The sequence below is a fragment of the Ornithorhynchus anatinus genome, chromosome X3 (genome assembly GCF_004115215.2).
Source record: "Ornithorhynchus anatinus isolate Pmale09 chromosome X3, mOrnAna1.pri.v4, whole genome shotgun sequence".
NCBI lineage: Eukaryota > Metazoa > Chordata > Mammalia > Monotremata > Ornithorhynchidae > Ornithorhynchus > Ornithorhynchus anatinus.
In genome coordinates this window covers 17,283,058-17,859,773 of record NC_041751.1, presented here as the reverse complement: position 1 = coordinate 17,859,773, position 576,716 = coordinate 17,283,058, and the positions used below count along the sequence as shown (strand labels likewise).

General features: G+C 45.1%; 6 protein-coding genes and 3 non-coding genes across 14 annotated transcripts in view; 3 read left to right on the top strand and 6 right to left on the bottom strand.

Annotated features, from left to right (window-relative positions):
* GMDS (GDP-mannose 4,6-dehydratase) overlaps positions 1-99,443 on the bottom strand; it is a 566,781-nt gene extending 467,338 nt beyond the window's left edge. The window contains exons 1-3 of the mRNA XM_029054026.2: positions 99,257-99,443; positions 7,653-7,697; positions 204-291 (exon numbers count right to left, since the gene is read on the bottom strand). Of these exons, the coding sequence (XP_028909859.1) occupies positions 204-291; positions 7,653-7,697; positions 99,257-99,364 (241 nt within the window). The 5' untranslated portion in view covers positions 99,365-99,443. The remainder of the gene's footprint in view (positions 1-203; positions 292-7,652; positions 7,698-99,256) is intronic.
* MIR7436 (microRNA mir-7436) lies at positions 96,334-96,392 on the bottom strand. The gene has a single exon (NR_127428.1). It is a non-coding gene; the product is annotated as a microRNA mir-7436 (primary transcript).
* A 77,636-nt stretch (positions 99,444-177,079) lies between the features above and the next one.
* LOC114807748 lies at positions 177,080-177,212 on the top strand. The gene has a single exon (XR_003755823.1). It is a non-coding gene; the product is annotated as a small nucleolar RNA SNORA7 (small nucleolar RNA).
* A 152,372-nt stretch (positions 177,213-329,584) lies between these two features.
* Positions 329,585-394,353, bottom strand: MYLK4 (myosin light chain kinase family member 4). Its single transcript, XM_001510029.4, has 12 exons — positions 394,195-394,353; positions 377,375-377,382; positions 371,914-371,966; positions 362,345-362,353; positions 341,821-341,923; positions 341,190-341,283; positions 340,987-341,096; positions 337,761-337,902; positions 335,103-335,173; positions 332,525-332,653; positions 331,476-331,628; positions 329,585-329,750 (listed from the first exon to the last, which is right to left on the bottom strand). Exons 1-12 carry the CDS (start codon positions 394,351-394,353, stop codon positions 329,585-329,587), a joined length of 1,197 nt encoding a protein of 398 aa, XP_001510079.4.
* Positions 394,354-401,589: 7,236 nt separating this feature from the next.
* WRNIP1 (WRN helicase interacting protein 1) lies at positions 401,590-425,557 on the top strand. The gene is made up of 8 exons (XM_029053612.1): positions 401,590-402,081; positions 402,133-402,351; positions 408,023-408,214; positions 409,339-409,574; positions 417,839-418,050; positions 421,909-422,064; positions 424,129-424,208; positions 424,760-425,557. Exons 1-8 carry the CDS (start codon positions 401,686-401,688, stop codon positions 425,033-425,035), a joined length of 1,767 nt encoding a protein of 588 aa, XP_028909445.1. The 5' UTR covers positions 401,590-401,685; the 3' UTR covers positions 425,036-425,557.
* A 4,331-nt stretch (positions 425,558-429,888) lies between these two features.
* CX3H5orf22 (chromosome X3 C5orf22 homolog) lies at positions 429,889-441,236 on the bottom strand. 4 transcript variants are annotated; one of them, XM_029054088.1, is made up of 10 exons: positions 441,105-441,176; positions 440,131-440,213; positions 438,971-439,116; positions 438,210-438,359; positions 435,655-436,333; positions 434,203-434,265; positions 433,495-433,616; positions 432,802-432,868; positions 431,540-431,679; positions 429,889-430,608 (listed from the first exon to the last, which is right to left on the bottom strand). In XM_029054088.1, exons 2-10 carry the CDS (start codon positions 440,179-440,181, stop codon positions 430,428-430,430), a joined length of 1,599 nt encoding a protein of 532 aa, XP_028909921.1. In that variant the 5' UTR covers positions 440,182-440,213; positions 441,105-441,176; the 3' UTR covers positions 429,889-430,427. The 4 variants fall into 4 exon arrangements, with proteins under 4 accessions (XP_028909921.1, XP_028909919.1, XP_028909922.1 ...); XM_029054086.2 differs by lacking the exon at positions 440,131-440,213 and having other exon boundaries at positions 441,105-441,236; XM_029054089.2 differs by lacking the exon at positions 440,131-440,213 and having other exon boundaries at positions 434,218-434,265; positions 441,105-441,236.
* A 134-nt stretch (positions 441,237-441,370) lies between these two features.
* Positions 441,371-487,873, top strand: DROSHA (drosha ribonuclease III). Its single transcript, XM_029053917.2, has 33 exons — positions 441,371-441,401; positions 443,345-443,824; positions 443,882-444,399; positions 447,705-447,797; positions 449,704-449,935; positions 450,771-450,912; positions 452,311-452,465; positions 453,535-453,615; positions 454,601-454,687; positions 455,415-455,501; positions 457,153-457,224; positions 458,580-458,661; positions 460,386-460,460; positions 463,306-463,475; positions 465,155-465,279; positions 468,892-468,991; positions 470,182-470,289; positions 470,685-470,792; positions 471,821-471,959; positions 472,778-472,838; positions 474,731-474,790; positions 476,654-476,753; positions 476,840-476,942; positions 477,086-477,156; positions 478,614-478,658; positions 479,148-479,305; positions 480,014-480,119; positions 481,109-481,250; positions 482,490-482,572; positions 483,221-483,324; positions 484,371-484,463; positions 485,202-485,248; positions 485,924-487,873. The coding sequence occupies exons 2-33, from the start codon at positions 443,492-443,494 to the stop codon at positions 486,052-486,054; spliced, it is 4,011 nt and encodes a 1,336-aa protein (XP_028909750.1). The 5' UTR covers positions 441,371-441,401; positions 443,345-443,491; the 3' UTR covers positions 486,055-487,873.
* A 14,044-nt stretch (positions 487,874-501,917) lies between these two features.
* Positions 501,918-561,620, bottom strand: LOC100078953 (cadherin-6-like). 3 transcript variants are annotated; one of them, XM_039910644.1, is made up of 12 exons: positions 561,546-561,620; positions 530,615-531,012; positions 520,302-520,596; positions 517,462-517,581; positions 516,783-516,950; positions 514,905-515,092; positions 512,249-512,502; positions 510,947-511,083; positions 508,262-508,383; positions 507,147-507,264; positions 506,026-506,277; positions 501,918-503,474 (listed from the first exon to the last, which is right to left on the bottom strand). In XM_039910644.1, the coding sequence occupies exons 2-12, from the start codon at positions 530,858-530,860 to the stop codon at positions 502,984-502,986; spliced, it is 2,391 nt and encodes a 796-aa protein (XP_039766578.1). In that variant the 5' UTR covers positions 530,861-531,012; positions 561,546-561,620; the 3' UTR covers positions 501,918-502,983. The 3 variants fall into 3 exon arrangements, with proteins under 3 accessions (XP_039766578.1, XP_028909824.1, XP_039766579.1); XM_029053991.2 differs by lacking the exon at positions 561,546-561,620 and adding an exon at positions 559,141-559,232; XM_039910645.1 differs by lacking the exons at positions 516,783-516,950; positions 517,462-517,581; positions 520,302-520,596; positions 530,615-531,012; positions 561,546-561,620 and adding an exon at positions 515,288-515,351.
* Positions 548,941-549,078, bottom strand: LOC114807718. Its single transcript, XR_003755793.1, has one exon. It is a non-coding gene; the product is annotated as a small nucleolar RNA SNORA7 (small nucleolar RNA).
* Positions 561,621-576,716: the final 15,096 nt, after the last annotated feature.

Below are 576,716 nucleotides of genomic sequence, written 5' to 3'. Positions count from 1 at the left end.
TAAGTTAAGTATCTCACCCGCAGAAGCAGGGATTTTGAAGAGCCTCGGAATCCCAGCACTGTGGTCTGTCCACTAGCCCATGCTGCTTCATGAAGTGAACACTAGTGAAAAAGATTTAAACACTGACACAAGGTAAAGTCATTTGGTGTAGCATCGCTGGAAGTATGGGCTCAGAAAAAGAACACGGGTGGGAAAAAGCTTACTTCCTTCCATGTGAGTCTGTGGGTTCTTATATAGGTGCTCAATTCGGCCTGTGTTAAATGAACTGGATCGACGCACAATTCCATGGACCTATGATATAAGGAGGAAAAGGCAACCATAAGAGTGTAAATTAGGATTTATTTTTTTAAATAGAAGGTCTGCTTTGTTCTTCTTTAGTTTCACACTACCATCACAAGAAGAATATTTGCTCTTTCACAAGCAACAAGGAGGAGAAAAACACAACTTTTGAAAAAAAAAAATTTACAATTTTGGCTTTTCCCTTGGATCGTTCTTCCTGACATTCCATTATTTTCTTCTAATGATAACAAAAGTAATTGGCTAATTACGTAGTTTTTGAGTGTAAGCCTAACTCTATCTACCACTGCCCATCCTTTCCCAAACATATAAAGGCTTAATTCTAATATCAAATACTGCTGACAGGCCTACATCTTCACTGTGAAACTGAAGACAGACTGTGTACAGCAGTATCAGGAAAGAGAAAATTATACCTCTCTTAGCATGTAACCCATTTTAAGACTAACTGATTCACTCATTCAATCATCGAATTTATTGAGCTCTTACTGTGTGCAGATCACTATACTAAGCAGTAGAGAGTACAATACAACAACAGTTACATTCCTTGTCCACAGTAAGCTCACAGTATACCAACCACTTTCAACTGTCAATGGTATCACTGAGCACTTACTCTGTGCAGAGCACTGTGCTAGCACTTGAAAAAGTACGATTCAGTACACTTGGTAGACACAATCCTCATCCACAAGGAGCCTTCAGACTAGAGGAGGAGTAGGTATTTTGAGAAATTATAGATAAGGGGAAAAGTGGAGTATATGGATATGTACATAGGGCTGTGACGAGTATCAGAGTGCTTCAGTAAGTCATGTACTTCTCCTCCGGTCCTCTAAAAATTGAATCCTCTTCGGAGGTATCACTGTACTTTTCAGGATCCCCAAAGTAGCCGCTATATATACACATAGATTTACCTGATGGCAGCTTTCCTTCTGCACAAAAATGTCAGAAACTCAAAAATCAACAGGCATAGGTTTGAGGCAAAATCCTGAGCCACATCACTATGCTACAATAAGGTCTAAAACACCAAAGGAATGGAAGTGGACAGTGTGGATTTTTATTTTTAACCATAAATTGGCCATGGTAAATATGTCCACGAAAGAAAAACAGCTGGAACAAGAGTACACGTCTGGTGTTGAAGAAAGCCTTTTTGTGCCTAGGACATAAGAGAAATTGTTCCAGACCTAATTCCACTTCCTCCTTGGGTAAAGTTTGCCTTTTGCAGTGCCAATATTCAAGTCAAGTTGGGTCGCAGGCTGCATGTGTGTCAGTTTCAAAACTGGCATCTGGAGTTGAACACCTGACTTATTTTTCCAGTTTTGCTTCACATACCATGTCAAGGTGGCTTCTTTGCAGTGAGTCTTTCTCTCATCCTTCTGCTTATCCATCATTCTCTATTTTATACATCTGTATAACTCACTGTACTCGTCTGCTCAACTGTTGTACTCGTCTGCTCAACTGTACATATTTTCATTACCCTATTTATTTTGTTAATGAAAAGTACATTGCCTTGATTCTATTTAGTTGCCATTGTTTTTACGAGATTTGACTCTATTTATTGCCATTGTTCTCGTCTGTCCGTCTCCCCCGATTAGACTGTAAGCCCGTCAAACAGCAGGGACTGTCTCTATCTGTTGCCAACTTGTTCATTCCAAGCGCTTAGTACAGTGCTCTGCACATAGTAAGCGCTCAATAAATACTATTGAATGAATGAATGAATGGCAGGATATGATGCTTTGCTTACAGCATGCAGAAAGTTTAAGCGATTACTGGTTTTTGAATAGATAGCAGAGCAAAGCTCTGTACAGTTTTATTATATTAACAATAAATCATACTGTGAATGAATTGCAACTATTCTATGAGATTCTTTAAACTGTTTATAGGGAAGTTGATTACAACATTTTCCAAAAGACTTAGGTAAGAAAACCTGGTAATTAGGAAAATATTATAAGCAGGATAATTATTAGCATATATCACACTAATGCTGGGCATTGGAAAGCAAATATTAAACACAAGAAAACCTTCTATACAAGAACATAAACCAATACAACCAAGAATGCATTGAACCCCCATTTTATTTTATTCCCTTCAGAGTCATCTGCTAATTTATTGGAGAAGAGAACAGCACATTTCTGCAAAGTGAATAAGTAATTTAATATAACTATATTTATTTGCATTGTATCCATTTTTATCTAAGGTCTTTCTGGATTTACACTGGATTCATTATAGATGAGCTAAATACACTGCTTTGTTTACCTGGTTAAAATCACAGTGTTACATTTTAAATGATTTTTGCAAAAAAAGTTAAAAATAAAGAAAATAAACTTATAAAAGACTTGGCCTAACTACTGAACATTCTCCAAAATCTTTAAACTTGCAGATTAATAATTGATATTGCCACCTAATTATTGCATTCCATTAATCCTTAGCATAATTTTATCTTGAATTAAAAAACATTCATGAAGGAAAACATTTTAAAAAGCTGCATTTGGTCAAGTTTCCTATGTCACTGAATAACTCTGAGACAAAGGTTTACACGACTAAAATACATTCAGTAGGAAAATCAGAAAAATATATACATTTTAAAAGCCATCACATTGCTAATAAAAAAAAATACAGACCAATTTTATTTTTTCCTATCCTATTCAGTATAAGTATATAAGGGAAAGACCTGCCAAGTGTTTAATCCATGACAACAAGTATTATCGTAAGAAGTGATGAAAGCTAAGTCTACTTGTGCAGCTAGGTGAAATGCAAACTTTAAAGCAGGCCAAAATATGTGCAAAATGAGTAATCCAGTTAAGAACCTAAGATTAGAGGGTTTCTTGTCACTGAAAATTTTTTAGGTAACCAAAAAGCAAAATAAAAAAGAGCTGTATGAGGTGTCCATATAATTCTATGTAAACATGTTAAGAATTGCCACATGTTAAATTCAGCATATATTTCTAAAATTACTGAGTCTGAAAATACACCAAAGGACAGTTTTTGTTTTAAAAACCAAGGTGTATGACCCCAGTTGAAAAAATACAAGGTCCTTTTCAGGTTCTTAGAAATTCTGAACAAATCTGATTTAACCACTTGATAGGGCAACAGTGTCAAGAAACACCAGAAAACAGAAAACTAATCCAATAAATAATAATAATCTTCCTGAGGCTGGCAATCTTGGGAGCCTGGATTTTACCTTGGGAAAAAAGTGTCCGACTCAGGGTGATAAGTGTCATTTTATCAGGCCATTCAAAAGTAGAATTAAAGCTCTGAATTTATAGTGAGGCCCATTCTTGCTAAATAACAGGGCAGCAACCGACACCTATTTGGTCTCCTCTTGATGTGTTGAATTACTTGATATGTAATGCTAAGTGTTTAAAATGAATTCCAAATTAGTTCTCTGCAAATAGTAGTAGGGGCCCCACTGCCTTTTGGATAGAATTAAGTGATGGAAGGGCTGTTTCATCTGTCTTCTTCACAGTTACCCAACTGGCCCTCTCAAGTTGCTAAACAGCAAATTATTGCAATTACTTTAAAAGCTTATGATTTACTATTTTTGCTTACTTTTTCCGTGAAACACAATAGCCCAGACAAGTATAAATCAGCCAAAATATTCCAAATACAGTACATAAAATGGAGGAGCAACAGTGGGTATGAAGCAGCAGTAGGAGACCAGGCTGCTCCTTTAACATTAGTGGCCCAAGTTCCACTGCCCTAAAGAGAGATCTCCCTTCCCCTTCTCCAGCACGGTGCATGACAAGGACAAAGCAGCGGAACGAAGCTTTTTTGGGGGGGGGGGGTGGCACTCATTATGTGTCCAACACTATTTTGTGAGCCTGTTTTTGGGTAGGGATTGTCTCTATCTGTTGACAAATTGCAGTTTCCAAGAACTTAGTACAGTGCTCTCCACACAGTAAGCGCTCAATACATATGATTGAATGATGGATTAGACACAGGTTAATTGGATTGGACACAGTCCCTGTCCCTCCTGGGACGTGCAGACTTAAGTAGGAGGCCTAATCACTAAGAAACCACAGGACTAGAGACAATGCACTGATGCTTGGTGGTGACATTCATAATAGAAGACAGTGTTGCCTCGTGGATAGAGCATGGGCCAGGAGTCAGAAGGACCTGGGCAAGTCACTTAACTTCTCTGTGCCATCTGTAAATTCAGAATTAAGACTGTGAGCCCCATTGAGGACACAGTGGGGCCAACCTGATTATTTTGTTCTATCTACCCCAGTTTAGAACAGTGCCACCTGGAACACAGTAAGTACTAAACAAATACCATTTAAAAAAAGAAAAAAAACTTTCTTTCCAAGCAAATGAGTTATTCATTATAATAGGAAGTTGTGGAGGGAGAAAATAATTTGATAATATTTCTTTAATATGTTACAAAGGGAACAGTTATGGATAGGAGTAAAAATTTGAAAAATTAGAAGAGTACAGGCAATTTTCAATTGATTAATGAACAACAGGTCCATGATGTTTTATTAAAAAGTTAAATATGTTAGTCAAGACATGAAAAAAACCTCATTAAGAGATACATTTAAATAAATTACAGACAGGGGCAAGAGCAGAACAGAGGATTATGTATGTAAGTGCTCAGCAGCTGCTCACCTCTCTTTCCACTTCAAATGTCCTACCAACACCCAAACCCTCCTTCCTTTGTACGTGTTCAGCTAGAGGGAGTCCGGAGTCATGCTGACCTTGACCCTGTCCACCCTTCATTATAATCTAAGTACCAGATAACCACCCTCTGATAAAGCTCTTGGTCTTTGACATTTTTTCCCTCCAGCTCCCCTTTCAAATCCCTGCAATCTGGCTTCTGTCTTTATAATTTCCACTGAACTCCTTTCAGTCTCTTCCCCAGAGTTATCCTCCTAATCCTGGCTGCTGTACAGAATAACACTGAGCACAAACTGCTTAACACTTTCTCTTGCTTCTGAAGTATTTTCCAATTCTAGTTCCCCTCACATTCCCAGCTCACTTTCAATATCTATTTTCAATCAGTCATATTCATTGAGCGCTTAGGAGAGTACAAAACAACAGAGTTGGTAGAGAGTTTCCTGGCCCATAATGATTTACAGTCTCGAGGGGCAGACAGACATGAATATAAATGAATCCATTACAGATGTATACATAAGTGCTGTGGGGCTGAGAAAGAGGAGAATAAAGCGTGATGATTCAAGCTCTGCATGATGACGCAGAAGGGAATGGAGAAGAGGAAATGAGGAGGAGGAGACGTGTCTTCAATAAGGCTTTGAAGGTGGGGAAAGTGATCAATTGTCGGGTATGAAGAGGGAGGGTGTTTTGGGCCAGAGGCAGGACATGGGCGAAAGTTCAGCGGCATGATAGATGAGATTGAGATACAGTGAAGAGGTTGGCATCTTACTAACTTCCCCTTTTCCACTGTACTGGAGAAAGGTATACTGAAATACCTTAATTGGATTCCATTCTATCTTATCAATCAACGGAATTTATAGAGCACACAACATTGTGCTCAGCACCTGGGACAGCACACCTATTTCTACTAGAGAGCAGGTTTTCACAATGCGTTATTGCTAGGACATTGTTAGGGAATTGGGGAATGTCTGTCTGCTACAGAGAACCTGTTTGGATAAAGGACCCCAGGGTTTAGGAAGAAGCAGTTTGAAACATACACATATGTACACGTATGCCTACTCATGGTGTCAGGTACCACTCTACAACTCGAGTGCTTCCTAATATGGAGTACGAGAAAAATACAACTCCAGTTAGGAGAACTGGGTAGACTAGAAGCAAGACCTGCTAATTACCTGCAAGGAGTTTACAATCTAATGCACTAGACAGGCAGATACAAATTATTTACTTATAGTGGGGGCAAATTGAAGAACAAGATTATAATTGGCGGTAGGAAAATTCTGGTTTGATAAAATAGCCGATCGGGAGAATAGGTAATATACCTAAAGTTATCACCTTAGATGAACTAGTAAGTGCTGAGAAGGGGTGCAAGTACATAAGTTCAAAGGAAGCTGTTTCCTGATATAACTTGAGCAATAGGAAGTACTCAGAAAAGGCTTTCTGGAGGAGTTGTATTTCACAAAGGCTTTGAAGATGTGGAGGGCCATGGTCAGGTATAGTCAAATGAAAACTCCTCACAATTGACTTTAAAGTACTCGATCACCTTGTTCCTTCTATCTCACCTCGTTACTCTCCTATTATAACCCAGCCTGCACACTTTGCTCCTCTAAAGCTAACCTCTCACTGTACCTCAATTTCATTTATCTCGCCGTCAACTTCTTGCCCACATCCTCCCTCTGGCCTGGAACACCTTCCCTCCTCATATCCGAAAGACAATTACTCTCACCCACCTTCAAAGCATTACTGAAGGCACATCTTCGAGAGGCCTTCCCTAAGTCCTCCTATCCTCTTCCCCCAGTCCCTCTGCATCATCCTTACTTGCTCCCTTTAATCATCCTCCCTTCCAGCCCCATGGCACTTGTGTACATAGCTATAATTAATTTATGTATTTAGTCATATTGTCTGTTTCCCCATCTAGAGTGTAAGCTCGTTGTGTGCAGAGAATTTGTCCATTTACTGTTGTATTGTACTCTTCCAAGCATTTAGTACAGTGCTTTGCAAATTTACAAAGACATCTGTAAATGTTCGATAAATACATTTCAAACAGCAGGTATACTAGAATACAGAGTTCCAGATAAGAACTATTAAGCACTTTGAAACTCATCCCAGCCTCACAGCATTTAGGTAAATATTCAATCATATTTACTGATCATTTACTATTTATCCAGTAGGGATATTTCACTCAAACAGCTACATCAAGCAATGCAAGTAAAGCTCCTGTTCCTTTAGCAAACAAATAATAAAACTGATCTGGAAAAACACAAAAATATACTCATTTAAATTTCCATAAATCTCCAGAACACCAACTGAAGGCAAAATTCTAGGTTCAAGTTTTCATGGGAGCCTGCCACGAATTAGCTAGGTTTCTACTGCTTAGAGCAATTTCCAAATTTCCGAGTGACTTCATTGTGACTGGGATTTTTTTTTTAATGTGACATTACATCATAAATCATTCTCTAATTCTTCACAGTTTTGGCACATACAAGTTACTGCTTTATCAGAGAGTGCGGAAAGTGTGCAAAAGCAGCTGAACCCAAAGGAGCAGGAGGAAAGCCACCAGTAGACACCAGAAGATAAATAGTACAATGAGCTGTTGTGATTACAGACCAGGCTACACATTCTCTTCTAGAGTCTTGATTTGTTATCAGGGATTCAGTGGAAAACACACACACTGGAAGACAGCAAGAGAGGAAGTTGGGGGCTACTGGGTCCCCAGGATTCCATCAGCCTGGGCTCGCTCATTGAGTTTCTCTCACCTCATAGCCCTTTTCCAACAGGAACTCTGCCAAGTACGAGCCATCCTGGGAAGAGAAAGAGATATGAAAATGTTAGAAATCACAATGGCTGATGTACACAGTTGATACTGGTGGAGAGCTTCAAGAGCGGCAATCTACAACTGCAGATGAATATTAAAATGATGATTTATGTAGGGTTTTCTCACCTACATAATTAGAAGGTGAAACAGAATTATTATTGCATGGAAAAGACTACAATCAACATGAATTTCACTTATATTATGCCCAGCACGGGCTAAGTACATGTAAGGTTTACTCTCAGCTCAGGAGCAGACAGAGAAAACCAGAGTCAAAGAACTGACTGTAGAAATCAAAAGTTTTGGGCAGGACAGGCCATCTATCAACGCCCTGACTGAAAAATGGCCGTTTCAAAATTGGGCTGAAACCAATTGGCTTCTGTACCCAGGGTATTCCTAAAGAAGCAAAGGCTGCTTCACAGGAGGAGAATTGGTACCAAGAGGGTTGGAGGTGAGTACCTGGGTCCAGAACCAGCTTTCGCCAAAATACAATTCATTCATTCATTCAATCGTATTTATTAAAAACTTACTGTGTGCAGAGCACTGTACTACACCCTTGAGAAAATAGAATACAACAACAAACAGTGACAATCCCTGCCCACAATGAACTCACAGTCTTCCATAAGACAAAACTCAGGAAAAATATGTCAACTGTGCCTTTCCCAACCTTTACAACCCGTGCAAATTGTTACTTTCTAATTGAGGATGATACACTAGAATCTCACTTAATAGAAGCAGGTGATGTCAGTTCTGATACACGATACAACTGTATGGATAGGAAGACATCAGTTCACAATTAACACAACCAGACGATCTGCTCTCAATGTGAACAGAACCTTATACATACATTCATACACACACACATATAATTAGATAGCTAGACACATATAGGCATACACACACATATATTATATATATATATATACACATACATACACTCACATATATAGTGGTATTTGTTAAACTCTTACTTTGTGCCAAGCACTGTACTAAGCATTGTGGTTAGTTCAAGATAATCAGGCCCCACAAGAGGTTCATAGTCTAAATAGAAGAGAGAACAGGTATTGGCTCCCCATTTTGCAGATGAGGGAACTGAGGCACAGAGAAGTGAAGTGACTTGCCCAATATCACGCATAGCAGGTATGTGGCGGAAGTGGTATTAGAACCCAGAATCAGAGGACTCCCAGGCCCGGGCTCTTTCCACTACGCTACTTGTCTCATCCTATCACATACCAAAGAATCCATACAAACGGAGGCAGTACCATCAAGTTTCTTGGGGAGCCGATGGCCCTATGGAACCAGAGCAGAAACTGCCAGAAGAGAAAAGATAATGGAGCCGTTGCTTAAAGTCATCGAACCTGCAGCCTACCTTTTCCCCACCGCCACTAGCAAGAGAAGAACCTATCCAGCAGAGAGAGAAACTCCAGACTCAACTGCTGCATTCATCTGTTCCTTTTTTCCTGCCTTCACCTATTATTTCTACTCAGCTATATGACTAGCATGTCTTTGTGTGCATGTGTATGCAAACACATGTGTGTCTGCATCAGGGTCTGTGTATGTGTGTCACGGAAATGTGCCTAACAACTCCATTGTACTGCACTCTTCCAAGTGCTTAGTACAGTGGTCTGCACATAGTAGGTGCCCGATAAATACCACTGCCTCTATCTACAGGTGTGTGCCTCACTCCTGGACTCTGGGACTCTGTGAGGTTGTTTCTTTGCCTCGCTCTCTCTCTCTGCTCTCCCTCCAATTAATCCTTTTCTCCCTCTATCCATCTTTCACTTTCTTCACTTGCTTGGACCACTGCTCAATCAATCAATAGCATTTATTGGGCACCTACTGCACTAAGGATGTAGGAGACTACCTTACTCCCTTACGTTTGGCTATGGCTATTTTATCAATTGTATTTACTGAGCACTTACTGCGTGCCGAGCACCATACTAAGTGCTTGGGAGAGGACCACACAACAGAGTCGGTAGACATATTCCCTGCCCACAATGTGCTTACAGTCTCTCCTAAACTGCACAAATGTCTCTTAGAAAATTGGCAGATGATTCTCACTGAAAGCTCTGTTCAATATAATTCTGCTTTTCAGTATAATATTTTGGTCCTCTCTAAAGAGAAAAATGTATTAACTATAACTGTTAGAGAATTTAATAGCAAACAACTCCTTTAAATGAAAAAAGAAATACATCCACTCGCTGTGGGCAGGGAATGTGTCTACCAAGTCTACTACAATGCACTCTCCTAAGAGCTTAGTACAGTGCTCTGCACAGGGTAAGCGCTCAATAAACACCATTGATAATTGATAATGATCCACAATTTCCTTGAACTTCTTTCACTGAGAAAATGTAAAATACCAATTGAGAAAATGTAAAAAAAAATAAATATGTAAAATAGGCCATGGAGGAAAATTGGCCTAAGTTCTCTTGCTCCAATTAGGAACCGGAGTTGCAGTATAAGGCATGACAACACCAAGTCTGCCAGAGGAGTGTTTACCATACCAGTGCAGAACTTAGGCATAAATCCAGACCAAATGACAAAGTGCGGTAAACAAAGGTCACATTTTGTGGTTCATTTAAAACTCCATCAGATTTTCTTACAGCCATGACACAAATATTCTGTTTGGTAGACTAGCATGAGGAAGACGAGAGAGACTTGGCATAGTTTATTTTTTTCCTTCACTTATATGATATACACACACTCGTATGACTGTATGTGTCCAATTTCAACTGAAATTAGATTATGTTGCTGGTTGATTTAGAACATAACACAGGAGGTCTGCCTATGCCACCAACGGAAATGTTGGAATAATCTGTGGTTACATAAATCAAAGAATGAGAATGAGGCTCAATAGAAAACTGCTTCACAATAAAAAAACATTGCAGTATAAGTAGGAAAGGAAGATATTTTGTTAAAAGCGAGAATCTTTGTAATTTTACTTTTAATAGGACCACTGAACACTTTTTTTTTTTTAAAAAAAAAAAGCACTTTGTGACAGTCCTAGTATAACCTGCTTACAAAAAGGATAGACATAGGTACTAGAGTCCTAAGGAGAGGGAGAGTAAAAAAAAAAAAAACACCAAAAAAAACCTGTGATTATTTAGAATGTTGATGTGAAACAGACCTGACCAGGATTGAACCCTGTCAATAAGGTCTTGTTCTTCTCACCCGGACCATTGCTCAAACTTTCCAACCACACTGGAACATTCTGAACCAGCAATGGCATTCACTTCCTCTGGACTTCCCTTCCAGTTCTATCAAGTGATAGAGCAGAGGTTTTACAATGAGTAGGAAACAGCAGCAAGTGCAAATGCTACTGGTTTCTGGCTCTAACACAGCCTAACTGATTGACTGTCTGGTAATCTCACACAATGCAGATTGATGGGAGCCTGCAGCAAGATACAATATCGCAGCAACTCATACATTTTGTAGGGTAAACTGTGGAGGGGTTTTTTCTCCCTCTCTCTTTTCGGAGTAATAGCCGTCTGTGAATACTGAAATCAGGAGTGATTAAAATGTCATAAACAGCGGGGCCTAGTGTGGAAAGGGCACAGGCCTGGGAGTCAAAGGACCTGAGTTCTAATCCTGACTCCACTACCTGTCTGCTGTGTCACCTTGGGCAAGTCACTCACCTCTCTGTAATTCAGACACCTCACCTGTAAAATGCGAAATCAAACTGTGAGCCTTATGTGGGACAGGGACCGTATCCCATCTGATTATCTTGTATCTAGGCCAGTGTTTAGAATAGTGCCTGGGACATAGTAAGTGCTTACTAAATACTATTTAAAAAAATAAATGAAAACCACTACAAAACTGTCTTTGACCTGCCTGCTGGAATGGTGAGGAGCCTGAAAACTGTCCCTTTAGTCCAAATTCACTGATGCTCTTATTGCTTTTAGTGTTGTCCTTCTTTTCATATGTTGCTTTGCTGTCTTGGTTTGTTCAAGAGAAGCAGCATGGCATAGCAGACAGAGCACGGGACTGGGAGTCAGAGGGTTATGGGTTCTAATCCCTGCTCTGCCGCTCATCTCTGTGACCTTGGGCAAGTCACTTCACTGGGCCTCAGTTATCTCACCTGTAAAATGGGGGTTAAGACTGTGACCCCCATGTGGGACAAGGTAGTCAGATTGTCTACCCCAGTGCTTAAAAAAGTGTTTGGCACATATTAAGTGTTTAACAAATTCCATTATTATTACTCTTCTTCAATGTTAGCTTGTGCCTGAAGTGCAGGCTCCTCATTTATTCTTGGACTGTGAGTTCCAGAGACTATCTGTGGAATATCGTTTTTCTTGTGCCTTTCCCCAGTTCTGAGAATAAGCACCAAGTACACAGTAGTGCTCAATATGAATGAATGACTTCCATGCTACCTAGAAGTCTCAAGTCCAACAATAGCCAAAATCCCAAAATCCAACACGTTAGAAGTCTATTCTAAATAGGGTCATACAAGTTATCCCTTTAGACAAATCTATGTGGTCAACATCATTTGCAGAGCACTTTACAGACTAAATGTTGCTCCCAGCTTGGGGCATTTTTTACCACAAATACAATCTGGAAAACATGGTTCAGGAAATAAATGCTTCACTGGTACAATTGTTTGACTAGATAATTTCAGCTTCTGCTCTTTCAAAGCTACCAATTCCCTAACTGAAATAACTTCCCTGGTGTATATATAGTGGCATAAATTCTCTCTCTACATATATATATAAATGTGTATATATATACACACACACACACGATAATGGATTATTATATTTTTGCTGGTTATTATTTAGGTCATTAACATTAAATAATTGTGGTATTTGTTATGTGCTTCCTAAGTGCCAAAGTAATGTATTCAGTGCTGAAGTAGATACATGATAATCAGGTTGGAAATGGTTCTTGTCCCACTTGGGGCATACAGTTTAAGTGCAAGATAGTTAATTCCTGTTTTATTGATGAAGCAACTGAGGCACAAAGAAATTAATTGACTTGTCTAAGGTCACACAGGAGGTAAGTGGCGCTGTCATTTTTAGAACACGGATCCTCACCGTGGATGGCACGACCATCCTTCCCGTCCCGCAGGCCCGCAATCTCGGTGTCATCCTTGACTCGTCCCTCTCGTTCACCCCACACATCCTATCCGTTACCAAGACCTGCCGGTTTCACCTCTACAATATCGCCAAGATCCGCCCTTTCCTCTCCACCCAAACGGCTACCTTACTATTACGGGCTCTCGTTATATCCCGGCTAGACTACTGTGTCAGCCTTCTCTCTGACCTCCCTTCCTCCTCTCTCGCCCCGCTCCGGTCTATTCTTCACTCCGCTGCCCGGCTCATCTTCCTGCAGAAACGATCTGGGCATGTCACTCCCCTTCTTAAACAACTCCAGTGGTTGCCTTTCGACCTCCGCTCCAAACAAAAACTCCTCACTCTAGGCTTCAAGGCTCTCCATCACCTTGCCCCTTCCTACCTCTCCTCCCTTCTCTCTTTCTACCGCCCACCCCGCACGCTCCGCTCCTCTGCCGCCCACCTCCTCGCCGTCCCTCGGTCTCGCCTATCCCGCCGTCGACCCCTGGGTCACATCCTCCCGCGGTCCTGGAACGCCCTTCCTCCTCACCTCCGCCAAACTGATTCTCTTTCCCTCTTCAAAACCTTACTTAAAAATCACCTCCTCCAAGAGGCCTTCCCAGACTGAGCTCCTCTTCCCCCTCTACTCCCTCTGCCATCCCCCCTTTACCTCTCCGCAGCTAAAGCCTCATTTTCCCCTTTTCCCTCTGCTCCTCCACCTCTCCCTTCCCATCCCCACAGCACTGTACCCGTCCGCTCAACTGTATATATTTTCGTTACCCTATTTATTTTGTTAATGAATTGTACATCGCCTTGATTCTATTTAGTTGCCATTGTTTTTACGAGATGTTCTTCCCCTTGACGCTGTTTAGTGCCATTGTTCTTGTCTGTCCGTCTCCCCCGATTAGACTGTAAGCCCGTCAAACGGCAGGGACTGTCTCTATCTGTTGCCGACTTGTTCATCCCAAGCGCTTAGTACAGTGCTCTGCACATAGTAAGCGCTCAATAAATACTATTGAATGAATGAATGAATGGGTAGGTACAAGATAATCCAATTGGACAGGTCCTGTTGCACATGGGGCTCATAGTCAATTTTACACCTGAGGTAAGAGACAGAGAGAAGTGAAGTGACTTCCCCAAGGTCACACAGCAGAAAAGTGGTGGAGCTGGGATTAGAACCCAGGCCTGTGCTCTATCCATTAGGCCACACTTCTTCTCAATATAATAATTAGTAATTAAGATAGGGTCAACTATTGCCTATTATGAACAGGAAATGCATTGGAAGTTCATATACAACCAATACATCATTTTGCTTCTTCCAGCACCAAATCTTTTGTCAATGTTGCTACTTTGTAGTACTCTTGTTTTCCCGGCACCATCTAGTGAAGATGCTAGGCAGTGAAATGGCCAAGAGGCAATCTTAAAATCAGTGATTGATATCTGAATGCTTACTGCACTGAGCACTGTACTTGCAAGAGAACAATACAATAGAGTTGCTAGATACAACCCCTGCTCATAAGGATCTCATACTCTGAAGGGATACAGAGGTAACTATGAACTTAGATAATCCATAAACTGATTAATCTCCAAATAATCAAGAATAATCACAACAGGTATGTCAAGCAGACATCCATAATTATCTCCTTTAAGGTAGTTGAGGCAATTGATCTGCCTGATCATTTGTTGGAGAATATGAGCTTCAATCTAGTCAATGCTTTACTGGAAGTTATACAAAAAATGTTGTCAGGCAGAGCATCCAGAAATTTATGAGATTCTAATAAGCAGTGTACTGAAGACACAAATACAGCAAATACCTATGTGGAGAGCTCTTTTGAGTATTGAATGTACCATGACCAGGACATTATTCCCTGAAAAGATTTTACCGATTCCACAGAGATTCCAAACTATAATTTTTTGGTCCCCTTCCAGGAAATGATGGGGTTTCAGAAGGATATGTCCAACAGCTTGGAACTGTTCTGATTATTTATGATGTTGTTCACCAGGCATGACTTGCAGCCAAAGCGTGATGCTCTATATTTAAAGAAACTAAGATGACAATGACAGGTTGATCCTTTGTGGTATTAAGACAATTTTCCCAGAAAGAACCCCTTTATAAGAGGAGAGTTCAAGCTAATGACTTGAAAACGAATCAAACTCAGGTGGTTTCCAGGTTGGCTGATTCCCTTACCCTTCACTGACAATATAGGTTAATGCCAGATCACTGGCAATCAATTGGGCAACTTGATCAAATTAAAGAGACAGGCAGGTGAGGTTTCCCACATGAAATGTCCAGGGAGTTTCAACAGCAGCTAAGCTCTCTGCAAGAGAAAGGATGTTAAAACAAAGAGGGTTAAACTACATCTGCTCCTCTGACACAAATGAAACAAGGTTCTGGCTTATTAAGGGCCCTGCCTCACATCTTAGAGAGGATCCCTCATTGCGAGTGTGTCCTGTCAATTCCAGATATGTTCAAAAGAAGTAGGGCTAGATCACGGCTTTGTGTTTCCCCAGGCCACGTAAAGAGTTAGGGCCCCTGGTGAGGAAGAGGTAGAGAAGGCGGAAGAAGAAGGGAGGAAGGGAAAGAGGGGAACAGTGAAGAAGAGGCAAAAGGAGAAGGAGGAAGAGGGTAAAAAAGTGGAAGAGGGTGAGGAACTGTGAGAGGGAACTCACCCTGTGGTTTCACCAACATGCAGTTATAGTGTCAGGCAGTCCGGGTGGGGTGGCTGAGCCAGGTCTGCTGTCACTCAAGTGGTAGCTTAAGATGATGTTGGGGTGGTAGACCGTACAGCAGATGAACCAAGTTTCCTTCCCCACAGGGAACTCACCCTCGAACAGGGGAGACAAACCTAATATATTCCTACGACTGTCAAAGTAAATCAATTGAGGGAGATTATATATGTGTTTGTATACAAATGTACATGTATGTTTGAGTGTGTATATATGTATATACATACACACACACACACACACACACACACAAAGTATATGATAGCACTTAGTACAGTGCTCTGCTCACAGTAAGCAGTCAATAAATAGGACTGAATAAGTACACACTCATGCACACACACATTTAAATTTATAGGTGCTGAGGAGTGTATAAGTTCTTGAGTCCTAGAAATGGCTCAAAAGATGATTTTCACTCAATTGTATTTTTGCACACTTACCGTGTGCAGAACACTATACTAAGTGCTTTGGAGAGTGCAATACAATCAACAGACACATTCCCTGCCCTTCCTTCAGGAGGCTGGAAAATGAAATGGGGAAGGCTTCAAGGAGGAGGTCGAATTTGGGAAGAGCTATGGCCTGTATAATGTGATGAGGGAAGGAATTCCAAGATGGGGGAACAGCATGAGAGTGGGGATAGAAGCCAGATACAGCCAGAACACTGGGTTGGGAAGTAGTGGGTGAAGAGCACAGAGAGGAAAGGTGGAGCTAAATGGTAGAGAGCTTTGAAGTTTGTTGGGTGGAAGATCTGTTGAACACTAAATTTGTATAAATAGAAAAAAAAGTATTTTACACCTTCCTAAAGAGGACAAATAGATTTTCAGTCTACCTCCCCAAAAGACAGCTCAGTAATAGCTATTAGTAGTAGACTGGTTAAGGGATTTCATAACCTCAGAGGACAATTTTCAGGTACATAATGATCTAGATACACAGATAAATATAGGATCATTAATTTGCTAAGCATTCAATCTTCACAGAAGGTATTTTAACTGTAAGAAATTTTGATTCTGTCTTGAAAGTATGGCAGGGCATTTTGCCTCTTTCTCCCCCCTCTACCTTTTTCCTACTTCCCCCAAAGAGACAGTAGTACAATTAAATGTTGTTCCTATTACAAAATTAATGTTTACATTGTTCTACTCATTCTTATCATTTATAGAGGAAATGCCCTTCTTTTTTCAGGTCCTTCAACCAGAAGAGAATTGCCTATTGTCCATGCGTTTCAACTTGAAAAATTTTAAAGTTGTAAAAAAGAACTTCACCCAGAAAAAGGAAAGTTTAGGAAACTTAAGTTTCTACCTGACATTCATAATTTCACCTAACAACTAAAGTTATTTTTCTAAATTTGTGCTCTGGCTAGGGTAAAATCAGAAAACAAATGTCTTTTTGTCTGCATCTCCAAAAGGTCACACACCAACAAAAGGATACAGACATAAAAGAATGTGCCTTTCTCTAAAGTTTCCCCACCTTATTTCAAGTTCATTTACCAGATTAGCACGTTTCCAAAATATCACCTGAATCAAAAATACATCTGAAAGTATTTTACCAGCCCCTTGCTCTTTTCCAACCAATTCATTTCATGGAAATCCTTTTTCTGTACAGTCCACTGAGACAACTTTTAATACCCATGCCATGGAGGACTACACTCTTCTGTACCTCGTATACATACATAAGGTCAAATATGCAAACAGTACTTTGCAATAGTAACAGTAACTGTAGAAATTACTGCAGGTAAATATAAAGAATGCTACCTTAATTTGTATTATTTCTTGGAGGGAGGGCAGGCTAGCTAGTTAAGAAGAAAAAAATGAAAAACATTTTTGCAAGTTGGTACATTTTTGAGCATTTGTTTCCAAAATTGAGCTCTAAAGTACTTGGAACAAGTCAGAAGTGAACTTGGAGCTATTGTGCCAGGTCACGGATCATCTAAATGCAGAGTCCATTAAAAGGTCCTATTTGGAAAGGATCTCATATATACATACATACATAAGTGCTCCCCCTGCCTCCCGATGAACATGATTTAGGTTCTTCCCCTTAATTTTCCTTTATGTAGTTAAATTATAGAATGGGCAGTTTGACATTTTAATATTCATCCCATTGCCAATCAACAAATCTAGTTCACCAGTGGACCACATTAGACTATTCTCATATGTGAACTGTGAGAATATTTCTATTTCACAAAATAGCCTTTTTGATGCACAAATCAGTGAAAAATAAAATCTGGGTTGCAGTATAGCAACACCAATCACTGTAGTCAAAACCATTATCCTTCCTGTCTCACAAGCCTGCAACCTTAGTGTTATCCTCAACTCATCTCTCTCCTTCAACCCACTTATTCAATCTGTCAGCAAATTCTGTCTTCACAACATCACTACAATCCACCTTTCCTCCCCAGCACTATGCTGATCCAAGAACTTGTATTCCGCCTGACTGCATCACCTCCACTGACCTCCACACTTCACTCCTCTACCAGGATTCATCCATTCATTCAATAGTATTTATTGAGCGCTTACTATGTGCAGAGCACTGTACTAAGCGCTTACGGATCTTTTTTCTTAAAACCAAAAAAACCCAAAAACCATTCAATCCACAGCTCCCCACTTTTCAAGAATCTCCGATGGTTGCTCACCCACCTCTGCATCAAACAAACCCCTTATCAGTCTTTTACCACTCACTCAGCTCGACTCCTACCTTACCCTGATGATTTTCTACAACCCAGTCAGAACACCTCACTCTTCTATACACTTTCACTGCACCTCGACCTCATTCAACCTCTTGTCCACATTTTCCCTGTAACGTGGAACTCCCCACTTCCATGTATTCTCTCCATCTTCAAAGGCTTATGAAAAATCACAACTCCTCCAACAGGCCTTCCGCGATTATGCCCTCTTTTCACCTATTTCCTCTTCCTTCTGCACTGACTATACTCCTGGACATGTACCCTTCAAGCACTTGATATTCACCCCACCCTCTGCCCCATAGTACTTGTGTATATAGCCATAATTTATTTTAATGTCTGCCTCCCCTTCCTGGTGCGCAGGGAACATAGCTACCAACTCTGTTGCACTGTACTCTCCAAAGCGTTTAGTACAGTGTTTTGCACACAGTATATGCTCAATAAATCCCACTGATATTTAAAATGTTAGATACAATGTTTATTCCAAACACATTTCTGTTTTTCCTCTTTATGGTATTATTTTGGGCTAGTTATATATTTTACAGAGCATCACCCTTCTCAGTAAGCAAATAAAGGTGGCTATTCATCTGCTCTTCTATGAATCCGATTTTCAGGGGCTCGGTCCCAGCTGGAACAGAGTCAGCACCAGACACATTTATCAATCAACAGATTGATTATTTATGATAATAATAATAATAATAATGTTGGTATTTGTTAAGCGCTATGTGCCGAGCACTGTTCTAAGCGCTGGGGTAGACATAGGGGAATCAGGTTGTCCCACATGGGGCTCACAGTCTTAATCCCCATTTTACAGATGAAGGAACTGAGGCACAGAGAAGTTAAGTGACTTGCCCACAGTCACCCAGCCGACAAGTGGCAGAGCTGGGATTCGAACTCATGAGTCCTGACTCCAAAGCCCATGCTCTTTCCACTGAGCCACGCTGCTTCTGCAGATTTATTGAGATCTTTCTATGTGCAGAGCCCTGTACTAAGCACTTGGGAGTGTGCAATGCAACTGGTAGATGCATTCTCTGCTTACAAGGAACTTACAGTCTAGAGGGAGAAGCTCGCTTTGTCGGTATTATTCTTTTTAGTGCCACCTCCCTCCATCTCAATTCCTGCTGCTGAATTCTACTACCCATGTGAGATGCATGTGTTCAAAAGAATTCTTATGGAGTTTCCAGCAACTCTGGAGCAGGTTGAGGGCTAATACCAGCCCTGGGGAAACGCTCTGGGACTTCCACAAAATGGCACAGGTGACATCATCAAGTCAGAATCAGCACAAGCATATAATAATCATAACGATGATGGTATTTGTTACGCATTTACTATGGGGGAGGATACAAAGTGACCAGGTGGTCTCACAGTCTTAATTCCCATTTTACAAATGAGGTAACTGAGGCGCGGAGAGGTGAAGTGACTTGGCCAAAGTCAATCTTGATGTCTGGCATTCCCAAACATCATAATGGCCACCATAGTTACACATCACTTTTTAAACAGAGCACATCAATACAGAAAGTAATGTACCACAAAATCTTTCATATTAACATATCAAATCCCAGAGAATTCTAAATAAGCAAGTTCAATGTAAGAATGGTGAGACATTTTACTCAGAGTCAATTTATTTTCTTGGATCTAAGAATGTGCCCAAAGACACAGAGGCACCCACTGGGATGAAGAACCTGATGGATAACAACTGCTCTGTTTCAAATCTTCGAGCCTAGGACTATGTAGACCCTGAAATTTCCTCGAGTGAATGCTTCCTCACAAAGCAGTGAGTCCATTTGGGGCCAAAGGACCCTGAGAAATGTCTTCCACCACTTAAAGGGAAAATATTACCCACTGTTAGACTCCATGAACTTATTTCAAAGGTATTTAAATAGGGTTTGCAGGGACTGAATCTGGTTGAGGATACAAAAACTTCTACCTCCAGATTTATCAAATTGGAGCTTTGACAAATACTAATTACAAGGTGTGATTTTTGTTGTTTTGTTTTTTACCTCTATATCCTAAGACTGTGTGTGCTCAGTTTGGGAGAGTATTATGTTTTGCCAATACATCCCTAACCTGCTGATGAACAACAATGGGTAGTTGTATTTTTATACAGGCTGGAGGTAAATTGAGGGAACAAAGAGTTTATTATATTCAATTTTTTTTTGCAAGTCTGCTACAAACCAGTTTTCATTCTTTAAACATAATTCCCAATTGCTGGGAGCAATGAAAGAGGAACTTCATATAATTATTGAATGGATTATTTTGAGAAACATGACACCCATCTTCTGCAATCTGATAGAGAGAAGAATGGAGTTAAAAAAAATAAATTAGGAAATGTCAAACAGCTAGAGAAAAACCCGAAAATCCATGGTTTGAGAGCCGGTAGAGTGACTTCCCCCTACATGTGCTCTTTAGGAGGAGGAAACCTAATAGTCACAGGTGTTCTTTGTGGTGGATGCCCAAGGGATCCTGTCAAGGAGAGAAAAGAGGATCCCTTCCAAAGGTCACTGTGTGATTTTCGGCAGGTCTCTCTGTGCACTTGAAATAATTATGGTATTTTTAAGTGCTTACTATGTGCCAAGCACTGTTCTAAGCACCGGTGTACATAATAATAATAATAATAATGATATCTGTTAAGCCTTTACTGTGTGTCAAGCAACATCCTAAGCACTGGGGTAGAAACAAGCTAACAAGGCTGTACAGTGTCCCTGTCCCATTTTACAGATGAAGTAACTGAGGCACAGAGACCCTAAGTGATTTGCTCGAGGTCACACAATAGACAAATGACAGAGCAGGGATTAGAAACCAGGTCCTAAGATTTGCCCACTTGGATACACTCCTGTTTCTCCACCTACCACTCTGACCCTTCCTTCTCTTGTCTCTTCTGCTAGCTTCTTGTCCTCCTCTCAACTCCTAACCAAGGGTGCACCACAAACCTAGGTCCCTTCCTTGATCTTTGCCCTCCACCTTTACTTCCTTGGGGAATTCATCCACTCACTTGCCTTTAGCCGTCATATCTATGCCAATGACTCACAAATCTACCTTCGTAGACTGGACCTCTCCACTGCATTCCAATCCCAAACCTCCTCTTGCCTCCCTAATAAACACTAGTACAGTGCTCTGCACATAGTAAGCATTTAATAAATATGATTGACTGAGGGGGCTCAGAGTCTTACTCCCTATTTTACAGATAACTAAGGCACAGAGTAGTTAAGTGACTTGCCCTAGATCACAGAGTAGAGAAGTGACAGAGCGGGAATTAGAACCCAAATTTTTCTGACACCCAGGTCCATGCTCTATCCACTAAGCCATGCTGCTTCTCTGCTTATGAAAGCTTCCTCTCATATAACTCATATATTCAGTCTATCACCAAATCCTGTCACTTCTCTCTTCACAGCACTTAAAATCTACCTTTTGCTCTCCAAACTGCTACTATGCTGATCCAAGCACTTATCCTATTCTGCCTTGACTACTGCATCAGCTTCCTTGCTGACCTCCCTGCTTCCTGTCCCTCCCAACTCCAGTCCATACTTTCATCTGCTGAACAGATTATTCTTTTAAAAAAAAAGTTCAGTCCAGGCCTCCACACTCTTCCAGAACCTCCAGTGGTCGGCCCTCCACTTCAGCATCCAACAGAAACTTCTCAACATTGGCTGTAAAGCATTCAATAAGCTCATCCCTTCCTCATACAGTCATCTTACCTCACTCATCTACTACAGCCCAGCCTGCACATTTTGCTCCTTTCATGCCACTGTGCTCTTATCTCACCTATCTCTCCACCAACCGCTTTCCCAAGTCCCCCCTCTGGCTTGAAGCTCCCCCAACCATATATGCCAGACCACACCACCCATCTTCAAAGCCTCATTAAGGTCACATCTCCCCCAAGAGGCCTTCCCCACTCTTTCCCCAACTCCCTCTCCCTCTGGCACTGTCTAGGCACCTGGATCTGTATCCTTTGGGCATTTGGTATTCACACCACCTTCAGCTGCAAACTATTGGATCTGTATCCTTTGGGCATTTGGTATTCACACCACCTTCAGCTGCAAACTACTTATGCACATATCCATAAATTATTCATTTACATTAAAATCTGTTTCCTCATCTAAACTGCAAGCTCCTAGTGGGCAGAGAATGTGACCGCCAACTCTGTCGTACTGTACTCTCCCATGTGCTTAGCAGAGAAGCAGCGTGGCTCAGTGGAAAGAGCACGGGCTTTGGAGTCAGAGGTCATGAGTTTGAATCCCAGCTCTGCCACTTGTCAGCTGTGTGACTGTGGGCAAGTCACTTAACTTCTCTGTGCCTCAGTTACCTCATCTGTAAAATGGGGATTAAGACTGTGAGCCCCACGTGGGACAACCTGATTCCCCTGTGTCTACCCCAGCACTTAGAACAGTGCTCTGCACATAGTAAGCGCTTAACAAATATCAACATTATTATTATTATTATCACACTGCTCTGCTCACAGTAAGTGCGCAGTAAAATACCACTGAGTGATCAATGTCTAACCTCAGCATTTGTGAAGATATGGATATCTTTGCTGTAAGTCTCCAGACCGTAAGCTCGTGGTTGGCAGGGAATGTGCCTACGAACTCTGTTGAATTTTTCCCAAGCGCTTAGTACAATAAATTGATAGCGTTCAATAAATATGATTGATTGAATGAATGAATAAATATCATTGATTGATTATTTCTTCGCTATTTCTACCCTACCCCGCTAGAGTATAAGATCCTTCTGGGCAGGGAATGTGTCTTTATGACGGCATTTGTTGATCACTACCTACGCACCAAGCCCTGCACTAAGCTCTGGAATAGACACAAGATAGTCAGGATACGGTCCCTGACCCACATGGGACTCACAGCCTAAAATGGTGGCAGAAGAGGAATTTAATCCCTATTTAACAGAAGAGGAAACTGAGGCACTGAGAAGTTAAATGACTTGTCCAAGGTCACACAGCATGCAGGTGGCATAGCCAGGATTAGAAATCAGATCCTCTCACTCTAAGGCTCCTGCTGTTTCCACTACATCATGTTGTTTCCCTTGTGTCTTGTACTTGTTTTTACTTTATGATGGTATTTGTTAGACACTTACTATGTCCCAGGTACTGTATTAAATGCTGTTGTACTTTCCTAGTGCTTAGTCCAGTGCTATGCACTATCAAGTACTCAGTGCATACTGTCATTACTACTACCCACTGCAAGCATCATAATGATGGTGCCATAACTACGCATTGCCCCAATGTTGCTAAATGGAATCTTAACACTTTATTTGTTTCTTGAACTCAATGCCTAAGTGGGGCAAATCAATGCTCAGAACTTCATAAGACTAAGTTGCTGTGGACAGGGAATATGTCTGTTATATTGTGGTGGTGTTTTCTCCCAAATGCTTAGTACAGGGCTCTCTCACAATAAGCCCTCAATAAATGATTGACTGAATTTTGAGGATATTACTCAATTTATTCATTAAACTCTGTGTGCAGAGCACTGCAATAAGTGCTTGGAAAAGTACAATATAACAGAGTGGGTAGACACTCCCCGCCCACAAGGAGTTTACAGTCTACATGGGTGGAGAGACAAATATAAAATTATAGATATGTTCTGCAGTTCTGTGGGGCTGAGGATCGGATAAATAAAAGGTGCAAATCCAATTTGATTGCGTAGAAGGGAGTGGGAGAAGAGGAAATGTGGGCTCAGTCGGAGAAGGCGTCTTGGAGGAGATGTGCTCTATTTACCACCGCTACAAGATTATGAAACCCCTCAGTTATGCTACTGAACAGTCATACCAGGAGTGTCTGCCATTCTGGGACAGTTTTTAATATGTAAAAAAAGACTAACTCAACAAATTGCGTTACTTAAAATGAATGACTGGCATCTCATTCCCATCTGGTACCCATTTTTAGAAACTGATGCCTTGTGTTGAATGAGGTAAACAGAATAAGTCTGGGAAGAGAGGCAGTGCAGCTGGGTGGAGCGTGAATACTTTGGGCTTTTTATTCCAATTTTTCCACTTCCTTCTCTACCACTAGTCACAACTGAGAAAATCAAATTAGTGTGGTTGAGGGAGGATCCAGTTTTTTCTTAAAAAAATTATGACTAATTCAAATGAAAAGGCATATTACATTTCAACACAATATAGGACACTAATGAAGTCTTTAATTAAAAACTAGGAGACCTTTATTATAGCTATTCTCTTTTTGGCACACATAGCTTTTTACTTAGGGTTAAAAGCAGACAAATGTTATAATAATAATAATAATGTTGGTATTTGTTAAGCGTTTACTATGTGCAGAGCACTGTTCTAAGTGCTGGGGTAGACACAGGGGAATCAGGTTGTCCCACGTGGGGCTCACAGTCTTAATCCCCATTTTACAGATGAGGTAACTGAGGCACAGAGAAGTTAAGTGACTTGCCCACAGTCACACAGCTGACAAGTGGCAGAGCTGGGATTCAAACTCATGACCTCTGACTCCAAAGCCCGTGCTTTTTCCACTGAGCCACGCTGCTTCTATTATTCTGTTATTTTCATTTCTAACAATCAATGGTATTTATTGAACATTTACTGTGTTCACAACACTGTACTAAGCACTTGAGTACAATATAGTTTGTAGACATTTCCTGTCCTCTATTGTATTATACTCTCCCAAGTGCTTAGTACAGGATGATCATCAATTCATCCAAATATGTCCTCAGCACCTGTGTACAAAGCATTGAACTAAGCACTTGGAAGAGTACAATAACACTCAAAGACATGATCTCTGCCCTCGGAGAATTTATAATATTGCAGGAATAACTTAAATTTAGACAGAAGTACAGTGTCTGGCACATAGTATGTGCTTAACAAATATCATAAAAAAAATTAAGACATGGGAACCCTGAGCAGAACATTGAGAGCTGAGAGGCAGAAGAGAAAAGCCAGCAATAAACTCTGAATACTAATGGCCATAGAGGTAAGAGAACCAGGAATGAAATGTGCCAGAAAAACCAAGATTACATAGCGCTTCCAAGAGTAGGAAGTAGTCTTCAGCATCATGGTTAGCCAAGAGGTCAAAAGGGATTAGGATTGAGTTCAATTCATTAGATTTGGATAAAGATAAAGCCACTGGTGACCGTGGAGGGTGAAGTTTTAGTTTAGTCAAGTCGGGACATCTTAACGGTTAACCTAAAGCCCTCAGGCTGCCATTTAAGATTATTTACTATGATGGATATGTTAAAAGATAAACTCTTAGCAGCTGGTAGGTTTTTCTGCGGGAGAATGAAAATACATATTCAATTGAGTCTGACATATAGAAGCTTATAAATTATCATGAAATCACCAACTTTGAGCACTTCAATTTCCCACTTAGTCTTATTTCATTCCTTAATTATTTCCTTGCAAGATCGGAAGAATTCAAGATACCCCTTCCAAATTCTTAAAGATGTCAATTAAGGATTTTTTTTCTCCAAACTACTTTGTTTTTGCTGGTGTTTAAAGAAGACTTGGCTCTCAAATGGTTGATATTGAATTCAACTATTTCCACAAAGTCAAGCTGTAATATAATAGCGATTTAGGAGACTGATTTATTATTTTGGGCAAGTCAAGCTGTTTAAATTTCTGTAATATTCAAAAATTGGGGTTAAAGATTGCAGTAGAAATGGGTGGGAAACCAAAATTTACTCCTTTTAGATGACATAAACAACAAATTGCTAGCCACCCTCTAATTTCAGTAACAATACTTTCATAAAACTCACCAGAATGATCATAAAAATGATAATGATAAAAACTAATGTAGAACTGCCAAAATTAGAAAACGACATGACATTCAGGGCAATGTTGAGATTCCTTGATTTTAATGGCACATGACATTGGTTGCTAGCCCAGAAACAGTTCAAAAGATCCCAGATTCAAAACCCTTTACAGTTCCTCTGTCCAAAAGTCCATTTTTGGTAATGCTCCAATACAGGAAAGACCCAGAGATCAAAATAGTTGTAAGTACCAATCTGGAAAGAAATTACATCAAGAGTATGGGTCTTGATTCTGTTTTTAGATTTTATCTGCTCAAGCTTTCTCCTGAATTGCTTCCTATACTTTCTCCCTTTCTCCATGCTCCTTTTTTCCCCATCACACCTCCTTGTCCCTGCACTCAGGCAAGGAGGAATATGGTCTCGACTCCTGTAGGCACCCTAGAATTCCCACTGTTCTTCTGGTCGTTCACACTTCCAGAGTGCTGGTTAGGGCAAGAGTGGCAGCAGCAGAAGCAGGATGGGGTAGTGGATAGAGCACAGGCCAGGGAGTCAGAAGGTCACTGGGTTCTAATCCAGACTCCACCGCATGTCTGCTGTGTGACCCTAGATAAGTCATTTCTCTATGCCTCAGTCACCTAATTGTAAAATGGGGATTGAGGCTGTAAGCCCACGTGGGACAGGGACTGTGTCCAACCCCATTTGCTTAGCACAGAGTTAAATACCATTATTATTATCAGCAGAAGCCATTTCCCATCCCATCTGCTGACAACTTACTGGGGTCCCCAGAATCCTCTTATCCAAGAACTCACCAATGAACAGCTGGGCTCTTGCTGCTGCCATTGAAGGAATAGTATAATACTTGCTTAGTATAGTACTCAGCACACAATCAGGGGTCAATAAATATGACTGATTGAATTCTTTGGTTGCATCTTGAGGAATTCAGCCGCAAAATCTGCATGCAGATCCAGAACAATCCACTGACCACTGCTGTCTGCTGGAAAACTTGAACAATTTTGGAATCAATATTTACTGTGAGGAAAATACAAGTGGTACACATAAACCAACCTCAAGTCTAGAGGAACGTTTGTGCTATTCACACGATTTCTTATTTGGAGAGGAGAACTGTAGCCATGAAAGATAGAATGATTTTTGTTCCATGGCACATTTCTTTCTAGTAAAACCAAAGAACAATCATAATAATAATGATGATGACATCTGTTAAGCGCTTACTATGGGCAAAGCACTGTTCTAAGCGCTGGGGAGGATACAAGGTGATCAGGTTGTCCCACGCGGGGCTAAGAGTCTTGATCCCCATTTTACAGATGGGGTAACTGAGGCACAGAGAAGTTAAGTGACTTGCCCAAAATCACACAGCTGACAAGTGGCTGAACTGGGATTTGAACCCGTGACCATTAGTTCCCATATGAGCCTCCAAATTGGCCCAAGAGTCTGCCTGATGAACCACCACAGCCCAGGAGCTAATCAAACAACGGTAACTTATTGGGCACTTACTATGTACACAGCAGTGTACTACACACTTGGGAGAGAACAATACACCAAATTAGTGGACACGTTCCCTGCCCAAAATGAGCTTCCAATCTAGAGTCCTGATGGCCCCTTATCATGCCAACCCATCACTCCTACTTGGGATCTAGGGAATGCATTGAAGCTATCCAGCATGAGAGTCATTTTAAGAAAATAGGGCTGGGGGATAGAGCTTCAGTTGATATAAGGATCTAATGGTACCCAGCCACAAAAATCACTAATCACTAAGAGGAGGAGTGTGGCCTAGTGGAAAAAGCATGGGCCTGGGAGTCAGAGGACTTGAGCCACTTGTTTGCTGTGTGACCTCGGGCATGTCACTCCACTTTCTCTGCCTCTGTTTCCTCATCTGCAAAATAGGGATTCAAAACCTGTTCTCCCATCTACTTTGACTATGAGCCCCACTGGGGCCCAGATTGTCTTTTATCTACCCCACAACTTACTACAGTGCTTAGCACATAGTAACTGATTTAATACCACAATTCATTGTGGCTATATAGTACACTTCTAGATTGTAAACTCAGGGGCAGAGAATGTGTCTGTTGATTGTTATATTGTACTCTCCCAACACTTAGTACAGCACTCTGCACACCGTAAGTGCTCAAAGAATCGGATTGACTGGCCTTTGTCAAATTGAGATTGACATTTAAAAATACAGACATTAAACAAATCTAAAAATTTTATACTGAAAAATCATCTCAGTGCCCTATGCAGACCAACCAGTATGTGTCACTGTGAAGGTCATAACCAAACACTTTCCTGATGCCATGTCTGAGCAGCAATTTTTTAATATATTGTACTTTTTCCCAGGGACCTCAAAGGCTTCTACATACTCCCCCAAATCCCTCTGAGATTGACTTAAAGGAGGAATGATTCCCCTGTATGACTAAATGATTTGGAGATGACCACAGAATCCATCCCACCGTTTTAAAGCTGGTTCTACAAATCTACACTCCCAGAAATTTTACGTTTTGCAATATGCTTTTCTGTTCCTAGAAGTGCCTTCACGTTGTCAGACATTGAGCAAGCAATGGGAAAATAAACCATCAGAAGCACTTTTATACTTAAGAAACCCTAAAGTCTTCATTTTGAAGGCCAGCCAAGATAAATGAATATGAGTGTGGGACTGATCTCTCTGTGGTGAATCCTCATTTGGATTGTGAGAGTTTTTAACAGGACTATGCAGTGATCCAGAATGTATGTTTGAGCAATGAACTGATCAAAAGGCTAAGATGGCACTGATTGGGGGTGTTTAAGCTAATCCTTTTAGGTTAAGCCCATAACCAGGAAGACACCTGTCAACTAAACATATAGTTAACCTATAAGTAAACATCATCAATGGTATTTATTGAATGCATACAGAGTGCAGAGCACTATATTAAGCACTTGGACACGTCCAACAGAATTGGCGGACACGTTCTCTGCCCAAGCAACACCTTCCAAGGGATACCAAGCCTGATCACATCAAAGTTATTTCATATATACCAAAACCTGGAAGTCAGAGTCACTTGATATTGTGGTAAACTGGGACACTCAGGGATGAAAGAGACATTTTGATTCACTGAATTCCTTAATTCAGTCTTGACAAAAGATGCTTAAGGATGTTCCCTAATTTGGATATCCAAAACGTTTATCTTAGCAGACAAATCCAAGGTACAAGTAATAGTATTGAGAGAGCACTTACTGTGTACAAAGCATGGGAGTTTACAGGGGGTAATGAGACATTAAACAGATGGGACAAGTCAACAGGATATTTCAAGCCAAATAAAACACCAAGGGAACTGTAAGTGCTCGCCCAAGTGTTAGAGAGTCAGAGGGTAAGTTGTGGAACTTCTGGCAAGAAAGTGAGAGGCCTACCTGAGAAGCAACCTCTGGCCCAAGGTCAGACAGGTCACCATTATAACTCTCACCTCTACTATGGAATTTTAGACCTTCAAGTCTCACTTCTATGCTTAGTAATCTGATAAATGCCGGATACCTTTTCTTTTGGAGAGGTCTACCCTCTTCTGAATGAAAGGTCATAGACAATTTGGAATGCCACAATTTCTTGTATCAAATCTTCCAAACCTGCCCAGAGATGAGTGTGCATCTAATGACCCTTTTCATTCCTTCACCTTAGAAACTCATTGCTGTAGTCATTGAGAAGCAGCGTGTCCCAGTTGAAATAAACACAGGTCTGGGAGTCAGAGGACCTGGTTCTAATCTTGGCTCCTCTACTTATCTGCTGTTTGACCTTGGGGAAGTCACTTAAATTGTGCTTCAGTTACCTCATCTATAAAACCGGGATAGAGACTGTGACTATGTCCAACCTGAGTACCTTGTAGCTATCCCAGAGTTTAGTTCAGGGCTTGGCATACTATCACCAATAAGGAGAAAGGTATATCAAACAAGTACCTATATATCTTAGTCAATCATATTAATTGAGTGCTTACTGTGTGCAGAGCACTGTCCTAAGCGCTTGGGAGAATACAATATAACAGTAAAACAGATGCATTCCCTGACTGTCATAGGAGATTTCAATGCTGAAACGGAGGGGGAAAAAAGTCACTGGGCCACACAAGATTTGAAAGTTAAATTGCCATGGTTCACTTCTGTTAAGGCTAAGTATTTAATATTCTGCTTACTCAGTGAGAGCTGGGTCATCTGAATGATTATATCACTTCCAAATTGCAAAACCTAGAGGGTGTCCACATAACTGCCACTGTGCCTGATGTCAAATGCTGGATTGACCAGGACTAGAATACATTACAAGCTTCCAGGACTGAAACCAATCTACAGTGAAGTATTGGGCAAAGGTTTCCAAACCACTGAAAGAGATACTCATCAAACTCCTAGAAAAATCAAGGTAATTACAAAAAGCTTTGGGATAAAATCCAACTCCATTTACCTCTACCTATGTGACCAACAACAGAGTGTCTTGATGGGAAACTGCCTTCCAAACGTGTATTAAAACTGTGGGTGCAGTTCGAAGACAACACCATGACTGGTTTGACAGGCTAATTTCAAGATCAAAGGGATATCAGCAACACAGTAAGCAATGCAGCATCATTACCTTGTAGTTTCTTAGGATCCCGAAAAACGGGGTGTTTACTAAAGCCTATAATCCAGAATTTAAAAGTAGTAAGCACAGCCACACTCATTCAGATGGGAAAACTCACACATTCACCAGTGTCGTCCTTCAAACCAGAAGGACAGCAATAGATATATAAATTGATGTTATTTGACCTGCTGCCTTCAATCCTCTGCTTGGTCTGGGCAAAAAACAGTTTGTGTTTTTTTTCAACACAGGGATGAAAAGTAGCTGCCACCAATGACCGGCGAAAGCTCTGGGGGCAACCTGGCCACCAAGTGTTCTTCATTGCCTCTGTGGCCGACAGATGACTGGACTTGCTGGCCCACAGGTTTAACTCACTATGGTTTTTTTATATTCTTATATTGTTTAGACATGTCAGGCTTCATTTTGGAAAGTCTGGTTCATTTTTCCTGATCTAGAAAAATCAATTTAACTCAAGGATTTTTGATCAATAGGCAGGATTGGCAATTTAATAGAGTTCACCTGGAACCTACACCGTAATTAAAAGGCAAAGCAATTTTATTTACATTCTAGGAGCACAATCAGGCCGTCCTGCTACCAAATCTGACCTTATTAGTTTGACCTATACACACAGACACCCACACATCACATAATCAATCAGTGGTATTTATTAGGTGCCTACTGTATGGAGAGCACTGTACTAAGCACTTGGGAAAGTACGATACAGTGGAGTGAGGAAACTCAATCCCTGTCCACAAAGATCTTACAGTATTCAACATGCAAAGTAGGGAACTGCCTAGGGCATCATTCTGCTACAGGGACCTATTTTCTCCTTTCAACTTCCTCTTCTCACCTCAAAGTTCAATCACCCAGGCCCCAGATACTTATGTAAATACTCATACTCTACAATCTCCTCTATCCCTAATCTATTATCTGTCTCCACCCTTAGACTAAAGCTCCTAGTGGGTAGGGATTATGTTTACCAACTCTGTTGTTCTGTACTTTCCCAAGTGCTTAGTGCTCTGCACACTGTAGGTGCTCAATTTTTTTTAAATAACCATCATTCATTCAGTCATATTTATTAAGTCCTTACTGTGTGCAGAGCACTATACTATGCGCTTGGGAAAGAACAATACAACAAGAGTGACAATCCCTGTCCACAGTGAGCTCACGGTCTAGGGATTGGGGATACAGACATCAATACAAATAAGATTACAGATATGTACATAAGTGCTGGGGGGCTAGAAGAGCCGAGGGGCATCATTGGCTTCCTGTGACAGATTGACTGTCCTGAAATGAATCATCATGATCTTTCTACCTGTGGTCCGAATAAGTTTTTAATATTTCCTTTACCCATTGACCCCTTCTTCCTTTATCCTTTAAACCTCTAACTACATGGGTCCCAAGTGATCCTTTCTTCCCTAGATCACTGTAACTTTGCCCTCCCACCCTGTAACATCTCCCCATCAACCAGTGACCTCAAACTTGCCCTGAGTTTTTTTTTTTTTTTTTGAACTGGGGCAAGGTGAGTCATGAGTGGCCCGCTTAGAAGAACTGGAGGCAGCACAGCCAAGTAGGAAAAGCACAGGCCTGGGAGTTAGGGGACCTGAGTTCTAGTCTTATAGCCACAACTTGCATGCTGTGTGACCTTGGACAAGTCACTTAGCCTCCCCATCCCTCAGTTTCCTCATCCATAAAAATGGGGGCTAAATAGCTGGTTTTTTTCTTTCACATTCATTCAATTCAATCGTATTCACTGATCGCTTACTGTGGGCAGAATGGTGTTCTAAGCGCTTGGGAGGGTATAAGTACAATGATAGGCAGACACATTCCCTTCCCACGAGCTTGTAGACTATGAACCCCATATGGGGGAGGGACTGTCATATCTGATTATCTTGTACCCACCTCTAGCTCAGTGTGGGCAGGGAATGTATCTTTTTATTGTTGTATTGTGCTCTCCCAAGCATTTGGTACAATGCTCCACACACGGTAAGCGCTCAGTGTAAGTATGATTGAATGAATGAATACCCCAATGCTTAGGACAGTGCTTGGCACAAAGTGCTTAATAAATATTACTAATATTAATATTATTATTGTCATTAGAGCAGTGGCGCTCCTCTCCCGGGCCTCCTTTAGCCTACGGTGCCGAAACTCCTTGAGCCAGCTCTGCCTGCTCATTTAGAGTCAATCTTTTAAGGATTAAAGGAATAGTTGGTATCTGGGTCGATCTGCCTTTTGAGCTACCTTGATTTATGTTCATTAAAAGAAAAGTGGAGCTGTTAGGAGTAAAACAGCTGTCCCAACATAAGCAATTAATAAAGTTTCAGATAGCCCCATGCCAACCCTCTTGAATCCAGTCTATTTAAGAGTTTTGCATCAATCCATGGAAACAGAATTAAGACTTTAAAGCTCATTTACAAAGAAGCCTTTAAAAAGTGTTAAAAATAAATTACTTTGAGGGGATTTTTCAAATATGCCTCCAATTCTAACTTCTTTTCCTATTTGCTCTTCCACAGAATTAAGAAATGGCTCTATTTAATTGACTTTACAAGCTGAGGAGAGACTCAGTACACAAAGCAAAATTTAACTGGCTTTGCCTGCATTCACAGTAGTTTACCCAAAACTTGGGGCTTTGTTTTGTTTTTTAACAATTACTCAGGATTTTCTTAAACCCAGAAGCTACAGAAAAAACTAAGGAACCATGGAGTCAAATGTACTTTGCAGGCTAATTTAAACTCCTAGCTCCATTTCTGATTAATGATTTTTTAAAAAAAGGAATTAAGCATCATACTGCTTAAATGACTTTAGTGGCAGCTTATAAATATTTCATTTCCTTTGCTGAGGGGAAAAAAATCCCCTATCCAATGATCCCACAAATATGGTATTATACAAAAGATAATGTTCAGCAAGTTGTGGACATTTTAGAAAATCAAATGCAAAATGATTGGCTTTGACCAAACAAAAACAATATTGGATAAACAAATCATTTGACAAAGTTTTTGTGAGCAATGAATACAGGGAATGACGAGCAAAGTACAGAAGATAAAAAATGAATAATGTATTCAGAGAACATATTCAATCTGAAAAAAGAAAACAGTTTAAATAAAATAGCATAAGTGCAAAAAGAAAACCAAAAAATTTATTTCAAAAAGAATACTACTCAATTATTTTAAAAGAATAAATTTAAATACTTAGGCAAAGATTCAAATGAAAATGAGTGTCAAAATAATGATAATGGCATTTAAGTGCTTGCGATATGCCAGGCACTGTGTTAAGCGCTGGGGTGGATATAAGCTCCTGGCCCATGTGGGACTCACAGCCTCCATCCCCATTTTACAGATGGGGTAACTAAGGCACAGCAAAGTGAACTGATTTGCCCAACATCACACAGCAGACAAGGGGCAGATACGGGATAAGAACACACGATCGGACTCCCAGGCCTGTGCTCTATCCATTACTCCATGTTGCTTATTGGGAGGAGCAGCGTGGCCTCGTGGAAAGAGGACAGGCATAGGAGTCAGAGGACTTGGGTTATAATTCTGAGTTACAACAGTACAGTGCCCGGCACTGTACTAAATGCTGGGGTTGATACAAAATAACACGTTTGGCCACAGTTTATGTTCTACATGGGGTGCAGTCTAAATCCCCATTTTGCAGATGAGATATGAGGTGCCCTAAAACAAGTCCAGTACAATAATAATGTTGGTATTTGTTAAACACTATGTGCAGAGCACTGTTCTAAGCGCTGGGGTATACAGGGTCATCAGGTTGTCCCACGTGAGGCTCACAGTTAATCCCCATTTTACAGACGAGGTCACTGTGGCACAGAGAAGTGAAGTGACTTGCCCACAGTCACACAGCTGACAAGTGGCAGAGCCGGGATTCAAACGCATGACCTCCAGCTCCCAAGCCCAGGCTCTTTCCACTGAGCCATGCTGTGACCCTCCCCTATAGGGTGGTAGATACCATCCCTGCCCAAAAGACACAATCTAGTGAGGAGCTTAAAATCACTTTCCCTTAGTTGAGATGACCCAATAGTGAATTTGCAATCAAAATTACAAAATATTCATACTAAAGACCCTTCAGTTTCTTACACTCTTGTATAAAGCCTAGGAGTCTGAAAAATTACTGTGACTTCAAATTATAAGAAGAACATTCACAATTAGGAAAATACTCATCTGCTCTATGATGTGTTTCCATTATCCAGTTGGATAGAATATAATGGAAATATTAGGGATACTCTTTCCACATATGAGTCTTCAGTGGATAGCACACACAACAGTTGGCACAAACAGATCTGGTCTATGAAGAAATGCTTGGGGCACAGCAGTGTGGCATTCATCTAGTGCTTAGTACAGTGTCTGGCACGTAGCAAGTGTTTAACAAATACCATTAATATTATTAAGAAATAATGCAGCTATACTTCCTAGCCTGTGCTTCAGTTTTATTCTACTGTACCACAGTACTTTGTGTTCCTTTGTGGTTTTGCAACTTTAATCCAGTAAAATAGACATTGGCAAGTGTATCATACTAAGGTTTTCAGCTAGGAATTTATACTGAAAAACGTCAGTCATGATGGTGTCTTCCTAGTCTTTTAATTCCTATTACTTCAGTGGTTACTTCAATCTGAATTTTCCACAACAAGATGCCGTTTTCAAAAACGCTACTGTGTCACTATGAATAGGGGGCCAGAAGCAGTCAGGAAGTCCTGGCATTCCCAAGTCTCCACAGTGTAAAAAATTCATTTGATTCCACAAACCGCTCAACAAATGTCAGGAAAGACCTCTGGGTAGCCTAAATTTAAAAGCCACAATTACCTGGATGATTAGCCAAATGAGGACCGTCACATATGAAGTAAAAAATATCTTTTTTCTTCTCCATTTACCCAGCTTATTATTCTACATAGCCTAAATTGGCCAGATAATTGCTCAGTGCTACAATACACTAAAAGTAGTTGAAATGTTCTCCACACATTGATTCCCCCCTGGCTTTGGGAATCATTCTGCCAGTGGGGTGGTGGTCAAAATGGCTTCAGTTCTGACCATAATGGCTAACCAATCCCGGGCCTGCCATCTGAGCTCCATCAACCTTTGCTCGTGATACTACCCACCCTGGGTCACTGTTGAGGCTTGGATTGCAGGCTCCAAGCAGCCATGCCTGGACATGGAGCCATTCCAACCTACTCTCCTCTTCCCCTTCCCTACTTCTTCCTCATTAGACAGCTGACCGGGTGAAGTTCGAAAATTATTAAGAGGCCCTTTGTTCGATTCCATCGTCCTCTCCTCTACCCTCATTCATTTGAGTCACATTTACTGAGCACTTATCGTGTGTAGAGCACTGAACTAACTGCTTAGGAGAGTACAATATAACACTTTGCAGGCACATTCCCTGCCCACAACGAACTTACAGTTAGTCTACACACAGTATTACTGACCCATGTATGAACTGAAAATTGAGTAACAGGGAAAATTCTCTCAATATTATTATCTGAGAAATGAGATTAGGTCGGTGGTGCTCTAACTTGCCTAATTTTAGAATGATTCTCATTTCAAATCTACATATTCATTGAGGAACTTCAAGGCATATGGTACCATTTCTACGAGAAAAAATTCTTAAAATTGTAAAATAGCATGGTTTGTGCATCAAAAAGTAGTATTAAGTGCAAGTAACTGCATTTAAATGAATAGGTACTGGGGTAAGAGGTAGATTCCTTGGACTAGACCTCTCCTTGAGCAAACTCTGTTACCACTTTCATGTATAATCTACCTTTGGTAATGGAGGACTTTCTACAGATTGGAGGTGGGAGTTAAACAATGAGCGGTGAAGGATCTAGTGCAATACTCAATTCTTTAAAATTAAACAGAGTAGTGTGCCAAGCACTTACTAATAATTAAGTGCAATATTCAGTTTTTAATTATCCTTCAAGGCCTCACTCCCACCTTCAATACTGGAGGTATTCGATCCACCACTAACTTCAGTATGGTTATCAATTCTAATAGAAATCTTATATATTGGTTTAAATAAAGTCTCTCTCTATATATGTACATGTATGTATATGTATGTACATGTTCATACAAATATGTAGGCTTAAGAGAATAATCTTATTTTCAGAGAAACATAAAACTCCCAAGTGTACAAAAAAGTCTCCTGAACACCTCAATGGAAATTATCTTTTTTAAAAAGGCAATGTGCTTGTATGCTTCTATTCATCCATTTAAACACAGCTCATACACTCCAAATAACAAGAATATGCAGTCTTATCAACCAAAAGCTCATTTGTGAATTCTATTCCGTTTCCCTCTGATTACATTTTAAAGTACAGGAAAACTGAAGGAGCTAAGGAACTGCAAAAAGGGTAAACCTTTTTTTTTACTAATTTGGCAATTAATAAAGGAACCAAAAGGCTGGACGACTTCCAAAAGTGAACTGTACTTCCACAGGCTGGAGCTGAAAGTAATTAAAAGTTGGGTGGGTGTCCTGTGTGACCAAACCTCATGACCGACAGCCCACAACTCATTCTGAGCCCATCTCATAAACGGCTCCCTCAGCATTTAAAAGGAAGCATCTTATTTCCTCAATTCCAGTCTATGACAGTTTGACATTTCAACTTACCTAAATCCCGATTGACAACAGAAGATTGGTGTGTCCCAGTAGCCAAAAATAAGAACACGTGGTTTGTCTTTTAAAAAACTTCTAAAACCCAGCATTAATGCTGTTTTTTCAATTAACGTAGCACCACGGGAACAATTTATCCTTAAGAAAAATGAAGTGCTAACAGAAAAGGCATCATACCAATACTCCCTCCAACCTCAGAGCTGCCAAGTTGTATTTTGGTTAATTTTTATACACTATGACTATGTCATTCTGTTAAAGTTAATTTTAAAAACAGTCTTAGATTTTATATAAGCGATTTGGATTTAAAATGATGTGCACCATTTGAAATGTATATTAATGTGTATGGATATAGAAATATGTATAAATATGCACACACTCAAAATTCACTTAGCCTGTAAAGAAATACAAAAGGAAAACTTCCCTATTTCTGCTTTCGGGAATTGTCGGAGGTTAATGTTTTGAAAATTTTCTGTCCACTTCTGATGTAGGGTTTTCAAGACTTAAGAAGGGCAGAGGTTCTAAATAGATGGTTTCTTGTTTTCTCCCTTAAATCATCTCATTTGAAATCACTGCCTGCTTCAAGATTGTAACTTCAGATTTAACTTTCACAGAAGTCACAAAATAAATATCACCTGGAATTAAATGCTTTAACCCATGCAAAACTTATGTGCTAGACACAACATAGGCAAAAGTGGAAAAAAAAGATCAAAATGAATTACTGTTCCTTTTTCACTAACTGTAGAGAAAAAAGGATTTTCTTATTAAAAAGCAACTTCAATTCCCTTTAAACATTTTCTATCATATGGTTTACATCTCACTGAATTAAAGTGATATCAATCTTTTATAAAAGGAACAAAGAATCCTTTTATGAAAAGTTGCCAGAATAATTATGTAGCAATTTTTTAAATATTACTTGTCCTTAATCTATTTTTCATTTCTCAGCCCCTCCAGTTATTTTACTAAATGCTAAGGTTTTATTTAGTTGTTATAGCTTGTTAAACACATAGGCTTCTGTTTAACCAATCGGAGGGGCACAGACCATATTGGCTGAACATCAAAATTCCTTTTGGGCAGCTAAAGTGTTGAATTCTCTGACAAATTTTTCAAAAAATTAATTTTATCAAAAGAAACCAGCATTATCACTTACAAACCTATGCTTTCTCCTTATTCCTATATTATGTAAAGTGTTTTCCATTACAGTATTTAAAATAAGCTTTCCAAGCCTTTCAGACTTGAAATGTTTATGTGCCAGGTTTTTTGCTTCCCCCCGCTTTTTTAAAAAAAAAAAAAAATCAGCGAATGCTTTCCAGCAAGGTTTCCATCTCTGCTGTGAATATATTTTTACTTTCCTCATGCACTAAGCAGTCTCACTTTAAAGGACCCCATTAGCAACTCTCATTTTACTTACCTGTTCTTCTCCCACTGCATCTAGGTTGTAGTCTTCATTCCTCCAAAGCTACACTTCTCTGTGAGTCACAGTCTCAACTCTACCACCTGCAATTCCCTGTTCATCCCCTCCCTCGTGCCTGAAACTCCTTTCCCCTGCAAATCTGCCAGACAACAGCGGTCTCCATTTTTCAAAGCCCTCCCAAAAACCCACGTGTTCCAAGAGGCAATCTCCAATTAAGCTATGTTTTCCCAAGTCACATCTACCCATTATCTGACTTCAGGACTTGTTAGTGCTCCCTAACATATGCTCAACTCACATTAAGTAACTTTTTATCTGTTAATCTTTCTATACTTTTGGGATCCACAACTGTAGCTCCTATGAATGGCTTGGATCACTCAGCAGACATCATTAGACCACCAACGAGCAACAGTGGGGTCTGGTGAAAAAGTCAGAGGACCTGGGTTCTAATTCTGACTTGTCTGCTGTGTACACTTGGGTAAGTCCACTTCTCTGGGCCTCACTTACCTCATCTGGAAAATGGGGACAGACTGGGAGCTCAACATGGGACAGGGACTGTGTCCTAACCAGATTTCTTTGTATAATAATGTTGGTATTTGTTAAGCGCTTACTATGTGCCGAGCACTGTTCTAAGCGCTGGGGGAGACACAGGGTAATCAGGTTGTCCCACGTGAGGCTCACAGTTAATCCCCAGTTTACAGATGAGGGAACTGAGGCACAGAGAAGTTAAGTGACTTGCCCACAGTCACACAGCTGACAAGTGGCAGATCCGGGAGTCGAACTCATGACCTCTGACTCCGAAGCCCAGGCTCTTTTCCACTGAGCCACGCTGCTTTCCAAAGCCTTACTACAGTGCCTGATGCATAGTAAGTGCTTAACAAATACCACATTTTTTATTATTACTATTAGTAACCATTTAAATATCATAAAACTCTCTTGTGGACAGGACTCAGATCTTAGTTGTACTCTCACCAGTACTGAGCTTAGTGCTCTGCATTCCGAATTGTACTTTCCAAGGGCTTAGTACAGTACTCTGCACACAGTAAGCACTCAATAAATATTATTGAATGAATGACTGAATTCCTCAGGCACTCAAATACTGATTGATAGATTCTCACATTGTCAGTGATCTAAAGGAGACTCTCCATCTCATATTTCTCCACATTATCACCTGCTCGTCCAAATGAATGGGAGAGATGTTATTAAATCCTCATTTTCAGGGAAAATAAGGAAACAGTACTCTGGATTTCATAATTTAATCACAAATTCCTTGAGTTTGTAAGCCTTTTTTTACCCCCCTTTTCTTTCGGAAAATGTGCAGCGGCAGAAGGTTGCCGCCAATCCTTTGTGCTAGGATGCACAAGCCTGAAGGGAAGCTGCTCAGCTACCATGCCAACACGCTCCAGTCTGGGAAGGGTGAGATAGTAGATAGAGCATGGGGCTTGGAGCCAGAAGGTCATGGGTTCTAATCCCAGTTCTGCCACTTGAGTGCTGTGAAGCCTTGGGCAAGTCTATTCACTTCTCTGGGCCTCTGTTCCTTCATCTGTAAAATGGGGATTAAGACTGTGAGCCCCATGAGGGAGAGGGACCGCGTCCATCCTGATTTGCTTGGATCCACCCCAGCGCTTAGTACAGAGTCTGGCACCTAGTAAGCACTTAATAATAATAATTGTGGTATTAGTTAGCAGCAGCAGAGTTCGGCTCTAATCAGTCTCTTAAACCACTGGACTATTGAGACCTGCATTCCATGAGAGAAGCAGCTCTATGCCACTCCCACCCACCCCCTGCCACATCAGCCCCTGCTTCAGTCCAGGAAGGGTGAGGAAATGGAAGCCGCTTTGGGAATGTTGGGAGAGATGTGTGACTCCTGGTCTCAGACATTAGGAGCCTGAAATCTTGTTCCTTGAAGCCCAGTGAAATCACTTATTGTATTGCTCGTTCCCCTTGTCTTTTACATTGCTTTAGTGTTTATACTGTTTCATATTTCCTTACACATCTGTTGACTATTCCCTTTCCTCTCCTTTACCCTTAGGTTGTGAGTTTCTTGGGGATCAAGTCCTCTAGACTAGAAGCTAGTCTAAGGGATTAAGTGCCCAATAATACCACTGATTCATTAATTGATCAGGGGCTGTATTCATTCAATAATATTTATTGAGCTTACTATGTGCAGAGCACTGTACTAAGTGCTTGCAATATACAAATTCGTCAACAAATAGAGACAATCCCTGCCCAGTGATGGGCTTACAGTCTGTATCTAATGTTCACCACGTATTTCTTCCGAGAACTTCATATAGTGCTTTGCACAGGTAGGTACTTAAAAATACTCTTATTACCCCTACTAAAATAGATTTAGTACTTGTGAAAAGAGCAGGCCACTCGCCAACAAGTAGAGAAGCAGCCAGAAAGGAGCATCTCTTCATCTGTAGACTGTAAGCTCCATATGGGTAGGGAATGTGCCTGTTCATTGCTACAATGTACTCTCCCAAGTGCTTAGTACAGCACTCTGTACACAATAAGCTCAAATACAATCAAATGAATATTATCCATTATCATCATTTAATTCCACTTTGAACAGACCACCCCTAGCATACTGCTCTATTTCTAGGGCATTCAGTGCCTTCTGGATTAAAAACTAATTCAAGATGGGGAAAAGCCTTCTACCACTAATGTATCTACCCCGGCACTTAGAACAGTGCCTTCCGTGCAGTTAGATGCTCAATAAATACCATTAGTTGGTTAATTCTAACTGCATAAGCATCCAATTCCATTTACACCAGCTGTGGTAGAGCTTTTGAAATGGACTAATTTTACCCAGGCCTCAGGGCACTCATCGGCTCTTAACAAGAAGAGTCCCTGCCAACATTTACTGAACTTAAACCAGGGACCTAAATATGAAAAATATACCTTCCAGTGGAGCATCTCCAGAATGACACATCTGCTTGATTAGGCACTTGTGTACGTGTGTTCATGTATGCATGCATAACTCCTGCTGCTGCCAAAGAAAAGCTCCTGTGTAGAAAAAGGGAGATGTGCTTGTCTTGATCCTGAGCAATCTCAGAAGATTGAGCTCTGTCTTAGTTGAAAATAAATGACTTTCAATCTAGAACACTTAGCATTATTTCATAACTTGGACCAGCTTGTAAAAAAGGTACCAAGGGAGAAAACTCTATTTGAAAAATTCCCTATTACCCAACACAATTATGAAACAGCCTAAGCAAATATTGTCCCTGTTAAGGGGGGTTCCTGCATCCTACAAAGGAAAAGTGAGTGGCAGAACCAATACACTGCTTCCTCTAGTTTTACCCAGTCTATCGAGGAGAGACATCTCTGTTTGGAAATTTGTATAAAACCTGCCTGTCTTGATTCATTTTTGATTCTCTATTGTCTGTAAGTCAGCAACTGTAGCAAAAACAAACCACAGCTCTCAAAACCACATCAATACATCATTTACTCATAAAAGCTTTATTCTTTCATGCTCAAATCCCACAGTGGCCTTTTCATTGCCTTTCTGATTCCAATTATTTTTTCTCATAGTATTAGTAAGGTGAGAAAAAACTGTGCATATATGCATTTATATATACGATCTAGATACACTAGACAAATAGCAACAAAAATGTCTGTACTTTAGTTTTCACAACATGTATGGTGACTAGGAATACTGTACTCAATTTCATTCACAAAAAGAAAATATAAGTAAAATGATATTTCTACAGAGGCATAACTGCTTCTTGTAAATTACATTTATATCAGAAAAAATTATCAAAACTTTAATACTCATTTAGATAGCTTGCTATATCATTATGATCAATATTTATGGAGTACCTATGAACAAAATAATGTGCATGATGAATCCTCAAAAGGTGTAGAAGATACAGTCCCCACCCTTCAGAAGAGTGGGGTCTAACAATTAAAATCAATCAATGATATTATAGAGTGCTTAATGCATGCACAGTATTAAGTGCTTGGGAGAGTAGAAGAGAGTTGGTAGACATGTTCTTTACCCACAGTAAGCTTCAGTCTAAAGGGTGAGACACATTATTCATTGCTTTTAGCGTGGCTCAGTGGAAAGAGCACGGGCTTGGGAGTCAGAGGTCATGGGTTCGAATTCCAGCTCTGCCACTTGTCGGCTGTGTGACTTTGGGCAATTCATTTCACTTCTCTGTGCCTCAGTTACCTCATCTGTAAAATGGGGGTTAAGACTGTGAGCCTCATGTGGAACAACCTGATTACCCTGTATACCCCAGCGCTTAGAACAGTGCTCTGCACATAGTAAGTGCTTAACAAATACCAACATTAATATCAATAAATTAAGGATATATACATAAAACTGAACAATTTCAGAGAAAAACTATAAGCAATTTTAGTCATAAAGGGATACAGAAATGCTAAAGAGGCCATAGAGATGCTGCAACTAAAGTAGTTGGAAAGCTATTCAGGAAAGCTTTCATGGAAAGTAGTTTTTTTTAGAAGAGATGTAAAGTGGGGTGGAGGGGTGGAAGGTGAATGACTTGAAGAATGGATCAGCGGCAGAAGAGTCGACTTCTGGGAATGGTGAGAGATGAGCTTGGGAGGAGCTGGCTCAGTAGCATGAAAAAGGACAACTAGGTAGAGAGAGGCTGACTAAATCCTCAAAACACTTCAGTGGTTACTCATTCCTTTCCACATCAAACAGAAATTCCTACCCACTAGTTGTAAGGCACTGCATCAGTTCATTTCCCCTTCCCTATAAAGTCTTTCTTCCTATTGCAATCCAGTTCACACTCTGCTCCTCCTAAACCTACCTTCTCACTGTGCCTCATTTCCAAATCTCTCATCTCCAAATGCTTTGTTCATGCTGGAACTCTCTCCTCCAAAATCTACCAAACTTCAGCTCTCCCCACCTTCCAATTCCTTCTGAAATCCCACCTCATCCAGGAAGCTTTCCCTGATTAATTTTTCTACTCCTCAGGTTATTCCCTCTCAACTATATCTCAGCACTTTTGCAATGATAACTGGCTGTGGTTTTCTAACATTTAAATATACTACTCCGTAAGTGCTTTTGGCCTATTTGTATTCCCCCATTAGATTTTTAAATTCGCCAGGCACAGGGATCAATTGATTGACAGAACACTTTGAGAGAAGAGGCAGAAGATTTTGTTTAATGGCAATAATGAACCATTGGAGGTTTCTGAGGAAACGAGAGAGGTGGTTAAATTAGCATTCTCAAAAGATGAATTTTACAGCTGTAGGAAATGGAGACTAGGAGTAAGAGGAAGTAAGAAGGTTCTTAGAGTACAGCAATCTATCTGGGAAGTGATTGGGCCTTCAAATCAAGATAGTGGTTTGTCTGTGTGGCAAGAACAGAGTAGATTCAGGAAACTTCACTGAGAAAAACTGACAAGATTTAAAAGGCAGATACCGTATGGAGGGCAAATATTAAAAACAAGCCCAATAAATGGCTTAAATTAAAGCAAAAGTCATTTCAGATGGTCATAAGTATTTTCTAAAAGGGTGAAGAAACACTGGTACAGACTACTAAGATAGACCACTAAGGAGACACCCATCTTTCTTGGTATATGGTTTAAAGCATTCATTTTTTATCACTGCTGGGCCAGGTAAATTTTTGAAGTCCCTTTCTAGTCTATTAATTGTATTATTCTATTATGGTATGTGATGCTGTGATGACTCTATGGTTCAATGCGTGGAGACATGAAAGATGAGATTTCACTTCCAGGGTGCTTATTAAGGAAGGAGCATTCACTCTTAAGGACTAGGAGACCAGTTAGCATAGCGCTGCCATGTCAAACAAAAGTTAATACTCATCTATAAGTGCTTAACTTTTCAGTAGGGAGTAAATCACGGAGACCTGAACTCAGGAAATTTTAAGTTGTATTGGAACATCATGGAACCTAAGACAGGAAGGAATAGAAGTCTGATAGGAGAGACAGAGAAATGGATATTTGGATATCTTCAGAGAAACAGAAGTTGGAGATAGTGAAAGGAGCAGGGAATTTAGAACTGTACTTGAGGACTACTCAAAGCCAAAATATGAGAAGAGGGAGGGGATTCAACAAAGGTGAACAAAACAAGTAAAGTGACACAATGTACATTTGTGGAGTACAGTGTCCTTAAATCAAAGGCTGATTAACGGTGAGATGATGGAGTCTCCTGTCAAATATGTAGAATGAACATTAGTGGATCAAAAAGTCTTTATGACTGAGAATTTATAAGATCAAATTGCTTATAATACATACCACCCACACTTTGGTCCTGCCAGTCACCAATCCATCCATCAATGATATTTATTGAGCGCTGACCATGTGCAGAGCACTGAGCTAGGGCAGTGGGTGCAGCATACTGTCAAGATCATGAAAAGTTTTTTTTCTTTTTAAACATGCAGGACCCATTCATAGTCAAAGTGACTGTGGCACAGTGCTGTAGACACTGTAGAAAGATGTAGAAAGAGATGATATTTCAAGGAGAAAAAATGAGAGCGATTTGGCCAGAATGTGAGCAGTCTTAATGAATGGAAAAGAATGAAATTATAAGACATAAGTGGAAGCATCAGGCATATGCAGTCTCATAATTACTATGGTAGGCTGATATCCTTTCTTAAAGGGTCACCATTTTTAGGTTTCTCCAGCAGTTTTCCACCGGGCCACTCTCAGAAGTAAAAATACTAATAAGCAGAATCCCAGAAGATCCAGATTCCTGATTCCTTCTCCCAAGAAAGGTTGAGGTGTTCAAAGTCACACAGCTTCTTAGGAAGGAGAGAAAGGAGGAAATTAAGAACCTGAATCTGATCTTAGAGACTAAAGGGGCTAGTGAGGAGGAGACTGCGGAAAGACCCCTAGGGCCTTTAGACTCTAAGTTCCTTGAAGGCAGCGAATATGTCCACCAACTCTGTTATGTTCTACTCTCCCAAGCTAGTGTCAGTGCTCTGTACCCAGAAAGTGCTCAATTTTTTTTGCTCTTTGTTAAGAACTGACTTTGTGCCAGGCACGGGGTAGATACAAACTAGTATGGCTAAACACAGTCCACTTTCCACCCATGGGGCTCCCTTTATTAATCCCCATTTTGCAGATGAGGTAACTGAGGAACAGAGAAGTTAAGTGACTTGTCCAAGGTCACAAGCAGACAAGGGATAGACCTGGATTAGAACCCAAGTCCTTCCGACTCCTAGGCCCATGCTGCACCCATCAGGCCACAGTGCTTCTCAATCAATAAATGTGATTAAGAAGAACCATTAATTAACCTAAATTGCCAAGAACTTTCCTACACCCTGACTGGAATTTGCACCTGTATCTCCCACTCCCCCTTCTGGAAAGTCAACCGATGTTGGGGTCCATTAAACCTTTTGCATTTGCCACTCGACCTGCAGGTGGGAGAATTCCTACCCCAGTTGTCACCTCACTGCTGTACACAGACCGAGATTCTAAAAACTGTCTCAGCAAGCAAAGAGCGGCACAGTGATCTCTCTTCAGATGGCTGCTTTTCACAAAATTCCTGCCACAGTTCCACCCTTCTGGATTAAAAATTCCTTTTCACCACAGGCAAGAACCGCATGACAGGTATAAGGGAGGGAAAAAAATGAATCAACACCTAGACATCCATATTACATCTAAGCAAACACGGCATTAAAGATTGATTCTTAACTTTGGTGAATCTTTCTTACATGCAAAGAGCCTAGCTGATTAAAAACTTGTGGCATGGGAAGATAATTCTTCTTCAATTTGAAAAGGATTAGTATTTTGGAGAGTGAGGGAAATGGCCTAGTGGGTAGGGCATGGGCCTGGAAGTAAGGCCTTGGGTTCTAATCCTTGCTCCACCACTTGTCTACTTACTGTGTAACCTTGGGAAAGTCACTTAACTTCTCTGTGCCTCAGTTACCTCAACTGTAAAATGGGGATTATGACTGTGAGCCCTAAATGGGACAGGTACTGTGTCCCACCTGATTAACTTGTACCTACCCCAGAACATAGCACTTAGAATGCACTTAAATACCATAAAAAATGGTATCTAATAGGCATGGAAAGTTATGGCAAATTTTTTAACACTTCTCTTCATTTTCAACTCTTTAAGCATTAAGATCCTTTGCATCAATATAAAGACATCATCAAGTCTACTCTATGCAAAGTACGTATTAAGAATATGCCGAATTGAAGAAATTTTAGTTTCATCAGGACACACCTGAATTCTGTACCAACAACAAGTTATAACAAAGACAACACTTAGTCAGTGATGTATGAAAAAATGCTGAATAGTGTAATGTTATACTCAAAGCAACCACAGAAGGAGGAGGCAAAAATAGAAGAGTAATACAGAAAACTATGCTTCCAATACAAATCTCATACAAGCTTTCAGAGTTGATGCCAACAACATGATCCTACTTAATCCTAGATATTAATGTATTATATTAGCAGACAAAAGGCCATATTATCATGGAAAGGCTTGCGAAAGCAGGTTTTTAATAAAAAGTACAAGTTCTCAGAAATCAACTGACTAGAAGTTTACAACTATGTTTACCAACAGTTGCCTTTTTGTTTGAGCTAGTTTAAATTCCTAGCTAGAACCCACAAGGAATTTGTGGGTGCTTCAGATCTCAGCTGTCTTTTCTCTTGTCTGTTCAACCACCTTCTTCTGTTTTCTGTCCAACTTTTTCTCTCCTTGTCTACCTCTAGACAGTACCCTTGTTATGAGCAAGGAATGGGTCTGCTAATTTTGTTGTATTGTACTCTCCCAAGCACAGCACAGTGCTCTGCACATAGTAAGCACCCAATAAATGACTGATTTTCACTGGTCCATCTACTCAGATTAGTATTTGACCTTTCAAGTCCTTCAGAGACACACTTTTGGGTCTTCCCAAGTCCTTGAATTCCCCTCTCTATGGTCTGCTAGTGTGGCCAAATGTCCGGTTTCATACCAGACAGGCCAGTTTTCAGCAGGCCTAGCTCTTGCCCGATACTGATACGCAACCAGTTGTTTGATCATTTTATTTATTTTTAAATTAAGACATGACCCTCCCTCTGCCATGGATCCTGCTGCCCAATTCTATGGCTCAGACACAGCATAAGACTTCACACCAGAGAGGGTAACACAAAAAAGTCTGGAGCAAGTAGGGGATCTCGGTGTTTTTGAGCCCTATATGGAATTTGACTGTATCTATCCTACCATAATAATGTTGGTATTTGTTAAGCGCTTACTATGTGCCGAGCACTGTTCTAAGCGCTGGGGTAGACACAGGGGAATCAGGTTGTCCCACGTGGGGCTCACAGTCTTAATCCCCATTTTACAGATGAGGTAACTGAGGCACCGAGAAGTTAAGTGACTTGCCCAAAGTCACACAGCTGACAAGTGGTAGAGCCGGGGTTCGAACCCATGACCTCTGACTCCAAAGCCCGTGCTCTTTCCAGTGAGCCACGCTGCTTCTAATCCATCTACCACGTAGCACGGTGCTTGGCACATAGTAAGTGCATATCAAATGACACAATTATACCCCAAGGAAATGCCCTGGGGTTGAGCAAAGTCCTTGTCTTCCAGAAAATGGTGCCTGTGATGTCCTGCTAAGCAGGCATCTGTGGCATGTATCTTCTAGCAAGATGTTGTGTGCTTACAGTTAACTAAGATAGAGATAATCATCATCATCATCATCATAACTATGGTACTTATTAAGTTCTTATTATGTGCAGGGCACTGTTCTAAGTACTGGGATAGATACCAGTTAATCAGGTTGGACATAGTCTCTGTCCCACATGGGGCTCACATTCATCTCCATTTTACAGATGAGGTAACCAAGGCACAGAGAAGTGAAGTAACTTGCCCAAGGTCACACTGCAGACATGTGACAGAGTTGGAATTAGAGCCCAGGTCCTTCTGACTCCCAGTCCGCACTCTATCCACTAAGTCACGCTGCTTCTCTGATTCATTCAATCATTTATTGAGCAGTGTACTAAGCACTTGGGAAAGTACAATAAAGATAAACAATCCCTAACTGCAATGAGCTCACAGTCTAGAAGGGGGAGGACAATATAATTTACTTGTGTACTTGTTCAGTTAAGTAAACAGACATCAGTGTAATTTACTTGTGTACTTGTTTAGTTGAGTAAACAGACATCAGTATAATTTACTTGTGTACTTGTTTAGTTGAGTAAACAGACATCAATATAAATGAATAAAACTACAGATATATACTTAAGTACTGTGTTGACACAACTTGCTACACTTCATAATGTCACATCCACAAAGCCAAACTTCAATATTTGAATTATGGTACTTATATTAGTATTATGATACTTGTGCCAGAACCTGTTTTAAGTGCTGGGGTAGATACAAGATAAACAGGTTGGACACATCCCCTGTTCCACATGGCGCTCAGTCTAAATCAGAGGGGATTAACACATGAGCCCCACGTGGGACACAGACTGTGTCCAACCTGAATACCTTGTGAATACCCCAGAGTTTAGTGCAGTGCCTGGCAAATAATAAGTGCATAACTAATACCATTTTTTAAAAAAGTTATTCTCTTTTTACAGATTCTCTTTTATTATTCTCTGAACTATTATTCTCTTATTAGTTATTCTCTTTTAACAGGCAAAGACAAGTGAAGTGATTTGTCCTACATCACACAGCAGGCAAATGGCAGACCTGGGATTAGAACCCAGGTCTTATTATTCTCTTAACTATTATTCTCTTATTATTCTCTTTTAACAGGCAAAGACAAGTGAAGTGATTTGTCCTACATCACACAGCAGGCAAATGGCAGACCTGGGATTAGAACCCAGGTCTTCTGACTTCCAGACCCATTCTTTTTCCATTAGACCACAGTGCTTCCCTAAACTTGGCAGTGTACCAATTACATAGATTGAAGTGTGATTTCTTTCACTTATTCTCCCCTCACTGAGAATTTTTCTTGGTGATTTCTGTTTATCTCTGCAGGATTTTTCTGCTTTCTTGGTAAGGAAGGATCCAGAAATTCCCATTTGAGTAGCTTTTCAAACTTCACTTCCCATAGGGACGTGGGAGAGAGGTTGGCAGTGAGATAGATGAGATCCAGGCACAGTGAGGTTAACAGTAGAGGAGTGAAGTGTGCTGGCTGGGTTGTAATAGGAGAGAAGCGAGGTGAGGTAGGAGAGGGCAAGGTGATTGAGTGCTTTAAAGCCAATGTTTCTAATTGATACAGAGGTGGCTTCTGTACGTTTTTGTAAAAAAATGATCTGAGCAGCAGAATGAAGTATGGACTAGAGTGGGGAGAGAGAGGAGGCAGGTAGGTCAGCAAGGAGGCTGTTAGAGTAATCAAGGCGGGATGGGATAAATGCTTGGATTAAAGCAGCAGTTTGGATGGAAAGGAAAACGCAGATTTTAGCGATGATTTGGAGATTGAAATGACAGGATTTAGTGGTTGAATGAGAGAGGAGTCAAGGATAATGCCAAGATTTAAATAATAGAAAGGATCCTAATCTAATGTTTTATGGAAAACAAATTCGGCAAGGAAAAGAAGGCTTATATTTATAGAATAGAGAATAGATGAGAAAGGGAACGATCCATAACCACTTTTCTCTAATCTGATGTTTCCATATAGTTTGTATAACAGCTGTGCAATGTAAATTAGGCCTCTCCAAGTAGCTCAATATGCTCGACTCAATATGCTCAATACGTCTATTTAAATAATTTCAATCAACATGATACAAAGCACTGAAAAAACGAAATCTGAATGTTCAATTTGGCAACAGGAGGGAGCACATTTTAACCAGTGCCTGTGCTGTCTGTTCCAATCCCCGATACCAAAAGTGCCCACCATCCCTCAGCGCAATTTAATGTGTTCCTTCCCCCCGCACTCCCAATCCTTCCAGCTTACAAATCTATTTAAATGTGTTATCTGGAACCCCTGTTCCATCCTGAGTAAGCACGTCTTCACTGCAGACATCTTCTTTGTCTTACTGACATCGCCCCATCAAACCTGAAACTTGACTGACTTGGTGACACCCCACCCTCTGCTCTATTCCCAAAATCCCTTACGTTCTTCTATTCCCATTTTTTTTAAATGGTATTTGTTAAACACTTACTATGGGCCAGGCACTAAACTGAGCAGATTAAAAGATAATCAGGTCACACACAGTCCATGGCCCACATGCGGCTCACTCAGCCTTAATCCCCATTTTGCAGGAGAGGTAACTGAGATCCAGAGAAGTTAAGTGACTTGCTCAAGGTCAAACGGCAGCCAAGCAGCGGAACCAGGATTAGAATCCAGGTCCTCTGACTTCCAGGACCATGTTCTTTCCACTAGACCAGGCTGCTTCTCTTGCTCAACTGACAAGGCAAAACGGAGGATGTGTCCTATTCTTTGTCCCCCAGGGTCTCTCTTGAACTATTTCATCCCCTCCCTCTCTAATCTTTCAGTTGATTAATAGCATTTATAGAGCACTTACTATGTGCAAAGCTCTGAACTAAGTGCTTGGGAGAGTACAATAAGAAGCAGAGTGGCTTAGTGGAAAGAGCAAGTCACTCCAAAGCTTGGGAGTCAGAAGCCTTGGATTCTAATCCCGGCTCCGCCACTTGTCAGCTGTGTGACTTTGGGCAAGTCACTTAACTTTTCTGTGCCTCAGTTCTCTCATCTGTAAAATGGGGATTAAGACTGTGAGTCCCATGTGGGATAACCTGATTAGCTTGTATCTACCCCAGTGCTTAGAACAGTGCTTGGCATATATTAAGTGCCTAACAAATACCATCATTATTAATACAATACACAGAATGGTAGTGCTTAATACAGTGCTCTGCACACAGTAAGCACTCAGTACAATTGAATGAATTGTTATGCATGATCTCTGCACACAAGGAGTTTACATTCAAAGCCCATATCATTCACCTCTACTTACAACTTCACATTTCTGTCATCTAGTGGCATTCTAGTCTCACCTTTGCATTTCTTAGTAACTTTGATGCCTTTCACTCTTTGCTGTTCTTATTGTCATCACTTATATTGACTTTTAAGGACTTCAACATCCATGACAAAATTCTCATCGACCATCCAGAGACGCACCTACAACCACTAATCAACTCTGAAGAATTACTGCATCATCCCCTATCAGGGCATATACAGGTCCTCAAACACCAAACACTGAAATATTTCTCACTTAGCCTTCTGGATTATAAATTTTTTGAGGACAGAAATTGTGACTATTGACTCTAATGTATTCTCTCAAATGATTAGTACAGTGCTCTGCATTATAGGTGCTCAACAAGTACTACTGATTGACTCTCCAACTATGAATTGTCATTTTTTGACCATAACTTCCCAAATTGCCAACTTAGCCACATCATCATGCTCCATTATGGTACCCTAGCACCTTTCCACTCCCTTGATGTCAAAGTAAATATTCTCAATATCCTCTTCCCAATAAACTCAAATCCTTCGTCCCTTCTCCATGTCTGTCATGCACCACTGATTCCCAGTCTTGGATTTTCCCCACAGTCTATTTCTTTCACTCCTACAATTATGTTGTTGTCAAAACCGAGAATACAGGTCAATTTCTACAATTTAAAGTTCACCCTTCTTCAATTCAGCCTTCTGTTCTCATTGTTGCTGAATTCTACATTCCAAGCGCTTAGTACAGTGCTCTGCACATAGTAAGTGCTCAATAAATACTCTTGAATGAATTAAAAACATTTTATCTTTCAGTGACTTCCGTGATCACAGCCCCCACCTTTAACTATTTTCTGAAGTCTGTCTCTGTCTCTTCCCCTCCCATCACCCCCTTTTCTGTCCTGATGAATTCACCTGCTACTCTACTAGTAAAAAAAAAAAAAAAAAAAAAAAAAATACCATTAGACAGGGATTTTCTCAAGTCCCATCCTCATCTCTCCAATACTCTCCAGCTTTTCCTTCCATCACCACAATTTCCTACTGTTTCTTAATTGTAAATAATCTGGACCTGCCTCCCCCTGAAGATTGTAGACTCCTTGAGTGCAGGGATGGTAACTTACTTCCACTGTACTCTTCCAAGGACCTAGTAGAGTGCTCAGCACACAACATGACTTTCCCACAACACTTTTTTTTTCCAAGAACACAATTCCTACATTACAGACCTCCCTTTATTTGGATTAAAGAGAGAACTGTTAATACCAGAGTATAATCTGGGGTCTTCCTCTTAAAGTGTATTTAGAGTTTAGTTAAAGAAAAAGTAATAACTAGAAAATGCATATTAAGTCACACTGAAGTTTGAAGTACTCACATAGAATGTCTCAAACAACTTGAAAAAAATAACAAAAAACCCAAAAACTTTCCGGCTACACTGTTGTATTTGTTTGGAAAGGAGTCAGACAGAACATCACTAAACTCAAAAGAGGGATTCTTTTCGAGTGAGGTTGATCACTGTAGGCATGAACAAGATAAGCCTGAATATTACTTCCACATCAGGAATTTTAAATGGGTGAGAATTATACTCAATATGCCATGGATATTATGAAGCACATACTCCCAGAGGAATTAATTAGGACAGATAGACGATAAAGACGGCAACTAGTGTTTGGTTCTCTAAGGATGGAAAAAAATCACACTGGTGTCATTTACACTCCATGGTGAGTCACTTACTTATCTAATGTAGTCAAATAGAGCTTGCTTTTCTGCTTCAAATAAGTCCATAAAAACTGTAGAGTCCAATGTTAACCCAAAGCAACTTTAGAATCTTCCAACACACAGAGTCCATACTATGAGTACAAGAAATACTTAGAGGGTAGTTTCCAATAAGATTCCTAATTACATCTTTATACATTTGGGAAATTAGGAAACTGAAAATTCACATTTACACATGATCTAAATAAAGTTAAGTTTGGAATTCCTGTGAATAGTACAAAAGGGCAAGTCCTTTCCAAAAAAGAACATCATATTTAGAATACATTTTCTCTAAAGTTTGATGAACACCCAAGATAAATATCACCATTTACGTTCTCACTGAACAGGAGATGTTGAACTATGGGGGCACACCCACCTAATCAAGTATGATACAGAAAAGATTAAATATAATAACATAATCACATCTGGGGCAGTTTCATTTGAACTATTATTTTTGGACATCTCATTAAATAAGCTTTTTGTAAGGGTCTTGAAATTTGGATATACTTAATTTAGTAGTTAGAAAAAACACTTTTAAGGATGGTTGTGAAAGTCTGGGACCAAGAATAATGATTAAGGTATTTGTTAAGTGCTTACTATGTGCCAAGCACTGGACTCAGAGCTGGGATAGATACAAGACAAATCAGATCCCACATGGGGCTCACAGTCTACGTAGGAGGGAGTACAGGTATTGAATCCCCATTTTGCAGGTGAAGGAACTGAGGCACAGAGAAGATAAATGACTCCTCCACGGTCAAACAGTAGGTATGCAATGAAGCCGATATTGGAAGCCAGGTCCTTTGACTCTCAGGCTTGTGCTCTTTCTAGTAGGCCAAGATGCGTCTCCAAACCATACTGGTCTGAGTTAATTGTTAAAACAGAATTAAATTAGAAAGCTTTTTATAAAGTATTAAAAATCAGAGTAGCTTCAGCTTAAAGCTGCGTGGCTCAGTGGAAAGGCATGGACTTTGGAGTCAGCGGTTATGTTCGAATCCCCACTCTGCCACTTGTCAGATGTGTGACTTTGGGCAAGTCACTTAACTTCTCTGTGCCTTAGTTCCCTCATCTGCAAAATGGGGATTAAGACTGTGAGCCCCATGTGGGACAACCTGATTTCCCTATGTCTACCCCAGCGCTTAGAACAGTGCTCGGCACATAGTAAGCACTTAACAAATACCAACATTATTATTATTAAACGTTCAATAAATACAATTGAATGAATGAAGAGGGAGAACACGTATTTAATCCCCATTTTAAAGATGAGGAAACTGAGGCACACAAAAGTGAAATGACTTTGTCAAAGTCACAAACCACACAAGAGGCAGAACTGGGACTTGAACCTGAGTCCTCTCACTGCCCAGTCAGGCAACAGTTGATGCTATGCTCATCTCTGGTTAAAAAAGAATAAATCATGGTTTTCTTCCTGTTGATTGAAATCTAGCCTTTCATCCTCTGAATTCACATGCATAAAAAGGGAAAAGGAATATAAGATCATTAAGAAAAATGTTTTAAGGCATTAAGAGTTATCTAGGCAAATGGCAATGTGAAAATATGAAAGACACTACACCAGGACAATCATCAGGGTGTTTGACTTTGAGAACATGTGGTCACTGGGGGCCGGGACTCACACTGGCAACAGCAGGAAAGCAGGACCTACTTCTAATCCTAGGGGTTTCTGGAATATGTAAACTATTCAAGCTCACTGGCACTTATTTTCTGTCCCGATGTCTTGTTCTTCATCACTTAGTTAATTTACTGAAAGGGAGTGATCAAATTATACTTCATCTTCTCCTCACTAGCCCTGGCTCAGGACTTTAATTCTGCTAGAAATGGCCATGGATGGTAACTATTTTTTTTTCACATATTGAGAAATAGAATATTCTGAAAGTAAACAAACCAAGGTCAGGCTGTCATTTCACTATGATTGCTGACACTGGCAAATTTTCCTAAGTTTTACGCCAAATAATTTTTTCTGAGAATTCAGAAAGAGAATATCGACCACGATTTTCTAGAGAACTAGAAATTTCCTTCAACTTAATTTGAAGCCCTCTGAGACTTAGAATAACAATGCCAACCTATAACAAAAAGGCCTTTGGTTATAGACCTGAGGTTCCCCAAATTATTACCCATTTAAGTTTCTCCTAAATTTCATAAGCCTCTTTTCAACTTTTACATTTAACTTCATATCTCAGAAAAAATATCTTTTTAAAACAATAAAATTAGTAAATTTCTTCCTCATATCTAGGCAAAGGGAGAAGTACAGAGGAATAAAGGTCATGTTTTACTTTTTTTGACTTTCTTTTTCCTTGCCTACCTCAAACTCTCTAGGTAACATTCATTTCAGTCACATATGAAGAACATGCTTATTTCCACAGAATGACATACCTACCTGTTTTGGTAAAATACATCTGGTTCTGCCACAAATAAAAAGATCCAATCCTTAGTACAATCAATCATATCTATCGAGAGCTTACCTTGTGCAGGGCACTGTACTAACAGCGGGATAGTGCAATATAACAGAATAGGTAGACATATTCCCTGTCCACAAGGAGCTTCCAGTCTACAGTCTAATACAGTTATCATGAGTGGAACACTCAGTGATGGGTTATGGAATATGGAGGGGGCACAGTACTATCTGCTGGGGACTGTAAAGTCATCTTTAGACTGCAAACGCGTTGTGGGCAGGGAATGTATCTCTTTATTGTTATATTGTGCTCTCCCAAATGCTAAGTACAGCGCTCTGCATTCGGTAAGCGCTCAATAAATACAAATGAATGAATGAATTTTCTGTTCCAGCATCATATATTGCCCCCATGGGCCCTGTTAACTCTTCAACAATGTGTGTTATGGATACATAGTAACTGGCTTATCCAAAGCCATCGCCAGTATAGGCATCACTCGTGCTATGTACTGGAACAAAACAGAATTACTTGCTGCTCCTTGAACTCAATAGGTATAACACACACCTACTCATTTTTCCCACACCTAAGCCCACTTCCTGATATAGACATCCATGTTTATTAAAACCACCACCCTTCCCAACTGAGAAGGCTACATGCTTGGTGCCATCTTGGTCTCCTCACTGGCTTTCAACTCTCACATTTACTCTAGTCCCAAAAATCCCACCAGCTCCTCCTACATAATATGTCCCAGATCTGATTCTTCCTCTTCACCCACTGTCACAGTGAGCTGCCAGCTCTGGTGTCTGAAGACAGCTTTATGCATAATACGATGCTCGAAAAAATTCTGCAATAGCAATGTTGATGGGGACCCCATCTACCCAGTGCTAATTTTTTTCCTCTCTGTGGTTTACTCAAAGCAGGGAAATGTTTATGTCTAGGCTGTGGATTGTACTCTTCCAAGTACGCAGTACAGTGCTTTGCACACAGTAAGTGCTCAATAAATACCACTGTTAATAATATTAGTGATGACAATTAGCAAATAGGTGTTTCGACTCCGAAGGTACTAATATTCCCAGCTTCAATCAATAAGTAGAAAGGACCCACTGGCTGATTTTCATTAGGCTAAATCTAAAATCATTTCAGATTTCCATGTCTAAATTCTTAGGCTCTGAGTTACTGGGAATATTTTCATGATGGTTTTAAGGGAAAGGAATCAAGTTTTACTTAGATATTTTTATTTTATCTGAGTGACTTAGTTATTTTTGCTAGTTGGTGTCCTTTGAAGGAGGTCCACCCAGTCATCATAGTAAATGTTTTTCACTGTCCCCCTACCCATGATCTTTTGGATCCTTGCTAGGCTAATCTGTTTGTATTACCCATAGTACTATATAAAGCTGAGAATATAGTTTAGTAGCTTGCACTAAGACTTTGGAGTGCTTACACAGACATGAGTTCATGGGGAATCTTAACAAGACCCCACTACTGTAACTTTTCCAGTAATGATCAATGTGCTCCATATCTTGCCATACAATAAATCCGTGCTAGGAGAACTTGCAAAAGATGGGAAACACTTAATCTAGATATGTAGTGTCTCCTCAAGATGCCTTCAAGCGATTGCACCAAAGCACACTATGGGTTATTGTTCAATTTTTAAAAAACTCATTGTCAGGCAAGCACCATTAACCATGCAACCACCTACACAGTTTCACTTATCATAATCTGACTAATCGAAGAGCAGGATTTAAGTTACTAAGAAAAGCATTTCTACTGTAGAAGACAGACTGCCATTTTAAACTAGAGTTTTCACACAAGCATTTTACTCTGAGATGTTGTTTCCCACAGACTATTACACAGACACTTAGTACTCAGAAAATCTTTTTATTTTGGGGTGCATAAAAGTTATCATGCTAGTGAAAAAAAAACTACAACATGGATTGTGTAAAGTCCTACAATTTACCATACAACATATCTTTAGCTATTTCAAAACTTCCCTAACGAAGTTCTGATTTTAAATCACCAAGCGTTATTCAAAGCTTGGGAACGTGGTAGTTCTTCCATCAATCCATTTCCTACAATATTGTCTTTTTACACCTTCGTCTATACCCGCTATCTTATTGTCACTTTTCCTGTCTACCCCTGCCATCACGAGGGCCCTCACCTCTTGATTGATCTGTTTTTTTTTTTTTTTACCTGACTATGAACATGATGCAGAATGGTTTGACACTCACATATTGGTTTTATCAGTCACGCCTGCATACTCTGATAAAAGTTCACCATCAGTAGCATCATCTTCAAAATACACCCAGTTCTTTAACAAAGGGCTTACATTCTTACAAAACCCTGCATTAAGGAAAAACGCACAATGTAGCCTTCACTCTGACACTGAATACATGTGCATACACTGTTTCTTCTGACCCTGTAACACACTGTATCCAAACAGGCCCAACTTGACAGATGGATGTTCCCTAATCCCTAAAATGGTTTAGCAAAACACACAGCGAAAATGTGTTTGAGCCTAAGCAACATTTCCCTCGCCCCCCAACCCCAGGACTGCAGGTGTCCCCTTTAAGTTCTCCAAACAGGAGCTATTTGGGTACCCCACTGCATTCTTTCTACTTATATGTTCCAAGGGAGCTGTGTTGCTGTGAGCACCGCTCCAATCCTGCTAAATTGACTATTTCAGAATGGTTGCTGGTAATCTCGTCTTGATGTTGAGCTTGGTTCTTAAATAATACGACCCTGAGGGTGCTTCCAAGACAATGCTGGTGAAATTACTCCAGGAGTTAGATTTACTCTCTGTAGTAAGGGTCAGCTCTCAGCCATTTAGCAGGTTGAACACCACAACCACCATACTGACCAACTTTGAGGGAGGGAGAGAGCGGGAGAACAGTGTAAACAAGAGGTTGGAGGTAGGCAAGAAAGGTCTAAAAGATTCTGAGGAGTGCAGAGACATTTGCTGAGTGTCATGACAGGAAAACGATCCTTTATATACAGTGCACAATGGGATTTACTGGGGCAGAAGCTGGAGGCACAAGGGAGATTGATACAGTAGTCTAACCATGAAATTATGAGTGATTAAGCCAGAAACAAGCTGTTTGGGTGGAGAGGGAGGGCTGCATTTGGGAAAAGTTATGGAAGAGCAGGTAGAGAGGAAGGAGTATTTCTTCCAGTACCATTCTTACAAAACCCTGCATTAAGGAAAAACACACAATGTAGCCTTCACTCTGACACTGAATACACGTGCATACGCTGTACCGTATAATATTGGCCAAATTAATATCTGAATGCCATTTTACAGATGGGGTAACTGAGGCACAGATAAATCAGGTGCCATGCCCAAACTCACACTGCAGACAATTGGCAGAGTCAGGATTAGAACCCAGGTCCTTCTGATTCCCAAGCATGCTCTATCCACTAGGCCATGCTGCTTCTCACTTATCCTTACTGAAAAGTCCTGTCATTATCTAATACTGAATTGAAGTGGACTACGATACACCACCAGAATGATTGCAGATGAAGCTGGGGCATTCTAGGAGAGATGTGTCCATGGCATAGCTTTGGGTCAGAGATGATGACATCGGAAGACAAGAAGTTAGAATACTTAATAATGTTGGTATTTGTTAAGCGTTTACTATGTGCAGAGCACTGTTCTTGGCACTGGGGTAGATACAGGGTAATCGGGTTGTCCCACGTGAGGCTCACAGTTAATCCCCATTTTACAGATGAGGGAACTGAGGCACAGAGAAGTGAAGTGACTTGTCCACAGTCACACAGCTGACAAGTGGCAGAGCCGGGAGTCGAACCCATGAGCTCTGACTCCGAAGCCCAGGCTCTTTCCACTGAGCCACGCTGCTTCCTCCAGGTTAATGGGGACAGAAAGAGAGAAATTTAAATGAAGTCAAACTTTGCAGCATTATCTCAAAGTGAGAGAGAACTTTAGAAATACTACCACTTCAATTCCATAGAACTGGTGATGAAGAGCCCTAATAAAGACTATTATTATGGGGTGTCTGTATAATGTTAAGCCAATAACTGGCAGAGAAAGAAAAATCAGGTTAAAGGATCACTGCATTTTCAGAGCTTCCTTACCTCAAAGAGGAAAAAAAAACATACAAAGAGGCATTTGTAGCTGCACAGGATCAAGAATTCCAGTGAAACATATTATATGAATTTTCACTAATGCTTGCCTTGCGAGTGTAACTGCTCTAGTAAAACTCAGTTACTCATAATTCTTGATTGCCACATACATTCTTTGGTAAAGGGAAAGCAAGTATAATATCTCTCCTCATTCCAAAAAGATAAATGATCTAGGTAGAGGTAGGTTCGTGTTTAACGAAGTTCATGAAAATCATGAAAATGCCACTTTTTCCAATCAAATTCACACCTAAATCCATTTTCACATAATTGCTATTTAATTGACTGATAAAAATAGTGCATTACTCTCTGGAATATTAAAAAAATGCAGTAATCTTCAACTATTTGGAAATAGTCAAGACATTCAAATATTTGCCTGGGTTCACAGAATCTATAGAGTCTCTGCACATAAATTTGGGCAGGGAACCGATTTCATTTTGTTTTGAGCTGTGGAAGTGGAGCTTTCCTGGTACAAGGAACGAAGAAGTGGAAGAAAACAGAGAAGCTGGGGGAAAAGGGGAGAATGGAAGGAGAAAGAGAAACACAGGAGAAATAAAGAAGGGAAAAGGAAGTAAGTGTTCAAAAGGAGAAGCACTTCTCCATTCCCTCAACTCTGATACTCCAAGCTACCTTCACAGACCCTGAACCTGCTCTGATCCTGCACCCGCATTTGCCTCTTCCCTGTCTCACCACACACAAGGCTGTGATGTTGCCACAGGCCCAGAGATCCAACACTTATCTAGCCCCCATTCGCATCGTGAGCCTCTGCTCGCACTGCAGAGGATGCGGGTTCTAATTCTGGCTCCACCACATGTCTATTGTGTGACCTTGGGCAAGTCACTTCACTTCTCGCCTCAGTTACCTCATCTGCAAAATGGAGAGTGAGACTGTGAGCCCCATGTGCAATAGGAACTATGTCCAACCTGATTATCTTGTATCTACCCCAGCGTTCAGAACAGTGCATGGTACATAGCATGTGCTTAACAAATGCCAAAATTATCATCATCATCATCAAGTCCAATCTATTCCCATCTTCGCTTGCTCTGGAGAAACCAATGCCAGCCCCATTTGTGCTGCAAGACCCAAGTCCATGTCCAGCCCCCATTCATGCTGAAGAACCCAATCCTTTTTCATGTCAATATTCCAGACTCTAAGCTTACTGTAGGCAGGGAACATATCTACACACTCTGTATATTGGGCTCTCTCATGCGCTTAGTAGAGTGTTCTGCACACAGTAAGCACTCAGTAAATACGACTGATGCCATAAATATCGTAACCAGATCTTTATCCTGCCTTAGAGACCCCAGCCCCCATTTCCACTATAAAGACCCCAACACCCATTTGTATTACAAAGATCCCAGCCCCCACTCAGTTCCCACCCTTGCCATGGAGAACGCAGATCCAGTCCATGCTGTGGGCCACCCCCTATTCCAAGTGGGATCCACCCCTTTTGGCAAGAGACTAGAGATGGAGGAGCCATCTTGGTTCTTCTTTCGGGTCTTTTCCAAATCCACTGGTGCTCAAGGCTAGTTGTCCTACTATTCCTGCTCAAAAAATCACAAGGTTGAAGCTAATGGCATTGCTCCTTCAGGAGCAAATCCAAGAAGGTCAAAGCCTCCACAAACTCCTCAAAGGGTGGGTACTTATTTAGCCGGGTGGAATCCAGGCAACTCCACATACTCCAGAGCCATTGCCTCCCAGCTTCCTATACACACAGGCATCATTTCTGGGACTTGCAATTTACCAGCAGGAACAAAAGTGGAGGGAAGCCAGGCATTTAAAGATTAAAGCACTAGACAAAGATAAAAGTGACCCATGCTAAATCAGAATTGAATAGGACCTATTGAGGGGAAAAAAGGAATGAATGGTCATTCTGCTTGTGAAAATGGTAATGATCCAGTAAAACCACCAAAGATAGGCAACTGAAGGGAAAACTGATGATAAAATTAAATTTCTTAAATTCCAGGCTAATGCAATACTTTAGCATAAGAATTCCACAATTCTTCAACTTCAATCACTTGATTTGAATTTTTTAAATCAATATCCAAGGGATTCATACTTAACAGGGAAAATGCACCCCAAAACACTTTTCAAAACTCAAAACACTTTAAAATTAAGGATTTGAAACATTCATACAGTCATGTTTGCTCTTCTGTAGTTAGATTACTAAATAAGGCTTCCAAAGTTAAATGCTTCTTTAATTTATAAGATACATAAATTAAATGTCAAAGAAAATAACTAAGAAAAAAAGCATTGCTTACCAGGAGAACAATTTTGGGGCATCTCAGTGTGGCGTCCTTCAAAAGATTTTATGAAACTTAGTCAATGTTTACTGTGTGCAGAGCACTGTACTAAGCACTTGGGGAAGTTCAGTACAACAGAGTTGGTAGATGTGATTCCCGTGCCGCAGTCAAATTGTTTTTTAATACTCAAAAGATATCATCTTCAGTTTAAGGTTTGTATTAAGCTGATTTTTTACTCAAGAAATATCGGATAAAAATCAATCTAAAAGGGAAAACAACTGAAAGAATCCCAATATCAGAAGCATGTGATGTCTCCAAATGGAGTATATAGTAAGAGCATTGTAACACTCTGATATTAGTGAGCATTTAATGAACTAAGTGGCAACTAATGGAATGAAGAGATGGAAAGTTTACGATTCTGAACGAAGAACTATATTCTTGAGCCATCTGGTGGCCGGCTGGCAGGGCTGCATGGATAGAGGGTTATCTTCTGTACCCACACAGAAGATGCCTTTAACGGCATTCCACAGGTAAATACTTTGCTAGCTTTTGCACTTCGTGTGCCAAGACCAAGGAGAATTTACACATACATAAATTTAGGAAGAGTGTGGTCACAAAATACCACTCCACTTAGAAGCTCTAACCACCACTCTTGCTAAAAATGAGAGGTACAACCGAAAATCTATTCTAGCAAATACTATCAGTCAATGGTATTTATTGAGCACTATACTATCAGTCAGTGGTATTTATTGAGCACTGTGAGCAGAGCACTATACTAAACGCTTGGGACAGTTTAATAAAACAGAGTTGGTAGATGCAAACCATTTTCCTTATGAAGGGATTTTGTTCCATTAGGAGTCTCATTTTTCTTCATCCTAAAATTGAATTCATAATGGATTCTGAAACTTTCATCCATGCCACAGCATCATCTTTATCAGTTTTGCTTTCTATTAACCACCTTTATCTTATTTAGGATTTTAATCTTATCTCTTATAAAACATGGGTTGGTTTGATCATAACAATGATCCAGTCAAGCATGGTCCTCAGAGTGTGAAATCTAATTGCTATTTGACTACTTTTGTGGCAGTCATATGCTGGTGACATCAGGAAGATTTCCCTATTCAATTAGAAGATCAGACTTAAAAACAGTCTCTTTAGACTGACTGTAATCTCATTATAAGGAACATGTCTGCTAATTTGGTTTTAATGCTCTCTCAAGCATTTAGTACAGTGCTCCGCACATAGTAAGCACTTAAACACCACTGATTGCTTATACATTATACAAATACCTCAAAGTTTACATAGATCAATCATATTTAATTTAGCACCGTTTGCAGAACACTGAACTAAGTGCTTGGGAGAGTACAACAAAAGGATATAGATGTTTCACAAAAGACCATAATTTAAAGTAGCTTCACACAACAAGCACTGTGTTCTTCCTGCAGGGCTAATCTGTCACTACATTCATTCATTCAATTATATTTACTGAGCACATATTCTGTGTGCAAAGCACTGTACTAACCGCTTGGGAGAGTACAATATAACAAAGATACATTCCTGACCACGGGCTCACAGTCTAAAGGACTTAATGCCCTAATATAAAACTGGGTTTCCCATGCGGCACTTGACAAACATATTCATAATTTTAAAATACCATACTGATACTTTCAAAATGTCCACAGGATTCTTATACTTCTCCATCTCAAGCTGTCTCATTCTCAGTTCATTCCTACATCCCATTTAAACCTCTATCCCATCAATGACTCAGTGGTATTTGTGGAATTCTTACTGTGTGCAAAGCATTGTACTCAGCAATTGGGACAGTATAACACAAGTGCTAAATTCGGCAGGTACAATCCCTGGCTACAAAGGAGAACTTGCCATCTTTAGCGGAGTTTACAGTCCTCAAAACCTCTGACTACTCTCTTGCTTGTCTCTTCTCCAAATCTCCACCTTTTCTAATTTTCCCAAAACCCAGCTCTCCCTGCTTGCAATCTCTCTTGATCCTACTCCACTCTTGTCCCCAAACTCCTCACCCTTGAGCTCGATCATTAACTCCAATCACTTCTCACATTTGCCTCATATTCACCCCACCCCTATCACAATGCTTATGTACATACCTTTAAATTATATTATAAATCACTAATTCATAATAATGTTTGTCTCCTCTTCTAGATTGTAAGCTCTTTGGGGGCAGGGTACGAGTCTGGTAATTCTGTAGTAATGTACTCTCTCAAGTGCTTAGTACAGTACTCTGCACAGAATAAGCGCTCAATAGAAACCACTGATTGACTGATTGATCACCCCTCCCCGCCATGACTGCATTGCTTCATCTTCTTCTTGTCCCCACAATTCCCCAGTTTCCTCATTTGGACCTTTTCCCAGCTTCCTCCCACAATCCTACTGCAGGGAGATTCATTTGGTCAATTAAAAGGAAGCACACCCCAAGCTATATAAAACCATCAACCACCTCTATAATGATATTTAATAACAATAGTTATATAAATAATGATTGTGGTATTTGTTATGGGCTTAATAGTAAAACTAATGATGGTATTTAGTCCATCACATATACTTACTAATACCCTCAGCACTTAAGTATATCTTTAGTTGATCATTCATTCTCATTTATTCACATATTTTGTGTTTTAATGCTGCTAACAGGAATTGAGTAACCACCACCCTAACAACAGGAGGAACGGTAGGGTTCATTCGAAGAGTATTTTTTTGGCCAGAGGATTGCATCCTGTCCTGGAAAATCCATCTAATTATCAAGTGCCCTGAATCACTCAATCATATTTATTGAGTGCTTGTTGTGTGCCGAGCACTGTACTAAGCGCTGAAGCAGCGTGGCTCAGTGGAAAGAGCACGGGCTTTGGAGTCAGAGGTCATGGGTTCAAATCCTGGCTCGGCCATTTGTCAGCTGTGTGACTTTGGGCAAGTCACTTAACTTCTCGGTGTCTCAGTTACCTCATCTGTAAAATGGGGATTAAGACTGTGAGCCCCACGTGGGACAACCTGATTCCCTTGTGTCTATCCCAGCGCTTAGAACAGTGCTCGGCACATAGTAAGCGCTTAACAAATACCAACATTATTATTATAATATAACCAGAGTTAGATAACAGGTTCCCTGCTGTCCAGGGTTTCAACTACCCTTGTCCTCCCCCTTCACCCTGTCCAACCTTTCTGCATTTCGAGACTTATCCTGGTTTACTCAGGTCAGCAGCATGGCTGAGGGATCAGAAAGGGGAAGACAGAAAGAAGAAAGGGAAATGAAGGAGAGGAAGATGGGGAGGGAAGTCTGAAAGCAATTATTACTAAACCTATGGATTGGACAAATATTCTCATATCAGGATTCCTAGTTTGATTTCAAAACAAGAAAACATGCCTAACAATCTGCACCACCCTGATATTTTGTCTCGGATATTATGACCCCCATGAATGGCTGGAAGAAATCACATGATAACTAGCTCACCTTAATAATCCCTATAATTTCCCTCAACAACCCTAACCCTCCCTCTAGTAATCCATTATGAATCCTTAAGTGTACCCAAATACCTTTTGAACCTAATGATACTTAAGGCCTACACAATTTCTAAAGGTAACAAACCCAACACATTTATCCCGTTGTTTTGAACCTAACCCCTTCCAACTTTCAGTAGGTGCTCCCTCTTCCTGTTGTTATTTGATGAATGACAATTCATTCACTAAATTGTATTTACTGAGCACTTACTGTGTGCAGTGCACTGTACTAAGTGCTTAGGCAAGTAAAATACAAAAATAAACAGTGACATTCCCTGCCCACAATAAGCTTACAGTTCTCCCAGTGCACATCTTTCATTATTTTGTAAATTTCATCTATGTTCCACCTCCGCGTTTATCTTTCTAAACTGAAGAATACTAACCATTCCAGTCCATGCTGACACTGTTTCTCCATTTCCCTCGTCACTGCAGTTCTAGACAGTCTGTCAATCATATTGATTGAGCATTTACAGTGTACAGAGCACTGTACTAAGCACTGGGGAGAATAAAACAGACCTATTCCCTAGTTCTATCTCATCTACTCCTAGGATTCAGCATCCAAAACTGTGTGAGGTACACAATGACCCAATCTCAACTTTGGTTCTATTTGGATTCTCCATTTCCAGCATTTGGTTGAGTTTTTTTGGCTGCCGTTCTGAGGATTTTTAAGAATAGTCAACAACAGTGACTCCAAGATCTCCTTCCCCACTCAGGACTACTAGCTCAGACCCACTGTCATAGAGTTGGACTTGTGAATGAGACTCCAAAAAGTCATGAGCCTTGTCTGTTTAAACAGTCAGGTTAACATCCTGACTGCTCTATTTCTCCAGCTAAATTTGAGCCCCAAAGTGATTTTCCTATCAAAATGCTTTATTCAAAAAACATGTTTACTCTACTCAGACACTGCCATTCTACAAAGAGGCAAAAACAGCACACTCAATTTGATCCACTTTTAAGTACTTGCATTCCTTTGCTGAGCTAACAGCGTTGTTATAATAGTACACCAGTTTCATTTTTTCAAAAATCAACAATTCCTCTCCTAATCACCTTCAGAAAACTTTAGAAGCCTGGAGAAAAAGGTCATTTAAGAAAAAAAAAAACTTGACTTGTAAAACAAAAATTGCAGCTTAAAATGTCAAAACAGTGCTCACAGAGGGCTCTCACAGTAGGTCTACTGTACTGTGTCTAGAAAAACTTGGCATTTGGTTTAGGAGTAAGTCAATAACAGGAACTCAATCATAAATGCCCTGGTTTCCGGCTAATACAGTCCTCTCAGCTGCTCAGCCTAATGAGGCAAAAGCACACACATCTAAATAACAGCTGGCTGCACGAATTGTTGGACAAGAGCAAACCTTTTTTGGGTTGTTTTTTTTTTTGGCCAAAAAGCAAAATTGCTTTTCATATTTTCGCTTTTCTTGTTAACTATTTACATATGGTAAATGGTGAGCTGATTTGTAATCATGTTGCTCAGAAGAATCGATTCATATGCAGGTTGGGGAGAACATGGACGGTCGCTCATTATGGGCAGGGAACGTGCCTGTTAATTCTGCATTCTGTATTCTCACGGAGCTTAGTACAGAGCCGTGTTCAGTAAATAGCACTGACTGACGGATGGGATTTAAATGCTATCATTTTAAATAGTCAATCGTATTTATTGAGTGCTTACTGTGTGCAGAGCACTGTACTAGGCACTTGGAATCAATATTAAAGCACATTTTCAAAATGTAAACTTCCCTGTGCTCACACAATGGAGTCTCCTGTGGAAGGAAACACTGGGCCAAGAATCTACACAAAGGAACTGATTGTAGGGTTAGTGGCTTGCCCGGTGACTTTCGCATATGCTCATCCCTGTCAGTCCTGTTCCCACTGGGGCAATGGGTGCAACAAGCAAACAGATAAGTGGGGGCAGTTCAAGATGAAGAATTCACAGAACCTGGAGCACTGTTTTAGGGCTGCTGAATTATAATCAGTCTTCGGAGAGGGCTGTTCCAAAACATCCAAGTGTTCCTGTCAAAAGGCTGGCAAGGGAACTGCAGGAAAGGAAAGAAAAAACTACATTTCCCAGGAAGCAATGGAGCTGAAGTTCGTTGAAATATAAAATTAATTTTGGAGACATTTCCAATGTTTACGATACAAGATGCTCAACTGTATTGGAACAATTATCTACGAGGAAAGTTCTTGGGTTCTTTGTATTTCGCTCACCCAAATTTCACTTAGTAAATGCCCAAATCTCTTTCAAAATTTAAGTTAAAAAAGTTTCACAAATGTAAACTGAACATTTTTCCAACACTAGATGAATACACCTATCCATCACTCAAGTTATGATGTATAAATAGTGAAACACTGTTCATTCTGGTTTAAAATATTTAACACGATTTAAAAGAAAAGCAGTATGCCTAATGGAAAGAGCACAGGACTGGGAGTCTGGAAGCCTGAGTTCTAATCCCAGCTCTACCACTTACCTCCTCTTTGCCTCAATTTCCTCATCTGTAAAATGAGAATTACTTACTTGTTCTCCCATCCCTTTAGACTGTGAACTCCAGGTGGGACAGGAACTGTATCCACTCTGATTATCTTGCATCTACCTCAGCACTTAGCACAGTGCATGGCAAATCATAATTAAGCTAAATAAGCACAGTAAAACTGACAAATAGCAATCATAATTGCAACACAATTTTACTTGCAAAATGATTTCTGAAAAAACAGATATAAATAAAAATAACCCATACACTGAGAATAGCTCTCAGACTAAATAAGAAATCCAATAGAGTTTTTAAAAGTAAATTTAAACCCACTCCAAACCTTAGGACTTAGGAACTAGTTTTAAAAGGATGTGGTCCCTCAAGCAGATCCTAGAGCCAAAAATACCAATGTAAAAATGTAAAACACTTTCAGGATAGAGCACTGTACTAAGCTCTCGGGAGAGTATAATACAACAGAATTAGCAGATAAGTTCTCTGCCCATGAACTTATAGCCTAGAGAAGGAGCCACTCACTAATGTAAATGAGTAACTTCTACTTAAAAAGGATTTTTTTTTTTGTTGCAAATTAAGGGACAACTTGGTCCTCTTTTCCTACCTGGGTTATCTGAACTTGGCCCTGGTGAGAAATGTAAGCAAGACGGCTTCTGCCTTAGCTGTAACTACAGTCTTGGACACAGATCGAAATGAACTTTGCTAGTTTTGCCTCGTTATTTGTCAGAGGGTGGGAGTGGGGCTTGGGATGTTACCCATGACAAATCCTTAAAAAGTTACCAGCAAGGGTATGACATTTTTATATCCATTTTGCAGTGGTGGACTGCAATTTAGATAGACAACCACAAGCCCTACAACTGGGCACAACTAGCAATCTCTAGTCTAGCCCTCCAAAAATGCAGGACTATGAAAACAATGCTAGAAAAGAGAATGGGATGTTTTCCTACCATTAGGGCAGGAAATTTGTCTGTTTATTGCTGTATTGTACTCTCCCAAGGGCTTACTACAGTACTGTGTACACAATAAGTGCCCAATAAATATGAGTGAATGAATGACTCAATAGTCTATTTCACAAGCACAAGAAATAATTGTCAAAATTGTCAAAATTGGTAGCACATAAAAATTCTCCCTAAATATCTGGCTTCTACCCAACATTGCATCTTTAACTGAACATCAAATATCTTGCAAACTATCAGCCAGATTTAAGGGCTGACCCCACCTATATTTACCCCATTATCAGGACAGCAAATGTGCTAAATTTAGTATGTGACTTTTCTGATAACATCAGAATAAAAATAGAACACTACATCAATCCTCAATATCTCTGGGTATCCTGACTGGCTTCCGTCCCATGCACTTCAAATTGAGTCACAGCCACAATCTTCTGAAGCTAATGTGCAATTAAAAGTTTGGATTTCATTTGCCTCATAAGCATCTGTCCAATTCTTTTTCAGCAATCTGTACAAATATCAATTCAGATAGGTTATTTGAAAATAAGCTTCGGCTATAAAGTGGCACTCAGCTCCTACGAGGGGGATTCATTCATATTTATTGAACACTTACAGTGTTCAGCAAGCAATTGGTAATAGTCTGCCAATCAAAAGCTCAGTAATAATAATAATAATAATTACGGTATTTGCTAAGTGCTTACTATGTGCCAGGAATTGTGCTAAACTCTGGGGTGGATACAAGCAAATTAGGCTTGACACAGTCCCTGTCCCACATGGGGCTTGCAGTCTCCCCATTTTACAGATAAGGTAACAGACACAGAAAAGTGAAGTGACTTGCCCAAGATCACACAGCAGAGAAGTGGCAGAGTCAGGATTAGAACCCATGGCCTTTTAACTCCCAGATCGGGGCTCTATTCACTATGGCATGCTGCTTCTATCAGTCAGCCTTCTCTAGTCACTGGCAATGTCTGAATGTCTCTACAAAGGAAATGAGTCCATTTAGGAACCAAAGTAAACTCCATCAGTATCAGTGATATTCCATCAGTGATCACTTCCCTCTTTACTCATCATCCAATTTAATCCTGAAATACTTCTTCCCCTTTTTCAGCTCAGCCCCTCTTCTCAACTTTTCACCAAAGAGAGGCCATTTTTAAAATCTGGGGAAATAAAACCTTCATTTTAAAATTTCTACAGGGTTCTGCTAGTCTAAGTAGTCAGGTAAAGTTTACATTTGTAATTTTTCCCTTACACTGTATTGCAGCCTCCTATTCTTTTACTTCATTTTGACATCATTCTGCAGGTTCCTAATTTTGCAAAAGCTTTCAAGATGCTAGTGAGAGAAGAATGCTATCTTGAATTCTCTCTAGGCAATGAATCAATTGTATTTATTGAGCACTTACTGTGTGCAGAGCACTGTACAAAGTGTTTGAGAGCACAGTACAAGAGAGTTGGTAGACACATTCCCTGCCAACATTAAACTCAGTCTAACGAAATTCTATTCCCTAAAAGTAGAGGACTTGTTGACTCGCTTGCTTGTAATGAAAGCAATATAATGAGCCTCCTGCCTGAGAGCTTCATTCTAACTTATGGCAGATGAATATAAATGTAGTAAACACTATGGCTGTCCTATAGGGATGTTTCTCAAAGAAGCCCTCTGACTGTGGAAAGGATAAGATTAGTCCCATCATCACCCTATGTAATGGTAAAGGATGCTTTCGAATTACTATTTGGTTAAAGACGCAGCAGACCTAGAGGGCATCCAAGTCAAAAGCGAATCCTGACATAGCAAGCATTTAACTAATATCATTATTATTACTATAATATCAATACAGCTTTCAAAACATCTTTCTTTATCCTAGCCCTATACCTTGCCTTTTTCATAGTACTGTCTCCTGGTGCAATAAACTGCTGAGGTTGAGCTTTTCTTGATCTTTGTCTCTGTAACCTTACTTATGCCAAGCCTCCCAGCCAGACTTGGTGCCACGTAGAGATCATGCCGAAAATGCAGCATAGCCTTATGGAAAGAATTTGGGCCTGGGAGTCAGAGAACCTGGGTTCTAATTCTGACTTTGCCAACTGGTTGCTCTGTGATCTTGGGCAAGTCACATAACCTCTTTGTGCCTCGGTTTCAGCTGTAAAATGGGGATGCAAAACCTATTCTCCCTCCTATTTGGATTGTGGACCCCATATGAGAGAGGGACTCTGTGCGATCTGATCAACTTACATCTATCCCAGTGCTTAAAACAGTGCTTTACACATAGCAAGGGCTTCAATACCACAAAAAAAATTGACAAAAATGAAGGTGGTGGTTTTCAGAAGCTTTTTTTGTTACGCAGAATAATACACATTTTGATTGTAGACCACGGAAAAAACGTTTTCACAAAAACAAGATAACAGTAGAATCAACTGAATGTGAAAATGCAACACCACCGATATAGCTTTAAAAAAACACTGACATTGATAAACTCATACAGCAAGTATCATTGACAACGCACACTATAAAGTCATAGTTTCCACACAGACCACACTTTTTAAAAGATGCAAATTGCTAATACATTCTTTATAAAGATTAGCAATTTAACACATGCTTTAAATATATGAAAGGAAATAAAACTGCTAAAGCAATTATTAGGAGAAGCAGCGTGGAACAGCACGGGCCTGGGAGTCAGAAGACCTGGATTCAAACCCCAGCTCCAGCACTTGTCTGCTGTGCGACCGCTTCTCTGTGACTCCGTTACCTCATATGCAAAATGGGGATTAAGGCCGTGAGCCCTATGTGGGAAAAGGACTGTGTCCAACCCGATTATCTTCTATAATAATAATAAGGTTGGTATTTGTTAAGCGCTTACTATGTGCAGAGCACTGTTCTAAGCGCTGGGGTAGATACAGGGTCATCAAGTTGTCCCGCGTGAGGCTCACAGTCTTAATCCCCATTTTACAGATGAGGTAACTGAGGCCCAGAGAAGTGAAGTGACTTGCCCACAGTCACACAGCTGCCAAGGGTCAGAGTCAGGGTTCAAACCCATGACTATGACTCCCAAGCCCGTGCTCTTTCCACTGAGCTATGCTGTTTCTATCTACCCCAGAGTTTAGTGGGGCCCAGTAATTGCTAACAAATACCATAAAATATTACATACACTCACACATCTTGATCTGAGTCTTGCAGATAAAGTATTTGTGGACAAGGGTTTCATGGGAATAATAGTAATTATAATATTGGTATTTGTAAAGCACTTACTATGTGCAGAGCGCTGGAGTAGATACAGGGTAATCAGGTTGTCCCACACGAGGCTCACCGTTAATCCCCATTTTACAGATGAGGTAACTGAGGAACCGAGAAGTGAAGTGACTTGCCCACAGTCACACAGCTGACAAGTGGCAGAGCCGGGAGTCGAACCCATGACCTCTGACTCCTAAGCCCGGGCTCTTTCCACTGAGCCACACTGCTCCTCTGTACTGACAGTTTAAGATTATTTAGCAGAGAGGCATTCCTAGCCCAAGGCAGGGCAGACGAAACAATATTCTTCAACACGAGGGCTCTGATTTCAGAGAAAAAAATTGGTATTCTCCTGGAATTTGGGGTCACCAATTTTGAAGCGGCAGCTGAGATTCATCTTTTCCCTCTAGGTGGAGCACTTCACTACACTCCAGTTGGTAGCCAGTAGTCACGAATTGGGGTGGCTGAGCCAAAGGGAATCAGGGAACATATTCTTTGTGCTTTGCAAATTTAATATTTATCTTCAATCTTTCATCCTAACACATTGAGTAAAAACATGTAAAGATTAATATTGTGCTCACACACCCTAATCCACACTCATAAATGTTTTTTTCCCATTTCAAATCAGTTTCCATTATTAACATGAAAATACTCTATCACATTTTTGCTAAATTTTTGCCTGTCTTCAATTTCTAAGAATAAGAATTTCCTAAAATATTCAAGTCCTCGGATGGCCACATAGAGCAGGAGTGCTCAAATTTTAGGGGCTGAACAAAAGACTCCAATGAACTTGCCTGCTCCCATCCTCTTCACTATCCATCTTCAGCCTTAGCCTTCTCTCACCCTATCGGTATTTATTGAGCGGTTACTGTGCGCAGAGCACTACACTAAGCACTTGGGAGAGCACAATATAACAGAGTTGGCAGACACATTCCCAACGCACAAAGAGCTTACAGTCTACACTTTCCTCTTCCCAGTTGAGGCCTTTGCCCCGCATCACTCCCCATTATCTCGGGCGTATTGTTTTCTCTCCCCAGTACAGCCATAAACTTGTAATAAACTACTATTGCCACATTAAAAAAGAATACTGGACTAGATTAAGCCATGTTTTCCCCTTCTCCCTCTCCCTTTTGCATCGCCTATGCCCTTGCATCTGAACCCTAAGCACTTGAAAGTCACCCCACCATCAGTCTCAGCCCAGAGCATTTATGGACATCGTCAGTCTCAGCCCAGAGCATTTATGGACATCTCCACAATTCATTTCACTGTCTTCCCCTCTAGAGTGGGTCTACCAAGTCTATTCAGTCATTCGTTCATTCCATCGTATTTATTGAGCACTCACTGTGTGCAGAGCATTGTATGAAATGCTGGGAGTATATATAACATAATTAGCCATGGGACTTAGAGTCAAAGAAGGAAGGAGAACAGGTATTGAAACCCCATTTTGTAGATCAGGGAACTGAGGCAAAGAAAAATTAAGTGACTTGGCCACAGTCCAACAGCAGACACGTGGAAGAGGCCGACACTTAGTACAGCGCCTGGCACATAGCAAGCACTTAAATATCATAATCATCATCAGAGCCCAGGTCCTCTGACTCTTAGGCCCATGCTGCTTCCCTTCATTTCCTCTCCATCAACTCTCTTCCTGACCCACTACAATCAGGTTTTCACTCCCTTCACTCTAATTAAACCACATGCACCAGTCAGAGATGACTGCCAATGGGCTTGTCTCAGTCATAAATCTTCTCGGCCTCTTGGGCAACTTCAACACCGTTGATAGCTCCCTCGCCCTGAAAAGGGGGTCACATTCCAGTTTCAGACATGGTGATTTTTTGGTTCTCCTCCTACTTCTCTGACCAATCTTAAATCTCATTGACTGATGCATTTTTTTTCCCATTCCCTGAGGGTTCACAAGACTGTTCTTATCCAACATCCTTATCCCACACCCAGGACTCAATCTATCTTCTCCCCATTTTACAGATGAGAAAACTGAGATCCAGAAAAAATTCAATGATATGCATAAGGCCATACTCTTTGGCAGAGCTGGGATTTGAATCCAGGAGTACTCTCAACAATCGAACTGGTCTACCCAAGTGAGAACTGGAAAGCCAATAATGACTGGCAGTTTGGTTGCGAAAAGGAACGAAAAGGAGATTGACTAGCACCTTTCATGATAATAACAGTAATAACTGTGGTCTTTGCTCCACCTTTACTATGTGTCAAGTACTATTCTAAGCACTGAGGAAGATATAGGATTAAACTGGTTGGACACAGTCCGTCCCATATGGGGATCACGACCTATACGAAGTAGAACAGGTCTTGAATCCCCATTTTACAGATGAGGTACCTGATGCACAGAGACGTTTAGTGATTTGGCCAAGGTCACACAGCAGGTACACAGTGGAACAAGAACTAGAACTCAGGTCCTCTGACTCCCAGACCTGTGCTCTTTCCACTAGGTCATGCTGCTCTGCTACTATTTATATTAATGTCTGCCTCCCGCTCTGGACTGTAAGCTTGTTGTGGGTAGGGAACAGGTGTGACTCTGTTGTATTACACTCTCCCAAGTGTTTAGTATAGTATTCTGCACATAGTAAGTGCTCAATAAATACCACTGATTGATGCCAAGGCAAATAATAAGTAGCTCTTCAAATATGTCAGAGGGAGAAACTGGCTAGTGGAGACATTTGTACAATCTCCTTTGTACTTTCCCATGGCACCTAGTAGTGCTGGGCACTGTTGGAACTGTTGGAAAGCATGTATAATGTATACTACAAACAGGAATTTATCAGAAATCTGGCAGCTTGCCAATATAATTCCTCTCTGAAGAGCTGCAAAAGTGATTCTAGGAATTCTATATTTGAGAAAAAGAAAATCTAAACGGGAGATCTGATCAATATATACATTTTGCCAAGAAGCTAATCAATGAAAGAGTTTCAATAGGAAGAGTTGGAGAAAGTGTGAGGCAAGAATTAACTGACAATCATAACTGAATTAAGAACTACCATTGAAACCCAAATGAAACATATTAAGAGACTCTCCTAAGTGCTTCGTATAATGCTCGGCACACCGTAGGCTCTTTTAATATTACCGCTCGACTGACGAGAAGGGCGTAAGGCCAAGAGGCCTTCCCCAACTGGGCCCTCATTTCCTCTTTTCCTACTCCTTCTGCAACATCCTTTTACTTGGATTTTGTTCCCTTTATTCTCCCCTCTCTCAGCCCCATAGCACTTGTATTCAGTTCTGTAATTTATTTACACTGATGTCCCACTCCTCTACATTGCACATTCCTTATGGGTAGGGAACGTGCCTACCAATTCTGTTACATCGTACTCGCTCAAACACTCAGTTCAGTGCTCTGCACATGGTAGGTGCTCAATAAAACAACTGACTGGCTGAATAATAATAATGGCATTTGTTAAGCACTTATTATGTGCCAAGCACTGTTTAAAGCACTAGGGTAGATACATGATAATCAGGTTGTCCCACATGGAGCTCACACTTTTAATCCCCATTTTAAAGATGAGGGAACAGAGAAGCTAGTGGCTTGCCCAAGGTGACACAGACAAGTGGCAGAGCCAGGATTAGAACCCAGGTCCTTCTGACTCCCAGGCTGTGCTCTATACATTAGGCCACTCTGTTTCTCTTATATTTAGCAAGAATTACTCCAAGCAGACAAAAGCAATGATTTTGCTGTCGAGGACCATTAGTGTAACTGTAGAGAGGCACCCTAGGAACGGTTCATTCCCAGGTTGGGTCTGACGGTCTACATTTCAGGATTGTTTTACATATTCCAGCCTTGACTCTTTGCATGGATGCCAACCTAGAAGTCACATGGCTGTACTCTGAACCTAAGAATACTAGAAATGGGGCAGGAGGAACAATAAATCTTGCTTCTTGAGGACCAGGTTGGGAAACAGTGGTCAGACAAGAAGGTGGGAAAGTTCACTAGAACAAATTCTATTGCTTCCTCTCTTTGTGGGGGGTGGGAGGGAAGCAGGGTTACACTAACTGCTGTTTAAGAAAACTGGATTGACCCAAAAATGTCTCTTATTCCCAAGGATGCAGCTGTGTGTACCAAAAATGTATATTCAAATACATTATTTTTTCAGATAAAAGCAAAGAGAAGCAGCATATGGCCTACTGGAAAAAGAAGGGGCCTGGCAGACAGAGTTCCTGAGTTCTCATCCTTGCGCCACCGCCTGTCTGCTGTGTGACCTTGGGTAAGTCACCTAACTTTTCAGGGCCTCAGTTTCCTCACCTGTAAAATGGGGATTAAGACTGTGAGGCCCATGTGGTACATGGACTGTATCCAACCTGATTAGCTTGTATCTACCCCAGCACTTAGTACACTTCCTGGCACATTGTAAATGTCTAATAAATAGCATAAAAAAACCCACAATGTCTTCTTCAATAAACTCTGAAGAAAGCAGAGGAGCGCTTAAGAGAGTACGAAACAGAAGTAGCAGACATATTCCCTGCCCCTTAAGAGCTTAAGGTTTCTTATCAGAAACTCAAGAGAAGTAAATCTGGGCAACTAGATCAAAAAGCTATAGGTATAATTGCTCCCACCACCTACTATAGAGTGGGCATCTATCATGCTGTGAACTAACTGGGGAAACTTCCTGGAGGAAGTGGGAATTTGCTAAACGATTTTTTTAATTTTCCAGAGGTATTTTACTAAACAAAAAGATACACAAGTCAAAGGTGTGGTCTAGTGAAAAGTGCACAGGCCTGGCAGTCAGAGGACCTGGGTTGCAATCTCGGCTCTGCCACTTGTCTGCTCTTTGACCTTGGACAAGTCACAACTTCTCTGGGCTTCAGTTTCCTCATCTGTAAAATGGGGATTAAGACTGTGAGCCCCATTAGGGACAGGGACTGTGTCCAACCTGATTATCTTGTATCTACGCCAGGGTTTAGTAGAGTGCCTGGCACATAGTAAGTGCTTAACAAATGCCACAATTACTATTACCATTATTATTCACAAAACAGAACTATGGGATCAATCTTCAACAGCCCAGGTGAACATAGGCCAGGATAGAGTGTTCTAATAGTAATGTAAATGACAGATTATAAAGGCATTTTAAATACACAACCACCCTAGTTCACTTACGAGTTGAAACACCTAATTCTAAACTTACAAAAAATTGTTCATTTATACTACTCCATTTGAATTATTGTAGATGCAACTAAATAAATGCAGTTCCAGTGATGAATTTAATATGGAATCTGGTTGTTTTTCATTTACAACGCCTGTGTTACATTTTACTGTAATGCAATGGATTTTTAAAAATTAGCTCGATGCGATAAAGGAAAGTAATACTATTATAAAGTTGAGGAGGTTTTTTTTTTTGGTACGTGGTGTACATCTGGGTCAGATTGTAAAAGAGTGATATCTCAAATAACTTCTATGTTAATGTAATGTTATTTTCTCTTTTGGAAATAAGGTTTCAAGAATGTCTCCCCTATTTAATTAAGCAAATACATAAACATTTCAACAATTTGGAATTCTACTTCTATTCAGTTAAGATACAACCTTAGCTTCTACACTCAACTCTTGAGTTCTAATGGAAATTTGATAAAGAAACTAAATTACAGAAGTATTTTTATTTTAATAGCGCAAAATAATATTCAAGTAGCAAAAATGATTCAGATAGGAAAAGTTCTATAAATGAGAATATTTTTCAATTACTTAAAGAAGCTCTCAAAAATGGCAGGAGTCAAAAACGTCACATGGCCACAGAAAATGTTAACCTTCTTCTAAACTATGAAATTGCTGAGAATGCATTGTGGTTACTTCTAATGCTTGGATAAGTGACTTATCTGCACTGAAGATCTCCAGGATGAATTGCACCATTATAACCTTTTCTTTTACCTTACAAAAAAATCAAGCCAAAACTATAGTAATTCAATGCAAAGTTGAGTCACCAGTTTGCACAAATTCAGGAAATTCAGTTAACCAAACCAGAGACTTCAGTTGTTTGCCTCTCTGCACATGTGTATTGCAACAGAAACTTTCATTACTGAATCATCAGTAGGGTCAAACTGACCCTCAAACTGATACCAAGACAATATCAGTAGCCCACATGTCCATATGGGCCACACCGGCTTGGAAACAGACAAAAAGTCACATGAAAACAATCAGGAAACTGGTTGGACAAGAGCAGAAGTGTTGTCTCTTCAAATCCCACTCAAGAAATAATGTAATAATAATGTTGGTATTTGTTAAGCGCTTACTATGTGCAGAGCACTGTTCTAAGCGTTGGGGTAGACACAGGGGAATCAGGTTGTCCCACGTGGGGCTCACAGTCTTAATCCCCATTTTACAGATGAGGGAACTGAGGCACAGAGAAGTTAAGTGACTTGCCCACAGTCACACAGCCGACAAGTGGCAGAGCTGGGATTTGAACTCATGAGCCCTGACTCCAAAGCCCGTGCTCTTTCCACTGCGCCACGCTGCTTCACGCACGCTGAAGCCACGCACGCTGCTGCTTTAAGAAATACCTAAAGCAATCATGGTAGTGGTTTGAGAGCAATGGAGTCTAGTGGGAAGAGCACATGCTTTGGAGTTAGAGGGCCTGGGTTCTAATCAAGAAGCAGTGTGGCGCAGTGGAAAGAGCACGGGCTTTGGAGTCATAGGTCATGGGTTCGAATCCCAGCTCTGCCACTTGTCAGCTGTGTGACTGTGGGCAAGTCACTTAACTTCTCTGTGCCTCAGTTATCTCATCTGTAAAATGGGGATTAAGACTGTGAGCCCCACATGGGACAACCTGATTCCCCTGTGTCTACCCCAGCGCTTAGAACAGTGCTCTGCACATAGTAAGCGCTTAACAAATACCAACATTATTATTATTATCCCCACTAGGCCCCTTGTCTGCTGTGTGATCTTGCCAAGTCACTTAATTCTGTGTCTCAGTTTCCTAACCTGAAAAAAATGGGGATTTAATACTATTCTCCTTCCTTCTCAAACTGTGAGCCCCATACAGGACAGGGACTGTATCTGACCTGAATAGTTTCCATCGACCCGGAGCTTAGCATAGCGCTCACTGCGTAGGAAGTGCTTAACCAATACCACATTTGTTGTCAATCAATCAACTCAGGCCAACTCAGAGGAGCGTTCTGTCAGGGAGGTCTGTAGGTCTTAAGCACCTCAATCAATAGTCCCTTTAGACTGTAAGCTCATTGTGGGCAGGGAATGTGTTGGTTTATTGTTATACGGTGCTCCCCTCAGTGCTTAGTATAGGACTCTGTACACAGTAAGCACTCAAATACAATTGACTGACTACGGTATTTACTTTAAAATAATGGCATTTGTTAAGCTCTATGTGCCAGGCACTGTACTAAGCAATGGGGTAAATTCAAGATAATCAGGTTGGACACAATCCCTGTCCCACATGGAGCTCACAGTCTTGATCCTCATTTTACAGATGAGGTAACTGAGGCACAGAAAAGTTAAGTGACTCGCCCAAGGTCATAGAGCAGGCAAGCGACAGAGCTGCGATTAGAATCCAGGTCCTTTTGACTCCGGACCCGTGCTCTATCCACTAGATAGAGCAGCCTTCTCTCTGATCTCCCTTCCTCCTCTCTCGCCCCGCTCCAGTCTATTCTTCACTCTGCTGCCCGGCTCATCTTCCTGCAGAAACTCTCTGGGTATTCATTCATTCATTCATTCAATAGTATTTATTGAGCGCATACTATGTGCAGAGCACTGTACTAAGCGCTTGGGATGAACAAGTCGGCAACAGATAGAGACAGTCCCTGCCGTTTGACGGGCTTACAGTCTAATCGGGGGAGACGGACAGACAAGAACAATGGCAGTAAACAGCGTCAAGGGGAAGAACATCTCGTAAAAACAATGGCAACTAAATAGAATCAAGGCGATGTACAATTCATTAACAAAATAAATAGGGTAACGAAAATATATACAGTTGAGCGGACGGGTACAGTGCTGTGGGGATGGGAAGGGAGAGGTGGAGGAGCAGAGGGAAAAGGGGAAAATGAGGCTTTAGCTGCGGAGAGGTAAAGGGGGGATGGCAGAGGGAGTAGAGGGGGAAGAGGAGCTCAGTCTGGGAAGGCCTCTTGGAGGAGGTGATTTTTAAGTAAGGTTTTGAAGAGACCTTACTTAAGGTCTCTTTAAGGGGGTATGTCACTCCCCTTCTTAAAAACCTCCAGTGGTTGCCTATCGACCTCCGCAGAAAACAAAAACTTCTCACTCTAGGCTTCAAAGGTCCTCCATCACCTCGCCCCACCCTACCTCTCCTCCCTTCTCTCTACTGCCCACCCAACACGCTCCGCTTCTCTGCCTCCCACCTCCACACCGTCCCTCGGTCTCGCCTATCCCGCTGTCGACCCCTGGGTCACGTCCTCCCGCGGTCCCGGAATGCCCTCCCTCCTCACCTCCGCCAAACTAATTCTCTTCCCCTCTTCAAATCCCTACTTAAAGCTCACTCCTCCAAGAGGCCTTCCCAGACTGAGCTCCCCCCTTTTCCCTCTGCTCCCTCTACCCCCTCCTTCACCTCTCCGCAGCTAAATCCTCTTCTCCCCCCTTTCCCTCTGTTCCTCCCCCTCTCCCGTCCCATCCCCTCAGCACTGTATTCATCCGCTCAACTGTATATATCTTCATCACCCTATTTATTTTGTTTAATGAGATGTACATCACCCTGATTCTATTTATTTGCTATTGTTTTAATGAGATGTTCTTCCCCTTGACTCTATTTATTGCCATTGTTCTTGCCTGTCCGTCTCCCCCGATTAGACTGTAAGCCCGTCAAAGGGCAGGGACTGTCTCTATCTGTTGCCGATTTGTACATTCCAAGCGCTTAGTACAGTGCTCTGCACATAGTAAGCGCTCGACAAATACTACTGAATGAATGAACTAGGCCACAGTGCTTCTCTTACTGCACTGACTGCTTACTATGTATAGCACTCTACTAAGCACATGGGAGAAAACAACAGAGTCGGTAGACATTTTCCTTGCCCACATGGTGCTTAAAGCTTAGAGGCGGGAAACAGACATTAATATAAACAAATATAAAGGCTTAGTGGTGAAACACCTCATATTTAAGCTCTCAACCCCAGGCCATGACAATATTATTAGAGCTACCACAGCTCTAATATTCAGCTCTATCATAGTGAAATGTGATGGAATACGGTTGTAGTTTTAGACAGAGACTCTAGTCATTTACTTTTTCAAGCAAGAGGAAGTACTACAGCATTTTCAACCTGCACTTTTTCTTCCCAGCTCTTAGGTTTGATTACATTCCCCCTCCTGCCTAATTTAAAGTTATTTCCAGGTTGCAAGGAAGAAGGAATTGTTTTCCTGGCTCAAAACAAATTTCAAAGCAGTATAGTGTCACGCAGCTGAGAGCATCCATTCATTTATTCAATCCTATTTATGCTTATTGTGTGCAGAGCACTGTACTAAGCACTTGGGAGAGTAAAATACAACAATAAACATTCTCTGCCCACAAAAAGCTTACAATCTAGAGGACTTCCCATCAATGAGCCTGGCCCGCCCAGGGACCAACTCCAACTAACTTGCCCCTACAACAGGACTAAGCACTGTGACCTAGAGGATAGAGCACAGGCCTGGGAGTCATAGGGAACTGGGTTCTAATCCAGACTCCTCCATTTTTCTGCTGTGTGACTTTGTGTCACTTCACACTTTTGATCTCCATTTTACAGTTGAGGTAACTAAGGCATAGAAAAGTGATTTGCCCAAGGTCACCGAGCAATACTAGAACCCAGGTCCTTCTGACACCCAGGCTCATGCTCAATCCACTAGGCATTGCTGCTTTTCTAAGACTGTGAGCCCCATGTGGGACACAGACTGTGTCCAACCTGATTAGCTTATATCTATTCCAGTGCTTACTACAGTAACCGGCCCATAGTAAGCGCTTAACAATTACCATTTTAAATTCAGATGTGTTCAGAGAACAATCCAGGTGTCCTAGCACTTTAGAGACTAATAAAATGTTAATATAAACATGAGTAGGTGACCGAATACATCATATGCCACTCATGCATTTACTTTCCTGCTCTTAAAAGCTTTTAATGAGTACACACCACAGATGGAAAACATATCCGCAGGAAGACCACTTCCTGACAAACCAGTTGGATGAGGGCATTCATATATGAGGAAACATTTACCCTTATATTTCACCCATCTTTATCTGGAGCTGTTGATTCACCTTTGCAAACACACTATGTAAACATCAAATAATGAATTTCTGCACATAGATTGGAAATGATATTTTTCGCAAAAGCCACGTGGCACAAATTATCCTACTTCTTTGGAATATTTGAATGATTACCATTGCTGTTCAAAATGTTTAAAAGTGTCTTAGATATGACATATGCAACCTTGTTTTACTTTTCTTGATATTAAGTATATTTATTTTTTATGTCCTTCATCCTGGATAAAAATATCTATCTGAAATGTTAAAAATAAAATGGGTACATTTTTTCTTCAGAAACCATGCAATAATGCATTTGCTCTTTAGAGAAACAGATTTAGAGTAAACACACAGTAGTGGTACCCTAATATTTTTAATGGTATTTGTTAAGCACTCTACTACGCACTGGGGTACCTTCAAGATCAGGTTAGATACATTCCCTGTCCCACACGGGGCTCAGAGTCTTAATCCCCATTTTACAGATTTGGTAAGATTATACACAAAAAACCAACCAACCAACCCTGTTTTCTAATCCATTACTCATCACAAACACATTCCTTCTTTAATAAAAATATATGAAAAGTCTGAAGCCTAAAAATTGGGTAGGATTTTCCAGTTTGGGAGTGAATGGAATACATCGTCATCATAATACCAGTAATAATAATAGCATTTAAGCACTTACTATTTGTCAAGCCCTACTAAACACAAGAGTAAAGTCAAGATAATAAGGTTGGACATAACCACTGTCTCCGCTGGGGCTCACAGTTGAAGGGGAATGGAGAACAGGTATTGAATTCCCATTTTACAGATGAAGAAACTGAGGTACAGAGAAGTTAAGTACCTTGACCAAGGTAACAAAGCAAGTAAGTGGCAGAGCTGGGGTTAGAAGCTAGGTCATCTGGCTCCTAGGCTTAAGTTCTTTCCTCTAGGCCAGGCTGCTTCTTGGACAATATCCTAGCTGCAACCCAAAGAAACAAAACTGTGAACTTTCACAGCTTTCCATTCCTAACTCAGAATGAGAAGCAGCATGGCCTAGTAGACAGAGCACAGAATGGGGAGTCAGAAGGACCTGGGTTCCAATTCTGGCTCTGCCATTTATCTGCTGTGTGACCTAGGGCAAATCTGTGCCTTGGTTTCCTCATCTGTGAAATAGGGATTAAGACTGTAAACCATAAGTGGGACCTGGACTGTGTCCAACCTGATTAGCTTGTATCTACTCCAGTGTTTGGCACATTGTAAGTACTTAATTGTCATTATAACAAAGCAAAACAAAAAAACCTCAGCTGCTTTGAGTCAGCTCAAATGCATTTTCTTCTCCTTCTGTCTGAACTTTCCAATCTTATCAGCAAACTAAGGTTTGGTGAAAGTAGTCTTACAAAGCAGAATGTTGTTTTAGAGCACCCAAACTCTTTAATTTTCGCTTCATTTAAACTTAAATTTAGTACACTTTGGATTTAAACTGAACTGTGCCTCCAACCACCTGTGTCCCAACACATATTCAGCACAAAGAGATGATTAATTCTGCTATTGGCAAATTGGCATTCTCTTTCCCTGCAATCTCAAACCTGGGCAAATTTCTTGGTGAACCATGGTTCTTATATCCAGTTCATTTAGACAAAACATAATGACTGCTCCCCTTCATTTTTTTTTTCTTTACGGGGCTGTTAAAATCTGATCAATCATTTGCCAATCGGGGTAATGGAACCCAACTGCAAGGAGGAAGTAAAATGCACCTGCACTCATCACCTCACTCAGCAATTAGAAGGCGGCAATTGCAACATTTTAACGGATCGATAAGTAAGGAAACATTCCGTGGGGACGAAGGAGGAAGTTCTGGAAAGTATTGTTTCCACTTTTGCAGTTCCCAGGTGTCCTGTTTCTAGGCACTGAACTCTTACCTTCAGGCCATGAGTGCTCAGAAAGGGTCTTTCCACCCTACAGGCTACTGAGGGAGTGAGACCGATTTCTTATTTCATTCAATAGTATTTATTGAGCGCTTACTATGTGCAGAGCACTGTACTAAGCGCTTGGGATGAACAAGTCGGCAACAGATAGAGACAGTCCCTGCCGTTTGACGGGCTTACAGTCTAATTGGGGGAGACGGACAGACAAGAACAATGGCACTAAACAGCGTCAAGGGGAAGAACATCTCGTAAAAACAATGGCAACTAAATAGAATCAAGGCGATGTACAATTCATTAACAAAATAAATAGGGTAACGAGAATATATACAGTTGAGCGGACGGGTACAGTGCTGTGGGGATGGGAAGGGAGAGGTGGAGGAGCAGAGGGAAAAGGGGAAAATGAGGCTTTAGCTGCGGAGAGGTAAAGGGGGGATGGCAGAGGGAGTAGAGGGGGAGGAGGAGCTCAGTCTGGGAAGGCCTCTTGGAGGAGGTGATTTTTAAGTAAGGTTTTGAAGAGGGAAAGAGAATCAGTTTGGCGGAGGTGAGGAGGGAGGGCGTTCCAGGACCGCGGGAGGACGTGACCCAGGGGTCGACGGCGGGATAGGCGAGACCGAGGGACGGCGAGGAGGTGGGCGGCAGAGGAGCGGAGCGTGCGGGGTGGGCGGTAGAAAGAGAGAAGGGAGGAGAGGTAGGAAGGGGCAAGGTGATGGAGAGCCTTGAAGCCTAGAGTGAGGAGTTTTTGTTTGGAGCGGAGGTCGATAGGCAACCACTGGAGTTGTTTAAGAAGGGGAGTGACATGCCCAGATCGTTTCTGCAGGAAGATGAGCCGGGCAGCGGAGTGAAGAATAGACCGGAGCGGGGCGAGAGAGGAGGAAGGGAGGTCAGAGAGAAGGCTGACACAGTAGTCTAGCCGGGATATGACGAGAGCCCGTAATAGTAAGGTAGCCGTTTGGGTGGAGAGGAAAGGGCGGATCTTGGCGATATTGTAGAGGTGAAACCGGCAGGTCTTGGTAACGGATAGGATGTGTGGGGTGAACGAGAGGGACGAGTCAAGGATGACACCGAGACTGCGGGCCTGCGGGACGGGAAGGATGGTCGTGCCATCCACGGTGATGGAGAAGTCTGGGAGCGGACCGGGCTTGGGAGGGAAGATGAGGAGCTCAGTCTTGCTCATGTTGAGTTTTAGGTGGCGGGCAGACATCCAGGTGGAGACGTCCCGGAGGCAGGAGGAGATGCGAGCCTGAAGGGAGGGGGAGAGGACAGGGGCGGAGATGTAGATCTGCGTGTCATCTGCGTAGAGATGGTAGTCAAAGCCGTGAGAGCGAATGAGTTCACCGGGGGAGTGAGTGTAAATGGAGAACAGAAGAGGGCCAAGAACTGACCCTTGAGGAACTCCAACAGTTAAAGGATGGGAGGGGGAGGAGGCTCCAGCGTAGGAGACCGAGAATGATCGGCCAGAGAGGTAAGAGGAGAACCAGGGGAGGACAGAGTCCGTGAAGCCAAGGTGAGATAAGGTACGGAGGAGGAGGGGATGGTCGACAGTGTCAAAGGCAGCAGAGAGGTCAAGGAGGATCAGAATGGAGTAGGAGCCATTGGATTTGGCAAGAAGGAGGTCATGGGTGACCTTAGAGAGAGCAGTCTCGGTAGAGTGGAGGGGACGGAAGCCAGATTGGAGGGGGTCTAGGAGAGAATGGGAGTTAAGGAATTCTAGGCATCGATTGTAGACAACTCGTTCTAAGATTTTGGAAAGGAAGGGTAGTAGGGAGATAGGACGATAACTGGAGGGGGAAGTGGGGTCAAGAGCGGGTTTTTTTAGGATGGGGGAGACGTGGGCGTGTTTGAAGGCAGAGGGGAAGGAGCCCTTGGAGATTGAGTGGTTAAAAATAGAAGTTAAGGAAGGGAGGAGGGCAGGGGCGATGGTTTTAAGAAGGTGAGAGGGAATGGGGTCCGAGGCGCAGGTGGAGGGGGTGGCACTTGCGAGGAGGGAGGAGATCTCCTCTGAGGATACTGCAGGGAAGGATGGGAAAGTAGGGGAGGGGGTTGTTGGGGGGGAGGGGAGAGGCAGAGGGGTGACTTTGGGGAGCTCAGACCTGATCGTGTTGATTTTCGTGAGGAAATAGGTGGCCAGATCATTAGGGGTGAGAGATGGGGGAGGGGGAGGAACAGGGGGCCTAAGGAGAGAGTTAAAGGTCCGGAACAATCGGCGGGGGTGACGGGCATGGGTGTCGATGAGGGAGGAGAAGAAGCTTTGCCTGGCGGAGGAGAGGGCAGAGTTAAGGCAGGAAAGGATAAATTTGAAGTGTGTGAGGTCGGCTTGGTGCTTGGACTTTCGCCAGCGGCGCTCAGCAGCTCGAGCATAGGAGCGTAGGAGGCGGACGGAGGAGGTGATCCAGGGCTGTGGGTTAGTGGCGCGAGAGCGGCGGAGGGAAAGGGGGGCGAGAGAGTCGAGATGAGTAGTGAGGGTGGAGTTGAGAGCGGAGACCTGATCGTCGAGAGTGGGAAGAGAGGACAGGGCGGCAAGGTGAGGCGAGATGCTATTGGAAAGACGGATGGGATCGAGAGAGCGGAGGTCTCTGTGGGGCAGTAGCGAAGATTTGCAGGGGGAGGGAGTGTGAGAGATGAGGCAGGTGAGAAGGTTATGGTCCGAGAGAGGGATTTCAGAGTTGGTGAGTGAGGAGATAGTGCAGCGGTAGGAGATGACAAGATCGAGGGTGTGACCGAGTCGGTGAGTGGGCGCGGTATGGTGGAGGAGGAGGTCGGCAGAGTCGAGGAGGGATAGCAGGCGGGCGGCAGAGGAGTCGTCGGGTACATCCGTATGGATGTTGAAGTCTCCAAGGATCAGAGTGGGCAGAGAGAAGGAGAGAAGGAAGGTGAGAAAGGGGTCAAGGTGGTTGAAGAAGTCGGAGGTGGGACCGGGAGGGCGGTAGATGACGGCGACAAGTAACTGGAGTGGGTGGTAGAGGCGAATGATATGGGCTTCGAAGGAGGGGAAGGAGAGGGAGGGGGGAGGAGGGATAGTGCGGAAGCGGCATCGGGGCGAGAGGAGGAAGCCGACGCCTCCTCCCTTACCGGTGAGTCTGGGGGAGTGGGAGAAGGAGAGGCCTCCGCTGGAGAGAGCGGCGGCGGAGACCGTGTCTTCGGGAGAGAGCCACGTTTCCGAAAGGGCGAGGAGGAGGAGAGAGCGGGAGAGGAAAAGGTCATGGATGAAAGGTAGCTTGCCAGTAACAGAGCGGGGGTTCCAGAGGCCACACTTGAAAGTAGCTGTGGGTGCAAGGGGAGGAGGGGGGGAGGGGCGGGGGGAGGGGAGGGTTTGGATGGGAAGGAGGTGGCGGGGCCCTGGACGAGGAGAGGGGGATGAGGGGTGGCGGTGCGACAAGAGGACTGGGATGGGGCGTGGGTGGGGAAGAGAGAAGGGGGGAGGGGGTGAAGAGGGGGTTAGGTGGGGGGAAGAGTAGGGGGAGGGGGAAGAGGGGTAGCGCTGGTAAAGTGGGGTTCTAGGGCGGGAGAGAGGAGGGGGGGAGGAGACAGAGGAGAGAGCGGGAAAGAGCTGAGCGAGAGAGGGGAAGGGGAAGGGGAAGGGGAGGATAGGAAGGGGCGGGAGGGGGGAGGGGGGGAGGAGGGACATGGCGAGGCCAGAGAGGTGGGTGGCAGCACTGACAACAATAAACAGTAATAAACGAAATCGGTAATATAGCAACATGATACAATATGATACAGTACAGTGGTGCTAATATAGCAACATGATACAGTATGATACAATATCGTCGTGTTAATAAAAGGGGTGATGACCAGGGTCGGGGGTAGACTCGATTAAGGGGCGACCTGATCAAATTCAAAATCTGACGACAATAAACAATAAAAAGCGAGATCGCAAATATAGCAACATGCTACAGTAAGGCACACTACAATAGTGTTAATAAGCAGGCGATGACCAGGGTCGGGGGACGAGCCGACCCTACCCGATCAGACTCAAAGTCAAGCGGCCAGCGGCCGAGAGTGTCCCAGAGCTCATGACCAAATAACCCTGTGGCGGCGGGGGGGCCCCGAGGTTGTCCGGGGTGGGTGGCGGCCGTAGGCGGCGGCTAAGGCAAGGTAACATGGTGAGAACAAGGACGTCGTCGCCCGGGGCGGGGGCGGGAGGGATGAATCACCTCAAGTGAATATTAATAGGTTCTATCCCGTCTTCTGGAGGAATAATTATCACCCAGATTTAAGCAATTAAATTCTATCCAGATTTGGGCTGTGGTGGTATTTTTTGGTATTTAGACGCTTTGCTCCTCCCAAAATGCCAAATTTACTAGGGTTTTATAAGGATTGTACACATTGATATTGAGGGGTAACGATGACAGTAGTCCCAAAAAGGGAAGGTGCAGTCGGTGCTAAGCGCTTAATACAATACTCTGCACATAGTAAGTGCTCAATACACTAAGTGAATATAGAGAAGCAGCGTGGCTAGAGAAGCAGCATGGCTAGAGAAGCAGCGTGGCTCAGTGGAAAGAGCACGGGCTTTGGAGTCAGGGCTCATTAGTTCGAATCCCAGCTCTGCCACTTGTCAGCTGTGTGACTGTGGGCAAGTCACTTAACTTCTCTGTGCCTCAGTTCCCTCATCTGTAAAATGGGGATTAAGGCTGTGAGCCCCACGTGGGACAACCTGATTCCCCTATGTCTACCCCAGCGCTTAGAACAGTGCTCTGCACATAGTAAGTGCTTAACAAATACCAACATTAATTAATTAATTAATTAAGATGGGGGGAAAACGGCAACTCCAAATTTCCTCCACTTCCTTTTCCATCAACTTCTCCTAATAATGGGACTTAGAGCCAGTCCCCAGGAAAAAAATGGTAGGAGACTTGGGAGGAAGGACCATCACACCTGGCCTTTGCCCAGGCCCCTAGATAGTGCTTAAAGGTAAATATGGGGGGCAGCATGATCCAGTAGAAGAAGCACAGTGCTGAGACTAAGAGGATCTGGGTTCTAATCCTGATTCTGCCAGTAGCCTGCCATGTGACTTTGGGCAAGTCGCTTCACTCCTCATTGCCTCAGTCTTCTCAACTGTAAAATAGGGATTCCAAACCTGTTCTCCCTCCTACTTTGACCCTGAGCCCCTTGTGGGACTGGGACTGTGTCTGACCTGATTAACTTTTATCAGCACTTGGTAAGCTTGTAACTCATACCATGAATTCATAGTAATATGTAGAATGCACGTCTCAATTTATCAATTGCTGATAAAGCAACCAGTTGGAAAAAGAAGGTATTGCAAGATTTTTAAAAGAAACATTGGAAAGAGGAAAATGTAAATGCAACTTGTGAGCTTTTGTTTGGGATAAAAAAAAGAATCGACATGGAAAATGATTGTCAGGGAACAAAGGGAGTGGTTCACTTAGCTCTACAGAACACAACTCTCAGGTTTCTCAAGTACTAAAGAGCAAACTTACTCCAGTTTTACTATTGTGTAAACGCTGGAGTGCCCAACCACTGCAGTGAGCAAGAGTCACATACGTGGCTTCCAGTTAACTGACATTTATTGATAAAGACCTCCTTTCCTCTTCTCCCTCACCCTTCTGCATTGCCCTGACTTGATCTCTTCATTTATCTCCCACAACCTGACCCTGCCACCAGACCCACAGCACTTAGGTACACATCTGTAATTACTTTATAGTAATGTCTGTCTTCCTCTCTAGACTGTAAGCTCACTGTGGGCAGGGAATGTATCTGTTTACTGTTCTTTTGTACTCTCCCAAGCACTTAGTACACTGCTCTGCACCCTGTAAGTGTTCAATAAATACAACTGAATGAAGTGAGAGTGTGCTACTGACATGGTTTAATGTTTAAAAGATAAATGACTTTGATCGCTTGCCAGTCGAGATTTGAAAAATAGAAACGGGGGATTTTTGAGATCACTTAAAAATACACAAACCACAGATGATTAAAGGCAAAGGGCTACTAAATTAAGATTTTGTCCCAAATAATTTTGACAAATTATCTCATGGTTAATAATCATGGTATTTCTCTGAGAGTGATAATAATTATGGTACGTGTTAATCGCTTACTATGTGTCAAGTACTGTTCTAAGCGCAGGGGTAGCTTCAGGTTTATCAGGTTGGACAAGTCCCTGTCCCATATGAGGCTCACACTCAGTCTCCATTGTAAAGATGAAGGAACTAAGGCCCAGAGAAGGTAAGGGACTTGCCCAAGGTCACAGAGCAGACACTGGTGGAGCTGGGATTAGAAACCAGGTCCTTCTGACTCAGGCCCGTGCTCTATCACTGAGCCATGCTGCTTCTCAAACACTATGCTAAGCACTTGGGTAAATGGACCATGATCAGGCTGGATACAATCACTGTCCCACACGGGGCTCGCAGTCAAAGTAGGAGGGAGAACGGGGATTGAATCCCCACTTTACAGATGAGGTGAACTGACGCAGAGAAAAGTAAAGTGACTTGCCCCAGGTAACACAGAAGGCAAGTAGCAGAGCTGGCATTAGAACCCAGGTCCTCTGACTCCCAGGCCCAAACTCTTGCCTCCCCCAAGAACCCAAATCAGGTGTGATCCATTACCACAATATGAAAACATTTTAAGATACGCTTCAATGAGAGGATTTATATAAGTAGCTGAACTGCAACATTAAAACAATATTTGAAAGTCTTGTAAAATCAGGCAGAGAATTACTTGTCAGAATTCCAAATACATTAATCACAGGCTGGTACAAAAGGAATCTCCCGAGCTCATCCTGATTCAAGTGCAAAGCATTTTGGAAAAGTAAAAGTACCATAAAATTCAGGGGCCTTCAGTATATTTTCAACCACACAGGTGAACATCAGCACTGATGTCTTCATAGGGCACAATCAGCCAGTCAATGGTGTTTATTATGCCCTTAAGGTGTGCAGAGCACCGTACTAAGTGCTTGGGAGAGAACAACGTAACAAAGTTAGTAGAGATGTCCCCTGCCCACAATGATGAGAATTGTTCATTATGAGTTCTCCAGCTCATTTTTCTCCAAGACCCCTAGGACTTCAGGATTAGGGTGGCCAGGTTGACACTTAAAAAAACAACAACTCCTAAATGCACCTGTCATTGCCCACGCCACACTTCTTTGTCCGAAGCTGACCATGAATTGTTGGCATCATATGGCCACTTTACCTGGCCAGAATCGGCTCAAAGCCAAACTGTTTCTCTGAAGGACCCTTACACTTCCTGCCCAAATAAATGTTCGAGCCATTGCACTGTCCTTGCAGGTCCATCTGAATCGCGAAACAGTGTAGCCTAGTGGAAAGATCACTGGCTTGGGAGCCGGAGGACCTGGGCTCTAATTCCAGCTCCAACACTTGTCTGTCTCCTGTGTGACCGTGGGCAAGTCATTTACCTTCTCTGTGCCTCATTGATCTCTTTTGTGACAATGGACATTAAGAATGTGAACCCCTGTGGGCTCAACCTGTCTTGTAACTACCCCAACACTTAGTACAGTGCCTGGCACACAATAAACACCTAAATATAAGAATATTAACGCAAACACCGTGTCCATGCAACGGAACCAGGTGGCAAAGCTACGATGGAGGGAGAGTGAGTTTGAAAATAAGTCTGCCAGGTACTAAAACACCTGATACCTGCTTGGTCCTGGACAATGAATGGTTTTTACTGAATACTTATTGGATGCATAGCACTGTGGTAAATGCTTGGTAGAGTATAACAGTTATATAGACAAGAAATTTAGACTTGTAAACTCATTAAGAGCAAGGGAATATGTCTGTTTATTGTTCTGCTGGACTCTCCCAAACAGTACAGTGCTCTGCACACAGTATGTGCTCAATAAATATGATCGAATAACTAGCTGAAAACCAAAATGTCCACTCCAAAGCTGGATGAACAGCCCTTCTTTCTAAGATCCCAAATCTACTGTATTTCAGTAACGGGATACACAGGGAGGGCAAGTTAGGAGGAATCATCATTCTGCTCGTAATTAATCAAAAAGGATCATGTTTCAGGAGGTTTTTTTCCTAATGAACACAAAACTAGAATCTGGCCAACTGGGAGCAAGGGATTGGGTTCTGGCTTCTGAATGCTCCTAGCCAGGAGTGAGATGACTGGGGACACCAGGATATAAATTAGTTTAGAGGGAACTGTGAAGCAGCTGAAGTGAGGTAGTCTTGGATGACAGCTCTAAAAATTAGGATGATTCATTTGCTCACAGGTCAATCAGAAATCACTGGAAACTTTAAGACTTGGGAGAGCTTGGTCAAATACAAGCATGGAGAAGCAGCGTGGCTCAGTGGAAAGAGCATGGGCTTGGGAGTCAGAGGTCATGAGTTTGAATGCTGGCTCTACCACTTGTCAGCTGTGTGACTGTGGGCAAGTCACTTAACTTCTCTGTGCCTCAGTTACCTCATCTGTAAAATGGGGATTAACTGTGAGCCTCACGTGGGACAACCTGATTACCCTCTATCTACCCCAGTGCTTAGAACAGTGCTCGGCACATAGTAAGCGCTTAACAAATACCAACATTATTATGGAGAAGAAAACGTGAGGAATAACAGTGAAGGTAAAACGGGGAGGAGGGGCAGTATGGGAAGCAGGATCAGTAAAAAGTTGCAGTATAGTAGGTTGATATGATCAGGAATTAGAGAGATCAACTATTTCATTTTATCCTCAAACAATCAATGGTATTTTTTGAGCACTTACTGTGTGCGAAGCACTGTAATTAGTGCTTGGGAGAGTATAGTACAACAGAGTTGAAAGACAAGTTCCCTGACCACAATGAGCTTGCAGTCTAGAGGATTATTACTGCTATTATTATTATGGTATTTGATAAGCATTTACTATAGTCCAAGCACTGTTCTAAACACTGTCATAAATACAAGATAATCTGGTTGGACACAGTCCCTGTCCCACATGGGGTTCACTGTCTAAATATGAGGGAGAACAGGTATTGAATCCACATTCTACACATGAGGAAATCGAGGCACAGAGAAGCCAAGCAACCCACCGAAGGTCACAGAGCAGGCATCCTGTGACAAACTGTAAACTCATTATCTGTTGTACTGTACTTTCCCAAGCACTTAGTACAGTGCTCTGCACATATTAAGTGCTCAATAAATATCACTGATTGTTTGATAGGGAGGGATGATCAAAGTTATAAAGGCAGATCTCCCGGACTAGGAAAAGGCAGCAAAATTAGTAATAAATTGAAGGTAAAGAGCTCTTGAGGGAAGGGATTGTGTCTTCCCAACTCTACTGTAGTACACTATCCCAACCACTTAGCACAGTGATTTTCACACAATGAGCGCTCAGTATATACCACTGGTTGACTGAATGGCAGCTGAGATGCAAAGATCATTCGGAGGATTTTTGCTTGTGATTGGAGAAGATAAGTTATAAATGCTTTAGAGAAAAAGGCAATGGCATGGAAGGGGTCAGTTTAGGGTGGTTTATTTGACCACTTTGAACAACTGAAGGAAATTTAACTCCCGATTCAAGAGTAGAGAAGAATCAAAAGTCAAAACAGAAAACCACTCAGCCTGCAAAACGTGAACAGATAAAGAACTTTGAAAGGAATGTTTTGCAAGGGCAGAAGGGAACCAGACAAAACAATCTTTTAGAGGTTAAATTCCAAAAGTTGTTTTGGGTAGTGTTCCAGAAACTGTTTCTTAACCTAGTTCTCCAACTGTCATTCAACAAAAGGAGCAAGTATATAAGCAAAATCGATTGTTCCTTCCTTCAATTATTTACCAAAACACAACAGGAGTTTGCAAACAATGTGAGACGATCCATTAGCTACAGCAAAACAAATTTGTAAGCACCTGCTGAGGCACCTGGAGAAGAGCAGAGAGCTGCAATTCTGGGCTGGGTTTCTCTTCTAAACTTCACTTGCAAAGTGAAGCACTGAGAAAACATTAAAAAAAATATAAATAAAACCAACCATAAAGGTCATCCTTCGAATCAATCATTGGAGTGGGCAGGGAATGTGTCTGCTTAGAACAGTGCTGGGCACATAGTAAGTGCTTAACAAATACCATCATCATTATTATATTGTACTCTCCCAAGCACTTATAACAGTACCCTACCCACAGTAAGTGCTCAATATGATTGACATTTACAGAGTGTGACCTTAGTACAGAGCACCGTACTAATTACTTAAACACAGTTAGTGGCAAAGGACAGGCAAAAAATTGCATATACTGAGCACTTACTGTGTGCAGAGCACTGTACGAAGCGCTTGGGAGAGACTTACCTCCCTAGACTGTAAGCTTGTGTGCAGGGAATGTGTATATGGTCGTATTGTAGTCTCCCAAGTGCTTAGTACAGTGCTCCGCACACAGTAAGCGCTCAATACAAATGAATACAAAATAATTTAACTGACATGCCCTGTCCACGACGACGAGGCCAAACGAACTGGTGAAATGGATTGTCTCTATCTGTTGCCGAACTGTACATTCCAAGCGCTTGGTACATAATAAGTGCTCAATAAATACTACTGAATGAATGAATCCACTGTCTAATCCAGAATATTTCTTAATAGATATTAATTGGTGACAAGAATTAAACCAAGATTATTCTACTGAATAAAAACATTAACACTAATTTAGTAATAACTTGCACTACATTCTAAGTGCAGCTGCACCTTCTACACAGTATTATCACTAAATGATTGCTAATTAGGTAGATATTACCAACCATTTTCACACATTATCTTAGACTGAAAGTCTCATATGTGAGTAAACTTGATCAACTGTTAATAATAATAATAATATTTATGGTACTTGTTAAGCACTTCTATGTGCCAAGCACTATCTGAGCCCTGGGGTAAAAAGAAATTAATCAGGGTGGACACAGTCCCTGTCCCACATGGGATTCGCAGTCTTCCAGCATGTCACTTGAATAATTTTAGACACCATCCAAGTGCAATTCAGTTTTCTGCACACAGGAGGATGCTCAATAAGTACATCTAAGGAATCAAGCAATCCACTGCATTAAGCACTATACTGAGTGCTTAAGGAGGATGCTTTCTAAGTAAGTGGAAAGAAAAAAAGCATCATTTTTCTTATCTTGTACTGAGTTACTGCAATACTGCATCTGTGCTCTACATTAAAATGACCTACTGCAAATAGAGCAGAGTAATGTCCGGAACAGAAAGAAGACCCATAAAGGTATTCTATTCTGCAATAACAGCCAGAACTCCCTGTCAACCACCTTCTAATTTGGAAAAGTGAAGGGAATACAATGAGCTTTGACTGATTCCTCAGGTGTTACTTATTGAGCATCCTCAATAAGGAAGGTGAGGGTAGATATGCAATAATCAGGTTGGACGTGGTTCCTGTCCCACCTGGAGCTCATGGTCTTCATCACCTTTTTACAGATGAGGCAACTGAGGACCTGAGAAGTTAGGTGACTTGCCCAAGGTCACACAGCAGGCACATGGAGCAGGGATTAGAACCAAGGTCCATGCTCTTTCCACTATTCATTCATTCAACTGTATTCACTGAGCACTCACTGTGTGCAGAGCAATGTACTAAATGCTTGGAGAGTGTATAACAATCAACAGACACACTCCCTGCCCACAACAAGCATAGGCCAAGCTGTTTCTCATGAATATTTTTTATTGTTGAATTTTAACTTCTTGTTTGGAGCATAGTCTCATTGTTCTGTGTGTCAGTGTTCCCCCTCCTCCCCAGACTTTGATCGTGAGCCACTTGGGGGCTGGAAGCATCGCCTTAACTATAGCGCAAAAGTGTGTCTCTGGACAACACTCATCCCCATGGACACATGCTAACACCAGCGGCGCCATCTTCACAAGACCACCACTCTCCATTGAGCTTAGTGCAATGCTTTGTGCACTAAATGTTTTTCAAACGTTGACATTTGAATTAACAATAGTTAGGCACTAGGGGAGTGGGAGAGTGACAGACTTAATCAAAAAGCTGAGAGAGGAGGGAAGAATCACACCGCAACCAATAACCAGCAGCAATTATCCACCTTTGTATAAACCTCCATTACCTTCCCCAAAGGACTTCCCTAGTATTAAACACAGGCAAGACTCTAATGTCTCTCTTCTAAGGTCTGTGTATGTGTCCAATAATACACCCAGGTCTCCTGTAATGAAGGGGTTGCTTACTTGTGGATCCCCCACATTTTAGAAAAAACTCACGTAGTACTCAGAGTTCAATGCGACACATATGCACACAACCGTCTTACAATACTGTGTGTGCTATATCCCAAAAGGCTCTCATCGAACCAAAGCACCTGGTGAGAAGATAGAAAATGACAGGTCAGGTGTTCTAGAGTGCACACATGAAATAGTTTGGAACATGTACAATCTAAAACACTTGACCAGCCACCCTTCCAAGCTTTTTCAAACTAGAGTTATGCCAAGTTTGGCTTCACCGAATGCTTCAAAATGTTACCTATAGCATGGATTAGGGTAATACTAATCCTCATACTATTAGGGCTTTTCCTCCAATATCCAATCACCACCCCTCAAACTGGGAACCAGAGGAGCTAGCCACTTGGAGACTTTCTCTCCCCTTAGGCTAACTACCGTTTACAGGCAAAAGGAGAGAGCTCGGATCTAATTGTAGCTTCAGGCCCTGGAAACTTTGCAATGATAAGATCAAGTTCCCTGAAGCATGAATGAGCCACTTGAAACAGGACGGGAGCAACTTAATTTCAGTTTTCTTCACTAATCAGGGACCTCAGCCTCCACTGATTGATGTCATTTTAGTTTCAGCCCACCTATGGAAAAGAAGAAAAGACACAAGCTAAATAACTGGCTACAAAGATGGAAGGGACAGGGAAACACTAGAGTTTAAAGTATAAACAGAAGGAGGAGAAGTGGAAATAACTTCTTCCAACCCAGTGTAACATCTTGGCCCGCCATGCTACGCATCACCAGACACATACAGGTGGTATTCTTCAAGTGTCCTTTTGAGGAGATAACCTGTGAAACCTGCATGCAAATGCGATGCAGTCTTTTTTTTTTCCTTGTTACCTCTGGAACATTTATGCTACGGAAAAGGACACAGGACTAGGGAAAATGGTAGATACTAAACCTTAGCATTTTGGGATCTTGGGTCACATGAGTAACGAGCCAAGAGCAATCACCACTGTTTTAATCGAGCTCTTAATTAAAAGGGATACAAGGGTGCCAAATAGCACAAATTCTGTCAACTAATCTGACAAATGATTAATGTCACGTGATTTCATGAAAGATAGCAGTTGAACCTCCAGCCTGGCCTATTTCTGGAGAAAATCCACTCAGTACCCCCTGAACATTTTGTATATACTGGCAACCTGGAGCGGCCAAAAAGAAAGGAGGTGGGAGAGCAAGGGGCTGGGATGGCCTGGGGTTGTCTGGCTTCATTCTCCCTTCTTTTCCTCCTTTTCATTTTAAGTTCCTCCGGACCAATTTCCTTCGTCCAATCCCAGAAAGCAGCGTGGCCTAGTGGAAACGGTATGGGTCTGGGAGTCAGAGGACCTGGGTTCTCATCCTGCCTCGGCCACGGGTCTGCTGTATGATCTTGGGCAAGTCACTTCACTTCTCTGTGCCTCAGCTACCTCACCTGCAAAACGGGGACTCTGTGAGCCCTACGTGGAACGGGGACCGCGTCCGACCGGACGATCCCGCGTCTGTGCCGGGGCCCAGGCTAGTGGCTGGTACCTAGTAAGCACTTCAGTGTCATTAAAAAAAAAAAAAAATCCTATACTCCTTTTCTATTTTAGCCTTCTTAATTTGGGTAAATTAGGGTAGGCAATCTGTACAGCCTAACCCAAAAGTTACCGTGATGCTAGGAGATTAGAGGGGGGTCAATTTTCCATATTGTCCCTAACCTGTAGCCTCTCTACTGACACACCTTCGCATTCTTCTTCGGGCTCCCGTAGGCTTGGAGTCGGCGCTGTTTCCGGGAGAACTCCACATGAAGAACTCCATGCACGCGAATGGTCCGTTGTATAGAAAAAATGGAGCAAGATCTTTAAACCGAAGCTGCCAAGTAACCCCTGAGGTTGCCAAATGCCTTCTTTAAAGAGATGACAAGTGCCACGGTTCTGGATGCCTTCGCCTTCCACCTCGAAAAGCGGAGCATCACCGCCTCTTATCAATGTGTTCCCACGGTCAATTCTCCAACCCCGTTTTCCTAATCATCGGGCGGGCGGGTGTTCCCACCTGCCTTATTTACCTGAGCCATGAGGTACAGCCGGGGGACTCCTCTCCGCAGACCTCCCAAGCGGTCCCCTTTACAGCCCCTCAAAAAAGGGGGTCTGAGCCCAATTCCGCTGCAACCCCCCCATGCTTTCTCCTTATGCCTTCCCGAGGGTCCCCCCGTTCTGCAAACTTTAAAAAGCAGCGTGGCTTAGTGGAAAGAGCACGGGTTTAGGAGTCAGTCGTCACGGGTTCTAATCCCGGCTCCGCCACCTGTCAGCTGCGGGACTTTGGGCAAGTCACTTCAGTTTTCGGTGCCTCCGTGACCTCATCTGTCAAATGGGGATGAAGACTGCGAGCCTCACATGGGGCAGCCTGATCGCCCCCCATCTACCCCAGCGCTTAGATCAGTGCTCGGCACGTAGTAAGCGCTTAACAAATAGCAACATTATTAAAAAGCGGGGGTGGGGAGGCTGGGGGTGGTGTCGGTTCTCCCCTCCCCCGCCCGTTTTCTCTGCTCTGAGACCCGCCCCGCAGGCGGTGCTCGCCCTGCACGTGGTGGGGAGCGTTTAGAGCCACGACGGGGCGGGCGGGCGGGCGGGCGGCCGAGAATAGGCGCGGTTTAGCGGAAAGAGTCCGAGGTCGCGGGTTCGAATCCCGGCTGTGCCGCTCGGCTGCTGTGTGACCCTGGGCGAGTCCCTTCACTTCTCTGGGCCTCCCCGGCCTCATGTGTAAACACGGGGACGAAACAACGTGAGCCCCACGTGGGACAAGCCCCGTATCTACCCCGGCGCTCAGAAGAGTGATCGGCCCGAAGTAGGCGGTTAAGCAACGCCAGGCACTTCTTCTTCCATCCATCCATCCATCCATCCATCCATCCATCCATCCATCCATCCATCCATGCATCCACCCTGGTCCCCCCCATTCGATCGCCTCCTTGCCCTGGAAACGACACCTTCCGGGCCGTGCGGGGGAGCCGTTCCCGGCCGGGCAGCAGGAGGAGGAGGGGCGGGGGGCGGAGGGGCGGCGAAGGGCCGGTCCCCCGGGGCGCTTACCTGGCCGGTGATGCCCGTGATGAGCGCCACCTTCCTGGACTTGCCCATCTGGCCGTCGCCGGAGCCGCGCGCGGCGGGAGCCTGAGCCTGAGCCTGAGCCTGTGCCATGGGGGGGCGGGGGGGAGGCCAGCGGCGCCGCTTGCTCCGGGGGCGGCAGGGGCGAGGCGGAGCGCGGCCGGACGGTGACAGCGAGGCGGGAGGCGAGGGGAGGCGAGGGGAGGGGCGGGGATTGGAGCGGAGCGGAGCGGAGCGGAGCGGAGGGGAGGGGCTGCCGGCCCGCGCTACGTCATCTGCAGCCCCATGATGACGTCAGGGAGCACCCGCCCCCTCCCTCCCTCCCTCTCCCCTCCCCTCCCTCCCTCTCCCCTCCCCTCCCTCCCTCTCCCCTCCCCTCCCTCCCTCTCCCCTCCCCTCCCTCCCTCTCCCCTCCCCTCCCTCCCTCTCCCTCCCCTCCCTCCCTCTCCCCTCCCGCCCTCTCCCCTCCCGCCCTCCACCCAGGCCCCGCCCCGCAGCGGCCGGGGCCGTGCGCAAAACCCCGGCTCCCCCCCGCGCCCAGAATGGACCCTCCCACCCCGCCGGAGCGCGCGGGGGGCGGCGCCAGCGGGCCTCACCAACTAGCCTCTGCGCGGGGGGGGCGGCCTGAGGACCGCTCGGAAGACCACAGAGAATCGGGAACAGGAAGAGCCGTCAGGCCCGCCGGACCTCGGCCCGCGATGCTGAGCCTAAGCGGGGTCTCGGACCTCCCTCACGATACTGATAACCACGTTAAGCGCCTGATAGCAATAATGACGGCATTGGTTAAGCGCTTCCTGGGTGCAGAGCGCCGTTCTAAGCGCTGGGGGAGATCCCGGGTCATCAGGTGGTCCCACGTGAGGCTCACGGTCTTCATCCCCATTTTACAGATGAGGTCACTGAAGGGACTCGCCCACGGTCACCCAGCTGACGCGTGGTAGGGGCGGGATTCGAACCCATGACCTCCGACCCCCGAGCCCGGGCTCTTCTCCACTGGCGCCTACTAGGTGCCAGAGACCGTTCTAAGCGCCGGGGTGGATATAAGGTAATCAGGCGGTCCCACGTGGGGCTCACAGTCTTCATCCCCATTTTACAGTTGAGGGAACTGAGGCACGGAGAAGGGAAATGACTTGCCCAGAGTCGCACAGCACACCACGATAACATAGTCTAAAAGCACTGAGGCGGAGGAGGTGGACAGAGCACGGGCCGGGAGTGTGGTATGTGTTACGCGCTTCCTAGGTGCCAGACGCTGTTCTAAGCACTGAGGTAGATAGAAGCCAATCCGGGGGTCTCACGTGGGGCTCACGGTCTTCATCACATAGTAAGCGCTCATTAAATACGATTGAATGAATCCCCCTTTTACAGTTGAGGCAACTGAGGCACGGGGAAGCTAGATGACTTGCCCAAAGTCCCACAGCACACCATGATAACATAGTCTAAAAGCACAAGGCAGAGGAGGTGGATAGAGCATGGGCTGGGAGTATGGTATTTGTTAAGCGCTTACTAGGTGCCAGGCACTGGACTGAGCGTTGGGGTGGGCACGAGCAACACGTTTGCTAATTCTGCTATAAGCTGTTCCAAGCACTTAGTACAGTGTAAGCGCTCGATAAATACCACTGTTTGATTGTAAGCTCTTAATAAAAACCATAAAAAAGTGGATCCTAGAAACTTGCAGATTCCTCCGAAGGCAGTGTGAAAAAGAGATGCCCCTTTTTCCGCATTCACGAATGTCCAACCTCCCCTCCAGGACTGGGTTTGGGGGCCGGAGGGAGGACAGCAGGGGAGCCCCAGGATTCAAGGAACTCTCAGGCTCAGAAGTTCATGCTGGAAGGTGCATGTTGATCTAACTTCCTGGGCTCACTAGCCTTATGCTTTGTCACCAGCTCACTTCCTGGAGGCAACAGCTGTCGGCAGTTCTGGTGGGAAGCAGTCCTTGCTGGAAAGTTTTGTCTAAATACATCCCTTCTTGGATGTCACAGTGGCAAGAAAATAGAGCCCGGAGCCACCCCTCCCCTTCCCAGCCCTAAGCCAGCAGTGACCTGGATCCTCTTGAACAGGCTCTTGGCGTAAGATCATTGACACAAACACTGACATTTGATGAAATTGTAAGGGTTGTGGGTTTTTAAGCCCATTTTCCCTTCCTTCACTGCCGCTACATGCTCATCCTTGGCCAATTCAGAAACTATGGTGTCGCCGAAGTCCAGAGAGGGTTCTCGTACATATTTCCTCTCCTCACTCTGCATCCCAACTAAGGGACGTCGCGACCTAGCTTATACACCGCTGTGTAGGTTGAGTTCCATTCCTGTTTCGGGCCGTTCATTCGCTTCATTTAATTCACTAGGACATGGTCAAGTATGTGATCTCAAGTTTCTCAGTCTGTGAAACAATGAAAACAGTGGATAGTTAGCTTGAGAGGAAGGGAAAATTTGAGCTGGGGTGTAAGTGGGGGAAGCAGCATGGCCTAGTGGAAACAGTTAAGGGCCTGAGAGTCAGAGGACCTGGGTTCTAACGCCGGCTCCGCCACTTACCTGCCGTGTGACCTCGGGCAAGTCGCTTAAAGCCAGTGGTCCCGAGTTTCCGCTTACTGAGGAGAGGGATGGGCAAACATTGAAGGTTTTGTAGATGCCGGTGGAACTGCTGAAGAAGTCAGCTGAATCTTTGCTGTAAATCCGAATCTTACAACCATAAAGAGAGTCACCATTACACTTTTATGAAGTTCAGTGACCCATATTCACCTCATTTTGGCTTAAAGAATGGTGAAAATAATGGAAAATAAATTGTCAGACTATAAACTTTTTGAGCTTTCTGTCATGTTCAGTCGTCCAAGTTTAGGAGTTTGAGACTATAGTCTTCTCCTCTTTCTACCGTGACATTTCATATGGCACCACTCTTTTTAATTCAAAGAAGAAGAAGCCTGCCCTAGTAGAAACAGAATGGGCCTGGGAGCCAGAACACTGGGATCTAATCCCAGCTCTGCCACCTGCCTCCTGTGTGACCTCAGGCAAGTCATTTCACTTCTCTATGCCTCAGTTTCCTCATCTGTAAAATGGGGATTCAACATCTGTTTCCCTCTCCTCTAGACTGTGAGCCCCATGTGGTACAGGGATTGGGTCTGACCTGATGAACTTGTATATACCCCAGTGCTTAGTACAATGCTGGGCACAGAACAAGCAATAACAAATGCCAAAGGGAAAAGAATGCCTAAGGTTATGACTGAAGATGGAATTCTTCTGTCCTCCGACCATGAGCTAACGAGCCCTCTAATTTAGCTACTGGAAGTAATATTAACTTTTATTGAGCACCTACTTGGTGCAGAACACAGTACTAAATGCTTGGGAAGTACAGAAGATTGATGTGATATATTGCCTTTCCACAAGAGGTTTACACACTTTTAGGGGAGATAAACATCCTTGGCTTGAATACCTCATATCTCCTCAGGGTTATGATACTATCCTTAATAAGTACTGAGGATTCTATTTCCAGAAAAATCTGAGTTTTGCCTTGACATGTTAAAGGCGCTGACCTGCAACCCAATCCCCATTAAATCGGGTTTATCCCAATTAGTAATTGGCAAGATTGCATTAAACTTTGAATCCCCGGTTTGTTCCTATGCATTTTTGGTATACCATATTTGGCCTGAAATATATGAGGCCTTTTAAAACGATGTCCAAACAGTCTTCATGAGAAATAACTTGAGCTACATTCCAATTCGGTCTGAATAAGATATGTTTCATCAGCCAAGTCAGGGTCACTCAGGTGCAAATATTCACTTTTAATCTTAAAGCATGTTTACCGAGTCAGACCAATACATAAACATTGCTCTTATTTGATTCCAAGCCAGAAGAGTGCTTAATGAAAAGATATTAGGGAAGTAGGCCACTGTAATCTTTCCATTATAATAATTATGGTATTTGTTAAGCGCCGACTACGTGCCGAGCACCGTTCTAAGCCTTCTGAACCTCCAGCGTCTTGTCTCGTCTTATGCCGTTGAGTTGTTTCCGACCCATAGCAACACCACAGGCACATCTCTCCCAGAACACCCCGCTCTCCATCTGCAATCTTTCTGGTAGTGGATCCATAGAGTTTTCTTTGTAAAAAATACAGAAGTGGTTTACCATTGCCCTCTTCGGCGCAGTAAACCTGAGCCTCCACCCTCGATTCTCTCCCGTGCCTCTGCTCCCCAGCGAAGGTGAGTTTTGACTTGTAGCAGATTGACTTCCACTCATTAGCCACTGGCCAATTTGGGAATGGAACAGGTTTGCCTCTGCTTGACTCTCCCTCCCGTAGCTGAGACTGGTAGGGTACTGGAAACTCTCCAGGTGAGAGACCCTGAGGGGTAATCTCCAGTGTAAGGTCAGAGAATAGGTTTTGAACTCTAGAAAGGGTGAGAAGGGATGGGAAAAGCAGCATGGTTTAGTGGAAAGAACACAGGCCTAGGAGTGGAAGGTTGTGATTCAACTTCCTACTTCTTTGTCTATTCATGCAGCCTTGGATCATCTGTTCTTTAGGTGGTAGAATTTTAGACAACATAAAGTTCTGGGTTACCAATGACAACGTTTTACATCGTGTAGGACTAACTGCATAGAGTCTTGGTTTCCTTCAAGCTTATTTTCTGTCCATACTGCCATCTTGACAATTCAAATAAGTTCAGAATTCTTTGTAACTTATTGTGTACTGTAGGTATTTAGCAGAAGTCTTTGCATGCAATAAATAGTTCCTGGTTGACTGTCTCAAAAATTGCAAAGATACTTGCGATATGCTGGATTGGAAGAGTTTCTCAGCAGCTCAAAGTCATATTCTGACTCTAGCTTCCAAACTCCTCATTCCATCCTCAAGGGTAGTAACACAGCAGTAAGCAGCTTAACAGCTCTACACAACTCTAATGGGATTGAAGAAGGAGTCAGATAGAGCATTAGGTTTGACTCCATCAATCAAAGAATCACGGAAAACCTTAGGGATCTGGATCATTTTTTCTTGGCAGCCAAATTTGCTTCAGAGATTGTGTTGAATACTTTGGTAAAAAACACAGATAAAACCTGGAAGTCTCACCTTTACTCCTTGCATTTTTCCTGAATCGGTGGTGCTACAAAGATCATGTCTTCTATTTTGGTCTGAACCCACATTATTAGTCAGCGGGTGCATGATAACAACATGAGAAAAACCATCACTGAGGTAGATCCATGCTTAGCCTGTGAGGTACATTCAGCTCTGCCTCGGTACGCATTTTCACTCTGCTTTTCTCCAGAACGCAACAGCAGGATTGAGGAACTTTCGTCAGGTATCACAGGGCTTTCTGGTTACAGCTTGACACAGTGTTAAAATAAACAGTTGTGTGTACGTGTTCCCGGTTTAGGGCTTGGTGAAAACCCCAGTACAAGTATTCCTTGTCACAGTGTTCTACAAGAATGACATTTTTCTTTAATGGTGTTTGTTAAACACTTACAATGTACCAGGCACTGCATTAAATGCTGGGGTAGATGCAAGCTAGCCAGGTTGGACACGGTCCAAGTCAGCTGTGAGGAGCTGTGAGGCCCTCAGGGGTCTCAAAGTCTTAATCCCCACTTCACAGATGAGGCAACTGAGAAACAGAGAGGTGAAGTGACTTGCCCAAGGTCACACAGCAGACAAGCAGCAGAGGCAGGATTAGAACCCAGGCCCTCTGACTCCCAGGCCAGGACTCTTTCCAGTAGGCCATTAATTGTGTTTATTCTGCATTGTCATCCATCATCAGTAATGTTTAGCAAACACCCGCTCTTTGTAGGGCACTGAATTAAGTATTTAGGTAATTCTAATCCCACTACCTCAGGATGCTTAGAGAAATAGTGTGCTGGTTGTCCTCCTTGTAATTAGTTTTAAAGCCTCCGGATATTTCACCTGACATTCCTAATTTTCTTCATCTCTAACTTTTCCTCTAGTATCCCATTCTAAACTTCCAATTCATTAATCTATTCAATCCCTTCTTGGATTGTCAAATCATGTTTTCATCTGTTTTTATTGAAGCTACTCCCTCTTCCTTGTGTTGGGGCATTTGAAACACCAATTTCACATTTGCTATCACTCACCTTATATCTATCTATCTATCTATCTATCTATCTATCTATCTATCTATCTATCTATCTATCTATCTCTCTCTCTCTCTCTCTCTATCTATCTATCTATCTATCCCTATATCTATATAGATAGATATACCTATATATATATATATATAGTGCCTGTATATATATATGTACCTTTCCAGGGCCAGCCGTAATAAATTGACATCGATAAATGTAGATATCAACAATTTTCACAAAAAGCAATATGGTCCCAAAGATAAAAGTCTATCAGATTTATTTAGTTACAAACACAGGGTTAGTTGAACTTTCCTAGGATAAAGCTTGCCATGTTCTACTTGCAACAGTTCCTCTCTTGAATCCCTGGGTTTGTTTATGGTTGCATTCTAGATAGAGCAGTGCTAAAGAAATCCCAGCTCCACCACTTACTTGCTGTGTGACCCTGGGCAAGTCACTAAACTTCACTGCATCTCAATTTCCTCAACTGCAAAATGAGGATTCAATACCTGTTCTCCCTCCTACTTACACTTTGAGCACCATGAGGGTCCTGGTTATCCTGTATCTACACCAGCGCTTAGTACGGTGCTTGGCACACTGTAAGTGCTTCACAAATACCATAAAAAAAAGAAAAGAAATTTGTTAAATTGACACACATTGCCAACAAAAGAAGTTTCTCACAAATTTGGGAGAAGCATCCCACTTCAACCTGAGACTCATAAATAAAACTGCTCTGCTACCCTGGAAAAACTTTGAATTTGATTTTAAATAGAAACAACAAAAGTGTGAAAGTCAATTCCTGGAATATTTTAGTCCCATTGGAAATACGTATCAGTGCATATCATTCTTTAAAATAACTAGATTTACCGTTAACCGTTGTAGGACATTACCATAGTTCACACATCTGGCTTTTAGAGCAGTTCCACCAATGCCTGCCACATGCCACACAAAGCATCACATGCCAAGACAGATCACAAATAATGTGGTGCTAATCGCATCATCCTGTCACACGGAGGGTCATGTGAAGGGAATGGATGATGGCCAGAAACTAGAGCAACTGTCAACAGAAATGGAGAAACTGTAAACTGGTGGAGCAGAAGCAATATTTAAGAATGCTCTCAATCAAAACCCCAGATGATGTGATGTAGTCGAGGGCAGATGGAAAATGAAAGCAGAGGCCAGATCAGCCTTGCAGGCAAAAAGTAGAAACGTGTGACTTTCTAGATCAGGATGTAAATAAGGAAACACTAAAATGACACAAGGCCCTGTGGAAGTTAATCGTGGTCGCTCAGTCATCGGTGGAGTTTAGAGTCGACCTACTGTACGTAGATCGTTGTACTAAGCACTTGGGAATGTAGAAGAGATGTAAAAGTTCTTTCCCTCAAGGAGCTTGGAATCTGGTGTCACTGAATTTAAGAGGCTTGAAGAAACAGCATGATTGTCGCCCTTTTTGGAATTCAAATCAATCAGTGACATTTATTGAGCGCTTACTGTACTAAGTGCTTGGGAGAGTACAATACAACAGAACCGACAGACTCATTCCCTGCCCACAATGAGCTTACAGACTAGAGGGGGAGACAAGCATTAATATAAGCAAATCAATTATGGATATGTACTCAGTTGAATGAGAAGAGATGAATGAGAAGAAATTACCTCCTCTTCTATCCCCTCACCTCTTCTTCTCCTTCTTTTATGAAACTGGCTTTTTCTTTCTGTTTTTCCATTGTATTATCCCTGTCTTCCTCCTTTCCTTCTTTGATCCTGTCTCCCCACTATCCTCCCACCCCTCTCTTCCTGATTTCCCTGGAGTCCTTATCAATCAATCAATGGTATTTCTTGAGCTCTTACTATGTGCAGAGCACTGTACTAAGCCCTTGGGAGAGTACGGTACAGCAGGATTAGCAGGTTCCCTGCGCATAATGAGTTTGCAGTCTACAGTTCTCCCTCTTCTCACTGCTCTCATTCCCATCCCAGTCCTCCTGCTGGTCCCCTTCTCCTTCCCTTCTCTGTTCCTTAATCGCACCCTCGAATCTCCCTCTGCCTCCACATTCTATCCCTCTTCTGAGTCACCGCTATTAATAGATTACACTGGCCTCGTCGGAAAGCCCCATCACTGGCCGTCTGCACTCACTTGTCTGAAATGACCCGAGCTTGCCCAGGCTATCACCGAACTCTGGTGTAAGGAGAATGAGAAAGCCCAGGGCTTTAGTAACGGGCCAGGTGCCAGTGGACATTTAGACTTACTTAAAAAAAAGAAAAAGAATACCCTGTAAAGGATGCCAAGGAAATAATAGAAGATTTTTCTTACGCAACAAAAGCAGGATTATGGCTAAGGAATCTTTGGACCCCCTTGATCACTGTGGAGTTTAAGAGGTTTTCAGGGTTGAAAAGAAGAGAGGGCCAAAAGCCACAATTCATTCTTTAGTTTGATCTCTACTGAGAAAGCTGTTAGGAAATAGAAGCAGTGTGGCCTACTGGATGGAGCACGGGCCTGGGAGTCAGACGGACCTGGGTTCTAATCCTGGCTCTGCCTCTTGTTTGCTCTGTGACCTTGGGCAACTCACTTCACTTCCCTGTGCCTCAGTTACCTCATCTGTAAAATGGGAATTAAGACTGTGTTCAACCTGATTAATTTGTATCTACCCCAGTTCTTAGTACAGTGGCTTATCAAATGCCATTAAAAAAAAAAATTCCCACACCCAGAATAGCTTTTCACAGCAGACAGGACAGAGATATTGGATCAAAATGGATCTAGGCTATAAGCTGATCGTGGGCAGGGAATGTGTCTATCAACTCTGTTATTTGGTACTCTTCCAAGCACTTAGACCAGTGCTTTACATACAGCAAGCTCTCAGTAAATAGCCTTGATTGATTGATTGAAAATGGGGTAAACGCATAGAATATTACAGATCAAATTAATCAGGTAGATGTATAAGCCAATCACGAATACTGAAATGCATCTTAAGTATTTGAAGGAACTTTATCAGGAAGTTGAAGAACTTCTGGACAGCGTGAATAAACTATTGTTTCAAACAAGCAGAAAACTGGTGTACTGCCAATGTTATTCCCATTTATATATGGTTTTCTGTAGGTCTGTAGATAAACAAATTGAATAAATCTAGGCCCAAAACTCAAGGAATTCACAATTTGCAATATGTCATAGCATCTCTATTGAGTCAGGCCTAAATAGCAGAGTAAAGTAGCAATCTAAGGCAACCACATCAGCTCAGACACACACGCACACACACACACAATTTTACAAATTCTGTTGCTTGGAAAGGGAGAGAGTTGACCTTCATATTCAAAAGTGATGTGTCTCTGACAATGACATTTTATTATTACCAAGTGCTTTTAAGTTATTTCCAATTCATAGCGACCCTATGTATATATTTTCTCCAGAAAGTCCTGTCTTCTGCCATAATCCGTAACCTTGCTAATGGTTCTTCTGTTATTGTTGTTATGGTTTCTATCCATCTAGTTGTTGTTCTGCCTATTCCATGTTTTCCCTGGACTTTTCCTAGCATTAGTGTCTTCTCTAGAGAATTAGTCCTCCTGACTTCGTGTCCAAAATACGCTAATCCAAGTCGAGTCATTTGGCCTTCCAAAGACCACTTTACATACCAGTGTCTAATCCTGGCTCCACCACGTGTCTGCCATGTGACCTTGGGGAAGTCACTAAACTTGTCCATGATTCAGTTTCCTCATCTGTAAAATGGGAATTAAGTTTGTGAGCCCAGTGTGGGACATGGACTGTGTTCAACCTGATTAGCTTCTGGTATTTATTTGTTAAGCGCTTACTATGTGCCAGGAACTGTGCTAAGCACAGGGTGGATACAAGCAAATCAGGTTGGACACAGACCCTGATTAGGCTGATTAGCTACCCTAGCGTTTAGTACAGTGCCTGGCCCATAGTAAGCACTTAACAGATACCAAACCAATGGATGCAGGTATGGCCAGTATAGAACCAACAGTCCTTTTCCACAGCTTGCTCACTCAAAGACTGTGCTCATATGCATACCGCACCTACTGCTTTTTTTTTTTTTTAGAGAAACAGCGTGGCTCAGTGGAAAGAGCACGGGCTTGGGAGTCAGAGGTCATGGGTTTGAATCCCAGCTCCACCACTTGTCAGCTGTGTGACTGTGGGCAAGTCACTTAACTTCTCTGTGCCTCAATTACCTCATCTGTAAAATGTAAAATGGGGTACAATCTGTAAAATTGTAAAATCTGTAAAATCTGTAAAAGACTGTGAGCCCCATGTGGGACAACCTGATTACGCTGTATCTACCCCAGCGCTTAGAACTGTGCTCTGCACATAGTAAGCGCTTAACAAATACCAACATTATTATTATTATTATTAAAAAATACTTCCTCACAGCTCACAATCATTTCAAAGGTTCTCTTAAAAAAAACCAACACTCCTTCCTTGATTGTACGTCAGGCTGGTTTGTCTGCTGCAGTTGTCTCATCTTTTAGCTGTCACACCACATTGTGTGAGAGCTATGCTTCACTGCATCTTCAAAACAATTCCTCTCTGGCTTCATTTTAGTCACCCTATTTCAGGTCGTTAGGGAACCCTTTGGGTAGCCAATTGTCACTCATTTACATTCACTTGGGACACAATCACATTTTGTGTGGGACACCCAGTGTCTTCTAGACTGTAAGCTCTCTATGGGGAGGGAACGTGTCGGCCAACTCTATTATACTGTACTGCCTCAACTACTTAGTACAGTGCTCTGCATGCAGTAAGTTCTCAATAAATATGACTTCTCAATTGATTGCTGTGGGGAAGTGAGCACAGGGTTTGTTCGTTTTTGTAATGCTGGTATGTTGACTTCATTCTAGACCTCAGTGTGACTAATCAATCCATCAATCAATCATATTTTTTGAGTGCTTACTATGTCCAGGCCACTTGGGAGAGTACAACATGACAATATAACAGACACATTCCCTACCCTCAGTGAGTTTACAGTATAAAGACAAGTTTACAATCTAGAGACCTTCCCTTGTCCCTTGAGAATGGTAATAATAATAATAATAATGGTAATAATTGTGGCATTTTTTAGGCACTTAGTCTATGCCAGGCACTGCACTAAGCGCTGGGGTGGATACAAGCAAATCAGGTTGGACACAGTTCATGACCCACATGAGGCTCATAATCTTAATCCCCATTTTACAGATGAGGTAACTGAGGCACAAGGAAGTGAAGTGTTTTGCCCAAGGCCACACAGCAGACAAGTGGCAGAGCCAGGATTAGAACCCATGGCCTTCTGATTCCCAGGCCCGTGCTCTATCTACTACACCACACTGCTTCTCCATAGTAATAATAATAATTATGGTATTTGTTAAGCGCTTACTAGGTGCCAAGCACTGTTCTAAGTACACAGGTGATGCAGATAGTCAGGCTCAACAAGCCAGATGTGCCCTCTCGGTTGGCTCCAAGTCTCACAAGCATGTCGAAGGTTGCCTGAAGATGGTTCTGTAGGAGTCTCTCATCAAAAATGACAAATGAACCTTGGTCCTGAAACTTCAAGAACAAGAACCTCCATGAAGGAACTGACTGTAGTGACCGGTTTGGGAAAGAAGGCAGAACACCCCCTCCCCCTGCAAAAAAAAAAAAAAAAAAGATCAGAATAATCAAGTGATCGCTCCTACATGCAGTGGTGAGAGTAAGCTGGAAAGGTCCAGAAGGAGGCAACGTAATAATAATTATAATAATAATTATGGTATTTTTTAAGGGCTTACTATGTGCCAAGCACCGTACTAAGTGCTGGGTGGATACAAGTAAATCAGGTAGGACATAGTTTCTGACACATGTGGGGTTCACAGTCCTGATCCCCATTTTACAGATGAGGTCACTGAGGCCCAAAGAAGTGAAGTTACTTGTCCGAGGTCACGCAGCAGAAAGGTGGTAGAGCCGGGAATAGAACCCATGACATTCTGACTCCCAGGCCCCTGCTCTATCCACTCTGCTGTGCCGCCTCTAAAGAAACGCGGTAAAAAAATGAGTTCAGATGCTCCCATTCCAGTTTGATGTATTTCAAAGGGGACACTTTTGTATTTCAGTGCCAGGCCGAGGTTGCTAGGTCAGCAGCTCCATGGCAGGGCAGTGGGTGGGCTGTCCCTTACCCATATGAGTGGACTTGACCCCGAGGAGGTGCCAGCTCCCGCTCAAAGCTACAGTGCAGGGCCTGAAATCCAGTGTGCCAGGCAGCTAGTCAGTCACCACCGGCGCTCTTGCCTCCCACAACAAGCCAGTGTGGCCCTTAGATGAGGATGGGGGAAAGCCAGCCTGCAGGGCTTGGCCTCCACCTCTTGACTGTTGACCTCGAGCAAGTCGCTTCACTGCTCTGTGCCTCAGTTTCCTCATCTGTAAAATGGAGAGTAAGACCGTGAGCCCCATGTGTCCAACCTGATTAACTTGTTTCTACCCCAGCCCCTGTACAGTGTACAGTGGTTAAAAAATACCACAATTATTACCCTGTATGTCACTGCTCCCTGAGATGCCTTGCTCGGTTTCCCCGTCTCCTGACAAACGGTGTCTGGCTTCATCGTATCCCCACAAACCTCATCCCAAAATGAGTCTATTTTTACTCTCACCAATTTCATTCTGTCAGATGGAATAAAGGTGGGCAGTTAGTATTATCAGAGGAATACTCGCTTCAAGCCCTGCTTTTCAGTACCTCCCAGTGGCTTAGAGCCATCAGGCTAATCAATCAATCCATCAATAAATGGCATTTATTGAGCACTAAGCTCTGGACTAGACACTTGGGAGAGAAAAGAGTGAGCGGTTACATTCATCTTATTTCTTTACCTGGGGCAATGCTGTATTGACTATGGAAAAAGCTTGGACCAATAGCCAGGTTAAGCATATTGAGTGTGATAAGAAATAGATTGTTTTCAATGGTATTTGCAAATCATTTACTCTGTGTCAATCACTTAACTCAGTGCGGCAGTAGATAGACTTAATCAGGTTGGACACAGTCCCTGGCCCCCTCGGAGCTCACAATCTTAATCCTCATTTTACAAATGAGGTAATTGAGGCACAGAGAAGTGAAGTGACTTACCCAAGGTCACACAGCAGACCCGTGGTGGAAGCAGGATTAGAATCCAGCTCCTTGGCAAATGAATCCTTCTTCTTCAACCCCATGCTTCCACTTCTGATGTTTTTGTATTTTTAACCAAAACCCATTTTTCTTGGAAGGCTTGCTTTTCTTCATTAGAATATATAGGTTTCCAATCCCATTCCCAGATTCCAGGAAAGAAGCCACTGTGCAAATGAAATATAAAAGACAGTGAGTTGGATTTCAAATAATCTCTCTGACTGAAAGACTCTGACACTGAGTTACCTGTATCTTTATGAGAAAACACCCAATACAGGATCAGGCCCCCTAACTCTAGGACTGTAATGAGTCGGTGGGGAGGTATGTTCTGTTTGGATCAAAAATTGGTTCTGTCGGTGATTAAACTGTCCTTTAAACCTCACTTAAGTTAATGATACTTAACTATTCATCATTTAATTTTTGAATATTTTGGTAGTGTTCAATTTTATCAACATACTACCCTAAGTGCTGTGAGAGTAAGGAAGTATATTGTTTGCTTTAATAATCAATCAATGATATTTACTGACCACTGAACAGTGCTCTGCACATAGTAAGTGCTCAGGAAATACGTATGATTGATTGACTGATTGACCGCTTACAGTGCACAGAGCACTAAATTAAGCATTTGGGAAAGTATATTTAGTAATGTTCAAGGTGGGGGAAAGAAAACACTTGATAATTAGCCTGTGATTTTCAAGATTTTCAAGTAGCAACACCCTTCTTGATCTACAAAATGCATTCAATATTGCTAATCCTTTTATATCCTGCTCCTTTGTCCCAGTGCTTTTAAACTACAGAACTTGATGTTTCTTTAAATAGAACACACCCATTTGCTCTCAGTAATTACTAGCTGAGTTCACACAGCAGAATGGTGGTAGAGCTGGGATTAGAACCCGTGACATTCTGACTCCCAGGCCGGTGCTCTATCCACTATGCCGTGCCGCCTCTAAAGAAATGTGGTAAAAAAATGAGTTTAGATGCTCCCATTCCAGTTTGATGTATTTCAAAGTGGACACTTTTGTATTTCAGTGCCAGGCCGAGGTTGCTAGGTCAGCAGCTCCATGGCAGGGCAGGGGGTGGGCTGTCCCTTACCCATATGAGTGGATTTGACATCAACGAATTTTTGAATATCTTCTTATTTCAAAACATAATTTACATCTTTGCATTTTCAAAATTAAGTCACGCACTCATTTCTTTCACATTTTCAAACACCACTGAAAGCCATAGGGCTTCCGTGCCTCTTCATCCTCTACAGGTAAAGATGGCACTCTCCCATTTCTGACAGCCGGGGTCCCAGTCATTCATTCATTCATTCATTCATTCATTCATTCATATTTATTGAGCACTTACAATGTGCAGAGCACTGTACTAAGTGCTTGGAATGTACAGTTCGGGAACAGATAGATACAATCCCTGCCCAATGATGGGCTTAGAGTCTAATCGGGGGAGAGAGACGGACGAAAACAAGGCAACATAATCACGATAAATAGAATCAAGGAGATATAAACCTCATTAATAAAATAAACAGGGTAATAAATAATATATACAAATGATCACAGTGCTGAGGGGAGGGGAAGGGGGTCCCTGTTCTGCTGAAATTTTCTGGCATTTAGGCCAACCGGAAAGTCTGGAATGTTGCGACAGCTGGACATCGGATGGCCCTGCTGGAGCTGTGAAGAACTTAGAAACCTCTCCGTTAGCTTTAATACAGTGTGGCCTAGTGGGAAGAGCATCGGCCTGGAGTCAGAGAAGCTGGGTTCTATTCCCGGCTCCACCATTCATTCATTCAATTGCATTTATTGAGCACATACTGTGTGCAGAGCACTGTACTAAGCACTTGGAATGTACAATTGGGCAACAGATAGAGACAATCCCTGCCCTGCCGTGTAACTTTGGGCAAGTCACTTAACAACTCTGGGCCTCGATTCCCTCATCTGCAAAATGGAGATTAAATCCCTGTTCTTCATCCTGCTTTGAATTTGAGCACCGTGTGGAAAGTGATGTATATACCCCAGTACTTGGCTCATAGTAAGCATTTAATAAATACATTATTATGATGATGATTTTATTATTATTGATTCATTTTATTTATTTTGATCCTGGTTTTCTTCATTTTTTTTTACTGCTTTTTACCTTTCAATCTCTCCTGGAGAGTCAGTCACCAGTCCTCACCTTTCCATTACTCTTCAATTTTCACCTCCTTGTGGACCATTAACACTGTCCACATTTTCACCTTTGTACTCTTCCCTAGTGCTCGGTACAGTGTTTGGCATTTAGAAGATGTCCCAGCTTTCTAAATGTCTGTGATGAAAGGACTTACAGTCACTGAATCAGAAACATGAGTCCTATGGATCTACCAGCAGGATGTTTATTGTGTAGCCGCCATCTTTATTTATGCCAATGGAAATGTAAGCCCGTAATGTAAATGTAAATGTAAGCCCGAAATGTAAATGTAATGTAAATGTAAATGTTAGACTGTAAGCCCGTCAAACGGCAGGGACTGTCTCTATATGTTGCCGACTTGTTCATTCCAAGCGCTTAGTACAGTGCTCTGCACATAGTAAGTGCTCAATAAATACTATTGAATGAATGAAATCCTTGCCCCATGCAAAGGTACCTAAAAATTGTATTTTCCCTAACATGTCTCTTCCCATTTTGTGCAGTTTGGCCTAAGTGAATGAGCACAGTAATGGAATTCCATGCTCCTGCTCTCACTTTCACAACATCACTAAAATCCACCCTTTTCTCTCTATCCAAACTGCTATCATGTTAATCCAAACAGTCATCCTATCCTGACTTTATTACTGTATTGGCCTGCTTCCTGACCTCCCAGCCTCCTGTCTCTCCCGACTTCAGTCCATATTTCACGCTGCTGCCAGATTATTTTTCTACAGAGATGTTCAGGACATGTTTCCCTACTCCTCAAGAAACTCCAGTGGTTCCCCATCCACCTCCACATTAAAAAAAAACACCCACACCTGCCTCCCCCCCCCAAAAAAAACTCCTCACCATTGGTTTTGAAACACTCATTCACCTTGTTCCCTCGTATCTCACCTTTCTACTCTCCTACTACAACCCAGCCCACACTCTTCGTTCCTCCAATGCCAACCTTCTCATTGTACCTCAATCTCACCTAGCCACTGGCCCCTCACCCATATCCTGCCTTGGGCCTGCCATATCCTGCCTTGGGCCTGGAATGCCCTACCTCCTCAAATCTTACGGACAATTTCTTTCCCCCACTTCAAAATTTTATTGAAGGCACTTGTCCTCCAAGAGGCCTTCCCTAAGCCCCCCTTTTCCTCATCTCCATTCCCATCTGTGCCTCCCTGACTTGCTCCTTTCGCTCTCTCCCCCCACCCAGCCCCACAGCCCTTATGTACATATCTGTAATTTATTTCTTTATATTAATTCATTCAATCGTATTTGTTGAGCATTTACTGTGTGCAGAGCACTGTACTCAGCGCTTGGAAAGTACAATTAATGTCTTCCCCTCTAGACTATAAGCTTGTTGTGAGCAGGGAATGTATCTGTTTATTGTTATATCATGCACTTCCAAGTGCTTAGTATTGTGCTGTGCAATCAGTAAGTGCTCAATAAATATGATTGAATGAATGAAATGTATGAGATCTGGATTCAAGTCCCAGTTCAGCTGCTGGGTGACCTTAACCAAATCACTTAACTTCTCTGGGACTCAGTTTCCTCATCTGTAAAACTGGAATGACAGATTCTGAGCCCCATATGGCAGAGGAACTGTGTCCAATCTCGAAACTCTGTATACACCCTAGTGTTTAGCACGGAGTCAGCGTTTAATACATGACAAAATAATTGTTCTAAGAGGCTTCTGGATTCAGAAGAGGCAAGGGTGTGAAACTGGTTTCTAAACAAATAAAACCTCATCACTTATCCTGCTATGGGCTGTCCTGTTTAAACTATTGATGATTGAAGGAGGGAGCCTTCATTGTGAGGTGACAGCCTTGGTATTAAACCTTAGCTAAACCACAAGCCCAGCTGGTTCTTCTAGTATGCAAATAGAGAGGGGCAAGTTCACCAGAGAATGATGAATCTTCCTTTGCATTCAGGAAACCAAATGGCTTTAACACTCTCTGATGCCTTCCTTCAGTGTTTCTCATACTTAGTGTTGAAACTCAGTTAAGAGGGTAGTCAAGAGGGTCAAACAAAGAACTTTATGGACCTCAGAGAGCCTATGATGAGGACAATGGCTCAAAAACATTAATTATTCCACTACGCTAAGCTCTGGGGTTGACCATCAAATGAATTATACAAAGACCTGATAGTTTCAGGACTCTGCACCTGGGTCCTTTAAAGAGAGACCTCAGGGACTTGTCATTGAAAAAGAAATTTCCTAATGTCTATTTACTTCCTGGCAGAACCAGCTCTGAAAAGCTCTGAGAAAGTCCTGCATCCTTCAGCCAGGTAGAGATGAGGTGGAGTGGAATATATGTTTGTGTATGTGTGTTTTTCTGTAAGGAGAGGAAGGAGGAGGCATACTCTGTCATGACTGAGCTCCTTTTTTCTCAGCAGGATCTGAGATCCTGAAATCAGGAGAGACCTGTCCCATGGTTCTTGATAATTAGTCTTGACACGCTTCTGTGCGAGAAACAGCCTATCATTCCATACATACCTATGGTTACTTTTGACCTGAGAAGCAGCGTGGCGTAGTGGATAGAGGATGGGCCTGAAAGTCAGAAGGACCTGGGTTCTAATACCTGCTCCACCACGAGTCCGCTATGTGACCTAGGGCAAGCCACTTAACTCCTCTGTACCTCAGGTTCCTCATCTGTAAAATGGGGATTAAGACTGTGAGCCCCATGTAGGACATGGACTGCGTATAATTCGAATAGCTTGTAGATACAAAATAGGCCAGTAGATAGCCAGTGCTTAGTACAGTGCCTTGCACATAGTAAGCACTTAACACATAACAGATTAAAAAAAACCTGGGTAGCAACAGAATACCTAAGCAGCTGCAGTATGGGGAACTGAAAGTGGGCACAGGGAACCCTGTCAATCAGTCAGTGGTATTTACTGAGCGCTTACTGTGTACAGAGTCCTGCACTAAGTAAGCACTTGGGAGAGTGCACTGTAGCAATCAACAGACACATTCCCTGCCCACAGTAAGCTTAGTCTAGATAGGGATTCAGACATTACTATGAATAAATAAATGGCAGCTATAACCTTAGAGGACAGAAGAACACAGATATATGCTATACAGTTACAGTTACAGATACATCCCATACAGATATATGAAAAGCAGCATGGCCTAGTAAAAAGATCACAGACCTGGGAGTCAGAGGACCTGAGTTCAAATCTGAGTTCCACCACCGGTTTGCTGGTGTGACTGTGGAAAAGTCACTTCTCTGTGCCTCAATTTCCTCATCTGCAAAATGGGGATTCGATACCTCTTCTCCCACCTACTTAGACTGTGAGTCCCATGCGGGATCTGATTATCTTGTATCTTCAGCAGTTAGTATAGTGCCTGGCATATAGTAAGCACTTAAATACCATATTAGGATTGTTATTAGTATTACCCCAATGCTTAGTACAGTACCTGGAACATAAGTTTGTTTTATGGTATTTGTTAAGTGCTTTATGGGTCAGACATTGTACTAAGCACTGGGGTAGATACAAGCTAATCAGGTTGCATATAGTCCATGTCCCACTAGGCCATGCTGCTTCTCTTGTAAGAGCTTATACAGTAAGTGCTTAACAATACCACAATATACACTAATAAAAATGTGCTTCACTATATCTGTAAATGTGTAAATCAATTTCAAACATTTGAAAAGGATAATGGATTGTTGGGAAACTGCTGAAGCAGACAGACCAGCCTCTTAATGAATGCTGTTATTAATAATATTAATTATGACACTTGCTAAGCACTTACTATGTGCTAGGTACCACACTAAGCACTACCGTAGATACAAGCTAATCAGGTTGGACACAGACCATTTCCCACGTGGGTCTTACAGTCTTAATCCCCATTATATAGATGAGGTAACTGAGGCACAGAGAAGTGAAGTGATTTGCCCAAGGTCGTGCAACAGACAAGTGGCAGACCTGGAATTAGAACCCAGGTCCTTCTGACTTCCAAGACTTGTGTTCTATCCAGCAGGCATCACTGCTTCTCACTAATAATAATAATTATTACGGTATTTGTTAAAGCATCTACTATGTGGCGAGCATTGTTACTAATAGTTACTGGAAGAGCTTTGCTCTGCTTGAGCAAAAGCTCCACAAAGATTGGAATACCAAGAGGGAAGTTCAAAAATGAAGATAGCTCCAGAATGACCTACCATTCATAATAAGGGCATGAGTGTTGATTTTCTCCATCATCATCACTGTTTATGAGCATCTCTGCTTCTAGATGAGAAGGAACAGGTGGCTTGGATCCTACTCTTTCATAAGGTTTTTTTAATGATAGAGATTTGCTATTTATCAAGCACTGTTCTAAGTGCTGGAGTAGATATAAATTAATCAGGCCAGATCAGCCCACATGGGGCTCAGAGTCAAGTAGGAGGGGGAACAGGTATCGAACCTATTTTGTTAATGAGATGTACATCACCCTGATTCTACTTATTTGCTATTGTTTTAATGAGATGTTCTTCCCCTTGATTCTATTTATTGCCATTGTTCTTGTCTGTCTGTGTCCCCCGATTAGACTGTAAGCCCGTCAAAGGGCAGGGACTGTCTTTATCTGTTACCGATTTGTACATTCCAAGCGCTTAGTACAGTGCTCTGCACAAAGTAATACTATTGAATGAATGAATGAATCTCCATTTTGCAGTTGCAGAAACTGATGCACAGAGTAGTTAAGTGACTAGCCCAAGATCACACAGCAGGCAAGTGGCGGCGCTGGGATTCAGCCCGGGTCTTCTGGCTCCCGGACCTGGGCTCTTTCCATTAGGCTATGCTACTTCCCATGGGTTGAGCAACCTTTGGATATATGGCAGGGAGACCTTGACCTCCTAGTAAGCAGAAGTACTAATAGAATGTATTAAGCGCTAACTGTGTGCAGAGCACTGTGGTAAACACTGGGAAACAATGCACAGATGGGAATTAGACAGAGCCTAATCCCCGCCATCTCGATACGGCCTCCATATTAACTCTCAGGGTTGGTATATAGAAGGCACATAGATATTTACTGACTCACTGCAGTCTTTCCAATACATTAGGGACCCTTCATTTCCAGTGGTTGGCATAAGGACGATGTAGAAATGTACTCACTGTGGCTCTGATGCCATTCCCAGGGGGCAGAGCAGTGGAGTGGGGCATTGTGGGGTAGTCCCCTGATTACTTATCTTCCTTCTCTCCCTGCCATATAGTCAGTTGCAAGCAATAAATGTGGGACAGATCAAATAATGGGAGGTAAGGCCACTTTGTTTACAACAAAAAAATACCTTACTCCAAGATTTTTGGGATAGAACGTTTGTTGTCCAGAGTATTTCTAACTGAAATTGGATGGCTGCACAATTCAAATTTGACCAACCCCCCCCCCCCCCCAGAAAACTAACAAGGTGGTCAAAGATTACAAATTAAAATCAATCAATCATACTTATTGCATACTTACTGGGCACAGAGCACTATACTAAGATTCTTAACCAGTAATTAGTGAACTTCTTTCTCAGGACTTTTCTTCCTTGATGAGAAAAATTGGGTATAAAATTTGCCTTATTTTAAATCTTTTTTATGAACCTTAGAACTGTCTAAATAAGTTGCTCAAAATATCACTGGAAGCCTTTTAAACATACCAAAATGCTTCCTCAAAAGTGCCTTGTTTTCATGTCCAAGTGTCTGGGATGTTTTTTATAAATCACATGCAAGAGGATCAATAAATCATTTTGTTTCTCCCTCAGCCTGAACTTCTCCTCAAACATCCACTTTCTTTAATTTTCAACTCATTTCCTCTCTCATAATCGTGGATTTCATGGTCTAGAGAACTCAAAAACTGATATCCCAGCTGCTTAAATGATTCCTGAAACTGGTAAATTATGGCAGACACAGTTAGTTGCAATATATGGGTCATTGGCTGAATCCTTGAAAATTGATAACCTTGCTGGTCTCAGTAGCCTTCAAGTTTTATTTTAAAAGCTTAAAGGGTATGGAGTTGATTAGTACTTGGAATGCTGACCAGCTGAGAATATCTGGAGTATGGGGCTCGTCACTTGTCTGGGAGTGCAGATTTGCTCTTAACTAGAGAATTCTGCAATGTCGAAGATCGTTCGGATCCTACTCTGCCCTCTTGGCATAAAGGAGGTGCCTGAAAAATGTGTGCCCACCTGTTTTCCAGCCAAATTCCATATTCTAAAGCCTTCAATTGGAGGACTAGTGTTAGCTGAATTATGATATAGGGGGGTTGAGTTTCACTCCTTTTCTTATTGTATTTTGAAAGGAGAATGCGACCCCCTCCAAATCCTTGTTATTACTGAAAATATGTCTTGTTATTTAAAAGAAGGCCTTATTCTTTTATCTGAGCTCTGGAGGGTGCAATACATCCTGAAAAAACTGTGGCAAAGAAAACAACTTCTCTCCTCTCCCTCCTTTATTCTCCAATGGGAGATGGATTTTATCCAATTAATCAATAATGGTATTTATTGAGAGCACTGTTCTCTTGGGAGAGTACAGGGCAACAGAGTTGATAGACAAGCTTCATGCTCACCAGGAGCTTATAGTCTAGAGAGGGAAACAGACATTAGTATACATAAAGTAAGGGTAGGTACTGTGCTGTGGAGCTGAAGGTTGGGGTGCATATCAAGTGCTTAAAGGATACAGATTCAAGTGCATAGGTGATACAGAAAGGAGAGGGAGTAGGGGACAAGAGGTTGGGGAAGGCTTCTTGATGGAGACGTAACTTTAATAAAGTAATTTTACCTGCTTCCGGGAGAGACTATTTGCCTGCTCAGCTCCTCCCTGCAGGGCCTCTCTCAAATGCTAGAGAAGCAGTGTTCCCCAGTGGATACAGCACAGGCCTGGAAGTCAAATTCATGCTCCCCACTTCTCCGCTCTGTGACCTTGGGCAAGTCACTTAACTTTTCTGTGCCTCTGTTCCCTCACCTACAAAATAAATACAATCGATTGGTTGGCAAAGCAGAGCAGCAGTAGATCTGCTCTCAGAACTGTTGCAATCGCATGCCCGGTACACAACCCACAATCCTAACCCCAGAAAATACTACATTCCATCATTTGTATGTCAAGACAAGGATGTTTAGCATCCTTGACCTGGGTGCAGGGAGGGAGATATCAAAACTTAAATCCACAGAGGGGACTACCCCAATATTATTATTCTTATTCAGCACTTTACAGCAGTTTTTCATAATACTAGATCAGTGCACCGTAGGTTAGTCTCACTGTGATGGATAAGAATTTGAGGCACAGAGAGGTAAAATGGCTGATTCAACGACGAAGTTGATCATAACTTCTGGCATGCCAAATGGGACGGGAGTCAGGGCATAGATAGGGAAAGGAGGCAGAAAGAGAGACAGAAAGAAAACAGCACGACAGGGGTGACAGCCCAATCACTCACACCTCCCTACCCAGACACATGCACATAAAGGTACATACACACACACACATTATTTACCAGGATGGTAATCTTGATGCTGGGTAATAACAAGCAGCAGCAGAAGCAGAGTGCCACCAGAATGGAAAATGATGGAAAACTCACCATCAGTGGAAGTCGAGATCCTGAGTAAGTGACAGTCATGAGAAGGCTTAGGGAAGCTACTCCAATATCAGATGTTGCTTTTCTTCTCCTGCTGCTCTTCCCTGCTGTTCTCTCTTGCTGGGCTCCCAGTCACAGAACTCACCCCTACTGCTCCTCTGTCACTCCACCAGGTCAGAAGGGAGAGCCATATTTTGCAGGGTGGAAGTGGGGACAAAGATTTCACATCAGTTGGTCACAGTACCAGTGAAAGAGATAAAACACGATTTTAGTCTTCTGACCTCACTTATAATTACCTCCATTCTTTTGTTCTCAAGTTGGCCAGAAACCCAACAACTTTTGTTGAATACTTACCAAGGACATATGTATCAAAAGCACTATATCAAGTGCTTTGCTCACAGTCTAAAGTTACAGAAAAAATCAAGTGATTTAATAAGTATATAATAATAAGTGTGTATGTGATAAACCATAGCATAACACTCAAAATGGTATCTCAATACTTTCCTTAGAAAAGCTAGCAATATAAGGGACTTTTCTTTAATATAGAGATACTTTTCTGTCTTTCAGCAACCTTTGGACGCTATCTAGAAAACTAAACTCACATATACCAAGCACAGTGAACACTCAATGAGTATTCAATTAATCAGCTTGAGCTTTCCACATGACACAATTAAAGTGTAAAAAAAAAGATGAAAATGCAGAGACACCCCTGTGGAGTTTAAGGGGGAGGAAGGTGTCTACCAACTCCATTGTAGTGTACTCTCCCAAGTGCTTTGCACATAGTAAGCACTCAATAAATGCCACCGATTAATTGACTGAAGATGGCAAATGCAGCATAGTGTAGTGGACAGAGCGTGGGCTTGGGAGTCAGAAGGTCATAGGTTCTAATTCCGGCTCTGCCACATGTCTGCTGTGTGGCTTTGGGCAAGTCACTTACCTTCTCTGTGCCTCAGTTCCTTCATCTATAAAATGGGGATTAAGACTGTGAGCCCAATGTGGGACAGGGATGGTGTCCATCCCAATTTGCTTGAATCCACTCCAGAGCTTAGTACAGGGCCTGGCAAATAGTAAGTGCTTAACAGATATGACAATTATTTATTTATTATTTATTAAATGACATCCAAGTAGAACTTCCCAACAATGTCAGATTTATAGTTATGAGGTAGACACAGTGGGGGAATGAGGAAAGAGTACAATGCTCTGCACATAATAATCAATCATATTTATTGAGTGCTTACTCTGTGAAGAGCACTAAGTTAAGCACTTTCACTCATTCATTCATTCAATCGTATCTCTTGAGGGCTTACTGTGTGCAGAGCACTGTACTAAGCGATTGGAAAGTACAATTCGGCAACAGATAGAGACAATCCCTATCCACGAACGGTTTCACAGGCTAGAAGAGGGTGACAGACAACAAAACAAGTATACAGGAATCAATAGCATCAAAACAGATAAATAGAATTATAGATATATACACATCATTAATAAAATAGAGTAATAAATATGTACAAATACACACAAGTACTGTGGAGCGGGGAAGGGGGTAGAGCAGAGGGAGGGAGTAGGGGCGATGGGGAAGGGAGGAGGAGCAGAGGGAAAAGGGGGCTCTGTCTGGGAAGGCCTCCTGGAGGAGGTGAGCTCTCAGTAGGGCTTTGAAGGGGGGAAGAGAACTAGTTGGGCGGATGTGGGGAGGGAGGAACAGAGGTAGATGTGGGCCAGGGATTGATGGCGGGACAGGTGAGAACGAGGCCCAGTGAGGAGGTTAATAGCAACAGAGGAGCAGAATGTGCAGGCTGGGCTGTAGAAGGAGAGAAGAGAGGTGAGGTAGCAGGGGGCCAGGTGATGGAGAGCTATGAAGCCAATAGTGAAGAGTTTTTGTTTCATGCGAAGGTTGATAGGCAACTACTGGAGATTTTTGAGGAGGGGAGTGACATGCCCAGCCCATTTCTGTAGAAAGACAATCCGGGCAGCAGAGTGAAGTATAGAGTGAAGCCGGTAGAGACAGGAAGATGGAAGATCAGAAAGGAGGCTGATGCAGTAAGCCAGTCGGGATATTTTGCGAGAGTAGCACAAGAAATACCACTGATTGATTGAATCATTAATTTGCAGGATCGGGCTCTTGGAATTAGAGGCCGAATGAATATTTCAGCAAGTTATCAGCACACCTGCAGAATATTCTGTCAGAGGGATACATCTCCTCAAGTGTACAGTGTACCTTAACAATGGTTCAATTTAAGCTCTTTTTTTAAGTAAGCAGAAATCTGCAACGAGACTTTGCTGTAATATGACCCTGATTCTTCTCCAGTGGAAGTGTCAGGAATGCTTCCATTTCTCTGCTCAGTGGCCAGCGGCTCTTTCTGAGGGAATTTAAATAAATATTCCAAACCTCAGAGAGCCAGCTGACCTCCTCAGTGCTTTTACCACTGTTTACAGAGAATACAATGAAGCCCTTAGCTAAAATTGTTTGAAAAGTGGCAACCCACCTCCAGTTTATCTCCAGATGAACAAAATACATGTTAGTTAGTGGTCAACAAACATTTCATTGCAAACTACTCTGGTTAAACCACTGTAAATTTAAGCAGCTCAAAATTAAATCCAGTCCCTGTTTAAATATGCAACCACCCCAGTGAGGTTCTCAGCAAACCAAGAAGTAATTATCAAAAGAACCAGGAAAACAGGCAAACCAGCAATTTAATAGATATTATAACTTCCTAATTTTCAAACTGCCGTCAGAGTCCTGGTGTGGCAACCTTGGCAAGCCTTCCATTTCTTGATTTCTCCCTTGCTGAAGACAAAAACTCCTGATTTTTCTTTTTCAGTCATGGCTCGCTGGCAGAGATTTGCCCATTAAAAATATTTCTCAGTGGGTTTGAAATTTTAGATTACTCTAAAATGTCATTTTGACTAAAGCAGTTTCATCTAGCACCTGGAATCTGCTGAGCCCTTTAATGCATATCTGGTGTTCAAACAGCCATTTAGAAGTCTCAGAACCGCAGTGCTGTTTATTTGGTGGTGAGACCGAGTGGTATCAATGGGAAGAACTGTGTAATGAGAATGTGCCCCCTAAAAAGAGATACCTAACTCTTCTTGCTGTCAACAGCTGTAAATTCTATGTGATTTCAGCAATATTTAGAATCAATCGATGGTATTTATTGAGCACTAACCATGTGGCAGAGCATTAAGTGCTTGGGAGAGTATAACACACCAGAATTGGAGACATGTTCCCTGCCCACTATGAACTAAGAATTCCTAAGGATCTATTCAAACTAAAGCTTCAGCACTGAAACCACAATTTTTGGTGGCACTTTACGAAGATTCAGCTCAAAAACATTTTGGTCTAAAATCAGCGTAGCTTCCAAAAGAGTCTGGCTCTTGCGCTGAAAGAAACTAGTTCAGCATTTCATACTTTTACATAACTGCATTAACTCTTTTGGGCCCTGAGGCAAAAATTTTCTTAGAGGTCCCTAAGTGCCTTGAAAAAGTGCATACAGTTTCTCAAGGTGATTAATTTATTCCCACAGAGAAGACTATGCTTTGGGAGAATTTGCCTCCCATCATGTAGTCCTGGAATCTGCAACCTTTTCATGCAGAAGAGCCTTCCCCACCAAATAGACAAAAACAAAAACAGAATCTTAAAATAATCAATGCACAAAGAGACAATCACACATATTAAACATGCATTAAATTAATTTTAAGGTAGCTTACTTCATTAATAATAATAATAATAATAATAATGTTGGTATTTGTTAAGCGCTTACTATGTGCAGAGCACTGTTCTAAGCGCTGGGGTAGACACAGGGGAATGAGATTGTCCCACGTGGGGCTCACAGTCTTCATCCCCATTTTACAGATGAGGGAACTGAGGCACAGAGAAGTGAAGTGACTCACCCACAGTCACACAGCCGACAAGTGGCAGAGCCAGGATTCGAACTCATGACCTCTGACTCCAGAGCCCACGCTCTTTCCACTGAGCCACGCTGCTTCTACTTCATTGTGGAGGTGTGATTATGAAATAATTAAGAAGGAGAATAAAGAAAAAGAGAGGATAAAGAAGAAAAGGAGGAGGAGGAAAAGAAGGGCAGGGAAAGAACAGGAGGGAAAACTAAGGAGAGGAAAAACAATTAGTTCCTGTTGTCTTTTCCTCTCTCCTTCACCTTCCTCCCTCCCTTCTTTCCTCCATTCCTCTCTCTCTTGTTTTCCCTCCCTCTCTTTGTATTTGGTAAGGTAGAAAGGTGGGTGCTATTGTTGTAAAGTACCATGTTCACACAATAAACAGTCCTGTTAAAAGGCGTTAGGTGTGAATATTGACTCAAGTTGTAGGAAGTAGACCATCAGTGGCACTCAGCTGGAGGTGAAGTAGGGTTGGGGATGGGGCACCTCACTGTATAGGAAGGGACATGGTGGAAAACAAGCTCAGCAGAGCACCTTTTTGGAGAGGAAAAGAACTCTTAGGTTTAAAGCAAATCAAAATAGTTTTGCTTGTAAAGAGTTGAAAAGTTATGGGAGGCCACTGGAAAATTTCTTTCTATCCCATAACACCAAGTTTGACCTGGCTTCTAATCCCAGCTCTGCTACATGTCTGCTGTGTGATTTGGGCAAATCACTTAACTTCTCTGTGCCTCAGTTACCTCATCTGTAAAATGGGGATTAAAACTGTGCGATCTTTGAGGGACAATAATCAGATCCAACCTGATTACTATGTGTCTCCCCCCAGGGCTTAGTTCAGTGCCTGGCACAGAGTAAGCACTTAACAAATATAGGAAAAATCAAACTAACAAAATAACAGCAAAAATACCAGGTTTAGAAGTCCCAAAGAGGTCCAGCAGAAACAACATTGAATAATTAGGAGTTCTCACTCACCCTGCTTCTCTTGCACTGTAGTTTAACACGGCTGCTCTGGACCTGGTTGGGGCTGGGCCTTTTTTAAAATTCAATTCAATTCAAGCACTGTACTAAGTGCTTGGGAAAGTAAAACAATAAACAATGACATTCCCAGCACACAACAAACTCAAAGTCTAGAGTGGGGAGACAGACATCAATACAATTCAATATGAGAAGCAGCGTGGCTCAGTGGAAAGAGCACGGGCTTTGGAGTCAGAAGTCATGGGTTCGAATCCAGGCTTGGCCACTTGTCAGCTTCTCGGTGCCTCAGTTACTTCATCTATAAAATGGGGATTAAGACTGTGAGCCCCACGTGGGACAACCTGAATGCCCTGTGTCTACCCCAGTGCTTAGAACAGTGCTCGGCACATAGTAAGCGCTTAACAAATACCAACATTATTATTATTAAAATTACAGATATATACATAAGTGCTGTAGAACTGGGGAGGGTGGGGAGACCAAAAGGAGCAAATCAGGGTGACACCTGATGCAGAAGGGAGTCAGTTCGAGGGGACCGTGCTCAGAATGAATATTCTGATAAAAAAATAAGTGACATGTCAGTGTTCGGTTTGGGCTATCAGTTGCATTCTGATGCTTGTCAGGTTATTCATTCAATCGTATTTATTGTGTGCAGAGCATTTACTAAGCGCTTGGAAAGTACAATTCAGCAACAGATAGAGACAATCCCTACCCAGCAATAAGCTCAGTCTAGAAGGGGGAGACAAGACAACAAAACAAAAAAAGTGACAATATCCCTTGTAAAACTTCCTAAAATAAACATTTTCACGTATGTATCTTATGACTTGCATCAACCAACAACCATTTTAGGAAGGGAATCAACCTTGAACTAAAATTAAGATAACGTCCAAATTAAGATAACAGTAGAAAATGGTGAATACTGGAGAGAAAGTCCCATCCTGGCTGACTGGAGTAGTTACTGTCCCAAGCTATAGGCAAGTCTGGACAGGGGGGAACAAAATGGAAAACACTGTAGAAATATTATTTTTCTCAGTGGCCTAAGTATTTGCAGCCTTATTTTCAAGTGAACAGAAGGCAACTAAGCAGCATTAACTATTTGATCAAATCAGGAACTGGTGAGTTTGGTTGAGGTCTTACAGGAAATAAATTTTTCAATCTGTAAATTTGTGGGTATAGGTCTGGTTCTTGATTGGTCAAATAGATGGCTCCAGCTCAGGGATATGACTTTCTTAGTATCTGCTAAGGAGTTTAAGGATAATGATAATAATAATAATAATATTTGTGGCATGTTAAGTGCTTACTATGTGCCAGGCACTGTACTAAATGCTGAGATAGATAAAAGGTAATCAGGTAATCATCTAGATTGGGAGTTTCTATGTCTTCCTTCTGGAGGCACTTGCACAAAATCTCTTCAGAGGAAGCAGAGGAATATTCTGCTTTCCCTGAAATCAGGCACTGATTTGAGTTGAAGTTAGGAAAAAAAGGGGAAGAAAAAATAAGACTTTTTCTTACAGAAAATTGAGTTTCCTATCCCAGGTAGATTATTCAGCTTTGGCTATTTGCCAGCGAGGAATCTTCGCTACTGCTGTGACTAAAAGAAAATGAAGAAATATAAATAAAATAGCCATTATGTCATGGAATGTTAATATATCATATGACAATGATAACAGCAGATGTTCAGAAACAAGAACTGTAAATGAGCTACATGAACCTGGCACATATGCTGGCAACACTAAGGCATGAAGAGGAACTGGATTATAATAGAAGGGAAAGTGAATAATGATAGATCTTGGATACACTCCTTTGGTATATAGTCCCTTGGAACTAGCTGGTATTTATTAAGCATTTACTATGTGTCTAACACTTTTCTAAGTTCTGGGGTAGATACAAGTTAAGGGGAATGGACCCAATCCCTGTCCCACATGTGATTCACCTTCTACACTGACTCCCTTTCAGACCGTAAACTCATTAAGGGTGGGGGCTGTGTTTGCTAATTCTGTTGTACTCTTCCAAGCCCTTAGAACAGACCTCTGCACATAGTAAGCACTCAGTAAATACAGTTGAGTGATTGATCGACTCACAGTCAAAATAGGAGGAAGAACAGGTATTTAATCCTCATTTTTACAAATGAGGAAACTGAGGTAAGAGAAATTAAGTGACTTTCCCAAGATCATACAGCAGAGAAGTGGTAGAGCAGGAATTAGAATCCAGGTCCTCTGACTCCCTGGCCCATGCTCTATCCATTAACATACATCCATAACTTTTTCCTTTAATTACCTATTATAGGCTTCTCATCCAAGACTGTGGCTTCACAATGCCCCGCTGTCTGCACAGTGGCCTATGTTAACTAATTTTAGATACCTACCATCCACTGTGAAAATATTTTCCCTTAGTTTGCTTTGAATCTACTGTTTTCACATTCTTTTGGTGCTGTCTTTTCCTTAATAAATGCAATCCAATTCCATGTTAACCTTAACATTTCACAAATGGGTAAATTTTAATCATGGGACTGTGTCTATCAACTCTGTAATATTGTATTCTCCCAAGAACTTAGTATAGTGCTCTGCACACAGTAAGTGCTCAATAAATACAGTTGATCGGTTGATAGATCTCCTTATTCTGGTTATCAATAGCTTGAGAAGCTGTGTTGCCCAGTGGGTAGAGCATAGGACCAGGAGTCAGGAGACCCAGATTCTAATACTGGCTTCACCACTTACATGCTATGTGACTTTGGAAAAGTCACTTAACTTCTCAGAGCCACAGTTTCCTCATCTTTAAAATGTTGATTAAATCCCTGTTCTCCTTCCCTCCTTATAAGGCTGAGCCCCATGTGGGATAGGGACTGTGACTGGTCTGATTATCTTATATTTATCACAGTGCTTGGCACATGGGAAGGGCTAAACGAGTATTATTATTATTACAGTTGACTTTTTCAAAGCTTACTGTGGTCCTGGTCAGCACTGTACACACCACATCTTCCCCCAAACAGGCAGTATGTTTCCAAGACCTCTCCATTGTCCTGGAGCTGAGTTTTAGCAAACATTGTTCTTCTTCCTTCATGAAATTCCCTCCCTCTTTATGTCTACCAGACCATAGCTCTCCCCATATCCCAAACCCTTCTGAAATCTCATCTCTTCCAGGATCCTTCCCAGTTAATTTTTCCTCTTTCCCCAGCTACCACTTCTGACTTCAGTGCTAAGCATTTATGCACTCACAACCACTGATAATAATAATGTTGGTATTTGTTAAGCGCTTACTATGTGCAGAGCACTGTTCTAAGCGCTGGGGTAGATACAGGGTAATCAGGTTGTCCCACATGAGGCTCACAGTTAATCCCCATTTTACAGATGAGGGAACTGAGGCACAGAGAAGTTAAGTGATTTGTCCAAGGTCACACAGCTGACAAGTGGCAGAGCCGGGATTCGAACCCATGACCTCTGACTCCCAAGCCCAGGCTCTTTCCACTGCGCCACACTGCTTCTCTGATAGCACTTTTATGCATGCCATATCACTTAAAAACTCACTCAACTACTTTCTTCCTCTTATCTGTAAATTTTCTTACTGCCTGTCTCCCCTATTAGATTGTAAATCCTTTGGGAGAAGGGATTGTGTCTCCTAATAAGCCCGTCAGAGGGCAGGGACTGTCTCTCTCTGTTACCGATTTGTACATTCCAAGCGCTTAGTACAGTGCTCTGCACATAGTAAACGCTCAATAAATACTATTGAATGAATATATTTATATTATATTATATATTTTAGTGCTTAGGGCTTGGCACATAGTAAGCACTTAACAAATACCATCATTATTATATAATAATATAATTGCTTCATCATTCAAATAAGCTGCATAGCCTAGAGGACTTGGTTTCTAATCCCAGCTCCACCACTTGTCTGCTATATGACCGCGGCAAGTTATTTAACTTCTCCGTGCCTGTTACCTCATCTGTAAAATAGGGTTTAGACTGTGAGCTCCAGGTGGGACCTGGACAGTGTCCAATCTGATTAGCATGATCTATCCCAGCACTTAGTACAGTGTCTGGCACCTAGTTAATGCTTAACAAATACCATCCAAAAAAATCCATCATCTGACGGTAGGTACTGAGCTCTCATTGTGTGCGGAGCACTTGGAAGAGTACAATACCATAGAGTTGATAGACACCCTACCATCCAGGAGGTGCTCAAAAAATATTATTAATTGATTGACTGAAAGACATGAAAAATAAGAGCCATCAGGGGCAAATGTTATGTTCAACCAATATTCAGGGTTCTCTTTGTGATTTTTCAACATATTCAGTTCCGGGATGGCCATCACCGGGCTATTCTTTCCGGTGGAGGTGCTAGAAGCACCCCCAGGAATGTTGGGGAGAGGAATGGCTGTCTGGAGCCAGAGACATTCATCTTCTAGGGAAGGTGGGAAAAGCATACCTTGATTTAGTAGGATCCACTAGACACCTCTAGGCTTCCTCTTTCCAGGGGCTGTTGCCGTCTTCATGTGATCCTCTAGATCTGTTGACCATAATAAATAGCTGCACAATAAAACAACGCATCTGGATAGGCTTGCCTACAGAATAGGTCAAAAATAAGTAGCAATGATAAAACCCACAGTAGGAAAGAAATTGATCCGAGTGACACAGATACCTCATTACCTTTGTTCTTAAATATGTCCATGTGTGAGTGTGAAGATATAAACATTTTCCTTCTGTTATACTCTTATGAATGAGGGTCATAATCTCAGGGCCCGTTTTTTGATTATCCTTCTTCGGGAGATGAACAGATAAAGCTGGAGAAAAAAAGTATTCCAAACAAAATACAGCACAAATGTGGAAGTGGATGATGTGTTTATGAAGCCATAGATATAAGTAAAAATAGAATGCCAAAAATATTTTGTAATACTCAACTCAGAATATAAACTTTTTCTCACTGGGGCTATATTGCTTTTTTTTTTTGCCTGTATGCTGTTTATAGGGAAATCTCAATAAAATCTCTAAAACTCTGCTCTCGATGCGATAAACAGTAGTACACTACTGACTAAGAGAAAGATTAAACTATCTAAATCGGATTAACTAAAACCTGACAAATCAAAGAAGCCTCCTTGGTCGCTTTTGAAAGCAGCCCACTGAGCCAAGAGCAATATGAGGACAATACAGTCTTTGCAAAGGAAGTTCACAGTGGAGTCTGATATGAAGAACGATATCTCGGGAAGTTTCAAAACAAAGAGACAAATGATTCCTTCTTGGGAATTGCACTTTTGGAGCTGTGGAAGGGGTTTGCCAACGTTTGCGAGTCTCTGGCCTAAAGTCAACACCGCCACCTAATGTTCTAATCCTAAAGTGCTCACTGGAGCCATTCGTCGTTTTCCAGATAATAATAATAATAATGTTGGTATTTGTTAAGCGCTTACTACGTGCAGAGCACTCTTCTAAGCGCTGGGGTAGATACAGGGCAATGAGGTTGTACCACGTGAAGCTCACAGTTATCCCCATTTTACAGATGAGGCACTGAGGCACAGAGAAGTGAAGTGACTTGCCCACAGTCACACAGCTGACAAGGGGCAGAGCCGGGATTCGAATCCATGACCTCTGACTCCCAAGCCCGGGGTCTTTCCACTGAGCCATGCTGCTTCTCTCCCACGCCTTCACAAAAACCAATCGATGATGTTTTTATGGAGCACTTACTGAGTGACAAGCACGGGGCAAAACACTTGAGAGCACACAATTTTAGAAGGCTCTCCACAGAAATTAGGATTTTTCCAAATGAAACCGTTTCTTTCCTTCTGTCCTCAGTCTTCACAAAGAATAATAATGTTGGTATTTGTTAAGCGCTTACTAGGTGCCGAGCACTGTTCTAAGCGCTGGGGGAGATACAGGGTAATCAGGTTGTCCCACGTGGGGCTCACACACTTTTAATCCTGTGGGCAAGTCACTTAACTTCTCTGTGCCTCAGTTCCCTCATCTGTAAAATGGGGATTAAGACTGTGAGCCCCACGTGGGACAACCTGATTCCCCTATGTTTGCCCCAGCGCATAAAACAGTGCTCAGCACGTAGTAAGCGCTTAACAAATACCAACATTATTTTAATCCCCATTTTACAAATGAGGGAACTGAGGCACAGAGAAATTAAGTGACTTGCCCACAGTCACACAACTGACAAATGGCAGAGCAGGGAGTCGAACCCATGACCTCTGACTCCGAAGCCCAGGCTCTTTCCACTGAGCCACGCTGCTTCTCCAATAATATTGGTAATAATAAGAATGATGTTAGTATTTGTTAAGCGCTTACTACGTGCAGAGCACTGTTCTAAGCGCTCGGGTAGATACAGGGGAATGAGGTTGTCCCATGTGAGGCTCACAGTCTTCATCCCCATTTTACAGATGGGGGAACTGAGGCACAGAGAAGTGAAGTGACTTGTCCACAGTCACACAGCTGACAAGGGGCAGAGTGGGATTCGAACCAATGACCTCTGACTCCCAAGCCCGGGCTCTTTCCACTGAGCCACACTGCTTCTCTAATGATAACCGCGGTATAACTACAAACCAAGGACTGTGGCATTTGTTCAGTCTTTAATACGTGCCAAGCACGCTTAATCCTCCAAGTTAAGTAGATGGGTCATGATTCCCGGCTCACAAGAGGGAGGGGGAACAGATGAGGAAATCGAAGCACAGAGAAGTTAGTTGACTTGTCCAAGTTGACACAGCAAGCTCGTGGCAGAGCTGGGTTGAGAACCCAGGTCCCCTGACTCCCAGGGCCATGTTTCTCCCACTAGGCCACATGGATAATTTATTTAATAGTTTTAAGCTTGGATACACTCAGGAAACATATTTAGCTCATCAATTGTTTTCCAAATGCCAACAGATCCTAAAAATCCAGACAGAGATTACTCTGCATTGATGTTTCTTTCTTTTTCCTTCCTGCTGTTTCCGCTTTAAGCTAGTTCATGGATTTTAGCATACCCTTGAGAGGCTAAGTACCAAGAAAGAGTATGAGGAGACACGAGATTTTGCTACCTTTTAGCAACACTGGTAAAATGTTTGATAGCTCCTGATCATTGGCTTCAAGCTTTTTCATCAACTATCTCCATGTTTTATTCTTAGTGGTATTTATTAAGTGCTCACTATTTTCCAAGCACTGTGCCGGGTACGCAATACACGATAATCCGATCAAACACAATCCCTGTCCCACAGAAGGCTCACTGTCTAGGAGGCAGGTGCCGTTTCCACACTTGACAGTTGAAGCAACTGAAATACAGACAGCTAGGTGAGTGACAAAGTGTGTATTGGAACCAACGTGTCCTGTCGCTGTTTTTTTCCTCCACTCTCTTTACCAGCTCTGTTCACCTGCTTTCTTCATCCACTACATGCCAGTTGGCTATTCTTGCTCCTCTCATGGCAACCCTCTTACCATAACTAGCTCCCAACTCTCCAGTCTCTGACTCATGTCATTCCCCTTGCCTGAAACTCTGTGTCTTTACAAAACCATTCAGACCTAATAGTAATAGTATTTATGAAGTGCTTCATTCAGACCTAATAGTAATAGTATTTATGAAGTGCTTACTGGGAGGAGAGCACTGTACTAAATGCCGAGAAAGAATACACAGGTGGGAATTAGATACAGTTCCTGCCCTTTGGGGGTGGGGGTGGGGGGCGGTGGGGTTCACAAATGAAAGTTAAAAAGGGAACTAGTGACAGACACATAATGAGAGATGAGAGAAAACACGAAGTCACCATAAAGACAAAAACAAAGCTCAGTAGGGCGCTGTGACAGGAGCCAAATTTCAGGCTCCTTGTGGCTCAGGGTCCACAGGTCTGAGCTGGAGGAAGAACAAGTATTGAATCCCCATTTTGCAGGGGTGGGATTTGAGACTTAGAGAAGTTCAGTGATTTGCCCATGGTTACACAGCAGGCAAGTAGCAGAGCCTGAATTAGAAAGCAGGTCCTCTGACTCCCAGGCCTAGTTCTTTCCATTATACTGACAGCCACCCATAGCACATTTGTACATATTTCTTTACACACTCCATTTTTTTGCTCATCTATTTATCTTTCCATTCTCTTGCCGCTACCAGAAGATCTGTATTTTACCTCCTGCTTCCTCTATATGTACACATTTCTCTCTTTACTTTTTCCCTTCCCTAACATACTGTAAATTCCTTGACAGGTAATTTGTTGTTTTACTCTCATTTGACTCTCTCCCAAGTGACTGGAATAATGGTCTGCAACCAGTAGGTGCTCAGTAAAGACTACTGAATGAATTAATGCATGGGAAGAAGTTAAAACTATTAGAACTATTAGAACTATTAAAACTATTAGAACTATTGGGATTTGGAATGGTTAGCTGTGGATTTAAATGATCTACTTCATTAATAAGTGAGAGCAGAAACATAATTATTGATTGCATTGTGCATTTTTAACCTATCATAACCCCTCAGATGTTTATTTTAGTTGCAAATGTTTTAACACCTTTGAAATAGAAATATTTGTTTCAGTTGCTGAAACAAATAAACAAACATTTGGTTTCAGACAACCAAATGTGTTTGGAAGTTTTCATAGCCTAGCTGATACCCACATCACCCAGTTAAACTTTCTTGGTGTACAGGAACTTTTAAAGGAATGCCTAGAGGAAATATTTAGAAAAACACGTGTGCTGTCAGTATAATCCAAACCCTTTCAAAATGCTTAGTAAAAATTCACGGGTAGGCAGCTAAAACACTTTTGGAAAGCTGTAATACTTTGGAATTAATTAGTGTGTGGGAGTTGGAAATTCTGCCTTAATGGCAAAATGGAATCTGACAAACAAAATGTGACAGAATGTTTCTTTTAAATCTGAGTCTTTATTGAGGGAAAATTCCCAGCCAAACACCTCTATAGGAAAGCAGACAGTATTTATTGGTTCCTGCTCTCACCCACATATATATGCGTGCTTTGCGATGAGTGAGTGGAAAGAGATAGTCTTAACTGATAGACAAGAAACTAAAGGTAACAGAATGGAGTGAAAGACAGCTAAAAAGTATGGGCAAAATTCCTCAGATTGAAGGCTCTTCAACAGATGGGACAGAGATGACAGGATATTTTTAATGTCTTCATCCTTTCCATATTCTACGGGGATTCTTACCTATTTAAACTTTGACAGATTGCTAAATATAAGGCAACCTGTTACAACAGATTTACACATGGGATTCCTCTTCTTAAGCTGTGTGTCTTAAATTCTGTTGAAGGTAAGAGAAGATGTTGAAAATAGGAGTTTAGCAGCTAGGTGTAGCAGGAGGCAAATGGGTCTGTTTTAATCCAGGAAATCTTCTTGTATTTCTAGACAAATCTCTCTCATGTTTTTATCTGTACAGAATGGAGAATCCAGTCAGAGAAGGCTTAGTCATGAGAACAGTGTGGTTTAGTGGATAGAGCCTGGGCCTGCGAGTCAAAAGGGCCTGGGTTCTAATCACTGCTCCACCACTTGTCTTCTGGGTGACCTTGGACAATTCACTTCACTTCTCTGTGCCTCAGTTACCTCATCTGTTAAGTGGAGATTAAGACTATGAGCTCCATGTAGTACATGGACTGCATCCAACTTGATTATTTTGTATGTACCCCAGCACATAGTACAGTGCCTCGCACATAGTAAGGGCTGAACAAATACCATAAATACCACATTCTCAGATGCACTGTGGATCATTAATGATTTTTATGGCTCCATGATTGACTCAGAGGCCAGCACTTTCTTCCAGGTTGCCTGTCCTGATCAAGAAGCAGCATGGCTAAGTGGATAGAGTATAGGCCTGGGAATCAGAAGGACCAGGGTTCTAATCTGAGTGTTCAGAGGCAGAAAGTAAAGGAGAGACAGCCAACCTCCCAACTTCACTTTTTGAACTTTAACTTAAGCTTCTCTGTGCCTCAGAGAAGCAGTGTGGCTCAGTGGAAAGAGCACGGGCTTTGGAGTCAGGGATCATGAGTTCGAATCCCAGCTCTGCCACTTTTCGGCTGTGTGACTGTGGGCAAGTCACTTAACTTCTCTGTGCCTCAGTTCCCTCATCTGTAAAATGGGGATTAAGACTGTGAGCCCCACGTGAGACAACCTGATTCCCCTATGTCTACCCCAGCGCTTAGAACAGTGCTCGGCACATAGTAAGCGCTTAACAAATACCAACATTATTATTATTATTATATGTAAAATGGGGAATAAAGCTGTGAGCCCCATGTGGGACAGGGGTTGTGTCCAATATGACTGACTCTTATCTATTCCAGCACTTAGTACAGTACTTGGCACATTAACAAATACCAAACTCCTCCCTCTGCCGCCCCCCCCAAAAAAGCAGGTCCCTATTCCTAGGGAGATGTTATTAATTGCTACTCCTACATCCTCTCCGTCCTTTAGCTCCACCTCCAGAGGAAGTCGGAATACTTAGACAACCAACCCTGTCAACAATTCAAAGCACATCTAGCTCCAGTTTCCTAATATTTCTTGATAGACATTGAGAAGTGTAACAATTCACAGTTTTGGGTGTGGGTTCGAGAATCTCATTTTATCTAATTTAACATTTTTCACTTTCTTTATAGTTTTTTTTAAACTGAATCCTATTTAGAGACAAAAATGAGCACAAGCAAATTTGGAAGGGCATAAAATATCATTCGGGGACAGAAATTTTCAAGTTCCTCTTCTAGCCTATAAACTCCTTGTACTTACTCTCCCAAGCACTTAGTACAGTGTTCTGCATTCAGGAAGCTCTCAATAAACACCACTGATTGATTGATTGGTGATAGCTATAGAGGAATAACTTTCATTTCTATTTTAGCTAATTGGTTTCAATTAATAATGTTGGTATTTGTTAAGCGCTTACTATGTGCCGAGCACTGTTCTAAGCGCTGGGGTAGACATAGGGGAATCAGGTTGTCCCACGTGGGGCTCACAATCTTAATCCCCATTTTACAGATGAGGGAACTGAGGCACAGAGAAGTTAAGTGACTTGCCCACAGTCACACAGCCGACAAGTGGCAGAGCTGGGATTCGAACTCATGAGCCCTGACTCCAAAGCCCGTGCTCTTTCCACTGAGCCACGCTGCTTCAATTAGATTCACCCTGTTCCTAGTTGCTTCCCCTTTGAATCCTAACAGAAAGGTGGAGAACACCCTTTACATACAATAAATGATTTCATCCAACTGGCTATTCTGATCACCTGGCCCCTGTTTCCTTTATAGTCAACAGGTATCAATCCTTCAGTCAATCATTCAGTCAGTCAGTAAGTCCCTCAATCAGGAGACAGTCAACAGACATGTATAGAGTGTTCAAAGCACTGTTCTTCAGGTGACAGTAAACACGTAGTGGGCAGGGAACATGTCTATCAACTCTAGAATATTGTACTCTCCCAAGCACTCAGTACAGTGTTCTGCACACAGCAAGTGCTCGATAAATGAGATTGATTGACTTGTGAAATTGGCACCAGACCTGATCCTTCTAGTCTTTCTAGTGAAATGTAAGCTCGTTCAAGATTTAAAAACAGAGGGTGACAACCTCAGTACCACAAAAGGATATTTCTGAGAGCTAACTTTTTACAAGCCATGTTGCTTTACTTTGGTGAGTGGATTATTGCAATGCCCATGCATTGTAATGTTAGAATATAAAACCAGTAACTTGAGAGTATAAAACTAAAGTTTAGTCTATTCCATAATGCAAATAACCTTGCTCCTAGTCATTGAAACTATTAGTTCAGGCAATAATGCCTAAAGCCACCATTCCAGACATGTTACCTGAGAGTTAAACTACCTTAAAATGTAACTTTTAGAGAATTAAATATACATTTCTTTGGGTGGGGGTGTAAATCTAGATAGGAGGACTCATTAAAGTTGTGTGCTTTTAAATTTGGATTACTTATTGATAATTGGGGTAAATGAAAAAATCAAATTTGTAAAATGAGGGGTTATTAACTATACATTTTTGCTAGTTATCTTTATGAAATAACTGCTACCACCTGCAATATCTACTTAAAATTCATCACCATACATACCATCCTTTTACTGGTATTGATAATTGATGCACGGATTTTTCCAATGCATTTTGCTTCCAGTTTTAAGAAAATGAATGATGATTGCTCTTAAAACTTATTTATGAGTTGTTCAAGATCTTGTGGTCAACCCCATTCAAAGTTAGAAATGGATATTTGTCAGAGCTTATAACGTATTGTCTAAAATCATGTAGGCTTAAAATTAATACTCAGTAAGCTTGAATGCATGACCAAAACTGCCCAAGTGAAATCTGTCTCACAACAAACATCACCTCTGACTTCTTGAACAATTCCATCAATCTCACCTATGTGCCTTGGAGTGGCAAATCAGGATTACAAATGATGAAGTCTCAGATTAATTTGACCTGGACACAATTTCACTGGGTGAAGATATGTATGTAGAATAAATGACCAAAAATTAGCTAGTTGGGTTCTGCATGATGAACTGAAATGTATTACCAAGCAGGGGACACAAGATAACATTTTAAAGATGTGCAGAGAGGCTTGACAGTGGCTTCTAAGGTGAGAGACAGGACCGATAGACTGACAAGCCAGGAATGCTGAACTGAAGCTTCAGTAGGATCATGAAACTAAGAGGCAACCCCCCAAATGGTACAAGATACTGTGCAAGGTACCTTGTGTGAGGACAACAGGGGCTGTCGATAAATAATATTTACAGACCACTTTGTTCAAAACACTATTCTAAGCACTTGGGAGTATACAAAAGAGTTAATAGGCACGATCCTTTCGATCAAGGAGCTTACACTTTAGTATGTGCGAAGGATACATTTCAGTAATGCCACTTTTAAATATGAAGTTCAACTACATATATAAATATAGGATCTTCACATTAATTTACCTGTGCTTGGCTTTTCACTGAGGACTCACTGTGAGAACTCTTTCAGAGGCATTGGAAGATTAACTCTATAGAGTTACAAAAAAGTTTATTAAAAGTTTTGCTGTAATGAGACTAACATGTTTTCTGTTTATAATCCTTATGCATCATAGAAGAAGCACGGTTTAGGATTTTCCTGTAGATTTTGAAAGAAATCTGGACTAATACCATTAACTATAGTCACTGGAACGGAGATATGTGACTCTTAGTCATGAATACTACTCGTATTTGTTAAGAGCTTGCTATGTATCCAGCCCTGTACTAAGTAGATAAAAGATACTTAAATCCCACATGGGGCTCACAAGCTCACAGTCATTCTGAGGGAGAACAAGTACTGAAACCGTATGTTGGTGACGAGGGGACTAAGGCCCAGAGAAGCCGTGACTGGCCCAAGGTCACACGGTAGACAAGTGGCGGCATCAGGATTAGAACCCAGGTTCCCTGACTCCCAGGTCCACGCTCTTTCCCCTAGGCCACACTGCTTCTCGAATCCAAAAAGACATCCATCAGTTTATAATAATCAAAACCAGACATTCTAGACAGCCTCTGTTGAGTTTTATGGTTACTTTAAGAACACTCATGTGTATACGTCTTAACATACTGGATTCATTTTTCATTTTTCCACTAATTTTTGGCTTTCTTTTGTTGGTAGTAATGATGCAGTTTCCCATCAGAGCCTAAATCCTGAGACTTCAGGACTGAGAATGTAGAAGAAGGAATTGTCCCTGATAGTCATAATAATGTTGGTATTTGTTAAGCGCTTACTATGTGCAGAGCACTGTTCTAAGCGCTGGAGGAGATACAGGGTCATCAGGTTGTCCCATGTGAGGCTCACAGTCTTAATCCCCATTTTACAGATGGGGTCAGTGAGGCACAGAGAAGTGAAGTGACTTGCCTACAGTCACACAGCTGGCAAGTGGCAGAGCCAGGATTTGAACCCATGACCTCTGACTCCCAAGCCCGAGCTCTTTCCAAGAAGCCACGCTGCTTCTCACTGGTCAACAGAGTGTAATGACTGAGTAGGCTGGCAGAAGGGCAACACATTACAAAATGCACACATATTTCTTATATTCAGAAGCCATTTACAGCTGAAGTGACCTGTGTGTACAGTGTTTAGGCTGTGCTGTAGCACCATGACCCAGCATCCAGTCGCGGTAGTAACTCCTTCATTTAATCATTCGTTGAATCAACTGTATTTATTAAGCACTTACTGTGTGCTTGGGAGAGGACAGGATTTCAGGACTCCTAGGGGGTCTGTCCACCTTGGTCCCCTTTTGGTCAGAAACCTTCACCACTCATGGCATAATCCCAGCAGGCAGAGAACAAGGACCAGAACCCAGGTCTTCTGATTCCCAGAGCAGTGCTCTTTCCCCTAGACAAATAGAGGGACATTTATTATTACCAGGTGTATCTATGCCTTTATTCTTGCTCCCGTTATATTTACTCAGTTGGGGTCTGCCTATCTGTTGCATCAGATTTCATTCTTGTGGGTAGGAACTGAATCAACTACTTGTGCTGTATATTCTCAAATATCCCATACTGAGTCCTGCACACTATAACCCCTTGAAACTGTTGATGAGGATGATTCATTCACTCATTCAATCATATTTATTGAGCTTTTACTGTATGCAGAGCACTGTACTAAGCACTTGGGAGAGTACAATACAGCAATAAACGGACACATTCCCTGCCTACAGTGAGCTTACTGTCTAGAGGATGAGTTTACAGTCTAGAGGACATCGTTTTAGTTTTGTCTAGGATGGCCTAGTGGAAAGAACATGGGCCTGGAAGTGAGAGCACTTGGGTTAATAATAATAATAATGTTGGTATTTGTTAAGCGCTTACTATGTGCAGATCACTGTTCTAAGCGCTGGGGTAGACATAGGGGAATCAGGTTGTCCCACGTGGGGCTCACAGTCTTAATCCCCATTTTACAGATGAGGGAACTGAGGCACAGAGAAGTTAAGTGACTTGCCCACAGTCACACAGCTGACAAGTGGCAGAGCTGGGATTCGAACTCACGAGCCCTGACTCCAAAGCCCGTGCTCTTTCCACTGCGCCACGCTGCTTCTCTAATCCCAGCTCTGACACTTGTCTGTTGTGTGACATTGAGCAAGTCACTTAATTTATCTGTGCCTCAATTACCTCACCTGTAAAATGGGGATTAAGACTGTTAGTCCAATATAGGACAGGGACTGTGTTCAACCTGATTATCCTTTTTTTGTGGCATTTGTTAAGCCCTTACTATGTGCCAGGCACTGTTCTAAGCACTGGAATAGATACAAGGTAATCAGATTACATGGGACTCACAGTCTTAATCCCTATTTAACAGATTAAATAACTGAGACACAGAGAAATTAAGTGATTTGCCCAAAGTATCACAGCAGAAAAGTGGAGGAGCTGGGATTAGAACCCAAATTCTTCTGATTCCCAGGTCCTTGCTCTATCCGCTAGTCCACGCTGCTTAGAAAACTGCTTGACACTTAGTAAGTGATTAACAAATATCATAAACCTCCCCCCAAAAACTGTTGTTGGTGGTCTAAGAATAATTTTCATTAAAAAATATAGTACAAAATTCCAGGTGGATTGTAACCATATCTGTTCTGTTATTTAAATGTGCTAGCCCATAAATCAAAAAGAAAGCATAAAATAGAGATATTAATGCAGTTAATAGAATCAGTACAGTTTGGCACATATTGGCTGCCAAGACAGGTTATTGATCAGACCTATTTGAAGAAAAAACTATGCCCCTGGAGCAAAGAGGTGGCAGGGATGGAAATAACTATAATGTGAGCTTTTCTGAATGAGAGGTTTTTTAGGAACACAGCCCTGAATTATAGTAGAATTGGCTGTACATTATTCTCTTGAAAACTGGAAAATGAGTTTGAGGTATTGACTCTTATTTTCTGTCTATATAATTATGAATCATTTGGAATGGTAATGTTAAGCAATTCAGAATGCCACTGGAGCTCTTCCAAAAAGTTTTTCTCTAATCCTTTTCTCAAATCCTTTCTTGATATATTCTTTCAATTGTTACTTGATATTTAAAGCACTGACATGTCTACTAAGAATCGTTACTGCCCTTTACATCAGCAACATTCACTGAACAACTGCTGAAGGTGTTTGGAGAACATACAAGAAACAAAAAAATAAAACTTGATCTTCCCCTTGAAGAGATCACAAGCAGATAGAAAATGCTGAATGTCCAGTAGGTAAAAATTAAGAAAACAGAAATTAAATACTAGTGAATAAATAAATAACAAATATATGGACAGATGCAGGTATGAGGTTGAATTAGCTGAGGATGGCATACTCAGAAATGGGTGTGATGGGGAATCACCTAGGAAAGACTTTCCTGGAGGAGGTGGCTTTGAACGAGTAAGGGACATCTTTTGTTGAAACTGAAGTAATCCTGGCAAGAGCAAAAGACTTGGTCAGCGGAATCTTGAAGGATTATAAAGTTTAACCAAGGAAAGAAAAAGTCTTGGCAACTCTAGGCAGGACTCTTCATTTCCGAGATTACAAAATGACAGGTTATTCTGTATTCTTACTTCATTCCTGCTGATCATTTGCAACCCATTTATGTACGACAAACGATATGGAATGCTTAAAAGGAGTGCTTCGCTTGGGAGGGTACAGTGCAATAGAATTGGTAGACATGTTCCCTGCCCACAAGGAGCTTACAGCCAAGAAGGGGAGACAGACATTAAAACAAATTATGGGTATGTACATAAGTGCTGTGGGGCTGAGAATGGGGTGAATGAAGGGTACTAAACCAAGGGCAAAGGCGATGAAAAAGGGAGAAGGAATAGAGGAGGCGAAAGTGCACCCTTATGCTTTGCAGCACAGATTTGGAGGTAATTTTGAAAGTAAGACCTAACTGTGTATTTCCAAGATGAGAAAAATTACACTGCAAAAAAAAAAAAAATGGACGGCCTGAGCTTCAACTTAATAAATAACAATAATAATGCTATTTGTTAAGCAGTTTCTATGTGCCCAGCACTGTGCCAATCCCTGGAGTAGATACATAAAAAACAGATCAGACACCTTCTCTCTTCCACATGGGGCTCACAGTCTATGTAGGGAGAGTATGGGTTTTGAATCCCCATTTTACATATGAGGAAACTGAGGCACTGAGGAGTTAAGTGATTTGCCCAGAGCTGCACAACAGGCACTTGGGCAAGCTGGGATGAGAGCCCAGGTCTTCTGACTCCCAGTTTTATGTTCTTTCCACTAGGCTACACTGCTTCTCAAAACTTGTAAACTCTCCTGCCAAAGGAAGTAGTTCTTCATTCAATCGTACTTATTGAGCTCTTACTGTGTGCAGGGCACTGCACTAAACACTTGGGTGAGTATAGTATAAGAATAAACAGACACATTCCCTGCCCACAATGAGCTAGTTCTAACTCGCAGTGGAAGAATCTTGGAGAAGACAAAATCAAGGAGCATGGGGATCCAGTCAGTCAAGTAAGCTTTTACAAACTTGGCTTTTCAGCTGCCTTACTTTTTGGCCTTCCAAAGTGCTGACCTCGGGGACTAAATACAAAGATCTGGACTTTCTCGTCTCCGACCATCCATCATGTGAGGCAGATCCATTTCATTAGTGTTTTCTCAGCGGTCATGAATTGACATTGAATTCTGTACATTTCTTAGACTGCACAGAGAGAAGATATACTTTCCCGCCCACCCTGTCCCCACATAGTTAGGAAAGTAATATAGCAGGAAGATCAGCCAGTGGTTGTCAAACTCCCTTTTGGTCTCTAAGCTCTTAATATATTGACATTTTTCTACCAAAGGAGGAGGGAATTTCTCCCTCATATTTCTTGCAAAAGTAAAGGCACGCATATATACTGTATTTCATAAAATTAAAGATGCTTCACTCCCTCTCCTGGGATGCTTAGTAGTTGATTTCATTGATTTTTTTTCCACAAGAATTTTTGAAGATAGGTATTATTTTCTTCAAGCTGATGTGTATTCCCTCCTCCTTCAAGTGCAATAGACCACCACTCTCCCCACCTTCAAAGTCTTATTAAAATCAAAGTTTCTCCAAGACGCCTTCATCTACTAAGACTTCTTTTCCCCTATTCCCTCTCCCTTTAGCATCACCTTTGCCCTTGGATTTGCACCCATTTTTCAACCCCTCCTCAGCCCCACAGCATGTATGAACATATTTGTAATTTATTTTAATATCTGTTTCCCCCCTTGGCTATAAGCTCTTTATGGGCAGGGAACATGTCTACCAACTCTGTTGTAAGGTTCTCTCCCAAGTGAAGTGCTAAATAAATACCACTGATTGATTGATTGATATGTAACTCAGTGCACTTTGCTTCCTGAATATTTTACTTCGAGAAAAATGTCTTTTGATCAAGCTATGTTTACATTTCTGGCCTAGATGTTGGTGGCCTATAATCGAACATATGCAGAATCGTATTTGAAATCATATTTCTAATGAAAATGTAGTCTATTCCATTTTTAATCTGAACTCCACTTAATGCACTGACTATTTAATGCGATCTCCATAAAGTGGGCCTGCCAAGTATCCCCAACATCTGGATGGGACAAAGTTTGCTCACAGTTTATGCTTGTACACTTCTCCTTTGCTTCTAGGGAAATGACACATGAAAACCTAAAAGAACAGGATAAATTGAAGTCACATGAAAGAGTTCTTGGGCGGAAGGCTGTGATCCTAATTTATTTCTTACTATATTGTGTAACTGAATCTACAAACCTATCCCAGCCAATAAGCTGCAGATGAGTAAGTGTTAGTGAGGAAGTCGATGACAGTAATACATTAATTATCAGATACCCTCAGGCAGTTGTCTTGCATTTTGGGGTTGTTGGTTTCCTTTTTTACCTTGGTGTTTTAGCAGTTTCAGCCAGCAAGTATCATATATTCTATGGGATTCTCTCTACCATTCCCTCTCCCTCTTTCCCCACTCTTTCCCTTCCTCTCAATTAGATCTGCTTGTCTCTCTTTCTGTCTTTCCTTTCCCCTTTTTCTCCAATTAATAGAGAAAGGAACAGTGAATCTGGAAATTCAACATTATGACATTTGCCCTTAATCAACATGCCTAGGAGAGTGCACCAGAATAGGGTGCACCAGGATAAAAACCCAGTGTGTCTGGGGATGGTGGTGGCTGTGAGCTCGTTGTGGGCATGGATTGTCTCTCTTTATTGCTGTATTGTACTTTCCAAGTGCTTAGTACAGTGCTCTGCACAAAGTAAGCACTCAATAAATATGATTAAATGAATGAAGGATTGAATGAATGGGAGGTACAACTTTCCGTATAGGTGACGGGTCCATTTTGTCCCTGTGGCTATTAAAAGAATAGCTGAGGGAAATTAAATGTCAGTGAACAAGAGTGGCCAAAAGTGTCTCAGGAGCCCGCAAAGGCGTCAAGGTTAAGGCATGTCAATTGATCAGTCAATCTTATTTAATGAGCACTTAGTGTGTGCAGAGAACTTTACCAAGCACGAGGGAGAGTACAGTATAATAGAGTTGGTGGACATGGTTCCATGCCCACAAAGAGCTTAATAATAATAATAATGTTGGTATTTGTTAAGCGCTTACTATGTGCAGAGCACTGTTCTAAGCGCTGGGGTAGACACAGGGGAATCAGGTTGTCCCACGTGGGGCTCACAGTCTTAATCCCCATTTTACAGATGAGGTAACTGAGGCACAGAGAAGTTAAGTGACTTGCCTACAGTCACACAGCTGACAAGTGGCAGAGTCTGGATTCGAACCCATGACTTCTGACTCCAAAGCCCGTGCTCTTTCCACTGGGCCACACTGCTTCTCCAACAGACTAGAGGAATTAGAAAGAGAAGTCTTGATAGAGATCAAGAAGATTTTTCTTACAACTTTGCTCACTTTCTGAGTCTTTAATGAGCAATGTGAAAACAACAGGGCTTGGCCCAAATGCTCTCCCAGCTCCAATATTAGATATTGAGAGGAATTTACAGGCTCAATTTAAAGAAAGATAGCCGAAGACAAGGGAAGAAACCACTTGACCTGTGAAAACTCCGACCTGCAATTAGCTGCACATAGTTTGAAGTTTCAGTATTGCCAACGTGAAAAGAGACTCTCACTTTCCAGAACCTTTTCTCACACTGAACCCAGGGATGGTCACTCTGTTCAGTACCAGTCCATGAATTAGGTGAAAAAAATGGTCCTAATGATTGGCCGATTGGGCTGCCATGTGATTGGTCAGTGTATTTAAAGAATTACTATAGTAATTATATTTTATGATTCTGAGTCATTTCTCTGTTTTTAAAGTAGTACTTCACCCTACCTCTCTCTGTTAGTACATTTCCATTTGGTGTGGTTTGGCTGCCCTGTGCGTTGTGGCAGCCGGTCACTTGAAAGCATTTCCCAAAGAGCCAGATTCCTCAGTTCTGGCATACCTGTGGACCACATATATGGATATAATTACAAACATCTGAACACCCACGCCTGGAACAGCTAGGAGGGGTCTGTTTAGGAATTGAAAATAGTAAGACCTGGGAGCAAATAACTGTAGGGCAACCCTTTTGTTTATTTGTTCATAAAATTGTGACCGGTAAGACATTCTCACTTTAATCCGTCTTTCTGTCATTATTCCTTGAATTCCCAATGGTATTTGATCACGTAGGCCTGTTCATGTCGTCTTGGAACAATCAAAACATAAAGGGGCAAACTATGGGAATAAGCAAGGGAATCTTATAGCAACCTTTTTTTGGACTTTGAAGACCAATGTTGATCAAGTGCTTACTACAGTGCTCTGCACACAGTAAGCGCTCAATAAATACGATTGATTGAATGAATCATTGACAGTGTGAATAATTGTTCACATAATTCATTGATTTATGTCATAATAATACTTAGAAGAAAATAATCATCAAATAATGTATTTATTTCAAAGCTTCTGGGAACTCAAAGAAAGGCAAACTTCAGAGGCTAATCAGGTAGAGACAAGGGGCCTTATCTTTTTGTCAAATCTTTTTGTCTAATAGCTCTAATTCAGCACCCACTGAGTACAATGCACTGTACAAACACTCAGGAAGTACAAAACAGAGAAATGACCCATCCCCTCTCCATAAAGAACTTAAACCCTAATGGTGGAGATAGACATAAAATATATATACAAATAGATTAATGAAAATAAGTGGTAGAATGTACAATTGAATAAATATATATGCAAAAATAGTTTAGGATGGGGATGAATAAGAGCATAAATGTTAGAGAAGGCTAGCAGGTTCATTTGACTTTCAATGCTGAGAATTAATTGGGGAAGCTTTGTTAGGGGAGGTGTGATTTTTAGGAGGGCATTAAATATAGAGAAAGTCTGTTGGATTTGGATGGTGCAGGGAATTCATACATAGCAGGAGGAGTGATGTCGGAGGGTGAGTATACATAGAAGATTTGCTTGATAAGAATGAAGAGAACTATTTGAGGAGAAGTGGAGAAGAAGAGCAGATAAATAAACTGGAATGGTTTAGTGGTGAGTCTTGAAGTCGATTATGAGGAGTTTATGCATAATGTGAAGAAGGAACGTGGAAATTGGGGAGGATTTGAGGATAGAGAGATACGTGCTGAACGATGCTTTAAGAAGATGATCTGTGCAGTACAATGTAGTAGAGCTTGGATGGGGAGAAGCTATAGCCAGGGAGACCAGCATTGGATATACTGGATAGAGCATGGGCCTGGGAATCAGAAGGTTGTGGGTTCTAATGCCGGCACTGCCACTTGTCTGCTGTGTAACCTTGGGCAAGTCACTTCACTTCTCTGTGCCTCAGGTACCTCATCCGTAAAACAGGGATTGAGACTGTGAGGCCCCGTGTGAGACAGGGACTTTGTTCAGCTTGATTTGCTTCTATCCATCCCAGCACTTAGTACAGTGTCTGGCACATAATGAGCACTTAACAAATACCACAATTATCAAGCCATGATAGCCCTTAACCTTGGTATTTCCCTAGACTCTTGTCACTCATTCAACCCAGACAAAATCCCATTGGCTCTATCTTCAAAACATCTCTAGAATCTGCCCTTTCCTCCCCACCCAAACTGCTACCACAGTGAATCCAAGCAGTTATCATTTCCCACCTTGACTACCGCATCAGCCTCTTTGTTGACCTCCCTGATTCTTGTCTCTCCTCTCTCTGGTCTTTCTCTATATTTAAAGCCCTCCAAAAGTCACACCTCCTCTAACAAACCTTCCCCAATTAAATCCCTCTCTCCTCACTCCATTGCCCAAATTATTTTTATGAGAAAGTGTTCGGTCTGTATCTCGTTACTCCTCAAAAACCTCTAGTGGTTGCCCATCTACCTTCGCAACAAACATAAACTCCTTACCATTAGCTTGAAGCCACTCAATCAGCTCTCTCCCTCCTACTTTACCTCGCTGACCTTCTACTACAACCCAACCCACACACTCTGCTCCTCTAATGCCAATCTACTCTCTGTACCTTGACCTCATCTATCCTTCTGCTGACCCCTTGCCCACATCCACCCTCAGGCCACTCCAGCCCCACAGCAACTGCTAAATATCTTTATACGCTATCTGTAATAATGTCTGTCTCCCATTCTAGACTGTAAGCTCTTTGTGGGAAAGATTACCTCTACCAACTCTCATACTTTCCCAAGTGCTTAGTACTATGCTCTGTACACAGTAAGCGCTCAGTAAATTCCACTGATTTATTGATTGATTCAACTCGGACCAGAGTGATAGGCTCTTAGACATCCTCATAATATTATGACAACATAATCTTTTAGGCTGCAAGTGGACATAGTTGTACTTTTAAAAATATGTGAGCTCGGGTTTTTTTTGGAAAATAAGCATGCTTTCACTTCAAACAGACAGCCACAATTTGCAAAGTCCTGTTATAGAACTGTGCTGTGTTGAAAAGGATCATCTGGTCTCTTTTCTCAAGGAGGTTGCAATATATTTGTGTTTTCCTTGTTTGCTAGAGATCAACAAGGAGGCAATTGAGTAGTCAAACAGGAAATATGACTAAGTGCCTGGAAATGCTGTGGAGGGAGAATTGACAGGATATGATGACATAGTAAATGCAGAGGTTGAAAGAAAGGGAGGAGTCATATTTAATGTTAAGGTTTGGACTTGAAAGGCAGGGATGATGGTAATATTGGCCCCTGACCTATAATCAAGTCACAGAGGGAGCCACGTCTGATAGAATCTGCGGTGGTTTTTTTAATGGTATTTGTTAAGTGCTCACTATGTGCCCAGCACTGTTCTAAGTGCTGAGTAGATACAAGTTAATCGAGAAGCATATAGTCCCTCTCCCACATGGGGTACATGGTCTAAGTAGGAGGGAGAACAGGTATTGAATCTCCATTTTGTAGTTGAGGAAACTGAAGCACAGAGAAAAGAAAAATAATGGTATTTGTTAAGCACTTACTAGGTGCCAACACTGTTCTAAGCGCTAGGGTAGATACAAGGTAATCAGATTGTCCCACGTGGGGCTCACAGTCTTAATTCCTATTTTACAGATGAGGTAACTGAGGCACAGAGAAGTTGAAATGGTTTGCCCCAAATCACACAGCTGACAAGTGGTGGCAGAGCCTGGATTAGAAACCTCAACCTCTGACTCCCAAGCCCGTACTCTTTCCACTAAACCACGCTGCTTCTGTGGTGAAGCAAAGTAAGTTGCCCAAGGTCACAGAACAGATAAATAGTGGGAATGACATTAGAACCCAGGTCCTCTCGCTCCCAGGCCCATGCTTTATCCACTAGACCACGCTGCTTGCCTATGGGAGTGTTGCAAAATACATTTATTTATTGTACATTATGCTCTTTATTTTGTGGTGTGATTTCAAGGTTCTCCTATTGCATTTTCCCCATTCCCAAAACAGGCTTTTGTCATAAAATATGCACAAAAATACTATTTAATAGGAGTTGGAGGCATACAGACCTTGTCTGCTTAGTCCTCTTTCTTCTCATAAAATACTAAAGATGAATTCAAGCTGATTAGTCCGGTTGAGGCCTAAATTTTCAGAAAGTAAGGTAAATCTTAATCAAATGTTATGCAGTAGTACATGCAATGGGATGGAAATTGGATAGAAACTAGAAAGCAATGAAGTATGCTCTGAAGAGATTATCTGGACATTTGTGCTCCTTGTCTGACTGGAATGAATAAAATAAGTGCTTCCTGTAACTCACTTCAGTGTCATTCATTATGTAATAACAAAGCTAGAAAGTGGAGCGATATGGTTTTCGGGCCCTGTATAATGACAGAGAGAAGGTGTATATGATAATGGGAGAAAGAAAATGTTGGGTTTGTTTTTATTGTCGGAATGTTTTTGATTGATTTGGAACAAGATGCCAGTAAGGGAAGCAGCTCTGGACTGCAAAATAATGCCAAGCTGAAAGACAATGAATTGTTTCTGGATCATTTCCAGAAGCGAATCAAAAAAAAAAAAAGCTCAAGCCCGTCAATTGTTCTCATTATCCATTTCAAACACAGATATCATCCAGAACAGAAAATACAACCACCGTCCACATATCAATGTGTATTTTAGGGAGCTCCAAACCAAGAAGGGGAACCAGGGATGGAAGAGAGACTTTTTTTGTTTTGTTTTGGTATTTGTTAAGCACTTACTTTGTGCCAGGTATTTTACTAAGCACTGGGTTAGATAAAAGCTAATCAGGTTGGACACAGTCCATGTTCCACATGGGGCTCACAGCCTTAATCCCCATTTTACAGATGAGGTCAATGAGGAACAAAGAAGTTAAGTGATTTGCCCAGTCACATAGCAAACAAGTGCTGGAGCCAGGATTAGAACCCAGGTCCTTTGACCCCCAAGCCCACTTGCTCTGCAACTAGGGTATGCTGAATAGACAGAACAGGTAGAGAAGCAGCATGGCGTAGTGGATAGAGCATGGACCTGGAAGTCAGAAGGTCATGGGCTCTAATCCAGGATCTGCCACTTGTCTGCTGTGTGACCTTGAGCAAGTCATTTCACTTCCTCTGGGCCTCAGTTACCTTCTCTGTAAAATGGGGATTAAGACTGTGAGCCCCACGTGGGACAACCTATCTTGGCACATGGTAAGCCCTTGACAAATACCATTATTATTATTATAGGTAGGAAGTCTTCAGTCAGGCCCTGCTTCTGTGACAGTGGACTGGAGGTGTAATTTGATTTGTGGTGTCTTGTTAGGATGCTGCCGAAGTATGATAGCAGGTATCAAATGGTCAATCACTCAGATAATCAATCAATGGCATTTATTGAGTGCTTACTGTGAGGTTTGCCTTCCTTGGGTCTTGAAATCAATCAGTGGTGTTTACTGAGCTCTTCCGTGCAGAGCACTTCACTAAGCATTCAGAAGACTACGGTAGAGTTAGTAGACACAGTCTCTGCCCACAAGGAGCTTGAAAGTTTGTGTCACTGGGCAGGGAATGTGTATACCAACCCTATTATATGGTACACTCCCAATGCTCAGTACAGTGCTCTGTACACAGTAAGTGCTCAATAAACATAGATTGATTGATTGATTGAAGGACACTTTCTATTCCATGTTTTCTACTTTTACCCCATTTCAGGTCTCCGTAGATCTCAGATGTTCTATCCTATCCTATCCACTATACTAAAATTTTGGAACAATAAAACAGAGCAAGTAGATGCATTCTCTGCCCACAGGGAGCTTATAGTCCTGCTCAGATTCATTAAAACCATCCTTAGCTTATGAATGCCAATACTTGTGAAAGTGCTCCCATTCTTGAAGAAATTCTACTGATTTTAATTTGTTCTTTACAAATTAAAGTCATTTTTCCAAGTCTAATCTTGACATAATGATGGGATTATATACAAATGGAGGCAATGGAATACTGCACCTGTCACTGGGATATATATATAAGATAATCCCCTCTCTGCCTCTCATGCGGCTCCCCATCTAAGGAAGAGGGAGAACAGGTGCTTAATCCCCATTTTACAGATGAGGAAACTAGGGTACAGAGAAGCTAAGCGATTACCCGAAATAACACAGCAGAAAAATACAGAACTAGAATTTGAACTTGGATTCTCTGACTTCCAGGTCCATGTTCCTTACATTAGGCCCTGCTGCTTTTCTGCCTCCTTGTGTGATAGTGGCCAGTCACTTTACTTCTCTATATCTCAATTTCCTCATCTGTAAAATGGGGATTAAATTCCTTTACTTCTTCTCTCTTCTGTAAGCCCCATGTGGGACAGAGACCATCAGATTTGTTTGTATTTTATCTACTCCAGTACACAGGAATTGACGCATAATAAATGCTTAACAAATGCTATGATGATTATTATTAATTGTCGATAAGTAATTGTCAATTAAGTGTCATGAGCTTCTTGATCACGGACCCTCCTCCAGAAGCCAGTGCTACTAGGAAATGAAAATGTTCCAAGATAATCCTACTTTTTTTACATCCCAATTTCACCTTGCCCAGTTTAACATGTAATTTATTTGTTTCTTTGCTCACTCTGCTCTTTCTCCAAACTCTCCCCATCCACTCCCTAGTCCCTTTCATAGCAGAGCTCATTTAAACCTACATCCCAGCAACTCCTACATTACTGATAATTATTATGGCATTTGTTAAGCACTAATTTTGTGTCAAGTATTACTCTGAGCACTGGGGCGATACAACTCAATCAGGTCAGACGCAGTCCCTGTCCCACATAGAACTCACAACCTAAGTAGCAGGGAAAACAGGTATTGGAATCCCAATTTTACAGTTGAAGAAACTGAGGAACAGAGAAGTTGAGTGACTTGCCCAAGGTCACACAGCAGACAAGCGGTGGAGCTGGGATTAGAACCCAGGCCCGTTGACTCCCAGGCCCCTGCTCTTTCCACTAAGGCACACTGCTAAAGGATGAGTGGCTCTACCACCTCCCTGCTGTGTGACCTTGGGCAAGACACTTAAATTCTCTGTGTCTCACTTCCCTTATTTGCAAAAGGGGGATTCAATACTTTTCTCCCTCCTACTTTGACTGTGAGCCCCATGTCAGTAAGCCAATCTTACTTACTGAGTGCTTACTCTGAGGGGAGAGTACAGTGTAGCAATATAACAGACACATTCCCTGCCCACAATGAGTTCACAGTCTAGAGGTGCCATGTGGCACCTGATTATTTCGTAGTTACATCACTTTGTGCTTGGCACATAGTCAATGCTTAATGATGATGATTATTATTACTGTTGTTATTATTATGTGGTTCTCTGGCTGGCTTTATGATTCCACATTCTCTCCTCGAGGTGAGTACAAATCCTTGGTCCTGCTTATGCCTTCTATCTCTTCAGCCTTAGCACCCCATGCCGTTTTCTGCATTCTGTGTTCCATGAGGTAAATTTTGATAAATGTACCTCTTGATAGGCTATAATAATTATGGTATTTGTTAAGCACTTACTATGTGCCTGACACTATACTGAGTGCTGGGATAGATACGAGCAAATCAGGTTGGACACAGTCTCTCTCCCAGATGGGGCTCATGATCTCAATCCCCATTTTACAGCTGAGATAAAAGGCCCAGAGAAATGAAGTGATTTACCCAAGGTCACACAGCAGACAAATGGCAGAACTGGGATTAGAACCCATGACCTCTGCCTCCCAGGCCCATGCTCTATCTGCTATGACAGGCTATGAGAATCCATAAGGTGTTGATGATACATTTCTTGTTGGGCCATACCCAACGGATCGTGAGGCATTCTTCGTGCAGAGTGCACGATTCTACAGCAGACTAGAGAAGAATCACCCAAACGCTGGTCACGCTCACATCTATCACATCCTCAACACATCTCGGTACACTTACAGAGAGCCACACACACTCAATAAAGCAATCTTATAAAATGTGTGGAGACTGTTGTTTAAGAGAACAGCTGGAAAAACTGTGCCCCCAGGGCAGAAGCTGCCTCGGTTGCTAACAGCTGTAGAATCTGTTGCCATGGCGGTTGAATCTGTAAAATGCACCACAATCTACCATAAATGCCAATAGAGGCACGCATATATGTCTTTTGATAAATAATACATTTTGCACATTTTATGGGTTTTACAATTGACAGCAAGAGCTGTAAACAACTGAGGTAACCTCTATTAGTCAGAGAAATGGCAGTAAAAATATTGCTCAGGGGACAGAAAAGTAACTTTAAATGATGCTATCCAGCTTGGGGAATTATTTCACAATTAAGGTAACTTCTATCAAGAGGGCAATAATTTCCAGCTGTGGCCTGAAACACAGTTACTATTTATATTATACAGTCCTATTTCTTGAGCAGGGGAGGCAAGTTAATTCTGGGTAGTCTGTTTAGCAGTAGTTTTTTATGCACTGAATTATCAAGCAGTAAAATCAGATATAAGGGGTAATATTTTAAGTATAAGGAAACAATGCGAATGCTTGTTCTGTCCTGCTTCATTCCTACGTTATTCCTTCTCTCTTAATATAATATTGTGGTTTCATTAATGTCTGTTAGTGAAAAGAGTTGCATGTTTTATGATTAAAAGAGTTATACAAGACCAGGGAAATACCTGAGACTTTTCTATGTATGTGTATGTGTATATGAAGTCATTCAATGGAGGAGGAAGAGAGGTTTGACAGTGGAATGTATAGAGTGAAAAAGTAAATGGAAGTGAAATGTTTCTGATAAAGCCAACACAAGGCAGATGCAAAAATTTCTTTTTGAACAAGACCAACCACCTGGAATCCTCATTCATAACTTAGTCCTTGTGAACACGCTCTCATTCATGAAGAAATTTCACTGATTTCAATTTGTTCTTTAAAAATTAAAGTCATTTTTTCCATGTCTAATCTTGACATAGTGATGGGATTATATCCAAAAAGAGGCAATGGAATATTGACAATTAGTGTTTTATAGCTTGGAGTTACAGACCATGAATTGAAATAAAAGAAAACTGAATTTCTCGACTCAGAAATGGAGTTGAATCCATTTAAATGAAAATCATTTGTGTAATAAACCAACTGTATCAAAAGATTTTCCCAGATAGTTTTCCCTCCTGAAAACCTCTTTCTTTTTTCAGTCTTTCATTCATTTCTCTCTTTCTTCTTCCTCTTCCCCAGGAAGGCTGACTTATGCCGATAGGTTCAAAACATTGAAATCCTCCATTCAAGATGGTGGAAATGAACGTCAGTCTTAATTAATCTGGAATGGGAGGAAAATTTAAAGTTTTCTTTGAGTTTTGGACTCCTAACAGAAACTCCTTTTTTCCCCCTTACTTGAACTGTGTTCATTTTTTAAAAATTTCTTTTCAACACAGAGGAGTGGAAGATTAAAGACCTGGGCTATGCTTTTACGAATTATTTTCCACAGGCGTGCCTCATGTGACAGACTTTGTATCCCTGGAGCACCTTAGTCGGTTCCCTAGGAGCTGAGGGTGGGGTGACTTGTTTCGTGGCCTGAGAGGAGATTTCAAGAAAGCACTGACTTTGCCTCCTCTCAGGCAGGTTCCTGACCTCGGCTCGCAAATGACAGAGCTTGTGGGTGAAAGAGTGTGTGTGTGTGTGTGTCTGTGTGTGTTTGTGTGTGTGCGTGCGTGCATGAGCACACATCCTGTTGGGGCCCAGGGAGAAGCCCACTCACAGTGTTTTTATTGTAGACCCTTCTCTCTAAACATATAAATGAACATATGGCCCGAGGGAATTCAAGATTGAATTATAGGGTGCCTCGTGAGTCCTTCTGGCGTCTGGTTTAAAAATCATTTCTTAAAAAATGTCATCTTCTGAGAGCTTGTGACCCAAAATGCTAGGGTAACGTGAATGCTGGTAACTCACAGCTGGACTGAGTTGCCATATTTATGCACTGCAGAAAATAAAAAGGCAAAAATGGGATACCGACAACAATTGCCAGTTATCTAGCCTTGAGATGGAAACTGAAATTCAACTACATCTATCAACCATTGGGCATAGACCTTTATTTCTTCTCTCCCACTGGCATCATTCCTCTGCTTCCACTCAGTCTGCTCATTACTTTTATGAATCTTGAAACCTTGCCTCTTCCAGGAAGTCTTCCCAGGTATGCAGATTAGAGATGATGATTAGTTAATCAGTCAAGCAGTCAATGGAATTTAATGAGCATTTACTATGTGTACAGCACTGTACTAAGCACATGGGACAGCACAATACAACAGATTTAGTAGTCACGTACGCTTACCACAAGGAGTTTTGTGACTTACCCAAGGTCACACAGTGGGAAAGGGACAGAGATGGGATTAGAAGCCAGGTCACCTCCCTTCCAGTTCTGTACTCTTTCCAGTAGACTAATGGTATTTACTAGGCACTTGGGGTGAACAGTAAAGTAAATATTAAGCCCTGAAAGCAACTGGCATAGTGTCAAGCAGGATGAAGAGAGCACAGCATCGTCTAGTGAAAAGAGCTTGGGCCTGGGAGTCATAGTCATGCCCACCTAATTTACTTGTATCTATCCCAGTGCTTAGAACAGAGTTTGACACATAGTAAGCGTTTAACAAATACCATAAAAAAACCTCAGGAGGCTCAAATTTGCTCTTCTAACGCCAACCTACTCACTATACCTCAGTCTTGCCTATTTTGCCGCCAACCCCTTGTTAATATTCTGCCTCTGGGCTGGAACTCCCTTCCCCTTCATATCTGACAGACAATCACTCTCCCCATCATCAGAGCATCACTGAAAGAGGTCTTACCCAACTAAACTCTCATTTCCCCTACCTCCTCTCCAGCCTGCATCACCCTTGTACTTGTATCTAAATCCTTTGGCCACTCGTTATTCACCCTACTCTCAGCTCCACAGCATGTACTATTTATTTATGCATTATTTATTTATATTAATGCCTGTCATCCCCACTAGGCTGCAAGCTCATTGCGGGCAGGGAATGTGTCTACCAACTCTGTTGTATTGCACTCTCCCAAGTGCTTAGTACAGGGCCCTGCACACAGTAAGCACTCAGCAAATGCCATTGATTGGTTGATTGATATATCTAGCCCAGAGCTCAGTACAGTGCTTGGCACATAGTAGGCACAGAATACATTATTATTAATAATAATATCCTATAATAATAATAATAAACTAAATATTATAACTCTTCAGTCTTTAAAGCTGAAGGCTCAGAGGGGATGGGAAAAACATTTACACATTTCACAACGTAGCAAGGAGGCACCCTCTGAAACAAAGGAGAGTTCAAAACCTCCCAAAACCCCTCCAGATTGTAAACTCAATGTGGGCAGGGAACGTCTTCCAACTTTGTTCTATTGTACTTTCCTAAGCACTTAGTAAAGTGCTCTGCACACAGTAATCGCTCCATAAATATGATTGATCAATCCACTGTTTCATTTTAATCCTTAGAGCTGTTAAAAATATCAAGAAGGTGAAAGTTTGCTCTCCGAGTGCAAAGAGTCACTTCCCTGCTTCCTCCTGACCCCGGGCTCAATCACTTTTGGGGGATACAGGAGTGAACAGGAGCCAAAACTATTTTCAAGTGCTCAAAGAGCTCTTTGTGGCAAGGTTGGAATGTGGTCTAGAGGGCAGCACATTGGCGTGAGAGTCATAGACTCGGGGATCTATTACGGGCCTCACTACTGACTCATTGTGAGGCTTTGGGGATGACACTTAAGGGCTGGAACAATATGTGTTTAACTTGTTTTTTATAGTGCCCGGCCCTGTCCCAGAGGCCTGTGGATTCTCAGTGGGGAGTCAGCTTGACCCTCCCCTGAGGCTCCATCGCTCCTCTCCAGACATAAGGCCAAATAACTACGGGAATAAGCTAGGGATTTTTCAGGATTCCCTGTCTCCACTGGGACTAATGGAAGAGTCCTCGGTTTAAAAAATTTACAAGTCCAAAATGACCTGCTGAAGAAATTATGAGAGATCACAAAATTTCTCTATGCCCCCGTTATCTCATGTGTAAAATGGAGATTAAGACTGTGAGTCCCATGTGGAACATGGATTGTGTCCAACTTGATTAACTGGTATCTGCCCTTAGTGCTTAGGACAGTGCCTGGCACATAGTAAGTGCTTAACAAATACCGTTAAAAAAAAAGAAGTAAACCTTGGTAAACTCCAGATCTCACACTTTATATCCTCACCTCCAGTGGCCACCCAGGAAGGATTTACTAATGTCACCTACAATCACACCAGCCATATATAGAGAAAACATGATGACTCTGATTTCCACCTTTCCCTTGCCCTTTCTTTTCCCCAAACAGCAGGGTTTTAAAGAGCACGGGCCTGGGAGTCAAAGGGCCTGGATTCTAATCCCTGCTCTGCCACTTTCCTGTTGTGTCATCTTGGGTAAGTCATTTAACTTCTCAGTGCCTCAGTTCTCTCATCAGCAAAATGAAGATTCAATACCTGCTCTCCCTCCTACTTAGACTGTGGGACGTGATTATTTTGTATCTCCCCCAGTGGTCAGTACAGTGCGGGGCACAGAGTAAGTGCTTAATAAATACCACAGTTATTATAAAACAGTAACTGACTTTCAAGGGCTGATTGGGGCTAAAGAAGGGGGAATAAAAAAAGAATCTGGCTTGTTATTGGTTAACAATTAATGATTTCTTCCAGATTTTAATTTTAAGAGAGAGGAAATCTGAAAGAAATAATTATCACTGTTAGGTGACAATTAGGTCACTGTTGGTTAGGGGATGAGAGGAGGAAGGGCAGCCAGCAACTGATGATGGACAAATCCCTTTCTACTGCAGTCTGCATAGGCAAATTGACAGGGAGAGTGGAAGGAATTGTTTGGGTCATTCAAATTTTAAACAGTATAATCAAAGGATAGAGGTGTTTTTTGTTTTTTTTTGGTTTGACTTTCCTGAGTTATAGCTGCATTGATCAGATTGGTGAACTCCTCACTCAATCAGTTCATGGTATTTATTGAGCTATAAAGTGCAGGGCGCTGTACTAAGCACTTAAGTAAAGTGCACCTAAGTTGGTAGATGTGATCCCTGCCTACAAGGAACTTACAGTCTGCAGCTATTTTACTTCAGAAATGGGAAGTCATTTTTACCTTTTAAGGTTATAGGTCTCCTTGGAATATGAGAGACTGCTAGCTCCATCACTGCCTAGACCCAGAGGAAAGAATGTCCTCCTACCCTTCTCCAGCTCTTACTTCTACTGTTCCAAAGCTAGCCAGAGAGAGTCAGGAAGGGTGGGCGCCTTGGGAGGCAGAGTGGGCTCTGGAAAGGATAGGTGGGTGGGAGAGGTGGGGAGGGTGAAGAAGACTTCACTCTGATGCTGGCTACACCCATCACTCATTTTTGGCTAGAGCTCCCCAATTCAGATCTACTCATTTGAACCCATTAACTCATTCTGGAAAACCTACCATCTGGCAGTGACCCCTTCCCCAAAATAGCACTAATAGCTCTCCCTATGACAGCAGTGAGATGCCTGTTTCTGCTCTAATAGGCATAGCTGGTAAATTGCGACCAAGTGTGAGTTGAGTCTCTCTGAGTCTGTGGATTAATAAGCATGTGATTTATTCCTATAAAGCCCCTCATTGCTTTTGTACAATCCTAAATGCGAGACGTTTATATCATATTTCATCTGTGAATCTACATTGAGTTCAATCATTTTAAGCCTTCACCGTATGAAGACAGCCATACAACAGTGTCCTCCGAGTGCTTAGTTCCATATTCTGCACACCACAAGTGTTCAGGAAATACTATTGATGATGAGGAGGAGGAGGACTACAGGCTAAAACAAGATTGGTATCACTTCATTTTATCGATGGGGCAAACTAAGACACAGACAAATGTATAAGGACTGGAATCTGTTGCAGAACTCAGTTTTGGGCATTTGTGTTGAGGCCACTGCTACTGACATGTATTTGTAGAACAGACCTAAATATTACAAAGTGTTATCCTAAAACAAGGTTCTTGGGGCAAAAATGAAGCTGAATTTAGGAGCTTTTGCTCTAAAATACCTTTCTATACTGACCAAAATGGTGGTTAGCTGGCAATCTTTATCATTATTTCACATTCTGCTTCTTCTGTTCTCTGCATATTTCTTTCGAAGAAGAGCAAACTCCAGACTGACCCTTATGTCACAGTGTACAATAATAGTAACTGTGGTATTTATTAAGTGCTGACTTTGTGCCCTGCACTATAGTAAGCATGGGGTAGATATAATACAGCTCGATCAGACACGGCCCCTCTTCTACATGGAGCTCAGAATGCAATAGGAGAATAGGTATTTAATCTTTATTTTAGAGATTAGGAAACTGAGACAAAAAGAAGTTAAGTGACTAGCCCAAGGTTGCACAACAAACAAATGTCAGAGGAGGGATTAGAACCCAGGTTCTCTTACACCCAAGGTTATCCTCTTTCCACTGGGCCATGCTGCATCCCAATTTGTCTCAGTCTTTCAATGACTTTCAGCCAAGTAGCCATGGCTTCTTTCTGAAACTCAGGAGTTACCATTTGCTGGACTGCTATAAAAGCTACCCAACTTTGCCAGCAGAATGAAATAAGGAAAGCACTTGTCATTGGAAACGGGACGAAGTGGGCGAAGTCACGAGTTTGGCAGCGAGGAGTAAGGAATGGGGTGTGACCAAGCTTTGAGCTGATGGCTTCGGCGTGGGTGAGTCGGTTCTGACTTCAAGGACATTTGGCTGACGGAGTGACTGACTTGGCCAAAGATCCAATTAATGTACCCATGATGTGGGAGTTGCACTTTGAAACCACTGCCTCTTCCCCATTTCCACTCTGTAGCATGAGAACAGGACTCAGCTTGGACCACACCAGTCAATATTCCTGTAGCAGATGTGGAATTTGGAGTTGAAATTCAAAAAATACAATGTATACTAATAGGTTGTAAGATCTTTGTACTCACATTAGTAACTGACTTGGAAATAAGTGATAATCCCAGGGAAAAAAAGTGGAAGTATTTAGATTAGGAGATGGCGATTCAGGAATGCAGTCAAGAGCAGTTGTGATATTTTTTTGGTGCTTACTATGTGTCAAACACTGTACTAAGCAGTGGGGTCGGAACAAGATAATTAGGTTGGACACAGTCCCTATTCTAGATGGAGCTCACAGTTTAAGGGGAAGGGAGAAGAGGTCCTGAATCTCTGTTTTACAGATAAGGAAACTAAGACGTGGGGAAGTGAAGTGACTTGTCCAAGGTCACACAGCAGACAAATGGCAGGGCAGAGACTGAGAGTCAGGAAACCCAGGTGTGAGACTCAGCTCTTTCACTGACCTACTGTGTGACTATGGGCAAGGTACTTCAGCCCTCTGGGCCTCAATTTCCTTACCTGATAAATGGGGATAAAATGGACTGGGAGGCAAATCTGCATTGTCTATGCACTTCTGAGTTGTCTAGGCACTTCAATCTGTGACCTTTGGACATTTGATATTTATCCCACCCTCAACCCCACAGCAACCTATGTGCCTAATTTTAAATGATATACTATAAATTACTAATTTATTAATATTAATGTCTGTCTCACCCTCTAAACTGTAAACTCATAATGGGCAGGGAGGGTGCCTGCTAATTTTGCTGTATTGTACTCTCCCAAGCACTTAATACAGTGCTCTGCATACTAAGTCTACTTAGTGCTCAATAAATACGACTGATTGATTGCGCAACACATGGGACAGATACTTTGTTAGATCTCATGCCTTTTCACTTACCCCAGTGCTTAGCACATATTCAATGACACAATAATGACCGTTATTTTTAATGCCATACAGAGGTTGGCAGTAACAATTTTCAAATACTTGATATTCCTGAGGCCTATATTTGAAGTATGGATGATGCCTCAGAGAGCTTCAGTTATATTCCATATTCTGTATTCCACATTCTGAAGCAAATTAATGCAAAGATTAGTAAAACTGAAACTAAAGAAGTTGTCAATATCAACTTTTCTTTCTTTTTTTGCACCTCCACAAATCCTCCAAATAACTAGCAGTCACTGGGCTTCAATAAGAGTAGAGTTTTCCCAATTCACTAACACACCACTCAGTCAACATGGAAGAAGCATGGCCTAAGGGAAAGAGCACAGGTCTGAGAGTCAGAAAACCTGCATTCTAATCCTGGCTCTGCCACTTGCCTGCTCATGTTCTTGGGCAAATCATTTAACTTCTCTGGACCTTAGTTTTCTCCACTGTAAATTGGGGATGCAAAGCCTTTTCTCCCTCCTACTTAGACTGTGAACCCAATATGGGAGAAGGACTGTGTCTGACCTGATTAACTTGTTTCTACCCCACCACTTAGAATACATAGTAAGCACTAAACAAATACCATAAATAAAATAAATAATAAAACAATCAATCAGTGCTATCTATTGAGCCCTTACTTCGTGCAGATTGGTAGACCCATTCACTGCCCTCAAGGAGCTTACACTCTCCAGTGTATCCGGGATCTCCCTTACTGTTTTTCCTGCAATGATTTCACATTTACTTTTAATTGTTCTGTTTCTTCTGTTTTATAGATGAATTTTGAACCATTTACTAAAACATTATTTATCTCCATTTATTTTTACCTGATTTTGAAAGTGAGGCCATTCTCTGAGTTGCTGGAGGGAGAGAACAGAAAAACAGATGTTTATGGGGCTAATATCTGAAATTCATTCTTGTTCACTCCATCCAAGAAGATAGCAGATGAAAGGAAGAGTAGTTTCTGGCAGCGAGGGATATTCCTGCTTTGGAGAAAGTTAGATTGCTGAAGGAATTCATCTAACCATCCCTGTCCTTTGTCCAACCTGGTAGCTATTACAGACTCTCCCTCAGGATCATTCTTCAGTGTGAACTGTAGATAAGCTTCCTAGCCATTTCTAATTGTGTCTGTGCTTGGGTAATCCAGTATGAGAAGGCACATGCCACCTATCTCAGAAGCTCTGTGTAGAATTAGAACCGGTCAAAAAGCCTAGGCTAGCAGAAAGTCATTTTGTTTTTGAAAGGCAGCTCATCAAAAACTCATTATGTCTTTTCTTTTGGCCTTCAAGAGATATAAATTCTTACAGACACAGTGAGCTGGGATTTCTGCTAGATCCATTACAAGACTTCGTTGATTTTATGGCACACCCTCCTTAACTCAGGGATCACTTTTAATGGTAGTCGTCCACTCTCAGACAGCAGGAGTGCTGGGATGACAGGCGGGGAGTGACTTTGGAGTTGACCTGGTGGGATTCTTGTTTTGCCTCTTGGGTTTGTTGGCTCCCACCAGGCCTTGCCAGATTCAAGAGCCAAGATTGACTTCAGTGTCTGAGGGAGCAAAAAGGAAGCACTCTATCCTGCTCTGGTTTGGAAGTGAGAGATTTTGTTGACAGTCACTGGGAAAAGAGACAAGGTAAGGAAGTTAGAGGGGCACCCTTTCTTGGAGGAATTTGCATTAATAAGTTGAAAGGGGTTCAAGAGAAAGATATGCCTTGATAAGGTGTGAAGAACTACAAAACGATTGATCCCTGGGAGACAATCTTTGATCATATTTTACCAGTTGAAAGCATTGCTCTATGGAGCGGTTATAGGTCACTTTCTCTGATTGGTTCCCTGAGACAGGATGTGATTTGTGGCGATGTGGGAAAGCAAAGGTGTCCACAGCTGTAGACTTTGCTGGGAATTTCATGCTTCATAATTTAAAATGTTCAAGAATCCCTGAAGAAAAGAAGATCAGGCTTTTGTTTTAAAATATGCAAAGATCACTCCCAGGGCGAGGATGAGGGTGGCCAGTTTTTGTAGGGAATGGAAGCTTCCCTAGTGCAGTTAGGATCTGGAATCCCAGACAGGATCTGACTGATGTCCCTGTCAGGCTTTTGCTTTATTTTCACAATTAAAATATCTTAGAATCCCTGAAGAAAACAAGATCAGGTTTTTGTTTTCAAATGTGCTTAGTGAAAACTTTGCAGTCTGGGTGAGGAATGGTTGCGGGGAACAGCCTCCCACAGTTCAGTCTCACTCTCAAGGGAGGTGCGAGGATGCATTTGTAGGGCAGGGGTTGAAGGAGATTTGAGGACTGGGGAGCACACGGCAGCTGGATGCAAGAGGAAGGTGTGACCTTCCTTCTCCCCTCGTCCCATTCCCTTTTGCTATTACAGGCAAAAGCACCAGCCAGCTTCATGGCCGGCAATTTTAAGGAATTTACAAAATAACAGGATCGCTGTCCATAAAGGGGCAGATCCTTCATGGAGCCACTGAAGAGAACAATGGGGACAAGCTAATACCCCAGGAGGCCATTCCCACCTGGTCCCCACCTCCCATACGACATCTGCGTCTATGTCCCTCTAGACTGTGGGGTCTTTGTGGGTAGGAACGTATCTGTTGGTTGTTATATTGTACTCCCCCAAGTGCTTAGTACAGTGCTTTGCACTCAGTTAAGTAGTCAATAAATACCATCGAATGAATGTCCATTTATTTATTCCATTCATTTATTCATTCATTCATTATCACTTTTACGACTATTATTGTTTCCATTGTATGTTCAAGACCTGTGTTAACTTGTTCCTCTCATTAGATTGTAAAGTTCTCAGAAGAAGGGACCATGTCTTCTACTTTTATTGTATGCTCCCAAGTGCCTAGTTGATTAGTCTGCAACCAGTTAATCAAGCACATCTATTGAATACCTATAGTGCACAGAACATTGTACTAAGCTCTCAGGAGAGTTAGTAGGCACTATCTCTGCCCTAGAGGAACCAAAAATCAAATAGAGGAGCATAGGCACTAAAAAACAGACAAGATGGAAGAAGGAAAATAATAGGTGTTTAGGTTCATATTTGGGTAAATAATTTATGTTCAAAAGTGTTATTGGTGGTTGTGAGTCCATGGGTGCAGATCTGGTGCAAAGTACTGGGGTGATGACTGGGGGAGGCAGCATGAGAGGTTAAATTGTGGTACTTGTTAAGCACTTTTTATGTGCCAGGCACTGTACTAAGCATAGGGGTGGATACAAGCAAATCGTGTTGGACACAGTCCATGTCCCACATGGGGCTCACAGTCTCAATCCCCATTACAGATGAGGTAAGTGAGGCACAGATAAGTGAAGTGACTTACCCAACGGCACACAGCAGGCAAAGGGTGGAGCTGGGATTTAAACTCATGACCTCCTGACTCCCAGGTCCGTACTCTATCCACTAGGCCATGTTGCTTCTCAATTGATCATGAAGGGCTCCTAGAGGAGATGTGATTTTAGAAGTGCTCTGAAGGTGGGGAGACCTGTGGACTGGTGGATATGATCTGGGAAGCTGGGCCCAACAGGAGGAAGTTATGAGCAGGAGAGATCAGAGAGAGGCCCAGGAAATTAGATTGAGCAGAATAAAGAGTGTAAGCTGTAGTGTGATGGGATAAGAGAGCGAAGAAGTAGGGGGAGAGAGCTCATTGAGTACCTTAAAGCCAATGGTCAGGAACTTTGACTTGATGTGGAGAGAAATGGAGAGGGATTGAAAGTTTTTAAGAAGTGGGAATGTGTACAGAATGATATGGGGAGGAGCATGACCTTCTGGAAAGAGCATGGGCCTGGGAGTCAGAGGTCTTGGTTTCTAATGCAGCTCTGTTAGTTGCCTGCTGTGTGACTTTGGTCAAGTCACTTAATTTCTCTGTCCTTCAGTTTCCTCACTTGTAAAATGAAGCTTCAAAATCTGTCATGTAGACTGTGAGCCTATATGTGCCAGGGACTTTTGTCCAATCTAATTATCTTGAATTTACCCCAGTGTTTAGTACAGTGCTTGGTACATAGTAAGCACTTAACAAATATCACAATTATTCCATTTTAGAAAAATGATATGAACAGCACAGATGGACTGGAGCGGGGAGAGACTGGAGGTCTATGAAGGGGCTGATGCATTAGTCCAGATGAGATACTACAACTACCAGGATCAGTGTGATGGCCGATTTGATGGGGATGTAGGGACAGATCCTGGAAATATTCTGGTGGAAAAACTGATGAACTGAATATGGGAGCCAAGGATAATGCCAAGGTTGTGGATCCCAGAGATGGGAAGGGAATTGAGCACTTAGTACATTCTCAGTTATTATCAAGGATGATGAGGATGATGACCAAGAAACACAATTGAATGAAGTAAAACAAAAATGTATGGAATCATAAACGGCACTGCCAGTTTGAAGAAAAAATTTCCACCTTCAAGGAGCTGAGACCTCATTCATCGTTTGATTTCTGAAACCCTGAAGTGTTCAAACTGTCTTCCTGGGGCAGTTGAAGAAAAACTCCAAGGCAGGTAACTGTCCCACAATGAGTCAGTGTCACCGTAAGAATTAAGCCTTGTGAGTCAGTTATAAGGAGTGATTTAACCATGACCTCTCATGTTCATATGCTTTCTTTAGGAATAATTGTTATATTTATTAAGCTTGTATTATGTTACAAGCACTGTTCTAAGTGCTGAGGTAGAGGCAAGTTAAATGGGTCAGCCACAATCTCTGTCCAATATAATAATCATAATGTTGGTATTTGTTAAGCGCTTACTATGTGCAGAGCACTGTTCTAAGCGCTGGGGGAGACACGGGGGAATCAGGTTGTCCCACAAGGGGCTCACAGTCTTAATCCCCATTTTACAGATGGGGTAACTGAGGCCCAGAGAAGTTAAGTGACTTGCCCACAGTCACACAGCTGACAAGTGGCAGAGCTGGGATTCGAACTCATGACCTCTGACTCCAAAGCCCATGCTCTTTCCACTGGGCCACGCTGCTTCTCTATGGGGCTCAATATGGGGCTCAAAGCCTAAGGAGGAGGGAGAACAGGTATTAAAGCATTGAATCCCTATTTTACAGTTGAGGAACTTAAATGACTTGCCCAAGGTCACCCAGCAGACCAGTGACAGAGCTAGAATTAAAACCCAGGCCCTCTGATTCTCAGGACCATGGCCTTTCTACTAGACCACATTGCCGCTTCACCAGTGTTGCATGGAAGAAGTTCCCCATAAAACAGAACGGCCCCTCTTGCTCACCCTCTTTTAAAAAGTTAGCCACTCTCAGCCCAGCCCACCTTAAAGCTCTCCAAGTTTCAGGCCTCTGCAAGGAGCATTCCTTTGCTGCAAGGTTGGCTACACTAATAGTAGGCTGTCTCCTGTCAGCATGCAAAAGCCAGAACTCCACTTAAGTGGGTGACTTGGTTTGCAAATTATGTTTGGATGACCAAGTCAGCATATTTGGCAAGGACGAGCTTTAATCAGGGAAAAAAATTCCAGAAGTGTGGAGGAGCTTAGGGAAGGTAATCAGCCTCAACTTTGACGAGTAGCTCATTATTGGCTATTTTTAATTACTTTTCAATCTCTCTATTTTTTCAAAATCACCCATTCTTTTACAGTTATCCAAAACTTCGGTTAGATGATGAATGCAGAAACTGAAACTCAGTTATTCTAGAGTAAAGAGTCTCCACAGGGCCAGTCCCAAATCACTCATACCCTGATTTTCAAACACCCACAATGCCATCCCATGGTACAATCTACAGTGCTTGATCCCTACCACCCCTTATTCCCAACTGGTACCAGTGATTTATCTAAGTGGTCAGGTGAGTAAATCCCCACTCTGTCCCCTTCCTACCTGGGCTGAGATGAGTCAATCAACAATGAATTGATCCTTGGAGGAAGCCCTACTCCACTTTGTGCTGGATTATGGAGGTAGCAAAGAGGCCCTGAGCAGATAACCAAAAATGTTATTCACCTGGGAAGGCAACTGCCAATATTTCCTCGTATAATTAGAAGTAATCCTCTAGAAGTAATCACTGATTATTTTTAACAGTGAAAGCAAGGCGGATGGGTAGGAAAAGGCCTAGGATCAGAACACATGGCTCTGTCTCTAGTCACTTATCTTTTGTAAAACCTGCTAGCAGGGAAGGAAAAAGGGGATGGGAAAGGGGCTATCATTACTGTAATTTACTGAGTGCCTATCGTATGCATCACTTCAGGAGTGTGCAATAGAAATGACTTATCTCTCTCATCCCTTTTCCTTCCTTTCTTCCTTTTTTTCCACCCGTTCCCCTTTTCGCTGGACTTAATTACTCCAGTAATAACCCTTCCCTATTAGGGATGAGAAAATTTTGACGGTTCCACCATCTGTCTGCTGTGTGACCTTGGACAAGTCACTTATCTTCTTTGTGACTCACCTCATCTGTAAAATGGTGATTAAGACTGGGAGCCCCTTGTGGGACATGGACTGTGTCCAACCTGATTACTTTGGAACTACCCTAGTATTCAGAACAGCGCCTGGCACAGAGTAATCACTGAACAAATACCATAAAAAGGTGGCACAATTATGTGAATAAATATGGAAATTTAGAAATCGGTAATGCATATGTTGACATCAGCTCATCATGCGTTCAAGGTTGGATGCATGAGGACAGGAGAGAGGAAGAAGACTCGGGTCTGGGGATTGATGGTGGAAAAAAAAAGGTGAAGGTGTGAGTTTAGAAGAGAAGGCAGAGTTGAAGAGAAGAAGAAATAAAAAGTAATAATAATAACTATGGTACTTGTTAAGCACTAACTATGTGCCAAACACCATACTAAGCTCTGGAGTAGATACAAGATCATCACGGGCCTCACAGTCTGAGTAGGAAGGGGAAGAGGTATTGAGTCCCCATTGTGCAGATATGGAAAATGAGGCACTGAGAAGTTAAGTGACTCACCCAAAGTCACACAGCAGATAAGTGGAAGAGCCGGGCCTAATTTTACAACCTCAAATTGGGACGAGGCTATTTGGTGAGGAATTAAGCCTAGCAAATAAGGGAGTAGGTAGAAAAAAGAAGGAAGAAAGGAAGGAAAAGGGATGAGAAATCCCTTCCATTCCAAACAATCTAGTTCAAGCACTCGTCCTATTCCAGTTAAACAACTGGTTCAACCTTCTTATTAGTCTCCCTGCCTGCAGCCTCTCCCTCATCTAGTCCATACTCCATCCTGCCACCTGAATCATCTTCGTAAAACACCCGCCCTCGATATCCACTAATGGTTGCCTATCCTCCTCTGCATCCAACACAAACTTCTTAGGACTGGCATCAAGGCTCTCCCTGAGTCCTCTCTATTTTCTCTACTGGCTCCCTTCACCCACTGCTTCCCTGCTTACACTCACTGCTCTTCCGGATTTCAACTTGTTCCCCTCTGATCCTTTGCTCATATTGGCCCCTTGGCTTGGAAACCCCTACTTCACTCAACCTACCAGAACCTAGCCTTCTCCAACCTCAAAGCCACCCTAAAATTTCCCTTCCTTCACCAAGTTTCCCCGACTAATTACCAACACATGAATCATAGTATTTTCTGATTCCACTGCGGGTGTATAATTCCACTGTGGGTGTATAATAATATCTGTCCCCCAGTGTTAACGTGGAAGCACCTTGTTGACAGGGAAAGTACCTGGACCTTCTGTTGTATTTTCCTAAATGCTTAGTACAATGCCCTGCACTCAGCAGTTACTCAGTAAATACCAAAACTATTATGTTAGCAAAGAAAATACCAACACTTCTGGGTTCAGGCAGTTTTCCAAGCATTTTGCGGACATTAGCTGGTTAGCAATTCCACTGAAAGAGACAGGCTTTGTCTTTCTTGCTCTTCTTTCCAGATGGGACACAAGGAGTCTTCTGGAACCTTACCAAGGCCACTCAAAGGGACACAGTCAGAGCAGGAATGTAGCCAGAACTCCTGGGCAGACGAGAACATTTGGGTCCTTGAGATGAGAGAATGGGGAATGAAAGAGCCCATGACCTGTTCTTCTCTGTTATTTTCCTCAGCAGGTCCTTCCCTTGACAGAGTGATATGTCTGTCTTCGGCACTCCCCTTTGAAGAATGGAGCTCTTCCCCTACCTTGTAGAGCTTTTCCTTACTTCAGGATCATTTTCCATTCGGGTCTAATTTGACCCCAGGAACTAAGACTTTCCTTTCTTGGCATCCACTCCTCCAAGTCTTCCGTATGTGAGAGCCTTTCAGCTATACTGGAACAATAGGTTAGTATTTCCATTTTACAAAAAAATACATGGGAGCAAAAAGGAGCTAAGTGACTGATTTAGGTCACAGATTTGGCCAGTGTCACACACAGCTGGGAGAGGAGACCAGGTTTTTCGATTCCTGTGTTAATGTTAGATTTGCTCCCTGAGAAAAAGAAAGCACCATCCAAGAGGACATTTCAGGGGCCCCTCTCACCTCCTTACCTCAGGGAGCTTCAGTAACCAAGACCTGAAATAACAGGAAACACATACGGGCCTTCCCTGGAGCCAATTTCATTCTCCCAGAACCCCCTTGAATCTGCTTCTCTGGGCTCAGCTTCGATTTGCTCCATCTCTCTGTTTGTTCTTACTCCAACCGGTGGCCAACTTGAACGTCCCTGGCTTCCACATAGCTTAGTATGTTTGACTTTAGACGTGTTTTGTTAGAGGCAAAAGGATCACTTGCTGTAGCCTGAAAGTTTGGTCTGTTCCTTAGTAGTAATGGTGTTTCTTAAGCACTTACTGTGCGCAGAGCACTGTACTTAGTGCTGAGAAAAAAATGTACCATTGGAAATTGCTCTCAGGAAATATGTCACTTTGAAGAAGAGGGTACTTAAAGAATAAGAGATGTGGGTAGATACGGTATAATAAGATCTGTCATGGCTCATGTCCCACACAGGTTCATAATCTATCACTTAATGTTATTTATTGAGCGCTTACAGTGTGCAGAGCACTCTACCAAACTCTTGGGAGAGGACAATACAACAGAGTTGGTAGACATGTTCCTGGGCCACAAGGAACTGACAGTCTGGAGGGAGACAGACATTAATATAAATAAATAAATAATGGCTACGTTCATAAGTTCTGTGAGACTGAGGGTGGGCTATCAGATCCTTAAAGGGTACAGATCCAAGTGCAGATATGAGGCAGAAGGGAAAGAAAGGAGGAAAATAGGCAGCTTAATTAGGGAAGGCCTCTTGTAGGAGTTGTGATTTTAATAAGGCTTTGAAGATGGGGAAAGTGATGGTCTGGCAAGTATGGTGTAGGTCTGGTATGGGTCCCTATTCTCAGGTGAGTACCCTGAAGAAAAAATTTCCTGGAGTGTCTGAAATCAAAGCGCAGTTTCAGGCTTGCAGTACATCAGTGGAATAGCTAACCTACTGCATGAGACCTCTGTTGGAATTTCCTTTCAGTGAATTATTTTCTCGTCATTTTCAAGTGCGCTGCTTGTTAAGTACCTCTCTGCAGGTCCAAGGGTGTAGGGTCTGCGATGGCTCCTGGTCTTGACTCTAGCTTTGCCTTTATGATCCAGTGTCGCAGTCAGAGTTAGAATCAACCACAAGTTCCGTATGCCAGGAAAGATCAAGTTTCTTCCCGACAGAATTAGGGGGGAAAGACCCACTGCTAAGGCCAATGGGATACCACTTTAATCTTAAAGACTTTGCTTTGTTTCTAGGGGCTATATTAATGTGGAGTAGAAGGCTGAGTTATTTATGTGTTTGTTAGGTGCTTACTATGTGCTGACCTCTGGACTAGGAGATGGGTAAATATCAATCAATAAATCAATCGTATTTCTTGAGAGCTCATTGCACACCCAGAATGGTATTAAGCCCTTGGGAGAGAACAGTATATCAGAGTTAGTAGACATGTTTCCTTCCAAGAAGGAGATTACAGTCTAGAGAGGGAGATAGACAATAATATGAATAAAGAAATGATTTATTTCATTCTCCCAGAACCCCCTTGAGCCTGCTTCTTTGGAGTCAGCTTGATTTGATTTGCTTCATCTCTCTGCTTGTTACTCACATTCACTCAGGCGTATCTATCAAGCACTTACTGTGTGCAGAGCACTGCACTAAGCGCTTGGAATATACAAACTGGCAACAGATAGAGACAATCCCTGCCCAACAACAGGCTCACAGTCTATAAGGGGGAACCCTACCCAACAATGTGTTACCAGAAACAAAGATGGCAAGTTGGGGCTTTGACAAAGGCAAAGCATTTTTTTTTATCATATTTGTTAAGAAGTAATTATGTTTCAGGTACTGTATTAATTGCTGGGGTAGATACAAGTTAATCAGATTAGGCACAATCCCTGTCCCACATAAGACTCACAGTCTTAATCCCCATTTTACAGATGAGTTAACTGCGGCCCAGAGAAGTGAAGTGACGTGCCCTTGATCACACAGCTATGAAACAGTGGCAGAGCCAGGATTAGAGCCCAGGTCCTTCTGACTCCTAGGCTGGTGCTCTCTCCACTTAGACCACAGTACTTCTCTCCTGGACAGAACCCTGAAAACAGTCAATTATTGGGATTTGTGGTCATTACTCCTGCTTCCCTAAGATAGTGTGATTGGATCCAATTATAGTTCCCATCTCACAAGTGGCTAAACTTGAGAGGAACCACCTATTTATTTTTACCCAGACATTTAGGCTGAAAGAAACTCTTTGAATGTGGTGTAAGCACTGCCTGAGGGAGACAGAGCAGCCCATAGCTCAGAGAATCATTTCCAAATAAGCAACTTCCACTCCATCCTTGTCTTTCCTCATGTCCACCCATTCTCCAGCTTGTGGAAAGTGACTGGATTTAAACTGAGGACTGGCATTTAGAGAAACCTCTACAAAGTAGCATAGACCAATTGCTTTGTGAAATTATAGGCTCGAACCCTTAAAAAAAAAGGTAACCAGCAGTTTTTACTGTAAATCGTGAGTTTTTTCTTCGTAATCTTTTGCACCAGTCCATTATCTTATCACCCATTAGCAAACCATTGAATTCACATAATAGTTTCTGGAAGCATTTTGGCAGGCAAATGTGGAAATTACTAACTCACAGTGGAGTTTCAAAAAAGCCAAATAGATGGTAATCCTCTTGTTTGTTCCCTTTTCCCTCCTTCCTCTTCTTTCCTCTCTTTTTCTCTCCCTCTCCATCACTCCCCTCTGCCCCCTCCACTCTTCATTAGACAGTGAAGATTTATTGCCTTTCAGTACTTACAGATGATATTTTCATAGTCACTAATGAGGTCCCAGCAGTTTTTAACAATAACAGGACATTACTGTTCCAAAGATATATTATGTGTTTTTTCCCCATCTTTCTCTGTTTCTGTGAAATGCTTAGAAGTGGGCTAGCCCCAAATTCCCTTTCCTTTACTATGATAAATGGTTTGGTCACCTGATAGGCCTAAGCACTTAACTCTAATTTTTAAACTGTTCATTTGAATAAAATTTTGAAAAGAAAATAATTGTACATGCTCTTAATGTGCTGGCTGGCCTTGTATGCAAAAGCATCCAAAGCATATTGTTTTTTGAATCAGTGGTTTTGGGGTTCTTTAAAAATGTTCACTTGGAGAGCATTCTCCTGATCTGCCTTCTGGATTATAGAGAATGCCTATTTTCCATCTAAATTCCAGGCTTTGCCTCGTCTGCATCAGGACCTCTGGCGACAGACCTGCTTAGAGAGGCTCATCTTTTCTGGTCTCAAGCAGAATGTCGAGGCTTTCCCCTTCTGCTTTCGGGTCAGGAAGGCTGGCGGAGGGGCAGGGGGATTGAGGGGAGGGGAGGGAGGTGTTCAAAAGAAAACAGTTTTATGATGAAAAACAAGCATCCCCCGATGGCATGACCTAACTTGAGGCACTCCCTGCACTTGTCTTCAGCCAGTGGAGTATGGAGCCAGCTTTGGAAGGATTTTTTTCCATAAAGGTCAGACGGATCAAATTTAAGCAACAAAAGAAGGAACCGGGCCGTGTTGTATAATTTAACACAGGGAGACTTTCATAAACGGAGGTATTTGACTTTGAATAGCAAAATGCCAGGAGGATCATTTTAGCTTAACAGGCACTTTGAAGGGTGGAATCAGATTGGTTCTGATCTCGAAAGGTGCGTCGTTAGGGAGTTTTCTATTTTGGATCTGGCCTCTGTCTGGGATCTGACCTCTTTCTCACTGAAACCAACGTGTTGCAAATGACTGCCTCAGCGATCCAGCAGTGACTTGAAAAATAATCCTGGGAAATACATTGATCATAAGATAAGATTCCTTGGGACTGAGGGAGTCAGAAGAGAATTTTAAGCACATGCCCTGGAATTTTCTTTCTAATTTTCATTAAATTTTCTCCATTCTTCAGCTTCTCTTCCTTGGGTTTGTCATATTCCCATTTATTGGGGTGGATTTCTGCCAAAATACATTCCCCTTAAAGTGCTTATTAATAGGCACTTATTCTTAAGAGCTTTATACTTACCGTTTCTAGTGAGATACATACCACCGAGCCATGTAATACAGTTTGCGTTTATTCCTAGTTACTACCCTTCGTGACACCCAGACACAGATACAAACAAAACACACAGAGAAAATGACTGGCAAAGCTGAGAAAAAATTCCCATGTTGTAGATTGACTCTTGTATGCTGATCTTAATACTGGTACTTACGTAACTGAGATCTTTTATGCTACCCGAAAAAGATATTGCTGCACCAATCAGACTACTATTGGTGCTATTCTTTGATAGGACGAGGGGTCAAGTTTAAACTATTAATACCTCAGCTCACCAAGAACTCCAGTCATTTAGTTGCTGTTTTGCTGCTTATTTCAAAGAAGCATGCCAGCCTTAAGAGAACCTGAATATCTTACAAATACCCCAAATGTTGGAAACAGGAAGTTGAAGAAAAATGTAACTCTTCACAAAAAATATGCTGTCACTTTTTTCCCCCCTTAAGTATATACTGTTTCAATTCAAAAGGAGATCCTGTCTCTTGTCAAGAAAAAACGGAGCATCTGCTTTCCTTCAGGGGAAGCTAACAGAAATTCTATTGCCATTTAAATAGCAAACAGGAGCGGGATCTGATTGGAGAATGTGATGGGCTTGTTAAATCATTTCAGGGAGAAGGATTCTGTTGTTCTTTCCTAAGTATCCTTAGACACATGTAGGAGTTGGAATGTTGGGACTACAGGGAATGGGATCTGGGACATGCTAACATTACCCATTTTCATACTATCGTGCTTAAGCAATGCTCAGAGGACTCTTTTCCATGGGAATGGGAAAAGCTCCTTACATTTATAATAGGGAAAGTGGAAAACATGGAGGATCTCTATAATCTGTTTAATTATCAGGACTGCCAACTTGAAGGCTAGAGAAAATAAGTAGAAGGACGAGATTTTTAGAAGAAGCGTGATGTAGTGGATAGACCAAGAGCCTGGGAATCAGAATGTCATGGGTTCTAATTCTGGCTCTGCCACTTGTCTGCTGAGTGACCTTGGACAAGTCACTTCACTTCTCTGTAAAATGTGGATCTGTAAAATAGGGATTAAGACTGTGAGCCCACATGGGACAGGGACTGTGTCCAACTTGAAATATGCTTATATCCAACCCAGTGCTTAGTACAGTGCCTGAGGTAATTGAGGCACAGAGAAGTTAAATGACTTGACCAAGGTCAACCTCTCCTTTTAGACAGGGAGTGCGTCTACCAACTCTGTTACACTGTAATAATAATAAGTATGGTATTTGTAAAGCATTTACTATGTGCCAAGCACTGTTCTAAGGACTGGGGTAGATACAAGGTAATCTGGTTGGACACAGTTCAGCAGTCTTCTACACAGTGCTCTGCACACAGTAAGCACTCAATAAATATGATTGATAATTATATATGGCTTTTTATTCATTATAAAGGTCTGTTCAATAAAGTGCAATAGCCTCAAAGCCAACACTGTGATCATGAGAAGCAGCATGGCCCAGTGGAAAGAGCCCGGGTTTGGGAGTCAGAGGTTGTGGGTTCTAATCCCGGCTCCACCACTTATCAGTTGTGTGACTTTGGGCAAGTCACTTAACTTCTCTGTGCCTCAGTTACCTCATCTGGAAAATGGGGATTAAGACTGTGAGCTCCCTGTGAGACAACCTGATCACCTTGTATCTACCCTGTGCTTAGAACAGTGCTTGGCACATAGTAAGCGCTTAACAAATGCCAACATTATTATTATTATTAATTCAGGAAAAAGACTGGTTTTCAGGGGGCCCACAAATTCTGATAGCCATTAGACTATCAAGTTGGGGCTTGGGTTTGATGATAAAGGTCAGGACACAGGCACCATAAAGTGTGATATCTGCCATCAAGAGAAGGACAACTAATTAGAGGTAGGGCTAGGGCTAATGGTGCCTCTCATTTGTTTGCAAGGAGAGGTTAGTAGGCAGGGGTAGGGACAGAAGGAGGAAATGATTGTAATAACGACAATGAGATGACAAAGGGAACTTGGACAAGGGGTAAATGAAGGGGGAAAAAAAGAGAACTGGCTCTCATCTCCCTTGCCATCAGCCTTTTGCTTACACCATCCCTCTTGCTTGGAATGCCTTCTCCCATCAAGGAAGACCATTTCAGAGCCCTAATAAAAGCATACCTCCTCCAGGAAGCATCCCCCGATTAATCTCTTATCTCCCTAGTCCACTTTCCCTCTCTACTGACCTACTCATCTCTCAGGGTCGCAGCTGGAGAGTTTCTAGTATTCTACCAGTTTCGACTATGGGAGGGAGAGTCAAGCAGAGGCATTTCCATTCCTAGCTTGGGCAGTGGCTAGCGAGTGGAAGGCAATCTGCTACAAAAGTCAAAACTCACCTGTGCCGGGCAGCAGCGGCACGGGAGAGAGTCGAGGGCAGAGACTCAGGTTTACTGCGGCGGAGGAGGCAGTGGTAAACCGCTTCTGTATTTTTACCAAGAAAACTCTATGGGTACACTACTGGAACGATTGCAGATGGAGGTGAGGTGTTCTGGGAGAGATGTGTCCACGGCCTCTCTATGGGTTGGACATGACTCGACAGCATAAGACAACAACAACAACAACACCGACCTACTACCTAGGTGCTTGAATCCTTACCCACTCACCGAAGGACCCACTCTGCCCAAACTCCAAGATTCTTATGTATCTATCTTGAAATTACTTGCAATATATTTTAGTGTTTGGCACCCCCTCTGATGTGTAAACTCCTCAAGGGCAGGGATCATGCTCACCTACTCTTCTGCACTCTTGCAAGAACTTAGTTCAGCACTCTGCACAGAGTATGCACTCAGTAAATACCATCGATTGACTAATTTACAAAAAACAGTAGTAAAGTCTGTGATCTCCCCCTCTAGAATGTGAGCTTGCTGGTGGACAGGGAATGTTTCTACCAATGCTGCTCTATTATCTGGCCCAAGGGCTTGGTACAGTGCTTTGTGTACAGTAAGCATTCAATAAATATGATTGATTGATTGATTAGCTCCACTTCTTACTCCTGGGCAGCACAAAGTTGTATAGAATCCAATCAATCAATCCATCAGTGGTATTTATTGAGCCCTTGCTGTATGAAAAACCCTGTACTAAGTGCTCATTACCATAAGGTGTAAACAAAATAATTTTTTCCATTTCCCAGATTAATCCTTAGAAGCAGCGTGGCTCAGTGGAAAGAGTACGGGCTTTGGAGTCAGGGTTCATGAGTTCGAATCCCAGCTCTGCCACTTGTTGGCTGTGCGACTGTGGGCAAGTCACTTAACTTCTCTGTGCCTCAGTTCCCTCATCTGTAAAATGGGGATTAAGACTGTGAGCCCCACGTGGGACAACCTGATTCCCCTATGTCTACCCCAGCGCTTAGAACAGTGCTCGGCACATAGTAAGCGCTTAACAAATACCAACATTATTATCCTTTGGGTCTGTTTACTTCAGTAATTGATGAGGAGATTCAGAGGTGAGGTGGTTGAGATTGATTCTTTTTTCTCCCTCTAGATCTGAGGAAAAGGTCTGACCTCTGTGTTTTTTTTAACTTGCCTCTTATCAGCATTTCCCAGAGTGAGAAAATTGATGGCCTTGAGCTTATTGTTGCAGAGGATTTACCTCTATTACTTGCCCAGTTGTGTTTTTTTGATCTTTGAATTTTTGACGTTTGATTCTTGTGAGAAACCTAGCGGAGTCATAAGTGGCCCCTCTCAAGTCAAGAAAGAATTTTGAATTTTATTCCCTTCTGCCTTTTCCTTAGGTGATGGGCAGTCATTATTTTCTCTCAAGCCCTCCCCATTCATGGCCAGACTCTGTGAGCAGGAAGACAAAGGCAGAGGGAGATGCAGAGGCAGACAGGAACTTCCCGTGCTCTGGCCTCTCCAGGGTACGACACTTTAGGTGACAGAGGGCAATTTCTCAAAAACTCTGTTGGCCTTCCTCTGCTCTTTGCTTCATCTGGCTCGCTACCACCGACCCAACCACACACCAAGAATAACAAGAATGCACTGATTGGTGAGGTTGTTTCCTGCTGTGATTTCCCCAGGCACTTAGTGAGGTCCTGGACCTGCTCGAACACAATCCCGTGCCAACAATTGTTCAACAGACAGAGGACTCTGGCCCAGCCAGGACTGTGCGTGCCATCCCCTCAGCCCAACTGCCGTTCCCCTCTCCAAGTTCCCCGTCAGGTTGAGGGCAGCGGGTCTGCCGTTAACCCGTATTAGTCACTTTGGCCTCGTCAATGACTGGTTGGTTGAGAGAAAATATATTTTCACCTCAGAATTTAGGTGGAATTTGATCCTGCCGATTTCAGCTTCAATTACCGAACAGATCTTTCAGGGCCAAGGATTGGACCTTCTCCTCGAGGACTACATGCATTATGCCTACACTGTAATTCTGTGTTCACAAGAGCAGCTGTATAGGCTTGTCCAGTCAGGAGAGTTTCAATCGATCAATCAATCATGTTTATTAAGCACTGACTGTGTGCAGAGCATGGTACTAAGCAAATAATAATAATAATAATTTTATATGTGTTAAGCACTTACTATGTGCCAGACGCTGTACAAAGCATGGGGGTGGATACAAGCAAATTGGGTCGGACACAGCACCTGTTCCATGTGGGGCTCACAGTTTCAATCCCCATTTTGCAGATAAGGTAACTGAGGCACAGAGAATTGAAGTGATATGCCCAAGGCCACACAACAGAGAAGTGGCAGAACCGGTATTAGAACTCATGATCTTCTGACTCCGGGGCTGTGCTTGCTCCATTATACCATGCTGTTAGAAGAATACAATATAACAGGTTTTCCTGACTGCCAGACTAGTACTCAGCCCTTTAGGCTATCCTGCTCACCAAGGAAGACTCAGCTAACCTGGTCCAACCAATCAGCCTGAAAGTTCATCTTTGCCATCAACACATTTTCTCTATCATTGCCAATTTTACAGAGGGAAAGGGTAAAATCATGGGAACACTGAGGAATGGAAGAAGTTGAGGGACAGAAGTGAAGTGATCGTAGAGCAATTTCCCAAATCAGAGAGCATTCTGGAAAACATAATAATCATCATAATGATTAATAATTGTCGCATTTGTTAAGCACTTGCTTTGTGCCAAGCCCTGTTCTAAGCACTGGGGTGATAAAAGGTAATCAGGTTCTACATGGGGCTCACAGTCTAAGTAGGAAGCAGCATGCCTAGTGGATAGAACATGGCCCTGGGAGATAGAAGGACCTTTGTTCTAATCCCAGTTCTGACACTCTTCTGCTGTGTTACCATGGGCAAGTCACTTAACTTCTCTGTGCCTCAGTTACCTCACCTGTAAAATGGGTATTGAGACTGTGAGCCCTCTGCAGGACAAGGACTGTGTCCAACCTAATTAGCTTGTATCTATCCCAGTGCTTAGTACAATGCCTGGCACATAGTAATCACTTAAGAAATGCCATAAAAAGGAGGAGGAGGGAGGACTGTAAACTCACTGTGGGCAGGAAACGTGTCTGCCAACTCTTTTGTATTGTACTCTCCCAAGAGCTTAGTAGAGTGCTCTGCACTTAGTAAGTACTCAATAAATACCATTCAATGAACAGGTTTTGAATCCTCATTTTGCAGATGAGGGAACCGAGGCAGAGAGTTGTTAAGTGACTTGCCTAAGATCACACAGCAAGTACGTGGCAGAGCCAGAATTAAAAACCAGGCCCTCTGACTCCCAATCCCATGCTTTTTCCACTAGACCACACTGCTTCCCCTAGGCTACAACTGAGAGAAAACATCATCAACATTTGGAGATGCAGGTTAATCCATTATCAGTGGAGGTAAACTCCTTGCCCCCCTCTCAGGGTCACACCTGGAGTTTCCGGTACTCAACTAGTCTTGACTATGGAAGGGAGAGCCAAGCAGAGGCCTACCCATTCCATTCCTAGCTTGGGCAGGTGCTAGTGAGTGGCAGGCAATCTGCTATAAGTCAAAACTCACCTGTGCTGGGCAGCAGGGGTTCAGGAGAGAGTTGAGGGCAGATACTCGAGCTGCTTGCATGGAAGGAGGTAAATGGTAAATCACTTTTGTATTTTTACCAAGAAAACTCTAAGGACACATTACCACAGCGATTGCTGATGGAGGTGGGATGTTCTGGGAGAGATGCGTCCAAGGCGTCACTAAGGCTCAGAAACAACTCAGTGGCATAAGACAAGACAAACTCCTTGTGGGCGGGGAATATATCGACTAACTCTTTTGTACTGTAGTCTCCCAAGGGTTTGGTACAGTTTTGTGCACACTGTAAGCACTCAATACATATGATTAATGGAGTGATTGATTGATGTGGAGAGTGGTGGTTTCTCTCTCTTGTTTCATTATGCAGTGCTACCTAAAATCAAAATCACTCCCACAATGCTACTGAAAGATTTATGTGGTCTTAGCATAGGCCATGCCTAAACTCAGTGCTACATTGTTACTATGGTAGAAGACGTATAGCAGAGAGTTCCAAACAGTGGTTAAATTGCCCAAAACACCTAGTGGATTAGCAAAGCTAACAAATGATAGCTTATTACTGGCTCCTCCTAGTGCAGTGTAATTCTTTCAAAGGTGTGAGACCTGGGTTTGTTCTTTCTCCTGAAAGCAGTGATAAAGGTGTAGGTCCAATGCTTAGAACAGTGCTCAGTACATAGTAAGTGCCTAACGAATACTATTATTATTATTATTATTATTATTATTTAAGGGTTGGGTTTAAGCTTCAATATACAGTCTGGATGTCAATAGGCTATATCTTGACTTCCAAGAAGTTTTCAAGCGGGCTCTCCTTAGCTGCAATTTAGAGTTGCCCCAGGTTCATTCACTCGTATTTATGGAGGGCTTAGTGTGCAAAGTGCTATATTATGTGCTTGGGAGAGGACGATACAATAATAAACAGGCACATTCTCTGCCCACAACGACCTTACAGTCTAGATGGGTTCAGGTTCACCATTCTGAGGGCTCCCGATAGTGGTCATTCCGGTAACAATCTCCTTTACCTTACCCACTCAACTCTTGCCTCTTCTGTGGTTCCTGCTGACCCCCAAATGGCCCAGGAACGGCGGTGAGGAGACAGTGCTTCTAGTAACTGGGATGTGGGCAGGAAACATGTCTACCAACTCTTTTATATTGTGCTTCCCAAGCGTTTAATACAGTGTTCTGCACAAGCTCTCAATAAATAAGATTGATTGACTGGTGGCTGAGGCTCTCCTGGGCTTCCTCTCAATCTTTTCCACCAGATTCTGAATCTGCCCCAGCCTGCTGAGCTCATGAGCCAGTTTTTAGACCAAAGAAGCATGCGGTAGTCCCCTTCTACCTCTTCTCAACTGCTGGCATCATTTAGACCTCAAGAGGACCTCCTTAATTTGCCATCCCCAGCCAAAACAATTCCTGATGCTCCTACTCTGGCTTGGAGTCGTCTTTTAACTCACTGATAGAGAGGAAGCTTTTTTTAATATTTGTTAAGCACTTATCATGTTCTAGGCACTGTACTAAGCTCTGGGATAAATAAAACTAAATCAGGTTGGACACAGTCCATGTCCCACATGGGGCTCACAGTCTTAATCCACCTTTTACAGATGAACTGAAGAACAGGGAAGTTAAATGACTTGTCCAAGGTCACACAGCCAGCAATTGGCAGAGCTGGGATTCAAACCCAGGTCCTCTGATTCTCAGGCCCATCCTCTTTCCCTTAGGACATACTGCTTCTCTACTTAACCCAACAAAGTCATGCACACACTCACACGTAAGTACCCCCACACAGAACTGTATGCCTAGGCAGAAACTTGAAACATTTTCACTACCACATCTTCTCTGCTCTCAATCTTCACTGCCAAACCACCATCAGCAGTTTGCTGATGTTTATTTTTGGGGGAGATAGGGATATGGGGGAGGGGGGGACTTGTTAAGCCCTTACTATATGCCAGGCACAGAGAGAAATACTGGGGTAGATACAAGATAATCACATTGAACACAGTCCCTTTACCGCTATAGAGCTCACAGTAAAATTGGAGGGAGGAGGATTTAATCCCCATTTTATAGATGAGGTAACTGAGGCACAGAGAAGTTGTCTGACCTTGGACATATCACTTCACTTCTATGTGCCTCAGTTATCTCATCTGTAAATTGTGGATTGAGACTGTGAGCCCCATGTGGGGCAGGGGCTGTGTCCAACCCCATATGCTTTTATCCCACCCAGTGCTCAGTACAGTGCCTGACACATAGTAAGAGCCCCGCAGACATTACAGTCATCATCACCATCATCACAGCAGACAAGTGGAAGAGTTGGGATTAGAACCTTGGTCTTCTGACTCTCAGGGCCGCTGACTCCCAGGTCGGTGCCTTTTCCTTTAGGTCCTGGTATGCCGACAAGGCCCAGTTTTCTCCTAGCTGGTGGGTCTTTCTGCTGCCAGATGATCTATTGCAACCCACACCTGGTCCCTGGATGCCGAAAAGAGCTCAAAGCCCTCAGTGGCGAGGCAGGAAACGGGTAGTCCCAGAAGCAGCCATCGTGCGAGAGTAAAAACAGTACTCCATTCATTTGGGATGTGGGCAGGGCGGGATGTTGGCTATGCAGGGGAAGGTGGGTGGGGGACAGAAACGGGGAGGTTGAAGCAAAGGTGGAGGAGGTGATGATGGAGGAGGTGAAAGGGAGAGAAACCAGTCATGGAGGAAGAAGTGAAATGAGCAGAGCCTGATCTCTGAAAGCCTTGGCAGATGCTCCAACAGGTGGAATGTAGGATGTTTGCCCAGGTCATATTTCACTCCACTTTGAAAACCAGTGAGGCTACTGCTCAGAGCTGTTATTGAGTCCCAAACCACTTCTTTATCGTCTACCTTTAGACCTCGGATGAAGCTGTTTTCCGCTGGGTTTGGTGGTACTGGGGCAGCTCACTGGGCCACCAGCTGAGAAAACAAATTTGAGAAAGAGAGAGTGTGCTCAGGTTAACAGGCCCTGGGCAAGAACGGAGAGCCTCCCTCCTCCTCCTCCTCCTCTTCCTCCTCAGGGTGTCACCTCCCACTCCCCCGGGAGCCCCAGGAGAGTGAACTGTGGTAGTAGAAGCCGTCAGCCCGGGGAGGGAGACCCGCCTGCTCAGAGAAAGCAAGTAGAGAGAGAGATTTACAACGTTCTAGTTTGACTTTTAGTTAATGAAAACCAGAGGTATAAAATGAGGCAGAAATAACATCATAACAGGAAATACAAGGAAGAAAAAACCCAAACTTCGAACATGCCGTGCACATTTGCAGCATACACGTACAGAAATATATGTCACCCTTTTCATCAAACATCCTTAAATAAAAGTAACATGCCGGGAGGAGAGGGGGGGCTTACAGAAATTGGGTGCCTGGATCCGGGGTTCTCCGAATCTCCTAGCCACTTTGAAATGTTTAACATTTGATTAAATTCTAAACGTGCTTGGACGAGGCCCTTTTCGCTTCGGTTTAAAATCAGTGTTTATTTTCAGAGAAATTTAATCCATATGTTTCTGATTCATTTGCACTTAGTTTCTTGATGCCTTGGTTGGTCAGAGCTCTCTGATGCCCAAGAAACCTTTTGGAACCCGTATTTCAAAATAATACAAACCTTATAAAGTCTTTGAAGGTACACGAAAAGAAAACAGGAACTCCTCGTGCCAACTGTTCATGCACAAACACCCAGGGATTTATTTGAGCTGAATTAGGAAATAGGGAAGCAGCATGGCCCACGTTTAGAGGACCTGAGTTCTAATGGTGCTCCGCCACTTGTCTGCTTTTGTGACCTTGAGTATGCCACTTCTCTGTGTCTCAGCTCGCTTATTTGAAAAATAGGGATTCAAGGCTGTTCTCCTTCCTACTTAGACTGTGAGCTCCATGAGGGACCTGCTTTTCTTGCGCTCAGTACATAGTAAGCTCTTAACAAATACTACAATACTTGGCTTCCCATGCAGAAGTATTGTAGTATTTATGAAGTACTTTCTAATGCTTAGTACATAGTAAGCACTTAACAAATACTACAATACTTGAATTCTACATGGGACATGAAACGCTTATTACAGTGCTTTTCCTACACTAAGCACTCATTAAATACGATTGAATGAATGAATGACATAGGCCTTCCCCATTTGTTGGGAGACCTAACACTGTTAGGCAGTAACAGGATCCTGATATGATAAAGTCCACAAGTGCTCAATGAATATGATTGATTGATTAATAATAATGTTATTTGTTAAGCATTTACTATGTGTCAAATACTGTTCTGAATGCTGGGGTAGAAGCAAGCCAATTAGGTTGGACACCATCCCTGTCCATATGAGGTTCACAGTCTTAATCCTCATTTTACAGATGAGGTATCTGAGGCACAGAGAAGTTAAGTGACTTGCCTAAGGTCACACAGCAGACAAGTGGCAGATCCAGGATTAGAACCCAGGTCCTTCTGACTCCCAGGCTTGTGCTCTCTCCACTAGGCCATGCTGCTAGCCACTGGTGTCTCCTGCCCTTTCTTCCATCACTTTCAGTCAATCAATCAATCATGGTTATTTATTGAGTGCTTACTTTACTGAGCTCTTGGGAGAGTTCCATACGAGTTGGAAGATTTGATCCCTGTCCTCGGTGCACCTACAATCTAGTTTACAGTAAAGTTATTTTTCTACTGGAAAACAACCCAAGCTTTTGTCCCGCTTGTGATAGCACCGACTCTTCCCTTCTTATCCCTTAGCGTCTTAGGAATGGTCGTATGACTCCTGCTTAGTTGTTTTGATGTCTGTCTCCTCTCTTCTAGAGTGTAGGCCCAATTTGGGCAGGGATTGCCTCTCTTTATTGCTGAATTGTATTTTCCAAGTGCTCTGTACAGTGCTCTGCACACAGTAAGCTCTCAATAAATATGATAAATACAAATAAATACAAAATATGAATATGCCTGTCTCCTTGATATTAATGATGTCTCTCCCCCCCATCTAGATTGTAAATTCATTATGGGCAGGGAATGTGTCTGTTAATTCTGTTGTGTTGTACTCTACCAAATGCTTAGTACAGTGCTCCACAATTGTAAGTGTTCAATAAGTGCCACTGATTGATTGATTGGTCCTTTATAATAATAATATTTATGGTATTTGTTAAGCACTAACTATGTGCCAGGTACTGTACTAAGCACTGGGGTGGATACAAGCAAATCATGTTGAACATAATCTCTTTCACAAGAGGGTCTCACAGTCTTTATCCCCATTTTACAGATGAGGGAACTGAGGCCCACAGAAGTGAAGTGACTTGTCCAAGGTCACAAGGCAGACAAGCGGCAGATCCGTGTTTAGAACCCACGACCTTCTGACTCGCCAGGCCGTGCTCTATCCACTACGCCATGCTGTTTCTTTTCTAGGATGTGACCGTCTATAACAACACAGGTAAAACTTTTCTTTTTTTCTTTCTTCTTTGCTCACTCATTTATTCATTCATTGGTATTTATTGAGCACTTACATGTACAGTGCACTGTATTGGGTACTTGGGAGCATATATTAGAAAATTAAATACAAGGTCTCTGCCCTTAAAGAGTTTACAGTCTAATGGGGATTAATTACATCCAGTAGAAGTTCCTGTAAAGGGCCTCATTTCACTTTCAGAGTATTCTTGCCAGATTACTTAAACGGGGTGTGTGGAAGTTGGGAGGAGAAAGGGAGAGGCTGGTTTAAAGAATGATTAAAAAATCCCCCCCTTCATATCCTATGGATGATCACTCTTGCCATCTTCAAAGGCTTATTGAAGGCACTTCACCTCCAAGAGGCCTTCCCCATCTAGGTCCTCATTTCCTCTTCTCCCACTCCCTTCTGCATTGCCCATGTGCACTCTTTATTCACCTCTCCCTCAGCCCCTTAGCACTTAGGTACATATCCATAATTTAGTTATTTATATAAATACCTGTTTCCCCCTCTAGACTGAAAGCTTGCTTTGGCCAAGAAATGTATGTACCAACCCTGTTGCATTATACTCCCCCAGGTGCTTAGTACAGTGCACTGCACACAGTAAGAGCTCAATAAATATGATTGATGAATTTATGGATTGATTGACTTGTGTATTGCTTTGGAGTTCTTTATCTTTATAATGCAAACTCCTCTTTTTCTTTCTGCTATAACCCGTGAGCTTCTAGTCTGTGAGCCTGTTGTTGGATAGGGATCATCTCTGTTGCCGAATTGTACTTTTCAAGCACTTAGTACAGTGCTCCGCACACAGTAAGCGCTCAATAAATACGATTGAATGAACGAATGAATTTTATTGGTCCTCATCCTTTCTACCCACTTCCCGTCTTTATTTTTTCTCTCAGTCTCTATAAAGCATTCTTTCAGTGGTGTTTATGAAGCATCAACTGTATGTGAAGAACTGTACTAAGCTCTAAGAAAGAATGCTTTATTGTATACTTTCAGGTCCCTGGCCATCAGAGGACACATAAGCTTTCATTCATCCATTCAATCATATTTATTGAGCACTTACCGTGTGAAAAAGCACTGTATTAAGTGCTTGGGTGAGCACAGTATAACAACAAATAGACACATTCCTGCCCACATTGAGCTCACAGTTTACTATATTGCACTGTCTCAATATGCTGCACACAATATTTGCTAAATAGATACCATTAATTGATTGACTGATTAACATAAAGACAAAACAACACAAGAACACAAAGGAAAGGAGCAACAGAGTAAAAAATGGTAGAACACTGCAACTGAAAGAGCCATTTACAGGCTTCTTACTGCCCAGGCTGGCCAGAGTCTAACAGTCCCAACCAAAACTTTCTTGACATTTCAATATTTACGGAGGCCTTGTGTTGACACTGCTGAATTCCCTCCTGTTCCCCTCATGCAGGGGAAGTGGGAGTGAAGCCCCTGGGTGATGAGGTGGGAAGATAACCTGGGAATTCTCTGGCATTAGCACCCATTTTATCTACCTCAGACTTTTCATTTTACTCATCTCAAGACTTCATTTCACACGTAACCCTCCAACCCCTATTCTCTACTTCTAATCCCATCTCCTCCATCATTATTGCCCTGGATTAGGACTTCTATAAGATAATGCTCCATTCCTTGTCTCTGTTCATTAGCACAGCCAACACAGTTTTTGCTTTCAACCTAGTTCATCATCATCAACATCATCATCATCATTCGTATTTCTTGAGCACTTACTGTGTGCAGACCACTCTACTAGTGCTTGGGAAAGTATGATACAACAGAGTTAGTGGACACTTCCCTGCCCACAGTGAGCTTACAGTCTGAAGGAGGAGGCAGACATTAATAGAAATAAATGTTTTATAATATATAATTAATAGATGTGTACATAAGTGCTGTGGGACTGAGGGTGGGGTTAATATCAAATGCCCTAGGTCGGTCACAGGGTCCAAGTGCAGTTCACAGTTCCAACATGGGCCTCAAAATATTAACAAATCTTCTTTCTAATTTTTGAAACAAAAATTTCTACTCTAAAATTTCCAAGCAGTCTAGAAAATTGTGATTTCCAGTTCCACATGTATCTCCACCACCCAGCTACCTACAGAAGTAGAAACCCTAGGTAGTCACAGAGTTTCTTTGAGGAAAGTACTGGACTCTTGATGAACCAGGAAATAATTGCATTATTATGAAGAAGTCTTTGTTCTTGTGGGGTAACTCCATGGTTCTAAGACAAAGGGGCTCATACAAATTTGGATTAGTTTAGGTAAGTAAGCAAAATTCAGAGAAGCAACGTGGCTCACTGGAAGGAGCCTGGGCTTCATTCCTTCATTCAGTAGTATTTATTGAGCACTTACTATGTGCAGACCACTGTACTAAGTGCTTGGAATGTACAAATTGGTAACAGATAGAGACATACCCTGCCCTTTGACGGGCTTACAGTCTTATCGGGGGAGACAGACAGACAAGAACAATACCAATAAATAGAATCAAGGGGAAGAACATCTCATTAAAACAATAGCAAATAAATAGAATCAGGGTGATGTACATCTCATTAACAAAATAAATAGGGTAATGAAGATATATACAGTTGCGCAGATGAGTACAGTGCTGAGGGGATGGGACGGGAGAAGGGGAGGAGCAGAGGGAAAGGAGGGAGAAGAGGGTTTAGCTGCGGAGAGGTGAAGGGGTGGTAGAGGGAGCAGAGGGAAAAGGGGAGCTCAGTCTGGGAAGGCCTCTTGGAGGAGGTGAGCTTTAAGTAGGGTTTTGAAGATGGGAAGATAATTAGTTTGGCGGAGGTGAGACTTGGGAGGCAAAGGTCATGGGTTTGAATCCTGGCTCTGCCACTTGTCAGCTGTGTGACTGTGGACAAGTCACTTGACTTCTCGGGGCCTCAGTTACCTCATCTGTCAATTGGGGATGAAGACTGTGAGCCTCATGGGGGACAATCTGATTACCCTGCATACCCCAGTGCTTAGAACAGTGCTCTGCACATAGTAAGAGCTTAACTAATACCAACATTATTATTATTATAATAAAATTCAGAAGGGTGATTCATTTTTTAGGACAGTCTTCTCTGAGAATTCAATAAATGTTCTCCCTTCCCTGTGAGCACCCATATGGGACAAAGAACTGGGTTTGTTGTCATCATGTTATAACTAACTCAGTACTCAGTGCAGTACTTGTTCATAATAAGCACTAATAGATACCACAACAATAATAATAATAATTATTCTTATCATTAATTCCCAATGTCCAAGTTGCTTCTTATGAATGGCATTTAGATTTTTATTTGCTACTTCAGATTCTACCTTCTTATTCCCAGCCTTAGCAGTTATAGATAGATGTACATTCAGTTGAACAGTGAATTACTCCAGTTCAGCTACTCCATCTGAAAATGGAAGAGACTACATTGAACCTGACCTGTAACACAGTACTGCTTTCTTCCAATGATTGTAGGGATAGGCTTCCCTATCTGAAAATAGAATAGCTGAATAAACAGCTTTGCATTTTCCAACTTTCCATTTTGAGTGGGGTGAAAAGAGCAGGGATCTTAAGGAAGGTGGAGACTGGGAGAGGTGGACTTTAGAACAGGGGTAGAAAAGTCACCTTTTTTTTTTTTGCAGTCCCCATTGGAAACCATCTTTTCAGAGACCTGACATGGGCAAAGCTGGGGATTTGGCTCTCAAAGCTGCATGTGCTACTGTCTCCCTAGTGTTCCCTGCTGATCCCATCCTATCATTCTTGTCCAACAGGCTTCTATATCCTTATGCTTCTTCTGCTCCTACTATTTGTGAATAATGTATGACTGCCTGCCTCCCCCATTATATTGGAAGTCTTTTCATTCTGCTGTACCATCCTCAGGGCTTAGTAAAGTGCTTTGCACACAGAAAGCACTTAATACATTCCAATGATTGATTGAACGTTTGGAAGGTACTAAGCAAATTGGACTATGTACAGATGAACAAAATCCTCTGTTACTCTGCAACAATATTGTTGGTCAAGTCAGAGCTGAAAATTACCTCCCCAAGACTATTCCTACAACCACTGGAGGGAAGCGGGGCTGTGTTATATAGGGCAGGTTCAACTTTGTCTATATTGCCATGTTTAAAGATGGGATCAAATGGACCTAGAAACTGGCATCAAAATAGGTTTGCGATCCACTGAGAACTCTTCCAACCCTTCCAACAGGCTAGGAGTCTGACTGGAAATCTTTGCCATAGGCTGAAGACTGCTTGTGAGGAATGTTCACAAAGATACACAAATGACACATAGTTTGTAGGGTGTTATGATCTGACATTAAATTGGGTTCGTGCTATGATTTGACTTTAAGCCTAGAGAAAACTGTGGCTTGCACCACCCTACAGAAACACCAGGATATCAAAGTTGTGAACTTAGCAACAGAGCAAGGAACTGTCTTTACAAGCCTATTTTGAGGTATAGTGTTAAGTGCTTACTATGTGTCAAACACTGTGGTAAGCATTGGGGTAGATACAAGATAACTGGGCAGGACAAGTCGTTGTGTCACAAGGGGCTCATAATCTAAATGCAGAGGAGAGAAAAGGTATTTGATTTCCATTTTATAAAGGAGGAAACTGAGGCCCAAAAAGTTAAGTGACATGTCCCAGGTCACTCAGCAGGCAAGGGAAAGAGCTGGCATTAGTCCTAGGTCCCCTGACTCTCAGGCCCATGCATTTATTTTTAAAATGGTACTTGTTAAGCACTTACAGTATGCCAGGCACTGTATTAAGTACTGTGGTAATAATAATGCTAATAATAATTATGATATTTGTTGAGCACTTACTATGTGCCAGGCACTGTACTAAGCACTGGGCTGGATACAAGCAAATCGGGTTGGACACAGTCCCTGTCCCACTTGGGGCTCACAGTCTCAACCCTCATTTTACAGATGAGGTAACTGAGGCACAGAGAAGTTAACTGACTTGCCCAAGGTCACACTGCAGACAAGTGGCAGAGTCAGGATTAGAACCCATGACCTTCTGACTCCCAGGCCTGTGCTCTACCCACTAAGCAACACTGCCTTCCATTGGATCATCAATCACACAAAGTATTTTCAGCCACACCTGCATCTCAAGATACAGTCTTGCTATTGGTAACACCACCCTTGGAAACAAAGTTTTATATAAAACATTCATTTTGAGGCTAGCATTTCTTCAAATGTTTACATTTCAGAAATTGTTTTATAAAGCCATAAGTAAATAATAGATCCTGCAGCAGCCAATTAAGAGCAGCCTTCAAGTACTTAAGAGCTCATCTGGAAAGAAAAAAAAAATGATTCTATTCTATGAAAACTCTGCTGCCACTGAAATTATTGTCCTATAGAAGAAGGAATTCTTTGTTAGAAAAAATGAGGAAGTGTGAAATTTTGAAGTCAAATTTATGTAAACAGGACAACCCTAACCTGGGCAGTAAGAAAAGTAAGTGAAATGATTACTCCTGTCATGCATTCAGGGAAAAAATGCATCTTTCTATTATTCTTTTGCCAACTGACATGCTCCGTAAGTCCTTCGAGACAAAATATTTGGTGGTTAGAGCGACTGGGGCCAGATGTTAATCTTGCTGTTTTCTACTCAAGGAGGCTGCTATATTTTCCCTGTTCTGTAGAACAATAGAATACAAGGAAGCACTCAGTATTCAGGTGTCAAAATAATAGAGTTGCTAAGGCTGAAAAATCTACCTTCTTCTTGAAGGTGTTCTTTCTGACCTTCTCTGAACATTCACGGAGATGAGGGCTTTAAATCCAAGTGTTGAACGCTTGCACTCTACACTCGGCTTCAAGGTAAATTGATGGGGATTGGAAATCCACTGGTCGAGTTGAGTATTTTCATTTCAGTTCTACGCGGTCACATCCCTTGAGGAAGGAGCTCTGGTAGGCAAATCCTGGAGAAAAGGGAATTCCTCAGAGAGGCAGCCGCATCTGAAACACATCAAATGCAACAGCACCCTCCGCCGTTCATTAAAAGGAACAGGTCCTGCTTTCAGCATTTCTACCGCTAAATTGACATAGTCCAGCTCGAAAAGATCTTTCTAATCATAGCAGACTACTTGGCTTTGGGAAGCCCGTGCATTGGTGTATCAGAATGTAACAGAATGTAATAGGAAGGGGATCATTTCTTTGAAAAATATTGAGGCTGACAAAAACGCTGAAGACTGATTAAAAGTGAACCCTTAAATCGACTCAAGTGAATATTTTATTATATCATTCCAAAGAATGTAAAGCCCTTAAAATGCTAATTCCTTTCTCTAAACTGCCATCAGAATAGGTTGTGACAGGCAAAACAAAATGAAAGTCAGATAACGGTTCCTCGGAGAACCCCTAAGAGGCTGAAGCAGTGTAAACTAGTGTAAAGAGCACAGGCCTCCATTCTCAGCTCTGCCATTTGGCTGCTGTGTGAAATCGGGCAAATTACTTAAATTCTCTGTGTCTCAGTTTTCTCATCTGCAAAATGGGGATGCATACTTGTTCTCCCTCTGACTTAGACTGTAAACCTCACTGTAAGCCTAATTATTTTGCATCTACCCCGGTACTTAGTACAGTGCTGGATACATAGTAAGCACTTAGCAAATACCACAATTATTGCTATTATTGTTATTATTAGTTGGATCTGTGTGCTCCCAAAGATCATATATTAATTCACTTAAAGACCATGCACCATTGTGCAGTAGTAGTAGTAGTATTTATTAAGTGCTTATTGTGTGGAAAGCACTGTACTAAGAGGTGGGAAAGAGTATGCAGGTGGAATTAGATGTGGCCCCTGTCCCTTGAAGCTCTAATCATGGATTTCAGCTTTCCTTAGGATTCAGTGATAAATCCAAGGCCTTGGTATCAATCAATCAGTTAATCAATTACTGTGTGCAGAGCACTGTACTAAGTTCTTGAAGAGTACAATGTATCACGGGGTGGTAGAACATTCCCAAATGTTAATCCAACTCCCAGACACCTGAAATCATTCTTGGATTTTTTTCTCCAGTGAAAAATGATCTACTAACGGTTCATTTTAGATTTCACAGACTCAGAATTCTTTCAGTGATTGAGTTTTCATAAAAGGAACTCAAAAGTGTCCCAAGCTTTTGGGATTGTCCAGAGTGACACCTTTCTTGTAAAGGGCTGAGTTTTCAGTGGCCTAACCAAAATGTGTCTTTTTCAGATGAAACCACCTAGCCAGCCCAGTCTACTGTTGTAGGAACGTTTTGAAATGCTGAATTTAGGTTTATAGAAAGTTATTCCCAGGATAAGGAAAGCTTCCTTTGTATAGGCACTTAAGGAATCTGTTAATTTTTTTAAAAATGAAAGAAAAACTGGAAAATGAGGTCTTTCCAGGCTATTTTTCAGAAGGTGGATATCACTTTGCAGATATAAACCATTTGTATGAATCAAAACGGACCCTTGCAATATAATGAAGTGCAGTACATTTAATATGTGAAGTATTTGCCAGAACTTGGTATGTTGTAGGCATCTTTAGTAAAGTTCATAGGTGTAAAATTACAATTCCATCCATCTTGCTGCTCTAAAAGACTCCCTTATTCATATGGATGTGTGAAATCACACCCCAGTTCAAGGTAAGATTCATTTGGTACTGTGGGCAAATTAATTAGTCCATAACACTTTGGTTGTAAAAAAAAATGCATTTTTACTCTGCAAGATTGATCTAGGAAGACTAACTGCACTTTCCTGGCTAAACTTGCCACGAAGAACCTTTATATTTTTTACAAAAGTCAATTGGTTGTTTTTCTCTGAACCAGAGATGTTATCTTGGATTGTTTCAGTGGATTTCAATTCTGCCTCTTAAAACCTCTTAGGTCTTTCACCTTCTACCCAGCCAAATGCAAGAACAGCCCGAAATAGGAGATTGGCTTGATTCTCCCAAAGAGGTAAGCATTTAAGATACTGAATATTACTAATTTTGACCTAAGAGCACTTTCTCTGTGTAGAACACTATTAAGCACTTGATATTCTGTCACTAAAACCTTTCTCTTAGCAACTCGTGGGCAACTAAATTAAAGCCTGGTTGGAAGAGAAACAGGACTTCCATTTAGAAATCTAATCTGCTGTGCTAGTGGATGTGATACCCAGCAACCAAATGTGAAACACATTTTTAAGAATAGACTGTAAGCTCATAGAGGGCAGGGAACATGTCTACCAACTCTGTTATATTGTACTCTCCCAGATGCTTGACACACAGTAAGAACTCAATAAATGCCATTGAGAGACTATTAAATGCTATTACTGGCTCATACCACCGTTCAATCCAGCTTTGTATTCTGTCTCCAACACAATGTAAGCTTCTTGTGTCTACCAACTCTATTGTATTATAGTTTCTCATGTGCTTTGTCGTCTGTACTCAGGAATTGCTCGATAAATACCCTGGATTGACTGATGAGGTTGTTGGTATCGTAGCAGGAGCAAGAAAACCTGCCCTCCTAGCACCCTGCAATACTACAGGGGAAGTGAGGGGAAGACATGGTGATGGGATGTGGCTTTTCCAGTTGCCTCCCCTAATGCAAACATGCTTCCCATTCACCAGGACGACTTCTGTGTAGAGAAGCAGCGTGGCTCAGTGGAAAGAGCACGGGTTTGGGAGTCAGAGATCATGGGTTCGAACCCCACTCTGCCACTTGGCAGCTGTGTGACTGTGGGCAAGTCACTTAACTTCTCTGTGCCTCAGTTACCTCATCTGTAAAATGGGGATTAAGACTGTGAGCCTCATGAGGGACAACCTGATTATCTTGTATCTACCACAGCGCTTAGAACAGTGCTCTGCACATAGTAAGTGCTTAACAAGTACCAACATTATTATTATTCTGTGGCAGAGAGAATGTTGGACCTTGTACACCCATCCTCCCCAGTGTAGACCATCTGATCACTTCAGAACTATTAAATCAACTCCCCTGGAAGAAACATAGAGGAAATGGCTTGGAAGTGCTAAAATGAGGATATAAAGTGGGGGAGATTGGAAATCAATCAGGGAAAGCTTCCTGGAGGATGTGTAATTTCACAAGTACATTGAGAATGGAGAGAATTGTGTTCTGTTGAATTTGAAGGGCAAAAAAGTTCCAGGATAGAGAGAGAGTGTGAGCAAAAGTCGGTGAAGCAAAAACAAGTCACAACAAGTAGGTTAGTTTGAAAGGAATGAAAAGTGTGAACTGGAGTGTAGTGGGATCAGGGGGTAGATAAGTAGGAAGGGGAGAGGTGATTGAGTTCCTTAAAACCAATGGTCAGTAGCTTCTGCTTGTTGAGGGGAGGAATGATCAACACTTGGAGGCCTTTGAAAAGTAGGGAAATGTGTTCAGGTGATGTTTTAGAAAATTGATCTGGGCAGCAGAGGGGAGAGAGTGGAAGCAAGGAAGCTGATGCAGAAGTCAAGGTGGGATATGACAAGTGGGGTGGCAGTTTTGATGAAAAGGAAAGGGTGGATTGGTGTGAAGGAAGAATCAGTAGAATTGATATGGAGCTTGGAATAAAGGGAGGAGTCAAGGATAAATGCTAAAGGTGGGGGCTTGAAAGAAGGCAAGGATAGTGTTTTTGTCAACTGTGATGGGAAAGTGAGATGGAGGAAATCATCTGAGAGAGAAGATGAAGAATTTAGGTTTGGATACATTGACCTTGAGATAGCCGACGGAGACATATTATGGGAGGTAGGATGAAATATGAGATTGCTGAGGAGGAGAAATTAGGAGTAGCAGGGGGGAGATCTCCTCTTGAGAGACATCTGAGATGGATGAGATTGTAGAAATCGGGTTGAGAGGGAACTCGGAAGGTGGAGGGGGGGATTTGGGGGCGTTTGAGCCTGATGGTTTGATTTTAACTAAAGGACAGATCTGCATTCTAATTACTCACCTGCCGCTCATTCTTGTGTATGTGTTGATCTGCCTGAGCTTTCTAATTCACTGAATGGTTTGGGATTTCTTTTGGGCACATCTGGGGAGAAGTTTCTTTGTACTGTAGACTCTAGATCAGATTTCAGGCTTATGAACAACCTTCTGTCTTTTTCTAAGTTTAATGTAAACCCAGTGAGATAGAAACAGATTTATACCATTTTCCTTGAGGGCAACTTCCTGTTCTGGTGACGAAGGCCCTCAGCGTAAGGATGTGAAGGAAAAGAAAGGCCAGCTCACCGGGAGTCCTAATGAGACATTTTCAATTGGGCCCCTCCAAGAAGCCTTTCTCTTCCTGAGCATGTTGCCCTGTGGAATATTAAATTCCTTGTGGTGAATTAATCACTGCCCACGCACAGAGGCCACTTTGCACAGTAAAATATTCCAACCATCTCCTCACTCCTGGGCAAAGTCCTAAGCTTACTTAGCTGCATCTGTTTCCGACATCCCATGTGTCAAGGAACCTGCATTCCAATGGAAAGTCAGGAACTTACTTTGGCCTCAAGCTTCATCATTACACCCAGTTCTCCGATAACTGGGGGGCAGGGGTTCAAACCCTGCTTTGTGGAAGGCTTGCATTGTACGCCCTCCATTATTGATGCTGCACTGGTGTGCACGAGTGTTTCTTCTGATATCATGCCACATTCTGTCCATTGGATGGGTGTTATTGGAAGGCTGTTTCTCAATCCCCTGGAAGCATTTTATCCAAAACACACGGAGAAAGGATGCACAGGGGAAGAGCTGAGTGTATTGTGAAATACGCATTGAGGATGGACTCAAAGAAGCACCAATTGGACTCCTTTCTATTTAAACATCTGCAAATCTTTCTCAAATGATAAAATCATTGGACAGCAACAGGTTCCTTAGCAGCCAACCCACTCCATTTTCAGCAGGGAATAAACCAACAGTTCCCCAGCTCATTAGATAGAGAAGCAGTGCAGGGTAAGCGATAGTGACTGCCACTCCCAATAATTGATTGTTTTTAGGGCTGTGTCCAAAAGAGAAGCAGCATGGCCTAATGGATAGAGCACACACCTGAGAATCAGAAGGACCTGTGTTTTAATCCCTGCTCTGCCTCTTGTCGGCTGTGAGACCTTGGGCAAGTCACACTACTTTTCTGTGCCTCAGATATCTCATCTGTCAAATAAGGATTAAGATTGTGAGCCCCATGTAGGACATGAACTGTGTCCAACCTGATTAGCTTGTTTTTTCCCCCAGCACTTAGTGTTTAATACCATTTTTAAAAGTTACTTCCTCAAGGCAGGAACTTTGTCTTTTATGATAAATTCCGTAAGCAATTTGTACAGTGCTTTAGGTATAGCAGGAAACCAAATAAACACTGATCACAGTGTTGATGATACTGGTTAGTGCTAAGAATGTGTTCTATTTTTAAAGCCCAAAAAAGGCTATTCCAAAACTTTACCTTGGTAAACTACTCCCAGACTCAGTTCCATTCAGATAAAGTTTCTTATTATCCTCTTACTTGTGAGTCATCCTCTTTTCACTCCAAATTAGCCTCTTGCTAATATGTCTTTTCCAGAGCTCACTGGCTCCCTCAGCTTCATCTACCTCCTCTCTCAACCATCAGCAGCTGCGTGAGCTGTTCCAAACTATCTCTGATCTCACACTGCCAACCTACTCCTCTACTGGGCCCAGTCACATGGGAAGAATGTCCTCTGGAACAGCTGGGGTTCCCATCTTTCCTTGCTCCAGACCAGAGAAGGCCTCAACCAAGCGGTATCAGAGCTTCTGAACTTTTAGAGCGGTGGGAAGGTCATCAGTTGTGACTTGAGTGACAGTTGCATGAAGTCTTTCATATTTGTCATCATTTTTGTGTCTCCGTTCATTCCCTCCTCCCTACAATTCTGAAACTGTGAGCCTCTTGAGACCAGGGATCGAGGCTACAACTTATCTATGTATTCCTTTGCCAGTGCTTGTACAGTGGTTAGCACTAAATAAATGCCATGATTACTAGTACTATTTTACCAAGTAATCTTAAATAGACTGAGGTCTCTGCCTGTCTACATCTTCCAACAACACTGAGGAGAAAAATTGTCCCTCCATCCCACTCTCTTACTCTCCAGAAATGCCCTAGCCCGGTCTGTGCTGTGTTCTGCCAGCATGGAGCCTTTTGATCTTCTGCTCTCCTGGGAATGAGATAAGCAGCTATACATAGAGAGAATCATCAATCAGTATTTTTAGCAGCCCCACCTCCCATGCCCACCACACCTCTAGGTTCCGGTGCTGTGGTTATCAATCAGTAAATCCGTGTTTTTTTGGAGCACTTACTGAGCGGTATTCTAACCACCTGGGGGAGTACAATAGAGTAAGTAAACAATCAATCAGTGGTACCTATTAAGTGCTTAATGTGTGCAGAGCTCGGTACTAAGCACTTGGAAAAGTACAATACAATACGGAAACTGTGTCCCACTCCCTCAAAAAGCCTTCCCCTGTAGCCCATGCTCCCAGCGTGGATCGATCTCTGTGCAGAGCACTGTCCTAAACATTTGGAAAAATTCAACGAAACAGAGTTGGTAGTTATGATCACTGTCAACTGTCTAACGGGTGGAGGAAGAGCTTTACTCTGGAGTTGCCTTCTTAGGTACTTGGCATAGATGTGAGCAGATGGAGCTTGGAAGGAAGAAGGTAACTGAATTCTTTGGGCAAGGATATGTTCCTGCTGTATCACATTCGCAAGAAGACAAAAAGACAAGCAGCTCTGTAAAATTGCTCCCCAATGACCTCTCTGGTCAGCAACAATTCAGACAATTCGAATAGATCTTCACTTCCATAGTGACGGAGGCTCTTGCTGGATATAGGAGGATCTGCCAAGATAGAAACAGACTGAGCGCTTCATCTGGGACAGGGACCGTGCTGACCTGCTCACCCCAGCACTTACTACAGCTCTTGGCACAGTCAGCCAACAATTATTATCAGAACCTCAGAGTGCTCTCAGAGGTTTTCTGGACTGCAGCAAATGCTATATGAGGATATCAAGTCCTCTCTTCCCACATGTTTAGGTTTCTTTATACCCATAGAAGAGCTGATTGCACCATGATAAACGAGGAAGGGTGTAGAGGAGTTTATTTGGAGAAAAAATCGCATGGTTCCAGATCTTTAATATGTGTCTGTAAATCCCAATTAGAAAGCATTTCTTGGAAATGTGAAAACCAAATGCCAGGTTATTTATCTCCATTGGTTTTATAACACAGGAGCCTGTATTTTTTGGGTATTTATTATAAAAACTTTTATGTTTGCAATACACATCCTAAAAAAACTCCATTACTCTGACTTGTGGGGTGTCTGTGTTTAGCATAGAGCTGGAAAATCTGCATGTTATAAATCCCCATACAAAGAGGACAGAGACACTAGAAACGTTTCATTCATTCAGTTGTATTTATTGACTGCTTACTATATGCAAAATAATGTACTAAGTGCTTGGGAGAGAACAATAAACAGACCCATTCCCTTCCCACAGTGATCTGATAAATTATACCATGACACAGAACTGTACATGAAAGCAGGGTGTTAGGGGGTGGGATACTTAATAATAATAATAATAATGATTGTGGTATTTGCTGTATGTTCGCTAAGTGCCAAACACTCTGCTAAATGTCAGGGTAGATACAAGGTAATCGGGTAGAACAGAGTCCCTGCCTGACATGAAACTCATAGTCACAGGGGGAGAGAGAACAGGTATTGAAATCTCATTTTACTGATGAGGAAACTGAGTCACAGAATAAGTGCCTTGCCTGAGGTCACTCACACAGCAAGTGACTGGTAGAGCTAATATTAGAACCCTGGTCCTCTGAATCCCAGATCCATGCTCTTTCCACCTGGCTGTTCTACTCCTCTAACACGTCACAGCTGTGGAGCCTCCTACTTCATGTCTACCAACTCTGTTCTATTGTTATAATGTACTCTCCCCAGCATTTAGTACAGTCCTCTACATACATTAAGTGCTCAATAAATATGATTGATTGCTTATAAAAATCCATTTTAATTGCCCCATTTATTAAGAACTTACTGTGTGCTAAGTACTGGGCTGAGATATAAGGTTATCGAACCAGACACAGTTTCTGTCCCATGAAGGGTTAGAAATTTATTTTATCACCATTCTACAAATGAAGAAACTAAGATCACAAGTCCTCTAAGAGGCCGTCCCCAATTAAACCCTCTTTTTCCCAGCTCCCTCTCCCTTCTGCGTCATCTACGCCTTGGATCCATGACCTTTGGACATTTAATATCCTCCCCCCCCAATCCCACAACACTTTTCTGCATATCTTTAAATTATATAATATAAATCATTCATTTTTATGATGTATGTCTCCCCCTCTAGACTGTAAACTCATTGTGGGCAGGGAATTTATCTGCCAACTCTGCCATACTCTCCCAAATACAGTGCTTTGCACATAGTAAACACTCAATAAATACTGATGATGGTGATGATGGAGACTCAGAGAGGGTACGAGACTGGTCTAAAGTCACCTAGCAGGCCAGTGGCAGCCTGGATTTCCTGACTCCCATTTCCTGCTCTTTCCACTAGGCCATTGTAGTAACGATGTTTCAATATGCCAATTACCCTGCCAGTATTATTATATATATATATTATTATATATTCACTCTGAAGCTGCTTCTTCTGGCCACCCCAGGACACACCCCCACTCTGATGGGTTACCATTCTGTACTTTATTGCTCTAGAGTAGGATGCCAAATGGCTCTTAACCCCAGATAGATTTAGCCTGTGAACCCCCGAGACTGTGTCCGACCTAATTAACTTCTACCTACCCCAGCATGTAGAACAGTATTTGACACATAGTAAGCACTTAATGAATACCATAAAAAACCCCCTAAATATCATGTGTAATTCATTCATTCATTCAATAGTATTTATTGAGCACAGAGCACTGTACTAAGCGCTTGGGATGGACAAGTCGGCAACAGATAGAGACGGTCCCTGCTGTTTGACAGGCTTACAGTCTAATCGGGGGAGACAGACAGATGAGAACAATGGCGATAAATAGAGTCGAGGGGAAGAACATCTCATAAAAACAATGGCAACTAAATAGAATCAAGGCGATGTACATTTCATTAACAAAATAAATAGGGTAATGAAAATATATACAGTTGAGCAGACGAGTACAGTGCTGAGGGGATGGGAAGGGAGAGGGGGAGGAGAAGAGGGAAATGGGGGGAAAAGAGGGTTAAGCTGCAGAGAGGTGAAGGGGGGGTGGTAGAGGGAGTAGAGGGAGAAGGGGAGCTCAGTTTGGGAAGGCCTCTTGGAGGAGGTGAGTTTTAAGTAGGGTTTTGAAGAGGGGAAGAGAATCAGTTTGGCTGAGGTGAGGAGGGAGGGCGTTCCGGGACCGCGGGAGGACGTGGCCCAGGGGTCGACGGCGAGATAGGCGAGACCGAGGGACGGTGAGGAAGTGGGCGGCAGAGGAGCGGAGCGTGCGGGGTGGGCGGTAGAAAGAGAGAAGAGAGGAGAGGTAGGAAGGGGCAAGGTGACGTAGAGCCTTGAAGCCTAGAGTGAGGAGTTTTTGTTTGGAGAGGAGGTTGATAGGTAACCACTGGAGGTGTTTAAGAAGGGGAGTGACATGCCCAGATCGTTTCTGCAGGAAGATGAGCCGGGCAGCGGAATGAAGAATAGACTGGAGCGGGGCGAGAGAGGAGGAAGGGAGATCAGAGAGAAGGCTGACACAGTAGTCTAGCCGGGATATAACGAGAGCCCGTAACAGTAAGGTAGCCTTTTGGGTGGAGAGGAAAGGGCGGATCTTGGCGACATTGTAAAGGTGAAACCGGCAGGTCTCGGTAACGGATAGGATATGTGGGGTGAACGAGAGAGACGAGTCAAGGATGACACCGAGATCACGGGCCCGAGAGACGGGAAGGACGGTCGCGCCATCCACGGTGATAGGGAAGTCTGGGAGCGGACCGGGTTTGGGAGGGAAGATGAGGAGCTCAGTCTTGCTCATGTTGAGTTTTAGGTGGCGGGCCGACAACCAGGTGGAGACATCCCGGAGGCAGGAGGAGATGCGAGCCTGAAGGGAGGGGGAGAGGACAGGGGCAGAGATGTAGATCTGCGTGTCATCTACGTAGAGATGGTAGTCAAAGCCGTGAGAGCGAATGAGTTCACCGAGGGAGTGAGTGTAAATGGAAAACAGAAGAGGGCCAAGAACTGACCCTTGAGGAACTCCAACAGTTAAAGGATGGGAGGGGGAGGAGGTGCCAGCGAAGGAGACCGAGAATGACCGGCCAGAGAGATAAGAGGAGAACCAGGAGAGGACGGAGTCCGTGAAGCCAAGGTGAGATAAGGTATGGAGGAGGAGGGGATGGTTGACAGTGTCAAAGGCAGCAGAGAGGTCAAGGAGGAATGGAGTAGGAGCCATTAGATTTGGCAAGAAGGAGGTCATGGGTGACCTTAGAGAGAGCAGTCTCGGTAGAGTGGAGGGGACGGAAGCCAGATTGGAGGGGGTCCAGGAGAGAATGGGAGTTAAGGAATTCTAAGCAGTGATTGTAGACGACTCGTTAATTCTTTCCAGTCCTTTAGCTCTGTGTCCATCTTCTTATTTAAATAAATAAAATACAGTTAAATGAACTGTCTTTTGAAATATTTGTCACAGAAAGTCAATCATCAATCATATTTGTTGACCACTTACTGTGTGCAGAGCACTAGACTAAGCACTTCGGAGAGTACAATGTAACAGAGTTGATATCCAAATTCCCTGCCCATAAAGAGTGTGTACAGTGTAGAGGGGAGTCATGTGCTTTGACTAACTAACTGTAGGCATTCAGTTAACACTCTCAAGGAGCTCAGTAAATGATTGATTCCAATTCATTCTGTTTATCCTCTTTATTTCTGTTGCTGTTCTGTTTATTTCCATTCCTGTTCCTCTTTATTTCTGTAGAAAAAAACACCAGCAATTGTCAATCAAACAATGGCATTTATTGAGCACTCTTTGAGCACTATATGCAGAGGACTGTACTAAGCACTTGGAATAGTACAATTAACAATTAATCAATAAGAAAATTATATTTACAGTACAGCAGAATTAGCAGACACGTTCCCTGCCCCAAAGAAACTTAAAGTCTACACTTGTGGAAAGGAAACTCTTCAGATGGAGAGGAGAGACTTTAGAAAGCAGAACATGGTGTTTAATTGTGGAAGTGTGGTCAAAGAGAAATACGGTGAGGAAAAGTTCATTATAATAATTCTTTACATGTAGGAAGGCCATTTCCTCCAAGGTTACTGAAGCAGTTCACTCATCTCTTAGGCATCATTGAACCTCAGCCACTAGAATGAAAGACTTCATTTGTTCATTTACTCAACTCTCATTTTATTTTTTACAGAATTGAAACGTGCATGGTAAAACCACCTCAAGGTGCAAAAATAAATACAGGACAATGAATCAATTCAATCACCTTGAATAGAGTAAGCGTGACTATGTACTAAAACGAAAGATGCTTTGCAAGCACAAAGAGAAAGTGGGCCTGAAAGAAGTTGATTGTCTTGACGGAGGAAAAAATTACGGGCAGAGAGCAGACATTTCAACCCACTCGGCCTGACCTCAAGTCCATCCTTCACTAACTAAAGCCAAGTCCCTTGACTTTATTTTGACATAAGGTGGTTAATGGAAGAATAAATGTTTTGATAATAAGAATGTGTAGAAGCTAGGCCAGGTCACTCTCACAATCAAGCATGTATCAAACTGGAGTGACACAAACAGAATCTTGGCTTAGAGTGGGCATCCACAGCTGATTTCCATTAAAACCTTGCATCTGGAAAGCTAGATCCGCCTCTGATAAGGAGCCCAGATGGTCTGGTTTTACCAGTTTCTAATGAATTTTCTTGGGGTTTCTGCCATTTTTGGTTTGAATTCTTCTTGCCCGGAGGCCATAAACTGGGAAGTTCCCTGCATCTGATGTTGATTCTTCAAAGGAGGACCCCCCTCCTTAGAAAGGGATATTGGGTCCCAGTTGGGGAGGCTGAAAACACGAGCAGTCTAACAGAAATTACAGGGAAACCTGGAAGCAATACTGATAGGCTCCCGTTGACCAACCCATTCGCTGGGGTCCTGAGAAAGGAGTGAACCTTCCCAGGGTCGGGTTAGCCCAGCAGGCATTCAGACAGCTGTCTGCAAGACTGGTTTAGTCAGGCCTGGCCAGAGAACATCTCTAATTCTCACTTGAGTCTTCTTTCCCAGTGTTCAGTACAATGCTCTGCACACAGAGAGCACTTATTACTACTATTTCTACCACTCGTCTCCTCCTCTAGACTGTGTCACCCCTCTAGACTGTAAACTCATTGTTGGCAGGGAATGTGTCTGTTCATTGTTATATTGTATTCCCCAAGCCCTTAGTACAGTGTTTTGCACACAGTAAGTGCCCAATAAATATGATTGAATTATAGTAATAATAATAATGATGGTATTTGTTAAGTGCTTACTATGTGACAGACCCTGTACTAAACACTGGGGTGGATACGAGCAAATCGATTTGGTTACAGTCCCTTTCCCACATGGGGCTCACACTCTCAATCCTGATTTTACAGATGAGGTAACTGAGGAACAGAGAAGTGAAGTGACTTCCCCATGATCATACAGCAGACAAGTGGTGGAGCTGGGATTAGAACCCAGGTCCTTCTGATGCCCAGGTCCATGATCTATCCACTATTATGCCATAGTGACTAATAGCAAGAATAACCACTCCTGTCTCCTCTGTCTAGCATGAAAAATGGGACTGTTTAAATCCATCAGGAAGGGAGAGTGTGTCTTCCTCTCTGCATGTTGTCCTGGGTGCATGTAACTGGGTGCAGGCATATGTGTCCTTGTTACCACACGTGGCCCCAAGGTGGGCCCCTTCTTAGCCCTAACCACACGGCTCATAGGACCATGGTTCTAGGGTTGGCAGAGGCTGGAGTTCTAGAGTGAGGACATGGGGTCATGAGGTTATGTGGTTAAGGATAGCCCCTGGGGGTCCAACCTAAGCCATAGCTGCTCCTGGGTTATCAATCAATTTGTTGAACATTTACTGTGTGCAGAGCACTGTACTAAGCACTGAGGGGTAGATCTCAGAGGGATAGTTCTCACAGGGAACACCACTGACTTCAAGACATGATACTTCAAGATACCAGGCCCCTGGGAGCCAGCCCCCCTACAGACTTCTGAAGTAACCAGTCCATCAGTGGTACTTATGGAGCATCTACTGTGTGCAGGACACTGAACTAAGCACTTGGGAGAGTACAATAGAGTTAGGAGATGCCATTCATGGCCTCAAGGATCTTACAATCTAGTGGAGGAGACAGACACTAGAATAAATTACAAAGTGGGGAGAGGCGGTAGACTATAAAGCAGTGCATGAAAGTGATTTGGAGGTGTACCCAAGGTACTTAGTGTGGAACTGCTCAAGTAGCTGTAGTGGGGAGGTTAGAAATTAATTGGGAAAGGTTTCTTTTAGGAAATACAATTGAATAAATGAAATGTGATTTCAATTATAATTCATGTGAGAATTAGGATAGAATAGAGTCAGTCCGATGTGGCAAGAAAGTGTCTTTGGAGAGAGAGCCACTGAGCGCAGTGAAGAATGTGGAAGCAGGGTTGTAGAGGGTCAAGAAGGGAAGTGGAGGACAAGAAGTGGAAGCTGCAGATGAATTTAATCCTTTCAAGAAGTTTGGAGAGGAATGGGAACAGGGCAATAGCTGAAAGTGCACTGGGAGCCAGATAACCAAGCCCTCAATAAATACAATTGAGTGAATGAATTTTTATTTTTTTTTAGGAGAGGGGAGAGTTGGACATTTTTGAAAGCAGAGGGGAAGGAGTCATCAGAGTGAGAGATTGAAGACGAACAAACACGGGTGTTTTTACAAGGTGAGAAGGGATAATAATAATAATGTTGGTATTTGTTAAGCACTCACTGTGTGCAGAGCACTGTTCTAAGCCCTGGGGTAGATAAAGAGTAATCAGCTTGCCCCACATGAGACTCACATCCTCATTTTACAGATGAGGTCACTGAGGCACAGAGAAGTGAAGTGACTTGCCCACAGTCACACGGCTGCCAAGTGGCAGAACCAGGATTCGAACCCATGACCTCTGACTCCCATGCCCGGGCTCGGGATGGGGTTGGAGGTGCCAGAGGAGGGACTTGAATGCTGGTAGGAGTGCCCAGCTGAAGGGGCAAGCGAGAGGGATGAAAGAGAGCTTGTGGGGCGGGAAGAAGGTGGCGAGGTTGGGGAAAAGGCTTCTCGCTAAGTCCAGATACACCTGTGAAGCCGCTAAGCTGCTAAGGTGAACCTGGGCTGGCTTGGGAATTGGGAAGGAACACACTCTACCAGGGACTGGTACATACCTGGTCTTGCATTTGTTTTTAATGTGCCTCCAAGAGGCTCGTCCCAGGAGCTTTGGGCTGGGGAATTGTTACCAATGAAAAGTGGCCCTAGCCCAGTAGCAACTCTATTCGGTAGTGGGGCTGCCCAGTCCATTAGAAGTCACACTTAGGCTTCACCGGGTATGAAACTGGGGCTGGAGAAACTTCCCTCACTAAGAGTCCTTCCTGGGAAATCCTCTGAGGCTTCTCCTTCCTATGTGGGTGGAAGAATAACACTCTGCTGTCTTAGAAAATCCATTTAGAAGAAATCTTGGCCTTCTAACTGCCCCTGGAACTGTCAAGTATTTTGTCTAATGATGGTGAAGCCTTGCTTTAAGGGGATCTAGTTTTTCACTCATTACCCATTCTTGTTTAATGAATTTCTTACATTCATTTTATCCAGCCAAAATTTATAGCCAACTGCTGCCTGGTGCCGGGCTTGCTGTAGGCTTTAGTTACTACTGCTTTTTTTTCTCTCATTCTAAAAGTCATAGTTAATTGATAGTGAATTGAGCCACAAAAGGCTATTACAGAATGTGCTAGAATACAGAAGGATTTATGAGCCGGGTGCCTTTTTTTTCCCTTAAGAGTTAAAAGCTAACCCCAAATTAAAGCAAGAATTCTTAAAGTTCAATAATTAAAAGCAAAAGTCAGTCCCCATGGTAAAAACTAGTGAAGTCTGGAAGGTATCCTCCAAATTGAAACAGACTGTGTAACTCCCAAATATTATGGATACAAATTAGCTCCATTTGATCACTGGGTCTTGTTTATCCTAATTGTGTTCATTTCTGTGGCTTTTGCACACATTTTGTTTGGCGCTCATTTGGTTAGCAACACAGTATTTGAGATTGGGAGAGCAGACTCAGAGTTAATAAGGTTTTAGTTTACATTCAAGAAATGAGAAAATGAAGCTTGTGTCATGTGATACATGGTTTTCCTCAGAGAACATTGACAGAAATTTTATAACACTGGAAGCCCCAAGGAAAAAAAAAAGACTACAAATTATGTTGTGGAAAATATGTTGCCTGCCTTTGCTTGATAGACATAAACCTCCAAAGGATTGGAAGCTTGAGGGGCCATAAGCATCCAAAAATTAAGACCTTATCTGAAACTTATGCAAACTATCCAAACCACTTGGATTGGGAATGGGCTTTGAAACTTTCTGTGAACTAGGTATCCACAATATGTCTGTTACTTCCTGGGACCAAATGAAGGACAATTATGTGAAATAACCCCCATTTTTAAGAATGGCTTGGGATTTTTTCTGTTGGTCTTGCATGACGGTGGGTTGTAGAGGGGAGCCAACTAGCAAGGCTACTTTTGAATTAGGGTGCTCCTATTTGGGTGAATTCAGCTCTCTGTATTTGGTATGCCCGTTTGTAGTACTTTGGCCCGCAGTGAAATGAAGCCCTCTTGTTCTTATTACAGTGGACATATTAGCAAGCATTCTCCTCCAGAGACCTAGCTTCGGATGGAAAAATGAGGCTGGTGGTCTTGACCCAGTCCCTAATGGGCAGAGATCCACAACACACACAAACACAGACATATCGGAGCAACCCACACTGCTGTGCACAATTGGCAGTCCCCAAACAGGAAAGTCCCAGCCCTGAAATAGAAGAGGTGCCGTGGGCCAGAGCTCAGTTACGACAGCAGAGCTGTGCTTGATACGCTGGCACCATCCTTGTCTTCGTTTTTCTTGGCTGCATCCATGATACTCTTAGTCCTTTGTTTGTTTAAACACCCCAAAGTAATAATAATAATAATGTTGGTATTTGTTAAGTGCTTACTATGTGCAGAGCACTGTTCTAAGCGCTGGGGTAGACACAGGGGAATCAGGTTGTCCCACGTGGGGCTCACAGTCTTAATCCCCATTTTACAGATGAGGGAACTGAGGCACAGAGAAGTTAGTGACTTGCCCACAGTCAAACAGCTGACAAGTGGCAGAGCTGGGATTCGAACTCATGAGTCCTGACTCCAAAGCCCGTGCTCTTTCCACTGCGCCACGCTGCTTCTCTAAGTCAACCAAAGTCAACTCAAAGTCAACCAAAAGATTTCGGGGGCTTCTAACTTCCATCGTAGTGGGGCATGTGAATTTTAGACACATTCATTCATTCACTCGATCGTATTTTTTGAGCACTTAGTGTGTGCAGAGCACTATACTAAGAGTTTGGAAAGTACAATTCAGCAATTCACCCACCTAGAGCAAGAAATTTTTGGCATACCATCAGGATGGATTCCACAGGCCCTGCTAGCTCTGTTGGTAGCCACAGGTGACTAACTTTTGCCCTCAGTCTGAAAATTCCTCCATCAAGCTATTCCTGGGGCAAACCTGATTTACTACCAAGCTGTCATTTCCCAGGGAAACACATGCCATTTCCTTGTCCATTAGGCCAGCGATAAAACAAAAACAACCCTTAATGTGTATAGTCTGAAGAGATGGCATGAGCGGCTCAAATGCTCCAGACGTGATTCCTGTTTTGGCTTAGGCTGTTCTCCCCCGATTAGACTGTAAGCCTGTCATTGGGCAGGGATTGTCTCTATCTGTTGCCGAGTTGTACATTCCAAGCGCTTAGTAAAGTGCTCTGCACGCAGTAAACGCTCAATAAATATGAATAGGCTAGTCTGTGGGGCAGGTCAGAATTCAAGTGCCAGAACCAAGGTAGCTCATTTTTATTTGTCCAGCTACCACTGGGAGAGTGGGGCTAACCTCTACCTCTGGGAGTCCTTTCATACCTTGGGGTGCTTTGATTCCAACTGACTTCCTTTTCCGCAAGGTACTGGAAATTCTTTGTGGCGAGGCCTAGGCAATGTCAAGACAAACCTCCAGCCCTGTAGATTTAAGGAAGAGATTTTTCATCTCAGCTAGCTCGGCTGAATCTCAGCAGCCCCTCTGACTTGGTCATGAGGCAGATCCTGTGGAGTTTAATAATATTTATATTGTTGTCTAATCCAACTGGGGAAAGTGGTAGTCCAGGCTGTGGGGAAAGGAACTCCAGATAGGCATAACCAGTTTAGAAATTTTCCATGTAGTGTAGCTCAAATTTTTGGCTCTTTACTGAAGGAGAGAATAGCTTTTTGAGGCAAGAGAGAAATAGATATGTTGAGGTTTGCACAGATGTGGGTGGCTCCTTTAAAAATCAGACCAACTTTAGCCTTAAAAGGGGGGCTGATATAAAATATTCTTTCCTTTTGAAACTGTGTGCAAATAACCTCCTAGATCCTTGTTATCTGATGTCTGTTTGTGAAGTGCTCAGACCAAATGAGGTCAGCAACTGATGATAATGATTATTGGGCAATTTGTTAAGTGCTTACTATGGGCCAAGCACTGTGGTAAGCACTGGGTTAGATATAGATAATCAGATTGGTTACAGACCCTTTTCCACAAGGGACTCTCTAACTCTAACTTTCTAAGAAAGCAAAATACGAGGAATTTCATCCCCATTTTGCAGATGAGGAAATCAAGGCCGAGAGAAGTGAAGTGATATGCCCAAGGTCACCCAGTAGGCCAGGGGTGGATTTAGGATTTGGTAGGTTGCCAAAGGTGAAGAGAATCAAGGTCCTACAGTCCAAGACAAAAAGTTCCACCCATTCCTAAAGGGCTGACAAAAATCACACTCACCAATCCAGTGTGCAGGAGACTGGAGATTAGCTTGCAACTACTGCACTGTTTCGGTGAGTGTGGGTCCATGACATTTAACGAGTTGGCAGCCGCACTTGAAACTACCTTTGTAACACACTTCTCCCCACTGAGAATGAGGCCTTAGGAAGAACAGAGCATCTACTAACTTGTAAGGACCTGACTTGCTTCCCAATTCTTGAGGAAGCCTCCTCAGTGAAGAACAGCAAGTCTGTCACCCCTGCAGGTAAATCCGTGAACTCTACAAACATGGGTGTCATACTATCGCTCAGCAGGGCCAGATGAAGAAATGGGTGGCTGGAGCAGGCCTGATAGGGTACCTCTTTGGAGGGAGAAGAGTATTGAGAAGAGGGCTCTCTTACTTTGATCTTTCCACTCCGATTGGCTCCAAGTAGGACTTAGCTAGAGCAGCAGGGTACAAATAGAGGAACACCCATGAGCCTCTTGGCTCAATTTGCCAAAAGTGGGTCACTCAAGCAAATGTCCAGGACCCCCCTATAGCTGTTCACCACTGCATCAGTGACGACCCACCCCTGCTGCTCAAATTCTGTCCAAGCTCTACCTCAGTGCATTAATCATACAAGAAATACTGTGTGTCACCATCATCAACGTAGTCATGGAAAAAGGTGAGGAAGTTAATGCTTTTTAATGATATTTGTTAAGTGCTTACTTTTTGGTACGCACTGTTCTAAGCTCTAGGAAAGATACAAGGTAATCGGGGGGACAGGTCCCTGTTCTACGTGGGGCTCACAGTCTTAATCCACATTTTACAGATGAGGTAACTGAAGTGCAGAGAAGTTAAGTCACTTGCTCAAGGTCACACAGCAAGAAAGTGGCAGAGTCAGGATTAGAACCCAGGTCCTTCTTACTCTTAGGTCTGTGGTCTATCCACTGATCCATGCTGCTTCTGCTTCTGTCTCAGTATTAGTATTAGTACTAATTAGTACTATTAGTATTGTTCAACAATACACAGCTATAAAGAGGTAGAAACTCCATCAAGAAAGCCAGGATATACTTCGGGAAGTGGAAAGAGTGTGATGCCAATGTGGCATCAGATTCCAAATTAAATTGAAGGAAGACAGAGAACATTATACTGTCCGACTTTCAGTGGGAAGGAGGGCCTTCATTCATTCATAGATATCGCATGAACCTCTTAAGCAGTTCCATCGAGGTCACCTATGCCCCTACTGAACATCAGATGAAACAAAGGATTTGAGCCATGAGATTCTGGAATAGAATTAGTCCATTAGCACCAAAGAAATGTTCACTGTGTCCCAACCTCACTAAGCAATACATGTGAAGGGGATGGATGATAGCAGACTCCACCAATAGCTGCAGGATATGGGAAGACCATAAGTAAGAATGGGGAAAAAAACCCAACCATTTTAAAGATAAAATGAGGCACAACCTGAAGCGACACAGGATATCTATGGGCAAGCTGGGAAACGACAGGATTTGATAGATTAACCCGGTGTGCAGAAATTAGAATGGGATCTGTTATGTAGCAGAGAAGAGCATGATATCAAGAGACCAAACCCTCAACTCTTCAAAGCACAAGAACAGCAAAGGTGACAGCAAAGCAAAGGAGATACCTGCGAATGACATTGCTAATATTATTGGACCCGCATCAATCTTTTCAGGCATATCCAAGTATCCTGTTAGATTGTGGCACCTTGAGTGGTAGTGTAATAGTAATTACAGTATTTATTAAGCACCTATTTGTGTGATGAGCACTGTACTAAGTTTTGAGAGAATACACAGATGAGATGTGGTCCTGCCCCTGCCCCTCAGGGGGCTCACAATCCAAGACTGAGCTCCTTATCTTTTCTCCCAAACCCTGTCTTCTCTCTGACTTTCCCATCACTGTGGACGGCACTACCACCCTTCCCGTCTCACAAGCCCGTAACCTTGATGTCATCCTTGACTCTGCTCTCACATTCACCCCACACATCCAATCCAGCACCAAAACCTGCCGGTCTCAACTTCACAACATCGCCAAGATCCGCCCTTTCCTCTCCATCCAAACTGCTACCTTGTTGGTACAATCTCTCATCATATCCCTAGTGGATTGCTGCATCAGTCTCCTTTCTGATCTCCCATCTTTCTGTCTCTCCCTGCTTCAGTCTATACTTCACTCTGCTGCCCGGTATAGAAATGCTCTGGGCATGTCACTCCCTTCCTCAAAAATCTCCAGTGGTTGCCTAATGACCTTCTTATGAAGCAAAGACTCACTATTGGCTTCAGAGGTCTCCATCACCTTGCCCCTCCTATCTTACCTCCCGTCTCTCTTTTTACAGCCCAGCCTGCACACTCCCCTCCTCTGCTGCTAACCTCCTCACTGTGCCTAGTTCTCACCTGTCCCGCCGTCGATCCCTGATCCACGTCCTACCTCTGGCCTGGAATGCCCTCCCTCCTCACATCCGCCAAACTAGCTCTCTTCCTCCCTTCAAAGCCCTACTGAGGGCTCACCTTCTCCAGGAGGCCTTCCCAGACTGAGCCCCCATTTCCTCTGCTCCTCCTCCCCTCCCCATCATCCCTACTCCTTCCCTCTGCTCTGCCCCCTTCCCAGCCCTACAGCACTTGTGTATATTTGTACATATTTATTATTCTATTTATTTTATTAATGATATGTGTTTATTTATAATTCTATTTATCTATTTTGATAATATTGATGCCTGTCTACTTGTTTTCTTTTGTTGCCTGTCTCCCCCTTCTAGACTGTAGCACATTGTTGGGTAGGGATCGTCTCTATCTGTTGCCGAATTGTACTTTCCAAGCACTTACTATAGTTCTCTGCACACAGTAAGCACTCAATAAATACGATTGAATGAAAAGAGTAAAAGTGGGGAGAAGGAACTTGAGGAGATGCATCAGCAATGATGAAACAGTGAAACACCACAGAGTCAAACACACAAAATAAAACCAAAATCGGTAGAGTGTTGTGGCTAGCGGAGCAGAATTTCAGGCTCCTTGGAACTCAGAATTCAGAACACACCTGCAGCCACTAGTATTCCTGGGGTTTTGAGGGCGCTTCATGCTCTGGGTGCACATGGGAGGGGAAGGATTGTGTCTATGAACTCCACTGAAGCCTCTAAAATTCTTAGAACAGTTTTTGGCACACAGTGAGCACTTAAAGGTAAATACTATTGATACCCTTCAGATGTAAGTTTGTTATTAGCCGGGAAAGTAACTGCTAATTCTGTTGTATTGTACTCTCCCAAGCGCTTCCTACACTGCTCTTCACATAGGAAATGCTCAATAAATATGGTCGATTGATTGATTATTGATACATTAGTTGATTTTATTAAGAGTAAGGCCCGATTTGAGTTTAAAAATGACCTGTCTGTTTCTTTCATTTCCATGGGAATTGGGACTCTAAAATTATTCTTCCACTCTCTACACTTGTAAAGGTAGTGGGGGACCATTTCTAATCCTTGACCGTAGCAGTGAATAAAATGTTCAAGTACTAGGCAGCTCAGCCACCAAGGGAGCTTCCAAAAGATGCCTGTGCATCTAGCAACCAAGATCCCACTCACTTTTAATATTTTTAACGGTATTTGATAAACCCTTACAGTGTGCCACACAGTGTACTAAACCCTGGGGTAGGTACAGGATAATCTGGCCAGACACAGTGTCCCACATGGAGTTCACGGTCTTCAAGCCCATTTTACAGATAAGGTCACTGAAGCTCAGAGAAGTGAAGTGACTTGCCTAAGGTGTCACAGCAGACAGGTAGTGGAGCAGGGAATAGACCCCAGGTCCTTCTGACTCCCAGGCCTGTGTTCTATCCACTAGGCCATACTGCTTCTCAATAAAATATTCATTTCTTTCCTAGTTAACCAACTCACTGTGTCTCATCTCTCTCACTGACAGCATCTAGCTCACTTCTCCACATGCACTCCCTCCCACTACTTCTGCCTGGAGCTCCATGACAGAACACCACTCTTCCCTCCCTTCAAAGCTCTTCCAAAATCAGGCCTTCCCCTAGAAGGGACTTTCCCCAGTTAATGTCTAATCTTTCCAGTTTATAGTCCCCATCTAGTCCTTCAGCTCTTTTGTACCACCTAAAAATGTAAGCACTTTCAACCCATCCGCGGCATTTATATACATATTTTGTATACTCTGTTGCTTTTTGTTAACTCTAATTTATTTAAATGTCTGTCTCTCCCACTAGATTGTGAGCTTTCTGAGGACAGGGATCGTGTTTACTAATCTCTATTGTATTCTGCCAAGTGCTTAGTACCGTGTTCTGCTCACAGAAGGCAGAGTTTGGTTGATTCATCTTATTTTAGACTTTACAGAATGAACAAAGGAGAGCATTATTATGCTAATATCTGAGCAGGACTGTTTTAATGGCAACAAGTACCTCATACATGTTTAGGCTCTTAGGAGGTTAGTTGAGTTAGGTGGAAGATGATGGCTAACATAAGTAGTAAGTGACAATGGTTCAGACTAAACTTCATGTTTCCTGTGTCATAAGAACATGATGGATTTTCTGAGGAGAAAATAATCACAGAAAATGTCTGCCCAGTGTTCAGAAATTAATGAAAAGTAGAATCCTTAAGTGGAACAGAAAGAACTGAAGATTATCCAGGAAGTGTTGCAGTATATTTTATGAATTCATAGCACATCATCCTTTGTGTTCAATTTTTCTTACTTATCTAAAGAGAGATAGGACCGACAATGAAGAATGTCAGGAGCAAAAATGGTTAGTCACAGGGCAGGACTAACTTCTGAGGAGATGTGATAAAATTGTGGAAGTTCTAAACTTGAAAAGAGAGTGCATGAAAGCATACTTGACTGAGATAATCACAATTTTGTGAGACTTAATGAAAATATATGGTCTTTCTCATTTTACCCTGCCTGCCACCTGAAAATAAATGGAAGGGACCAGAAGGAAAGCAATCTAACACATGGTTTGTCTATCAAATTCACTGTCACGGCATTTCATTGTGTTAATTATATTGAGCAGGCTCTGTTGAAGGCTGGATTGTGTTGGATTCAGTAATGACAGTCATTCATTTATTCATTCAATCGATCATATTTACTGAGTATTTATTGTGTGCTCTGCACTGTGCATATACTGCATTTATGGTATGTGCAAATGAACATATGGATTGCCATTACCATAGTGTCCTTAAGGACACAAACTGTTGTCTGTTGGTATTTTCTGTCTCATTCCTAGAAGTTCAGTTAACCAACAGAGTGGACTAAGTTCTGAATGGAATAAGCTCCCAACTTTCCATCCTTTCCCTTTTGAAAACTAGATTTCTCCAGAAACTTAAAACCAGAAAGAAACCTTTAGATCAGGATATGGCAGGATGCCCATTTTCAGCTGGTTTGTCATTATTCTTTCTTGTCTCAGAGAGGAGTGATAATTCAAGCCCCAAATAAATCCACCCCCAGTTCTCAATGTCAGCACACGAATTGAAGGTCATGAACTGTCCTCTCTCTAAACTATACGTTTCTCCTACTTTGGAGTCTAAATTAACATAGACCTCATTCAGTGACCCATGTAATCACCATACAGCGGTTTTTAAGGTTGTTTTTCCCATTCCAGAGAAAAATAACCACCAAAAGCAAAGACCCTTTTTATGTAGCCCTTGACTATTTTTTGATGGAAATGGACATATTTTGAGCAACTTTGAAGGGTTGGCCTCAGATTACCCCATCATGCATATTTCATCCCCTCTCCCCCTTTACCACCCCCTCCCCCTGTTGTCGGTTGCAGGAACAAAATGGATAGCCAGCTCTCCAGCAATTTGGACCCTATGGATTCCTCTCTGGCCACTGCCTACCACACTGCTGTTGTTCTGCTCTTCTTTCATGGCAAAAGAATGCAGGACATTCAAACTATTCCGAGCAGCATCCTTGATGTCTGGGCTTCATGGGCATGTTTCACACTACAGTTATTGCTAGCTGTGAACTTTCATACCTCAGACTGTTTGTGTTGGCAGTGCCTCCTGTTTTATTAGCTGGACCGAAACGGGTCAAGGCAGTCTTCACTGAGCATATGAGAAATGTCACCATCGATCATGCCATGGCCAATGGGGAGACTTTTCTGATGGCTTCATATGGAGAAAAAGGGCTTTCTCTCCATCTACCTCTCTCATTCTCATTCTCTCTCATTCTAATGTAAAAAGAGATTCTGAAGATAAGAGTTCACTGCCAGCCCTCCAGAATCTTTTTGAGAGGCATGATATTAAGCAAGTCAATAGGTGCTCTGGTCAGCAGCTTGCATAAAAAAGGAAGAGTTTGATGTCTAGATAGCAACCTCAGGACTTACACAATTGTAAACTTAAATATTTACTTTGATTATACTGTTTAGAAACATTTTTATGTCTGTCTCTCCAATTAGAGGGTAAGCTCCTGTTGTCAGGGGATGAGTCTCGTGCTTGTTTTATATTTCCAAGTGCTTAATCTATCAGACAATTGTATTTATTGAGCTTACTATGTGCAGAACACTATACTAAGTGTTTCACACTCTTGGAGGCTCAGTAAATGCCACTGCTGACAAGTCACCATTCAATTCCATCCTTGTTGTGACCTATCATTCAAACCACGGCATCTGACAGAAATTTATATCTGAAGAGCATGTTCTGAAGAGATCTGAAGAGTCAGCAGCACCCTAACTCTGCTATCGACCACTTCTTTATGGGGGAAAAAAGAGCTTTTCATGCTATGAGAAACAACTCAGTGGAAAGAGCACGGGCTTGGGAGTCAGAGTTCATGGGTTCGAATCCCGGCTCTGCCACTTGGCAGCTGTGTGACTGTGGGCAAGTCATTTAACTTCTCTGTGCCTCAGTTACCTCATCTGTAAAATGGGGATTAAGACTGTGAGCCTCACGTGGGACAACCTGATTACCCTGTATCTACCCCAGCACTTAGAACAGTGCTCTGCACATAGTAAGCACTTAACAAATACCAACATTATTATTATTATGGGAGGCTCCACTTGTACATCTGGTCAGTCAAGAGGTCAAAAACAAGAACTCACTGTCCATTTTTTCAGTTGGGACATGATGATAATCTTGACGTTGGCTCAGTCCAGAGGAGCATTGAAAGGTTTAGCATATAAGCTGAGCTCAGAGGTCTCCCTGCACCCAATATAAATTTCTGTCAGATGCAGTGGTTTGAATAATAGGTCACAACAAGGATGGAATTGAAGGGTGAGTTGTCAGACAGATGGTTATCAGGCAGTTGATTCTGCTGAGGGAAGAAGAGGAGAAATGCCACTTCCCTCCCCACTCTTTCCTCGACTCCTTTTTTCCTCTCCCATTCCAGGACTGACCATGAAATCACCATGACAGAGGAACACAGTCAGGGTCCAGCCCATGCCTGTGGTCCCTAGTTTGGCCACTTGTTTCCCGAGTTCAAAAGGAATTTCACTTGAAAATGAGCTGAAGGCACATTATAAGTTATCTTAGCCATCACCCTGCCTCCTCAATCAAGTCAACCTCCATCAAGTCAACTTGTGGATTTTTCTAAAAACATCTCCAGAAGGAGATTTCACTACCACTTTATATAGCCCAAACTTTCAAATTATCTTTCTTAATGTCTAATAGAATCTCTATCTACATCTGAAATAATAATAATAATGTTGGTATTTGTTAAGCGCTTACTACGTGCAGAGCACTGTTCTAAGCTCTGGGGTAGATACATGGGAATGATGTCGTCCCACATGAGGCTCATATTCTTCATCCCCATTTTACAGATGAGGGAACTGAGGCACAGAGAAGTGAAGTGACTTGCCTACAGTCACACAGCTGACAAGGGGCAGAGTCGGGATGCGAACCCATGACCTCTGACTCCCAAGCCCGGGCTCTTTCCACCGAGCTGCTTCTCTAAGAGAAATCCATTCTCTTGTCTTCTCCATGGAAATACAGAACATTCTCATTTTAACATTGCTTCATTTTCTTCAAGGCTGTTATTGAACCTTCGGCATGTTTAATAAAACATTTATTTAGCTTATTTCCATAGGGGCTAATTCCCAATATTTAATTAATCATTCAATCAAAGGTATTTATGGAGCACTTACTGTATGCAGAGCATTGTACTAAGGACTTGGGAGAGTAGAGTACAATAGAGTTGACTATGTTCATTCTTTTGTGAGACTTTTCTAAGGTTTCCATATCAAGTTCAGTTGTAGGGGTTCTAAACTGCACAGAATAGTGGAGAGGTGGGAATCTTGTCATAATAAATAATTTATATTTAGATTGTATTTTTCTTTAGAAGAACTTCAAGTGACAAGGTGATTCAGCAAAATCAGATATTGAAGGGGTTGTCAAGAATGGATGCAAAGTTGGAAAAATGATGTCTGCACTATCTGCTGTACACTCTGCTTGGGATGGGGAGGATTGCTTAAAAAGAATCCTTTATATGCCATTCAGAAAGACTCTAATATTGCTATATGAATAAGTAATATTAGGTAGTGACTCAAATTCTGCTTTCAGAGTCAGTCATGCAGGATAGCACAACCTCCTGAATTAGACGGTTAGCTTTTCAGACTTTCAAAATTACTAACTGTAAATACTAAAACATCAAATGAAAAGGATATACCAACATGTCATTGAACCCCTATAATTCACAGCTGAGTTCATTGTCTTCTGGTTGAACTTAGGCTACACACTCGTTTGGCTTCCCAAGTGTTGTGATTTAAAAATGGATTGTTAGAATGGCAGCTGCCAATTTCCTGACTTTGTCATTTTTACTGAGGCACCCATTCAACGCCACCATCACATTATTTAAAACATTGCTTTTGGCATGTCTCGAGCCAAGACATAAATAAAGGTTTGACTGTCTCTGTAAACTATTAAATGGAAGCTATCAAGTATCACCAACTAACACCACTGAAGCACTAAAGCAAGCAAGGCCAACAAACTATAAATCCAACTGAGGACCCCTAAAAGGAAATCCATCTTTCACATTGCTATTTGTCTCTTCAGCAAAATCAATCAATCACATTTTTTGAGTGCTTACTGTGTGCAGAACACTGAACTAAGTACTTGGGAGAGTACAATATAACATAGTAGACACTTTCCCTGTCCACAACTTTGGGAATTTATCTCATCTTGAGAAGGAGTGAAGATTAACCAAATGAAGTGTAGCATTTGAGAGCAGTAAGCATAGGGAGTAGTGGGAGAGTTGGCTATTTCACTCTTCTAGGCAAAGGATGTGGTCACCTGTCTAGGGAATGGTTTCTTCTGCTCTGGGGTCATAGAACTACTACTAGTGTCCTGATTTGGGGTCACAAGGGGAAACAAAATATCTGTACCTTAGAGGGATTCATTTTTGATGATTTATACATAGTGAAGCTTCAGTAGTTCCCAATTTGATAAGAATGTAGGTATTTAAGAGGTTGAGTCTTGAATTCTTACTCCTGAACTAATGTGCCTTTTCACTCCAATCAAACTAGTTGAGCTTTTAAATAATAATAATAGTTAATAATAATAGTATTTGTTAAGCACTTCCTGTTTGCCAAGCACTGTACTAAGCTCTGGGGTAATCAATCAATCAGTGGTATTTATTGAACTACATGCAGAGCACAGTACTACATGCTTGGTAGTCTATAACACAACAAAGTTGGTAGATATGTTCCCTGCTCATAAGGAGCTTACAGTCTAGAGGGGGAGATAGACATTAATATAATTAAATGTTATAGATAATGCACTTAAGTCCTGAAGGGCTGAGGGTGGGCTGAATGTCAAGTGCACAAAAGGTACAGATTCAGGTGCATAGGCGATGCAAAGGGATGGGGAGTCGGGGAAAAGAGGGCTTAATCAGGGAAGGCCTTTTGGAGGAGATAACAAGGGATAGTAGCATAATCATAATATGAGGGACAGTCTGGGTCTCTGTTTCTTCCAAAGATGTGTGGTCAGGACAGGAAAGTTTGGCAATGCAGGATCAACAAGTCATCTAAAAGTATGGCAGTAATGTTCTATAATAGAATGTCTATTTTATTATATTATGCATTTACTGTGCTTACTTTCTTTGAGCTGAGGCTGCAAAAGTGTACCGTTTAAGCTCACTTTGCGTGCCTTTCCGACACTTCTGACTTGTTTACTTGTGTTACATCTAAGCCATGCCTTAGAAAGACAGCTCTAGCTACATCAATCTGTGCATGTGTAGAGTCTGTGTTGGTGGGCTAGGGACAGAAAACAAGGAGCCCGTGGTCATGGGGCTCGAGAACGTCAGAGCTACTATGAAACTGCTGGAGGAAGGGGGACAGCAGCATACATTCATTCAGTCGATTCAATCGTATTTAATGAGTGCTTACCGTGTGCAAAGCACCGTACTAAACGTTTGGGAAAGTACAAAATAACAATAAACAGACACATTCCTTGCCCACAGTGAGCTTACAGTCTAGAGAGCTTACAGTCTAGAGAGTTTGGCCTAGAAAAAAAAGCACAGGGCTGGGAATCAGGGGACCTGGAATCTGATCCCGGCTCTGCCACTTGGCTGATATGTGATTCTGAGCAAGTCATTTAATTTCCCTATGCCTTAGTTTTTTCCTCTGTAAAAATGGGGATTAAATACCTCCTCTCTCTCCCTTTTTAGACTATGAGCCCCATGTGGGACAGAGACTGTCTGATGATCTGATTGTACTGTATCTACCCCAGAGATTAGAACAGTGCTTGACACTTAGTAAGCATTTAACAAATACTATAATTAGTAGGAATAGCCAACGGCTTCAGATCCAGAACAAATATGATGGTTGCGATTGCTGTGTCATTCCTAATAGGTGCTGCAGGAAATCTGGGAAAGCCCCGAATGGCTAGATTTGTAATTTTTTTCAAGGCAAAGGATGTGATGTGACTTGATGCTGTTTTTACATCTATGCCTTTGGCCTTGAATATGTGATATATTAGGGAATTTTTGGCATATCACATTAACTTATCAAATCAAAATTAATTACACCCAAAGCCAAAATAACAAAGGATTAAGTAAATAGTTCACCTTCATTCCTCTCCCTGCTCCTCCCATCTGCCCATAGATAGGAAACTAAGCAGCAGTTGGCACCGACTGCTTGTTTTTATGGAGGCATGGGAGCCATCAGACACTGCAGTGCCAACCCTATATTAAGCCCCCAGTGTCTGAAGTAGAAATTGTGCATGAGGAAACAGTAGACCAGGATTCTCTGGGTGGATTCTTGCCTTCCCTTCACTAGCATGAAATTCAGTTCCACCACAATGCAGTTCAGGAGGTGGCTACCATGTTCTTCCCCTTCTCCTGGAAGCAAGCCCAGTTAAAGGGGAACATTCAGTAGTGGACTGAGGCCGTCCTCCTTTCTGCCTGCAGGGAATGTTTGTTTCTATCTCCCCTCAGGAATAAACCAGCATGAAGAGTAATTTTCAAAAAGAGGAAGTCTGAGCTCAGGAAATGGACTTTTGAGTTGGGGGAGTGTATAACCCAGGGAGCCTGACAATTCTAGACTCTCGGAGAAACCACAAAAGTGATACTGGTTCCCTCCACTCAGGTCTCAACGCCAAGTTGCCGGTCCAGCCACAGTTCCTTTCATGCCTCTAATACTCCAGTGAGGGATGCCAGCCAAAACCCGGTCTGAAGAGGCAATGTTTTTATGATCTGCAGAGATTTAATTCAGAGGAGCGTCCAATTTCCTCCATGTCTAATCAGTTATTTCTGCAAAATAACCAGAAAATTCCTCACAACAGGAATAGGCCAACTCCACAGCTGGGGGGCAAGGAGAGAGACAGACCGAATTAACCCAGCTTTTCGCTGCTTGTTTGCTGACCAGTTCTACTCAGCCCCCAATATTTTTTTATGGTATTTGTTAAACACTTGATTACATAGATACAAGCTAATCAAGTTGGACAAGCCCATGTCCCACATGGGGCTCATAGGCCTAATCCCTATTTTACATTTGAGGAAACTGAGGCACAGAGAAGTTAAGTGACTTGCCCAAGATCACCCAACAGGCAAGAGGAGGAGCCAGGATTAGAACCCAGGTCATTTTGACTCCCGGGCCTGTGCTCTAACCATTAGGCCGCTGTTTCTCTAAGTGAGAGGATTTGAGATTCTCTCAGAAAGAAAAAAGATATTCCTTCATCTTGGCATTATCTCTTGCATTGTCTAGTTCTGGTTCCTTAAGGACATTCAATATCTATTCGTAATAATCCCGACTTTCTTCCATGCAATCAGACAGAGTAACAGGATACCCCTTGCTATGTCTTGGGGGATGATGGCCAAGGGAGTAGGGACATTGGAGGGTGCTATATATTTATATATATATATATATATATTTGGGATGTTCAACCAGGTGAGTGCCTTATGACACCCATCTACTCCAAAACTCTGCTGGGGCTGGATAAATGTGTTGCCACTACTGGATCCATTGACCTGTTGACTTCCACTGACCACTCCTGCCATGTGCCAAGAATTGTACTAAGTACTGGGCTAGATGAGATAATCAGATCAAGCACAGTCCCTGTCCCACTGTCTAAGTAGAAGGGAGAACAGATATTTAATCCTCAACTGACAGAAGAGGAAAGTAAAGTACAGAGAAGTGAAGTGACATGTCTTAGGTCACACAGCAGGCAAGTTGCAGAGCTGGGATTTAGAACCCAGGTCCTCTGATTCTAGGCCTCTGCTTTTTCCACTAGCCCACACTTGTTCATCAGGCCAGATGACTGAGAGAGAATCTCCAGCCAGAACAACAATCCTATTGTCCTGATCCAGTATGGACAGTGAATGACTGCAAACCTGCCCTTGTATCCATCCTGACAATTGGCTGGCAGAGAGGATGGGGAAACACACTTAAAAAGAACTGCACCTGATTTTCATTCAGTCATATTTAACCAGGAAGAGATTTACACATCCAAATAACTGTGAGCATTGCCCTCTTGCAGTTAGATGGCATCAGGAAAGCAAGCTATTTTTCTTTTACTCACCTCACACTCCTCCTGTTCCTTCAACCTTCCTTTTCCACCTCAAACCTGTCACCTGCCTTGAAAAAAAAATCCTAACAAGTTTATTCAGAGGTGGTGTTAAAGTATCTTCAGCATTCGTAGAGTGCTTTCTTGGATGAATACCAGCTTTTCCTAGTTGGGATGACTGAGCTTTAATTGGCTTCACACTTATGTGGGTATAGCAACTTGAAAGCCAAGAATAAGAATCAATCGATGGTATTCATTGAGTCTTTAATATATTTAGAGCACTGTGCTAAACACTTGGGAGAGTATGATACAACAGAGTCGGTAGACACGTTCTCTGCCCACAATGAACGTGTAGTCTAAAAGGTCGATTTGTACATTCCAAGCACTTAGTACAGTGCTCTGCACATAGTAAGCACTCAATAAATACTATTGAATGAATCTGTGTAAGAGTAATGTGCAAAAGTACTTCTCAAGCTCCCCCAGAACAAAGCGTGCCTCCAAGAAGTTCTAAGAGATGGAAAGTTCCAGCAGAGTCCTTCTGACTCCCAGGCCTGTCTCTATCCACTAGGCCACACTGCTTCTCAGGCCGGATCACCGTACACAGGCAGTATGTATCTAATTCTCACCTGCTTAAATATTTTCTGCGTTTAGCCCAGTGTTTTCCACAGAGTATACACTTTAAGAAACAGGATCACTAATATTGTCTTAAGCCATTGTTTCCGACCCATGGAGACTCAACAGACTCCTCTCCCAGAACGTCCCACCTCCATCTGCAATCGTTCTGGTAGCGTATCCATAGAGTTTTCTTGATCAAAATAGGAAAGTAGTTTACCACTGCCTCCTTCCACGCAGTAAACTTGAGTCTCCACTCTCTACTCTCTCTCATGCCACTGCTGCCCAGCACAGGGGAGTTTTGACTTGTAGCAGATGGCCTTCCACTTGCTAGCCACTGTCCAAGCCTGGAATGGAGTGGGTAGGCCTTTGCTTGACTCTCCCTCCCATAGTTGAGACTTTTAGAGTACTGGAAACTCTCCAGGTGCGACTCTGAGAGGGGTCATTATTATAACTGCATTATAAAACAGATGCAGACCCAATATAATGTGGAAGATTCAGAACTAAGACGAACTGAATTCTCACTGGAACTAAACTTCTAATGAAAGGGAGGAGGAGGAAGAGATTCAGGAAGGAAGAGAGTTTGGCAGCTAGGATAGGGAAGGATTAAAGAAGTCAGATGATCAGCATTCAGACTTCTCATCCTTCGAACTTTTCCCTCAGCCCCCGGTATAAAATCAGGCCGCCTCAGAAAAGGGACTGCTGTCCAGAAGATCTATGGGAGATTATAGGACACTCCTACTCAAGTGTGTATATTTATATAACCATCCTCACTTTCAAAGACAATCCACTTATGGGGATATTCTATCCGTGCATGCAGGTGGAGTTGAAAATCTAATTCCTCATGGGCATACGCAAAGATAGTCTTTTACTCAGCTAATGTTTGTAATTTCCCACACCTGTCAGTTGGCACATTTGTTTCTTGGTGTAGCGATTTTCCAGAACCTCCGCTCATCACCATCAATCATTAATGGTATTTATTGGGTCCTTACTGTATGCAGAGCACTGTATTAAGTGCTTGGGAGAGTATGATACACTAGAATTAGCAGATACAGCAAACTACTCACGGAGAACAACACCTGTCGTATTGGTTACCATTGCCACACCAGTACTCTTGCTTTTCTACTGCATTATTCACACTGTTTAAAAACCTTTGTTATGTTTTCCATGATGGCAAATCCCCCAATTCAGTTTCCCTTGCCAAGGCAGATTAGGCAGTCTGCTGTTATTTGTTCTCTTTACCCTTACCACCCAATGATGCTCAGGGGTTTTTTAACCTCAGTACTGGTGGGTTGACTTTGAAATCCAGTACCTTGTTAGCGGTGAACCTGTCTGACTATTTGATGCTCACCTATGAGTCTGAATTATCTGTTATCTGTGCTCATCTCTTTTTTTAATATATGGTATTTGTTAAGTGCTCACTATGTATCAGGCACCATTCTAAGCACTGGGGTGGAGAAGCGGCGTGGCTCAGTGGAAAGAGCACGGGCTTTGGAGTCAGGGCTCATGAGTTCGAATCCCAGCTCTGCCACTTGTCGGCTGTGTGACTGTGGGCAAGTCACTTAATTTCTCTGTGCCTCAATTCCCTCATCTGTAAAATGGGGATTAAGACTGTGAGCCCCACGTGGGACAACCTGATTTCCCTGTGTCTACCCCAGCGCTTAGAACAGTGCTTGGCACATAGTAAGCGTTTAACAAATACCAACATTATAATTATTATTATTACAAAGCAATCAGGTTGGACAAGATCCATGTCTCACATGGGGCTCACAGGCTTAATCCCCATTCAGTGCTTAGTACAGTGCCTGGCAATATAGAAATTACTTAACAAATACCATAATTCTTATTATTAATAATAATTCTCACCTGTGTAATTATTTTCTGTTTGCACAGTGTTTTGCACACAATAGGGGCTTTAAAAACAATATCAGTACCATAATAAATGACTTGTGAACCATTTTGTCCAGTTCATAAGTACTTATGGTGCACATTCCCATACAACTATTAAAAGGGTCTTTCTTCATCCTAACTTCCTATCCCTTTAGCCTGTTAGTCTTTTCCTTTGCAATCCATTCATCTTCTTCAAACTCAGTTCCTAAACTCCCAGGTGTGAACAGAATTGGCTGTCTAGGCCCAAGGTTTATTCTAAGTATTCTGACTGTAATCAGGTTGGCTAAAATGATTTTTGGCTGTTCCTGTCTTTAATTCCCTCATGCTAGTAGAAAATAAATCCAAGTGCCAAGCTCTGTTTGGTAAGGGAGTTCTAACAAACTTAGTTGATTGGGACATTTTTGTTGAAGGCATTCATTATGGCCAAGGTACATTGGACCTGGCTTCTGGACAAATTCTACCATTTTGAAAATTTAAATGAAGTGACTTTGACAACACCCCCACCTCTTACCCACCCTCCACTTATAGATGCTTAGTTAAATCCTCGGGAGACCTAGAAAAGGTCCCAAGTTTTGATGTAGCTCCTCCCAGTGGAATAATAATAATTATAACAACAACAACAACAACAACAACAGTATTTGTTAAGCACTTACTACGTGCCTGGTCCTTCTGGTTTAGATAAAGGACAGTTTCATTTAGTATTCATTTTAGGGAAGGAGCATGGTTTAGTGGAAATAGCTCAGGTCTGGGAGTGAGAGGACCTGGGTTCTAATCCCATCTCCATTTACCTGCTGTATAACCTTGGACAAGTCACTTAACTTTGCTGTGCCTCAGTTCCATCATCTGCAAAATGGGGATTCAATACCTTTTTTGCCCCCAGCTTAGACTTCGAGCCCAATGTGTGACCCGGTTATCTCGCATCTATCCCAGAGCTTCTGCCTGAGAATTTCCCATTCATCTTTCCTCCCCATACTGGACCGTCTAAGTCAGAGGACATCCAGTTAATGAGATGAAGAAGAGTGAGGGTTTAAACAGGGGCTGGAGCAAGCTTTTTATGATTATAAAACATATGGGGACCTATTAGTTGAAAGATATTACATAAAGGTCATGAGTCGTTGTTGTGGTCTACAGAGGACTGACAATCTTAAACCTCCGTGATTCAAAAGCAAGTCCTCTGGCCCCGAGAACACTATAAATATTTCTGGAGGAGTGGGAGAGATGAAAATCGTTACCTTTCACCGGTTTAACCCTCTCTCCCAGTAGACCTGGAGACAACGCTGGTGACAGTGATTGAAAGGTACACTTAAAGGAGGTATTGCTCAGGTTTAGTTTTGCTATAAAATGGCCCCGGTGTAAGTTTAGATGTAAGTCTTTCAAACGATCCCCTTTGAATGACTTGGTCATTAGGAAAGAATTTCGTGGCTTTACATTCCATATAGGCTAATGTTTCAGGCTCAGGGGTGGGGTGGGGAGGGAGGGAATATATAAACCAGTTTCAGTAGTCTCCTGTGAGAAATTTGAATGGCGTATAATGGCTAAAGCACCTGAGACAGTATGTCTTTTACCACCAAGATTAAAGCTTCCACTATTTATTTGAATGTCAGTTGCCTTTGTCTGAGGACTTTACTATCTCTCTCTTTCTCTCTCTGTCTCTCTCTCACACACATACACACACAAAGAAAAAAACAAAAACTCCCTCCCACATACACATCTCCGCTCATTCATCATCATTTGACATATTGCAGAATTGATGTGATTAGGCAGAGTGAAAAAGAACCACTGGGAATTTAGCTGGGGTGGAAGGATTAAGGGGAATGTGAGAAGCATCATGCAGTGGTTAAATGGGGATTGATGTCAAGTTTGAGCACTGGCCTTACCTTATAAACAGCATGTCCTGGTGGAAAGAGCCTGGGCCTGGGAGTCAGGAGACCCAGGTTCTAATCCCAGCTCTGCCGCTTGCTTTACGTATGACCTTGGGCAAGTCACTTAGCTCCTTGTGCCTTAGTTTCCTCATTTTTAAAATGGGAATTAAATCCCTAATTTCCCTCTTCCCCCTTAGACTGTGAGCCCACTGTGGAGCCAGGGACTGTGTCTGTTCTGATTGCAATGTAACTATATGCTTGGCACATAGTAAATGCTTAACAAATCAATTAATCAATCAATGGCATTTACTGAGCACTCACCGTGTGCTGAGCTCTCTGTAGTAAGCATTTGGGAGAGTGCAGTACCAAAGAGTTGGTAACCATATTCCCTGCCAGAAGGAGCGTACGGTCTAAAGGAAAACATCTATCTTCCTGTAAAGAACCACGATCCCTGAACTCTCATATTAAAAGTCTGATGCATTACTATCTGAGCTATCGAAGCACAAACAGGGGCAGCGACTGTGCCCAGCCTGATTAACAGGTATCTATCCCAGCTCTTAAAATGGTACTTGACACATAGTAAGCACTTAACAAATACTGAAAAAAAATTCCACTATTATTATTACTGACATGGCAGAAGCATTCATTATTCCCTCTAGACGGTAAGCTCATTATAGGCAGGGAATGTGTCTGCTTATTGTTACATCATACTCTCCAAAGTGCTTAATAAAGTCCTCTGCACACAGTAAGCACTCAATAAATATGATTGAATGACATCGATTTACCATGAATTCGCTGCAGCAAATAATGGCATTAATCGGACCTGGTACTCATGGGAACGTCTTCATTTTCCCTTTCTACCAGCACTGTGAATCGATCCTCTGGGGAATCCAGGACCATGCAGGCATTTCCCATCTATGGTGTGCATGTTAATATCTCAAAAAATTGTAAAACAAGTAGGTATTTACATTGCCAAATGGTCCTTAAAAAAGCCTTGGAGTGAAAGGGAAAGGATTTCTCCCTCTTTCTCTCCCTCCCAGGGTAAGCATTCTCCAGAATAAATAGGAGGACCATGCCTAAAACAACCATTTTGCCCAGCAGGCCATACCAACTCACGCTCTAAAAGACTGAAATTCAAGCAAGGATCTCTAGAGAGGGGCCGTTTCAGGACTGAGGTCTCTTTTCAAGCTGTCTGGAGGAGCTTTTAGCAAAAGGAATGGAGTCTCCTGTGGAGAGAAATGGAAACAAGTAACTCAGCACTGAGCAGACCTGACCCGTGAAGGTCTCTGCCAAGGCTGGTACCACAGTAGTTCCTCTCTCAAAGCAATTCCATATGAAAACATGGGCACGTGAGGCAAAAGTGCCTGTTCTGCTGTTTATATTCCCGATGCTTGTCGGTCTCCCCATTAGATTGCAAACTCTTCAAAGGCAATCCAGCCTTAACCTCCAACAAAGACGAAGCACACCTAGGCCTCAAAAAGGTCTTCAGAGCTTCAAGAGGGCAATGGATGGTCCTTTATAACTGTAACAAGCTGTTTTCTTGAAATAACAAAGGGCTTTTTTCTTTGGAAATAGACTTGCTGTTACATATTAGTCAGTGTGTGTTGCTTGTCTTCCCCGTTCTTCAATTTAGGGGTGGCATCCTTTACTTTTTCTGAATATCCCCCGAAGTTGAATTTGTCAGATGACTTGATTCTGGTGGGACAGCCAGCAGCTGGGAGGGAGGTAAAATAATAACAACAACAACAATAATAATAACTGTTAAGTGCTTTCTATGAGCCAAGCACTGCTATAAGCCCTGGGGTAGATACAAGATAATCAGGTCTCCCTTGATTATCACAGTCTAAGTAGGATGAAGACCAGGTATTGAATTCCCATTTTGCAGATGAGGGAACTGAGGCAGAGAAGTGAAGTTCCTTGCTCAAGATCCCACAGCAGACACGTGGAGGAGCCGAGCCTTGCATGCATTACCCTATCCTCAGATGAAGGGAATTGTGGGTGAAGTGTTCTCTGGACCGGCCAGACTAAGTGGGGTCAGACAGCAACTGTGATGGCAACTCTGAAAGCTGGACTCGTGATGCAGATCAAGATGCCTGTCCTCCCCTGCCTCAACACAGATGACAGTGTTATTGACACAATAGGTCTGCCCTAGGCTGGAGGACTCAACTGCCGCTACTTGGGTGATTGCCTTGGCAGAAGGATGGAGGGAGCAGAAAGTGAATATTCTTTCTCCACCCTTCTCTTCTCCCTATCTTCCTTCTCCCTTGCATTTTCTTATTTCCCTTTTCCTCCTTCTCCCTCCATCTCTCATAGTTCTTCTCCCCTTTTCCTCCATTTTTCTTTTTTTCCCTTTTGTCCTTCCACCCTTCTCTTCCTCTCCTTCCCCCTTTTCCCTCTTTCATTTCTTTTTTTCCCCCATTTTCCTTTTTCTTCCACTCCTCTTCCCCTTCTGTTCCCTTCCCTCTGTCCCCCAATCTAATATCTCTGTTCCCCTGTCTCTATTACTATAGGCCCAATTCCCTTTTTGCTTAGAGTGATCATAATTCTGGTCATCTTACCCAAGCAAGTGCTTCCCACCCAGTAGAGGTCTAATAATAAATTTGGACTGGTGAGTTGGGGTAGGACCAAGGCCAGATGGCTGGGCTGGGCCCTGTGGTGGTGGAGTGGGGCAGGACCAGGTGGGGGCTGGGGAGCCCTGCTTCAAGTCCATCAATCCCTGGTCCTGACCCACAGATTGCTGACAAACCTCCTGTCATTCCAGTAACACCCCTTGTATCCCCCCCCCCAGCCACACACACACAACCACACATGTACACACCCCTGTATTCATTCTATTGACCCTCTCCTTGTCCACACATGTCTATATTCACTCAGTGTGGTCTAATGGATATAGCACAGGCCTGGGAGCTAGAAGGATCTGGGTTCTAATCCCGGATCTGCCACTTGTCACTTGGGCAAGTCATTTTACTTCTCTAGGCCTCAGTTTCCTCATTTGTAGTAAGAATGTGAGCCCCATGTGGGACAGGGACTGTGTCCAAACTGATTAGCTTGTATCTACACCATGCTTAGAACAGTGGTTGGCACTATTATTATTATTATTATTATTGTTGCGCGCACACACACACACACACACACACACACACACACACAGAGTCATTAATCTACCTCCCCTCTAGACTGTAAGATCCTTGGGGGCAGGAAATTTCTCTACCATCTCTGTCCTCTCCCAAGCCCTACTAAGGTCCCAAGCCCTACTAAGATCCCAAGCCCTACTAAAAGTGCTCTTCACATAGTAAATGCTCCATAAATATGACTACCTGATGGATGGATTGATGAATGATCCAAAGATTTGTCTGGTTTTGCCATCCATATAAATATCCCTTTAGGAAAGTTCTAGGAGTGGACAACTCATTTAATGCTTAAGAGTATCCAGGGCCCTTTCTCTTCCTGAGGTAACCTACCAACATAATATAAACCTCGAGAGAAGCTGCCCTACCACCTTGAAATCCCAAGTGACTAAATTCATTCTCACTGCTCTTTCTTCCTGGACCTTTCCCAAGACTGATTAGACTGTTTTTCACTTAGAGGCTTTATACTGCACTCTAGAAGTTTGGAGGAGAAATCCTATAAATTAAATCCATTTATCAATGTGCCTGCACAGTTCTCCTTCCTGAGGCAGATGAAGCCACAGTGACACAGAGAGAAGAAAGTTAATCTCTATCCAGGGACTTTTATTAAATGAAAACTCTAGGGGCTGTTTGCCAGCGATTGTTGCTTAGTGTCTGCTCTAAGATTCTTAAATTACATAAATTTTAAAAAAAGGCTTGGAAAAACTAAATGAGATTATACAGCTATGTTTTGGGATTCTATTGATATTGTAAATCACCTTCTACAGACTCTTGGGTATTGCCTGACCTTTGAACAGACAGTATTTGTAGCCATATAATTTCAATTCCACTCTGAGTTCATCTCCATGTCTACTTCCCATAAAGGCAAGAGCAAAGTCACCAGAGTTTCAGACTTCAGTTTATTAAAATGCTTAAATCATCTCAAACAGAAAAGCATGACTTGACTAGAAATAACTTTTGCTATTATTACCAGAGCAGCACAGAGGCCAATCATTCCAACAAAACATTTATCTGTGATCCCCCTCTCCCTCAGCCCACCACGGTCTATACATTGCCTCCTGTCTTAGAAACCAATGTGACATTCTCACGGGTTCTCTGGGCCAGTTCTCCTTAGATAGAAGTAAAGCAGAAGACTGAATCATTTTGATAATACTTATTAGCAAGAAAGCTGAAATAGATAATGAGCGTTCGAGATTGTGGTGGTTTTTGGTTTCAGCTTGAAGGTTCTAAACTGGCTGTCTGAACAGCCAGCAGACTTGAGAAACATCATGGTGTAGTGGATAAAGCATGGGCCGGGGAGTCAGAAAATCATGGGTTCTTATCCTGGCTCTGCCACTTATTTGCTGTGGAACCTTGGGCAGATCACTTCACTTCTCAAGGCCTCAGTTCCCTCATCTTTAAAATGGGGATTGAGACCGTGAGCCCCATGTGGGGTAGGGACTGTGTCCAACCTGATTTGTCTGTATCTACCCCAGCACTTACTACAGTGCCTGGCACATAGTAAGTGCTCAACAAACACCCCAATTATTTTTATTATTACAAGCAGAGCCAGAATTCCCTAGAATCTCCTAGACATTTGTCTTCACTTTTCTGATCATCATAATTTTCCTAATGATCAATGGCTGAACCCTTAATGACAATACACAGGGAAGCAGCGTGAAAAGAGCACAGACCTAGGAGTCAGAGGACCTGGTTCGAATCCCAGCTCTGTTGTGTGACCTTGGGCAAGTAATAATAATAATAATGATGATGGTGGTATTTGTTAAGTGCTTACAATGTGCAAAGCACTGTTCTAAGTGCTGGGGGGATACAGGATGATCAGATTGTCCCACGTGGGGGTCACAGTTTAAATACCCATTTTACAGATGAGATAACTGAGGCACAGAGAAGTTAAGTGATGCCCAAAGTCACACAGCTGGCAAGCAGCAGAGCCGGGATTAGAACCCATGACCTCTGACTCCCAAGCCCAGGCTCTATCTATTGAGCCACCCAAGTCACTTCACTTCTCTGGGCCTCAGTTCCCTCCTCCCTAAAATAGGGATTAAGACTATCAGCCACATGTGGGACAGGGACTGTGTCCAACCAATTACCTTGTTAATAATAATAATAATAATGTTGGTATTTGTTAAGCGCTTACTATGTGCCGAGCACTGTTCTAAGCGCTGGGGTAGACATAGGGGAATCAGGTTGTCCCACGTGGGGCTCACAGTCTTAATCCCCATTTTACAGATGAGGGAACTGAGGCACAGAGAAGTTAAGTGACTTGCCCACAGTCACACAGACGACAAGTGGCAGAGCTGGGATTCGAACTCATGAGCCCTGACTCCAAAGCCCGTGCTCTTTCCACTGAGCCACGCTGCTTCTCTAGCCACAAGCCACGCTGCTTGTTCCTACCTCATTGTTTAGAACAGTGCTTGGCACATAATAAGCTCTTAACAAATATCACAGTAATTACACAAGGTGACACCACTCTCTGCAAGACCTATACAGGAAACCCATCCCCTTTTCCCACCCTTTGCCCCTCAGCCAGACCCAGACATTCATAGCAGCATGGCTTAGTTGGAAAGAGCATGGGTTTGGGAGTCAGAGGTCATGGGTTCGAACCTGGATCTTTCATTCATTCAATAGTATTTATTGAGCGCTTACTATGTGCAGAGCACTGTACTAAGCGCTTGGGATGAACAAGTCAGCAACAGATAGAGACAGTCCCTGCCGTTTGACGGGCTTACAGTCTAATCGGGGGAGACGGACAGACAAGAACAATGGCAATAAATAGAGTCAAGGGGAAGAACATCTCGTAAGAACAATGGCAACTAAATAGAATCAAGGCGATGTACAATTCATTAACAAAATAAATAGGGTAACGAAAATATATACAGTTGAGCGGACGAGTACAGTGCTGTGGGGATGGGAAGGGAGAGGTGGAGGAGCAGAGGGAAAAGGGGAAAAAGAGGGTTTAGCTGCGGAGAGGTAAAGGGGGGATGGCAGAGGGAGTAGAGGGAGAAGAGGAGCTCAGTCTGGGAACGCCTCTTGGAGGAGGTGAGTTTTAAGTAAGGTTTTGAAGAGGGAAAGAGAATCAGTTTGGCGGAGGTGAGGAGGGAGGGCGTTCCAGGACCGCGGGAGGACGTGACCCGGGGGTTGACGGCGGGATAGGCGAGACCGAGGGACGGTGAGGAGGTGGGTGGCAGAGGAGTGGAGCGTGCGGGGTGGGTGGTAGAAAGAGAGAAGGGAGGAGAGGTAGGAAGGGGCAAGGTGATGTAGAGCCTTGAAGCCTAGAGTGAGGAGTTTTTGTTTGGAGAGGAGGTTGATAGGATCTGCCACTTGTCAGCTGTGTGACTCTAGACAAACCACTTAACTTCTCTGTGCCTCAGTTACCTCATCTGTAAAATGGGGACTAAGACTTTGAGCCCCGTGTGGGACAACCTGATAACCTTATATCTACCTTAGTGCTTAGACAGTGCTTGGCACATAGTAAGTGCTTAACAAATACCATCATTATTATTATTATTTTTATTATAGCCCACAGGTCACATGGATCACATCCATCACACTGACCTCTAATTTTTTAACTATTCCCTTCGCTTTATCCGTGAAGCCCTGACCTTAGAATACATACAAAAAGAAAGAGGGAATGCCCTTAGTGTGGATTTGACTCCTTGTAGACTAAAATGAGATCCAATCTCCTTCCAGTGGAAAAACTGTTGGGCTTTTTCCCCTTTTCCTGTGTTTAAAGGAATGATTTCAGATGGTTTGAAATTTGTACTCTTCATGATCAAAACCCAGACAGCAAAGGGAGCTATGTGAGCTTTGGAAAGCCCCTGGTGGCAATTATGGAATACAGTTTTTTAATTGACAAAAGGGTCCCTTAGCCAAAATTCTTGTCTCCAAAGAGATTGTCAGAAAGAAGTGTTCAGTTTCAAGCCAAAAAGCTGCCAGAGTGAAGTGCAATCACTAATGACAGAAAGATTAGAAATGCATAGATTGGCCGTCTGCACAACAGCATATAATGAGACAAAAATGTTGTGGAGTCAACTAAGTACAGTTGAACCATGGCAAATTTTTAATAGGAGGGTGATTTCAATATTATATGCTCACTACTTCGCACACTGGCATTTCTTGAATTTATGGGAAAATGTTGGACTCTATATGACCAAATAACAAAAGACTGCATTTTAAAGGCATTTATTTCTTCCCTCATTCCTCCTCAGTGAATGAGCAAGTTAATGAAAACTGAGTCACAGATAAAGAGTTCAACTAAAATTTTGAAGTCTCCTGATATTCCTCCAGGAGAGTAAACCTAGTATTGTTATTGCACAGACAAATTATGGGCACTAAAGAGTTCATTTGGTAAAGATATAACAAGAAGAAGACCACTAAAAAGTTTGGGATCAGATTTCTTCTCTCTGTTTCTCAGCTCTCTTCATGGAGCACACTATGTACTGATACTGAAGTCAGTGAATTTTTGTGTTTAAATAATGCAGCATAGAAATAGGCCACAGTCCTCTTGTGCTTTCCGATGGAAGATTTCAAACACCAAAGAAGTTTCTAATTCTAACCTTTCCTGCATTCCACCACGACTTTGTTAGCCTTGGGCATTATGAAGTTTGGTTCATTCTCCCACTAAAATCGAAAGACAACAATTAAAATCGATAAGCCCAACTTTTTAGTTCTATTTTACAGATGGGAAAACTGGCATACAGAGAAGTTGAAGTGACTGTCTAAAATTACCTAATGAATCAATGACTGAAACTGAATAGAATGCTTTGCACGTATTTTTTAATTATTCTACAACTGATGATCTGGCTAGATTATCAGGGATTGCCCCCATTAACTCATTTTGCCTGTTCTGACCATTTCAATGCTCTTTTGCCACTTCCACCAGGTGATGATAAGGGAACAAGGAGCTGAAAATTCACCTAATGTATTACCGTTACTACCTTCTTCAACATATTTAGTCTGAAAGGAGTTTTGTTTTTTGGGTGATCTTCTCCCCCTGTTCCCTACCAAATTGGATTCTTGAAACCGAGCCGAACTTATTTTATAATTTTCATCAGTTTACATCTATTATGCCATGAGATCAAAGGTAGAAAAAACAGTGACCATAATGTGGAAAAATAATAATATCTGGTTTAATTTCAAATGTTCAAATTATGTTCTTTCTCTTAGTTCCCCAGTAGGTGAAAGAAAATAATGGCTGATATAGAAACACCACCAAATAATAAATTTAAAAGTATTTTTCCAAAAGCACTCTCTTAACCATTATCTCATTTAATCGTAACCACATCCCTGTAGGGTAGAAATGATGTAAACTTTTAAAAATCAGAAAAAGGCAAGTGACCATTTAGTGAAAGATGTTAATTTTGTCTTGTAATTTTCCATTAGTGCCAGAAAGTTTTGAAAAGACCACATGTACCCACCCACACATAACCCAATCTCCCTCATAAGATGAAAACAGGTTTGGCTGTGAAATCTTTTTTTTTTTCGTGAAGTTGGTGATTAAATGTGACTTTCAGATTAATAAACTAGGAATCTACTCACATAAACGTGTTTGTTGAAATTTTGCTTTGAAAGATATTTATAATATTAGAAGATTGCTAATAAAATAATGAAATTCACTGTGTGAAATCAATCAGTGGTGCTTAATGAGCACAGAGCACTGTATTAACCACTTGAAAGTACAGTATAACAGAGTTGGTAGACAGATTCCTGCCCACAAGGAATTTACAATTTAGAGGGGGAGACAGACATTAATGTGAATAAATAAATAAATAAATAAATTACAGATAGGCACATAAGTGTTGTGAGGCTGAGGTTGGGGTGAACAAATGGTGCAAATTCAAGTGCAAGAGCGAAAACCAAGACTAAGCCTTCACTCGGTTGTTTTTGTATCTGAGTTACCAAAGGTATTTTGGAATAAACAGCCACTCAGAATGCAGATTCCCCGACACCTTAGACCAATCCAGTTTCTTTTATGGTCCACAGTTTCCCTGAATTTTTTACCTGTCTTAGCTCATTCATTCATTCAATCGTATTTATTGAGCGCTTACTGTGTACGGGGCAGGATGGACACTATCACCAGGATGCAGTCTTAGAAGATGTAAAATCCCATAGGAAGCTCCGAGCTTAATTGTTAGTTTACAAATCCTCCCAATCAGTCATTCAATCAACCAATTGCATTTATTGAGTGCTTACTGTGCATTCAGCTCTGAACTAAGCACTTGGCAGATTACAGTGTAACAGAATTGTTAGACATTTCCTGCCCACAACAAGCTCACAGTATAGAGGGGGATGGTAGACATTAATATAAATAAATTACAGAGATGTACATAAGTGCTGTGAGGCTGAGGGAGGGGTGAATAAAGGGAGCAAATCCAAGTGCAAGGGGGATACAGAAGGGAGTGGGAGAAGAGGAAATCAATCAATCGTACTCATTGAGCGCTTACCATGTGCACAGTACTAAGTGCGTGGGAGAGGACATTATGGCAATATAACAGAATTGGTAGAAACATTCTCCGCCCACAGCGAGGTTATAGTCTAGAGGGGAGAGACTGGCAGTGAGAAAGAAGAGATCAAGGTACAGTGAGTAGGTTTATCAACTACTTACTATGTGCAGAGCACTGTAATATGTGTTTGGGAGAATACAATAGAGTAAGTAGACATAATTCCTGCACTTGGGGGAGTTAATAATTTAGCAGGGGAGATAGGCTCATCAGATATGAATGTCAGTGCAGTGAGGTTGGGGGGTGGAGCAAATATCAAATATTCAAAGGTCACACAGATCCAAATGCGTAGGCAACACAGAAGGGGAAACCTGACATCCAAGTAAAAGTGTACTGGAGGCAAGAGGAAATATTAAATTTTAGTGGAGGTGAGAGGTGAAGGCTAGCGAGGTAGATTTTGTATTAATTTGCATCAAAGTTGTAGCTAAAGCCATGGAAGAAGATAAACACTTTGGGGGAGAGAATGTGGAAAAAGAAAAGGGGACCCAAAACAGAGCCTTTAGGGGACACATAATTAGGGCGTGAGAACTGGGACTGTCTTCTTCAAATGCCACTGAGTCACTTTCGACCCATAGTGACTCCATGGACACACTCTCTTCAGAACATTCCACCCTCTGTCCTAGTCATTCAGATATATGTAAAGTTTTCTTGGTAAAGATATGGAAGTGGTTTACCATTGCCTTCTTCTATGCAGTAAAAACTTGAGTCACTGCCATTTTCTTTGATCAACATTTTGATCACTTTGTTATCTATGCTGCCCAGCACAGGTGAATCGACTATATGTGATGCTTTGACTTAGACTTTTCCATTATGAGTAACTCTATATGGCATAGCTCTAAGCTTCATCAGTATATGCAAACTCTTCTGCCGTGATAGGAGTCGATTCCTAGGAGTACAGTGTCAGTAAAGTCAAATTGGATAGTATTTCCGGAAGAAATGGGTGTTCTACTGGAGAAGCAGCGTGGCTCAGTGGAAAGAGCACGGGCTTTGGAGTCAGGGCTCATGAGTTCGAATCCCAGCTCTGCCACTTGTCAGCTGTGTGACTGTGGGCAAGTCACTTAACTTCTCTGTGCCTCAGTTCCCTCATCTGTGAAATGGGGATTAAGACTGTGAGCCCCACGTGGGACAACCTGATTCCCCTGTGTCTACCCCATCGCTTAGAACAGTGCTCGGCACATAGTAAGCGCTTAACAAATACCAACATTATTATTATTATTATTACTGTTGGTAATAATACATTTATTACGCACTTAACTATGTCCTAAACACTGTGTTAAACCCTGGGGCAGACACAAAATAATCAGATTTGATCCAGTCCCAGATCTACACTAAGTAGGTCTATAGATGTGGCATATTACATCAATTACATCAATTTGAGAAGCAACAGGGCCTAGTGGAAAGAGCATGTGCCTGGAAGAGAACGATTAGACTGTAAACCCATCAAAGGGCAGGGACCGTCTCTATCTGTTACCAATTTGTACATTCCAAGAGCTTAGTACAGTGCTTTGCACATAGTAAGCGCTCAATAAATACTATTGAATGAATGAAAGAGAACCTGTGTCTAATCCTAGTTCGGCCACTTGTCTGCTGTGTGACCTTGGGCAACTCACTTAATTTCTCTGGGCCTCAGTGTTCTCATCTATGAAATTGGCATTAAGACTGTGAGCTCTATGTGGGACATGGACTGTGTTTAGCCCAATTATCTTGTATCTACACCAGCACTTAGTATAGTGCCTGGCACATGCTAAGCACTTTACAAGTACTATTCAAAAATTTTGGCACTGCATTAGATTCTGCAGGGAAACTGTCTACTAGCTGCGTGTGAGTTTGATTCTGTGTTAAGAGTATGGTTCCATGAAACCTTAGGGATCAGATCCACCGCTTCTACCGTTTCATGGGACTTCCACAGCTCATTTTCTGATGGTATTTGTTAAATACTTACTATGTGTCAAGCACTGTTCTAAGAACTGGGTTAGTTACAAATTTATCAGTTTGGACACAGTCCCTCTCCCACAGAGACACAGGGGCCCACAGTCTAAATTGGAGGGAGGAGGATTTAATCCCCATTTTACAGATGAAGTAACGGAGGCAAAGAGTTAAGTGACTTGCCAAAGGCCACACAACAAACAAATGGCAGAGCAGGGATAAGAACCCAGGTCAACCGACTCCTAAGCCTGTGCTCTTTCCACAAGCACAAGCTGTTTCTCATTATATCTTGCAGGGTGTAGAAGCCCATTTGAATTGTTTTCCCTCAATTATCAGCTCCATAATGAAATACTAATCTATTGTACTGCACTCACCACACAGAGGAATGCTTAGCCACAAAGCAGCCAAGCAGTATAGACTTACCCTCCTTGATTTGTATGATTTTGAATACTTGCTTTGGCTTTTGTGTTCAGAATACAAGTTTTTTCAATAGACTGTAAATTTCTTGAGGATAGAGACCAAATCTACTTTTATCGAATGCTCCACAGTTCTTAGTACAGTTTTCTGCCCAAATTTGCACTGTTTATTCACCCACAACACTTATTTATATCTGTAATGTATTTATTCATATCAATATCTGTCTCCTCCTCTAGACTGTAAGCTCAATTTGGGCAGAATACGTGCCTACCACCTCTGTTATACTTTCTCAAGGGCTTAGTACAGTGCTCTGCACAAAGTAAGCACTCAATAAATATGATTGATTGCTTGATTGATTGATATTTGGAGTTCAGTAAATACTGATAAAGAAGAGGAGGAGGAGATTAATGGAGAGGGAAGGAAGAGAAGGATGTAAAATGTCCCTTCCAATCCCTCCTAAAATCAAATCGGGTTTCCTTTTCTCCAACATTTTGTACTTTTCTAGCTAAATGTAACAGAATCTTAAAAATCTCCTAGAAATACAATCCACGCCGAAAGTTGTCATTTTAATTTGATAGGAAAGCTAGAGTTAAGGAAGATTAACTTGTCCAAGGCCATAAACCAAGTGTAATTTGGCAACAAGCTTGTTGTGGGCAGGGAATGTGTCTACCAACTCTGTTATATTGTACTCTTCCAAGTGCTTAGTACAGTGCTCTGCACACAGTAAGCATTCAATAAATACAATTGATTGATTGAAGAAGGAAATGAACTTTGGCTCCTAATTTCTATTTTGATGAAAAGATAAAACTTCAACAAGATTCATGCTGAAACCCAAGTTTTGCTTATCTTTGGGCTTACTTAGCCAGTATTTAATAGTTGATCTACCTTAAAGATAAGGAAAAGAAAGGGAAGCAGTGTGGGTTAGTGGATAGAGAATGAGCCTGGGAGTCAGAAGGACCTAGGTTCTAAACCGGTCGTACCACATCTGCTGTTTGACCTTGAGCAAGTCACTTAACTTCTCTATGCCTCAGTTACTTGATCTGTAAAATGGGGATGAAGAGTGTAAGCCCCATGTGGGGCAGGGACTGTTCCAACCTGATTAACTTGTATCTACCCCAGTGCTTAGAAAAGTGCTTGGCACATAGTAAGCGCTTAACAAGTACTAATTATTATTGAAGACTGGCCGGTAAAATCCTCCCCTTTCATATTGCCAAAGCAATTCTGTCTGCCTCAAAGAAATAAGAGAGATGAGTCTTAGCTTAGTGGCAGGGAAAGAGAGTCTTGGCTCTTTACCTCATAAAAGGGAATTGAGTTTTTGGAAGAGCCATCAAGCATGTGTTTAATTGAGTGGTTCTCTGAGAGATATAAATTAACAGCAGCAAAATATCACTGCCCTATGAATGTTTCAGTAAATGCCTTGTAATTTGAGATCTGTTTAGGGCTTAGCCAAAGAGTAAGGTCCGTTTAATGTTTTATGGTATCTATGTATACCGTATTTTGCAACTATGTAAACAGTTTCTGTTCCCTGACACCCCTTCAGAGAAGTGAGAAAAGAGAATGACTGAGAATTCACATTAAAATATTCTCAGATAACAGAAGTTTAAATGAATTAAAGAAATAAAAAACACATATGTTACCATTTAGGCAGAGTATCTGACCAGTTTCTTCATGAACAGTGCCTTATTCCTTCTTCTCTTAAGCCGTTCTCGAAAATGTTAAATGCATTGACAAGGGGAATTTCCCTTCCCTTCTCCCCTTTCCCTGTAGTATATATTAAACTAATTGCTTGTTTTTAACAAGGAGAACAGTGTTCCTCCCAACCATCCTGCTGACCCTCAGCTTGAACTCCAACTACAAGAATCTTTGCTGAAAGATAATTGCAAAACCAATAAGATTTAATGCCATTTGGCTCTGCTCATCAGTACTCCAAGTTGTATACCATCATTTTTAGCTTACAGAGGGCTAGATTCTTATCCGAATTAAGTCTCAAAAACTTATACAAGACTGAAATCTGGCCCAGAGTCCCTTATCATATATAATTTTTAAGGTTCTGGCTCATAGAAACTATCTAGGTTGAATATTATCTTTCACTAATGAAGTTTCTCCTAAGAGTAATATAAAAAAAAAATTGCTTCCCGAACCACAACTGTCACAGGAAAATGTCATTTAATAAAGCCCACTGGTCAGTCTATATTTCCCATACCCTTTAGCTGTTTCTGTATGAAAACTGGCTTTAATTTCCATCTGAATCATTGAAGACATAAATTTCAACTAATTTTTTATCAGTTATTTTTTCTTTGAAGATTTTTCCTTCATGTGGAATGATGCTACAATGGTAGAACTGATAATAAAGCAACTACTCTTGCCAGTTCAGAGCTCTTTTCATCTAGAGAACTTTACACATTCATATTAAGTAGCAGAGCATTTGGACGTAGGTTAACCAGGTATTTATCGTCTTGGACCCAGTAGACTAGTCAACTTTAATCTTTGAAAATATTGGATTTAATCATTCCAAATCCAGAGATATGTAGTCTAGTTATACATTAACATTATAGAAAAAGCTGAGGGAATTATCTGGATAATTTAAACCCCAAACCCTATGCCTTCATTGCAATTATTTGGATATTTCTGAGCAAAATAATTTGTTGGTGTGAATTTTCCGGATAATTCCTTTAAAATTATACATACCTTTACTAAAGTAGACTTTCCTTAGGTCAGTTTTGTGTGTGTGTGTGTGTGTGTGTAAATGAGTTGCTAAATTCTCCTAGTGAGAACTATTGAGATTTTTCATAAGATCCCGTTCTCTATTTTCCAAAACCCAAAGCTCTTCTTTCAAATGATTTGGGTTAAACAGAAAACAGACACAATTAAAGAGACTTTGGAGCTTAATTTTTCTCATCTGACTCAATTCTCAGTCTGCGGTACACTATATGTTTCCCACATCTGACTGATGAAATTGGACAAAAAGTTAAGCCACTGTTTCATTTTTCTCCATGGGGTCCCCTAGAATCTCTGGGAATTGGGGAATTGTAATTGTCTATTTTGGCTATCAACATGAATTTAGATATTTCATTAGCCAAGGAACTGCTTGGAGGACACCCCCTTACCGCCTCCCCCCTGCCCCCTGCAAACTACATTAATACTACTCTGGGAGTAAGTGCAATGAATAATGTAATTCTGTTTAGAGAACAAATTTACTGGCTATTAAAGATTCCAAGATTTGTGGTTATTTGGAAGGTTTTTAAAGTTGTGGCTTATTTTTTAAATGCCACCTGACTTGCAAGATTAGGAAAAACCTTGAAAGGAAGAATGCTTGAAGAGTTTTTCCCCTCAATCGTTCTGCTCTTCTACACTTGTGGAATTGTAAAAACAGCAACAGTAAGGCCAGGTTTATCCTTTGCCAGTAAGTCACATATTTCCCCTCTTCCCTCCACCTACCAAGTCACCAATTTGGCTGTGACTATTTGAATTTTGTATTTACAAGTTAATTATTCCCTCAACTGCTTTCGAGAATTTAAATTTGGTGTGGGTAAGGGAAGGGGTGGGAAGAGTAGAAAAGAGATTCTTAGCTAGTAGCTAAGTCCTTCTTGAAACTAGAGACTTTTAAACCACCCTGGATGGAGTTGACAAGATGGAGTTGGCACTGATGAAAAGCGGAGTCAGATGGGAAAGAATGTGTTCTCTCTCCCTGACAACAATCTGTCCATAAATCAATGAATCAATGGTATTTATTGAGGGCTTACTATGTGCAGAGCACCATACTAAGCCCTTGGGAGAGTAGAATACAGCAGAATTAGCAAACTCGTTCCCTTCCCATGATAAGTTTCCAGTCTGAAGGGGGAGACAGACATTACTATAAATAAATAATTAATAATATATAATTTCATGATATGCAAATAAGTGCTCTGGGGTTGGGAGTGGGATGAATATCAACTGCCCAAAGGTCACAGATCCAAGTGCATAAATGACACAGAAGGAAGAGCAAGCTGGGGACAAGAAGGCTTAATCTGGGAAGTCTTCTTGAAGAAGATGTGACCCTAATAATGCTTTGAGAGTAGGATAGAGGGGTGGGTGGTTGAGGGCCTGTACTAGCCCCCTCCCCTTTCCTCTTTTTCTGAGGAAGAATCTAGGTAAATGAGGTATTTCTTTTTTCTGAAACTCTTTTATGTACGCCATCCAATCTATTTATTTATTCAGATTATATCTTGATTAGCTCTTTTCTAGTCTCATGAGATTATTATTAATTCCTAGAAATCAGAGACTGAGAATAAAAGGCTCCATAAATCTCTTATAACCTCCAGCCCTGCCAACACTTAGCTCTGGTAACAACCTCAGCAATTGATTTGATTAAGTAGATGACCTCCTGCTCTCTGTTTTCTGAGTCACTGATGGGTTTGCTTCTATCTGACACAGAGGCTGAGGTGGAAAACTTTCGACCACCCACTTCTCCTGGAAACATTATCCAAACTCGGCTTCACTGACACTCTCCTTTCCTGGTTCTCCTATCTCTCTGGCCACTCACTCTCAGTCTCTTTCACTGGTTCCTCCTATTGCTCCCATCCCCTAACTTTTGGAGTCTTCACCACCTTGCCCACTCCTATCTCACCTCGCTTCTCTCCGTCAACAATCCAGCCCGTTCACTTTGCTCCTCTAGTACTTACCTTCTCACTGTGCCTCGATCTCGCCTGTTTCACTGCAGACCCCTAGTCCACATTCTGCCTCTGGCCTGGAAAACCCTCCCTCTTCAAATCTGACAGACAATTATTCTCCCCACCTTCAATATCTTATTGAAGGCACATCTTCTCCAAGAGTCTTTCCCAGACTAAAGTCCCACTTTTCCTTATTTCCTTTTGTGTTGCCCTGACTTACTCCCTTTGCTCTTCCCTCTCCCAGTCCCACAGCACTTACGTATATATCTGTAATTTTATTTTATTTATTTTTATTGATGTCTGTCTCCCTGCTTCTAGACTGTAAGCTCACTGTGGGCAGAGAATGTGACTGTTTATTTTTGCAATGTACTCTCCCAAGCGCTCAACTGTGTGCTTTTCAATAAATATGATTGAATGAATGAATGAGTCCCTCAGAGGTCATTTCTGGGTCCCCATTTCTCTTGGAGAACTCATTTGTTCCCATGGCTTCACAACTACCATCACTCTGAGAGTGATTCCCAAATCTACATCTCCAGCCTTGAACTCTCTCCTTCTCTGAAGCCTCACATTTCCTCCTGCCTTCAAGACATCTCTACTTGGATGTCCTGCCAACACCTCAAACTTTACATGTCCAAAACAGAACTCCTTATCTTTTCACCCAACCCCATCATCCTCCTGATTTTCCCATCATGGTAGATAGCACCACCAGCCTTCCTGTCTCACAAACCTGTACCTTTGGTGTTATCCTTGACCCTTCCCTTTTATTTAATCCACATATTCAACCTATCACTAAATTCTGTCTGTTCAACCTTCACAGCATCACTAAAATCCACTCTTTCCTTTCCATCCAATCTGCTACCATATCAATCCAAGCATTTATCTTATCCCACCTTAATTACTGTTTAGCCTCCTCGGTGACCTTGCTGCCTCCTGTCTCTCCTTGCTCCAATCCATACCTCACTCTTCAGCTCAGATCATTTTTCTACAAAAACATTCATTCCATGTTTCCCCACTCCAGTGGTTGCTCATGTTTCCCCACTCCAGTGGTTGCCCATCTCTCTCTAAATCAAACAGAAACTTCTTAAATTTGCCTTTAAAATGGCCAATCACCTTGCCTACTCCAATTTCATCTTGCTCCTCTTTTACTGCAACCCAGGCCCGACACTTCGCTTCTCTAATGCCAACCTACTCACTCACTATACCTTGATCTCTTTGATCTTGCTGCTGACCTCACACCCACATCCTGCCTCTGTCCTGGAATGGCTTCCCTCTTCATGACCAATAGACAGTTACTCTTCCCACCTAGAAAGCCTTATTGAAAGCACATCTTCTCGGAGAGACTTAACCCTCATTTTTTCCTCTTCTCCCACTCCCTTCAGCATCTCCCCCCTCACTCCTCACTCTAGGCTTCAAGGCTCTACATCACCTTGCCCCTTCCTACCTCTCCTCCCTTCTCTCTTTCTACTGCCCACCCCGCACGCTCCGCTTCTCTGCCGCCCACCTCCTCACCGTCCTTCGGACTTGCCTATCCCGCCGTCGACCCCTGGGCCACGTCCTCCCGCAGTCCCGGAACGCTCTCCCTCCTCACCTCCGCCAAACTGATTCTCTTCCCCTCTTCAAAACCCTACTTAAAACTCACCTCCTCCAAGAGGCCTTCCCAGACTGAGCTCCTCTTCTCCCTCTACTCCCTCTACCACCCCCCCTCCACCTCTCCCCAGCTTAACCCTCTTTTCCCCCCATTTCCCTCTGCTCCTCCCCCTCTCCCTTCCCATCCCCACAGCACTGTACTCGTCCGCTCAACTGTATATATTTTCATTACCCTATTTATTTTGTTAATGAAATGTACATCGCCTCGATTCTATTTAGTTGCCATTGTTTTTACGAGATGTTCTGCCCCTCGACTCTATTTATTGCCATTGTTCTTGTCTGTCCGTCTCCCCCGATTAGACCGTAAGCCCGTCAAACGGCAGGGACTGTCTCTATCTGTTGCCGACTTGTTCATTCCAAGCACTTAGTACAGTGCTCTGCACATAGTAAGCGCTCAATAAATACTATTGCATGAATGAATGAATGAATGAATCTCCCTGATGTACTCCCTATATTCATCCCCTCAAACTCCACAGCCCCTTTAAGCTTACTGTGGTCAGGGAATATGTCTACCAATTCTGTTATATTTTTATACTGTACACTCCCAAGCGCTTAGCACAATGCTCTACATGCAGTAGGTGTTCAATAAAAATGATTGATTAACTGATCGATTGAGTTACCTGACTTGGGCATCATTCACAATTCTGACAGAGAATAATAGAGAGAGGGAGAAAAATAATTAGGCCACCTGATTGACATTGGTTTCTTGCAGCTTTTTCTTGTTATTGAGATCTGAATTTTCTAATACAATGAACTTGTATTTAACTAAGGGCCTTGGAAATGCTTACTAAACTTGGCCTTAAGTAAATCATTCGATCTGTCAACGCTATGAATCGAGTGCTTACTGTTTGCAGGACAGTGTATTAAGCACTTGGAAGAGTACAATTCAACAGAACTGGTAAACACATTCCCTGACTACATGGACCTTCAAAGCCTTATTAAATAAACCTTCCTCAGTTAAGCCATATCTTCCTCTACTCTCTCTCCCTTCTGTGTCATCTATATACTAGGATGTGTAGATTTTCAGCCTTTGATATTCCTCCCAACCTCAGCCCCACAGCGCTTTGTGCATTTCTTTATTTGTTTGTTTATTTAATTCAATGTCTGTGTTCCCCTCTAGACTGTGACCTCTCTGTGGACATGGAATGTGTTTCAACTCTATAGTATTGTACTTTCCTAAGCACCTAGTACAGTGCTCTGCATGCAGTAAGTGTTCAATGGATACCATGGATTCACTGAAGAAATTTAGAGTCTAGAAACCTAACTTTTTAGTTGCTGTCTTTGTGTGTGTTGCTTCTTTATTCTTCTCCAGAAGCAGTAGGGAGTCATCCATAGCAATTCAAAATCCTGGTTTTTTTTTCCCACAAAGGTGTATCTTGGAATGTTTCTAATGGCTCTAGGGTTTCCCCTTTAGAACAGAGTCCATTGGAACTCATTTGAATGTTGAACAATGAAAGCTTCCTGGCATGCATATTATTATTCTGGTAATGCCCCTATTTTCTAAGGGAATAGATTGTGTATTTTTCCAGAATTAATTGAAGAAAGGTGCAAGTGACTCAATATTTAGAAATCTGCTTCAGGATGGAGACTTGTTGAAAGTTATTTGTTCTTTTAATAAAATTCAGTGAACTTCAAAATGAACTAGTTTATAATTTGTTTACTTTTGTTCTGATATTTTTCACTAATAGATAATGAAAGAAGCTTGTTCTTAGGATTAGTATTTTAAGTATATTACATTTCATTTCCAAGACAATAAATCAGAACCTACTAAGGGAATACAGCCACTGTAATTATCACTGTCATTATTCCCACAGCACTTATGCAAATATCTAGAAATTATTCATTTTTGTTAATGTGTGTTTCCCCCTCTAGACTATGAGCATGTTGTAGGCAGGGAATGTGTTTAACAACTTTGTCTATTGTATTCTTCCAAGTGCTTAGAACAGTGCTCTGCACACAGTAAGTGCTCAATAAATACCACTGATTATCACCAACAATATTTTTAGGTGTCTACTCTGTATAGAGCACAGCATCACATGTTCTAATTTATTCAAGTTGGTGTCAAACGATTGTAATGACAAATTTTCTTTTTTTTCTGTTTTATGCTATTTGTTTGGTGCTTAATATGTGCCAGGCACTGTACTAAATGCTAGGGTAGATACAAGCTTAATCATATTGGACACAGTCCTTGTCCCACATGGGGCTCACAGTATTAACCCCATTTTACAGATGAGGTACCAGAGGCCCAGAGAAGTCATTCATATCAATAATGAAAATTTCAGAGTCATAGTGCCTGGCTGTATAGAGTAGAGACATTTCTGGCAGTGAATCAACCCCATAGTGAAGACTTGGACATCAGTTTCATCAAGCAACAAAATCACTTAATTTGGGGGAAAATATTTTCTTCAACATTTTGTCAGAGGTGATTGTTCTTTTTTTACCGCAAAATTTGAGAATTATTTTTTGTGTATGTCTGCAGCTCCATTGCATCCTATCAACTGGAGAGTCAAGATGTTCACCTTTCCTCTAAACCTGTTGAGCAGCCATTGTAAGCAAGAAACACTCTGCACTGAATGTAGCATGTTTTCACTAATCAAAGAATTGGAAAACATGCTACCCTGCCAGTGACTTGCAGGATGACCTTAGGTAAAGTAACTTAATTGCCCTGTCCCCTTGTTTGTATAAAGGGTTAGTAACACTATGCTACATCTTAGAGATAGGAAGATGAATGAAGTAGTGCTAGTAAAGTGTTTGGAGTCCCTCAGAGACAGAAAGACTAAACCCAGAGTAATGATCAGCATAATGCTCCTCACAGCCTTTCCCAGTTAATGGAACGAGAAGGAGACTGTTGCCTCTTTTGGTATCTCAGAGCTCACATTTTCCAGCCACCTCTTCTCTTCGCCATCCGTTATCATTAGGAACCATGTACAAAGCATAAAAAGCAAAGTCTGTTCTACCAGTTGAACTAGGTTGAGTTGGCAACCCAGGCAGATGGAAAAACTCTACTTTGGCTTGTAAATAATGCAAAATGTGCAAAAGAAATGTTTGAGAGAAAATAAATGTGGAAGACCATGAGGTCGTTTTTTATTTGGACCTTAACCGCACATTAGTTATAATTATGGGATTCGTTAAGCGATTACTACTTGCCAGGCACTGTACTAAGCACTGGGTTGGATATAAGCAAATAGGGTTGGACTTAGTACAGTGCTCTGCACTTACTAAGGGCTCAATAAATGCAACTGAATGAGTGAATGAAAGCACTTAGAAATTCTGAAACGATGCTTACATCTCCAATTATGAATCTACTCGGCTTGAACCAGTCCTTAATTTTTCCTTTATTTGGCAACCTGCAGGTGGTTCTGGGGAGAAAAAAACTCAATCAACAGAATTCATTTGACTAAGTGCTCAGGAGAGTACAACAGAACAGACTAGACACGATCCCTGCCTTCAAGGAGTTGACAACCTAGCAGGGGAAACCCACACTAAAGTACTTTATGGAGAGAAGTAAGAAGGAAAAAGAGATATGTATATGAGTTAGTATTTATGTAACAGGGTGTACAAAACTGTTAAGGGAAGTTGTGGGTACTTAAGAGTTTAAGTGGAATAGAAGTACTGAACAGAAGTGCAGTAAAAGGGATGTAGAAGGGGAGATTAGAAAATAATCATGAAAGGCCTCTTGGAGGAGATATACTTTTACTTAAACACTGAGCCCCATGAGGGACAGGGACTGCGTCCAACCTAATTCACTTATATCTACCCCAGCACTTAGAAGGGTGTTGACACATAGTAAGTGCTTAACAAATACCATTTTAAAAAATAGACATTGAGAACTGGAATAGTTGTTCTTCAAATTTGAAGGGAGAGGGAGTCCAGGAAGAGTTGGAAGGACATGAGCAAAAGGTCAGGGATGGGAGAAACAAGAAACAAACAGTGAGTAGGACAGTTTGAAAGGAATAAAGGGTGCCAGCTGGGGAGTAGTGGGAAAAGAGAGTGGATAAGTAGGAAGGAGGGAGCTGATTGTGAGCCATAAAAGTCAATGATCAGGAGTTTCTGCCTGATGCAGGGAAAGATAATAACCACTTGAGGGTTATGAAATAAAATGAAATCCCCAAGGTGGTAACTATATAAGACAGTGAATAAAGATCAACAGTTATAACTTGTAGTCTAATTTCAGCAAATTCTCCCATCAAGATTTGGTGCTATTTTAACAGTTATATATGACTGTGATTACTGTAATAAATCATTATGGTCTAAGAATTACATTACATGGTATCACTTATAAAATTTACAGTAAGTCTGTGGTTTTAATGCCAGTAAATAGTTCTTATTATACTACAGAATATTCTTTGTTCAGAGACTAAAAGTATAAACTTAAAATATGCCTTTTCTATATATAGAAAAGTTCTACCTCTTATAAAGTCATATTGACCATAAAAGCCTAATCCAAAAAGGGAAACCAAATGCAGATGAGGCCTCTTCAAAATAACAATTTCGAGACCTAAAATGAGGCCCGATGCAGTTTGCGAGGTACCCATACCAAAACGAATAAATTTGCGATTATTTTTAAGCCCAGTTTCTGACCGGTTTCCAGTCTTAATCATTAACAGCAAACCAGATTCCCCATATTGGCCTCTTTCACAGAGTGCAGTGCACCAGGCTTTGTAGACGCATATTGATGGCTCTGCCTCAAGGAAAGGAAAAAACAATAAGCTGTGCTACAGATGCATTTTTTGAAGTTTTGCAACGCGGCCGCCCCCATTTTTCCCAAACGTTCATCATTATACTTTTCACTGTTTATCATCATGATGGTCCCTAAGATAAAGTGCTTCCAAATACCGGTTAGGTTACACAAAAATGTCATCCAATTTCATACCTCAGAAGTGTTCACAAACCAAAACATACCCAAAGCCTTCTAGGCTTCAGTCTTTAGATAACTGACATATGACTGAATCATTCTAGGATAATATTTGAATTTCTTTTTATGGTATTTGTTAAGTGCTTACTATGTGTTACACACTGTGCTAAGCACTAGGGTAACTAGGGTAACAACCTAAGATAATTAGGTTGGACACAGTCCATTTCCAACATGGGGCTTATAGTCTTAATCCCCATTTGACAGATGAGAGAACTGAGGCACAGAGAAGTGAAGTAACTTGGCCAAGGACACACAGCAGACATGTTGCGGAGCCGGAATTAGAACCCAGGTCCTCTGTACTCCCAGGCCTGTCCTCTGTCCATTAGTCCTTACTGCTTCCCATTCCTCCAACCTCTGTTCTAATTCATTTCTTATAACCTTAAGGATCCCTTTCCTAGATAAATAACATTATAGCTAGAAAAAATCAGTTGAAAGAGACAAGTCCTAAAACATCTAACTAGAGTTTGATTGTAGATTTGGGAATTTCATATTATTGATTTTTTTGCAATTAGAGGAAAGGTTTTCACAGGATTTGGGGTAATTCAGTGTGATGTATCCATGAAGCTGTGTTTCACTGTCTGCCGTAACAGCTATAGGATGTTAAGACTGTGAGAGAAATAATAATGGAATCTCTAAAGTTGACAGAGCCTGAATCCTGAAGCATCCCAGTATTCAGACTGGCATCAGGGAATTAAGACTAGTTTAAGACAAATTGGGAACACTGTCATCAAACCCAGTTTATAAAATCTCCTTCTTTTTGGAATTTTCCATTGAAAGACATGAAGAGTAATTAAATTTTGTTTCAAGATTCAGGTGTTCATTTAGTTATATTTAAGTAACTTGAGAATACTGTTTTCTACCAATCATTTTCAACCACTTTATTCTTTGGTTTTATGATTTTTCTATGGTTTTACAAAAAACAACTTTGAGGTACCAGTTAACTTTACCTGCATTGGATCCTTCTTTCATTTCACATTTTTAAAAATGGTGCTTACTATATGTTAAGTGCTCACTACATGTTCTAAACGCAGGGGTAGATACATGTTAATCAGGATAAACACAGTCCCTGTCCTGCATGTAGCTCATGGTCTAGAGAAGCAGCGTGGCTCAGTGGAAAGAGCCCCAGGCTTTGGAGTCTGAGGTCATGGGTTCAAACCCCGGCTCTGCCACTTGTCAGCTGTGTGACTTTGGGCAAGTCACTTAACTTCTCGGTGCCCCAGTTCCCTCATCTGTAAAATGGGGATTAAGACTGTGAGCCCCATGTGGGACAACCTGATTCCCCTGTGTCTACTCCAGCGCTTAGAACAGTGCTCGGCACATAGTAAGCGCTTAACAAATACCAACATTATTATTATCTAAGTAGGAGGAAGAACAAGTATTTTACAGTTGAAGAAACTGAGGCCCAGAGAAAGCGACTTTCCCAAGGTCCCATAACAAGGAATTGGCAGAGTCAGGATTAGAACCCAAGTCCTCTGACTCCCAAGCCCATGCACTTTCCACTAGGCAGTGGTGCTTCTAGCTCAGAGGCTAATATTTCCAATGACATCTTTAGAAGAAGTTGCATTACTCATGAGATTCTCTGTGAATTAACATTTAAGTGCCTTGTCAGTCTCAGTTTGGAGTGTCCCATTTAAGGAATGTCTCATATTCTCATCAAAAACCCCATACAGTGGATGGATCCCTGAGAAAATGCAATCAGGTCTAATGATTCAGTATGCCTGACTACCAGCAGCTGAGAAAGGATTGCTGATTGAGACACTCTAGGAGCCGTCAAGCAGGACGTACAAGGCACTTAAATAGCTAATGAACTTTCTTAGTAAAGGTCAACATGAAATTTAACTTTTCTTCCTCTTCATAATGGCACTGAATCATTCCTTGCTCTTCTTCAGGGCCTGGGAACCTTCATGCTTATGGAAAATATAAATGATTTGAGAAGCGGGACTCTCAGCACATCAGATCATTGCTTTGACTTTTTTTTCCTGTTTGTTAATATGAATTTCTTTCTTTAAAGGATGCCACCAGTTCTTCAAATCAGCATCTTTATACTTCCCTGCTCCTTCTGGAATTTCCTTCAGACCTTCCATTAAATTATTCCTCAACTAGAAACATGGGATTTTGTCAAGGGATACAGGATAAAAATAATAATAATTGTGGTATTAGTTAAGCACTTACTATGTGCCAGGCACTGTACTAAGCTCTGTGGTGGATACAAGTCAATCGGTTTGGGCACAGTCTCTGTTCCAGTGTGGGGGAATGAAAAATAATCCTAAAAATGACTTTGTTTTTCCCTTTTGAAACCTGAGAAATGCTTAACTAATAATAATAATTGTGGTGTATGTTAAGCACTTGCTATGTAATGAACACTGTACTAAGTGCTGGGGTAGGTACAAGGTAATCAGGTCAGACACAGTCCCTGTTCCACATGCAATTTGCAGTCTTAAGTAGGAGGAAGAACAGGTATTGACTTGCCACTTTACAGTTGAGGAAACTGAGGCATCAAGAAGTTAAGTGGCTTGCCTAAGGTCACACAACAGTCAAGTGGCAGAGGTGGGATTTATACCCAGGCCCTCCAACTTCCTGGGGACACTCTTTCTCAATTGGTTGCTTAGTTGTTAAGGGTGATTATTTATCTAGTTTTATACTGGTTTACAGATACAGCACTAGACATCTTTGTGTCTGGTATTTTAACTTTAAATGGCCAGATGTCACTAATGGACCTTTGGGTCAGGATCAGATATCTTGGGCTCCATTCCTGACTTGACCAACTGATGTGCTTTTCAGAGGTGGGGTAAACTGCTTATTTTCTCTGGCCCAGAGTACTTCCGTCTACAACCATGGAATCAGCCTTACCCATTTAACGGGAATGTGGTAAGAAATGGAGTAAGTCTAAACCTATATTTGGAGTAAGTTTAAATCTGTCAATCAATCAATTAATTATATTTATGGAACATTTACTGTGTGCAGAGCACTGTACCAACCACTTAAGAGAGTACAGTATAACAGAGTTGGTAGCACGTTCTGATCAGTCTATCACTTGTATTTATTGAGTGCTCATTGTATGCAGAGCACTTTACTAAGCACTTAGGAGCATAAAATAGAGCAGTATAATAGACACAGTCCCTGCCCACAATGAGCTTACAGTCTAGAGGGGGAGACAGACATTAATATAAATGAATAAATTAAATTATCAATATGTAGGTAAGTTTTGGGGGCTGAGGAAATGAAAACCTAGTCAGGGAAGGCCTCTTGGAAGAGATGTGCTTTTAATAATGATTCTGTTGTATTGTAGTCCCCCAAGTACTTAGAACAATGCTCTGCCTGTAGTGATTGCTCAATAAATGCCATTATTTAATAAGGATTTGAATGAGGGGAGAGCTATCGTCTGTCAGATATGGACAAGGAGGGCAATCCAGGCCAGAGGCAGGACGTGGGTGAGGGGTCGGTGGCAAGATAGATGAGATTGAGTTTTAAAATTAGAAGTTCATCACTAATTTCTAATTTTTAACCCAATGGGCCTTAGTTCCTCAGGGGGTAGCAATTTTTTCACCAAGCCTTGGAAGAAGGAAAACTAATAAAATGTAAATATAAATACTTCATGTAAATACTTCATCCTAGGGTGGTGACAAGCCAGATATTAGTTACAAATCACCAATTCTACCACAAAAGGGAATCTCCAAGGGAGTCATCCTAGTAACTTTTCCCCCCAGATGAAAAGAGATTTAAAAAACATTATTTGCATTCCTGGGAAATGATGTTTTTGCTCTGTAGCATGTGAAAGTCTCAAAATAAGCCAAAAATAGATTTGCCGTCAGGTATCAAGTCTTGAAATAGACTGCAGTCTCCTCTGGTCACTAAAAGCTCCCAAAGTCTAGGAACGTGTTTCCCCTCAAGATACTCATACCTCCTTTGACCCATATCACAAGAAAAGAGGGTTTTATTTTAAGTCTATTTTTGGAGTAGAAAGCACTTCAGACGCTGGAGTAGCTAAATGTTGCTCACATTCTCATTGAAACTGTCCTTGTGAGGGTGTCTTGTTTCCAGGGCTAGGATTTGGGCAATTTGGGGTCGTTAGCCCCTAGATGCCAGCCTGCAGCCTGAGTGAGGTAGAGAACAAAGAGGGTTGTTTTCTCACAATGTTCGCAAATGCAAATTCCTCAGCAACACTCTCCTCAAAGAGTTGTTAGCAACAAAAACCATGCTTTAAATGAAAGGATTCCAGGTGTGATTGGCTTTCCCATTTTCTATGAGCCAATCCAACAGTGGTATTTATTGAGTGTTAATTGTGCGCAGAACTCTGTACTATGCATTTGGAAAAATACAATATAGATGGGAAAGAATCTGAACAAGTTTTGGCCTAGGCCACTTTGAGCAACTCCTCCAATCAGTCAATTGAACGCTTACTGTGTGCAGAGCACTGTATTAAATCCTTGGAAAAGTACAATATAACAATAAACAGACACATACCCTGCACACACATCCTCCAGAGATCTATTTTCTCCCACAGGTAAGGGGTGTATGCTTTTGGATTTGGACATTTCAGCCTGTAGAACTTCAATTTTGTCCTTTTAGAGGAAAGTGAAGAAAACATCAGCAGATGCAATTTAGGATCGGTCCTTCTAGAAATTGGGTGCTGTGGATTAACATCCTAGAGGACCGATAAGAGGGAAGCTTCTTGACTCTGAAATTCCATTCTATGTCAGCACCAAGACATGCCCAGACAGAGAGCGAACTATTCCCTTGATAAAGATAATAGTTCCTATGAGCCAAGCAGTGAATTGCTCAGCCTTGCCACAGAGTCCGTGAAAGACAGGAATAGTACCTGGGATTCAGGTCTGCTGACTGCCAACACCTCCTCACCATGGACAAAAGTTGCTAATTTCGGTAAGCTTCCTCCCTGTCCCCCTCACCCTTTGCTCAATCAATCAATCAATCAATCAGTTGTATTTATTAAGCGTTTATTGTACTAAGTGCTTGGGAGAGTACAGTGTAAGAGAGTTGGTTCCTTGTCCACAGTGAGCTTAGAGTCTATTCTACATTATTTGGTCATTTTAGGAGAACTGGAGCTAATACCATCAGGCCCCTGACCATTCCCAATCTACGCCCCCACTCCTCACACTCCAACATTCTGATAACTCCCCATATCTTCAGTTTGGTTGGGCAGGAGACTCTGTGTTCACTGCTAACTGCTGAGGGGTGATTATCAGTGCAGAGATGACATACTCCCTGGCCCTTCCTTCCTCAACCTACCTTTTCCTTGCTGGAAGCCCTACATGTATTAACTAGAGAAGCAGGTTGGCTTGGTGGAAAGAGCATAGGCCTAAGAGTCAGAGGACCTGGTTTCTAATATCAGCTCCATCACTTGTCTGCTGTGTGACCTTGGACAAGCCACTTAACTTCTCTGTGCCTCAGTTTCCTCATCTGTAAAATGGGAATTAAAACTGTGAGCCCCAAGTGGGACAGGAACGGTGTCCAACTCTATTATCTCGTATCTACCCCGGTGCTTAGAACAGTGCCTGCCACAAAGTAAGCATCTAACAAATGCCACAACTATTGTTATTATTATTATTAGAGAGCTAAGAAGCTGTCAAATGCTTGAACCTGTGGGAAACAGGGCAAAACTGTAAGCTCCTTGAGAGTAAGAATCGAGTCTTCCAGGTCTATTGTATTGTACTCTACCAAAATCTTAGTAGAGTGTTCTGCACACAATAAGGGCTCATAAATATGAATGACTGACTGACTGATTACAGACATATACCCAGCTCATCGTTACTTGCCCCTTCCAAATGGCCACGGCTCCGGGTGAAATTGGTGGGAATCTCATGATTATCATCCATAGCAAAACTGCGAAAAAAAGAAACCTTTAGAGGACTGCTCAATTCAATAATCACAAGAGATATGTCTTACTTGAGAAATGACATTTTAAAGCTTGACTTTGTCTCTCGGTGGTTGCAGTGAATTGTGAGGGGCCACATGTTTGTAGGTTGGGTTAGAAATGGAATGATCAAGAGAAAAAGCTGAGCGAGGCCCTGAAATTGAAAGCCTTTTCATAGGCTTCCCCCCACAGAAAAATGTCCTGGAACACAGACCTGCTCCCCTCACTCCCCAGACCCCGACGCCAAAGACATCTCCAGGGATCGCAGTCATCATTTGTTTACCCGGCCCCGTTTTAATCATCCACAAGCGGCTAAGGTTTCCCTGCCCAGAGTTTGAAGGCTCACCTCCCTGACTGTTTATAAAAGGCAAAGCCCAAGGCCCCGAGGGTCCCCGACTGCTCCAAGGGGAGACAGGAAGGAGAGGAGTGGGAGGGAGAGAGGGCAAGAATCTGTGAACCGGCTGGAATCCTCCAGTGTGTGGGTGGTAGGTGTATCAGCTGACGCGGGAAGTGAAAGCGTGAAGTCGGCCACCCAAGACCTCTCGGGTCACCGCTGACACTTCAGATCTCAGCACCGGGAAGGCACCTGTTTTCCTTGCCAAAACAAACCATCCCCTGCTATGGGCACATTGGAAAAGACCAGCCGTTGTCTGCCCTGGGGAAGAAGGGAGAGATGAGAAAGAGGGAGCTTTGGTTTCACTTAAACAGTCTCAAATAACCAGCTTACAATGCCACGATGTTCTCCGGCATCGGGGGTAGAAAAATAGCGGGGCCTGGACTCCAGATCTGGTGAGCATTAATATGCATTATGCTAGAATTTCACGAGCGCAGTGAGTTCTCAGGCCTTGTGCCGGTGGTCCTCTGCTGACAGGATTTCGAGCTGTTATTTGTTGTCTTTAGGCCCTTATAAGTCCATCTGGTTTGGATTCAGGTGGCCGTGAGCTCGCCTCAGAGTTGAAAAGGGGGCTCACTCAAATTGAATTTCAAACTGGGATGAGAACCAGGAAGATCTCCGGCCCGTCACCCAAAGCCCCGTTTCGCCTGGTCGGGCCCTGGGCTCAGGCAACCTGGCACAAATCAGTTTCACCTGTTTGGCTAAGGGAGTACATGTTAAAAGTAATAAAAGCTATTAGTGCAATCAGATATTTCTCGGCATGTGTTCTGATGTCAAAAAATAGAGAGGAGGCAGGGGGAACTGAACTCTCTTCGACCCTGCCTGTCATGTCTTCCTGTGCCCCGGCAAATTAGGAACAGAGCCGACTGTGATTCTAAACTTTTTCCCCTGTATAGCTGGTTGAAATGTCTGGAAGATTCTAATCAGTCATTCAATCAATTGATCCCTCAATCACCTGTGCCTATTGTGAGCAGGAGCACTTTATTAAAAGCTCGAGAGTAAGTGGTCACCATCGCTACCCTTAAGAAGCTTACGGTCTAGCGGCAGAGGCAGACAATACATACCTTACAGATACAAGGAAGTAATAGAGCAAGAAGTGAGAAGCAGTGTGGCCTAGTGGAAAGATGATAAGCCTTCCAGTCTGGACACCCAAATTCACATAGGCTCAAATTCTCACATGTCCAAAACTGAGCTCCTTATCTTCCCTCTCAAGCCCTGTCCTCTTCCTGACTTCCCTATTACTGTGGATGGTATGACCATCCCTCCTGTCTCTCAAGCCCGCAACCTTGGTGTCATCCTTGACTCAGCTCTCTCATTCACCCCCCACATCCAATCCATCACCCAGGCCTGCTGGTCTCACCTTTATAATATTGCCAAGACCTGCCCTTTCCTCTCCACCCAAATGGCTATCTTACTGGTACAGGCTCTCATAATATCCTGGCTGGATTAGTGTTTCAGCCTTCTCTCTGACCTCCCTTCCTCCTGTCTCTCCCTGCTCCAGTCTATTCTTCATTCCTCTGCCTGGCTCATCTTGGTGCAGAAACACTCTGGGCATGTCACTCCCCTTCTTAAAAACCTCCAGGGGTTGCCTATCAACCTCCGCATGTAACAAAAACTTCTCACTCTAGGCTTCGAGGCTGTCCATCACCTTGCCCCTTCCTACCTCTCCTCCCTTCTCTCTTTCTACTGCCCACCCCGCACGCTCCGCTCCTCTGCCACTCACCTCCTCACTGTCCCCCGTTCTCGCCTATCCTGCCGTCGACCCCTGGCCCACGTCCTCCCGCTGTCCTGGAATGCCCTCCCTCCTCACCTCCACCAAACTAACTCTCCTCTCCTCCTCAAAGCCCTACTGAGAGCTCACCTACTCCAAGAGGCCTTCCCAGACTGTTTCCCCTTTTCCCTCTGCTGCCTCTCTGCCCCCCACCTTCACCTCCCCTCAGCTAAGCCCCCTTTCCCCCCTTTCCCTCTGCTCCTCCCCCTCTCCCTTCCCCTCCCCTCAGCACTGTGCTCATTTGTTCATTTGTATATATTTTTACTACCCTATTTACTTTGTTAATGAGGTGTACATCCCCTTGATTCTATTGTTATTGTTTTTGTCTGTCTCCCCTGATTAGACTGTAAGCCCGTCAATGGCCAGGGATTGTCTCTATTTGTTGCTGAATTGTACATTCCAAGCGCTTAGTACAGTGCTCTGCCCATAGTAAGCGCTCAATAAATACTATTGAATGAATCGAATGAATAGGCTCTGTCACTTGCCTTCTGTGTGACTTTGGGAAAATTACTTAGTGTCTCTGTGCCTAGGTTTCTTCATCAGTGTCTGTTCTCCTTCCTACTGGACTATGAGCTCTCGATGAGACAGGGACTGTGTTCAACCTGATTAGCTTGTATCTACTAGCTTGATACATAGCAAGCACTTAATAAATGCCGCAGTGATTATAAAAGTGCATACCTAAGCTTCGACCACAGCACTCCTTGAGCCTATTTTTCAATCTTTGCTCTTTCCAAAGTGATGCATCAAATCACTTACCAAAGAAAACACTGCTGATAAGGAAAGACTGTAGTTTATATTAATGCTATTTTTATAGTAATTGTTAAGTGCTTACTATGTGCAGGCACTGTACTGAACACTAGACTTGATGCAAGTTCATCAAGTTGGATACAGTCTATATCCCAAATGGGAACCGCAGTATTAATCTCCATTTTACAGATGAGGTGACTGAGGCCCAGAGAAGTTAAGTGACTTGCTATTGAGTGGATGGTGCTCTGAGCCATTATAATTAATAAATGACTATTAGAAGAATTAAATACCATTGATTGAATGGATGGATAGCTCGTTTTTGGCAGGGAACACGTCTACCAACATGCCTGCATTAAGTATTCAATAAATATCACTGATTGACTGATTGGTGCTCTGAGCCATTAGAAATGTTCCTCTGGCCTGGCCAGCCTTGCCTCAGAGGAGTTCAAAGACTCAGTTAGAAACTGTATCAGCACACCATAAAAATTAGTACAAGGTCAGAAGTCATAGAACTGTGGATGAGCAATGACTGATACTAGTCCATGGGGTGTAATCATTAGTTTCAGAGTGGGCAACTGATTGTCAAGGTGATTGACAAGTGAAGCTGAACTGGGAGGAGATTAGATGAGGAAAGGGGCAGTCAAGGGTCTTCTGGAGTCTATTTTCTTTCCAGATTTGGCTATAGTGACTGAAGCTGATAAAAATTTGGGGGACGTTTGGGAGCCTCAGAAGCTAGAACCCCCCGCTTTCATCTGCTGGGTATGAATCAGACCCAACAAATGTGTGTTTAGGATGTGACAGAACCCACCTTTGTAAGTAGTAACTGTAGTATTTATTAAGCACATACTATGTGCCAAGAACCGTACTAAATGCTGGGGAAGATACAGGATAATCAGGTCAGACCCAGTCCTTGTCCCATGGGATTCACAGTTTAAGTGGTGTTGCAGATGTATATGATGTACTCTTTAACTGAAAGGGAGATTTATATTGGGAGCTATTTTGCTCAACTCCACGAGGCAAGGATGACACCCATTGGCTTCCTGTTCAAACAAGCCGCTGGTACGGATTTTGTGTCCTCGGGGTCAATGGAGAAGCATCTTGGCTTAGTGGGTAGAGCACGGGCTTGGGAATCAGAAGGACCTGGCTTCTAATCCTGGATCCGCCACATGTCAGCTGTTGATCTTGGGCTTCTTCACGTCACTTCTCTGTGCCCCAGTTCCCTCATCTGCAAAATGGGGATAAGAGTATGCGCCCAGTGTGGGACAAGGACTATGTCTGACCTGATTGACTTGTATTTACCCCAATGCTGAGAATGGTGCTTGGCACATAGTAAGCCCTTAACAAGTACCATTATTATCATCATTATTATTATCATCTCCAGACTGGCCCAGCATTAGCATCATTAACATCTGCAAGTTGCTGTCTAGAAGTCGTGGTGGCAGCTTTGAACTGGACTTGGGGCAGGGCTTTTGCAGGGAGTGACTGTCATAGGACAGCGTTGGGGAGAAAGCGCTTTGGCGGTCTCAGTGGCGGTCCACAGTGGCAGACTCAGTGGTGGTCTCATTCCCAGCTGAGCCTGGGAATAGGAGAGGGCAGGGGGTGTCTGTTCAAATTGCTATCGGACAGGGTCGGGCAGGGCAGATAACTTGGAAAGTCGGTTGGGTCAGACTCCTGGTGTTGCCCTCACAGTACAATTCTCACAGGATGATGGCTCCCATCATCCCCCACTGCTGGCATGGCATGATCACGTCAGGTTCCTGGAGCAGGATCTAAGGCAGGATTGAAGCTCAAAGGACTCAAAAGCACCTCCTTTGTCTATAAACAGCCTCTCTGCTATTTATTTGCCTCAGCGACAAAACCATATCGATTTCCTCCGGAGCAATTTGTTCAAAAACTGCACCTGACACATGAAGGCCCCTCTCAGGAGAGTTTGCAGTACTCGACCAGTCTCAGCTTCGGGAGGGAGAATCAAGCAGAGGCCTATCCATTCTATTCCTAGCTTTGGCAGTGGCTAGGAGTGGAAGGCAATCTGCTACAAGTCAAAACTAACCTATTCTGGGAAGCGGTAGCGTGTGAGAGGATCGAGGGCAGAGACTCAAGTTTACTGTGCAGCCACGGAAGTTGCTCAATAAATTCTATTAATTGATTCTCAATCTTCCTAATGAAAGTTATTTAGCGAACACTTACACTGTGCAGACCACTGTACTAAGCACTTGGGAGAGAATAGTAGAATAAATTGACACATCTCTGACCTATAGATACTCATGATAAAGCAGTTGAAGATATAGACCAATGAAAAATGCTTCTTTTTCAAAACAGAAAACAACTCTTGGGCAGGTCACAATTTCTCTGTGCCTCAGTTCCCCATCTGAAAAATGGGGATTAAGACTGTGACATGAGACACGTGGGACATGGACTGTGTCCAACCTGACTGGCTTGCATCTACCCCACACTTAGTACAGTGCCTGCAACATAGTAAGCCCTTAAATTCATTTAAAAAAAAATCATAAAGAAATGTCTCATTTTTGTCCTAATCCAGATTAGAGAGATCTGCAACAAAAGAAATTGTGGATGTATTGTGAGCTACTAGACTGGTAATCCGTACTGCTGAATCTTAGCACTTCGTACAGTGCTCTGCACGTAGTAAGTGTTCAATAAATGTCATTGAATGATTGATTGATTCCCAGCTCTGCCACCAACTGGGATGCCCCTCTGGATTTCCTTTTGGAAATGAATTCCACATAATCTTTTCACAGGGATATTATTTTCTCCTGTGCTCCCTCACTTTCCAAGTGGTTTGGCACGTCCAACCACCCCCCAATTTCCTGAAATACACTCAGGATTCAATAAACTAATTTGAATGGGAGTTCTAAACCAATCCAGCTGTGACACTTCCCTGATTCCGTGGTGAATTAGGAGCAATAAATTTAGTAGAAGACATCCTCTGACTGTAGACTCTCTGCTTCTCTGCTCCTGCCCTCTTACCCCTTTGGCCTGGTGATTACGTTTTTTGAATTCACTTTGCTTTCTCCCTCCCCAATCCAGCCTTTCCCTTTCAACAGGTGTCAAGCCATTGGCAGAGTCCATCCAGGCCTCCTGGGAGATGCACCCCATATCCCTCTTGTGTCAGAGACGTCTGAAGAAAGGAACAGAGGCTGAGAGAAGGGACAGACTGAGGAAGTGGGGAAACAGATAGAGCCCAGGCCTGGGAGTCAGAAGGACCTGAGTTCTAATTTTGCCTTTGCCACTTGTCTGTTATGCCATCTTGGGAAAGTCACCTCACTTCTCTGGGCCTCATTTACCTCAGCTGTAAAATGGGGATTAAACCATGAGCCCCATGTGGGACATGGACTCTGTCCAACTTGATTATCTTGTACCTACCCCAGCAATTAGTATAGTGCTTGGCATCTACTGAAAATTTAACAGGATTTATCAGACTGACATATTCTCCAACGGTTAGTTCAAACCATATGTTGGCACTTCAAAATCAGAGAAGAAAATTAAAGCAAAATAGAGAAGCAGCGTGGCTCAGTGGAAAGAGCACCATTTTGGGAGTCAGAGGTTTTAATCCCAACCCCGCCGCTTTCAGCTGTGTGATTTTGGGCAAGCCACTTAACTTTTCTGTGCCTCAGTTACCTCATCTGTAAAATGGGGATTAAGATTGTGAGCACCCGTGGGACAACCTGATCACCTTGTATCCCCCCAGATCTTAGAACAGTGCTTTGCACATAGTAGGCACTTAAATACCATCCCCCCAAAAAATCAATCCAACTCAGTGAGCCCAGGTTCTTTGTGAGATGAATCAAGTGTAGCCGCTAACTCTGGAACAAGTTGGACGACAGCTCACCTAGAAGTGAAATATAAATTTCCAGGCTCCCAAAAGCTTCCTCCCCAGCAAATAAGCATCCCTTGTCTTGTGGGCATCAAGGACAGTTAAAGTTTTCCAGGTGAAAAGGCAGCTTGAAAGGATAATCTCTCCAAAGACTGTGCTAGGGTCAACCATTTGAACTTCTGATTTTGGAGGGAAATGGAAGGAAGTGTAGAAAAGAAAGCAGGCCTGTGGTCTACTGATGAATATGAATCTCCTATATGACTTGCCTTCTACTTCTTGCCTAGAAGACTAACGATTACATGATTCCAGGCCGACGTTATGCACGGTTGGATTGCACAAAGCAGGAAGTCAGGGCAGCATTATGAGCCATTACTATATAATAGTCATATTAATCAATCATTGGTTATTTATTGAGCGCTTACTATGCACTGTGCACTGTATTAAGCACTTGGGAGAGTACAACAGACTTAGCAGACACTTTCTCCACCTCCAATGAGCTAACAGTCTAGAGGGGCAGACAGACAATATAGAAAAATAATTTATAATATATAATTTAAAGATATCTACATAGTTGCTCTGGGGTTGAGGGTGGAGATAGGAGAGGTCTCTTGGGGTGTTGTGGTGAGGAATGTGTTAATTGACCTTCCTCTAAAAGAGTTTCCCAACATCTTAAAGCTTGATTCCAACGCCTTACCCCACCCCGCCGGGCTTGAACTTTACCTGAACTGAATGTTATTTTGAGGTTTGAAAACAATCGACTCTTTTCCCAAGATTTTTCATTCTTTGTGCACTCCTGAATTTCATGTGAGCCTGCAGAAAAAGAGGCCAAACCCACCATGTGAGAGCCTTCCCTTGAGGAATTTTCAGCTTGACTGGAAGCAGCAGGTAATGGAAATCTTACAAGGTGGCCCTGTTCTCATGAATTTTCCTGTCTGGTCTTGCTGACCCCTGGGTTTCCATAGTTGGATAAGCATCTACACTGGTGGAGACCAATGCCCGTTCCAAATGGAATCCAACAGAATATTTTTGTTGGTGATGGTAATGGCTTTTTTGTTTCTGCTGCTTAACTCCCCCTGCTTTCAACTTACCCAGTAGCCCTCATCCACCCTTTCCTTCCACTCTTGCCTGCGGCCTCCTAGATTTGATCGATCAATCAATCAGTCAGGCTCCTTTACTCAGTATTTACTGTGTGCAGAGCAGTTCACTAAGCACTTGGGAGAGTACAGTATAACAGAGTTGGAAGACATGTTCCCTGCCCATAAGAAGTTTACAGTCTAGAGCGGGAGACAAAAACGAAAATAAATTGTGGATATGTATACAAATGTGGTGGGACTGAGGGTGGTGTTAAGAAAGGGAACAAATCCAAGTGCCAGGGCAATACAGAAGTGAGAGAGAGTAGAGGAAATGAGGAGAGACGTGTGGTGGAAGCAAGCGAGGCCAATAAGTGCTGGGAAATTTTGCCACTAAATCAGTTAGGCATTGAATCCTATTTATTGACTGTTTACTGTGTGCCCAGCACTGTATTTGGCTCTTGGGAGAGTACACTATAACAATATTACAGACACCTTCCCTGTCCACAATGAGCTTACAGGTCAGGTAGGGAGACAGATATTAATATAAATAAAATAAATAACAGATATGTACATAATTGCTGTGGGGCTGGGAGGAGGATGATTAAAGGGCTAAGCAGAAGGACAGAAGGAAATGGAAGAAAAGAAAAAGATGGCTTAGTCAGGGAAGGCCTCTTGGAGGAGATGTGCCTTCAACAAGGCTTTGAAGGTGGGGAGAGTTGTAGTCTGTCAGATATAAAGAGGGAGGGCATTCCAGGCCAAAGGCAGGATTTGGGCGAGAGGTCGGGGACGAGATGGATGAGATGGAGGGTCAGTGAGTAGGTTAGCATTAGAGGTGTAACTCTTTTGGAATAAAAGCTTCATGAGGAACCCAGATACACATAAGACCATAGCATGTCCACATCTGCACTTCTGGCTCCCACTGCTTAGGAAGTACAAATTGAGTTGGAGAAAGAATAAAGATAAAACGATCAGGGCGTCGATCCATACCCATAGCAGAAGAGACAGATGAGATTAAGACTCTTCCGTCTGGTAGAGGGAATAGACTCGAAGTCTACAAAATCAGTGAGGGTGGGGACCCGGCCAACACTTAAGTTCCCTGCCAGACTGTAAACTCTTTGAGAGCAGGGATGATGTCTACTTACTGTAGTATACTTTCCCAAGTCTTAGTACAGTGCTCTGTAACCCAAAGACATTGGATAAATACCACTGATTGATTGGTGGATTGCATTGTTGTTTTCCAAATCCCACCACACCAAAAGTAGACAAAAATCATCGAAGCTTAAAGAGGGGAAAGTTCAAAACAAAGTAAAGGAAAACCTTTCTCACTATGCAGATGGTAGCACACAGACTTTACTGTAGCAGAAAATTGTGCTCTGTGCAAGGTTTAGCTTAATCGATTGCCTAAAAATTCATGTGGGCTATTAGAGGCATCTCAAAACAACAGGTTGGAGAAATGAGAAACCATTTTAAGGTTCTCTCAACATCCCACTGTCACTATCAGAGAAAGAATTCGGGGCTGAATAAACTCTCTGACCCCAGAGTGACATTTTTTAATGTTCTTAAATCATAGTAATGCCCCCAAATAATATTAATAATAATTGCAGTATTGGTTGTGGATTCTAATCCCGGCTCTGCCACTTGTCAGCTGTGTGACTTTGGGCAAGTCACTTAACTTCTCTGTGCCTCAGTTACCTACCTCATCTGTGAAATGGGGATTAAGACTATGAGCCCCACCTGGGACAACCTGATTCCCTTGTATCAACCCCAGCGCCTAGAAGAGTGCTCGGCACATAGTAAGCACTTAGTAAATACCATAATAATAATAATTATTATTATGACTATGTGCCAAGCACTATTGTAAGGGCTTGGGTAGATGCCAAGCACTGTTCTAAGCTCTGGGGTTGATAGAAGTAATTAGGTTGGACACAGTCCTTGTCCCTCAAGGGCCTCACAGTCTTGAACCCCATTTTATAGATGAAGCAACTAAGGCACAGAGAAGTAAAGTGACTTGCCTAAAGTCACTCAGCAGATATGTGGCAGAGCCAGGATTAGAACGCACGAACTCTGACTCCCAGGTCCGTGCTTGCTCTTTCACTGTGCCATGCTGCTTCTATACCCTGGAACTAAAATACAAGTATGAAAAAGAAATGGTGAGCAAGAACAATGCATTTTCATGCCAAAACCCCATTTGTATGTGGGGGCAATGATTGGGCAATGATGGGATAGAGGGTTGGTTGTGAATTAGGAGACTTGACTTAGCCTGAGGATCATTTTGTGTTCTGTGCGTTTGCAAAAATTTGTCATTCCTTATAATAAATTCTCAGAAGGAAACCACTTTCATGCTCTGTATTAAGAAGTTTGAAGACTATATATGAGATAACATTTGGTTTGATTTCCGAAGGCCCCAGGCACCGCTTCTACCCTGATCTGCTCTTTGTCCTAAGCCTGGGTTTCTTGATGGTTCTTTCAAAGTTTGGCCAGCAACTTGGGAAGGAAAGTAGCCGTCATCACCATACTAATGACCAATCCCTGCCTCTTTGTGGCCTGGGGGAAATAGCCTTAAGGAGACCTTCAGAGAAGTCTCTGGGATTGGAAGAACCAGAAAGAAAAAATAAAATCCCTCACGTAGATCAGAACTGATCCCATTTCAAATGCAGGGGTATTTCAAATGCTCAGGGGCAATACAAGGGAGGAGAATGGAAGTTTATTACTAAATGATTTGCAAACAGAAAGCACTCAAGGAATACCACTAATTGATTGACTGATTGATGCTTCCATGGCAACAGAGTATTCAACCCAAAGCCTAGTGGCGACTAAGTCCGAGTCTTCTCCTTCTGCCCCACTCCGTGAGCTACATGATAGCCAAAACCAGAAACAATGATCAGTCAATCACTGAACTGTACTAAGCACTTGGGAGAGTACAGTATCACCGAGTTAGCAGATGCATTTCCCTCCAATAATGAGTTTACAATCTAGGGCAATCCCATAGCTTACTAAAGGTGACACAGAAGTTGATGAGGGGAAAGTGGAATTTGAGGGGAAAGTGGAATTTGAGGGGAAACTGGAGGGTCAGTTCTTGGCCCTCTTCTGTTCTCCATTTACACTCACTTCCTCGGTGAACTCATCCGCTCTCACGGCTTTGACTACCATTTCTACGCAGATGACACGCAGATCTACATCTCCGCCCCTGTCCTCTCCCCCTCCCTTCGGGCTCGCATCTCCTCCTGCCTCCGGGACGTCTCCACCTGGATGTCGGCCCGCCACCTAAAACTCAACATGAGCAAGACTGAGCTCCTCATCTTCCCTCCCAAGCCCGGTCCGCTCCCAGACTTCTCCATCACCGTGGATGGCACGACCATCCTTCCCGTCTCTCAGGCCCGCAATCTCGGTGTCATCCTTGACTCGTCCCTCTCGTTCACCCCACACATCCTATCCATTACCGAGACCTGCCGGTTTCACCTCTACAATATCGCCAAGATCCGCCCTTTCCTCTCCACCCAAACGGCTACCTTACTATTACGGGCTCTCGTTATATCCCGGCTAGACTACTGTGTCAGCCTTCTCTCTGACCTCCCTTCCTCCTCTCTCGCCCCGCTCCGGTCTATTCTTCACTCCGCTGCCCGGCTCATCTTCCTGCAGAAACGATCTGGGCATGTCACTCCCCTTCTTAAACAACTCCAGTGGTTGCCTATCGACCTCCGCTCCAAACAAAAACTCCTCACTCTAGGCTTCGAGGCTCTCCATCACCTCGCCTCTTCCTACCTCTCCTCCCTTCTCTCTTTCTACCACCCACCCCGCACGCTCCGCTCCTCTGCCGCCCACCTCCTCGCCGTCCCTCGGTCTCGCCTATCCCGCCGTCGACCCCTGGGTCACGTCCTCCCGCGGTCCTGGAACGCCCTCCCTCCTCACCTCCGCCAAACTGATTCTCTTTCCCTCTTCAAAACCTTACTTAAAAATCACCTCCTCCAAGAGGCCTTCCCAGACTGAGCTCCTCTTCCCCCTCTACTCCCTCTGCCATCCCCCCTTTACCTCTCCGCAGCTAAAGCCTCATTTTCCCCTTTTCCCTCTGCTCCTCCACCTCTCCCTTCCCATCCCCACAGCACTGTACCCGTCCGCTCAACTATATATATTTTCGTTACCCTATTTATTTTGTTAATGAATTGTACATCGCCTTGATTCTATTTAGTTGCCATCGGTTTTTACGAGATGTTCTTCCCCTTGACGCTGTTTAGTGCCATTGTTCTTGTCTGTCCGTCTCCCCCGATTAGACTGTAAGCCCGTCAAACGGCAGGGACTGTCTCTATCTGTTGCCGACTTGTTCATCCCAAGCGCTTAGTACAGTGCTCTGCACATAGTAAGCGCTCAATAAATACTATTGAATGAATGAATGAATGAATGAATGAATGAATTTGTGACTATGCCCCACCCTTACTCTTCCAACTGGTCTTCATACTTCTGATTTGCACAAATAAATGTGATTTTTTTTAAAAAAAGGTATTTGTTAAGCGCTTACTATGTGCCAGGCACTTTTCTAAGTGCTGGGTTAGATGCAAGCTAGTCAGGTTGGACACAGTCCCTGTCACACATGGCACTCATAGCCTTAATACCCATTACAGATGAGGTAACAGGCACAGAGAAGTGAAGTGGCTTGCCCAAGGTCACACAGCAGACAAGTAGAGGAGCCAGGATTAGTCCTTCTGACTCTTAGGCCCATGCTCTGGCTCATGATGGGTTAATTCTCAAAAGCTTGAATCTTAATGAAGTTTGGAAGACTTAAATCTAAGCCAGATTGAATCAGCTACCTAGATCCCAAGCTGCTTAAAGTGTTGGGGTATGTAAGTCCACGCTTATTATACTGAAAAGTTCGGAAGAGAAAGCGGAATATGCTATAACTTGCACACTATAAAACAGTCTAGATATTTTGGGTGTTATTATTAAATTAAAGTCATATTAAAATGAAACACTTTGCTATTTAGGTTTCTGTCTGCCTGGCAGCCTTAGCATCATAAATCTTGTTGGAGAAAATTGGCCCATTTGAACTAGATGTTGAATGTAGCATTTCTGCACCATCAAGAAAATGGCTGCACATTTTTTTAATTGTTTCCCTTGCATATAATTTTTAAACAGCCTTATAAAAATGTTTTCCTTGCTTCACTCCCCAGTGAATTCAAATGCACATCGGAGCTGCCAGTTGGTCTCCTCTGTAGTGGTTCCAGCAGACAGCAATGTGAATGTATGGAGTGGTTGTTGGAAAATCTGCTTTTCTTTGCCCTCTGGAGCAGACTGTGCCTCCTCTGAAAGGGATCCTTTTCTCTCTAACAAATTCCTGCTTTAAAGCACGAGCGATACAAATGTGTGGCCTCATTGGGGAACCTCAAAAACGGAATAACTGCACCCCCCGTCCCCCACCAGCCCCCACCAACAAACATCATTCGGTATTTCTGTTTTTGAAGTAATTACAGATTATTGTCATTAAACTGAAAGTGTGGCCTGGGTGACATTTTCCAGAGGTCTTTGCCGTTGCCCAAAAAAGAAATGATAGTTGTTGTTTTAGGCAACGTTATTGGTAGCATAGGAACAAACACACTCAATGCATGGGAACTTTCGCTTAGACTTTGTCTGTGTGGTCTTGGTTCGTGGCTCCAAAAGGGGAGCTTTTTAAAATTTCCAATTTCATTGAGGTGAGTCAAGTGTTACATGATAGAAACCCAAATTAGCAGTTGTTACAAACCTCAAAAGCCTGTTTCATAAACTGCACATACTATTGTCGTGTATTCTCAGTCTTAACTGAATCCCAACAGAATGAGAAAGCGGCAGCCTAATTTTGGGTTGGCGGTTCCCTGCAGAAATACACAAGCATTTTTGGAAGCAAAACCACTCGAGAATCGTGGGTATCGAAGTGTTGTCTGTGAACAGTGCTGGTGACGTTTAGGAAAGGACAATGAAATCCATGATTTTGGAGGTCATAGGAAAGCAATCAACATCTGCTGTGAGGAAACAGAATAAAATGAATAAGAAAAGAATGCTTTCATCTTTTCAGGTTCCCCAAAGATATTGGAAGCAGTGAAATCAAGATGGTTCAGGGAAAAAAAATAAAAGTTGTTCTCAGCAAATGGAAAGACCGTGGACCTGGGAGTCAGAGGACCTGGGTTCTAAACCTGGCTCCCCCATTTTTCTGCTCTATGACCTTGGGCAAGTAGTTTAACTACTCTGTGCCTCAGTTCCCTCATCTGTAAAATGGAGATTAAGACTGTGAGGCCCAGAAGGTCCGTGGACTGTGTTCAACCTGATTATCCTGATATCTACCCGAGAGTTTAGTACAGTGTCTGGTACATGGAAAACATTTAGCAAATACTATTATTACTATAACATAATAAAAAGATACTATGCTAATGATATAATAATAATAATAATAATGCCATGTGCAAAAGTCAGAGAAATCTGCAGAAATGCAGGAAGCAGGAACCTCCACCTGGGTTTAGATGGGATGGGGACAAGAGGTTGAAATATTTTCTTTGGGAACTGCTCCCACTCAAGTCTCCCTATCTTCCCATTCTCATCCTCTCTGCTCTGGGTGACACTGGTTCACAGGTAAGCATTTGCCAGGAATGATCTGCAGTGTCTCTGCACAGAGCCTCCGTCAATTGTTGGGAGTGTGGCAGGGGAGGACTACCAGCAGGGCAAAGAGCGGAACAGTTTAGAGGGCCAGGAGAGGAAAGTTTGAAAAGAAAAACAATGTGGCCTGGAGGAAAAGACATGGGCCTGGGAGTCAGAAGACCTGGGTTCTAATCCCCACTCTGTCATTTGTTTGCTGCTTGACCTTGGGCAAGTAGTCACTGAACTTCTCTGCACCTTAGTTCCCTCATCTACAAAATGGAGAGTCAAATCCTTTGCTCCCTCCTATTTAGAATGTGAGCCCCATGTGGGACCTGATTATCTTGTATCTACCCCAGCACTTAGTACAGTGCTTGGCACATAGTAAACACTTAATAAATATTATTTTTTAAACCATGAAGATAAAGCAGAATCCTAACCTCAGAAGGTGAACTTCCAGATCAATAGTTCTTCTGCCACTTTCATTTACTTTTGCCAGCTTTCAGTTCATGGTGGACCAACAGAGTGTAATGTGGTCAGATTGTAGGATTCTTCACTAGACTGTAAACTCCTTGAAGGCAGGGATAGTTCTACCAACCTTTTTGTACTCTCTTAAAGGTTTAATTCACTGCTCTGCTCACAGTAAGCCTTCAGTAAATAATAGTCCTAAGCACAATGTGGTATTTCTTAAGCACTTACTAGGGGTTAAGCATTATACCTGCTGCACTAGTATAGGTACAAGAAAATTTGGCAACAAGGGGCTTACAGTCAAGAAGGAGGAAGAACAAATACTGAACCCCCATTTTATAGAATAGAAAACTGAGGCCCAGAGAAATTAAAGGACTTGTCCAAGGTCACACGGGAGGCAGGTGACAGAATGGGGATTAGAACCCAGGTCCTCTGAAAACCAGTCCCATGTTCTCTCCACTAGATTATGCTGTATCCCAATACTATTGATTAACTGATTGATCGATTGATAGATCTGAGTGATGGCGACAACTTCCCCACATCACTGGAGCCAATCAAGGGGAACCCCACTAACATCTCATCTCTAGCTGGATTAGAAAAATAACTAAAATTCAAAATGTAAATTTGCCAAAGGAAAAAGATCTAGGATTTAACAGGAAACTGAAACTCCCTAATTATCCAATACAAATTAATTTAGGTCATTATTATTAATATCAGGCAATATCATTAATATCTATTACAGCATATCATTTTTATATTTTAGGAATTTTCTGGATCCCAAACTGTTGAGAAAGCATTTTCTGAGGGGTTTTTTTTAATGGTGCTTGTTGAGCACTCACTATGTGCCAGACACCGAACTAAGAGCTGGGGCAGATATAAGGAGGGAGTGGACATTAACCCCCAATTTACAGATGAGATAACTGATCCATAAAGAAGTGGAATGACTTGCCCAACATCACAGAGCTGACGAGCGGCAAAGTTGGGAGTAAAACCCAGGTCTTCCGACTCACAGGTCCATTCCCTTTCCCCTAGGTCATGCTATTTCCCGTGGCTCAGGTTTCTGTTCCAATTCCAGCCAATTTCAATCAATTCAATTTCAATCAATCCATCCTTCCAGCTGGTTCCTTTTACAATCAATTAATCAATCAACAAATCCATGATATTTATCAAGCGCTTACAGACTACAGAGTACTGTAGTAAGAGCTTGGGAGAGTACAATGCAACAGAGTTGGTTGACAAGTTCCCTACTCACAAGGACCTTAGAGTACTGGCCTTATCCCTCCAAACCCCAAAAGGAAACTGTTCAAAGTGCCCCACCTGAGATTCTGGATTTTTCTGCCACAACTATGTAAACCTGGGGCCAGTGCTAGCAGCAGGGGTGCTTGCGGGGCAGGGGGCCGGTGAGGGTGTCAGAGTCACGTGACCTCTCTTTTGTTTCAATCAAAGTTGAGGCATTTCCATGCTGATCTGCGTGAAGACATAGGCTGCATTTAGGTCAGTGCATTCCAGAGCTACACAGGAAAACAGTTAGGGCAACGTCACTTTTTCAACAGATTTTCAGAGGGGGAATCAGTGTCACTGCATAGTTAGCGGGGAAAGTGGGAGGTGCTGGGAGGAGGGAAGTTTATTTATAGCGTCTCAGGTTCGCATGACACAGTCAAGTGCAGAGGACTGTGAGTTCTTTCCACGGATTCCCGAAGGCCCTAGCTAGACCTGACAAAGTGCCATCACGGCACATATGTTTTCTGAATGAATGAAGTGTTTCTGACGGGATCCACATTTTCAGCCTGTATGTTCACAGCTCACAGGGCAATGGTGACTGTTGGCCCGGCTCCGGGCCAGGGAGTAGGTCTTCCTGCAACACATTGCTGCCGTGTTTCCTGAGTGAGTTCAGCGGGACTGACAGGATCCACATTTGCAATCTACAGACAGCCATAAATAGTATTATCAGGGAGTGGGAGGTGTCACCGTGATATGCTGGGCTCAGATTCTGGCAGTCAGGGAGGCCTAACCAACTAGCGCCTCGTCCCCCGTCCAACTGGAATCAAAAGTTTTCAGTTCCTGCACAGATAGTAGCTTTCAGGCAGGCTATTCAGGGATGTTCCTCAAAGCATGAAGGGAGCCCAGAGAGGTAAACCTACAAGGCTCTTAGAGCGAAGCCTCCTAATGAATGAGAGACAGCGAGGCAAAAGAGAAAACCATGTGCTAGAAACATTAAACATAGCAAAGCAGCAAGGCACAGCTTTTCTGTGTGGATAATGTGATTGGGACTGTAGGTCCCACGGTGGCTTTTTCAGTCACCCATGATGTTCATAGGTGAACTGCACTGTTGATGGCGCCTTCTTCACAAACAAAGGACAGCCATATCTATGCAAGGCGGAGCTGGGGGCAAATGAATAATGGAATGTTTCTTTTCCCAGAGGGAGCAGCTTTGTCAACGGATCATCTGGGGGACCTGGGGTGAAGATGGTAGGCAGAGCTTGAAGTGGGAAAGGAAAAGTTCTATGGGTTCTGAAGAATCTCTGTAGCAAGGTTTTTAAAATATGTGTGTGTGTGCGTGCGCGTGTGTGCATGCATGTGTGTATTTGGTGCGACCCAGCTGATGCAGAAAGATCTGACAGTGTGAAACACAATGACACCCCAGTCTGTTCAGCTCAACTTTCATAATAATTTTATTAATTGTGGGACCAATACAAGCCTCTCACTTGGGCTTGCTGCTCTCTGCTTATTAACTAACATAAGCTCAGCAGTTGGAATAAGCAGGAGTTCTACTTCAATGAAAAATGAATGGAAGGAGGCAGCCCTTTGTGGGGATAATCAGGATTGTTTAGAACTCAAAGGCAGCTCTTTCTTTGCAATTTAGTTTCTTTTTTCAATTTTCAGTCTCACTGGGCTGCCACACAAGTGCTTTACAACATCAAAAGTGACAAATAAAAATAATAATTTCTCCCTTCTTCTCCTTTTTTAATCTTTGAATTTCAGAGCACTGTACTGAATGAATGGAATGGCACAGTAGAATCAGAAGACATTATCCCTACCCCCAAAGAGTTTACAAACGAGTGAGAAAGGTGACACTAAAATTAATTTCAGATAGAAGGTAATGGAGTAGAAGGATATGTACAGAGGTACTACTGAATGGCTATGAGTGAACAAGTGCTCAGGTAGGATGGAAGGATTAAATAGGGAAATCAATCAGGGGCGCTGAGGTAGATACAGATAATCAGATCACACATGGGAGTCTCAGTCTAAGTAGGGGAGAGAACAGGTATTGAATACCCATTTTACAGATGAGGGAAATGGGGGACAGAAAAGTTAAGTGATTACTTTGCCCAAGGTCACAGAGCAGACAAGTGGTAGAGCTGGGGTTAGAACCCAGCTCCTCTGTCTCCCAGGCCCATGCTCTTTTCAATAGGCCACACTGCTTCTCACCATGAGTAGGTCCCCAAAGGAGAAAGTCAGAAATTTGCTGAGAGTTAAACTGAGTCTGTGATTTTCACCCAATGATATCTCCTGATTTAAAGTGTGGTTGAGCCTTTCCCCCAGTTTAATCCAGATTGTGACATTCAGTAAGTGTTAGCTATAGTTTCTGCATGTCCTATTGTCTTTCTAATCAAGCCCAAAGGCAATGATATTATCTTTCCTGATTTATTCATTATTTCTTGTCATATTTCTAAAACGAACTGAGGTAGAGCACCTGAGCACATGTATAAAAATTAACCCCGAATAAACCCAAGAACACTCTACATTGAGTCACCAAGTCTTCCTTCCTTAAGAAACATGTAGAGTCTGCAAAATTGTTTTTAAATGGAACCTCTGTTTCCTCTGGGCAGATTTGACCACAGGATCTAGATTCCAGCTGGAATTTAGATGATTGTGGGGACAGCTGTCTCCTAGTCATTGCCTGAGGGGATTGGACTGTAGTTCATGAACAGTACAAAAACGGAAATGATTTACTGTGGGGCCACGGTTGCTACTGCCGCTAAATAATTTTCACTTGAATCCAGTCCATCTGTGGATGTTTCAGAATCACAGACAGGTGACTTGGAAAATGGCGGCGATGGTAGGAGGACTCGGGATATGGAAGGAGAAGTAGAGTGGTATAGTGGATAAAGCAGGGGGCTGGGAGTTAGAAGGAGCTGGGTTCCAATCCTTGTTCTGCCACTTGTCTGCTGTGTGACCTTGGGTGAGTCACTTCACTTCTCTGGGCTTCAGTTCCCTCAACTGTAAAATGGGGGTTAAGAGTGTGAGCCCCATGTGGGACAGGAACTGTGTCCAACCTGATTTGCTTGTACCTATCCTGATACTTAGCCCAGTGCCTGACACATAATGAACACTTAACAAATGCCACCATTATTATGATGATGGCGATATTTCCTCTTCCCCCCTGACTTTGCAGCCATCTAATGCCAGCTATAATGCCTGACTTTATAGCCATCTAATGCATGCTGGGTTACCTGACCTGATTTTCTTGTGTCTATCCTTGTTGTAGTAGTAGTGACAGTATTTATTAAACACTTCTGTGTGCAGAGCAATGTACTGAGCATTGGAAGTGAATAAGCAGGTGTATATTAGACATGGACCCTTGGGGGATCACAATCTAAGAATTCACGGGGAAAAAATGAAGATGGACATATCAGGAGTGATGGAACGCCATGATCTAATGGAAAGAGCACAGGCCTGGGGGCTAGGAGGAACTGGGTTCTAATCCTGGTTCCATCACTTGTTTGCTGAATGACCTTGAGCAAGACATTTCACTCCTCTGGGCCTCAGTTACCTCATCTGTAAACTGGGGATTGAGATCAATTAATCAATCAATAGTATTTATTGAGTGCCCACTATTTGCAAAGCACTGTACTAAGTGATTGGAAGAGTCCAACAAAATTAGCAGAAATGTTCCCTGCCCATAATGAGCTTACAGTCTAGAGGGGGAGAGAGATATTAATGTGAATAAAGACCATGAACCCTATGGGGGACAAGGACTGGGTCCCACCCAATTATCTTATATCCATTCCAATGTTTAGTACACTGGCTGGTACATAAGGAGGGCTTACCAAAAACCAAAAAATACAGAATTCTGAGCCAAGTGGACTGCCCAGGAATGCAGTTTTAGAGGAAAAACCCAGCAATCTGCATGACTAGAGCCTAATTCTTTCTGTTCTTCCCTGTGGGAATTTGGCAGGAGTCAATATGGCCCAGAGTTTAAACTGGGCAAAATTTTGTAGGACCACCCATCTGGCAATGTATTCAATTGGGTGGGGGAGGAAAGCCCTGTGACCTCTGATTATAACGCCGATAATGATAAAGAGGCATAGAAACACAGTTTGGACTGAAATGGGAATGAGCAGAATCTGGGGTTTTTTTTGTTTGTTTGTTTTATGTTTTTTATGACTGTCAAATGTGTGCCCAACTTTCCTCAGGTGAAAAGTTTAAAAGGAATGCCTGGTGTCTGTTCTGTAAACCTAACTGAAATAATCTATTATGTCTTTATATGGTTATATGCGGTGGTCTTTGTTAACCACGTATTATGCAGTTAATATGAGCTGAGGTAGATGCAATATAATCAGAACAGACACAGTTCCTGTCCCTTCTGGGGCTCACAGTCTGGTGAAATATGTATGCAAAGGGAAAAAGAACTAGAGAGAGAGAGAGAGGAAAATAGGTGGGGTGTCAGGGAAGAGGAGAGGGCAAGAAAGACAGAACTGCACCACTCTAATACAAGTTATCTATTTATCTTGTCCATTTAGGTGATATTTTATCAATTTGTAAATGAGGATACCATTATTTTGTGGAAAATGGTCAAATAAAATTACTTGAAGGTGAAATTGAAGGTGATTCTCAACAGGATTAGTGTCTTTAAATACATTAGGTTTGTTTGGTCTGGAAAGCCCAATGAGGGACAGGAATTATGTCCAACCTGATTATCTTGTAGCTTCCCTCGGGCTTAATACAGTGCTTGCTACATGGTAAATGCTTAACAAATATTATTATTGCTATTATTATCATTAATGTGCCCAGACAAGTCTGTGTTTGCTACACTGTGAGTTGTTATTCTTCAGGGACATATTGAGGGTTTTTTTTTCTTTTTTTTCTTTTGGTTTTTATGGTATTTGTTAAGTGTTTACTATGTGCCAGACACTATACTATGCCCTGGAGTAGATACAATCAGGTTGGACATAGTCCATGTCCCACAAAGGCGGTATGAGAACCCAGATCCTTCTGACTCCTAGACCCATGCTCTACCCACTAGATCACACTGCTTTCCAATGAATTCCTCAAAACTTTCCAGGGCTGGGAATAAAGAAAACTGCTTTGTATTTCCAAGGTGGTGCCCAGTTCCTTTTTAATGAAACAACACTGTTTTCCTCTTCACACTCACATGAGACCCTCCACAAATCCTCTAATATTCTTAGAAATAGTGTGTGATTCTTCAGCCTGATCCTGGAGGTCTATGGGATGGATTTTCTCAGGCTGAGATCATTTATCATTAACCGGTTTAAACTTCACAGACTTGTTTATCCTATGCCCCACACCACCTTGCCACCAAAATAAATGAAGCAAAGAGATAATTTATTTTTTTTTTTGCTGCTTAGAAGGGGTAAGAGAAAATGCCATCTTTACTAAATATGGCTGTGCTGAGAGAAGTCAAAGAGAGAAGTTAGGAGGAAAAGGCAGGTGGAAAACGAAATGATGCTTGGGGGCCAGGATTAAGATAGAAATGGGCTTTGAGCACTTTGGTCTGAAAATCCAGGCTGGCATCTACCAGTTTCATCGAGCTCAATCCCTTCCTGCCTGACTAAATTGGCTGTGCAGTGCATGGGATAACCTCACCTAAGCTGCAGGCTCCCCAGAAGTGAGGCCCAAGAAATGGGGCAAAATTCTGGTCACCTCAGATAATAATAATTAATAATTATATTTTTTGTTAAATGCTTACTATGTGCCAGGCACTGCACTAGGCGCTGGGGTGGATACAAGCAAATCAGGTTGGACACAGTCCCTTGTCCTACATGGGGCTCCCAGTCTCAATCACCATTTTACAGGTGAGATAACTGAGGCACAGAGAAGTTAAGTGACTTTCCCAAGGTCATGCAGAAGACAAGTGGCAGAATAGGGATTAGAACCCATGACCTTAGTATTCCCAGGCCCATGCTCTACCTACTACACCATGTTGCTTCCAATGAGAGTAAGGAGAGGGGAGTCAGAAGTGGGAGAGCTAAAATTGGATGGTTCCAAAGGGGAATGGGAGCGAGGAAAGGATAGAGAGGGAGAAAGGGAAAGAAGGAAGAGGAGAATGAGGAAACAAAGAAAGAGGGAAAAAAATAAGAGGAGAGAGAAGGTTCAGAAGGGGAAAAATGGAGGGAGTACTCACTCCCCTACTATACTACTACTACCACTAATAATAATAATAATGATTGAGATATTTGTTAAACACTTATTTTGGGCCAAAGACTTTTGGGCAAGCACTTGGTAAATGCAGCATAATCAGATTGTACATGATCTATGTTTCATTTGGTCCCAAGCGCTTAGTACAGTGCTCTGCACATAGTAAGCGCTCAATAAATACTATTGAATGAATGAATGAATGAATACTTACGGATTAAGGGGAAGGAAAAAGGGATCTTTAATTTCCACTTTACAGATGAGGAAACCTAAGGGCCAGAGAAATTAAGTGACTTCCCCAAGATCACACAGTAGAGAAGTAGCAGAGCACAGGGGATGAATTAAGGGCCCATGCTCTTTCCATTAGGCTATACTGCTTCCCAAATCTATAAAAATGAGAAAAAGCCTTCTTGAGAATTAAATTGGCTCGAGCATTTATATCCTAATGGCCAGATGGTTATTTCTTCCTAGTAAACTGGCTTTTTGTAAGGACTTCCCTTTCAAACCATATTGATCTCTTACAGCTAAGGAAGCTTTCAAGGAAAATGGCAACTTGGGTGAAACGGAGTTGTTATTCCCATTTCCCCAAGGCAACCCCTGCTTGTTCAGCTCAGAACAAGATTTTTTTTCCCTGACAGGGAAATATTTCACATCAAATATCTACCTTTCTTCTTTTGACAGATGGCAGAAACTATTTTCTCAAAAACCAAGTTTTGTACTGCTTCATAAGAATGAAGTTTGGTGATAGTGGATGTTCCAGTTAAATTCCTGTCTTTGCACACAATCCTAGACTTACCTGTTAGCTCTGTGGCTTAGAGTGTGCCCACGGGACCCCAGGCATTTGAAAGGTCAGGACAGTCCGTGAGAGTTTAAGTTTCAAGAGGCCGCTGGAGCATTCTCTTCAGAGCATATTTCCATTAAATCAATAACCCGCCCTACCACATCACTGTGAGTAGAGACCGGCATTTGGTGATTTAGGGGAGCACAGAGGCCTCCCAAATTCTTTTTAAATGATTTTTTCACCAGAAGGCAGAAGGCCGGTTCTTGGAGAAGGCAACGGACCTCGGCAGAGACAATGGCAAGCAAGCAAGCATTTTCCAGGATTGAGTTTCAGACTGCAGTTTAGGTTTATCCAGGATAATAGGTTATCCTAACGTCTCCAGAAGCTTTCTTCCCCACAACTGGTAAATACAGTCCAACAGATGCTAACTTAGTCTTTGCTTAGCGACCATTGTCTCCCCCTCTGCTTGCCTCAGCTGTCTACGGATGCCCGGCCCAACTATGGGTTTTTCTAGTACCTTCTTATTTATGATCTTCCTCCCCGTTAATCCATCCTACTCTCTTTCTCTTATTCATAGGGTTTGCTTGGAATAACAGAAGAATGAGTATGGGCAATACATCACACCACAGGAATGAGATAATAGGGTTCAGGACTGTTGGAAAGTCGGAGTCCAAGCTCTTCAGGGGAAATATTTTTCAGCTTTCCACCCCTCTCTTTGTCTTCATTATGTGGTGCCTATTTAAGTTATTGAAATCATTTTAGCACTCCGACAGCCCTGGGTTTTTCATTCGGGCTGAAAAGGATCAGTTCATCCCAATCTATGGCCCACCAAGGTGTCAAAATGTGTTTGGGAGCCACGGGGTGCCATGAACGTGATTCTTGGTTAACCTGGGCCTTGGACATTTTATGCCTCCTACTCAGTCCCGGGACTTAAATATAATGTTTTCATCCCTCAAGCCAGCCTCTGGGTGGCCAGGGGCAAGAATGGACTTTTTACATGTGATTTTGAGCTCCCAGCTTTGTGAGCCTGGAATGAGTTTCACACTTAGTCCAGCTGCTTTAATGCTCAGCAGGATAAGCCTCTGTCTGCCACTTGGGACACCTCAGATGAGGGGAGACAACATCTTTGGCTTCAGGCATGAGCCTTTCTACCTAACTGTTGATTTCAGCTGCTTTTTGGTGAGTTGGGACCTTCGTTCATTCAGTCAGCTGTATTTATTGAGCCCTTACTGTGTGCTGAATACTGTATTAAGTGCTTGGGAGAGTAGAGTATAATAAGAAACAGATGCATTCCCTGACATCAACAAGCTCATAGTCTAGAGGGTCAATGGCACTGGTCCACATGAGGTGATGTGTCCAGGGCTATGTCTCTCCTGGGTCGCTGGGCTGGTTTCAGGAGCTGCCACCAAGCGGGAAGCTCAGAACCTACAGACCTATAGCTTGCATTTTTTTATGGTATTTGTTAAGCGCTTACAATGTGTCAGGCACTGTACTAAGCACTGGGTTAAATACAAGGTTGAACACAGTGGGGCTCACTTTCTTAATCCCCATTTTACAGATGAGGTGACCAAGGCACAGAGAGATGAAGTGACTTGCCCAACAAGTCACAGCAGAAAAGTGGTAGAGCCAAGATTAGAAACCAGGTCCTTCTGATTCCCTGGCCTGTGCTCTGTCCACTAGTCCACACTGCTTCTCCTCACCTGGAGTTTGTTAGGAGTCTGGGGCTACCCTTCCAGAGCAACTCCACCCAACCCCTTCTCCCCCATGGAGGAAGAGTCACGCAGGCAGATGGCAATCGATCAAGCAATCACATTATTGAGCACTTACTGTGTGCAGAGCATTTTACTAAGTGCTTGGGATCATACAATATAACAAGAGAACAAAGTTGGTAGACAGTTCTGGCCCACAACATCAGTGCATTTACCAAACAAAAAGAAACAGAGACATGGACATGAATCTCTTTCCCTAGGTGACCTCTCCCCTTGGCACAGATGTATTCCGACCGAAGTTTAGGTTTTAGGGAAAAAAACCTGTCTCCAAAAACCTTAAGTGGGAAATGAGGCTATGTTGTCCTAAATCTGGATGTCTGGTCTCCTTATTCTCTCCTGAATCCTCCTAAAATTGTAACCTCTTTGAGGACAGCCCTGATGTTTATCTTGGCTCTTGAAGTCTTGGAGAAGAGTCCTAGAAGTTCTTCAATGCAGGGTATTGGGAAGTAAACTGGAGGGGAAGAAGACAAACCTAGCTAAGAGCTCGGGTTTGGGAGCTTAATCTCAACCGGGAAGGCTGCCCGTTCTCCTAGTAGTCTGCCTCTTTGTATTTTAAAGAGACAACAGATCCCAAGGGTGTCTGGGAGCGAATTCCAGAAATAGCAACCCTTTGCCAACCTTTGGAGACAAAGTACTGTTAAATGATTTCCAAGAGGGTCATGAACCTAAGATCATCTCGATTTACCCCAGAATTTCTGGTAAAAAAGTAGCCACACTTAGGGTTTCACATGATCACTTTCTGACTATTGAACTTCCACTAGGAAATAAGGTACCCTGCCCCCTCACTAGGTATCAGAGAGAAACCCTGAAAAGAAAAATTGATCACTCAGTTCATCAGTCGTATTTATTGAGTGCTTACTTTGTACAGAGCACTGTACTGAGAGTACAACCCAGTTGGATGGCAAGATCCCTGCCGTCAAGGAACCTACAACCTAACAGATAAAGTTCCTTTATGTCCCCATGTTTCAGGTGCAATCCTTGATTTGGCTTTTAGAGAACCGGGAAGGTGGAACCTTCATTCAGCGGGGTTTCTGGCAGAGTTCTGCCCAGGTTTTGGGCCAAAGGCTCAACCACCTCAGGGAGCAGTATCAGAGCGGACAGTGATGTAGTAAGGTCGGGGTGGCAGCAAGGGCACATTGTCGGAAGGGACAGAGGGCGCTGGGATGCCATGACCCCTCACAAAGATGGCGGGAACATGGCCGCTCTGGGGGCGACAGCTGAGAAATGCTCTCAGATGAACTTACACAAAATTCTTCCTGTGACATTATACTGCCTGCTCACACTGTTTAAACATCATAAGGTAGAGGCGGGGTGTCGAGATAATCCCAGCTTTGGGATGGAATGGGGTCCCACCTCTGGAGTCAAGACTGTGGGACCTGATCCAAACTCAGATGGTTCCAGCAACATTCTCTCGCCCCACTCTGGCTACCGCAGCGAGGGGGTTGGCTGGTTGAAGGGGCTGAATCAGTTTAATTAGATGGTTCTGGAAGCAGAGCTAGTAGCCAGATCCAAGAGAGGCCAATTACGAGGTCAACCTTGTTTTAACCTGACCCACCTCCAAGCATAAAACCCCTTCCAAGATGAGAGGTCCAGGCAGGTGGAACCCCAGATATTTAATGCTGGGAAAGACAACGGGATTAATTCAACTGATGAAAAATTCAACTCACAGAAAGTCCTAATCCCAGTCACTCTTTCAGTTTGCAATGATCCCATTTTAGTACTTGATTTCCTGTGAAAGAGGAACTCAACAGGAAAAATCGAGGGAGTGATGTTTCCCCTTGACTAAACTGTGACCTGGAGATATCTCAAACCCAAAAGAGTTTTCTTTTGGAAAAAAATGCAGCGTGACCTAATGGATAGAGCACAGGCCTGTGGGTCAGAAGGACCGGCATCCTAATTGCAGCTCGGCCACTTGCCTGCTGTGTGATCTTGGATAAGTCACTTCAATTCTCTGTACCTCAGTTACCTCATCTGTAAAATGGGGATTAAGGCTGTGGGCCACACATGGGAAATGGACTATATCCAACTTGATTAGCTTGTATCTACCTCAGCACTTAGTAGAGTGCCTGGCCCATAGTAAGCTCTTAAAAAATACCATCACAAAGAAAAAGATTCAGTGTTTCAAAGAGAGCCTTCAATAGGCCCTGCATTGAAAAGCAACCTAAGCCCCAACTGCTGCGAACTGTCAGTGAGTGAAAAGGAAGGTGGGGAAGCCGGGAATAGATAGGGCTGGAATGCAGTAGGAAGGGGTTTGAAAGGGCTAAATTCTGCAAAAATGACGTTCAGCGTGGCTAAGCCAGTAACGATTTGGAGGCCAGAGAGGAAGATGACAGGGAGTAAAGGTACAGGTGGACTCTCCTAACCATGGCAGCAGATTCTGATATCTTTCTTATGACACACACAGATTCAAAGACTCTTGGGGTGTTGGGAGCCTCTAACCACTGGCTGACCTCCCCTTGACTCTAAGCATGAAGAAACAGTAAGATTTTGTGTTCTAACAGAACCGGGCCCTTCCTGTGACCTGAGTGAAACCCTTCAGCCTCTTTCCCACAACTCTCCAGTAAAGCCTCGCTCTAGTCTCGGTTTATTTTTTCAGGTGAGTAAACTCTGTATCGAATACTGGTTTCTCAGTTGCTTTTAATTAGGCTCCTGGAATCCACTCTTTCATCTCGGGTGAAATCTGCGTCACTTTGCTCCAGCTATTTTCAGTTCTAAAGCTGCGGGTTTGCTTTTAGGCAGCTAATTGAAGTCACGCAGGAAAGGAGAAAAGGGCTAATCCAGTGATTGGAGATTTTTTACGGTTATGATAAAACCACACGTTTTTTAGCTGCAGAAAACCACTTTCTAAATTGTAACTCCGTAACCACTTCCCCGAGGGGAAAGAGGGAATACGAGTTAGCGGGACTGTAATGTTAATGACACGCGGCATGCTCAGACCTCTGTGATCCGCACAGTGAAGGCAAAGTAACCAAAGTAGAAGTAAAGGACTGTCATTTTCCTGACCTTTCTCGGGCCTGTCCTCTGTCCCTGTCACCCGAGTGGGAGAAAGTTCACTTCAGGCTGGTTTGGAAAGGCTGCGTTCTTACTATGTGTCAAGCACTATACTAAGAACTTGGTGTAGATTTAAGATGATCAGGTACCAGCTGGGGCTCACAATCTAATTTGGAGAGAGAACCCCCATTTTACAGATGAGGAAACTGGGGTCCAGAGAAGCTAAGTGATTTTTTTTTCTCTTGTGGTATTTGTTGAGCGCTTACTATGAATAAAGCACTGTTCTAAGCACTGGGGTAGATACAGGCTAGGCCCGAGTACAGTTCCTGTCGCACAAGAGACTCACAGTCTAAGTAGGAGGGAACATGGCTAATTCTGTTGTACTGTACTCTCCCAAGCACTTAGTACAGTGATCTGCACAGAGTAAGGACTCAGTGAATACCATTGATTGATTGACTGAGGGAGAACAGGTATTGAATCCCCACTTTACAGTTGAGGAAACTAAGGCACAGAGAAGTGAAGTGACTTGTCCAAGGTCACATAGCAGCAAGTGGTACAGCTGGGATTGCCCAGTGTCACTCAGCTTACAAGTGTCATAGCTGACAAGCTTTTTTTCATTCTCTCTATGCAAGAATGAGGCCTCTGAGGTTTGCAGAGCTTGGAGCGAAGTCCAGCAAGGTGCATCGTGTCCCCAGCCTGGAGAAACCCACTGTCACTGGCTCCAGGAGAGTGCCCTGTGAGGTGGTTTGAAAGTGAAACTGGGTGCAGCTGTGTGCTTGTTTGATCAGCAGGCTGTTCCCCAAAAGAGTTTTTCCCTTTCAAATTACATAAAGGGCATGAGGACTGAAGGAAACAGATCCTCCCCAAGCTTCTTCAGCTGCAGTGCCAGGAGCTGGGAAATGGAGGCCATTGCCTGTTCTGGGATGGGCAGGGTTTCTTCCCACAGAAACTGTGGAAAGTTCAGTGGCTCCATCATCCTCTGGATCAAAATGCATTTAGAAAAATGTTGTCAGACTGATCGGTCCCTATGATGAGCAGCCCTAATCCTTCTATGACAATGGAGGCCTGCATGGATAAAATCAAACCAAGTTATCATCATCATCATCGTCATCGTCATGGCATTTTCTAAACACTTACTATGTGCCAAGACTTGTGCTAAACGCTAAGGTAGATTCATGATAATCAGAATGGATACAGTCCTTGTCCCAGTTGAAACTCACAGATGGAGGAAAGATAGGTATTTTGTCCCCATTTTATGGATGAGGAAACTGAGGCCCAGAGAATTTAAGTGACATGCCCAAGGTCCCAAATCTGGCATGTGGTGGACCCAGAATTAGGACACAGGCCTCCTGACTCCCAGTCCCATAGCACTGTTGTGGCTTTGTAATAAATATGTCAAGTAGTCAGTGAAGATAAACACCTATCCTCCAGGAGTTCACCGAATTCCCATCGAGGAAAACTGCATACTTTCCTGTCACTTCATGTTAAGGACAAAACTGAATTTGAGGCTAAATAGCTAGAAACTTGGAAATGGAACAGAAAGGAAAGAGCATGGGCTTGGGAGTCAGAGATAGTAGGTTCTAATTCCGGCTCCGCCACTTGTCCAACTATGTGACTTTGGGTAAGTCACTTAACTTCTCTGTGCCTCAGTTACCTCATTTGTAAAATGGGGATTAATATTGTGAGCCCCACGTGGGACAACCTAATCACCTTGTATCTACCCTAGTGCTTAGTACAGTGCTTGGCACAGAGTAAGTGCTTAATACATACAATCATTATTATTATTATTATTGTTATAGAGCTTAAGCTCCCTCTCGACTGTAAGCTCCTTGTGGGCAGGGAACATGTCTACCAACTCTGTTGTGCTGTACTCTCCCAAGCATTTAGTGCAGTGTTCTGGACACAGTAAGCACTCAGTGCCAGTGTGATGGATTGATTGAACCGAAGGTGCTGAACAAGGGTTGTCAGGACCTGTGGTAGCATTCAATCAATTAATGGTATATATTGAACACTTACTTTGTGCAGAGCACTATACTAAGCACTTGGAGAAGAGTACAGTATAACAGAGCTGGTAGATACTACCGCTGCCCACAAGGAGCTTACAGTCCTAGAGGGTTGCGGGCCTGATAAACTTAGCCCTGGTGTGAGGGAAGGCTGGTGGGATGCAGGGCTGATACAAAGTTTATGAAATCGTCATTTCCCTTCCACCTTCCATCCTTCTCACCACAGGCTGAGCAATCTGTAAAAAATGCTTTTCCCGCAAGCGGGCCTGTGTGAGCACACTAAGTTGATTTCATAGGGTCGTGTGGTACTGAGAATGCTCATCAGCATCTCAGTCAGGCATTCAGTCAATCGTGTTTATTGAGCACTTACTGTGTGCACTCTACTAAGTGCTTGGGGGAGTACACTATAATAGACACATTCCCTGCCCACAAAAAGCTTACAGTTTAGAGGGGGAGAACTCAATCAGCAAAGCATATTTTATAATGGATTAGCCATTTCTTCAGCTTCATCAATGGATGTAGTTGACATGAAACCGGTTTCCCTCTCTGCTTATATAATGCATCTGTGATTGACTGCATACTACTAAATGTGGCATTTCTATGTGATGTAGAGAAGAAACCAGGGTATTACTCTATGCTTAGTCATTATATATACCATTAATTCATTTATTCACTCAATCATATTTATTGAGCAGTTACTGTGTGCAGAGCACTATACTTAGGGCTTGGGAGAGCACAATAGAACAATAAACAGACATATTCCCTGCCCAGGAGAAGTTTACAGTCTAGAGGGGGAGAGAGACATTAATTTAAATTAATTTAAATTAATAAATTACAGCTATGTACATAAGTGCTGTGGGGCTGGGAAGGGCGATGAACAAAGGGAGCAAGTTAGGGTGACACAGAAGGGAGTGGGAGAAGAGGAAAGGAGGGCTTAGTCAGGAAAGGCCTACTAGGGGCTGTTAGCACAACCCTTAAACCTCTTTAAAACGAACTCTAGGAGATGAATTCTTTCCTCAACCAAATTTTTCTCATGATCAAGTTTTTATTCCACAGGGCAGAATCTTTGCTTAAGCTTGTTTTTTTTTTAAATGCCTTTTTCTTCTTTTGGAAAATTGAAAAAAAAACTTAATTCTGATGGAAATATTGGGATTATAATAAAGCACAAGGTAGTGGCTCTTAGAATGTGAAGTAGTATTTGATATTGGTCAAGTAGTAACACTTACTGAATGCTTACCATGTGCAGAGCACTGTACTAAGTGCTTGGGAGAGTGTGATAAAACAGAGATGGTATATATACTCCCTGCCCACGGTGACCTACAGTCTAGAGGATGAGTTTACAATTTAGAGGATATGTCAGTTCATTACAACCTTGGATTCTATCTCTGGAAATTTCCCAGAGCCTAAAATTGCCATGGAAGGATTGATCTGTTTGTTTCTTGATGTATCAAAAATGTAAAGGAAATTATTATTATTGAAAAATAATGCAGTGCAGTTTAAATAGTTGGGGTAATTTCTCCCAGTATAGAGATGCTTGCCAAACCTAGAAAAATTTCCCCCAACCAATCTTCATTACAGTGTTTTTCTTCAAAAGAAAAAGAAAATATTGCCTGCATTTTCAGTTTGGAGCTTGACTGTAGGTTTTATGAATGAGGGATTGTGTTTCTTGTTATTGTCTATTTCACCTAATGCTGTGTATCAATAAGTATTGCTGACTGACTAAATTCATTCATAAGTCCAAGATTTCACTAGTTTTGAAAAATGGAGTTAAGATCCCTTCCTTCCTCTCTCTATATCTGAGAACATTTCTTAATCTCTCTCCCATTGCCTTGCTCCTCCCCAAATTACCACATGTACAATTTTGGGAAATGTCTCCCCTCCTGCCAATTGAAACCATGCACAATTAGATGACTTAGAAACCCCGTACATTCTGGGAGACTTCGGTCATGTTTTAAAAATACAGTTGTGTTGCTTCATCTGTCAAGCCAGTTCTACAGTTCCTCTCAGTCCAGGAGAGGTCCACAGGGAGAACACAGTAACTGACTTACGTCACTCTGTCATTCCCCTATGCACTGCAGCGATCCTTGCCACAGTGTGATTCATTGGCTCTAGTGTTTTCATATCTCTGCTACCCCATGGAGACATACAGACCCAGCATTGGTAAGAGAACATTCCCTTTTCTTATAATAATGTTGGTATTTGTTAAGCACTTACTATGTGCAGAGCACTGTTCTAAGCGCTGGGGTAGATACAGGGGAATCAGGTTGTCCCACGTGAGGCTCACAGTTAATCCCCATTTTACAGGTGAGGTAACTGAGGCACAGAGAAGTGAAGTGATTTGCCCACAGTCACACAGCTGACAAATGGCAGAGCCGGGATTCGAACCCATGACCTCTGACTCCAAAGCCCGGGCTCTTTCCACTGAGCCACGCTGCTTCTCATCATCACCCGGTCCTTCTCATCATCACCTGGTCCTTCTCCTGTTGGTCAGGTCAGGAATAAATGCTCAATTAATCTATCAATGGTATTTATTGAGCGTTTGCTGTGTATAGTCACTGTACTATGCGCTTGGGAGAGAACAACATAATACACATTCAGTCAGTCAATCATATTTATTGAGCACTTACCGTGTGCAGAGCACTGTACTAAGTGCTTGAGAGAGTACAATATAATAATAAACAGTCACATTACCAGGGACGCTCTAAGCCCCCAAGGAGTTTACAGAGGACAAACTCTCCTGGAAAGGAAAGGTTCAGCGCTGGTCGTAGCCCAGTGCTCGTGACAAGCAATATGTTTTTCTTTACCCTTTTTGACTACAGTGGCAAAACTCAGCATCATCTCTTCCCCATTTTCCCATCCTAAACAGCTTTAGATAGAGGAATACCTTCTTCAACTGATGTTCCACTGTATTAAGTGTGTAGTAGAGAGCTCATTGATTGTTTATCATTGATTGTTTATCATGCCGTGATAGAGGTGGTTGATGAAATGATCATTTTTAAATAATATAATAAAATCATGTTTTTGAATAAAGGTTTGGAAAAAATGTTCAGAACTGATTACAGCAGCTTTCTTCCCATTTTGCAGGTGAGGGAACTGAGCACGGAGAAGTTGAGTGACTTGCCCAGGGTCTCACAGAAGGTGGAGTCAGGATTAGAACCCAGGTCTTCTGACTCCAAGACCTGTGCTCTATCCACTAGACTATACTACTTTCCCACAACTCCTAGAATCCAATAACAGCACACAATGGCATGGCCTATCCAAAGAGGCTCATGTTGTCTGTCAAAGGTTCCCTGCTCCCCTAACAACATTTTACCCAAAATGTATAATGAAAACATGTATCATGGTCGAACTGAATATAAACTCCGTTCTTAGAGAGGAACATCAGTAATGTGCAGTGCTCGATTTTGTCCTCATTTCATCTCAAATGATGCAAGGGTAATTAGCAGGGGAAGGATTAAGTGCAGAAGTGATAATTCAGGAGGACTGGGGAATATTATACTTCCACGACACAAATCCCAAAAATGAGGAATGGAGGAGAGATAACTATTCCTGTAAATTGCCAAGTTTAAGAAGCACCTGTAAAAACTAGAGGACATTTAAGTCTGACTCACCTCTTGGGCCTATATTACACAAGGATTTCACTGATTGAAAACTAAACTAAGCCCCACCCAAAAGCACCTTCAAACCAAATGTCAAAGTTGCAGTGCACGTTATCGGCCCAAAACTCATTGCAGCATCATTTAGAGATGACGAGCCTGTCAGGCAGTGAGTTATGATAGTAGTTGGGGGTTGTTTCAGAGTTCTTTTGTATATTGCGGATTTGTTAAGCACTTACTACATGTAAAGCGCTGTTCTAAGCACTGGGGTAGATACAAGATAATCAGCTTGGACACAGTCCCTATCCCACATAGGGCTTACAGTCTAAGTCAGAGGAAGGAAGATTTACTCTCTATTCTACAGATGAGAAAATGGAGGCCCAGAGAAGTGAAATGACTTGACCAAGGTCACATAGCAGGCCAGTGGCAGAGCAGGGGGTAGAACCCAGGTCCTTCAGACTCCCATTCCATTGCTCTATCCTCTAGGCCATGCTACTTCTCAGTGCTTTGATCCTCAACCTTCAGAGCATGAGAGCAGAAGACAGCATTAATTCATGGCAATTGCAAAAGAATGAATGGAGCCTAAAGACATGTGGGAAATTTTTTAGTATTAAAAAATATGTCAGAGACCAAGTTTCATCCTGGAAAATCTTACAGATTTAAGTCAACCTGCAACTCCCAGCTGGGCTAATGAGCCCTGGACGAGTCAACCAAAATTCTAAACCAGTCAATCAAAACCCTTGACATATTCCAGCCAGATTCAGACTTCTCTTTCCCTGCTTATCCCCCTCTCCCAGTGAAGATTCCCCAAAGTGTAAGGGCTGTGTCATAATGACAGCATAAAGACTGCAATTAGGGAAGCAACATGGCCTAATAATAATGATGGCAGTATTTGTTAGGTGCTTACTATGTGCAAAGCACTGTTCTAAGCAATGGGGGAATACAAAATGATCAGATTGTCCTATGAGGGGCTCACAGTTTTTAATCCACGTTATTACAGATGAGGTAACTGAGGCAAAGAGAAGTTAAGTGAGTTGCCCAAAGTCACACAGCTGGCAGAGGTAGGACATGGGAATCAGGGGATTTGAGTTCACATGCCTGCTGTGTGTCCTTGGGCAAACAACTTAACTTTCAGTGCCTAATTTCCTCATCTCTAAAATGGGAATTAATACCTATTATCCCTCCAACTTAGACTGTGAGCCTCATGTGGGTCAGGGACTGATTAACTTGTATCTACTCCACCACTTCAAACAGTGCTCGACACTTGTGACAGTGTTTTAACAAATTATAAAAAGAGACTGATGTGTAATTGACACACCAAGCCATATAGTCTGTGTGTAAGAATAGTTACTTACTGTGCTAATGCTCTTCTTCCATTTAGGACCCTGTCCTGTTTTTTGAGCCTTCCCAAGGCTTTGCATAGAGAGAAATCCCTTTCCTAAATGCTTCCCAATAATTTCCCTGGTGACTCCTGGCTGGTAAATGTGAACTGGTTACCTATTATGTGCTCTGCACGACACTCAGTTCTCTTTTCCTCTTCTCCTACTCCCTTCTGCGTCACCCTGACTTGCTCCTTTATACATCCCCCTCCCAGGCCCACAGCACTTACATATATATCTGTAATTGTATTTATTTATAGTGATGTCTGTCACCTCCTGTAGACTGTAAACTCTTTGTGGGCAGGGAGTGCGTCTGTTATTTGATTATGTTGCACTCTCCCAAGCGCTTACTACAGTGCTCTGCACACAATAAGTGCTTAGTAAATATCGAGTGGCTGAAAACTGGAGGACCTGAAATCATCTGTAAAAGACAATAGACGTAATTTCATCAGCACAACTGGCCACTTGCTGAAAGGAGAGACTGTGCTTCTGGGAGAAGCAGCATGGCCTAATGGATAGACCATGGGCCTGGCAATCAGAAGGACCTGAGTTCTAATCCTGACTCCGATACCTGTTGTGTCCCTCAGTTCCCTCCTCTGTAAAATCTGTAAACTGTGAGCCCTATGTGGGACAGGTACTGTGTCCAACCTGACTGACTTGTTTCTACTCCAGCGCTTAGAACAGTGCCTAGCCCTGTTATAGTAAGTGCTTATAGTAAGTGTTTATATTAAGCACTTATAGTAAGTGCTCAACAAATGCCATTACAAACACACAAAAAAAACTTGAGCTTTATTTTCTCTTTTGTACCCATCATCTGTTTTAAATATGCCTGCCTGTCTCTCTAGTGTAAATTCCTTGTGGGCAGAAGCACATTTTTCCTAGATTGCGAGCCCTCCAAGGACAGTGTTCGAGTGAATTCTCACCTGTGTATTCTCTCCCAGTGCTTAATACAGTACTCTGCACACAAGTATTTTATAAATACTATTTCTACTATTGTATATTCCTACTGTTAGGATATTTGTTGTTGTTATGATATTTGCTAAGCCCTTACATCAAGCACCATTCTAAGTGCTGGGGTAGATTCAGTTGGGACACAGATCCTGCCTCACAGGAGGCTCACAGACTGAGGAGGCGGGAAGACAGGTATTGAATCCCCAATATGCAGATGAGGGAAGTGAGGTACAGAGAATTTAAGTGACTTGCCGAAGGTCATGCAGCAGGCAAGTGGAAGAAACTGGATTAGAACCCAGGTCTTGTGACTCTCGGGCCTGTGCTTTTTCCACTAGGCCAAGCTGTTGCTATGCCTATACCAGAATGCTACTCCCACTACAAATCAATCAGTCAATGAATCCATGATATTTACTGACTGCTTATCATGTGGTGAACACTGTACTAGGCATACCGCCTTCTCTCCCTAGTGCTTAATATTCTACAACTTTTCCATCATTCTCAGTGGTACCTCTCTTCTCCCCTCTGGAGGTTCTTGAGGAGTGGGAAAACATGGTCTGAACATTTCTGTTGAAAAATGAACTGGGTGGCAGAGTGAAGTACAGACTGGAGCGGGAGAGACAGAAGGCAGGGAGGTCAGCAAGGAGGCTGATGCAGAAATCAAGGTGGGATAGCATAAGTACCTGGATATACTTGGTGGCAGTTTGGATGGAGAGGAAAGGGTGGATTTTAGTGATACTATGAAGGTTGAACTGGCAGGACTTAATGATAGATTTAATATGTGGGTTGAATGAGAGAGTTGAGTCAAGAATAACGCTAAGGTGAGATGACAGGATGGTGGTGCTCTCTTCAATGATGGGAATGCCCGAGGGAGGACAGGGTTTGGGTGGAAAGATGATGATGAGAACAGGTACTGTATCTTCACTTTCCTTTATATAAAAAGAGTCCAAGTATTGTACTTGGCCACAGTGGGAATCAATCCAAATGGCTGAATAACAGGCATTCATGGTCTCCCTCCTCTGGCTTTCTTTGTGAGTTTACACTATCAGTAAAACAACAAGTTCTTCCAGAGGCATAATTGCTAATTCAGAAAGCAGAACTTTTTTTTAATGAACATTTTGGTATGTCAAACTCTGGGGAATTCTAGCATCCAGGAAGGACTCAAGTTAGAAACGTGGGTGGACACTTAACGGCACTCAGACATTTCTAAATGCAAACGACATCCTGAGGAAGTGAGTCTGGGAAGGGACTTTCTCATGCTCTATTATTTCCCAGATCAGAACATCGTTGTCTACTTTCAGCATTCTTGAAACAGAAATGCAATCAGAAGTAGTAGTAGAAGCAGGGAAGCAGCATGGCCTAGTAGATAAAGCCCATTAAAGAGCTAGAGATCATGAGTTCTAATCCCATCCCCACTTGCTCTGTGACCTAGGGCAAGTCACTTCATTTCTCTGTTCTTCAGTTTCCTCAACTGGAAAATGGAGATTTAATACCCGTTCTCCCTCCTACTTAGATTGTGAGTCCCATGTGGTACAGGGCCTGTGTCCACCAGCTTATCTTGTATGTACCCCTGCACTTAGTACGGCGCTAGGCACAAAGCAGTATGGCCTACTGGAAGGAGATGACCAAGGTCCCAATCCTGGCTCTGACACTTGTCTGCTGTGTGATCTTGGCTAAGTCACTTATCTTATCTACACCTCAGTTTCCTCATCTGTAAAACGGGGATTCAATACCTGTCTTCTCTCCTACTTAGGCTATGAGGCCTGTGTGGGAAAGGGATTTTATCTGACCTGATTATCTTTTTGGACACATTGTAAGCGCCTAACAGATTTCATCATTAACTAATACCACAATTGTTATCATTATCATATTATTATTTTTCTTTCCCATCCTTTGTTAGCTAGTCACTGAATTAGCCAGCTCACCACCACACCACAATCTTTTTCGGTATACAGCAGGTAGGATAACGAGTATTTCCATGGTATAGAGGTTTCAACAACAAAATTTTTCATGTAATGGGATCATAACTCAGGACCAGGAGTGCAAGGAGTATCCTTGATCATGCCCTTGTTTGTAATCTATTTCCAGAGGTTCTCTCCAACCCACTTCTGTACTTCTCATAGCAACTGTCTTTTGGTCATATTGTCCAGCTCCTCTCTTGGCTTCAAACAGACCAAAATAAGAGAAGCAGTATTGACTAGTGGAAAGAGCACAGGTCTGGGCATCAGAGAACCTGGGCTCTAAGCTGTGCTCTGCCCCTTGGGGAAGTCACTTTCCTTCTCTGTGCCTCAGTTACCTCACCTGTTAAATAGAGATTATGACTCTGAACCACATGTTGGATAGGGCCTGTGTCCAACCTGATTATTTTGTATCTATGCTAGTACTTAGTATAGTGCCTGGCACATAGTAAGAGTTTAACAGATACCATAAAAAAAAGTTGCTTTTTTTCCACCCCCAAAGCTATGTAGGATTTGGCCCTTTGACTCTGGTTCCAGGGTTTTTAGTAACTTTTCTACCTCTGGCCTCCTTCCCCAGTTGTTTTTTTTTCTTTTTAATTTTTTTGTTTAGTCCTTACTCTGTGCCACGCACTCTTCAAAGCACTGGGGTAGATACAAGTTAATCAGGATGGTTACAGTCCATGTTCCTCATGGGGGTCACAGTCTTAATTCCCATTTTACAGGTGAGGTACCTGAGGTACAGAGAAGCTAAGTGATTTGCTCAAGGTCACACAGCAGATACGTGGCAGAGCCAGGATTAGAACCCAGGTCCTTCTGACTCCCAAGCCCATGCTTTGTCCACTAGGCCATGTTGCTTCCCTTGTTCCTCTGCTGTTGACTAGGATCCAGTTGATGTCATAAGGTGAGTGATTGACATCTTATGTAAAATAGCCCTCCTCTGGAAGAGATCCTGAAGGGTGAACAAATTGTTAATTCCAGAAGCTTCTCAAAACACCTGGAATTTCCACCTTTCCAAGTGAGGAGTTCCCCTCTCAGGATTGCAGCTGGAGAGTTTCCAGTACTCTACAGATGAGGTAGCTGAGGCACAGAGAAGTGAAGTGAGTTGCCCAAGGTAACACAGCAGACAAGTGGTGGGAGCTGAGATTAGAACCCATGACCTTCTGACTCCCAGATCTATCCACTACGCCATGCACCGCCTGGCCCTTCACAAAACTTGTGATACAGATTAGAAATGGCTTCTTTAAGGTATATCCTTTGTCTTTATCAGGTGCTCAATCTATTTAGAAGATGTTCAAAAGACACCTAGAGCCCAGTCAGACAAGTCACTGCAGTCTCTGAGTCCCAGACACACCCTCCAGGTGTGAGAGATTTGTTGCCAATGACTATCAGCTTGCTGATCAAACTGTTACCTTAAGATGTGTGTTACTCAAGTTCCAGGAGGGTGGGGTTGGAGGCAAATGTAATTTCCAATTGAGTTCCATTTGGGATCTTGGATTGGAAAATAAGGTTGGCTTCAGGTAGCAAAAGGATCTCTCACGAGTCCCCCAAGAGACAGGGACAGTGTCTAATTCCCAAATGTGTATTTTTCCCAGTGCTTAGTACAGGGTTTTGCATACGGTAAGAGCTTAATAAATGCCATTACTACTACTAGCATTGAAAAAATAAATGGTTGCCCATCCCCCTCCATGGGGTTTCAACCTATCAGAACTTTGAAATGTACAGAACCACTTGTCACTGTCACTGCCACTTGTCAGCTGTGTGACTTTGGGCAAGTCACTTCACTTCTCGGTGCCTCAGTTACCTCATCTGTCAAATGGGGATGAAGACCGTGAGCCTCACGTGGGACAACCTGATTACTCTGTATCTACCCCAGTGCTTAGAACAGTGCTCTGCGCATAGTAAGCGCTTAACAAATACCAACATTATTATTATTACAGAGAAGGAATGAATGGCAGTTGCCACTAAGGCAATGGTGGTTCAGGACAGGGGCTCCCTCCAATTTGGCTGAGAAGCTGGACTGGATGCTGTCAGTACTCAGAGCTGTTAACCCAGATGCCACTTAAAAAAATGAAAACCAGATTGTAGACTTCTCTTTGTGAGTGAAAGGAGAAGTCTAGGGGTGGGGGGGAAAGAAGGAAGAAAAGTCACCATAAATCTCACCCTTTATATGAGATAGTCTAAAGGAACACTCTGTATTTCTGCACGTGCCTTTGCTTTCCAGATTTTGTGTATCAAACTGCACAGTTTGTTTTCTGGGATGAGAGAGATGGGTTGTTTCCAGCATTTCGAAGACATCGACAAGGGCTTATTGTTTCTGTGATCAATCAGTGGTATTTATTGAGCACTTACTATGTGCAGAGCACTGGATTTAGATGAGCTAAAGTCATTGGGTCTGTCCCCTTATGAAGCAGAATATGTTCCCTCAGGATATTTGACTATCACCAGCCTTCCTTCATTATCTGTTCATTTCATCAGGTTTTCAAGTGATTTAATGAGCTTGGCAGCAACAGGTTGGCAATAGATGTTCTAACTGCTGAGCAACCCTGCCGAAGATGTGAGTGAAGCCAACATTTTTTTTTTCTAAGGCTTTCTGGGAAGTTCATAGGAGGTGGGCGGTGTAGATTTCAGCTGAGAAATTAGTTGGGATCATGCAAATAAATAAGAGGAATGAAGAATCAGCATGGAGCTTTTTTCCTCCAACTTTCAGCACAAATTCCCCATTTCACTTTCCAGAGCTTTTCCTGGCTTTACCCCAGAATGACTCCTTTCTGGATTTCAGCAGAATAGTTCTTTGAGGGGGTAAGAAATTTCCATCTTAACTGGGGAGAGAATGAACCCTTTGTCTGTTCTCTATCCTGCTCCTTTGTCTCCACACCCTGGGCATCCAAGTGGGTTTTGTCATATTATGCCAGTCATTCATTCATTCAATAGTATTTATTGAGCACTTACTGTTTTCAAAGCTTTGTACTTGGGAGAATACAATATGACAACAAACAGACCCATTCCCTGCCCACAACAAGCTGAGTCAATCAGTGGCATTTATTGAGTGCTTACTGTGTGCAGAACACTGTACCAAATGCTTGGGAGAGTACAATACACACACTCTAGAGGGGATCAAACACTGGCAGGAAGAACTGGGTCCCTGTTGCAGCCCATCTGGACTGCAAGCTCACTGTGGGCAGGAGTGTTGTATGTACTCTCCCAAGTATTCATTGATTGATAAGAGCTGAAGTCACCTAGTTGTTCAGGGAAAGAATCGTTGAGTTTCAAAGGCCCACCATAATTTACTAACTTCCTAAAAGAAGGCAGAACAAAATGATAATGAAGGCAAGAAGACATGTTGAATTTTTCAGGACTCAGCCCTGAAAAATATTCAGGAAAGGAGCAGTAGAAGTCAACATCTTAAACCTGATCTTTGCAGTTGGAAGCCCCATAGTCTTTTGGCTTGACTTTGGGGAAATGCTTCTGGGAAATCTCTCACCTTCTGATGGGGTGTCTCCCAGGCTAAAGACCTCTTGGGCTTTTGGATAGATCTTTTGGGGCTTTTGGATGGATCAAACAACCCCCATTTGACAAGCTCAGAACTTCCCAAATCCTGCTCACTGTCACTGTGAAAAATGCCACGCAAATGCTTCTTTTCTATCACAGTATGAAATTTCCTGGTGAAAATTTCTAATTGGAAGGGAAGTAGGGAAAGAAGTTTATGTGTCTCCCTGGGCTACCCTAGTTGTCCCAGGCAGAACAAGTAGAGGATCTATAAGGAGACTTTCTCTTCCGTTCTAGAGATAGAAAAGTGCACATGGATTGGGGCAGAGAGAATAATAATAATATTATTTAAGTACTTGCTTATTCATTCAATACTCATTCAATAGTATTATTTGAGTGCTTACTATGTGCAGAGCACTGTATTAAGTGCTTAGAATATACAATTTGGCAACAGATAGAGACAATCCCTGCCCAGTGATGGGCTTACAGTCTACTACATGCCAATCACTATTAAGCTTTGGGACAAGATAGAATCTGATTACAAGATAATCAGATAGGACATAATCACTGTCCCACATGGAGCACACATTCTAGGGGAGAACAGATACTTTATTTCCACTTTACAGATGAGAAAACTGAGGCACAGAAAAATTAAGTTATGTGCCCAGGATCATGTAAGAGGAAAGTGGGAGAGTGGGGAATAAGAACCCAGGTCCTCTGACTCCCAGAATATATTTGAAAAAGACAGAGAGGATGGAGCTTAGAACAGTGCTTGGCACATAGTAAGCACTTAAATACCATCATTATTATTATAGGGAATGGGAAGAGGAAAGCAGCGTGGCTTAATGAATAGAACATGGATAGGAGTTAGAAGGACTTGGATTCTAATTCTGGTTCTTCCACTTGTCTGTTATTCGTCCTTGGGCAAATCACTTCACTGCTCTGTGTTTCCATTACCTCATCTGTAAACTGGGGGCTAAGACTGTGAGTTCCATACCAGCACTTAGAACAGTGCTTGTCACATAGTAAATGCTTAACAAATGCCATTATCATCATCATCAACATTATCAAATGGGAGAGGGACTGTGTCCAACCTGATTAGCTGGTATCCACTGCAGCACTTAATACAGATCTTGGCACATAGTAAGCCCTTAACAAAGACCATTAAAAAAAAGAGGCAGAAGGACAAAAGTGGGGAACTATAAGGAGGATGCTTTTCCTTTTAATATAAAATCTAAATGCCCTTACATAAATTCTAAAAAACTACATTCATGAATAACTTTTCATTCTAGGCTTAGAAAGAAGTAACTTCATCTTTTTAGAGCAGCTGTCATGAGTATGGGAATTTAAATAAAATTATTATTAGAAATCCTAATACGGTATCGTGACTTGGGGGAGCCTTGAATCTCCTCCTGACCAAGAGCTGAGCAGCTCCTGCTGCATCACAAGTCACTGAAGGAAAAACTCTGCCAAAGGGATCCTGGAACTCTTGATCACTAGGTATAAATTTGCCTGGGAGGTGGTGAAAGGGGGGATGATTCTTCAGTAATGTTGGTTCTGGAGCCTGGACCTCTGAACAGTTTATAGGAATTTGAGACCCGCTTGATTATAGGTTCTTTGAGAGCCTTTTCCTCTCCAACTACCCAGTACAGTGCTCTTCACACAGAGAATGCTCAATAAATACGCTTGAATGAATGAAACAGTGGTTTGGAAGTCATGGAAGGAAAGTGACCCTAAAACACTCTCTCTTAAAATAACTTTTCCCAGTCTAGGTGCTTGCTGTACTGCTGTCTATTTATTGTACATTTGCTGTGTATTTTTCACATTCTTATTAATGTAAGACTAGATTCTTGTGGGTTCCATCCTATAACTGATTATTCTCATGCTCTGTGATTTTTAGTTTATTGTGTTGAAGACCTCATTCTAATTGGATTATACTGTTGAGATGAAGGCTATGCCCAGCATTATATTGGTGAGCAGAGGTGTGTTACTTCCTGCATTGCTCAGTTGTGAAGGAAGTTGCTAAAACGAATAGTGAGGGGTCTTACCATTTGACTATCCAAAGGGCTAGAGTGACCTAGCCCTTCAGGACCTGTGGTGAAGAAACAGCTTTGACCCTCCCATTCTCCCCTCCCAACCCCACCCCACCCACCCAGGCTAACACACTTAGATTGTGAGCCCAGTGTGGGACAGGGACTGTGTCCAACCTAACTTGTATCTATTTACCCCAGTGGACAAGTGACTTGTCTAAGATTACCCAGCAGGCGAGGGTAGAATCAAAAAGTTCACAGAACAGTGTCAGTGATATCATATGGGATGGGGTTGGAGAGAATATTTTTCTCCACCTCAGTGTGTCCAGATGTCTGAGGCCATCCCTAAGGAAATGTTTGCCCATGCCCTGTTCCTGACTCCATCTCCCTAAGTAGAAGGAAGCCACAGCTGCCAGTTATCATTAGTCAAGGAAAGGTAGGCCTTGGGCTCCGATTCTTCCTCCCTGGGCTAACCTTGTAGAGGGCTGCCTCAGGGACTTTCATTTTAAGGGTGTTTGTGAAGTGCTTACTATGTATCAGGCATTATACTGGGGTAGATACAAATTAATCAGGTTGGAAACAGTTCCTGTCCCACAAAGCACTCAAGGTCTAAATCCCCATTTTATAAATGAGGTAATTGAGGCACAGAGAAGTGAAATGACTTGCCCAAGGTCACACAGCAGACAAGTGGTGGAGTCAGGATTAGAACCCAGCTCCTTCTGACTTTTAGGCCTGTATTCTATCCACTAGGGCACACTGCTTCTCTACAATAGTCCGTTTCCCCCTTTCCTGGTTTCAGCTTTAGAAGTTATATTCATTACCCAAGATGACTCTGAGATTGTGTGTTCAGGGCTGGAAAACATATCCCTATGGGTTCTGGGAAGTTGAGTAGTGTGCTATTTGGTTTGCTGAGCAGGGTACTTTTAGAGGAGACTGAAAACTGGGGTCTCAGATTCAGACACTTGCCCTTTGACCGCCCTCTCTTCTAAGAGTCAAAATGTAACCTGGCAGCCTTGGAGAAGCATGTGGGGACTGGGCTAAGCCCATATCATAAACAGAATTGTCCCTCTGCATGGGTTTACATTTAAGAGGTGACTTGAGGATCCTTCAGTGCTAATTAGGACACAGAGAAAGCCGGAACTAATCCCAACTATTCCTAAGAAGAAAATCCTTTGAAAGCTTTATTATAAAGGACAGAGTCTTCAGTGGTTATTCCTGTCCCTAACCTGGGGATGTGGATCACGAAGAGCTAGATGAAAGGAGGGAAGAGCCCCAGACGAGACAGGTATGCTGCTGTTACACCCTTTTCAACTGGGAAGTTTACAGAAGAACATGTAGAAGAAGAACAAACGCAACTTTGGTTGGGTTTTGTTCTAATTTTATCACAATTCCAACCAGAGCTTGATATGTCTTTGTTGCATCCGAGGACACTTACTGTGATGTTTTTTTTCTCCCCAGTAAGATTTTTATTCTTTTGAAGTAAGGAAACGTCAGTGGTTTCTTTCAAGTGTGTCTTGTTGGGCTTTTTTTTTTTTTATGAATAAGAGCAGGAAAGGGCTATTCGGTTTATCATGTTCACTTCCTGAAATCCAAACAAACTTTCCAAAAACCATATCACACCCTATCCATTCGGCCTGTTTTCTGCACTCTAGACAGGAGAGCTCAGAGCCATGGAGTCTCTGTGAAGTCTTTGGACCCAGAGTGGAAGGCTACAGTGATTTTGTAAAATCAATTAGAGATTTTAAAACTTAAAATGAGTCTATGTCTCCTAAAGGAAGGGATTCAGTGGCATCTAAAAACTTCTCACTAGCCTAACGAATTCCAGCCAGCTAGAACAACTTGCTCAGCATTTACAGAAATATTCTTCTTATTTATGGTGTACTTTACCTCGCTTGTTTTTGGTCTCTTAGGCTTGCTTGTAAGTGCATGAAGGAAAGTTCACTTAATATTCTCTGATTTTCCTGCTAGAAGCTAAAATATTGCTTTCCATAAAGAAGGCAATAATAATGACAACAACAACAACAATAATAATAATTATATTTTTGATCCACTTACTCTGTACTAAGTGCTGGGGTGGATATAAGATAGGTTGGAGAGAAACAGTACGGTTTAGTGGAAAAAGCATGGGTTTAGGAGTCAGAGGTTGGAAGTTCTAATCCCAGCTCTGCCACTTATCAGCTGTGTGACTTTGGGTGTCACTTCTCTGGGCCTCAGTTACTTCATCTATAAAACGGGGATTAAGACTGTGATCCCCATGTAGGACAACCTGATTACCTTGTATCTACCCCATTGCTTAGAACAGTGCTTGGCACTTAGTAAGTGCTTAATAAATACCATTATTATTATTATTATCCCACATTGGGCTCACAGACTAACAGGGAGGGAGATAAGCATCTTTGTTCCATTTTATAGGTGAGGAAACTGATGATTCTGGTGATGATGCAGATATGGATCAGAGTCAGATTTCCACATCTCGGGCAAGCCAGTAAAATTCCCATGATGCCTGGGGAATGAGCAGAGTTTCTGGAGTCAGTATTTGTCGAAGCAAACATTTTAGAAGTTGGTACTCTTCTATGTGGCATTGTTAGAAGGCAGATAGAAGGAGGATGGAAGCAGAACTGATCTTCCTGCTGCTTTTTTCTCTCCCATCTTCTGAAAAACCTCCTATCACCAGTCAAATGCCCCAAATCTGCTGAAGTAGTCCAATCCCGCAGCAAACTAATACAAAGTCAATTCCCAGCCTCTCAAATTCAAATGGGACTTTCAGTTCTGCTCTTAGAGAATGAGATGAAAAACAGTCCCTACAATGAAGCTCAGTTTTCTAATCTTTAGTGTTACAGGTAGCCATTTATGTACGTTGATTGATTGATTCATTCATTCAATTGTATTTACTGGGGACTTACTGTGTGCAAAACACTGTGCTAAGTGCTTGGGAGAGTACAATACAAAAACAGACACATTCCCTGCTCTTATAGAGCTCACAGTCTAGAGTGGGAGACAAACATATAAATAAGTAAATAAATTACAGATATATACATATGTGCTGTTGGGATGGGAGGGAAGGTAAATGAAGGGAGCAAGTCAGGGCAATACAGAAGGGATTGAGAGAAGAGGAGAGGAGGGCTTAGGCAGGGAAGGCTTCTTGGAGGAGATGTGCCTTCAGTAAAGTTTTGAAGTAGGGGAGCGGAATTAACTGCCTGATGCCAAGACAATGTGAAATCCAGAAGATGTTTTAAAGAATTCAATAGGTGATGTGCCTCTTGAATTTCTTTAAGAAGAGAGTAATATATACCTATAAGTAAACAATTCAGTCACTAAATAAATGCTGGACTTCCACAATTCTTAAGTAACTTTACATGAAGCTCATGTAATTGTAAGGAGAGTTGCAGCAAGTTACAAAGAAGCAGTATGAACTAATGAAAAGAGTACTTGTCTCGGGGTCAAGAGTCCTGGGTTCTAAACCCAGCTACGCCACTTGCTTGCTGTGTTATCTCGGGCAAGTTACTTAACTTCTCTGTGCCTCAGTTTCCTCAGTCATAAAATGTGAATTCAATACCCGTTACTCCTCCCCCTTAGACTTGAACCCCAGGGGGAACAGGGCCTGGGGATGATCTGATTATTCTGTTGGCCACTTTCCCAGTGGTAGTATATGCTTTTGTACAGTCTGTGAATCCTGTATAATTGATCAGTCGATAGTATTTATTCAGCTCTTATTCTGTGTGGAGCACTGTATTAAGCACTTGGGAGAGTAAAGGAGAGTTAGTAGAAAGCGTCTTGTCTTCAAGGTTAAAGGTCTTGATGTCCCCAAAGCTTTTCCCATATCTGTTTGATCAACCAATCAATGGTGTTTATTGAGAGCTTGCTCTGTGCAGATCACTATACTAAGCACTTGGGAGAGTACAGTACAACAGAGTTGATAAAGAGGTTCCTTGCCCACAAAGAGCTTATGGTCTAGAGAGGGATACAGACATTAATATAATTACAGAAATTATGGCTACGTACTTAAGTGCTGTAGGGCTAAGGGTGAATAAAGGGTACAAATCCAAGTACAAGGGTGACACAGAGGGGAGTGGGAAAAGAGGAAATGAGGGCTTAGTTGGGGAAGGCATCTTGGAGGAGATGTCCTTTTAATAAGACTTTGGAGGTAGGGAGAGCGATACACATCACTGATGCACCGTGACGATCACGTCTGTTGTTCTCTATAGTGGCCTGAAACTGCACTACAATTTTGGAAGCTCGTGGATAACGATGCTCTTCAGTAGTTGGTCCAAGAGGATTCTTTAACTAGGATCTTGGCAGCAACGGAGACCAGAAAGACTCCAAAATATTTCCACAATTAGCTCTCCCCTCTTTTCTCATGAAGATGAAAATAATGGTGGTATCCTGGAACTCCCACGCCATTTTCTCAGTGTCCAATATATTGAAGACGAGCCCTCAGAGCTCACTCAGCAGCTTGCCCCTTTCTTGGCTCGTAGATCTCCGCTGGAGCTTTACCATTCTTCAGGCTCCGACTGCAGTGGTGACCACATATGGCTTTGGAGTGAAAGCCACGTTTTCGATATTATCAGTATACTATTCCGGTAAAGCAGTGTGGCTTAGTGGAAAGATCACTGGCCTGTGAGTGAGAAGCAGCGTGGCTCACTGGAAAGAGCACGGGCTTTGGAGTCAGAGGTCATGGGTTCGAACCTCGGCTCTGCCACTTGCCAGCTGTGTGACTTTGGGCAAGTCACTTAACTTCTCGGTGCCTCAGTTCCCTCATCTGTAAAATGGGGATTAAGACTGTGAGCCCCACGTGGGACAACCTGATTCCCCTATGTCTACCCCAGTGCTTAGAACAGTGCTCGGCACATAGTAAGCGCTTAACAAATACCAACATTATTATTATTATTATTATTATTAAGAAGAATCTGGGTTTTAATTCTGTCTCTGCCACTTGTCTGTTGAGTGAGCTTGGGCAAGTCACTTCACTTCTCTGTGCCTCAGTGACCTCATCTGTAAAATGGGGATTAAGACTCTGAGCCCCAGGTGGGGCACGGACTGTGTCCAACCTGATTAATTTGTATCTACCGTAGGGTTTAGAACAGTACGGGCTTAACAAATACCATGAAAAAAATTAATAACTTGACAAAAGTCACTTACCAGGCTAGTGGTAAACCAAGGCATCTAACTCCCATACTTTGCCTCTTTCCACTAGATCACGCTGCTTGTTTGCCAGAGCTATGGCAAAAGAATGTGTCCAACCACTTGAGAAGGCTGAAGATACTATCGAAAAGGCTAGTTTAGACTACTCATCTGCTCAGATCACCAGTCTTAAAATTCAAAGATTAAACATACTTCTAGAGGATATCAATGGATGTGTTTGAAGTTTGGACTTCAAATTAGCCAGCGATGAAGTGACCACTTTGCTGAAACACCTAGTTAAGACTCTCAAGCCTCACTTTTAACAGACGCTCCAGCCCTTACCTTCCTGCTGGTCTGTCACTTTTCCTAGTCAGAAGAAATCATTTGTATACCACTTGAATATCTCAATTCTCTTTAGGATTGTTGAACCATTATTCAAAGTAGATTGAAAGGCCATTTCTTCCCCTGAGATCCCGTAACTATTTTTTTGTAGTGAAATAGCTGTTTTTCTCCCTTGGCACATGAAGTCTAACTTCTAAATGAAATATTTCTTACAAAATGAAAATGAACTTGATTTCCTGTTAACCCCAAAGTAGGCCCTAGGCTTTTGTTGTGTGTATTTTGAATCAAGGCAGGTCCAGTTCCACATCATCACTGCTGACAAGATCATCAATCCTTGTGCTACTTAGTTGTGACTACAGTCTCTCACTTAAACTCAATCTTGTGGGGAATTTCAGTGGTTTCAGTGCTGGTTTCTTGCCCAAGGGGTCTAGTGGAAAGACCCCAGGCCTGAAAGTTAAAGGACCTGGTTCTAAGCCCGGTTCTACTATTTACCTGCTGTGTGACCTTGGTTCAAATCCCAGCTCTGCAGCTTGTCAGCTGTGTGACTTTGGGCAAGTCACTTAACTTCTCTGTGCCTCAATTTCCTCATCTGTAAAATGGGCATTAAGACTGTGAGCCCCACGTGGGACAACCTGATCACCTTGTATACTCCCCAGAGCTTAGAACAGTGCTTTGCACACAGTAAACACTTAACAAATACCATCATCATCACTTAACTTCTCTGTGCCTCAATTTCTTCATCAGTAAAATATGAGTTCAATATCTGTTCTTCACCTATTTTGACTGTGAGCTCCAGGTGGGACAGGGACTGTGTCTAACCTGATTATCTTGTATTTATCCCAGTGCTTAACAAGTACTGTTAAAGAAAAAAAAGCAATAGGATTGGCCCAAAGAGAAATTGGACCATAGCCAGGCTAGTCAGCCCTTTTCAGGCCAGAGTAGGCAGTGCAGCTTAGTGGAAAGGGAGGAACTGGGAGACAAGAGACTTGGGTTCTAGTCCAGCCTCTTGACTGCTGTATGACTGAGCAAGCCACTAAATCTCTCTGTGACTCCACTTCCTCATCTGTAAAATGTAGATAAAATTCCTTTTCTGACTCAGAATGAGAACCCATGTGGGACAGAATGATTCCAATCTGATTAACTTGTATAGACCCCAGTGCATGACACATAGTAAGAACTTAATAAATGTCATTATTATTATTATTATTATGACAAGATCTAAAGTTAGGGAGAAAACAGGTGTTACAGCTACTGCATGTTTGTTTACAAATGATCCATATTTCTGCAATAATTCAGCATCTACAAGACCCATTTCACATAGAAGGGGCAGGGCAGAAAAGGCATTCTTGAGGCATAGACCTTTAGAAATTCAAAAAATAATATTATTTTTTAAGTACTTACTATGGGCCAAGTACTGTACCAGATAACCAAGTCCCACACTGGGCTGACATTCTTAGTTAGAGGGAGAAGGAATTTAATCCCCATTTTATAGATGAGAAAATTGAGGCATCAAGAAGTTAAATGACTTGCCCAAGGTCACACAGCAGACAAGTGGAAGAGCTGGGATTATAACTGAGGTCCTCTGACTCCCTGGCCCAAATGCAATATTTTAACATTCCACCTGGCCTGCAGGGGCTGGCAGAGAGGAAGAGGAATACTGGAAAAGGGCAGTTTGTTTCAGGAACCTTGATAATAGAAAATGCTGGCACAGCCCAGAGAGAAAAATCCACTCCATGGTGTCTCATTTCGCTCTCCTTCCTCTCCCTTTTTTTTCCTGCTTTTTCCACTCCTCCTAGAGCAGTCTGTAAAGATCCCATCCATTTCTGAAAAGTTGACACTTTGGCCTTGGACAAATCCCCTCCGCTAACTTTCTGTCTTTCCCATTTTCAATTTCCCATGTGGATTTGTAATCCAGTCTCAGATCATTAATATCTTTCTCTTACAAATCCCTTCCCACCTTCTGAGGGTGGTGGCTGGCCCTCACCTTTCTCTCTTCATCCCCTCCTTGGACTGAAGAACCCCGCCTTGCTGTTTTTAGAGTTTCCGGCGACTCCGTCTGTCCTGCTCACTCCTGCCACAGTGTACCTTTTTCTAAAATCCCTACCATGGCGACTTTACCTTTGTTGTCATAACATGACAACTTTATTCAGGAGCCATCCCTGGGACTGAGCCACAGCCTATGCTCTTCTTCGGCTGTGGGGGATGAAAGGAAGAAGGTAGTGGTTTAGAATAATAATAACAATTGTGGTATTTGTTAAGCACTTACTATGTACCAATCACTGTCACTGGGGTGGATAAAAGCAAATAGGGTTGGGCACGGTCCCTGTCCCATGCAGGGCTCACAGTCTCAATTCCCATTTAGAGGTGACTGAGACCCAGAAAAGTGAAATGATTTGCCCAGGTCACACAGCAGACAAGTGGTGGAGTTGGGATTAGAAACAGAGGGGACTTTTTGGCTTAGCTAGGAAGATAGCAGCCCTTCAAGAAAGTTTGCAGCATGGATAAAGCACGGGCCTGGGTGTTCCAAACTCAGCCCCATCATTTGCCTTTTGTGTAGCCTTGGGCAAGTCACTTTACTTCTCTGGGCCACAATTTCTTTGCAAAATGAGGACTCTATACCAGTTCTCCCACCTTAAAGAGACTGCAAGCCTCATGTGGAACAAGGACTATATTTGGCCAGATCAACATGTATCTACCCCAGCACTTAGAGCAGTGCTTGACACATAGTAAGCACTTAACAAATGCCACCAAAAAAAAGGAAAGAAATGGGGATGAAGGAATTGGGGTGAACCTTAATGGGATAAGCAGAACACTTACCTAATTCTTTCATTCAGGGAAGCATTTGTTACATTCAATGATTGTCCTCTTTCACTTACATTCCATTTGGGCATAACCCAGTTTTGAAGAGGACAATCACCAGGATGACGGCTACTCATAAATTATAAAATAGGGCAAGAAATCTTCATTCTGATGTCACCAACCAAGAGAGGACTGTGGTTCACCCTAGGCTGTTCGACGCACACAACAATAAGATCCGAAAGTAAGAGATGTGGAGATGGATGGATATATGGGAGAGGCAACTCTAAATTGTTATATACAAGGACCTGGAGGTGAATTTTGTGTTTATTATACCATTATCCCATGAATTTACATGGAGGAAAATCAAACTCAGTCTTAGTAAATTGTATTGGAGGCAGTTTACAGAACTTTCAATTTAGCTACCTCAGTGATTTTCCTCTTTTGGAGCCAAATAACATTTAATTCCTATATTCTCAAAGTCTCCTTTCAAAACCACTTTCCATACAGTTCTCTTCACCTAGTCTCCAAGGCTATTTTCTCCTATTTGATTTACACCGTATTCATCACATGACTAGATTTTCCTCAGTCATTCCGAAATTCCTTTTAGTTAATTTGGGGCCGCCACCCTTTTCAGAGTTATCTAACTGGACTCAGCATTTCCTAGTCCACTGCGTTCTTGGGCCGCTATGAGATTGATTCATTTACATCGTCTCCTGAAACAATGCCGGGCATGTTCTCCCCACAGACGGAACACAGTGTTTCCAGAGTCAGTCACAAATTTGGACGGGGAACAAGAGCTGACTATGCCCCAGCAGGGCTGAGGCTGGAATGTTTTGATTGTTATTGTCCAAAGTTGGACTTCTACCTCTAATGTGAGTGGATTTATGCACACACCCAATTGGATGGATATATTTTCCTGTTATATATGGCTGGCATTTGTTTCTCTGCCTTAACCCGTTCCTCAACAGCCTCTGGGGACCACTCTTGTAGTGGACAATTCTCTTGTTCACTACCAAGCATGGCCTTCTGGGGCCTGGAATGACATTTAAGGGCCGGTTTATACCCTTCGGGGGTAAGAGAAGTTTTGAACAGTCCTCTCTGCACATTGTGAGTGCTCCGTAACTACCATTGAGGATGATGACAATGATGATGATCGATCAATCATTCCCTCAAAAAGTGGTATTTATCGAGTGCCTACTATGTGCAGAGCACTGTCCTAAGCGCTTGGGAGAGTAAATTACAACAGAATTAGTGGACACGGTCCCTGTCCATAACGAGCTTACAGTCCACGACTGTACACTGTTATTGTTTTGCAGTGCTTTTTTTGTTTTATGAAAAGCAACGGGAAAAAAAGTACCTTGTAAATAAAAAATAACACTGGAGCCTACTCTTCCATATATGAAATGACAATATTGTCCTCTAGTGGCCAAAGTGGTGATTAGGTGCTTCTGCTTCATCATTTCTAGCGAAACACATTTTCAGTTACTCCTCAAAGGAGTTTACCCAACATGAAGGGTTTTCCCCCTACGTTGGATCTTTGGATATTGTATCTTAGTCATTGTCGCACAGCAGTATTTGCTTAGTTCACTACTACACGAATGGCACCAGCACAGAAAGAAGAGTGGGAGAAATTAAGAACTCAGCTGGCGTGGGTCAGGTCTGTTGTGTTGGCAGGAAGTAGATTATTTGGAAATGTGCACTTTTTGTGATTTCCCTTTACCCCCGCCCCCCCACTCTGCTTCTGTCATCCAGGAATGATTCGTGATATAATATTTATGCAAATGTTTCAAGAGAGCCTCTGCTCTGAGAACTATCACCCTGGGTAGGCTGCATTCTGTGAAGTGGAAAAAATGATCACATTTAGGTTTAAACCATGGGAGATACCAAAGTATGCCAAACCTTACACTAAATTGCCACGAGTAAACCACCGTGACTAAATCAGCCTCCCTGGCTCATAAACTACCATTACAGGCTTCCAGAACACAGGGAAATGGCCCAGTCAGCCATGAAATGTTGCAAAACAAAAATAACAATTAATGACAAGTGGTAGTGATGGAGGAAAAAAATACTTTTCTAAGTAACCTGCGAAGACCACCATCACAAGAGAGGAAACATCGGGGAGTTCCCAGGGCAGTGCGTTGAAGAAGAAGGAGCCTAGCAGAAATTGGGGCAAACAAGTTCTCCTTCAGCAGGCGAGGTCTGGGACCCCACAAAATGGACTCCATATGATCAAAGACAAAACTCTTTTAGGGTCTAAGGAAAAATCAAGGTGTCCAAGAAAGGATAATTTTGGCACAGATGCATCGAGAATGGACAGTTTAAGGTTTTAAGGGTTTTTTCCTTTATTTTTGAGTTTCAATAACTCCTTGGATTCAAGCACGCAGAGGACTCTAGGAAGGATTTTGTTGCCCCGAGAAACCTTAAAAAAGGGCAACAAATCTACTTTGTGACCTGGAGCTTGGCAAATCTCAGAATGCCTCCCTTTCCCCCAACACACACACACACACACCACACCACACCACACCACACCACACCCCCGCCCCGGCAGGAATAGCAGGAATGGGTCTAGAGGTCTAGGAATGACTCTGGGACTGGGGAGGCGGTGGCAGTGAGTGAGGGTGAGCAAAAATTGGCAGGACCGTGGTACCACCAGGAAAAATGACCTCTTCTCAAACCTGACCTATCCAACCTGATTCCCCAGGAGGTCCTCAATAAATATCCCTGATTGACTGATTCACTTCACTCCTTGTAATACCAGTCTGTTCATTCTTCCTCTCTTGAAATCAACCTTGCCCTCCTGCCTGGAGTTCTCTCCCCCTTCACATCTTGCAGACCACAATCCTCCCCATCTTCCAAGCATTACTAAAATCACCTCATCTCTGGGAAGCTTTGCCTGACTAAATTCTCACCTCCCCGCCCTCTTTTTCCCCCTATACCGGATCATCTAGGGACTTGAGTCTTCACCCACTAAGCACTTAGATACTCACCTCACTTCCTCCCCACCACAGCACTTACATATTCATATCTTTAAATTCTGTTGCTTTCCTCCTACTTTTAATTTATTCAAGGATCTGTCTTCCCTGTTAGACTGTAAGTTCCTTGAGAGTTGGGATCATGTCTACTAATGCTATTGTACTCTCCCAAGTGCCTGTAGTCAGTGCTTGGCATAGAGTGAGTGTTCCAAAAATAATATCAATTAATTGATTGATCACTCCTCCTGCCTCTCTACCTTCATGTCCCAGCTTTCCTCCCTCTCCCCTGGCTCCTGGAAATCTTCATCTCCTTGGAGCCATCCCCTCTCTTTCCATCCTCTCCAGCCCTTCACATGTGGATTTGTTTAAAAACTTGTCTTTGTTCAGCCATCTGAGTTAATGATAATAATTGGTATTTGTTAAGCACTTACTATGTCCCTGGCTCTGTACTAAGCCCTAGGGTGGATACAAGCAAATTGGGTTGGACATAGTCCCTGTCCCATGTGGGGCTCACCATCTCAATCCCCATTTTAAAGCTGAGATAACTGAGGCACAGAGAAGTGAAGTGACTTGCCCTAGGCCACCCAGCAGAGTAGAGCTGGGATTAGAACCCACTGTGCCGTGCTGCTGTTTAGCAGTAAGAGATCCTGAGTTGAGGATCTCTTATCATTCTGCATGACCTCTAGAGCTGATGGGAAGGATGGGTAGGAGATCTGGAAGGGCCACGCTATTTCCTGCCTTCCATCCCAAAATGGTTACCCTTGTTCCTACCTCTTGTGGATTTGTGACAGTAACATGTGGCCTAGTGTATACAGCCCGGGCCTGGGAGTCAGAAGGACCTGGGTTCTAATCCCAGAACCATCACTTATCCATTGTGGGATCCTTGGGCGAGTCACTTAACTCCTCTGTGTCTTGATTACCTCAGCTGTAAAATGGGGATCAATACTGTGAGCCCATGTGGGACATGGACTTTGTCCAACCTGATTAGCTCGTATCTACCCCAGTGCTTAGGACAGTGTCTGGCACATAGCAAGTGCTTAACAAATATAAAAAAGATCAAGGGAAATAAAAGTACTTTCCTGTACATCTAATGGAAATAAAAGATGCTCCTCTGATGTTTATCCTAACAAGCCTCCAGAACTCAGATTCCCTGACCTGATAGAGTTCAGAGGGTCCCTGGACCAAAAGTGCCCATTTTTGCTACTCGTTCCAACATGGGGGGCTTTCTCTTTTCCCAGCCCCACAGGGAACTGGTCTGGAGCAGCATTTTGTGGGACCCCACGCTCTGATATCTCCAGCTCAGCAGGGGCTGAGAAATGGGAACTTGGTGCAGGCGGGGCCACTGAACTGCCCGACCAGAGGGCCTCAGTACAAACCGGCTTTCCCAAGCAGGGTTTTGCCACCCAGTGATAACATAAACAGCCCTGAGGCCCATCCATGGGGACAGGAAGAGGATGGTGGTCTCCAGGGGGCTGGTGGTTTGGTCTCCCCTGAAGCTGCCGCCCACAAAACTCTGATGAGGAATCGCAAAGTGCTTCCCAGAGGAACTGCCAAATAGAGGTTGGAATCTCAAATAGAAGGGGAGCATTTCAGGGAAACAAAAGCTTTGTAGGCAAAAGTGGTCCTGCAGCACTGTGAATCAGGAGAAAGCTTGAAATGATTGTCAAGTTTGTCCAACAATCTGGCACATGCAAGAAGTGTTTGTGGCACGATGGAAAGAGGAAGGTTACAAATGCGTAGAGAGAGAGAGAAAGACATTCATCTTCAACACATTGTCCTCATGGGGATTTTGCCCCTATCCTCTAAGATACCTTTTCTTTCTTCCTTCTGCCCATGAAAAGTACCGATTTTAATTGATCATTAACTTGATTTGACCCATAAATGATTTAGGGATGTTTTTGTATGAACACCGATTTTCCCCTTGTTAATTCTGCATTACTTCATTTAGACTTAAAATTGGATTTTTAAAAATGAGATTTCTCTTATGGTTCTAGCTCTGATCTCCGCCTTTTTCCCGGATAAAATGTTCAGATTTTCAGGGTGACAATTTTTGGATATAGAGCTATTAATGTTTTTAGTTGTCAGGCAGATTCTGTGTTTGTGCGTGTGTGTGTCCATTTCCTTCATATGATGACATTTATCTGTGGGTGCAGTATGGCTGCCTTGGGGGTCTAGCAGTCTTCATCATACCATGCATACATAAACTGTCCAAATCAATTCATCAGTGGTATTTAATGAATGTTTACTATGTGCAGAGAACACTGTGCTAAGCTCTGCAGAAAGTAGAATATGATAATATTGTCCCCGAAGTCTTCTGAGTGCCCCCTTTCCCTCCTGCTGCCCTATCTGCCTCGCTGACCCCCAAACACTCTGTCCTCCCTCCTCCCGATCTTCATCGGGCCAGCCCGTGCACTGGCTTTTTTTTCTTTTTAATACTCTTTTCCTTTTTTTCTTTAACTTAGTAACCATGCTGCTGCTTCCCCCTTCCCTGCTAGCAGTCACCACCTCCCAGGATTACCAGAGTTGGAGACAAGTGTTGATCTGGGGAAGAATGGGTTAAAAAGTAGGCTATACCCTTAGGGGAAGCTGGTCTTGGGTATGCTGGGTTTTTTAATTTGGGTTTGTGAGTCCCACCTTTTAGACTGTAAGTCCCATGTGGAACAGGGACTGTGTCTCCGCTGGTTAACTTGTATTTACCACATCGCTCAGCACAGTGCTCGGCACACAGGAGGTGCTTAACATATGCATCCATAAGACATAGCAAGGCACAGGGTGTGGCACAGCAGTAAACTGGTGAAAGACTACTGAAGCAAACTAGCCAGGTGAACAGCAAATGGGAGAGGAGTGTCTCTCCTGCAGTAAATGGTTTTACAAAGATGTTCCAGTCTTGAAAACAGTCAGGCCTCACGTGGAACAAACCTTTTAGCTCAGCAAGGATCTGGGTTCAGGTTCAAACAATGTGGAAAGAAGTGAGAGTTCTGCACAGGTCTTTTCCACGGAACTTGCATGTATGATAAGAAGCATTCATTCATTCAATCAAATTTTTTGAGCTCTTACTCTGTGGATTGCATTGTACTAAGCGCTTGGGAGAGTACACTACAACAATAAACAGACACATTCCCTGCCCCCAAATGAGCTTGCAGTCTAGAGGGGGGGAGACAGATATCAATACAAATAAATAAATTATAAAAATGAAAATAATTGCTGTGGGCCTGGAAGAGGAGTGTGGTGAGCCCCCAACAAGCTGCCTTTCTAGTGACTGTTTGTGATCCAGCAAACAACAACAAGGCAGAGAGTTTGCAAAGGAACTGGTGGGCTTTATTTGAGGGCAGGTGATTGTGGCCCTTTCGGAGTGGAGCATGGAGGGAGGCTTGGCTTTCTCTCCCTGTTGTATAGGTACCAGGGCCAATCAATGACTGCTGTTTAAAGCCCCAGCTGTGTTCCCTAAAGCAGATAAAAGGCAGTCTCGTTGATTTTGCAAAGGAGCATCTGGAGGCAGTAGAAGTGTGTATGGAAACAAGAAGGAAGTACGTTGGGTGCAGTACTTGGAAGCAGAAAGGGGTCTTTTGAACACAGAGTGGTATTGGACCTTTGGAGTGAGTGAGTGTGTTTATGTGTCACTCCCTTGTGTGCTGGTAAAGCTAAGTATAAAACTTTCCACAGTAACTTTGGTGATCAGAGGGGTGGTTTGAACTCTACTACATGTCACTGAGGCTCCCCTGGTGCAGGAAGTTCCTGGTTAGCATGAACCAGGGGCTCGCGACAAGGGGGAAGAGCAAAGGGAACAGGTCAGGGTGATGGACAAGGGAGTGGGATGTGAGTTAAAGTGGGGCTTAGCCTGGGAAAGCCTCTTGTAGGAGTTGTGCCTTCAGTAAGGATTTGAAAGCAGGGATAGTAATTGTCAGGTTTTAGAAGAGTGAACATTCCAGGCCAGAGAATGGAGGTGGACTAGGGATTGGTGGGGAAACAGATGAGATCAAGGCACAGAAAGAAAGTTAGCACTGGAGGAGTGAAGTGTGTGGGCTGGGTTGTAGGAAAGAAGTGAGGTAGGAGGGGGCAAGGTGACGGAGTGCTTTAAAGCCAATGGTGAGGAGTTTTTGTTTGATGTGGAAGTGGATGGGCAACCACTGGAGTTTTTTGAGGAATGGGGTGACATGTCCTGGGTGTTTTTGTAGAAAAATGATCCAGGCAGCTGAGGAAAGTATGGATTGGAGTGGGGAGAGACTGGAGGCTGATGTAGTAATCCAGGTGGGAAAGGATGAGTGATTGTATTAATGTGGTAGTAGTTTGGATGGAGAGAAAAGAGCAGATTTTACCCATGTTGTGAAGGTGGAACTGACAGGATTTAGTGATGGATTAAATATGTGAGTTGAATGACAGAGAGGAGTCAAGGATAATGCCAAGGTTATGGGCTTGTGAGACAGGAAAGATGGTGGTGCTGTCTACAGTGATGGGAAAATCAGGAGGAGAGCAGGGTTTGGATGGGAAGATAAGGAGCTCTGTTTTGCACATGTTAAGTTTTGATGACAGGAGGACATTCGAGTAAAGATGTCTTGAAGGCAGGAGGAGATGTGAGACTGGAGAGAGATAAGGACTGTGTATCCTAGTGGTTAGAACCTGGGCCTGGGGTCAGTAGGACTTGGGTTCTAATTCATTCTCCGCCACTTGTCTGTGTGACCTGGGGAAAGTCACTTCATTTTACTATACCTCAGTTACCTCATCTGAAAATGGGGATTAAGACTGTGAGTCCCATGTGGGACATGGACAGTGTCTGACCTGATTACCTTGTATCTACCCCAGCGCTTAGAACAGGGCCTGGCACATTGTGTTTTAACATACCATTTAAAAAAACAAACAAAAAAGCAACGATGTGGAGTGGCCATATAGGGGGCAAACCTATTCAACTTATGAGAGAAGCACACCAAGGCTGAACTTCTAAATAGGTCTTTGCTGCCCCCAGAAAGGGTGGGCAAATCAAGTGGTGAGTGAAGTAACTGTGGAGGATGAAGAAATTTCAAAACTAACTCCCAAAGACATTCAGAGAAGTGGCTTGTAAAATGAGTCCTTTGAAACTTTAGAGGAATTTTTTTTTCATCTGCTGAAAGTTGTTTTATTGAGCATATGGGCAGGTTTGAAAATATTCCAAATATTAAAATTAATTTGAAAATAATTAAAGCTTGAGAATCCTCAGGTGCGTTTCCAAGTTTTGAGCAACAGGAAGGCAGTATAAAAATTGCTGAAGCAATTTACTAGGAGCAGGTGTTCAACTTTATTGAGGGCGGGGGGCAGAGAGGGTTCAAACATTAACAAGTGTTATGGATGTCATTTTTTGAGATTCTCTCTCGGGATGACTTATTTCTATATACACACACTCAATTTTAATGTATGGAGAGGAGAAACTTACATTTGTTTACTATTCTTCACATTTTACCAGAAACACCAACTCAAACTAGATAGAGAAAAAGACAAATGAAGAGGCAGAAGGAAGAAAGGAATTTCAAAGAATCAATTAAAAAAACTCTGAATTTCTCGTGTCCTCTGTTGATCTTGCTTACCAGTATTTAAAAATTCTAATCCTAAAGAAAAACCCAGCAGAAAGAGAACTCAGATCACTCAGAAAAAAGACATTTTGATACCACAATGAATTTGAAATAGAGTAAGTCCAGATAACCAACTCCAAAATGGATGCAGAAAAAATAAAATGATTTACGTTGCCAAAAAAAGATAAGTTCTGGTTTAGCTGCAGTCTTGTCATGGGGCAGGGGGGTTGATTAGATGCTTTTTTAAAAAAAATAATGTTCCAGCCCTGTGATTGTGTTGGAGAGACACATACCCTAGTATGAGCTATCAGTAATGCCAATGAAGCAGTTAATTACTCCTTGTTTCCAGTGGTGAAAACTGCTGGCATGGGGTGGGGGTGGGGTAAGTGACTTCACACACTTCTAATATTGTTAATCAGTCACTGCACCTTCATTTAACTCTGAGCCCTTAAGGAAAAGCTCCTTAAGACAATTCTTCAAGACCTTTTATAAAAGATGGAAGAGAAATGATTCTTTAAGAATCTGCCTGAAGTCCTGGTGGTATGGAAGAAGTTTCAGACAGTCTATGAACTTTATCACCTGTGGTAAATTCATTTCCAAGGAAGTTTTATTTCTAGAAAGTTTTAAAACAAGAAATCTAGCCATCTGTCTAGTTTTGGTAAAGCTGGCTGCGGGCAAGGAGTTAGTTTAGATGACCCCCTGGATGTCTCTTCTAGATGAGGAAGAGAGAGAATGTTGCCATATTTTTTTCATACCCAGAAGTCACCCTCTTTCCCCCCCAGCCTCACCCACCCCAGTGAGATTGACACTTTTATAAAAACTTGTCCACTATAATAAAGCAGTCCAGTGAAGTATAAAAGAGGAACCCCAGCTGCTTGGATAGATCTACACTACATCCTGAAACAATCATGAGTGTGATATTTTGTCAGATAACAGATACAGTTGCCAATTAACAAACCATACTTAGATACGCAGGACGCATACAGACTCTGTAGTGCATAGTCTAATCTCTTTACAGTCTATTCTGACCGACCCTCTTAAAGAACTTTGTGTTATGGAAAAATCACACCCTTGACCACACACATAAACACGGTTGTGGGAAGAACAGCCCCAAATTCTTTAATAGCACTCTACAAAAATCGTGTAATGAAAATGCGTTATAGCGGAACTGACTACATTATTCTCCTACTGAAAATAATGCTGAATGTCCAAGAAGTGCTAGCATGAGATTGTCTCCAGAACACAATGATTATTAACATTTACCTAAGCAACATACATTCCAATATTGATAGTTCCCTACTATTATGAATCCTTGAATCTTTGTATTCGGTGAAACTGACCAACCCAAGACCCAGAATAGATTGTGTAAATTTAATTGCATTAGTTTGTGTTGGGGAGATAAGTGGAAAGAAAATGGCCTGGGAGTCAGAGGACCTTGGTTTTAATCCCAGCTCTGCCTCTTTCCTGCTTTGGGACCTTGGACAAATCATTAACTTCTCTGTGCCTCAGTAACCTCATCTGTAAAATGAGGATTGAGGCTGTGAGCCCTTTGTGGGACATGGACTGTGTCCAACCTGATTATCTTAGTACAGGGCCTGGACCATAGTAAGTGCTTAACAAATTTCATTAAAAAAACAAACAAATGGGGAAAAAAAAAACCCACCAAAAAACCTTGAATTTAAATGTACCCAAGACCTGAACATTCACTGGCCAGTTCCAAATAAGATCATCTAAAATTTTTTTTTGCCAGCTTCTGAAGAAGAAGATCAAGGGAGTGGCAGAAGCCAGAATAAGGTAGACTTGGTGAGGTTTGCATTAGAGAACTGGATAAAAAAGTGAAGAGAAGGAAAGTCATTAATCCTGATGACCCAGTGCCCAACAATTGGGCGGGGGGGGCTGTCACAATGGCTTGCTCGCTCTCCTAGGATTTTATTTTCTCTTGCTTCTGTGACTGTAAAATACCTAGGAGCAGCGTGGCCTAGAGGAAAGAACATGGGCCAGGGAGTCAGAGGACCTGGGTTCTAATCCTAGCTCTGCCAGCTGCCTGCCTTTGGAAAGTGACTCAACTTCTCTATGCCTCAGTTCCCTCATCTGTAAAATGGAGATTCAATACCTGTTTTCCCTCCTACTTAAACTGTGAGCCCCACGGGAGATAGGGCCTGCGTCCAACCTGATTTACTTATATCTACCCTAGGGCTTAGTACCGTGTTTTGACCCATAGCATGTGCGCCACAAATATAATGTTAATAATTAGAATCTATTGGCCTGAATGTGCACTGGCACTGTAGGAGCATGGATTTGTGAACTAGGCATGGCAGCATCTCTGCTATACTGCAGGCCTTCCCAGCCTCAGAGACCTGAAGCAGGGGCAACATAGGCGAAATAAGCCAATCCAATTTCCTGTTGGCCTAGTCGGATCTTATCCATGGACCACTGGAACCAGTCCATGGGCTGGGTTCAGGCCTTGAGGGCTCTACCACTCTTAACTTGAAAACTGAAAAGGTACAGAAGCACCTAGAAAACCTCACAGATGAATGGGATATTGACCTAGGAGCTCACTTACACCCTCCTCTACCATTACTTGGCTGTGGGGCATGGTTGAATCATGTGAACTCTCTCACCTCCCATTTCCCCATTGGTGAAATAGGTCGATGGCTGGTTGTGAGAAATCATTAGATTTCATGATCCCCAGGTGTAGACAGGACAATAGTGTCATCTGCTTTCATAACATGCTCCCAAACACTAGGATGGTGCTCTGTATACAATATGTGATAATGATGATTTGTTCAGTTCAATTAAATTGACAAAAGACTGCTATAGAAATACAAAAACAGGATAAAGGCATCAACCATTCTGAGACCAGTGTCCCAACCAGTCCAGAATTTTGACAGTGGTGATGGATTCTTGATGAAACAGTGTGATTGATGATTGCCTCTGGCAGAGACAACAGATGTAATGTCTCTTGTTCCTCCTACTTAGACTGTGACCCCATGTGGGACAGGGATTGTGGCACACCTGACTAATGTGTATCTACCCCAACAGTTAGAACAGTGCCAGACACACAGTATTTAACAAATATGATAATTAAAACAGTAATTTGTGTTGCACCTTCTACCATCTCTAAATTTTCCTTCTAGTAACTTTTAATGGATCTTTTATTCTGTCTTTTTGAATATATTTGCCTGTACAACTTCCTTTCCTAGTTCTGTAATCTGGAAAATCTGTTGCTGGAAAAGGTCTTCCTCTTGCTTCAGAATTTGCTGTGTATTCCCTCTCGTTGGTGTTGTGGAGTTTGCAGTGCAGTAATTCTGGGATTACTCTGACTCTATCCTATCTGTGAGAAACACTACAATAAGTTGTGTGATAGATACAAGATATTCACATTGGGCCCAGCAAGTGAGAGTACATGTGAGATGGTTGTCAGTGGAGGAAAGAAGAATGTGTGTTGAGGGAATTGGTATATAGAAAAACTTCTGAAGTGTTGTGGGCAGGGATAGTCTGTTTATTGCTATATTGTACTCTCCCAAGCGCTTAGTACAATGCTCTGCACTAGGAAGTGTTCAAATAAAACTGGATGAATGAATGGAAGTGTGGTTTTTCAAATGCTCTTCCAAACTGTTGCATCTCACTGTGCAAATTAATCCATTTGAGAAGTAGCATGGCCCAGTGGGAAGAGCATGATCCTGGGAATCAAAGGATCTGGGTTCTAATCCTGGCTCTGCCTGTTGTGTGACCATGGGCAAGTCACTTCACTTCTCAGTGCCTCAGTTTCCTCACCTTAAAAATGGGGAAATCAGTTCCTGTTCTCACACCCCCTGCTCTTAGATGCGAGCCCCTTGAGGGACAAGGATTGTGTCTGGTCTGACTGTCTTGACCAGTCTTGACTAATATGGTACTTTGCACATGTTCAGTGCTTAACAAATACCACAATAAATAGTATCAATTCAGGAGGTACCAAATTAATTCACTCAAATTACAGGTCTCAGGCAGTACATTTGAAAGCATTTCCTATATTTACAGAATCTCCAGTCTATTTTGCATGCACCCCAGAAATTATTAGCAGTATTTCCATAGGTAACAGGGGGTTTTTTAAATTTCAAATCCACCTCTGACTCGGTCCTCCTGCTACTACTCCCTTGCCCAACTGTAAAAGAGCTGAGATTGTGAATGCCCACAGATAGGGAAGCAAGAGCAAGCAAAAGATAAGATCTTTCCAAATCTGAGATTTTTACAATAATTTTAAAGTCAGATGCAGAACATTCTAGCATTTATACCTCCCTGTGACTTTCAGCAGTTGCTCTTTTCTCTGGAAACTGAGAGAAAGTAATTCACGAGAGCTGGAACAAGTCCTGTATCTTTAAATCTCCTCAACTTATCGCAGGAGTCAAAGCACCAGAACTGCTGATTTTTCCAAATCTCCTTGCAGCAGCAGCAACCACACAGTCGTTTTTCCTGGAAAACAAACAAAACAAAAATCCTGTTCATTCAGCAATGCCCTTTTTATTATAATTAGTTGGGTCCTTTAGGAAACCACAGGATTGCCTTTTTTTGAAAATATATTTGTATATGTGAGAAAAAGATGCCCATAGAGAATCCTACTTTTGCTGAGGCATTTTTTTTTAGTTTATGAAAGATATTTGCAGGATAAGGAAAGTATAAGGTCTCTTTATTTAAATGGAAAAAAAATCCCTTAAAGCTTTTTCATAAACAGCGACCTACCCCTTTTTCACTTTGTCACTTTATTTTTGGAGTGTCACTTCTTCTTGTGGCTATTTCCAATTATTGGTGTTACCCTCATCAGATACTGACCACTTTGGGGAAACAATAATAATGACAGTGCATCAATCAATCATTTATTGAGCATTTACTGTGGACAGAGCACTAAACTTAATCCTGGGGAGACTACAATTGAGTTGGTAGACATGTTCTTTGCCCACAATGATTGTGGTATTCGTTAAGCACTTACAATATGCCAAACACTGTGCAGAGCAGATACATTACAATCACTTCAATCACAGTTCCTGACCCACATGAAGCTCATAGTGAATACTGAGGAAAGTGAGGGGAGAAAAGTGAACAGGTATTAAACCCTTATTTTACAGATGAGGAAATCAAGGTCCAGAGATTTTAAGTGACTTACCCAAAGTCACATAGTAAGTAAGTGGTAGAGCAGGGATTAGAACCCAGGTGTTCTGATTCCACAGACCCATGCTCTTTCCACCAAAATTATCATTGGAGCCAAGGAGACATCCCCAATTTCCAGTGTTAACCCTGACAGAACAGAATCACCCAGCACATCCAAATAAATTGGAGCTTGGGCTTACAATGTAAATTATCTAATTTATATTACATGAATATGTCCTCTCCATTTTCTCACTGAAAAGGACCATCATCCATGAGACTAAAATCAATCTTAGCTTATTTATTTTTTCCTCATATCCTATTCTGCTACGAAACAGTTTCATTTTGGTGAGGAACGAGGTAAATGAAAAATTATGCTTTTCTATTTCAATTGCAATAGCTCCAATTGCAGCTGCTTCAAGTGCTAGACAGCTCGGTTCTGATCTTTATTTTTCAGAACTCTGATTAAACTATGCAAATCCCACCTCACTGGACATTGGTGAAAACTCCAAAGACCCCCAGGAAACACTAAATAAAAATGTACAAGTGGCAAAAGTCAAACAACTCAACTGGAGAAGAGTTTGTCTTTATCTCTTCCCAAGATGGTGGGCTGAGTTCCTGTTCTATGGAGATATGTGATTTTACAAGTCTGGGAAAGTGGGTGTCAGCACAAGTGGTCTTAGGGGAGACATATACCTTGTTCAAAATAATGTCTTGTAACCAAAACCAAACCAAGAATTGCATTCAGGCAATTAAGCAAGTACTGAATCGCCAACCTCCTTAAACCCCCGGAAACTGTCTCTCCATCTTGAGCCACCTCCCTCCCCTCAAAATGGACCACCACTGTTGCCTGTGGTGTCAGATTCAAACGAGCTTGACTTTAGCGTGGGAGAGCTTGCCCCTCCCCACTCCCTCGCACTATCCATCAGCCGGCCCCTGGAGACCAGTTCTCCTTGAGTTCCGCTTCCACTAACACCTCCATTCCAGTTCCCACGCTGCTTTGAAGGTGGCACCGGTTCCAACGGTGGGAAGGTGGTTTGTGGGAAACCAGCAGGGTTTGTGTCAGAGTGGATGAGAAAAATCTTTCTGAGTGGAAAGCATGGGTAGGAGAGGAAATGGACGTAAGCTAATGAACTCCTATGCTGTCATAGCCCTGGACGATGTGGGAAGACGGCTATGGAGTGGGAGAGCTGGTGAAAGCCAGGACAAAGAAGGCATTCTTTCCCATCCCTCTCTTCAAAAGTAAACACATATGATAGCTTGAGACAGTCATATTAAAGAAGCAAGCTTCCTTTTACTTCTTATTTCAACACACAGATCTACATCTCTGCCCCTGTCCTCTCCCCCTCCCTTCAGGCTCATATCTCCTCCTGCCTCCGGGAAATCTCCACCTGCATGTCGGCCCGCCACCTGCATGTCGGCCCGCCACCTAAAACTCAACATGACCAAAACTGAGCTCCTCATCTTCTCTCCCAAGTCCTGTCCTCTCCCTGACTTCCCTATCACCGTAGATGGTACGACCATCCTTCCCGTCTCTCAGGCCCGCAATCTCGGTGTCATCTTTGACTCGGCTCTCTTGTTCACCCCACACATCCAATCTGTCACCAAAACCTGCTGGTCTCACCTTTATAATATCGCCAAGATCTGCCCTTTCCTCTCCACCCAAACCGCTATCTTACTGGTACAGGCTCTTGTAATATCCCAGCTAGATTACTGTGTCAGCCTGCTCTCTGATTTCCCTTCCTCTTCTCTCTCCCCTCTCCAGTCTATTCTTCACTCCACTGGCCGGCTCATCTTCCTGCAGAAACGCTCTGGGTATGTCACTCCCCTTCTTAAAAACCTCCAGTCGGTGCCTATCAACCTCCGCACAAACAAAAACTTCTCACTCTAGGCTTCAAAGCTCTCCATTACCTTGCCCCCTCCTACCTCTCCTCCCTTATCTCTTTCCACTGCCCACCCCGCACACTCCGCTGCTCTGCCGCCCACCTCCTCACCGTTCCCCATTCTTGCCTATCCCACCGTCGACCCCTGGGCCGTGTCCTCCCGCGGTCCTGGAACGCCCTCCCTCCTCACTTTAATTCGTTCATTCATTCAATAGTATTTATTGAGCCCTTACTAGGTGCAGAGCACTGTACTATGCTCTTGGAATGAACAAGTCGGCAACAGATAGAGACAGTCCCTGTCGTTTGACGGGCTTACGGTCTAATCGGGGGAGACGGACAGACGAGAACAATGGCAATAAATAGAGTCAAGGGGAAGAACATCTCGTAAGAACAATGGCAACTAAATAGAATCGAGGCGATGTACATTTCATTAACAAAATAAATAGGGTAATGAAAATATATACAGTTGAGCAGACGAGTACAGTGCTGAGGGGATGGGAAGGGAGAGGGGGAAGAGCAGAGGGAAATGGGAGGAAAAGAGGGTTAAGCTGCGGAGAGGTGAAGGGGGGCGGCATAGGGAGTAGAGGGAGAAGGGGAGCTCAGTCTGGGAAGGCCTCTTGGAGGAGGTGTTTTAAGTAGGGTTTTGAAGAGGTTAAGAGAATCAGTTTGGCGAAGGTGAGGAGGGAGGGCATTCCAGGACCGCGGGAGGACGCGGCCCAGGGGTCGACGGCGGGATAGGAGAGACCGAGGGACGGTGAGGAGGTGGGCAGCGGAGGAGCGGAGCGTGCGGGGGCGGGGGTGGTAGAAAGAGAGAAGGGAGGAGAGGTAGGAAGGGGCGAGGTGATGTAGAGCCTCGAAGCCTAGAGTGAGGAGTTTTTGTTTGGAGCGGAGGTCGATAGGCAACCACTGGAGGTGTTTAAGAAGGGGAGTGACATGCCCAGATCATTTCTGCAGGAAGATGAGCCGGGCAGCGGAGTGAAGAATAGACTGGAGCGGGGCGAGAGAGGAGGAAGGGATATCAGAGAGAAGGCTGACACGGTAGTCTAGCCGGGATATAACGAGAGCCCGTAGCAGTAAGATAGCCATTTGGGTGGAGAGGAAAGGGTGGATCTTGGCGATATTGTAAAGGTGAAACCGGCAGGTCTCGGTAACGGATAGGATGTGTGGGGTGAACGAGAGAGACGAGTCAAGGATGACACCGAGATTGCGGGCCTGAGAGACGGGAAGGATGGTCGTGCAATCCACGGTAATAGAGAAGTCTGGGAGAGGACTGGGTTTGGGAGGGAAGATGAGGAGATCAGTCTTGCTCATGTTGAGTTTTAGGTGGCGGGCTGACATCCAGGTGGAGACGTCCCGGAGGCAGGAGGAGATGCGAGCCTGAAGGGAGGGGGAGAGGACAGGGGCGGAGATGTAGATCTGCGTGTCATCTGCGTAGAGATGGTAGTCAAAGCCGTGAGACTGAATGAGTTCACCGAGGGAGCGAGTGTAAATGGAGAATAGAAAAGGGCCGAGAACTGACCCTTGAGGAACAGTTAAAGGATGGGAGGGGGAGGAGGTGCCTGCAAAGGAGACCGAGAATGACCGGCCAGAGAGATAAGAGGAGAACCAGGAGAGGACGGAGTCCGTGAAGCCAAGTTGAGATAAGGTATGGAGGAGGAGGGGATGGTCGACAGTGTCAAAGGTAGCAGAGAGGTCAAGGAGGATTAGAATGGAGTAGGAGCCATTGGATTTGGCAAGAAGGAGGTCACAGGTGACCTTAGAGAGAGCAGTCTCGGTAGAGTGGAGGGGACGGAAGCCATATTGGAGGGGGTCCAGGAGAGAATGGGAGATAAGGAATTCTCAGCAGCGATTGTAGACGACTCGTTCTAGGATTTTGGAAAGGAAGGGTAGTAGGGAGATAGGGCAATAACTGGAGGGGGAAGTGGGGTCAAGAGCGGGTTTTTTTAGGATGGGGGAGATTTGGGCATGTTTGAAGGCAGAGGGGAAGGAGCCATTGGAGATTGAGTGGTTAAAAATAGAAGTTAAGGAAGGGAGGAGGGCAGGGGCGATGTTTTTAATAAGGTGAGAGGGAATGGGGTCCGAGGCGCAGGTGGAGGGGGTGGCACTTGCGAGGAGGGAGGAGATCTCCTCTGAGGATATTGCAGGGAAGGATGGAAAAGTAGGGGAGAGGGTTGGTGGGGGGGGGAGGGGAGAGGCGGAGGGGTGACTTTGGGGAGCTCAGACCCTGACTGTGTTGATTTTTGTGATGAAGTAGGTGGCCAGATCATTGGGGGTGAGAGATGGGGGAGGGGGAGAAACAGAGGGCCTAAGGAGAGAGTTAAAGGTCCGGAACAATCGGCGGGGGTGACGGGCATGGGTGTCGATGAGGGAGGAGAAGAAGTTCTGCCTGGCGGAGGCGAGGGCAGAGTTAAGGCAGGAAAGGATAAATTTGAAATGTGTGAGGTCGGCTTGGTGCTTGGACTTTCGCCAGCAGCGCTCGGCAGCTCGAGCATAGGAGCGTAGGAGGCGGACGGAGGAGGTGATCCAGGGCTGTGGGTTAGTGGAGCGAGAGCAGCGGAGGGAAAGGGGGGCGAGAGAGTTGAGATGAGTAGAGAGGGTGGAGTTGAGAGCGGAGACCTGATCATCGAGAGTGGGAAGTGAGGACAGGGTGGCAAGGTGAGGAGAGATGCTTTTGGAAAGACGGATGGGATCAAGAGAGTGGAGGTCTCTGTGGGGCAGTAGCGAAGATTTGCAGGGGGAGGGAGTGTGAGAGATGAGGCAGGTGAGAAGGTTATGGTCAGAGAGAGGGATTTCAGAGTTGGTGAGGGAGGAGATAGTGCAGTGGTAGGAGATGACGAGATTGAGGGGACCTCACCTCCGCCAAACTAATTCTCTTCCCCTCTTCAAAACCCTACTTAAAGCTCACCTCCTCCAAGAGGCCTTCCCAGTCTGAGCTCCCCTTTTCCCTCCGCTCCCTCTACCCACCCCTCACCTCTTCGCCTCTCCGCAGCTAAACCCTCTTCTCCCCCTTTTTCCTCTGCTCCTCCCCCTCTCCCTTCCCATCCCCTCAGCACTGTACTCGTCCGCTCAACTGTATATATCTTCGTTACCCTATTCATTTAGTTAATGAGATGTACATCACCTTGAGGCTATTTATTTGCTACTGTTTTAATGAGATATTCTTCCCCTTGATTCTATTTATTATTGTTCTTGTCTGTCTGTCTCCCCCGACTAGACCGTAAGCCCGTCAAAGGGCTATCTCTATCTGTTACCGATTTGTACATTCCAAGCACTTAGTACAGTGCTCTGCACATAGTAAGCACTCAATAAATACTATTGAATGAACAAACTGAAGACTGCTCAACGATAAACCAAAGTTTATATAATGTTGGGTGGAGGAAAGAAATAAAAGGAAATAGGGAAAGGGAAAGAGATGGGTGAACAACTGGGTATCAAAAATCACATCTTCATATAGATGAATTCCTCTCTCCTCCCATCCACAACCCCAAACCTAGTTGCAACTTATCCTCCAAACCCCCCTTCTACCCAAACTTCATCTTTGTATATCTTGGCTGGATAGAATCATAATTTATACTTTTAGCCTAGCACTTTTAGCATACTTACACATGTTTACAGTGATTATGTTCTTAATGAACCCCTTGGAAGGAGAACTCACACAAGAAACAAATACTTCAGCCATCTTATTGCATGCCATCCAGTTAGACCCTGTGGCCTCAGAACATTTCCTCCAACCCTAATGACATCCTAGCCCAAAGGTGTAGTGAAAACACTTTTAATTGGTCCTGTCTCACTACATTGCCAACTCTTCAAGAACAGAGCAGTCTTACTCTCCCCAATACTGATGATCTTCAGTTCAGAGCTTAACTTTTACCTACCCCAGTGCCTAGAACGGTGCTTGACACGTAGTATGTGCTTAAACAAATACCATTTTTTAAAAAAGGGGCAGAGCCAGGATTAGAACCTAAATCTTGTGACTCTCTCCACTAGGCCATGCTTCTCCTTATTACTCAAGCAACATCCTTTTCAGTAATTGAGATTTCTCATTCTGTCTCCACCTTCTCTACTCAGCTAATTACACCCATCCTTCAGTCCTTCCTGTTGGTGGATGGCTTTTGAGTTGAAAGAAGTTTTCGGATTATTCACCTGAAAGTGTAACCAAAGGGATTTAGACAGATCTTTTTGCTACAAAGAAACCTTGTCAATTAACTGGTGGGGGAGGGAACCTGGAGTGGGCCAGCACTGTTATAGTATTCACTGGAAAACTGCCAGAGGGAAAGTTGGAGGATTTTTGAAACAAACCTTTTACTAGGCATCTTTCTCTGGCCAGTTATTGGGTCACAAATGCTGGATCGCTGGGATTGCAGCCATTCTTCTTCTGGAAAATCAGAAGACATTATTAGAAGGATTCTAACTTTATCTTTTCATTACTTTTAGCTTCTATGAGTTCATTTATGAATTTGTGCATAATTCTTATTTTTAAAATAATTAAAAATAACTGAGTGATAGTACACAAATCATTTGCTTAATTTCTAGAGAGATTTTTGGGGGTTCTTTTCTAAGGATTTCAGTCAGGACTTGTGGACCCAGAAGTTTTCACAGAAAGTTCTTTTGGGGATAAAATGAAAAGCCGTCAACTACATGTATGGTTGAGAAAATATCCAACAACAAAAGGGTTTACCTTAAAATGGACAATGACTCATTGGGTTTATATGAAAAACTTGATTGGATAAAACTGGATTTTTTTATTTTTAAGTCATTCAAATTTTCAGAGAGCAACAGATGGACAAAATGCCCCAAACAGCAATTTTTATTATGGGTTTGTTTAGACTATGGCATTGCTTCAGTTCCCCTCTACTATGTTTCTATTTTATCTCTCAGAGTCAGGGAACATTCCAACTCAAATTAGCATGAATAAAAATATGAACATGAGGGAAAATTGCATGAAAGCAGTTCTGGGTAATTTCCAAAGGCTATCTATACTTGTTGGGCAAAGCTTTCAGAGTTGACAATGTGTTAACTACTATTAAATGAGGGAGTTTTTGATACATGAATAAAAAGCAGCTCAAGGCAGTCAGGTAAATTGAGCAGCAAGACCTAGTAGAAAGAGCACAGGCACAGGAATCAGCGCACCTGAGTTCTAATCCCAGCTCCATCACTCACCTGCTGAGTGACCTTGAGCAAGTCACTTCTCTGTGCCTCAGTTTCTTCTTCTGAGAAATGGGGAGTCAATACATGTTTTCCCACCTACTAAGAATGTGAGCCCCATGTGGGACCTGATGTTCTTATATCTACCCCAGTGCTTAGAACAGTTTAGTAACCACTTAAGAAATACCACAATTATTATTAGAATTGCTGTAAATAGCAATAAGAACAGAATAGGTAAAATGTGAGATTTGAGGCAAAGCCATTCAAAGAACAGATAGTTTGTGGCTAGATGACAAAGTGGAAGCCATAGGGTTGTGTGCCTTTTGGAGGATGGAAGAGAGGAAACCCAGCAGATTAAGAGAAGCTATGTGGTCTGGTAGAAAAATGCATGGGAACTGGGTTCTTATCTCTGCTCTGCTACTCTTTGGTGCCTCAGTTTCCTCAGTTAGAAAATGGAGATTCAATATCTGTTCTCTCTCCCCTAGAATGTGAGTCCCACGTGGGGCAGGAACTATGACTGACCTGATTACCTTGTATCTATCTCATTGATTAATTCAGTACTTGGCACAGAGTAAGTCTTTGACAAATGCCACAGCTATTATCAGATAAATACAGAATTCACTTCCTTTTCCCCAATCTTCTAGGAACTTCCAGACAATAAAAGAAAAATGGTTGGATCTTCTTTATGACTTACTGACCTGATGTTTTCACCCTTAGTAAGTGGCTATTGTAAAGCTGCTTTATGACCCAACCTTTCAGGTTCTCCTTTCTTTGACTGTACACTGACTTGCTGAATTGGCTATCTCTGTGGCAAATTAACCCAATAGTGATCTACTGCAGTTCAGTCAGCTTTTCTAGATTATTGATATTTAATCCTAGAAAGCCAATTTGTTCATCAACAAAACTACCATGGGATGCACATGAAACAGCAATGTGAACTCAATCAATCTCCATAAGCAAATTGTTTTCAGCGACCCCTAACCCGGAAGGGGACTGGTGGCTAATTGACATCGGTGTCAAAGAGGATCTTAAACACAAAATCCCTAAAAACAGGCAAGAAGTTGGAAATCAGCAAAACTGGAATGACCTGTGAGTTGAGTTTGCAGTGCAGTTTGTGGTCAGACAGCCAAGGATGCTTTAAGGCTTCACTGGCGCTTATTCTCCAGCTGACAGAAAAAAAAATGAGAAAATCAATAAGGCAGGAGGAAAGATTCTTTATGAAGAATCTTTCCAGCAGGAAGATTCCTCTCTCTTTGAAGCCTGTTGAAAGGCAGAATAATAAGACACTGACTTTTCCCCAGAGAGGACAGTAACTCCCTTCAGCCCCCTGCTTAATTCTCCATTTGGAGCAGGCTAGTACTGTCTCCAAGAAAAAAAAATTCCTTGTTGAGTGCTGCGTTACTGTCCCTTCACCTTCCAATGTGGCTTTTTGACAGGGAGTTGAGCCATGGTGGCCACACAAAGGTGAATACCAATAGCTCCCCAAATTGATCCCAGCCCATCACCCCAAATAGTGCTATCCCAGCAGCCACTGGGGCAACCAAATGGGCACAGAGGGCCCCTGCAGGCTTGATAGCATTCCAGAAATGTGGCCCGAGACAGTTTTGGGTTTGGCATGATGGGACATTCCTCATCCAATTTAAGACTGCTTGACCTCCACCTCTATTGAGAATGCCTTGGAGTTGATATTAATACCTAGAATTTTTCTAACACTTTCTTCCCAGAGGTCCAAGATAGTCTGCCTACATACTTGCCTAGTTTGGGCCTCCATATTTAAAGAAACGGAGTGAGGTCTAGAAAAGAGCAACAGAATGATTGTAGGAATTGGTGTTCTTTAGCCTGGAAAAAGGATGGCTATTGAGATGGTTGCTCTCAATATCCAGGGTTATGAGGAGAAAATAATTCTCCCCAGAAGAAGATGAGGAGAGAGATCTAAGAAGCTGTGAAAGAGAGTTTTTTTTAATCACTATTTCTGGAGATTTCTAAAAAAGAATTGGCAACTATCTGGTGTCTGAGTTATGGACCTTCTTGAGGCAGATAATTAGATCAGGTGGTCTTTTGACCTCCCTTTCACAGCTGTGTAATTATAAGGTTGAAACCCTTTTTATTTAGCAGTTGCTCTTTTTTTGTTCACCTGACTGAAAGCTCTGGTAAGCAGACTTGTAAATCCACTAGACTGCAAGCGACTTGAAGACAGAGATTGTGTCTGCTAACTGTATTGATCTCTCTCAAGTGCTCAGTACACTGGTCTGCATGAATTACTTAATAAGTACCATTTTCTTAGTAATAATAATAATGTTGGTATTTGTTAAGCGCTTACTATGTGCAGAGCACTGTTCTAAGCGCTGGGGTAGACACAGGGGAATCAGGTTGTCCCACGTGGGGCTCACAGTCTTAATCCCCATTTTACAGATGAGGTAAGTGGGGCACAGAGAAGCTGAGTGACTTGCCCACAGTCACACAGCTGACAAGTGGCAGAGCTGGGATTCGAACTCATGACCTCTGACTCCAAAGCCCATGCTCTTTCCATTGAGCCACGCTGCTTCTCTTATAATGGCAAACAGAAGACTAAGCTTACTTGTACTAGTGAAAGCATGGTATATATTCTTTGGAAATATCATAAATTTCCAAAGTTTGAAAATGGTATTTATTGGTATTGAGCACCTACTGTTTGTGGAGCACTATAATAAGGTCTTGAGAGAGTAAGTTGGTAGACACACTCCTTGCTCCCAATGAGCGTACAGTCTAGAGGAGGAGACAATAATGTAAAGAAAGAAAGAAATAAAATACATATGTGATTATGGGGAGTCCACATAATATTCACATGACAAGATAGTTCTGGAACACTACAGTGTTTCTAATATTCTATTCTGTTATAGAATTTAAGTTACCACTTTTCCTTAATCAGAAGCTTTGAGATGAACTCCTTGGCCTCCTCAGAAATATCTTGGAATTCCTCATCTTCTAAATTCCACCTGCAAGCTAGGATGTTGTTGAGGGTCTCAGCATCATCTTCACCCAGAAAGGGAGATAGTCCACTAAGCCTTAGAGATTCATGCATACAGAAACAGAAAAATCACTCAAAGTCTGTTACAAAAATGTCTTTTTGAGCTGACAGGCATATAATTGTGGGGAGGAGGGGCAAAGCAATCCTTCAAAATTCAGAATAAAACTGTCTCTTTCTGATGCCACAAGAGTGACCTATTTGTCCTTTTCAATTAGAGGTGGAAAAAATCTTGTTTAAATTGACTGACATCTTGGATTCCATTAGCTAATCAGGCTATAGGTGAAATTTGTGGTCTCTTTTTAATTTTTGGAGACACTCACTATGGCTTGCTTTTGGTTTGGCGAGAGGGGATAAGTGATTTGTGCCCTCCACCTCCAACCCCTCCACCATTTTTCATAATCTATAGGGAAGGTGGTAAGAAAGTTTCTTCAGAAGTCTGAGAGTCTGGTGGTACAATCCAAAGAATGATCAAGTTCTTGGAAGGGCCAGGTTTGGCATAATAGTGAAGTATAGTGGAGTGAAAGAAGGGAAAAATGTTATTATCAGTGACAATTTTCAAGGGTTGCTTAAGGTTGTCAGCTCTGAATCTTTTTTCAGTGATTATTGTCATGGCTGCTGAAGCAGGTATAATATGATTTACCAGGTGTAGTGACACCAAACCCAGTGGAATGCTTCCAAGACCTAAAGGACAAGTGGTATGGTTGTTATATTGTACTCTCCCAAGCACTAGTACAGTGCTCTACACACAGTAAGCACTCCATAAATACAATTGACTGACTAGTAATATTTAGGGTGTTGATGCTCCACAGAATCAAGCAGAGTGCTCTCAAATTTTTAACTACTCATTAGCATTTGTTTTCATAAGAGCAAAGAACAACTGTGACCTATAAGGATGGGAGGCATTTTAAGGAGGCAGATTGGCAGCCTACTTACAGCATATAGGCCATGACACCAATGCTCCACATATCGGTGGGAAAGGAAACAAAATCATAGTTCACCACTTCAGGAGCCAGGAACTCAGGAGTGCCAAAGTTCACTTTCAGCTTCTCTCTGGGTTTATATCTGCAATTCACAGGAGAAAAAAAGAGGAAGGAGGAAACAGGGAAGGGGACATTTCAGTATGTATAAGAATCTTGGAAGACCTCTTTTAGTGTGGGACAATTGTCCCCAAAAGTGAGTTAATTTTAGTTTTGTCGATCAATGATATTCATTGAATGTTTTCTTTGTGCAGAGCACTGTACTAAGTTCTTAGATCCTGGAAAAGAGGAAAAGAGATTTGTGGTTAATAACTTGAATCTATACCCTAAGAGTTCAATTATAGACAATAGCCCCTTTCCCCTGTCCAGGGAATCCTGAGACAGGAGTTACTCCCTCTCCATCCCTTCCTTTCTCTCCACTTGACACCAGCAAACCTTGCTTCTTTTTTCATGGTATTTATTAAACACTTACTATGTGTCAGGCATTGTACCAAGTGCTGGGGTAGATACAAGCTAATCAGGTTGGACACGGTCCAAGTTCCACATGGGACTCCCAGCTTTAATCTCAGTTTTACAGACAGAGGAACTGAGACACAGAGTAAGTTAAGTAACTTGCCCAAATAGTACAGCAGATAAGTGGTGGAGCTGGGATTAGAACCCAGGTCCTCGGACTCCCAGGCCTGTGTTCTTTCCACTAGGCCATGCTGCTTCAGTGCTTCTTGTACTGAATCCCCTGCCCGGTGGTGGCCGTGGACCCCACAGCAAACTACATTCCGACCCTCTATGGTCTTTTAGATCTGCAGGGAGGCAGTGACCCAGGGATAAAGAACAGTATTACCCCAAGAGACCACCCCACCCTCCCAAGTGTGCATCTCTATTCCTTTAGGCTACATCCTGAGGGAAAAAGGACCCAGCTGTTCCCCATCATCCTGCCCCTCGACTTCATTCCTCACGGACATTCCCATGCAGGCATACAATAGACCTACAAAACATTTCTAATTTATTTTAATGTCATCCTTCCCCAGTATTCTCCTTGTGAGCAGGGATCATGCCTACCACCTCTACTACATTGTACTTCCTTTTGCAAAAGCTTAGTACAGTGCTTTGCACTAGAATGTAAATGACAGAGTACGCTTTTTTTGAGTTTTCAAAGAATATTTCGGTAACTCACTTGACCATCATGCAGCTTTTTCCACATGTGCACAAGCAGTTCCATGTATGTTTATCTGTGCCCCTCAACAGCTGAGTATAGGTGTCTGTTTTAAATGTTTATCCTCTTACGATTCTCTCTTCTCTTTTCCCACGTGGCACAGTTTTCTATAATAATAATAATCGTGGTATTTCTTGAGCTCTTACAATGTGCCAAGCACTGTACTGCGTGCTGGGGTAGAGTAAAGATAATCAGATTGGACACAAGTTCCTGTCCCACATGGGACTTGCAGTCTAAGAGGAAGAACAGGTACTGAAACCCCCATTTTACAGATGAGGAAACAGGCATGGGGAAGTTAAGTGACGTGCCCAAGGTTGCACAGCAGGTAAGTGGCAGAGCCGGGACTAGAAAACAGGTCCTTTGATTCCACCAGGTCACGCTGCTTCTATATGTCATTTCCTGAATGAGCGAGTATTTGTCATTTGACTGGTCCTGCCTCCCAAGCACATGATATGACTTGGTGTCTCTGTTGAATTCTTTTCAGCAATGGCCTTCATTTTTTTCCCCCCTAAAGTCAAGCTTGGTGATGAGTGTCTTTCTCCCCCCATGCCTCCCTCCTTCTGCCCCCCCCCCCAATAACCTCCAAAATAAAAACTTCCTTGACCATCTTGTTTGTCCAGGGAACAAGAACAAAGTATTCTGTGGCTTATTAATATGTTTTAATGATTGGAGGCCTCATTACCAAGTCAACTTCAGTTTAGGCGGGGCTATTAAAGCATCCCAGAGGAGAATCAGGGCAGAACTGTTCTTGATAACCTTTGTTTGTGTCTAACCACTCTCACTGTTGGCGTATGCCAATCTCACTGTTGGCCGATTAGACTGTAAGCCCGTCAAACGGCAGGGACTGTCTCTATCTGTTGCCGACTTGTTCATCCCAAGCGCTTAGTACAGTGCTCTGCACATAGTAAGCGCTCAATAAATACTATTGAATGAATGAACATGGGAAACACTCAGTAAATACCACTGCTTGATTGACTGAACAGCAGAAAGGAGACAATCTCAATGGGAATAGTTTCCACTTTTCATAACTGAAAATGTTTTCTTTGGTAAAAAGTAATGAATTCTAAACCCACTCAACTCCAGGGGGAAAGAAGATGTTGTAGCTAGTTCTAGGCAGGAAACCTCTCAAATCTGTATATTGATTGTACTCTAACAAGTGCTTAGTACAGTGCTCTGCATATAGTAAGCATTCAATGAATGCAATTAATTGATTAAAGTTATTCTAAATGGAAGAGCAAAATAAAGGACAGATTTTTCTTAAGCAGAGTACTGATGTTACTTTCTTACCCTATTACTTTTGACTAACCCATGCCCCCAGACCTACCTTCTCGCCAATCCAAAATCGATAATTTTTATTTGCTTGGCATCACGATTCACACATAGTATATTCTCCGGCTGCCAGAAAAAAGAGAGATGTGAATACATTTGGGTAATTGTCCTTGAACCAAGATGGGGAAAAAAAAAAACCCACAAAAAAAACAACCCAGTGGAAGCACAGCAGGGCTTTCCTTTTGGTGCTAGTTTGTCTTTATGGGTATTTTCTTCTTTAATTATGTGATGTTTGAGGAGGCAGATTCTCTGCCAACAATATTTTCCTCTCTTCATGGCTTTGCTGTTCAATAAAAGACAGAAGTTCAGACACAGGTCTGGTCAAGGGAAGGAAGTGAAAAAGAATTCTCCTCACAAAATGGGCTCCTAGAGGTCATCTTGGGTTTAACCAAATTTTTCAATATATTTTCTATGCTATTTGAGACCCCACCTTTGTGCTGTACATCGAGGAGTTTGCTTCTGCTCAGACAGTGATTTCTTTATTCAACACCGACATGTTTACTACAAGGAAAGGACCTTTGACTTTCTGTATTCTTGCCAGGGAAACCTGAGGCTTTAACTAACATGCCGATTATTTTCTAATTCTGATCAGAAAATCAGTATTCAGTAGGATGTGTGACACATAGTAAGCACTTAAAAAAATACCATTATTATCATTATTATATTTCTCACTGACTTCCCTGATTCTAGCCTTTCTCCTTCTTCCAGTCTTTAATGCACTCTGCAGCCTGGATCCTTTTATTGAAGCATCATTTTGGTCATTCTCCTCAAGTAGCTCCGATGAGTGTCTGTTCCTCTCCGCGTCAATGCCTGATCATTGGCTCTCTGCCCCGGACTTATCTTCAATCCTCCCCCAATTCACCCAAGCTCATACACTTTGTTCCACTGAAGATAACCTACTCACGGTATCTTGTTCTCAACACCCTCATCACCAAACTCTTAATTTACGCCCTCCCCTCCTGCCTGTCACTCCCTCACCCTTCACATCTGGCAGCTCAAGGCCTTTCGAAATCATATGTCCTCTAGGAGACTTTCCCTAATTGATTTCTAATCCTCCTGCTTATAGCCTTCCAATTGTCAAATAATAATAATAATAATAATGGTATCTGTTAAGCACTCATGTGCTAAGCACTATACTAAGCACTGTGGCTCAGTGGAAAGAGCACAGGCTGGGGAGTCAGATCATGGGTTCAAATCCCAGCTCCACTGCTTGTCAGCTGTGTGACTTTGGGCAAATCACTTAACTTCTCTGTGCCTCAGTTACCTTATCTGTAAAATGGGGATTAAGACTGTAAGCCCCACATGGGAAAACCTGATCACCTTGTATCCTCCCCAGCACTTAGAACAATGCTTTGCACATAGTAAGTGCTTAACAAATGCCATCGTCATCATCATAATCAGGACCCACATGGGGCTCTGAGTGTAAGTAGAAGGGAGAACAGGTAATGAATCCCCATTCTGTAGGTGAAGGAACTGAGACAAAGAGAAGTTAAATGACTTTCCCAAGGTCACACAGCAGGCAAGTGGTGGAGCAGAGTTTAGAACCCAGCATACCACATCAGCATACCTGCACTTTCTAAGCACTTAAGTACTCACAGTCTATGATAGCACTACCCTATTAAGGAATAACTCATATTTTCCTTTTCCCCTTCCTCCTACATGACATTTATTTTAGTGCCTGCCTACCTTGCTAGACTAAAAGCTCCTGGAGGACGGAGATCTCTTCTACTAATTCTGTAGTATTCTCTGAAACACTTAATACAATGGTATTTGCAGGCAGCAGGTGCCCATAAATATTATTTTATGGTACTCCTTAAGTGCTTACTATGAGGGAAAAGAAAAAGAAAGGGAGTGAGAGATGAGAAAAGGAATGAGGGATATGGAGGAAGTTTATTTTTTCTTCTGAAAATGCTTGTAGCCAGTTCATGTTTAGAATGAGAGTATGGGGGGTAGGGAGGGTGGTGATGGACTAATAGAGCTAGGCAGCTAGACAAGGCACTTTCTCCCGGTTTGTTTTCTGAGTATATGTTCATCCCCTCTTTTCATATAATCTCCCCTTTCTGAAGTTTCTTGCTCATCCAACCACATTGTAAAAAAAAAAAAAGTCACCAAAACACTGGGAACAGAGAGTGCACTCAAACCCAAAATGAAGGAATGTAAGCATTTTCCTCCAACACACTTAGAGTGCCTCCCTCCTCCTACTTTCCCACCCTCTGAACATCAGTATTTCATAAGAAGAAATCTGGCCCACCAACAAAATGGAGTTTGACATCTTGGGTCCTGGTTATTTGGTTTGTTTTTTTGCGGTAACTAAGGGAATTTTGGCTGAGAAAAAATTCTCCCACACACAATGGAGGGGACTGAAGGGGATTGATTCTGCAGGGAGGCACTGGATCCAGGTTAGCTGGTAGAAAATATAGTAAATTTCAGGACAAGAGGAGAATGAGAGCTAATAGGTAAGTGACACCTCAAGAATAGTCTAGAGGGGAGGGAGAAGGCAGATAAACTCAAGGAAGTGTTATTTCCTGTTTAAGCAAGAAATCCTATTGGCATCAGGTTTCTATTTGAAACTTTCAGGCCCCACCAGTAGCCTCTCTCTGGTGACATACAGAGAAAGTTTAACAAGGGAAATGATTCAGGGTACGCGCTCTACCTTTAAATCTAAATGAAGAATGTACATTTGATGCATGTACTTCACCCCCTCACAGATCTGCTTTATGAACAGGATGGTGTCCAGTTCAGTTAAATTGTAATTTTCATCGATAATTCTGTCAAACAGCTCTCCACCATCCACACTGCAAGGAGAAGAAATGATATGTGAAGGAAATTTGGGCATGTAAATCATCACAAGATCAGTTTTCGCGCTAAGTGATTAAAGCTTCCTTTAAAAAGATGGTTCCTTCCAAGCTACTCATGATTACACACAATTTGCCATATTGATATTTTTTAATCTATTGCAATATTTTTGAAGCTGTTTTATACCTCTCTCCATTCCTTCACTTTTACTTAATGTTGGCATTTATTAAGCGCTTACTATGTGCCGAGCACTGTTCTAAGCGCTGGGGTAGACACAGGGGAATCAGGTTGTCCCACGTGGGGCTCACAGTCTTAATCCCCATTTTACAGATGAGGAAACTGAGGCACAGAGAAGTTAAGTGACTTGCCCACAGTCACACAGCTGACAAGTGCCAAGTGGCAGAGCTGGGATTCGAACTCATGAGCCCTGACTCCAAAGCCCGTGCTCTTTCCACTGAGCCACGCTGCTTTTTACTTCTATTGTACTCTCTCAAGTACCTCGCAGGGTGTTTTGCACCCTGGTGGTGCTCAATAAATACTATTCAGTGAGTGATATAATGAATGCCCCTAAATTCGCCATCTCTGTTACATTAATTGAGTGCTACTTTTACATTTGGGGGCTGCTATTAGTCATAATTGGTAACTGTTCAAGTTTGACTTCAAGAACCTTAGTTCCTCCTTATATGGGGGATATAAGTTTGAATTTGCCTGATAATAAAATTGGTTAATGCCAGCACCTAAAGAGGAACATTCATCACTGAACAAAGCCACATGGCAAATGAATAGTTTTACACTAGCTGCTTACTGGTATTGTGAAGGTGTGTGTCACTGGGTTTCTTAGGAATTTTCAGTGAGACATTTAGAATAAACTGGGGGTGAGGGGATTATTTGATTAATTAGATGCCATTTTATGTTCCTTGCCATTTGGAGTTTGAGATCAGCGATTATAAGGAAAATGATTTATGGCCCAGAGACTTGACTGGTTTACTGGAGCTCTTGCACTCTGCACATAGTAAACTCTCAATAAATACCAGTGATTACAGATTACTGCACTAAGTGCTTGGGAGAAGACAATATGTTCCCTGCTCACAATTAGCTTACAGTCTAAAGGGGGAAATCATCTTTCTCAAGTGCCATCTGCCCCTCAGTGGATCCCCATTTCCACACATTCATTCTAAAGTGGTTCTCCAACTGGCTCCTCCATACCTAACTGCCATCTTCTAGCTATTCAGTTTCTTCACCCTGCATAATGAGACAGCTTTCTGTTCCTCTGACTCCATTCTGTTCCAAAACCTCGTATCAACTTTTTCCCTTCCTGGGAAGACAATCCCATCCCCTCCACCCTTCTCACATCCTCTCTATCATCTCATATCCTTTCCCAGCTTTGAAATACAACTCTCCCATGTCCAAGTTAACTCCAGCTACCCATGTACTTACATTTCTGTAAATCTTCTGTATAGTCCTGTCATCTGTCTCCTTCAATTTCATGCCATTCGGGCCTTGCACTTTTTATTTTTTAGCGGGTTGATGGTTTTTGTTGTTTTGGGGGAGATGAGGGATCAGTGTGTGTATGTGGCTATCTTTCTCCCTCTTCCCTCTAGATTTTGAAAGATCCTCAAAGACAAGTACCTGGTTTTGGTAGTCTTTTGTATTTTTTTCAGTGCTTAGTACAAAGGAGGTGTTCAATAGATATTGTTACTACTGCTTCCCAGCTTGCTTCTCCTGCTCAAGCCCCAACCACACTAGGGTGGGCAATAATACCAACAAACTCCATCCCAACCTAAGCTGCACTCAATTCTGGAGGTAGGTCTGAAGATAATGCTATTAATGAATCAATCAACTCTATTTAGTGAGTGCTTATTGTGTGCAGGACACTGTACTAAGCGCTAGAGAGGGTACAACGTAACCGAGTTGGTCGACACCATCCCTGACCACAAAGAGCTTACAGTCTAGAAGGGGAGCTAGACACTAATAAATACATAAATTAAATTATGGATATGTACCTCAGTGCTGTGGGGTTGAGGGAAGGGAGAATAAAGGGGGCAAATCCTAGCACAAGGGCAATGCAGAAGGGAGTAGGAGATGAAATGAGGTCTTAGTTGGGGAAGGCCTCTTGGAGGAAATATGCTTTTATTAAGGTTTCAAAGGTGGGGAGAGTGATTGTCTGTCAGATATGAAGAGGGAGGGCACTGAAGGCCAGAGGCAGGATATGGGCAAGCAGTCAACAGTGAGATAGATGAGATTCGAGGTACAGTGAGTAGGTAGGCTTTAGAGGAGTGAAGTGTGCGAGCCGGGCTGTAAGATGAAAGTAGGGAGATAAGGTAGGAGGGGGCAAGGTGATTGAATGCTGTATGGTAAGGAGGCTTTATCAATTCTATCAATCATTTATATTGAATAATTAATTTCTCAACAGATTTTAAGCGCTCCCTCTCTCAGTCAACTGATTAGTAATAATAATATTCATTTAACCCCTTCTTTGTTTAATATATTGTAGTAAACACCATACTCTCATCCTTGGACACACCCTGTGCACTGCTTAGTCAATAACCTAAAACCTTATTCCAGTTCAAACGATAACCTTTCTATTGCATTCATTTTGGGATTCTCAGAAGCATCCAGAAAGAGCCTGGCTTAAGTTTGATTTTTGCTATTTAGAGCTTGAATAAAGAGTAAAACAGAGTCTTAATTTTGCAAAAATATCACAGTTTGCTTCTCTCTCTTAGTACAGAGCATAATCACTCCCCATTATAGAATCTCAAGGATGTGGAGCCCCACATCTAGACTGTAAACCTCTTGCAGGCAGGGATCATGTCTACCAATTCTATCGCATTTTACTTTTCCAAGTGCTTAGTACAGTGCTCTGCACACAGTAAGTGTTCATTAAGTACCATTCTTGGATCAGTCACAAGACAGACTCCATCCTGAGACCTTTGCAAAGTGAATGGAACATCGGAATGGTTTCTAAATCCTAGTTGCAATGCAGTGGTTACTGTAAGATATGAGGGAGAATAACCATGATATAGATGTTAGGCTTTGAGGTGGAGGAATAAAAAGAAAGGAGATAAGGAAATAGGAACACATACTATTCCATGACTAGAACAATGTCATTCTTGGATTCAAAGGCATCGTATAGCTGAATAATATTCACATGGTTCAGTTGGTTCATGACACTGATTTCATTCTTCACATCATCCTGGGAAGGAAGTAACATTTTGGGAGTCTGAGGTAGTCATTACTCTGAGATGATAAAAAGAGAAAGGAAATATCCTTTTGGCACAATACTTACCTTTTCTTTAACACCTCTGGTTTTAATAATTTTGGCGGCTAATTTTAAGCCCGATGCTTTCTCTTCACACTTGTGGACCTGGCCAAAGCGTCCTCTAGAACAAAAGCATGAAATAATCAATTAATCAATAGTATTTGAGCACTTACTGTGTGCACAGCACCATACTAAGGACTTGGGAGAGAACATCACAACAGAATTAGCAGGCACATTCCCCACCACAACAAAGCATGAAGTCCAGTCCTGAAAGTTGGTGATCAACTTAGAAGTGGAAATGATTTCATCTTTCCATGAGTCCTTAGCTCCTTTTTGGAAGAAAACTTATCTTCTGCTTCTGTGGTTCTTTTCCAAGAGCTTAGTTCAGGACACTGCACTTTTCTTACTATTGTTGTTATGATTTTGATGATATTTTGATATTGATGAATTTCACACCCTGAAGCATTCAGTATAAATCTGAATAGTATATTAGCCCTGTTGTGAAAATATTGGTGCAGAAGTATATGTGCCCTTTTCAAATGTTTTATACACCACCTTTCCAAAGGCTAGCAGACAGGGCAATGGCTTTTATGCATTTATTTAGTTCAGAAAGTGTTCCTTCAACTAAAAATTGCTTGCAACATAGACATGGACTTACCCTCCTAAGATTTCTGTCCTGCTCACAGAATAGAAATTGTTGATCGTTTCTTTCTTTGTTATGACAATCTTATGGTCAAATGGGGCTGGAGGAGTGGGGTTATCTAAAAATAAAAAAAGAAAATCCAGAAATATCACTTATAGAAAAGCTTCCAACTCCTTAAGTTCATATGCGTGTGTCATGTTTTTGTTTCTTCATTTAAATTCATTTAAGTCTTTGTGTGCTTCTGTTGATTTCAATTATTCTCTTGATTGTTTGATGAATTTTAATTCTATGTCCAAAGCAGCAGTGTGGCTTAATGGAAAACACATGGGCCTGAGAGTCAGGGGACCTGAATTCTAATACCAGCTCCACCACTTGCTCACCGTGTGACTTTGGGCAAGTCACCTAACTTCTCTGTGCCTTGGTTTACCTATTCTCCCTCCTACTTAGAATACGAGCCCCATGCAGGACAGGGACTGTGTCCAACCTAATAACTTTGCATCTATCCCAGCATTTAGAATGGTATTTGACAAATAGTAAGTGCTTAACAAATACATTTACAGAAAAGACTTTAAACACAAATACTAAAAGCAGGTAACTCCCATGCTGAGTGTCATCGTCCCCACTGACCACAGAACGGTGAAATGTATGGTCCCCTGGATTGTTCCTGTTTGTAATTGATTATTAAAGGGTAACAGTTCATGTCCTCATAAATGAGGTTCCTCAGTGGAAAGAGCACGGGCTTTGGAGTCAGAGGTCATGAGTTCGAATCCCTGCTCTGCCACTTGTCAGCTGTGTGACTGTGGGCAAGTCACTTAACTTCTGTGGGCCTCAGTTACCTCATCTGTAAAATGGGGATTAAGACTGTGAGCCCCATGTGGGACAACCTGATTCCCCTATGTCTACCCCACCGCTTAGAACAGTGCTCTGCACATAGTAAGCGCTTAACAAATACCAACATTATTATTATTATTATTATCCCAGGTCCATCACTTGTCTACTGTATTACTTTTGGCAAGTCACTTCTCTGGGGCCTCAGTTCCCTCATCTGCAAAATGGGGAGTCAATACCTGTTTCCCTCCTACTTAGATTGTGAGCCCCATGTGGGAACTGGTGATCTTGTATCTACTCCAGCACTTGATACAAAGTAAGTGCTTTACAAGCACCACAATTTTTATTAGTACCTAGTTCAAGGACTCTTGCACTAGTAAATGCCTAATACAATTTCTCTTACAATTTCCTGTCCAGTTATTGATCCCATCAGGCATTTCTACAAAAAAAAAAACCAAAACCACTTACTTTGGAGGTGAAAGTTCATTTAAAATAATTTATTGAATCAATAAAAGTTTTGATGTTCCGATTAGAGAAGCAGCATGGCTCAGTGGAAAGAGCACGGGCTTTGGAGTCAGAGGTCATGGGTTCGAATCCCTGCTCGGCCACATAGCTGCGAGACTTTGGGCAAGTCACTTAACTTCTCGGTGCCTCAGTTACCTCATCTGTAAAATGGGGTTTAAGACTGTGAGCCCCACGTGGGACAACCTGATTCCCCTCTGTCTATCCCAGTGCTTAGAACAGTGCTCAGCACATAGTAAGCGCTTAACAAATACCAACATTATTATTATTATTATTCTACAGTAAGCATTCAATAAATATCACTGACTGATATTGGAAGGGGAGGTAGGAAATGAGTGAAGGAAAAACAATTAAAAGTTTGCTTAGGTCATCTAAATGGGGCATTTTAAAGATTTCTTTCCAAAACAGTTTAAGGAAAGATCCTTTTCAACAAAAAAATATGATTTTTTTTCTGAAAAAAAACCCCCACTCTTAAGACTGGATTCATTCATTCAATTGTATTTATTGAGCACTTACTGTGTGCAGAGCACTGTATTAAGTGCTTACAAAACTACTGAGGTTCTAAAAATGTGCACTTTCCTTTTCTTATATCAGAATTCCGCAGCTTCAGTTCCATTAAGCAAAACACCAATAGTGATGATTCCTATAATATTCATTGGCTATCACAAAATAGATTTACAAATAGAGCAAGCCAAGTAGAATGAAAATTTATTTGGACCATATTTTCTTGAATTTATAATAATAATAATGTTGATATTTGTTAAGTGCTTACTATGTGCAGAGCACTGTTCTAAGTGCTGGGGTAGATACAGGGTAATCAGATTGTCATATGTGAGGCTCACAGTTTATCCCCATTTGACAGATGAGGTAACTGAGGCACAGAGAAGTTAAGTGACTTGCCCGCAGTCACACAGCTGCCAAGTGGCAGAGCTGGGATTCAAACTCATGACCTCTGACTCCCAAGCTTGTGCTCTTTCCACTGAGCCATGCTGCTTTATTTTAACATCTCTCTCTCTTCTTCTTTCCCTTCCATCCCCCCTCATAACCTCCCATTCACCTCTCTTCCTTTCTCCCTCTCCCCCTTTCCCCCATCCACCTCTTCTCTCTTTCCCCTCTTCCCTCCCTCTCTTCCTCAGGAAAAACAAGTACATGGCTTTTCTCAGACACTTTCAAGAAGCCGTTCTCATAGCTTTTCCTGAATTTTTAAAAGTGGTAAAAAGTTCCATAGCCTATATTTATCTGGGAAAGGGGACACTCAGACTGTGAGGCAAAGCACGTATCTTTTGAAAGGAATTATTGCCAAAGTGTATTCATGTGTGACAGCATAGAAGTTTTGGATTTGAGTTCTTTCCTACCAAATAGAGTCACAAAATAGTTTTCTTTAGTAGTTGACTGCGTTTTGTTCCCATTCTCTGTCCTGATGGCGTCAGATTCCTGTGGCTTGTCTTGGGTGCTACTCCAGGCCTGTTTCAGCTCAGAAACCACTTGAGATTTGTGTTTTGCTCCTGCTCTTGCCGCATCTACTTTGCTCTTTTTGTTGTCATCGCTAAGGAGTTCTTCATCGTTGACGTGACGCTTGCTGTTGTTGCTGTGATCAGCTGGGCCAGCCTGCTCATCATTTTGGGAAAGAGGTCTTATGGGATTAGTTTCTTCCATCAGTGCAGCTGAAGGATACTTTTCACTGCTGTTATGCCTAGAAAACGAAAGAATGCGGTAGCCCTCAAAGTTCCCAACCAAAGGGGCCCAGAAATGAAGGTAATGGATTCCCTAGTAACCTTTTGTATTCATTGGGAGCAAGCCCCATTATCTGCTACTTTGATTGTGCTCCCAACATAGAGTACAGTGCTCCAAATACAGTGAATAGTGAGAAAGAGATTACTGACTCTTACTCATACCTTAGACTATTGAATAGTTCTGTATCCCCCTATTGAATCATTACTTTCTCAAAAACAGGAATCATATTCTAATTTCTAATTCCCTCATACAGAGCTCTGTGCCGAGTTGGTAAGAACTCTGCATGCTTGATATTTAAACTACTTTTTTAACAGCTGTCCCACTTTAATAATTTGTCCCAAAAATTTCTTTTAAAATTTCTCATCAATTCTATCATTCTGCTAGACTACCTAAATTTGTACCTTGAAGCTGGAGGCAGAAAGTAATTTCACAAACTACATGTTCCTGAATCCCACCTGTTTTTCAGAGAAAATCCAATCCATAATATGGTATTTTGGTAAAATGTGCTGCTGTGAGATTTTTGAAAAACAAGTAAAATCCAGACTAAAATTTTATTTGGCAAAAAGCGAATTGTATTACAACCAACTCAAATTCTGGTATTGAAGACTAGGGATAGCTCAAATGAATGCAAACCACAGATAATCCCAAACTAGATTTTAGCCAGTAGTTCCAAATGTTAGTCCAGAAATAATATAAACTAAATGCTGCGTTTCTTCTCCTTTCCCCTTTCCTTCGTGACTCACTGATTCTCCCTCTGACAACCATAGTGGAAGCTAAGAACGGTGAAATGGCCACCAGTCAGCCAGAGGAGGTAAAATGAATAAAAGTCCTGGAAAATCCACATCCTCCATAATCAATGCTTAAATAATTAACTTCAAGTCCTTTAGCTCCCTCTGTGATTGAAGCTTGAGCAAAGCCTACGTGGTATTCACATGGGCCTATATCAAATGACACATTTTCTAAACCTACCTTTGATTTAATTTCTTCTTTTGGCGTGGATCCCTCTCAACCTGGGCTTCCTCTTTAGCGTCATAGGAAGCAGCTGGTCCTGCTCTTCCAGTTTCCTCTCCACAGGCATCTTCCTCTTCCCCAGAAGTGAGGACATTTTTTTCTTCTCTGGTCACCGGACTCTCACAAGATCCTGTTACATGGTCAGGAACACCATTTTTCTTCACTGTGTTTTCCCTGTCTTCTCCAGTGGTGACCCCTTCTCCTGGTCTGCTTACCATTCTGGCCTTGGAAAAATCCTTTCCAGCAGGAGTCTTCTTACTCTCCTTGGGATTTTCCCAAGTTAAGAACCCTACTTTGTCTCTTGACTCTTGGGTGACTGTGGGAGAATTTCTCTGAATTTGGGGTTCATTTGCTTTTACAGTGTTTTCCTTGTTGAGTTTATGAACCTTTTCTTGGTCATAAGTGGACTGATGTGTTTGAGTCACTTTCTCTAGAAGCAAAAACACAAAACATTTTAATGGAATGCTCTGTATTTAGCAGTTTTGACTGTATGTGGGGTAACTATTTTTCTCCACATGATCTGTTGTTAGGGAAGTGTTTTGCTAGCAGCTTTAGTAGAGAAGCATTTCACAATAAACCAAGATGACAAGATATGACATAGTCACAGGTAATTAGGCTCTTTCATGGACTCCCTGAGCCTCAATTCCAATATAATAAATATACTGTGGAAACATATGCTACATTTACTGTAGGCTATGAGTGAATATTTTATGAGGCCAAGGACAACTGCAATAAACTTAACTCAACCAACTTTTTATACTCAAAAATTTCAGTTTTAAATGCAGAGCAGAATGTAAAAGTTATCACCTGTGGAGACTGGAGGTTTCTTCTTTTTCATACAGGTTATTTCCCTCAGGCCTAAATGGGATCTCATCTTTTCCTCTGCCTGTAAACATATAATCAAGATATTCTCAATCCATCAGTCAATCAATGGTGGTAATAATGCTAATGGTGTTATTTGTTAAGTACCTATTATGTGCCAGGTTCTGTACTAAGCACTGGGATTGTTACAAGGAAATCGGGTTGGATGCAGTCTCTGACGCACATAGGGCTCACAGTCTCAATCCGCATTTGACAGATGAGGTAACTGAGTCACAGAACAGTGAAGTGACTTGCTCAAGGTCACACAGCCGACAAGTGCCGGAGCCAGACTTAGAAGCCATGTTCTTCTGACTCCCAGGCCCAAGCTCTACCCACTAGGCCATGCTGTGACCTATGAATTTATTTTATTATTAGTTATTTATTAGTGTTCATTGAGTGCTTACTATGTGCAGAACTGTTCTAAGCGCTTGTAAGGTTACAATACAACAGAAATAAGAGAAACATTCTCTGCCCATAATGAGCTTACACTAAATTATGAACTCCTAATTATGGAACTTATCTATTTTAGACTACTTTTCTCTTTGAACAGATCCAAATCCACTTATAAATGTAGTACCTTCTCCATTCAATCATATTTATTGAGCACTTACTGTGTGCAAAGCACTGTAATATGCTTGGGGGTGTACAATATAACAATAAACAGACACATTCCCTGCCCACAGTGAACAGCAGTGGTAAAGGAACAAATTTCAAACATCTCTGCTCTCTGTTGCCAGATGTTAAATTGTTAAAAATAAAAAAAAAAGGTCAAACTGCCAAACATATTTAATCCACACTGTCATAAATACAAATTGAATTATCAACACATCAATCCCAAAAAACCCATATTAGGATTTGAGTTAGGGCCAGAACTCAAATGAAATCTATAGTTAGCCCCCATTTGAGGCTAGGTAAGGGTTGAGGGTTAGGAAAATATTTTGACAACTTCTTTGACTGTTCTGGGACCCGATTTAATGTGGGATGAGGGAATTTTTCAAAAATTAAATATTTAGTTGTTTTTATTAGTGAATTATTCTAGAAGCCTTTGAAATCAAGCAATTTACTTGACACTATTACTAGGAGCAGGTTCATGTTTTCAGAGAATTCACAAATTTCAGTATCAGGTTCAGAAACTGAAGGCCATCATTTGGGGAAGTAGAGGCAGAGCCAAGAAAAGAATTTAGAATTTCTGGCCCCATACTTGTGAAGGCTACTGTAGATTTGCAGTCTGATAAATGTCTTAAAGCTATTTCAACCATTAGAGAGAGGTGAATTAGTCTGACTAGAGTTATATTAATAAAACTATGCCAATTCTGATGAAAATGTCAAATACAGTTTTTGCTGTGAGATGATAGAGATTCCGATGGAAGAAAACATCTTCCCTAGACTTAGCAGTGTAGTATCAGAATAATGGCCCTTGAATTGATTGGTTGCTGAATTGTACTTTTCAAATGCTTAGTACAGTGCTCTGCCCACAGTAAGTGCTCAATATATATGACAATGAATGAATCAATTTAATGGAATCAATAATGACATAACAGACCAGATGATCTTGTATCTAACTCATGTTGTAATTTTTATCATCATCGTCATCTGATCAACAGAAAAATATTTTGTAAACACTGAGAAACCCCAAGAGGAGGAAAACTGTTTAAGCAGTAACTTATTTTACAACATGCTATATCCATTTAGATACCATGATGAAATAGTGACATCTAGAGGAGCTTGCTACTGTATAGTGAAACGAGTATTTTTCTACAGGGAAGAACTCAACATAAAACTTTTTCCTTTATCACTTCCAAAAAATGAGGTTAAAGACATAAGCATAATATTGAGGATCCAACTATGAAACATGCTATCTCCAGGAATCTGTTACTCCTCCCAACTCCGCAGCACTTGTGGATATCAAACTCTGCCATCTCCCCTATTTGTAATTTATTTTAATGTCTGTCTCCATTCATTCATTCATTCAATAGTATTTATTGAGTGCTTACTATGTGCAGAGCACTGTACTAAGCGCTTGGGATGAACAAGTCGGCAACAGATACAGACAGTCCCTGCCGTGTCTCCTGCTATAGAGTGTAAGCTCATCATGGCCAGGGATTGGGCTCACCAGCTTTTATAGTATTTTTCTTTCCCAAGTGCTTTGTAGAGTGTTCTCACACAGTAAGTGCTTAACAAATACAAGTGATAGATTGATTGGTCCATGGGCACCCACATCAGATGGGTGAGGGGGGCCATTGTCAATCAGTCGATCCATCAGTGGTATTTATTGAGCGCTTACTATGTGCAGAGCACATAGGACTAAGCACTTGGGACAGAACAGAACAGAATTAGCGGACACGTTCCCTGCCCAAAACGAGCTTACAGTCTAGAGAGGGAGACAGACATTTACCTAAATAAATCACTTATAATATATAATTTAAAAATACACAATTGGGACTGTGAGTGTGAAGTCATGGGCTGTTGCATAACTCATTTTGAAGACTAGCTAAGTTCAGAAGCTAAGAAAAGACTAGCTAAAAAGCAGTACTGTTTTCTCCAATATTTTTGAGAATTTTTTTGAGAGATTCAGTCATTTACATATACAATAGAGAAGCAGCATGGGCTATTGGAAAGAGCCTGCTTATGGGAGTCAGAGGACCTGGTTTCTAACCCTGACTCTGCCACTTGCTAGCTGTGAGACTTTGAACAAGTTAGTTCATTTCTCTGTGCCTCTGTTTCCTCATTTGTAAGATGTGGAGTGACTGTCCTGGGCTACATCCTATTTAGCTAATGAGCACAAAATGGGACAGGGATTATGTCTGGCTTGGCTAATTTGTATCTCTGCTAGCACTTAGTATGGTGCCTGACACATAGTAAGCACTCAACAAATGCCACTATCATGATAATACCTGTTTAAGTATACATATACATGGATGTTCATCATGTGTGAAGATCACATTTCTAACAGTGGGAGTATTCTCACACTTCTGAGCGTGGCTCAGTGGAAAGAGCATGGGCTTTGGAGTCAGAGGTCATGGGTTCGAATCCCAGCTCGGTCACTTGTCAGCTGTGTGACTTTGGGCAAGTCACTTAGCTTCTCGGTGCCTCAGTTACCTCATCTGTAAAATGGGAATGCAGACTGTGAGCCCCATGTGGGACAACCTGATTCCCCTGTGTCTACCCCAGGGCTTAGAACAGTGCTCGGCACATAGTAAGCACTTAACAAATACCAACATTATTATTGTGGATGAAATGATTCTCACCTTCAAAGCCTGATTGAAGGCACATCTCCTCCAAGAGGCCTTCCCTGCCAAAGTCCTAATTTCCTCTTCTCCCACTCCCTTCTGTGTCACCATTGCACTTAGATTTGCACCCTTTATTCACCCCTCCCTCAACTCCATAGGACTAATGTAAAGATCTGTAATTTATTTATTTACACATATAAAACCATTGTTTTTGAAGATGCTGGGTAGAATCACTTCAAATGGAATCAATATGTTTAGTGAGGCTGCCAGAATGGGGCACTGAATGAAGGACATAAAAGATTATGTTTCTAGCCCCACCTCTAGTTCATCACTCCAGCTTAGACGAGCCATTTATTATTTCTGAGGCTCTCGTTCCCTTCCCTTTCCTCAGCACTGCAGTAGATTCACCCCCACCCCTTTTACTCACTCTTCATATAAGGAATCTTACTGTTGCTTTCAACTTGTCACATACCCACTTTGATATTGCCCAAACTGTCTGGTTTTTTTTGAGCCTGATAACTCTTGGATTCAGCTTCCTGCCCACATTGACTTACTTTTTTAAACCATGCCTCTGTCCTGATTTAACGTCTGCCTTCTAACCTTCAGCTTCAATACTAGCCTGATTTCTTGGCCTTTTTCTCCAACTTATTCCACTTCCAAGTCTCTCCACTGCCAGGAACATCTTCTTAAAACCTCCTCTGCCACTTCTTTCCAACTCCTGACTCTGTCTCCTGTGGTACTGTTTTAAATCTCAATCAGTCAGTCAATCACTCACATTTATTGAGTGCTTTCTGTGGGCAGAGCCCTGTTGAGAAGCAGCATGGCGTATTGGAAAGAGCACAGGCTTGGGAGTCAGAATTCACGGGTTCTAATCTCGCTTCCTCCACTTAGCAGATTTATGACTTTGGGCAAGTCACTTAACTGCTCTGTGCCTCAGTTACTTCATCTGTAAAATAGGGATTAAGACGCTGAGTCCCACGTGGGACAACCTGAGCACCTTGTATCTGCCCCAGTGGTTAGGACAGTGCTTGGTAAGAGCTTCACAAATACCATCATTATTATTATCACTGTTATTACATAAGTGCTTGGAAGAGTACAATATAACAAAGTTGGTAAAAAATGCTCCCTGAACACAATGAGTTTGCAGTCTAGAGGGGGAGATAAACATTAATATAAATAAATTATGAATATGTACACAAGTAGTGTGGGGCTGAGGGAGGGATGAATAAAGGGAACAAATCCAAGACCAAGGGTGATGCAGAAGGGAGTGGGAGAAGAGAAGCAGCATGGCCTAGTGGAAAGAGCACAGGCCTGGGAGTCAGATGGACTGGGTTCTAAAACCGGCTCCTCCACGTGTCTGCTGAGTGACCCTGGGCAAATCACTTCACTTCTCAGTGCCTCAGTTACCTCATCTGTAAAATGGGGGTTAAGAGTGTGAGCACTATCTGGGATAGGAACTGTGTCCAATCTATCTTGTATCAACCCAGTGCTTAGTTCAGTGACTGGCACATAGTAAGCACTTAACAAATACCATTCAAGAGGAAATGAGTGCTTAGTCAGGGAAGACCTCCTGCAGGAGAAACACCTCCTGTTAGTCCATTTCCTCTTCAGAGTCTTCCCCAGCTAACTGAAAGTGAGATGCACTCACGTCCCAGTCCATAGATCAAATATCTTGGCACAATTGAGGTATTCAAAAATAAATAGGTAAATTAAATATTTTTCATTAATCTTATATCTCTATGCTTTTGGAAAAACATGACATCTGGTTAATTTGCTTAGAAAAGTCCGCAGCGTCTCTGAGAGATACTTTTTGATAAGTTGTAAAATGGGGTCAGTAATACCTTCTCCCACTCCCTTCTGCATTCACCCATGCACTTAGATTTGTACCCTTTATTCACCCCTTCCCCTTTATTCACCCCTCCTTCATTCCCATAGCACCTATGGACAGAACCATAATTTATTTATTAGATTGTCTGTCTCTCCCGTAGACTGAAAGCAGCTTCCCTATGGACAGGGAACATTTCTACCAACTCAGTGTACTCTCCCAAAACCTAAGTACAGTGCTCTGCACACCGTAAACACTCAATAAAAACCATGGATTGATTGATTCTCTTTTGCTATTGGATGAGAATTCTGAGACGCACTTAGACAATGTGATTTGATGACTATTATCATTAGTGATACATGAATCTGATGTCTGGTCATTGACATTTCAAATCCACAAAAGCCATACAAACTGATTCAAATTACTTAGAGATATTGCAACCTGTCTAAGAATTACATCTTGGAAGGGTGTCCGAGGTACTTTAGAAGATTTGCAATGGAAAAGGAATGTAAATAATAAAACATAACACGTAGCCATCATAAACTCTGTTTCATTAAGAATTGCAACTACAGGTAAAAAATGAGCCCTGCTTCTTTATGAACATCTGACTGTTTTATGAGCCACACTTCAAGTCCTTTTTTACCCCATAGCAGGACTAAGCCTGGAATGTTTTCACATGAATCTTACCATTTTTTAATTCACCTAATAAACTCTTTGATTTCTTCCCGCTGCAGACAGTTTTATAACTAGTCATTTTACATCACATTCTGGATTTTCTCTTTTATTTACATTTTGATTTTAAGCCCTCTTTTGATCTCTCCATCACGTCTTCTGACCCAGAAGGGGCAGTTTTCAGGGCTTCAGTTCAGTGTCAAACAGCATATAAGACTGGCTGACACTAGTGTGTAGAGATTTAGCTGGATCTGGGTTCCAGTGAAGAAGTTTAGCCATGTGTGGTCTGCCTCGGAATAAAGCAAGTCCAGAGACTACATCCCAGTTCTTCGTTTTGCTCCTGGCTCATAGTGTGACCTTGATTGATCAATCAATCACATTTATTGAGTGCTTAAGGTGTGCAGAGCATTGTACTAAGTGCTTGGGGAGGGACTCTACAACACAGTTGGTAGACATGTTCCCTGCCCACAAGAAGCTTATGATCTAGAGGGGAACAGTCTAGATCTTGAGCTGTTTCCCTGCCCTTCTGTTGGGTATGCATTGTTGATGGAGGAGAGAAAAGCACTCAACAAATGCAAAGAATGAACAATCAATCGATTGTGATGAGGATGGAATCTCCCATCCAGAATAAGAGGCAAGGGTCAGAACTAAGGCCTTGCATGAAGGGATTGATAAGTGATGATAGTGATTTTAACAAGTGGGTGGTTTGTTCAGAGCTCCCTTTATTATTATTATTATATACATCAGTAATAATGATAATGATATTTGTTAAGCACTCACTATGTGCCAGGCATTGTACTAAGCACTGGGGTGGATACAAGCAAATCGGGTTGGACACACAGTTCCCGTCCCACATAGGGCTCACAGTCTCAATCCCCATTTTATAGATGAGGTAACTGAGACAAAGAGAAGGCTCAAGGTCACAGCAGACAAGTGGCAGAGGTGGGATTAGAATCCATGACCTTCTGACTCCCAGGCCCATGCTCTATCCGCTATACCTTGCTGTGTGTGTCATTTTCCCTTTGGGAATGATCAAGTAAGAAGGAGGGGAATAGCATATTATGAATTGGAGACAGAGGATTTTCATATGTTTCATAGGATTGATCCAATCTTGCCATAACGTACACTATTCCTGGATTAATTCTAGTAATCCCATTGTTGAATTAGAAACAGGAGTGCATTGCTTTTGTAATATGTCCACTGCTTATAAATTCTTCTGAGACAGAGATCAGGTCTATAACTTGGTTGCACATTTGAGAGTGCTTAGTATGGTGCTCTACAAAGACTAAGCACTCAAAAATCAATCTACGGTATTGAGCACTCACTATGTGCCGAGGATTGTACTAAGTGCTTGTGAGAATATGGTACAGCAGAAATAGCTGACACATTACCTGCCAAAATGAGCTTACAATCCAGAGGTACTATTCATGGATTGATTAACTGGAGGGGAAGAATGATAGAAGCCAAGAATTTGGAAGAAAGATTTGGAAAAAAGTCACTCCACAGAAGAATCAGCAGTTTGGTCAAAAACTTATGAATACTGTATATTCTGAAAGTAGCCCGAGAAGTATGAATTGAATTCTAAATAATTTGAGTTGGGTCTTTCAATTAGCTGGAAATTCATTTTTCTGAGAATGAAATGGCAATATTATAGAGTTTTATAGAGGTCTAGTGGAAAGAGCACGGGCCAGAGAGTCAGAGGACCTGGGTTTTATTTCCAGACCTGTCACTTGTCTGTTGTGTGATCCTGGGCAAGTCACTTCAGTTCTTTTTGCCACACTTTCCTCATCTGTAAAATCCTCTGATTTAAATAGCCTGTGATCCCCATGAGGGACAGGAACTGTGTCTAACCTGATTATCATCTATCTACCTCAGCACTTAGTACAGTGCTTGGCACACAGTAATTGCTTAATTATTATTATTATTGTTCATTCTTTTGAAAAAGCCATTTGGACCCAATAGGAAAGGGAGAGGAAGAAAGAGCAAGGGGGAGAAAGTTGGACAGTGAAGAAGAAAGGAAAGATGGGAGAAAAGAAGGAGAAAGAATTATAGTGTGTTTTAATTGTGGGACCTCAAATTCATATCTTGATTTTGATCAATTGTGTTAGATAGCATTAATTTTCAGAAAACAAACATCAATGGTAAGGTAAGACCCTGGACCCAAAGACAATAACTACCATATAAGTCATCATGATTACAAACTCCTAAACTTTCAATATCATTTTCACCTCAGAATCTCCAACTTTATTTGTGAATATGTGGCATTCCAAGTATTAAGCTTGCATCCTTCCTCTTTCTGCAAACGAATTTTGAACTACTCTTTTGAAAAAAGAGCCCTTGGAGGCAGAAATTAACAGAAATACTTCCCAGAGTTTCAAAGGCCCAGGATTTCCATTGGAAACAAACACCTTTTTTTCCCCTACCGTGTCAGAAAATATATGCTAAACAATGCCCAGAACAGCAATAAACACATAAAAGCTGACAGCGAGGTGACAGCTGGTCTGAGCAACAGAAACACACACACAGATGGAAAGTTTAAGTACTAGTAGTCCTAGAATAGAATTAAAGTCTGTTTTTGGTTAAGAAACTCCTACAAAACTGGTTGAAGTATATGTTCACTACCTACAGCAGTAGGTCGTATGTGATCCTGAATGCACTTTATTTTACATAGATGCACTCTAATATATAAAAGTTACAACAACTAAAACTGGCTCAGCATTGTAAACAGAATAGCATGGTCACAGAAAATAACACCATTCATTCATTCATTCATTCATTCATTCAATAGTATTTATTGAGCGCTTACTATGTGCAGAGCACTGTAACACTAACAATTGTGTAACACTAACAATTGTATATCTTCTCCCTTATTTGCATTAATTAAAAGACATTCGCCAAACACAGTTTTAAAACAAAGCCAATGGATACATTTTAAAATTGAAAACTATACGTTGGATAGAGAAACTGTAAAAAGAGGAAGCCATTTTTCAATCTGGCCAGGCTGCATCAGATTAATTGAAGTGACAAAGTAAATACAAGAGGCCTCTGGGTGTCTAGAATTTCTTTATTTAATGAGATCAGTTCTATTTGACTTTTTTTTTAGTCCTGTAAAGATTCTAATAGTGTTTTCATTCAGTCAAACAGCAACAATTTATTCAAGCTGGTCTCATTATTATGAAAACACAAATATGACATATGGTGGGGATTTCCACCTGATCTGATTGAAAAAAGAGCTCTACAAATTCTGACTGCCTTTCTAGTTTGTCTATAAAGTTCCATGTTTGACTGTCCATTTCCTATACTAATGGAAAGCATGAATACTAAAGCATGAAAATGTAGTCTTGCATCTAACAGGTGGCTTTCTAAAGGGGAAACTATGCTTATTTTTTAAATTCTATTTCAGTATTTCTTGTCAACATCATCTCAAAATTCAGCATTTTGTCTTTAAAGCCAGTGCCTACAAAAGATATATCCATATGAACTTTCCAAAGTAAAGAGTCTTCACCTTGAATTAGGAAGGAACCTACTCACTGTCCCTTGCTCATGAACTTCTTGCTGTTGAGCCTTTACCCATACCCTTCCTCCTGCTTGAATTTCCCTACCCATTTAGCAGCAACGGAACACAACTATTCCCATGTTTATGGACCCATTAAAATCACAACCCCCATCTCCCCCAGGAAGCCTTCTCTGATTATTCTCATCTCTCCCACCTTATTTTCCTTCCTTTCTGCATCAAGTCTGTGCCTGAGTCTGCATCCCCTAAGCACCTATATACTACTCTCCCCTCCGACCCCAGCACTTATGTACATAAGGTTATACTTTTTTTTATGGTATTTAAGTGCTTACTATGAGCTAGGCGCTTACGGACCCCTGGGGTAGATGCAAGGTAATCAGATTGGACACAGTCCATGTCCCACATGGGACTCTCAATCTTCATCCCCATCCCCATCTTCTGTGCTGATTTTTCTCTGGCAGGTAATCAATCAATCAATCAAATTTACCGAGGACTTACTCTGTATAGAACACTGCACTAAGCATTTAGAAAACTACAGTAGAGGTAGTAGAAACAATTCCTGTCCTTGAGTTTACAATCTTGACAAAACACCATTTGCATCCCTGCTGGATTGATGGATTCTGTGCATACTCAAGGTATAATCCCCATTAATCACATTCTCCTGGCAGACTTTGACTTCCACAGTGCAGTAGTCGAGAGCAGTAATAATGATAATAATAATGCTCTGCACACAGTAAGTATTCAATAAATATGTCGAATGAATGAATACTTGTGGTATTTGTTAAGCTCTTTCTGTGTGACAAATGCTGTATGAACAGCTGGTATAGATACAAGTTTATCCGTCTGGACAGTCTCTATCCCACATGGGGCTCACAGTCTAAGCAGGCGGGAGAGCAGGTATTGAATCCCTGTTTTACAGATGAGGACACTGAGGCAAAGAGAAGTAAGTGACTTGATCAAGGTCACAAAGCACACAAGTGGCAGAGTTGGGATTAGAACCCAGGTCCTCTGGCTGCCAGGCTCGGTCCCTTTATACTAGGTTACCAATCATGGGTGTCTATGACAAACCTTCAAGAAATCCTGGAAGTTGCAGGTTGTTTAGTATCCATAATAACTAGAAAAACATGTTCAGTGCCAGGTTCGGCACTATCCGGGGCTCTGTTTATTACTCCATTTCCCACCTCAGAGTTCCTCTGTCATTTATTTTTTTATGGCATTTGTTGAGTGCTTACGTGCCAGGCACTGTACTAAGCACTGAGGTATTTGGATTGGACACAGTCCCTGCCCCAAGTAGGGCTCACATTCTTAATCCCCATTTAATGGATGAGGCAAATGAGGCACAGAAAAATTAAGTGACTTGGCCAAAGTCACACAAAAAGCAATAGGCAGAGTTGGGATTAGAACCCAGTCCTGTGGTCTTTCCATTAGGCTGCACTACTTCTCATTTCTCTCTGTTGTTCCCTGATGAGATGAGTATTTGGACAAACACTCTCCCATTGTCACACTTGTAGGTTTTCATGTTTCAGGCTGCTGTGATGTGGAGGGCTATGGTGGTTGGTTGCTGTTTTTTTACTTTGAGGGGTAGCAGGGAGGGGGAGAGAGAAAGGGAGGGAGGGAGAGAGGTTTTCTGGGAGGTTTCTCTTGGATGCCTTAAGGAGCACTCTAAGGGGAATGTTTTCCTTCCTTTTTTCGAACCAGTGATTCTCAAACTGTTTCAGCTTTCAGGATTCCTCTGGAATTCTTCAACCCACCTGTGCCCACATCTCCCATACTCAAGAAAAAAAAATCTCTGTTCCCCTTTCTTTTGGCAGAGCCACAAATCTTAAAGGTCAAGAGGAGGGAGTGCATACGGCAAAAGCTGGAGCAAACCAGGTCAGCCACGCATAGCTCTTCCTTGTGACCAAATCACTATGTTAAAAATATTGCTTCAAATCCTTAACCCCCTCTAGACTGCATGCTCGTTGTGGGCAGGGAAGGCGTCTACCTCCTCTGTTGCATTCTCCCAAGTGCTTACTATAGTGCTCTGCACATGTGTGCTCAATAAATACAATTTATCGAATGATTAATACAGGCTTGCATTACCCTGTATCTACCCCAGCGCTTAGCTACCCCAGCTCTGCACATAGTAAGCACTTAACAAATACCAACACTATGATTATTATTATTATTATTATTGTATAGCCCCTCATTCATTTGCCAGTGGGACAAGGTCCATTTATTATAAGCAAGTAACAAAAATAACATTTTTACTTATTTCACTCCTAGGTACTTTTGGGGGTAAAAGGGCAGAATATGCATTTTCTGAAATAACAAATATTTACTACTTTGCATTGCTCCATCAAAGCACCAGGCAAATCTATATTGGTATCAACTGAATTTATTAAGCATCCACTGTGGACACAGAGCATTGTATTATGCATTTAAGGAACGCAAGATGCATCCCTGACCTCAAAGAGCTATCAATCGAATGGCGGCGGGGGGGGAGGATTATGCAGTCAGGGGTTACCCTGGGGTAGGGTGGAGTCTGGAGCAGCTAATCTGATTCAAAACCCCTTGGCATGGGGGTGGGTGATGGAGGAAAGGGGCAGAGCATGAAAGTTTACAGGGTCAAAGCCTCACCCCCAAATCTGGCCCATCGACACTGTGCAACAATGTTAATGACAGCAAATCTGCACTGAAGCTCTTGGTATTGCCATTGCCCTTATCACAACTATCATCACAGCTCCCTGCTCCTGTTCCTCTTAAAAAAGAAACAGCATGGCCCAGTGGAAGGAGCAGGGTACTGGGAGTCAGAAGAACCCGAGTTCTAATTCCACTTCTGACACTTGTCTGCTGTGTGATCTTAGGCACGTCGCTTAACTTCTATGTACCTTAGTTATCTCATCTGTAAAATGAGGATTAAGACAGTGAGTCGCATAGCATAGTGGATAGAGCATGGGCCTGGGAGTCAGAAGGTCATAGGTTCTAATCCCAACTCTGCAACATGTCTGCTGTGTGACTTTGGGCAAGTCATTTAACTTCTCTGTGCCGCAGTTACCTCATCTGTAAAATGGGGATTAAGACTGAGCCGCACATGAGACAGGGACTATGTCCAACCTGATTTAGCTTGTATGCATCCCAATGCTTAGAAGAATGCCTGGCACATAGTAAGAGCTTAATGAATACTATAATTATTATTATTATGTGGAACATGGACTGTGACCAACCTGATGAGCTTCTATCTGCCCCAATGCTTAGTACAGTGCTTGGTACATGGTAAGCGCTTAACAATTAGGCTAAAAAAAAGCAGTGTGACCTAGTGGAAAGTGCACGGGCCTGGGAGTCAGAGGCCATGGGGTTCTAATCCTGGCTCTGCCAGTTGTCAGCTGTGTGAAGTTGGGCAAGTCACTTCACTTCTCCGTGCTCACTTCTCTGTGCCTGTTGCCTCTTTGGAAAATGGGGATTCAGTACCTGTTCTCCCTTCAAATTAGACTGGGAGCCCCATGTGGGACAGGGACAGTGTCCAACCTGATTATCTTATTTCTCTCCTCATTGTTTAGTACAAAGCTTGGCACATAGCACTTAACAAATACTACAGTTATTATTAATATTAATAATTGCAATGATTATTAGATAACTACACTCCCCTGAAGTGCTTTATCTAAAGAAATCCCTAGTAATCTTTCCAGTCTTGGGAATTATTTGGACCATCTGGAAAATGACTAGATTTTATATGCCAAAGGATGAGATGAAATGCCTGTGCCAAGGGGCTCGAGACTTATTCTGAACCAGGTTCTGCTGAAATTAAGATTTATGGGGTTGTTCCTCCTGCACACAAACCTCCGCAGTTCATTATGCATCACCACCACCGGGTCAAGCAGGACAGCTGCCATGGTGAATTTCAGAGTCTAAGCATTGCGGCCAAGGTTCTTTTTTACCCCCCAATGAAAGCTCCTTTGTAGGACTAAGAAAATGTCAGAAAGATGGGGAATGGAAGTTGACAGGCATGTTTTCAGCCATTGCTCTTATTGGCTTTGGAGTTAGGATTGAGTGAATGATATATATGAAACACAAAATTCAGAAGAATTAGAAAAACATCTCATATACAGATCAAGCTATCATGCATATCCACACCCTTATCTCTGTTTCTCTACTTTCTATTTAGTAAAAACTCTATTTAGTAAAAAGTGTTTAGAGACAGTTGTCCCTTTAGGGCTAAATACCCTTGACCCACAGATACTTTGAACTTCTGAACTTTCTATGCAAGATATACCCCTGAAAATGAAGGAAAAAAAGCATCTCCATTATTCCTTAAATTCCAATATATTTCTGAGGATGCCTGACCCTTTATTTCAGACTCAGCTTTAAATATTTAAATTCATTCATAAAGATTTACTGAATGCCTACTGTGTGCAGAACACCATATTGAGAGCTGGGGCATCTAGTCAAACATTTTTAAATAAACTAGTGCATGACACAGAGGAAGAAAGATATACACATACATACATAGACTCTTAGAGAGATACACTGATAAATGAAATACCTGGCCAGTACCCAAAAGCAATGCACAAATATCCCATCTTTTATATCACCTTTATAACTGATTTAAAATACTTTGGACATGTTGGTAAAATTGTCTTTTGTAGTTTAGAACAATTGAATTGGGAGTTAGATGCCTCTGAATTTAGTAACCAGGATTAGGATAGCTCAGTTTCTTTGTCTGATTAACCTTCTTCTCTTCAACCCACTATTTGGGTTGAAGGTCAAACTATTCTTCCAGGACTCTAGAATGACTGGAAGAAAAGTGGAAAGCCAAACATGGACACATCTGTCAGAATCAACACAGCACTTTAGACTGACTGACTTCGCCCTGAAGAAAATAGAGTTGAACTATTTTCCTAAAATGGAAAAATCTTCAGTCCCAACAAGTATTTTTATTGTCACAACAGAAATGAAAGATATCACCAGATTTTACTACCAGCAAAGCACACTACCCAGTGAAAGGCTGATCAATCTATGATATTTATTGAGTGTTTACTGGGTTCAGAGCACGTACTAAGTGCTTGGGAGAGTGTAATACTACAGAGTTGATAGACACATTTCCTGCCTACAAGGAGCTTACAGTCTAGCTGGACATGGACGTAATGATTAGAAAACTAGACCAGAAAGGCAGGACAATGCAGTAGGAAAGCTTTAAACTAAGAAAATAATCTTTAGAGTTTAGGGAAATGAGTCTTAGCCCCAACAGTTTCTTTAACATTTTCACTAACATCACCTACAGGCCATAATACCTGTGGTATTCCTGGTGTTGACTATGATGATACTGATGATCAGGAGCCACACTGATCCTCAATGCTGAGACTCCAGGACCTATTGAGAAGAATTGATTCTAAAGCTAGTGGATTGCACTAAAGGGCCGCTCACACTCTATCTTTCCTGTTCTTCTATACCTCGTACTTCACATCAAAATGACAAAGCGTGGATCACCACAATCAGGATACTGGAACATAGCCAACCCAGGCAAATCAAGAGTGTTGCTTTCTGTAGCAAAATCCTAATGGACAAGATAAACTTGGGTGTTGAATTGTGGGAAATCAATACGTTTGGTATTCCACTGAGGAAAACCATCATTAGAAACATGTGACATTTTCCTAAAGTTAATTCCCACACAGAAACACAATTAAGCAGCCAAAAGGTAGGCTTCACGTGCATACAGCGGGCAGAGATGGATCCTACATGTGCCTTTCTTCAGTTACATCCACAGACATGGATAATGACACTCTCAGAATAACCATGATTCAGTAGGGAGAGCAATGGATACCACTTTTGTAAATGCCATGTTTTTAGAAATGAAACCTAATTTAGATTTCAATTCCCAGGCACATTTCACCACATGTTTTATATTAGCACCCAAAATATTAGAACAAGTGGTCACCATTCCACAGCTAACATTATGGGCTTTTAAAAAATTAAATATTGGTTATTTTCCCCACTCAATTACACAAAGGAGGCCACCAGATAATTTAGTCTTAATCAACTGTGAAAAATCACAGCATTTAATAGTCTCTGATTTTTATTTTTATTTTGGCCCTGCGTGCCACATAGCACTGCTATTTCACAGGTCCATATTTTGGGTTTTAATTATTTTCGCCTATTGGCACTAGTCATTCAAGTTTCATTTAAAGACAGAAATTGTCATTATTTTTCATTAAGAATATGCCTTTTATCAGGGGAGCAAACTAAAATTTGCAGTTGCTACTGCGCTAAAGCTACATTCTCCTGCTTGCATAGCGATTGTCTGAGGTTAAACGCTTGTAGAGCATGTAAGATCATGGTAATGACTGTCAGCTCATGAAAGCTCACCTGAGGTCACTGTAAGGTGATTATAGGCCACACTAGAGGCAAAATATTAACCATTATTTTTCATATTCTACACAACCACATCAAGATCCAAAGAACAAGGCCCCTTATGGGCAAGGATCACGTCTACCAACTCCCTTGTACTATACTATCTCAGGTGCTTAGTATAATGCTCTGCACACAGTAAGCACTCAATAAATGCTATTGATGCTGCTAATGATTTTTGAAAATTTTAGAAAGGCAGTGTTCCAACAGTATGGAGGTGGTTCTCCTTTTGTGGTCTTTTAAGATCAGGTAAAATATAGTCAAGTCAATCAGACTTGCTGAGGATGGATAGACTTGTCACCTGAACCAGTGAACAAATCAGTGATATTTAATGAACTCTTATTGCACGCAGAGCACTGTACTAAGCACTTGGGAGAGTACAATACAACAGAGGTGGTGGACACTTACCTGAATAAGCTCAGAGCAACCAGGGAATTTTCCTTAATATGAGTTCTGTCAAAAGAGGTAGGATTTTGTATCAGAGGGTGGTGAGTTTCTCCTATTCCCCTTAAACTGCAGTAGCAGCATGGATCATTCATTCAGCAAAGTTTGGGGTATGACAAGCCTATGGGTGGGCCTCCTGGAAAATTGTCTTCATTTTCTATTTGGCTTAGCTCGTGATCACCTTCCTTCAGGGTCTAAAAATGAAGCAAAGTGCTTATGGAACAGTAAACCGGTCTCTCTTTCTCTTTATTTAATTCTACTAACTAGAACTGCTCTGTTTTGAATTCAATCACCTCATTCAGGGAACTGAAATACTTTTCTCAATTACTGCATCCGCCTTATTACAGCTCTCCTTGTCTCCAGTCTCTCCTGTCTCCAGTCCCCTGCCCATATCATTTTTCTAAAACACTGCACCTGTCTCCACTCCCCAAAAACCTGAAATAGTTGCCCATTCCTCTCCTCATCAAAATGAAGCTCCTGAAAACTGGCTTCAAAGCACTCAATCAGCTCTCTCCCACCTAGCTATCTTTGATCCTCTCTCACTACAACAAAGTTCTTGTGCTTCATTCTTCTCAAGCCCACTCACTCGGCCTCATTCTCCCCTCTCTCACTGCCAACCTCGCCTTGCTCCTGCCTGGAACTCTCCCACTTCACATCCAACAAACCACTCCTCTCCCCATCAGTCAGTCAGTCAGTCAAGCAATCGTATTTATTGAGCTCTTACTGTTTGCAGAGAGTACAATACATAGATATAACAGAGATGGTAAATACAGTCCCTGCCCACAACGAGCTTACAGTCTTCAGAGCCCTTCTGAAAACACAATCACTGCTGTCCCCAACTTCAAGGCCTTTTTGAAAACACATCTCCTCCAGGACCTCTTCCCTGAGTAATCTCCCCGTACTATTCCCCCCATGAATATAATTTCAACACTTTCACGTACCTAAGTCTATATGTACCACTCTTTCCACCTTTCCCCAAGAAGAACGTTATGTACAAAAATGAGAAGCAGCATGACCTAGTGGAAAGAGCCTGGGCCTGGGAGTCTAAGGACCTGGGTTCTAATTCCTGCTCCACCACTTATCTGCTGTATGATCTTGGACAAGTCACTTTACTCTGTGTCTCAGTTCCCTCATCTGTAGAATGGAGATTAAAGCTGGGAGCCCCATGTGAGTCTCAGATTGTGTCCAACTTGATTAACTTGTTTTTGCTCCAGAGCTTAGTACAGTGCCTGGCACACAGTAAGCACTTAACCAAGACCATAAACAATATTCAAACTCTATTGCTTCCTCCTACCCATAGCTTATATTAGTGTCTGTTTCCTCCACTAGACTGTAAGCAAGCTCCTATTCAGTTGTACTCTCCCAAGTAGTTTGTACAATTTTCTGCAGAGACTAAGCCCTGGATAAATATTATTGATTGATTCTTTCTCATTCTGCAAGACTCTTAAATTTCAAATTCTTAATCAAATATCCATGAAAAAGTATTTTCTCTTTAACTGTTAAATAATATTTCCTTTAGCATGAGGGGATTTTATACTCATGGCCACCATCCAGAGCTCAGAGGCCATCACTGGTCAGACTATTATCTTATTTACCCACATAATCATTTTTGCAACATAATTTCCTCACTAGGTTTTTGAAGAGCAAATACATGATTTTTTTGGTACACATAATTTTAAGCAAAAATAGCAATGCATACCAGGGTAGAAAGAGGAGAAGGCTAGAAAGTGATTATGTTGTGGGATGGAGAGTATCATCTTTGAAACAGGAGCACTTAGGAATAAGAATAGGCAGCATTTGGGAGGTGCGATAGAAGTAGTTTGGCCCGAGAAGCAGTAGTGAAAAGAGCACGGGCCTGTGAGTCAGAGGACCTGAGTTCTAATCCTGATTCTGGCAGTTGCTTGCTGTGTGAACTTGGACAAGTCACTGAACTTCTCTGTGTCTCAGTTTCCTCAACTGTAAAATGGGAATTGAATACCTGGTTTCCCTCATATTTAGACTATGAGCCCCATATGGGACAGAGATTGTGTCCAACGTAATTAACTTGTACCTACCCCAGTGCTTAGAACAGTGTTTGACACATAGTAACTGCTTAATAAATAACATAAAATAAAATATACAAACAAGAGACGCAGGTCTCAGGTCCTCTCTTACCTTCGTCTTCCTTCTCCCTCTTTTTCTCCTCCTTTTATTCCCTCCTATTTCTCTTCAGCTTTCCTTACTACTAGATTTAATTCTTATAATATCCCCATGCCTGTTTTAATATTGCAAAACGTGAGGCAATTATGTGAGTAAATATGGCACAATTAGTATAAATGTCCTTTTCAAAATAGGCATTCTAGCTGGAAAACAAACTAAACAAGCCATTAGAGATTGTTCTTTTTTACATAAATGTTCCTCCAAACAAAAATGAAACTGCTCCAAACAAGGGTTGCTTGAGCTCTTCCTTCTCCCCTCTTCTGGCTGTCATGCCCCACATGTGATCTTCCATTCAGTTCAGTTCTTTCATAATTTCTTTTCACTGAGGCCCAGGCAATGCACCTCATAAATTTATCGCTGTTGGCAAAAAAACATTACGAACAAGAGCCCAAGTGGGAACCTTTGAGTAGTAGACTCCGACTCCAATATCCTCTGGCTAGAAGCCCTGTACTGAGATACACTATAATTCATATGAGGCTGTCACTGTACTCTATGGAAACAGACCAGGCTGGCTTGTCATCCTCCCTAAACCTTATCTTCCACATTTCTCCCCACCTTTACATTTGTTTCCACTGATTTATTTGTGAAACAGATTCGGTCTCCCAAATGCCCACTCCGGGGGAAAAAAAAAAATTAAAAATCCCCTCCGAACCCCTGCAGATGAATCTGTGCATGTGTTCACAGACACCACACATTCCAGTTACTTGCTTAGTCATCGGTAGAAAGAACTCTCCAACCATCTGACATTTCTGTCCTAAGGTTCTGGCAGGGATGGGTTTTGGATGTGTGTAAAGAAAACAACATGGATCTCAAGGAATTCTACTTAATAGGATCATAGCCTCTGTGATCTCAACCCCACCTGGCATAAACACACCAGTCACTCATGTGCAGAAGTGCTTAAAAGGTCCTTTGTCAGCCTTTATTGCAGGCACAGATTCTTCAGGATTACCAAGATTCTTAGGAATACACCAGAGAAAAGCAAAAATTTCTCCGGGAGAGAAAAACCACACTAGCTGAATGTTCTCTCACTTACACCAGCTCGACTCTTGTTAAATGGCCTAACCCCACCTTTAAGTAGGGGGATCAAATCGGATCACAGGCAGTAGAGTAATATCAGAGGCAGTAGTGGAAGAAATCCCCAGTAGTAGTCCAAATTCCAGTCAATCAATTTGTGGTATTTATTGGGCACCTACTATGTGTAGAGCACTGTACTGAGTACCTGGGAAAGGTCAATGGAATTAGTCGACATGATTCCTGCCTTTAAGGATCTTACAATCTAGCAGGGGAGCCAGACACTAAAATAAACTGCAAGTAGAGGAAGCAATAGGGTGTTAAGATGTGTGTATACTGTGGCATACACAGCGTGGTAAGTACACTGCACATACTTTACTTATGAGAAGCAGCGTGGCTCAGTGGAAAGAGCACGGGCTGGGGAGTCGGAGGTTGTGGGTTTGAATCCCAGCTCTGCCATTTGTCAGCTGTGTGACTTTCTGCAAGTCAATTAACTTCTTTGTTCCTCAGTTGCCTCATCCGTAAAATGGGGATTAAGACTGTGAGCCCCACGTGGGACAACTGATTACCCTGTATCTGCCCCAGCGCTTAGAACAATGCACCGCACATAGTAAGCGCTTAACAAATACTAATATTATCATTATTATTATTATTCTCTGTGCCTCACTCACCTCATCTGTAAAATGGGGATGAAGAATGTGAGCCCCACATGGGACAACCTGATCACCCTGTATCCTCCCCAGTGCTTAGAACAGTGCTTTGCACATAGTAAGTGCTTAACAAATGCCATCATCATCATCATCAAACTTTGATGAGCTAAATTATAATATGCAAAGTGCTGGTTTCTCCCAGTCTTAAAAAATAACTGATAATAAATTATAAATCTCAGTACCCAGCCTGGATTATTGAGTTTTCTGAATTGGTAGTAGTAGAAGTCATAGTAGTGGGAGTAGTAGTAGTGTACACTCCAAGTGCTTAGTACAGTGCTCTGCACATAGTAAGCACTTGATAAATACTATTGAATGAATGAATAAACTAAAAATAGTAGTGATAGTAGAAGTAATTGGAGTAGCAGCAGAAGTAGTAATTTTGCTCAATTTTACATTGTTTTTCCAATTAATCATTTACAGAACCATTATTTCCCAACTATATTTCCCTAATTGCCCATATTTTTCATTCATTCATTCAATAGTATTTATTGAGTGCTTACTATGTGCAGAGCACTGTACTAAGCGCTTGGAATGTACAAATTGGCAACAGATAGAGGCAGTCCCTGCCCATTGATGGGCTTACAGTCTAATCAGGGGAGACAGATAGACAAAAACAATAGCAATAAATACAATCAAGGGGATGTACATCTCATTAAAACAAGGGAAATCTGAATAGTGGTTCAGGGTTTGTCATCATTACTATCATTATTATTATTATTACTACTGCTAACATGGGCTGAACACATACCATGTGCCAAGCGCTATGCTAGATACAAGATAATCAGGTCAGCACATTCTCACATGGTCTAAGCAGGAGAGGGTACAGGTATTAAATCCCCATTTTACAGATGAGGAAACTGAGGCCCAGGAAAGATGGGTAACTTGCCCGAGGTCACACAACAAGCAAGTGGCAGAGCCAGGATTAGAGCCCAGGCCCCCGACTCTCAGGCCCATTAAGTAAACTGCTTCTCTAACGTTAGTCATTTAGCTATGGTTGTTAAGTCAGACCATGAGAAGGCAGAATAATACTGTAAAATACATTTGATGAAAGTAAAAATGGAAAGGAGATATAAGTTTGGAGAAGCAAATCTGTTGCAGTATGAGTCAAATCTCACTGTCTTACAGAATGGAAAAATAACATAAAACAAGCCAACAGATTCCTGTTTGTGGAAAAGGGCCTTTCAGTATAGAATTGTGAATAAACACAGATAATCATGACTATCAGTATACATCATAATACTTTAATATCAAAATGGACTCATTGAAGGTTCAGGGAAGAAGAAACCTTAGGAAAATTATATGAAACCCTGACTTCTCAAGAGTCTCCAGTGGTTACCCATCCACCTCCGCATCAAACAGAAACTTCTTACCATTGGCTTTAAAACCCTCAATCAACTTGCCCCATCTTACCTCACCTTGCTAATCTACTATATCCCAGCTAGCACAACCTGCTCTTATAGCCCCATATTACTCACCGAGGCCTGATCTCATCTATTTAACCGATGAAACCTTTCCCACATCCTCCCCCTAGCCTGGAGCTCCCTCCTGCTCCATATTCATTCATTCATTCATTCAATAGTATTTATTGAGCGCTTACTATGTGCAGAGCACTGTACTAAGCGCTTGGGATGAACAAGTCGGCAACAGATAGAGACGCCATATACACCAGACCTCCACTCTCTCCACCTTTGAAGCGTTACTGAGGTCATATCTTGCCAAGAGGCCTTCCCTGATGAAGCCTTCTTTTCCTAGCTCACTCTCTCTTCTGCATCAACTATGCACTTAGATCTATGAGGTTTGGCCATTTGATATTCACCCCACCCTCAACCCCATAGCTCTTACTTACATATCTTTAAATTATATGTTATAAAATAGTGATTCCTATTAATGCCTTTCTTCCCCTCTAGACGGTAAGCTCATTGGGTAGGGATCATCTCTGTTGCCGAATTGTACATTCGACATTTGATATTCACCCCACCCTCAACCCCATAGCTCTTACTTACATATCTTTAAATCATATGTTATAAAATAGTGATTCCTATTAATGCCTTTCTTCCCCTCTAGATGGTAAGCTCATTGGGTAGGGATCATCTCTGTTGCCGAATTGTACATTCGACATTTGATATTCACCCCACCCTCAACCCCATAGCTCTTACTTACATATCTTTAAATTATATGTATATTACATATATTATATGTATATATATATTAAAAATAGTGATTCCTATTAATGCCTTTCTCCCCCTCTAGACGGTAAGCTCATTGGGTAGGAATCATCTCTGTTGCCAAATTGTACTTTCCAAGCACTCAGTACAGTGCTCTGCACACAGTAAGCGCTCAATAAATGCGATTGAACGAATGAATTATGGGCAGGGAATGTGCCTGCTAATTTCTATTGTACTTTCCCAAACACTTAGTGCAGTACTCTGCATATAGTAAATGCTCAATAGATATTTACTGATTATGAATAATTTAGCATTTCAGTTCATGGATAAATGAAGATTCTTTTTGAAAGCAAATTTTTCAAAGTGTGAATTTAGGTTAATAGATGGGTATTTAACTATCAGAAATGTCTAATTTAGGCTTAATAAGGTATAAAATCCAGGCGAAAGGGCTGGAAATCTAGGTGTGACTTGGTATCTGTGAACCCTACTATCCTAAAGCATTAAGCCCAATATTGGCCTTTCTGAAAGGTTGCCTACTACTGTTCTAAAATCATCTCCTCCTTAGGTCATCTTGCTGGATTTTGTTGACTTCATCAATTGAATAACAGCTGTGCTGGCCTCCCAAAGAACCTAAAAGTCTATTAATTTTTGGCAAAGAGCTAAGGAGATGTGTATGTGCGTGTTGATTTAAGAGGCAAATGGGATTTTTGAGTTTTAATAAATGTACATGCTGTTATGTATGTAATGGAACAGACAACGAGGAGGGGCAGGAGGGAAACCTAGGGGCAACAAGATGGGACACGGGAGAATCGGGGAAGGTGGGAAGCAGGAGGAGTAGAAAAGAAATAAATTAAAGAGGATAAGGGCGTAAGAAAAGTTCGTGGGTGGGAGAGTGTTGCTGTTCCCCTAGTTCCCGGTATTTCCTCAGAACTGTTGTTGAAGGCATGGAGCAGGAAATGAACAGCTGGCTCCAAAACAGATTTCCATTTTATATGCTGGAACGAGCCACTTCACTCTGCTGTCCCCCCTATGCCCTTGTCACCCCAGTGATCTTCTCCCCTCCCGGAACGCCATGATAAATGTTTGGTCTGTTGCTCCAGCTAGCTCAACTACGCAGAGGTTCCATGCAAACTCACGGTTCCCGAGGTCATAACGAGCCAGTGGAATGAAGCATGGAGACAAAAAAAAAAGATATCCCAGGAGGTAAAGTCATATCTTCATTATACATTTAGTAAATTTGAGAAGTGAAATACGAGGAGACGTGATCTCCTTGAGGGAATGAAAACTTCATGTGAACTATAAAACTTCAAATAAATTTGCATTAAGTCGAGCTTTTGTGGGAGAAGTAGGGGTTCAGTTTATGGGAGCGAACATTTAGTCAAAGAATCAGGGCCATTAGTTCCACATAACTTAATTGAAGAATATACACATGAAGTCAGAGACACATTATCAGGGTCCAGGATAGGTCTGAGTTGTAAATCGATCGTGTTATGGCTGCTGTGTAGCCCTGACTTGCTCTTGTTCTTTCTTCGCTCCCAGCCCCACAGCACTTATGTACATATCTATAATTTATTTATTTGCATTGATGTTTCTCTCTCCCCTCAAGACTGTAAGCTCGTTGTGGGCAGGGAATGTGTCTGTTTTATTGTTGTATTGAACTTTCTCAAGCGCTTAGTACAGTGCTCTGCTCACAGTAAGTGCTCAATAAATATGATTGAATGAATGAATGTGGGTGTAGAAGCACTCTGATAGGAGAGAAGTGAAATGAACAGGGATTCGTTATGACCTCTTCCCTCCTTCCGGCATGTGTGTAGCACCAACTTAAGTTGATTATCTTGTATCTACCCCAGCCCTTAGTACAGTGCTCGGCACATAATAATCGATCATATTAAGCACTTAAGAGAGTCCAGTATAACAATATAACAGACACATTCCCTGCCCACAGCGATCTTATAGTCTAGACTGGGAGTAAGCGCTAAACAAATAGCACAGAAAAGAAAAAAAAAACTTAAGCGCAGACAAAGCACTGCTCACTGACAACTCAAACCTGTCCTACACCCTGGAAATGTGGCCTCCACTCAGGAGTACTTTAAGCGGGATCTGAGATCAAAACTAGTGATAATTGGAGTATTTGTTTAAGTGCTTACAATTTGCCGAACACTCTCGCTGAGGTAGAGAGATTATAATTAGGCTGAGATACAGGCCTTGTTCCACAAGGGACTCACAGTCTAACGAAGGAGGGAGAACAGCACTTAGTACAGTGCCTGGCACATAGTAAGTGCTTAACAAATACCATAAAAGAAACTTGAGAAGGCAGAGTCAGCACAGAGAAGAAAAGAAAAAGCAAAACCTGGGAGGGACACACTGAGGAAACTCCAGCTAAACCTGACTGTGACCTGAGGTGTTGAATCCATCAGCGTGTACTGATGATTCATCCGAGTTCAGCTCAGAGCCTGCCAAGATTTCAACAAAGGGCCCCTATGTCAAGTAGTCTTTAAAGAGGCAAACAGACATAGGTAGCCATTCTCAACACAAGTGGTTTTGTTTCTCCAGATTTTTATGAAGTGTTTATTCATCTAATGACCTTTAAGGGACAACGGTTGTGACTCTTCCTTCAGTAACATTTAAATATGCTTTTCCCCTTAACAGCAGCTTCCCTTGGATACAGCTTTTGTATTTGGCTTCCAAATAATATACTGCATGTGTCACATACTATTTAGCACAATTCAAAAACGTGTGTTTGTGTGTGTGTGCAGTGTGGCCTAGTGGAAAGCACCCGGGACCTGAGAATCAGGGGACCTGGATGACCTTGGGCAAGTTAATAATAATGTTGGTATTTGTTAAGCGCTTACTATGTGCAGAGCACTGTTCTAAGCGCTGGGGTAGACACAGGGGAATCAGGTTGTCCCACGTGGGGCTCACAGTCTTAATCCCCATTTTCCAGAGGTAACTGAGGCAGAGAGAAGTGAAGTGACTTGCCCACAGTCACACAGCCGACAAGCGGCAGATCTGGGATTCGAACTCATGACCCCTGACTCCAAAGCCCGTGTTCTTTCCACTGAGCCATGCTGCTTCTCTACTTCTCTGTGCTTCAGATTCCTCATCCGTATGTGATTATTTTTAAATTACATATCATAAATGATTTACTTATTTAAATGTCTGTCCTCCCCTCTAGATGGTAAGCTCATTGTGGGCAGGAACATGTCCGCTAACCCTCATATTGTGTTCTCCCAATGCTTTGTACAGTGTTCTGCCCGTAGTAAGTGCTCAAAAAATACAATTGATAGATTGATCTGTAAAATCGGGAGTCAATATTTGCTTTCCCCCTCAGACTGTGAGCCCCATGTGGGTCAGGGGCTGTGTCCAACTTGATTGACTTGGATCAATCCCAGCACTCACTACAGTGCTTGGCACATAGTAAAGCACCCAACAAATATCAGATTTATTATTATTACACACACACACACACACAAACACACCATGCATTTGCCTCCTGAAAGTTTTTCCGTATTAAGTGTTTGTTCAATGGACTCCATACAAAGCTGGATATGATCTGGTGCCTCAGTCCTCTGCAGGCCAGTAGGGCATATCAACAGGACAGCCTATCCCAGAGGCAGGTATGCAAAGGCCAGGTACTGCTGTTGCCATAAGCTAATTAATCAAGCGACAGTATTTATTGAGTGCTCACTCTTTGCAGAGCACTGTACTTTGGAAGCAGGCCAACAATGATAAGTGGGGCCCCCTAAAGGATTCCACTAAGCATGTTTTAGGGGGTGGGTGGACAGAAAGAGAGCAGCATGGCCTAGTGAATAGAGCACGGACTTGGGAGGCAGAAGGACCTGGGTTGTAATCCAACTCAGCCACTTGCTTGTTGTGTGACCTTGGGCAAGGCACTTCACTTCTCTGGGCCTCAGTTCCCTCATCTATGCATTTGTAGGACAAATTTCAACCTGAATTTTGACTATCATCATCATTGGTCTCTATTGAGTGCATACTGCATGAAGAGCCCTGTATTAAGTGCTTGGGAGAGCACAGTACAGCAGTTGGAGTTGATAGATATGGTCCCTGCCAACAGTAAACTGATCCAATAATCTGTATCCTAATTATCCTAATCTGAATTACATGTATTCACTGCAGTTCTTTGCTTCTCATTTGATACATTCGCACAACCTTTTCTTATCCTGAGCTGTCCAATTACTGGCCGCCCAATTCCTTTAGCCAGTGCATTCAAAATGCCTTAACTGAGGGACAATCCATAATTAAGAGTTTTTGCCACTCTTCATTGGTCTTTAAACCATTCTGTACAAACCATGCAAACCATGTCTTTGCAGTTACAGATTTTTTAAAAATGCTTTTAATAGAAAACATTCCTTTCCTTTCCTTAAGACCCAGCAAAACATCACTGGATTCCTGTACTTAGAGATCTTCACAGAAGTTGTTTTACTCTTTTTCCCTACAGTGTTTGACCTGGGTGGGAAGTGTTATTCCATTTCAGGGCTGGGGACCCTGAAGCACAAGGAGGTTAAGTGACTTATGCAAGGTCACATGCAGGTCAGAGGCGGGGATGGCATTAGGACTTGGATATTGCGACTCCCAGCAATGTCCTCTTCCTCTACCCACTGCCCCATAGTTTAGCGGCCAATTAAGCTAAACAAAGCAAGTAAGATCTTGACCATTTAACAGGTAATAAGCTCTTAGCCCTGTCCTTAGATCATTCACTTGCTGAATTTAAAAAAGCTGAATTTGTCCCCTCTGAAAACTATAAAGTGATAAATTATCCATTAGCTGCGCAAAACTCTATTTCCAGGAAGCAGATTTAAAGGAAAATTCTTGCCGTCTTGAGGCTAAAACCAGGAGGTGTCATAACTTTGAAACTGAGACATGAAAGAAGCACTGTGTCCAGGTGCGCTAGAGGCTGTACCTCATTTCATCGGCTAAGAGAGCCTGGTTAAAATCCTTGGTTGTGGTCCAAAAATATCCTGGCAGTTAGCGTCCTACATTAAAATTTATAAACCTCGAAAGGCCTTTTCCTTCAAAAAAGTTAATTCAGGATGGATAGTCTGAAGAAAGACTTAAAAGGGACAGTCATCAGAAGCGGTTATATGGAAAACTAGATGTAAGTACTGCCTTTCACTCCACCAGCACAAACTAAAAATACTAGGTTGGTGACTTCAGCTGGGGAGGAAACTGCACCCAGTCGAGTTCAGTTGTTAAGACGCCCCCAAAAGAAGGCTTGAAATAGCCAGGATTAACATTCAGGGATGGCAATCTGATGAGGAGCTTATTAGCAAGAAATTCATCAGCGGGGGTTGCCAGAGCATTGCAAACCTTCCTCTGGTCACTTATGAGCCTGCAGAGGCCAGAGGAACCAGTTTAAGGCATGACAACTTCCAGTCTCATCTTGGGGTTGCTCTCTGGGTTTCATGGACCTTTGGCCTCTTTCCACCAGCATCCTTTCCCCCTGCGTGGAGGAGGTCAGGGTGAAGACCATCTAAGTTGTCGGACACAAGGTTTCCCTAAGATTCCAGGGCACCAAAGGACGTTGGTATTTCTGGTGACAAGCTCCTAAATTGCTTTAAGTAGCTACTTATGCTTAAGCACGGTGTAGTTAATTGAGCTCAGGCCTGAGAATCAGAAGGTCATGGGTTCTAATCCCAGCTCTGCCATTTGTTAGCTGTGTGACCTTGGGCAAATCACTGCACTTCTCTGGGCCTCAGATACCTTGTCTGTAAAATGGGGATTGAGGCTGTGATCCTCATGTGTGACAGGGATTGTGTCCAACGTGATTAGCTTGTATCCACCCCAGTGCTTAGTACAGTCCTGGCTCATAGTAAATACTTAACAAATACCATTATTATTATTATTATCATTATTATTAAGTAGCTGTGGGGAGTTAGCCTGGGTCAAAAAAAAAATGAGAAGCAGCGTGGCCTAGTGGAAAGAGCCCTGGCTTGAGAGTCAGAGGACCTGGCTTCTAATCCTGGCTCTGCCAACTGCTTGCTGTGTGACTTGGGGTAAGTCACTTCACTTCTCTGTGCCTCAGTTTCCTCATTTTTAAAAGAGTGCTCAACCTGTTCTCCCTTCCCTGTAGACTATGAGCCCAATGGGGGACAAGGATTGTGTCCAACCTGATTATCTTGTATCTACCCATCATCTGCTTAGTATAGTTCTTGGCACATAGAGAAGCATCATGGTCTAGTGGAAAGAGCACATACCTAGGAGGCAGAGGACCTGGGTTCTAATCCCTACTCCACCACTTACCTGCTGTGTGACCTTGGGCAAATCACTTAACTTCTCTGTGCCTCAGTTCCCTCATCTGCAAGATAGGGATTCAATGCCTGTTCTCCCTCCTACTTAGACTGCGCGCCTCATATGGGACCTGGTGATCTTGTACCTACCTCAGTACTTAGTACAGTGCTTGGCACATAATGAGCACTTAACAAATAGCACAGATATTAGTAATTTAAGTCAATCACCAGATGGAGCCCAAATAGGCCAACTGTCCTATTATTGGTTCATATAAGGGATCCAATTTACTACTATAAACTAAACCCTTGTGCCGTTTTTGTTATGGGCAGGGAAGGGGAAGTAAGAGTAAGGAGAGAAAGCATTTGATGAGGATTCAAGGTGGCCTAGGGGAAAAAGCAAGGGACTGGGAGTCAGGAGACCTGGGTTTTAACCCCAGCTTGCCAGCTGCGTGACCTTGGGCGAGTCACTAAAAGCCTTAATTTCCCCATGTGTTAAATGGGGTTTCAATATCTGCTTTCCCTTCTCCTGAGACTGTGAGCTCCATGTCGTAAGCACCTATCAAATGCTATTATCATTATTATTATTATTATTATTTAGGTAGATGCAATATTCATATGGTAAGCACATTTATTATTATTATTATTATTATATGTAGGTAGGTGCTAAATCATTTGGTAGGTGCTTATCAAATATTATTATTGTTGCTATTCTTGTTCTTATTATTACACTATTATTGTTTAGGTACATGCAACATCCGTGTTCAAACTCACCCACAGAAATTGTACCTTCTCTCATCTCATTTATTCATTCTTTCAATATTTATTGAGCACTTACTGTTTGTGGAGCACTGTACTAAGTGCTTGGGCAAGTACGATAGAAAAATAAACAGACCCATTTCCTGCCCACAATGAGCTTACAGGCTAAAGGATAGTTCTAGGGTAGGATAGATAGTTTCCCTCCTCTCTCTCTGGCTGCTAATCTCACATTTGCCTTTTCACTAAAACACCACCTGTTGCTCTGTTGACAATTCTAGCCTTCGGGATTTCCTCGATGCTGGGGTCTCTGTCAGTGTCTCTTCATGGGGGTCCATCATTTCCTAAAAGGGCATGTAACCTGATGTCTGCATGACACACCACAGAGATTTCGCCTGTGAACTTTTCAGGGAGTCCAGGACTTGCCTATCACTGCATGACCTGCCAAGAAGATGACTGTTCCACCCTGGTTTAGCAAACTGGCTGGTGTGCAAGCTCTGAATTTTGTCTGTCTGGGAAATCTAAGAGACCAACCCATTAGCATGCAAATTTAACCAATCACAGAAAGTGTTTCCAATTTTCCAGAAAGGGCAAGGCACCATTCTCAAGGGATAATCTGAAAGACAGTCCTGGGACGGATAAAAGGCACTTGACTGAGAGGTCATGAATAGTGTATTAAATTTCATTCAGAACTTATAGGGACCTTCATTACTTGGTTCTTGGTGTCAGTAAACAGGTATTTCATTTGGGGTGTCTTTAGACTCTCAACAATGGCTAGAATCTATTGGCAACTATATCACAGGGTTGTTTCTTTTCTTTGTCTATAACCCCACTTGTCTGGAATAGAATAGGGACAAAGTCAAAGTCATTTCATCGATTGTCGTAAACAAGGCCCTTCAAAAACTGTTAAAAGATCTAAGGTCCCCTTTCTTTTGTTCTCTTATGCAAAGAAAGAAAATGAGGGAGAATATGTCTTACTTTTCAATTATTAATCATGGGAAAATCTCAAAATATGCCAACATTTGATTGTAATAATTGCTTGGGGACTTTTCTCATTTTTCCATTACTTGAAAAAAATATAACAAAATCAACTTTTCATTTTGGATGAGGGAGAGTCAAGGGAGTTGAGCTGAAATTGGAGAGCTTTAAGGGCACAGAAGAGAAGGAGGGAAGAGTAGAGGGGAGAAGGCGGTGGAGTTGGGAGTCATAGGTGAAAGGAAAAGAATGAGGGAAAGAAAGAGAGGGAAGTAATAATAATGGTATTTGTTAAGCTCGTGCTAAGCATTGTACTAAGTGCTGAGAGATAAAAGATAATTAGGTCAGACATAGTCCCTATCCAACATAGAGCTCACAGTCTAAGAAGGAGGTCTATAATTCCCCTTTTACAGATGAGGAAATTGAACCACAGAGAAGTGACAGGGCCTGGCAGAGCTGGGAATAGAACCCAGGTATCGTTACTTCCAGACCTCTGCTCTTTCCACTAGGCCACACTGCTTCAGGGCAAGCAGCTGTAGCTGGCCTATCCCAGCCTCCTGGAGCCTGAAAGGGCTAGCGATGTAGCCCTCTGCTGAGGGGCAATCGCTCTCTGGGTGGCCCAGCCCTTATGAATTTGGAATTGCATTCCACATTTTAAAGGAATCACACCTCCATTTGGAAGGCATGGAAATCTGTGTCACGTTATGTGTTTAACGTATGTGGAACATTCAGTGCATTCAATAATATTCAAAATTCTCCTCAACACAGGTTCTACTATTGATGATGCTCAAAACGGAGCCTGCCTGCCAGGAACAAGCCAGGAACTTTGGATGTGCCACCTGGGGAAGGGAAACAGAGTCTAGCATGAGTGGTTTGCCCAACCCCACCCTCACTTTCTCATCCATGCCAGCTGTGTTCCCACTGGGGCAGGGAGAGCAGGTGGGCAGAGGACTACTGAAGATGAGGGCCTGCAAAATGTGGAAATCTGCCAACATTCGAAGACATGACACTTGTCCCAAATCAATCAATTGTATCTGTTGAGCACTTACTGTGTGCAGAGTACTAAGTCCTCAGGGCTTGGGAGAGTGTGATATAACAGAGTTGGTAGACACATTCCCTGCCCACAACGAGCTTGCAAACTAGAGGGGGATATCAAAGAAGACACTGCAACAACTAGAGCCATTGAAAGTGGCATTCTCACTGGGATTTATCAGCATGGAAGGAAGACCTTGCTTAAACCACTGATGTTTTTCCTCTGCATGTGGAATACGGGGGGAGATGCCAAAGGATCTAAAAGGATCTATTATCACCAACACCCTCAAGAAAATATCATATTATGGCAATTATTGAGGCATCTCGTCACTCACCTTTACCACTGAGATCCTACCCAGATATTCCTAAATCAATCAATCAGTGGTATTTATTGAACACCTATTATGTGCAGAGCAGTGTACTAACCACTTGGGAGACTACAGTGCGACAGAATTAGCAAAAGTGTTCCTTGTCCATAGCGAGCTTACAGACTAGAGGGGAGAGACAGACATCAATATGAATAAATAAGTAATTCATAATGTATAATTTAAAGATATGTACATAAGTTCTGTGGGGTTGGATGTGGGGTGAATATCAGATGTTCAAAGGTCAGATCCAAGTGCTTAGAGGACAGAGAAGTGAAAGGGTGCCGGGGAAAAGACGGCTTAATTGGGGAAGTTCTCTTGGAGGAGATGTGACCTTAATAATGCTTTGAAGGGGGAAAGAGTGGTGATCTGGCATATATGGACAGGGTGGAAGCTCCGGGCTAGGGGCAGACCAGGGCACAGTGAGTAAGCTGGTGCTAGAGGAGCCAATTGTGAGGACTAGGTTGTAGTATAAGATCAGTGAGGTGAAGTAGGATGGAGCAAGCTGATTGAGTGCTTTAAAGCCGATGGTTAAGAGTTTCTGCTTGATATGGAAGTGGATGGGCAGATATTGGAGGTTCTTGAAGAATGGGGAGACATGGACTGAATGTTTTTGTCAAAAAATGATCCATGCAGGATATTGAAGGATGGAATGGAGTAGGGAGAGACAGGAGACCAGGAGGTCAGTGAGGAGACAGATGAAGTAGTCAAGGTGGTATAGGATAAGTGCTTGGATCAGCATGGTAACAGTTTAGATGGAGAAAGAAGAGCAAATTTTAGCAGTGTTGTAAAAGTAGAACCAATGGGATTTTGTGACAGATTGAATGTGTGGGTGGAATGAAAGATATGAGTCAAGGATGATACCAAGGTTACGGGCTTGTGAGATAAGGAGGATAGAGGTATTGCCCAAGCATCTTCACCTCCTGAAGAATTCATTGACCATCACTCCCAGGATTACAATATGGCTTCAGTTCAGGGCATAGTACAAAAGGCATGGCTTTTTGCCACCTGTCAGATACAAAAAAATGCAGGGAGCAGTAATGAGACCTCGATGTGGGTTTCACAGCCCAGACAGGAGCATCTGATACTCTCAGTAGATCAGGACTCTAAAATTAGCTTAGGAGATTTGGCTACCCAGTAAAATTCATTAAAGTTCTGAGATTGCTTCATGATGGAATGGCCGGCCAGGGAAGAGCTGGGCGTGTCCTGTTCGATCCACTTCCCATCACCCACCTCAAGTGCCGGAGGAATATCTATTCCTTGTAAGAAGAGGGCCCTTCCTACCACTCCCAAAACTAAGATTGGGGCTTTTTAACCAATATCCATGGGTCCTTCAATTGGTGATGAGACAGAAAGCAGTGCTCAGCAGTATTCTGGGTGACCGAGGTGAATGCAGGGAAGTAGCGTAGCCTAATGGATAGAGTGCACATCTGGGAATCAGATGGATCTGGGTTCTAATCCCAGCTCTGCCACATGTCTCCTGGGTGACCTTGGGTAATTCACTTAAATTCTCTGTGATTCAGCTACCTCCTCTGTAAAATGTGAATTCAGACCTTGAGCCCCACGTGGGACATAGACGGGTCCAACCTGATTAGTTTGTAACTACCCAACACAAAATACGGACAACTTGCGAACATTAAAAGACATGGCACTTGTCCCAAATCAATCGGATTTACTGAGTGCTTACTGTGTGCAGGGCACCGTACTAAGCACTTGGGAGAGTACTATATAACAGAGTTGGTAAACATAGTCCCTTCCCAAAGTGAGCTTATAGTCTAGAGTGGGAGACAGACATTAAAATAAATAAAATTATGGATATGTACAAAAGTACTGTGGGGCTGAGAGAGGGGTGAATAAAAGGTGTGTAAATGTGATGCAAAAATGAGTGGGAGAAGAGGAAATGAGGGCCTAATCGGGAAAGACTCCAGACCAAACCAAAGGTCTGTAGAGCTGGACGCCTGTCCAACCTTCTCTACGGCTCTGAGAACTGGACTCCCCTCAGACACCGCGTCCAACTCCTTACATAATTCCATCAACATCACTAATGGGCTACACTTAACATCAGATAACAAGACAGGATCACAAACAAACAGTTCTAGAGGAAGTCGGTTTCCTAGCATTGAAGCTCTGCTCATCTTGACCCAGCTATCCTGGGTGGAACATGTGAGGAGAATGAGTAGTGTGATAACCAGAGCAGCTGAGCTCAGTGGCATCATCTCTGCACATGGTAACTGCTCAATATATACCATTAATTGACTGAATGTGATGGAGCGCGTGTGAAACGGATGAATGATTGTAATAACCCTCCCCCAATGTAGGCCGTGCCTTTGCAATTCTCTCTGGCCACTTGTCTGCTGAGTGACCTTGGGTAGATCACTTCACTTCTCTGTGCCTCAGCTACCTCATCTGTAAAATAGGGATCGAGACTGTGAGCCCCAAGTGGGCCACGGATTGAGTCCAACCTGATGATTTTGTATCTACCCCAGTGCTTTGTACAGTGCCTCGCACATAGTAAGTGCTTATCAAATACCATAATTGATTGAGCAGCATGGTGTAGTGGATAGAGCATAGGCCTGGAAGTCAGAAGGTCATGGGTTCTAATTCCCACTCTGCCACTTTTCTGCTGTGTGACCTTGGGCAAGTCACTTTACTTCTCTGTGCCTCAGTTACTTCACCTGGAAAATGGGGATTGAGATGTGAGCCCCACGTGGGACAGGGACTGCGTCTATCTCGATTTGCTTGTACCCATTCCAGCGCTTAGTACAGTGCCTGGCACATAGTAAACATTTAACAATTATCATTATTATTATTAGAATTATTTTAACATTTGAAGAATGAGTAAGTCATTTAAAAACCCCTGTCAGAACTCCCCACTCAAAATCAATGAATTTCATCAAACCGAGTATATCTCATCTCCCACAGCAAGCTGCACTTTCTGATTAGAAATAGTGAACTGGAAGTGTGAAACTAATCTGTATAAATAAAAGCATTTCTTCTACCTGTGCATCTTCAAGATCAGGATTCTGTCTTTGTCTTCCCTGGGCTAGCCCAGACCGGAACGTTTTCCAGAGGAAGGAGGAGGTTAAAATGAGCAAGCCACCAGCAATGCAAGCAACTTTCCCCTTAAATAAGAAATCCATGCTTTCGAATTGATCAGAGATGTAATTCCCCTTTCCAGTCTTCCTCGCCCCACCAACTTATTAGAAATATTTTTTTGGGTGCTCTCACTGCTCTGCTGCTGTGCTCAGCTCCTAAGCGTTACCTAACTGGAGTCCTTAGCCTGCTGGAATAGATGCTTCCAGTGCCAAATCAACAAATCCCTTTCCCCTTTAAGGGGAAAAAAATATACTATGACAGCCCTGTGACAGGTGTGAAACAGGTGCAGAGACCATAGATAGATGAGATGCCCTCAAAGGCAATTTATCCTGCCATAAATGCACTTGCAGGCATTCAAGGACTATTACGACCAATGTGAATTGGAAATTATTCAGTTGCCAGTTATATGTCAGTTCTCTTTTCCCTTCCCACAGATAGTTCACATTAAAGGACTGGGAGTTGGGGAATATATATATTTTTTTTAATTAGCAACCTTTTCTTTTCAATCCAAACTGCAGCCATGGTGTATCTGTCTCGGATGACTGCAAATAGCATGGTTTCACAACCAGTTTTCCTCAGGAAATGCCATCTCAGTCAGATTTGCAAACCTAATTTGAGAGAGTCAGACTTATCCCATCCTTATCCCTCATCCAACCCACCCTATCCTCTGAACCACTTCCTTTTAGCAAATAGCAAGTATGGCCTTCTTTGCCTCTGTGCTAGCTGGTCTTCTATGTTCCTGTTGGGTCTAATTTCTTCATCAGTGCAATCAGTCAGTGGTATTTATAGAGCGCTTACTGAATCTAGACAATAAGCTTGTAATGGACAGGGAATGGTTTTGCTAATTCCTTTGAAATGTACTCTCCCAAGTGCTTAATACAGTGCTGTGCACATAGTAAATGTTCAAAAAATACCCCTGATTGATTGGTTCATTACTGTGTGCAGACACTGTGCTGAGTGCTTGGAAGAGTATAACAAAATCTTTTCCCCTTACACCCCAAACCTGTGCTGCATTCCCCTCTAGACTATAAGCTCATTGTGGGCAGGGAATGTGTCTGTTTAATGTTATAATGTACTCTCCCAAGTGTTTAATACAGTACTCTACACACAGTAAGCATTCAATAAGTACGATTGAATGAATGAATGAGATACCAAAGCCTGGCAATGGGAGTTCTCCTGTCTATCAATCAATCAGTCAATCAGTTAGTGGTATTTATTGAGTGCTTACTGTGTGCAAAGCAAGAGGAGACCAAATTCCTATGGGAATATATATATCCAGGTAATGATAGTATATTAATGGTAATTACTGAGCATATCCATTGGTTATCATGCTCTTAAAGTGATCATAAGAGGACAGACTGAGCCCTGTTGGAGAGAGCATCTCTCTGAATGCTATAAATTCACGCCATGAGGATATTTTTACAGGCTGTTCACTTATTTCAACAATGAATAAATAGTAGCAAAATTGCTGTTTACATTTTAGAAAGTACATATGCATGTCACGGGCTGACCTAAAATTAAAAATAAATTTCCACTCGGTCCACTATAATTTAGGTGATTAAACGCCGAAGCTGCCATGGTTCATAGTGTTAAGCAAGAGAAAAAGTCTCCGAAAGGAAAGGAACATAGGCGAAGAATAAATCCTCTTGACTATAAGCTCGTTGTGGGAAGAGAACATGACTCCCAACTCTGCTGTACTCTCCCAAATGCTCTGCACTGAGTAAACTCTCCATAAAGCCCATTGATGATGATGATGAACAGAAAAAATGGCCTTATTGATGAGATTTATTTTTTTATGCCACACTGCTAGCCTGATTGTGACCCTAGGTCTGTCTACAAACCTGATAACCTTTGAGTGGCTGGAAAGATCTTCTACCCACTGCCAGTCTCCACCTGTGGCCATGGCATTTGCTGGTCAGGGGATTTAAACCGGCCCTTTGTCCCCCGGCCTTCATAGAAAGGGGAAGAGGAACGTGCCAGGGATCGGAGACTTCCAACCCCATTCCTCTCTGAGAGGGAGAAGGAGAGAGAGGGAGAGTGAAATTTATCGCTGACATCTCTGGGCCCTTAGCCAGTTCAGTCTGGGCATAAGCCAAGATATATGGATGCACAATTTAGTCTATTACCTCTTTTCCCAAACAGCAGGAGGGAAAGCCTCCACAGCAGATCAAGTGGGCCAAAAAGAGTTCACAAATCTTAATAGCTCCCCAAAGGAAGCCCAAGGATTCCTCGATTTTTCCGGGACTAATGGGAATACCTTGTCTAAACTCCTTCACCCAGTTAGTAGAAATAAGATTAGTAGTAGTAATAGGAGTAATAGTAACAATAATAATGATCAGTTGATAAGTCAGTGGTATTTGTTGAGCACTTATGGAATGCAGAACATTGAACTAAGCACTTGAAAGGCCACAGTTGAGTAATTAAACAGAATCCCTGACCTATTTACTTACAATCTAACAGGGGAGGAAGACACTAAAATAAATTTGGTGAGTGCTTACTTTGTGTAAAGCCTTGTCTTAAGCAGCGGGGACAGACTGTATGCTTCCAGAGGGCAGGGATCGCAACTACCAATTCTACTGTATTGTAGTAGTTGTGTCTATTAAGTGCTTACTGTGTGCAGAACACTGTACTAAGCTCTGAGAAAGAGTTTATAGGTGGGAATTAGACGTGATCCCGGTCCCTTGAGGGGCTATTCTCCCAAGTGTTTAGGATGGAACTGGGCTTGTACCGGTCATACTGGCAGAAAAGGGAGAGGTCCCACATGCCAGACCCCAGTACAAGGGGAGTCAGAGTTTGCCCCAGGGTTTGTGACCTGTAATTTTAGCTCGCTTTCTCCAGCTCTGTCTGCATGGATGTTCGTGCAGTTATCTTCATTTGACAAAGAAAGGTTGTAAATTGCCCTTGAGTAATCCCCATCCAGGGAATATTGCTAGACCACACCACGTGTGATGTTTTTGGGTTGTTGTTTTTCCCACCGGCAAGCCAGTTAACAAGGACTGCCCATTCCAACCCCCACCATTGGAGCTCACCGGTCCTGGCCGGTCAGTCACCTGCAGACGTGAGGAGTAGGAGGAGGAAAGGAAAGAAAGGAAGAAGACAGAGAGGGTTTGCGGACAGAAATCCCAAAGTCAGGCTTTCCAGAGCAAGCTAACAAGCCCACTGAGTGGTGGTACGAGGAGCTCTGTAAAATGTGCCAGCCCTCATTGCTGAACAAGGAAATGGGCAGGGAAGTCAGGTTTTTGTTTTTTTTTTAGTGGCATTTGTTAAGCACTTACCATGTGTCAAACACTGTTCTAAACGCTGGGATAGGTATGAGGTAGGTCGGACACCGTCTCTGTCCCTCATGGGTTTCACAGTCTAAGTAGCAGGGAGAACCGGTATTTAATCCCCATTCTACAGTTGAGGAAACTGAGGGCACAGATAAGTTAAGACACTTTTTTATGCAATTTCTTAAGTGCTTACTATGTGCTGGGTACCGTTCTAAGCATGGGGTAGATACAAGTTAATCAGATTTGACTCAGTCCCTGTACCACATGGGATTCACAGTCTTAATCCCCATTTTGCAGATGAGGTAACTGAGGCCCAGAGAAGTGAAGTGACTTGCCAAAGGTCTCACAGCACGCAATTAGCAGATCTGGGGTTAGAATCCAGGTCCTCTGGCTCCCAGACCCACGCTCTTTCCACAAGGCCACACTGCTTCCCATCATCCCCTCAGAATCCTAACGGTGCAGGGGAGCCATCTGCCGTGGCCCTTTGCTTTGAAGTAAAACAGGCCTTATTTTTATCTTACCACATCCAATCTGAAGTAGTGGTAGGTTGTCTTTGTTAATAATAATAATAATAATAATTATGGCATTTGTTAAGCGCTTACTATGTGCCAAGCACTGTTCTAAGCACTGGGGTGGATATATAGTAATCAGGTTGTCCCACGTGGGGCTCACAATCTTAATCCCCATTTTACAGATGAGGTAACTGAGGCACAGAGAAGTGGCTTGCCTAAGGACCCACAGCAGACAAGTGGAGGAGTCGGGTTTAGAACTCACATCCTCTGACTCCCAAGCCCGAAGTCTTTCCACTAAATCACATAGCTTCTCTAATTCAGTGCTAATACCAATGTGAGGTTGGGAAGTAGAATGGAATAATGATGATAGTTGCTTTATGCCATGCTTTATGCTGACTATATGCCAAGCACTGGGGTAGATACACTAGAATCAGGTCAGACATCGTCTCTGTCCAACATGGAGCACGAAGAATAAGAATTTAATCCTTATTTTACAGATGAGGATCTAAAACATAGAGCTTCTGTGCAATGTCACACAGCCTGCAAGCGGCAGAGCCAGGAGTAGAACCCAGGTCTTCTGACTCAAAAAAATCAATCAATTAATCAAGGGTATTTATTGCACCCTTACTGTGTACAGAGCACTGTTCTAAGCACTTGGGAGAGTACAATACAAAAACAGTACGACAGTACAGTACGATAGAGTTGCTTGTCTGTATAAGAGACACCCAGGTCTGCGGTCTTTCTACTCTCATCAAAGTTTCCCACTCCTTGACTCTGACTCCCCTCTCACCCCTTCCTCACGTACAAAAAAATAAAAAATGAGAAGCAGTGTGGCCTAGTGGAGAGATCACAGGCCTGGGAGTCAGAGGTCCCATTTTGTAATCCCAGCTCTGCCACTTGTCCGTTGCTTGATTTAGGGCAAGTCACTTAACTTCTCTGTGCCTATCTTCAAAATGGGGATTAAGACTGTGAGCCACCATGTGGGACAGGGACTGTGACAAACCTATCTTGTATCTTCCACTGTGCCTAGTACAGTGCCTGGCACATAGTATGCGCTTAACAAACACCATTTAAAAATGAGAAAATCTTTTAGTTTAGAGTAGTAAAAGAACCGTACTTCTTTTACTAGCTAGAATTGTGACTGGTATGTCCGGTCAAGAGTCCAGAGCCTCTTAAGTATCCAGGAAAGAGAGAGAATGTAACCTTGAACCCAACGTGAATTGGCCTGTTAAAAGTCTTTAACGTTCCATTAATGATTGCTGTTTTCTTTGGGATTTAGCTAAAAGTGCTGGGGGTGCTACACTAGGTTTCTTATTTCCCTGAACTGGGGATCTTCAGTCCAAACCCACACTTCTGATGAATACCTCTTAATGTTTTTAACCAAAACACAAAGGTGGAATGGGGAAAATGGTTTTGATTTTTAACAGCTCATTACCAAAAACAGAGAGAGGCTCTATTTCTGCTTGATTATTTGAGAGAAACGCCAAGTGAGGTTTCGGGAATTTCAGTGTAAAAGGTGGTACGATAACTAATTTTAAACTTGGTAAATGTTCCTTGTGAAATCAAATTTCACTCCTTGTAGCACTCTCTCTTCAAAAAGTCCCGACCGACTCTCTCTTCAAAAAGTCCCGACCGACTCCCAGATCGGTGGCAATCCCCAGGCTAACGGTTGTCAAGAAGAGGATTAGGAAGGTTCATTTGCCCGAGGTTAATTTGGGAAGCAGCATGGCCTAGTGGAAAAAGAATGGGCCTAGGAGTCAGAGCCTGTGGATTCTAATCCTGGCCTTGCCACTTGTCTACTGTGTGACTTTAGGCAACTCACTTAACTACTCTGCACCTCAGTTTCTTCATCTATAAAATGAGGAATCAATACCTGCTCTCCCCACAACTTAAACCGTGAGCCCCATGTGGGACAGGGGCTGTGTCTGACCTGTTGAACTTTTATCTACCCCAGATCTTAGAACTGTCCTTGACACAGAGTAAGCTCTTAACAAATACCATGAATTATTATAAATATCAGGTCCTGCTACCATAGGCATAGGACAGGAGATGGCAAAGTGACAGCACAATTACCAACAGTTTGAATATGTTGAATATGAATACTGGAAAGTTGTGACTGTTGTTGAGAATGTCATGGATTGGGTGTCGAGGAACCTGAAAACTGCTCCTTCAGCAGCTATATACTGCAGCCCTACTTTTTGTGTTGTCCTGGTTTTTGTTTTTTGGTACTTTTTAAGCACTTACTCTGTGCCAGGCACTGTACTAAGCACCAGGGTAGACACAAGCTAATCAGGTTGAACACAGTCCACGTCCCATGTGGGGCTCACGGTCTTCATTCCCATTTTATAGATGACATAAATGAGTCACAAAGAAGTGAAGTGACTTGCCCAAGGTCATGCACAGCGGACAAATGGTGGAGCTGGGATTAGATCCCAGCTCCTTCTGACTCTCAGGCCCGTGCTCTATCTACCAGGCCACGCTTTTGCTTTACAATTTATTCTTTCCTTTTTCCGCCCCCTCCATCCTATTTGAAATTATGAGCCTCTTGTGGGCCAGAACTCTGTCTGAATTACTACCCTTGTGCCTTTCCCAAAGCTCACTGTGGTGCACAAAGAAGTGTTCAACAGATATAATAAAGAGTATTAACAATCTTTCCTATCAGGGTCACACCTGGAGAGTTTCCAGTACTCTACCAGTCTCAACTACGGGAGGGAGAATCAAGCAGAGGCATATCCATTCCATCCCTAGCTTGGGCAGTGGCTAGCGAGGTGAAGGCAATCTGCTAAAAGTCAAAACTCACCCATGCTGGGCAGCAGTGGCATGGAAGAGATTTGAGGACAGAGACTCAGGTTTGCTGCACAGAAGGAGGCAGTGGTAAACCGCTTCTGTATTTTTACGAAAAAAGCTCTATGGATCGACTACCAGTGAGATTGCAGATGGAGGAGGGGCATTCAGGGAGAGATGGTTCCATGGCGTCATTACAATATGACTCGATAGAATAAGATAACAACAACTAATAATCTACAGGGAGCCTCTGTTTTGGAGAACTGCAGAGAAGTGTATTTGTCAGTCAATGAGTGGTATTTATTGTGTTCTTATTGTGTGCAGAGCATTGTACTGACACTTGAGAGAGTACAGTATAATAGTGTTGGTGGACAAGATCTCCGCTCTTAAGGATCTCACAATCTAGGGAGGAAGACACACACTGACCTAGAGGAACAAGAACAGCTGGAAGAAAATGATGGGAGGTAGCTGTAAGCTCCAGTGTTTTTCACGGGATAAGAGAAGACTGGATATGCTTGAAGGCAGCAAGGATGGAGCCCTCAGTCAACTATAATTATTGAGCACTTTCTGTGTGCAGAGTACTGTACTAAGCGCTTGGGAGAATGCAATATAACAATACACAGACACACTCCCTGCCCACAATAAGCTTACAGTCTAGAAAATGGGCTTATCATCCAACAGCGAGCATTGGAAGATGGTCGTCAGGAAGCGTTTTTAGAAAGGATGGAGTCAGTGGCACATGCAAAAAGCATAGTTTTTGAAATCAGACACTTTGAAGTTTAAAACCAGGAGCACATGATCTAACAGAAAGATCTGTGACCACGGACAAGTTGCTTAACGTCTCTGAGCTTTGGTTTCCTCATCTGTAAAACGTGGGACAAGGACTATGTCCAACCTGATTATCTCATATCCACCCCAACAAATGTCCCAATTATTATTATTAATTAGATTTTTCAGTTCGACTTTCAAATTTTGAACAGAGAGACCAGAAAAATCTGACTTCAAAGTAACCAATTTAATAATGATGATATTTGTTAAGCACCTACTATGTGCCAAGCACTGTTCTAAGCGCTGGGGTAGATACAAGGTAATCAGATTGTCCCACGTGGAGCTTACAGCCTCAATCCGCATTTTACAGATGAGGGTACTGAGCACAGAGAAGTTAAGTGGCTTGCCCGAGGTCACCCAGCAGATAAATGATGGAGGCAGATTGGAACCCACGTCCTCTTTCCACTACGCCACGCTGCTTCTTGTAAATTTCAGATCATCTAACTTGTTTGTAAAATATCTATTGGGCTAAGGACTTAAAACTGCATCAAAATAATTCAGTATGAACAAATCAATATTTGGATTTGCAATGCACTAAATTATACTTATGACAAATAGCCATATTTTAAAATCAAATGAGGCAAGACATCTGAGTAATTTGCCCCAGATCGCCTCTTGCTTCTTCAATCAGTTGCTGAACAGACTGGTCGCCCCTCAAATCAATCACAATAATTCTCAAGGTTTTATGTCGACTGCTAGCATCATTTTCTAATACAATTTCTTTTCTTAATTGGGGCCGAGGAAACTACACATTCTTTAAGGCAGTGTTTTAGTGCAAAGGTCTAAGGGTGGATCAAAACTGAAAACAAAAACTCAAGATAAGTTGTCTGAGGAAAAGAAGGGAAAGGAAATGAAAGGAGTTGCTTTGGGCCACAAAGTCTAAAATCTTGGAACACGTAAAAATCTAAGGCAGGAAAGGGCGCCATCTTGAGGAGTGCAAAGTCGTATCCCTCTTCATGATTCTCGGACTTGGAACAATTCACCCTTCCGAACAATTTGAGTCAGGCTCTATTGCCTGGAAATTTCCCTAAAACCTTCCCATTGGACTTACACTGGAAATAAACACACTTTAAAAGGGCTCGGCAGTTACATTTGTGTTTTGTCCATTACTCTGATGAAAATGACAGATCCTTTTTTCTTAGATTCATTTCTGGGGATACCTTTGCCCATATTCAGTTAAGTCTGGGGCAGATAGTCGAGTCTCATCCCTTGAGACCAGTAAGAGTCATGTTACCAACTGCAAAACTACTATTGATCTCTAACTGGAGTGTATAATGTTACAGTTAGAGTAGGAAATCACGGCTAGATGTATTCTCTAAAGCAGCAAGGATTAGCGGAAAGAACACAGGCTTGGGAACTAGAGGACCTGGATCCTAATCCGGGCTCTGCCATGTGTCTGAGAAGGGGCTTTGGGCAAGTCACTTAACTTCTCTGGGCTTCAGTTCCTTCATCTGTCAAAGGGGTATTGAAACTGTGAGCACCAATGTGGGACATGGACTATGTCCAACCTGATTAGCTTGCACCTACCCCAGTACTTAATAATAATAATAATGTTGGTATTTGTTAAGCGCTTACTATTTGCAGAGCACTGTTCTAAGCGCTGGGGTAGATACAGGGTAATCGGGTTGTCCCACATGAGGCTCACAGTCTTAATCCCCATTTTACAGACGAGGTAACTGAGGCACAGAGAAGTGAAGTGACTTACCCACAGTCACACAGCTGACAAGTGGCAGAGTCGGGATTCGAACTCATGACCTCTGACTCCAAAGCCCAGGCTCTTTCCACTGAGCCCCACTGCTTCCCCAATAATTTGGTATTTGTTAAGTGCTTACTGTGTGCCGAGCACTGTTCTAAGCGCTGGGGTAGATACAGGGTAATCAGGTTGTCCCCATGTGAGGCTCACAGTCTTAATCCCCATTTTACAGATGAGGTAACTGAGGCACAGAGAAGTGAAGTGACTTGCCCATAGTCACAGAGCTAACAAGTGGAAGAGCTGGGATTTGAACTCATGACCTCTGACTCCCAAGCCCGTGCTCTTTCCACTAAGCCACGCTGCTTACTTAGTACAGTGCCTGGCACATAGTAAGCACTTGAGAGATTTCATTAAGAAAAAAATCCCCAAATTTGTTAGTGAGAGTTGGTCATCAGCAAAAGATAGAATGAGAGACATAGAGGATGTTTAGGACTCCAGTTCGGGGTATAATAATCAACTTCCATTTCTTGCAATCAGTCTCTGTGGGAAGGGAGTGAACACCTAGCTCCCTCCTTCATCATCATCAAAGGCATTTATTGAGCTCATACTGTGTGCAGAATATTGTACTAAGCACTTGGGAGAGTGCAGTGCAATAGAGTCAGTGCACACAACAAGTTTACAGTCAATCTGGAGGGGGAGACTGAAATTAATGGAAATAGATAATTCCTCCTGGAGCTAGAAGAGGCCCAGACCTGGAGGTTTCCACTCCCTATGCAGCCTTTTCCTCTTGCCGGTCTTAAGGAGCAAGGCCCCACCCCCGGCAGGAACAGAAAGCCCACGGGCCTGGGAGTCAGAAGAACCTGGGTTCTAATTCCGGCTCCACCATTTGTCTGCTGTGTGACCTTGGCTAAGTCACTTCACTTCTCTGGTCCTCAGTTACCTCATCTGGAAAATGGGGATTAAAGACTGAGACCCTCATGTGGGACAGGGCCTGGCACAAGGGTAAGCGCTTAACAGGTGCCATAAAAAAACACAGGTGGCCATAGTCCAGCTTTATAAAGGGAAGTCCAGTTTTCAACTGCCCGGTCCCTTGTCCAGTTTGGATACGGTGCTGGGTGCTTTAAAATATTATCATAGTAATCGGAATATTTGTTAAGCGCTTACTATGGGCCGAGCACTGTACTAAGCACTGGGGGAGATACAAGCTAATCGGGTCCCACATGGGATTCCTAGTCTAAGTAGGACTGGATTGCCAGGTTTTAAAATTTTTCTGCCAAATCTCCCTTCTGCCACCAAGCTCTGTAACTCAAACACTGCACAAGATTTCACACTTGAAGGGGAGTGAAATGCAAAGGCTCTTGAGCAATCAATCACTCAATCGGTAGCACTGATTGAGCACTTACCAAGTGGAGAGCACTGTGCTAAACACTTGGGAGAGAACAACTGTCGAAGACAACATGATCCTTGCCCACAAGTAGTAATAGCATTTATTAAACATTTACTCTGTGCAGAGAACTTTAATAAGGGCTGGGAAAGAGTAGTTGGGTGGAAATTAGACACAGTCCCTGCCCCTTGAGGGAATCACAATCTCTGAATTTATCAACTTCTTTTTGTGTACAGAATTCTGTACTAGGAGCTGGGAAAAAGAACACAGATAGGAATTGGGCCTGGAATGGATAGGGAAGGAGAGGGAGAGTGGCACAAGCCAAAACAAGCCCCTTCTGAAGTCCAAGCACGATCAAGAGCGTAGTACAGTACTCTGCACACAGTAAGCACTCAACAAATACCATCGACACCATCGATGACCACTACCGGCACTATGGCAGGATTTTGAACGTACAGTAGATCTGGGCTGTGGGGTTGAGTGTGACGGTGGTCCTCACGAGGGACAAAGACCATATCCAATTCCCGCCTCTCCCACCACTTAGTGCAGTGCTCTGCACACAGTGAGCACTTGACAAATAGTCTTTCTGCTAAATTTTAAGTTGTCAGAAATGAGAGAGTTCTACCTAAGTGCTACTAGAGGCTGGGGAGAGATTACCTAATTGAGCTCTGCCAAGTGCTTAACACAGTGCTCTGTGCACATTTGGCAACCAGTAAATGCTGATGAAGTAATAGCTCCTGGCTTTTAGAAGAACAGGAAAGGTGTTTCTCACCAAGGACTGCTTGCCTGTTCCCTCCACTCAGTGTTTAACTTAGTATTGATGTTTAACTATTGATATATTTTAAATTGTTTTCACTTTTTTCATTGTAGTTTGGATTGCAGGTTGATTAACTGTTATTGTTTTAAATGCCTATCCTTTTCCATTTAGAGTGTGAGCCGCTTATGGAAGCACTGTGGCTTAGTGGCAAGAGCCCGAGCTTGGAAGTCAGAGGATGTGGGTTCTAATCCCAGCTTCACCACTTGTCTGTTGTATGACCTTGGGCAAGCCACTTAATTTCTTTCTGCCTCAGTTGCCTCATCTGTAAAATGGGGATAAAGACTGTGAGCCCCACATGGGACAACTTAATTACCTTGTATCTAACCCAGTGCTTGGCATATAGTAAGTGCTTAACAAATGCCATAATAATAATAATTATTATTATTTATTGATTTTTTGTATTTACCTGAACTCTTAGTAGAGTGCTGTGGCCATTTAGGCACTTAATAAGTGTTCTAATAATAGTTATGGTATTTGTTAAGCATTTAATCTCTGTCGAGGACTGTTCAAAGCGCTGGGGTAGATACAAGATAATCAGGTTGGACACAGTTCTCCCAAATTGGGTTCGGAGTCTAAGAAGCAGGGTGAATAAGCAATGAACCCCCATTTTACAGATGAGGAAGCTGAGGCACGGAGAAGTTCAGTGACTTGTCCAAGGTCACATACAGTAGGCAATTGGCAGAGCTGGAATTAGAAGACGGGTCCTCTGACTCTCAGGCCTGGGCTCTTTCCACTAGGCTGCACAGTTCCACATTGCTGAGTTACTATGATTAACTAAGCCTCACTGATGAAAGCGAGAAATACCTTTAAGGAAATTACTTTCACTAAAATTGGTAATAAATGCTACCAATAGCAACTGCTAGCAATTTCAGGATTTTGCACTCTTGCTATTACATTTATACTGGTAAAGATGGCATCATGACATCTATTTAGACAATGGAAAATGGAGTTTTAAAAAAAAATACTTAACCTCTAGGGGTAGAAATCTGGAAAATTAAAGAAATTGGGAATAATGAAACGTTCATGAAATGAGACTGTTAGAGAAAAGGTATTTTTTCTCCCTTTTTTTCATTTATGAAATATAGAAATATGCCATTTTGAGGTTTTGCTACAAAACAAATATCTGTACTACCACTTGAGATTTATACATGCAATTTGAATAATTCATTCTGTTTTTCTGAGCATAAAATTTAAAAACAAAAGCTATATATTACAATTTTTCCCAAATTTTAAAATTATTTTTACCCTTTTAACTTAGTTCTAAGGCCACAATAACTTCCATCATGTGAGAAAAGACATTCTGATAGGCTTTTTACTCAATTTTCTAAAGCTCAGACCTATTATTCACATGGTAATTTGTATTTATTGTATGGTTTTAGATAGACATACCCATAGAATTCCCTTGAGATTTGTGCACCGGTAGCAAGCATTTTTTTTTCTAGATTCACATTCCAAAAAGAAAATATAGAAGATTCAAAGACTTTTGCATGAATACTACCTTTAGGGGAAAAACATAGCAAAACTGAAGTTGTTACCTCATTCTTTTCTGATCCTGGGTCCAGATCATTTGGCTTTTCTCTCACAGTGTCAACTTTCTCCTTACACTGATAAAAAGACATTTGGTCCAGGCGGTTACTGTTGTAACGTGTGTTGATTTCTTCCAGCCTGTTCACTTTTAACATCTTGGCTGTGAGTCTGATTGAGTTACTCTCAGAAGTTTGCTTCTCTTTCAGCTCTGTCTCTGATTTGTAAAACATGGCACAATTATGACCCTGGATCAACCCCTTTTCTTGGCTGTAAAGAGGAAAAGAAAAGCAAACATCAGTGTGACTTTCACATTGCTGTTTTGGAAATGAACACGGTCAGAATGAATTTGAAGAGTCTGCTGAAAAATCCGAGATTTTTCAAATCTCGCTGGTGAATTTGAGGTAACTTTCCATGCTAGTTCCAGGAGCAGTCCAGGCAAAATGAACCATTTTCATTCAATGATAACAAAACTTGATAATTTTTTTTTAAATTCTTCTTCTGAATAGAATCTGCATGGTATCAGATGGTATCCCTCAAAACATGGAATGAATGACCATTTTCCAATTCTCCTACTGAAATCATTTGGTTACTCTTTCTTTTTTATTGTTATTGTTATTGGAATGAAGTTATATAAACAGTCTCTGAGATAGATAAATCACTGAGTAAGTACTTCACAGAATATACTTAATACAGGTTGTTAAGTCAATTAAGCTTATGCCCTCTTTGCCACCCCTAGACTGTAAATTCATTAGGGGCAGTGAATGTATCTGCTAATACTATTGTTTGGTACTCTTCTAAGCACTTAGTACAGTGCTCTACGCACAGTAAATGCTCAGTAAATACCATTGATTGATCGATTGATTTGGCTCAAAACACTCCCATCATACTTTGCTGCCTTTATATTGTTTTATCCTTTAATAAGGGGCATCTTTTTAGGGTCAGCTCTGATGTCTTCTACTGGAGAATTTATGGGAAAAATTATCTTCCTAGTTTTCCTTGCTAGCTTCAAGATATCATTCTTATTATTCCATTTGAAAAGATTTAGGGGTTTATTTGTTTTTTTTTCTTTGTTAAACTAATGCTGAAATGGAACCCAGGAATGCTATAATGTATCTAGTGCTCTCCCTTTCTCCCCCTATATATGTATACATACATTTATATTTATAGATATATATATAGAGAGAGAGAGAGACCATTAGCTATATGTTATATATGCTGTAACATTATAGATCTCCAATTCAACATTAGTTTTTAACAAACAAAAAAAACCCTAAACCTTTCCAAATGGAATAAAAGTATTTGTTAAGCACTTATTATGTGTCAAGTAACTGTCCTAAACTCTGGGGAAGATACAAGATAATCAGGTCGGACACGGTCCCTGTCCCTGTTCCTGGGAGAACAGGAATTGACTCCCCATTTTTCAGATGAGGAAAATGAGGCACCAAGAAGTAAAGTGACTAGTCTAAGGTCATCCAGCAGGCACATGGAGGAACTGGGATTAGAACCCAAGTCCTCTGACTTCCAGGCCTGTGCCCCTTCCACTAGACCACACTGATCATGTGGCCAAGTAATCCCGAAATAATTAAAATAGACCCATCTTGTAAATCCGAAAGAGTTTACAGCCCACATAATTTTGTAAACTAAACATAGTGTAGGTATGTGGCACCTAAACCTCAATCAAAAAAACACGTGACAGTTTGGGTTAACACACTAAGAAAACCCAGAGTATCTGTTCTTGTATAACCTATTAGAGAACAGACAGGCTTTATTTAGCTTGTCTGCTGCTCTCCCTCTCTCCCTATATATAGCTGGAAAAGCCCTAGGTGTTACACCAGAGTCAGAAATCAACACTTGGAATCATTCCAAGTTTCAGATTACTGGCCCAAAGAGGCCCTGAGGTCTATGCAGCCCCTAAATTTAGGACTCTTTGGGATCAGTCGTGGTCAGTGACCCAACCCTAGGGTGAATCTGATTGACTCCAAAATTCAAGGAAATAAAGAAATGTACTAAATTTCATGCTAGTTATCAGGACTGATTTGGGCTCCAGGCATTCTAGACAATTGTCTAGATTGGACTGTGTAGAGTTTATGATATCATTGCCAGCCATCTTCAGTCCTCTGTTCCTAGTATTGGATATCTTTTTTTTAAAAAAAGGTACATGTTGAATAATAATGCTTATCGTGTGCCAGGCATGATACTGAGCCCTGCGGTCGGTACAAGGTAATCTCAGGTTGGACACGGTACCCCTGTCCAGCAGTCTTAATCTCCACTTTATAGAGGAGGATACTGAGGCACAGAGAAGTTAAGTGATTTGCCCTAGGTCAGGCAGCAGACGAGTGGTAGAGCCGGGATTAGAACCAAGGTCCTGTGAATCTGAGGCTCATGTTCTTTCCACTAGGCCATGATGCTTCTCTTTCATGCTCCCTGCGTCTGGATATCGATAGGACTATTGTGTCTCTCCGTCTTTGTAAGGCAGAAACTACCGCTACCAATATTTCTTATTTCCCCATGCAGGGCCGTCCCTCGGTGATGGTTAAATAATAACGGCCCTGATGTTTGTCTCCTCCCTTGTAAAACGGGCTGGGAACTATCTATCAGTGGGATTTATTGAGGGCTTACTATGCGCAGAGCACTGTACTAAGTGCTTAGGAGAGTGCAACAGAATTATGAGACACGTTAGCTTACAGCCACAATTGTCAGTAAAATGGGTTTAAAACTAGCCTATTTATACTTTTCAGATATTTTCCGATGAATGATTATGAATGTGGCTAAAGAACATGCACTCTATCTCAAATTTTTTCCTTTGCCATTCCCCCCAACGCCCCCTTCCAAAATAGCGTTTATTTTGGCACGTCACTGGAGAGCTGAGAGGTCCCATTCACAAACTGGGTCACCAGACGACAAAGAAATGCAGGGTGGAAAACTATTTGGCAAGTTACACCGCCTTGCCCAAGGGGGGAATGTGCTAGAGCTTGATTTGATAGTTACCCCGAAGTGATTGATTTGGGGTTTTGGTTTGATAGTCTCCTCTGGATGATTTACTGTGTTTTTGGTTTGATATTGGTCTCAAAGTGATTGATTCTGGGATTTTGGTTTGATAGTCGTCCCTAAGTGATTTATTTTGGTTTAGATTTGATATTCACCTTTAAATGATTTATTTTCCCAGTCCTCTGCCAGCACTAACGATGATTTATTTTATCCAAGGAGGCAGGTAACGTTACAGACTCTCCAGGCTTGTTTACAGGTCTTTTTGACATTAGGTTACCCTGGAAATTTTCACAGGGCATGGAACAAGTTACTCAATTGTAAGTAATCAAAACTAAAAATAAAACGGAAGGGTGAAAAAGGCAAAAACTGGGAGGGCAGGTTTTAAAATGATTTTACCCATACGATTTAGAAAAATCATGTTTTTACCTCTAGAAGAGCAGGCTAATTGTGCCATTAATTGGACTACTCATGCTTTGCTAGAATCTATATAACACATCTGAAGTCATCCATTAAGGTGGGAGGTACAGTGTTTTAAAGACAATATTTCTAACTTATTCTGAGAAGAAGAAAGGAATTCCATATAACTTCCAAAGTGTAAAAGAAACTCTCACGTCCCTCCGGCCAAACCCTAGACTTATTAAATCCTCTTACTTAAATCTGAAGGTAAAACTTCTTTTAAGTGAATATCAGTGGCTATTTCACCCACTCTGGAGTTTTAGTAAAGTTTAAAGTTTTCACGGCTTAACACTGAGAAGTACTACCTTGGGTCATTACTACAGTCTGGAAAGCACCTATGTGACTGTTCACTGTTGTATTGTACTCTCCCAAACGCTTAGTACAGTGCTCTGTGCACAGTAAGTCCTCAATAAATATGGTTGAATGAATAATGGAAGGTTTTTTTTCCTTTAAAAAAGCAATTAAATCATTCCTCTGCCATCACCCTACACTAACAAAGGGTACCAGAAGGATGACAGCCCAATCAGGGGTATTTATTGAGAGCTTACTGTGTGCAGAGCACCATATTAAGTGCTTGGGAGCGTACGATACTAGAGTTGGTGGACACATTCCTTGCCCACTAGGAGCTTACACTCTAGAGGCAGATCTGCATCCTTCTGCGATAAACAATAAGAAACAAGCAACCCCTTGAACTAATAATAATGTAATAATGTTGGTATTTGTTAAGCGCTTACTATGTGCAGAGCTCTGTTCTAAGCGCTGGGGGAGATACAGGGTAAGCAGGTCGTCCCACGTGAGGCTCACAGTTAATCCCCATTTTACAGAGGAGGGAACTGAGGCACAGAGAAGTTAAGTGACTTGCCCACAGTCACACAGCTGACAAGTGGCAGAGCCGGGAGTCAAACCCATGACCTCTGACTCCGAAGCCCAGGCTCTTTCCACTGAGCCGCGCTGCTTCCTCTTTTCTTGGTGCTATTAACCCTTTGGGTGATGGATCATTCACCAGGTGGAGGAGTCCCAGACCCCTACCTCACACTTGGGTCTCTCCCCAGCAGGGAAGAAGGACACACCGTAAACGGACCCCCATTCCATGGCACGATTGGCTTTTGCCACGCTCGCCGTAACTCAATGTTAGCTACCCCGCGGTGGTTTATTATCACATGCCTAAAGCAAAATCCTAGCACTTCCTTTCCCCCTTCTGCCCTATTTTTTGTTTGGGAATAAGGTTGGAGGAGTAAGAGGAAGGACTAGAAAAGCAAATGATAACGATAATAATAAAATCAAGCCACAACCACCTTCTGATGAGCACTGCTAAAATTTTAATTTGAAAATTATGGAGAATGGGTGTGCTGAAGGGTGAGGAAATCACCTCCCTACTGTCAATAAACTGTGCTCAAATATACTTAAACCGGGCCCCTCGTATTTCATGAGCTAGTCGTAAGGGGTGGCCAACCGGGCAGATTAACGTAGTATACTCCTACGCCAGCATCAAAGGTTCTACTGTGAAATATCTGTTTTTTACTTTGGCTTTTCAATGGCATCTGTGAAGTGTTTACAATGTGCCGGGGGCTGTACTAGGCACTGGGGTGGATACAAGCGAATCGTTTTGGGCACAGTCCCCGTCCCACGTGGGGCTCACAGTCCCCGTCCCCATTTTACAGATGAGGGGACTGCGGCCCAGAGAAGCGAGGCGCCCCGCTCCGGGTGACACAGCAGCCCGGTGGTGGAGCGGGGATTAGAAGTCAGGTCCTCTGGACTCGCAGGCCCGGGCTCTGCGCCCCCCGCCCTGCCGCTTCTCCCAGTGGGCTGACGGGGACGGTTCATGCCCGTCCTTCGGGAGGGCAAAAAGGCCCCCACCCAAGGCAGGCCGGGGGACTGACGGCAGGGGCGGGCCCCGGGCCTTCCCCCTCGGCCTTTTGGCTCCTAGGCCTCTCGGAGGGCAGTAGAAGCAGTGGACTACGACTCCCGGCTCTGCCACTTGTCAGCTGTGTGACTGTGGGCAAGTCGCTTAACTTCTCTGTGCCTCAGTTACCTCAGCTGGAAAATGGGGATTAAATGTGAGCCTCACGTGGGACGACCTGATTACCCTGTATTATTCAATAGTATTTATTGAGCGCTTACTATGTGCAGAGCACTGTACTAAGCGCTTGGAATGTACAGATCGGTAACAGATAGAGACAGTCCCTGCCCTTGGACGGGCTTACAGTCTAATCGGGGGAGACGGGCGGACAAGAACAATGGCGATAAATAGAGTCGAGGGGAAGAACATCTCATAGAAACAGTGGCAAATAAATAGAATCAGCAAATAATGTACATCTCATTAAACAAAATAAATAGGGTGATGAAGATATATACAGTTGAGCGGACGAGTACAGTGCCGAGGGGGTGGGACGGGAAAGGGGGAGGAGGAGAGGGAAAGGGGGGAGAAGAGGGTTTAGCTGCGGAGAGGTGAAGGGGGAGGGTAGAGGGAGCAGAGGGGAAAAAAAGGGGGGGGGGGGAGCTCAGTCTGGGAAGGTCTCTTGGAGGAGGTGAGCTTTAAGTAGGGATTTGAAGAGGGGAAGAGAATGAGATTGATGGAGGTGAGGAGGGAGGGCGTTCCAGGACCGCGGGAGGACGTGGCCCAGGGGTCGACGGCGGGATAGGCGAGACCGAGGGACGGTGAAGAGGTGGGCGGCAGAGGTGGGTGGCAGCACTGACAATAAACAAACAAGCGAGTGAAAAATAAACAAGCGAGTGAAGAATAGACTGGAGCGGCGCGAGAGAGGAGGGAGATCAGAGAGAAGGCTGACACAGTAGTCTAGTCGGGATATTACGAGAGCTCGTAGCAGTAAGGTAGCCGTTTGGGTGGAGAGGAAAGGGCCGATCTTGGCGATATTGTAAAGGTGAGACCGGCAGGTCTCGGTAGCGGATCGGATGTGTGGGATGAACGAGAGAGACGAGTCAAAGATGACACTGAGATTGCGGGCCCGAGAGACGGGAAGGATGGTCGTACCATCCACGGTGATGGGGAAGTCTGGGAGAGGACCGGGCTTGGGAGGAAAGATGAGGAGCTCGGTCTTGCTCGTCTTGAGTTTTAGTTGGCGGGCCGACATCCAGGTGGAGAGGTCCCGGAGGCAGAAGGAGATGCGAGCCCGAAGGGAGGGGGAGAGGCCAGGGGCGGAGATGTAGATCTGCGTGTCATCTGCGTAGAGATGGTAGTCGAAGCCGTGAGAGCGAATGAGTTCACCGAGGGAGTGCGTGTAAATGGAGAACAGAAGAGGGCCGAGAACTGACCCTTGAGGAACTCCAACAGTTAAAGGATGGGAGGGAGAGGAGGTGCCTGCGAAGGAGACCGAGAATGACCGGCCAGAGCGATAAGAGGAGAACCGTCTCCCCCAGCGCTTAGAACAGTGCTCCTCTTTTCCCTCTGCTCCCCCTCTCCCCCTTTCACCTCTCCTCAGCTAAGCCCTCTTTTCCCCCCTTTCCCTCTGCTCGTCCCCTCTCCCTTCCCCTCAGCACCGTGCTCGTGCGCTCAACCGTGTATGTTTTCAGTCCCCTATTTACTTTGCTAATGAGCTGTACATCGCCTTGATTCTATTTGCTATTGTTTTAATGAGATGTTCATCCCCTCGATTCTATTTATTGTTACTGTTCTTATCTGTCCGTCTCCCCCGATGAGACTGTAAGCGCGACAAAGGGCAGGGACTGTCTCTCTCTGTTACCGATCTGTCCATTCCAAGCGCTTAGTACAGTGCTCTGCACATGGTAAGCGCTCAATAAATACTAGTGAATGAATGAATGCTCTGCGCATAGTAAGCGCTTAACCAATCCCAACAGTATTAGAGGGCAGTGGACTACGACTCCCGGCATGCTCCTCGGTGCCGGGCGGAGGGCGGAGGGCGGAGGGCGGAGGGCGGAGGGCGGAGGGCGGAGGGCGGAGGGCGGAGGGCGGAGGGCGGAGGGCGGAAAGGGCCGGAGCCGGGGAGGCGGCGGCGGGGCGGCTTGAAGTTTCCGTTTCCTCCCTCGGTCCGTGCGGGTGTGTCCCGGGTCCGGGTCCGGGGGCGATGGAGGTGAGCGGGGCGGAGGACGAGCCGCAGCCGCCGGTCCAGGTGCGCTGCCCCGTCTGCCAGCAGGGGCTGCCCGCCGCACACATCAACTCCCACCTGGACCGCTGCCTGCTGCTCCCCCCCGAGCCCCCCGAGCCCCCCGAGCCTCCCGCCCGGACCCCCTCCGACGCCAAGAGAGTGCGCCTGGACCGGCCCGGGAGCCCCGACGGCCCGAGCCCCGCCCCCGCCCCCTTCGCCCTCTTCTCCCCGCGGCCCCGCGCCCGCCTCGGGAGCCCCAAAGCCCCATCCAACAAGCCCGGCCTCCGGAGGCCCGCAGCCCCCGCACCGGCCCCCTCTCCTCCTCCTCTTCCTGCTCCTGCTCCTGCTCCTGCTCCTGCTCCTGCTCCTGCTCCTGCTCCTCCCGGCCGCGCCCCGCAGCAGGAGCAGGAGCAAGAGCAGCAGCAGGAGGAGGAGCAGGAGGGGTCGGAGGGTGCGGGCGGGGCGGCGGGCCGGCGGCGGCGGCGGCTGGAGGAGCGGCCTCTGGCCGACGCCATGCGGCCCTGCCACCTGCGGGACTACGTGGGGCAGAGCCGGGCCGTGGGCGGCCACACCCTGGTCGGGGCCCTGCTGGAGGCCGACCGCCTGCCCTCCCTCATCCTCTGGGGGCCCCCGGGCTGCGGAAAGGTGAGTGGCCACCCGCGGCTCACGGAGCGCTGCGTCGGCGCCCGTCGCTTGACCCGATCGGGCGGGCCATCGTCCGTCCCTCCGTCCCTCCGTCCGTCCGTCCGTCCGTCCCTCCCTCCATCCCTCCCTCCATCCCTCCGTCCGTCCGTCCCTCCATCCGTCCGTCCATCCATCCATCGGGCCCGTCGGGCTCCGGGGAGAGGGACGTCAGGGCTTCCAATCCCGCCTCCGCCCCTTGTCGGCTCTGGGACTGCGCCGGGCAACTCACCGCGCCTCTCTGGGCCTCACCCACCTCATCTGAAAAATGGGGATGAAGACTGGGAGCCTCACGTGGGACCACCTCATTACTGTCTATCGAGAGAAGCGGCGTGGCTCGGTGGAAAGAGCCCGGGCTTGGGAGTCGGAGGTCAGGGGTCGAATCCCGGATCTGCCACTTGTCAGCCGGGCGACTGGGGGCAAGTCACTTCACTTCTCGGCGCCTCAGTGACCTCATCTGTCAAATGGGGATTAACTGTGAGCCTCACGTGGGACGACCTGAATACCCTGTATCTACCCCAGTGCTTAGAACAGTGCTCAGCACATAGTAAGCGCTTAACAAATCCCAACATTATTATTATTCGCCCTCCTTACCCGTCACATGGGGGTCAAACACCACCCCCTGAGGCTGTGAACTGTTAAGGGGTTTCCCCGAGGTCACCCCGCGGGCAAGTGGCCGTGGCCCGAGTAGAACCCAGGTCCTTCTGACTCCCGGATCTGTGCTCAGGCCACGCTGCTTGTGGTGGTTCTTGTGGTTCTGGACAAGCTGGGTGCGGGGTCGGTGCCAGGTAGTCAGGATCCCACGGGTTCACGTGGGGTTCACGGTCTCAGGGGCTGGCGTTTGACTCCCGTTTGATGGGGAAGGAAAGCGAGGCACAGGGCAGTCACTCGACTTAAAAAACAAAGTGACCTAGTGGAAAGAGGACGGGACTGGGGGCGGCGGGGGGCCTTCCCGCTCTGCATCTGCCCGCTATGTGACCACGGGCCGTACCCTTGACTACTTTGGGTCTCGGTTCCTTCATCTGTAAAATGGGGGATGAAATACCTGCCCTTCTTTTTCACCAGACAGCGAGTCCCGGGAACGAATTGTCAGGCAATCCGCCAAATTTACCGACTGCTTCCCGTGTCCAGAGTGATGTGCTAAGTGCTCGGGAGAGTACACTATAACAGAGCTGGTGGATAGGTTCCCTGCTCACCACTACCTCACAGACCAGGTAACTGAGGCACAGAGAAATGAAGTGACTTGGTCCTCCACGGCAGACACGTGGCAGAGTCAGGATTAGAATCCAGGTCCTCCGATTCACAGGCCCGTGCTCTATCCCCTGACTAATTAAAGCATTTGTTAAGCGCTTACTATGTGCCAGATGCCGTGGTGGATACAAGCAGATCGGGTTGGACACGGTCCCCGTCCCACGTGGGGCTCACAGTCTTAATCCTCATTTTACAGACGAGGTGACCGAGGCCCAGAGAAGCAAACTGACTTGCCCAAGGTCACACAGCAGACAAGTGGGGGAGCAGGGATTAGAACTCCTGGCCTTCTGACTCCCAGGCCCGTGCTTTAGACATTAGGCCACACGGCTTCAACGAGCAATCGGTCGGACATTCTTTTCCTTACCCAAGGTGACCGCGACTAGTTCAGTGAGCCCGGCGCGTGCTGATGAGGACTCGTTCACCTGCCGCCCGACTTTTCCGCTGGGCAGAATCCGGGAGCAAGTGGATAGTGGCTAAGAGAGAGTATTCCAGAACTGGCTAGCCAGCAAGAGGAAGTCATCACCAAGCCCCGGGGACCTCGGGAGCGGGTCAATCAAGCGTATTTCTTGAGTGCTAACTAAGCGTAGGACACTGTACTAAGCGCTTGGAAGACTACAGCAGTACAACAGTTGGCAGATGCTTCCCTGCCCCACTGCTTGGGATGCAGCACTTGAGGGTGGAAAAGTCAGGGAAGCATTCATTCAGTCAGTCGTATTTACTGAGCACTTACCGTGTGCAAGACACTGTACTAAGCGCTTAGGCAGGTAAGAGCCCCTGAGCCCCAGGGGTTAGGCAGAGTGATCTGCAGTGCCGTCAGCTGGCATTTGTGCCAAAGGTTGGCAGTGTCTGGACTGGGTGATAACCTTTCCCACTAAAGTCAATCAATCGAGAAGCAGTGTGGCCTAGTGGAAAGAGCACGGTCCTGGGAGTCAGAGGACCTGGGTTCTAATCCTGCCTCTGCCACTTGTCCGCTGGGTGACCTGGGTGAGTCATTTAACTTCTCTGTACCCGGTTTTCCTCATCTGTGAAATGGGGATTAAGACAGTGAGCCCCAGGTGGAACATGGACAGGATCCACCCTGCTTATCTTGTGTGTGCTCCAGTACTTAGTGGAGTGCAGGGCACATAGTAAACTCTTAAATAACTAAAAAAAAGCTCTGTGCTGAGAATTGGGGAGAGTATCACACAATAGAATTGGTAGACAAGGTCTCTGCCCAAAAGGAGTCTACAGTCTAGAGGAAAGCATCATTCCACCTCCCCCCCCACCAAAAAAGGTAAAATTCAGGGTTAATCGTTAAGCTGATTTTATAGTTCTCATACTCTTAACCAGGTAGTGAAAAATTAAAGATCACCATTCAGTAAATTTACATTCTAAAGGTATTGGCTTGACTTTCCAATACTGTAGATCCCTGGCAGCCTCTCAGGGTCAGGCACCGTGCCTTTAACTTCCCTCGTGAAGTCTTTCCAGCAGCCAGTACAGTAGTCTGCCCATAATAAGCACTTAATAAATAGTCCAACTACTATTATATTTTCCTAAGCTTTTGATACATGTGGGGCACACGGTAGGTTTTCAGTAAATACAATGATGATGCTTTGCTTCAACTTGCTCTGTGTAGTGAAGAAAGTCTCAGCCTTGCTGGTTCTAAATTGAGTAGGAGGGATTTACCAAGCATTTGAAACTCTCCAAGTATACAGGGAATCCTTAAGTGTTAACTAATGTGCCACTTCTATGGGATATATATTATTTCAGCTCTAGAAACAGATTGGAGCCAGCTGGCTCTTTTTTTTTTTTTTGTGGTATGGCAGATTTCTTCTATTATACAGCATGATATACATTTACAGCCCTATAAAAATAAAAGTACTTCAGTGACCTGCAATGTAACTCATACCGTGTCTAGTATCTTCCTTCCCTGTAGGAAGGATGTGAGACTTGCTGGTTGTATTTTTATGCTGCTAAACTACTTGTGGCATTGACATTGATATACTCTATTTATCCTGACTGTGATATTCTGCAGAGATTAAAATCCTCTCGATGTGAATAGAAGACTTGGCATCTACCACATATTTCTCCTTTCCTATCTTTTGGCTAGGCTATAATTGGATTTTCTTGCTGCCAAATAGGGACCGTACTGACTTTATCAGCTGCATGTTCTTTGGGCTTAAAAACCCCCACAAACCAAAGCATCAGCGCAATTAAATAGGCCTGTCAAATGGTCATTTGGTCATTTGCACCGGTAATGAGTCGAGAGGTAAAGGCAGTGTTTTGTTTTACGGTACTCGTTAAACGCTTACTCTGTGCCGGGCGCTGTACTAAGCACTGGGGTAGATAGAAGGTCCCACAGGTCAGACACAGCCTGTGGGACGAGGCGGCAGAGCTGCCGGGCCTCGTGTTTTTTACCCACCCAGTGTTGGAAAAAAAGGGGCACTGTTTTTAATTTCACACCCTCGGAGTTTTTGCTCTCTGTGCAGGTTGTGTGTAGATCAGCACTCCCACCCGATAAACTTTCTCCTCCTACATTTGTCAGAGGCCCCACAGTGGCTTAGCCCATGAATTCCAGCTATCAGGATATGCCTTCTGCTCACCACTTGTCCCCGAGTTCTGAATATGCCTCCACTAGAAGGAACCATCTGGCACCTTTGCCTCCACATAGCGTGAAGACAACCCCTGTGGAATTTCGTGGGCCCCTGCTAGAGACTGCGGTGGCAGAGGATAGAGTCAAAAAGGAAGGTGCGTACGACGTGCCATGCCAAGAAGTTGACCTCCGGAGGCAGACGCCAGTCGTGATGGCGGACGCGTTTAGGGTGACCATCCCTCTGCTTGTATCCCACATAGCCCAGTTTTCACCTGTCTTCCCCAGCCCCCACCACCCCGACCAGTAACGGTCAGTCATGGGTATTTTTTGAGTGCCTACCATATGCGCAGCGCCACTGTACTAAGCTCTCGGGAGAGGACAATAAAGTAGATGTGATAGGGCACTGGACCCCCTTGTGTCCGGGGGTTTTAATTTTACACACCCAACTCCCTCGGCTCCTGCAGCCAAGTGCCCCGGCTCGGAAGCCGGGCCGGAGATTCCTGGGGCCTGGGCGGGGAAAGAGTGGTGGAGCAAGGGGAAGAAGGGGTCAGAGATCCACCTGCTCACATGCTTTAGGTTCTGCATTCTAGGTCATCCCATCCACTCTCTCGACAATAAGCTCATTGTAGACAGGGACTGTCAACCAACTCTATTATCATACTCTCCCGAGTACTTAGGACAGCGCTCTGCACACAGTAAGTGCTCAGTAAACACCACTGATTGACAGGTTCCGTGGCCTTCCGCCACCGTCTGACGGCGAGTGTTCTTAACTCTCACGGTGCCGGAAACGTAAACCGTTACCGGTGGCCTCTGCGTCGGCAAAGGAGCACCCGTCGTCTCGAGCATAGGCCTGCGCCATCCCAGTGATGTGGTTACCCCGACGTAGGCGATCGACCAATCAATCAGTAGGATTTAGTGAACGCTTTCTGTGTACGGAGGCACTGGTATACTCTGCGTTTGGGAGGGTTCAGTTCAGTAGCATTGGTAGATACAGTCTTTAGGATGGACGACTGGCGGTACAGGAAAAATGGAAGAGGAAGAATGTGTCTGAGGGGACCCACCCTTGCGGAAATACAGGGCTCCTTTGCCAAGGATGGGCCCTTGATGTCACTCTAGAGCCTCCCTACTATCCGGGTGTTTACCAGTCTGACTCCCTAAGTAGTGTCTTCTCTCTTGAAATACGGCCCTAAGGGCAAAGGCTCAGAGGTTTCGCTCCTCTTGCTTTTTGAGACCGACTCTCCCTGTTCTCCCGTTGGTTCGGGGGAGCAAAACAGGAAATTTGGAGTTGCAGTCATTTGGAAAGTTCTTTGGCCCTGTTGAAATATAACCCGCAAAAATGGCCTGTTGAAATATAACCCACATTCTACCCCCATGATCCCAAACCGCTCCCTCGGTCCCTTGAGTGAGGGTGGGAGAATTTGATGTTTCCTTGTGTGAAAGAGAGTACAGCTGTCACCCAAGCTAAATCAGTCACTGGCTCTTTTTACAGCGATGCCAAAGATCCTGAGCCCTTAAAAGGGGCGGCGATGGGGGAGGGGAGGGAGGAGAGGGCCTGGATCCAAGATAAGGTTTATCTTTTTTCCTGTCATTTAATCTGCCTTATTCCTAAAAATACCCATCTTGCTATTTGAGACTGGAACTGGGTTACGTTTCACTTTACCCAAAGATAATAATGATTCTAGTGTTAGTTAAAAACGCTCCCGTGTGTTGAGAATCGTCCCATGGCGGGCATCATTCTGGGGCTCTGTCCAGTTGCTGTCGGCCTGGCTGGTTGGAGTAGTTTTAAAGGGTCTCCTCATTCTCCTTTTTCAGACCACTTTGGCACACATAATAGCCAACAACTGCAAGAGGAACAGCACACGGTTCGTGACGTTGTCGGCCACAAGTGCCAAAACGAACGATGTCCGAGATATTATAAAGCAGGCCCAGAATGAAAAGAGACTCTTCAAGAGGAAAACCATCCTCTTTATTGATGAGATTCACCGTTTCAATAAAGCTCAGCAGGTAATACCTTTCCCCAAGCCTACGGGGAAAGAAAGAGATATCTCTCTCCCACCCACCCCTTTTCTTCTTTGGTTTTCAACTGCTTAGTTCTTGTTCATGGAAATCTAAATTCCTACCAATGCCGATCCAGTGATGAAGTGTAGCTTCCAAGAGAGCTTTGGTCTCAGAAAGCTGGACCGAAAGCAGTTCTGGTTCATTTTTAGCATGTGTATTTCCAGGCTCTATGGAAATTTTATTCTCCCCTGCCTTTAGGCACCCGAGAAGCCTGTGGGGAATAGAATAGGTCTCGTCTTATCATCGTTTGTGAAATAATTATGAAAAAAGGGGACACATCATGTTATTGAATCTTGTTTCATCCTTCCGGTGCATTAAAAAAGTAGAAGTGAGATCCCCCCCCCCGAGATGCTGTTCGGGAAGGAGAAATGGCAAATCTTTTAACAGAGGTAAAGAGCACTTCCAAATGGATTGATTTGGGGCCTTCCTCACAAGCTTCGTGGACAAAACAGAGGGCTGGGCCTTTGGGGTGACGTGCCTCTGGTCCTGACTCTGGTATCGATTGCCTGGGTGGAGGGGAGACAGGACCAGTTTTCATCAGTTCAAAGCTGGTACCATAATAATTAGAGATCTTACAGGGTCGTTTGGACTAATTACACGATGGACTCATTGGCCCCAAAGAGCATGGCAAATAGAGATGACACCACAGACGTGCTAAAGGACAGATGGGTAACTTTCAAGTTTTCTGTGGTTCTGACCGGCTTTTGACCTGAAGACCTCAGGCCTGGGACGAGTGTTCACGTCAAACTAAAATAGCTTTTTGTTTGGAGCTAGAAATGCCACCGGTTCATTAAGAGACAACAATTCTGGTTTTGTCTCCCCGTTTTTGCGGGGGGCAGGGGAGGTGTCTTCCCCTCCCTTCTCCCCCCTCCCCGATTTTTGCAATTCCATTTAATTCATAAATTTATTGATTCAGCCGTCCCCATTTTATGAGTAAATATGAGGCGGCTACCTCCCTTTCCCCCCGCAACCAAGGGGGATGTGGTGCCGAGCCGATTGCCAACTCACGTGGGGTCCTGGTAGCTGTCCTTCACGGGAATCCATTTCTTCTGTCTTCCTCCCATGTTCAGGATACTTTTCTCCCGCACGTGGAACGCGGGACCGTGACTCTGATCGGGGCAACCACCGAGAACCCGTCCTTCCAGGTGAATGCCGCTCTGCTGAGCCGCTGCCGGGTGATCGTTCTGGAGAAGCTCTCGGTGGAAGCGATGGAGGTGATTCTGCTGCGAGCGCTAAGCTCCCTGGACATCTGTGTGGTGGACCAAGGCGACCCCTCTGATCGAGCGGACGGCGGCGGCGGCTCTGAGTAAGGTCCCCGGGCCCACGGCATGTGAACACACACACACACACACACACACGGTCCAAGGAATCTCCTGGCATTTGGCCAGAGAGAGGGCTGCGAAAGGGGACGGGGGGCGGTGGAGGGTGAAGAGTGGCGAGCCACTGGGGGAGGGGCTGGGACAGAGGAGAGAGAGCATAGCTACTCCCAGGAAGAAGACTTCAAGGAGCATCAGGAAGGAGAAGAATACAAACCTCTTCCTAACAACATTAAAAAAGCTTCCTCTCTAGGTAGAGACGTAGTTTCACATTTGTATTTGTAGCGTCTAAGTTACTAATGGGAGAGAGAAAAATCACCAGTGCAGCAGAGGATTTGGTATGGAAAGCCTATAACTGGTCTTGGTTATGGTTTTCTGCAGTTGGTGATTTCAGTGTTTATAACACTGTTGCCCTGAAGAATATTGGGGAGGGGAAAGGGGCTCAGTAGCTAATGGGGTTGGTTTTAATATTGATGAATGTGGATTTTTTTTGTTTACTTCATTTTTTAAGGTATATGTTAAGCGCTTTTTGCCAGGCCCTCTGCTAAGCACTGGGGAAGATAGAAGCTAATCAGGTTGGACACAGCCCCTGTCCCACATGGGGCTCACAGTCTTAATCCTCCCTTTACAGACGAGGTAGCTAAGGCACAGAGAAGTTAGGTGACTTGCTCAAGGTCACACAGCAGACAAGTGGTGGAGTCAGGATTAGAATCCAGGTCCTTCTGACTCCCAGGCTGTGCTTTTTTTCCACTAGGCCACACTGCTGGTCGGGCCTCTTGTTTTCTCAAGCCTATTTTGCCCTGCAGACCCTCCTTGGTTTAGTTCATCATTCACATCATATTTAGAAAAAGGGTTTGGGCACACTCTAGGTGAAGGCTTTGACCCTTTCCTACCCACTGGCTCTTTTCAAAAGCGAAGGGTCTTCTAGATGTAGTTCTGCTATTTTAATGCTTCTTCCAGATTTAGATTAATCTCTTGGGTGGAGGTAGTGTAAGGTTGAAGGCATTTGTGTAGAAAATAGTACTTTGACATGCTACTTTCACTCCTAATAACCCTCAATGATCAAAATCCAAATAGCCTCTGGCGGGCATTTAAAGCAAAGTGGTGGGAATGGGGAACCATTGGTTGGACTGTGCAGGTTAGGAAGAGAGCTTCGCAGTGGGATTCAGTGATCTTATTTAGGTCTTCGGGCCAGACACAACTGACTCGTGTGGAGATTGGAATACCGCCGAGGAACAGAACCTGAGGCGGGGAAGAAGTGTGCACTGCCGTTGGGAGGGGAGGGGACGGGGCTGCAGAGCTGGGTCAGTGGCTGTACCCTGGCGGAGACTCTCCTTTCTGAGGGGGATTAAAGAACAAGATGTAGTTCAGTCCCTAGTCACTCAGGGATCCAATTTCTCCAGGTTCTTCTCCTGTCCCTGGCCTGCCTGACTCTCTCCCTCCCTCCTCACCATGTCAGAGGTGGGCAGAACTCTGCTGTTTAAAATGAAAGACTTGAAAGGCCATTGGTTGCTGGTGGCAGGCAGGATAAGGGGGGGTTTGTTTTAGAACTGAGTTGACAGGGGATCGTGTCTCTGTCCTGACCAAGACCTGGGGGTCGACCCTTTGCTATCATGAATACATGTGTTAACTTGAAGTACCCGCTCTGAGCTAGACGTCATGTGCAGGATAAGGGAAGACCGCAAGTTCCTATTAGCTGACCAGAAGTCAGGATTGGCTTTTTCTACTTCCTAGTGTCTAATTTGCCTTTTGGGGGGAAACACCTTTTTGTACACATTCTCCCCCATTGGAAATGTATAGAAGCTTTGACCATCACCGGTTATTTTCCCAGCGAGTTCAAGCTAGGTCAGAAGCTTACCTCTGGCATCGGGATCTTGAAGTCCAAAGGAGCGGGGTCAACGCTGCCAGCAAGGAAGGCATACCTTTTTATGAGAAGCCCTCTGACCCTCTCAGCATAAGCGCTCCCTCCGGTCACCTCCCCTTCCCCCCCCTGGTTTTTGGAGCCAGCCCGCCGGCCCTGCTCTGCTCATTCCCAGGTGTCTGATTAGACTTGGGAGCAGAGCGATAAAAAGACCCACCAGACTGGATTTCTGGGCTGGGGCTGAGGCTGGTAGTGCCTGTCCCTGGATTTTAGTAGGTTTCTCTGTACTCACCCGCCCCTTCCCTTCCGCCTCCCCGCTGACACCCTCCCCCCCAACATACACACAGCCCCAGTAATAGGTCCTTTGCCTTCCCTGTGCCCATGCCCACGCCCACCTGGCAGGCTATGAGGAAACACCTGCTGCCTCCTGTCATCAAGGAGCTGTGGAATGCCAACCCAAGTAAAGCAGTGAGGAGGAGCATTGAGGCCTAGTGGAAAGAGTCTGGGCTTGGGAGTCAGAGGACCTGGGTTTTAATCCCCTCTCCACCTCTTGTCTGCTCTGTGACCCTTGGTAAGTCACTTAACTTCTCGTTGCCTCAGTTTCCTCATCTGTAAAATGGGAATTCAATGCCTGTTCTCCCTCCTACTTAGATTTTGAGCCCCCTGTGGGAGAGGGAGTGTGCATGACCTGATTAACTTGTATCTACCCTCAGGGCTTAGGACAGTGCTTGATCCGTAGTTAGCGCTTAACAGATACCATATTCAGTGAGCAGGGATGGTATCCCTAGACCCTTGGCCTTAACTCCAGGGTCAGTCAACATTAGGGGTCACCTTTTTGTTTTTCAAATGATTGATTCATCCTAGTTAGAGCATTGCCTGAGGCCATATCTAGAACATAGAAACATGGGCTTAGGCCGTTCATGTGCACACGCACACAAACTCTCTCTCTCTCCCTTTCTCCCTCTCTCCCTCTTTCTCTTCCTTCCTCTCTTCCCTCTGAGGAAGCCTGTGACCTCTGGGATAGCTGTGCTTGTAGGACCTATCACTGAGGCACCAAAGCCCCTGAGCACAGGAAGCTGGTTGTTCATTTTAAGCCAAGGTGTGAGCGTTGGGCAGAGCACAGTGGACATGATTTAGCGGATTAAAGAAGGGAGGAAAAGGATGAGAAGGGAAAAGCAAGCGGGCGCTTGAAAACAGGGACCGTTTCTCTCATCAAATGCCTAGTGCAGTAGTTCAGTGAACACTAATGAGTGAATGAATTTAGGGATTATGTCAGCTAGCTCTGTTGTACCCTCCCAAGCAAGTAATACAACCTCCTGCACACAGTAGGCACTTAATAACTGCCGATTGACTGATCGATCCCCTCCGCCACGCCAGCTCTTCCTCCCCTGCCATCACGGCTGTCGTCCTTCCAGGCCGGAGGCTCGTCTCACCCGTCCCGGGCCCCGGCCCCCAGGCTCTGAGCCGATGAAGATGAGGCATCTGGAGCTGCTGTGGGAGGATTTGAAGCTTGGGGCCAGACCGCCTCCCCGTCCCTTCCCATCTTGCAGTCACCCACCCACTGCCACCGTTGCCACCCGGGTGCAGCAGCTCTGCCCGCCCCGGGTGGGTCAGCTGAGAGCCTGAGCTGCCTCATAGTGGCCGGAGGTATAGTGGTGGTGCCCGGCTGGGCGGGGCGGCAGAAGCATTAGCCTTCTCCCGAAGCTGAAACTCTTGCCCGAGTCCTCGAACTCCTCCTCCCCGACCCAGAGACTCCTAGATCCGTGAATCAGGAAGAATCCTCTTGTCCAGCCCCCTGCCTCCCAGCCGGACGGCAGCTCAGCCATCCGGGACAGATGGCGTCTGTCCCGTCCAAGGAGATCCGCAATGAGAGATTCTCCCCAGCCTGCTGGCCCCGTGGCAACCTGTTCCAGGGAATAATCTCTCTGAGAGTCAGGAAGTTCTTTCTTGCATGCAACCTTCCCCCCTGACAAGCGGTGTGGCTTAGTGGAAAGAGAACAGACCTGGGGGTCAGAGCACCTGGCTTCTAATCCCAGTTCTGTCACTGGTCTGCTGTGTGTGACCTTGGGAAGTCGCTTCACCTGTCTGTGCGCCAGTTAATCTCATCTCAAATTGGGATTAAATCCTACTCCCTCCTATTTAGACTGAGAGCCCCATTCTGGGCCAGGGACTGTGTCCAACCTGATCAGTGCTTTGGAGTAGCACTCAGCACACAGTAAGCGCTCAACGAGTGCCGTAAAAAAACGACGAAAAGACAAACTCTGTCCTGCTGCAGTTTTCCCCCTTCTATGTTGGCTCGTTCCTCAGTGGTCCCAGAGGACTGTGGCCATCCAGCCAGCCAGTCAGCCCGCTACCTCCCTTTAAAAGCCTCAGTCATCCTTCCACCAGACTGTAAGGTTCCCTGTCCTGTCCAGACCCTTTTTCACGGGATGTGTGTTAATAATTGTGGTATTTTTAAGCACATATTGTGTGTGAAGTACTGTCCTAAGGTCTAGGGTAGATACAAGGTAATCAGGTGTATGCATCAATCACTGTTCTAAGTACTGGAGGAAATATAAGTTCATCAGGTCGGACACAGTCCCTGTCCCACATGCGGCTCACCATCTAAGTAGGAGGGAGAACAGGGATTCATTCATTCATTCAATAGTATTTATTGAGCGCTTACTATGTGCAGAGCACTGTACTAAGCGCTTGGGATGAACAAGTCGGCAACAGATAGAGACGGTCCCTGCCGTTTGACGGGCTTACGGTCTAATCGGGGGAGACGGACAGACGAGAACAATGGCAATAAATAGAGTCGAGGGGAAGAACATCTCGTAAAAACGATGGCGACTAAATAGAATCGAGGCGATGTACAATTCATTAACAAAATAAATAGGGTAACGAGAATATATACAGTTGAGCGGAGGAGTACAGTGCTGTGGGGATGGGAAGGGAGAGGTGGAGGAGCAGAGGGAAAAGGGGAAAAAGACGGTTTAGCTGCGGAGAGGTAAAGGGGGGATGGCAGAGGGAGTAGAGGGAGAAGAGGAGCTCGGTCTGGGAATGCCTCTTGGAGGAGGTGAGTTTTAAGTAGGGTTTTGAAGAGGGAAAGAGAATCAGTTTGGCGGAGGTGAGGAGGGAGGGCGTTCCGGGACCGCGGGAGGACGTGACCCGGGGGTCGACGGCGGGACGGGCGAGACCGAGGGACGGCGAGGAGGTGGGCGGCGGAGGAGCGGAGCGTGCGGGGTGGGTGGTGGAAAGAGAGAAGGGAGGAGAGGTAGGAAGGGGCGAGGTGATGGAGAGCCTTGAAGCCTAGAGTGAGGAGTTTTTGTTTGGAGCGGAGGTTGATAGGCAACCACTGGAGTTGTTTAAGAAGGGGAGTGACATGCCCAGATCGTTTCTGCAGGAAGATGAGCCGGGCGGCGGAGTGAAGAATAGACCGGAGCGGGGCGAGAGAGGAGGAAGGGAGGTCAGAGAGAAGGCTGACACAGTAGTCTAGCCGGGATATAACGAGAGCCTGTAACAGTAAGGTAGCCGTCTGGGTGGAGAACAGGGATCGCATCCCCATTTGGTAGGTGAGGGAAATGAGGCACAGAGAAATGAGGTGGCTTGTCCGAGGTCCCACAGCAGCCAATTGGTTAGAGCCGGGTTTAGAAATCAGGCTCGTGCTCTTTCCACTGGGCCACGCTGCCTCGGTTTGAACTGTAATTGTTTTTGAAGGTCTTCTCTGCACTCCCTTTTTCCAGGCTGGTGTCCGGAACCAGATTTGGGCCTCTGCTGATGGGCGGCCCGGGCGGGGTCCAGTGCCAGGATTCCTGCCAGGGCCTTGCACATCTTACTTCCTCCCTTTGTTCATGTGCCAACTTGCTTCAATCACCTCAGTCTTTCCGTCTGAAATGTAATTTCATGTCTGTCTCCCCCTGTAGACTGTAAGTTTCTTGTGGGCAGGGGCCATGTCTACTAATTCTGTTGTAGTGTGCTTTCCCTAGTACTTAGTACAGCGCTCTGTGCACATGAATCCTTCAATAAATACCATTCATCGACTGATAGATCAGTCGCGTGCAGCTTGTGGACAGTGACAGTCCCCAGGTTCCCCCAACTAAATTCTCTTCATTCTCCCCATTTCTCCCCACAAAGCAGCCCGGGTCCCGCCAAGTCCACCTAATTTTAGCCCTGCCTGTCATGGGGTGGTATTATTTTCAAGTGGTCCAATTTTCCAGCCTTAGCTAGTCCTCAGAAAAAATGTGGGAATTCAGGGTGCACAAAAGGGAGGAATGTCTCCGAGGTGTCTGCCTTTCTGCTGCTGTCTGGGTCTGGGTGTCCAAGGGCCTGCCTTGTCATGTTAGCATAAGGACTCAAAGGCCGGAGATTTGCCCTTCTGTCCATTTTGCTCAGTACCCGCTTCTCTCCAAATAATGAGTGATTTGTTTTCGACTTTTGCACGTGAGGTGATGCCTGAGATACTCCAGGCCCTGCCTCTGGGCTCCCCTCTCTGGGCCCTTCACCTCCCCATTGAGCCGGGGTAGAGCACCCCCCCGCCACCCCACTCTCTGACTCCGATGCCTAGTGATGCGGCAAGCGGTTGGTTAGAAACTTGGGGCCAAAAAGTCCACCACAACACTTGCAGGACACAAAGGATTTTTACAGTAATTACCAGGTGACTATCTTGGCTGCTGCTCTTAGTCTGTCTGCTTGTACTTGTTGAGCAGAAACAGACAGATTTAAAGTGACACCCCAGTTTGGTGCAGGCAGCTAGCGTGACAGCCCAGCCGAGAGTTTTTGTGGGAAGACATGGGAGTCAGAAGAACCTGGATTCTAATCCATTCTGTTATATCGCACACTCCTAAACTCTTTAGACAGTGCCCCGCGCACAGTAAGTGCTCAATAAATGCCATTGGACGGTTGATTGAACAAGAGGAGCACTGCCTCATCTTTGTTGGGCTGTGGAGTCTGACACGAGCAGTTTCCTGCACCACCTCACCGCCCCCTGAAGCCGTCTCCCTGCTTGCTTCACCCCCACGCCTCGTCGCAGCATCCTCCCGCCTCCAGCGTTTCCCTCCACTGCTCGACTCCAGCTGGCCCTCGGTCTGCAAAGACTCCAGCCCGTGGCCAGCCTTTATTTATGTCATGAGGACCCCACCCCTCAGCCAGCTTCCGCTCAGGCTGAGACCCTCAGTCTGCCTGGCGCCTTACAGTGGGCCAGAGGTGGAGATGCCATCTTGGCTCCTCTTCTGCTTCTGTTCAATCAATAATTGTATTTATCGAGCGCTTATTGTGTGTAGAGCACCATACTAAGCGCTTGGTAGACGTCTTCCGTGCTTACAAAGAGTTTAAAGTCTATTGGGTGGAGTGGGCCAATTAAAAAAAAAATGGGAGAAGAAGGCAAAAGTGTTGCCCAGTAACCTAGTGGAGCCAGAGGGCCTGGGTTCTTTGTCCCAGCTCCACTGCTTGCCTGCCGGGTGACCTTGGGCAAGTCATTTAGCTTCTTTGTGCCTCAGTTTCCTCAACTGCAAAATGGGGATTCAATCCCTTTTCTCCCTCCTTACTTAGACTGAGGCCCATGTGGGATGGGGACTGGTATTCGGCCTGATTAATGTGTGTCCACCTCAGTGCTGAGAATAGTGCTTGACACATAGTAAGCGCTTAACAAATACCATAAAAAGACAAGCAAATAACCCACCAAAGCAATCCCATAGGAGCCATGGCCTTCATGGAGGGAGCACCTATGGAGACTAACATTGTTTTCTGTGACGAGTGAAGGAGAATGAGTTTTGTGGTGGCCATCTGGTACCACGTTGCGTGAGAGCAGCTATAAAATGTAGTGTTTTAAATTTGAAAATCACAAAAAACTAAGAGATGGAGCAGCACACATTGAGGTGGTACACATATGAGCAAAATACGGGCTGCTTAGAAGAAATAAGAATGTTCCCATTATGGGAATAGGTTATTTTTTAAATTGAATATATCCATTTAGATGACTAAATTAATGAGATAGTCTGGTGATTCAGTTGGCTATTCAGAGTTTCCAAGGCCATTGTGCATACATGCCACTGTGCTTGTGCATCGAAACCCACGTGATACGTAAGGTCACACATTCTGTTCTACAATGTTTGAGGCTTCATGCCAGGCATGAGTGGAAAAAAAATACACACGAGCCAAAGTTCTCTGACAGCTTTGTTTGGCAGCATAACTTCAATCAGTCAATAGTATTTATTGAGCACTTACTGTGTGCTCAGCACTGGGGAGGGGACAACCTAACAGAGTTGGTAAGTACAGTCCCTGCCCACAAAAGTGATGCATGTGAACAGCTGGGGCAGTGAGTTGTGCAGTGTCAGTGCTTAGAACAGTGCTTGGCACATAGTAAGCGCTTAACAAGTACTATAATTATAAATTGGCTGTGGCTGTATCCCCCAGGCCTACCGTGTTCATCGAGAAGAGAGCCGTCAGCACCCTGGCTTACCTCTGCGACGGGGACGCCCGGGCCGGACTGAATGGGCTGCAGCTGGCAATTCAGGCCCGGTTAACTCCGGGGGCTACTAAACCGAGTGATTCCCCGAGAATTTTCATCACCGAAAGTGACGTGAAGGAGGGACTTCAGCGATCCCACATTTTATATGACCGAGCAGGTGGGTAGCCGAGACCGGTTCTCGTCGTGAGCCTGCAGAACTCTGACCGGCCCGTTTGTTGGCTTCCTGACCGCTGGACGCCCGACTTTAATTCCCAGGTTTTAGGCCCCGATCACTCACGCCTCCCTCGATTTCCAGAGTCGTGGGGCCGAACTGGGATGGGCTGGTGGAGAACCATGGTGGTCCCCTCTGAGGCTTTCTTCCCCACTCTCAGGTTCTTCCCCCACCTCCATGATTATGAGGGGTGATTTGGTTAAGGGATGTCAGTGGCGTGGGTGTTCTGGGGGCCAGAGGTTCTGGGGGCCGTGGATGGGAGTCAGGCAGAGGGTGAGGGGTGCCCAGGTGATGGAGGTCGGGAGGGCAGGGGGAATGGGAGGCGGGATAGTCGATGTCTGTGCGAATTGTCAACTCTGCTTCATCCACAAGTGGAATTGGCCAGGGTGTTGTGGAAATTTACAGTGGCCACTCTTACATAGTCTGTCTATGGTTGATTCTTCCCTACTGATATTTAGGAAGGAGCTGAATTTCCCATCCAAGATTTAGAGGGCATATTTGCTGTGGAGATTTAGATCTTCAACTTAGTCAGGGTGACCAACTTAGCAGTTGTTAAGTGGGGTTCAGTGAGTCTTTAACGATTGTCACTCTATCCCACTCTATCCCACTGGCGCTAAGTACTACAGCAGACTTGAGAAGGACACCTTTTCTTATTTATAGTTTGTTTTTTAACTATCTGAGAATTAAAACCTCCTTGGACATTTTCTTTGTGAATCTGGGAACCTAAACCACTTTTGCCTCTGGTCTGAGTAGGTCCTCAGGCATTTTGGGGGATTAGCTTTTTAAGGAAATGAATTTTGCAGTTTGTACTTGTCAATCATTTGCCTCGAACATCATTTACAAATACCAAATTCGATACCAGCTCTTGTTAAATCCGTGCCTTGGCAGCCTTACTTGTCAAACGCAGCACATTTTGTATCTTTTAAAAGGGAGGAGTCAGGATATTGCTTTAACTCTTAGTGGGGTTTGGCTTTAAGGAGGGCTTAGGTTTCCTGCATTTATAATAGCCGTGCCAGAAAAGGAAAATGGGTAACTAACTCTCCAGAGGATCACAGTTGCCCTTCTGCATCCCAGTAAATGCCGGGACCTGAGGGAGGGCTATGTTGTGATTAGTTATAAGGGCAAGAGACTGCAAGACTGAATGGACCAGCCCTGCTCACGATCTTGACTCGACTGACTCACCGGGTGACCTTGAGCAAGTGTCTTCACTCCTCCCGGCCTAGGGCGGCCCGATCCCTGAGTTTGGAGGCTATCTCAGTGTTCACAGAACCTCGTAGGGCCGTTGGATGGAAAGCACTAGGGAAGCATTTAGACGGCCGCCTCCGTATTGAGATGAACGTAATAAAAATAATAGTACTATTTGTTAAAGCCCTTACTCTGTGCCAAGCACTGTACTAAGTACTGAAGTAGGTACAAGACAAGGGGATCTGACAAAGTCCCCGTCCCACGTGAAGCTTGCGGTCTAAGAAGGAGGGAGAGCAGTATCGCAACTGGTTAGCTGTTTCTGGTTTCCTCAACCCCCCGTTCCCATAGCCCCAACCGGGGTCGATGTCTCCCGTCTCAGAGAAAGACGAGTTAAATGTTAGGAGAGTGCCGAGTGAGCGACCAGCCTCCACGGTGCCGATGTCCGGGACTGGACGCGGACCATTGCAGCTGCCCATCTACTTCCCTGTCTCTGCCAGGAGCCCCAGTAAGGACATCTCCTCCTGAAAGTTGAACGAAGGACGTGTTCCTGTCACGAGAAGAAATGGGAGAGGGGAACCGAGGTTTGGGCCCAGAAATTTGGCTTGCCAGTGAACTCTCCCTGTAGGTCTCGAGAAAGATGAGGCTGGACTCTGGGTTGGTGTGACAGCTGGTCCTCTTGTCATCTCCACAGGCTCAAGGAAATGGGTTAACCGGCTTCTTAGCCATTCTCTGAAAAAGGAGATACGGCATGGACTAGCAGTGCATAGAGCACAGGTCTGGGACTCAGAGGACCTGGGTTCTAATCCTGACTCTGCTACTCTTCTGCTATGTGGCTTTGGGAAGGTCACTTCTCTTTTCCTCATAGGTAAATTGGGGATTAATCCCTACGCCCTCCAGTTTAGACCGGGAGCCCCAGTGTGGGACAGGAACTTTGTCCAACCTATCTTGTGTTTCCGCTAGTTTTAGTCCAGTGTTGGGCACATAGCAAGCACTTTTTTATTTTAATGGTACTTGTTAAGTGCTTAACAAGTACCATTCACTTTTGTTTTTTTAAAGAAAGCCTACCAAGCTATTAGTGGGCAGTCAGTCCTGTCCCTAAGGGTTACTGCTGTCTTCCGGAGGCTCCGTACAATAATGTTGGTATTTGTTAAGCGCTTACTATGTGCAGAGCACTGTTCTAAGCGCTGGGGTAGACATAGGGGAATCAGATTGTCCCACGTGGGGCTCACAGTCTTTATCCCCATTTTACAGATGAGGGAACTGAGGCACGGAGAAGTTAATAATAATAATGTTGGTATTTGTTAAGCGCTTACTATGTGCAGAGCACTGTTCTAAGCGCTGGGGTAAACACAGGGGAATCAGGTTGTCCCACGTGGGGCTCACAGTCTTAATCCCCATTTTACAGATGAGGGAACTGAGGCACAGAGAAGTTAAGTGACTTGCCCACAGTCACACAGCTGACTAGTGGCAGAGCTGGGATTCGAAGTTAAGTGACTTGCCCACAGCCACACAGCTGATTCAATGTTTGAAGAGACTCATTGTCTCTTGTGTATTCTTTTCCGGTGCTTAATACAGTGCTCTGTTCACCATGAGAGCTTATTAAATACCCTTATGACTACTTACCCAGGAGTTCAGAGCTGTTACTGAGATTCCCGGGCTAGGAGAAAGTGAGCACCTACTCTTTGTTTTCTTGTTCTTATAATGAACGCATATAAGTCACTCGTATTTCAATCGATCATATTGAGCGCTGATTGTGTGCAGAGCCATGTACTAAGCTCTTGGGAGAGTATAGCACAACAGTATAACAGGCACATTCGCTGCCCATATCGAGCTTACCAAAATAGGTGTCTGCGCTCTGTCCAGGGAGCTGCAGCTTGCCTGGTTGGGAAAACCAAATAATGCATACAGTTCCAAAATGTTATTTCACCTGCTGGCTTAGAAGAATTTCCGGGTGACATGGCCGCCCCCGGTTGCTCAGAAGCACGTTTTCATAGTCGAAGCCTGATTAGCTCATACTATCAAACTGACAAAACACTGGCAAATCAGAGCTCACCTTTAGAACTTTGGGGTTAGGCTTCTTCCTTTTTGTGTCTGGTTGAGTCTTTCTTACCACAGCAGGGAGAGAAGTAGGACGGAGGTCGGGGGCGGGTCAGGTAGAAGCCAGAGGCTTCTTTCTGTTTCTGGTGACCCTAGACACAGCCGATAGGCATAGCTATCCAGGGCTGGGTGTCCAGTAAGGCAGCTTTCCAAGAGCCGGCCTCTTCCATCTCATTCTCCTCCTCTTCCCCTCACTTCTTTATATGTAAATACCCGGAAACTCCTCCCCCACCCCGGAAAGTAGAGGAAGAGGACAGACAGCCTGATGGTTTTCCAGGGACTTGTGTGCCCAGGACTTTTCTGCTGCTGCTCTTCCTTCTTCTTCCTCCTCCCCTCTCCCCGCCCCATCACGGATTGAGAACACGTGAGCTCCTGTCAGTCGATCATATTTATCAAAGGCCCTGTTTCGGCAGGAACCGAGCACGTTTAACCCGCCCAGTAGAAACATGTACGGACTGGATTTTCCTCTTGGGTACCCGGGGCTCATCTTCCTCCCGTTGGTTTTGCTTCTGCCGGCTGCAGGGGAAGAGCACTACAATTGCATCTCGGCCCTGCATAAATCCATGCGGGGCTCAGATCAGAACGCGTCCCTCTATTGGCTGGCCCGCATGCTCGAAGGGGGCGAGGACCCGTTGTATGTAGCGAGGAGGCTGGTGAGGTTCGCCAGCGAAGACGTAGGTGAGTGTTCTGCGCTGGGATGGGGCTGTCGGTGATCCCCCAGATCCTTCGGCCCGCAAGGCTGGATCAGAGAGAGTTCTCTGTGGGTTTAGCGAATTACCACAAAGAAACATTTCTTGGTCGGCACTAGTTGGACGCGTACTTCTTCAACCGGACCGTGCTGGGATCTGTGATTTAGTGGCTCTGTTCTTTGCTTTTCACTGCCGAGGTGCAGAGAGTTGAATGTGGTGATTTGGGCTACCTCCTAGCAACTTGTAGGTGAAACATCAGAGGGAGAAAGAGGTTTTAACAGCTTTGGGTGACCGCCATGTTGTAAAACCACCTGGATTCTCACCTTCCCGTCGGCTTTCAAATAATCAAGTTGCCCATTCTTATTTTACCTCACTGATCTCCTACTACAACACAGCCCAGCTGGAACACTTCGCTCCTCCAGTGCCGGCTTGCTCACTTTGCCCTGTCTCATCTTTCTCACTGCCAACTACTTTCCCATGCCTTCTGTCTGGCCTGGAACTCTCTCGCCCCCCACTAGACCCTCCCCACCTCCGAAGCCTCCCCAGGAAGTCTTCCAAGAGGCCCTCACCGATTAAACCCTCCTTTCCCTGACTCCCTCTCCCTCTACGTCATCTCTACATTTGGATGTGTACCCTTTTAGGGACTTGATGTTCACCCCACCCTCAGCCCCACAGCACCTGCGTATATAGCAGTACCTTATTTATAATCACGTCTGACTCCCTCACTAGACTATAAACTCATCGGCAGGGAACGTATCTACCAACTCTGTTGCACTGTATGTTCTTTCAGTGCTTAGTGCAATGCTTGTTCGTTCCCAAGTGCTTAGAACAGTGCTCTGCACATAGCAAGCGCTCAATAAATACCATCAGATTATTACTGACTTTATTGCCGTGACTGTATTAACTTTTGAGTTTGGGGTCTTTCAGAACCACACTGATCCTTGTGAAATTACCTGGCACCAAGGCACCTACCTTGGTTATCCGGATTACCCACTTTGATTAAGTGTGAAGCACCGTACTAAGCATTGAAGGAGATATAAGAAGATTTGAGTTTGTTCCCTGGCCCTCGGAGCATCCAGTCTAAATGGGGAAGCCCGCCAAAGGGGATGGAGGAATATCAGGAAAGCAGTATTTAACAGTAAAATATCAAAAGTAACTAAAATGTACTTGGAGGGAGTCCCTCATCACCCCCTGCAAACAGTCTTTGGTTAAAACCTGCCATGATAATAATCGTAAATGACTGCACTTACTAAGCACTCAACTGTGTGCTAAGCACTGAGGAATATACGCTGTGAAGTTGGACATGGTAAATGTCCCTCACCTCTTTCCCAGTCTGTTTTACCCCCATTTTACAGATGAGGAAACTGAGGCCCAGAGAGATTATGTGTCTTGCCCAGGGTGACAAAGCAGGTCAGTGACAGAGCTGGGAAAAATCTCGGGTCTCCTGATTCCCTGTCCCTTGCTCTTTCCCGTAGGCCCTCAGTCAGTCAATCTATCCTATTTTTTGAGCACTTACTGTGTGCAGAGCACCTTTTTAAGCATCTGGGAGAGTACAGTACAACAGATTGGGTAGACACGTTCCCTGATCCCAAGAAACTTACAGTCTAGAGGGCAAGACAGACATTAATATAAATTAATGAAATTACAGATAGGTATATGAGTGCAATGGGGCTGAGGGAGGTTTGGATAAAGGATGCAAATATGTCTCTCCATCTTCCTAAAGTTGAAAAGGACGAAAAGGTAGGCCTCAGCTCCACTGCCATCTTAATTCAGGGGTTGGGGCTTCACTCCCACAGAGGGAGGGGAAGGATGGGGGAGGTGGGAAGTCGAGGTATTTATTGAATGCCTGCTATGTGCAGAGTACGGCATTGAACGCTTGGGAGAGTACAGTAGGTTCGATAGCCGTGATTCCCACTCTCAGTGGCGGGCCACCTGTAGTCCCAGAGATTCAGTGACTTGGGGACCCGAAGCCACCTGGCTCCAGAGTCCTGCCCCTCTGCTCGAAGATGCTGCCGGAAACTGACGGTGCCAACTTCCGTTTGCCGGTTTTCAGGTCTGGCCGACCCTCTGGCGTTACCCCAAGCCGTTGCTGCGTATCAAGGCTGTCACTTTATCGGAATGCCCGAATGTGAGGTAAAGTCTCCCCTTCCTGTGTTGGTACGCGATTTCGTTTGGGGCCTTCCAGCTTTCAGTCAGTCAGCGGTATTTATCGAGCGCCTGACGGCTCTACTGAGTAGGCGAGTACAGTAGAGTTCGTAGACACGATCCTGCCCTCGAGGAGAGCTTACTTTATTCAGAGCACTGTACTAGGCACTTGGGAGGGCACAGTACAAGAGAGTTGGTCTCCCCGATCCCCACCCGTAAAGAATACGCCCCCGAGTTCAATCCTGCTGCACCTCCGTCTGGCAGAATGGCCTACCTCACATGGTCCACCCTCGGTTTACTCAGCTGGGAAAAGGAGGTGCTGATAGGGATCCTGCAGATGAATCCCACCTGGGATTTTGGCCGCTTCCTGCCGACGAAAGCGGTCGAGGTCTGGGTTAGTCTCAACCCAGTTCATCCCCCGGCCCCAAGAGTTAACGGCGCCCGTGCTCCCTCTCCCAAGAGCTTACTACGGCGCTCTTCACACAGTAGGTGCTGCATAAACACGACCGACTGACCGACTTCCCCCGTGTGTGTCGCAGGTCCTCTTAGCCCAGTGTGTGGTGTACCTTGCCCGAGCCCCCAAGTCCATTGAGGTGTATGGGGCCTACAGCAACGTCAAAGCCTGCCTGAGGAACCACCAGGGCCCCCTCCCCCCGGTCCCACTGCACCTGAGGAACGCGCCCACCCGGCTCATGAAGGACCTGGGCTACGGCCGAGACTACAAGTACAACCCAATGTATAAGGGGCCCGTGGACCAGGACTACCTGCCCGAGGAATTGAGAGGGATGGATTTCTTTAAGGAGAAGCAGCCGTGAAGCACCTCTGTCCACGGGACGGGAAGGAGGGGACCCGTGTTCTTTTTTCCTAAGGAACCAGGAGAGGATCTGAGTGGAAAATACCCGGCTACCTTCAAGGTGATGACGATTTCTATTCACGGACCTATTTCCGGGCCTCTGTTGGGCTCTTGTTGGCTGGCTGCAGCTAAAACAGCAATCGTCAGGTCTGTAAGAGTTTTAAAATCTTAAGGTCAGTGGCTCCGGAAAGTTGAAAATTCTATACATTTGCACCGTAACCCAATGTAATAGCTTAGGAAACACAGACAGCGGTGTGCAAGAGATGGAAGTATTCTAAGTAACTTGGGAGTCTATCGAAGTGATAAGGCCCAGTTTCAATTTGAATTCAGTTGAGTAGGACTGCTTCTATTGAAAACCGTTCTGTACAGTTTGTTGTTTAGATGCAAATAAGCAATTGAATACTACGTAAGATTGTACAGAATGTTTGCTTTGATAAGAAAAGGTTTTTATGATTCAATAAAGTTGTTTACAAGCATTCTGGAACCTTGGGCTTTTGAGTTTGGGAAGTCGCTCTGACACAACCCGTCTGCTTGCGGCAAATCTGTATGACGGGCCGGGTTTCCCAGCTACTTCTCGATCTCGAATAGCACATGAGTGCTTAATCAGCTAACAGTTTGGGTATTCGCTACCCATAGTCTTTTGGAATTCAGCACAAATTTGTGGGTGGGGATCGGGGCAACCAACTCTGTTGGGTTGCACTTTCCCAAGTGTTTAGTTCAGTGCTGTACACACAGTAAGCACTCAATAAATACCACCAACTGATTGAAAAGGCAGAGAACTGATAGGTTGAGGTTATAGAAGTGCGGCGAGTTAGAGTTGGATCCAAAAAGTTTGCACCTGTTTGGCCGAGGTGCTTTTTTTTTTTAATTGTTAAGCGCTTACTGTGTGTCAGCCACTGGACTAAAGTTGTGACTTGCCTAAGGTCACACAACGGACAAATGTCTGGGCTGGCTAGTCCTCTGACTCCCAAGCCCATGTTCTTTCCAGTAGGCCTCGCTGTTTCTCCGCTACTCTCCTCCAACCGCCACCAGCCTGCCTGGCCTGCAGGATGGTTGGGAGGAGTGGGGGGGTGTCAAAGGGAAGAGGTGGAGAAGCCCAAAATACATTTATTCCAGTGGACTTATGGAGGGCAAATACACAGAACAATAAGAATAATAGTCAAAAATGAAAACACCTTAAAGTTCAACGATTCTCAAAGTAAAATACAGTCAGTCAGTGGTATTTATTGAGTGCCTACTGAGTGCAGAGCACTGAACTAACTGCATGGGAGAGTACAACAGAGATGGGAGACATATCCTGCCCACAAGGAGCTTACAGATGGGGAACAGGGAAGTATGTTAAACCTTAGTTGCAGGAGGCCAAATTTGAGTACTTCTCTGCTCCAAACGGTCTCCATTGTGAAACTGCCACGATCTTCCCACTGTTTGAACTGGAGCATCCTACTCTGGCAGGGAGAAGGGCTGTGCTGCTGTCGCTGCCGCTGTCATGTCAGGCTGGTGGATGGGGGTTTGGTTTTGTCGGCGCCGCTCAACCATCGCTCTTAGTTGCGTAAAACTGGGTTCATGTTGGCCAAATAGGAATTAAAATTTGTGCTGCCCCTCGATTTTCTTCACAGATCCCCGCTCAGCCATTGATCTTGTTGTGTGACCTCAGGCAAGTCACTTAGTCTCTGGGCCTCAGTTTCCTCATCTAGAAAAATGGGGCTGATACCTGCTGCTCTTCCCCTTTAAGCTGTGAGCCCCATTTGAGACTAGTTATTTTCTATCTACTCTGGGACTTGGCACAGAGTAGCATGGTCTTTGAACCTAGACAGCTGTATATATCATTACTGCACTTTTGTGAAATGAAATTCCACAAAACACGAGATGACTCAGATTTGCACTAGGGTTGTAAATGATAGGTTGGTGTCATGCATTAAGAATGGCACTATGCAGCTGAAATATATATTACATATTTGTATTAATGTCTGTCTCCCCCTCTAGATTGTAAACTCATTGTGGGCAGGAAGCATGTCTGCTAATTTGGTGGTATGGTACTCTCCCGAGCACTTAATACAGTGCTCTTAGTACAACTGCAGTGAAGAGTAAGCATTCAGTAAATACTATTGATTGATAGAAAGGTGAGGTCTTTGCATGCAGGCAGTTTTATTTTTTGATGCAATTTTGCTAATAGTTCTGTGTGCCACAGGGCCACTGATTCCCTTCACACTATTTCTCCTTTCATCACTTAACCAGATACGACATTTAAGGAGGAGGAAGAGAGGAGAGGGTGAGGTGGGGTGGGAAAAACAGCCCTGCTTTATACAGCATTTTCTCGTCTGTGAGGTTTCCTGTTTTCCAGCTTCTTTGCACAGTCTGGAGATGACAGCAGTCACATCTCTGCTCAACCATCTCATTTAAGCACAAATTTCATGCTGGATTTAGGGGGCTCAGAAACCACCTGTGACTTCAAGGCTCACAAGCGTTTTCAGGCAGGGCGGAGGGCCAGAGACTAACTCCGACAGTTAACCCTGGTCCTATTTGACAAGCGCTTACTTGAGCGGTTGAGCGGCGCTTACTATGTCAAGCACCTTACGAAGCACTGAGGCACATACAAAATAATCAGGCCGGGCACAGTTCTTGTTCCACATGGAACTCACAATCTAAGTAGAAGGGAGAGCAGGTTAAATCCCCATTTTACGGGGGAGAAAACCGAGGCACAGGGAAGTTAAATAACTACCCAGAGGCTAGGGGTGGAACTTAGATTAGAACTCACATCCTCTGATTCCCAGTCCTGTGCTCTTTCCAGTAGGCCATACTGCCGAGACTTGCGTGGTGGCTGTAGGACCGAGACTGATGTTTATGCAGGATTTTCTTTTTGTGATCAACTGGCCTTGTTGATCCCAGATAATTGAAGTTAATCGTTTCCCCATCCTTCCTTAAAGTGAGTGGACTAAGAAAACCGCTTGGATCCAGGGCGTGACCGAAATGGGGTGACAGATGGCCTTTCGAGTTGCCATTAGACAATAATTGTTCCAAAAACTAAACATTGCCACGGAAAGAAAGGGCATTTGGAAACATTTTGAAGTTGAGAGGAAAAGTTACAGTGAAACTGGAAAAGGACACAGGGATGTGATGTATCTTTTGTCTTTGGGGGCCTTTTCACAGGCTGCTGCGCTTACAGGAAATGGCAGAAAGGGGTAAGCGGTTTCCAAGAATCTGATCGTCGTCATCTTCATCAGTGGTATTTATTGAGTGCAGCAGCGTGGCTAGAGAAGCAGCGTGGCTCAGTGGAAAGGGCCCGGGCTTGGGAGTCAGACTTCATGGGTTCGATTCCTGGCTCTGCCACTTGTCAGCTGTGTGACTGTGGGCAAGTCACTTCACTTCTCTGTGCCTCAGTTCCCTCATCCGTAAAATGGGGATTAACTGTGAGCCTCACGTGGGACAACCTGATGACCCTGTATCTACCCCAGTGCTTAGAACAGTGCTCTGCACATATTAAGCGCTTAACAAATACAAACATTAATTACTGTGTGCAGAGCACTGTGCTAGCCACGTAGGAGAGTACTGTACAGCAGCGTGGCTTAGTGGAAAGAGCACGGGCTTGGGAGTCAGAGGATGTGGGTTCTAATCCCAACTCTGCCACTTGTCTGCTATGTGACTTGGGGCAATCCACTTAACTTCTCTGTGTCTCATTGACCTCATCTGTAAAATGGGGATTAAAACTGTGAACCCCACGTGGGACAACCTGATTACCTTGTATCCACCCCAGCGCTTAGAACAGTGCTTGGCACATAGTAAGCACTTAACAAATACCAGAATTATTATTATCTCTAGACTATAATCCCATTGTGGGCAGGGAACATGTCTACCAACTCTGTTGCACTGTACTCTTCCAAGCTTTTAATATAGTGCCCAACCCACAGTAAGTGCTCAATAGATCAATCACCCCAGCCTCTCAAATTGATTTTTCAGGTCTTGTTTTCCTCACAGTGACAGGGTAGCACATTCCCACCATAACAAACTCACTAATCAACAATATTTAATGGGGTGAGCGGGCGGTGGGGACCCTCCTCTTCAACGTCGGCAGACCCAGATAATTCCAGTGACGACTCCTTTCCCAACTTTGTCCCCTAGGTCCCAGAAATGATGGAGGTTGAGTCAATCACCAACAATCCACTTTGACAGTAGTTGAGAACAAAACCACCTCCTAAAATGCCATTTTCCCTGACAGAAAAACACAACGGTGTAGCAAAGGATGGAAAAAAAATCAGTTGGTTCCAGTTTTATAATCGAAATGATCGCAAGTGTCAAGGACAGAAACGCCCTGGGAGAAGTTGGAGTCTGGTTTCTTGTGCTGAGATGGATTATCAGAGTGCCCCCTCCTTCCCGTGGTTCCCCTTTACAAAGTCCCTTTAAAGAGAGCTCTGAAAAACAAGGCGATCTATAGGTGAGAACGACAACTTTGGTAAATTGAGAAGAGGAAACAGATCCGTGTGAGAATTAAGTAGTTAAGACGGTGCCTTAATTGACTTTTTAGTCATTTTCTCTTCCCTTAGTAGCACACAAGTAAGCCCTCATTAAGTGTTGCTAACAATCATCATCGATTATGATGAATTCTGCCAGTTTCACTACTGTCCGGCGTGGCAGCAACGGCAGTTGGGGTACTCCACAACCGAAGTTGAAGGCCAAAATGTGTTTGGGGGCCAGTGTTAAGCTCTGGATACCAAGAGGACTGAAATCTGAAAAGGTCTATGGCCACCTGACCACCAATAATAATAACTGGTCATTTATTAAGCGCTTACTGTGTGCCAGGCACTGTACTAAGCACTGGGGTGGATACAAGCAAATGGGTTGGAAACCAATACCAATAATGGTATTTAGTGAGCGCCTGCCATGGGCAGAGCACTGGCGCAGGCACTGAGAGCGGTGTGGAGAACAATCGGGGCAGAGTCCAACACCGTCCCGGCTTCCTATTTCACCACGGCCCCGAGCACAGCCCTCCGCTAATGGGAAATGGGCTCCGGGATGCCGTGCGCGACGGCCGTCACTGCTGGGGGTGGCGGGGGCCTGCTGGTCCAGCGAGGGTCTAGCCAGCGCAGAGTACGATGGGCTGCCTCCTCCGGCTTCCTCCCCGCTCTGCCAGGAGAGTGGCACAACCAAGAATCCAGCAGGGCACCGGTCAACCCCCCTAAGGACCTCAGAGTGGAAGTGTGTTTAGGCACCGTGTATACTGACTGCAAGGAGAGGGGAATCCTGCCAGAGCTGGTGAGTGTAGAGAAACTGAGCCCTCGGGCTTCAGCAACACATTCCCCGCCCCCCACGCCCTGGGAGCTTTGGGGCTGGGGGTGGGGGGAGGGGGGACCCATGGGTCGTCAGACCACAGGTGTGGCCGTGGCCTGGGGAGATCGAGTGTCCGGGTCTGAATCAGGAGAGGGGTTGGTTGAATATTCCAGATGCACCTCTACGGCCCCGTATAGGGAGCGCAGCGCGTTAAGGACTTTGTCCTGGATGGTGTCCACTTGCTCAGGAGGGCAGTAGTCATCTAAACTCGACCTGAAACCAAGGTAGAGATGCAAAATAAGGAAAAAAAAAAAACACCATCGCATCCATCAGTCAGTGGTGTTTACCGAGGGCTCACTGCATGCAGAGCACTAGACTGAGCGCTTGGGAGCGTACCATATGTGATACAGGTTGGTAGACACGATCTCTGCCCACAAGGAGCTGCCGGTCTAAAGGGGACTGTCATTATTATATGCTTTAAGCAGCAGTGTGAACTGTAGGTTCCTTGAGGGTAGGGGCCAAGCCTTGGATTTCTGTTGCATGCTCCCAAGGGCCCAGAACAGCGCCTTACATCAACTACAAGTTTGTTTCATTTTAGGGTATTTCTTAAGCACTTGCTATCGTCGAGCACTGTTCTAAGCACTGGGCTAGATACGAGCTAATGAGGTTGGTGACAATCCTCATCCCCCATCAGGCTCAGAGTTAAGTCGGAGGCAGGAGGACTTAATCCCCACTGGACAGAGGAGGTACCTGAGGCACAGAGAAATTAAAGTGATATTTGCCCAGGGTCCTGTGGCATGCAAGTGGTGGAGCCGGTTTTAGAACCCAGGTTCTCTGGCTCCCGGGTCCGGGCTCTATCCACCAGGCTACGCTGCAAATCGGGAGTGATAATCATTTGATCGTTCCCCCCGGCGATGGGATTGCCACCCTTGATGTGCAATCGGCCATATTTATTGATCACTTCCTGTGTGCACAGCACTGAACTAAGCACTGGAAAATACACTGTAACGAACACCCAGGACCGGACCTCAGCTGCTGCAGCTGTTTGGGCAGGTCACTGTCCCAGAGAGCCACTGAGCAACGTTGAAGGCCAAGGTTTCTGGGCTACTGGCCAGACTTTATATTTCCACTTGCTGCCCGTCTTGGGGGGGTGCCTGCTCCTCTCCCACCCACATCTTTCCGTCCCCCACCCCTCCCACCTTACCGAGCGATAGTCACTATGGTCGGTTTGGGTAACTGTTTCAGTAACTGCCAGACGGACTGGACCAGACCCTCAATCTCCTCTTCGGTGCTGATGTGGTGAGGAAGCTCAGAGTAATCACACGTCAGTCCAGCTTGATGGACCTGAAGTGATAATGTTTAACATTAATACTGATAATAATAGTACTAAGAAAGCTCTTACTATATGAACTTGCTACACTTGCACTTGCTGCTGTGCTAAACTCTGGGGCAGGAAAAGAAAAATCAGATAGGACACGCTCCCTAACCCACACAGCGCTCACAGTCAAAGAGCCTTATCCCCATTTTACAGAGGGTTTGCCTGGGGCACTGAGAGGGTAAATGACTTGCCCAGGATTACACAGCGGGCCAGCGGCAAAGCTGGGGGACCGGACCCAGGTGCTCCGGCTCCCAGCCCCACTCTCTTTTCGCTCGGCCACTCTCCCTCTTTGAGTCGTCCATCAAACTCCCAAGACGCGCGGTCTTCCCCCTCTATCTCGAGGGGTTTTGTGATTCTTCCAGTTTGGGCCGCTGTAGTAACGGTGGCCAAAGCTGTAGGTTTGGACGGGGGCGGATCTGGTCTCCCCTCAAGTCTCTGCTGAAGGTGGAGCCCAGTGAGGAAGCCCGGGGGAGGAGGCCGGGGTTCCGGTCGGGTTTCCACCTGGTGCCCCGTTCTCCCGGCACAGTGCGGGTCGGAGACGACAGCCCTCTTTTATCGCTATTGTCTCCCCCGATTAGACTGTAAGCCCGTCAGAGGGCAGGGAATGTCTCTATCTGTTACCGATTTGTACATTCCAAGCGCTTAGTACAGTGCTCTGCACATAGTAAGCGCTCGATAAATACTACTGAATGAACGTTCAGCAGCCGGCACCAGAGCGGGGGGCAGTCTCTGGGAAAAGGTGTGTCAGGTCCTTACCCTGCCCACAACGAGCTCACATCTACGCATGATAAATGCTACAACAAAAGTCGTTATGGATGGGGAATGTGTCTGCTAATTCTCTTATACTGTACTCTCCCAAGCCCTTAGTACTCTCCCAAGTTCTTCACCTAATAGGTACTCAGTAAATACAATTTTTTGACCGATAAGTAAACACTCTGAGTGGGGTCATCTTTGTTCTTGCAGCAAACACACTCACGTTTTACTGGGCCTCAAGTCAGAATCTTTTTCTTCCAAGTAACTCCTCTTCCCCTCTCTTTATACGCCCCCGCGGAAGAAGATGGTTTTCTAAAATGTCGGTTTATTCTTACCATTTCGTAGTCGGGGAGGCTCATCCTGCTCTTCAAACTCTTTACAAGTGGAACTAGCGATTGCATGCTAGATGGAAAAAAAAGGCCTCTAATCACCAAAGCTGGTGAACATCGTGAATGAGCGGACATTTCACAAGGCACTATGTGGACGAAAGGAAAAGACTTTACCGTTCAGAACTAAGACTTTTTCTTCCCGTAAAAAGCTACCACTTGGTATTTTTCCTATATGGCTCACTGAGTGAAGCAGGAGAGAAGGGGGCTTTTAAAAACAAAATTGCTCCGTGCCAAGTTAGCGCACAGAGAGGCGGTGGATCTCCCAACTCATGCCGTTTCACCTTCCTGAATTGCCTTTCGTTGGCTCAGGTCAACTCCCTCAGGTGGTAATCAGAAAAGGGGGCGGGACTGCCTTGGATCAGAGACTTTGGGGGAAAAAGTGAAATCAGCATCAGACACCAGGCACAAATGCAAACAGTACAGCAGGGGCCCATCTTTACCAGGCACAAACTGGTCCTATCGACCACGTCTGCACACACTGATAACAGCTACCGTGCGTACATCATCAAAGCTAAAGGAAGCTCTCCTTCCTACCTACATAATGTAATCCCGCCCGGAACCACACGCAGCACTTGCAATGGCCTCAGACGTCCAGGGGACCGCCGGATATTTGGAAGAGACCGACGTTTCCTTTCTCACCCGGGGTTCTTCGCCCACATCCGCACGGTCTCTTCGTCATCACCTTCGCACAGATCGGCAAACGCAGCTTCCAAATCTTCCAGTTGCCGGATCCGATTTTCCACGCAATCTACCAAGTCCTCCTGGAAAAGCCAATTTAAAGCAGAGAGGTGAAGGCATAAACATCTTTGCTTCTTGCTAGGGGTGAATTTTTGATCTGGGAAAAAGGATATATCCCCCCCCCCAGCCCCCGCCATTCCCTCTTGACCTAGAGTCTCATGTCTTGTTTCCACTCTCTGCCAGTTTCAAGGTGACATCGCTTGTCTGACTGCCCTCCCCCCCAGGCAAATACCAGTCACTCCACCCTCTCAAAAGCAGGGAGAGGGATCAGGGGGCTGGAGTTTGGGGGTACAGTGTCGTCCCCTCCTCAATTTTTAAAGACCCAACTGCATCCCTGCCAGTCGTCAGGAGGAAGCTTGGCCCTTAGAGAAAAACCCTTCCCTCCCCCAACAAAGATCCGAATTTTGCTCTTTCTACCTGCCCCCAACAGCCCCTCTTCCTAGAATGTGTCTGTGGGGAGAATGGAGCAGACTGGAGTGGAGAGGAGGGTGAAAGGTGGGTGAGGACAGGAAGAGGGGGTGAAGGCATTTGGCAAGTGGTCACACGATCTTTTGCCAGGCCTGGTTGGGCTCACACCCCCACAGAAGAACCCGGGAGAATTTGGCATACCTCTGTCGCACCCACCTCCGGCTTCTTAAAGTTGTACAGCTCTTGTAAGAGCCTGTATTCTTCCTAAAGAGGACAAACAAACAGGAAACTGGAGCGCGGTCTCCCGAGATTGCTGGGATACACAGTCCGACGATTACCTTGACGACTGTTTAGAAGTTACGGAGGCGGACACAGCTCGGATGAGATTATGGGGGACGTGGACTGTGTCCAACCTGATTAGCCTGTATTTACCCCAGTGTTTAGTATGGTGCCTGGCACATACTAAGAGCTAACAAATACCATTAAAAAAATGATTGGGACAAAGGGAGGCAATCACATAAAGAACTAGATGAAGAAAGAGATAAATCAAAGGTCACGAGTCAATGTGGCAGCCGAGATGGCGTGGCCAGAGAGGAAGGAAGACCTCTCTATTTCTATCGATCTCCATACCCCTGATGATTTACTAGAAAGAGGCAGGAGACCCTAGTTCTAGTCCCATCTCTGCCACTTAATAATAACTGTGGTATTTATTAAGCGCTTACTATGTGCCAGGTGCTGTACTAAGCACTGGGGTGGATACAAGCAAATTGGATTGGTTTTCCCTGCTTGGTGACCTTGGGTCAGTGACTTCACCTCTCTGGGCCTCGGGTTCCTAGCTATAAAATGGGGATAAGATACCTGCCCCTCTACTTCACAGGAGTGCTGTGACATTGAGACAAATGGTGTGAAAATGATTCAGGGTGTGTGTGTGTGGGGGGGATAGTTAAAAGGTGCTTTTTGAAGACTGAGCATTGTTGCATGCTATAACCTGTGTGTGTGTGTGTGCCTACATAAAGGCATTACTGTGTACTAACTCTTTGAATGCATACACATTCGTAGTACGACTAAGTGCTTGACCACCCCCCCTTCACCTCTCCGCAGCTAAACCCTCTTTTCCCCCTTTCCCTCTGCTCCTCCCCCTCTCCCTTCCCATCCCCTCAGCACTGTACTCGTCCGCTCCACTGTATATATTTCCATTACCCTATTTATTTTGTTAATGAAATGTACATCGCCTTGATTCTATTTAGTTGCCATTGTTTTTACGAGATGTTCTTCCCCTTGACTCTATTTATTGCCATTGTTCTCGTCTGTCCGTCTCCCCCTGTGAGCCCGTCAAACGGCAGGGACCGTCTCTATCTGTTGCCTACTTGTTCATTCCAAGCGCTTAGTACAGTGCTCTGCACATAGTAAGCGCTCAATAAATACTATTGAATGAATGAATGAATGAATGAACAAACGATGTAATCCTAATATTATCACTTCTGTCTTTTTAGGGAATAAGGTCCTCAAGGGCCTTGGCGTGTCCCCCTCCGTGTAGTACCTCCCAAAGCTAAGTCCGAAGCTCGGCACCTGGCGGGTCCCCAGGAAATGTGATCACGGTCCCTCCTCCCGCCGCCACACAGGGGTCTCGGCTACTATGCACCGGGACCTTACCTGTGTGTACATTTCCTTGAAGGGATTCTTCACTGAGAAAAAATCTAAGTCCACATCTAAAACGAACGCATCCCCCTCCTGGAGGATGCGCGCTACCTCCTGGCCGACGTCTGCAGCCCCGCGCCCGGGCCTTCCAGGACAGTGGCGGGACCCCGAGGCCTCCTCGGCAGCTCCCCCACCCTGGGCGGCCTCCCCGCTCGCTCCTGCCTTTGGGCTGCCGTGAGGCGGGTCCCCGGCCCCGGAGGAGGTGCAGGCTGCGGCGGGGCGCTCCACAGCGGCGCAGTTCTCAGAGGAGGCACCGTCTGCATAGGTGCCAGTGCCGGAGGTGAGGCCTGCAGTGGTGCAGCTCCCAGCCTCAGAGAAGGCTCCGTTGGCCGTGCCGGGGGAGGAGGGGGTGCAGTCTGCAGTGGTGCAGTCCCTGGTGCCAGAGGAGGAGGAAGCACGGTCTGCAGTGGTGCAGTCTCCGGAACGGGAAGGGGGGGTGCGATCGGCAGCGGGACCCGGGTCCAGCTTCAGTCTCTTGGGCGCCGCCCCGCCGTCCCTTTCCTCCGGAGCCCCGGCCCCCCCCGAGGAAGCCCCGACCACCATCACGTCCAGGCGGAGAGACTTTGGGTTCTCCAGTTGGTCGTCGGGCACGTAGAGCCCGTCACTCAGGAAGTAGTGATCCGTACTCGTCACCCTGTGGGCAAGGAAGGGGTGACAGAGCTTTCCAATGATTCTACTACTCACTGAGTGTTTACTCGGGGCCGAGCGCTGGACTAAGCTGCGAGATCATCAGGTCGGACACGGTCCCTGCCCCACGTGGGGCTCACGGTCTAAAGAGAATCAATCAACGGCATTTACCGAGTGCTTACGGCGTGCAGAGCGCTGAACTGAGCGCTGGGGAGAGTACAATAGTCAGTCGTGTTTACTGTCATTCGATCATATTTCTTGAGCACTTACTATATGTAGAGCACTGTACTAAGTGCTTGGGAGAGTACAACAAGAAACAGACACATTCTGTTATACCAGAGTTGACAGACAGCTTCCCTGCCCACAAAGAACTTGCAGTCTAGAGGGGGAGAACAAGTATTTCATCTCCATTTTACAGAGGAGGGAACTGAGGCATAAAGTAATGCCCAAGCAGCAAGTAGATGGCAGAGTCGGAATCGGAACCCAGATCCTCTGACTCCCAGGCCTCTGCTCTTTCCACTAGGCCATGCTGCTAAGCGCTTGGGAGACTACAATACAACAATAAACAGACGTATTCCCTGCTCACAACAAGGTACACCAAGAGCCAAATATTAAAGAATCTTTCCACATCCTGAACAGCTCACACAGACAAACACCCCAAACTCTATAAATCAGCACCGTCACATTGTACTTCATCAAACGTTCCTAAAGACGCTGAACTCTGAATCTGTCTCTGCGACTCAGTATCTGTACCGTGGAAAATCATGCCGTGGCACAAAAGCCCATCTTGTAAACGCACTCTAAACTGTAAGTTCACTGAGAACAGGAAACGTGTCTGCCAACTCAGTCGTGTTGTACACTCCCAAGCGCTCAGTACAGCGCTCTGCACAAAGTAAACGCTCATATGACTGATCGCCCACTAAACAGAGGCGATCGTTTTAATTTTAGAATTAAGACTACTCATCAAGGATAAGTGGGTAAGGAGGACTCATTGAACCTAGCCTCTTTTTTAATTGGAAAATAAATGACATGTCCTTTTCACAGGTAAGATCTGTCAATCTCTGAAGATTGACAGAGAACACGGAGAGGACGATATTCTGCTTTATGTGATCTGCTCCTGGAGAGACAATCTGCTCTGTAATCGTGGGTCTAATAATCCAGCCAACACGCGGCTACGTGGCTTATTCTATTTGCCAATATTCTTATGTCGGCCTCCCCTATTAGAGCAGAAGCTCCCTGAGGGTAGGGAACGTGTTACTTCTTTTTGCACCCGATGGGCGCTCATGAGATTCTATTGCTCTGACTGATGAAAATGAAATAGAAATGAAGAAAATAGACAGTAGTCATTACTCAAGTCACACGGGCATAGACTCTTGGCCAATTCAGTCTTTAAAAGATTTTAGTGTTTAATGTGGTGATTTTCAGCAGGCCCTGGTGGAAAGGGCACAGGCCTGGGAATCAGAGGACCCGGGTTCTAATCCCGGCTCCGCCACTTGTCGGCTCTGTGACCCCGGGCAAATCATTTCACTTTTCTAGGCCTCGGTTCCCTCTCATCTGCATAATGAGGATTCGATACCCGTTCTCTCACCTTCTCAGACTTGAGCCACACGTGGGACATGATGATGTTGAATCTCCCCCAGCGTTTAATACGTGCTGGGCACATAATAGGCACTTAACAAATACCAAGATCATCAGTATTATTATTATTCACCCAGTGGATGTTCACCACCACCGCTACCGTTCCCCGGGCTCACACTCAAATAGGGCAGACAGCCAGGCAGACAGACAGACAGCTGCCCGCTCAGAAATGATTCTCCAAGAGTGGAAGCGGGGCAAAGACCCCAAATCCAGCTTTTAGCTGGTGAAAGAAAACCGGGCTGTACCTGAGGGTCGTCGTCGAAGTGTCTTTCCCCACTAAGAAGTGGTGTTTTCCTTCTCTGATCTGCTGAGCCCAGGTTGGATGGAGCCAGATGACTTGAGAAAAGTGACCCGCGTAGACGACGGGCATGATCCAGTTCTCGATGCTGAGCTCTCTGGAAGGGAAACAGAAAAGCAGCGTGGCCCAAGGGAAAGAGCCCAGGCTGGGAGTCAAAGGAGCAGGGTTCTAAGCACAGTTCTGTCACTGGCCTGCTGTGTGTGACCTTGGGCAAGTCACTTCCCTTCTCTCTGCCTCAATTTCCTCATCTGTAAAATGGAGATTCAATATCTGCTCTTACCCTCTCACTCTGTGAGCCCCACCTGGAACAGGGACTGTGTCCAACCTATCTTGTCTCTACCCCAGGGCTTAGTAAAGTGCTTTGCACGTAATAAACATTTAATAAGTACTCTCATTATCATTTTTATTATTATTATTGTAAGGGAAATTAAACGGAACCGTGCAGCTCTCTCAGGCCCAAAGGACAGCCTCGCCTATCAACTTTCTGCCGGAAGCTGACCGCAGCAGCGTTGCTATTTATCCAACACCTACTGGGTGCATCCAGTGGGTACGCTGCTCGGGACTGAGTGCAAGGTGAGCACGCACTGAGCCCCCACTGGGCATGTCACTCTGTACCGAGCGCCCACTGTGTAGGCGGACACCCGACCGCCCGTTGGCTGTGTCCCTCCCCACGGAGAATCTAGAATTTTCACGGACACGCCGTATTACCCGAAGAGAGCTTCCTTGTCAAACACAGTATCTGCCGGCATGTCGACAGGAATGAGGAGATCCGGATGGGAATCGAAGTGCACGAAGCTGATGTTGCCGGCCGGGAGGTGCTTGGAGCCGATGGCCCGGTATATATACGGCAGGACCTGGAAGGCAACCGGGACCACAGATGCAGGACTTACAACCGACCGACCGCCTCCCCGCCCCACCCCCGGAGAGCACAATGTTGCGTGTCTCAGGAGCGTCTGCCACTCGTCAAGGAGCAGGAAAAGATTATCAGATCTTTTCTGATCTGATTTTCTCTCTCCTCCTAGCCATATGTTGTTTTTTACAAGTAGGCTACTATACAGGGGAGCTAGAGGATAGATTATACGGATATTTTACGAGAAGCGGCATGGCCTAGTGGAAAGATCACGGACCCGGGAGTCGGGACGCCTGGGTTCTAATCCCGCCCCTGCCACTTATAATAATGATGGTATTTGCGAAGCGCGTACTACGTGCCAACCACTGTTCTAAGCGCTGGGGTAGATACAAGGTAATCGGATCGTCCCCGTGGGGCTCACGGTCTTAATCTCCATTTTACCGATGAGGTAACTGAGGCACAGAGAAGGTAAGTGACTTGCCCAAAGTCACAAGGCCGATAAGCGGCAGAGCCGGGATTAGAACCCACGACCTCTGACTCCCAAGCCTGTGCTCTTTCCACTAAGCCACGTTGCGTCTCCGCTTGTCGGCTGTGACACCTAGGGCAAATCATTTAATCTATCTGAACTTTCTCCACTTCTGAAATGGGGATTAAATATCTGTAAACCCCTCCTCTAGGCTGCAAATTCCCGGTGGGAAGAGAAGGTGTCTACCAGTTCCTCCGTATCCTGCTCTGCCAAGTGCTTAGAACCGAGCCCCGCTCCCAGTAAGCGCTCCATAATTACCACCGGTTGACTGACCGGTCGTTCTCCTTGTGAGCCTCGGGTGGGACAAGGACTGTATCATTGCATCTGATTATATTCTATCTCACAGGGATTATAATAATTATTATCCTAGTATCTGTTAAGCATTTACTAGGTATCAGGGGCCGAATCAAGTTCTGGGGATGGTACGAGATAATCGGATTGGACGCAGCCGCTAATCCACATGAGACTCACAGTCCAGCGCTTAGTACATACCAAGTACTGAACAAATACCGCAATCGTCGCCATCATCGCCGTCACTATCATCCCACGTCTGTCCTTCTCCCTCGTTTCGCTCCCTGGGAGGAGGGGGATCGTGTCTCCTAAGTATTCTCCCTTCCGTAGACTGTAATCTTTTTGAGGGCGGGGAATATATCTGCCAACCCTCTCATACCGTATCCTCCTAAGCCCTCGGTATAGCGACCCGTCGCACACGGTGGGTGCTCAATAAATACTCCCGATCGAACTCTCCCAAGGGGTCACCGCAACGCTCGGTAAGCGCTCAATCAATATCGCCGATCGACGGAACTCTCCCGAGCGCTTCCCGCCGCGCTCCGCGCACAGTAAGCGCTCAAGAAGCACCGTCGACCGATCGACCGACCGAACGCTCCGGAGCGTTCAACGCGGCGGTCCGTCTCCCCCGGTTCAGACCGGGAGCCCGTCACCGGGCCCGGATCGTCTCCACCCGCTACCGAATCGCGCGTTCCGATCGCTCACCACAGGGCTCGGCACACGGTAAGCGTTCGATACACGGTACCGAACGAACGGTCCGCACGCCACGGGCGCTCGCTCGTTATCCCGGCTCTCCGGTATCACGGTCGGATGGACCGACGGGGGGGATGGATGGGGAAGGGATAGGATGGATGGATCGGGGATGGGTGGATGGATGGATGGATGGATGGATGGATGGATGGATGGATGGATGGTGGCACGATTGGGGTGGATGGATGGGGAACGGTTGGGGGGGATGGATAGGATGGATGGATCGGGGATGGACAGGAGGATGGATGGATAGGGGATGGTCGGGACGGATGGAGGGCTGGGTGGGGGACGGTCGGGAAGGATGGATGGGGGGATGGATAGGAGGATGGATGGACGGGGGCTGGTCGGGACGGGTGAATGGGAGGCCGGGGGCGAGGGAGGAGGACGGCGGCGGCGGCGGCGGCGGCGGCGGGAGCCCCGCGTCTTACGTGCTGGTGATCTTCCACCACCCACACGGGCAGCGCCGGGTACTGCCGCAGCCGGGGCCGCCTCATCCTCCCCGCCGGAACGACGGACGCACGGACGGACGGCTCCGCCCTCGGGGGGCCGGGGGGGATCGGGGGATCGGGGGATCGGGGGATCGGGGGCCAATGGCGGCGGCGGCGGCGGCGGCGGCGGGGGGGCGGGGTCCGGGGGGAGGGCCCGTCCTCCCCTCCCGTCCTGCCCGTCCTGCCCGCCCCTCGGCCGGCGCCGTTTCCTCTTCCGGGGCTGCCTGTCCCCCGCCGGTAAGGAGCGGTGCGGGCCGGGAGGGGGGTCCGGGGGGGGGCCGGCGCCCACACGTGCGCCCCCCGCTTGGCGCCGAGAAGCCCCCGGCTTCCCATCCCGCCTCCGCCGCCGGGGCCCGGTCACTTCGCCTCCCCGGGCCTCGCTGGCCTCACCGGGAAAAGGGGGACGAGGGCCGGGCGGCCCCACGGGGGACGACCCCGGCCCCTCGGCCCCTCGGCCCCTCGGCCCCTCGGCCCCTCGGCCCCTCGGCCCCTCGGCCCCTCGGCCCCTCGGCCCCTCGGCCCCTCGGCCCCTCGGCCCCGGCGCTTCGAGCGCCGCTTTGCACCCGGTAAGCGCTTAACGGAAACCACCGTGGTTATTATTAGCATCGTTATTACGGCCGGCGTCGATCGAGCGCATTCCTCGAGCGCCGAGCACGGCGGGGACGGTGGGTCGAGCCCCAAGCGCCGAGCCCCGCCGCCGACGGAGGCCCGAGGTCACGGGGCGGACCGGCGGCGGAGGGGAGATTGGAACCCAGATCCTCTCACCTCCCCCGAGAGGCCTTCCCACACTGAGCTCCCCCCTTTTTCCCTCTGCTCCCTCTTCTCCCCCCTTTCCCTCCCCCGTCCCGCCCCCTCGGCACCGTACTCGTCCGCTCCACCGTGGCTGTCTTCATCGCCCTATCGATTTTGTTGATTTTGTTTAACGAGACGTAGGTGCCCCCGATTCTATTTAGTTGCCACTGTTTTTATGAGATGTTCTTCCCCTCGACTCTGTTGATCGCCATCGTTCTCGTCCGCCCGTCTCCCCCGATTAGACCGTAAGCCCGTCGGAGGGCAGGGACCGTCTCTCTCTGTTGCCGACTTGTCCGTTCCAAGCGCTTAGTACGGTGCTCTGCACATAGTAAGCGCCCAGTAAATACTATCGAATGAGCGAATGAACGGGCCGGGCCGGAGGCGGCCTTAGGCCACCCCATCCCCTGTCCCGGAGCCCCCACCTGCCGCCCCGGGCCCGCGACGGAGGCGGGCCCGTGGGGGGCACGGATCGTCTCCATCTGTTGCTCCGTTGTCCTCCCCGGGCGCTTAGTCCGGTGCTCGGCACACACCGAGCGCTCAGTAAATACGAGAAGCGGCGCGGCTCGGTGGAGAGAGCCCGGGCTTGGGAGTCTGAGCTCACGGGTTCGGATCCCGGCTCCGCCGCTTGTCGGCCGGGTGACCGTGGGCGAGTCGCTTCGCTTCTCTGGGCCTCGGTGACCTCGTCCGCGAAATGGGGATGAAGACTGTGAGCCTCGCGTGGGACCACCTGATCACCCTGTATCCACCCCGGCGCTTAGAACGGTGCTCGGCGCGTAGTAAGCGCGTAATTAGTACCGACTTTATCAATATTAAATGCCACTGAACGAATCTCCCCATTCCCCCCCGCGCCGGCAAGGTGCCGACTTGCAGAGCGCCGCGCTAAACGCTCGAGAGCGCACAGTACGACGGAATCGGTGGACACGTCCCCTTTCCGTAATGAATTTACAGTCTAGAGGGGGAGACGGACGTTACTATGAAAGAAGTAGTAATCTATAAGAAGTAATTTACGCGATTCTTTAAGCGCTTATACTAGCTGCCGGGCGCTGTACTGAGCGCGGGGGCGCATACAACCTGACCTTGGGAAGCAGGGTGGCCTCGTGGATAGAGCGCGGGCCTAGGAGTCGGAAGGACCCGGGTCCCGATCCCCGCGGCCCCGCTTCTCCGCTCTGACCTAGGGCGAGTCGGTTCGCTTTTCCGGGACTCGCTTCCCTCATCTGTAAAATGGGGATTAAGAGTATGAGCCGCCACGTGGGACGGGGACTGTGTCCGACCTGATTACTTTCGATCTGCCCTAGGACTTAGAGCGGGGCCTGGTACGTAGTATGCGCTCGAAAAGCACCGTTAACGGGTATCCCGATTGTTGTTGTTATTATCGTCGTCCTTATTAGGGTGCCGCCCCGGAGCCTCGCCCCGCGCAGGGCGCCGTGCCGTCTGTGACCGAATTTCGCTCCGCGGGGTCCCGACGTCCCCCTCGAGCTCCGTTCGGGTCGAAGCGTCTCTCCGTCTCCGTTTCTCTTTGGACCGTCATCCGCGGTATGTCCTTCCACTCGGGGCGGGGGTGCCCCAGGGGCCGCGGGGCGGCCCGAGCGCGGACGGCGATGGTCCCGACCTTCAGGCCGCAGAACCTGAGACAGCTGCACCCGCAGCAGCCCCCGGCGCATTACCAGTACGAGCAGCAGCCGCCTCTGCCTCCGCCGCAGCAGCAGCCGCCGCAGCATCAGGCCGCCCCTCCCTCCGCCTTCGCGGCCGCGCCCGCGGCGGGCTACCTGCCTCCCCGGCCTGACTTCGTCCCGTTCCCGCCCCCGGGGCCGGCGGCGGGACAGGGGCCGATGGGCCCGTGTCCCGTGCGGCCGCCTTTCCCCGGCCCCGCGGGCCCCGCCGTGCAGCAGCAGCAGCAGCAGCAGCAGCAGCAGCAGCAGCAGCAGCAGCCGCCGCAGACCTTCCCCGTGCCCCCTTGCTTCCCGCCCGTGCCCCTGCCGGCGCCCGGGGCTGACCAGAGCGCCTTCCCTTACCTCATGCCGCCCCCCTCCGTGGCCCAGCCGCCGCCGCCCCCGCCGCCCCCGCCCCCGCCACTCCCGCCGCAGGTCACCTACCATCAACCGCTGTACGGGCCGGCCCACTCCCCGCAGCCCTTCCCGCCCCCGGACTTCGGGACCTACCCGTTCCAGGGTGCCGGCGGCCCCTTCGGGCCCGGGGGCCCGTACACGGCGGCGGAGAAGGCGGGCGGCGAGCAGAGGTCCCCCGAGCGCAGCAAGCGCTACGACGAGCAGCGGCACCGCGGCCCCGGGCGCGGCCCCGGCGACCGGCACCGCTCCGACGGCCACGGCGACCGCAGGGAGCGCGGCCGCAGTCCGGACCGGCGCAGGCCGGACGGCGGCCACTACCGGGCGGACTACGACCGGGGCAGGACCCCGCCACGCCACCGCAGTTACGAGTACGGCAGGTGAGCACGGAGGAGTGGGCGAGGGGCGAGGGCTCGGCCGGTGACTGGCTGTCGTGGGCTCGGCCGGGCTCACGCCCGACCGGTTCCGTCGGCACCCGGGCCCCCTCCGCCTACCCCGTCGCTCTCGGGGATGGGCGCCCTCTCTTTATAATCGGTGCCAGTTTCATCAGGGCGCCGGGAGCCACGTTTCCGGGCCGTGACGAGACTCAAGAGTTTCCAGTTGGAGCCAGACAGAACCAGAGCGGCAGCATCGTGGCTTGTTGACCCCGTGCAGCCTGGCCCTGCCAGCCGCCCCCTGAAATCCCAAATCTCTTTCCCCCATTGTCACAACAAAAGTTGGCACTAGTGTTCTCTTTGAGAGAGAGAGGGAGTGTGTGTGGGGGGTACTCTTTTGGGTGCCCGTCCCTCTCTCCCCCTAGATCTGGAATCTGGGCACGGGACTGTTTACTTCAGGCCTTTCAAGTTCTCTTTGACAACGTGTGGGCTGAAAATCCAGGTTCCTAAAAGTCTCAAAAGTAGTGAGAGTTTCGGTTGTAGGAGTCCCACTAGGTCGGTCAGGGCTTTAGTTCTTGTCTATCTTGGTTTATTTTTTCATGGTATTTCCTAGAGGTCGGACACGACTCGGCAGCCTAAGGTTACAACAACAACACTTCCTAAACGCTTACTGCGTTGCCAGCTGCTCTGCTAAGCGTGGCATCCGTTCGAGATAAGCAGGTTGTACACAAGTGTCGGTGCCACATGGAGCTCAGAGTCTTAGTCCCCCTTTTATAGATGAGGTGACTTAGATCCAGAGAAGTGGAGTGACTTGCCCAAGGTCTCACAGCGGACAAGTGGCGGAGCTGGGCTTAGAACGCAGGTCCTTCTGCATCTCTAGCTGTGTTCCCTCTTCCCAGATGCATTAGGGTTCCAGAGATTTGAGAGAACCGTTAGTTCCCCTACACTGGGAGAGTTGTGTTTCCAACAGACCTGATGTTAAGGAAAACACACTTGAGATAATGTTTTCCAATCACATCCATCAGTCATTGGCATTTACGGAGTGCTTAGTTTGTGCAGAGCGCTGTACTAAGCACTTAGCGTCTTCTCCCCCGATGGACGCGGGTTCCCTAATTGTCCCGTGCCATTCCGCCGCCCGTGTGTAGTGGGATCACATGCTGTAGGCGGATCGGACTGTGTCCAGTGGCTCTGCACTATTTGAAGTGAGCTGTCTCGCACTCTCTCTGTCTCTCTCCCTCTCCCTGTCCCCCTCCCACCGGTGCAGCCATCTGAAATGCAGCCTCTCTTTCATTTTCACGATGCCTTTTTGAGCCATTTCTACCGTCCCGGGCCTAGTCACCGTGCCCTAAAAGTTTCCTTTCATTCTGGTGCCAGCCCTTCAGTCTCGGGGCAGACCCTGGCATTTTCTTATAATAAATTCCGGCTCGGGTATCGGCTAGTCTTTCCCGAGAAGATTTTCTAAAGTTCTTGAATTCTAGCTGGGAGGAGAGACGGGCACCGTCGTCGGGTGGCTCGCCGGCACGGTGGTGGAGGTGGTTGGTGATGTGGGCAGGGCGTGGAGAGAGTGACCTGTGGCCGCGCGCCTGGGGGCGGGGTGGGCTGGGCCGGACGCGAGACATTTCAGCCCGGAGCTGCATCGCTGGTAGCCTCAGCTGCCGTTACCAAATTTCCCGAGTGACTGGTGGAAGTAGAAGGGGCGAGGGATTCGCCCACCAGAGTCGATATGTTTTCTGGGTCGGGGTCTGGGCCAGGGCCACCTTCCCTCCCTCCCTTCCTTTCTCTGCCTCCCAAAATCTCTTCTTTCAATCTTTCCTCATCAGCTGTCACGGCTGAGTGGCACCTTGGGATGGCCTGCCAACTCGACAGTGCGGACTTGGGTGACTACAAGCCTGGAGATGATAATAATAATTGTAACAATAATGGTATTAAATGCTTACTATGTGCTGCCACGGACTATACCAAGTATGAGATAACCCGGTCATACGCAGTTCCCGTCCCACGTGGGGTTCACGGTGTAAGAGGGAGAACGGCCAGTGAATCCTCATTTTGCACACGAGGGAAGTGAGGCACAGAGAAGTTACATGAGCTGCCCAGGGATACACAACAGTCAAATAGTGGAGCCGGGATGAGAATCCAGTTGTCTTGATTCCCAGACCTGAGTTCTTTCCTTTAGGCCTTGTAGCTTGTAGATTGCTATATCAACTATTTCATTTTTTATTTTGGCATTTGCTAAGCCGTTATTATGTCCCAAGCTGAAGGGCAGGGATGAGATTCTGAGATCGGATGGAGTCCCCGTCCCACGCGGGACTCACAGTCTATCTGATTCCCATTTTACAGGTGAGAAAACCAACTCAGAGGGTGACGTGCACAAGGCCACACAGCGGGTCGGTATCAGAGCCGGGACTTGAACCTGAGACTCCCGACTCCTGGTCCTGGGTTGATTCCGCTCAGCCATGCTGCTCACTAGTAGCTAAGCGTGTTGATGCCGGGTTTTCGGTAAACTGCTAGGAACTCGAATAGATTCCCCAACTGCTGGGTCACTCATCTTCACAACTCGCATTCTTCCAAGGAATTTTCGAAATGACCCCCTCCCACAAGTGAATCTGTGTAAAGGTTTTGTTCTAAAGAGAACAGGAAGAGCTACCTCGAAGATCTGGGGGAAGGCGGGTGACTTAAAAATTCCTATTTGAGTCTCGAATGCAGTTTATTTTGAACGGCTGTGGTATGCTTGTGGAGCAAACCTGTGAAGCTGACTAATCTTCCATCAATCAGTGGTATTTATTAAAGACTTGTTGTGTGCAGAACACTACACTCAACACTTGGGAGAGTACACTGCATCCGAGTTTCAGTGTAGATAAACAGCTTGACCTAGTGGAAAGAGCATGGGCCTGGGAGTCCGAGGACCTGAGTTCTAATCCTGGCTCCACCACATACCTGCTGTGTGTCCCTGGGCAAGTCACTTAACTTCTCTGTGCCTCAGTGGAGATTCTCTGTGCAAAATGGGAGTTCAATACCTGTTCTCCCTCCTACCTTAGACTGTGAACTCCATCTGATTACCTTGCATCTACCCCAGTGGTTAGTACGGTGCTCGGCAAATAGCTGAGTGCTTAATAAATGCCATTTTTATTATCATTGGACTGGATAGACACATTCCCTGCCCACAGCCAGCTTCAGGCCTAGAGAGTATGTTGGAGAGGGAGGAGGCTTCCTCGGGGGGCAGCTTCCTCCGTCTGGAAGCTGACGCGGTAGGGGATGTGGTTGCTGGGGTTTTCCGTGGGTAACAACCGACGGGCTGTGGTCCTCGCCTCCAGGGACCGGGGACGCGAACGCCACCGACACCGGGATCACCGCAGATCACCGTCGCCCGAGCGGCTCTACAGGAAAGACTACAAGAGAACGGGCAGGTGAGGCGACCGGTGGCCACGGCTCCCCTGGCCGGCCCTCAGTTTGGACCGGAGTATTAGCCCCATCCGAGACCCTTCCTCTCCCGTACAGAGACGATTGCGGGTCACCGTGGGCCCAAATGAACCTGTTTTGGAATTAGAGCTCCCTCGGCGTCCAGTCTTGCGATTGTGTTTAGTGGGAGACTAGTGAGTGCGAGCCACTGTACTGAGCACTTGGGAGAGGCTAGCAGAAACAAGCGCAAGCCTTGACGGGCTTCTAGTCTATTGAATTGTACTGAATTCTGTCTCTTTCTAAAGATGCTCTAAAGTGACAATGAGATTAATAGTAATTGGGTATGCGTTACGTGCCTGCTGTGTTCCAGACACTGTATTGAGCCCTGGTGCTGGATGCAAGATAATAATAATGGTGGTATTTGTTAAGCGCTGGCACCATTCTGAGTGCTGGATCAGGTTGGACACGGTCCCTGTCCCACACGGAGTAGACATCGACTCCCCATTTTACAGACGAGGAAACTTAAAAGCTCAGAAATGTTAAATGATTTGCCCAAGGTTGCACAGCAGGCAGTTTGCAGAGCTGGGATTAGAACCCAGGCCTCTGACTCCCGGGCCTGGGCTCTTCCCAGGAGTCCCTGCTGCAAATTAAAAGCGATAATCATTTGATCCTCTCCCCATTGACGGGGGATCGCCACCCTCGCCGTCCGGTCAGTCAGCTAGCCAGTCGTATTTATTGAGCCCTTACTGTATGCAGAGCACTGTACTAAACGCTCGGGAGAGTCCAGTATAACAATATAACAGATGCTTGTGTGAGTTCTTCGGCGGCACAGCGGCCGAGCCTACTCCCTGACGTGTATTGAAAACAAGCAAGCACTGCAGCGGTGCTCAGTGAAAGTTGTCGGGTAAGGGGCCTTGGCCTTTATCTCCACCGTCTGCTCCCTGAGCGCTCACTACAGCCCTCTGCATTCGATAGGCACTCGGTAAGTACTACTGACCGGTTCCCTTCCCCTTCCCCCACCGGCGAAAATTCATTCGACACTGAGGATAATGACTTAGGGGTGTTAAGTAGTCAGTCGTATTTAATAATGTTGGTATTTGTTAAGCGCTTACTATGTGCAGAGCACTGTTCTAAGCGCTGGGGTAGATACAGGGTAATCAGGTCGTCCCACGTGAGGCTCACAGTTAATCCCCATTTTACAGATGAGGGAACTGAGGCACAGAGAAGTGAAGTGACTCGCCCACAGTCACACAGCTGACAAGTGGCGGAACCGGGAGTCGAACTCATGACCTCTGACTCCGAAGCCCAGGCTCTTTCCACTGAGCCACGCTGCTAGTGAGCTCTTATTGTGTGCAAAACACTGTACTAAGCCCTTGGGAGAGTACAGTATAGCAATAAACAGACACATTCCCTGCCCACAATGAGCATAGAGTCTAGAGGATGAGTTGACAGTCTAGGGAGTGTAATTGAGCAAGGAGAAAAAAGGAGACTGTCCAAACCCCTAGTTTGGAGCGGTAGTATAGGCTGAGTGTCCACTGCTTATGATGCAGTGTACTGGGCGGTTGGGAAGTATAGAGAAAAGAAGTGACACATTCTTTACCCACAAGGAGCTTCTACTCTACTGGGAGAGACGGACGTAAAAGCACCGAACTGAGTTCAGTACCTACAGTAACCGATTCCTGTGTTTCTGGGCAGTGCTGGGGGCGGGGGGTAACTCTCCCTTTTGAAGTCTGAGCTGGGGGCCAGGTCTGAACGGTTTACTCTTACCCACCTGGCGCCTAGCACAGTGCTCAGCACACAGTAAGCGCTCAGGAAATAGGAGTGTGGGTCTCCCCAGAACTCCCGGGTGAGCTTGCCAACTCCCCCAGCTCCCACCTCCCTGCCCCTGACGTGTCCTCCCCACCACCTCCACAGCCCCTCTCCGAGCCGGGAGCGGAAGAGACCCCGCTGGGAAGACGACCGGGATCGCTGGGCGGAGGCCCCAAGTGGCGTTCAGGAGAAGAGCCACACGCCCGGGAAGGACAAGGAGCCAGAGGAGGCCGCCCCCGACAAGAACGACGAGGAGGACGAGGAGCTGCTCAAACCCGTCTGGGTGCGCTGCACACACTCCGAAAGCTACTACTCCAGTGATCCCATGGATCAGGTGGTAGGTGCCGATTTCCCCTCTCGCTCCATATTCCCCCCTCTCAATCCCATCCCATCCTCCCTCAGAAACGGACATCCGGGCGAGGGAGTGCGAGCTGCCATCCCTGCTTTCGGGACTGGCGTCGAACGTCAGCCGTCTGGTGGTAGGGATCCGTTCTCCCACCCTGTCCCTGCCCCACCCCAGCTTCCTCACTAGGCTCTGTCACGGTCTTCCCCGATGACTGAAACTTTCGGGATTGGCTATGGGGAACCTGGGACGGGAAAAGCCGTGGCGCGCGACTCATTGGTTTCCCCCGGGACCAAACCGCAGGGTGGCCGGGGCTCAGCGCTAGGCCGGCACGGGCCGGCGAGGCCCCGTGATCGCCTTCCGACCCCACGGACCGACCCGTGGGTCCCCGCAGCGGAGCTGGGCGATGGATCCACGGGGCCCGGGTGGGTGGGGAAAGTGGGCAGGCTGGTAGTCCATTGGATGCGTGCACGAACGAGCGCATGGACGCGTGAATGAAAGCGTGAGTACAGAGCCGTTCCCCTCCTGATGCCCACGCCAGAGGCCGGCGGTGGGGCAGGTCTCCGCTTTATCAGAAGCGAAGCGGTTCGGGACGTGTGAGCAGCACATCCCCATGTAATGCCTCAACTCATCTGTGGAGACCTGCAGCTGTGGAAGCAAAGTCGTGGGTTTGGGTGGAGTAGGGGCATTGTGCCCGTGCGGGGGCGGGCATGGGGCATTATAGTACCCCATGCAGGGTGGGAGAACTGGGTATGCTCGGCTCGGAGGGAGGGTGTCCCCTCGGCGGCCGCCCGCGTCTGGCCCACCCGCGTGCGGCGTGCCTCTGCAGGGAGATTCCACGGTGGTGGGGACAAGCAGGCTGCGCGACCTGTACGAGAAGTTCGAGGACGAGCTGGGGAAGAGGCAGGGGAAGGCCACCGCGGCCCGGCCCCCGTGGGAGCCACCCAAGACGAAGCTCGACGAGGACTTGGGTGAGTGCCGGCCTACCCACCGTTCCGGCCCTCTGTGCGCAGCCGGCCGGCTGGGACCGACTGGGCACTCGGTGGGCCCCGCGTGGAAGAGGCCCGAACTCCGGCCGCTGCCGCGTGGGTCTGGTTCTCGACCGCGGTCGCGGCAGCTTTGGAAACGAAGGTCGGCTCTCTGAGACACATGTCTCCGCCCCCTTTACTTGGAGTATTTCTTAAATGCTTCCTGAGTGCCATTGGCCACCCGGTGTTACTCCTGGCTGAGAAAGCTCTCCCCCCAGATCAGTTGGGAGGACCTCTCTCTAGGTCTGCCTTCCTCTCTTTCTTTGTATATGGGGTTTTTGTATGCCTTAGGGAGAAGCCCTCGTTAATATCTGTGGTATTCGTTAAGCTCTTGCTGGACTAAGCTCTGGGGTGGGTCGGACGCAGTCCCTATCCCTCATGGGGCTGACAGGCTGTGGGAGAGGGAGAACAGAAATTTTTCATCCTGACTTTGCAGAGGAGGAAACTGAGGCCCAGAGATGTTAAGGGACTTGCCCGAGGTCACACAGCAGGCAGTTGACAGAGCCAGGTTGGAACTCAGGTCCCCTGGTGTCCAGGCCAGTGCTCTTCCCACTAGGCCGTGCAGCCTGCAGGAATACGATTTTCTGGCCCTAGTGAAGGCTGTGCCTTAGGTATGCTCGGTTGGCATCCAGTGAGCTCCAGTGATTGTTGAGGGAGTGGCAGGGGCTGAAGGTGTGAAGGTGGGGATCTAGACCCTGAGCTCCTTGTGGGCAGGGAACGTGTCTTCCACATTCCACGTTCCATGTTATTGTTCATTCCCAAGTGCCTAGTACAGTGCATGGCACACAGTAAGCAGTGTGGCCTAGTGGAAAGAGCATGGGCTTGGGAGTCAGAGGACCTGATTTCTAATCCTAACTCTGTCACTCGTCTGCTGCATGGCCTTGGGCAAGTCACTTGACTTCTCTGGGCCTCAGATACCTCATCTGTCAAATGGGAATCCAATACCCGTTCTCGCTCCTACTTAGACTCTGAGCTCCCTGTGGGACAGGGACCATGTCATAATAATAATAGCAATGATGGTAGTAACCGTGGTACTCGTTAAGCGCTTACCGCATCCCGACTGTGCTAAGTATCTGGGTACAGGCAAGATAAGTGGGTCAGACGCAGTCCCTGTCCCAGACGGGGCTCACAGTCTAAGAAGGAGAGAGCTCTGTAGTGGCTGGGGGTGTGTGTGGGTGTGCACACGCCACAAAGAGGCTTTTCACCTCCCGACTCTGAAGGCCTCATGAAATGCAGCTCCTAGGGCATCGATCCCGTCTGCTTGCCCTAAAGTATTTCCCCTGGGCCCGAGATGGTTCTGTCTGTAAATGGTTTTGTCCCCCGTGCTCCCACTCCCGGCAGAGAGCTCCAGCGAGTCCGACTGCGAGTCCGACGAGGACAGCAGCTGCTCGGCCAGCTCCGACTCGGAGGTCTTTGACGTCATCGCCGAGATCAAGCGCAAAAAAGCCCACCCCGATCGACTTCACGAGGAGCTATGGTACAATGACCCGGGTCAGGTCCGTGTGCGTTTCCTCTCTTGCCGCGGGGGCCCCTGGGGCGCTCGGGGTGTATGTGTGTGGAGGGGTTGGCGACAGCACCTTCTTGGGCCCCGTAGGTCTTCCCCGGGTGAACTGTATTGCGGGAGAAGAGGGGCGGGGGGGGGGGGGGGCTGGAGCTCCTTCTCGTTGGGGGCGGGAGGTGGGTAACTGCCGAGGCGTCACGTAGATTGGGGTCTGAACTGAATTTTACCCATTCGCCGTAGGGCGCTTCCATTCAGAGCTTGCTTTATCGTAAGAGCCGAGAGCACCGGTACAGCAAGTAGTAGAAGTCGTCAGTCGTATTTACCGAGCGCTTACTGGGTGTAGAGCACTGTACTGTATAGACACATTCCCTACCGACAACAAGCTTACAGGCTGGTCACAGTAATTATAGTGGTCATAGTATCAGTGTGTGCGGAGCATTGCGCGCAGCACTCAAGTACACAGGTGCTGGGGAAGCAGCGTGGGGTAGTGGATAGAGCATGAGGCCGGGAGTTGGAAGTCCATGGGTTGTAGTCCCAGCTCTGTCACTTGTCTGCTGTGGCCTCGGGCAAGTCACTTAACTTCTCCGGGCCTCTGTTACCTCATCTGTAAAATGGGGAGTGAGACCGTGAGCCCCACGTGGCATAGGGACTGAGTCCAACCTGATTTGCTTGTATCCACCCAGTGCTTAGTAAGTACAGAGTAAGCGCTTAACAAATACCCCAATGATTATTATTATTATATACATAATAATAAGCCAGGGTCCCTGTCCCCCGAGGGGCTCACGATCCCTGGATAAAGGTGGTGGGGTGAGGGGCTATGGAGATTGTCCCAGTGGGAGCAGGGTAACAGCTGCTGCCTGCGCGGAATTGGCGGCCGCAGTGGCGTTCAGTTAGGAGCGGGTGGCTCCGCGGTGGCGCTGCCTGGCCAGCCTCCCATGGGGAGGTCTGAGGAGTCACGGGGGCTGCGGTCAGAACTCGACGACCCCGGCGATCCTAGGGGCGGTGGGCCCGGGGTCCTTCTCCTGCCCTGCGATGACGCCTGGATCCCGTTCTCTCCCCGGCAGATGAACGACGGGCCGCTCTGCAAGTGCAGCGCCAAAGCCAGGCGCACGGGCATCAGGCATAGCATTTACCCCGGGGAAGAGGTAGGCAGGGGCCTTGGCTCCACCTGGTCGTCCCCGTGTCCCTGGTCTGAGGCAAGCTGCGCCCGCATCTCACCCCCCACCCTCTCCACCACAGCCACCCTGGCGGAAAGGTGGCAGTCAGTCGATGGATCACTCGGTGGTATTTAATGAGCGCTTACCGTGTGCAGAGCACCGGACTGACCACTTGGGAAAAGTACAACAGAGATGGTAGATAACGTTCCCTACCCACAAAGGAGCTTAGAGTTGCAGATAGTTGAAAAATCGATTTTAGATTTAGCCTGACACTTCTGGTCATCTTGATAAATTCACCGGGGAAATTCTAGACTCTGGTCCTTCACCTCCCAGGCACTGAGAATTTCTCTCCTGCCAAGCCTAAATGGATCAAGAGAGATATGCATCCCTGCCATACTGTCTCCCGCTCCTCCTTTTCCTCCTTCTCTTCTTCCTCCCTTACCCCCAAGTGGGGTTTTCAGGCACGACTGTCCGGGCCTCTCAGTCTTTCTGCTTTTTCCTTTTCATTTTTCTCTTGGTGTTGTCTCTCGTCACCTCTCTGCCCCGATGGCAGACTCCATCACACGCACAGGTAGCAGGTGCCACCTTCTTGTCAAGCCTCCCGAGAGCAGGGGCTTTGCCTCAGCTGTGCTGTACTCTGCCCAGTTTGGCGCTCTGCACGCAGTAGACACCTGATAAACACTGTTGACCTACTGATTAACTGGTCACTCACACAGACTGACAAGCCACCGTTCCCCGAGCACCTGGGTTCAAGCTTGCCAGTGCTGCCGACCTCCCTCTCCTGTTCTGAGCTCCCAGGAGGCTCAGCATTCTAGCTGAAAGTCAGAGCGAAGTCCATCGTTTTTTGCTTTCCTCCACCCACCCCACCACCGAGCCCCAAAGAATCCCAAAGCCTCCTAACTCTCCTGGTGCCGGGGGTGACAGTAGTAATGGGATGTACTTCGTTCCCGCCCTCTATCTTGCGTCCTGCCAGCCCATCAAGCCCTGCCGCCCTGTGACCAACAACGCGGGAAGGCTGTACCACTATCGGATCACCGTCTCGCCGCCCACAAACTTCCTGGTGAGTCCAAGCCAGCGGTCCGGAGAATTCTATCCGCTGGAGAGACAGGGAGTCCCGGGGGTCCCCGTGGAGCTGAAGGAGAGTCAGGTGCCCCGGGCACTTCCTGCCCCCGGAGAGGTGGGGATAGAGAAGTCCTGGGCCGAGCGCGATGCTTTGAGAGGGAGGGACTGTGGGCACTGAGTTGGCCTCTGACCAAAGGGGAGAGGTAGCTGATCTCAGTAGGGTTTGGGCTGGAGTTTTCCATAATGGGATCCAGTCCGCGGGGGCGAGACAGAGGGCGGGGGCATGTTGACTTCCTCTGCTGCTGCGCTGGACTTCCGGTCTTCCTTAGCCCAACTCTCTGACATGACCTGAGAGTTTCCAAGTGGGGTCGGAAAGACCCCAAAGGGTGGCCTTGCTTTCCCCCCCCGAAAAAATTCCCTGCCCTGGTGTTGCCCCTGTGTCCACAGTGCAAAGTTGTCAGCCGTAGTCTAGGAAAGTGAGCGGCTGTCCCGTGGATCCACGGGCGAGCACAGAGGAAAGAGACTATATGGCGTCTGTCTCCTGGGGTCGGGCCATGAACTGGAGGCGGAAGGTCGGAGAGGGAGAAGACGTTGGGGGAGGGTGCTTGCTGTGGACCTAATTGACCATTTAGGAGGAAATAGCTGAGAGTGTATTTCAGTTCATTGCCCAGCTAAAGCATTTAACTGTGCGCTCATTTGTTTGGTGTGTGTTCTTTGTCGCTTAGACGGACAGACCGACCGTGATAGAATACGACGACCACGAATACATCTTTGAGGGCTTTTCTATGTTTGCTCACGCACCCCTGACCAATGTAAGTCCAGGACTCACTGAGTGCCGGGGAACACACGAATAGGTGGGAGTCAGATGCTGGCCCTGGGTTGACTGAAACAGTGAAAGCAAAGAACAATATGGAGCACAAAGGCAGTGATAAATACATCAATAGGGATAGGGATCGTGGCTGAAGGAGCAGGATTTCAAGCCCCTCACGACTCCTCAGTCTGGCGGTCACAGCTTTCCTGACCTTTTGGAAGTTGAGATGGCCTCACGCTTAAACGGTGAGCCCGATGAGTGACGGGGACTCTGCCCAACCTGGTTATCTTATGTCTACCCCAGTGTTTCGTACAATGCTTGACTCATAGTAAGTGTTTAACAAATGGCACACAATTTATTATTGTAAATAAATACTACACCGCTCCTACTCCTCCTGTCTCCGGGGAAGAAAAGGAGGGGATGATGGGAGTCCCAAGGCCAGAGTCTTCCTCTGTGGCAGGCTCCAGGGGGTTCAGGTGACTAACTGAGGCTGTCGCTGTTCCTCATCACCTCTTCCAGGTGGAGAAGGAAAGGATGATGGGAGTTCTGGAGGCAAGGACCTGCGGTGTGGCAGACTCCTTGGGTTGGGCATGAGGTTACTAGCTGAGGGTTCTGGTTGTCAGTGTTTCTCACTCTCCCACCTGGAGGAGAGGATGATGACAGTGTTGGGGATGGGGGCTTCTTGTGTGACAGGCTGTTTAGGTTGGACCCAAGGTGACTAGCTGAGGGGTCTGGCAGTTGCTCCAGCTGGAGGAGGAGAGGATGATGGGAGTTGTGGGAGCTGGGCCTCCTGGGTGGTAGCCTCTTTGGGCCAGACCGAGGGCTCTGGAGGTAGCTCTTCCTCACCCTCCCTGGAGGAGGAGGAGAGTGTGATGAAATCCCCCAGGCCCCTTACGCACAGAGTAAGTTGGGAGTGAGCATCCCGGCGATGAGGTGGAAAGGCGTTAGGGGTTCCCGGTGGCTGTGCCCGGCGGTCTAGGGTAGAAAGAGAGGAAGCAGTGAGGATGCAGGTCCCGGCCTGGCGTTTGTCAGTTACTTACAGATAACCAGAAGTGGCTCTGGAATGGGATCACAGAAAGTCCTAGTTCCCCCGAAGCCAATTCTGGGAGAAGTTAGACTCCCTTCTTCTGTTGGTGGATAACTTACTTGCTTTTTCTGCAAAATTCATGTGGAAAGTCAACCCTTTTTAATGGAAAGGCCTGGTTGGGAATCCTCTAGTGAATGAATATCACTTTCCTGAACGAACCGCCTCCTGGAGGTGGCAGTATAAGACTGTTCTGTCGTCTTCCACCTGTCTCTTCCTCTGTGAAAACCACTGGAAAACTGGACCCTTTAGTGCTGCCAGTTAGAATCCAGATCTGGGGTTCAAGTCCTTTTGGCACGGAGCCTACTTGGGAGCCACACTTTGTACCAGCTGCCTGCCGGTGGCAATGAGAAAAGTGGATGTCTTCTCGTCTAAGGGGCTCACGGATGAGTTCTAGCGGGGCCTGATGGCATGTACATCTGCATGGCTGTCGGTGAGCTTTTGACTGCCCTGGTTGGTCGGCTGCATTCTTGGTGGCCGGGTACGATGGCAGAGAAGGTGGGATGGGAGTGGAAATCATGGGGTCTGCCATTTTAGAGCTGACCTTTCCCCCCTGTCGTCGTTGTAGATCCCCCTGTGCAAGGTCATTCGCTTCAACATCGACTACACCATCCACTTCATCGAAGAGATGGCGCCCGAGGTAAGGCGGGAACTGGAGAGGGAATCAGCCGGCGGTGGCTGTGCGTCTCTCTGCCCTCCTGCTTCAACCGTTGTCCTCCCTCAGGCACTGCGGTGTCTGCCTGGGTCCAGATTACACTCTGGCCTTCTCTCCGACCTTCCTGCGCCTCCAGCCCCAAAGCGGGAGTTCCGGATAGTGGAGAAAAATGTGGCTGTTTACTGCAGTCCACTGAACGTAACTGGGGCTAGCCACTTCAGGGCAATTTTCTACGTTTTTCCACTCATCTGGGACGGGGAAATGAGACATCTCGTGTGCTGACATTGAGTTTCCATGGAGAGTCAAGATGAAAACATAATTTCTTCCTATTTCCGTAGTTTTCCCTAATTGTCTTTGACTGCAATTACTGAGCAGTAGATTTATCTCAACGTGTGCTCCGAAACAAGATAAATGGACACTCCGTGTAATTCATTCATTTTACTTGAACACGGAGTCACTGTTGTCCTCAACCTGGTCGCCCGCCCAGTGGTGAACAGAACGGTGCGGTGGGGCTGAGGCTGATGTCCTGAGCTTCAGGCTCTGTCCTGGAAAGTGGGCCCTGGGGAGTGGGTGCGAGACTTGTGTTGCACTGCAACAACCTCTGTCTTCCAGGGAAAGAATTAATTCCGAGTGAGTGCTCTCTGTCCTCCCTTCCCCTAATCCATCAACCCACCCTACCAGTAGTATTGTCAGACTCCTCCTGTGTGCAGGACAGGCCATACTAAGAGCTTGGGAGGGTACACTGGAGTCAGAAGACATCTAGATCCCTGCCCTCAGGGCCCTACTGGCTAGTGGTGAAAACAATCAGTGGTATTTACTGGGCACTTACTGTGTACACAGCACTGTGCTAAGCATTTGGGAAAGTTCAGTATAAGAGTTGATCAGTACGATCCGTTCCTACAAGGAGCTAAAAGTCTAAGGGAGACAGACCTGAAATAGCCAAATTTGCAGTGTAAGAGCCCCTCTCAGATACCATGATGTCACTGTGGATGACAGATGTGTTCTCAAGAGATATGAGAGGATTCTAAGAGTCGTCTTTTTTCCTTCTAGTGATTTATTGTCATTGGCTCAGCCTGCTGGAGTAGGAGATCTGGGATTTGAGGTTGTTTTAGGTCTTTTTTGAGCATTTTGCTTTTGTCTGGGTATGAATCTTTATTTTTTGAATAATGAAACCTTCATTTGGATCTGGCCTGGTGGCCTTATAAAAGTTAAAACCTTATTTGCAATGCAACTTGAGTGTGCTTTTAAAAACCAGTTGTGATAACCCCGAAACTTCACCGCTTCAAAGTAGAGATTGTGATTAGGATCTTTAATGCCTTCTTCCCGGCTTTGTTTTTCAGAACTTTTGTGTTAAAGGATTGGAGCTCTTCTCATTGTATCTCTTCCGAGATATTTTGGAACTCTATGACTGGAATCTCATAGGTAACCCAGTGGTGTGAAAGGAAAGTGCTTTGCCAAGAGTCAGGTGGTTGTGGGTCTGTGGGGGTGTGGAATGGAAATTGATTGAAAAAGATGAACTGTGACAAAATTGCTTCCGGATATGGAAATACCCAGAAGCATCTCTTCTAAACAAAGGCTTAGCAGGGCATGTTAGAGTAACAAGTTCTTTTTATGTCTTTAACATCTCAGGCTTTCCTTGTACCGATCCACACTGTGCCCTAGTTAAATGCCTCTTCATTCATTCATTCATTCAATAGTATTTATTGAGCGCTTACTATGTGCAGAGCACTGTACTAAGCGCTTGGGATGAACAAGTCGGCAACAGATAGAGACATTCCCTGCCGTTTGACGGGCTTACAGTCTAATCGGGGGAGACGGACAGACTCCTTGTTAGCAAGAGTGACTATTTTGTGGAAATTTGATCAGGAAAATCACATTTGGAGTAATTCGCACTAGCTGTGTTGCTCATTAGTTCCTCCGCCAAATGTGCAAAGGATTGGGTGGGCTATGAGGAAATCAAATTGGACATAATCCCTTTCCCACACGGGGCTCCCGATCTTACAGGGAGGGAAAGAGGAGCTCTGAAGCCTATTTTACACATGGGGAAACTGAGGCCCGGCCACATGAAGTGACTTGCCCAAGGTCCCTCTCAGCGGGTCGGGGCAGAGGTAGGAGTAAAACCTGGGCCTTCTGACTCCCAGTCCTGTGCTCTTCCCTCTAGGCCACATCCCTTCCCTGAAAACCCACATTCTGGCGGAACTGAATGCCAAAGTACAGATATCAATCCATCAGTAGTTTTTATTGAGCCTCTACTGCTTGCAGACCACTGTGCTAAACCCTGGGAGAGTGCAAGAGTTAGTAGACACGATCCCTATCCTTGTAGTGCTGTTCTGAGGAAGACAACCTGAGAATGACCTTTAGTTTCCTGGACTGTGGGGAAGATGGCGTCCCCCATCTCTTCAGACTGTGAGCTCATTGTGGGCAGGGTATATGTCCATTTGTTGTTATATTGTACTCTTCCAACTGCTTAGTACAGTGCGCTGCACACAGTAAGTGCTCAATAAATATGATCGAATGAATCAATGAATTCTATCCGAGCTTTGAGCACTTTTGTCGCTCTTGTGTGCAAACACAGGCTGTTAAGATACAGGGCCCTGTCTTGGCCATCTGGATATTTGTGGCAAATATGCTGGCCCTTGTTTCCGCCGGTCTTTTTAAAAGATGGAACGGCTCAGCTCGACCTCCACCACTGCTTCCAAACAAAACCAGCAGGAGCAGGTCTATAAAGGATCTTTAGAAGGCAAAGCATCTCAGTGATTCCTAGAGAGTCACGTTAAGATTTCATGCTTCTCATTTGATACGTTACTGTTGATGGATCGATCATTCACCAGTACCGATTGAGCTTTTACTGTCTGCGGAGCACTATGCTAAGCACTTGGGAGAGTACAGTACAGCAGAGTTGGTAGACGTGCTGTCAAATGCTGCTGCTTTTCGTTTTCATTCCTGCTTTAATGCTGTGAGTAGTCTTGGTTTACCTGGGAGATCTCACTCCTTCTGGGTTCCCTTACCCCCTCTCCCTCATCACGATCATTGTTGGGCGTGGGTTACCGTTGCCTTATTGAATAGGACAGTAGAAGAGGCCCTAAGTCCTTGCTCCCCGCCTTCCATTTCTGACTCTTTGTTTTTCTCTGGTGTCTTCGTTCCAGGCCCAGCATTTGAAAACAGCCCTCCCAGCTGCCCAAGGTTCCACTTCATGCCACGATTTGTCCGATTTCTCCCAGGTAAATCTCTGCGGAATTACGTCTCTCTTCCCACCCCAACACCCCCGGTCCCTCACCGCCCCAAGCATGCTCTCTTCCTCTCAGATGAGGTGGCCGCATCTTCACAAACACCCAGTGGGGGAGACTGGCCTTAGGGTCCCCTCGCCTTGTCAGTGCCATGCGCGCGTCCGTTTGTTCCAGACAGACATCCCCTGCCGCTCTCCCTCCTCCCCTCCCACTTGGTGTTCTGGCCCCAGTGCACAGTGGGAACACGGGCTGTGGCCGAACAGTCTGGGAGCGTCACCCGATCCATATCCGGGCTCCAGAGCTATTAGCTTTCTGGTCTAGCTCCTCCGAGACAGCGGCCGCTCTGTGTTGCTCCTTCTCCCTCAGGGTACATGATTGCCGATGTGCAGGAACTTGCACAGCATTACTTTCCATGTGAAACATCACTGATATGAAATGGAGATGGACGGGACAGATGGTGGTGTCTAGTTTTATGCATCAGTTTGATAAGATTATCTTTTAATTGCATTGGAAACTGATTATTTTCCTTCAACCTGATGAAGATCCTGAATCTTTTTCCAAATCCCCAGGAGCAGTGTGTTTGTAGATTGTAAAAATCTCTGCCTCAGAAGCCAATGCTAGAACCTTACTATCGATTGGTGACCTTGTTGTGAGGCCTAAGGAATTGTAGAGAATTATCGATGGACTCCAGGATGAAGCGAGGACGAGCGGGGTGAATGGAAAGAGAGGGGGCAGGGGCAAGGGGAGGAGATGGAAAAGAGGGGAAGGAAGATGGAGAGAGGGGTCAAAGATGGAAGAGGGAGAGATACGGAGGGTGGCGGTAGTTAAAGGACCAGGGCTCTAGAGAGCTCCAGAATATCTACTGTAGTTTCTTTACAATCCTTTGGCCTCACCAAACAAACCACTGATTTTGGGAATGCTAACAGACTTTCTTTGGTTCAGCTGTGTCTGTCTTCACCAGCCTCTCTTGCTTCTTATGGTGGATGTTCCAACCGTATACTAGATGTGTGCCCCATTTTCATCAATGAGTGGTATTTATTGAGCGCTTACTGTATGCAGAGCACTGTACTAAGCGCATGGGAGAGGACAGTATAGCAGGACTGGTAGACGTGTTCGCTGCCTACAATGAGCATACAGTCTAGAGGGGTAAACAGACATATAAATTATGTTTATGCACATAAATGCCATGGGGCTCAGGGTGGGGTGAACAAATGGTGCAAATCCAAGTTGAAGGGCGATGCAAAAGGGAGTAGGGGAAATGAGGGCTTAGTTGGAAAGGCTTCTTGGAGGAGATGTAAATTTTAGAAGGGATTTGATGTCGAGAAGAATCTTTTTCAACCTGGCCTCCTTCACCCCAGAGGCTGACTGAGGGCTCGACTAAGTGAGAGCTGCCACTGACTGGGAAAGGGAGGGGAGGCAGGACGAGGAACTGGCCACCAAACTCATTTCTGATCATTACAATGTCCCTAAGCTTATGAAGCTATATAGTTGCCCTTCATATAACAATTATGGTATTGGTTAAGTGCTTTCTTTGTGTCAAGCACTATTCTAAGCACTGGGGTAGATACAAGTTAATCAAGCCAGACACAATCCCTGTCCCACATGGGCCTCACAGTCTAAGTAGGAAGGAGAGCAAGCATTGAATCTCCCATTTTACAGAGGAGGAAACTGAGGCCTGGAGACTTGCCCAAGGTCACACAGCAGGAAGCTGGCAGAGCCTGGAGTAGAACCCAGGTACTCTAGCTTCCAGATCTGTGTCCTTTCCACTGGGTCACACTGCTTCTTAGTCAAAGAAGGTAGCACTGATGACAGTGAGGTTCACCTATGAATGTGTATGATTGAAATGGCCAATTTGGGACCTACGGTCTTGGTTACCTTGGATGTGGCAAAAAAAAGGTGGTGTTTTATGTCATCAGGCCTAATGTTTGCAACTCCTTACTGCAGTGTAAGGATGCAGTAGATAATTTTTTGCGACTCCTGACCCTTGAGTTGTTTTCCCATAATTCATTGAAAGGTCAAGCTTACTCAGTGCTCTGAAGACCATTGTCCATTTTGCTGGACGACCCCCTCCATACTCGGTTGAACCATTTTTTCATGAAAATTTGGCAGAAAGATTAAGTGATATGAGAGAGTTTTGAGCTTCAGATGCGAATCCAGTCCTGGGCCTAGAAAAGTGTCCTTTCATATTTTCCTATATCGAGGAGAAATTTTATCTCCAGTGAGTCTTTTTTTTTAAATCTCCCAGAACAGGTCCAGTGTCATATTAGGCCAGGGGTGGTGAGGGGCACTGTTAGCTCCCTGTACTTACCCTCACTGGTCCTTCGGAGTGCAGGGTGTTCGAGGGGCAGACTTCCACATGTCTGGGCTTCTTCACGTGGGTTCAACTCCCATAAGGGCGGCAAGACCGTCTGAGTCCAGACCCATTCTGCCTTCTCCATCATGGCAGGTGCAGCACATTCACTGTACAGATGGGTCCATAAGGCAACATAACTTCTTGGCTACATCCATAATTGTCCAATAAAAGGCTCGAATTTGCTCTTCTGCAGAGTTTCCAAGTGCTGTCATTGAAGGAACGCTAGGCCCCTTGGCTGAAACCCAGAAGGAGCAAACGGCTGGGCCGTTTGCAGAGAGGGTGGATAGGTGGGCTAGCTCTCGTTAGCCTGGGTCAGGTAGTTACCATTTCAGGACATCCCCCATTTCCAAACACTGTTCATCGCTAGAGCAAGTGGGTCTGTGGGGAATGTCACACGGCGAAGGGCAGGCCTCTGAGACCTTGGAGTGTTCTGTGGTCTTTCCCTTTTTCAATGTTGTTTGACCTTGGGACATTTGGTTTTCCGAGATGGCGGCAAGGAGGTTCTCTCGATGCATCAGATTCTACTGTACTTGCTGCGGTGTAACAAAGCTCTGGTGCCTGAGGAGGAGATCGCCAACATGCTGCAGTGGGAAGAGCTGGAGTGGCAGAAGTATGCAGAGGAGTGTAAGGGGATGATAGTCACCAGCCCGGGCATGGTAATCTCTCTTACCCTGACCTGCTTGGATGGGGTGGGTGGCAGAGGAACAGCTGTGACTCATATTTTGAAAGGAAATCCTGCCCTTTTTGCTGGGGCTTGAGTACCTCTGGACGATTCTCCTCCGTGTCCCTTCATCTCTTTCCCTCCCCATCTCATATGGCAAACCTCCACATTTTTGGGGGTGGGGGTGCAGCGAGTGATGGACAGAGCTGTCAGCTGCTGCCATCATCAACATTGTCGTCGTCCTAACCCCTGAGCTCTGTGTGACATTTATTTTCCCATGTCTTGTCTCGTTTTGAAAAGCAACATTTACTGTCATTTCAATAAAAAACACAGTAGCTTAATTCTGTCACCCAGTTTTCATTAAACAGAGCAATGCTAGCTCCTTGAGGGCAGGGATCTCATCTACCAACTCTAGTGTATTGCCCTGTCCCAAGCGCTCAGTACAGTGCTCTGCACCCACTAAGTGCTCAGTACATACCATTGATTAAAAATCAACGGAACCGTGTCACTTTCGGTGACTCACAGTTGCATAATTGACATTGCTGCCATCAACAGATAAAAATTTGAAAAGCGAATATAAACCGCTGTGGCAAATGCTTGGTTGCCTCTAAAACCTGTCCATTTATGTATATATCTTTTAATTATATCTTCTAATTACTTAGATTAATGTCTGTTTCCCCCTTTAGACTGTAAGCTCATTGTGGGCAGGAAATGTGTCTGCTGATTCTGTTGCATAAATACCATTGATTAATTGGAATATGGTGTACTTGAAGATAGCAGTTTTTGTATCTTTTGTTTCTTTTGCTCAATTTGTATCTTTTGCTCAAGGCCTTACATCAAAAGATGGGTGAAAAGGTTTTGCAGGTCCAGCGGCCACTTTCCTGTCTGAAAGACCGTGGAATCGATCGACAGTATTTATTGAGTGCTTGACCTGCACAGAGCATTATAATAAGCGCTTGGGGGAGTATGATGCAAGAGAATTTGACACAATCCCTGCACTTGAGACGTTCAAGATGAAACCCAGTGACTCACCTCCCATCTGAGATGGGGCAGTGAGATGGGCATCCCCAGGCTCTAGACTGTAAACGCTTTGTGGGCAGGGAATATGTCTGTTAATTGTTGTACTCTCCCAAGTGCTTAGTACAGTGTGCTGCAAACAGCGCTTAATAAATAGGATCGAATGAATAGATGAATGACCGTGGCACAGAGCGCCACCCCAAGCACTTAGTATAGTGCTCTGCACGTAGCAAGTGCTTAATAAATACCCACGGATTCATCTGGTCTTGGAAGAGGGGAAAGGAAATCCGTATCTCCCTTCCGATGTTGTCGCAAAGCCCGTGACTCTGCCGAGGCCCTTTCTGAGTGTTCTGAGAGAGCCGATCGCTTATCGATGAGCCCCATCGTCCCATCTTCATTTCCAGAGGAAACACTGAGGTGGGCGCAGAGGCTGTGGGAGGAGACGGGTCTGGCACCGTTCACGTGGTGCCGCTAGCCCCACCCGGTGTGGGTCGGCACCGACGGCAGAAGCAATCGTTGGTAAGAGGGGAAGCCCGTCGCCTAATGCCGCTCCCAGCTGGCTCAGAACAACCGGCCTCTTTTCCTTCCCTCCATGGTATGAGAGGGAACCAAACGTCAAAGGGAGGTGACCCCTGGCTTTGATTTTTTCCTTTCTAGAAGCCCAGCTCGGTCCGCATCGACCAACTGGACCGTGAACAGTTCAACCTGGACGTGATCACTTTTCCCATCATCGTCCACTTCGGGATTCGGCCGGCCCAGCTGAGCTACGCGGGGGACCCTCAGTAAGTACTCGATCGGATGAGGCTCAAGTTGACATGGAGGCTTTTGGCTTTTCTAAGCAGTGTGGGGTGTGACCTCATTTGTAACACAGTAATAATGATCGTGAGTGCAGTGATGATAGTAATTGTAGTGTTTAAGTGCTTACTATGTGCCAAGCACTGTTCTTGGCACTGGAGTAGATAAAAGATAATTGGTTCCTACACGGGGCTCCCAGCCTAAGTAGGAGGGAAAACTGGGATTGAGTCTCCATTTTGGCACAGAGAACTGAAGTGACTGGCCCAAGGTCACAGAGCAGACATGAGGCGGAGCCAGGATTAGAACCCAGGTTCTCTGACTCCGAAGCCTGAGCTCTATTCTGAGTTGTATTCCCAGCTCTATCAATTTCTTGCTATGTGACCTCAGGCAAGTCACTTAACTTTATGTCTATTACCTCATCTGTAAAATGGGGACTAAATCCTCCTCTGTCCAGTTTAGACTGTGAGCCCCATGTGGGACAGGGACTGTGTCCAACCCGATAAACTTGTATCTACCCCAGCGCTTGGAACGTGGCTCGACAAATGCCATTAAAAAAAACACCCAAAAAAGCAATAGTGGAGCAGTGTCGTGCTTTTTCCCGTAGGCCAGGCTGCTTGTGTCAGAGTGACTCATCATTTGAGGTGTGATGAGCCTGAGTGCCTTGGGACTGGGCTTATTTCTCTCAGATTTCTTCTCAATAGGAAGGTTTTTGTCCTCTCTGCTGCACTCATCCAAACTATCATCCTAAATCTAAGGTCCCGTGAGGGCAGTGTGAGTTCTGCTGCTGCCGCCACTGTGGTGAGCGAGGGCAGATCTCCGTCAGCAGCCCCACAGACAGTCACTCAGTCGTATTTATTGAGCACTTACTGTGTGAAGAGTAGTGCACTAAGCATTAGGGAGGGTTCAGTATAACAGAGTTGATCGATATTCAGCATAGCGATGTTAGAGTCTAGAGGGGAAGACATTCATTACTATAAATAAATTAGGGATATGTACTTTAAGTTCTGTGGAGCTGGGGGTGGGGTGAATAGAGGGTTCAAATTTTAAGTGCAAGGACAACACAGTGGGGAGTGGGAGAAGAGGAAATAGGAGGGCTTAGTCGTGGACATTCTCTTGGAGTAGATGTGCTTTTAATACGCTTTTGAAGATGGGGTGAGTGATTGTTCTGTCAGATCTGAAGTGGGAGGGTATTCCAGGCCAGAGGTAGGGCGTGGCCGAGAGGCCGCGGCGAGATAGATGAGATCGAGGTACAGTAAGTAGGTTGGCATTAGAGAAGCGAAGTGTGCGGACTGGGTTGTAGTAGGAAAGCAGTGAGGTGAGGTAGGAGGGGGCAAGGTGATCAAGTATTTTAAAGCCAATGATAAGGAGTTTCTGTTTGACGGGCAACCACTGGAGTTTTTGAGGAGTGGGGAAACACGGACTGAACTGTTTTGTACAAAATGATCCGGGCTGCAGAGTAAAGTGTGGACTGGAATAGGGAGAGAGGGCTGGGAGGTCAGCAAGGAGGCTGATGCAGTACTCAAAGTGGGATAGGAAGAGTGCTTCAATTAATGTGGTAGCAGTTTGGCTAGAGAAGAAAATGTGGATTTTAGGGACGTTTTGAAGGCTGAACTGACAGGATTTGGTGGGTTGAATGAGAGAAATTAGTCGATAACGTCAAATTTCCGGCCTGTGAGACAGGGAAGGTGGTGGTGCTGTCTGTAGGGTTGGTAAAGTCAGAGGGAGGACAGGATTTGGGTGGGAAGATAAGGAGTTCTCTTTGGACATGTTAAGTGTGAGGTTTCAGTGGGACATACAAGTAGAAATATCCCAAAGGCAGGAGGAAATGCCAGATTGCAAAGAAGAGGGATCAGGATTGTGTATGTAAATTTGGTGATATATCTAGAGGTGGTAGTTGAAGCCATGGGAGCGAATGAGTTCTGCAAGGCGGTGGGTGTAGATTTTTTCTCAGTAGGAAGGTTTTGCCTCCTCCCTGCTGCACACACCCTATCCTTCGTCCTGAATCCGCGGTCCTGTGAGGCACTGAGCTCTGAGGCACTCCCACAGATAGCGGGTGGGAGGCAAAGGAGGGGCCCATGAAAGAGACTGAGAATGAGCAGCCAGAGAGGTAGGAGGAGAACCAGGAAAGGATAGTGTCAGCGAATCCAAGGTTGGATAATGCTTCCAAGAGAAGGGAGAAGCCGACAGTTGGGGAAGGCCGCTGCCTGGTTGAGGAGGATTAGGATGGAGTGGATGAAGCCAGTTGACAGTGGCTGATGGGAACCTCTGGAACTTGAATTCCACATTGCCCTTGTTGAAGTTCGAGAGCTTGCTCCTTGCAATGGGGTCAGCGTAGAGAAAGTCTTGGCCAAATGCCTCCGAGCTGATGCTTATCTGATGTGCCTTTTCTTGGTCAGACTTTCACAAACTCCAAACGTGGTCCAAGGTTCAGGGAGGGGGACTCATTCATTCAAACACTGCAACAAACTCCTTCTCTGGTGCACACATGTGCGTGCGCATGCACACACGCACACACACAGACTCTTTCTCATGCTCCCCGAGGTGCTAACCATTCATGGCAGCAGGTGAGAAACCCAACAGCAAGCACCCTCTCCTCCCGCTCCCATTCGCCTCCACCTGTCCATCCATCCAACCTCCTCCTCGTAGCTCTGTGGAGTTTCCGGCCAGTGGGACTGTCCGCGGGGCCGATCTCAGCGTGCCTGCCTGCTCCCCTCTCCCCTTCCAGCTGCAAGCACAGAGCGGTCGTCCCTACATCACCCTCCCCCCACATTGCTGCTTCTCAGTTGGTTCTCCTGCCCGGGACTGACAGCGGCTACCCTTGGCCGGTGGCTACCTTTAGGACAACCCCGGTCTAAGCTTCAAATAGGGTTAATGCTTGTTATGGGCAGGGAATGTGTCTTTTATATTGCCGTGTTGTATACTCCCAAACGCTTAGTACAATGCTTTGCACACAGGAAGCGCTCAATTTTGATTGATTGATTGGATACCAGTTTTTCCTCTTAGAACTGGGGAGAAATGGACACCGTTGTCCAGTTCCAGGGTGAACCTACTAGGCTAGCCCCACTGTCCCTAGAACTCCCTGTCTAGGCCACACCCTAGACCATCAATCTATCCCAGTTCTTACATAGAAGTTAATATTACTAGATTTAACTATTCTATTGCCTTGTTTATTGTGCCAAGTCTGTTAGTTATTACATTGAATGTCAGTCAGTTGATTGTCTTTACTGAGTGCTTACTATGTGCAGAGCACTGCTTTACGCGCTTTGGAGAGTACAATATAACAGACACATACCCTGCCCACAACCTCTCTGTAACGTTATTTCAGAGCCTGCCTCCACTGCTAAATGAAAAACTCCTTGACTTGTTGTTATGGTACTTGTTAAGTGCTTACTATGTGCCAACCACTCTTCTAAGCACTGGGGTGGATACCAGTTAGTCAGGTTGGACACAGTTCTTGAAGGCAAGGATCGTGTCTACTAATTCTGTTGTACCTTCTCAAGGGCTTAGGACACTGCCTTTCTCACAGTAAGTGCTCGGTCAGAACGCTTGTTGGAATGATGGATCGGACACGGCTCCCAAGTTTATGCCTTATCTTCCAGGTACCAGAAACTGTGGAAGAGCTACGTGAAACTGCGCCATCTTTTGGCAAACAGTCCCAAAGTCAAGCAAGCGGACAAGCAGAAACTCGCCCAGAGGGAGGTTCGTTCCGGGTTTTGTTCCGGCTGGTCAAGGCGGGATTGGCTACGACGAGTGGCTCAGAAAGACGCAGAGAACAAGAATCATAATATTTCAGTTACTCCAGTGCTGTATGTAGAATTGTCCATTCGTGGTCTTGCGGGACGGCCGAGAGTAATTGTATGTGCCAATTTTCGGAGCGGTCGTTGAATTCCACGTGGGTTTTGGCCCATCTGGCGGTGGGATTTTTGTTGTGTGAATATCACCAGCGGAGCCTGGAGGTCGTGTTTGAGATCCGAGGTAGCCGGCAGCCACTTCCTACATCTGAGCCAGCGGGATGTTATGGAGGCTGTCCCCGGGGTAGTGGGTAGGGGATGGGTGGGTTCTTTCAGGGAGAGATTTTCTGCCTTTGTTTGCGGTTGGTGAGATTGCACCCTGGTAGATCAGCCAACCGTGATGCAGTATTGATAAATGAACAGTGTGCCCGTATCGGAGGGTGCGGGACGTTGGAACACTGGGATCGGCACACTACTGGGGCAGTGGCTCCCCTGGCCACTTTAATAATAGTAATAATAATTGTATGCCAGGCACTGTTCTAAGAACTGGGGTAGATGCAAGATAATCGGGTTGGACATAGTCCCTGTCCCACATAGGGCTCAAAGTCTTAATCCCCATTGTAAAGACGAGGGAACTGAGGCACAGAAAATTTAAGTGAGCTGCTCAAGGTCACGCAGCAGACAAATGGCAGAGCTGGGATTAAAACCCGGTTCCTTCTGACTCTCAGGCCTGGGCCTATGCTGCTTCTCACATGCTAAGAGAGTACATTTCCCCGGCTCTTTTCATTATTCAGAGGATTCGGCCATCGGCCTGGGCTTGTGTTTTGAGGAAAGAGCTTCTCAGCCCATTTCAATCAGTCAGTCGTATTTATTGAGCTCTTGATGTGTATAGAGCACTGTACTAAGTGCTTGCAGAGTACAATATAACAATAAACAGACACATTCCGGTGCACCCAGGGAAGGAGTGTTTGGGGTTGCCTTGAGAACCCCAGGTTACCTGAGGATTGTGCTCAGGTGATGGAGGGGGCTGGGATTGCGGTCAAGATCTGGCTAGGAGGAGGGTGGGATGTGTTGAAACCCAGGCTCACTCCTGCGCCCTGATCTAATTGGGCTTCCCAAGCGGACTGGATCACTAATTTTAATTCCCCCCTCTTCCAGGAGGCTCTCCAGAAAATCCGACAAAAGAATACAATGAGGCGAGAAGTGACAGTGGAACTCAGCAGCCAGGGTTTCTGGAAGACGGGCATCCGCTCGGACGTCTGCCAGGTGAGGACGGAGGAGCATCGATTCAATTTTTAGAGCGCTTACTGTGTGCAGAGCACTGTACTAATCACTTGAGAGGCACAATAGAAAAGAGGATGTCTAGACAGTCCCTGCTCTTAAGGAATTTACAGACTAGAGAACATGCATCTGGCAAAACACTCTCGTCTTCCCTGAACTCCAGGCCCTTGCAGTTGGGCTTGGAGTCTTACCCCTTTTGGAGCATCAGGTGAAAAGGATCCACTTGGGGTAAGTATTTTTTTAATGTAGCCCATTTTCGACAATTCAGCTTGGACACAGCCTCGAGACCATATCCCGCCGAGGACCTGATCCCGGAAGCTTTCTGGCTCTCCAAGTTCGGTCACTGTGTGGTCTAAACAGGCGCGATTCTCCTTTCCCAGCACGCGATGATGTTGCCTGTTCTGACGCACCACATCCGTTACCATCAGTGCCTCATGCACCTGGACCGACTGATTGGATATATTTTTCAAGATCGCTGTCTGCTGCAGGTAAAACCCTTTCCCTTCCCTCCCTCCCCCTCCTTCTTCCTTCCCTCCTACTGTTGCAGTTGTGGGGGCAGCCTCTGCGTGTGTATGATCCGACCATTCCCTGGGCAGGGGTGGCGAAAGCCACAGGGGTTGCTGCTGCTCCTACTTGCCCCACAGCTTCCTCTGTCATTCCGAGCCCTTCTTCCTTCCACTTCCTCTACGACGAGCTCTCTGGGGAGTTGATGAGGGCGGGCAGCAAGTTAGGACTTCCCCGCCGCCCCACCGGATTCTGAACAATAATAATAATATTAGTAATAATAATATCATACTGTTTATTAAGCACTCAGTATAGACCAAACACTGTGCTAAGCGCTTGAAAAGCAGGATGGCTTAGTGGATAGAGTAAGTGCTTAACAAATACCCCAATTATTAGTATCGTTATTAGACATGTCAGCCCGACTCTGCCCCACCCAGGGCTTCTGCTTTGCGAGGGAGAGAGAGTGGGTATCTTACCCCCATTTTTCAGAGGGGGGAAAACAGGCCCAAAGTGGTTAAGTGCCTTGCCCAAGGTCACAGAGCAGACCGGTGGATTGGGACCTGGGTCTCCTGACTCCCTGTTCCAAGATCTCTCCACTAGGGTCTCACTGCCTCCCAGATGTGAGAATTAGAATGTGGGGTGAGCAAAAACTCCGTGATGGGCGGGGGAAGGGGGAGTATTTATTCTTGATGGTCCAATTGTCTGCTGTCCTTTCTGCTCCTCGGGCTGGGCTGGGCTGGACTGGAAGAGGAGCCATATTGGAGCAGGGTAGGGCTGGGGATCGGGAGACGGAGGAGGAGGAACAGCCCCCCTCCAAGCCTATGCCAGCCGTGCTGCTCCAAGATGGCAGGGGTGGCCATGACATAAAACCCGCCCGGAGCTTGCCCGTAGCGGCCGCATGTCTTTAGGAGGAACCTGCCACACGGGGATCTACTTTCGCCGTGCGGAAGAAAGTAAGACATGCTGCTTTGTGTTTGCAAAAAGTGACTTCCTGTGCGGGTACTTCCTTCAGCTCGCCATGACCCACCCAAGCCACCACCTGAATTTTGGGATGAATCCCGACCACGCCCGCAACTCCTTGTCCAACTGTGGGATCCGCCAGCCCAAGTACGGAGACCGGAAAGTCCATCACATGCACATGAGAAAAAAAGGTGGGTTTGAGTTCTTGCGGTGGGCTCCTTTTTATCCTGCAGGCAGTGGGTTCTTGGCCGGAAGGAGCCGTCCTGGCTGGCACTCTGGGAAGTTTTATGAGGGCAATGGAGGGTTCTTGCTTGATATGTATGTAGCCGGTTTTTTTCCGTACCCTTCTTTTTTTTATTAAGAATTTGTATTTGTCTCTCCTGCTAGGCTATAGTCTCCATGAGGGCCGGGGTTGTCTGTGCTTCGTCTCTGAAATTCTCCCAAGCACTTGATAAAGTGTTCTGCCTGCACAAGATTCTCACTAAATCTGAATGATTGATAAGTTGGTTTTAGAGGCCTCCTTTTGGCTCCCTAAGAGTCATCCACTGCTCATCTTACTCGCTTTGTGTCTCGAAGCAGCCGTGTGAAGCAAAACCTCCCCCCACTTGAAGAAGTATTTTGAAGCAAATTGAAAGTCATCAATCCATCCATGGTATTTTCTGAGTGCCTACTGTGTGCTGAGCACTGTACTGAGCGCACGAGAGAATGCGATACAGTAGAGTTTGGTAGACGTGTTCTCTGGTCACAAGAAGTTATCATGTTTTCAAATCAGTGCTTGTTGGTGTACTTGACCCATCAGATATTTCACTTAAGAGAACTGAGTCCCGGCTTGTTTAGTAATTTAGTCATGAATACATTGACCAGTTCTGAGACCTGCCTGCTGAAACTTGCCCTCCTAACGAGCACCATGAAATAAGATTTTATCAGCTCACCTTTACTGACTCCGTTGGTGTTCAAACACTTGTCAAAATGCTTGCGTGTTTTCTTGTCTTTTGATTTTGGAAACCAGGAATAAACACTCTGATCAACATCATGTCTCGCCTTGGCCAGGATGATCCGACGCCTTCCAGGTAAAGACAAGCAGACAAGGATCTTACAATCTAGTGGACATGATTTGACAAAATCACAGTCATGTAGAATGAGAAAATAGATGCACATAACAAGCACGAGAGATAAACTGAACCCGTAACCGATTAGCTGCTGTCGTTTTGAGGCTGCTGACTTGCTGACGTGATGAGGAAGGTGCCGTCCTGCTAATCACATCGATCCCAGTTGGATTGTTAGTTCTCACTTGCTCAGATTGGAATGAGATCCTGCCTTTAAACGAGTCTGAAGGAAACAAGGTGTCTAATTTGATGTTAATGCCTTTTTTTAAAATCCACTTATCAGCAAGCCCTTTGGGGAGCAGGTGCCGGAAGGCTGGGAATAGGAAAGTGAGATGAAAACATTGAGCTACTTTTGGCTTTTCGAATTCCCAAAGCCACATCTTCCCAAAACAGGCTGCACACTGTACCTTATGGCCAATCACCACTCTACATATCACACAGCTCGCGGTGTGATCCGGAAGGGCTCTCCCCAGAGAGTCGTCCGAGCAAATCCCGGCCGGCCACTGGCATCCAGAGAGGCTCGGAACCTGGAAAACCCTGGAGAGTGGCCTTCATCCGCCCTTCCCTAAAGTCGGGCCCTTCTCAGTGAAATTTGGTTTCCCATCGTCGATCATGTAAAGAGCGTTAACGTTTACCCAAGAGCTAAAAAATTGCCCCAAGTCATGCTGATATATTTTAGAAAAGTAATGTAAAAACCAAATAAATGGAATTACCACAATGATTAACTCAGGTTTAGACAGCAGTGCGTGTACCATAGTCATAGAAGACTGAGTTTAATCCATTAGATTTTGACGTATGGGCATGCAGTAATTGTCCTTCCCAAGGGTCAGTTCGTCAGTCATATTTATTGAGCACTTACCATGTGCAGGGCACTGTACTAAGAGCTTGGAAGAGTACAGTATTACAATATAACAGTCACACTCCCTGCCCACAATGAGCTTAGACCCTATCGTGAATCTTTTGAACTGCACAGTGGAATCCCAGAACAAGAGGGAGCAAAGTCCCGAGTACAAAAGCGAGCTCTGTTGTGCATCAGTTGCTCCCTTCCCAATCCAAATTGATGGGTGATCTGAGGTCCTGGCTTCCCCGGGTCACCGTTCACGGCCCTGGGGGTCAGAGGGACCCAGCTCCACCACATTCCTGCTGTGTGAACTTGAGCAAGTCACTTAACTTCTCTGGTACCTTCTCCTCAGTTACCTCATCTGTAAAATGGAAATTGACTGTGAATCCCATATGGGACATGGACTGTGTCCAACCTGATTAACTAGTAGCTACCCCAGCACTTACTACAGTGCCTGGTACATAATAAGCACTTAACAAGTACCACAGTTATTATTATTCCACCAGCCAGAGCCAAAGAACCCCCAACTTGAGCGGAGAGAGCAGGGCTCTCTTCCTTGGCTGGACTGGGGCATTCTGCCAGCCCTCGTTTCAGCCCCCGATGCAGCCGTCTGTCTGACCACTGGGTGGGACAAACACCTACTGTTCATTCAATAGTATTTATTGAGCGCTTACTATGTGCAGAGCACTGTACTAAGCGCTTGGAATGAACAAGTCGGCAACAGAGGCAGTCCCTGACGTTTGACGGGCTTACAGTCTAATCGTCCGTTCTCAGGGGCCTCCCTACCTCTCATGCTCGGGATGGACCAGGGTCAAGTCCCTCTTGCTAGAAGGGATCTCAGCCCCCCACTGTGGTTCAGTTTCCTGGGGCTGCTCCTTGGAGACCCAACCTGCCCAGGGATGATTTTCAGAGCTCACTGGGGTTTCATCCTGCCGTTCCAGACGCCGAAGTAGCAGACCCTCCCCATCTTCCCCTCCTGCTCCAGATTAAATAACCCTCTGCTCTCTCTTTCCAGGATTAACCACAATGAGCGCTTAGAGTTCCTGGGAGATGCTGTTGTGGAGTTTCTCACCAGGTGAGCGTTTCTTTTGAAAGTGGTTGTTTCTGTCGATTGGACTCTTCGGGAGCGCAGGGGTTCCATCTTTCATCTCTGTTCTACTCTCCCAAGGGCTTAGTACACACAGCGGGTGTGTGTGGAGCCAGGATTGAAACCCAAGAATTATTCAGGGTTTCTGGCCCTCAAGAGGGATCCAGACTAAAACAGTTAGATAAAGAGAAAAGGACTGGTAACAAACACACAGAGACAATGCTCACCATTTGGCTTTAGGCGAGCACATGAACAGATGACGTGCATGTGCTGGTTGTTTTTCACCTTGCCCATGGCCCTTCCAGGGGGAAGAGGGAGAAAGGTGCCATTGCAGGAATGAGGGGAGCAGTAGGGGAAAGGGCAGTGGCCCTGCCCCTTCAAGTACCCATTCGAGTTGCTCCAGCCATGAGCCAGCAGCCAGACCGGCTCTACCTTTATTGAAGCAGCGAGGTTCAGTGGAAAGAGCCCGGGCTTGGAGTCAGAGGTCATGGGTTCTAATTCCGGCTCCGCCGCTTGTCAGCTCTGTAACCTTGGGTAAGTCACTTGACTTCTCTGTGCCTCAGTTACCTCATCTGTAAAATGGGGATGAAGACTGTGAGCCCCATGTGGGACAACCTGATGGCCTTGTATCTACCCCAGCGCTTAGAACATGTTTGGCACATAGTAAGCGCTTAACAAATACCAACATTATTATTATTATTTATATCTAACAGCGGGGAAAGGGAAGGGAGATTGTTCACATAATAATAATAATGCTTGTTAAGTACTGTGTGCCAAGTACTGTTCTAAGCCCTAGGGTGGATGCAGATTAATCAGGTTGGACACAATCCCCATCCCAAATGGGGCTCACATTCTTAATCCCCATTTAACATATGAGGTAACTGAGACCCAGTAAAGAAAAGTGACTCGCTCAAGTCACACAGCAGACTTGTGGCGGAGCTGGGATTAGAACCCAGGTCCTTCTGACTCCCAGGCCCGTGCTCTATCCACTAAGCCACGTGCCGTTTCCCTTAGAGTATATGTGCCTTTGACCTCTTTCCCCCTTTCAGGCCTTATAGGGAAGTGGTTTTGAGGGATAGGTGAAGGCGGGGTTTTTTATATTTGTTTCTGGTGATATTTTCTTCAGTGCAGCATAGAGATTTTTCATGAAGGAGTGTTGATGTGATGTGAGCTGCTTAAATGCTGCTCTGTAGGCTTGGTTCCCTGGAGTGCCCTCCCCCACACCGCCTGGCCAGGTTGCTCCCCCAGAGTACTGTAATGTGGAATGGAAAGCTGGGGGTGGGCCCTTGGGTAGTAATAGTGGTGGTATTTGTTATATGCTTACATTATGCTGAGTACTGGGGTAGACGCAACTCAAAGATGCCGTCCCCGTCCCCCTGGGGGCTCACGGTCTGCAGGGTCCACCTTTACAAACCTGAAATGCCTGGGCTGCCAGCCACCTGGTGAAGGCGGTTTTCACAGCCCCCAGGGCCCGCCTTCCCTCCTCCTCCTTCTCCCCATCACGCCTATGACAGGGAGCTGGGACCCGGAGGAACCCTCCAGCAGAGCTATCCGGCAAGGGCCCCATCCCTCCAGTCCCTGGGCTACCATCTAACGCCCCTACTCGTGAAGCCGATGGCTCCGTTTAGACCGTGAGCCCGTTATTGGACAGAGATTGTCTCTATCTGTTGCCAAATTGTACATTCCAAGCACTTAGTACAGTGCTCTGCACATAGTAAGCGCTCACTAAATACTGTTGAATGAATGAATGAATCAGATGGGCGGGAGAAGGGGAAAACGATGCCAGACCCTGTGGGTGAGCGCATTCGGGTCGGCTGGAAAAGCACTAACATCTGGCATTTCTGTTGGCAGCGTCCATTTGTACTACCTGTTCCCCAGCCTGGAGGAAGGCGGCCTGGCCACCTACCGCACCGCCATCGTTCAGAACCAGCACCTGGCGATGTTGGCCAAGGTACGTGCCCCTACTCACCTTACATCCGGCCTGATAGAATGTGGTTTGATGCAGGGGGTTCTTTATGACTCCTCTTTTGTCTGTAGAAACTGGAACTGGACCGCTTCATGCTCTACGCTCATGGACCGGACCTGTGTCGGGAGTCAGATCTTCGCCATGCGATGGCCAACTGCTTTGAAGCTTTAATAGGTAGTGTCTGTTTCCCGGAGGGCAGGCTTTGATTTCCGGCCAGGGGTCGGGGGAGGCCCAGGCTCAGGGAGGCTTCCGGGGTGTTTTTCAGCCAGCAGGGGTCACGGCTTTCATCCCCCTGGGTCTGCCGCGCTCCTCCGTAGGTGCGGTTTACCTGGAAGGCAGTCTTGATGAAGCTAAGCAGCTGTTTGGCCGACTGCTCTTCAATGACCAGGTGAGCTCTCCGCCTCTGCTGCATCTCTGGCACTTTCATTCATTCATTCATTCAATAGTATTTATTGAGCACTTACTATGTGCAGAGCACTGTACTAAGCTCTTGGGATGAACAAGTCGGCAACAGATAGAGACGGTCCCTGCCGTTTGACGGGCTTACGGTCTGATCGGGGGAGACGGACAGACGAGAACAATGGCAATAAATAGAGTTGAGGGGAAGAACATCTCGTAAAAACAATGGCAACTAAATAGAATCAAGGCGATGTACAATTCATTAACAAAATAAATAGGGTAATGAAAATATATACAGTTGAGCGGACGAGTACAGTGCTGTGGGGATGGGAAGGGAGAGGTGGAGGAGCAGAGGGAAAAGGGGAAAAAGGGGGTTTAGCTGCGGAGAGGTAAAGGGGGGGTGGCAGAGGGAGTAGAGGGAAAAGAGGAGCTCAGTCTGGGAAGGCCTCTCGGAGGAGGTGAGTTTTAAGTAGGGTTTTGAAGAGGGGAAGAGAATCAGTTTGGCGGAGGTGAGGAGGGAGGGCGTTCCGGGACCGCGGGAGGACGCGGCCCGGGGGTCGACGGCGGGATGGGCGAGACCGAGGGACGGCGAGGAGGTGGGCGGCGGAGGAGCGGAGCGTGCGGGGTGGGTGGTGGAAAGAGAGAAGGGAGGAGAGGTAGGAAGGGGCGAGGTGATGGAGAGCCTCGAAGCCTAGAGTGAGGAGTTTTTGTTTGGAGCGGAGGTCGACGGGCAACCACTGGAGTTGTTTAAGAAGGGGAGTGACACGCCCAGATCGTTTCTGCGGGAAGATGAGCCGGGCAGCGGAGTGAAGAATAGACTGGAGCGGGGCGAGAGAGGAGGAAGGGAGGTCAGAGAGAAGGCCGACACAGTCTAGCCGGGATATAACGAGAGCCCGTAACAGTAAGGTAGCCGTTTGGGTGGAGAGGAAAGGGCGGATCTTGGCGATATTGTAGAGGTGAAACCGGCAGGTCTTGGTAACGGATAGGATGTGTGGGGTGAACGAGAGAGACGAGTCAAGGATGACACCGAGATTGCGGGCCTGAGAGACGGGAACATGTCGATATGTCGGTTTAGTCCTCGATTACCCGGTTATCCTAGTCCGGCTCAAGGCTATCGCGGGCCCAGGTGGAAGGGAAGGGCCACAGGGATGGAGGTTCCGTTGGCTTTGGTCGGGAAGTCAAGGCTCTTTCTCCACTGGAGCCCTGGATAGGTCGTTCCAGAGCGGTCTCCCATCCTCTGGGCTAGCCGCTCCTGCCTCCCACCCGCCTGTGGGGATCTAGCTCCTTTGGGAGGCCAAAATGAGCATGGATGAATCAGTCAGTCAGTCAGTGGTATTTATTGAGCGCTTACTGTGGGCAGAGCAGAGAACCACTGATACCATTGATCGATTGATGGACACTGCGCTCGGCTCAATGATTCACTCAGGCATGTCTCCGTGTTTGCAGGATCTGCGGGACGTCTGGCTTAACTACCCACTGCATCCGCTCCAAGTAAGTGTGCCCCCCGCCCTCGCTCTGTGAAGCCAGGCCGCGGGGGTGTGTACTGAGCTCCCACCGTGCACTGAGCATACGATAAACACAGTCAGATCCTGAATACCACCGTGCTCATTTTCCCTAATCCACGGTTTTGTCGCAGAGTGGGGACCTGATCAGGTTGTACTGGGAATGGCATCATTGTGCTCTTTATGTGCCCCAAAATGAGATAATGCCTTAGAAGGTACCTGAGCGTTCGTGATGCCTGTGCGCTCCTTCTTTTTAAAGGAGGTGGAAGAACCACTGGCAATGAGGCGGATTAAAAGTTTCCCATCTGTTTGGCACACGCTAGTGATTCTGCCAAGGGAGCGAAAATTTGTTTGTCAGAAAGAAACCCAGTTTCCACAACACACCTAACCTCGTGATGGGTATGGCACCCTGATGCCCTAGCCTGATTCTAGTAACTGGTCTGTCCTTCTGTCCGTCCGTTTGTCCATTCTCTTGAAGCTCCAGGAGCCCAATACCGACCGGCAACTCATCGAGACCTCCCCGGTGCTGCAGAAGCTGACCGAGTTCGAGGATGCCATAGGGGTGGTTTTCACGCACGTCCGGCTCCTGGCCAGAGCGTTCACGCTGAGAACTGTGGGGTTCAACCACCTGACCCTGTGAGTTCCCAGCGGAATTGTTCCTCGATGGCCCGCGGGCGCCCCTGTTCAAAAAGGGAGCTCCTCCAGGGCCGGCACCGTAGGAGCCACCCTGGGATGTATTCTCACTTAAGACTGCTTCCCCAACTAGTGTCCTGCCTAGGACTTGCCCCTAAGCCACCCTGGGAGCCAGTCTCTGGCCCCCGGAGGGCCTGGGGGAATAAAGAAGCCCAAGATAGTGGTTTGGAATGCTGGACCAGTAGGCATTTGGGCTTTTGGAGGGTCTCGTTCTGCTCCTGACCTGACCAGCACTGGCCCTCGGCAGAGAGACATTTCCCCAGCCCCTTCGGAACCATTTTTCTCTCCTGTTGCCTCAAGCTGCTCCCACCAGGTCCTGTCGATTTGATTAGGGCAAGAGCAGCAGGCGTTTCCTCTTAGCTCAGGGCCTCTTCCCTTTTCCTCTCCGTGTTGAATCTTCATCTGTCTAGAGTTTGTCATTTCTTCATTTATCTCTTCAACTTTTCCTGGTCAGGCAGATCCCGGCTATGGTCTCGGACTCTGGCTTGACATTCAGCTCTCTGAAGGTCGGCCAGGCAAAGCCGGGTCCAGTGTAGCTCTCAGAATGCCCGACCGCGGGTTTCAGCAGTCATCCATTGGCATTGGTGCTTTTTTTTTTTTTAACCCTGTGGATGCCATTGGCCTCACCCTGTTGGTGTTTCCTGTTTTCAGGGGCCACAACCAGCGGATGGAATTCCTGGGAGACTCCATAATGCAGCTGGTGTCTACGGAATACCTGTTCATCCACTTCCCCGATCACCATGAGGGCCACTTAACGGTGAGACTGTTTTCAATCCCTGGCTCCCACTGACCCCTGTGGGCAAGAAGGTTCAGGTCACTCAGGCAGTTAGTGGGTATTCTAGGTGGGATTTGAGTAGCTGGCGATTTAGCCCCCAGAGTTTGTGGGAAGGTATTGCTCATTTTAATAGGCGGGCTTTTCATGGAGAAGGCCCCTGTAACTTAGGAACGTCTGGCCGAGAGGTTGAAGCCAGCGAAGGCTACTCTTCTGGGGATCCGGCTGATGTGGTGTGGCTTATGTCCTGCTTATATCACTTGCCCCCTGGGGCCACAGGCTTGGGCTCCCCTCCAGAGGGTGGGCGTGAACTGAGGTTTGGAAATACAGCTGCTGGCCTGGATCGTAGAGGTGGAGAAGGATTGTGATTCCCCCCTTCCTGGCCCCCTCCCGAGCCCATTCAGATTCCGAGAGCTCTGAAGGACAGAGGCAGAGAACAGACACCTTGACTGCTGAGTTGATGCCAGCGAAGCTGGTGGGGTCAGGGTGTCCAGTATACGAAGTGAAACATGGAGGGGACACCCCAGGCCAAGTTGAGATCATCCGATCAGTTGTCATTGGTATCCATCAGGCACCTACTGTGGCAAGAGCTCTGTACTAGGCGCTTGGGAGAGTATAAAAGGGTTAGTAGATGTGATCCATGCCCTCAAGGAGCTTATAGCCTACTGTCTGAGCACTTGGAAGTGTAAGGTAGAATTAGGAGATGTGGTGGCTGCCTTCAGGGACCCTGGAATCAAATAGGGGAGGCAGCCACTGGAATAGTGTGTGGTTAGGAACAAGGATCAGAGGGATGTGCGAATGAGTCGGTGCCTGAGGAACAGGGGGAGAAGTTGCTGCTTACGGAGAAGGGGTCGTCGGTGAAGGTGATGCGGCAGTCAGCATGGCAAAGGGGGAGAGATCAGGCGAGTAGTGACCGAGGCCGGCCCCCTGGCCCCCTCGCCGGGCTTCTAAGCATGTCATTCGCTCCCTGGCAGTTGCTGCGCAGCTCGCTGGTCAACAACCGGACGCAGGCCAAGGTGGCGGAGGAGCTGGGCATGCAGGAGTTCGCCATCACTAACGACAAGACCAAGAGACCCGTGGCCCTCCGCACCAAGACCCTGGCCGACCTCCTGGAATGTGAGTGAGACCTCACCGCCCCCACTGGGCCCCCTCCGGGCCCCCAACCCTGCTCCCATCCCACCCTCCACTCATCTCTCCCTCTGTCCGTCCGGGACTGCGGGACCCCTCTCCCCCCCCCCCCGGGCGACTGAACGTCAGACCCTCGGTCTGACCTGCGATGGGGTGGCGTGGCTGGGGGGAGGGTCCTTAAAAAAATCCCCACACCCTGGAGTCATCTTCCTTGGGGCTTTTCTCCCCCACTTTGAACCCTGATGATGCAAATCTGACTTTTCAGTCTGGCTGATTTTTCACTTCTTCTGCCTTGTGGAGTGCTGATTTGTCTCAGGATGAGGTTGGCATTCTGAGGTGGAACTTTGTGGAACACTAGAGGAGGGAAGATGCTGTCAGTCTCACAGAAGAAATCCACATGGCTTTTTTTATGCCCCAATTCCCAGAAGCTCTGGCTGCAATTTAACGTTTCATCAGTCCTCACTGGGTCAGGCCCAAGAATGATTATTCCGGTTAAGGACGTGTGTCCAGTCTGATTATCCAGTCTCTACCATCTACCATACAGTAGATGGTAATAATAGTCATGGTGGCAGGTATTAAGCACTTTGTGTTAAATACTGGGCTAGATCAATCAGTGCTATTTATTGAGGATTTACTGTGTGCCGAGCTCTGTACTAAATGTTTGGGAGAGTGCAGCTCTAGAGTCGGTAGATACGTTCCCTGCCCACAAAGAGTATATAGTCTAGAGGGGGAGATAGATTTTAAAATGAATGCATAAATTACAGCTAGGTATATAAGTGCTGTGGGGCCAAGAATAGGATGAATAACAGATGCTTAGAGTTTACAGCCCCACCTGTCTTCATCTGTCACTCCCTTCTGCGTCACCCTGACTTTCTCCCTTTGCTCTTCCCCCATTCCAGCCCTGCAGCACTTGTGTACATATTTGTCATTATTTCTTTATATTGATGCCTGTCATTTCCCCCTATAAACTGAAAGCTCATTGTGGGGAGGGAATGTGTCTGTTCATTGTTGTATTGTACTCTCCCAAGCGCTTAGTACAGTGCTGTGAACACAGTACGTGCTCAATAAATGCAATTGAATTAATGAATGAAGTGCATCGGTGACGCAGAAGGGAGAGGGAGTAGAAGAAAAGAGTCCAGAGTGGGTATGTGTGAACCTCCATTCTACAAAGAGCAGGGATTTTGAGGGTCACGGTGGTGGAGCCTGTGTGGCTGTTGTCTTTTTCAGCTTTTATTGCCGCTCTCTACATCGATAAGGATTTGGAATACGTTCACACTTTCATGAATGTGTGTTTCTTCCCGCGTTTGAAAGTAAGTGCAGGTTCCTACTAACGTTTACTTGGGTCCGCCTTCCAGCCTTGGGGCTGGGAGAGCCAGAGTGTCCCCTGCCCGGCAAACAAGTGACCTAGTGGATAGAGCACGGGCCTGGGAGTCAGAGGACCTGGGTTCTAATCCCGGCTCTGCCACTCGTCTGCTCTGTGGCCTTGGCCAAATCACTTCACTTCTCTGTGCTTCAGTAACCTCATCTGTAAGATGAGGATTAAGACTGAGCCCCACGTGGGAAAACCTGATGACCTTGTATCTACCCCAGTGCTTAGAACAGTGCTTGGCACACAGTAAGCACTTAACAAGTACTATCGTTATCATTCTGTGCCTTGGTTTCCTTCACTATAAAATGAGGATTCGACCTCCGTTGTCCCTCCTACTTGACTGTGAGCCCCATGTGGGACAGGGACTGTGTCCCACCTCATGAACTTGAATCTACCCCAGCATTTAGACCAGTGCTTGACACAGAGTAAGCACTTAACACATACCATTTAAAAAACAAAAGTGGCCCTCGTACTGGCCTGGGGTTGTGGCAGACAGCCAGAGTGGCCTTTGTCCCGGCCTGGGGCTGTTAAAGCCAGAGGCAAGACCACGACTCCTTATGCCATGTGTGTTGTTGTGGTCTTGCTGCAGGAGTTCATTTTGAATCAGGACTGGAACGATCCCAAGTCCCAGCTGCAGCAGTGTTGCCTGACCCTGCGGACGGAGGGGAAGGAGCCTGACATCCCTCTGTATAAGTAAGTAAGAGGACCCTGGGCCGGCCCAAAGGGCAGAGCACCAAATTCAGCCCTGGGAAAACATGCACTCACTGCCCTTAAGGGGCTCACAATCTCACCGGGTGCCGACTGGGGGCCAGCCTCTGTACTGGGCGCCTGCTCTGCGGAAGGGCATCGTACTGGGCTCCTACCAAGGACAAAGCGCTATACTGGCCACCGGTTGGGTGCAGAGCACCGTACCGAGCCCTGGAAGGGTGTGATAGAAGCCAAGCAGATATTCTCCGCCCATGAAAAACTCATGACTTCGTTAAAAAGTTTTTATGAGATGTTCTTCCCCTTGACTCTATTTATTGCCATTGTTCTTGTCTGTCTCTCCCGATTAGACCGTAAGCCCGTCAAAGGGCAGGGACTGTCTCATCTGTTGCCGACTTGTACGTTCCTAGCGCTTAGTACAGTGTTCTGCACGTAGTAAGCGCTCAATAAATACTATTGAATGAATGAATAAAAAGGAGGTTTACTCCTCCTGGAAATCCACATTCACAGCCCCACCCTGTGCCAGATGAGGATTCAGGTGGGGGCAAGGGGACAGAATTCTCTTTTGAAACTGGGGTGGCCCTGAACACGGACTCCCGAGGACCAGACGGCTGCCTGAGTTAGCACAGCCCTGGTTGTGAAGGGCATTTTTCTACGGTCCTGCTTGTAGCAGTGCCTGGGCCGCGGAGCGCAGGAAAAAGGGAGGCCTCTTGGAAGAGCAGGAACATTTGTTTTAATTTTCCCCCAAACTCCCGTTGCCTTTCTGAGTTAGTGAAGTCAGTCACGGCACTGACGCCCTGACTCCAAAAACATGGGGAATGACTGGGTTGGTGTGGAGAACAGGGGAAGGGAGGCTGCAGGAAGCATGGAATTCACCCTGCCTTCCCCCAACCCCCCGCCTCTCCACGGGCCAGGCAACAGTTCTGCTTAGGAAAACTGTCCTCTCTAGACAATGCTCCCTTCTTTTCCCGGGGGCATCTGGAAAAAGCTTACTTGTGACACGGATGCTGTTTGTGTTCTTCCTCTTCCTTCAGGACCCTGCAGACGGTCGGCCCCTCCCATGCCAGGACATACACGGTGGCTGTTTATTTCAAGGGGGAAAGAATAGGATGCGGTAAAGGGCCAAGGTGAGGCGAAAGAGAAGTCCCTGGTTCGTCCTGGAAAGCTGCCCTAGTTCTAGGGATTTTGTTCACTTGAGGTTGAAGCGACGTGGTGGGCTGGAGTAGCGGTGAACGGGAACGGTGGCAGTGAGTGTGAGTGGGCATTAGAGGTGGTTTGTGTGAGTGGGGCCAGCAGTGGGTAGTGTGGGTAGCAGTAGCGGTCTCCTTTTGTGGGGCCGAGTGGGAATGGAAGGAGTGGCGACGGGGGCAGGAGTTATGTAAATTATGACAGGGGCGGTGGCCGTGGGGTTGATAATTAGGAATCGGGAGGATCAGAGAATCAGCGCCGCCTAGAGGAAAAAGCTCCATCCTGGGAATTGGAGGACCGGAGTTCTAATCCCGGCTCCGCTAATTATCTGCTGTGTGACCTTGGGCAAGAGTCAGTTAATTTCACAGTTACCTCATTCACATTCTTCCTTAAAATGGGGATTAAGACCGTGAGCCTCATGAGGGACATGGACTGTGGCCAACCTGTCTTGTACCTACCCCAGCACTTAGTACCGTGCTTGGGCACTTAGTGCTTAATGAATACTATTAAAAAAAAGGCCCTAATGCTGCTTATCCCATGGCCTCATGCAGTCTTCCACCATGAATCATTGTGCTGAGATTGAGGAAGCGCCCCCTCACCACCAACAGCCCGCTTGTTCAGCCCACTCACTGGGGATTCTGGGTGTCTGCTCACTTGCCTTTTGGCTTCGCTTTCAGCATCCAGCAAGCGGAAATGGGAGCCGCCATGGACGCTCTGGAAAAATGTAAGTTCCTGTCCTGTCCTGGGCCCATAAGGGACACGGGTTCCCATGTGGGAGGACTAAAGGCAGACCCTTGTGGAAGGTCAGCCGCCGCGTGGCTATGCTCTTCTGTGAGCTGCTCCTGCAAAAAGCCTAGAATTCAAGGAAGCGTTTCTTCAGAGTGGGTTCGTAACAGGCGAAGTTGCAGATACCCCCAGTTCTCTTAGACTGTGGGGGTTGATTCGTACGGAATTCCCCAGTAGGGAAAATTCACAGTGGAGACCTCACCCATTCTGCAGGCAGAGCACTGTACTGGGCGCCTGTTGCTCACAGAGTGCTGTTCTGGGCGCCTGCTGCTCATAGAGTACTGGACTGGAAACCTGCCACTCGCAGGGCACTGTACTGGGCACGTGCCGCTCATAGAGTGCAATATTTTCTTTGACTCTGGTGGTTCTGACCCTCCAACTCCGTGACAGGTGCTGAAATCATCTAGAGACTGGACGCCCAAATCCTGGAATGGGAATGTCTTGTCGGTAGTGGCTTGGCCAAGGGGAAGGAGCAGACGGTTGTGGGTGTCCCTGCGCTGCCACCCCTCCCTTCCCCCAACCCCCATTTCTGCCCCCCTGAAAGTGAAATGGGAGCAGGAGGCCTTTTGATGGTTGCAGTGTATAAAATGTAAAATATCTCTGCTTGTGTCAGATAACTTCCCCCAGATGGCCCATCAGAAGCGCTTCATTGAGCGGAAATATCGGCAGGAGTTGAAAGAAATGAGGTGGGAAAGAGAGCACCAGGAGAAGGAGCCGGAAGAAGTGGACGAAGGAAGGAAGTGAAGGGGGCGCGAGCTGGGCCTGGGCCCAGTAGGGACCCGATCCAGAGCCCAGGTGGGTGGCAAAACCTGCCAGCCAGAAAGTGCCATCCCCAAACCAGACTCGGCTGGTTTCCCGCTCGGCACCAGTTGCACGGCAGCCAGGACTTGTATCGCTCCTGGATCGTATGGAAGCTTCACACGGTGAGAATCGGGAGCGGCCTCTCTCCCCTCATCAAACGCGGCAGGTTCTCTGAGCACAGGCTCCTTGGGAATTGGGCCATGACCCCTCAAGACCAAGATGGCGTCCATCTGACTTTTATAACTTTTCCCCTTCCTGATTTCATAGACTGCACTGGGTCAGGTGGGCTGCTCCGCTTCCCTCAGGAAGCCTGAGGAGAGAGAGCTGAGGAGACAGACAGGGAAGCCTCTGTCCTTTAGTGATTCTCTTTACATAAAGAAAGGGCTATGTGCTTGGCCCTCCGGAGTCATCTCTCCTCCTCTCCTTGGGACTGAGTAGCCAGAATTGGGTGGATTCTCCCACTATGGCTGTCAGTGACTGGGCGCTACGAAAGGAATGAGGTGGAGAGGAGAGAGCCTTCATCCTCTGGCGCAGGGACCAGTCAACCGTCTGCAACATCTGCCCATCTGGGAGGACAGCGCTGGGTTTGACTTTCCTTCTGGTCCCCGCCAAGTCCAGAGTTTTACTTTTTACCTTCAGTACCAGAATCTTGGAAACATCCCCGACAGCTCTGTATGTATTTATTGAGCACCTGCCATCTGAGGAGTACTATATTGGATGCCTACAAGGTGCAGAATGCTGTAATGGACACCGCCTGCAGGTTGAGTGCTGGACTGGGCGTCCCTTCTACATAGAGCATCGGGAAATGTACAACAGAAGTAAAAGACAGTTCCCGCTTACGGTCTGTTTTGGAGGAGGACATAAATTACCTACAAATAATGGGAGCAGGGGTGAGAACAAGGACATGACGGAAAGTGATCCAGGCGTGTATCCAGACGATTGGTGTCGCATTGGATTGCTTATGGGGAGAAATTAATCAGGGAAAGGCGCCCAGACAGGAAACAGATTTTCAGAAGCTTTGAAGAAGGGGAGAGCTGTGGCCTGGGGGATTTGTTCGGGGAAGGCCCAGCCATGGGGGAACAGCTGGGAGCTGCTGCCTTGGCTCTGAGATAGATGAGCAGGTACAGAAGGCGAGAAGTGAGGGAGCTTGGTGGAGATATGGTAGCATCTTGATAGAGTGGAACTGGCGTTCTGGCTTTCCTCCCTCCCCCCGAGTACTCTGTGGCCCACAAATCCACCCCGTGTGTTTAATGGTGCATTCCACAGAGCTTTTGTAGCCAGTAAAACTGCCTAAACCCCTCCTTACATCACCTCCCTGGGATCAAATTAAGGCCTAAAGTTTTTTAAGTCATGCGTGAAGATCACAGCGATAGGGATGGAAGGCAAATGCAAAAGTTTATATTGGATGTATGGCAACTGCATCCAGGAACAATCGTACGCCTAGTCTTCATCCTTGTCGATTCTAAGCCTTGGAAAAACTGCTTGGATTGGAAACCCAGAGGGAACAGTTTTGCTGCCTACAATTATCGGTCCAGGGTACGCCAGGCTGAGGCCACAGACTGGAATTCATCTGCGGACATCAAAAGCGTGTTCTTATTCGCCACCCTCTAGAATCAGACTCTGGCTTGATTCTGCAGGCCCGCGGACGGAAATTTGGCGAAGTCGCTGGAAAAGAGGAACCATCATCCTCTGCAGATTGTACTTTTGTGCCCTGCAGTTCATTGCTTGAAATCGGTTTTTGCAAAAAAATTAAAAAAAAAAAAAAAGCAGGACTGGCTTGGAGAATTTGAGAATCTCTATTATTCACACTCCTTGTTAGGATTTTTTTCCCTGCGCATCAGAGCTTACTCTTGAGTGGGGTTTGGGGGAAGGAACAAATTAATAATAATATTATGATGTGCCAAGTGTCGTACTAAGCGCTTGGGTAGATCCAAGATAATCAGACTGGATCTTGTCCCTCACAGGGGACAAGCGCAGAGGCCACCAAAAAGCAGAGGCCAGAGGAGTTGGTTTGTTTAACTGGATGGCTATTCCATGGTTTATTCAGCTTGTGCAAAGAACATGTTCATGTTAGCCTTCCCCCATTAGAGAGGAAGCTCCCTGTGGCCAGGGAATGGGTCTCGGGCTTCTCTTGTACTTTCCCTAGCTCTCAGTACAGTTGGGCACTCACAAAAATGCCATTACTACTGTATGAAAATAGGGCCAGGGATTTGAGTTGCCAAAGAGGCAGCATGGATAGGGAAAATAATTTTCAGGTTATAGTCCTCCAGATCAGTAAATCAATGGAATATCCATCAACCAGTCAAGAGAAAAAGGGCAAGGGGGAAATAGGGAATCCGGTCCCTGAACCTCCTTCCACAACCCCTGCGGGATCGGCTGCTCTCCGAGACCTCAGCTCACTCATTAACGAGAACGTTTCTTAATCACTGGGGTAAATACAAGATGATCGGGTTAGGCATAGTCCTTGTCCCCCAAGGGGTTCCCTGTCTAAGGGCACTTTATCTGGCATTTCATCTGCTGACTGTGCCATTCATGAATGAATTAGGGTATTTATTGAGATTACGATGTGCTAAAATCTCAGTAAATCAAAAGAATCTAACCAGACACAGATCTCGTCCCCCGTAGGGTTCCCAGTCTAAGGACATTTCATCTGTTCGTTAAAGTGGCATTTTATCTGCTGACTGTGCCATTCATGAATGAATTAGGGCGTTTATTAAGAGACTACTCTGCGCGAAACTCTGGGTAAATCAAAATACGCAGATCGGACACAGACCCTGTCCCCTGTGGGGTTCATGGTCGAAGGGCATATTGTCTGTATTTATATCTGGCATTTTATCTGCAGGATGTGGCATTTCATGAATTAATTAGGGTATTTACTAAGAGATTACTACATGCTAATCTCTGGGCAAATACCAAATAATCAAATCGGACACAATCCCTGTCCCCTATGGGATTCACAGTTCTCAATCTGGATTTTTTTTTTAATCTATCGGCCAAGCTGTCCATTTATCAATTAGGATATCCAATAAGAGAATTGTGTGTGCCAAGAATTGGGCTAAACCCTGGGTAGGAAACAAGACAATCCAGTGGGACACAGTCTCTGTCACCTGAAAAGCTCCTAGTCTGAGGAGAGGGAAGGGCCGGGATTTGATTTTATCCACTGACTGAGCCAATGGTTGAGCAGGCCAGCCTTCTGCCTGACTCCTGTTCATGCAGCAAATCGCATTTTCTGAACACTTACTGTGTGCAGAGCACTGTACTAAGTGCTTGGAAGAGTCCAGTGTAATAGAGTTTGTGTCAACCTTGTCCCTCTAGACATCAAGGCAAATCCAGATCTGGCAGATCCATCATAGTTTGGGAGAAGTGGACTGGAGCAATGTGGAATCACACAGGATCTGCCCATATCCTGACTGGTCATTTTTCGCCTCTCAGAAGGGGAATATAGCTTCCTTCACGGCAGTCTCCGAGAAGGGTATTTTGTCTCAGATCTTTGAATTTGTCGTTGGGATTATTTCCTTGTCTGAAGTGCCTTGACCTTCCTTTCCCTCTCACGTTCCCGGAGTAGAGCCTGCCTGAGTCCCACCTCCTTCCCTGTGAGCAGGAATTCACAAGAGCTGAGCCACTGCCTTTCAGCTCGGGCTCGCAGTTCTCCCGGGAATGCAGACGCTCTTTCTTCCTGATTAAAAAACCCAGCTGCAATATTCAACACTTACCCCCAAAAAAGCCGAAACTAATAAGTCTCTTCCTGAGTCTCCAGCCCGTCTTCTGTCCTGGGAATTCAAGGGCAGCCAGGCCGTGAAGCTTTCATTTGAGCTGAGTTACCACCACCGGGAAGATTATAATTACCCACTGCCTGAAAATTAGTGTGAAAGCCTTTTGCATGACTGGAGGGAAAAAGCTGGAGAAGTTATGGAGGAAACCGGAACTAGGTAAGGGCCTTCGAGCGGATTCTTTTAGCGTTTTCTAAAGTGCCCATAAACTACTGAGCAGTTGCCAGTTAAGTCCTGAACTTCCATCTGGAAGCCAGAGATTCTCTGCTTCTTAGCCTCTCTCTCACTGTCCCCCACCAGGAGGTATCCGGAGTGACACAGAGCAGACATCCCAATATGGCTTAGGGGAAAGAGTACGAGCCTGGGAGTCAGAGGACCTGGGTCCTATTCTCAGCTCTGCCTTGTATCTACTATGACCTCGGGCAAGTCACTTCTGTGGGCCACTGTTCCCTCATCAATCGATTGATTGTACCTATTGAGCACTTACTGTGTGCAGAGCACTGTACTAAGCACTTGGGAGATTACCGTACAACAGAGTGAGTTTACAGTCTAGTTGGGGAGGTAACTATTAATATAAATTGTGGATATGTACGTAAGTGCTGTGAGGCTGAGGGAGGGTTGAATAGAGGGTGCAGATCCAAAGGCAAAGGTGACTCAAGGGAGTGGGAGAAAGGAAATGAGGGCTTAGTCAGGGAAGGCCTCTTGGAGGAGATGTACCTTCAAAAAAGTTTTGAAGACAGGGAGTCTGTCGAATATGAAGCCAGAGGGCATTCCCGGCCAGAGGCAGGAAGAGAGCAAGCGGTCTGCGGCGAGATAGACGAGATCAAGGTACTGTGAGTAGGATGACATTGGAGGAGTGAAGTGTGTGGCCTGGGTTATAGTAGGAAATCAAGGAGCTAAGGTAGGAGGGGGGTGAGCTGATTGAGGGCTCCAAAGCCGATGGTACGGAGATTCTTTTTGAACTCATCTGCAAAATACCCATTTTCCTTCTTGCTTAGACTGTGAGCTCTACATGGGACCTTATCATTTGTATCTACCTCAGCTCTTAATACAGTGCTTGGCACCTATTCATTCATTCAATCGTATTTATTGAGTGCCTACTGTGTGCAGAGCACTGTAGTAAGTGCTTGGGAAGTACCATTCAGCAACAAATAGAGACAATCCCTGCCCACAAAGGGCTCACAGTCTAGAAGCGGGGAGACAGACATCAAAATAAGTAAACAGACAGCAGCATCATTATAAGTAAATAGAATTATTGATATATGCTCATCATTAATAAAAATCAATAGAATTAGTAAGCACTTAGCAAATACCATTACTGTTGTTATCCCACTATCAGCGGGGCTGTAAGGTTTCATGGGATCCCGTTCAGTTCCCCTAATGGCCTAGGGTGGGGCCTGACAGCTCCTTCCACCTCCAGGTCACAAGCAGGAAACAGAACTAGCTTCCTTCTTGTCTCATCCTCTTAATCAGAGGCGGTGCTGTCTCCACCAACCCCAGCATGGGTTAACTGTCCTGTCCTGGGCTGCTCAGTGGCTCCTGGACCCCACTGGACCACCTCCCACCACCCACCCCACGACAAACCAGGTCACCTAGGAGGAGGAAGAGCCATAGTGGAGGCTGGGAGAGGCAGGATCCGATGACTGCAGACAGTGATGGGGACAGCGGTTCCCTGGCGCTGGGCCGGACACCTTGCCCAGCACCAGATCGAACACGTGGGAGCATATAGTGAAAGCCCAGGGCCTGGTCCTTGCGCTCAAAGAACTCACAATATAATGGGATAGATGTAACACACCCCCTGTGCTGTGGAAATAATAGCAAGGAAAGAGCATTGCGTTGTGATGGTGAAGAAAGAGTTCACGGTCTTCCTTCCGATTCTCTCTACTTTTCTCTTTAAAACCTCTTGCCTCGGCCACACCCTCTTTAGAGGAAAGCTGCGAGGGACTTTTGGGAGATTGTTGTTTTGTTAAAGGTTGCTCTGATAACTCCTTTGGGAGTCTTAATTGGAAAATGGGTTGAGCCCTTCTCCCAATTAAGCTGACTGACCTGAAACCAGAATGACATCCTGTCAGAGGGACCCCAGCCGAGGCTCACCCCAGCAGGGCTGGTTAAAGAGGCGGCAGCAGAGTCGGGGTCGGGAGAGGCTTCCGCGAGGAAGTAAGGATTGTGGGAATTCCCCTCGCTGACCCTTAGTCGCAGGAGAACCAACCAGAACGGTTCTGAATTGCCTCTCCAGCCGGGAATTGGCAAGAGGGGTGAGGGGAGCCTGCTGATGGGGATGGGGCAGCAAATTGGAGATCATGTGGTTATGTGGTGTAGTGGTAATGGTCGTAGTAATTAAGTGCAAAGCACAGTACTATAATAATTAAGGTGTTTGGTAAGTGCTTAGTATTTGCCAGGCACTGTATTAAGCGCTGGGGTGGATAGAAGCAAATCAGGTTGGACTCAGTTCCCGTCCCACGTAGGGCTCACACTCTCAATCCCCATTTTACAGAGGAGGTAACTGAGGCCTAGAGAAATGAATGACTTGCCCAAGGTCCCACAGCAGACAAATGGCGGAGCCGGGATTAGAACGCAAGACCTTCTGGCTCCCAGGCCTGTGCTCTATCCACTACACCATGCTGCTTCTGCTTCACTACTAAAAGCTGAGGAAGAAAACACAGGTGAGAATTAGGGTTCCTGGCCCTCTACGGGCTTCCGATTAAGAATGTGGTGATGTCGAGGCCGTACAACGATCTGGCCCTTGGGGGTGGGGAGCCGTGGCCGTTGTGGATTCCGCACCCCTGGGGCTTCCTGAAGGTTGGTTCACCGCGTGGCACCGTTGTCAGCGGCGAGATGGGCTGCAGCGGTTGTGGGGTTTGTCCGCATTTGGCCAGGGATGACTCTGTGGGGTTTGGTGCAGTCCAGCTGGCCAATGGGTCCGAGCCAGACGCTGCCTGGGCTGTGGAATAGCGGTGGAGGGCAGGTGGGAGAGGCGTGGAGAGGACCGCGAAGACCCACAGGAAACAGCCCGAGAGCCTGATCTCTGGCCTTGGCTTGGCAAAACTGCTGTAGACGGAACCGGGGACCGGCAGGACCCGGGCAGGGCGTGTGGTCTGGAGTGTTCACTGGGAGCCAGGAGACCTGGATTCTACTCTCAGGTCTGTCACTGGCCTGCTGTGTGACTTCAAGCAAGTCACTTACCCTCTCGGTGGCCCATTTTGCTCCTCTGAATAATGGGGATGATCTACCCAGCCCTCTCTCTCCTTATAGCAAGTCCTCCGCAGAACAGGGATTGTGCTCTGAGCCGATGATCTTGCATCGCCCCCTGAACTAAGTGAACTGAATCTCCCCTGATTGATCGGCAGAAAGCTAGCGCCGCCGCAAAAGCGTAACCGTGACGATGGCAGTAGCATTATCAAGTCCTTGTGGGCAGGGAATGTCTACCAACTCTGTTGGATTGTACTCTCCCGAGCGCTTAGTACAGTGCTCTGCACGCAGTACATGGTCAATAAATACCACTGATGATGATGAAGAGAAATGTGATTACCAGGCTGGGCCGTTTGATCCTGACTGTAGTGAGGAAGGGAGTGCTACTTGCTCAGCAAATGTTGGGGCTAACTGCTGCCTCAATGGTGGCACTCAGAGCAGAGCACGGGCTGGCTGGGGGTGCCTCACCCGTGGGCCTGGGAGCTGGAAGGACCTGGGTTCTAATCCCAGCTCCGCCACTTGTCTTGCTGAGTGACCTTGGGTGAGTCACTTCACTTCTCTGTGCCTCAGTTACCTCATCTGTAAAATGGGGATTAAGACTGTGAGGCCTATGTGGGACAGGGACTTTGTCCAACCTGATTACCTTCTATCTACCTCAGCACTTATTACAATGCCTGGAGCATAATAAGTGCTTAACAAGTGCCACAATTTTTATTATTATTATTGTTATCATCATCATCGTTCCAGGACATGGGAGCAGAACCCCTCATGGGCAGGGGTTTTGTTCTTTCCAAGTGACTAATACAGTGCCCCGAACTAAGTAAGTGCTCAGTAAATGCTACCACTATGCCTACTCTATCTTTGGTGGGAAGAACCAATGCCCTCCTCCTAGCCACCACGGGGCTCCATCTACTAGCCACTCTGCGTGCCTCAAGCAACCCATCATAAGCCAAGCAGTCCACGAACCTCTCCAGACCCTGCTTGAATTGCGGATATCTTTCGTCTCCCCCAACTTTCTGGGAAAATGAATTCCCAACACTCCCCGATCTGACGGGTAGACTTCCGCTCTGATCCTTTCACTTGCCAGATTGGGCAAGTGTCGGAGTTATTCATTTAAAGTGGCCTCGATGCCAAACTGCAGAGCCATGCAGCTACAGCAGACAGGCTGCGTTTTGGGCCTTTTTTTTAGCGCCTCACCAGGCAGGGGGAGCAGCGCATTCCAGGCCGTTGCCTCGTCGCCTACTGAACGACCTGGACGGCTAGCTCGCCGGGGACTTTGGTTTAAAGGTGGAAGGCGCCGAGCTGTTCCCGTCAGCGGGACCTGCCCTTGAGTCGCTGCCGCAGAGGTGGTGGTTTACACTGAGCCGTCCACACACTCTCACCCAGTCTCTTCCCCCGCCACCCCGATACACGGTGCCAGGCAGCTGTCAGGATGCCACCTGGGGTCCCAGAAAGGATTGTTTTTGCGATCTCAGCCAGTCACGGTTGAGGCTGCCAAACAGCCTGCAAGGTGGTCCCAGGGCAAGCCTCAGACTTAGCCTTCAGTCCAGCCACGTTTCAAGGACTGGGTCTTAACACGCCTTCCATCACTTAGGGGCATCTTCGGTCAGTCCTCCCGAAGTTTACCATGAATAATAACCGTAATGGTGATAATCGTCATTTGTAAAGCACTTACCTATCTGGGATACATACAAGATAATCAGGTAGGATGCAGTTCTTGTCCCAGATGGGGCTCACAGTCCAAGTTGGAGGAAGCATAGTTATTGAACCCCCATTTTACAGATAATGCAACAGGCACAGGGAAACTTGGTGACTTGCTCAAGGTCTGACAGCAGACAAGGGGCAGAGCAGGGATTAGAACTCAGGTTCTCTGGCTCCTGGGAACATGCTTTTTCCATGATGTTCCCAAGAGCCACTGGGAGATGATCTCAGGGCAGTGTGACATCTGGAAGGATCTGGAAAGAGCCAGTGTGCGTGGTAGGAGAATACAGACTAGTTGGAGAGAGCTGGGGAAAAAACAACACATTGAAAAAAACAATTTATTGAGTCATAGCATATAAATAACTTGTTACAAAAATTGATTTGCGGAAAGGCAAATTCACTCTTTGTGAAAAATCACAGTGTAAAACCACATTCTTTTTCCAAATCTTTAAATCTATCAAACAGAGAAGCAATTTCGGCGAACAAGACCTGTGAGGGGCCAGGGTGGGGAGAGTGTACAGTTGCCATCTCCCCATAACAAAAAGCCTGCCACACCAAGAGAAAGTAATTGCTCCAGCTCTCCTTTTTTAATGCAAAGATCCTTTCAGATGTGAATTATTAAATTTTGAAAATCTTCCTGAGCACACAGGTTTCCTAGCACTGGGCAGAGAAGGCTTCCATCAGACGCTCTTCACTGAGCAAGAAGAAAGCCAGGAAAGCAGCATCATCCGGGCGCTTCAGTGGGTACATTTCCGGCAAGGGGGGTGGGGGCAGGCATCAATTTTAATTTGTACTTGGAAGAATTTTTAATTAAAAAAAATTAATCATGAAAGACATTTCTCTTAGGGGTCTGAAATCACAAACTACAATAGGAGAAGAGCAGGACATATGGCCTGGTTTCTGGCCTGGAATTCCACAGCGTGTTTGGGCCCATGCTTTCCTTGACCACCTTTTTAAAAAAAATGGAATTTGTTGAAATAATAATAATGAAGGTATTTACTAAGTGCTTACTGTGTGCCAGGCAGTATACTAAACACACTGGAGTAGTTGGAAGTTAATCGGGTTGGACAGAGTCCTTGTACCACACAGGGCTTTCAGTTTCATTCTCCATCTTACAGGTGAGGTAACCAAGGTCCAGAGAAGTGAAGTTACTTGCCCAGGGTCAAACTGCAGACAAAGAGCAGAGCCAGAAATAGAACTCAGGACCTTTGACTCTCGGGACTGAGGTCTTTCTGTGAGACCACGCTCCTTCTGGAGTCCCAACTCTCGGCCAAAGCCATGAAATGGCACCGTGTGTTGTCAGAGTTCCCATTTGTCTTTGAGCAGAACTGTAGGAGGTCCCTCTTGTTGTGTACCTCAGTTGTCAGGCAGCCCACTGCCCATCAGTGCTTTACGTTTTGTCTCTAACAGGAGCTAATAATCATAGAAAGTGATGAAAGCCCATACAGAGAGCCACTAGGCATACTTCCGGCCATGGCACAGTCCTAGAAGCAGACTGTTCTGTTCCCTGTTCTGAGGAAGGTGGTTGGCTCCCTGCCTCAGCTGTCTGATCAATTAATCAATCATTGGTATTTATTGAGCTCTTACTGTGTGCAGAGCATTATCCGAAGCGCTTGGGAGCATACAACACAGCAGAGTTGGTGGACATATTCTTTCCCCACAATAAGCAAACAGTCTAGAGGACGAGATTTAATTTTGCAGGCCAGGGCAGTAAAGCAGCAATCTCTGGCTCTTTTGAATTTAATCGAATAACCCAGTGACCCTCCTATGTGGAACCCTGGTCATGCTTGAAACCCAGCCGTCAGAACCTTTATTTCTCTCTGACCTCAATTCCACTTAGGTAGCTCATAACTCTGTCGTGGTGTTTTGTTAAAACAAAAGAAAGTGAAAATAGAACATGAAGATGATTTCTAATGAGCAAGGCACAGATGTTAAAGAATCAGCATTTCTAATAAGAGCTTTTATCAACTTTAAGTGTGTGAGTCCAGGTGCTCTTTCTGGACATATTCTTTGGCACTGAACCCATTGAGTGGGGTCTGATCCTCCCATTTTAGTGAAGAGCTAGTCTGTCTGAAGACTAATCTAGAAAAATACCAGAGGGGCAGGTGAGGCTGATGCGAACATTATTTCCACTCCCACTCGTTCCACAGAGGTGAACCTGGGAATCAGTACCCTCCGGAGAGCTGAGCTGCTCGTCCCGATTTGGGGAACGGTTCCTTCTGTCCATGCTCTGTCCATTGCTGGAGAAAGAGAGGATCCAGCAGAGCCCATATAAGCTCACCGAGGGTCTGGGTCACCTTCTCTAAGCGTGAAGGGATTCCATCCCATCTAACAATTCAAACAATGGTATTTACTGAGCACTTACAGAGCACTGTTCTAAGCACTTGGGAGAATACAATGCAGTAGAATTAGTGGACATGTTCCCTGCCCATAACAAACATCTAGATGGAATCGAGTTCAACTTTTTTGCATAGAAAACAGAGTTTTCAGAGCACCTAAGCTGGAGTGGGTAGATTGTCAGCTCCTTTAGACAGGGATCCTGTCTGACAATTTTATTGCATTTATTCTCCCAAGTGCTTAGTACAGTACTCTGCACACAGTGAAGCAAAGTTCCAGGCCCACAGAGAACTCACAACCTAGCTAATCCATAGTTTACAGGTAAGGAAACAGGTCCAGAGAGGTTGAGTGGCTTGCTCAAGGTCACCCAGGGAGCCAGTGGCAAGCTGGGACTAGAACCTGGAGGTCTCAGTCAGTGGTATTTTTTGAGCGCTTATTTCGGTCAGAGCACTGTACCTTAGTGGAAGAGTATAATACAGTTGGTAGATAAGATCCCTGCTCTCAAACTCTTTCCATTAGGCCGGGCTGCCTTCCATTTTTCTCCCTGCTGTATGGATGATAGAACAGATTCTTTGAGGGCAGAAAATGTCTTTTGCTTCCAAAACTCCGAGTAGAAAGTATTAAGACTGCAAACCCTATGAGGGACAGGGACTGCTCTGACTTGATTAACTCGCACTTAGAACACTGTTTGATTCATAGTAAGCGTTTAACGATTACCACAATAGTAATATTTTCTAAATGGTATTTAAGTGCTTACTGTGTGCGAGGCACTGGACTAAGCTCCAGGGTAGAGACAAGATAATCAGGTTGGACACAGTCCGTGACCCACATGGGACTCATAGTCTTAATTCCCATTTTATAGATGAGGCAACTGAGGCACAGAGAAGTTGAGTGCACAGCAGAGAGTGGCACAGCCGGGATTAGACTTTTTTTAAAAGCTTTTGATAAATAGCGTTGACTGATTGCTCCCAAGCCAATGGACACCCCATCTTCACAGGTCAGAGGAAAGCAAGGGATGCACTGAGGGTATTTGGGGATGCATGGAACAAATTGGGACAGTCAAGCAATGTCTGAGTTTTCATGCCCCAGGTTTGGATCCTAATCCTGTAGCCATCTGCATACAGAGTGCTCAGGGTGACCCAAAATGACTGTGTCACGAGGTGACACACACAACACGCACACACACACACACACACACACACACACACACTACCCCTCCACCCCCCAACCCCCATTGGTTTTATACCTCTGTCTGCTAGGCACCAAGTCTTGGCTATTTTGATTGTTCTATGAAAACCACAAAAATGTCAGCTTGTTTTAAAGATTTTCTTCAGCAGTAGACTGGATGTTCAAAACATGGGTTTGGTTTGGGGTTCAGGTTGCCACTTCTCATCTCTGTAGTCTCTGAGAATTCTGTGGGAATGTTGAAATGGAGAAACAGTGGCAAGAGCACAGGCCTGGGAGTCAGGAGACCTGTCCAGGCCCTGTCGCTTAGTTGCTGGGTGAACTTGAGCAAGTCACTTAACCCTTCTGAGACTCAGTTCCTTCATCTGTAAGGATTTAGCCCAGCGCTTAGTACATTCACAGTAATGTCTGTCACCCCGTCCATCACCTCTGGCCCCAGGGTTCATGATTTAAGTGCTTGGGCGACTTCCCTTTCTGGAAAAGCAGAAAGGGCACCCAGAGATGTCTGGAGGGGCTGGGGGCTGCACCTCGGCTAAGGGGTCAGGTGGATGGGGGGCCCTTCAGGGCCAGACTGAGGAGTGCGCTCGATGGAGGGAGGGATCAAAGAGCAGCAGTTCCTTCCCCCGCAGCATGCCGCCTCTCTCTGCCAGCCTGAGTTAAAGCCACATCCCAGGCTGATGGAGAACAGCAGCTTTGGCGAGCCTCCTAGTGGGACACAGGGACTTTTGTGAACCTCTTCAAGTGACACGCAGGGTCCTGATTGGGCAGTAACCCCACTCCACTCAGCAGGTTAAACCAGGCAGGGGACAGAAGGTGGCTCCCTTTAGAGGCTGGGCAATATGGCCCCTGTGAACCTGACTGGGAGAGGCTGTGAAGCTGCTGCAGGGTTTTTTCCTGGTCTGTTAATTTGGAATATTTGTCATAGTACAGTAATTCCTTAGATGGTCGGTTGCTCTACTAGATGGTAAGTTCCTTGAAAGCAGAGATGGCGTGATGTGCCAGGGGTATTAAGTAGAAGCTTAATGACTAATAAATTGGAACAGAGCCACACGCCTTAGGAGGGATGAAGACAAGTCTACCATGTCTACCAATTGTACTGTCTTGTGCTCTCTCAGGCATTTAGTACAGTGCTCTGAGCCCAGGGAGTGTTCAACAAACACTGTTGATAGGTCAATCTAGCATAAACTACTCCTGGTCAATTGCGGCCATCAACCTTGGCAGAGTGATGTAGCTTTGACCAGGCTCTTCCTCACACACCATCCACCTGGATGAGGTGTTGGCGAAACTAGGCCAGAAACCCATTTTCTCCCAGCAGCCTGGTCCTCGTGCTAGACTTCTCACTCTTTTTTTAAGTACACTCTGACTTCTCTGAGATCATAGGGAGCCAGAGGTGGGAGACGTGAAGTGGGGTGATGGAATTATGCCTCATTAACTGCTGGTGAGTGATGCCCGGGGGTCTGAATTATGGAAAAGTAACACTTAGATTTAATTAATAATGCTTCTGCCTCATAAAGTTGTTGTTTTTCAGAATTAATTTTGGTTGTCATGATAGCTGAAGTGGTACGTGGTAGGTTAAGGAGCCCGTTCTGTAGTGAACACGATCGATCTCTGGCCAGAGGCCAAGAATGACTGGTTCCCAAGACAAACCTGTCACCAGTTTCTTGATTGTGGAAGCACACCTGCCTCCCTTCCTTATTCAAAGACAGTCTAGGAGCCAGAAGACCCTGGTTCGAGCCCAAGCTGGGCCGCTAACATGCTTTGTGTGACCAGGGGCAAGTCACTTAACTTCTCTGTACCTTAGTTTCCTTCTCTTTAAAATGTGAATAATACCACCTGCCTCCTCTACTTACCTCACAGGGTTGTTGTGAAGGCTAGAATGAGCTAATTCAATCAATCAATGGTATTCGTTGAATGCTTAGTATGTGCAGAGCATTGTACTAAGTGTTTGGGAGAGTACTACAGGAGCGCTATGGGAATAAAAGCACTATAGAAAAATAAGGTTTTGGGAAGCAGGATGGCCTAGTGAATGGAACATGGACCCGAGATCCAGAGGTCCTGGGTTCTAATCCCGGCTCCGCCATTTACCTGATCTGTAACCTTGTGCGAGATACTTGAAGTCTCTTTGCCTCATTTTCCTCAACTGCAAAATGGAAATTAGATACCTGTCCACCCTCCTATTTAGGCTGTAAATCCCATGCAGGATAGGGACTGTATTCAGCCTGATTAACTAGTGTCTACCTCATGGCTTAGAACAGTGCTTGACATATAGTAAGCTCTTAATAGAAGCCATTAAAAAAAAAAGGCCATGACCCACTGGTCCTGGCCCCCACCTCCTAGGAATCTAGGCACTCGTGTTCTGCTGCTTGGCTCCGATTTGTCTCCGGTGGGCTGCTGACAGCTTCTCTCAGCTCTGCGGCCTTCCCTGGGTGGACCTCTCTGTCACCTCCCCCAGCCAGACTCAGGGTTGGCCAAGCCCGAAATGTCACCAACAGACCTCGGGGTTTGGATTCCCAAACTTCACCCCCGTCTACCCGGTCCTCATGCCCTGGGTGTTGACGCTGCCCGCTACAGATTGGGGGAGGGACGTAGGGCAAGGAGAAGCTTCCCCTGAAAAGATATTGCACAAGTTATGCCTTGCTAAAGAGGTGGTAACTTTTTTAGAGTAAGGAGGAAAGATCACTTGCCATTCAACACCAGGAAGGGTTTGAACCCTTACTGAATCTTCCTTATATGAAGACGCTCAACTTCCTCTTTTAGGGGCTCTGGGATCAACCCGGTCCCAAAAGATCAATCCATCGATCACTCTGTCTTTGCCGTGATGGCGGGCCGGGATCAGTGTATTGGTGTGAAAGGCTCACTCAACGGAACTAGTGAAATCTTCTGGGGAAAGGTTGGTTGGGCGTGTGCAGAAATGGCATATGTCCTTTCTTGGCTCTTCATTGCATTTTAATAATGGAATTCTAAATTCGTTCATTCAATCACTTATTGAGTGCTTACTGTGTGCAGAGCACTGTACTAAGCACTTGATCTAGCATCATCATCTTGATCTAGAATCATCTCTCCCTGAATACCCCTCTTAAAAAAATCACTCCCAACAATTTTTATGTGAATAGGACAGAACTGGCAAGATACTGTCCCAATTTTGAAATCACAGCAAAAAAATATCTACCATAAAGGAGCTTTGAATGAAATAAATTGCTATGTAAGACCGGTTATAGACGTGTATGCATATCCATATGCATAAGTATATATTTATCTATATATATCTTGTATGTACACAAACATTATTTTTCATAAGTTGAAAACAAGGGTCATTAAGTTACAGTACTTTGGAGATTCCTGATCACTGCACATTGCAATGTTCTAATGTTCAACTCATTAGAACAGTCAACCGAGATGAATGATGGGAACATGCTGAAAAGATTAGTTCAGCTAGGCTCGATTCCCAAAATAATCAGCTCCATGATGCTAATCACTCAGTGATAGAAAGAATAGATTGGATTGTTTTTCTGGTCCTTGCGTATCTTAATGGGGCTGGGGGAGGACCGTGACTGTTTTATTAGTTTCCGAGACAAGAGTGACAGGATTGCCATAGAGACAAAAGTAAAAAACTATTAGAAGATCTTCGTGTTGTTGAAAGCCATCTTTCATTTTAATTAGGCCTTTAATAATCTCCAATAAAGCATCCAAAGAAAGGACCAAGTTTTGAGTATCCGTCGAGACCTCCACCAAGTACAAGAATGCACATTTTCACTTGTGATCCTACACTCCACCGCCCCATATTTTCTCACATAGACGTCTGTGTGCACGGAGGTATGTACATATAGGTGTATATGTACATATCTGTCTGTGTGGCTTTGCACGGATGTGTGTGTCCATAGGGGTCGAGAAGAAAGCACAGACATTCCCGGTTAAGGTTTGGCCTCAGACCACTGTGTGAATCACGGTGACTTCATTCCAGGGGATATTATTTTATTTTTATTTTTGAATCCTCTGGCCCAAACCCACTGCAAGAGGGGGATCATCCATCAAGACTCCCCCGTGAGCCTCAGCTGGGTGGGCCAGCCCCTCTCCTGCCTGGTTCCCCCTGTGGTGGGATGAGCCAATTTTCGCCCCTCAATCCTTAGATTCAGTGGTTGTGTAGAAGCAGCAAGGAATTCCGGAATGTGGTATTTTGGACATCTCTGAGAGTCGCTTTCATAATCAGCCCATCGGGGGCCTCTCGTTAAGAGAGCGGCCCTCCCTGGGACTGACTGGAGCTAATTCTAAAACCCCAGGCTCTTAACTCCACCACAGGCATGGAACGGTTCCAACAGCTGTCCCGAAGCCACGGGGTAAAATACAGCGAGAACCGCAGGTTGTCTGAGACAGAGCCCACTTGAGAGTTGGGGTCCAGAGAGGGTGGAGGAGCCAGACCACCTCCCTCGCTCTTCACCTTCCCGGTCCTCTACCGCCCTGCAAGCCCTGCTGGGAGGGCCGGGCACCCTAGGCTATGAACATTTGCCTCTCGGAAGCTCGTGAAAGCATCTTAGAGAAAGTCTGGAACATCTGACCCACACAGACGGCAATCATGGAACATCTGAAAACTGGTAGGGGAGAGAACCCTTCACGGAACCGTGGATAACTAGAAAGCGAGAGCCACTTGGCGGATCTCACTACGGTGGAGGAAACACAAAAGTCAATGGGCGAATTAGGAGCCCCTGTCACTGTCCGCGCCCCCGTACAAGTCTGCCAGCTTCTTAAAGCGAGGGCCCCAGTCGCTGAGGTAATCGTAGTCTTGATCTCCGTCCGTGGTCACAGACCCCAGGGAGCTCAGGGACTCGGCCACTGAGCCGCTCCCTTCGTACGCGTATGTGGCCAGTGAGTCATAGGGGGGCGCCCCAGGGTCCAAATCGTTTTCCTTTAACCTTTGGTTGATGAAATCTCGGACGTCGGTGTTCTCTCGCACCGCGGGAGTCCGTCGAGGGAGCAGCAGGGCCTCGGGCACGATGTCTCGCCGGAGCTTTTTGTCGTCGATGGCTTCGGGGTTCCTCAACGTGCCGATGTCAAAGGCCTGCGTGTCCTCCTCGCCCCCGCCCTCGTCGTTGTAGCTCACGATATTGTCTCTGATGTCCTCCTTAGAAATGATCAGAGGCTCTTTCTTCCGCTGCCGCCGCAGAGCCGCAAACAGGACCACTGTCACTGTCGGCGGAGAGAAGACACAAGGGGAAGGAGGGTTAATTTACCACCCAATCAGTGCCGAGCCCAACTCCCGCAGACAGGCGACCAACTGCAGAGTTGCCAAAGAGAGCGGCTGGCTCGACCCTGGCGAGGGAGTCTGCCATTTCACGACAACCGAGTCTGGGATCGATAGTCGTGGGAAGGTGATAGGGCCCCATATGGAACCACCCGGGATTCTCTCAACAGAAGATGCTTATTACCTCTTGGAAAGGGTGAACTCTTTGAAAAGAGAAGACGTCTCACGGAGAGAGAGAGGGAGATTTACAGTCCAGGAGTGAGAGTGCAAATAATCCTGACACTCAAAATGCTAGGAAAATTCTTCTAAGGAAAAGACTGTTACCTCTGGGCATATGTGGGACACTTATGCTGACCTAGGTGTCAGAAATAACCTGTTTGGGAGACTTTTTTTCATCCTTCAGGAAAGGGTGAAAAAAACCTTCAGATTCCAAGCAGGCATTTGTATATCACATCTTGACAATAGAGATCAGCGTGTTTCTATTGTTAATATATATAGATATACATAGATGTTTCGGGTGGGGTGTGGTGATGATGAGGCTGATGATCCGGACGTTCGTAACGGTGTCTGCCGAGACCAGCGGATGGCCACCCGCCACTCCTGCACCGCCTGGAGGGAGAGGTCGCTCCCTGTTGGCCTGTTGGTTTTGTCCCTGCGGTGCCTGCTGCCATTTTCGTTTCTTCCTCTGAGCGAGTCGTCGTTCCTGGAGCCTATGCTCCAGGAGTCCACGGAGAGAAGACCTGCGCTAACCCTGAGGCAGTCTGGAAATGGGAAAGGAAGGGGCTCCCCAGACACGAGGAGGTGTTGAGGCGAGGTGTACTGTTCACACATCGCAGAGCCTCCTTCAACCTCCAGTTGTGAATCTTGGTGACTGGATCATTCATACAGGTGTATTTATGAGGCACTTACTCTGTGCTAAGCACTTTGGTAAGGGCTGGGGTAGAAACAGGATAATCAACCCAGGCATAGGCCTCATATGGGGTTCACGGTCGAGGAGGCAGAGAAAGTGTGGATCTTAACCCCATTTCACAGATAGGAAAAAGAGGCCCAGACAGGTTTAAGTGATTTCTCCAAGGTCACAACAGGCCTCAAACCCGGGTCTCCTGATCCTCTGTACTATGCTCGGGCCACCAGGCTGTGTGGGACACAGATCCTGAGCCCTTCTTCCTGAAAGGAATGCTGCTCTTTCTCATTGATCCTCTAAGAGTCAGGAGGTCTTCCCATTGGCATTAAGGCTGGCCCCTTTTCTCCAGGGCCAATGACTGCCACGGTTGGCCGGGGCTGTGTTATTCATTCATTCAATTCATTCAGTAGTATTTATTGAGTGCTTACTATGTGCAGAGCACTGTACTAAGCACTTGGAATGTACAAATCGGTAACAGATAGAGACAGTCCCCGCCCTCTGACGGGCTTACAGTCTAATCGGGGGAGAGGGACAGACAAGAACAATAGCAATAAATAGAATCAAGGGGATGAACATCTCATTAAAACAATAGCAAATAAATGGAATCAAGTGTTAGAGTGAGAGGATCCCTCCAGCCTTCCCCCTGTTCCTCCTGGGACTACACAGCCCGGTAGTCTCAAGGGCAGAGACAAGAGAGCAGGGAGAGGGACTATGGAGACAGTGGCAGAGTCCCCAGAGGGTAGTAAGCACCCTGGCAATGCTAGTCCATCTCTCTGGGCTCTGCTAGTCCACTTTTCTGCACACGGTAAGCGTTTGATAAATACGATTGAGTCTAAACACTTGAGTACCCTCACCCTCCCTCCCTCCCTCCCGCCCCTGCAGAGCCCCCCATTCCACATGTCTGCCGGGAGGGGATGCTGATGTCTGGGTTCCTGCCCAGGACTCAGCCTAGGGACCTGTGGTCCAGGATTCCACTTCTGGACTTGTCTGAGCTTCTGTCAGGATGACCCTCAGGGTGGACGTTGGACTGACATGAACCTTCAGGACAGGTTTTGGCCCTGACCCTCGGGGCAAGCATTGGGCTGACCCTAAGGGTGGACATCAGGCTCTTTCAAATTTAGGATGCAGAAATGGAATTTTCCATAAGGAAGTGCTCCCCAAAACGTGCTGCCCTCATGTAGAGGCCACTACATCATCAATAGCCTCTTCATTTCCAGCAGTGTCAACTGTGTCCCTACTGTGAAGACCTTGTACCAGTAGCTTGGTTGAGAACAATAGTAGAGTCGATCCCTGCCCTCAGGAACTTACACTCAATAGTATTTGCTGAGCATCTGCCGTGGGCCGAGCACTGCAATAGGCACTTGGGAAGGGCAGCCCCTTGCTGTGTACCCGCCCCCCACCCGTGCCAAGCGGCATCCTGCTGCTCCCACCCTCCTGTACTGAGTGGTTTCTGCCCCTCGTACTGGTGATCTCACCACTCACCACCCCCCTGCCCATCCCCTGCCTCCATTCCGACACCCTGCCACACCCACCCCCCATATGGATGCCCCCTCCCCGCATCCTGAGCGCCCCCCACCCCCTCCCCGCCGTACCTAGCAAGATGACGCCACACAGGAGGATGGCCATCAAGGCCCCGGTGCTCAGCCCGGCTGGGTGGACCAGGGCCTCGGCACTGCAGCTCTGCATGTTCCCGTGGCGGTCACAGGCGCACACGCGGACGGTCACCGTCCCCGTGCTGCTCTGGGCCGGGTGCTCCCCGTCCGCTATGACCACGGGCAGGAAGTGAGCGCTCATCTCATGCCGACTGTACCCGTTCTTCCGGGTGAAGATCCCTGCCGTGTTGTCTGAAAGCCAAAATCAGGCCTGTGATTCCAAGACTTTGGGAGGGCCCGGGATCCCGGCCCGCCCTGGAAAGCCACGCCGTTATCCATTTCAAGTCTGGGCTTTTATCCGACAATGTGGTAGCTGCTCTCTGCCCCACCCCTCCCTACACCTCAACAGCTGAGGCAGTGCAAGGCACTGGCTACTCTCAGATTCAAAAGGAATAGAGATAATATTCACGTTATCCGTTAAGCACTCCCTGTGTCCCAGGCCCCAGGCCAAGCGCTGGGCTGGATACAAGATAATCAGATTGGACAGTCTCCATCCTACATGAGGTTTCTGGTCTCAGAGGAGAATGATATTCCATCCCCATTTTACAGGTGAGGAAACTGGGGCCCCAAAAGCCAAGTAACTTGCCTAAAGGTCACCCAACAGGGCAAAGTGGTAGAGCTGGGATCAGAACTCAGGTTTCTTGACTTCCTGGCCTGCCCGGTGTCTTTCCACTAGGTCAAGGGTGACAGTAAAAAAAAAAACCTCACAAAAAAAGACTAAGCTTACTGCAAACTTTATAAGGCTAAATCGTATAGTGAGAATGATTGTGCTCGATTTGTTTCCCTGACTACTGTTTACCGTCACTCTTTGTGCTGATCCATTGTGCTTAAAATGAGTTCCTAGTAAACAGTGAATATCAAATCAAGGCAATGGATTCTCACAGTAAAGCTAATGAAGCATCGATAGCAGGGGTTGCCACATCATCCTGTCACTCCCCGCAACTGGCACATTAGAACCAATTCACAGCTACATTGGGGTTTATTCTGCTCCCCTATTCTATCGAGTTTTCTCTAGATTGTCTAGTGAAAACACAGGTTGGAGCAGAGGTGACTCCACTTACCTCTGTTGTCCTGAACTGTAAAGTTGGCACTATTGACTGCTTCTGGAGGCAAGGAGAAGGAGAACTGGTGTCCACCGTGAGGGTCATCCTTATCCACAGCACTTAGGGTCTGTATTAGCTAAGGAATGTGAGTGTGAATACAAGCAAAGAGTGACCACAGATTCCCACCAGAGGAGTGAGCAGGCCTTTCCTAGTTAATTTTTTTAATTCCCCAGGGGAGCAAGTCAAAAGTGCCTGGGGGATCCCTTGGTTGTAAATCTCTGGTGGGCTGGGTGAAAATCCTGCTATTTTCCATCACCTTAGCCCACCATCTGATTCCGTTAGCTTGATAGGAACTATGCTTGCTGGCCCACGTTCCTCCTCACTCTGAGACCTTGCAAATCTCAACCGTACTGAAAGGCTGACCCCAAAGTGCTCAATCCCCAGCCTTTGGAAACACAGGCTGTGCCGTTCTGCTAGGATCAATCAATCAATCGTTAGTATTTACCGGGCAGTGTTAAGTGCTTGGTAGAAGACAATAGAGTTAGTAATCCTGATCCTTGCCTTCGAAGAGCTTACTGTGCAGCAGGAGAGACAGATGATAAAATAATTTAGAGGTAGGAAGAAGTAATAGGGTATATACATTTTTTTTTCTTGTATTTAAGCGCTTACTGTGTGTTAAGGTCTGTTCTAAGCGCTGGGAAAAAAATTTACATAGGTTGTGCGCACAGCACAGGGATGCTGAAGGGGTATTTTATGGGTAAAGGGGGTTTGGGAGATCGTGTCTAACAACTTGTACTTTCCCAAGCGCTTAGTACAGTGTTCAGCATACAGTAAGTACTCAGTAAATACCATGGATTGCTTGATTGGGATGAGGTTAATTGGGGACGGCTTCCCGGAGGAGATGAGATTTGAGAAGGGCTTTGAAGGTGGAAAATGCAGCGGCCTGCCTGCCTTGAAGGGAGAGGGGGTAAGCCAGAGGCCGGGGACAGGAGAAGTTGAGTGAGAAGGTCAGCAGGCCCCATGGCAATGGGGGGGTGAATTGAACTAAACAGCCCGGTTCGCCTGCCTGTGGGAGTCCCAGAAGGCTCGTTAGCTTTGACCCCAGTGGTCCAGCAGGCCCAGACTCCACCTACCTGCTCCGCCGTGGCCTTTTCGCAGACGAATGTTTCGTAGGCCTGGTCCAGTTGTGGGGGGTTGTCGTTGACGTCCAGGACTTTAATGAAGAGTGGCACCCGGCTGCTTTGTCTGGGGTTGCCTGCGGGAAGGCAAAACCCCAGCGTGACCACAGCCCCTCAAGGAGAACTGCTTCCGCCGGCCTGGAGTTTGCTGATCGCTGGGGGACTCGGGAACACCGGGCCACTCATGCTAGAATGGCCAGGAGCGAATCTGAGAGGCAATGCCTGGCTGACTGAATCGGGCCTGTTTTCCTCCTGCTCCCAGAGGGGAACGGAAGGACAGGGAGGTGGGGAAATCCATGGCAGCTGCCTGCCTTGGACTGATTTGAGTACAGTCTTTAGGGTGGGTCTAGGAAGGACCTAGGGTTGGGTGATGTGAAGAACTAAGGGGGTCACCAGGGGGCCACACCCGGGTACCACCCAGCAGCCATGGCTGTTGTGAACTGGACCCCCGAGGGGTGGCTTGCAGCTTGCTGGGTGTGGCACAGGCATGGTACCAGATGGGGCAGTAGGTGAGGAGCTGCCTTAGGAGAGCTGCAACCTGAGGTGGTGCAATCCTTCCCTGGGAAGATTCATTCATTTATTCAACTGAATTTATTGAGTGCTTACTGTGTGTGGAGCACTGTACTAAATTCTTGGGAGATTTACAAAATAATAAAAGGAAACTTTCCCTTCCCACAGTGAGCTTACATTCTAGAGGATATAAGGGTGGCTGGACTTGGTCCAATCCACCCAGGTTTCTGTCTCCACCCAAGGCACTAAAGGACACTTGGGAGATCCCATTCATTCATTCTTTCATTCATTCCATCTTATGTATCAAATGCTTACTGTGTGCAGAGCACTGTACTAAGCGCTTGGGAGACTAAAATACAACAATAAACAGATACATTCCCCGTCCACAGCTAGCTTACAGTCTAGAGGGGTGGAGACAGACAACAATAAAAATAAAAACATTACGGATGTGTAAATAATTGCTGTGGGGCTGGAAGTGGGGAAGAGCAAAGGGAGCAGGTCAGGGCAATGCAGAATGGAGTGGGAGATGAGGAAAGGTGGGGCTTAGTCTGGGAAGGCCTCTTGGAGGAGATGTGCCTTCAATAAGGTTTTGAAGTCGGGGAGAATAATAGCCTGTCGGAATTGAGCAGGGAAGGAGTTTCAGGCCAGAGGCAGGAAGCTAGGGGTCGTCGAAGGGGTTGTCGACGAAGGGGTCGTCTGTGAGATGTGGGAGATCGAGGCATAGTGAAAAGGTTAGAACTAGAGGAATGGGCTGGGTTGTAGAAAGGGAGAAAGGAAGTGAGGTAGATGGGGGCAAGGTGGTAGAGTGTTTTATAGCCAATGATGAAGAGTTTTGTTTGATGCGGAGATGGATGAGCAACCACTGGATTTTTTTGAGGAGCGGGGTGACATGTCCTAAACCTTTTTATAGAAAAATGATCCGGGCAGCAGAGTGAGGTATGGATGGGAGTGGGGAGAGACAGGAGGCTGGGAGGTCAACAAGGACGCTGATGCAGTAATCCAGGTGGGATAGGATGAATGATTGTATTACATGGCAGTAGTTTGGATGGAGTGGAAAGAGTGGATTTTAGCTATGCTGTGAAGGTGGAACTGATGGGATTTAGTGATGGATTGAATATGTGGGTTGAATGACGGAGAGGAGTCAAGGATATTGCTAAGGTTACGGACATATGAGACAGGAAGGATGGTGGTGCTGCCTACAGTGATGGGAAAGTCAGGGGGAGGACAAGGTTTGGGTGGGAAGGTCGGAGCTCTGTTTTGGATGTGTTAAACTTGAGGTGATGGGAGGACAATGTGAGGGTTGCCTCTTTTGCCACCCAACCTCGTGCCATTTGCCATCCCCGAGTCACCCAATCTCTGTAGTGGGAGGTTGGTCTCAAGGTCCCCGGGCCCTTGGAAAGAGGCCAAGAAGGACAGACAGCCCATCGCTTCTGCGGAGCAGTAGACGGTCTCCTCTCTCCCCCCATTTTGAGGAAGAGAATAAGGTGGACACAGAACATGATGGCTATCTGCAAAACCCAAACCAACCTGCAAGATGAATTTTCAGGGTAATTCTAAAAATCACCAATGCCTCACCCCCCAATACATAATCACTCTATTTCTAAATAGGAAACTTTGTTCAAACAATGGAAGGATGGGAATTATTTTCTAGACTCCTCTAAAATGAGGGATTTTTGGAACCCCATCAAATGGCCATCAGTTAAATAAAGGGTGTCAGTCCCATTATCAGTGTTTTTGTCTCCAAAGCAGAAACACCATTTTGTTTCTGTTAATCATTGTGGTATTTGTTAACTACTATGTGCTAAGCACTGCTCCAAGCACTGATAATCAGGTCAGACACAGTCCCCCATCTTCCCTGGGCCTCGTAGTTGTGGGGGGGCGGGTTGGGAGAACAGGTATTAAATCCTCATTTTACACATGGAGAAACTGAGGCCCAAGGTCCCACTGTAGGCAAATGGTGGAGATGGGATTAGAACCCAGGTCCCCCCCCCCCAACCAGATTCTTCTCCCTGGGGCTCCCCTGGTTGAGCCAGCATGTTGTCTGAAACCAATGCCAGGATTTCCAAACTCTCATCCGGAAGATGCGATCTACTCCCCAGAGGGTTCCAGCAGGATTTCCATTCGACTTACCGATTTCTGTTGCTATGACTGTGATGTTATGCCACTGAAGCGTCTCCCGGTCAAGAGGTTTGGATGTAAAAACAGTTCCGTTGACAGAATCGATGTTGAATATCCTGTCCATGTCTGTGTGGCGATCAACAGAATACCTGAAAATGCAGGACACCGTTGAGACCCACTCTCGTCTCTCCTCATCATGTTTGCAAGTGAAGTGATGTGAGAGAGGCCCCAGCTCACCATTACATTTGGAGACAAGAGAAAATTGGCTTGGCTCGCCCTTCTTCTCCACTTTATTAATGGAATATGGCCTAGTGTCTGTCACATAAGATACTGGGTTCTTCCCACACTGAAGCAGAGTGAGAAGTGGATAGAGCACCTCAGAAGCAGCATGGCCTAGCAGATAGAGCATGGGCCTGGGAGTCAGAAGGACCTGAGTTCTAATCCCAGCTCCCCCACCTGTCTGCTGTGTGACCTTGAGCAGGTCACTTCACTTCTTTGGGGCCCAGTTACTTCATCTGTAAAATGGAGATTAAGACTGTGAGTCCCATGTGGGACAAGGACTGGGTGCAGCCCTCCTCGGGCACTAGGATTGGCCCCGGAGCCCCAGAATGCCAACCCTCATCCCCCACCAGTGGATGGATGCTAGTTCCTGAGTGCTCAGTCTTTACTAAATACTACACTCCCTGCAGAGGGGCCTGTGATGCCCCACGGTCTGCGCCGCAGCGGCTCCGGCACCCAGGTGGGTCGTGGAGGTGGCTGATGACTCCAGGTCTGTGAGTCCCGCTCTGCGCCCCCAGCAGGCCCCTGGCCCCATTATGGAGGCCACCATCCTATGGAGCAGTGGGGTTCCTGGAACAGGTAGGAGCCCCATAGCAGGCAGCATCACCAGAGTGGCCAGGTCTCCCAGAACAGGTGGGATCCCCACGGTGAGCAGGAACCCTGGAGAAGGAGGGATTCTCCCCCGGAGCAGGAGTGATCCCTTGGAGCATGTGGGATCTCCAAAGCAGTTGGGATGGCCTGGAGCAGGTGGGAGCCCCTGGAGTGGGCAGGACCCCTGGAGCAGGCAGGATCCCCAGAGTGGGGAGGAGCCCATTAAGTGAACAGGCTTCCCAGTGCAGGTTGGATCTCCCCGAGTGGGCGGGATTCCCTGAGTGGGTGGGAGCCCATGGAACAGGCAGGATTCCCCCGGAGCGGGTGGGATCCTTGACATGGATGATATTCATTCATTCATTCAACCCCTGAGTGGGTGGGAGCCTGTGGAGAGGGCGGGATTCCCCCAGAGAGGGTGGGCTCCCCGGAGCGGCGACCGCTCACCTGACAGCGTTCTTGGCCCCATCCGGGTCCTGGGCATCCACGGAACCCACGGTGCTGTTGAGCGGGGCGTCCTCCCGGACCTGGAGGATGTAGGCGCGCCTGCCGAAGACGGGCGGCTCGTCCACGTCCTCCACCGCCACCCTGACCGTGGTCGCATCCTGGAAGGGGCCCAGGTGCAGGAAGCGGGACTCGGTGCGTGGGTTGGACGCTTCCACCCGCAGGCTGTATGCTCTCTTCTTCTCGAAGTCCAGCACCTGGGGAGGGGGGAAGCACACGGTCAGAATGGGATGGGGAGGGGTGCTGCTGGCTGCGGCGCTCCATGCTTGTCAGGTGGATGGAGAAAAACTCCACAAACAGCGGAATCGGGAATGGGATGCAGGATGTGGCAGCCATCAATCGATCGTGGCACCGTTAATAGATCGATCAGGCGGGGCATTTATAGCGTCCTTACTGCGTGCAGAGCCCTGGACTGAGCACTTGGGAGAGCATTATAGAGCTAGTAGACTCATTCCCTGCCCTCAAGGAGCTTCCAGTCTAGCAAATCCTCACCCTTCTCTGCACTTGAGTTGTCTTTTATTGGACTGTTCAGCAGGAAACTAAAGGAAAGAGAAGCAACCACTTCCAATCTTCCTTGGTTAATTCTCGGCAGCGTAATCACATCAATCAGCAGCTACCCTTAGTCCTGTTTTTTTAATCCTAAACTCAACACTTATAGACTGTAGGCTGAAAGGTCCTTGAGGACAGGGATCATGTCTACCAACCCTGTTGTACTGGGCTTCCTCAGGTGCTTAATACAGTGCACTGAACACAGTAAATGCTCAATAAATAGCATTTGACATCTGTTGGTGTCTAGAAAAACACACACACACACGTGTGTGTGTGTGTGTGTGTTTTTGCATGTACCTGTAAATACCCTCTATAAGCTTGTAAGACTGTAAGTTCTTTGAGTGCATGGAATGTGAATCTCGCTCCCGTTCCACTGTGCCAAGGGCTCAGTACAGTTCTCAGCCCTCCCTGGGTGTCCAGGAAATACACCCATTAATGGCTCGATTCAGGATTCTCCGAAGTTTTGTTCATAGAGAAGCAGCATGACTGAGTGGAAAGAGCAAGAGCCTGGGTGTCAGAGGACCTGGGTTCTAATTCCAGCTCTGCCGGTTGTCTGCTGTGTGACCTTGGGCAAGTCGCTTCACGTCTCTGGGCCTCGTTTCCTTCATCTATAAAATGAGGAGTTCCTTTTACTTAGATTAGCTTCTATCTACCTCAGTGTTTAACAAATACCATAAAAATAAATAAAACCTGGCTTGAAATTGCATTTTATCCACATCATTTCTGCTATTCCCTAAATTGCTATTTTTTTTTGCAAGTAAGGGAAAGAAAAATGAAAGCTACAATTGAGTGGGAATTAGGTTGGTTTTTTTTTCCTGCAATTTCATTGCTGCTTTTAAGGCAGCGAGGCCTGAAAGCAAGAGCAGAGGACTGGGAACTAGGACAGCTGGGTCCTAATTCTGGCTCTGTCACTTGCCTGCTGTGTGATCTTGAGCAAGTCTAGCTTCTCTGGGCTTCAGTTTCCTTATAAATAATACGAGGATTAAATGCGTGTTCTTCCTCCCCTTTAGATTGTGAGCCCCTGTGGGTCAGGGACTATGCCTGACTTTATTGTACTGTGTTGACCCCAGTATTCCTCACAGCGCTCGGTCCTTAGTAAGCACTTAACAGAAGGGCCTGGGTTCTAATCCTGGCTCCACCATTTCTCTGCTGTGTGACCTCGAGCAAGTCATTTCACTTCTCTGGGCCACAGTTTCCTCACCTGTAAAATGGGGATTAAGATTGTGAGCCCCACGTGGGAAAGGAACTGTGTCCAACCGGACTAATTAGTATCTACCCCAGTGTTTAAAACAGTGCTTGACACATAATAAGTGCTTAACAAACATTATCATCATCATCATCGTTATTATTATTAATAAATCTGAAAATTATCATTATTATTTAGGCACTTCATTCTTTTATTCTCTCCCCATCCTTGGGCTGCCGGGACATTCTGGGGCCTGTTCCCCTTTTCGATCCTGGCTTTGCCGCACCCTGTGGTCTCTCGCTGCCCTTCAACCAATCCCCAATGCCCCTGGTTCAGAACAAGACAAGATTCCCCCCGCCCCAGACTGTTAAGCTTCTTGTGGACAGGAATTGCATCTACCAACTCAGTTATACTGTCCTCTCCTATGTGCTTAGTACAGTACTCCGCACACGGTAAGTGCTCAATAAATACTATTCATTGATTGATTGAACAAGAGGGCCAGTAAATACTGGCCAATTGATTTTAGGTCCTTTCTCTAACCTGGCCGGCCGTACTCACCCCATTCCCATGAGTGACTTCACTAAACCGCTATCCCGCGACCTCCCCAGAATGTCACCAAACCATCCTTAGAGAGTTACAGTCTGGGGGCGGGAGAGAGGTGTGTATGTGTGTGTGTGTGAAGGCAGGAGGGGACAGGTGCCTGGAATGAGGGAAGAGAGACATGTCCCGTTAATAAGATTCTTTATACCAAGACAAACCTGTGAAACTAGAGCATCCAGAATTTGAGACTTGAAAGTTTCGAGGCATTCTCTTAAAGCAAAAAGGCTCCATTTTTTTTCTTAATTTGATGGGGAGAAAACTGACCTTTTTGACCATTAGAATTCCCTCCTGTGTCTCCTGGTCGGTGCTGACGTCAAACATGTCCGAGCCCTCTCCGTCGGCGATGCGGTATTCAATCTCTGCGTTTTCACCCACGTCTGCATCGTGGGCCTTGATTCTGCCAATCGGCGTTCCCGGCGGGGCCGACTCGGGAGTTCTGAATTGATAGGTGCCTGGTGTGGGGCAAACAGACAGACACCACGTGTAACTTTGGTGTGACACCAGGATGTGGAAAACAAGTCTCCCTCCATGCCCCCAGGTCAATCCAAGGGCCAGGGTCGCGCCATGGGTTGCGGAGAAGAGGTTGAGAGGGAGACCCACTGAATATGATGGTGTGCTTTTTTGACTGCCTCTGCCTAAGCTCTCACCGACTGGACTGAGCCCACGTGAATTCTACGAGTGTTTGGGGATCATCTCATCTTTCCCGTGAGCTCTCGAGGAAATAGGAGGGAACAGCACCCTGTGCGGGACCCTTTCGCTAGTGTTCCTGGGGTTTGGGGGCTTTGGAGGAGAGCACTATGGGTATTGAACTGTCAGGATGTTACTTGGACCAGAGCACTGTGGGTATTAAACTGTGAAGATGTTCCCTCGGGCTGGCTGTGAGGGGCAGAGGATGGTGGCTGGGGGGAAAAAAAGGGAACTGAAGCAGGCAGGTGGTGATGGCGCTGGAAGGTGGAGGTGGAGTTCGTGACCATTGCGCACACCTGGACTCAGGTGCAATCCCTGGCTTCGGGCCTTCACCGCAGAGATGGGAAACCGATTCCCTCGTTGCCCTGATGCCTGAATATTGGCAATTAGCCTGACAGACTGTGTCTAGCTATGTCTAGATAGAGATAGAGACAGAAGTACAGATGTAAGCATAGACCTAGAGAAGCAGGTGCCCTGTAGAAACATGAGTCAGTTTCACCGGGAGGAAAACAGCAGCGAGAGCAACCCAAATCCTCTCCACATAGTCTGCGTGAACCGGCTGGCGCCATGGGGAGGGGCCCCAGCTCATGGCAACCACTAGAGAGTGGTGTCATCACCGCCACGGTTCTTTTCAGCCACTGAGGGCGACGGCATCGCGGCTCCAAGAGGTGAACGGTGCCTACGGCCGAACCCTACCAGGGGTACCCTCCTGGCCTGGAAGATCTAGGGCTCCTCCCAAAGTGCCCGAGTTACCATCAGAGAGGAGCCTGGGGCCTGGAAGCACTGGGCTCACGATCTTTAGTTCTGAAGTCAAAACCGTCACCCTGTTTTGGGAGTAACGACCAATTCGGGAGTTACAGTGGCCCGGCTAAATCGTTGTGGGCAGGGAATGTGCCTGTTTATCGTTATAGTGTACCGACCCAAGTGCTTAGTCCAGAGATCTTGCCACAGTAAGCTCTCAATAAATACAAGGGAATGAATGAATAAATAAATCAGTGCTTCCCTCAGAGAAAGGAAGCCCCGAAGGCACAAACGGTCAGCATTCCTACCCCCCAAAATACACCCCCCTACACTCCAACCCCCCTCACCCCACGCAGGGAAAGGTCAGTCTTGAAAAGTAATGTGGCCTAGTGGGAAAAGGATTGACGTGTGAATCTGAGGACCTGGATTCTCCTGGCTGTGAGGTTTGACTTTGGGCAAGTCACTTAAGTTATTTGTACCTCGGTTTCTTCATCTGTGAAAATGGGGATTCAAAAACCTGTCCTCCCTCCTACTTAGACTGTGATCCTCATGTGGGACAGGGCCTGCCTCCAACTTGACCATCTTCTATCTACTCCATCGAACCCAAGTACAGTGCTTAGCTCATAGTAAGTGTTTAACAAATACCAACACTATTATTACTATGGCTTCCCCGGAAATGCTGGGAGAGAAACCCGGCCTAGGGGGTGTGCATACTTTGGGGGAAGCGAGGTGGGTTGTCGTTGACGTCGGTCAGCGTGATGTTCACGGTGGTGGTGCCCGACAGTCCTCCCATCTGGCCGCCCATGTCCTTGGCCTGGATGACCACCTGATACTGCTCCCTGTTTTCTCGATCCATGTTGAGCAGAGCCGTCCTGATGATACCTAGGGATGGGAGAGTCGGGCTGAGCAGGCGGAGGTTCAGGGCAACGTCACGGGAGCGCGGTCATCAAGCCGATGGCCAGAGGAACCACTTGGCCGTACAAGATGGTGCCACGTGGGAGGTGCGATGCCGGAGACAACCACTGTCCACTGGTGGGGCCGCTTGCTCTTCAGCAGCCACTGACCTATTTGGCCACAAGGGCACCAAACGGGGGTAAATTTCCCCATCGTCGGTGCCTCCTCTGAGCAAGGAGGACGTGACATATCCACATAGATGTATGTACCTGTCGGTAAGTTATTTATTTACTTATTTATACAAATGTCTGTCTCCCCCTCTAGACCATAAGCTCACTGTGGGCGGGGGAAGGGTCTACCGACTCTGTTGTAACATACTCTCCCAAGCACTTAGTCCAGTGCTCTGCACACCGTAGGCGCTCAATGAATAGGATTGATTGAAGGACAGACTGATTGACGGACGTATTGGGAGAAGCGGTGGCTGACGAGCCCGCCTGACCTGTTTCCGACTCGACGGAGAAGTAGGGCTGCCCCTGCAGGATGCTGTACACCACTCTGGCGCTGTTCCCGTAGGTGGGGTCGTCTGCATCGGTCGCCGTGACTTGGACAACGAACGTCCCTGGAACCAGAGGAAGACGAATCAGCACTGGGTTCGGAGGCTGGGTCTGGTCCGTCCTGCAGGGCCCAGTCTCCTGCCCAAATGTTGGCCGCCAGCCCTCCCACCCGGACCCCCTAACCCTGAGTGAGAACATGAACTGGTGGGACAGGAGGGGAAGAGGATGGAGCTGGGGAGCTGGCGCTTGGGGAAGTTCATCAGGCAAAGAAGCCCACCCCTTTCTGCTCCACCAGTCCATCAATTGCATTCATTGAGCACCCACTCTGTTTTGAGCACTGTACTAAGCTCTTAGGAGAGTTCCTAGGGTTAGAAGACACGATCCCTGACTTCAAGGTGTTTACTGTCTAGCAATCTCCATGTATGAGGCTAACTGAGGCACGTTTAAATGAGGCAAGCAAGTCCCCTCCCTTGGGGTCCGTGAGTGTGAAATTGACTGGTTGTTCCCAGGCAACTAATCTGCTTTTAAATCAGATGAAAACCAATTCAGCCCAATGTAGTTAGATATTCTTCCCAGCTGTTCCTCGTCTGAAATTCACAATCTATTTTATCCTCATTTTATATACAAGGAAATGTTGCCCAGGATGGTTAAGTGACTTACCTGAGGTTACACAGCAGATCAGCAGCACGGAGAAGCAGCACGGCCTAGTGGATTGAGCACGGGCCTGGGAGTCAGAAGGACCTGGGTTCTATTCCCGGCTCTGCCACTTGTCTGCTGTGTGACCTTGGGCAAGTCACTTTACTTCTCTGGGCTAAGTTCCCTCATCTATAAAATGGGGATTGAGACTGTGAGCCCCATGAGGCACAGGGGACTTTGTCCAACCTGATTAGCTTGTATCTTTCCCAGTGTTTAGAACAGTGCCTGGCACACAGTAAGCACTTTAACAAATAGCTTAAAAAAAAAAGCAACAACAGAGCTGGGATTGGAACTAGGGCCTTTCCTAATCCTGTGCTTTTTCCACCCAAGCACTCTGCCTACCCCACCCCTACCCCATCTGTCAATCACATTCTTTTTGTCCCTTGGTGCGATGAATGCATTTCCAAGAAAGCAGAGTTCACAGTGGTGAATGGGTTTTTGAGTCACCCAGCAGGAAAATCCACTGACTCGAGATTTGCCTTATTTTTGTTAAAGCTCTGTATAACTCTTGTTTCGACACACCCAAGACCCCCCAAGTAAACGATGGTTTTCTCTCCGAAACCATGGTTCCGATTTTCACCACCGGCCCGGGCTGAAAACGCCACCGTACGTGAGAATGGAATTTCCCATCAGGCTTCGGGGCTCCCAAACAGATCAGAGAGCGGGCCTGACGGAGGGACAGGCAGAGCCAAGGCCAGATCTTTCTTCACGCAAGTGTACTGAATCCATCGTGGGAGTCTTCCAATAGACTGTCAGAGTTGTAAGCAGAAGTTGTGAGCCCCCGTCAATCAGATCCCACTCCCCCTCGCCCCCGAGCCGGCCCAGCCAAAGGAGGGAGATGGAGGTGGGTGGTAGAGCCTCCTTTCCTTAACTTCCGCCAATTAGTGAAGAATCTGCCCGGCATTTGCATATTGCTTGAGGTTTTGTTAAAGCTTCCTTTGATGCTCTTGAAAACTGTATTTAATTAAGGCAGCTGTCGGGGCCGGACACCCTGGTCCAGATTAAAAATGCTCTGCACTCCCCAAGACTTCCCCAGAGAAGAAGGCAAAAGAAAACCTGGAACAAAAGCCCAAAGCTCAGGACTCCTCTAATACATCTGACGGATGGATGGATGGATGGATTGGCGAGGGTCCTTTGGGGGTGTACTAGTAATCGGAGGTGGGGCAGGGAGGCAGAGTGAGGACCGGTTCCTCGGAGGAGTCTCTGAGCGTGGCCTAGTGAGACGGGCTCTGGCCCGGGAGCCGGGAGACCCAGCTCTGCCACTGACCTGCTGGGTGACCTTGGGCAGGTCACTTCACCTCTCTGAGTCTCAGATTCCTCATCTATAACATGGGGATATGTTCCATGCATTTCTTCTTCTTAGGCTGTGAGCTCTGTGAGGGACAGGACTGTATCCAACTGATTATCTTGTATCAACCCCAGTGCTGATCACCGTGCTGACACATAGTAGGCAAGAGGGAAGTAGGGAGGAAGTGGGGCCTTATGGAAAGAGCAGGAAACTGGGAGTCAGAAGACCTGGGTTCTAATCCCAGCTCTGCCACTGGCCTGGCACGCGGCCTTGCGCAGGTTCCCCCGGGGCCTTGGTTTCTTCATCTGTAAAATGGGGATGGGATACCTGGCCTCCCTCTCTCTTGGATGGTGGGCCCTGAGGGGATGGGGACTGTATCCGATCTGGTTGTCTTGTGTTGATCCCAGTGCTTGGCGTGATGCTCGGCACCTCGGAAGTGCTTACTAAAATAACAATAACAGTGATGGTAGTAGTAATAATCGTTAGCACTTACAACGTGACAAATGTTGAACTAAGCAATGGAGTAGATCCAAGATAATCAGACCGGACACAGTCCCTGTCCCACACAGGGCTCACGCCCAGTCTAAGGGGGTGGAGAACAGGTTTTCGATCCCCATTCTACAGATGAGGAAACTGAGGAACAGAGAAGTGTAGCGACTTGCCTGAAGTCACACAGCGGTGAAGTGGCAGAACCGGGATTAGAATCCAGGTCCCCCAACTGCCCGGCCCGGGCTGTTTCCACCAGGCCATCTGCTTCCCCACCCAGCAGTCAGGCTCCCCCAAGCGCTCCCACTCGCTCACCGAGGTCGGCCATCTCGGGCACGGTGGCCGTGTACACGTCCTCCGAGAACAGCGGCTCGTTGTCGTTGATGTCATGGATCTTGATGACGAACTCGGACTCGGGCTCCACCGGCCTCCCCGTCCTCCTGTTGACGGCCTGCGCCCGCAGGACGTAGACTGGCTTTTCTTCGCGGTCCAGCCTGCGCGTGGCCTGGATGTCCCCCGTGTTCTCGTTGATGATGAAGAGGTCCCCCGCCCCGTCCCCCGAGAGGATGTACTTCAGAGACCCGTCCCCTCGATCCTGGTCCGAGTGCAACTGGGAGGAAAGACGGAGCGAAGCGGAGTCACCGTCGGGGACCCGTCCGTCGATCGATCGATGGCATTGGTCGAGCACTTGATGTGCGCAGAACGCTGTTCTGAGCTCTTGGGAGGGTACCAGCGCTGTACAACTATTTGTCTGTTGAGCTGTTGTACTCTCTCAAGCGCTTAGTACAGTGCTCTACACACAGTGAGTGTTCAATAAATACTAGCAACTGAATGACTAAATGACTGCGGCTGTCAAGGTCCCAGAAATAGTCTGCTCTTGGACCACACGTGGCACCCATTCTCCCTATCAGCTGCCTCACACTGTGGGTCACTGAGTACAGGGCCCTACTACAGCCCTCGCCCCATCTGTTGTGGGACACGCCCTCCCCCCTCTTCACCACTGGGGTGTGAGCGTTGCCGCCCCGAATCGGAAGGCTGGAAAAGGGGCCCGGCTGCACTTTCGTGAGCATGATGTGCCAGAGATTCCCTCTCAGAAACACTCACCCTAACAGGAGAGAGCGTCGCCTTGGAGAGACCTCTCCGATGGGACACCAGATAACTAGGTTGGACAGTCCCGCCCCAAAGGGGGCTCAAGTTTGAAGGGGGTGGGAGAACGGATATTTAATCCCCATTTTAGAGATGAGGAACAGAGGTACAGAGAAGTTAAGGGAGCTACCCAGTCACGCAGGAGGCAAGTGGCAGAGCCAGGTTTAGAACCCAGGCCTCCCAACTACCAGGTCCCTCCTCTTTTTTTAAACGGTAGTTTTTAAGTGCTCGCTGTGTGCCATATACTGTACTAAGGGTATACAAGCTGACCAGGTTGGACACAGTCCATGTCCCATATAGGACTCACAGTCTTAATCCCCATTTTACAGATGAGGGAACTGAGGTTCCAAGAAGTGAAGTGACTTGCCCAAGGTCGACACAGCAGACAAGTGATGGGGCGGGGGTGAGAACCCAGTCCTTCTGACTCTCAGGCCTGTGCTAACTAGGCCATGCTGTTTCCCTACTAGTTTAAGCTGTTGAAGAGTGTTGAGGGGGCTCAAGGAGCCTCAGTGTGCACCTAGTACCCCCCCCGGCACCACACACACACCCCTCCTCCCCCAACCCCCAATGGCCTCAGTCCCCCCTCCTTTTCCGGACCAAATGATTTAAGATTATTCTCAAATTAATTTTATGGCCCGATCAGATGATTATCAAGCGGCAGAGCAAAGGGGTGGCCGGGGAGAGAGGAGACAGGACTGGGGAGGGAATGTCGCCAGCACAAATTTAAAAAAGAAAAAGCACCGAGACATTCATCTTTGAAAGGAAAACTTTAGTAAAACATTTTTCCTTAGGTTTTCCTTCCCCAAACTGCAATCAGCTTTTATCTCTCTAAGTATTGGATTTTACCACATCGCTTAGCTGCGGAATTGTCTCCCCATGCCACTGTGAGTTACCGTGTCCACAGGAGTCGGCGGGGGGGAATTGGAAAAACAAGTCAATTTCCCAGAGTGCTAAGAGCTGGCCAAACCTGGCTGTGGAAACCTTCACTCTCGTTGTACTTCATTATTCATAATGATCTGTTACTTCTTTCACCTCCAAAGCACTCTCAGGACATCCCTGAGGAGTAGACGGGACACCGAAGGTGAGAGAAGTTGAGAAGCAGCGTGGCTCAGTGGAAAGAGCCGGGGCTTGGGAGTCGGAGGTCATGGGTTTGAATCCCGACCCTGCCGCTTGTCAGCTGTGTGACTTTGGGCAAGTCACTTTACTTCTCTGTGCCTCAGTTCCCTCATCTGTATAATGGGGATGAAGACTGTGAGCCCCACGTGGGACAACCTGATCACCTTGTATCCCCCCAGCGCTTAGAACAGTGCTTGGCACATAGTAAGCGCTTAACAGATACCACCATCATTAAAGCGACTTGCCTAGCGTCACCCAGCGGCCAGTGGCAGAGCTTGGGGGTCAGAATCCAGTGGTGGTTAGAGCTTGGGCCTGGGAATTGGAAGGACCTGGGTGCAAATCCCTCTGTTCCACCTGTCTACTGTGTGGCCTTGGGCAAGACACTTCCCTTCTCTGTGCCTCAGTTATCTCATCTGTAAAATGAGGATTAAGACTGTGAGTCCCAGGGCTTAGAAGAGTGCTGCTTGTCCTGCACTTGACAAATCCTATTAAAAAAAAAAAATCCAGGTCTCCATACTCTGCAATGGGCTCCCTCCTGGGAACTACATTTCCCAGAACCCTCTGAGGGTTGGGATTTTCCAGCAGGTACTAGACTAGCCAATAGGAGCTTACAAGGAGTTCAGGTGAGCTTTTAAATTCAGGTGAGTCAGCCTCCTTCTCGTTCTCCCAAGCCGTGACAGCTAGACTGCTCCCTCCAGCCAGCTAAGGGTGAGTGCTCGGGCTTGGCCTCAAGAATGCTTATGTCTTTTATATGAGTATGCTGGGTATTTATGAGTTTTTTTGGATTCATTATTGAAGTGGGATGTAAATGTTTGGGTCTAAGCTGCCTTACACCTATACTCTCTCTGTGTATCGAAGCCAGACTCCTGAGACTAAGACTTCTTTGCTGGCTCGAGAAGGCTTCCCTGTTTCCTCCATGTAGACTGTGGCCGATGAGGTTTCCCAGTGGTCACTCGGCGGGGTATCTGTCCCAGCGCTCTGCTCCGGAGGTGGGGGCACAGTCGGACCTTGTCTCCCTCTGCTTCTAGGAGAAGTGAATGGGCTGCCCCGGGGAGGCCGAAATAAATCCGAGTTTGCTCTTTGAATGGGGTTTTTCACTTTCTTCTTGGGGAAGCAGGGTGGCCTAGTGGATAGGGCATAATGGATGGGCCAGTCACTTAATTTCTTTGGGCCTCAATTCCCTCATCTGTAAAATGGGGATTAAGACCATAAGCCCCATGTGGGAGATGGACTGTGAGCAATCCAATTACCCCAGTCCTTGGTACAGTGCCTGGTACATAGTAAGCACTTATATAACATTTAAAAAAAAATGGCAATTTATCACTTTGTGGAGCTATTTTAAAGGCTGCAGAGTGGAGGATTGGGGGACAGGGAGGGTTGCGGGGTTAGGAGCAGAAGGTTTGGTTGAAACCTCCCCGTTGTCTAGGCCACACACATACACACCCTCATACTCATTCATATGGGGTAACCCTCCACAGAAACCCCACAGTCATACAGAATAATCTCTACCCCGCGGGACCACTCACACACAGAACCATGCCATACAGTCGTTCAAACATGGTGATCCCCCTCCCTCACCCCTCAATAATACATTTCATGTTCTCGCAAAATGTGGATGGGATATGTGGTTAATTTGGTGGATTTGATCCAGAAATGTCTTTGGAACAGTTCCGGGTTGCCACTCCAAGTCGGGTCAAAGGTCCAGTATGGGGAGGCGACCCCTTGGCTCTGAGCCAAGCTGGTGGTAGACCAATCCTGAAAACCCTTCAAACGCCCCCAGATCCTCCAGACTCCACTCGCTGCATCTTCAAAGCCCTTCTAAACCCTCCAACACACTCTCCTCCTCAGGAATCCTTCCTAGACATATGTCTCCATGTGCAGAGGCTGGGGATAAAACACCTAATTGCTTAGAGTGGCTGTTGGACTGATGTGACTGGAATCTCTTGGGAATTAAATGGGGAATTATATTTGTGGTATTGCTTAAGTGCTTACTATGTGCCAAGCACTGTACTAAGAGCTGGGGCAGATAGCAAGATAATCGGGTCCCACGTGGGGTTCCCATTTTAACTAGGAGGGAGAAATGCTCTGTACAGTGCTCTTCTCGCATTAGGTGCTCAATAAATGTCATTGATTAATAGATGACAGCAAGAACCTTTGATCATTTCGTGAGCTGCAAGGAGCCGAAAGTAACAGATGTAATAGTCTAGTTTCTGGTACGAACAGAGAACGAGAAAGGAAGAGCCACAGAGCTGCCCAGAGCAATGTTCCCTTCCTCTGGAGACCCACCTTGGGACAGTTAGAGAGAGAAAACTTTATTGAAAGATAGTCAGCGCTAAGGGATTCTTAGTTTCTAATCTCAGCTCTGCCACATACCTGCCGTGTTGCCTTGGATCAGTTACTAAATCCCTCTGGCCTCAGCTTCCTCCTCTCTAAATGGGCGATAGGATACCTGTTTTTCCTTCCTCTTAGACTGTGAGCCCTGGGTAGGGCAGCGACTGTGTCCAACCTAGTTTATCTCATCTCTACCCCAGTAGTTAGAACAGTGCTTGGCACTTAATAAGAATCGTGGTATTTAAGCGCTTACTATTTTGCCAAGCACTGTACTAATTGCTGAAGTAGATGCAAGATAATCAGGTCCCACAGGGAGTTCACAATCTAAGTAGGAGGGAGAGAACAGGTATTGAATCCTCATTTTGCAGATGAGGGAACTGAAGCACAATAAAGTGACTTGCCCAAGGTCATACAGCAGACAAGTGGCAGAACCACGTCCTCTGATCCCATGACCTGTGCACCTTCCACTAGCCCATGTTGCTTCTTTAAAGGGAGTGCTTAAGGGTGCTTAACCAATAGTACAATATTGTTGGATCATACTCTCCCAAGCACTTAGTACAGTGTTCTACACGCAGTAAGCGCTCAATACATACAACTGAATGAATTATGAAATTAAGCTGTGTGGTGATTGTTGAAGGCAAGCCTTCTATTTCTGCTGGGAAGTTGACAGTGACACTGACACAACTCAGCAGTTGTGGCAAATGGACAGACTTTGAAGGAGGAATAATCATTTTATGAGGGGAAAAGGAGGCCATTTATGATAGAGGGCTAAGAATGGTTTCCCATCTAAAGCATAATGGTAATTCCTCCACCAATATCTCACTGCAAGCTAAATCAGCCTCCTCCCATGCCTCCCTCCTTTCCCGCCCAAGGAATCAGTCACAAACTCCCACAGCACCTTTAATTATTGGGGGCACTTGAGATGCTAAAGACCTGCTTTCAACTGCACAATTGATTACAATTGTTCTGTAATAATGGCTTTGTTGATTCAAATGGGTATTTATTTTGAACATCATTAAAGCATTGCCTGACACCATTGTCGACAACACAAAGCTCCATTCCCGTAACAGTAATAATAGTCTTGTTGTTCTTTTTGAAAATCAATCTCCAGGAAACCCTCATTTGTTTCCTAAAAGGAGACGTTATAGAATTGGGAGGCAGTGTGGCTAGTAGAAAGAGCGAGAAACTGGGAGTCAGGAGGTCCGCGGTTCTAATCCCAGTTTTGCCCCTGACCTGCTGCATGACCTTGGGCAAGTCACTTCTCCTTGCATTCCCGAGTGCCTGGGGGGTTGGAGCAGTGCTTTGGCAGCCTAAATCCTGGTGGACGTCAGGGACATCAAGGACAGAATCTTCTCAGATTCTTTAATCCGCAAACCACCTAGGCTGGAGCGGGTGCTCCCAGTGATCATTTCTCACCCCTCAACTGTGTGCAGTCACTGATTTTTGTGTGTGTGGGGTTTTTTTTTTTTTTTTTGCATTTAAGTGGTTACTAAGTGCCAAGCACTGTTCCAAACCTTGGGTTAGATACAGTTGATCAGGTTGGACACAGTACCCATCCCACGTGGGCCTCACAACCTAAATCAGAGGGGGGAGGATTTAATATCTATTTTACAGATGAGATAACTGAAACACAGAGAAGTGAAGTAACTTGCCCCAGGTCACACTAGACAGGTGGTAGAGTGAGGTTTAGAATCCAAGTCTTCTAACTCCCAGGCCTCAACTCTTTCCAGAAGGGAATGCTACTCCCTAAACTTTTCCTGTAACTGAGGCTGGCCCCAGAATCCTACTCTGGTGCTGAAACTGTAAGCATGGGTGTGGCTGCCTACACTTTGAGAAGCTCAAAACCTGTCAAGAATTCCAGGCCTGGAGGGTGGCCAGACCCAACTGATTGTGTTTGGCAATCACTGCCAAGAACTTCAGGCCCAGTCCAGCTGATTCTGCTTGGCAATCACTGCCGAGCATGCATCCTTAAGCCCGTCAAAGGGCAGGGACTGTATCTGTTGCCGATTTGTACATTCCAAGCGCTTAGTGCAGTGCTCTGCACATAGTAAGCGCTCAATAAATACTATTGAATGAATGAATCCTCCCCTCACAACAGATACACCTAACAAGGGGCAAAGCTGGTAATCAGGGCAGAGGAGAGGGAGCCCAATAATAATAATAATAGTATGTCTTAACTGCTTACTATGTGCCGAGCACTGTCCTAAGAGCTGGGCTAGAGACAAGGTAATCGGATTGGGAGGCAGTACCAAACACAGGGCTCAATGACTAGAGAAGCAACATCCCCTCCCGTGGGACTCGCCCTCCTGCGGGGCTCAGTGGAAAGAGCACCGGCTTGGGAGTCAGAGGTCATGGGTTCGAATCCTGGCTCCACCACTTGTCAGCTGTGTGACAGAGGGCAAGTCACTTCACTTCTCTGGGCCTCAGTTCCCTCATTTATAAAATGGGGGTAGAGACTGTGAGCCCCACGTGGGACACCCTGATGACCTTGTATCTACCCAGCTCTTAGAACAGTGCTCAGCACATAATGTTGGTATTTGTTAAGCGCTTACTATGTGCAGAGCACTGTTCTAAGCGCTGGGGTAGATACAGGGTCATCGGGTTGTCCCACGTGAGGCTCACAGTTAATCCCCATTTTACACATGAGGTAACTGAGGCACAGAGAAGTGAAGTGACTTGCCCACAGTCAGCTGACAAGTGGCAGAGCTGGGAGTCGAACCCATGACCCCTGACTCCGAAGTCCAGGCTCTTTCCACTGAGCCACGCTGCGCTTAACAAATACCAAGATTATTCTCCCAGAATTAGACTGTAAACCCATCAATGGGCAGGGATTGTCTCTATCTGTTGCCAAATTGTACATTCCAAGTGCTTAGTATAGTGCTCTGCACATAGTAAGCACTTAGTAAATATTATTGAATGAATGAAATGGTGTAGTGGATAGAGCATGGGCCTGGGACTCAGAGTCATGGGGTCTAATCTTGGCTCCGCCACTTGTCTGCTGGGTGACTTTGGACAAGTCACTTAGTTTCTCTGTGCTTCGGGTTCCTCATCTTTAAAAAGGGCATTGAGACTGTGAACCCCACATGGGACAGAGACTGTGTCCAACTTGATTTGCTTGTATACTCCCCTGCGCTTAGTACCAATCCTGGTACACAGTAAGTGCCTAACAAATACCATTATTGTTATTATTAATGAATAAGGGGGAAGAAGGAAGGTAATGAATTCCCATTTTATAGATGAGGAAATTGAGGCATGGAGCAGTTAAGTGACTTGCTCAAGATCACACAGCAAGCTAGTGGTGGAGCTGGGATTAGGACCCAGGTCAGTCAATCAGTGGTATTTAATGAGCACTTACTGGGTGTAGAGCATGATATTAAGTGCTTGGGAGAGTACAGTGCAACAGAGTTGGTAGACATGTTCATGCTGACAGGTAGATCCTCTGACTCCCAGGCCTGGGCTCTTTCCACTAGAGCGTGTCTCTTCTCAACGTTGGGGAGAATGTGGGTCTCTCAGTTCCTCGGTGAAATCTACCATGGGCAGGGATTTCAGGGAACAATGAGAACCAGGAATGGCAGGCATCTAGGGATTGGGATATTTATTAAATGAGCCAACTGGCCAGCAAACTTCCTCTCCAGCTGGAAACGTGACAGTCGAGCTGGGCCAAGTCAGGGCCTGCTCAGGTGGCCTTGGGGGCCACTGACCCTTTCACCCCAGTGGACAGGGCTCCTGTGGCCTGTTACCCAGAATCCGCCCCCCCCCAGAAGCTTGTGTTCAGCTGGACCCACCTTTCCTTAGCAGAGAGGCGATGGTGGTCTTTGTTCGAGACGGGTCTGGTCCCACCTGAATACTTCGTGGGACCTCTAGTCCAGATTGCTATGATGATAATAATTAGGGTATCTGTTAAGCTGTTACTATGTACAAGGCACTGTACTAAGTGCCGGGGTGGACACAAGCTAATCGGGTTGGACACAGCCCTTGTCCCACATGGGGATCACAGTCTTAATCCCATTTTACAGATGAGGTAACTGATGCACAGAGAAGTGAAGTAACTTCCCCAAGGTCACACAGCAGACAAGTGGCAGAGCCGGGATTAGTACACAAGTCCTTTTGACTCCCATGCCCGCTCTCTATCCTTTAGGCCATGCTGCTTCCCAGAATGCCTCTTGGATTTGACCTTAGGGCCAAGAGTTGGACTTGGGCTGTCTCCTCTCTGCGGGAGGCTGTGATAGTGTTTTTTTGTCTGGGGGGAGGCCGAGGTTGCTCAGTGCTTGCTTTGTCTGGAGGGAGGCTGATTCTGCTTAATGCTTGTTTTGTCGGGAGACGGGCCAATCCTGCTCAATGTTTGCTTTATCCAGTGGGAGGCCGATTCTGCTCAGTGCTCGCTTTGTCCGGAGGGAGGCCGATCCAGCTCAGTGCTCGCTTCGTCTAGAGGGAGGCCAATCCCTCTCAGGGCTCGCTTCATCCGGAGGGAGGCCGATCCCACTCAGTGCTCATTTTGCCCGGAGGGAGTCCTATCCCGCTCAGTGCTTGCTCTGTCCAGAGGGATACCCACACCTTTTTCCTCTGCTTCTCCAAACTAACCCCAGGTTGATCCCATCAGGATCAAAATATTTCCCTTTGGATCTCAACATAGTAAGTACTCAACCAAAAATGCAATAATTATTGTCATTAATGTTGGCATTTGTTAAGCGCTTACTATGTGCCGAGCACTGTTCTAAGAGCTGGGGTAGACACGGGAATCAGGTTGTCCCACGTGGGGCTCACAGTCTTAATCCCCATTTTACAGATGGGGTAACTGAGGCACCGAGAAGTTAAGTGACTTGCCCAAAGTCACATAGCTGACAAGTGGCCGAGCCGGGCCAAGGGACCTCCTAAAATAGGTTCTGTGCCCAACTAGTGGCCCAGATCCCTCTCTCCTAGGAATGTGTGGATTTCTGGAGATCAGGTGGCTTCACTTGTGCGCTTTGGCCTGGGAAGTCCTTCCTCCATCCCGAAAGCCCCTCTCTTCCTTCCCGAGAAAGCAGAGGGTGCCCTGCCATGCTTGTGACATTCCCTGCTATTCCCGCCCTCAACAGGTCCTGCCAAGAACCTCTTTTCTCTGATTTGGGTGTGAACTCAGCAGGGGTGACCTCTATATTGGAATCTGTCAAAGCAGCAGTACGGTCTAGTGGCGGGACCCTGGGCCTTGGGAATCGGAAAGACTCTAATTCTGGCTCTACCACTCGTCTGCTGTGTGACTAGTACAGTGCTGTGCCCAGAATAGGCACCTAGTAAATGCTATCGATTGATTTGGGTCCATTTAAACTGTAAACTTGCAGGCGGGGAATGTGTCTACCAACTCTGTTGAATTATACTCTCCCATTCATTCATTCATTCAATAGTATTTATTGAGCGCTTACTATGTGCAGAGCACTGTACTAAGCGCTTGGGATGAACAAGTCGGCAACAGATAGAGACAGTCCCTGCCGTTTGACGGGCTTACGGTCTAATCGGGGGAGACGGACAGACAAGAACAATGGCACTAAACAGCGTCAAGGGGAAGAACATCTGTCAAGGGGAAGAACATTTATTACAGTGCTCAGCACACAGTAAGTGCTCAATAAATGCCACTGATTGACTTAATGGCACCAATTAATTAATTGCATTTGTCTCCCCCATTAGAGTGGAATCAATCAATAGCATTTATTGGGTGCACTAAGCTAAGCACTTGGGAAAGTACAGTAGCCATGACTTTGTCCCCCAAGGAGCTGACAACCTAGTGGGTGGGGGAGGCAGAGCCCAGGATAATTTACAGGTAGGGGCGTACAAAGAGTTGAAGCTTCTCGTAGGTGGGCAATGTGTCACTGCTCTGCCTTGTTCTTCCCAGGCGTTTGGGACAGTGCCTGGCACCCGGGGGAGCTCAGTACATGCTAGTGCTCTGTGCAGACAGAGCAGCGGCATGTGGTGGGGAAGAAGTTTGAATCCACCGGCCCCGGTTTTAAAAAAGAATGACCATCTCTGTCCCGGGCCCCCTCGCCACCCCGCCGCCGTCCTACCTTGCCGACGTACTGGTAATCAGATCCTGTGTACTCCTCCAGGAGGAAAAACTGATTCCACATCCAACTTCTCCGTGAGCGGCTGAGTCCCTGGCCGCCATGGCTGTTGAGGCTGCCCGCGGGCACTGGCCCCTGCTCTTCCAGGCTGCTGATCCTTCGAGGCAGGGGGCTGGACGTGCTGGGGTGGGGCTGGCCTAACCAGAAGAGCAGCCAGAGGCAGTGGTGCGCTCTCATCCTGGCAGGCATGAGCAGGGCTGCTGCCGCCCGCCTAGTCCTCCCTCGTCCTCCTCTTCGTTGTCGTCGTCCTCCTCCTCCTCCCGGGCTGGGTCTCAGCGCCGCCTCGCCGGCCTCATCCTCCCTCCACCTCACGTCCTCTGCCCTGGGCTCCGAGGAGAGTTCTGGGAAGAGGAATCACACATCAAGCATTTTTGAGGTACTTAAAATTCAGTGTTACAGCAGAGAAACTGCAGACGCGGAACAGAAAGCACGGAGGCAACGAGCCTCATCGGTTGCAATCCCCGTGGCCTGGCCGGAAGGACCCAACAAGCTCGCTGTGGGAAAGGGGCCCGCGGAGAAACTTGCTCCCTGCCTCGCTTTCCCTCTGGCCCCTAAAGGGCAGGCCTGGGGCATGTGGGGAAGGAGGGAGGGCCTCGCTCCCACCTGATCCCCGACGCTATCTCCGCCAGGCCGGGACAGGGCCCAGGCTCCAAGATGCCTGCGGGCTGAGTGCTACTGGGGGTAGCTCCTTGGAGGTCTCACGGCACCAGTGAATCGGGTTGGGGGAAAAGTTCGGACGGCCTGCCTCGAGCCCCTTGGTGGGAGGGCAAGCTATAATTTGATTCAGTCTAGAATCTTTGTTACTAGGGCCCAGTGTTTTCTCCAGCCCGCTTCACACCCCTCAGTGCCACGTGAGCCTGGGCTGGCGGCATTGGCGTCCTGGTGGAACGTGGCATCCGTGCCCTGACCCCTCTTTTAACACCATTCTCATTTCCCTGAGTCCCAGTGCTTTTCAGCTGTGCTGTTTCTCCACCAACTCTGATGTCTACTCCTGCAATCCGGAGAACACACCATATCCCGTGGCTCAGTGGAAAGAGCCCGGGCTTCGGAGTCAGAGGTCATGAGTTCGACTTCCGGCTCTGCCACTTGTCAGCTGTGAGACCTTGGGCAAGTCGCTTCACTTCTCTGTGCCTCAGTTACCTCATCTGTAAAATGGGGATTAACTGTGAGCCTCACGGGGGACAACCTGATTACTCTGTATCACCCCCAGCGCTTAGAACAGTGCTCTGCACATAGTAAGCGCTTAACAAATACCAACAGTATCCCAGACCGGGCCGTATAGAGCCACGCCCAAATATACCTCTCCCACCTCTCCCCAACCGCTCCACCAGGCCCTGTTCCGTGTGGCAGACCCCCCCCTCCCCCATCCGCCCCCATCCTTGTCTGGGGGCCCGAAATGGAGCAGACCTGAAAAATCCCTGAAGACTTCCAACTGCCCAGTGGGATTAGACAGCATGGGAAGTGTAGAAAGAACACCAGCCTGGGAATCAGAGGTCTACTTGTGACCTTGGGTAAGCCACTTTACTTCTCTGGGCCTCTGTTTCCTCATCTGTGCAACTTTTTCATGGTATTTAAGTGTTTGCTATGTCTTCAGTGCTGTTTTAAGTGCGGGGTAGATACAGGTCAATCAGGCCCTGTCTCACACGGGGCTCACAGTCTAAATACTATTGATAATGAGATTTAGGGAACATAGTGAATTCTGTTGAACTCTCCCAAGTTCTTAATACAATGTTCTGCACATAGTGAGTGCTTTATAAATACTATTGATTGATAGGCAGGTAATGAATCTCCATATTTGCAGTTGAAAGAACTGAGGCACAGAGAAATCAAGTGGCTTGCCCAAGGTAGGCAAGTGGTGAAGCTGGGATTAGAATGCAGTCCATGCATTATCCACTAAGCTGCCCTGCTTCCCAGAATGGGGATTCAATGCCTGTTCTCTCTCTCCCATATGGGGAAGGGACTGTGTCTGATCAGAGTGTCTGATATCTACCCCAGTGCTTAGTACATAGTAAACAGTTGACAAATGCCATTAGTATAATTCTTATGGTTATTGCTATTATTAATATTGCCCAGACACGAGTCTGCTTTGTATTTAGGCTAGAGGTCGGCGGCAGGACCGGGGGATGCCAGCCCACTGGTGCGGCTCCAGCTGGACACAGCGCCCTGTGGGACTGAGAGGGGCGGGCAGACGTTTAGGGGAGGTGAGAGAGTGCTGCAGAGCACGGCCCTGCGGGCCAGTTCTGAGAGCTCCCAGAGAGAGGGGTGACCAGCCAGCTGCTCCTCAGTTGGTTCCCATGCCCCTTTGTGACCACTAGCCTACATCTGGAATGGATGTGGCACTGCCCTGCATTTGCCATTCACTAGTACTGTGGAGCAGAGTCCCGTGGTGAAGGCTGGATCCCCATGCAGCCAGTTGGACCAGGAAGGGGCTCTCTGGACTAACAAAGAGGCCGAAGCTCAAAGCCCAGTTTAAAGTGAAGTCGATTTTTCTGGGATGCTTTCCATTTATTCATTCATTCAATTGTATTTATTGAGCGCTTAGGAAAGTACAGTACAGCAATAGAGACAATCCCTGCCCACAATGGGCTTACAGGCTAGACGGCGGGGGAGACAGATCTTAAAGCAAGTAAGAAGTAGTTTCCTAAGCACTGGACAGATACCAGACAGGTCAGACACAGTCCCCACGCCCCATGGGGCTTACAGCTTAAGAGGTCTAGAGAGAGGGGATCATCCCCATTTTACGGAGCGGGAAATGGGCTCAGAGAGGTTAAGTGACTTCTCTAAGATCTCACAGCAGGCCGGTAGTGGACTGGGACTCAGTCTCCTGACTTCCAACCCCGTGCTCTTTCCACTAGACCTTGCTGCCTCTCTCTAAGTTTTGTCTAGTACTGGGGAGCCCAGCAGACCTTTTGGATAGCATTTATTGATCACCTGCTGCGTGCAGGGTGCTGCACTCAGACCTTGGGAGCAAACAATAGAATTAGTGGATATTAAGCCAGCCCTTCATCTACACCCATTTCCTCTGGAGAATGCATTCGCTCCCATGGCATCAACTGCCATCCCTACATGGATGATTCCCAAACTGACCTAACCAGCCCTGACCTCTCCCTTCTGCAGTCTTGCATTTCCTCCTGCCTTCAGGACATCTTTACTTGGATGTCTTGCTGTCACCTCCAAGTAAATATGTCTAAAACAGTACTCCTCTTCCCTCCCAAACCTTGTCCCTCCCTGACTTTTCCATCACTGTAGACATCACCATTCTCCCTGTCTCATAAACCGTACCTTAAGCAGTATCCCTGAGTGGTCTCTCTCATTCAATCCACACAATCAGTCTGTCACCAAAGACTCCTCTAAAATCCACTCTTTCCTCTCTATCCAAACTGTTTCCCCGCTGTTCCAAGTACTTATCATATCTTGCCTCGACAGCTTCATCAGCCTCCCTGCTGACCTCCCTGCCTTTCGTCTCTCCCCCACTCCAGGCCATACTTTATTCTGCTGCCCAGATCATATTTTTTAAAAAACCCTTCGGTCCATATTTCCCCATTCCTCAAGAACCTCCAGTGGGCAGCCATCCACTTCCACATCAAACAGAAAACCCTTACCATTGGCTTTAAAGCACTCCATCAACTCTCCCCAACCCTATCTTACCTCCTACTACAACTCAGTCTGCACTCTTAGCTTCTCTAGTACCAACTTACTCTCTGTACCTCGAGCTCATCTATTTTGCTGCCATCCCCTTGCCCAATTCCTCCCTCTAGCCTGGAGCTCCCTCCCCCTTCACATCTGACAGACCACCCCTCTCCCCACCTTCAAACCCCCAAGAGACCTTAACCCGCAATTCCCAACTTTTTGCTCTCCCTTCTGCATCGCTAAGCACTTGGGTCTATACCCCTTAAGCACTTCAATTCTCTCCCGCCTCAGTTCCACAGCACTTATGTTCATAAGCTTGACTTGAACGTCTGCCTACCCAACTAGATTGTAAGCTCCTTGAGAGAGGGGATCTGTCTACCAAATCTATTTCTTTTATGGTATCAAGCATGTACTATGTTCTAGGCACTGGAGTAGATATATGATAATCAGGTTGGACACAGTCTGTCACTAGACTGTCCCTATAACAGAGTCTACCAACTCTGTTATATTGTTCTCTTCAAAGCATTTAGTCCAGTGATCTGTGCACAGTAAATGCTCAATCAATACAGTTGATTGATTAATCCCAATTTTACAGATGAAGTAACAGGCACAGAAAAATTGAGTGATCTGCCCAAGGTCACATATCAAGCAATTGGAGCTGGGATTAGAACCTAGGTCCTCTGACTCCCAGGGCTGTGCTCTTTCCACTTGGCTACGCTGCTTCTATCTACTGGAATGTACTCTCCAAAGTGCTTAGTATAGTGGACTGCCATCAGTAAGTGCTCAGTACATACCATTGATAGATGGATTGACTGACTCAAGGTGCTTAATGTCTAGCAGTGGAGACACACATAGAAAGGACTATTTAAGTAGGGATTGTCTCTCTTTGTCGCTGAATTGTACTTTCTAAAAGCTTAGTACAGTGCTCTGCACACAGTAAGCGCTCAATAAATACGATTGAATGAATGAAACAATTGAGGTGGTTAGGGAAGGCTGCAGTGGCAGTATGGGGGGGTATAAGGTGGGCTAATCAATCACATTTTTTTGAGCCCTCTCTGTGTGCAGAGCTGTTCTAAGCGCTTGGGAGAGTACAGTATAACAGAGTTGGTAGACATGCTCCCTGCCCACAATAAGCTTACAGTCTAGAGGGGGAGATAGATATTAATATAAATGAATTACAGATATGTACATAAGTGCTGTGGGGCTGAAAGAGGGGTGAAAAAAGGGAGCAAATGCAAGTGTAAAGGCAACGCAGAAGGGAGAAGAGGAAATGAGGACTTAGTCAAGGAAGGCCTCTTGGAGGAGGTGTGACTTCAATATGGCTTTGAAGGGGGGGAGAGTACCTGTCGGATTTGAAGAGGGAGGGTATATATACCAGGCCAGAGGCAGGACGTGGGCGAGAGGTTGGTGCGAGATAGATGAGATTGAGGTACAGTCAATAGGTTGGCATTAGAGGAGCCAAGTGTGAGGGCTGGGTTGTAGTAGGAGAGCAGCAAGGTCGGGTGGGAGCGGGCAAGGTGATTGTGTGCTTTAAAGCCGTTGCTAAGGAGTTTCTGTTTAATGCGGAGGTGGACAGTTGAGTAGAAACAGGTCGGAGATGGTCTCCTGGAGAGAAAGTCACTTCAGAAGGGCTTTGAAAAAGGCTGGGTGGTCCATTGGTGAGGAGAAAAGAGGGAGTTGCAGGCAGTAGGGAGGGCCCAGCAAAAGGTTGGAGGCAGGACAGTAGTTTAGTTTGGGAGGTAGCCGGCGGACAGGGTTGAATGCTTGTGGCTAGGTAGGAGGGTGAGAGCTGACTGGGGCCTGAAAACCATGGAAAACCCATGTCAGAAGTTTTAGCTTGATGTGGAGAGGAATGGCTAACCAAGTCCTGGTCCAGGGCTCAGTCCCCTGAGGATGCCTGGTCAGGCCCAGCATTGTGTGCCCAAAAGATGCCCGACGCAGTGCTGTGTGCCTAGGAGGCACCTAGTAAAATATAACTAAATGAATGAATGGCTACTCCTGGAAAGAGCTCATGTCCCTAGTGGAAAAAACAAATCTTTTCTCCCTCACATGGTAAAAAAAAAAATAAAAATACAAAAAACAAAAAAAACCAAATTACAAAAAGACTACAAATCTCAATTGCAAATCTTTTTCCATAAGACAGCAGAGCAATTAAGAGACATTGGAAGGACAGCAGTAACATTTTAATCAGCTTTGGCTGAATGTCAGTTCTCTAATCTTGCAAAAATGTTTGCAGTGGACCAGGTCAATCATCTTCGTGTGAATAGAAGGAATCTTTGAAAGCATTTTATCTTTGGGCTATCATCATCCCTTTCAGCTACTCTAGGGGCAGGGGATGAAACCTTTGGTTTTAATTGGGGATTTCAATGGAGACCTAGAAATGGATTTTTTTATCCAAAGCCCTTTTGACATTCCTGGTCTCAACTCCTCAGACCACCCCTAAGTGGTAGGGACGGACAGGGCTCTTAGCCTCTTTCACCAAAGAGGAGTCCGAGTCCCAGAGAAGGTAAGCGACTTTCCCTAAGATACACAGCAGTACAGTGGCAGAGCCCAGGTCCTCCGACTCCCTGTATCAAGCCATCTGTCTGCCACCTCCTTCACTCACAGGTTCCAGGGGAGGTTCAAAGTTTTGTTGAGCAAAGACTGATTCCTAATTGCTTTGCTTAAATATGTCACACATACTGGGGTTTTCTTCCCAGGCCTTTTTCTTTGCAAATGAATCACAGAAATCATTAAAAAGAAGGTGATTTCTTCACAGGCCAGCTGCTGTCATTTTTCTCAGCAGATGCCGCTATTTCTCCAGCATTCAGGTGGGCTTGAAATTATGTCCCAGGCATTGATGAAGGAAACACAGATAGGGTCAGTTATGGTCTGCGAAATGCTGAACAAGAAGAGAGACAGAAAATGTTACCCTTCCAGAAGCTGGTTGGGTGATCCCAAGTGAGAAACGGTGTGGCAAAGTGGACAGAGCACAGGCCTGGGTGTCGGAGGACCTGGGTTCTAATTCCTCCTCAGTCACTTGTCTGCTGCCGTGTGACCTTGGGCAAGTCACTTCACAACCTCTCTGCAGGTACCAAACACGGGGATATCTGATAGAACTGATTGACCAAAGACTGACTAGTAGAAATAATCAAATTGTTCGTTCCCCACACTGGGAAGGAAAGTTGTGCCAAGCATTCAATCAATCATATTTATTTAGCTTTTTAAATGATATTTATTAAGCACTTACTGTGTGCCTGGTATTACACTAAACACCGGGGTAGATAGAAGATAATCAGGTTGGATACAGTCCCTGTCCCACATGGAGCTTACAGTCTTAATCCCCATTTTACAGATGAGGCAACTGAGGCTCAGAGAAGTGAAGTGATTTGCCCAAGGTCATATAACACACAGGTGGCAGAGCTGGGATTAGAACCCAAGTCCTCTCCCTCCCAGGCCTGTGCTCTGTCCACTAGACCATGCTGCTTCTCTTTACTGTGTGCAGAGCACTGTACTAAGTTCTTGGGAGAACACATTAAAAGAGAGTAAGTATACACATTCCCTGCCCACAAGGAGCTAGCAGTCTCTCTGACTTTCTCCAGATTTTTTTTTTAAATTAGCAGCATCGTTTAAGAGCCTACACTACACCGAGCACTGTGCTAGATACTCTGGAAGGCCACAACTGCTTTTGAGGTAAAATCCCCCAATGGATTGTGTCTTCCTAACTCTACTGGACTCTTCTAAGCACCGGACCCCCTCCTTTTTCCCTTCCTGACTGCCAACTTCAACTGTTTGCTTTCCAACATGCTCATGTCTCCTCCAGCCTAAAAAAAAAAAACCCTCCCTTGACCCCACAACTCCCTCCAGTTATCGCCCCAGCTCCCTCTTACCATTCTTCTTCAAACTCCTGGAACACGTTGTCAACTTGCCTCAACTTTCTCTCCTCTAATTCTCTGTTGGCAAGTCTGTGGCACTTAGTACAGTATTCTGCACACAGCAAGTGCTCTATAAAAACCACTGTTTGGAGGCACACCCTAACTCGCCCTCCAAACGTTCTGGGTTTCTGTTGTAATACCAATGCCACATTCTTCCCCTAGAAGATTTGTTTATTGTTTTCAATGAATGAAAGTCTGCTATTTTGTACTCTCCCAAGTGCTTAGTACAGTGCTCTGCATGTAGTGAACGCTCATTAAATGCCATTGATTAAAAGATGGTCTTTGGGGCCTTTATCCATAATGCAGTAAGCCCTGGTGAAACATCATGCACTTCTACAGTTTTTCTTTGGCTTCAGCTCCCATCTCTCACAAAACCTTTCTTCTCTGAGCGGCACAAATAGTTACAAAAGCAAGATACTTTACACTGACTCTCGCTCTTCAACAACTATTAATTATTATGCTGAGATCCGGCGGCCAAGTATAGAAACGATTCTTTGCTCAGGCCTGATTTTGCCGGGTCCCAGACGCGCTGTCCTGGGTATGGAAGAGAGGGTCAGGGTGAGGCAGGTTCAGCTGAAATGAGGCGGAAGAGTGTGAGAGTCTCCTTTTATGGTAAGAACTGCCCTCAGTGTCGAAGAAAACTGAACGGGCTATTTCCTGGGTGTCCATTAATTTCCCAACTGTGAAACCCTGGACGTCACTTTCATTCAAAAGCAAAAATCAGAGGAAACGAAGCATTCTATTGCCGTTCAGGCTCCGGGGAAAACATAATTCAGCCGGTTTCCATATTTTAAGTCCTTTTCATACTGAACCGAGAGGCAGGAAGAGAGGGAAGGAGGACGTGGTGGCAATTGGGGATACAAATTAAAAACAACAAGGAAACATAAAAAAATCCAAGCTCTCAGGAGTCGGGAAAGACAATCTAATGAGAAATTTGTAAGCACTGGCGGGCCTTGTGCTCGGGAAATTTATGCTCTGGAGATCCCCAGGAAAATTTGTTCTTTAAAATGAATTGCCGGGTAGGCGATAAGAAAGAATTCTTTCCAGGAGACAGGAAAACAAACAACCACCAATGGTCTCGAATAATATCTGGTTTTTCTAGCGAGGCGTTGTCAGTGGGGATGCTAGGGCATCTATTCATTTTGGTTTATGGGGCGGGAGTTCTAACCAGGAAGAAATTGCCCGTTGATGGTCAAAGGCCATCTTGGACATCAGGGGAGAGCTGTAGGATACTCCAGAGGAACCCCAGTTTGGTCGATGATACTTTCTGGATTGTGGGGATGATTTTTAGAAAAAATGGAAATGTCCCAATTTGGGGCCCTCCCGGCTGATGGTGACTCCTGTCAGGAAAGGCAGACGAACCTCGCTGCTGAGGCTTCAGGCTCAGGGAATCAGTGTGGAGGAGTTGATTCTGGTGCCAGAGGCTGGGACAAGGCCATTTGCACTCTTTCGTTCCTGCCTGTCGGGTTTCCGCTGGGGTATGGAGAGCAGTGGGTCAGGGAATAGCTGAGCGGAAGGGCACACACAGCTTTGTAATGCACAAGACCCACTGATGGCCCAAGTGACTGTATCACGCTGCCAAACTTTGTCCGGGGCCACTGATTTAGGCCTCGGGAGCTGCTGCGGTTTTTGCCACCCAAATTAGATCGAACCTCACAACATGCTGGGATTTGTGGTAGATATCACAGAATTCTCGGGCACTTTAACCTCTCATCCCTCTTTCCCTGCTGTCCCCGAGCAGGGAGGACATTCTGGTTTTTCTACAAAAATGATACCTGCAGTAAGTCTGGATCAGAGTGATAATAATAATTGTGGTATTTGTTAAGCACTTATTCCACGCCAAGCCTCTGTACTGAGCACTGGGGTGGATACAAGATCATCAGATCCCAAGTGGGGGTTACAGTCTAAGTAGGAGGGAGAACAGGTACAGGTGCAGTTGAGGGAACTGAGTCACAGAGAAGTGAAGTGACTTGCCCCGAAGTCACACAGCAGACAAGTGGCGGAGCAGGGTTTAGAACCCAGGTCCTCAGACTCCCAGTTCATGTTCTTTCTATATGGCCACGCTCCTTCCAAATCCCGATAAGTCCATGCCCCTTCCATCTCTCTCCTTTTCCACTGAATTGGCCCCATCTCATCGGCTTCTACCACCCTCTACAACTGCTAGTTGCTGTTATCTACTGTCCTACTTTTTTGGTATTTGTAAATGCTTATTACATGCCAGGCACTCTACTAAGTGTTGGAGTAGTTAGACACAGTCCCTGTCCCACATGGGGCTCACAGTCTTAATCCCCAATTTACAGATGTGGTAACTAAGGCACAAAGTTGTTGTCAATCATATTTATTGAGCGCTTACTGTGCGCAGAGCACTGTACTAAGTCCTTGGCAGAGTATAATATAACAGACACATTCCTTCCCACAACAAGTTTACAGTCTAGAGCACTTACCCGAGGTCACATACCTTTGCATTTTGTGCTGATTTTGATATTTTTCTCACGTCTCTAATCTTGCTCCCTTCTCCCACTTGGAATCTTGGGGACTTCAGCCTCCACACTGACCTCTGACCAACCACATTCCCTTTCACCCTCTCCTCTGCTGACCTGCTACTTCAGTCACACTCCAGTGTGGACACACGCTTGATCTCATCATCCTTAAAAAGCACTCTATCCCAACCCAGGGAAGCAGCGTGGTCTAGTTGAAAGAGCACGGGCCTGGGAGTCAGAGGGCCAAACTCGGCTCTGCCCCTTGCCTGCTGTGTGACCTCGGGCAAGGCACTTCATTTCTCTGGTGGCTCAGTTTCTTCAACTGTCAAATGGGGATTCAATACCTGTGCTCCCTCTCTTACAGGAGCCCCATCTGGCCTGATGATCATATATCTCCCTGAGTATTTAGTACAGTCCTGGTATGGCTGCGTTTTCAAGGGTTCAAAGTGCAAGAAAATCTCTCTGAGACACTCACCCTCAGAGATGCACTCTCAACAACTGCATTATCAGCTTCAAACTTCCACCTTCAGTAACTGCCATTTTTTTTTTTATGGTATTTAAGTGCTTAGTATGTGCCAGATACAGTTATACATGTTGGGGTAGATACAAGATAACCAGGTTGGACCCAATCCGTGTTCCACATGGGACTCTGTCTTAATCCCCACTTTAGAGATGAGGTAACTGAGGTACAGAGAAGTTAAGCAACTTTCCCATGGTCACACAGCAGAAAGGGGTGGAGCTGGAATTGGATCCCAAGTCTTTCCGACCTCCAGGCCCATGCTCTATCCACTGGGCCAAGCTACTTCTCTGATCATATGATACAAACTAACAGTAATTTTAGTATGTAATTAATGAGTTTTTAATACCTTCCATCAATAATGACGATTTGATAGCTTAAAGAAGCTTGCCATGAAGTGAGGTTCTCTATAGAGACTCATCAGTCCCTGGCTGCAGTAGACGCTGGGGTGCCCATTTGTCCTGGAACACCCTTCCTCATATCTGACAGACAATTACTAATCCCACCTTTAAAGCCTTACTGAAGGCACATCTCCTCCAAGAGGCCTTCCCTGACTAAGCTGTCCTTTCCTCTTCTCCCACTCCTTTTTGCATTGCCCTGACTTGCTCCCTATATTCATCCCTCCCCCCACCCTGCCGCCAGCCCCACATTTATTTACATTAATACCTGTCTCCCTCTCTAGACTGTAAATTCATTGCGAGCAGGGAATGTGTCTGTTATATTGTTATACTGTACTCTCCCAAGCATAGTAGAGTGCTCTGAACACAGTAAGTGCTCAATGAATATGATGACGATAGTATTTAAGTGCTTACTCTGTGCCAGGCACTGTTCTAAGCACTGGGGTATATAGATATACGTATATGGTTGGCCATTTCTCAAGTCCCCCTGAGCAACACGTAACTCCAGGCCCCTAGAGCAGACGGTGGGTGGCCGTTGCTTTTGGAATCCGCATACTAGGGGAATTCTTCCTGTCTCCACCCTACCAGTGGGACAGCCGTCTGGGGTCTCTGCCTGCCTCCTGCCTGCCAGTCGGCAGGGCTGGGCCAGATTGGACCGCAGAGGACTAGTGGTCTGTAAGGGTGGGGTTCCATCCGGAGAACTTCTCCAAATGAACGTTGATCCCTGGACCGTGATGGATTGGCATTAACTGTCTTCATTGGGACCTGCAAGGTCAGAGAAGTTTCTCCGTCTTCCCCGCGTCCACCCTTTGGTACCCCATCCTTTCCACTAATCCAACTAGTTGCCCTGTTTTCTGCTTTGCTAGCTGTGACCCAAATTTAACACCCTGATGTGGACTGTAAGCTTCTCTAGACTGTGAGCTCACTGTGGGCAGGAAATGTCTATTGTCGTATTGTACTCTCCTAAGTGCTTAGTACAGTGCTCTGCACACAGCAAGCGCTCAGTGAATATGATTGAATAAATTATAATGTTTCCATTTCGGTGGTTTATAGATCTAGAATAGAACGTGGAGGAAAGTGACCATTTTCTTTGGTCCTGCAATCAAGAGCTGCTCGTCTTTTGTCTCATTTCTCAAAATGCATTACACCGCTGGGCTCCTTTTACTATTATTCAGGATTTTATCACTCAAGTCATTCAGAAATCTTGATATTCTTTCTCCTCTACCAAACTTTGAAAGGACGTCACCTCTCGGCACTGTTACTTTTGAAGTCTCCCAAGTGCTTAGTACAGTGTTCAGGGAATACTACTGATTGATGAACTAGTTGCTCTTATAGCTAATTGGAGTGGTAGCGGTAGAAAAAGCAGTAAAAGTCAAATAGTAATTATTGTGGTATTTAAGTGCTTTACTACGCATCAAGCACTGTACTAAATGTAGCGGTAGATACAAGACAATCAGGTCCCACGGGGGGCTCATAGTCCAGGTAGGAGGGAGAACAGGTATGGAATCTCCATTTGCAGATGAAGGAACTGAAGCCCAGATTAAGAGAAACGACTTGCCCAAGGTCACGCAGCTGACAGGCGGCAGAGCCAGGATTAGAACCCAGGTCCTCTGACTCCCAGGGCCGTGCTCTTTCTGCAAGGCCACTCTGCTTCACAGGGTAGCTCCTGACCATGTATTTATCATTGTAAGTATTCAGGAAATGCCCAACATCCTAGACAAACATCCGAGAGTATTTTTAGTTCAAATTTGGGAAGAGACCCAGCTCTCTTTTACATTTGTGGGCTACAGATGGCTTGTTCTCCTTAGAGCTCTGACTCAATGTTTAGCTCGTGTAATGGCCCCTGCCTGCACTGCTACTCTGTGACTTCCAAAGGTTGTGAAGGAGGACACAGTCCCGTGTTGAGCTCCGAGGTCTAATAGCCATGTTGGTCCGATGCCCTTTTAGCCAAGATAACAACGAGGTCTTCAACTGGATTACTGTGGGAAAAAACGGGCGGGAGAGGGGCCGTTGGGGACGAGTGTGAGCGTGGCACAGAGTTCCTTGCCATCGTGGGACTGGGGAGGAGGAGATAGATTTCATACTCGATCCATCGGTGGCAACTTTTGAGCCCTTACTGTGTGCAGAACACTGTACTAAGCCCTTGGGAGCATACAATATAAATAGTTGGACACATTCACTGCCCACAATGAACTTGCAATCTATAGGGCTAATATTCTTGGAATTTCTTTTCTCTTAATGGTATTTAAGTGCTTACTACGTGCCAGGCACTGTACTAACCACTGGGGTCGTGCTAATCTAATCAGTTAGTACTAAGCTAATCAAGTTGGACACGGCTCATGTCCCACGTGGGGCTCACGGTCTCAATCTCCATTTTACAGATGAGAGAACTGGGGCACAGAAAAGTTAAATGACTTGTCCAAGATCACACAGCAGAAAGGTGGCAGAGCTGTGATCACAGATCCTCTGACTCTCAGGCCTCTGCTGTTTCCCCTAGGTCCCGCTTGGACAGGGAATGTATATAACAACTCTGTTGCACTGTACACTCCCAAGTGCTTACTACAGTGCTTGGCACACAGTAAGCACTCAATAAATGATTGTACTGTATACAGTTGAGTATTCAATAAATATCACTGATTGATTGATTCCCCCTGCTTGTTTTATCCAGGGGCGTAAAATTAGATGATCCCATTGCTCTGTCTTTCTGCTTCCCAAGGATTGAAAAGGGATGGTCACAGCACCTTGAGTCAGAGACTGTGCTGTGGCGAAAAGTGAACAAAAGTGCCAAATCCTTCTACCAATACAACTTTGGATTTCTAAAACACCGTAAGCCATCCTTCCAAATAGCCCAAAGCTTAATCCCTTTCGAAGCCACACACTAAGTGCTCAATAAATACCATCGATCGATCGATTAAGACATTTTCAAATTATTATTCTTGAGGGAAGGTAGTAAAGACTCTTTAATTACACCTAGAAATACTGAAATGGTCTGAAATGGCAGTAGCTGAAGGTGGAAGTTTGAAGGTGTCATTGCAGTCGGTGCAGTCGGTCATTGCATATTTCCTCCAAGAGGCCTTCCCCAACTAAGCCCTCGTTTCCTCTTCTCCCACTCCCTTCTGTGTTGCTCTTGCACTTGGTTTGCACTCTTGCTTCATCCCTCCCTCATCCCCACAGCACTTAAGTACATAGCCATAATTTATTTATATTAATGTCTGTCTCCCCCTCTAAGCTCACTGTGGGCAGGGAATGGGTCTATCAACTCTATTGTATAATAAATGCTCTCCCAAGCACTTAGTACAATGTTCTTCACATAGAAAACACTCAATGAGCACCACTGATGGATTGATTTGTTTGACCAGACATCGGTGGTTCCAAAGACAAGGTCTACCGTACTGGCAGCAGGATCCAAGTTTGAGTCGTGTCTGCAGTTAGTGGCATTAGTTTGCATGGAGTCATCCACAGCCTCTCGCTCGATTCCTTCGGGCTCAGCAGCACACCCCTGAGACTGAAGCAGCGTGGCTCAGTGGAAAGACCCCGGGCTTGGAAGTCAGAGGTTAGGGGTTCGAATCCCGGCTCCGCCACTTGTCAGCTGTGTGACTGTGGGCAAGTCACTTAACTTCTCTAAGCCTCAGTTCCCTCATCTGTAAAAAGGGGATTAAAACTGTGAGCCCCAGGTGGGACAATCTGATCACCCTGTATCTACCCCAGCGCTTAGAACAGTGCTCTGCACATAGTAAGCGCTTAACAAATGCCAACATTATTATTATTATTAGATGGCAGTGGGAAAAATGGGAGCAGCGGTGGTCCCGGAGTAGTATATCTCTGAGGTCCCAACAGCGACAAATACCAACTGCAACTTTCCACGGTCCCTTCTATCTCTCCTATGCTCTTCTATCAATCAGTGGTATTTACTGAGCACTTGGGAGAATTGTATAGAGTTACTCTGAAGGAGTTTACAATCTCCTCTCTCCCTCCTCTCCTCTCCCCGCTTTCCCTCCTCTCCCGCTTTCCCACTTTCCTCTCCCCCCTTTCTCCCCTCTCCTTTCCCTCCCCCTCTCCTTTCCCTCCCCTCTCCTTTCCTCCCCCTCTCCTTTCCCTCCCCCCTCTCCTTCCCCTCCCCCTCTCCTTTCCTCCCCCTCTCCTTTCCCTCCCCCTCTCCTTTCCCTCCCCCCTCCTTTCCCTCCCGCTTCTCTTCCTCCCCCTCCTCTCCTTTCTCTCCCCCCCATTTTTTCTCCCCCCTTTTCTCTCCCCCTCTCTTTTCTCTCCCCCTCTCCTTTCTCTCCCCCCTCTCCTTTCTCTCCCCCTCTCCTTTCTCTCCCCCTCTCCTTTCTCTCCCCCCTCTCCTTTCTCTCCCCCCCTCCTTTCTCTCCCCCCTCTCCTTTCTCTCCCCCCTCTCCTTTCTCTCCCCCTCTCCTTTTCTCTCCCCCCTCTCCTTTCTCTCCCCCCTCCTTTCTCTCCCCCCTCTCCTTTCTTGCCATCTCTTCTCTCCCTTCTCTCTCCCCACCCCCCCAATCCCCCAGAGACCATCAGAAGGAAAGTTGGTCTGGTAAGTAGGATGCAGTTCATTGTAAGCTTCCCCCAGTGTGCTGGTGAGCAAGAGAAGAGCCAAAGCCCTTGGCAAGGTGTTGGATTTGTCTGCTGAAGCATCCTCCCCCTGGAGAACTGCTTCCAGGCCTCCAATTCCCTGTCTACATTTCACCTGCAGTGTGGAGTCATTTTTGCTGGCCGGCGGGACACCCTCCCCAGCCCCCTCTCCCCCCCCCCCCCCCCAGTGTCGGTGTCCATGGCAGCACTCTGCAGGTCCAGAGCACAGCCTATCCTCAAGTCCAGAGCCACCAGGGAGTGCCCCAGGCTCTCTCCTGTAATGTTCAGGCCCTTGCCATCCATCATGCCCAAAGTCAGGTGCCCCAGGAAGGATCTGCAGGAGGAACCAATCCAAAGACCAAGTGGGCCTCCAACTCATAGTCCCTCACCATTTTCCAGCCATTCCTGCAGCGTTTGGCTCCCCCCCCCCACTGCCCCCCCCCCCCCCCCACACCACCCCAGCCTTAATTGGGCCCAGAAAGCTTTCCGAGAACTTCAAACAATTTAGCCAGGAGTGCAGGCATTAGCATAAAGTGAAATATTTATTGGCGTGTAATACTGCTTGAGACTCCTTTCTCCCTGCCTTAAGACGTGAAGCCCAATTAGCCATTTCTAATTAAATCGCCAAAGCTGAGGCACCGAGGAAACAAATGGCAGTATACAGCTCTGTTTAGGTCCTGGAGTTCAGGAAGACCAAGCTTTTCATGTCAAAGTCTGGCATGTTTAAAATGACCAAGTAGCCACCACACTACAGAGAACAATGGTTAAGCATTAATATGGAGAGACGGAGATTCAGGAAGCCACCAAGATGGAGTTTTCCTGATGTGAGGACATCTTTTCCGGGAGGGAGCGAGCCCCTAAGGTGATCCTATGGAAGACCTCCCCAACTGTTTCCCCGGGATAAGACTATGCATCCAGGAGTGGAAATATTCCAGGTGGCCGGGAAATGCACACTCTGGCGGTCCTGACTGGGACAAGAGGGAGAGCCTGGGAGCCAGAAAATAAGTCTCTCAGGTGTTGTGAGCATTGGAGCATTAGAAAAGCAGCATGGCTTAGGGGGAAGAGCACGGGCTTGGGAGTCAGAGGTTGTGGGTTCGAATCCAGACTCCTCCATTTGTCTGCTGTGTGACCTTGGGTAAGCCACTTAACTTCTCTGTGCCTCAGTTACCTCATCTGAAAATGAGGATTAAGACTGTGAGCCCCATGTGGGACAAACTGATTACCTTGTATCTACCCCAGCGCTTAGAAGAGTGCTTGGCACATGGTAAGCCCTTAACAAATACCATCATCATCATCACTGGGCAGTCATTTCATTCTGGGGGGATGTGTAGACAATTTGGCCTAGTGGGAAGATCCTGGGATGGGGAGTTGTGTCCCGTCTCTGACTCCAGCTCTCTGTGTGACTTTGGAACCAGTCACTTAACCTCTCTAGGACTCAGTTTCTGGCTCTGCGAAATGGAGATAAGATCACTTTCATTCACTCATTCATTTATTCATTCAATCGTATTTATTGAGCACTTACCGTGTACGGAGCACTATACTAAGTTCTGGGGAGAGTACAATATAACAAACAGTCTCAGACTGTGTGTGATCTAATTCTCTGCACTCAGTAAAATCTCAATAAATACGACTGACTGAAATTCTCCTGTACCTAGCTCTGCGACTTAAAATGGGGCTTGGCCCAAAGGAAGCACTTAATGAAGACATGGTGATCATTATTATTTAACATTATTGTGCTGGACCAACCTATTTGTGGATTTGATTTTGAGCCAAGTTGATTGGATATCTAACATGACAGGTCCACAACAGAAACTCTTCATCTTCCCACTCAAACCTTTCCTTCCCCCGAACTTTCCCATCACTGTCATCAGCATCATCGTATTCTCTGATTTCCAAGAACAACCCAGCCTGCGCACTTCGCTCCTCTAACACCAACCTACTCGCTGTACCTCGGTCTTGTCTAACTTGCTGTCAACCCCTTTCCCACGTCCTCCCTCTGGCCTGGAACTCTCTTCCCCTCCATATGTGACAGACAACTACTCTCCTCACCTTTGGAGCCTTATTAAAAGTAAATCTTCTCCAAGAGGCCTTCCCTAACTGACCCCTCATCTCCCCTTCTCCCAATTCCTTCTGCATGGTCCTAACAATTATTTATGTTAATGTTCGTCTCCTTCTCTAGACTTTCAGCTCCCTGTGGGCAGGGAATGCGTCTACTAATTCTATCGTACTTTCCCAAATTCCTAAGTGCTTGGCACAAAGTAAATGATAAATAAATACTCAAGAAATGCCATTTTAAAAAAGCACCCAATAAATATGATTGAGCCACTGGGGGGGTCTTGGTTTTTTCACCACTGGGAGAGTAGGGGCAGCTCTGTTGCTTTCTGCTGGTGCTTATCCCAGGACAGATCCTCGAGAGCAGGGATCTGGGCTGAGAGGTTGGAAACTTCTGAAAGATGGGCAGGGATCACGTCTGCTGACTCTGTTGAACTCCCCCTTGGGCTTCGTGCAATGCTCTGCCCTCAATCTTGTCTTATGCTGCGAGTCATCTCCAACCCATAGCAACTTCAAGACACTTCTCTACCAGCATGCCCTGGCCCCATCTGCAATCGTTCTCGTAGTTTATCCATAGAGGTTTCTTGGGAAAACTACGGAAGCGCTTTACCATTGCCCTTTTCCGTGCAGTAAAATTGAGTCTCTGCTCTTGACTCCCTCCCATGCCTCCGCTGTCCAGCACAGGCGAGTTTTGACTTATAGCAGATTGCCTTCCACTCACTAGCCACTGGCCAAACTAGAAATGGAATGGGTATGCTTCTGCTTGACTCCCCCTCCCATAGTGGAGACTGGTCGAGAACTGGAAACTCTCTAGGTGCCATCCTGAGAGGGGCTGCCTCACAGTAGGCACCCAGTAAAAGCCAGGAAAGGATTATACCTACTTCAGCTCTCCCCAGAGAGAAGCTGTCCAGGTACCCTGTCTATATCTTTGCTGTCTGGGAAGCATCATGGCCTAACGAACGAAGACAGGATTTGGGTAGGGGAGGAAAGGGGAAAGAGCAATTCAACTAACCAATTCTAGTCTGTTCCCTAGGACTCTCAGTGGATTTAGATTGTGTTTGAATGGACACCTATCCTGTGAGATGAAGAGTGATGGCATCCTCTTCAGCTTATTAGGGCAGGTAACCTGTCTGCTCTTTCTGTTGTATTATCCTCTCCCAAGAGCTTAGTACGGTGTTCTGCACATAGTAAGCGCTCAATAAATATGACTGACTGGATTGATTTGCTTGTTGCTGAGTAAAACATCCCTTTTTCCACCGTGTGAGACAGAATGATGGCATCCGCTATACTGAGCAGGGGAATGACTAGCTCTGAGCAGGGAATGTGTTCTGCTGTATTCTCTCAAGTGCATAGTACAGTGTTCTGCACATAGTAAGTGCCCAATAAATACAACTGATGGATGGATGGATGGATAGAGCATGGGCTTGGGAGTCAGAAAGACCTGTCTGGATTCTAATCCCAGCTCTGCCACTTGTCTGCTGTGTGAACTTGGGGAAGTCACTTCACTTCTCTGGGATTGTTACCTCATATGTCAAATGGGAATTAAGATGATGAGCCCTATGTGGGACAGGGACTGTGTCCAACCTGATTGGCTTGTATCTACCCCAGCGCTTAGAACAGTGCTTGACATGCTTAACAAATATTAACAAGTACCACCATCATTATTATTACCCTGGTATCATCCACTCACCCCACACACCCTGGCAGCAAATGTGCCAGTTTCTATTCTGATGCTGGGGGACCAAGTGTCTTTTGGGACCTTGTCCATGATCCTGTCTTTTTTTTTTTTAATAATACATGTTTTTTCATGGCATTAAGTGCTTACTAGGTGTCAGGCACTGTACTAAAAGCTGGGGTGGATACAAGCTGATCAAGTTGGGCACAGTACATGGGGTACACAGTCTTAATCTCAATTCTGCAGTCAAATTAACTGAGACAGAGAATTGAAGTGACTCTCCCCAGTTCACACAGCAGACAAGCAGTACAGCTGGGATTAGAATTTATACTTGGTACTTGTTAAGCACTTGCTATATGCCAAGCCCTGCACTGAGCTCTTGGGTAGAGACAAAATGATCAGGTTGGGCACACTCCCTGTCTCTAATGGGGCTCACAGGTATTGAATCCTCATTTTGCAGATGAAGAAACTGAGTCCCAGAGAAGTGAAGTGGCTTGTCCAAGGTCATACAGCAGACAAGTGGCAGTCAGGATTAGAACCCAGGTCCACTGACTCCCAGGCCCGTGCTTTTTCCATTAAAGCCACTCCGCCTTGCCATGGGATGGTTAATAAGCATGATAGACAGGATGTGTGGGTGGAGGCTGAATGGGATGTCTTTGATAGGACCCCCCGCCCCCCCTCCCCCCCCGCGTCATTCTACAAGCTGTTGACTTGGCAGAAACCCATCTCCTGGCCCCTATCCTCAGGATAGCCCCTTTCAAGCACGATATATCCCAGAACTCATGTTCAATCAATCGATCACTTAAATGTATTTACTGGGCACTGTACTGTGTGCTTAGGAGAGTGTAATATAACAGTTGGTAGACAACTTCCCCGCCCACAAGGCGCTTACAGTCTAGAGGGGGAGACAGACATTAATATAAATAAATAAATCACCACTGAGTACCTAAGTGTTGTGGGGCTGAGAGAGTGGTAAGAAAAGGGAGCAGATCTAAGTGCAAGGATGACACAGAAGGGAGTGGGAGAAGAGGAAAAAAGGGATTAGTCAGGGAAGGCCTCTTGGAGGAGGTGTGCCTGCAATAAGCTTTTGAAGGTGGGAATAGTGATCGTCTGTCAGATATGAAGAGGAGAGTGTTCCAGAAGAGAGGTAGGATGTTGTATCTGGGAAAGCCCATGGAGTTGAGCCCGCGCCTTGGCCCCCTCCAAATCCTCGTCACGGAATCTGACGATGCAATTGAAGCAAATGTCAGATACAGAAGCCACACCCCAGCCACGCTAATCCAGATCTGGACATTCATTTAGGGCGGCCCAGTTTTCCAAATCGGGACCGTGCTGAATGAAGGTTGGTCTCCTTAAAACCGTTTAAGCCATTACATCAAGCATCAAGATGTCTCCCAAAGGATCATACTACCTAGCTTCGGTTACATTGAAATCCTGACTTTATTAGTGGTGGAGCAATTACTTTTGAGACAGCAAGTTCTTTCAGGAGAAATTATTGAAACTTGATATTGCAGAAATACTGAAAATTGGAGGAAGGGGAGAAAAGCAGAAGAGAAATGTAGCTTCTGTTGGGAAATTCTCAAAAAGGCATTTCTCCAGAGCTAGAGGGCTTTTTCATCCCAGCTCCATTCCAAGTGATTTTTGGACCCATCTCTGTTCCCAGAGACAAATGGATATGTTGCGTGAAAACAGGGACTATTTTGTCAACTAGTAAAAGCACTTTGTAGCTGCATCGATAATTACACGATTCTACGAGAAAATGTTCTCTACCCTATCTTCAAAGAATATTCATAATTAGAGTAATTTATCACCACCACCACCAAACAGGATAGGCTTAAACCTAATTCAATTAGCCCCCAATTCCATATGGGCTGAAGGTTGGAAATGCATGCGATACAATTGTCCTCAGAAGGGATTGCAATTTATCCAACCGAAATTAAAGGATTCACTGTTGTGCTTGACCGGGCTGAAATTGTAAAAATAGTTTGCAGAAAATGAAATGGAAAAAAGACTCTAAATCATACTCTCTGTTGCACTGAAGACTGTTGAGTATAAAAATAGGGAATGGAAACGTCTCTCGAGCCTGGTGGTCTAGCGAAGCAAGTTTTGGTCACCTAGAGAATTGGTTGGTCGGTCGTTTTCATTTTATCCTCCTTATTTGTCCTGGAGAGCTGGCTGTCAGCTCTAGGACAGACTTCCAATCCCCCAGAAACCTCTTCTGACTCAACAAGTGACAGGCTGATAATTCTGTTGTACTGTACTCTCCCAAACACTTAGTATAGTGCTCTGCACAAAGTAAGTGCTCAATGAATACCACTGCTTAAGTGATCATTGCAATTACAGAGGCAGCAGTTCGGGATTCGAGGAGCAGTTGGCTTAGTGGATAGAACACGGGCCCAGGAGTCAGAGGATCTGGGTTCTGATCCCGGCTCTGCGACCTTGGGCAAATCACCTACCTTCTCCTTGCCTCAGTTTCCCTCATCTGTAAAATGGGGATTCCAAACAGGTTACCTTGTATCTGCCCCAGTACAATGCCTGGTGCATAGTAAGTGCTTTAACAAGTACATAAAAAAGCAACCCAGAAACCCACAAGCTAAAAAAAAAAAAAAAAAATCTGTTTGCCTCTGCAATTGCTGGTTCCAGGCTGGGCTGTGGGCTGACACACTGAGAGGTTCCCATACAGTAAGTCTGGCTACAGGACATGAGATGCTTCTAATTGTCCTTCTGCAGCTGCGTGCTGGTAATATACATGCTGGGAAATTCCCTCTGGGCTGAAGAGGTCTGGAGGCCAAACCAAGAGAGAGTCAGGAACCAATGAGGACTGAAGGGCAAAAAGGGAATCTCTGGGGAAAAGGAGCCATTGGAGGCTCCTTTGCCTTTGGAGATCTGTTAGTTGAAGCAATTAATGCCAACAACTGCTGTGCCACAGGGACTGAAGTTCAAAGTACATTTAAGGAAGTTCTTTCTTCGGACTCTAAACTTTTGGGTTTCTAGACATTTCAGCTGAACCATTCTTTATTCTCCCTTGCTCGCCACCGCCTTCGGTGATTTATTTTAGTAGCTGTCTCCCTTGCTAGATTGTAAGCTCCTTAAGGGCAGGGATCATGTCTATTAGCTCTCCCAAGCACTCAGTACAAGTGCTCTGCATAGAGGAAACACAATCCACTATTGATGGATTGGATTGAGTGTTTTACTTGCACTTTGAAGATCCACTTTCAGATCAGAAAACAAAAGTAACTCTTACTCTTTTGATTTTAGGTGCTTTGAAGTTACTGTCAGTGTTAGAGGAATGATCATCCTAGGCATCCCCTTTATAATTGTTATCAAAAGTGATTGATTTCAAAATGGATTTAGAGAAGCTGACAAAACTAATTCGATGTTATCTCTCCAAACGACTAGACTGCAAGCTCTTTGAGGGCAGGAATCATGTCTACCAACTCTATTGTACTGTACTCTCCTGAGCGCTTAGTGTGATAATAATAATGATAAAAGTCTCTGTGTTTACCATGTGCCAAGAACTGTTTTAAGTGCTGAGACAGATACAAGGAAATCAGATCAGATACAATCCCTATCCTTCACGAGGCTCACATTCTAAGGGGTAGGAAGGACAGGTATGTCAGTCAATCATATTTATTGAGTGCTTACCGTGTGCAGAACACTGTACTAAATGCTCGGGAGAGTACAATATAACAGCTGGATACATTCCCTGCCCACAACGAGCTTCCAGTCTAGAGTAATAATAATTATGGTATTATGGTTAAGCGTATACCATGTGCCAGGCATTGGACTAAGCACTGGGATGGTTACAAACAAATTGGGTTGGATGCAGTCCCTGTCCCACATAAGGCTCCCAATCTCAATCCCCATTTTACAGAAGAGGTAACTGAGGCACAGAGAAGTGACTTCCCCAAGGTCACACAGCAGACAAGTGGTGGAGCTGGGATCAGAACCCATGACCTTCCGACTCCCAGGACCGTGCTCTATCAACTACGCCATGCTGCTTCTCCTCATACCATCTGCTTCTCAGCCCCATTTTACAGATGAGAAGCAATGGGGCCTAGTGGTTCCTTCCCAGGCCTGGGATGCCTGCGATCACACGGATTCACCTGTTGACTGAGATGGTGAAGACCAAGGCTGGCCCAGGGTTGAGAGGTCTTCCACGGCCCTGTGCCCCGACCTGCCATCCGCTGTGACGTGCCAAAGTCCCGGGGGCATTCCTGGAATACCCAGAAATTTGGGACAGGGCTCTGGGCAGAGAGCTAACCCTGAGACCTATTACCATCTAGACCATGAAAGCAGGTTGCAAGTGTCTCCAGTAGGAGATTGGAGTGGGGAGAAAGAGGAGGGGTGTGAGGAGTGACAAGGGACACCCTGAGTGGCACAGACATGGTGTCGCAGTGGTTTTTAAGCAAGATTGTGGAAGACTTTTTTTATAAACAGGCTCCCCTCTCCCAAGGGCCTTCACCAAATTGATAATCCTACAGGGGAAATGAAAATGCCTTTTAAAAGCGACTTTTAGAGGCAGTTAAAGAGAAATATCATTGCATCCCGGGGAAAGCCGATTAAGTAGCAGAATATGGCTCTTCCCTCCTTCCTGCGCTCTTCTAGCGTCTGTCCAGTGGGTTTCCTTGTCTGCCTGGTGGGGCTGAGGCGGGGAGAGGAGTGTGAGGCCCTGACATCTGGGGCAGAGCTCCCCCTGCCCCAAGCTGTTTTAGCTCTTTTGGCTTTGCACGGTCAGATGATCCGGCAGGCCGAGCACTAAGGAACTTGAGCACGCCCTTCTCGGCCCTCAAGTATACAGATCTGCTCAGATGATTTGTTTTGACCACTCTAGTAGCAAACACATTTATGTTTGTCTCCTCCGTTAGACTGCAAGCTCCTTGTGGGCAGGGAATGTCTCTCTTCGTCATTTCGTACCTCCCAGGAGCTTAGAATAGCCATCCCCATTATCAGTGGCATTTATTGAGCACTTCCTGTGTGCACACCACTGTACTAAGCACTTGGGAGAGTACAATATAGCAAACAAAAATTACAACCTAGGTCCTTCTGACTCTCAGGTCCGGTATCTAGCCACTAGCCACACCGCTTCCCGTGAATTTCATTTGAGTTGAATTTCATTTGCGGTTTCTGGTTGATCCTTGGGCCAGTTTGGTAAATGGGCACAAGAATCCTGATTAGGAGCCGATTTGGAAATATAAAGATACACATGTAACACTACTTGTTTTGCATATGGGATAACTGGGTGGGTTTTATGGTATTTAAGTGCTTACTAGGTGTCAAGCATTGGTCTAAGCACTGGGATAGATACATGTTAATCAGACCGAATGGAGTCCCTGTCGCACATGGGTTCACGGTCTAAAAAGGCGGGCATCAAATCCCCATTTTGCAATTGTGGAAGCTGAGGCAAGAGGATTTAAGTGACCAGCTCAAGGTCGCACAGCAGGCAAGTGGCGGAGCGGGGATTAGAATTTAGGTCCTCTGGCCCCCAGGCCCAAGTTTTCTCCACTACTTTCTCTGCTGCTTTACATGGTTGGAAGCATTAGAATCTGGTAGTGAACAGATTTTAGCTGAAATCAAAAGATCCTTCCCATCCAGCACCATTTCTGGACATAGAAACGGAACCTGTTCTCTTCAGGGAAAAATCTGCGCATCATTTGGGAAAGATCAGGGGCCAGAGGGCACATTTAGAAGACAAATCATTTAATGGTCCCATCCTGGCAGTAATTAAACTGCCCTGTTGTTAAATCTCAGCAAGGGGACCCGATTCACTCGGAAAGTGAGCCACGCCAAGCTAGGGAGAGAAACGAGGAAGAACGTGACAACACAGTAACGTGCAATAGACACTGTGGAGGAAATCGGGGGGTTGGTAAAGGGAAATAAACCATAGGAATCCATCATTGGTATTAACTGAGTGCTTGCTGTGTGTGGAGCACTGTACTCAGTGTGTGGGAGAGGACAGTGGAGTACGTGCTCAATAAGCATCGTTGATTGACGGAGTGTAACGTCTCTATGAATGGAGAGGGAGGGACCAACTCATTATTAAGGGCTGTCTGGGGGCCAGGGTAGACACTCCTGAATCCATTCTAGATTCCCTGGGTTACTGTGGCTACCCTGACCACCTCTGCGGGACAGGGACCGTGTCCAACCTGATTAACTTTTATCTACCCTCGCTTAAAACAGTGCTTGACACATATTAAGTACTTACAAGTAATAATAATAATGATAAGCCTCCTTGCTGACTTTCCTTCCCTTCCCTGTCTTTCCCCGCTCCGATCCTTACTTCACTCTGTTGCCCGGATCATTTTTCTAACAAAAACATTCAGTCCGGGTTTCCCCACTCCTCAAGAATCTCCAGTGGTTGCCCATCCACCTCCGCATCAGTACTGATGCCTGTTTACTTGTTTTACTGTTTGTCTACCCCCGCTCTAGACTGCAACCCCGTTGTGGGCAGGGATTGCCTCTCTTTATTGTTGCATTGTGCTTTCCAAGTACTTAGTACAGTGCTCTGCACACAGTAAGCTCTCAGTAAATACAATTCAGCGAGTGAGTACGCCTTACCGCCGGCTTTAAAGCAACCACCCTGCCCCCTCCTACCTCACCTCACTGCTTTCCTACTACAACCCAGCCCCACACACTTCACAACTCTAACGCCAACCTACTCACTGTACCTTGATCTCGCCTAGCTCACTGGCAGTCTCTCTCCCACGTTCTGCTTCTGGCCTGGAATACCCTCCCTCTTTATATCCAACAGCGTGGTATAGTCGAGAGAGGCCCGGCTTGGGAGTCAGAGATTGTGGATTCTATCCCCGGCTCTGCCAGTTATCAGCTGTGTGACTTTGGGCAAGTCACTTAATTTCTCTGGGCCTCAGTTACCTCATCTGTAAAATGGGGATTAAGACTGTGAGCCCCTCGTGGGACAACCTGATGACCTTGGATCCCCCCAACGCTTAGAACAGTGCTTCACACATAGTAGAGTAAATACCGTCATTATCATTATGATTATTACTCTCCCCCACCTTCAAAGCCTTAGTGAAGGCACATCTCCTTCAAGAGACCTTCCTTAAACCCTCTTTTCCTTTTTTTCCATTCCCTTCTGCTTTTCCCTGACTTGTTCCCTTTATTCATCCCCCTCCCAGCCCCTCAGCATTTATTTTAGGTACATTGCCATTTTATTTATATTAATGGCTGTGTCCCCTCTAGACTGTAAGCTCCTTGTGGGCAGGGAATGTGTCTGTTATCTTATATGCTCCCAAGTGCCTAGTATGGTGCTCTGCACACAGTCAGTGCTCAAAAAACGACTGACTCAACTCTTCTACTCCCCTTAGCACTTTTGTTCCCACCACTTTCCCCTGCATTCTTCCCATTGCACTTCTGTGCACCTTGCCTTACATACTGTATTATTTGAGTAGTTCTTCCTCCCAGTTACACATTGCACAAATTACACATTACACATTTTGTGTTTGTTTCCCCCACTAGATTGTAGATTTGTGGGCATAGTTCATTTCTACTAATTCTATGGTGCTCTCTTAAGGGCTTAATAGACCGTCCACAGTAGATAGTTAATAAATACCGTTGGCTGATCTTACATTTCTACATTGAATATGCAAGCTGCTGGAGGGCAGGAACCTCACCCTCTACTCTATTATACTTGCCTCAGTGCATAATATGGTGCTCACACCAAGGGGGCACTCGATCGATACTATTGATGAATTGATCATCCCCCTGACTGACAACTATTTTCTAGGAAATCTGGCCCCTCTTGACTACTCCACCTTGTCCCTTGCCAGCTTGCATGAGTGGTATCTAAAGAAATGCCAATGGTGTCCTAAACAGGGTCCCAAATAGTGTCTAAACAGTATCCCCAGCTCTAAATGTCCCCAAATGTCTAAACGGCACCCTAACCAGGGCTGAAGCCAGTCATCCAGGCCATTGTTTTTTTCTGCCCCTCTTCTTTTGGGGACTCCCTTGTCAACACGCCGCTCCCGATTCTTATATTTTCCCCGCATTTCTTCAGCTTTTATCTCTGAGGGGACAGATGAGCTCCCTGTTTGTGGAGTGCATGAGCTAGGCTCTGCTGGCACCGGTGAAGCTGAAACACGATTACAAACTGCAATTCAGCCCGAGTCACTTCTCCCCGATCCACGCACGAATCCAAGCCCGTCCTCGCAGACCCCAGAGGACGCAAGGCCACGACTAAGCCCCGACACGAGAAAACCAGCTTCGGCTGGCACTGTCTGCGCCAGAACACATTTCAAACTTCCAAACGCATTTCCAGATTGGAAGTCGGAATCCTACCCACGATCACAACCCTCACGGATGATGATGATGATGATGATGATGATGGTATTATGCGCTCACTATGTGCCAGGCACTGTACTAAGCGCCGGGGTGGATACAAGCAAATTCAGCCAGACACGGTCCCTGTCCCATGTGGGGCTCACGGTCTCAATCCCCATTTTACAGATGAGATAACTGAGGCACAGAAAAGTGAAGTGACTTGCCCAAGGTCACGTGGCAAGCAAGTGGAGGAGCCCAGATTAGAACCCACGAGAACCCAGAGAGCGACTCCCTGAACTCATCGGCTCATCCGTACCACCAGAAGAAGACTTTGAAGGGATAGAGCCTCCTGCAAAGGGTTCCGGGATTCATAAGGGACAGGGCCGAGGCATGGCCCGAGATGTCCTGGTCAGGGCAGATAAAGGTCCCTGAATTTCTCTTTGCCTCTGGGGGAGTTTTTGTGGTATTTAATCAATCGGCGGTATTTGTCGAATGCTCACTGAGGGCAGAGCACCGTACGAAGTGCTCACCCCTTGCAGTCGAACTTGGGGAGTCACCCCTATCTCTGAGAAATCGGCCCACGGGGCCGGGGCCTGTAGATAAGCCTGTCGGAGTAATTAGGGGGAAGAATTTCAGAATGTACCGAGCTGCCTCTGAGGGCAAAGTGCTGTACTAAGCACTCGAGAAGGTCTAACGGAAGCTCTGGGGTTCGTTACCCGTGTGGGAGGGGACCGTGTCTCCCTACTCTGCTATATCGTACTCTCCCGCACCCGTAGTACAGTGCCACGCACAGAGTGAGCGCACGGTAAACGCGATCGACTGACAATCGAATAAGTTGGCCCGACTCTCTGTTTGGGAATCTCTGAGTTAAGGGGGAAGTTTCTGTGGTGGTCAAAGTCGAGGCGTGAGGCAGAAAATGTAAAAAGAGAAAAGGTCTCCCACCTTGTGGCTGCGTCCGGCAGACCTCGGCACGGACCCTCTGCCAGCCAGTCGTTCGGGGGTTCACGCTTGGGACCAAGCTGGGGATTCTGGAAAGCTACAGGGAAGAGGGAGCTCCAGGAGAAGGAAGAGGGAGGTGTGGGAAGGGGGAACGACCCGGGGGTGGGGGGGGGGGGGGTGTCAGAGTTCTAAGGGCAGTTTGATCTCCAGAGGCCTCGGATAAAGGGCACCTTCTTCCCAGTAGGCGGCAGAGAGTCCTCAGGCCAGAAAATCCCCGCTCCCGGCTCTGACACCGAGAGAAAAGGGAGGGCTGGAACCCGCTAGAGGGCCCTTTCAGCCAATAAGTCTTCCCGAGGGGGGGGGGGGAAAGCACGAATATCCCGCCAAGACGAGGGTCCCGGAGTGTGTGTGTGTGTTGGGGGGTGCACAAATTGGAGATGCTCGGCACGGAGGCGCCAGACGGCCCCGGGTCTACCGAGGCCCCCTCCGGGGGTTCGGATCCATCCCCTGCCCACGGTCCCCCGAGCAGGTTTTCCTTTTCGAGGCAGAGAGGAAGTAAATAGGAAGGTGGCACATTTTGGTCGGGAGACTCCAGACTAGTAGTAAGGTGACATCGTTTGAGAAGCTACTCTCTGTGGAACTGCATCGTGACCCCCCATTGCGGGGAGGATTTTCTGGGCGCCTGCAGAGTTGCGGGACGTTTGTCGCGCGTGGAACGGCGGCAATCTTCCTTACCCCCCCCCCCAAAAAAAACAAAAACCGGTGGCTGTTGTTGGTTTTGCTCCCTCGGGTCTGCGACTCCCCCTGCCCCCTCCCCAGAGGTCCCCCGGGGCCCTGGAACGAGTCGTAAAGTCGGTGGTCCCGACCGGACCTCCGACGGTGACCGAGACCCCAACTTTGTCTCTCCCTCGGTCCTCTCCATCACCCCTCAGTCGTCCCCCCCCCCCCCCACGTCCCCGTCCCACTCTCTCCGAGGGACGTCGGGGCTGTCCAGCAAAGGCAGCTTCGAAGCCGGACCATGCGGGGGCTACTGCACCTGCCGCTTGAACTGGCCAAAGTTGCGATGGCGAGCTCCAAATGCTGGCCTCTCCCTGTGGGGCCACCGCCACGGCTCCGGGAACCCCAGCGAGGGCCGGCTCCAGCCTCCCCCCCCCCCCCCTTAAGGACTGGCTCCAGGCCCCCGTCTCGCTCGGTCGGGCCCGGATTAGGGAAATGTGCCGGCTCGGGCCAGGAGCACGGAGCGCTTCTCAGGAAGCGTGCGCCCATTTCACAGGTTCGAAAGGAGCCGGGCGGCGGCCGGTCGGTCGGAGGAGGGCTCCGCGCGGGATCCGTCCCGCACAGCCGCCGTGCCCAGCCCCACTCCCCCCGGCCACCTCCCCCCCGCAGTCGGCGCCCCAGACCCGTGGAAAGCGGGCACGGGGCTCCGGGAGGGACCCCCCCCCCCACCTCCCGACCCTCCCCCCCCAACTTTAGGCCCGCACTGCACGAATCCCGCAGGATGGGGAGCCCCGCCGAGAAGCCCGTCCGGACCGCCCCCCACCCCCACCCCGCGGACCTCGGCTTACGGGGCGCAGAGCGCTGTGCTAAGCGCCGGGAAAGTGCAGCACGGCGCCGGAGAGAGACGATCCCTGCCCCCCGCGGCCCCCCGGCACCTCCCGGTGGCCTGGGCAGCGGCTCCCGGCCCGCGCGGAGAGCCGCATTAAACGACTCCCCATAAAATATGGATTTTAATGCAGCAGTGACAACGCTCGTCTCTCCCCGCATCCCCTGACCTCTACGGCAACCCGGGCGGCCCCGGGCCGTCCAGCTGTGCCCGAGGGGCGGGACCCGCCCCGGCCACCCGTCGGCCGCGATTTGGGGGTCCGGGGGGCGCCGGCCCCGCCCCCCCCCCCACCCCTCCATCCCTCTCTTAAACCTCCTCCTCCTCCTCTCTCCCTCCCCGTCCCTCCCGCGCCCGCCCGCCCGCCGGCCACTGGCCCTCGGGGCTGCAGCCCGCGGGGTCCTGGCGGGCCGGGGTGCACCCGCTCGGTGCCCGCCGCCGGCCGTGCCCCGTGCCTGACCCAAGCCCCCCCCCCCCACGCCCTCCCCCGACCCCAAGCCCGCAGGCCGGGACCCCGCGTCTGCCCCGCTCCGCTCCCCGGCCCCGACAGCGCGGCGGGGACGGGGGGCGGGGGCTTCCCTTCCTCCCGCGGCCGCCCCCCGGCCCGGCCGCAACTCGCACCTCGGCACGGCGGCGGCCCGCTGGCCCTGCCCGGACCCCACGGAGCCCCCCGGCCAGGGGCCGGCTCCGCCCGGCGGGACCGCCCGGCCCTCCGCTCCCCCAAGTTTCCCCCCGGCCCCGCCGGCCCGCCCGCTCGGCCCGCTAAGTTGGCCGGGCCGGGTGGGCGCCGGAATAGGAATGGCCTTACCAGCTCCGCCGGCGGTCCTTGGATCCCCCCGGGCCGGCCGGTCGGTCGGTCGGTCACCCTCCGCTCAGCGCCGCGCGTCCGGAGCCCCGCCCCGCCCCGCCGCCGCCGCCGCCGCCGCCGCCACCATCACCATCACCATCCCTCCCGCCCGCTCTGCGGCCCACGGCGGCTCCCTGCCCTGCCCTGCCCTGCCCTGCCCTGCCCTGCCCTGCCCCGCCCCGCTCCGTCCGCTCCGGTCCTGCCCGCCGGGCCGGGCCGGGCCGGGCCGGGCTCCGCTGGGGGAGAAGGTGAAGCCCCGCTCCTCGGGACCCACGCTCATTTGCAAGTGAACGGTGCGGGAGGATGCGAGGAGAGGAGGACTTTGGGAACAGCCCCCTCTCCTCCCCTCTCCTCCCCTCCCCTCCCTTCCCCTCCCTTTCTCTCCCCTCCCTTCCCTCCCTCCCCTCCCTCCCTGCCCTCCCTGGTCGCCCCCTCCCTCCCCTCCTTGCCTGGCATCCCGAACTGGGAAGGCCGAAGCCAAAAGGACCCCTGGCCGATCTTCCGGGGGGGGGGGGGGGCGAGGGGAGGGGATGGAGGCCATCCCAGGACCCCCGGGAGGTGTGGGGGGCGAGGAGAGGGGATGGAGGGCATCGCAGGACCCCCCTCCCCGGCCCGGGCCCGCCGCGCCCAAGGACCGGCCTCACCCTGCCCGGCGGCGGGCAAGGAAACCTATTTGCCCCCAAGAGACTTCCCGCTTGCCCTTCGGCGTCAAAGAAACCTAATCTCTAAATCCGTCACGGATTCCGACGGCGCGTTTGTCTTTTCTATCCATCCTGGAAATAAAGCGAGCCCGAAACCGTTCCGTCCCGTACCCGGATAACCGAGAGGACAGAAGGGACGTTCTGCCCGTCCGAACTACATCCGTCACCCGGTGGTATCTGTCGACCGCCGACAGTAGCGTCCGACGTACCGTGATGATCATGACGGTATCCGTTAATAATAATGAGGATGTTGGTATCTGTCGAGCGCTAGCTATGTGCAGAGCACCGTTCTAAGCGCTGGGGTAGATACAGGGTAATCGGGTTGTGCCACGTGAGGCTCACGGTTAATCCCCATTTTACAGATGAGGGAAGTGAGGCGCAGAGAAGCCAAGTGACTCGCCCACGGTCACGCGGCCGACAAGTGGCCGGGCCGGGAGTCGAGCCCGTGACCTCCGACTCCCGAGCCCGGGCTCTTTCCACTGAGCCACGCTGCTTCCCCCAGTTAAGTTAGGCGCTTCACTACGTGCCGGGCCCAAGCGTTTGGGGGCGTACGATGCAACGGAGTTTTTTAAGGTATCTGTTGAGCGTCTACTCTGCGCCGAGCGGTGTTCTAAGCGCTGGGGTAGGTACAGGTTAATCAGGGTGGCCACAGTCCCCGTCCCACTCGGGGCTCAGAGTCTAAGTAGAAATTGGTAGGCCCGTTCCCCTCCCACAGGGAGTTTATAGTTTGGAGGGGGACAAGGAGCCCCTCGTCCTCACCGATCTGCAGCCGTCTCTGAGAAGGAGAGCGACTGCCATGATCGGGATGATGCGGGGCGGGGAGGGGGTCACGATGGCCCCGAACAGGGGTTAGAGGGGGAAACTTGGAGTCCACCAGGTGAGTAGCACACCTATCTATCAAACGGTTCAGCTTGCTAGTGTTGGCAGAATCAAAGTTCTAGCAAGCTTAATTAAAACCCACCAGGTTTATTGAGCTCCTTGAATGAAAGACGTTACAAAAGTAAGCGCTCGATAAGTACCATTGAAGACAGTCAACCAAAGGCATTTACTGAGTGCTTATTGTGCGCAGAGCACTGTATTAAGCGGTTGGGAAAGTACACTACAGATGCCTTCCCTGCCCACAAGTTTCAAGAAGGAGAATTATTTAAAACACACACACACACCAGTTTGTCATTCCGTATAAGTTGTTGACAGATCATATCAGCGTAATATCTTCCCTTTGGGGGAGGGGGAAGCGAGACTAATTGTGCGGGCAGGGTTTCCGAGCGAAATTCCGGTCCTCTGGAACTCCTCCCATAATGAACGCTTTATATCAGGAGTATTTAGTGGATGCCTCCGGGGTGCAGAATCATGAAGAATAGCTGGCTAACGTGGGCGGGGAGGGAGGGCTACCAAGGCAACCCCTGCTGGGCCATGGGGCTACTAGTATCCCTCCCTGAGCTGTAATCACTTAAGGCAATGGAGAAGCATCGTGGCCACCGAGAAGCAGTTTTGCCTAATGGCTAGAGCATAGGCCTGGGAGTCAGAAGACCTTTCTTTTTTAAAAGTATTCATTAAGTGCGTACTCTGTGCCAAGCGGTACTCTAAGCGCTGGGGTAGATATAAGGTGATCAGGTTGGACATAGTCCCTGCCCCAAGTGGGACTCCCAATCTTAATCCCTATTTCACAGATGAAGTAACTGAGGCACTGAGAAGTGAAGTGCTTTGCCCAAGGTCACACCCAGACGAGTGGTGGCGCCTGGACTAGAACCCATGACCTTCTGACTCCCAGGCTGACCTGGCTTCTAATCCCGGCTCTGCTAATTAATTGTTGTGTGATCTTGGGCAAGTCGCTTAACTTCTCTGTGCCTCGGTTTCCTCAACTCTAAAATGGAGAGTAAATCCTACTCCCTCTTATTTAGGCTATGAGCCCCACGGGGGACAGTGACTGTATGCAACCTGATAACAACTCGATACACTTAGATCAGTGCCGACGCATAATGAGAGCTTAACAGATGCCATTAAGAAGAAAACTGGATCCTGCATGGAAAAAGGGTTCATGGGCATTTCACGGTATTCTGCACCCCTCCTGCACATTTGCTCGTTGCGTTACCTGTCCCACTGGGAACGCCCCCGGTAGGGGTGAGAGAATGCTAACGGTGCTGCCCCAACCGTGAGCGTTCCGATCGATCCCCCCGTGAAGATTCTCCGGTCTCGGGTCTCGACACCCTGGCTATCTCTCATTCTTGATGGGGGACTCCACCGTCCCTCTATGTAGCGCGCTGTCCCGGGCCCACCGATCGGGCCCCGCATCTCTCCACCCGGGACTCCCAACCTTTGAGAAAAGCGCCCCTTCCTTAGATGAGGAGACTGAGGCCCGGAGAGGTTAAGCGACTCGCCCGAGAACACGCAGGAGGCCAGGGGCAGAGCCGGGACTGGAGCTTGTGACCGCTGATCTCTTCTAGACCACAGTTATCTCCTCGTCATTCCCGTTTTGAATCCTCCGAGCAGAAGCTCAGAGGATCGATGGGGCGCTTAGAAAAGTTTCCGCACTCAGCGACACTCCACAGAAAGGCAACCGATGAATCGTGAACGGAGCAGCGGGCATCGATTTTGAAACGGTGCTTTCTCCCAATTAGCCAAAGAGAATCCTCGGACAATTAGCCTCAACTCCTGACAGTCATCCTTTAGGTGAAAGCAAATATGTATTTTTTTTAATACATCACCAACCCGTGTTCTTTCTTTGAAGTTCCTCAATTTAGGAGTTGCAGCTTTGTGTGTGGCCACGAGGGGGGACTTGGGAAAACAGTCGCGGGTGGAAACCACCGCCGGCCTTTGGAGATTCATTTGCGGTTAAAGTTCCGTTGAGTTTTAAGTTTGCTCTCCCCGACCGCTCCTCTCCTGGTTCCTGTATGAAAGGCTCCATTCATTTTTTTGAACCAGTAACTGAAACCTCCGAGCCAGCCCGGGAAAGAGTAAAAATGTGTCTGTTATCGAGGCCGGCCCATCTGTGTAAAACACGCAAGCCGGTGGCGCGGTGGCCTCCGAATTCTCCCCTCCCTACCGCCCGGCTCCCCCTCCCCACACACACCCCCGGCCAACTGGACAAGTGAGCAGAGTGGAGTACCTCGTTCTCTGGAAGACTACAGTTTCTCTATAGCGTTTTCCGTGACTCACCGACACCCGCGGCATAATCGCCGCCTCGGTTTCAACCGAGATGCGGGGGTGTTTGAAACGCCTGTCGAAGCCTGTGAATTCTCCCAGCTCGACGTTTTGCCTGCAGTGCCAACACCGACTGAGAGGGCAGAGTTTGAGATGAGGGAGGTGACCGTTATCTGGACCGCTTGGGCTGCACCTGCCCCAGCTCTTCTAGGAAATAATAATAATGATAATCCTGTTGGTATTTGTTAAGCGCTTACTGTGGGCAGAGCGGTGGGGTAGATACAGGGTAATCAGGTTGTCCCACGTGAGGCTCACAGTCTTCATCCCCATTTTACAGATGAGGCAACTGAGGCACAGAGAAGCGAAGTGACTTGCCCACGGTCGCGCAGCTGACAAGTGGCAGAGCCGGGATTCGAACCCATGACCTCTGACTCCCAAGCCCGGGCTCTTTCCACCGAGTCACGCTGAAATCTGCGGGGGATTGAGACCAACATGGTTGGGTAGCTAGAACTGGCCCAATAATCCCTTCGATCTCCACGTCCCTTCACTAAAATGACCCCGGCTGGCAGAACGGGGCAGACGTGGACTGGTGACGTGGGATTGGTGGTCACGGGAAATTGAACAGGGCAAAAACCTCTGAAAATAATAATTGAGGTATTTGTTAAGCACTTACTAGGTGCCAAGCACTGTACCGAACTCCATAAAAATGCAAGATAATCATATTTATTGAGCACTCACTGTCTACAGAGCATTTTGCTAAGCACTTGGGAGAGTGCCAGGTGCTAGACACATTCCCTGTCCACAAGGAGCTTCAGCCTCGAGGGGGAGATGGACGTTAACAACAATAAATTACAGTCATGTACGTAAGTGCTGAGGGCTGAGGGAAGGGTGACGGAAGGGTGTAACTCCTAGTGCGAGAGCGATGCAGAAGGGAGTGGGAGAAGAGAAAATGAGGGCTTAGTTGGGGAAGGCTTCTTGGAGGAGATGGGCTTTTAAGAAGGCTTTGAAAGTGGGGAAGTTGACCGTCTGTTGGGTATGAAGAGGGAGGGCGTTCCTGGACAGAGAGACGGGATGAGGGCGAGGGGGTGGTGGTGAGATAGAAGAGATATGGCCAGATAGACGAGATGCAGTAAGATATATATGTATAGATATGTAAATAAATAAGTATATATACATTATATATATATGTATATATATATTAAGACGATCAGGTTGGACACAGTCCCTGACCCACTTGGGACTCACAAGCTTAGAGGGAGGGACAACAGGTATTGAGTCCCCATTTTACAGATTAGGAAACTCAGGCATAGGGAAGCGAAAGTGGCTTGTTCAAGGGCGCAGAGCAGGCAAGTGGCAGGGCCAGGTTTAGAACCCAGGTCCTCTGACTCTCAGGTCAATCAATCCTCTTTCCACTAGGCAATGCCGATTTTTAGTAGGCACCCAGGAGGAACTCAGTACAGTGCTTCCCATAGAGTAGGTGCCCACTGCAGCACGGTATCTATAATAGGCACCCAATTCAGTGGTCTGCACACAGTAAGCGCTCAAGAAATGTTGTCTACGTTAATGGTGATGGTGTAGGGAATGAATTCTCTTCAGCGTGGTCTCCCTAGACGAAAAAGGGCAGTTACTCAGTAATTCAAGGGGAAAAATCCATATCTGTCCAAACAGTCCACATAATTCAGGCAAACAGAAGATTCTGCGTGTGTGCGTGTGTGTGTGCGTGCACGCGCAGGAGCACGATCTGTGCGGTTGCCTCCGTTTTCTGCTTCCTTGTGCCAGTGGAGTCTAGCGCACGCCACCCCGGGGATTAGCTGCCAGCATGACGCTGCCAGAATCTGGGCCTTGCAGGTTCTGCAATCCCTCCCAAACCCCGCCAGCTGCCCCCCAACAGCTCGGTTTCCGTCACCATCCCGGGTCCCGGGACCCATGGCTGTCACCGTCACTCACTCACAATCCCTTAGGGTGGCCGAATGTCCGGCCAGGATCGGGCTTTTCGTCGCTGCGCTCGGATGACCTGTCTCGGGGCTTGGGGACAATGTTTGGAGGGGAAACCAGGGAGGTTGGCTTTTTTTTTTAATGGTACTTGTTAAGGACTTACTATGTGCCAAATACTGCACTAAGCACTGGGTTAGGTGCAAGATATTCAGGGCAGACACAGTCCCTGTCCCTCCTGGGGCTCACAGTTTAAGTAGGAGAGAGTGGGATTTCATTTCCGTTTCGCAGCTGAGGAAACTAAGCGGCGTGGCCTGGCGGAAAGAGAGCCAGCCTGGGAGTCAGAGGACCTGGGTTCTAATCCCTGCTCCGCCACTCGTCTGTTGTGTGACCTTGGGTAAGTCATGTAACTTCTCTGTGCCTCAGTTAACTCACCTGAAAATCAGGAATTAAAGCTGTGAGCCCTATGTGGGACATGGACTGTGTCCAAACCTGATTGATCCTGTATCTTCTTCAGCGCTTAGTACATGGCCTGACATATAGTAAGCAATTACCGTGGCTCAGTGGAAAGAGGACGGGCTTGGGAGTCAGAGGTCATGAGTTCGAATCTCGGCTCTGCCACCTGTCAGCTGTGTGACTCTGGGCAAGTCACTTCACTTTTCTGTGCCTCACTTACCTCATCTGTAAAATGGGGATGAACTGTGAGCCTCACGTGGGACAACCTGATTACCCTGTATCTCCCCCAGCGCTTAGAACAGTGCTCGGCACGTAGTAAGCGCTTCACAGATACCAACATTATTAATTACCAGAAAAGTTGAGTGACTCGACCAAGCTCACACAGCAGTCCTCACCGAGCTGGAAACTGAGCAAGAGATTAGTGAGGGTTGCTCTTCTCTGGCCAGGATGGGTGTTTGTGATCTCCATAAACAATATCTTCGCAGTTCTGCTGTGGTTGTTTTTTTGTTATTTTTTTAATGGTATTCGTTTAAGCACTTTCTGTGTGCCAGGCCCCATACTATCCGCTGGGGTAGATGCAAAATCATCAGGTTGGACACTGTCCCTCTCCCGTGAGGCACTCACGGTCACACAATCCCCATTTTACAGGTGAGGGAACGGAGACCCGCTGAAGTGACTTGCTCAAGGTCACACAGCAGACAAGTGGCAGACCTGGGATTAGAACCCAGCTCTTCTGACTTTCAGGCCCTTGCTCTTTCCATTAGGTCATGCTGCTTCTCCGATTCTTAATAAGACACAGCCCGAAGCCAGTGAATCAGCTAAAGAGAAATCAACACATCCTTGGTTAATCAATCAGTGGATAATAAGGGTAATGATAATTATGACTTTTATGAACACTTTTTCCCCTAGCACCATGCTGAGTGCTGGGGTAAATAAGATCATAAGCGGGCCCTGTCCCACCCGGGACCCGTAGTCAAAGAGGGAGGGAGGGAGAGTAGATCTGCTCTCCCCATTTCACAGGTGAGGAAACTGAGGCCAAGTTGACTTGTCCAAGTTCACAGAAGAACAGAGGCAGGACTAGAACCCAGGTCTCTCGACTCCTCGTTCTGCGTTCTTGCCACCAGGCCAGTTTCTGTTTCACTTATGAAGCAATAACACTTGCGTGCTTGGGGACAGAAATGGGGAGGAAAGAAAGGAAGGGGTGAGAGGGCAACGGAATTCCAGCCAGAGGAGGAGGTAGGTTTTCCTTTAACAGAGTGCTCTGTTAAGCCAACGGGCCGTGGTCAGGTGGCCGGGTCACGGGCCGAGGAAGGAGAAGAGCCTTGGTAATTTACCGAGACTTTCCCCTCCCAGTGTGCCGAGACTCTGTCCGAGGGTCCAAGCGACAGCGTGTGTTCGGGTCAGTAGGAGTGAAATATATGAAATCATCTAAGTCCTGGTGAGTGGAAACGCCGCATACGTTTTGTCAAACAGGAGAAGTGACGAGCTTTTAGCTAAAATACCGCAGGTGTTCTCTCCCACAGTGGAGAAGTAACAGGCCCAAATTCTACAGGTTTCACCCCTGTGGTGATTATATCTTTAAATCATATACTATAAATGACTTATTCACTCATTCATTCATTCAATCGAACTTACTGAGCGCTTACTGTGTGCACAGCACTGTACTAAGTGCTTGGGAAATACAATTCAGCAACAAATAGAGACAATCTCTGCCCACAGTGGGGGTCACAGTCTAGAAGTGGGGGAGACAGACATCAAAACAAGTAAACAGGCATCAGTAGCATCATTATAAATACATAGAATTATAGATATATACACATCATTAATAAAAATAAATAGAATTAAAATTATATGTACATATATTCACAAGTCCCGTGGGGTGGGGAGGCAGGTAGAGGAAATGGAGCGAGTTGGAGCGACGGGGAAGAAGGGGGAGCAGAGGAAAAGGGGGATTTAGTCTGGGAAGGCCTCCTGGAGGAGGTGAACTTTCAGTAGGGCTTCGAAGGAGGGAAGTGGCCTAGTTTGGTGGATTTGAGGAGGGAGGGCGTTCCAGGCCAGAGGTAGGACACGGGCCAGGGGTCGACGGCGGGACAGGCGAGGACGAGGCACAGTGAGAAGGTTAATGCCAGAGGAGTGGAGCGTGCCTGGCTGGGATGTAGAAGGAGAGACCAGAGGTGAGGTAAGAAGGGGTAAGCGGGAGGTGGGGGTGGGGAAGGTACTCGGGTGTGGTCAGAGTCAGTCAGGAAGATTTGTTTGGGAATAAATTAAAACTGGGGACAGACTTGTCACCAGCTCTGTCCTCCTCCCCCATCCCGGTCATGGTTCCTACGGCAGTGCCTGTTTATTTACTACTTCCCAACCTGCTCCTGTGCAGTCGAGGGGCACACGCGCGCGCACACACACACACACACACACACACACACACAGTGTGGTCTAGTGGATAGGGCATGGGCCTGGGAGTCACAGGATCCGGGTTCTGATCCCTGCTCCGCCACTTGCCTGCTGGGCGACCTTGGGCAGGCACGTCACTTCTTCTTGCGTCAGTTTCCTCAATGGTAAAATGGGGATTAAGACTGTGAGTTCCAGGTGAGACAGGGGTTGTGTCCAACCTGATTGTCTTGCATCTGAGCAGCTAGAACCCAGTGACACCAGAAAATCTTGCAGAATCCCTCCCCCACTTCCCCACCCTAGTTTATCAGTCCACAGACTTAATTTCCAGCATACTCGCACTCAGCCGGAGGTAGTTACACTGAGAACAGAATCGGTAAATCAAAACTCTTCTGGCCTTGACAAAAATCTGCCCTTGGTGAATGGCTAATTGTCATTGTGACTGAGTTAATGGATATCTGCCCTGATTGGATGCAGTATCGCAAATCTCTGCCACTTGTTCTGTATCAGTCTGCCCATTTTCCCAGGAATCAATCAATCACTTGTATTCATTGAGTACTCACTGTGTGCCCAGCACTTGGGAGAGTACAGTCACTAACTGCTTACTCTGTGCAGAGAACTGTACATAGAAGAGAGTCTGGCCAAAGAAAATCATGAATGGGAGAATCTTTGCAGCCCTCTTTCCCTGTTTTACCTCTCTGTCCTTTTCTTCTATCCTCCTGATCCCCAAACCCCAGTTCCAAGGAAGCTCATGCCTCCACTAGCTTAATGCAGTAGACTATGTAATTTTTTTAATGGTATTTGTTTAGCACGTACTATGTATGTGGCACTGCACTAAGCCCTGGGGTAGATGCGAGCTAATCAGGGTGGACACAACCCGTGTCCCACAAGGGACTCACAGTCTTAATCCCTATTTTACAGATGAGGGAACCGAGGCAAGGAGAAGTTGAGTGACTTCTCCAAGGTCACACAGTAGGCACGTGGAGATGCCAGGATTAGAACTCAGCTCCTTCTGACTCCCAGGCCTGTGCTCTATCCACTAGGCCATGCCGCTTCCCACATTCTTATTCCGGTCTGGAATCTGTTTCTGGTTTAGCTAGGTGACATTACTGCTGTACAAAACTACCGTCTTGGGTTGGTTGTTGTCTATATTGCAATATTGGAAAGGCGGGGGCGTGGGGGGGAGAGGGGGTGTGTAGGTGTTTGTGTGTATGTGTGCGTGCGCTCGTAGGTGTCTTCTACCCCATCCTCTTTCTCTCCCTCTTTCTCTCCCTTCCATCTTCCACCCTCTGTTACTCTCTCTTTATCCTCTTCTCTCTCTTTATGTCCCTTCCTCCCTTCCTTCCTACACCCGCTCCTCTCTCCTTTCTCTGCTCTTTCTCCTTGCTCTCTCCCTACTGCTCTCTAGTCTTTATCGTACTGTGAACATAATAGGGGCTCACTACAGTGCTCTGCATATTGCGGTTGCTCAGTCCAGTACCCTGCACACAGTTAGGCACGCTGTATAATGTCCTACACATAGTTGGCATCCAGTACAGTGCTCTGCAAACAGGTGGTCGGTCCAGTACCCCGCACACCGCAGGCATGCTGGAGAGTGCCCTACTCACAGTTGGCGCTCAGTGCAGTGCTGTGCACGCAGCAGCTGCTCAGTCCAATAAGTACCCTGCACATTGTAGGCATGTTGTGTAGTGCCGTAGTGCTCAGTACAGTGCTCTGCACACAAGTGTTGAATTAGCACTGATGCTAAGATGGGGATACTTGGGGCAGAAGTCTGGGAAGATCGTAAAGCAGAAGTTGAAAAAGAAGCAAGGTTTGGTCCTGCAAAGGACACGTGCATCACAGAGTTGCCACGTGCCTGCAAAATAGGTTCACCACCAGCCATATCTTATCCCAGCACAAATATGAGGGGCACTTTCATTCTTTCAGTCAGTCAATTGTATTTATTAAGCACTTGCTATGGGCAAAGCACTGTACTAACTGTTCACTTTCCATTTAGTGACCCAGCTGGCAGGGTCCAGAGCAATACGGAACCAAGGACAGAAACAACCAGTAAAGAGAACCACTATAGTGAGACAGCTGAGTTAAGACGGGCTGAGAAAATGAAGAAAAGTTGTTATTCTTCCTCAGCCTTTTCACCCTGATCTCGATGACTCTAGTGATCTTTCACCTTTAACTTGAGTAGGATATTGGTTTTCCCTAGGGAGCAATCCGGTCTTCATTTAGACAGGTCCAGAAAACCCAGTCCAGCTTGGCGTCATCTCTTAGTTTGAAGTCGAGGTTTGTGTGAGAAATGTGTTCACTGGCAACCGGTGTGATTTCTGATACCAGTTAGCTTTCTCTGAAGCATGCCTTCGTGGAAAGAGAACAAGCTTGGGAATCAGAAGGACCTGGGTTCTTATCCTGACTCCCCCATTTGTCTGTTGTGTGACCTGGGACAAGTCGCTTGACTTCTCTGGGCTTCAGTTACCTCATGTGTAAAATGGAGACATGGAGGTGATTCATCTGTGCTCAACCAGCGAAGTTCTCCCAGGCTTGCAAGCCAAAATCTATACCCCCTTCCGAGTCCCACTAGTCACCGCGTTATTCAGAGATGATTAATTTGTGTTTGCGTGTGAGACCCACCAAATGTCATCTTGGTGTCCCTCGCGTTTGAAAGTCTTCCAGTGACCCACAGCAGGACTATATGGTAGATTTAGAAGGGAACGTCTGACCGGCTCAGCACTCCCCGTGCGTTTGTTCAGCGGGAGGTTGACACGGGAGACTGGAGAGGAGCGGCTGTGATGGATGGTCTGTCCCCACGAGGTGAGCAGTTTGAATGTAGTTTCCTTGGGCGGGGGCTAAAGGTCGTCCCAACCCAGTGACCGTTAACGATCCGGCTCCTCTCACTGGGAACGGCTGTCCAGGCCAGACCACCATAGTGTGTCTTTCACCTCGCTACTCCCCTACTACAACCCAGCCCGCGTATTTTGCTCCTCTAACGCCCACCTTCTCACTGTGCCTCGAGAGAGATCGGTAACACGATAGACGAGACGGAGGTACAGTGAGAAGGTTGGCATTAGAAGAGCCAAGTGTATGGGCTGGGTTGGTGTAGGAGAGTAGCGAGATGAGGTAGAAGGGGGCAAGGTGATTGAGTGCTTAAATACGATAGTAAGGACTTCCTGTCTGATGCAGAGATGGATGGATAACCACTGGAAGTTCTTGAGGAGTGGGGAAAATGGACGGAGCATTTTTATAGAAAAATGATCTGAGCTGCAGAGTGAAGTATGGATTGGAGTGGGAGAGATAGGAGGCAGGGAGGTCAGCAAGGGGGCTGATACAGTAATCAAGGCTAGATAGGATAAGGGCTTTGACGAACATAGTCTCAGGTGGCCCAGCGGTGAGGTGAATCTCATCGGCAAAGCGGCTCTTCTCCTACAGATGCTACTTTTCTCTAATTATAGGCTGGCTTCCGGAATTATCTTTTAAGGAAGGGACAGGATTCGTAACAACTAATCCTAGACAGGTTCAGAGTCTGAATTATTAGGTTTTCATAATAATTGTGGTATTTGTTAAGTGCTTATTCTGTACTAGGCATTGTACTAAGCACTGGGACAGATAAAAGACCATCAAATCACATATGGCGCTCACAGTTAAAGTTGGAGGGAAAACGAGTATTGAATCTCCATTTTGCTGATGAGGGAACTGAGGTCCAGAGAAGTGAGGTGACTCTCCCGATGTCTCAGCAGGCAAGCGGCAGAGTAGGGATTAGAATCCGGGACCTCCGACTCCCACCTCTGTGCTCCTTCCAATAGGCCATGCCGTCGAATAGAATAGAATGAGAAATGGTCCCCTAATCTCTGCCCAAGTGTAGTTTCGTGGGTGCAGCGTTCAGGCGTGCAAGAGACGCTCAGCGTGACCCTCACGGTCCCGAGACATTCTCACTGTCGGCAGCGCCGTCTTGAAACCAGAGAGCCATTCTTTTTGTGGAATTCTGTCTCCAAGCTCCTGTTAGGCACAGAACACTTTGCTAAGTGCTTGGGAGAGTATAATAGAAATAATAGAGGTTGCCCCCGCCTCAAAGCGCTTGCAGTCTGCCAGATGCTATTTACGTGCAAGTGGTGGGAACAGGAGGAAGTACAAAAAGGTGACTACTAATAGCATGAATCAATCAATCAGTGGCATTTACTGAGCACTTACTGTGCACAGAGTACTGTGCTAAGAGCTTGGGAGAGTACGAAAGAGCCGGTAGACACATCCCCTGCCCACGATGAACCTACAGTCTAGAGGGGTAGGTATCACGACTCCGTGTGAATAGATATGACAAATGAGTAAGTATGAACTCCGTTGCTTCCACCGATCTGTAATTTCTTAAAGCATATGCCTTCTCCATGAGATAGTTTAACTCCTTGAGGGTAGGGATGGTGTCTAGTACTCTCCCAAGTGCTTAGTTCAGTATTCTGCTCCCAGTAGATGATCGATAAATAAAATTGATAATTCCAGGGACCCTCTGGCTCATTCTAAAATTTCCTCAAGGAGCTTTCTTAAGGAGCAAAAGATCTGGGAAAGTTGGGAACATTCTTTGGCAGCGTTCCTTCCTACCACCAATGAAATACGATGTTGACACCTTTGAGTTGCCTCATCTGTCGTTAGGATTCGGCTTCCTGCCGCTGTCAGCCTGGACTTAGTCAAGCTCTGGGTCACGTAGCTCGTGGAGTGATTCTAGGAAGTGGATAGAGGGAGAAGGAAGAGATGGTAGAGGGAGGAGGTGAGAGGAGGGGGAAAGGGAGAGAGAAATCAGAGAGCTTAAATGGAGCTGGGGAATGGAGACAAAGGTTTGGAGGGCATTCGTTCCGCAACTGTTTTCTCTGATGCCACTGGCCGGGAAAGGGGTGAGTCCCCTCAAAGTGACCTCTTGTCTAAAAATAGACCGGCAGCTGGGTACTGCCAGCTGTTCCCTGGGAACGGGGAGGAAACAGAAGAAAGAATCTTCCCAGGAAACATTCATGGAAGAGAAATAAGACAGAAAGAGACAAGTATTGGCTGAGGGCTTGGGGGAGCCTGGTCTCTTTCTCTACTAAATCTCTGAAGGGGAGGAATTCTCACGCAGAGAGGTAGGTGGATTACTTCAGCTCAGATCGGGAAGGCCAGCGGCCACCGGTAATGATGATAACGATGGTGGCTTGTGTTAAGCGCTTACTATGTGCCGGGCACTGTACCAACTACTAGGTTGGATACTAACAAATCGTATTGGACACGGTCCCCATCCCACATGAGGCTCACAGTCCCCAAACCCTATTTTACAGATGAGGGAATTGAAGCCCAAAGAGGGTAGGAGGCACAGCTATTCCTGTTCATCATTTTTTTGTTTTTGCTCATCTACGGGTTGATGTGCTCAGGCACCGTCTTGGTGACTGGGGCCTAAGGTTGAAAGGCTGGCAAGGTGTAGAGGAAAGGATGAGTCCCCATACCTAGTCTGACATTTTTTTATTTTTTAATGGTACTTGTTTAGCTCTTACAATATGTCAAGCACGGTTCTAAATGTTGGGATGTTGGGGCAGGTCTAAGTTAATTAGGCCAGACATGGTCACTCAAGTCTGTAAGCTCGTTATGGGCAGGGTTACATGTCTGCTAATTCAGTTGTATTGCACTCTCTGAAGGGCTTAGTACAGTGCTCTGCACATAGTAAGTACTCAATGAACACCATTGATGTATTGATTGAATGATTTGTCTCGCTTGAGGCTCACAATCTAAATAGGAAGAACAGGTATTTAATTGCCGCTTTATGGTTGAGGAAATTGAGGGACAGAGAAGCAAAGTGATCTCTCCAGGAGCAGGCAAGTGGCAGAGCAGGGATTAGAACCCAGGTCCTCTGGTTCCCAGCCCCATGCTATTTCCACTAGGCCACACTGCCTCAAGTGAGCAAGTCAGTTAGCTTCTCTGTGCCTCAGTTATCTCAGCTGTATAATGGGTATTAAAGTCTTCCTCCCTCCTACCTAGACTGTGAGCCTTGTGTGGGCAGGAACTGTGTCCAAACTGATAATCTTGCATCAACCCAATACTTAGAACAATACTCGGTATATGGTGCTTAACAAATATAATTGATTTAACAGACGAGGAAGCTGAGGCCCAGAGAAGTTAAATGACTTGCCAGAAATCACACAACAGGCAAGTGGTGGAGCTGGGGATCAGCACCCAGGTCCCTTGACTCCCAGTCCTGTGCTCTTCAAGTCTCTGCCCTTGCTTTTCAGGCTTATGAAATTGGGAGTTGGGACTTGGGAAGCAGGAGCAATTTCACAGTTCAGAGGTCAAGCTTGAGAGGGACTGAGAAAGGGGGGAAAGAAAGGGTGGGGAGGGTGTGTGTGTGCCTGCGTGTGCCTGTGAGCAGCCCTCTGGGCCAGCCTTCTTTGCTTCCTTTGTTCCTGTTTTAAGTGAACTTTGCTCTAGCACTAGCCTCAGGCAGCGAGCTGGTGAGAGGCGACTCCAAGCATCATACATAACGGAGGAAAAGAGAGTTTTGAGAGTTCCCCGCTGACCC

What these genes read in the sequence shown, in the direction of transcription:
- LOC100078953 (XM_039910644.1), bottom strand. Translation starts at nt 530,860, where the DNA reads ATGCCTGCCAGGATGAGAGCGCACCACTGCCTCTGGCTGCTCTTCTGG. An exon ending in CCCACCTCGCTTCCCCCAAA is followed by an intron (nt 515,093 to 516,782) that starts GTATGCACACCC and finishes GCCCCACACCAG; the next exon opens with GCACCTATCAATTCAGAACT. An exon ending in GTGTGGCGTCATCTTGCTAG is followed by an intron (nt 503,475 to 506,025) that starts GTACGGCGGGGA and finishes CTCCGCCGACAG; the next exon opens with TGACAGTGGTCCTGTTTGCG.
- MYLK4 (XM_001510029.4), bottom strand. Translation starts at nt 394,353, where the DNA reads ATGTTAAAAGTGAACAGGCTGGAAGAAATCAACACACGTTACAACAGT. An exon ending in GATTTTGGATTGGCGAGAAG is followed by an intron (nt 332,654 to 335,102) that starts GTAGGTCTGGGG and finishes TGTGAATTGCAG; the next exon opens with ATATAAACCCAGAGAGAAGC. An exon ending in CTTCTGATTAAGGAAAAGTG is followed by an intron (nt 329,751 to 331,475) that starts GTAACTTAAATT and finishes TTTTTCTGTCAG; the next exon opens with CTGGAGAATAAGCGCCAGTG.
- DROSHA (XM_029053917.2), top strand. Translation starts at nt 443,492, where the DNA reads ATGTCCTTCCACTCGGGGCGGGGGTGCCCCAGGGGCCGCGGGGCGGCC. An exon ending in GTGATCCCATGGATCAGGTG is followed by an intron (nt 449,936 to 450,770) that starts GTAGGTGCCGAT and finishes GTGCCTCTGCAG; the next exon opens with GGAGATTCCACGGTGGTGGG. An exon ending in ACCTGGCGATGTTGGCCAAG is followed by an intron (nt 476,754 to 476,839) that starts GTACGTGCCCCT and finishes TTTTGTCTGTAG; the next exon opens with AAACTGGAACTGGACCGCTT.
- WRNIP1 (XM_029053612.1), top strand. Translation starts at nt 401,686, where the DNA reads ATGGAGGTGAGCGGGGCGGAGGACGAGCCGCAGCCGCCGGTCCAGGTG. An exon ending in CTGCTCCTGCTCCTGCTCCT is followed by an intron (nt 402,082 to 402,132) that starts GCTCCTCCCGGC and finishes GAGCAGCAGCAG; the next exon opens with GAGGAGGAGCAGGAGGGGTC. An exon ending in GTTTCAATAAAGCTCAGCAG is followed by an intron (nt 408,215 to 409,338) that starts GTAATACCTTTC and finishes TCCCATGTTCAG; the next exon opens with GATACTTTTCTCCCGCACGT.
- CX3H5orf22 (XM_029054086.2), bottom strand. Translation starts at nt 441,170, where the DNA reads ATGAGGCGGCCCCGGCTGCGGCAGTACCCGGCGCTGCCCGTGTGGGTG. An exon ending in ATGTGGGCGAAGAACCCCGG is followed by an intron (nt 432,869 to 433,494) that starts GTGAGAAAGGAA and finishes TTTTCCATCTAG; the next exon opens with CATGCAATCGCTAGTTCCAC. An exon ending in GCCTCCCCGACTACGAAATG is followed by an intron (nt 431,680 to 432,801) that starts GTAAGAATAAAC and finishes TTATCACTTCAG; the next exon opens with GTCCATCAAGCTGGACTGAC.